This window comes from Felis catus, chromosome D1 (assembly GCF_018350175.1).
Source record: "Felis catus isolate Fca126 chromosome D1, F.catus_Fca126_mat1.0, whole genome shotgun sequence".
Classification (NCBI taxonomy): Eukaryota; Metazoa; Chordata; class Mammalia; order Carnivora; family Felidae; genus Felis; species Felis catus.
The window spans coordinates 97,742,876-98,230,462 of NC_058377.1; the positions used below are offsets into that span (position 1 = coordinate 97,742,876).

At 46.6% G+C, this 487,587-nt stretch overlaps 8 protein-coding genes and 5 long non-coding RNA genes across 66 annotated transcripts; 6 read left to right on the forward strand and 7 right to left on the reverse strand.

The window, feature by feature from the left end:
* Positions 1–6,362: 6,362 nt before the first annotated feature.
* Positions 6,363–8,164, forward strand: LOC109492124. Its single transcript, XR_002145878.3, has 3 exons — positions 6,363–6,477; positions 6,819–7,451; positions 7,757–8,164. It is a non-coding gene; the product is annotated as an uncharacterized LOC109492124 (long non-coding RNA).
* Positions 8,165–38,506: 30,342 nt separating this feature from the next.
* CHST1 (carbohydrate sulfotransferase 1) lies at positions 38,507–56,385 on the reverse strand. Of its 6 annotated transcripts, none has more exons than XM_023239794.2 (4): positions 55,954–56,385; positions 43,126–43,247; positions 41,866–41,962; positions 38,507–40,673 (listed from the first exon to the last, which is right to left on the reverse strand). In XM_023239794.2, exon 4 carries the CDS (start codon positions 40,629–40,631, stop codon positions 39,396–39,398), a length of 1,236 nt encoding a protein of 411 aa, XP_023095562.2. In that variant the 5' UTR covers positions 40,632–40,673; positions 41,866–41,962; positions 43,126–43,247; positions 55,954–56,385; the 3' UTR covers positions 38,507–39,395. The 6 variants fall into 6 exon arrangements, with proteins under 6 accessions (XP_023095562.2, XP_023095563.2, XP_023095560.2 ...); XM_023239795.2 differs by having other exon boundaries at positions 43,126–43,253; XM_023239792.2 differs by having other exon boundaries at positions 43,126–43,465.
* Positions 56,386–68,746: 12,361 nt separating this feature from the next.
* LOC123380590 lies at positions 68,747–71,118 on the reverse strand. The gene is made up of 2 exons (XR_006586582.1): positions 70,131–71,118; positions 68,747–69,025 (listed from the first exon to the last, which is right to left on the reverse strand). It is a non-coding gene; the product is annotated as an uncharacterized LOC123380590 (long non-coding RNA).
* Positions 71,119–108,426: 37,308 nt separating this feature from the next.
* On the forward strand, positions 108,427–123,704 carry LOC109492126. 6 transcript variants are annotated; one of them, XR_006586579.1, is made up of 4 exons: positions 108,427–112,085; positions 112,710–112,917; positions 120,259–121,818; positions 122,645–123,704. It is a non-coding gene; the product is annotated as an uncharacterized LOC109492126 (long non-coding RNA). The 6 variants fall into 6 exon arrangements; XR_006586581.1 differs by lacking the exon at positions 122,645–123,704 and having other exon boundaries at positions 108,443–112,085; positions 120,259–120,492; positions 121,357–122,113; XR_006586580.1 differs by lacking the exon at positions 122,645–123,704 and having other exon boundaries at positions 110,655–112,085; positions 120,259–120,492; positions 121,574–122,113.
* Positions 116,187–129,912, reverse strand: LOC109492127. Its single transcript, XR_002736356.2, has 3 exons — positions 129,756–129,912; positions 116,803–117,047; positions 116,187–116,542 (listed from the first exon to the last, which is right to left on the reverse strand). It is a non-coding gene; the product is annotated as an uncharacterized LOC109492127 (long non-coding RNA).
* Positions 129,913–178,332: 48,420 nt separating this feature from the next.
* On the forward strand, positions 178,333–186,338 carry SLC35C1 (solute carrier family 35 member C1). Of its 2 annotated transcripts, none has more exons than XM_003993198.6 (3): positions 178,333–178,571; positions 180,204–180,730; positions 184,015–186,338. In XM_003993198.6, the coding sequence occupies exons 1-3, from the start codon at positions 178,540–178,542 to the stop codon at positions 184,572–184,574; spliced, it is 1,119 nt and encodes a 372-aa protein (XP_003993247.2). In that variant the 5' UTR covers positions 178,333–178,539; the 3' UTR covers positions 184,575–186,338. The 2 variants fall into 2 exon arrangements, with proteins under 2 accessions (XP_003993247.2, XP_019667877.1); XM_019812318.3 differs by lacking the exon at positions 178,333–178,571 and adding an exon at positions 178,621–178,872.
* Positions 186,339–212,167: 25,829 nt separating this feature from the next.
* On the forward strand, positions 212,168–245,664 carry CRY2 (cryptochrome circadian regulator 2). 3 transcript variants are annotated; one of them, XM_023239797.2, is made up of 12 exons: positions 212,168–212,397; positions 220,074–220,182; positions 222,941–223,083; positions 224,950–225,134; positions 225,875–225,963; positions 230,746–230,886; positions 231,149–231,460; positions 231,705–231,856; positions 231,979–232,181; positions 232,516–232,608; positions 233,825–233,966; positions 243,405–245,664. In XM_023239797.2, the coding sequence occupies exons 1-11, from the start codon at positions 212,183–212,185 to the stop codon at positions 233,962–233,964; spliced, it is 1,782 nt and encodes a 593-aa protein (XP_023095565.2). In that variant the 5' UTR covers positions 212,168–212,182; the 3' UTR covers positions 233,965–233,966; positions 243,405–245,664. The 3 variants fall into 3 exon arrangements, with proteins under 3 accessions (XP_023095565.2, XP_044895109.1, XP_044895110.1); XM_045039174.1 differs by lacking the exon at positions 243,405–245,664 and adding an exon at positions 234,260–234,682; XM_045039175.1 differs by lacking the exons at positions 212,168–212,397; positions 220,074–220,182 and adding an exon at positions 224,663–224,774.
* On the reverse strand, positions 245,565–249,198 carry LOC123380591. The gene is made up of 2 exons (XR_006586585.1): positions 248,834–249,198; positions 245,565–247,094 (listed from the first exon to the last, which is right to left on the reverse strand). It is a non-coding gene; the product is annotated as an uncharacterized LOC123380591 (long non-coding RNA).
* MAPK8IP1 (mitogen-activated protein kinase 8 interacting protein 1) lies at positions 248,105–266,954 on the forward strand. Of its 2 annotated transcripts, none has more exons than XM_023239798.2 (12): positions 248,105–248,268; positions 258,720–258,825; positions 260,770–261,060; positions 262,646–262,727; positions 263,045–263,857; positions 264,036–264,111; positions 264,713–264,885; positions 265,089–265,198; positions 265,306–265,422; positions 265,516–265,586; positions 265,706–265,804; positions 266,131–266,954. In XM_023239798.2, the coding sequence occupies exons 1-12, from the start codon at positions 248,168–248,170 to the stop codon at positions 266,201–266,203; spliced, it is 2,112 nt and encodes a 703-aa protein (XP_023095566.1). In that variant the 5' UTR covers positions 248,105–248,167; the 3' UTR covers positions 266,204–266,954. The 2 variants fall into 2 exon arrangements, with proteins under 2 accessions (XP_023095566.1, XP_023095567.1); XM_023239799.2 differs by lacking the exon at positions 248,105–248,268 and adding an exon at positions 257,374–257,642.
* A 73-nt stretch (positions 266,955–267,027) lies between these two features.
* Positions 267,028–269,104, reverse strand: CD1H11orf94 (chromosome D1 C11orf94 homolog). The gene is made up of 3 exons (XM_045039185.1): positions 267,655–269,104; positions 267,366–267,439; positions 267,028–267,184 (listed from the first exon to the last, which is right to left on the reverse strand). The coding sequence occupies exons 1-3, from the start codon at positions 267,756–267,758 to the stop codon at positions 267,063–267,065; spliced, it is 300 nt and encodes a 99-aa protein (XP_044895120.1). The 5' UTR covers positions 267,759–269,104; the 3' UTR covers positions 267,028–267,062.
* A 492-nt stretch (positions 269,105–269,596) lies between these two features.
* PEX16 (peroxisomal biogenesis factor 16) lies at positions 269,597–278,248 on the reverse strand. 9 transcript variants are annotated; one of them, XM_045039182.1, is made up of 11 exons: positions 277,265–278,248; positions 276,951–276,986; positions 276,477–276,590; positions 276,093–276,169; positions 275,662–275,795; positions 275,424–275,524; positions 274,335–274,505; positions 274,095–274,247; positions 273,921–273,997; positions 271,741–271,805; positions 269,597–271,160 (listed from the first exon to the last, which is right to left on the reverse strand). In XM_045039182.1, exons 5-11 carry the CDS (start codon positions 275,733–275,735, stop codon positions 270,851–270,853), a joined length of 951 nt encoding a protein of 316 aa, XP_044895117.1. In that variant the 5' UTR covers positions 275,736–275,795; positions 276,093–276,169; positions 276,477–276,590; positions 276,951–276,986; positions 277,265–278,248; the 3' UTR covers positions 269,597–270,850. The 9 variants fall into 9 exon arrangements, 8 of the variants coding, with proteins under 8 accessions (XP_044895117.1, XP_044895118.1, XP_044895116.1 ...); XM_045039183.1 differs by having other exon boundaries at positions 277,191–277,297; XM_045039178.1 differs by lacking the exon at positions 276,477–276,590 and adding an exon at positions 273,681–273,800 and having other exon boundaries at positions 270,974–271,160; positions 273,921–273,993; positions 277,191–278,203.
* Positions 278,249–280,890: 2,642 nt separating this feature from the next.
* Positions 280,891–286,684, forward strand: LARGE2 (LARGE xylosyl- and glucuronyltransferase 2). 4 transcript variants are annotated; one of them, XM_045039186.1, is made up of 15 exons: positions 280,891–281,407; positions 281,502–281,660; positions 281,755–281,864; positions 282,188–282,270; positions 282,545–282,668; positions 282,910–283,081; positions 283,209–283,313; positions 283,797–283,909; positions 283,985–284,110; positions 284,188–284,343; positions 284,473–284,633; positions 285,069–285,347; positions 285,700–285,849; positions 285,972–286,167; positions 286,434–286,684. In XM_045039186.1, the coding sequence occupies exons 2-15, from the start codon at positions 281,564–281,566 to the stop codon at positions 286,641–286,643; spliced, it is 2,082 nt and encodes a 693-aa protein (XP_044895121.1). In that variant the 5' UTR covers positions 280,891–281,407; positions 281,502–281,563; the 3' UTR covers positions 286,644–286,684. The 4 variants fall into 4 exon arrangements, with proteins under 4 accessions (XP_044895121.1, XP_044895122.1, XP_044895123.1 ...); XM_045039187.1 differs by having other exon boundaries at positions 282,545–282,638; XM_045039188.1 differs by lacking the exon at positions 283,209–283,313.
* Positions 286,685–287,105: 421 nt separating this feature from the next.
* PHF21A (PHD finger protein 21A) lies at positions 287,106–482,844 on the reverse strand. 29 transcript variants are annotated; one of them, XM_045039192.1, is made up of 20 exons: positions 481,311–481,485; positions 480,310–480,368; positions 455,044–455,084; positions 453,534–453,645; positions 447,764–447,907; positions 442,608–442,640; positions 440,209–440,295; positions 341,006–341,209; positions 334,113–334,364; positions 332,794–332,883; positions 328,485–328,778; positions 309,292–309,390; positions 306,711–306,762; positions 305,843–305,922; positions 305,318–305,405; positions 302,561–302,820; positions 296,085–296,240; positions 294,313–294,388; positions 293,350–293,453; positions 287,106–291,962 (listed from the first exon to the last, which is right to left on the reverse strand). In XM_045039192.1, exons 5-20 carry the CDS (start codon positions 447,815–447,817, stop codon positions 291,705–291,707), a joined length of 2,187 nt encoding a protein of 728 aa, XP_044895127.1. In that variant the 5' UTR covers positions 447,818–447,907; positions 453,534–453,645; positions 455,044–455,084; positions 480,310–480,368; positions 481,311–481,485; the 3' UTR covers positions 287,106–291,704. The 29 variants fall into 29 exon arrangements, with proteins under 29 accessions (XP_044895127.1, XP_044895134.1, XP_044895133.1 ...); XM_045039206.1 differs by lacking the exons at positions 480,310–480,368; positions 481,311–481,485 and adding exons at positions 292,807–292,886; positions 482,555–482,844 and having other exon boundaries at positions 291,911–291,962; XM_045039199.1 differs by lacking the exons at positions 480,310–480,368; positions 481,311–481,485 and adding an exon at positions 482,555–482,842 and having other exon boundaries at positions 332,794–332,880.
* Positions 482,845–487,587: the final 4,743 nt, after the last annotated feature.

Sequence of the window (487,587 nt, forward strand, 5' to 3'; positions counted from 1 at the left end):
TTGCCGACAGAAACACTGAGACAGAGAGGAAGAGAGGAAAAGGAGTGACTCACGGAAATTGATGTGCTTGGATGGGATTATCTATGAATTTTACTTATTTCTTAGTGATTTTCTGTTTACCAAATTTTCTCCATTGAGCATGTGCCAATGTTCCTTTTGAACAAACGTACTATCTCAGACAGACTCAACTGGCCTGGCAGAGTCACTCGATAGTGTTTTAGTAAATAATAAATGTTTGTTGATCTTTTTTTGAAAATGGGGGTCACAGTGCCCCCAGACTCTCAGCTGCTGCGCAGGTGCCTAAGTTTTGGAATGTTGGGGGTGGGGCAGGCAGGGAGGAGTTTGAGAAGGCACCTGTGTCCCTAAAGCTACCACACTTTTTCAGCCTTTGATTTCCTCAAACCAAACCTTCCTCAGAAGCCCAGAGAAGAGAAGAATAGGTCTGGGTAAATTCGAGGAAGGGAGAGGAAGTAGGGGCTCCCCGATGCCCCGAGACCCCACCTTGCTATTCCATGACCTCCGTGTGAAAATTGCAGTCTTGCCCCCATTCGATCCCCCGGGACATACATTTTTCAAATTTGGACTCAGGAGGCTCAGGCTGAAACAATGGGCCCAAGAGCACACAGCACATTGGAAGCCAAACAAAATTACAGCCAGAACTTGCCCCAGAGTGGCCTCCCTTTGGCCTTGACCGACCTGACTGTCCATCACGAACGAATCGTTGTGGCCATGGGAGGGGGGATGGCTGATTACCTGAAGTCCATCAGGGCCTGCCCTTGACGCCGGGGGTCGGTGAGCCTCTGGGGGTCAGTGACATTCTGACACAATGTCAGTGGACTGTTGGTTATGGAGGGGAAAGAGGCACCAGAGGGAGAGGTGACCGAGCCAGGACTATAGTCCTAGAAGCTCCTGTTAGTTCTATTGGACCAACGTCCCTGCGTCTCCGCGGCCATACCTACAATGTGGAGGTGAAGCAGACCCTCTACCATGGCCTCTCCCACCCTGGGGCCAGCAGGTGGCACAGGAAAGCCAGGAGACGAAGCTCTGCCACTTAGCTGTGTGCCTTTGGGCAAGTCGCTTCACCTCTCTGGGCTGCAGTTTGCCCAATCTGAGGAAGTAAGACTAGATCAGGGATGGCAAAGAGGTTTACTCACCTGTCAATAGTAGGTGATTGGTGGAGACTGCCTGGAGAGATTGCTGAAAAGGATACTGAGACTACATCTGAGCTCCCCGGGAAGGTGACGCGGCTATACCTTTCCCCAGATCTATAGCACATAGAGTTACGTGGACCATAAGAATCAGCGGTACTGGCTCAGGGGACTCGTGTGAACCCCCTGGAAGTGCCAGGACCTCTCAGAAGACCTCCCTCTCCCCTGCAGACTTTTCTCCCCCCCCCCACCCCCGCCGGCATCTGCCTGACCCAGAGGCTCAGGGTCATCCAGTCAGAACGCAAAGAGAGGGAGCTCTTGAATGGAAGGGCCTCAAACGGTCACCTGTAGACGATCCCAAAGCTGCCCCAGGCCCTATGCCAAGATGCAGGGGAGAATGGAGAGTGTTGCTCACAGGTTGACCTTACTCTGTACGGTAAGTGTGTGTTCCTGAGAAAATTGCACTCAAATTGAATTTTTATAAATGGAATCCTATTTCGGCAATGATTTACAACACTATTTCTGAGATACTTTATCTTCATTTTGAAGTAATGTCCCTAACATTTTAGTTTTAGAACTCCCCTTCCTTTTGTAAGCACTAAGAATGTTCCAGTTAGATGGAGCCACGGAAACCACCAAGTCCTACCCTTTCCACTTCTGGGAAACTGAGGCTCGGAGAGGGAAGAAGACTAACATTTGTCAAGTACCTGCAAGGTCTCATGTGCCATTTTTTAGTTCTTTATATGCGTTGTGTTGGCCGATACTCCAATACCGTGAAATGGCCTTGGCATCACCCCACTTTGCAGATGAAGAAACTAAGGCTCAGGCAGATTAAATAGCTGACACAGAGACACCCAGCTGGTAAGTGGCTGCTTCAAATCCTCCGAGGAGTTCCACTGCCTACCTTCTTATGACCTATGAGGCTCTGCACGGCCCAGCCTCTCACTCACACCCCTCTCTCCAACCTCATCGGCTCCGTTTTTGTCCTCCAACCGCACCCCAGGGCCTTTGCATTTGCTGTTCCCTCTGCTTTCTCACTCGTTTTGTCCTAGCTGGAATCTCCTTCATTCAGGTATCACTCCTAACTCCCAAGGGATCCTGCCTCCCCAACCATCCACACACCCTCCGTTCCATTATTTTCCTTTATTTCCTTCGTAAACTTTCCACTGTGCCCAATGATTTATTTAGTTTACTGTTTATTTATATTTACTGTCTCCTCCACCAGAATAGAAGCTCCGTGAAAACAAGACGACGTGCCTGTTGTTTCCTACTGCATCTCTAATCCCTACAGGACCGGGGATCCTCAGGAAACACTTGTAGAACAAATGAATGCAGTGTCTACACAACTCTGAAGCCCAGAAATCTTGCCATTGCACCAGAAATGCCCTTCTTCCCGTATTTGTAAAATTGTTATTATCGGCAAATAATTTCTCAATAGAAAAGTCCTTTTGTAAAAAAAAACCAAAACTTTTTTAACGTTTATTTATTATTTTTGAGAGACAGAGACAGAGCACGAGAGGGGGAAGGGCAGAGAGAGAGGGAGACCCAGAATCTGAAGCAGGCTCCAGGCTCTAAGCTGTCAGCCCAGACCCTGACGTGGGGCTCGAACCCGCAGGCCGTGAGATCACGACCTGAGCCGGAGTTGGATGCTTAACCGACTGAGCCATGCAGGCGCCCCGATAGAAAAGTCCTTTGAAGTTGTCTTAAAATTTAGTTCTTTGGGGTTTTGTTTCTTACCACATATCTGGGCCATCGCAGAGGAGAAATTCTTGCTCAAATGAAAAAAAAAAAAATCCAAGTCCAGAGGTAACCATTGAGTCTTGAAAACCCAAGAGACTGACTCCACGTCCCTTGCAAGGACCTCAGAGAAAGCAAATGACTTATCCCCTAAACTTTTCCTGTGACCAGCTACTCACAAGCCTTGCCCACACTGCCAGGAATTGCTTGGATCATAACTCACCAGCCTGGGCTCCCACTAGCTGTAGAAGAGCCTCCTTCTAGAATCAATGAAAAGTCCGCGGAGTCAGCAACCCTTTTTCATGCGCCAGAGGGTGACGGCTGGCGTAAATAATCGTCAAGCGGCCCAGGGTGGGAGGCCTGAGAGGTGGGCGCCACCCCGGGACTCACGTGTAACAGTAAGAACCGTGGAGATCACGCGACACCAGGCACACGCTCTGGGAGCTTTATACCAGTGTTGACCCTGCGAGGAAGGCAATCCATTTTACGGAAGAGGAAACTGAGGCTCAGAGAAGCTAAGAGAATGGCTCCAAGTCATCCAACTGGAAAAGTAGAGTTGAGAATCAAACCATTATCGTTATAAAATGTCCCTCTTTCATCCCCGGTAATATTCTTCCTTCTGACTTTGAATGAGTTGTCTACTTGGCCTGATGTTAATATAGCCGTTCCAACATTCTTACAATTAGTTTTTGCGCGGCACCCCGTCTTTCATCCTTTGCCTTTTATCCTGTGTCTTTTTAACGAAAATAATGTTTTCGTACGCAGCGCGTTGTTTGGTCTTGCTTTTCCATCCAGTCTCTGAAATGCTGAGTGAAACGTTCGTCCGTTCTTTATTCCTCCTTCCTCTTTTCTCGCCTTCTTTCGGGTTAGGTGAGGGTTTTTCTATTCCATCGTATCTCCATTGGCTGATTAGCTATGCCTCTTTGTTTTATTTTTAGTGGTTGCTCTCAGGTGTAAAATGTATAGCTTTACATTTGGGTAAGAAAGCTTGAAACAATACACTTTCATTTCTCCCTCTGTCCTTTAGGCTGTTGCTGAAAACGCTTCATTTCTTTTTTTTTTTTTTTAATTTTTTTTCAACGTTTATTTATTTTTGGGACAGAGAGAGACAGAGCATGAACGGGGGAGGGACAGAGAGAGAGGGAGACACAGAATCGGAAACAGGCTCCAGGCTCTGAGCCATCAGCCCAGAGCCTGACACGAGGCTCGAACTCCCGGACCGGGAGATCGTGACCTGGCTGAAGTCGGATGCTTAACCGACTGTGCCACCCAGGCGCCCCAAAACACTTTATTTCTATCTGTACTATAAACGCCCCGATATGAACTGTCCTCTGAAGAAATTTTAAAATGAGAAAAAAAAACCTTATATTTACCCATATTTTAAACATTTTTAATTTTTTTTAATGTTTATTATTTATGTTTAAGAGAGTGAAAGACAGAGAGAGAAAGAGAGAGAGAGAGTGCAAGCAGGGGAGGGGCAGAGCGAGAGAGGGACACAGAATCCGAGGCAGGCTCCAGACTCTGAGCTGTCAGCACAGAGCCCGACGCGGGGCTCGAACTCACAAACCGTGAGATCAGACACTCAACCGACTGAGCCACCCAGGAGCCCCTCCCATATTGTTACCACTTCTGACACTTTTGGTTCCTTTATGTGGCTCAGCTTTGTCATCGTTTTTCTTGTACCTGAAGAACTTTCTAACACATTTCTCATTGCGCAGGTTGTCCAGAGACAAATTCCCTCAGCTTTTGTATGTCGGGAAAAGACTTTTTTGTGCCTCCGTTTCTGAAGAACGTTTTCAAGGGCTGTACAACTCTTAGGTAACGCAATCCCCATTATCTTCTGACTTGCATAGTTTCTGGCCAGAAGTCTGTGATCGTTTTTATCATGTTCCTCTGTTTTCTTGTTCTCTGGCCGCTTTGAAGATTTTCTTTTTAACACTGGTTTTGACAAATGTGATAACGATATACCAATAAGTGTGTGTGTGTGTGTGTGTGTGTGTGTGTGTGCACTCGCATGTGTGTGTCTTGTTTGGATTTATTGTACTGCTTGGATGTACGGATATGTACTTTTCATCACATTTGGAAGGTCTGGGGCCATAGCTTCCGATGTTTTTCTCCCTTCCTCCCTAACCTGTGGAATCCAAATGACGCGTGGGGGTTCTCAGCCAGGCCCCCTTGCTCCTGCCACAACACTTCCTGCCCATAGCGGTGTGGGTCCTGTCGGCAGGTGGAATGGGAGGCATCCGCAGAACCTCCACACAGACCAACCACAGGCCAGCAGCCCCCACACCCACATCCTGATGACAGCCCCGTCCACCTGCAGGCACCAGGGTAGGAGTACTGATCTGCGACACCGGGCCAGGAAATCGTCCTTCAAGTCAGACTTTGAGGCTTGGAACACAGTTATCTGAATAGAGGTTTTTCACGCGGGGCTTTCTTTACAAAGCAACTTTTCTTGCTCCCCGTGGGAAACGAAGACACCGTCGTGCTGAGCGCAGAAAATTGGCGACGCATTTCATTCCCAGAAGAACTCTGACACAGATATTGTTGACTACGTGACATAGATGGGGAAACCCGGCTCGGGAGAAGGAGCTCCCCCAAAGTCACGCAGCAGGTCAACGGTGGGGTCTGGACTCGAGTCCGGAACTATCCGACGCCAAACCCGTGGTCTCTATTACCTGGATCTTGGAAAGAGGGCTGGGCCTGCCGTGACTGTGCCAGGCCCTCCTTGGCTTAAGGGTCGATACAAGAGGGGCCAAATAGAAGCAGTCCAAGATGGGAGAGGAAGAAACTTTCATTAGCATTTTTTTTTCGATTCTAAAGGTAAACACGTTTATCTTAGACGACTGAGAAAGTACAGAATGATGCACAGGAGAAAGTGAAGGTCACCCCCACACCCCCCTCCCTGGGGGATGATGTTGGGAGGGCGGAGCTGGCCCCGTGCTCCCCAAACACCTCCCCACCGACCCGCCCCCAAGATTGCTGTTTGCCCCGGGTGATCATTCCTCCACCACAAAGCCCATCTGGGCCTCTCTTAGAACACGAAGGCTTCGTATTCTAGTCTGACAACAGCTCACTGGGACCTGTGGTGAGGGCAAACCCCTGCTTGAGACTCACAAGTGTCCAGAGGGAAACCGGAAAGCTCACAGGTGGGGCCCAGGTCCTTGCGATGGGGGGGGGGGTGGAACCCATCTGCTCCCCGGGAGGGGGAGGAGGGGGAGAAGGACGCCTGCCCCGTGACAGTGTCAGGACGAGCTGGACCGAGGGCAGGAATGGAAGGGGAGCGGGTGGCTCTTGGGAGAAAATGAACCTCAGAGCGGCCCTCTGTGGGTGGATGGCAGATGCGGGGGCGGGCGGGTGGGGGTGGGGATGGCCAGAGCCCGGACAGGCCTGAGGCAGGAAGGAGAGAAGCCAGAACAAAGCCAGCCAGCCCCAGGGAGGAGTTCAGACCACCCGGCACTCCTTTCTCAGGGCCAGAGGAGCTGGAGGCAGCAGGGACAGAGCCTGGATTCAGGGAAGAAGCCCCCTTGGTCCATGGATCCGTGTGTCCCACCCCAGAACTCCCCAGGCCTGCTCACAATATCTTCTCCAGGTAGCCAGGGAGGAAATGTGGGCTGCCCCTCCCAGCAGGGCCCTAAGGCAGTCGAAGGGAAGAGGCAGGAGAGATGGGAAACAAAGCCTCCCTCCCCCTGTTCCCTTCCTCCCTTCTTCCCTCCCTCTCGTCCTTCCCTCCCTCCGATACCCTCCCGTTCTCTCCCTCCCTCCCTGTGTCCTCTCTCTTTCTTGGCCTCTTAGGGGCGAATCCTTTTCTCCCAAGAGCTGGGAAGCCACCCTTGTTTCTCTCACTTTTGCCTCCTCCCTCAGGCAGGCCCCTGTCTCTGCTAGCCTCTAACGCGGGTGGACTGTTCACTGGCTCTTTACTTCCTCTCCCAGGTCTCAACTGCCCAGGCGCACAGGCAATCCCGGGGCACACACGATTTCACGGTCTGCTTTTTCACGTTACCCCAACATTCTGCCATGCGTCTGCCTCGTCATAGCTACGATCTCCTGGCACAATCATCGCATAATTCTCCATGGAGAGGACAGACCCAGCTGGCTGACCCAATGCCCAAAGGCCCGATGTTTAAATGGTTGCCAGTTTCTTCACTGGTGTAGGGGACCCAGCTGTCTAGGATCTCGTGTGAGTTTTTCTCTGAAGCCTGATGAGCTGACACTGTCAGAGCGGCCACTTCCCAGCCTCCCCTCCGGCCCTCTGGGGGCGCCGTACTCTGCCCATGTCACCACCTCCCCCAGGAGACTTGGCCCAGGACAGATGGGGGCCTCATTCATTCGCTCATTCATTCCACAACTCCTCCTGTGCCCAGACCCGAGCCACACACCGAAGGTGCGGTGCCCCCCCGGAGGGAGAAGGCAACAAGTCAAGGGGCAATTCTAACCTAGGATGATACGTACCCTGATGAGAAGACCGTGTGCAGGGAGCAAAGAGGGGCTCCGGATCCTTCCATGAGCTTCCCAGGGAACACACCATCTAGGCTAAGAAAAGAGAAATGAGTGGAAGGCGGCCAGGTAAGTACACAGAGATGTCCAGGAAGAGAGAACTAGCACAGGCCAAGGCCCGGGGGTGAGTGTGCACCCCTCCAGGGGCACTAAGACTCGTGGTATGGACAGAGTCCAGGGGGTGAGGTGAGAAATGGCAGGACAGGAGACGAGGGAGTAGAAGGGAGCAGGTGCCAAGAGTCTGTAAGCAGTGATAAAGGGTTGGCTATTATCCTGAGGGCACTAGGGAGCCATTGAAGGTTTCTAATAGAGGAGACACCTGATCAAATTTGAATCTGAGTAAACTCATTCCTCTCACATTCTTTCCCTGGCAGCATCTTGGGCACGAGGGCAGTTCGGAAGGCCTCCGGGAGCATCCCGAGTCAGAGTTGCTGTGGAGGACACACAGGGAAATCATTGCGAGGTCTGAGAACAGAGCAGGGACCCGGGAGGAAGGACAGATCACAGCCAGGCTCCTGGTGAGAGACCTATGAAGGACGAGAGCCAGGCAGCCGGGGCACCCCGGCAGCAACGAGGACAGAGGTCCCGGGGCCTCGGGAAAGCTGGGTCGTCCCTGAGCACCCTGGCCCTTCGCCTCACCCCCCCACCCCACAGCTGGCTCAGGCACCGCAAACCAGACCGCAGCGCTGCCTTGGAAACTCAGGCCTCCCAGCTCCAATTCAGGCCCGCCCTGCTCCTCCCTGGGCAGCGTTGCCATGGTAACCATTAGAGGTGGCGGAGATTCTCGCTGAGGCTGCAGAATGACATTAATCCTGCCTGAGCGTGGGCGGGAGGGTGGGAATGTATCCTGGCATTCCCCATTCGGATGGAGAGTCCTGGCCCCACTCACCTCTCAGGACAAAAGGCAGAGGGCCCACAGGCTTGTGATGAGCGTGATGGGATAGGGGTTGGGGTGCAGAGAATGAGCTCTGTTGGGTCCATGACCCTGCCCCTTCTCTAGGCCACAGGCTCACCCCCTAACCCTGGCTGTCTGCTAAGAGGGGCAAGAATCACTGTGACCCTTCTCAAATGCCTGAGACACATACCCGACAGTCCTCCTTCTGGGGATAATCTTAGGGCAATAATAACGATGCCTATGACGCGGTGAGCACTCACTGAGTACCGCGCTTGGTGCTTCACATGCACAGCCTCCCGGAGCACTCCCTGCAGGGCCAGGAAATACATTCTTCTTTATCCCCATTGCACGGGTGTGGAAATCAAGGCTTTGAGGAGACAGACCCCTGCCCCAGGTCACGCAATCAGCAAATAGTGTGCCCAAGGAGGGCCCCCCTCCGTTAAGGGTCGCTGAGGGATGTTTATCCGACAGCCACTGCTGAACGCTGTCTCTGATAGAGAGCTCACTGCCTGAAGGAACAGCCTTTTGCATTGTGGGGGAACCGAGAGACAGAAAGTCCTTCCTGACAGTGAGCAGAAGCCGGCATCCCTGGGCATGCCTTCCCTGGACCCAGGTGTGCCACCTGGGACTTCATGGAGCCTGGCACGGTGCCTGCTGGGCTGCAGACCCAAGGAGATGCCTTCATCCTCCATCATCCTGGAATAGGACTCAGCAGCTCTAGAAGTTCTGCCACATACAGCTGTCAGAGGGCTGATTAATTGATTGATTGGTATTTGGGGCTCATTCTGCAGCCAGACCCAGTCTGTGCTCAGGGTTAAGGCTCAGCTGATGGCAGAGCTCAGGGGCTGTGTACCTGGCCAAGGTCAAGGTTACCATCTGCGCCTGGGTCAGAGATCTGTGAACAGACTTTCTGCATGTAAAGCTTCCAGGCCCTTCCAGGGGTCATGCTGCAACCTTGGCCTCATTAGCACGCGACTCTCACCAACCAGCTGAGCCCATCTGGTTTCTTATTAATCTAAAAGTGAGATGTAGCAAGCAGACTTCTGGGGAGCAGGCAGCTTTGGATAAAACGGCCTGCCCAGTATGTCATCGCTTCCTCTCCCCTGCAGCCAGGAGAGTGTCCCGCCCTCCTCTTGACGGTGGCCTCCAAGCCCTTCCCCCATGGCGAGACCACAAAGCACTGGCTGGTGACCGAGCCATGTTTCCTGTGGGTACAAAGGGGAGGCAGGTGGGAGGAAGAGCTGGGAGCAAAGGAAGGGCTCTGTGAGGGAGAGGCACAGTGGGGAGCAGAGGAAGTGGACATCATGAGGTCACCCAAGGTCCAGCTGCACCCAGCTGTCATACCTGCCTCTTCCCTCTGGGGAGATAATTCTCACTTTGCACACTACACTCCTTTGCACAGACTATTCCTGTTACATAAAAAGCCACTTTTGTTTCAATTCCTCGTAACCAAATTCCGTTCCCCACCACCCATCCCTCATGGCCTATCTCAGGTGCTACCGCCTCCGTGAAGTTTTCCCTGATCCTCTCAGCCTGAATAGACCCCGCCTCATACTGATTTCCTTGTTGGAACTATTGGTGGATGGATCCAACCATTCCTGTTAGACTGTGAGCTCTGAAGACTAGGACCCATGTTTGAGTCATGTCTGTATCCTGTATAACTCCATACAGATAGCAAGTTCAAGGTAAATGCTTATTGACTGGATAGAAGGACATGTGGGTGGAGGAATGCATCTATCCTAGGCTGAGCTCCCCAGGAAGTAGACCCTGAGGCAGAGTTGAATGTGCAGGATGTTTATTAAAGCATGCCTCAAGGATCCACACCTGTGGAAAGGAGGTAAAGGAAGCAGGACTGGGCAGAAGGGAAGTCAAGCTGCAACGCAGGCCCCCAAAAATAGCTTTGGCTGACACATGAGGAGGCCTGAAGCAAGAACTCATGGTTATTCTGATGGGCCAGGATGGTGAGCCTTTAATACCCATGCATCCATCAGTCATTGGATGTGAGCTGCTCTGGGAGGGGACGTGACCTTCGGCAAGGCAGCTGTCTGTAGCTGAGATAATCCTCGAAGGAAATGACCTCTAAAGGCTCCTTAACACCAGCACTGCTAGCAGTTGAGGCAACAAGTCCCTCACTGCAGGGGGATCTGGGCAGCACATCACACTGTCCACCACAGCTGGACGTGACGGATGATGGATAGTGGATAAATACATAGTTTGGTAGATCAATGATTGGATGGATAGAGGATGGGTTCGTAGATGGCATGTGAATGGATGACTGGATGAATTAACACCTAGGTGCTGGATGGATGGATGGATGGATGGATGAAGAATGGATAGATGGACGGAAAGATGGATGGATGGATAGTTGAGTGAATGGGTATCTGGATGATGGATGGATGAATAAATGGATGGGTGGATACACAGATGCGTGGATGATGGATGGATGAATTCATAAATACATGAACTTGTGGATGATGAATGGTTGGGTACATTATTGGCAAGGGATGCATGAATAGATGATGTTTTCTCAACATTTCGTGTCCTTTAAGTAACTGGATCCTCCCAGTTATTCACCTGTTTCTTCCTCTTCCCTTGGGCAGATTTAAGGAGGAAGCCCAAACAGCAACCTTAGCAAGTGACATGATCTAGAGGGTGAAGGAGAACACTCCAGCATCACCACACAATGTGAGAGGCTCTTGGGCACTGTTGCCTGGATCTACAGACAATGCCTGTAACTTATTAAGACAGATGTGATCACTGGCCCATGACAAGCATGAAGGTGGGGAGATCAGCAAGTGAGCAGTCGGCAGCAACATGGACACCAGGGGTCTGCTGTGAAAGGCAAGTCCCTGCACTGCCAAGAGGAAAGACAAGTCTGACTAATACCAGGAGGGCTTGGGGGGAGCGAAGGGGAGGGCTTCCTCCTTCTACTGAAAGCCAAGCCTAAGTACTCTCTCAGGCTATATTATCCTTTTACCTGGAGGGACAGGACTGGCTTCTGTTGTCCATTGCAGCACAAAGCCAATCTTTATACTAAGGGCTTCTGCAACTAATCCCCACCCCGCTGCCTCAGTCTGTGACCCAGGCAGTGAGGAACACTCTAGGGTAGACTTAGGCCTCAGACAGCAATTGGGGGCCAAAGATCAGGGCCATCTATCAAGAACGGGTGACAAGACACTGACCAAAGAAGCTTGTTGCTCTACGTCTTTGGAGGTGGGGGAGAAAGGGTGGGGGGGCAGCTTTCATGCACAGCAGAACAGAACCCACGGGTATTTGAAGTAGGGGACAAACCCATGGCTGGATACAGGAACCCCAAGGACGGTTGTCTTTTCCCCTCCCCCTGGGCCACACTCCCCCTAGCTTAAGGTTCTTTCCTCCCCCTGTAGGATCCCCTTCCAATGCTAGGAGTGTTTCCTTACAGGGCTGTGAGCCTGGAGATGATGGAAGGTGAGGATCAGAGAGAAGCATAGAAGTCATCTTGCTGAATTCCCCATATGTGTGTGAGCCCTCTGCACAGCCTCCCAGCCTCAGCTCACATGCAGCCCCAGTGACTACATGCCCAGAAATTACCTGGGCAAGCTTTCCATCCTAGAAGTGCTCTAATAGTTGAACAGTTCTTCCTTTTACCCCGCCTTCCTGCCTCTCACCTCTGGGGCTTGTGTGCAGAAGCAGGCTGGCTTCCTCTTAAAAACAGAAGCAGTTCTAGTATCGCCCACGACCGCTTCTCTGAGCCACGTACCTCACGCACCCTCTTTCATTCTCTATGACAATGTTTCCTATCTCCTGGCCATCCTAGGCCCCTCCTTTAAATACGTTCCAGTTCATCTCCTTTCTGGAAGGCAGTAGGACTCCCAGAGAGGCAGACAAGACTGGAGGCAAGCACAACTCTCTCCCCCTATCCTGCTGTAATACAGGCCCAGACCATGGAGGCAGCTTTGCCAGCCATATCATACTATTGATTCATTATGACCCTGCTGACTGCAAAAACCCTAGGTCATTTTCATATTTGCTACTGATGATCTATCTATCGTCCTATTTAGTACTGCAATTTCAGGACCCCTCATTGATTCTGTTCAATTTTATCCTGTTTGGTTTAATGCCATAAAGGTCTTTTCAGATCCTGGTTCTGTTATGAGTGGGATTCATCATGTCTCCCAGCACTGTCTTCCGCCAACTTGATGGGCTTGCCATATGCTTTAAGGGCTCCAGAGGAGACATATCATCTCCCCATTGCCTACTAACTGCCTGTTGTAGCCAATCTCCAAAATAGCCCCCACTGATCCCCACCTCTTAGTATCCACACCCTTGTATAGTCCCCTGCTGCATTGTATCAGGATTGGTCTGTGTGACCAATAGAATACAGCAGAAGTGACAATATTTCACTTCCGAGATTCCATCTGGGGCTCTCTCTCTCTCTCTCTCGCCCCATCAGTCCCATGGAAAGGCCCACAGTGCAAGTAACCAAAGCCTTTATCAACAGTCAAGTGGGTAAATATAGACGGAAGTAGACCCTCCAGCCCCAGTCAAGCCTCAAGGGATGGCAACCCCAGCTCACATCTTGACTGTGACTTTGTGAGAGAACCAGAAATACCCAGCCAAGCCATTCCTAGATCCCTGCCCCTCAGAAACTGTGAAATAATACAAGTTTGTTGTTTTAAGCCGCTACATTTGGGGTAATTTTGTTACGTAGCACTGAGTAACTAATACACTTGCATACAGAGAGGAGGAGTTGACAATCAGGTTGCAGAACTCGGGCACATTTTGGATCTGGGCACAATGCATTTTAAAAGATTACTCTCAGGGGATTAGTTCTTTTCTCTTCCTTTTCAGTCACGTATCTGCGCAGTTAGCCTAGGGTCTTCCCCTCCTGCCTGCCCTCACCCTAGCCTCACTATGGGAGGGGGCCAGACCCTCTAGCTCTGTCTTTGGGGCTCTCCTCTCCTCCCACTTGTGCTACAGAAGCAAGAGGTTATAACCCTCTCTTTCATGGGAGGAGGTTTAGTCCCTAGGTATGTTTTAGAACTCGGGCACATTTTGGATCTGGTTTCAGGTGACTTCCTAGTTTGGGGTTTAAAAAGAGGGAAGGCTCCTTACCCACTCCACTTAAGCCTTGAGTTTACTCCATGATAACGTGAGCCCCAGCCCAAATTGTCAGAGAGCTCTTCACTGGAAGTTCAGACACCAACACAGCAAATAATAAAGTGATAATTTGACTACCCATTTGCTTTCCTCCCTTGGGACCCTCAGGCGGGGAGGCTGGCTGGGATGTGAGGCAGATTTCTGGCCAATAAGCACCTCTTTAGACCAGAGCTTCCAAGCTGGTGAGCTGTGAGTAAGTTTTGGGTGTGTCTGGCAAATCGATCCCCTCAGGCCTTGAGGTATTGATCCCCTCAGTCCTCAGAGCAGCAGAGCCCAGGACAGCCAGATTCCAGGCCAGCCCCCTGAGGCTGTGAGCAATCTCCCAGGGTTTCCCTAGCAGACTGTACAAATATTAATAATTTCCATCAGTGTCATGATGGGGGGGGGGGGGGGAGCGGGGAAGTCTGCAATGCTGCCCTCAACAAAAAGCTTTGAATGACTTCCACATACTCTGTCTTCATTCAAGTCATTAGTAAAAATGCTAAATAGTTCAGGGTCAAGGACAAAAACCCAACCATCAGAAACTTCCCTCTAGGTGGGCATTGAGCCCTTCATCAATACTGCAGGTGTTCATCTGACTATTACCCCACCCAGAGAGCTTTCCATCTATTCTCTATCTCTCCATCTGGGCCACAGAGATATCCTGACATATCTTGTCAAATACTAGGCTGACCTTGTAATCCCAAATGAACTCATGGATTAAGGTAATCATTATCAACAACTGATAACATATAAAAGAGAATCGTCCAAGTATTATATACCTCCTGATGAATACATAACACTGCCTATGCAGAAGGATGCTAGTTATTCAGCGATAATCTCTCAGCTCCAAGCCCCTTCCCTCCCAGCTCTGAGAAGCCGGCACTGGATCTCTGGGAATCACCTTTCTTCTTTACAGGTTGACTTTATGTTCAGCTCTGCCCGTGCGGACACTGAAAGAGACTGGAATGCAGGATAAGGGAGAGAGAATTTACTACTCCTTGCTGTCCTGCTGCATTCTAACACCATCGCTCCGGCACTAACCCTTCATTGTCCCCCCTCAGAGGACACAGCAGCAGCAGTTGGGTGGTGGCCCCAGGGAAATCAGAGCCCCAGCTCTGCAGATCTAGATTCTGTCATCCCAATCCTTGCTCCTTCTCCCTAGGGACGGTGACTGCATCCTACAATTATTACTTCTGCTGAAATGCCCGGTGTGGTTTCTGTTTTCCCTAATGGACCCCTAAATGGTACGGGACTTTGCCAAAACTTGATCTTAAAAAAAAGAAAAAAAAAAAAGAAAATTGAACCTGAATCTGATCAAGTCTCTATATCTAACCGTCATTTAAGCCACGACATTTCATGGTGTTGTGTTATATGCAGCAATAGACAACTGTGATAGTGTTATGGTTATGGTTTTCCGGGACACTGAAATATTTATAGGGTCTAAGATTTGCTTCAAAATAATAAGGGTGGAGGGAAAGAGTGTGGTGGGGAGGGAAACAAGATGGGCCACATGTAGAAATTGTTGAAGCTGGGGGATGGATATGTTAGGTTCATTATGCTATTCTCTTTTTCTATGTTTTCTGATTGTTAAAAATTGAAGTTTAAAAAAAACTTGCTCAAGTCCCGTAGAGTTGTCAGATGGAGAAATTATGTTATTTGACAAGATCTGTTCTCAGTGAACCCATGTTGGGTCCCAATGATGCTCACTTCCTTTTCCAGATACAAACCACAGATGTAATAATCCATCTTCAGATCTGCCATGAAGAAAAGCCTATCGGTCTGTAGTTTCAGAGTCCACATTATTCCCCCCTTTGAAAGACAGAATGGTATATACCCCTCGCCCATCTTCAGAAACACCAGCTACTCTGATTTCCCAAGGACAGAGACGGTGGCTCCGTGATCTCCTCCGCCAGTGTTCTAGGACCATGAGTTCTCTGCTCAGCCCGGAGCATGGACCCAGAGCAGCCCGGTGAGTCTGAGTAACTCTGTCACCTGTCTCATGCCTCCATTCCATGTTTGTATTGCCAAAGAGAAGGGATGGGAGCAAACAGGAGACAGAGAGCTCTGTTTTGTCCATCCCCAAAAGACATTATACCATCTTCCCAAGCTCCACCACATCTAGAGCAGAAATATATCAGAAAAATGGGGCCCCAAAGAAAGAAAAAGGCAATATGGAACATGGACAGTGTAAAACTTGAGGCAAGGTGCATTAAATAGGGCAAAGAGAGTCATTTGATATTGATAAAAGTTATGATCAATAATGAAATCATAGTCCGGTCCATGAACTTTAATGGACCGGAGAACATAGTATTGAAATATATTCAGCATAAACTCTTAGAAGTGTGAATAGAAATTGACAGAAACTCAATTGCAGTGGAAGACTTTAGCATACTTGTCACAATTCATGTAAGATCAAGAAGGCAAACTTAATAAAGCAATAAGAGATTCAAACTGTATCATTAATAGCTGAATGTCTAATTAATAGCTAATGTCTATTAAGACATTGAACTTATGTCCTGCACACAGGCTGTATCTTTTTATCAAGTATCTATCTGTGCAACATTTACAAAATTGATTATATACCATGTACCATGTCAGAGATCAAACTCTAATAAATTCCAAAGAGCTGGAAGCATACAGATTGCTTTCATGTAGGAAACTAGAAATGAATAATAAAAGTTTAAAAAACAAATTTTAAACGTCACCATTTAGAAATACTTTTAAATATATCGTTTTAACTCAAGGAGTAGATCATTTATTCCTGATTCTCTTTTTTGCTGTAAATTTCACAAAAATTCCTTTCTGTTATCCTTGATGTTTTTTAGAAAGACTTAGATCATTTGGTCTTCTGTTTCCTAAAACTGTCCCCTCACACCTACAGAGCGAGCATTTGATTCTTGGACCACCTTGTATCCATTTTGCCTTCTTTTGGTAATGGTGCTTAATTTTCTTCTGGGGGGGGCCACCTTTCCCCACTCTCGCTTCATGGAGAGGGCTGGTGTTGACCTCACCCTGTCCCCATCCCCGGGGTGGGCATGGGATGCCCAACCTGGTCAATAAAAGCATTGCATTCCCTGACCACAGTGATCCTTTCAGGAATGGCTACAAAAACCAATCCAGGGGCGCCTGGGTGGCGCAGTCGGTTAAGCGTCCGACTTCAGCCAGGTCATGATCTCGCAGTCCGTGAGTTCGAGCCCCACGTCAGGCTCTGGGCTGATGGCTCGGAGCCTGGAGCCTGTTTCCGATTCTGTGTCTCCCTCTCTCTCTGCCCCTCCCCTGTTCATGCTCTGTCTCTCTCTGTCCCAAAAATAAATAAAAACGTTGGAAAAAAAAAAAAAAAAAAAAAAAAAAAAAAAAAAAAAAAACAATCCAGGACTGCTGGTCTCCATATCCTGCTGAACTTGAGCCTAGGAACCTGTAAGTCTGGAACTGTTGCTGCCTTCTGGCCATCATAAAAGAAGTTCCTATGTGACAATGGAGCCAACACAGACTTCTATGCTGTGCCCCATGACATCATTTGAGCTCCTGAATCCAGCCATCCCTGAACCCAGAATACGTCTTCACTTTTTGGCAAAGTCCCTTTTCCTTTAATCCAGCTTGAAGAGGGTTTTCTGTTTACTTGTATCTTTTCTCCCCAATTTGAACTTGACCGTTCAAGCCTAATGTCTGTAGACATCATTATTTTTCAACTTCATTGAATTAGGTGGAATCGAATGGCCTAACGTGTGTTTTGCTTAGTTTTTAGAACTTCAAAACCCTTTTTTTGAGCACTCTTCCCTTCAGGATCTAATGCCATGAATCATTTGTATCATTCACCAAATTTGTCTATCATTCGCATCTTTTTCAGAACATTTAAAATCTCAGTAAACTAAATCTAAATCAGTGTTTTTCCTCTGTGGATTGACTCAGGGTGGCTCTTCTGCAGCTGTTTGTTTCTCTGAGAGACAGACAGACAGAGAATAGATCAGAATACAAATAGTTGGCCAGGCTTCCTTGACCAGGAAATTCTGCCAGGTACATATGTCATTACACTTGATCTTATAATAACCCCATCAGAGAAATATTTAAATGTCCATCTTACAGGTTAAGACAGTAAGTCATTCGCCCCAAGATCGCTCCAAAGATAAGATAGGGAGCCAGAGATCAAAAGCAAGTCTGCCCAACTCCAAAACCTTCTCTATTCTTTTTACTACACTAAACTTTCCCCTCTGGGCTACTAAAAGCTTTACCCCCACCCCTACCTGTCTCCACACCTGGGACCCGGCCATGTGAGAAACTTCCCACCCCGGACGGATATCACTCCCTTACTTCCATTCCCACCCAGAGAGCCAAAGCTCTTGGTTGGCCATCCCCAGAAGTAGGACAGAGATCACCTTCCAGCCACGGGCCCAGAACCCAAAGTCCAGCTCCTCACTGTCCTGTTCAAATAGGGCCTCTGAGAAAAGCACCCAGGATACCCTTTGTTAGAGCGAAAGGGCTGTCTTGTTTTGTTTTGTTTTTTTTACTTAATGACAATCAAAGTTGAAGCTTAACAATGAACAATTTGTTCTGTTAGTCCCAGGATGCCTTTGTCAGCCAAGGGTAACACATCCAGAATGCCCAAGGCAGACAGGCCCCGGACCTTCTTGTCTGTCCCAACCTCTCCTCCTCCCCCTGAAACACTGCATCCAGGCCCCCACCAAAAGAAGCCTCTCTTACCACGCTCATGCCAATAACCATAAAATAACTACCTTCTTTGGACGTCTATTACACCAGTCAGTTTACATACATTATCTTTAATGCCAACACCAGCCTTTAAATGGGGCAGGGGAGGCAGGATGCAGGGGGGGGGGGGGGCGGTGACGGTTCTCATTTTTACATATGATGAACCTGAGGCTCAGGGAAATTAAGAAATTCCAAATCACATGGGTAATGAGTAAGAAACTTGAGACTTGGTTCCGGGCTGGCTGACCCTCCCTTTTCCACTGTCCCGCATCACCGCTGGAGAGGTCACAGGTGCGCTCTCTGTCATACCAACCAGGTCACTGGAGCCGGGCACAAACATGCCGTGGATGGACGGGTGGTCCATGCCCCCGGAAGCCCCTCCATTCACCTGCCGTGTTACTTATGCAGATGTTTGCCTCACCAGACAGTGAGCACCTCCAAGAGCTGGGTCTAATCCCCCTCCCATGCCATGCCCCCACATTCCCTACATGATGCTTTGGGTAGGGACACAGGGTCATCTGCCTTCTTTGCGGTCGTGCCCCTGCATCCTCTGCAAAGCTTTTCGTTTGGGGAAATTCCCTCTCAGTTCTGTCTTCCCCAGTATATTTCAGAACTCGGTTCCCAGGCTCCCTTGGAGCAAGGAAGAAGGCACGTGGCCTGGGCTCTGCCCTGAAAGTCCCTAATTCAGAACTGAAGCCTGGGCAGAAACTTCTGTTTTATGGCCCAGCTTTCCGGGTGGTCTTAGTTATAAGGTCACCTTCTGGTGGCAGAAGAGATCGTGGTTGCAGTGAAATCGGCTCCCGGCCCACAGGGACCCTCATTTCCCCCCATCGAGCCAGCTCTGCAGCGTAATTCTGGGTCTCTCTGGGAGCCTCGCCTCACGTCTGTTACTCCTGCCCTCCCAGTGACTCTGTGCGTTATCTCATACAGTTTCATAAATCCCCTTTCTGCTTAAGCTAGCCCCAGTGGGTTCCAATATTTGCAACTCAGTAAATTCTTGGAAAAAAGAAAAAAATTTTAAAAATCACCTCTCAAACGCTCGAGGCTGGAGAGGAGTTTCCTCTGTGTAGGGTCTTGGCCCCTTGGCCTCTCTCTGCCTCGTCGCTAGATGCCTGAGTCCCTCGACAGCCTCCACCAATGCAAGCAGGACACAGCCCAAGGCATTGTGGCACCTGGCACACGATAGGCGCAAGGAAATAGTTATTGATTGTTTCATTTCTCCCCCTCGCCTGCATCCCAGGATCCCTTGAGCTGCTTTTTGAGATTCCCATCCATCACATCCTTTTCGTGTGCCAGGTTCTGCTAGAGGGCTTTACAACCATTGGCTCATCTAACCTTCACAGTACCTTGTGAAGTGGGTAATAGCGTTTACCATCTTGCAGGTGAGTAAACTGAGGCTTGGAGACGTGAAGCGGCTTGTCCAAGGTCACAGTCTGAAGCAGCAGGGTCAGGCTCGTCCCCAGGACCGTCTGACGCCAGAACCTGAACATCCTACCCGCTTCACTCTGCTGTGCGAAGCGTGGCTGGGAGGTGGGCATCTGGCCTTAGGAAGTCCAGATGCCAGCAGGGGAACATGGCCAACTCCTGTAAGCCCTCCTGGAGATGTAGGAATTAATAGCCACACAGGCTGGAGCCCCAGATGCTCTGACTGAAAACAGGAAGACTTAAAGCTAATATTCTTTTCTCTTCTAAAAAGCAAATGTTACAGGGGCACCTGGGTGGCTCAGCCGGTGAAGCGTCCAACTTCGGCTCAGGTCACGAACTCACGGTTCATGGGTTCGAGCCCCTGGGTCGGACTCTGTGCTGACAGCTCAGAGCCTGGAGCCAGCTTCAGATTTTGTCTCTCTCTCTCTCTCTCTCTCTCTCTCTCTCTCTCAATCTCAAAAATAAATGAAGATTTAAAAAAATATTTTTAATATAATTAAAAAAAAGAGAGAGAATGTTACAAAGAATTTCTGAACACCTGCAGCTCTTATGTAAGACCACACAATGGTTTGGACATTTCCCACTACTATCAAGGGCTCTTTCAAACTCAAGATGTTCAGAGCCACAGTGATCTTTATTTTTGCTGGAGGGCCAGGGGCAAGCAGCAGGGGTCCTTATTAAGGGCGGACTGTGTCCCTCCCAAAAGTGCATATATTGAAATTGAATGCCCAGCGTGATGGTCTTTGGAGGTGATTAAGTTAAGAGCGTGAAGCCCTCAGGAATGGGATCGGTGCCCTCGTAGGAACAGGCCAGAGAGCTAGCTTACCCCCTTTCTCTGCCGCGTGAGGACACAGCCCGAGGGGGGCAGTCTCTCCAGAATCTGACTGTGTTGGCACCCTGATCTCGGACTTCCAGTCTCCTGAACTGGGAGAAATAAATTTCTGTTATTTGCAAGCATTGATGACATTTTGTTAGAGCTCCCCAAATCAAGACAGCTCCCCCGTCCCCGGGTCTTCTCCCCTCCACCTTCATCGGCTGGAGGAGGGGCTGGCGGCAGGAAGCTGCGGCTGTCTAGGGCAGCACAGGTAGGGAGCACCCCCACCCCCCAGATAAACCCCATCTCTTCTGACAGCTGCTGGTCCCAGAAGACTGGGGCTGGAGAGAGAGGTAAGGTCAGCTGGGCCGCGAACGTTCTTCCTCACGACACACAGAACCTGTGTGTGTGGCCTCTGACACAGGGACTGTTGGAAGAGGGGCCAAAGCTTTGCTCAAGGCTGGTTAGTGTGAATGCAGACTCTGCCCTGGAGAGACAAAGGAGATGTCAGGAATGCGTGCCCTCTGCGTGCAAAGGCCAAGGTGAAGGCTACTTCAGGTCTGGGCTTCCGATACACAGTTTATAAACTGGAGACCATGGGCTGAATCCATTTTCTGTGCTTTGTTTGGCTGGCAAGGAGCTTCACCTGGGAAAAAAAAAATTAAATTATTTTCTAGCATCTTCTAATTAAGAGATTTCAAGGTCTAGTGAGCCCCGGGGCTTGATGAGTACTTGGTCCTTTCAGAGTGGGAAATGGGAGTCTATTTAGGCAAATCATGCATGCATACATACCTTTACCAGAAACTCCCCCCTGGATATAGATTCAAGAGAGATGGTCACGCAGATCTGGAAGGAGAGGATGAGAGTCTCTGCTGTGGGGCTTTCTGAGGCAGGGGATGGGGAAAGAGGAGGCAAACTAGGCCTCCATTGCTGAGGGATGGATAAATGCGGTATAGATACAGCAATTAGAAGCAACAGTCTTGAGGTGTATACAGCAGCCTGGATAGATCTCTAAAAACATAAAATGCTGAGGGGGGTGGGGAATAGAATTAGGTTTTTAGCACAACACTACCTACATAAATTAAAATTCATGCACACAAAATAGTATAGGTTTCATAAAATCATAAAAATAAAAGCAATTATGCCCAGCATACCGGGTGCAGAGGAAGGAGCCAGCAGTGGAACGGGGAAAGAAGAGAGAAATCCACTCAGATCTCCTTGCACGGGCCGACGATGCACACCAGGAACCGAGAAGTAGGCTTAAATCACTTCTGAGTTTCCTGAGACCGAAGCCCCGGAAGCCTGGAAGTTCATCACTTAGGAGCAAGGGAGAGGGACCAAGGACTAAAAGAGGAAAGGCCCTGTTATCCCTCTCCAGGAGTGCCCAACGATGGGCCCAGATTCCGTGCGCCAGTTAAGGATCTTAACTAGGTCTGTGTACTCCTTTCTTCCTAAGGATAGGACTCCCAACACAGCTGTCTCGTTCATTGTCCCTGCTTTTTGGCAAACTCGGGGCCTGATGGGGAGTCTGGAAAGCAACCAAGCCTCAGGGCATACATACAGGAGCATCTAATGCAGCCCAGAGGGTCAGTGAGGCTTGCTGGAGGAGATGACATCCAAGCAGAGACCCAAACAAGGGGCAGAGGCTGACTGAGTGATTCTGCCCCCCAGGGACTTTTGGCAGGTCCCTTCCCAACCTGAGCTCATTTGCTAATCAATGGAAGAAGAAGGATGAGCTCTAATTTGGGGGGAGAGGGGGGTTGCTAAATTGGGACTTCCATGAATCTGCCTGAGGAGCCTCTACACTATCCAGAGTGACCCAGCAAGGCTCCAGGCCCCCATCCCAGCCTCAGTTTACTTTTTGTGATGAACACAGACATGTGCAATCCAGGCCCTCCTCCAAGGAAGGGTGTGGTGTCCCTGATGCCCCTTGAGCATTCCCTTCAGCTGCAAAGAGCCATCATGTGAGGACACGCCCCTCCCAGGGTGGCCACATCCAAGCCTGACCAAAGAGGCTGGTGGGGGAAAGGCTTGGCCATCGTGGCCCCTTGAGATAGTTCTGATGGGCCACCATCAACTACAGAGCCCCCCTCGGGGGTGGGCCTGGGCTGTCCCAGCCTGACCTCTCCCTCTGCTGCTTCCTGCTTCCTCCCCTCCTTCCCCAAGGGTTCTCATCCCACAGACCTTCCCTGATAAACACCCTGCACACGAAACTTGTCTCAGAGCCCCACGTCCTGGAGGAGCCAGCGGGCGCTATTTGATCATTAAAACCGGCCTAGAAAGTACCAAGAACAATAACATCAATGTTATTTGTTATCGGTCAGTTATTATTAGTCCGCGGCCAAAAAATAACAAACATCAGAACTAACAGACTAAATTCCCCTGTAGCCACAGCAGTCGGTGAGAACAGCCAGGGTCAGCCATGAAATGCCCCTGACCGACCGAGCACAGCTTCAAACCCTTGAGTACACCCGGGCGTGTGCAGCTCTGAACGTTAGATAATAGGTTTAGTGTTATTTTCTGTAATAAGCTCTCTCGGGTATTTCCCAGTGGTTTCATTTATTAATTACTCTCACTTTGTGCAGAATTATTGATTTAGGTGCACAAAGTTTGATTTTCTTTTTTTTTTTCTGCTTCGGGATACTGTTTTCTTGAGAGTCAGGTTTACACAAAGAGGTAAAGAGGTCACAGCCACCTGAACCTCAGGTGTCTGGCAGGATTTGATGTAAAGAAAATAAACAAATGGAAGAGAAGAGAAATGCAAGCAAGACGGAGGCCCAGTATAGGGTTTTTTTTTAATGCTTATCTATTTAAAAAATATTTTCTAATGTTTATTTCTGAGAGAGAGAGACAGAGCAAAAGTTGGGGAGGGGCACAGACAGAGGGAGACACAGAATCCGAAGCAGGCTCCAGGCTGTCAGCACAGAGCCAGACTCGGGGCTCGAACCCACAAATGGAGAGATCATGGCCTGAGCCGAAGTCAGAGGCTTAACTGACTGAGCCACCCAGGCGCCCTTGAGGCTCGGTATAGGGAAGTGACTTGCCCAATCTCCCAGATCTCGAAAGTGGCAGAGCCAGGACTTGAACCCACATCCTTCTGACTCCAAAGCCTGGACACAAGCCCCACACCACCCACACGGGTCAAGTCACACGACAAAACTCTGGAGACCAGACTCAGGTTCTAGCTGCTAACTGTGCGAGAGGTGAGGTCAGATGTACCTTGCTTGAGGCCCTAGAAGAAATGCCAGTTGAAACCAGTTGTGATCAGAGAGTGTGGCCTTAGGATGGCTTAACCTTTGGAGAGACCCTGAGGCTTTGTGTCAAGTGTGAGAACCGGGGGTCTGAGGGACCCCAAGGAAGGCCGTGTCCCCAGCTGCTCTGAGGGCAGAGGTCCCACGATCCAGAAGACTGGGTCAGCCCCTGAGTGCCCTGACCCCATCTACCCACCATCATAATTCTGCCCCCAAAAGGAGGGACAGCTGTGTCATGGCAGCCCAGCCCCCAGTCAGGACAGCCCTGCTCCAGCCAGCCCTAGGGTTGCCATAGCAACCACTTGAGGCGGCTGGCTGGATTTTCACTAAAGAAGAAAAGGGAGGAAGGTGGCAGAGGGGAGAGGTGAGGAAGCAAAGTCTTGGAGGGTGTGGTGATTCACCTTGTTGTCACCCCCAGTGAGGGGGAGAGGGGCCCCAGTCACTTCGGAGAACTGGAAACACAGAGGGTCACTTCAAGTCTTCCCAGATGCCTCACGCTTCGGCACACAGAGAAGGTGGTCAAATTTGCACCGGGTCCTGGGGCAAACGGGAGGTAACTTGCAAGCGTCTATAGGGAACGAGGTGGAAAAAGCTATTACGTTTTTTTTCTGTTATATAATTTTGATAAAAGTACGATGGAATAGGGGGAATGTTAAATATTGGCTATGTATAAAACTTCCCAATAAATCCTTTGCAAAAAATTTAATGAGAACCTACGCTTTCTTCCATGAACATAGTTTGGTTTCTTTGTTGTTGTTGGGTTTTTTTTTTTTTTTTTAATATCAGGCTTTACACACGAAATGGCCATACATAATTCTTGATGGGGCTTTTTAATGAGGATCTCTTGAAATCCTCGGAAGTCACTATCGACAGGAAACTTTTGTTCGCACGGCACCTGATAAAAAATGTAAAAGCATTTTATAACCATTCAAAAATGTGTAACACTTGAAATTATATTCAAAGAATCTAACAGCTCTCCCTTTTCTTCCTTTGACAAATGGAATGTTGGAATCTCTTGTGATAATGTGAATGGATTGCGAATACAATCAAACGTTTCATACCCAGTATTTCAAAATAATGATGAAGTTCTAATTTGCAGAATGTGCATGTATTGTTAGAACTCTCTCCTTGCAGCTAATGTGGATGCCAGTGAAAGGGCACCTTACCAGCAAATAGGCTTAAGCGACGACCTTACATAAAGACAGGCATTTGGAACCTTCTGCCCAGAGCAGCTCCACCCTGGAGATCCTGCCCAACTTCCTGATCGCCCCCTTCATATCTTGGCCCGCACTGGACTAGACACTGGGCTTCTGGGACACAGGGATGTGAACTTCTCTTGTGAGTCCAAGGACCCCTTGTCCATCATGGGGATCACAGTGTTCTGCAGCTGGCTGCTGATACAGGTGTGCAGGTGACAAAATACTTCTTAAGCCATGCCCGGCCCAACATGGTGCCAGATGTCGCTCCTCAGTGTGCAGCCTACTGGAACCGCAGGGCCCTTCTCTGCTTCCCTCTGGGAGACCAGGGTGCCCTGTCTGGTAAGGGGACCAACCATCCCAGTTTGCCTGGGACTGAGATGTTTCCAGGGATGTCGTTTCTTCAGTGCAAAAATTGGGAAAGCCCCAGGCAATCCGAAAGGAGCTGGTCATCCTGCAGAGCTACCTGGAGGCTGTAACAATCAGTTCTTCACTGCCTTATTATAAACCATTCTCTGTGCACATGCACACACACGTTGTAGAGTTCTGGGTAAGAGAAATGTCTGTGCATATAAATAACATGGGGATCTTATTGCAAATGAAGATTCTGAATCAGGAGTCTGGGTGGGGTTTAAGATCTACGTTTCCTTTTTTTTTTTTTAAGATTTTATTTTTAAGTAACCTCTACACCCAACGTGGGGTTTGAACTCACCACCCCGAGATCAAGAGTCACATGCTTCACTGACAGAGGCAGCCAGGTGCCTATATTGTTCAAAATATTTTGAACAAATGCCTGGGTGATATAGATGCCATTGGTGCGTGGGTCACACTTTGAGCTTCAAGGGCTTGGGTCACAACACTGAAATCAAAGACGATTCCATCACTGTGAGCGGATGTTTGCGGACAGCAGCCCCAGAAGAACCGGCAAGAGAGAAGAGAAGGGCCACTGAGGGGCACCTGGGTGGCTCGTTAGGTTAAGCATCCAACTCTTGATTTCAGGTCAGGTCATGATCTCACAGTTCATGAGATTGAGCCCCATATCAGACCCTGCACTGACAATGCAGAACCTGCTTGGGATTCTGTCTCTCTCCCTCTCTCTGCCCCTCCCCTGCTCACAGTCTCTCTCAAAATAAAATAAACATGTAGAAAAAAAAATCTTCTGAGTATTTCAGCCCTTTAAAAAAAAGAAGAAGAAGAAGGGCCACTGAAACCCTTCCCCTCCATTTGAAAACCAACCATTCCTGGGGCACCTGAGTGGCTCAGTGGGTTGGGCATCTGACTTCGGCTCAAGTCATGATCTCGCAATCTGTGAGTTCAAGCCCCATGTGGGGCTCTGCGCTGACAGCTCAGAGCCTGGAGCCTGCTTCAGATTCTGTCTCCCTCTCTCTCTGTCCCTCCCCCACTCGCACTCTGTCTCTTTCTCTCTCAAAAATAAAATAAAAACATAAAAAAAGAAAAAAGAAAACTATTCCCAAAGGCCCATGGATTTGGAAAATTGCTCTCTGTATTAGGCAAATGTCACTTATGAGGATGCATCTCCCATTACCCCTAGGTGGCTCTGTGTCAAAATCAGTTGACATCAAATGGACCCTGGCATGAGTCATTACAGAAAGTTTTAGGCAATGGGGAACTCATCAGGCAAGGTCCCTGACCTCCTGGTGTTTCTAAACTGACTAACAGTTCATGCAACCAAAGTGTGTGCATATGTCTTCATTCGTTCCCTTGTTCATTCATTTATTTGCCAAATAAGGCCCGAGAACCTGTGTTCTAGGTGCTAAGGAAGGATGCTAAGGGTAACCTCAGCACTGCAGTTTGGGGTGATACAAAGTACTAAATACCTGGGATGACCCTCACATTGAAAACAACCAAAATATCTGTTATAGAATAGGAAAAATTTTCTTGAATGTAAAATAACCTGGCAAGAAAATAAATAATGCACAAGACAAAAAATGCAGGGAATGAAGGCAAGAATCAAAACAGATAAGGAGAGTCGCAGCTGTGTTTACCCAGAGGGCATTCACTGAACCCTGAGAAACATAGCTTTGGTTTCTCTGGTGTCCCAGAGCTAAGCTGACAAAGCCCAGGGACTGCCCAAGGTGCAGAGTCTGATAGGGGTTTCTCCCTTCAAATAGCTGAGACTTCAAAAAGCTACCCTCTCAGGTTAAGGACAAAGGAGAAATACCAACAATCCCCTCCATGGGGACTGCAAGAAGAATGGATTGTCTTAAAACTGAGCACTAAGTAGAAAATAGAAAAAAATAACTACTGAGAATTTGGAAGCTTCAGTCATTCCTTACACAAGTTTGTAACCTGAATTCACACAACCTGGGTGGTCCCCAAACTCCACAAACCAAGAATTTTATTTACAATGGTTTCTGCCAGTAAGTGCCCCCAGTGGCCTGGCAGATGCCAAAAAATGAAAACAAACATTCTTTGGAAAAACGTTCTGCAATCCCAGGTCTCACAAATTTCCATAAATAGAAATCCAAGGAAAATGAGCAAACCACAGTATAAAACTAACCAAATACACAAGGAAACAAGGCGTCATGACTGAGAACCAACAGAAACAACTGGCAAAAGAACAAACTTGCAAGGGTTGTAGGTAGTGAACTTATCATAGAATTTGTAAAATAATTATGTGTGCTATTTTTTCAAGAAATAAAAAAACAATCTTCAAAATATGTGCAAGGAACAAGAAACAGTAAGGAACAACTAAGCAGATTTGAGGAAGAAACAAAGATAATGTCTAGAAATAAAAACTATTACAACTGAAATGAAGTACTTAAACTGCAAATTAGACACAGCTGAAGAGAGAATTGGTGAACTGGAAAATAATTACCAAAAAAATAGCCACGATTAAACACAACATGCAAAAAGATGTAATACTAAAGAGAAAAAAAGAATGAAGGACAGGGTAAGTAAGTGTAATGTGTGGCTAATTAGAATTCCAGAAAGAGAAATGTAAGGGGATGAAGCAGAGGCAATATTTTTAAAACTGATAGCTGAGAACTTCTCAGAACTGATGAAAGACACCAGGTTCAAAAGCCCAGTGAATCCAAGCAGATTAAATAAAAAGAAGCCTACATTAGGCTCATTGGTAAACCTTCAAACTCCCAAGTTAATGAGAAGATTTTTTTAAAAGCCAGAAAGAAAATACTGATTGCCCTTGAAAGGAGCACCACTTGATGATGGCTGATTCTCATCAGCATCCATGGAAAACCAGAAGAAGACAGAATGTTATTTTTCAACATGCTGAGAAAATAAATAAATGTCAACTCAAAATTCCATACCCAGAGAAGATATCTTGAAAGATCAAGGGTTAGATAGAGACATTTTCAAATATACAAAAATTGAGAGTTTGCCACTAGCAGACCCTTACTGAAAGTTGTATAACAGGAGAAAATGAAAAGGAATTCCAGAAGTTCTGTGAGGAAAGAAAAAACTGTGTGGGTAAATCTAATCAAATACTGACTACCCTAAAACATATAAAAGGTAAAGTATCAAAAAATTTTTTTAAAGACAGAATTAAAATACATGATACAGAAAGGGACTTCTGCTTCTGCTCATGGAGGATTAAACTGCTTCAGGGTTTTCTCCATCACCATAAATGATTAGGAAAATATACCAAAAGAGGGGGAAAAGAGAGAGAAAGAAAGAGAGAAACAACTGTTTTCAGACATTGGAACAGCACAGAACTGTGCCCTGAAAGAAGATAAACAAATGAGATATATGCCCCATGACTGTCCCAGCAAACTGCCTGGAGACAGTTTCCAGACTGCAGTTTGGGGACAGGTATTGTAAACAAAGCTCAGTGGTCTCACTGAGTTGAATAGAGGGATATCAGGGTTTAAGAAGATAAGTGAGGCTAAACTTTATGAAGCAGACTGCCAGAGAAAAGGGACATGCAGAGAGAGAGAGAGAGAGAGAGAGAGAGAGAGAGAGAGAGATTCAGGGAAATGCAGAGAGGTCTCTTTGAATCTTTGAATGAGTACTGATCTGCACATGCACAGAATGAAACTCTGGAAGGTCAAGAAAGAACCACGGGAAAGTAGCAGACCAAAGGAGCCCACACAGAGAAGAGAAGAGTGCATGTTCTCATTATCCAGAGTGGTGACACCTCACAATACATGAGATATTGGATAGGGTCCTTGGAAGGGTCACATTTTTGTAGTGGCACTAAAACAGCTGTGCCTTGGGCCCACCATAACAAAGCTTAAAATTAAGCCCTGAAAGGATCAGAAGGATCCCCAGTAACTTAACTGTGTGCCAGAACAAAATCCAATACTCTATAAAAGAATCCACCCAAATCCAGCATTCAACAACAGAAAACACATAATGTCCATATGCCAGTTTATTGCTTCTTGGCTCTAAATGCACCCTTCTTTGCCCTGCTTTGTGACACTGGAGCTGGGAATTGAATACTTGGTGCTATGTGACACTTGGTCTTTAAAGGTGCTGAGGCAAGTGGGGAGGTTTCACTGCAAGATCATTGCTGCAGAAGAAGTTTCTCTTCCTGGCCCTGGTGTATTTTATCTCCGCACATGTCAGTGTTGTTTAGGAGGCCTAGTGGCACTCATTCTCCAAGTTGTCCAAACACCTAATAGACCACTTCCTGAACCAGCACCGGCCCACTGGCACCCTGGCATATTGGCTACCTGATAGGTAGACCCTGCAGACCACCTAGGACCTATCTGCACCCTCTAATGGATGTCTCAGCCATCAGGTAAGTTGTGGCAATGGAAGTCTGTGGCCCAGCCCTCTGGCAAGTTTCTTCTCCACTGGCAAGGCTGTGTGTTCATATGGCAGCCACACCCTCTCCAACAAGGTCTGCATTGAAGGGGGCAGGGGTGGAGTTGTCTCTTTCAAGCTCTTAATTCCTTCCCGTCTAATTTCCCTCAGCCCTAGAGGAAGAACGGCTTCCTGTATTTGTTATTCCTGTATTCCTTAGAGGTCTCCTGTAACCCTTATAGTAATTAACCACATCTGACTTGTTAATAATTACTTATATTAAATTGACCCTGTTCAAATTACTGATGAGATTTCTGTCTTTGCCTGACCCTTGGCTGATATATCCAGCATCCAATCAAAAGTTACTCAGCACACACAAAAAAAGCTAGCATTGAGTAAATAGGACTCATAACCAGGAGAAAAAGAAATTAGTTAATAAAAAGAGGCCCAGCAGTGGCTGAGAGGATAGAATTAGACATCAAGGGTTTTAAAACATTTTAAATCTTATACAAAAGTTCAAAGATGTAAAGGAAAACATGAATACAATGAGGATATAAAATAGAATTTATAAAATAAAAGGACCCAAGGGCCACGTATAAAGATGAAAAATACAAATGTGAAATGCAAAAAATATGCTGGATGGGATTACCAATAGATTAGATACTGCAGGAAACAAGATTAGATAGCTTGAGAATATAGCATTAGAAACTATCCAAAGAGAGGCACAGAGAGGAAAAAGGCTAGGGGAAAAAAAATGAACAAATATCAGTCATCCATGGGGCAATGTCAGGGTGGCTTGCATATGTATTATCAGAGTCTCAGAAAGGAGAGGAAAGAAAAAAAATTTTTTGAAGAAACAAAAGGCTGAAACCTTTCCAGGTTTGATGAAGATTATATACCCACAAATCAAGAAGCTCCATGAACCCCAAGCAGAATAAAGAAAAACATACCAAAGCACATCATGATCAAAGTTGCTAAAAACCAGTGATAAAGAGAAAGTCTTAAAGGAAGCAGCCAGAGAAAAGAGATATTAAATGCAAAGGAGAAAAAAATTAAGAATTATGGAAGACTTCTCACAGAAACAATACAAAGCAGGAGACAATGAGTCAAACTCTTTGAGGGACACCTGGGTGGCTCAGTCAGTTAAGCGTTAGACTCTTGATTTCGGCTCAGGTCATGATGTCACAGTCTGTGATTGAGCCCTGCATCATGGAGCTGAGCGTGGAGCCCACTTAAGATTCTCTCCCCCTGCACTCTCTGCCCCTCCCCCACGCGCACGGACGCTCTCCATCAAAATAAATAACTAAACATTTTTTTTCAAGATCTTGGAATTGGTGAAATGAAAACTACCCACTTGGAATTCTAAAGCCGATGCAAATTCTCTTTCAAAAAGGAAGGCAAAAATACTTTCAGACAAAATCTGGGAGAATTTCCCATTAGCCTCCAGTGCAAAGAAAAAAGAGTGTTAAATAAAAAGGTCTTCGGGCTGAAAGAAAATGATACCAGGCGGAAATTTGGATTTGTACGAGGGGACGAAGAATGTTCAACAATGAAGAGAAGCAAACCACTGGTACCTTCAACATGAATGACTCTCAAGCGTCACCTAAGTGAAAGAAGCCAGTCGCAAAAGGCTGCATACCGTATGATTCCATTTACATAAAATCCTAGAAAAGGTAAAAAAAAACTGTAATGACAGCAATCAGTTCAATGGTTACCAAGGGCTGGGAACAGAGGAAGTAAACTGGCTACAAGAGGGCACAAGGGAACTTTTGGGTTGATGGAGAAGTTTGGGATATTGTGATTGTGGTTGCCTAACTACACATTTGTCAAAACTTCTCAAGCTGTATACTTAAAATGAGTGAAGTTTATTGTTGTAAATGATAACCTAGTAAAGTTGATTATTTACATCAGTACAGAAAACCGTATGTAATGCTTTCGTTTTAAAAAACGCATCACAGGGGCGCCTGGGTGGCTCAGTCAGTTGAGCATCCGACTTTGGCTCAGGTCATGATCTCGTGGTCCATGAGTTCGAGCCCCGCGTCGGGCTCCGTGTTGACGGCTCAGAGCCTGGAGCCTGTTTCGGATTCTGTGTCTCCCTCTCTCTCTCTGACCCTACCCCGTTCATGCTCTGTCTCTCTCTGTCTCAAAAATAAATAAACGTTAAAAAAAATTTTTTTTTTAACATGCATCACAACAACCACAGAGAAGTTAAAAAGAGGGCCAATGGAATTAAAGGGTATTAAGGGATTAAGTGTGTTTATCAAGAAAAGGGTAAAGATATTGATTAACTTCAGATTTGGATAAACTGAGAAAATAATTTGTTATTTCTAAAGTTACCACTGAAAGAATAGAAACAGATATGTATTTTTCTACTCAGAGGAGGGGAAGAGCTAAAACAGATAAAATATATATATATACTGAATCAAAAGTAGAGGTAAAAAACCCCCACACATAATGGGTGAGACAAACAGGAAGCATGAAATAAGTTGGTAACTATAAATTCAAACATATCAGCAACTGCAAGACATGTATATGAGCCAAAAGTTGGAATCGCAGATTAAACAAATTCTAACCAAAGAAGTCATGCGTTGCTCTCTTGACATCAGACAAAATGGACTTCAAAGCAAAAGCATTGCCTGGTAAACAGGAACACTTCATAATGATAAAAGGTTCAGATCGCCAGAAATGCATAACAATTTGAGAATTGTAAACATCTAAAGATGCAATCTAAAAATCATAAAGAAAGAAAAATGACAGAACTTACATGGAAATAGATAAATCCACAATCATAGGGTAAAATCATTAACCTTTCTCAGTAATCACTAGAATAAACAGATTTTTTTTTTTTTAAGTCAAGAAAGATATTTGGCCAATATGTTTAACTTGACTGGATGGACATATGTAATCCACATTGTCAATTACTGCAGAAGCCACGTTCTTTTTGATCATTGTGCTCAGGCTATAGCTGGGACACTGAGGTTCGGGGTAAATTTCTGATTGGTCCAGCAAGATGCAGTGCAACAAGGTCTCAAGTTGAGTCTCCTGTCCCTGAATCCTTAATTTTCTGCTTTTCCTGGATGGTTCTAAATGCCTCCTGCTCCCCCCCACCCCGCCCCCCATGCAAAGGCTTTGTCCCAAAGCCATATCCGGCTTCCCAAAGCCAGCTCAAGGCCAGGGTGACATTGCTGAAGGCTGAGGTGTTACCGAGGAAGGAAGAAAGCAGGAAGCAATGCCTTAAGAAGGTATTGTTGCCTGTGGCTGTGATACTATCGTTTGCCAGAGGAGGAAGCCTCCAACAGCTGGGTGTGGTTGTCAGGCTGTTCCCAGACCCCCTCCAGGAAGCTTGAATATTCAGGTTTAAGAAAACTCTATATCCTTTATCACTGGCGACCATGGGCTTCCCTGGGCCTTCCAGAGAAAGAAAATATTCTGGGTCCCCATGCTAATAATGGCCCTTTGTGAATGGAAAAAGAGCATGGATGCAGAGACCTTAAAGGGGGCAGAAAGGCCAAGTCCATCTGACCTAGAGGTGGTGGCTGAGCAGCTGGCTTGGGGGTCATCCCCAGGAAGCCATTTTCCCAGGAATTTAGATGATCTTGGGAATACAGCCCAAGATGGTGGGGCAACTCACCCAACTTCTACTCCTGAGGGTCACTCCTCCAAGGGCGCCCAGAGTCTTCTGGTACCGCCCTGTGGGTAGGCCAGTTGTCCCTGTGCTTAGCGGCCATTCTGTGGGCATTTCTGGTTATCCCTCACTTCTCTCCCTGGAATCAGCCCCCAGTTCCAGGCCTTGGCTGGTAAGAGGACAGCTTTGGCTCCCAAGACATGTTATTAAAGTGTAACGTTGTGCATTGGTTGGTAGCAGTTCAAATTAGAAGACCTTACCAAAAAAAAAAAAAATTGCCCAACAAGTGTTCATTGAGCAGCTATTGTATTCCAGGCACCTTGCTGGGAACTGTGGGCAAAATGGTAATGATCGTGATGATGATGATGGTGACGATCGATAGTGAAGACTAGATCCCCTAACGGCCAGCATTTCTTGGGCACTCCCTGTATATCAAAGCACCAGGCTGCAGTCTGCACTTGAATGCATTACCTTATGCAATCTCCCCGATAGTCCTGTGAGGCAGGTATTGCAATGATTATCTCTGTATAGATAAGGACACGGAGGCTCAGAAGGTTAAGCCATGTGCGTAAGGTCACACAGCAAGTCGGGGCAAAGATGGGACTGGAACCTAGAAGCACGCTTTTTAGCACAATGGTCCCCAAGGTGAGTACCACCCAACAGCAAATACAAGTCACCAGCAGGTGGCAATTCCCGGATGCAAACAGTGACATCAGAGGGGGAGACAGTGACAGATCAGTGACAGAGGGGGAGACAGGCAGGTTGGCAGAACTGAAGTTTCGATGGAGCGCTTTGGGGCTCTGTGAAGCCTTGCTAGTTGTCTGCGTGTGCCCCGAGCAGGCAGACTGCAGGCCCCCACCCCAGCCGGGTCCTCAACTTGGGCATTAGTTCCCCAGTCTTACCTACACGTACACATGAAGCCCAGTCTGCCCCAGTGGCCGCTCAGCCCATAGCTTCAGCCAGACTCCCTGATGGGTCCCAACCTTGGCCACCTGCCCATGAGGCTTTGATGCCAACCTCTTTTCCAGCCCACAGGAAACAGAAACGTGTGTGCGTTCCCAATATGTCTGTGAACGTGCTTCCTCCACATCTTTCCCTTCCCGACAAGGGAAGTCATTCAGCAGGGAGAAATTCCTCCCCAGGGAGGGGACGAGCCAGGAAGGGCAGGTTTCTCCTAGACAGTTCCCTCTGGGATGATAAGTGGAGCCCAGGGTGCTCCCAAGAGCACCTGCTGTTGGCGAGAAGAGAAACGAGTGAGCAGGTGGGAACACCCAAACAGAGGCGAGCCGTGATGAAAAGAATCGACGAGACAAGTCCCCTAGAGCCACAGGGAAGTGGGGGCCCTAAGCATGGCGACGAGACCAGGAAGTAACTCCTTAGGACCAAAGCCATCAAAGCGCTACGCGCAGAAGAGGTGGGGCAGGGCCAGTCCTGCCTACGTGGTGCTCTGAGCACCCTTTCCCGGGTAGGAAAGCGTGCCTCTGCGTCAGTAGGAAACAGCGCTGTAGAGATGTGTCTAGTAGGAAGGGAAGCACGCTTTGTAAAGCGTCAACTTCTGTGCACGTGTTTGTTCACTGTTCTCCTCCTTAGGAGCCGTTTTCCTTGGAAATTGTAACAGGTGGCCAGGCAGGCGAGGCACCCCAACAAAGAAACAGGAAAGTCAACGTCCAGCTAGAAAGAATTGCTGACCAGGGTTGGGGCCCGGGGGCGGGGGAGGGGGAGGGAGAAAGGTTGGACGTGGATTCTTGGCTCAACCTCCCTCCCCCTCCCCCCCCCCCCGCCATAACTTTTCTCCACCTGCCACACAGATTCCCTCGGAGGCCTTGCTCACTGCTTCATGAAGGACCCCGGGCAAGCAAGTAAGTGGGGAGCACCTGTCTCATTCACTCTTTTATTCACTCAACCAGTGTTTATTCGACACCTGTTGTGTGCCAGGTCGCGTCGTAAAAGGCGTGATTACAACTGTGGTAAACACCGCACAGGCATGCGCCGTGAGGGCTAGAATCAGGAGAGACAAACATGAGATATATAGTCAGTCACATACCGGCCTCTACTCCAGACAGCAGAACTGATCCGGTCAAACCAAGCAAGGGCCGGTAACTAAGCTGAGATGCAAAGGATGGGTGGGCATTGATTAGGAAACCAAGGGACCAGGAGTGACCCAGGCGTAAGGAGAGGTCTCTGCAAACGTCACAGTGAGACAGAGACCGGCGTTCGCTCTTAGTGCATAGAGAGTCCCTCCAAAACTTAGGGGCTTAACAACAACCACTTTTTTTTTTTTCTTTTTTTAAACCCACCGTCTTGTGGGTCAGAGATCCGGGCTGAGTTCAGCCAGACGGTTCCGACGATCCAGGTCATCGAGTGGCTGATCTCGGCGAGGACTGCCTCGTGCAGCTGAGTCAGCGGCCAAGCCACTGAGGAACTGACAGGCCTTGCCCGGGAAGCTGTGTGGTTCTTCCCTCCATGGTCTGCGCTCCCCAGCAAGCTATGCTGGGCCTTCCTTTGCGTGCAGCGAAAGGCTCCCACCGGGCAGCCAAAACGGACAGATATGTTCCATGTCTCTGTTCCCATCACGCTTGCTATCATTGTCTCATTGGCCAAAGCGAGGCACGCGGCTAAGCCCAGAGTCGGGTGTGAACAAATTAGGGGCAATAACCACAACCATCTACCTCAGTGTGTTCAAGGAATTGAAAGAAAGAGGAAGAGTGGAGAGTGAAGGAGGGCGGGGGGGCGGGGGGTGCGGAAGTGAAGCTGGGGTAGGGGAGCCAGGACCCGCAGAACTTCCCGGAGCCCTGGAGGAGTTTGGTCTTTTCCCTAAAAGCAGGCGAGCCCTCTGTTTCCTGATTCTCTGTCGTGTGTATTTGGTCATCATAAATAAATCCCCCGAAGCCTGAACTGCCCTGGGTGAACTAGTAAAATGGATTTTCCAAGGCTGAGAAGCTGAGGACAGGATGTGGAGCGCCGTCTACCCCCCCACATCTCCGCCCGCAGCCCACGCTGCGGTAAATGCCTCATCCCATCTCACCTCTGGGCCTTTGCACCTGCTCCTCCCTCAGCTGGAAATGATCTTCTCACACCCCGAGTCGGGCCGGTGCCTGCCTCTCCAAGACTCGCTTCAGGTAACACCACCTCAAAGAAGCCCTCCTTGACTTCTCTAAGTCCCCAAGACCCAGTACACATCAAATGACACCATAAGGCCTAGGGAATAAGCCTGTCACTTAGTACAGTGGCCTGGTGGTTTCTAGGACCAAGTGTGTATGGGGCCCAGGCCTGCCTGTGGGGCACACGCCTGGGGGCACAATGCTTTACCAATGCTGGAGCCATCTTTTTATTTTTTTATTTTTATTTTTTTTAATTTTTTTTTTCAACGTTTATTTATTTTTGGGACAGAGAGAGACAGAGCATGAACGGGCGAGGGGCAGAGAGAGAGGGAGACACAGAATCGGAAACAGGCTCCAGGCTCTGAGCCATCAGCCCAGAGCCTGACGCGGGGCTCGAACTCACGGACCGTGAGATCGTGACCTGGCTGAAGTCGGACGCTTAACCGACTGCGCCACCCAGGCGCCCCGGAGCCATCTTTTTATGTGCGTGCCCCCCACTAGCCTGTCTTTCTTGAAGGAATACCCACAACCCCGGGGCCCGTACACAGAAGAGTCAGAAATACTTGAATGAATGATTCTGTCACCAAACAGGACTTTCCTCTAAAGCCCCGGTCAGCGTTATGAAAGTCTTGTCACAGCAGTTGAGGGGAAAGGTTCTCCAACGAGGCCAGCAGCTCTGGTGTCCTCCAGTTCCTCCAGGAAACCACCCTTCCAGAAGAGAGAAACCTCCCAGCTCTAGGACGATCCAAGGCAGGGCGGTGGGAAAGTAAAGGGAAGGGACCTCCTTGGGAGAAAAGTGCCACAGCACCATTTACTGTAACTGAGAAAGCACCGGCCGGCCATGGCCTCCATTGGAGCAGGCCTTCCCCGGGTGCTAGAACAGCGGGCCGGGGGCCCTGAGGGAGGTACTGATCACCCGAGCACTGATGCCCGGAAGCCAATTCATAGGTTGGCTCACTCACCACAGATTGGAGAAGCAGAGCCTGTGAACCAGGGGCTGAAAAGCGGGCCTCAAAAGCTCCAGGCCCCGCCCACCAGTGCTGACAGACTTTTCCAAACTAGCCTACTGTTCGTGGAGCCTGAGAGTGTAAATCACGCTGTCTCCCTTTTGCAGGGAGGAAACTTGAAGCCCGGGGAGATAAGCCTTTGACTCATCGGCCCCTTTCAGAAGTCACAGCCGCCCAGAGAGCTGACTACCCTTCCCAGCCTCCCTCGTGGCTATGGGCGGCCATGCTGACCAAGCTCTAGCCAATGAGACGTGAGGCGAAGTGATGTCTATGACTTTGGGGGTTTGCTCCCAAATGGCAGAGCTGCGGCCTCCTTTCTTGTTCTTCTCCTTCCGAGGCCTAGCGAGCCATCTTGGACGACACAGCCGAGGGCAGCACCTCAGAAAAATGGAGAAGCAACAACATGGAAAGAGCCTGGGCCCCTCATATCTGGGCGCACGGCCTGGGGCCACCCTATCAGCCCTGACCGGCTTACGCTGCACACACTGTTGATAAAACAGCCCGTCTCGCTGAGGCTACTATTACCTAAGCCCTTTGCTGCAGCCACTGAATCCGTATCCTCCTGACTCACCACATAGCCCAGGAGTGAGTTTCCTCAGGAAGCCCAGGACCACTGGGACTGCCCAACCCCAGGGGCTCTCATTGTCCCAGGACAACAGAGCTGTGACCTCCACCCCAGGGCCCAGCTGTTTTCTTGAAGTAAGAGCTGGGGAAGTTGCTGGGAGGAAGCTGCTAGATTGCCAAGGATAGGAAGAAAAATAAACACAGCTGATATTCCACCAGCATAGACACCAGCGCACCTGCACGACTTGTTAAAACGCTGAAATTCTTCCAGGCCAGCTGATAAGCAGCCCCGGCCCTGAGCCACCCCACCCCTGGAAGGGTCCCCTTCCCCGGCTATCCAGGCCCCAGGCCCAGAAGCTAAAGGGGCAACGCCCGGCCCGGAAAGGGGTCGCCAGGACCTCATCCTGACCCCTGGACGTCGATTCGGCAAGCCCTACTGCTTGTTAAATGGCTTGAACCTGACCCCTGGCCACCAGATGCCTGGTCTGAACTGACTGCGTGGAAATGAACCACCGAAGTCAGCACTGAGGGTGACGAGGGTGGCAGGAGATCTGAAAGCCGGACACTGGCCCCGAGTCCCCTCCTCCACCTCCCTGCGTCCCTCCCTGCCTCTCCTCCCCCAAACCAGAAACACTTGGCCCACCAAGGCCTGCCCTTGCCGATTCAGAATGTGCCACAGATATCACGCCCAGATATTATTGCACACTTTTATTTACAGAAAACACAGATAAAGCATTTCAATGTTCATTTAGCAAACTGATCCACTCTTTTTTGTTTTTTCTTTTTGGCACAAAGAAATATCACTGATGGACCCCAAGATCAATCGGAAACCCCTAAGATTTATCAGCCATCACTGGTCCAGGGGCAGCCACGAGACTCAGACAGACAGACAGACAGCATCGCCACAGACTGGAAAATAATAAACAAGGTCCACATTCACCTCACAGTAAAAACCTGCTCACCGACAGGCAAGGGCGGGCAGGAGGGGGCAGTTTCTCTGCTCCCAGGGGGGCAGCGGGCACTGGGGGCAGGCAGCAGGGTGGGGAGGGATTAGACACCATTCATAAATTAGAGAGAGGTGGCCTTTTTTGTTTTTAACCTCTTACCTTGTGGAAGTAAGACAGTGCAAAAAATACCATACCCGGACCACTCGTCCGTTGGAGAAGCTTCTGAAGTTCTGTGGTTTGGGGCACGTATCTCTCCTCGTGGGCGCCCGTGTGTGTGTGTGTGTGTGTGTGTGTGTGTGCGCGCGCGCGCGCACGCGCTCATGTGAATGTATGAGTGTCGTGCTTGTAAACATTGTCACCATCCACGCAGAGACCCAGCATCCGTGTGTCTGAATGGGGTGGGGTGGGGGCTCACCCCCCTTCACGTCCCCTCTGCCCCAGTGATTCCTGTCCAAGACATAGTGCAAATTTCAGAGACGAAAAGGGGGGCAGAAGGAAGTGGAGGGTGGGCAGGGGACAGGAAGGACACAAAGGCAGGGTGGGGGCGGGAGGGGGAAATAAGGCAACAGTTAGAAACGGTCCATTTTATCAAAACCGACGCCACGTGCCCCTCACCCCCACCCACGGCGCCCTCGTCACGAGAAAGGGCGGAAGTCCCGCTCCTCCACCAGACTGATGGAGGGGTTCTTGAGCTCCTCCTCCGACGTGGCCATCTTGTAGCCCAGCTGCGCCAGCACCCGCTGGCAGGCGTTCTGGGCAAAGGCCACGATGTCGTAGGAGAGGCGGAAGCGCCACTTCTCGGCCGTGGCCGCCGAGTTTCGCACGGTGCCGTATTTGTGCTTGCCCAAGGTGGGGTCGCCGCGCGTGTTGTTCTGGATCCAGCGGGCCACGTGGCTGTCCAGGGGGATCCCCAGGAAGCCGTAGATCTCCTCGGTCTTCTTCATGGGGTTCCTGGCCAGGTCCTCGTAGCGCACCAACATGTACTTGCCCTTGAGCCACGCGGGCCGCGTGAGGCCGGTGGACACGGAGTTGGAGAAGTCCTCGCACACCGTGGTCAGCTGCGTCACGTCCAGGTTGTAGGGCTTTCTCCCGGTGCCGTACCAGAGGCGCCAGAGCCGGTACGTGTCGCGGAAGGTCTCGCTGCGGGAGGCCAGAATGCCACGCGGGTCCCGGACCAGCTGGATGACCTTGAGGTTCAACCGGGGGTCCTCAACCAGGGCCCGAAGGTCGTTGACCTCGGGCACCCGCACGGTCTTGATGGCCACGTGGCTGCGCTCCCGACAGGCCTCGGCGGCCACCGTCAAGTTCAGCACGCCGCACTTGCGCACGCAGTCCCCCTCCTCCAGCACCAGGTCGGCGGAGCCCGGGGGGTCGCACACGGGGCGAGAGCACAGCACCCTGCTGGCCCCGCGGCGGAAGATCCTGTCGGTGGTGTGGTTGACGGGCGGCGGCTTGATGTAGTTCTCCAGGAAGTAGAGGTCACAGTCATAGAGGCTTCTCAGGAGGTCGCGGCTGGCGCCCAGCATGACCCGCCGGTCCGCGGGGCTCTTGCCCTGGGTGAAGCGGGGGATGAGCGTGTTCTGCACGTGGTAGAGGGGCTCGAACAGGTAGAAGACGTCCAGGTGCTGGTTGAAGAGCTGGCCCACGAAGGAGGAGCCGCTGCGCGTGGTGGCCAGAATGAGGATGTGGGTCTTGCGGGAGAGGTTGTAGGCGAAGGTGGGGCCCTCCTCGCACAGCCGCTCGGCTAGCCCTGCCTCTGCCAGCCCCGGGCAGGTGTGGAAGGACTTGGCGGTGAAGGTGCGGATGGCCGTGTACTGGATGGCGATTGAGGCCAGGGCAAGGAGGAGGACAGCCTTCCAGGAACATTGCATGGCTGGGCACCTTCATGGGGCTGCGTCTCCACCATGCGGGGTCTGCGGGCAAAGGTGGGCAGCCCTCAGGAAGCAGCCAGGCGTGGGTGCCTCGCTCGGCGCCCTTAGAAGGGCTGGCCTCCGGGGGGGCCCTGGCACCTACCTGATTCCCTCTGCCCCGTGCTCACACACACACCTAAGGGCTGAGCAGCTTCCAGGCTAGACTTTCCAAACTCTGGGGACTCCTGGGAGTTTCTGGGCACTGAACAAACGGACTCCCCACACCCCCGGGGTTTAACCTACAGAATGCTGCAGGGGACTCCCGCCGGGACCCTTGAGTTCCTTAGTGGGGCTCCGCGGTACAAGAAGCTGACTTCCCTGGCTCACACACTCAGGAGCCCACCAGTCCCTGCCTCCAGCCATTCCCACTGCCTGTCACCCCTGCCAGCACCTCCTGGGCCCGCCTGCATCTTCCACCCCCCGTGAGCAGGCACCTGGTCCCCCCACGTGGGCATCTTTCCTCCAGCCCCTGCCCACCCCTAGGAGGAAAAAGAGGCATGTCAGAGGCTTCCTCCTGTGTCTAAGGGACCCCTGTTCGCCCTACGTATCCACTCACCTGTGCCCCCTGGGCCCAGGAAAGGGGGACAAATGTGTCAAGCCCACCTCCCCAACTTAGGGATGTAGGTGACCGGTTTACTCTAGCTGAGGACTCCTGGGATCCCCCAGGTTAGGAGAGCCAACTGGCCCAGAACAGGACAGTTCCAGGGCTGCTGAATAGCATCCCTTACCCAGGCCCCAGCACACTCCAGGTTTGTTTCTGGCCACAGGGGCAAGGGAGGGGTCCGGGCAGAGGGCAGATGACCCCCACTGACAGCAGGGTGAACCGGCTCTTCCGGGCCCCCCATCCCAGCCAATCCTCAAGGGCCTCCACCATTAGGCTCTCAGCCCTTCTGTCCACAGGGGGAGCTCAGAGGCCCCACTGTGACCCAGCAATGGCCCCAGAGAACCAGGCAGGACAGAGAGGAGAGGAAGGGGTGGAACAGAAGGGACACCTGAAGGAATGAGAAAGTGGGTGGGGTGGGGACAGGAGAGCAGGGAAAATGAAGGGTGTGTCACAGGTCTGGAGCGAGGTGCCAGCCTGAGCATCTGGAAGTCCCCCCCACCCCCCCCGAAGAGAGGCTGGCTCAGCTCCCAGGCCCTGGGGGAGGGCTGCGGCTGCTCCAAGAGCGAATGCAGGGAGGGCTCCACCACTCACCAAAGAGGGGCTGCTCCGAGCTAGGGAGTCCACAGCTGCCGGGGCTCCTGGCCTAGCCGGCGGTCCCAGCCTGTGCAGATGCCCTGTGGCCAGCAGACTGCAGAGAGAGAGAGAGGTAGGGGAGGGGTTCTGGGGGGGGGGGGGGTTGATCTGTCAGCACCGCCCTTCCCACCCCTTCTGTCCTGTGTCCTGTGCCCCCACAGACTACCTTCCAAGGCCATGGGACAAGGGCCCTGGCTGCTCTCCCAGATCACTGACTCAGGCCTCCAAATATCCTAGAGCCATCTTTTATCTCCTAGATCTGGCCCTGAATCCTGGGCCCTCCACCCACCTCCCCACCCACTAACCATCCTCTCCTAGCAAGTCACTGTCCCTCACACCACGACCCGATGGGCAGGCCTCCATCACCAGCTGACCAAGAGCTGGTGCCCCACATGGGGAACCACCCCAGGGAGGACCCCCAAACTCATCACCCAAGGCAGCTGCAAAGAAATCCACTGGCCACAAATACCCCGAGGCCTAGCTAGCTCTGTTCAGCTCTGGTGGCCAGACTGACCCACCAGACAGATGCCCGGCACCCGAGAATGGAACGGCGACAGAGTCAAAGCTGTCCCAGAGAATTAGGCCAGAGCACAGCCCCGGCTGGTTCTGCATTTTATTTATTTATTTTTTTTTAACTTATTTTCTGAAGGAGAGAGAGAGAGAGAGAGAGAGAGAGAGACAGAGCATGAGCGGGGGAGGAGCAGAGAGAGAGAGGGAGACACAGAATCTGAAGCAGGCTCCAGGCTCTGAGCTGTCAGCACAGAGCCCGACGTGGGGCTCGAACTCACGGACCGTGAGATCACGACCTGAGCCGAAGTCGGACGCTTCACCGACGGAGCCACCCAGGCGCCCCTGATTCTGCATTTTATTTTATTTTTATTTATTTTTTTTTTTAATTTTTTTTTCAACGTTTATTTATTTTTGGGACAGAGAGAGACACAGCATGAACGGGGGAAGGGCAGAGAGAGAGGGAGACACAGAATCGGAAACAGGCTCCGGGCTCTGAGCCATCAGCCCAGAGCCTGATGCGGGGCTCGAACTCACGGACCGCGAGATCGTGACCTGGCTGAAGTCGGACACTTAACCGACTGCGCCACCCAGGCGCCCCTGATTCTGCGTTTTAAATCGACAGAACCACCTGACCCTTCAAAGTCTGACTCGTTCAGTGACTCCCCAAGAGAGGTTTAGAGAAGTCAACAGGGCCGCCGGGGGGCTCACCTCAGACCTCCCGGTGGAAATGGCAGCTCTGTCTAGACAGCCCAGATGCCGAGGCCCGCACGGAAGGGACAGCCGGGGAGGGATGTTCTTCTTGCAGCCACAGCGGAGAGGGGAGCGGCTACCTACAACTCAAAGCAGAAGTGGACCAGGGAGCATCCCTGACCTTGACGCTGCTCGCGGATTCTAAGTTAAAACGTCAACACCGTGGCGAGCGTTGTTTCGGTTAGCATCTTCGGAGTACTTCCTAAGTGTTAAGCCTTTGACCTGCATCCGCGCGTTTATTCCTCACAGGAACTTCACGTGGAAGCCAGTTCTCAGCTCCGTTTCACACTGGAGAAGGCTGAGGCACAGAGAGGCGGAGTCACCCCCCTGAGCTCGCGTGCCTGGCTTAACGCACATCTAGCAGGTTCCCAAAGCCCTCGCTCTTTCCCTCTGAGGAGATTTGACCTTGTTCCTCCAGCTTACGCGCACTTGGCCTTCAACCATGCATTCGATTAATGTCCCCAGCCCACTTGTGAATCGGCAAGAGAGAGACGGGGCATAAGAAGGGTACAGATGATCCGTAAGACTTACAGCATGTTCCTTCCCTTCGCTGTCTGGTCTTGATCTACTGGCTCGTGGCTGAGGGGGTGAACTTGTGCCTTGTGAATATTCTGCCCACATCCCGCTATTTGGCATGACTCCTTTGGGGGAGGGGTTCGCGGATCATCAAGTCCCAAACCTGCCGTGCTGCCTGGCTCGGCCAACTCTGAACACCATTGCGGTTCCTTACAGCCCCCTTTGGGAGGGCAGGGTCTTCACTGCCATTGTTTAGATGGAGAAACTCAGGCTCAAAGACTAAGCAAATGGGCATGGGCAAACAAGGAGTAGCAGAGACTCGAATCCCCCTGTCAGACTCTTAAGCCAGTGCTTTGAACCCTTTACCATCAGATTAGCGGAGTAGAAACAGACCTAAAGAGTCTGGGTGCCTCAGGGAGGGGCACAGAAGCTGGGCTGAGGTGACGGTGGGCCATCTGAGGCTCTGGGGGTACTTACTTAGTACGTACAGGGAATAGTACTGCGTCACCAGGTGGCAGTAAATAGGAGAACACAGTGTAGATTCTTGCGAACCCCCAATGTGATCAGAGAAAAACCACACCCCTGACCACACCCCATCCCCCCCCCCCCCCCCCCGCCTCAATGCTGACTCCATCAACAGGGTTGGGTGAGGTGCCCAGCAGAACCGCCTCTCTGCGTTAAATTAGATCCTCCTACAAAATGCAGGCCCACCCTGCCTAAGTGCCCCAAGACAAATGCCTTTAAAGAACAGGTAGGGAATACCGTTAAGAACAGTGCTCGTAATATCTTCTTAATGTCTTTTTTAAACTTATTTTTGAGAAAGAGAGTGTGTGCAAGCAGGGGAGGGGCAGAGAGAGGGGGGACAGGGAGAGAGGGGGACAGAGGATCTGAAGCAGGCTCCGTGCTGACAGCAGCGAGCCCGATGCGGGCCCCGAACTCACACATGGTGAGATCGTGACCTGAGCCAAAGTCAGAGGCTTAACCAACTGAGCCGCCCAGGCGCCCCTGCTCGGCACGAGTTTTAAGTTATTTAAGGGTCTGCGGTTGCAATGCCATTGCATGCGGTGGCACTCCCTTTGCTCTTAACCCGTGGAGGTCTGCCCAGATATCCAGCATGACCCGGGCTCTGTTCTAGGAATCACGGAGGGGAGAAAGTGTGAAGGCACGCACTTCCTGGGCATTCACGATGTTTATTCCAGGCAAATGCTCCTCGCGCCTTCACGCCAACGCTGTGTGGTCGACGTTGCCGTATCCCCCATTTTACAGATCAGGAAGCGGGGGGCTCTGCAAGGTTAAGTAACTTTCCCAAGCTTACACTCCGAGTAAGGAGCAAAGCCAGGATTCTAGCCCAGGCACTACTCCCTGGAGCCCACGCTCGAATCCTCCTCCCTGACCCATGACATTAAACCCCTGGGGTCCCCACCGAGACAGGAAACAGACGTCTTGAAGAGATTTCACTTAACTCTAAGATTCTGGCGCCAGAAGGAGAGGTCACCCATAGAGGGGACCATTTAAGTTTCTCCCCCCAACAACTTCCCCCCCACTCCACCCCAGAGAAACTTAAGGCCAGGATTAGCAACTGTTGCCTTGGCTAATGAATCACAAGTAACTGAAGCATCCCGACGCTACAAATCCCTAAGAAAGGGGGATTCAGTGTCGCAGGTATAGCACCAACAAGGGGAATGCGTTCAAAGTCCCAGCCCCAGGCCATTCCCCTGTCTCCCAGGAGGGCAAAGCTAGGGCATGGGAACAGGAAGATGAAGAAAGTCAGACCCTCCTAGAAAGGCCCCTGCTCTCCGGCCAGCCTGGCAGAACTGGGCTCAGGGCTGGCCAAGCTTCCTTGGTATGCTGGAGGCATCTGCCCTGGAAACCAGAGGCCCCAGGGCCAGGTCCCACTGTTCCCAGGGGAGCCCTGGCCACTGCAAGGAACTCTCCAACGCCCTTGTCCTCCAAGCCAGACTGTGAGCCCCACGGCCCCTCCCTGGGCTTGGAGCAGGGCCTTCCTCCACCCCTGGTTAGTCGCAATCCAGACAAACCCTAGACACAGGAGCCCAGAGTCTGTCACCTCTGTTGGAAGGCAGGGGAGTTGATGAACTCCCAGCAGGAAGTTCAGATTTCAACGTCAGCCGCCGTCAGATTAGGGCACAGATAAGGGCACACGGTGGAAGTGAAAAACGCGTCTACATCAGAGAACTGTAATCCAGAGCTCAGAGCTCAAGCCACGGAATCACACCCGTCTGGATTATCACGTAGCAGGTGTGTGGACCGGGATTCACTAGCTTTTTCTGGGCCTCAGTGTCCCTACCCATAAAGTGGGCATAGCCATAGTAGTGAGTGTAAGAATCCAAGCATCGAGTCAATGCCAGGCATAGAATAACGACCTCATGCTTGGGACACGGGCTCTGGCATGAGCCCCATTGGAGGCCAGGTTTCTTAATCTCTCTGGGCCTCTGTTTTCTCCCCCAAAGAATGGGGACAATTGTAACAAGGCTGCTGTCAGGACTAATTGGTTAACACAGTGCCTGGCATAAAGTAAGCCCTCAATAAATAACGATACTCGTATCGTGAAATGTCTTGTTTGCTTTTTGTCTCAGCTGAGCACCTCAGAACAGATCTCACGGACTCTGAGAGTGAGGTAGACACTCTCCCTGACTGCGGTGTCCGGACCTCTGCCAGGCAGGCCTCTGCCCACGTGGCCCCTTCTTTCCTCCTCGCCTGCCCAGCCTGAGAACTTTCTGCCGCGGAGCCGCCGCAGTGGCTTGCCTGCTGCCCTCTAGTGGCCACATCCTGTAGTGCAGCCTCTTAGCGCCGCATCCTTGCTGTGTGTGTTCAGAACTCCTGGCCGGCTGATGCAGCTTTATGGGAGGATTCAGCCCGCGGGAGGTGATGTTGCAGGGTGCAGTGAGGTGCGATGATGACACCCCCACCTGAGCTGTGGCCTCTGCTCTGTGCATCCTCTCTTCCTCACCCTCACCCCAAGAGACAAGCAGCAACAAGCGGCCTCACCTCATCCAGAGGGCCTCTCCTCATGCCTCTCTGGCAGGGGAAGGAACGCTGAACTTAATATCACAGGCGGGAACGGCCTCTGCTTTCCCTGGTTGGGAGACCTTGGACTTATCCCCTGGCCTCTCTGTGCCTCGATTCTTCCACAGATCCAGCGACTCTAAGGGCCTCCCAGCTCTGATCCTAGGAAGGCCTGGCGCTCCATTTTCAGAGTCAGGGCCACCCTGGCTGCAGGCAGAGGGATGCTCCTTTGGGAGCCGGAAAGCCCCAGTCATCTTCCAAGAGGATATCGGCGCTGGCAGCTGGGCCCCATCCCCCTCAGCTTGGTCCACGGCAGCCCCAGCGGGGCTAAGAGCCAAGGGGCTCTGCGCTCTGGTGAGTTCGCCCCCGGCCTCCTGCTCTGTGAAATCCCATGCAACCCAGAGCTGTGGCATTTGCCTCTTCTGGGCCACAGGCCCCTTGGAGAGACACAGTCCCTCTTTCCAGAAAGATTCCTTCGTATCCACAATTTTACACACACAAGCAGAAGGCTCCAGGACCCCCTAAAGCCCACCCATGGGCCCCTTAGAGGCTTCACCCCCTCTATGAGCAGCATTCTCCCCTGCCCCAGGATCTTCTTCCCAGCTGACCATACCAGAGAAGCCTCCACAGATATGTATATACTGATGTGGGGCTATCACCCAAGATAAAGAAGCTAGAGCCAGAAAACACATGTGCTATAGTATATACTACAGCTTGTTTGTAAAAAGGGGATGGGGGGGGGAGTGTATTTATACACATGCATATACAACCACCGAAAGAACTCTCACTGAACTGGTAAACTGTAGATGCCCCTGCCGGAGGGACTAGGAGAGGAAGGAGGGAGGAAGGCAGTTCACGCTGAGCCTCTCAGTTCCATCTGAGTTTATTAACTTTCTGGGCTAGGGCAAAGCCACGCCAGGCAAGACCTGGAGGGGTGGGACACTGAAGTCAGCACTGGTAACTCCCGGCACCTTCTGTTCTGCCCCCAGGGCACTGCCTGCCAGCTCCCCCCCTCCCCCACTTCCAAGGCAGCGGGGTCAAAGTCACTACCTTTTGGCTCTGTCTGTTCAAGCAGGCCGCTAAGGGGAGCAGTCAGCTGGTGCTGCTGAGACAGGGCAGGCGCTGAAAAAGAGGGAGACCTCCAGGGGGACCCGGGGCTGCGGGGAGCAACCGAAGCCTGAGTTGGGGAAAGGACTCCCCTCCCAGCTTTTTCTTCCCCAAAACAGTTTGCAAAGCTCCGAGGAGATCGGGAGAGCAAAGAATAAAGATCCTGAACATCGTATTTCTGACCAGCCCCGGGAGCCAGGATGGAGGGGCCCAAGGCTCTGAGGCCCCAGGAACTGGAGCAAGGGGCTGGGGGGAACTGGACAGGGAGGGAGGAGTTGGCACGCAGACCTCTGGGAGAGCCTGCAGAAAGGAAGTGCTTAATCCCTGGGTCTGCGGTAGCCAGCGCTGACCCACCATCGATGTTTGTTTAGTTAAGACGAAAACATATAAAAGAGCAAGGTTGGTTTTTTTTTTTTTCTTCCTTAAAAGAGTGAGGTGATGAAACGAGCAAGTGGAAAAACAAGGGTACAAACGAACGTCTGAAAGAACCAGAAGCCAGATTAGCATACAAGAGCCAAGACACTTCTGGGCCGGCATGGGGATCAGGGCTACCCGGCAGCCAATGGGAAAAGGGAAATATTTCATTTCATGTTTCATAGGAGCCATGAGATGAAAATGAAAACATCTGCTCAAGAGATGCCTGACTACTCCTGACATTGACTCTCCTAGAGAACCCTGAGCATAGCCTGCCATTCCCAAGACCTCGTACCTGCTAAGCCTGAGGACGAGTTTCTTGGGGCTGCGTTCTAGAACATCCTTCAAGGTGAGCAGCATGCCAGCCCATAATTCAGCCAGGGCAGCCTCCCAGGGGGAGGAGAATCTCCCAGAATCAGCCCCTGTGGTCTGGGTCAGCCCAAGGGAGATCGGAGGCTCTTCTCTTTGCGGTCAGGCCTCCTCGAGTTGAAACACCGGGAGGCAATGGACCTTCTCCCCAGAATCTGCACCAACACAGACAGGGTGTCTGTACACAGTCCATAGAGTCCCTGGGCCCCATAGCTATCCACAGACCCCACAGGCAGAACGCGTGCATTGTCAGGCACCTTGACAATGTCAAGTTCTTGCAGCCAAGGTTCCAGAGAGTGAGTGCCCACCAACTGTTCACCCTCAGCAGAGACACTCAGTTGCCTTTTATGAGCTCTCGTATCTCCGGAGCAGGTCACTCCAATGTCCGTACATAATGACACGGGGGGACACCCATCAGTGTCTCAAGCCTCCTCGAAAAGTTACCCACAGGGGCGCCTGGGTGGCTCAGTGGGTTAAGCGCCCGCCTCCTGATTTCGGCTCAGGTCATGAGCTCACGGTTCGAGATCGAGCCCCGTGTCGGGCTCTATGCCGATAGCACAACCTGCTTGGGATTCTCTCTCTCTCTCCCTTTCTCTCTCTCTCTCTCTCTCTCTCTCCCGCCCCCCCCCCCCCGCTCATGCTCTCTCTCTCTCTCATAATAAATAAACTTAAAAAGAAAAAATAGCTATGAGAACCTGAGCAAGACACTTAACCTCTCTAGACCTCAGTTGTCCTCATCTACGAAATGGGAAAGACGGTCGCAGAACCTTCCAAATAGTCGGGTTGTGAGACAGCACGTCGATAAATACCCAGAGCCTAGCACAGCCCGGGCACAGAGCAACTACTCACTCCACTCGCTAAGTAAGAACCGTGAGTGTGATGTGCGGGGACGACTCAAACCTACGGGCCGGCTGTAATGGCCTGACAAATGTGGAAAGAAGTCGGAACAGATGCCACAGCCTCCTCCCCTGACGCTCCCACGGCCTGTGTGGTGGAAGACACTTGCTGTGGGGGCTGCAGAGACTGCCTCCCGGTCCTCCTGTGGGCCCGGCGGGTTGGCGGGGTCCTGGCCCGTCCTGAGGAAAGTTTTCTCCGGCGGTGGGGAGAGTGACTGACCTCCTGGCACAAGGCTCCAGTGTGCCCAGCGCCTCACGGGGGAAGGATGAGTCAGAAGGGCCTGGTTCCCTCAGGCCAGTCCTACCACAGCCCGGCCTGTGGTAGGCGGACCCTTCTGCCCCGACATTGGGCGGAAAGGCCCCGGTTTCCTGTCCCCCCCCCACCCCTCCCCAACAGCCACAGGCAGAGAAGGAACAGTACCGAGGCCCCACCCCCTGGACACCGGGCTCTGGCCCATCCCCCCAGCTTCAAGGACGGGAAACGTCCAGCAGAGGCTAAAGCACCAGCTGCTGCTGCTGGAGGGGCTGGCAGGGGGCGCCACCCGTCCCCAGATCCGGGAGTCTCCAGCCTGGACCCCGGCTGGCCCCTGAGGATGAGGGCTGGGCATGGGACAGGCTCCCCTGAGCCTCTGACACAGGATGGAGGGGCCGCAGGAGCAGACACCCAGAGGTGACCCCAGCCCTGGCTCACATCAAGTGGGTGCTACAAGCCATCCTTCCCACGTGAGGAGCAGCGAGGCACAGGCAAGTGAGGGCGTTCATCTAGGTGTGCGAAGCTGGTCTGTGCTGGGGTCAGGGTTCGAGCTCAGCTCTGAGGACCCTTACCACAAAACAGAAGGCCCCAGGCCTCGCCCGAGAGTAAGAGCATCACCCAGTACCTGGAGACTAGAGGGCAGGGGCAGGGAGTGCTGGGGCCAAGGTGGCCCCCAGGGACCCAGGCATTCACCCTGACCCAGACAGGGGCTCATCCAACACCTACTGACCATCTCTAAGGATCAGGTCCCTGGGGTGTCAGCTGGAGGGATGGGGCTGCCTATGGCCTTGCCTGCCTGATCCCCAAGCACAGCAAACAGGTCTGTGCCATCTCGCCACTTCCTGGCGGGGGGGGGCGGGGCGGCTCTCCCTCCCCAGACGAATAACGAAAGGACGATTATCAGGAAGACTGGAAGAGATGATGGGTGTGGACATGCCTGGTGCAGTGTGGCACCTGAGAGAGAGCAGGTGCCACAGACACTCTGGCTAGGCAAGCAGAGGGAGGTGTGAGTGTGTCCTGGGCCCCAAAGCTCAGGACTCTCCAAATCCCGTGCAGCCAAGAGGACACCAAAGGCTGTCTTTATTACTACCTGGCCTGAGATGGTCTGGAATGGAACTTAGGGTTTGGGCTCCAGACCAGGATAAGGTCTCCCTGCTCCCAGAACAGAACTCCCTAATCCCAGAACTCACTACCCGCCCACAGTTGGTTACATGGACGCCCCGCCCTCCCCGACCGAAGAAGGGCCCCGCCCCCTTCTCATCCACGTCTCCTGCATGAGAAGTGTTAGGGAGAGCCACCCACTGGGAACGTGAAATCGGATGAGTGTCTCTGCCCCCACATCGACAGGGGCCTCGACAAGACACAATGGCTGCTCGCTGAGGGTCTACCGTTATGTTATGAGCCTTTCATGCACCACTTTATCTGACCCTCTCCCCAAGCTTGGGAGTCAGGACTACAGCCGGATCCATATCACCGTGACAGACAGAGGCTCACAGAGGTTGAGTGACTTGCTCCTACAGCTCAGAAGCGGCAGGATGGGGAACTGGATTCAGCCTTCAGGGCGCATTGTGTGTGAGGTCCTCACCTCTCCCAGGTTCTCCCTGAGGGCTTCCCCTCCTGCCCTCTCTGACCTCCTAAAACCCTGTCTGAACCAACCCACTTAGCTCTCCTGACCCTAGACTCACGCCAACACGGCAGAAGGCGAAACCCAGACCTTGGGCCATGGACAGGTTTACGCTCCCTGAGCCCCAGGTACCCGGGGAGGGGAGCCCACACCCACCTCCCAGGGCAGGTGAGGGGCTTAAATGAGATCCTAGTATTGTGCCTGGTTCCAGGCAATCACTCGATTAACGATACCTTCAGAACGTTGCCTTCAGACTTGTCTGCCTCCCTCGTCCGCCTGCAGAATCCCCGAGGGAGAGCCCCAGGCCCTCTGTCAATCCCCACCCTCGGTGCCCAGCCGGGGGCCCACAGCACGTGGCAAGGACTTGATCGGGCACTGAACAAGCCAGCCGCTGGCCCCCCGCAGAGACCCGGAGAAGGAGAGAGCTGTGCCCCGTTCCCCATCCCAGAGCAGGAGATGAGCTCTCCCTCCAATTCCCAGCTCACAGCCTTCCAGCTCTAATCAAGGAGCAAACACAAAGAGGGAATCTCTAAACATTTAGAAAACGCGGGAACTCTGTGCCCCACGTGGCACCATGGGGATTTATAAAGAACAAATCATGCCTGACAAACTTGATGGAATTACAAGACCGGTAGATGAAGGAAATGCAGGCAGGGTAATATATCTTGATTTTTAGCAAAGCATTTGATACAGCGCCGCGAGTAATCTTACAAAATTAATTCAAACGGACTTGGCCCTAAGCACTTGTCACGGGGCCGAAAGCAGGAGGGGGCAGGTCCCAAGGGTCCTGAGTGGAGGAGGCGACCCCAGGGGGAAGGGGCGGAGGGATGGGGTCTGGGAGTGGGGGCAGGGCTGCCCAGACCCAGCACTGGGTCAGATCTTATCTGACATCTTCATTAATGATCCTGAGAGAGGGAGTAAACAGTCCGTTAATGAAATTTGCAGAGGATATTAAATTGGAAGGTGTTGTGAACACCAATGAGGACAGCAAAGTGGTCCAGAGAGACCTGGGTGGCGGGGGGGGGGGGGGGGGGGGAGGGGGGGGAGAACCTTGGCAGGAAACTGTGATTTTGGCGGGGCCTGGGGGCAGGGTGCTGGACCTGTGGGCTGGGCAGCATCTGGGGCTACCTGGAGAGCCAGGGAAGAGGGGAAGGCACCCCCGGGGCTGGTGTGGAGCTGGCAGTGATGAGATATGAGAGGGAGTGCCTTTAGGGAGCTTGGAGCTGAAGCCCACCTTACAGGAGGGAAGGAGGGGCTGTCTGCAGGCCAGGGAGAAGAGGGTCATGGGAGGCAACGGAGAGAAGGGCTGGCTGGTGAGGGAGACGCTGGCTGAGCCATCCCCGGTGCCCAAAATGTCCCCGAGGCGCCGCTCTGACACTGCCGAGGCCGAGGCCGGTGCTGCAGGGTAAGGACAGACCCCTCTCCCAGCCAGCTGGGCAGTAACACATCAGCTGATGGCTCAGGCTGGAGCCCCTAGCTGTCCAGATTTGGAGGGTGTGCTGGGAGCACTTCACCAATAGAAGATCTAACCTGGGGGCAGGAAGAGGAGGGCAGGGTCCGTTATCTTTCTGGAGAGTTCCCGATCCCTCTTTCGTCAGGAGGGAGAGGCCCCTCCAGGATCTGGAAAAGTTGCCCCACCCCAATCTCTTCTCACAGTCCTCGGAGCCTGGACCTGTCCTGTCCCTCTCCCTCTGGCCCAATCCCAAGGAGGCTGAGGCAGAAAGCTGCCCATCCATCTGGACTTGGAGGATTTGTTCCCACAAGGCTCCTAGACAGGTGGGGTTTGAACAGGAGCCAGGGCTCCCTAGCACGGGGACGGGCCCTCAGCAATCTAAATAAATGCTTTGTGGGAGGAAGAAATGGATGGCTGGTTCCCAGCTGGGGCGGCTGGGGGAGGCTCTTCCAAAGCAAGAGGCCAGCCCTACCAGATGTCAAGATCACCTGCACAGAGGATAGACCCAGGTGACCACACAGGGGGTGCTCCTTCCGACCCCCAGAATTAATAATAAGGACACTTCCTGAACAGTTCCACTGGTTCCATTGCAAGTGCATTCCCCGTATTAACATATTTGACCTTCACGGCAACCCTGCTGATAGGTGCCCTTTTCTCCCCATTTCACAGAGGACGAAACAGAGGCACAGCGATGAGCCTTGGCACTGAGTCAGGAGGCCCAAGGGAGAAGGAGCAGTCGGCCAAGAGCCTCCTGATGGGAGGACGGCAGGGGGTGGGGAGAGGCAGCCCCTCCTGTAGGGACCCTAGAGCCTGGCCCAGCCTCTCCCCACCCCCATCAAAGGGAGTTGGCCCAACTCCTGCCACACTTGTGGAGCCCGATTTTACTATATGTTTCCCTTCTCCCCCACCACCGCCGCCGCGCTACACCGAGTCCTCAGAACAAGTCTGTTTCCATGGAAACCATACAGTGACTCAGGGCTTCGGGACCTTCTCTGAACCAGATTATGAATATCAAATGCTCCCTCCCCGCACCAATGCAGAGTGAGTTAGAAAAGTAAAGAGAGAGCCACGGTGGGCAAGGGAAGGAGACAGAGGCGTGGGCAAGGGGAACTCGGGGGGGGGGGGTGCAAGTCTGTTCCCCCACCCCCCCACCCCCGCCCATGAGAGCCTGGCTCCTGGGCCCCTCTGCAGACTCAGTGGAGCACAGATGTATACCTCTGTGCGTCTGCAGCCAGCACACATGCAGCCCCTACATCAGCAGCATGAGCACCACCCTTTCTCCGGAACTAGGATCCTGTGGGTGGGGGCAGGGAGGTAAGGGGGATCTGCATCGTCCCTACTCGGGCCCTGAATATGGCAGAGGGGGCTGAGAGGCCAGGAAGGAGGAAAGCTGTCTGCAAGAGGAGCTCGACTTCCAACGCCGAGGAGGAAACCTCTGGCCAAAAGCATTGTAATGTTTAGCAAAGAGGGAAATTTGGATTTTAGGGGGGGAAATGTGTTTCTGCTTTAAGATGAGGAGGCCGTGTTAAGTATATGTGCCCGGGGCGGCGGCGGCGGGGAGGGGGTGGGGGGGGGCACATGACTATTATTTTTCAAAGGCCCCAGCAGGGCTGGGGTGATCATTAGCAGAAACTTCCTCTCAAAAGCCCCCCACCCTGGCCTGGCTTAGGGCAGCTCACCTGTCCTAATGGAGACAGTATCCGGGAAATCAAAGTTTACAGAGCAGGCTCCTGGCCTCCCACAGGGGGCTGAGACCCAAAGGCAAATCCGCCCCCTCCTTTCCCCAGCAGCTCCCTGAAGACCCAGGAGGGAGGGGGAAGAGAACAGGTTGGAGGCTTGATACCTCCCTGGTGAATCCAATGTGTGAGTCATGACGGTGAGAACACTTGGAAAAAGAAACAGGGTCATGGTGATGCCTTTGAGCGTCCCCGCTTGCTGAGGACTGGAGCCTGGGAACCGCCTGCCCAGGTAAGGTCTCTGCCTAAGGCAGCTGGCCCCATCAATCGTCAATCGTCAATCGTCAATCGTCAATCGTCAATCGAAAGGGGTTGAGAAAGCCCTGAAGGCGGATACCTGGGACCTTAGTCCCCACCTGCTTGCCTCTCAATACCTACACTTTCCTTTGGCTTGCCAAAGCAACTACTTTCCCAACCAGAGTGCCTGCTCCCCTGCCCCTAATCCTAGGTCCCTTCTCTGCCCTCTGCCCTACGAGCCATCCAAAAGATGCCAGGCTCAAGTCTGTCCTGCTTAGGAGCAGTGTTTAAGTCCATCGGTGGGAAACGTGCACCAGAGGTGAGGTACCTAATCCTGGGAAACGGCAGGCTTGGGATGGGGGGAGGGGGCACCCTGTGGCATGGCAAATCAGGCCAAGGTGCCACCCTAGGATGATCCTCAGGTCTTACATTTTAACCCCTAGCTTCCCAGCCAGGGCCACTCTCGGCTGTTAACTGTGAAAACAAGCATTGGGTTCCTGGAGCCTGGGAGAGGCTGTGCCCGGGGTCCTACCCAGAGAAGAGCGAGAGGGTGGTTCTGCCTTCCCATGGGGGCGGGGGGTGGGGGCGGGTAGGGCTCTGCACCATCCGGCGGCCGGGGCCCTACGGGGACCCGGCTCATCACAGGGTGATCGGTGCGGGTTCGGAGCCAAGCCGGGGAGTGGGGGGGGGGGGGGGGGCGCAGGAAGCAGGGGGCACCCCCCTGCCTCTGGATGCAGCTCTGGTTTGGAAAGTTGGTGCAGGCGTGGGACCTCGGGGTCTCGAGGCGTCTCAGCAGCCCGGAGCCGGGCAGGTTGTGGGACGGTAAACCCGGGGCAGCCCCCGAGTGCGCTCCGCAGCCGCGGGGAGCTGGGCGCCTCGGGGCCGCCGCGCGTCTCAAGTTTGCTGCCCTCCCCGAATGGGGGCGGGGAGGGCTGGGGTGGTCGCGGCGCTCGCCCGCCGCCGGCCCGGGGAGCCCTTCCTGCGCCCAACGCGCTGCCGTCCTTCCCGCCGCTCCCACCCCCCCCGCCCCCGGCCCGCACCGCCGGTAGCGACTGTCCTCGAGCGGAGGGGCGTCTCCCACCGCGCCCGCGCCCCTCCCGCTGCTGCGGCGAGGGTCCGCTCCCGCCCGCCCGGGGCCCGCCGCGCCCGGCCGATACCTGGTGGGGGGGCGCACCGGGAGCCGCTGCAGCGCCCAGCGCCGGCTCCATTCTCGGGTCTGGAGTCAGGCTCGCCGGGGGCCGGCGGGCGGCGGCGGCGGCGGCATCGGCGGCGGCATCCTCCGCCTTCCGCGCCCTCCTCCTCGGCCTCCCTCCTCCCTCCTCTTCCACCGCCTCCGCGCGCCCCTCACGGGCCCCTCTGCATGGCCTGGGGGCGCGAGCCCGGGGCGGCCCGGCCAGCGCAGAGCGTTCTCCCGGGCAGGGGCGCGGGACCGGGGACGGGGTCGCGAGGGCCCGAGGGGCGCCGGGCCAGGGGCCGGGACCCAGCGCGCCGCAGCCCCGGGCGCCGGAGGAGAGCAGCAGCCGCAGGCGCCGGAGCCTCGCGGAGCGCCCGCCCGCCCGCCTCTCGAGCCGAGCCGGGAGCAGCGGCGGCGGCGGCGGCTATAGCGCCGAGCGAGCGGCGGGCGCTGCGGTCCGGGCTCCACCCCCCCGAAGCCGCCCGCCCCTCGGCGGCCGCCCGCCCCCTTCTCCTCCCCACCCCGCCAGCGCGCGCCCTCCCGCTCCCCGCGCCGCCCCGCGCTGCCCCAGCCTCCCGCGCCCCGGACGCCCCCTCCGCCGGCCGGCTCGCGTGCCAGCCCCCACCCACTCCCCTGGAGGGAGCCACACCCACACCCCGGGGTTGAGGGGGTCAGCGAGGGCGCAGACTGCCCACTGGCACCTCTTCCCATACCCTCCCGGCCCTCCCACCGAGGGCGCGCTCATCGAGGGCCTTCGTCCGGGGTGCCGCCCGCCCCCCCAAGAAGTCCGCCGGAGCCGCCTGGCCCCGAGCCCACATGTCCTCTACCCCTTCCCCGGCCAGCGCAAAGGAGGGACTCCAGAACCCGGAACGGGAGCCAACCACCTTTAGGGGCCAGTACCCCCAACACACCCCTAGCCCGTTGCCCCCCATCTTTACTTCTCAGATGTGGAAACGATCATTTGCCCTGTTCCAGTTGTGCCTCTTGGGCAGGGGGAGGGCACCCCTAGGTGGATTTGCTGGGGACCGTCTCCAGGCCAGTCCCACCCCCTTCCCACCAGCCTACCACTGGCACTCCTAGGTGGCAACGTGCAGCCACTGCCGCCCATCGGGAGGGGAGATCTGCCCTCACGGCCAGAGCCGCAGGCCAAGCACCTCAGTCGTTCTTTGCACAAATATTGACGGAGCATCTCCCGCAAGCCAGGCCTACATGGGCACCAGGGACTCACTGGTGACAAGACAAACGGACCCCTGGCCTCTCCGAGTGGAATGGAGCAGCACGGTAAGCAGGCAGAGTACCACGTGATCAGCGGCTCCTGGGCGGAAGAGGACCGCAGAGAATCCCTGCTCCACCACCGCGGCCACTGGGTCTGACGGTGCCAGGGCAGGTCACCACCGAGGCCTGTTTCCTTATCTGCAGAGGGTAGGTGGTTGCGGTGCCCGAACTCCTGCTGCTCCTCAGCTCTGACCAAACAATTATCTTCTCAGGCCAGGAAAAGCAGTCAGCTTCCACCTGCACCCATATCTGAACCTCCGGTTTCTGGCCCAAGCCTCCCCATCACTCCTGGCCCGAGAGCCCATGGAGGACTTGTAAGCTTCAGGTACCCTGAGAAAGGCTTTGGGCTTGTCTTCATCCCGAAGTCAGAGATACTGGTCCTCACTTCTCCGGGCCGCTGTGGAACACCAGATAGTAAAATGCATGTAAATACACTCAGCACAGGGGCTACTGGCACTTGGTAAATGTTTAATAATTGCACCGTGTTGTTACTGGTATTGGCAGGTTGGTGTTCAGGGCAGCCATCACTCCCTCATCCAGAGGATAATGTGGGTCCTGTACTTCTCCGGGGGACTCAGGACTCAGACCATCAAGAAACTCTCTCCACCTAGAACCAGATGGTTAGGAAGGCCCCTCCCCCCACCCCGGGGCCCCACCAGACCAAATGGTCACTTATCTTGGTCACAACTGCAAATTCTTCATTGTAAACTCCCCTGCCCCGCCTCGAACCTGGCAGCGGATCCCCATCAAGCCAGGGTGGGACCCGGTGTGGTCCGAGATCACCTCTAAGTGGGTTTTCCCGCCCTGCCTCTGCCCTGCCTGCCCTCCGCCCCCGGCAGCCAGGGCAGCACCAATCCTCCGTCGGGATTTCAAGGTGACCAGATCCGTTTCCCAGCCTGCCCCCCACGGAGTGGCAGTGCTGGGGGATGCCTGACAAGAGTGCTGACCTTCTAGAAGCAAGGACTTCGTGTTTCAGAATCCCATTTGTCCCTCCGTAGAAAACCAACCTCTAACACCCCAGAGCTGAGCCATCAGAACCTTCCCTTTCGCCCCGAGCTAATCCCTCCCCAAGACTTCGGCCTGACAAGAATAGTCAGGGTTTAGAGAACACCTTCTCTATCTCACACTTCCAGACCCAGTGCCTCATTTTTCAAATTCTGGTGTATTTTGGGTAGAAAGGAGGGAAATGTACATCTGGCTGACGTGAAAAGATCGGTGTGGTTGTAATGTAAAGATGGAGTGGAATTTGAATTTGTTTTTTTTTTTTTTGAAGAATATTTAAGCTCTAAAAATAGACATAGATCTCGGTCTCAGGACCACCGGGATTCTGTTTCCAGTTTCCCGAAATGTCCCAGCTGATAACAAGCATGACTGTTTCATGAGCACCTACTGTGTGCACTGTACTGTGGCGAGTGCAGTAGGGGGAAAAGAAGAGGGCGAAAACTAAAGCAGAGGCCTTTGCTCAGGGAATTTGGATCCCACCCAGTGAAGTGGGGAAAGAGCCATTGCCGCAAATGAGATCAAGTACAGAATAGGTAGCCTTGAAAGCCGGAGGAGGATGAAGCCTTGGAGAGTTGTTCAGGGAGGGCTTCCTGGAGGAGGTGGCAGTCAAACCGAGGCTTGAGGGATGGATAGGGTGTAAAAGGCAAAGACCTGGGGAGCCTGTGAGAAGAGGCCGCGGCCAAATTGAGCTGATTTGTGTGATAATCGGAAGGTTAATATTAACGACTAATGTTTGAGGTCTTACCTCCTTGCCAGGCACTGTGCTGTTTGCTTTGGGTGGATTGTTTTGTCTCACCTGCAAAACAACCCTGTGAAAGGGGTGTTCTCAGTCCCGTTTTACAGATAAGGAAACTGAGGGCCAAAGAGCTTAAGCAGCTCGCCCCGGGGCCGCAGAGCTGAACAGCAATGCAGCCAGCACTTGAGCGAGCAGTTCTGGCTAGGCACACTAACCGCTCTGCTGTGCCACATTCCGTGAGTCTGGCTGGTGGGGGTGCCTGCAGGGAAGAGCAGGAGGTCTAGTGGGCCAGGGAGGAGGCCCTTCAGAAACCCCCAGATGGGGGGGGGGATGGTTCCTGAAATAGAGCCCCCAGACCCTCCTGGAGGACTCTAATAAGAAGCATGCCCTTTCCTCTCCCCAGCGTGCGGGCCCCTGGGGTGTTTGGAAATTGGTTAAGGGATTTGGGGGCTCAAGATTCCAGTTTTTTAATATCGCTTGCCTGTCCATCCAGTGGCAGTCTGGGCCACCCACCTTGTGATTTCAGTCTGTTCTGGGAGATTGATGGCCCGGGCTTTGATTTAAGATGTACCGCTGTGGTCCTCAATTTCCCCCGTCTCACCAGTGACTCTGACAAGGCAGCGAGCTCAGAGAGGATGGCTCCTGGCTCTTCCCCGGACAGCAGGCCTGGGAGCCCACAGCACCTGTAGAGAAAGTTCTGACGAGAAGATTTGGGCAGAGGTAGACGGGCCCAGTGGACCCGTCCTCTGCAGCCTTGGTTTCCCCTACAGATCACGTGGAAACCCTCCTGCTGAGGAGGCCCATTCAAGAGAGAGGGGGAGGAGCCCTCGGAGGCAAGCGTACCCAACCCCCTCATTTCACAGAGGAGCAAACTGAGACTCAGAGAAGTGGAGAGACTCCCCCAAGGCCACACAGGAAATGAGCTGTGCCTTCGGTTGGGTCTCCCCACTTTTCAAGAAAAAGGCCTCTTATCCCCCACTGTTGCCCTGTTCTGGATGAATCCCTCTTCTGGATAAATCAAGGGACCTGGACTTCTTTGTGGTTGAAATGAAACAAATATTTGAGGACCTTACCTCAGGCCAGATGCTGGACTGGTTCCCCCCAGCTACATATGACCCCTTTCTTCCTCATAAGATCCCCGTGGGTCACTGAGCCCAGATGTTGCCAGGCCTTACCAGCTCCTGGAAGCAAAAGGCCACCTTACTGTGGCAAAACCTCAAAATTCCTGCTCTTGCCTTTTCCTGCCCAATCAAGTCCTTAGCCGAAGCCCCTAGGAAAAGCCACCACCCCCGCTGGCCTCCCCTTCCAGGGTTTCTGTAAATCCCTCAAAAGGATGTCGTGTTGCTCCCAGACCAGCCTACCTGCTCCGGTCACCACTGGCCTGTTTGCCTGCTCTCGCTCTAGAACTTGCCAGAGGCCATGAGGCTGCTCGAAAGAACGCCCCACCCCCTGCCATACCTCCCTGACGATAACCCTGGTGGGGAAGCTGATGTCCAGGCCGGCGGATGACTCCTGATGCACCCAGCCCCAGTCGTCGGGCTGTCAGAGGCTGGGAAAGCAGCGTCTTCCCAACACAGGGGCCCTCGGTCCCCAGGGCCCTGACGCAGATCTGCTTGGGCCTCAGGACCTCCCAACAGAGACGCTGTCCTGCTGGTGTCCCACTCACCACTGGCCCTGAATGCAGGCCGAGGGGCCGGGGAAGAGGGCACCGTTCCCTCCTTACTCCTTCTCTTGTTGGAAACGCTCCCAGCAGACAGTCCCCTTCCTTCTCCAGTTACAGAACAAAATGCCCCAAGTAAATTAGAGGATGTCAACAAATCTTGGTGGAGGGGAGGAAACAGGGAAACGAAGTGATTTACTCCTGGTAAGTAGCCAAAAGCCACAAAACACCTGCTGCCCAGACCACCCTCGCCTGCCCAGGGCTCCGGGCCTCCTGGGCCTGGCGGGTGGGAGGCAGGAGTGGTCTGTGTTGGTCCTCGGCCAGTTCCCCCGGGCTTCGTCGTCCTTCCTCTGGCTTCATGTGGTCCAGCCCAGGTCTTGCCAAGGCCAGTCTCATCCAAGTCTCCCAAAGTTTCCTGGAGGAAGGAGAGGTCAGAGAAGGCCAGATGTCCATTTCCTGCTGAGGGAGGAGCCTGCTCCAGCTGCCCTCTGAGGAAGAAGAGGTCCAGTATAGATGTTGACCTTTCCCTAAGCCACTCTGCTGGCCATTGCCACGCTCAACCCTGGAGGCCCAGGCTGGGGGAGACTCAGGTGGTGCTTTCGAGATCCCCCACTTGCCCCGGTGCTTCCCAGAGCCTGCCTGCTGGGGGAGCAGAGACATGGCCACAGGGCCCGTGTTCATCTGCAAACTTCCGCCTCAGGCTCCCCACCCAAGGGCACCCCACCCAAGACACTCGGCCACAGAACTACGAGGAGACGGACAGAATGACCAAAGGCAAACAAGGCCTAAGGAGGGCTGCCGACCCTGTGTCTGATCTAAAAATAGGGCACAGGGAATATCTCACAGGCCCTGGGGCTAGGAAGGTGGTGGGAGTCGGGGGGCGGGTTGAACAGGATCACGGGCTGCAATTAAAACTCCCGTCCTGGGTAATTCCCAGGCCTCTCTTGGGCTGTTTCCATGGCAAGGGAGGCTGGCCCCAGAGAAGACAGGATCTTGGCAGGGTTGGGCTCCCTCCTCTGCTCCTGCCCGCAGAAGCCTCAGCCCTTGGATCAGACGGTTCAGACGAGGGTGCGTGGTCCAGCTGAGACCTGGCAAGGCACGGGTAGAGGCCCAAGCCCTGTGAGGCAGGTGTCTGGGCCCAGGAAGCAACTGATGGCGTGTTCTGGGACTTTGGGAGACCGCCAGGAACCTGGCCCAGACTCTAGGGACGAGGGCTGCCTAGAACATACCCAGGAACTCCAGTGTGGTCTCTTAACTGAGACAGGAAGAAATCAAGCCCCCAGGAAGCCTGGATCCTTGTCTGGTGAACCCTTGCCCCCACCCTCCAGGTCCCCCCCCCCCCCCGCTCCCTCACCTGCCTCCAGGCCAGCCCCTCCCTGTTCTGCCTTCTATCCTCATAACCCTCACCTGCCCCCTTCCTGCAGCCCCCATTACCTCTTCCTTATGGGGGTTCCCTTCATGTTGGCCCCCAAGGCAACCCCTTCCGCAACCCTAGCTGGTGCTGAGAAAGTAGGAAGCCCTTCTGGCACATTCCCTGCGGGCAGATGGTGATAAGCAGAGAGAGAGTGGGCCCTACGCTGGATCTCACAGGTGGGCATTAACAGGCATGAGGTCAAAAGATAGATGCCAAGACTGTCCCTAAGCCAAGGCTGCCACCTCTGTGGAATCTAGGAGAAGCCCAGCAGGTAGGTGTACAGATTCATCTTTCACACCAGCACACAGAAGTCCTACACCGGGAAGTCTGGTTCAAAGGCAGCCACAAGTCCTGCCTCCTGGACCAGTTCTTGGGGTGTGAGCCACCTGGCAGGGGAGGCCTGCCTCTAGGTGGTTCCCTATGGGCCAGTTCATCCCCCAGACCCTCAGGGTGCCCACATTCACGCTCACCAAGAAGGGAAAAGGGGCAAGTGAGCATTCAATGTCCACTTCCCTTTTCTCACCTTGTCCCCATCCCTCATCTGCTGCCCCCACCTCATGGAGCCAAGGTGCCAGCTCAGAATGTACATCGGCAGGTGCCCCAGGCGCTGGCATTCCAGGGCCAGGAGGCCAAGCAGAGAATGGGAGGCATCCTCTAGGCTCCCCCTGACCAGCGGTAGATCAAACTGAGGTTCTTTCCCTCCTCCCTCTGGCGAAGGAGGAGAAGTGGGTGTCCTGCCAGGTGTGGTCAGCCCTTGGTCAGGGGCCCATGGGCACCTCCCACTGGACAGCCCAGCCCTGGTCAGTGCCGTACCGGCTGGCTCTGGGAACTCAGACCTGGAACAATGGAGCCATTCACATAGCCTGGACTTTGCACAATGACCCTCTTGGTCTGTTTCTGTGGCTAGACGATGTGTGAGTGTGTGAGTGAGTGAGTGAGTGAGTGTGTATGAGAGAGAGAGAGAGAGAGAGAATCTGAAGGTAACTGGAGAGCCCATGCAGAGATGAGAGAAAGAATCCCTACCTGACATCCTTCCTTTGTTGGACAATTACCATGTGCCAGGCAAGTTCCAACATCGAGCCCATTTTAAAGATAAGGAAACTGGGGTGAGTTGGGAGGTTAGAAGTCAGAATAATGGGGACTTCTTGGGGGGAGGTACTGACTGAGAAGGGGCCCAAGGGAACTGTCAGGACAACGGAAAGTACTCTGGGTGGTGATCACACGGGTGTAGACGTAGGCAAACATTCATTGCGCTGTGTGCGCTGAAGATTTGTGCAGTTTGCTGTATGTAAATTATATTTCATTTTTTTTAATGGAAGTGCATCCATAGAATGGAATATTACCCACTGTAACTAAAGACCAAGGAAGCTCTTTGTATTTCAATATAGATTGCCAAGGTACGCCGTTGAATGAAAAATTGCAAAGGGCAAAACAATGTTTCCCAGATAGTGCGCAAGCATGTTTTAAAATGCTCTCTATACATATCCATTTGTGTGTGTTTAGATCATCTCTGGAGACACACAGAAACCACGGCTGCCCCTGGGAAGAGGAGTCACACTGCTGGACACATAGGCTGGAGGAAGACCTTTCGCAATAAACCCTTTTCTTACCCCTCGGGAGTGTATTACTTACTCAAAAAGCGAGAGAAATTAAGTGGCATAAGAGTGCCAGGGTTGCTGATTACGTCCATTGCTTCGGTGCATTTAATTCCAAAGTCAAACGGCCCTGTCTCCGGCCTGTCTCCACTCCTCCAACTCTGCCAGACTGCAGCCGGCTGTGGCTGCCCAGCTGGGGAAAGTTCATGGCTGGGCTCCACCATGGACTGTGCAAAACCCGCTGTGGCCTGAGAGTCAGGAGGCTGGCCCCACTGGGCCGCAGAGTGGCAGCTGACATCACAGAAGCCAGCTCCCCGCTGGCCCCTGAACGAGGTCGGGTGCTGTAGGCCTGCCCTCCAACTGAGGGCTCCTGTCCAGACCCCCCCCCCCCCACCGGCCCTGTCTCCTCCCTCTGCTGTCGCTGCCTCGTATGTTCTCCAGGGAAACCCAGGAAGGCCCCTGCCCAAGGAGGCCCACAGGTGCACCCAGGTCACCTGCCCAACTTGGCCGCAGGAGGGCAGCGACAGGCAGCCCTCTGTGGAGAAGCGCAAGGCTGTGGCTCACTGCCGCTGATCAGTGCCGGCTCCAAAAGTGCCTGGGTTCAAATCCCAGCTCTGCCATTTCCTGGACGTGGGACCTCAGGCAAGTCATTTCGTCGCTCTGTGTTTCAGTTTCCTCATCTTCGAAATGGAACACGATGAGGCGTCCTGGCCGCCAGGATGATTGTGGGGGGAATGAGGTGCGGAGGTGCTGAAGCCCTGAGCCTGGGGAGAACTCCTCACCTCCACTGAGTGGCATCATCCAGGCAGAGCCATATAAAAAGCTATCAAGTGCCTCCCAGAAGGGGGTGACCCAGAGGGAGGATGTCGAGGGGCTTGGAAAACTGGTTTCCAGATCTCAGTGCCAAGAGGTAGGAAGGCTCATGGGGCGCTGGGGCCACCTTCAGGTCTCCAAGGGTCACCACAAGGAAGAAAAGGCAGGACAGGTGTCAGTGTGGTGTCTCAGCAGTGTCACCCATCTGATTTTCCCTGTCTTACCTGATCCTTTGCGCTCTGGGTTTTCGGGCACTGCTCACCCTCCCCCCCCCCCCCACCGCATTAGACCCCTGAGGCTGGGACGGACCTGGGCAGGTCTAGACCGAAAGCTCAGTGGCTTTGGGAAAGTCACTGGATCTCTGAACCCCATCTTTCCTGTCTGTAAAGGATCACACAGGTGTCCCGCCTCCCTCGCTCCTGGATCTAATCCCTGTAAGAGGTGAAGTTCGTTGCCCACTGCAGCCTTCACTGGGCAACATTAAGGACTGGTCACCTCCACGTCCCTTGTCCAGGGTGTATGCCAGGCACAGGGGAGGCAGCCACAGGCAGGGGGCAGCCCTGCCCTGAACGAGCTCCCCTAAACGACGGGGACAAGCCAGAAAGTGACAGACCAGGCCACACGGTGATCAAAAGTGGAACACAGGAAAGAGGTTCATTCTGCTAAGAAAAGGGGTCCCCAAGTTCACTGGCGCAGGTCTGCTCTGAGTGTCAAATCAATGGCTTCTGTCATCTCCGGGAGCCACAAGAGGAGGCAGGATGGAGGGCCAAATAGTAACACCTCTGTTTTATAGGTAAGCACCCCACGACTCCAAGAGGGAGCTCATCACAGAGATGGGTGCCCAGAGCCCCCACTCCCAGGACAGGCTGCTCCCCAGCACTTGGTACATCCCCACCCCAGGATGCCACCCCCCCGCATCCCCCCCAACTGTCACTGGCCCGGCCCTGCCTCCTTTGTACGGGTAAGAACTTCCTACCACCTGAGGTCATTCCTTGGCAGGTGAGAGCCGTAGGCGGTCCCTTCGCAGGGGTGAGTCTCCCCAGGCCGTAAAACAGCCCCACTTCTCATCTTTACTCACCCCCTGCTCAACTCCACACTAGAAATGCTGTCTCCAAAAGACCCCTGTTATGATTATCATCAAGCTTCACTGAGTGCCTAGCCTCTGGGGAGGCTCTCTCTCACTAGGTCTAAGCAGCCCCCTAGAGTCCGAGAGGCAGGGGGAGCGGTGAACACCCAGGGTTATTGCAGCCAGCCCACCTGGTTTTCTGGATATTCCAGAAAAAAAATCTCCCCTGGAGGTGAGTTATCTCTGCCCCTCTCCGAAGTGGTTCAACTTTGCTCAACCAGTCTCTGAGCAAGCCCAGAACCCATCTGTCCCTAGAAGGGTCTCTTCACATTCATGATTGCCTCCTCACCCTCTCAAAGACAGACATCTTTTTAAAGGGCAAACCCTTCCAACCGCAGCCCGCGGGGCCCTGAGCCAGGCTGTAGAAACAGCAGAGAGGCACCCACTCTGGGGTACAGAGTGCCCCAGCAGCTCCCCGCCCCAGTCCTCGGGCCAGAGAGCAGGCACTGCTGGCCTCCTGGCCGGCCCGTGAGTGTGGAGGGGACGGGGCGCCCCAGGCCTGGGATCCAGCTCCCGCCGCAGAGGGAGGACATCGGGGCCAAGGGGCGACCCCAAGGAAGAGCGTTGAGGTCGGGTCCCCGGGAAAGGTTTCTGAGGTACAGACCCCTGCTGCCACCCACTGAGCAGGTGGGGACCGAAGTCAAGAACCTGTTAACGGAAAAAAGTGCTGTCCCTCCTTCCAGTGGCCAACTCAGGCCCTGCGGGCACTCCGGGAACATACTGGGAGGCGGGAGAAGGGTGTCAGGCCACAAGAACAACCTTCTGACAGGGACCGAGGACAAGACACCAAAAAGGAGTGAAGAAACAGCTTTTACACAAGACCCCTCGGCCTGGTCCAGAGAGCTCCCCAGCAGGTTTTCCCGAGGCAGTCCCGGCTGCAGGCAGAGGGAGGCCCTCGCGGGCCTTCAGAGAGCGCTCCCCTGCGCGAGGAAGCAGGCAGACAGCTCGCTCTTCTCACCCCGTCTGGGCCCCCATTTTAAATGGGGTGGTAATAGTATATACCTCCTTGGGTTGTTGGGAGGAGTAAAGGAAGTAAGTGTATTAAATAAAGCATTCAACAAAGTAGCAAACACGGGGCAGATACTCAAGAAACGCCAGTTATTATCATTATGAGCTTTATTATTTAGCTTCCGGACTGCCTGAGAAGCCTCTCTCAGCCACCTCCTTCCCCACTTCCTCCCAATTATTGACACCCCCCCCACCCCACCCCCCCACCAGTGACATGTCTGCTCAACCTTGCAAACAAACGAACAAACAAGAAATCTGGGCCTCTGGGATGGGGATTTCAGGCCTTGCGTGGAGATGAGCAAGGCCTTTGGAGCCAAAAGCGGAGAGTGGAGGAGAGGGGGTTGGGAAAGAGGGAGGCTGGGTCCCCAGGGACCGCTGCAGGCAGCAGATAAGGGCCAGCGTCCAGCATGGCAGGAGCTGGGTGAGCAGCGCGGGGCTCAGACAGGTGTATGGGAGAGAGATGGCCACAAAATTAGAAGACCAGTCAAAGCCAGGTCCGAGGAGGCGCACACAAAGGCGCGCTCCAGCGCGGCCAGTGGAGGCCTTGGCTTCAAGTCTGTCCCGCGGGGAGGGGAAAGAAAAGAAGTGAGCCTCGACAAGGGAGGAGCGGGTTATGGTCATGCAGAGAGAATTGTGAGCACCTGCTGCGGACGGCCAGAGAACGAGGGGCCTGGTGACGGGGACCTTCCTGGAGCCTCCCAGCCAAGCCCAACTCTCATCGCTCAGGGCACACTCCTTAAGGCAGGATGAGCTGCCTCGCGTCTGGTTTGCTCGCATTCTGGTGCTCCGGGACAGCACAGGGACCCCAGGGCCCGTTGCTAGGCTACCGTCCCCCAGAAGGCCAAATCCTAAGTCCCATTTCACCTGCTAAGCAGCCCAGGGACCAGAATAAACGACAGGCAAGCCCTCATGCTCCATCTGCCTTTTTAAAATACGAGCTTGAGCACTCTGGCTTTCAGTAGCGACCCTGGCACCTGTTCTGACCCCGGGCTAACCCTGACACAGCCCCCAGGGCTGTCCTTGGCTCAGGGCTGAGTCTGGGCTGGCCCACTGCTCTTCTACACCGCCTCCTGCTCCAGGCCACCCCTGTCTTGTGTCAACCCAGGCCCCGCAGCCTGGCCTGGTAACTTCCCCGCTGTGTCTACCTCTCCCTCATCCGTCTGGAGAGCAGCTACTCAGCTTTGATATCTCACTTCGGGTCACCTCCCCTTCCAGGCTTTTGCCCCAGCTCCCGCCTGAGTAGCATTCATTGTACCTTGCACACCCCCCTCTGTTACCATTTTGCCCCTTTCGATGTCTGGGCACCTGCCTCTCCCACTAGACTAGGAGCACCTGGAGGTCAGGGCCCTGGCTTATTTCTCATCTCTGGAAACCCCAGGCCCAGTTCAGCACTGGGCTCATGGTAGGCAGGGACTAACCCGCCAAGTGACCTGGAACATGACCTCAGAATGAGAGGTCCACGTGACCTGGTAAGTGAGACCTTCCAACTGACCCCAAAGCAGAACACGGGGAACTCAAGCCCTGGTCCGAACCAGCACACCCTGCCGTCTGTCCATCCTTCGGGGCACTGAGAGTCCCAGCCTGACACTTGCTGGGGGAGAAACCCTCCTGTCCCAGGGACAGAACCCTGCACCCAGGACTGCAAACAAGCACGTCTGTTATTCACCACGCCGACCACTGCCTCCTTCATTTCAGGGAGACAGAAAAGGTACAGACCCAAATGCCAGCGTCTGTGTTGCTGTCCTTCTGAGGCCCCAGCGACCCCCCCGCAGGCTCCAGTTCTCCAAACGGCACTCACTCACCCACACTGCCACCCTCCCTGCAGGGGCTGAGCCTGCCAGGCTGGCCTCTGACCCACCTGCGGAGCGGGAGGTGGGCTAGGGGCTGGGTGACTAGCTGCCCTGTGCTGACCTTGGGTCATACCCTTTGCCCAGAAACAGAAACCAGCAGGAGGAGGCAGGGAGGGAGAGGGGACAAGGCTCCTACAAGGCGGGGGTTTCCGAGGGCAAGATGGGGGAATAAGGCTGGGGTGAAACCCAAGAGAAAACACAAGCGTGGCCCCCAAGTTCACAGACTGCTTCCCTAAGAAGAGCCCCGGCTGGTGGCTCTGGGATTCCCAGGGCTGACAAATTGAGAAGGACCCTGTGTTCGGGCAGGAAGTGGGCACTGTGTTTTCAGGATGAATCATTCACACATTCGACACAGAGGAAGTGCCCAAAGAGGGGTCACAGTCCCGGCCCTGGGTCATTGTCCAAGGGGACAGGCACAGTCTTAGAGGTGAGCAGCTTGTTCTTCCGGAGGGCAGCAGCTGGGACCTGAATCTCGCTATGCTTTTCGGCAAAGCATGCACAGACACTTGAGGCTGCCTCTGGTCAGAGGCGGAGACCAGGGTTTTCCAGGGACTGATGTCAAGTAGGAGGAAGACTCTGAAAGAACAAAAGAAAGAAGTTCATTTTTACCGAACACCTGTAATGGCCAAGCGTCAACATTTCATCCGCACGGGAACCCTCTAAGGTGGCTTCCTCCATTCCCCGGCCAGGGGAATTGACAAGCTGCCTTTATTTTATTGAAGTTTAGAAAGTGCTGTTTGCACCTATCACTGCATTCACTCTCACTAGATCTCTGCGAGGAAGGCCCCAGTCTCCCTTATTTTCAAGATTAATAAACTAAGGCTCTGTGAGGCATAAAGTAGCTTCTCCAAGACCAAACTGTCTGGTGTCACATCCAGGATTCTTTGCTGCCCTCTCATATGTCGCGATGGACGGCCAGGCTGAGGCAGTGGAGGAACCAGACAGGGAGGGAACAGTGGGCTGACCATCGTAAGTCACCAGGGTAAAGTGGGCTCCTGCCCTTGCATTCAAAATGCCAACAGCAGGCACCCTGGGAAGGGCCAGGCAGACATTACCCTAAAGAAGCCTGGAGCCCAGGTTGGCTTTAAGTGCTGATCGGTCAATAAGGGGGTCTAGCAGAGGTCTGCTTGGCCTTTATGCACTCAAAGAGACATATCAGGAAAGATGTGAGACCATCCACTCCTTCTCTCTAGGGGCAGATCGCACCGCCGGTCCTGGGTTCACTTCCGGAGTCACAAAGTGAGCACGACCCCTATCATCCAACAGGTGCCTCGGTCAGGCACTCAAAGGACAGGACAGGGTGGGCGGGACCTTGTAGGGGAGGGATTGAACAGTGGGATCAAGGGCAAGGAGGTGGCAGGAAAGGCTGACTCCTCATAACACCCCAGTCACAGGTCCAGGCAGGAGGTGAAAGAAAGAAATTCTAGCTATGACTGGAGTGATAAAGACAGGAGCAGAGGAGAGGATGACCCCTAAGACGTGTCTAACAGCTCCCAAGAGAATGACGGACGATGACCAAGCATGCTCAGCACACGGGGCAGTGGCGGGGGGCGGGGGGGCAGATGGGGTGGGAGCAGGGGGTGGGAGCAGTGCATGAGATCAGGGGCCACAGCGAGACACTCGGGGCCAGCAAGCTGGACCCGGACCTCCCCTCCATTGCCCCAGGATGGCTTGGTCTCACCTCCACTGGCCTGCCGTCCATCTTAAGTCTCCTGACCTCTTCCAGGTCACTCTGTCCAGCTCCACGGTGAGCCCCTTCTAAAGGAGCCAGAGAAAACAGCTACAGCCTCTGCCCTGCGGTCGTACGAGGGTGCCCAAGGGAGCGAGGGAGAGAAGCCCAGCGAGGGGAGTGGGCGTCGCTTAAACTCGAGACGTGAGAAATCCAGAATAACACAGACAATAAACCAGACCAACATTCCCACTGTTCCACGCGACAGGTGTTACCAGAAATAAAGGATTCTATAGCCAAAGAAGTTTCAGAAAAGGCAGAATTAAGCAGGTTTCTATAGCAGGGCTTCCCAGAGCTTTTCGTGGGCTCATGTGCGTGGCAAGTCTCCAAGGGGAAGGGACCGTACGCAGCATTTCCCAAACTGGTTTGATCAAGGAACCTTTCATCACAGAGATTTCTCAGCACCAATGGTCTGCGGAACATGCTTTGGAAAACACCAAATAGAACTAAGCGATCCAGTCTCCCAGCTGAGCGTTTCATCTCACGAGGAATTCAGTGATCAGGTGAGAGAGACAGAGACTTCCCACCAAAAAGCAGACGAGAGGCAGAAGGTGTAGCTCTCTGGGGTCACTTCTCAGCCCTCCCTGCCATCACCGGGACTCTTCCGAGGATCAAAGGAAATATGTAAAGCCCCTTTCAAACTCCAGCGCTACAAACTTCGGGGCCTAAAGAGCAAACTCCCCTAGGGGGAGGGAAGGTGCACTTTATAGCGTGATTTGATGTGGAAATCTCGCTTCACAGGCAACGTTTGGAAGAACCCGTGTGTTGTAGAAAGCAAGATACACCTACATGAGATAAAGACGAGGCGAGGTAAGAAAAGCAAAGGTAGGGGCGCCTGGGTGGCGCAGTCGGTTAAGCGTCCGACTTCAGCCAGGTCACGATCTCGCGGTCCGTGAGTTCGAGCCCCGCGTCGGGCTCTGGGCTGATGGCTCAGAGCCTGGAGCCTGTTTCCGATTCTGTGTCTCCCTCTCTCTCTGCCCCTCCCCCGTTCATGCTCTGTCTCTCTCTGTCCCAAAAATAAATAAACGTTGAAAAAAAAAATTAAAAAAAAAAAAAAAAAAAAGCAAAGCAAAGGTGGAGGGTACAGCCAAGGGCAGGAAAGAAGGCTGGCAGGGGCCAGGAGCCCTGGGTCTGGAGCCCGTCTGCCCCTCACCTGCCGTGGGGTCGCAGTCAAGTCCCTCCTCTTCTTCTGTACACGAGGGTGGGGAGAGAGACAATCTCTGAGGCCCTCCCAGCCCTCGGGTCAGAACTGAAGTCCCCAACACTGCTTTGGGGGAGCCCAGCCCCAGGTGAGCCCCTGTAAGGCGTCGAGGGGAAGGACAAAACCGGGCCCAGCGCAGAAGCCCCCCGGGACTAGCCAGAGAAGCCAAATCTGTGCCCACATATGAACCTGGCCGTGAAACTGGAAGGGAAGCTACAAATCGGCAACCAGGCAAATGCGGAGAGCGCCAGAGAAGCCCCTCCGCCCACGTCTGCGATTTCCAGCCCCACCTGTTCAAGCTTTCGCGTCTGGCTACAGGACGAAGGTCTGGCGAAGGCAAAGGGCCGCGGAGGGGCCACGTCTCGGCCCGGTTTGCTGGGAGGAGCCCTTCGAGGGAAACAGGTCCCCGGAGTATGAGATGTGGCAGTGGCGGGCTTGACGGATGAGGGAGCAAACGGCGGGCTCTCAGAGTCCACGGAGCAGAGGTGCGGAGGGCTGGGCCCCGCTCGTGCTGCGTTTTCGTATTCTTCACGAGAAGGGTCATTTTCCATTTGCTGCAGGTCCTACAATGAACTGCTCAGGAGGCGGAGGGACAGTCACGAAGAGCGCTCCATCTGTTTTTACACAGCGAAGCAGCGGTCTGGACTCGAGCCCTGTGCTGAAGCGTGTTTGTGTGTGGGCACGTGCACGTGCATGCACACCTGTGCACACGCATGTACAAGCGCGTGTGGTAGACGGACCGATTTCGCAGCCCGAGGTTTACAGCAGGAGGGCGAGCGTGTAAAGAGGTCAGGAGACGGGCTGTGATTGTCTGGCGCTTGGTGACCGTGTCTGGGGACGTAGGGGGTGCTGCCAGGGTTTATTACTCTGAAAGCGTGCAGACTCTATCCGGCCACACAGGATGTGACAGGGTCCCCAGGGATGTGGGGACGCGCTTCCCTGTACAGCGAGTATGAACGGGAGACTGGGAGAGTGTGCTTGTGATCCAGGGGTGTATATATCTGTCCCCACAGTTCCTCGAAGGGTGCCAAATTCATGGTGTGTAAGAGCCTTCTGTGAATCCATGAGCCGTGAAGGGGGTGTGCGAAGGTGCATAGGCGCGCGCACACACACATGCATATTTGAGGGCGTGGGTGACAGGCAGCAGCCTAGGATTCTGCGTCCACCTCTATACCGACTCACCCCTGAATGGGAGGGGTGGACCAGACTGCTGGAGCCCTGCGGCCTGATCCCACGAAGTGGGGGTAGAGGAGGGGGAATGCCCAGCCCCTGTCATAACAGCCTCCCCTAGCAGCGAGAACCCCAGCCGAGCTCCCCAGCAGAGCTCTGGGAGAGTTCATCAATTGCCCATGAAATGCTCGGCGCAAACAAACACGGCCCTCATCCGCTCAGTCCCAGCAAAGGGGACTGGGAATGGGGGGGGGGGTTGACATTTTGGAGCCACAGTCCTGGCCCAAGACCTGAGATCGGCTCCCCCAGCACCCAGCACCACATCCAGCTCCTGGCAGTGTCGGATGGGCAAGTGGCCCAGTTCCAGGCCAGTTTCCTGGCTACAGGGCGTTAACCCCACGCCAGCCAGGAGAGCAGACGTGGCTCCCGGAGGTGAGTACCTGCACCTCCCACACGCTGGACCACCTGCCTCGGGAGCTGGAGAAGGTTCTAAGCTGTAAAAGAAGGCTCAACTACAAGCATCCTGAGCTCCCCTCCAACCAGCCCTCAGTTGAGGCTGTGACGGAGAGGGTGTCCTCCAATGGACACTTCTCTTCAACTACACTTCCTTCTCTCCCTCTCTCTCTCTCTCTGTCTCTCAGTCACAAAGACTTTAATTGAGTCTCCATAGGGAGATGCAGCTCCATCTAATTCAGCTCTTAATTAACCCAGCACACCCCAAAGAGGCTGCAGAACTACTCATAAATTAAATATGAAAAGCATTATTTATCTAGGAACAGCCTTCTAACGGCTCTGACTCTGACGTTTATGGTTACTAATGAAGATGTATTTGGAGGGAGAGAAGGTGGGGAGGAGGGACACGACTGCCCTGGGAGAAAGCGAAGCCCAGGGGCCCCCGCGAGGGTCTTTCAGGGCATGGGGAGAGGAGCCAGCTCAGCCCAAGGGAATGTGCCCCACCCCCAGGCTCAGCTTCTCCAGATTTCGGGGGGGGGGGCGGGGGAGGATCAGGACAGGCTCAGGGGTCCTGTGGGGCTGCTGGGACCGGGCCCTCTTCCACTAGCTGCCAGACCGCTCTTGCTGCCCCATTTTTCACTCCCAGCCTAATGACCTTGGCCTTGGCTCAACCTGAACCACTGCCGAGCCGCTCTACTCCTTGTTCCAACCCTGTCTCCATCCTATCCCTTCAGGCAGACCCCTGCGTGCTGGGCCCCTGGAAATGGCTGGCGGAGGCCACATCTCCGGTATGTGAGTCCCCCTCTCTCCTTCCACATGGCCACAGGTAACTATCCCGGGCCTCTCCCCTTGGCTTTCAAGGAGCAAAGTGATGCCTCTTTCTCTGTGTATTTGCGTAGAGCCAAAGGAGGAGCCGAAAGTCATCCGGAGCTCAGAGGGTCTGGAACAGGGAGCTGTACTTTGGGTGCCGCCTCTCTGCCGTCGCCCCCAACCCCATAAATCACGGAAGAGTGAGCCTTGGGCATCACGCCTTGCTCATCTCTATGACCCAAGTCCCAATGCCTGGCATGTAAGTGCCACAAATGTTTTACGGCATTGTTGTTTCTCAAGAGCAGAGGAGGGGCAAGAAGAAAGAGCAACTGAAACCGAGACAAACAAGTGAGAAATATTGTAATGACCCTTGCTGTTGTGATCACATCAATTCTTCCAGAAAGGCAGCTCTGGGAATTCTCTTCCGTCTCAGGCACCGCCCCCCCTTCTCCCAGAAGAGCCCCACCCCCCACACAGTCTCCATGGTCCCAATTCAGTCCAGGAGTAGAAATCCAACTTCTCGTTCTTGGAAAACAGCCAGAGAGTTCCAGTTTGGGATTCGCTCTCTCTGGAGTGTTATCTTCAACCTCCTTCCCGATGAGTCTGTCTTCCTTTCAGCCCCTGTGGCCTCCAGAGGAGGAGGAGGGACGGCAATTGCTCAGCTCTGCCAGATTAACAGGTTAAGATTCCTTCAGTCCAACCCAGCTGCTAATTTAAAGGGCATCTGCTGTGCCAGCTGCAACAGTAGACACCACGAGGAACACCACACTCAGCTTCTGTTCTCGAAGCTTCCAGATCAATCAAGGAGAACTTCTGGGAAAGAAGAAAAGCCCACCGACAAGTCCCACGGTTGTCCGTGATGCGTGTTCTCTTTCCCCGCAACGAGTCAGGAAACCCAACTCTGTATACTGGGGACAGGGTATTAACTCAAATAGAGGTTCCGATGAGATTCAGCTGAAGCACTCACTGCCTTGGCCCAGGATCCCGGACTCCATAATAGGGCATACCGCTAGGACTCCTGGTCTCACCCCAGGTGAGGTCCCACTTAAGCAACCTCTGTGTGACCTGCGCACCAGGAGGCCCGGGGTGCTGGGATTCTGAAATAGCTGGACAAAAACAGCCTTGGAGCCTTAAAAGACCTTATCAAGTACTGTTAACAACTAACACAGCAGGAAAATGCCAAGCTGTTGGTCACCGGCTTTGCGTTTCCCAACTATAAAGACAGACGTCACCAAACCACTGGGCAACTAATCCATTCCATCGGAAGACGTCCCATTGAGGGTTCTTATGAAACCTCAAGAAAAAGCTGCCTGCAGAAAAGGGAGAGCTTCTGCCTAGACGACAGAAGGGCTGCGGACCAGAGAAGTGGTGAATTTCCACCTGAGACACCAAGAGAGATTAATTCTGATTCTTCTGCACCATTTTTCTTTCCCTCTACCCCTAGCCTCGTCTGGGACTGTACTTTGACACTCTCTACTAACTAACTAACTAACTAACTAACTAACTAAAAGACATCTCAACAAGGCCTCCCTATCTAAATCCTCTTACTTTTGACCCCCTGAGGTCTTCTGCCCCTGAAGAAAAAAATGAAACTCTCTCGTGTGGTCCTCAGCCCGTAATTCCTGCTGATGATAGATAACAATTAATAACTGTTCCTTTAAATACTACAGGAGGTAGATTTTCTTCTACAAGTCCTTCCAATACTCATATAATTAATCCCAAACTTAGATTTTTTTTTTTTTTAATCAGACCTTGACCCCGACCAGGAATACCCTTCTGTTTAGGTCGTTACAGCACCATCAGAAATGGAAACTAGTATCGGGCATGTTTTTGCTGCAACAGTTTGTTCTCTCCAGAGACACTCCATCCTGCTTTGCAAAAGCTGTTTAACTCCACTCAGGAAAGCTTCCCACCCTGAGGGCAAAAAAAAAATACGTGGCTGTCTCCCGTTGGGATAAAAGGCATTGCCAATATGGTCGGTGCCCCACTGGGACATTACTTTTTATGTGGACATCAGGCTTACACCACCTGCCACACACTAAGTTTTCTTGTTTCCAGACAAAGTTTAGAGGCTTTCAGATGTTTAAAATCACCAGCCTTCCAGTGGATCATGTTCCCCGAAAAGAAATGTCCAGAAACTTCCAAAGACAGATGAACACAAACTACCTGGGAGAACTGCCACAACAGACTCGCTCTCCTCGCGTACTGCGCGCACCGCGATCCCCACAGTAGGGATGGTTCAGCTGGAAAAGATGGTCTGAAACCTACCCTGACCCCACTGGGTGTCATCAGTTATACACCCGCTGCTCTGGAAACCAAAGCAACCATTTTAAACTTAAAGGTATTAGCCACAGTTACCATGGTCATCACACAGCCCTCGATTTCTCCTTTGATAGCCCAGGGGAATCTACACTACAGCAAACCCTCTGGCTGCACCTATATAAACACTACAGGCTCAAGTAGAACACTCTAGAAGTAGGTTAAAAGAAAAAGTCACCCAGATACCTAGAAAAAAAAAAAAACACAGTTGGGTTTGGGACACATTTGCATTGCCTGGATTTGATAATCCAGGCCCCCTGTCCTCGGGGCCAATTACAAGAACCAACAGCAAGTTTTGTTTCCAGTCGCTGCCTGTCGCACAGCTGCCCGGTGTATTCTGTGCAGTCTTCAAAGCTCCTATGCAGTCCTTGTCACATCAGAAGATTAAGAAACTCTCCCTGCCACCAAGGAGTAGGAGAGACTAACTCTTGTCCAACCACAGAGTACATTCTCTAAACAGCCTCCTAATCAGCAAAATCTTGGCAATGGTGAAGACTTGAAGATCATAGATGAGTGTCTCACAAACTTCCTTTGCCCTTGGTCAAAAGAGAGGACTAAGGAAGGGCAGAGCAGCCCCTGACGGCTCCTGTCTTGGCAACATCACTTAGCCCTTTGTATTCTCCAAGCCACAGCAGTGACCAGACATCCTCCTGTGGCTGATACGAGTGAGTGCTGCGTCTACCCCAATTATGGTCCGAATCTCACTTCATTCCCCCTGCCTTCTAGATCAGGTTTAATAAGACACCAATCATAGAATTAATGTCTCTTCCAACAGCATCAAATGCAAAGCAAAGCGCCCCCCCCCCCTGCTCCGTGAACCCTCTTCCCCACATCTCTTAAACAAGCCCAAATCCTATAATAAGTCCTTTCTAACATCTTCTTACTGAAACTGCCCTGATTCCCCATAAGGCACATCTCTCCTTTGTGGCAGAGTGAGTCAATAAACCAAGTTGGTTCCACCAGAGGTGTGCTTCTGGTGACCTTTGGCTGGAGGACAGGGACACTGTCAGTGTATAAATAAGCAACTGACAAGAGACAGAAGCCGGTACAAGCTATAAGACACAGCTTCGCCCAAGGGGAAATGTTATTGATATAGAGAGGAGTCCTTAAGTACTGTGTATGAAAAAGGTATCTCGTAAGCATTTCTGGATATGATCACTCGTGCTGGGGCAGGAGGAAGTTGCGTTTTGTCTTGTTTTGTTTTGTTTTGTTTTGTTTTGTTTAGAAGTAGGAGACGAGACTGAACTACCTGAGCACAATCCAGACAGCCAAGAAAACATGTCTTGATCAGCAAGATAATTAGGGAACTAGAAATGAGGAAGAGGAAGACATTGTCAGCGTTGACATTCTTGGCAGTGAGTGAGAGGGAGTGAGAGGGAGCCTAGGGCAGTGCTTGGAAGGAATCTGGACAGAGGGCAATGCCTGGGATGCCTTGGGGAAGGGCTGGGGTCATACGGAAGACGCGTACATGGAGCCCGAGGGCTCAGGGAGTTCAGGGCCAAGCAGGACTGCCTTCTGCTCTCCTCCTGGTCTGACCAGTCCCCTCGGATCCGCTAGCTCGTCTTGCAGATGAGCGGGGCAGCCCATCGGCCTCCTCGGCTGCCCTTCTGCCCCTGGCTGCTGCCAGAGAGGGGACACTCCACCGGCACAGGGACTGACAGGGAGTGAGGCTGCAGGGCTCCGCGCTTGAGAAGCAGGAGGTAACAAGGTTACCAGAAGCATGCAGGGGCGCAGAGGAGAGAGCACGTTTGAAAAGAACGGAAAAAACCATTATCACGATGACAGCACGTTGAACACATTTGGGGGGTGCGGCCGGGGGGGGGGGCGGGAATAATGCCTCCCGCTGTGTCAAGAGAACAAGTCAAAATCAACCAAACAAAAAGTTCTCCTCTGCAGAAAGAGCCAAGACACCGCACAACTCACTGACCACCCAAGTGCCACGAGGCACTTGACCCAGCGAGACGCCCTCGCTGACCTGCCCACCTCATGTGTCATCCGGTTTTCATCTTCACCTTGACAAACACTACAAATGCTGCAAATCCTACAGCACTCTTGCACTTGATCGTCGAATGACCTTGAAGCAGAAGGCCCTCTCGTTTTTTACAAGCGGTTGTCTCACAAATGGGGAAACTGAGGCCTAGCGACGCGAGCCCACGGGCGACATCTGGAACGTCCAGTCCGGGCTCTCTAACTCCAGATCCCCCGTTTGTGTGTCTGTTCCTATACTATCAGCTGCACTACAGGTTCTAAAACCTGCAGGTTGGAAACCACTGGCTTTAAAAAAAAAAAAAATGCGGGTTAAAGCCTAGGTAAGCAGTCTACAGTGTGTCCAACGCCTTTGCTATTAAGAAACATGTCAGAGGCGGCGCCCAGCTTACACCGACCTAGACTATTACAGTCCAGGACCCCGGCCGCCTCTTTCCCTTCCTATAACATGCATTATGGATATGTAATTACGGTAATCAAGAAACTAAATCATTGGGTGGGCCAGAACCCTTCTCCAGGGATTCTGAGAGTTCTGTTCATTCACGCCTTACAGGCATTTAAAGCCTTCATTAAAGCCACACGCCAGCCCGGATTTTTCTCACACCGCAGCACTATTTCAGGTACCTTTGATAGCCAGTGACCACCTAGGTTCTAGAATGTCTTTTCCAACGCGCTCAGACTACCGCAGGGTGCTGAGGCATCCCTTTGAAATTCCCGACTCTCGTGGCGGTGGATGGTCGGGGAACCATTGTGTTTTTCGTCCCCAGATTGTCTTTCGGGAGGTATCTGACCGACCTCAGGTTGCATTTCTACACGGTTGTTTCAAAAGCTCAAACTTGTCCTTTTTATTGCTGTGCCTAGGGCCAGACAGAGCTAAAGGGCTGTGGGGACTTTCTGTTACAGTCACCTGTTAAAGTTGAGTTTGGGCCTCACTCTTCGAAGAAAGAAGATTGGACGGTACCTTCATGGCATCACCAGGTGAGCAACGTCAGTGTTATCCAACCCCCTGCTTCCTGTGACCCTGCCTAACACGGACTCCTACCCACTTAATAGGATGAGGCCTGTCTCTTTTTCAAGAACCGGAGAGGAGGCGGCCCTCAGATGCAAGGTCACCAGTGGGTAGATTCAACCTCCAGATCCAGCCAGCGCACAGTCGTGGGCCCCGTGCAATGCCAGCAGCCATTTCTCTTCTTAACCTTGGCTGAAGCATGTCCTGTGGCCGAACCTCCATTTTCCCCATCTGTGTAATGGGAGAGGAATTGGTCCACATGGCCCCCAGCTTCCCTTCTGTCTCTATGATACTACGACTTGGATTAGGAGGTAGGACGAGAGGCTCCAAAGAGGAGGCAGCTCTGCAGAGCCTTTCTGTCAGACTGACTCCTGCCCTCGGGCCCCTCCTGGCCCCTCCCTGCCCCCAGCTGAAGGTGGTTCAAACCCTCATCATGTCTGGCCTCGATGGCTAGAGTGGGCCACTAAGAAGCCTGGACTGGATGAACTTCCAGAACCCCCACCCGACACCCAACTGAAGATGCCCCTTCACGAGCTCCCACTGCCTTCAGAACCTGAGCTCTGGGGAAGGAAGACGCGCCCTTAAGAATGTGGTCCCTCCTCGCCTCTTTGGGTTCATTGTTTGCCACGGGCATTTAGAAGCCATGCTCCAGACATCTGCCATTCCTTTTTGATGCCCTCCCTCTCTCTCTCACCCCCTCCCCCCATGCCTCTGAATATTCCATTGGGCTACCAAGCCCCCGCCCCTTGCCTGCTGCCCCACCTGGGCAGTCCCCATGCATTTTTCCAGGTGAGCCCTGCTCCAACATCTCCCCTTGGAGACTTCCGTCAACACCACCACACGCCTCAGCCTCCGCCACCCTTCCCGTCCCGCGCGCCCCCTTGCAGGGCACCGGTCAACACGCTACTTTCTAATTCGCTGCGTGCCCGTCATCGTTTCGAGATGAGACCTACTCCTCGAGCACAAGGAGGCATTTTTCGCAGAGCACCCTGCCTGGCACCCAGGAAAGACTCGATACGTGTTTGCCAAGGCAACGAATAAGAAAATGAATCAATAGGTTTCCAACGTCCTCGGCAACCTCGAAGAGACAATTATAGATTACAGAGTAGAGAGGTGCCAAACCAGTGAAACAGACAGTAAGTGTTTCAGAAGTTCAGTGTCAGGCACCGTGAACCAGAACAGGTTATTTTTGTTTTGCTTTCGCAAGGAATCGAAAACGTTTTGGTGTACGTGGGGGAGCGGGGGGAGGTTCATCATAAAAGCAGGGCTTTGAGACGAACCTGGTAGTGGTGCACAGGATAGATTTGCAGAGTAAACTCAGAAGCAGTCGGAAGGTCCCTTATTGCACCAACACACGTCCCGGGTGAGAAAAAGCTTTTGAGGGTCTCGCGGGCACTGTGCTCCTGACCCCACCCTCACTCCACACCTTGACCTCCCTCCCCTCTTCCCGTTATCCCCTCCACATGCCTCCCCACCAGAGCCCCAAGGCACGAGCCTTACAGGGGTAGGGAGAGTGTGGCACAAGGCTAAAGCTGGAGGCCTTGGCTCAAGACTGGCATGTCAGAAGGAAAATCTCCAAGTCCTTTTTTTCCTTTTCTTTTTCCTCTTTAGGCCCCTGATCAGGAGGTGAGACTCCTGGGAGAAAGCATCTCACCTTTGCAACCCTCCCGAGCCAGTCGCCGGAGCCCCTCACACCCGAGCTCCCAAAGTGTACCTCCAAGCTTGCGTGTGGGGCCCGTCTTCTTCGGGAAGGGGAAAGGGGGCCCGAGCTTCCCTCTTAGTACTACTTGTTTTGTTCAAATGTTTTCAGTGGAAGAAACGAAGCCCCCTAGAGGTCAAACTACCTGCCCAAGGTCACACGGCTAGTTAGTAGCCAAGAGCAGTCTTCAAACCCAAATCACCTGTTAGGGCTCTTTGTCGGAACTCAACTCAGAACGGGAGGATGAGCTGACTTCTCTGGTTGCTGTGGGGTCCGCTCCAGGCCCAGGCTCCCCCCGCCCCCCGCCTGGCCCCAGCCACCCCTAACAAGTTCCCCTGCCCCTAGGGATGTTAGGAGCAGGCGTTTGTTACCTCCTTGTTGCCCTAATAAGGTACTGACTGAGTGACCAAGGCTCTTCTGGAAGGTGAGCAAGAGGCTCCAGATAGCCAAGAGGAAAATGTCACTGTCCCCTTCTCCACAGACATCTGCACAGCTGCCTGGGACCGCGGACAGGAGGGAGGAAGTGAGCAGCCCAGCTCTTTACCACTGAGGCCCACTCTCCCTCGCTCATGCATATTCCACCTAGAGACTGTGGATTCCCAGGGCATGAAGCATGAGGCATGAATTTTCTAGAGTTCCCAGTGAACCACTGAGGATGAATTGGGGCGAGAAGCAGTGGGGGGGGGGGGGTGGATGTCTCAGGCAGAGAAGAAAGTTGCTTTTGATCTCAGAGTCACAAGCAGCGCAGGGTGGGTGTGGGGGTGGGGGCAACACCTGTTCCAGGCCACCTGTTCTCGTCACCACCAATAAACAAGAGAGACCAAGATCTCTCTTCAGATTCTATTGAAAAGTCATTCAGCAAAGGCTGGGTGGCACTCGTCCTATACCAGGTACTACCAGGCGGTTCAAAGAAGTCTAACATCGCTGGAATCCCTCCGCTATAGCCCAATGCCCCAGCGTGTGGGCGTCTACAATCGGTCCCTAAAGTAGCCATCACCCCCCTGGTCCGTCCTCCATGATAATTTAAAAAACGCTCACACTTGATCCATCTTACACGCAAGACGAAGGTCTCGAAGCCCTTTTAATCCTATCTTTTCCCTACCGAAATTCCTTGAGAGATTTCTCAGGAGTGGGTTTGGAGTCTAGTAACTAGCTGTGTGACCTTGGGCAAGTCACTTGACCTCCATGGGACTTAGTCTGACCTCTCTGAGCCTCCCACAGAACAAAGCCTCAACTCCTCAGCCCCGCAGCCCAGGCTTCCTCGAGCAGGTCCCTCCGGTGCCTCCACACTGCCCCCCCTCCCCAACACTCTGCCCTAAGCCCCGTCATTGTCGGTCCATCTCTGACAGCACTTACCCCATTCTAAGTCACACTCAAGTCACTTGGTCCTGGTCTGTCCTCACAGTGTATCTCCAAACTCCTTGGGGGCAGAGCAGGAAACCCAGGGTCAACAAACGTTAGATCGTCCATGAGATGTTGAATAAACACCCATCATTCCTTCCAATCGGCTGCCTGCTGCCCTCCCCCAAAGAGTCTGTCCGACACTACAGATTCCAGAAGCAGGCTTCTCAAATGTGGTCCATGGACCACTGGCCGCAGAAATACCCAGCAAGCTCGTTAAAGATGCAGGTTTCCAGACTCCACCCCAGACCTGTGGAATCAGAACCCCTGGGCAGCTCTAATTCCAGGGGGCTCCCATGTTCTGGCCTCGAAGTCCACAGACTCTGGAGCAGGGGCCCTTTTGCAACAAAGAATATTGCGGCGGCTCCCCTGAGCAGCCTGGGGTGAAGATGGGTGGGGGCGTGGGGAGCCATGACAATACGTGCTAACCGTCCCTGCCAGTCCTTGGCACTCATCTCCAACTTCCTGTGAGCACATCACGATGCCAGAGGAGCCACGGTCCATCCTGACCCCACCCCACAACCTGGCACTTCCCTTTTGGCCTCTCCTCCTGCCTACCCGCATGCTAAGATGCCTTATAAAACCGACATGAGGAGCATTTTCAGTGGCCCACTTTACCTAATTGAACCTCTGCTTGTTACCCAGGCAGCCCCCTTCCAACCCGGAGGCCTCCAACCCGCAGTGCCCCATGGCACCTCTGATGCCAAGGGTCTGCGGTTGTGGGAGGAGGGCACCATCAAGGGACTAAGAACCCAAAGGCCTAGAGCCGCAAAAGCCCCAGGGCCGACTGGGCATCTCTGGGGAAGTCATGTCCCCATCTTCTTCTCTGAAGACCACAGAATTTGGACGGATAACCTTAGGGAAACCTTTGGGTCTAAGAGTCTGGAATTAGGAGAACCTCACTCTCTGATGCAGCAGTTCAGGACAGAGGGCTGCAGGGTGAAAGGAGCTCCAACCACAAGGGCAAGGGCAAGGCCCCGCGGGAATCAGTCACCTTGACGGTGGCTACTGGGTCTCAGTTTCACATAGAGCTGGAAAAACCTGAGGGTATTTCCACAAGAAGCAAGCACTCAGCCAGAGTAGGGAAGTCACAGCAAACGCTCACACATTTACTCCGGGGCAGGCAACGCCGTTCTGAGCGCCCTGCACACATTAGCTCGTTTAATCTTTGCACGCATCCAATAGGTAGGTACTATTATCCCCATTTTACAGATAAGGAAACAGATGCAGGGAGGCGAAATAATTTGCCCACAGAGCTGGCAGGGTGGCGGAGCCAGGATTCAAACTCAAGCCAAGTGCACCAAACCACGCTCTCGGCCGCAGTGGTCTCAACCCCGTCCCCTCGGAGAAGACGCCCTCCCAGACCGTGCGGTTCACCCCACCCTGCCCTCCCACAGGGCAAGCAATACTACTTCTATGGAAGGCACATCGAGACTGTCATTTCTCCGAGGTCCAGAATCAAGTGGTGTGACCTTTGTTCGATGAGACTGAACGTGGACTGGCACGTGTTTCCAGGACAGATACCGTAGGGCCTCAGCCCTTGGCAACATCGTCACGTGCGGAAAAAGCTTTCTAGTGTCCTCCCCTTTCCTCCCTTCCTCTCTCTTCGTGGACCCTGCTCTCACCTCCTCTCTCCCACCCACCTGCCCTGGGTGTAAAGAGCACTGCGTTCAGAAAGTCACCTGCTGTGACCTTAATTCTCCTGGCTTCTCCGAGCGTGTTTTTCCCAACCGGATCGAGAGGCACTACCGTGGAAGGACCTGCGTGTGGGCCTGAGAAGCCACCTGGGTCCACCTGTGAGACCGTGTCCCTCAAGCCCTGGCTTCCCCACGTGTGAAGCGGGGCTCGGGTGGGTCGCCGGAAGGACCCAAGGTGACACCCAGAAAGCCCCCGGGCCCCCCCCCTACCCCCGCCAGAGCACCTCGGCTCGTGCCTTGGCCCATACCACCTGGAATGCCTGTTCTCATACCTCTTCAACTCAAACCCCTGCTCCTGCTTCAGGCCCTACTGTAATCCAGATGCTTTCTCAACAGAAGAAACTCCCCCCGTCCCCCATCAAGCTGGAAAGAACCACCCGCTCCCACGAACCCCCATGGTTATCTCGTGGTTCTACCTGAGGAATCTGTGTGCCTCCCACTCCCCCATCCAACTGTCTGCTTCTTCAAGAGAAACCAGGTCATACGCTTTTCCTAAACCTGCTCATAATCTAGCCCGGGGCCTGGATGCAGAGTAGTCACTCCATATATGTTTGATGAATGAATGGGAAAGAGCAAAAGAATAGGCACAGAGATCGGAAAACAGCAACGTCTTATTTCCCTGATGAACCCGGACCGAGCGTTTCTCTGCACCAAGGACTCCCGACTCCCAGACCCTTCCACGGCACCCCGGGACAGGGCGGTGTCCGTCCTGCCCTTTAGATCTGGACCCCAAGCCTCTTGCTAACAATGTATATATCTCTCTCCCCAGTAGACAATAAGCCCCTCCCGGTTGACCTGTAACCCAGGGTCCGCTAGAGGCAACTGTGGGGCTTTGCTCCACCGGCAGCTCCTCAGGAGGACCGGGAAAGAGCCTCCCCCTGCAGCATGGGATGCGAGTGAAGACTGTGACCTTTGCCTCACTGTGGTCCATCAGTTCAGCTACACAGAAGACTTTGGGGCCTGGTCAGGGCCCGAGGCAGATGGGTCATAGTTAATATAACCAACCCACCTTAAACAGAATGAGAGCCAAGAGAACCGACCTCAACCAAAAGTCAAAAAGCTTTTGATTTTGTTGGGTTGGGTTTTTTGGGGTTGGGGGTGAGGGGCGGGGTCCATAGTTGGTGCTCTAAGAACCCCCTCTCCCAAGGGTCTCCTTGGCTCCTTGCCGAAGGAAGGACAGGTCACAGGAAAGCACTAGATACTCTTGGCAGTTTTGTCCAGAGCTAGACTTGTAGGTGGCTGTCCAGATTAGCATTTACCCTCAGTTAGGTAGAAACACTTCCCAGGCAAAAACGAATGGAGGGAATAATTATCCAAAATACAGAGAGTCATGTACTACGAGGCTCATCACAGTGTAATTTACAGTGATGAAAAACTGTCACAATGTACTAACTGCCTGCTAAAAGGTGGATGATCGAATAAACAGTGGCAACTCCTTAGGATAGGTTATTATTGATAATCTATTTGAGGAACCTTTAATGGCAGAGGGAAATGCACACGCTATTAAGAGAAAAGGCTTGATACACTACCACATACCCAGTGTAGACAAGCTTCACGGTGTAAAACACCAGACCAGGGAGAGGAAACCGGATCCAAGTGCGGTGTTGTCTCTGCACAGGGAGCTTCTGCATTTGTTCTCTTAGGCATTTTTTTGTGTGAGAGCTTTCCCAAGTTTCCTATAACCACTTTACATTCCTTTTATAACATAGAAACCATATAAAAAGGAAGCAAAGGAGAGAAGTAGGGAAGGGAGGGTCCTTGTTAGAGGGAAGAATGGGCAGAGGGAGGCCGAACGGAGTGCCGGGATGAGAAGTAACCAGGCTGCCTTCATGACCCCACTCAGCTGGTGGAGGTGGAGGTGGAGGTGGAGGTGGAGGTGGAGGTGGTGGGGGGACTAGACTACCAAGCTGAGCACAAGGATGTGCTGAATCACAGGTGAGGGCGGGAAGATGGTAGCCAGGGCCTATTCCCAAGTCTAGAGGGAAGCTGAAGGGAGAGGGCAACAGGAGAAGATTCGGACCCCACTTCTGCAGCATTTGTGCCCCAGCATCTATTCCCCTTTGTGACATGCTAGGACAAGAATGCCATCCGTCACCAAGACCCAGTGCCCAGCTGCGCAGAGCACATCCCTAAGGAGAAGCTCTTCACACACTCATACACACACACACACACACACACACGTGCACACGCAGCCGTTTTACAGCCCTGTGGTCTCATCTCTAGCCCCTCCTCCTCAGGCTGCCAAAGGGGGAATTGGCTGGGCAGTTAAGGCAGCTTGCTGTCCGGGAAGTAAGCAGCTTCCGGTCCAGAAAGCTCGCAACCTCGTCTCTCCCTCTCTCCTCCTCCGCCCGAGTCTCCACCCTCAGGTCCTTGGGTCTGGTTTCTTTTTTTTTTTTTTTTTTTCCTGCCCTGGGTCCAGTTCCCAGCGGACCGTTCCTGGTCTAGTGGATCTGCTATCTCTCAGCACCACCTGCTGCCCATTCTGGCCTCCACCAGTGTCCCCTTTCAATTTCTAGAGTCTCCAGGGCCTGACTCCTTATCACGCTGTGTGCATCCAGTGCCTGTCTTTGGAAAGGAGGAACTGAAGAGACAGTGTATAGACTTTGCCCTTCTCTCTAGCCTTTTTCTAAAAACCCCAAAACGGTTACAGTCAGAAGAAACCCCAGTAGACATCTAGGCCAGCCCCCTTTGCCTGCCCCCCACCTCCAGCCCTGCTCCCCCGCCCCCACCAAGATCCTGGGGGCAGAGATAGCAACCACAGCCCTCCTCCTGCCCCCACAGGATCCAGTCTGCTCTTTCTACACAAGATCCAAGGTCCAGAGTGCTCCGGGAGGGCACACAGGACCATCCACTCTGCGCAGGTAAGTCACAAGGATGGCCACAGAGGGTTAAATAGTCCTAGAGCCCAGGCTGAGACTCAAGTTGCCAACCTGACCCATAAGCCAGCCCCCTCTGGACATGCCTCCATCCCCAAGTCACCAGGGCCACCTGAAGCTCTCATCCTCTCCCATTACTTCCCTTTGAAGTCCATCACCCTTCCCAAAGGAATAAGAAAGCTTAACTCCAATTCTAACTTAACTCTCTTGGCTGGCACTAAAGGATAGTCGCACTACAAATGTTTGAGTGTCCTAGAAAATCCCCAAACTCCAAACAATCACAAATGGCATAAGTGCACCTACTTTAAGGCAGGGTTGCTGCTGCCTGGCCTTTGCATCCTCTTGCTCAGGAGACCACCTAGCATCCCTCAATAGGAGTAGGAGTCCCAAGGAAGATGTCCCAGAGAGGAGAGGGGCTCAGGGGTCTTCCTATCGGCACCCATTCCATCCTTCCACCCCTCCACCCCCATGCGGACACTGGTTCCTCCCCACCTTTCCTCTGCTTCGTCTTCAGTTGGCCCCAGAGGAGCCACATCACTGATGGGACCTTAGTCCAAGTGGCACAGTGAACCCAATGAGAAGACGAAGCTATGTTTCCTGGGCTCTCCGGCCTGGGTGTGGCTGCAGGAGTGACAGCCCTGGCGTCACTGAGACAAGCTGTCACTATAGTTAAACCCAGGCCCTGCCATCCCTCACTGACAACCCAGCAGTTTAAGATTAATGACTGAGAAGAACAGGCTTACCAAACTCCAGTGCATCGCCTGGAATTTGAAATGCCTATCCTACTCTCAAGTCCCCCCAGGCCTGGTAAAAATTAGGAGGAGAGGATAAAGAGAAGGAAGATGGGCAAGATGGAAAATAGGGCCGTGGGTTCCCAGAGCAAGGTCGCCGTCCGTAATGTCACATCTGCTGGCAGTGTGCGTCCCGGGGCTCAGAGGGCAGCTTCCTCTCTCCCCACCCTCAGGGATGCAGCGGCGTGGAAAGCGGACAGAGCTTTAGGTCTGGACATCCTGGACTCCGGTCCCGATTCCATTGCTTCCTAGCTGTGTGATCTTGAGCAAATTACTTAAATTCTCTAAGCCTCCATTTTGCCATCTGTAAACGGGAGGGATTGACACCCGAAAGCATTACGTGAAAGCTAAAAGAGAGAAGATGTAAGTCGAACCCTGAAACGCTTTCTGGCTTGTAGCGGATGTCTGGTACAAAGTAGTTAGTTCTGGGGCGCCTGGGTGGCTCAGTCAGTTAAGCATCGGACTTCAGCTCAGGTCATGATCTCACAGTCCGTGGGTTCAAGCCCCGCATCGGGCTCTGTGCTGACAGCTCAGAGCCTGGAGCCTGCTTCGGATTCTGTGTCTCCCTCTCTCTCTGACCCTCCCCCACTCACGTTCTGTCAATCTCTGTCTCTCAAAAATATATCGACATTAAAAAAAATCTTTATTTAAAAAAAAAAGTAGTTAGGTCTCCTTAAATTGCATAAAAATACAGGATCTTCTCGGACCACAGATCTTGGTTCCCTTTATTTCAAATAATCATTCTTACAGACAAAGGGGTTATGAGGACAGTTCACTCACTCAGTCAGTCCGTTTATTCAACAATTATTCCTGAGTGCCCCCTACGTGTCATGACATGGAATAACGGTGAACAAAAGGAGGTAACTGCTTTCATTCTCACTGCAGAGGGGAGTAGAGGAGAGACAACAAACAGGTGGAAACACTAAGCAGGGATAAGTGCTATTAAAATAATTAATAATAATAATAATAATAATAATAATAATAGAGGCTCCTGGGTGCCTCAGTTGGTTAAGGATCCTATTTCAGCTCAAGTCATGATCTCAACGGTTCGTGAGTTCAAGCTCACGGGTCAGGCTCTGGGCTGATAGCTCAGAGCCTGGAGCCTGTTACGGATTCTGTGCCTCCCTCTCTCTCTGCCCCTCCCCAACTTGTGCTCTGCCTCTCTCTCTCTCAGAAATAAATAAACATTAAAAATAAAATAAAATAAAATAAAGCACAGTGTGGAGAGAGAGAATGGCTGGTTTACATAGAATGGTTAGGGAAGGCATCACACTCCACTGAGACATCTATAGGCATCTGAAGAAGTGAAGTGGCCACTTGTGTGGCTACCTGGGAGAGAAGCACTCCATGGGGTGGTGGGGGCAGGGGGAACAGTGAATACAAAGGCCCTGGGGCAGTAGCATATTCAGGTTAAGGGAAACACACACCAACTCCTAATGGAATTAGTTCAGAAGGAGCACCTCTATCTACCGGGCAAAACAATGAAAGGTTCTCGGAGACCAAGGCATGGAGATTGACCTTCAAGCATGGCTGGTATTTTGACAGCCACAGATGGGAGAAGGAGAGATTTCCAAGCAGAGAGCTTCCACCTTTCATGTTTTGGGAGTCTAGCTCCATCCCCTGCCCTGGTGTTCACAGGAAAGGAAACCGAAGCCCACAGAAGGGCTTGCTGAAGTGACACCACCGGTTAGTAGTGAAGTCAGAACAAGAACCTGTCCTCTTGACTCCTGGTCAAGGGCTTTATCGCCAGACTTGACCTTATTCTTCGGAATACGTACAAGCCAGCTCCCCCGGGGAGGCTCTCTGGGGCAGAAGTCCACTTCCTACCGGTCTTGGTACTCTCACGGTGCCTAGCCCTGGGGTAAGGGGACCGCTGGGGAATTTTGACTGACCCCTGCTCCGTCTTCATCGGTGTGTTTTGGGCATACCAGCCGCCAGGGCAGCCGGGCGCCGTATTGCAACTCTGCAGAAGTGCCACACACGGTGATTAATACCCTATCTCCTAGCAAGTAATTATAATTAATGCAGAATATCAAATCAGGAAATCAGGCATTATTAGGAGGAATTAGCTATTTATTTTCATTGTACGCTCTGCTCCCCCAGCCCACCTCCCACGTCTCCTGCTCCCTCCCGGTGCCTCAGACCCAGGTGGAGAAGAGGAAGAATTCAGCTAAACAGGAGAACTCATTCCCTAAGTGCGTTCTGGGCTCTGAGTTAGGTCGCAGGGAGACGAGCGTCACCACAGCTCCTGTGCTCAGGGAGCCTACAGTCTAGTGAAAGCCACAAAGCTCAGGCAGTTGCAGCAGTGGGAGTAAATGTGAGCTACCAAGGCAGGGAGCCCAGGAGAAGGAGTGCGGAGCTCTGCCCGAGAGAGCCAACGAGGGCTTCCGGAGGAGGTAACATTTGAGCTGGGCCTAGAAGGAGCGGCAGCCGTTTGCAAGGTGAGCAAGCAGGGGCAAAGGCATTCCAGAAGCAGCTCGAAGACACAAGAGAAAGTGGTCAGAGAGCAAACGGTGTGGAAGGGGGAACAGGCAGTGAGACGATCATATTCCCAAGCAGCCCCAGGAGGTGAGCCCCGGGGGCAAATGTCTGGGGATCAGGAAAGATGAAGACAAGTCCAAGAGCATGAGTGGGGGGGGCGGGGGCGGGGGGGCGACATGCCAAGACACTCGGGTCTGAAGTGGCCGCAGACATGGCAGCGGTTTGGCCTCCAGTACTCCTGGCCTCCGGAGGCTCAAGGGCACCCACGAGGCTCCTGACCACAGGAGCGACGGTTGGGGACATTGCACCGGAGGGCAAGAAGAAAAGCGGAATCAGAATCAAGAGAAGGTCGTTGATTAGCCTGTAAGCTCCGGGAGACCAAAGCTGGCGGACTCAGTGTGCACTCGATGGTTATTTGATGATGGATATTTGCTGGAATAAACAAATTCGGGCAGCAACGTGGAGAGTGCATCGCAGCAGACGGACTGGTGGAAGGAGCACCCCTGAGGAATATTTCCGCAGGCAGATGAGACAAAGGTAGGAGGAAGACCCGAGCAGAGACCCCTGACCCTGATTATGGAGAGGATGCCTGGGTCCTTCCTGGGGAGGAAAGGATTTGGGTAAGAATCTGGATGAAGAATCAGCAGCAGAAAGCCCCAGAAAACAAATCAGAAAGCTCCCAAATGTCCAGAGTCCTCACCCCTGCTGCTTTGTCTCAGAAAAGTACCCACAGGAGAGTCGCTTCCCCAAGGGCCAGCACAATCGCCTTCCGGGGGAGAATGCAGTTTTTCGATTCCCTTAATCCCAGTCGTGGCCGAGTTAAGAAGCATAATCCAGCAAGCTGGCTTCGGGCACCTGGACTCGGGTGAAGGAGTGTCCTGAGAATGGGGAAGTGTGTGACAAACCTGGAGGGTAGCATCAGGGCCTAATAAGGACTATGGGTTGATGGGGCAGATGCCCCAGAAGCCTGACGTCATAACATCGGCGTGGCCGCTACATCAGAAGATTCTGATGTCTTAGCAGCCAAAACTCTACGGGTCCAAACAGCTTCCTCCCAGCTTGGAGGCTCATTATATCCCCAGGGACTCAGGACAAAGGACTCAGAAATCTTCCTCGTGGCGGATGTCGACCCCTTAAGGTCATATGCCAGGCTTGATTATGAGGATTCCTGACACTAAGCTGCCATGGGATTGCCACCCCAGGATACCCAGCCTGAGATGCAGCCTTCAACACAGACCCTGGAGTCAGAGTTAGGGCGGTTCATAAACTGGTCTGCCTCGAGTCTCAACAGCAACTTCGGCCAGTCCATTTGAGTGCCGCTTAACTACTGTATCATTCCATTAGTGAGCATCTAAGACCTTATTTCACAGATACATAGCTCTAACCCTGAAAGAAAAGTATGATCCCCATTTTCCAAATGAAGAAGCAAGCTCAGAGAAGTGAAATGACTCTGTCCAGGGGTCACATAGCAGCACAAAGGGCTCAAACCCCAATCTGACTGACTCCCCAAGTTCCGACACCGGATGCCTTTGTCTGGTCCTGTCTACCTTAGTCGGGATGTAAGGAGCAACGACAGCACAAACTCTATTGTGAATGAAAAGTGCATGGTCGATTTTGGATTGGCTATGGTTTTGCCCCACCAAAAAGGATATTAGCTTTTCTTGAGTTACTCCCACATGCCAAAACATTGCCTTTCAGTATGCTTTGTTTTGTGTTAAGTCTCTGCATTCTGCATGCCTCTCAGCCTTTGGGTCCAGCCCATTTTGGACCCGAGTCCATCCTTCCCCCATCTTCCCCTCCAAGACTCATGAAAGTCTGTTTTCTCAGATCCACTCTGTTCCTCCAACCAGACTGATCTGGAGCTGCCCCTGAGAACCACCTCCCCACCTGCCACTCCCAGCTGCACCTTCAGCTACAAAGAAAAGAATGGCTCCATGTGCTCCTACAGCAGCCTCTGTTCCAGGCCCAAGATGAGCTATACAATGAGTCCCAGCAAGATACTGACCTCCTCTTACGCTGGTGCTCCCACAAGGGATCCTGGCTTGTTCTCCTGTCTACGATTTTCTCTTAAGAATTAACACTATTCATTACCCCGGCAATGCAGAGGAAGACCGTCACCCAACCAGTGACACAAGACCGAATGAAATCACATATGTACAAACTCCACCCCCAACACACACACACACACACACACACACACACAAAGAAAAGAAGCCAATAGAGGGAGTGTGACCAAGAGAGGGAAGGCCAAAGGGTTAACTGGTCTAGAAGTCCTCCCAAATAGTCAGGAACCCCCTCCCCAGGACCTGTTGAGTCAATTAAGTACAAAAGAACCTTTCCTGTAAAAAGCTGGCTCCCAACTGAAAACCCCAAGCCAGTCAGCCCCCTTGGAGAATGAATGACTTGGCTTAGCAACCAGAAAGAGACACTATACCCAAAATGCTGCTGTGTGTAAAATGGGGCAGCTCATTTAGGTCGACTGAGCCTTAAATTCCTCATCCCTACACTCAAAATAATAATCTCAGCCCTGCCTACCTTACAGGGTTATTTTGAGGATCCAGTGAGATCTTAAGATACAAAAATGCTTTGGATGTTGGGAGAGGAAGATGGGAAGGAGGAAAGCAGTAGGATATATAAATCAATAGAGGCCATATTTGAGCTCAGGCAAGACCATGTGGTGCCCCTCCAATCCTGCCGGGTGGTATTCCTTCTGAAAATGGATAGGGTAGTGGCTGTGCCTTAGAGCAGAGGGCCAGCATGGGCAAGTGGTGTTCCAGACTGCATTCTTTGACACTGGTGGGGTTATATGCAAACAGGGCCAGCCCACCCCTCAATACTACTGGAAGAATAAGCGGTAGGACTTGAAAGAGCATAAGCTCTGAAGACAAAGACTTAAAGTCTTAGCTATGGCCCTTCCTTACCTTTTTGACTTCTCTGAGTCTCTGTCTCCTTGTATGTAAAATGCGGACAAGATACCTCACTCATAGGGTTATTGCCAATTTGTAAGGATTATGTTAAATAACTTATGTAAAGTGCTTGGCATAAATGGTAGTTAATAATAATTCCCCCTTTGCTGCTGCCTCATCCCTAAAGGTAAGGAGGAAGCACTGAATGGCTATTAATGAGAAATCCACAATCCACCTTACAATAGGCAACCAGTGGGCCCTCAACAAGCTCACTAAGCATGAAATTGAGCAAGAATATTTATGTGTCTACTTGAATGTTAATGAGGCTCTAACTAGGAAAGAAAGGATATCTGTGGGCTTCCCATGTTGATGGTGGGGATGGCAGTTCAGAAAAGCAGGTGGAGAGAGGAAGGGCAGCAGGCAAGCTAATGCTCAGGCCCCAAAAGCCAATGGCTTCCACCTGGCCATGTCCCTGCAGGCACATTCTGTAAGCCCATCAGGCACTCCTTTCCAGCCCAGGATGAAATGCTCAAGATACTCCGGCTTGGCCATTTCCAAAACCAGAAGCATTACAATCCCGGATTCTAGGTTTCAATGAATGGGAATAGTTGACTCCAGTAATCCTAAAAGATGGTCACCATGATCTGGAGTGTCCACCTCAGTGGGACAGCTAGGGAGTAGTAGTAATAAGGAGGGTCTCAAGGTGGAACTTGACAAGGAAGAAGGAAGGGGAGGGGGAAAGGTTGGCATCGATTGACAACAGTTTTAGCAGATGGGGAAGCCTGAAGGAAAAAGGGACCGTAAGAGGAAAAATTCCAATGGGTATCAGAACTGAAAGGTAGCTGAGTTCCTGATTGCATGCATAAAGGCAGACAGGAAAAGACGGGCAACAACATTTCTTAAGCACCTGCTGTATGCTGGGTGCTAGGTGTGGTTTTTTTTTTTTTTTTTCAACATTTATTTTTGGGACAGAGAGAGACAGAGCATGAACGGGGGAGGGGCAGAGAGAGAGGGAGACACAGAATCGGAAACAGGCTCCAGGCTCCGAGCCATCAGCCCAGAGCCTGACGCGGGGCTCGAACTCACGGACCGCGAGATCGTGACCTGGCTGAAGTCGGTTGCTTAACCGACTGCGCCACCCAGGCGCCCCAAGGTGTGGTTTTTTAAAAAATTTTTTTAAAGTTCATTTATTTTTGAGAGAGAGAGAGAGAGCACGAACTGGGGAGGGGTAGAGAGAAACAGAGACACAGAACATGAAACAGGCTCCAGACTCTGAAATTTCAGCACAGAGCCTGATGCAGGGCTTGAACCCACAAACTGTGAGACCACGACCTGAGTTAAAGTCGGTGCTTAACCAACTGAGCCACCCAGGCGCCCCTGGGTGCTAGGTGTTTTACAGATATTATCTCATCTAATCTTCACATTGTCCTTGTCAGGGTGACAACTTTTGTCACCATCTCACCATTTCACAGATGAGACTCGGGAGATGTGAGCCATCGTGTAACTTACTCCATTAACCTTTTTTCTTTTTTCTGTTATCTTTTGAACAAGGCAACCATACCAGCTCTGACATTTAGATACTCTGACACCTGTAAGGAAAAACTCCACAGCTATGTGACCCAGTGTGGTGGCTTTTCCCCTTCTGTTCCAGATGTTGGTTCCTCTCTTCTTTAGCCCTTCTCATGTATCAAGGAATGTCCCACTTCTTGTTAAAAAGACATGTTCTTATCAAAATACTTAAATGCAAGGGTAGACATCACATAACCCTTATTTTTAAAACTATATAAACATATGTTTTACGCATTTAAATGCCTAGGTTACAAAATTCAGTACCGTTCTCAAGAATCCTAAACTCTTCATCAGCTCACCCTGAATTTTTGTTTGGAGACAGAAGCTGATGATGCCATTGTCTTGATCCTGACCTTCATAAAGCCACCCACCCCACCCACCCCTGCTCCTCCTCCGGGCTGCTCCTCTCTCAGTGACCCCTCTCTGTCCCCAACTATTTAGTCCCCCATGCTGAGGCTGTCAGTTAGTCAATTAGAGGGAAAGTCTTAATGTGTCCTTAAACCTTCAGATTTCCAGAACTCCTGAATTCTTTCCCCTCGCAGAGCAGGAGACAGCAGGAGTGTGGAGAAGTCTGTACCTGACCCTCCAACCATGAAGGTTCCTCTGTGAGGCTGTCTCTATTTAGCTGTCTGCAGATGATGTCTCTCCTGACTTAGTCTTAGCCTGTGCCAGGCAGGGCCTTCCCACTCCACAAATCTCCACACCCTGAAATGTCACCCCTAGTGCAAGACTGAGCTTAACTGAATGCCACCTTGTCCAAAATGTCTTCCTGGATCTTCCCACTGCCTCCACCCCAAGTCTGAAGAACCTCTCTTCCCTGAATTACTGCGGCATTAGCAGAGCCTGTTAGCACTTTTGCCTTGCAGTACAAGTAGCTATCGTCTGTCCTTCCTTCCAGACTACAGGTTCCTTAAGGGTAAGACCTAAGTCTACCCTGGAGGAAATTCAGATATGCTCTCCAGGCTCAATGTTAACAGTATCAGCCCTTTATCTTTTTCAGGTGTCCCATAATCAACATTGAGCATCCCCCAAAGAAGGATCTTCACTGGGAATGAACCTCATGAGGACAAGGACCCTTGCATCTTATTCACAGACATCTCCAGCCACTAGCAGAGAGCCTCCTTCAGAGTGGGCTCTCAGTAACTCTGTGTTTCACAAATAAGGTCTCCAGATTGGCATTTCCTAAGATGATTCATCACCCTCAACCTCCATGTCAGTGCTTCTCCTCTAGGATCTCATATCCCCCTGTAATTGGGATCAGATTTCTGATAAGAAGCCTTCTTCATTGACTAATATAGCCAGCCCCTTTTTTATCTGCTATGCAATTTCTTTAGTTAGGACTAAAGAGGCAATGCTATCTGTGTGCAGTGCCAGTCCCCTTCTCTGGTGGCCTGTTACTACCAGCAATGCCATCAGACATAGGGGAGACAAAGATTTTTTTTCAGAATTATTTTATTAACGGTTCTAGATCCCTTATGTAAGATAACATCGTGTGAAAACATTGCTTAAGATATAAAGGGTACTTGATAAATCCTTCCTCTTCTTCTTCTTACAGAACACACAAAACACAATTTAAATAAAGTTTTCTGTGGAGATTTAAGATCTTTCCCATCTGTGCCAAGTGCAGGTATGTCTGGGGGCAGAGGGTCGCCTGGAAAGGTAAGGATACAAGTAAGGACACACTTGGGTAAAGTGACATGCATGAGTGAGGAAGACGCCATAGCTGACAGGAAAATTTAGGTTCCCCAAGTTAAGTCTGACCTGAAGTGAAACGGTTTGAATGGAGACAGGAGCCACAAGTGGGGTAAATTGCCTAATAAACGTGCAGTCCCAGTCAGTTTCATTTATATGTTATTAGCACATTTTAAGCCCTATGATCTTTATAACAACACTGAGGACATTGATTTGCATATCTTTCTGCATATTTTTCACCTCCTACCAAACCAGACCCAAAAACAAACTCTAAAGGATGCTTAATTTTTAGCTTTTCTGCCTCCTGAGACTGTTATGATATGGTTAACATGTAAAAATCGTTAAAGGCATTGGAGTAAGAAGTAAAACTCCTGGGAGGCTATTAACCACTTAGCAGGTTCAGCTCATGAGCGTGGGTCAATTCATAGCTGGCCTTTTTATTTAGTGAGGGTAAGTTAATTCCACCCGGAAAGGAGAGATGGTGGTCACCTTGATTGAGACTTTGTTACTGAGAAAAGGTAGATGTTACATGACCATGGGTTGTGAAAGAAGACAGCTGGACCTCTACAAAGGCACTGTTTGCAGAGGCATCGCCAATGCATTCAACATTCACTCATCCAACACTCAACAATTCAGCGAATTCATCCAGCTACTGACTGAGCAATTACCAGGTGCCAGATGCTGGGGATACAATGGAATACTTGAAAGACCATGTTCCTGCTTTCAGGTGACCTGCTTGTCAGTGGGGAACGCGGACAGTAATCAAGGAAGTAAGTAAGATAATTTCAGATAGTGATGTGTGCTGTGAAAACAAGGTGGAGGGCCACGACAGAGTCCTGCAGCAGAGGCAGTATTAGGTACATGACACAGGGAAACTTCTCTGAAGAGGCAACATTGGAACTAAGACCTACCGAAGATCAGAGGAAAGAACGTTCCAGACGGAAACAACAGTTAGGCAAAGATTCTGACAGACCAATGAGACATTTGGAGTTTTTAGAGGCTAGAATGCAAGGAGCAGAGATAGAGGCAGACGGTGAGGCCCAAGAGGTAGGCTGGGGTGAGTGAACTCTGCATCTTGCAGGCAATGGCAAGGAGGTTGGATTTTATTCCAGGCGCAAAGGACAACCAGAGAAAGGTTTTTTAAGTAAGGCAGAAGTGATTTACGTTTGTAAATGATCACTCCGCTGTTGTACACAGAGTAGAACTAGGAGCAGAGCAAAAGCAGTTAGGAGGCTGTCCTGACCAATCATCTAGGCTGGCAATGATGGTGGCCTTGCCTGAGGGTGGTCACAGTGGAGATAATGAAGAATCAGGCAAGCTGGGAACATTATTTTAGAGGAAGCATTAACAGGACTTGATAATGACTTGGACGTGGAGCTATAAAGAAAGCAGACAAATCAACCATAAACCCAGTCTTAGCCCTCTGAACAAACACAGGTCCCATTATTACTACAGAGGAGATGTAGTAAGAACAATTTGAGGGTGGGATTGGAAAAGAAAATCAAGGGTTTTGTTTCAGACATGATGTGTATGGAACTCCTGCTAGATACCCAAACAGTTTAAAGTTCAATCTGGACCTCATGAGATATAAACTTGGGGAGTCGTTGGCATATAATCCAAAATCACGAGTCTGGCTGAGATTAGAAGAGTATGGAAAGGAAAAAAAAAAAAAAAAAGCAGAACACAGATCAACTGACAAAGTTAAAGCTAAACCCTTCTGTTGGAACCCTTCTGTTTCATGTGCAGATCAGCAGATCTTTAAACATAGGCTGTGACACAAGCTAAGGGTTATTGAACTTGTATTCTATTCGACTTCTAAGAGGCTTCAAGTCTGGCACATAAGACTTGCAGGAGACAGACTGCCAGCTGCCCAATGGCATTTAGTGTCCCCAGCAAAACACTCTGAGTGTTGACAGAAGAGAAAGAAGAGGATCATACCTGATATTTCCCTTTATCCCTTAACACAAGTGTGCAGGGTAAATCCTTTCAGACTGGTGGTAGTCTCAAAGGAGCAATCCTTGAGGCTCACTGGGATTGGATTCAGGCGGTCACTACTGAATTTTCTTCATAATAGTAACGCGGTGGGGTGGAATTTGTGCAGTAAGTTGTAGACGTATTGCTAATATAGTTTAGAGATCATCACCCTTCGGCCAACCACCCCCTTCACCCTGCCTCTCCTGATCCTCTGCCCCAGAGCTCCTGCAGAAGCCCCACCAGTCATCGCAACACAAGGAACCCTCAAGGTCTAAAGAAATGACCCGATGTTGCACACTTAACACCGCCTCTGGCAAAGCAGCTTACGTGAAAAAGCTCGTGCGAGATTAGGTACACGTGGAGGGCTAGGGCTTTCTGAGGTTCTCTGAATCTAAAAGTAGCATCTCACCGTGGTGAGGTAGTTATTTGATCCACAAAAAGCAAGGGGGGTGGAATGCTGGTAAGTGGTGCTGTCCCTATTGTAGCCCTGTTGGATTTGTTAACCAGATAGACAAAGCAGTACTAAATCAAGAGCCGGGGAGAGTAGAAGGACTGAGGGAGCCTGTACAGGGAACAGGAGAGCAGAGAAGAAAAAGTAGGAGGGCATGAAGACCATATGTGGCATTAGGAGCGAACTCGTACCAGGATTTCTTTCAGATATTATTAATTGTGTGTTGTGGCTTTTTGTATTCCTGCCTCTCCCTCCAGTTTCAACCTGGTAACCTTCGGCTTTTAAATCCTTGCTGCAGGGACGTTGTCATGGCAGAAAGCTGAAGCAAACTTAAATGAACTCTTTGGTTTTGGTGAAAGCCCCCATCCACTCAGTCAACTGTAATGGAAGGAGGAGGGATGCCTGTGAGAAGCAAGAAAGTGACAAAGGACATTTTCCAGGTCTAGAAAGGGGCAAGGTCTGATGTTCTCTCAAGCAAATAGGGATCAGACCCTGCTCCCCAGCAAGACACTAAGAAAGGGGCAAAAGCCAAGAAAGGAACAAGAAATCTTATTCCCTTTTCCTTCCCAAGCATGAGATAGAAGAATGGCCAGTGGTCCTAACCTGGAAAACTTTGTGACTGACGAGTGACAATGCCTTGACTTGCTAAGCCCTTAGAACCATGCGATAGTAGGGAGCTGCAAGAATGACTGAGATTGAATTTCAAAAGTAAAGTCTCAAACATAAGCTATTACCACCTGACCTAAGAAACTAGTCAGTAGCATATCCTGAATAGACAACATTCTTACCGGACTTTATAAACCTACATAACTCCACAAAAAGCCTCATGGCCACCTATGATACAGCAAACTGACAAATTGACTGTGGCAGGATTGGGGCCGGGGTGGGGGATGGAGTGAGGGGGACTTCCCTTTTAACCCTTCTTAGAATCTAGGAGGGTTAAGGGATAAATAATAAAGAACACCAAAGGACAGCAGACTTCTCTTTTCTCACCCTTCCAGGTAGCTTTCTCTAATCCCTACCATATAACCTACAAGCGATTTCTGTCATCTAAATTCTGGTTGGCAAAAAATAAAATAGAATAAAAATAAATTCTGGTTGGCTTGTTTAGGCTGAACGTCCCTGGACAGCCACCCTTTGATGGAGCCACTGAGTCTCAGGATTTGCAGAATATGTATTACAAACTTGATTTTATCATTTCCTCAGTCAGGCTCCAGTGAACAGATTCACACTCATCAAGTTCCTAAGAAACAGATTTTTAATGACTACTTAATCGTTTTGCAATAGTCAATTTGCCAGCCTGAGGTCTCTACGTGGGACATGTCCTTCTTGGAAAGGCAACACAATGAAAAGATCACAGTAGAATATTACTGGTAAACACCGAAATAGACAGGAGAAAATAGTGTCTTGCTCAAAGGATATTAGTGTCAAATATAGAGAGAGACTGGCATTCTCCCTCTCTAGTCCAGGACAACTGTCAGTGGAAAACTATCACAGGCTCACTGATACCAAGTCATGCTACACTAATCAAATTCCCCATTTTTGATAGGGTGACTAAGATTAAGAACAGGAGGAAACGACAGAAACATTATACACCTTGGCCAGTGAAGTGTCTGACAAAGTGTCTCATAATATCTACATCAGCCAGGCAGGAGATATGTGTACAGGATGGCAGGACAAGTAGGTGAACCCATCACTGTCTGATTCACCATAGTCGTGCTCTGCATGGCTCCATTATCTGCTCAACATGTTTTAAAATTATGGAAACAAAAAGACATAAATATGCCAATATATGCCAATATCACAGAATAGAGAGGTATAGCTAATATCGCTTGACTGAACTAAGACTCAGAACTATCTCAACAGATAGGACATTAATCCAAAAAAAAAGAAATTTACCAAGGATGGTTGGTAGATCCTGCACTTAAATCAGTTGTGCTGAGTGTAAAATGGAGAACCTGGCTTAACAGTGGTTCAAATTTTAAGAAAAATGGGGAAGATAACAGAGATCAGGACTTTTATCATCTGCAACCTCCTCCAGCTGTATTAATAGAATTACAATATCCAGGGAATGATTTAACTCTACGTTCTGTATCCAGCTATGTACCAGCTGCAGCACCACACTTAAGATGGACGTTGGGGCACCTGAGTGGCTCAGTCAGTTAAGTGTCCAACTTCAGCTCAGGTCATGGTCTCACAGTTCATGAGTTTGAGCCTTGCATTGGGCTCTGTGCTGCCAGCTCAGAGACTGGAACCTGCTTCAAATTCTGTGTCTCCTTCTCTCTCTGCCCCTCCCCTGCTCACGCTCTCTCTTTCAAAAAAATAAATAAATAAACATTAAAAAAATTAAAAAAGAAAAATCCCGTTTAAAAGAAAAAAGAGGGACTGAGAAGGGTGAGGAGGACTTAAAAATATATTGTATGAAGAATTATAGGGAGGCAGGGGGGAAGAAAAAGAATGAAGTAGCCAATAAGGTTTATAATAAACAGTGGAGACATCGTTTGCTTTCTTCAGATATTTATGTAGACAAGAGATTTTGGACTTTCACAGGATACTAAAGGCTGAAGTAGAACCAGTGGGTCCTAGTTATATGGAAGGCAGATTTCAGGTCAACAAAAATAACTTTAAAAATAATTGCAATTATCCTGCATCAAAATAAACTACCCTATGAAGCTGAGAGTTCCCCAGTACTGTTACTACCTGCCAAGAAGCACACCAGTCCCCCATCTCCAACTCAGAGACCAAGGGCAGTTTCATAACAAAACTATTAAGAATCCTCCAGTGGTGTTGGATCAAGTCAAATTGCTGGTGGTCTTGCTCTGACCCAGGAATCTGGGTTCTAGCATCTGGGCCTTTGACACTATTCATGATGAACATGTCATTTCCTCAATAGCTGAAGTCACTGTTTTGCCTTTTGGTCCTCAAGAGCAAGCTGGTATCTTGTTTTTCCCATTCTGTCCACTATTTCTTAAGCTGGAATCTTATGTCTGAACCCCAACGTCTATAGGTAGGTCTCCAAGACCACTCTCAAGGGAATGGCTGTCAAACCCTCAAGGCATCAAATCAAATAGCTGCTGGTCTGGATGAATGCTTTATCTACTGCCAAGAGACCTGTTACCAGGCCTGGCCATCAATTTGAGAGCAACTAACAGAACTCCCTGCCATCAGCTCCTGAAGACTTGGACTTTAAGTCACCTGCTGTATGTCAGGCACTGAGGATACAAAAAAATAAATGCCCCTTGCCCCCAAAGAGCCCCCAGTCTAGCAAGGAAATCATCATCTTAGCACACCATCCATGCCATGAATAGAGCATATGAATGAAAACTTAGAATGTATGGAACTACTGAAATACAGAGAAGTAGTCAAAAATCCCTTCCTGATGTGGCAGTAGAGATATGACACTTGAGCTGGTTGTGAAGGAGGAGTAGGATTTTGCCACTTGGAAAATGGGAAGGAGAGGAAGGTAGCGATTCCCTACTGATGACAGAGCATAAAAAACAGCGAGAGGCACGAAACTCCCCAGCATACGCAGGAAGTGAGGACTAACTAGTCCAGAGTGATTAGAAGCAATGGTGGCTGTGGCTGGCATCTCTATCAACTGCCCAGCCTCCCTCCAGGAGTCCGTTTTGTCCCAGGTACGAGCCATTCAAGTTGGCCCACCCTGTTGTCGGCGGGAAGGCAGCACAGTGGAGAAATAAATTGGCTCAAGATTTCTCAGCCCCAGTGGTGGCCAGTCTGTTTCCAGAAATGCATCTGGGAACCAGTGTTTGTTCTGAGATTATATCCTTCCTATTTTTTGTGGAGTTAAAAGAGCCTTTCTTTTGTAAACTGAAAAACTGTAGATCATGTTTAGATTTTTACCGTCCTAACAAACTGCTAGCCCCCCAAATTTTGCAGGGGAAATTTTGCTATTTGTGAATCCAGGCCTGGGATCTGCCAGGAGAGAAGGCTTTCGAGGTACTTTCCAACACATATGTTTCCAAGAACCGGGACCTGCATTCCAGACTCCTAGTTCCCTCTTTTCTGTGGGTCAGAGGCGGGGTTTCCTGGCCAACTCCCCTTTTTCTGCAGTCGTGACCAAACCTCCTCCCAGGAACCCATGGTATGTCCCAGATGACAGATTGCTGTGGAGTAACATTGAGGCTGTTGGGTCCCTGATGAACTCGAGAGGCTTCTTCATGACACTTACGACATGTAACAAATCAGCTCTGAGCAAAGGGGTCAATCTGAAGAGATTTTACAGATGGCGAATCTCATATGCTGCTGGCAATACTAGTTATCTTTCATTTAAGTAGGAATTCTCGCTTGCACCCCTATTTTAACTCTTCCTGGGTCCACCATTACACCCCCAACTTCAACTCTCCCCCTGTCCTGGGGAGTTATCCTCCTCCCCTCTCTCTCCCTCCCAAGTGCTAGGGAATGGTAGTCTCTGGCTATGCTGTGTTCTCTAGTTGGGTCCAGGCATCCTACTTGCCAGAACTACAACTGACAGGAAAGACTCAAGACTTAAGGACTTTCTGAGGAAGAAGTATACACAGGTCCCAAAGCAACAAAGCCCTTGCTTTGTTGTTTGTAGGCTACCTCAGCTATGCCCTTCCCTTTTCTTCTCTCCTCTGCCTCCTTTTCCTCTCTCCCTTTTTCAATATCCATTCTATCCAATTCTGATTAGTGGTCATTTGGGATATACTCTGCTTCTCTCTTTTGGATTTCCAAATTCAGACCATCTCATGCTCTACCCTCTACCTCTATGGTCCCTTGTTCCACGGCAGGAGCTCATTTTGTGTATTTACCCACGTGGAAATTCAACAAATGATTCATTTCAATTCTGTAAATACCTATTTATTGAGCTCTTGCAATATGCTAGACATTCAGGACACAGAGATAAAAAGAGCCTGCTCTCTGCCATGAGGGAGTCAGGGAACCAAGGGAAGAAGAAGTCTTCTACCTGGCTGTGACTCCAATTCTCTCCATTTTCTACCCCTCTTCTCACACCCCAACCTGAGTCCCATGGGTAATTGACGGGATGAGTAATAGATTTTCACCAAGATGGTGCCTCTTGCAAGCTTAGAAAGTTTAGTAAAAGCAGCTTTGTATAGTTCTAGTTGTTTTTCCCCCTTTCTGACATGGTAAATATAACTTTGGATCAGCAGAATCCTTTTGAAGGGCAGCTGGTATAGGAGGGGTAACTTGGAAGACTTGACAGCTGGGTAGATATAGTCTTTTCTGGATTTCTGCCTTTCAGTCACTATTTGGTTTTCTCTTTCTGTGTCTCTCCTTCAACTCATCCGATTCTTTTGCCGCCTCAAGATGGAAATGAACCTTGGGAAGCTCCAAAAAGCACAAGCAACCAGCCACCACCCACCGATGAGGGAAGGCTTGAGAGAGTAGGAGAGCCACCCTGACCATATTATGCTTCACCTGGAGACCCTGCTTCTGAATCTACACCTTTCAGAAGAGGTTTTCCCGATTCATCAGAAACTCTCCATGTAGCATCTCTGGAGAATGACCCAGGCCCATCCATGTCACCCAATCTGCATTAATGTCCTCACCCATGACCTCACTTAACTAACCCAAGGACCTACCATGCCCTCATACACTCACCTTAGATTCTGACCTGTCGAAGGAGAGCATTTACCATTCTTCCTCCAGCCGCCCTCTGCCATATTTATTAATTTTTCACCAGTGTAGTTATTAGACACCAACTAAGTCGAATTGGAAGATTCATACCCCCAAAGCTCTCCTCACCCCACAAAAGCCACCTCTGTCTTTTGCTACCATCTGCATTGGTTTTGCCAAACCCACCATTCTTCTAACACCACTCATCTGAAGAGAGGGCTAACGAGAGAAAAACAGAGCTGGGATGGCAGAGAGATCAGGAAGGAGCTAGCAAAGGAGAGATGGTGGTGCCTACCTTCTCTCAGAACTACAAAAAGGCGGGGGACACTATACCTGAACACCATTCCTGGGCAACTCCCTTGTGATTAGGTCCACCATGTCCCCAGACACTGCAGTGGGACGTTCCCACCAGGATCAAGGCACAGTGAAGACAACTCATATAAGAATGAATTATAAGTGACGTGGGAAGAGCCTAACTCTCTCCCTCCTCTGCTCACCTCCCATTCCTTGTCCCTCTCCCCTGCCCCCCACCCCCCCCACCCACTCTGGTCCCTGACATCCTCCCCCACACTGGTGATCAGACTAGGGCTGACTCAGAGGGGTACAACTGTTCCCTTCCTTCCTCTCCACACTCACACTCAACTCCTGACCCAGCCTTTCCCACACTCAAGCCCTCTGTCCTTCACGACCTTCTTTTCTGGGCTCCCCACAAAAGTGCAGGGGCTGTCTTTGTTATGTTAGACTCCAGGAAGAGAGGCAAAGGAGGAGGCGGCTAGCAGGAGGGAGCTCTCCCTCCCCACACTCTCAACCGCCTCTTTCCTGTCCCCCCCCCCCCCATCTCCCCGAGCAGACTGGAAACCAGCAGTAATGAATCCTGACCAGGTTTCAGGCCTGCTTCTGTGAAAGTGAACACCTCTGAGTTGGAAAGACTTATCTGAGATGCACAGTGCAAATCAACAGTTCTTCCTGAGGCTCGCAGTGATCTGGGAAAGCTCTCCCCATGCTCTGCCAATTGGCTGAACTATTTTTGATGGAACACAAGAACTTGGTGGACACTTTTTCCTAGACTGTCTGTCTCTCTCTATCTAAATTAACTTCGTTCCATGGTTCTTTCTCTCTCCTCTGGTCTCACTGTTTTCATCCCACCCCGCCCCCCATCTGGCCTTTTCCCCCCTCAAGAGAGCTGGGATAGCCAAGGAAGTGTGGATGGCAGTGGAGATTCAGAAGAGCTTCACCAGTCCCTTAGCCTCAGGTGTCCATGCACAGTTCAGGCCCACCCTGGTAAGCCCCTTCCAACACTCTTCTAGCAAACTCTAGAGGCCTACCAGGTCCATTATAGCAGCCAAACATAGGCACCTTAGACTCCAGCCTGCTGAGGGCCACCATGACCCTGCCCTTCCCGCTGCCTTACTAAGGGTCATCTAGCCTGTCGATGTTCTCAGTGGTTCCATTTAAAGTTCTGGACAGGAAGGTTTAGTGTCCGTCAGTGAAGCTGTCTCTTTCCTCACTATCTCCCTTGCTGGCTACTTGACCTCACCTGACCCAATAATCAGGGAGGAGCCAAAGGATGGAAGGGAAGAGTTGGAAACTCTCTGGAGACTAGAGAAATCAAATCAAGAAGATGAGAAGCAGAAAGTGTCCACTTACTTCCTCAAGCATGCCGAGGAACAAAGATGCCAGTCCCTCTTGCTTGCTCAACCTCCCTAAAAAGGTAACTTGTATCTGGGAACATGATCTATTTATTTCTTCAGCAAATTACCCCGAACCACCATCAAGGCTCATTCTATCAAGATGCAGTGACTTGACAATAAACTGTGTTGGTCTAGAAGTTTCTGCCCCACAGTGCTGTTAACAGTGGGACGCTTGGTCTTCTGGGGTGGGGGGGGGGGGTTCCCAGGTTCCCCCTGGTACTCCTGCCACCAGCCCAGGACACACTCAAGCTACTTCAAGAGGTATGCCATTCTCCACCTTTCTCCTCTCCACTTCCAGGAAGTTTTCTTTGAAGCACATTGTGAAGTGCTCACACCCACAGACACTCAGTTCTCGGTCTTTTCACGGAAGCCTCCCTCAGGCAGACTGACCCTCATCAGTCACAGAGTATGTTAGCTATCCTGGAGTCCCAGAGCCCTCACCCACTGTCCTGGAAGGACACCCTGAGGCCCTGGCCACCTGCCCATAAGCCTGCCAAAGTTCAAGATGACTCCTGAACAGACAACTAGACTCCAGAGCTTGCTGAATGCAGCCCCTGCTCTGCCCCACCCTTCTCTTACCACCTGCTTGCCTGCCATGTTCGCACTTGCACAAATTCATTCTTTTATTTATAGATACTATTAACATAAATAATGTGTACTTCTAGATTAAATATGGTATATTTTCACATTTTCTTTGAGATTTGATTTGTATTATTAGACTCCGAGCCCATCTTTCCTGGGAAGAAATGACCCTTCTTTTCCTTTGAGAATAATTCGTTCGACAGTACTTGTATTTTCAGTGTTAATTTTGGAAAACTGTGAAAACTAGCTTCTGCAAGCACTGGGGGGAATGGGAACGTGCATTGGAGGCAAAGGGTTTTAGCAGTCTTCAAAAAGAGAACAAAGATGGAAATGTGAACTTTGGACAGCATTTGCTTTGACCTGCCGTCTGTGCTCTGCCTGTCACACTGACAGCCTAACTCCCGTCCCCTTGCCAAAACAGCCCCTCCACAGGTTAGAACTGAAGGATAACAGGGCTTTGCACCCCCAACTAGTTGGCAAAGAGAAGTCTACGCTAGAGCCCAAGATCCCAAAAAGCAGAGGGGCCATCGAGAATCAGATCAACGAGACAGGAAGTAAAAAACTATATAAAGATCAGCTTTCTGGGCAGACGAGGGAAGGCTGGCCCCACCCAAGAAGGGCAAAGGAGACACTACAGTAGCGGAGACAAGCCCCGGGGTCTGGGAAGAATCCATTTCCTGAGCACAGGTTTGGAATCCAATAGAGCCAAACGGCGTAAGATCACGGTGGGTTGCAAAAGATCAAAAAGATCTCGTCTTCCATCTTTCACGTTTTCTTACTTGCATTGGTTTTTGTTTGTCTGTTTTACTTTTTATTTCCCTGAAAAAGTTCCTGCTGAAAAATTCCAGTCTTTTCAAAGGCTGCTATGGTGAAAGAGTTCTACTCACTCCCGTGGCAGCAATCACACTGCAGCCAACTTGGCATCGTAGAAGTCCTGCACTCCCTCTCCTGCCTGCTGTGCACTTCTCAGAAGAGAGGCTTTGGGGGAGGAAAGAGCTGGACAGAGAAGGACAATAGTAAGCAAATGCCTCCCAAGGACAGGGAGTTTTCATTTCCTTTGAGACTTACAACATATTAAATGGTATTCCTCTCATCCTCAAATAGGAAAACAATTCACCCAAAACAGCACTCCTGGATGCTAAAAGCATCCAGTACCCAGCTCTGTATCTGTGGCCTTGGGGGAGATTTCATAACACAACCACCAAAAGAGCAAAGTGACACGTGACAGCCCTTTGCCCTTACCCTGTCCACATTCCAATTTGATTTTCATCACCCCTTCTATCTGCTCCCGTCCACCCCTCCTCTCCTCTCCTCTCCCCTCTCCTCCCCTCCCCTCCCCTCCCCTCCTCTCCTCTCCTCTCCTCTCTCCCAACCAGATTATTCCAACAGATTTAGGGGGAAGGTCTCAGAGCTCCTTCCTGCCCCTTACTCCACCTTTTACCCCCCATCCTATCTTTCTCCATATTTGCCCATGTGGAAGGGAAAGGTGGCGGTTGGCATGATTTGTCCCCCAGAAATGCTCTTCATTGTTAGGAAACTAGTACCAGCCACAGTCTCTGAATCACTTCAACTCCTCGTTAAGCCGAGCAACCATTATTTAACATGTAGAGGCCTCCCGCCCCCCCTGCAAATTTAGCTCAGTAAGTGTTATGGTCAGAGCACAGGGCTCTGAAGTCCTGATCGAAGAGGTAAATATCTCTTGAGAACAAGCATAACCAGCATGATGGAAAGCACTAGCGGAGATGCAGAGGGTCTGTTACTATTTCAGTGGTATCTGTCTTCCCATCTCTGTGTGTGATGTCATCATGGCTCAGTCTCTTCCCAGCCCTGTCTCTCCTGTCCTTTCCTCCCCACCCTCCCTCCCTGCTCCTCATTTTACTGTAAGACGTACTGTAAGATGCATGATAGGTAGCCAGCAAAGAGGCCGAGAAGGATGGGAAGTCAAGAGTCACAGATAGGCCAGCAGCAGGACATGGCCTGGGAAGGACAGGGAAGGGAGGGGATTTGTGTGCCTGTCTGCCTACCAGTCCATAGACTGTGTCTCTCCTTCAAAATAAGTCCTCTCTGCCTACCTGACTTCCCCTTCAGTTCTTCACAACCTCCTCACCACCATCAGACCCCATCACTACTTCCTGTGGTAGGAGGGAATACCTTGGCTAAGATCTGTGAGATTGGGGATAATTAGCTCCTCCTGGCCAGCCAACCAGCCCCCCTCCTCTTGGACACTTCCCGCATTTGGGAGTGCACGAGGCCACTGCTCAGGGACAGTGCTCGCCCTCCCCACCAAAAACCCAGTTTCTGATGCGTACAGACTTCCCCCACACTGAGAGGGTTTAGCCGAAGTGTGTACTACAGAGGATGAAGGTCATTTTCTGAAGCCCAGAAGACCCTGGGCCCATTCTAAACATCCGCAGGGTTGTATTAGCACCATCTGAGAGCAAGGAGCAAAAAGAGACCTTAGATACCCCCAGAGAAGCAGCAGCTTAATGGGGTCCCTGCCCCTCTTGGCATTTTCTAGCACGTTGGTTTGCCTCTTGCCCCTCTGTTGATTTCCTCTTCTCCATCTCTGAATTGTTCCTGACCCTCTCTGGCCTATTTGGTTTCCCTCTGAGGGGAGGGGAGAGCACCTTCCCCTACCAGCAGCAGCTGGCTTCAGGGCCCTGTTTAGTAGCTGTGTCCCTCTTGCCCAGGCCTTGCTTCTGGCCCAACGTCTTGCCTGGGTCCCAACTCAGTTCATCAGGAGCATTTCTAGTCACTGACTATGGGCAAACCACCCAAGATCATCAGAAACAAGCCTTCAGTGAGGGCCAGTCTAATGCTTATCCACCTCCACTCCACTCCTGGGCCAAGAACCCTCTCATGATGGGCACTAAATCACTTAATGCCCCCACTGCGATGCCACTACCTTGTCACACCCCAGCATGATAAACATCACTGCTCCAAAGGAGCTCATTCCACTCCACCCATTCCACCATTTAACGTTTAGCTCTGGATCCACGGAGATGAAAAATGAAAGCAACTTCCAGAAGCTTGATTTCCTGGATCTGGGTCTTACAAGTACCCCATCGCCTATCTCATTTGCCCAGATTTGAACACCATGATAAGATCATCAGGAGTGGCCTGTGAGCATCAGTAAGATTCTGAAGCATTCATACAAAATGGGTATAAGTTCGTAAATGCAGTGCTTTCTGGAATCTTGAGGGAGACACCGAGAACTCTATAAATTTTCTTTGTAAATTAGTAGAACCATATTCAGTGGAAATCGAGCTAAAAAAGACTTTGAAGACTTGGCAGTTAAGTTAGCTAAGCTCTTTTCAGGGCTGTCTCTCTTAGCTCGCTCAGTCCTGGCTCAGTACCTATTGCCGCTGGGTCTCCATTTTGCCTCAGTCCTTCTCATTGTTGCCTTTTTGTCTTCTTCTCTGTAGCTCCTCATACCTCCTCCTATATCTCTCCTACCCTTTTTTCCCCCCAGACACTATGGACCAGAGCCCCTTCACTCGGGTGGGTAGTCCCGGTGTCTTGGTACTTCAGTTGTGAGCCAGCAGGTTCCCCCACCCTTCAGCACACTAGGGGTAATTTGGGGACTCAAAAGCATCCTTCACTCTTCTTCCAACATCACCTTCTCTTAGCTACCTCAGCGCTGCCCACGCTGCACCTCCCCCTGCCCCCAGCTAATGCCTCTGATTCAATGGCTTGATAAAGGGGAACGCGGAAACTTGTACAGCTAGGAAAAGACCAAAAGAAATGGAGTGCTTCCTTTTCTCTGTTCAGAACCTTTAGGAATGGCACCATGTACTCTCCAGAGTATTCAGCAGCCTCCATTGATGGGCACCCTTCCTGTCAAATAGAAAATGGTTTTCTTGTCTCGGGACCTCTTTGGGGAGCCTCACCCCCTCAGCCCTCAAAGACCAGGGCTCCTTGAGAAAGTGGGCCCTTGTGATAATGATGGATGGGAATTTCTAATGGAGTCTTGAATCTTACCACCATTCCCTTTGCCCAGGAGAGATGACTAGGGGCGTTGCTCCCCCAGCCCTGCCCCCAGCAACCACAACAGCTGTAATGCAATGAACTGTCATCTCACCCAGTGCCTGCCCACACGACTTCCCATTCTCCTTCTCACCTGCATGTCCCTCTCTCAGACCTCACTTCTATCAGGCCTTATTTAAGATCGATTGGGGAAGGATAATCTCTCCTCACTCCTACAGCCCATCCTTTGGGCTCCCAGCTCCAGCACTTACCAACACCCTTATTCTTTAGTTCAATCCTCCCTTCTCATCCCCCAGTGGAGGGGTTGCTTGTGCAATTCTCATGATTACAGGGGAGCCAGAGAAAGTAGCTGGAATGGCCTATTTTCCTGGCTCCCTTTTCCTTCTCTCAGTTCTGATTCCATGTGAACGACTGGACTCAAGCAGCCTCTCGCTCGGCCTTCCAAGAGGGGCAATAGTAATAGCTAGCACTTCCTGAGGGACAACTATATGGCAAGCATGTATTTGCTCGGCGTTTCTGGGCGGCCAGCTATAAATCCCTTCCACAGACTCTCTTTTATTTTGCCACATTTTCCATCTCTTTTAACTCCCTGTCTCTCTCTTCACCTCTGACTCCTCCTCTTCTAAAAAGCCACGTGGTGATCCACTGCCACTCTTCCAGAGGCCATATCTTCTGTGGTTGTACCTTTAGAGGATGGGCCATTCCATCCTGAGCTCCAACCAACCCTACATACTCTAAGGAGTCCAGGCCTCCATTTTACCATCCAAGCCAACTCTTACTTCCAAGCCTTGGCAGAGAGACCATTTCCATGTGCAGTAACAGTACAGCCTCATGTGCCTGCCAGCCTGGTCCCTATCCCCTGGGCCTTTAGGGTCCCCAGCAGTGACCCCATCATTTCACCTAGGTCCCAGAACCTATCCAGGCCACAGGAATAGCCTCAGCTTTTCACATTCTACAAAAGCTGCAAAAGACACCTTATACCCCCGGCTTTCTGAGGGCTACCAGTGTCCTCCCTCCCAGCCACCTTTCCTCCCTCTGACCCGCTCATTTTCCCACCAATTTGTTAACTAACCAAGTCCCCCTTTACTAAAGTGACTCATTCGCTATGGCAAAACCACATTCTTTTGGAAGATTCATTTTGGATTTTTAGACCCCCAAATACATTCCTTCTTTTGGGGGAGAAAATTGCCTCTCACTCTACTAAAACGACGCTGGATTTTGAGCATGAAAAATGGCTTAACCGGTATTGCAGCAACCGTTCCCCTACAGTCTCCAGATGAGGGAACTGGCGGGTAACTGCCACCGGCCCTACCCAGACTCATCATTCATTGGGTTACTGATCTGTCAATCACTTCTGCTGGGCCAATGAGCAGCACTGCCTCACAGGAAACAGATTGGAGGACAGGCGAGTGGTTTCCCTGGCTGTTAGAGCCTATGGAGATCACCCTGTTCCTTTCACATGCTGCCCTGGCTGCTGGGAGCTGTGGAACGTGAGCAAGCAGGCAGTGGGGAGGGGGCAGTCAAGTCGGCCTAGATCTACATGCAGGTTCGGGCCCTTGGAAGAAGAAGGGAAACAAGCTTAGCCTCAACTGAATGCTGGGGTTTAGTAATAGTGATAGTATTAGAGAGGCTGCACTGGCTAGATTCTGCCCCACCCCTGGCATTGCCTCACGGTGTGACCTAGGGTCAGTCTCCCCGTGGTCCTGGTCCTCAGCTGCTTTTTCACAAAGAGTTGGTTGGTTCTCCATGATCTCTCAAATCTTTTTTTCTTTTTTATGTGTTGGAAGACAAATTGCCTCAAGAAAGGTAGAGCCTGTCCTAACCACAGTCCGGTTAATTGAACATGAGGGAAGGCAGTGGGTCAGAGGTGAAGCAGCACTTCCACGATCCAGAGCCAAGGGACAACTCAAAAGGAATGAAGGAGGGATGCCCTCCAGGCTAGGGATACTTTTCGGCCCTGGCACAGGAAGTGGCGGGGGGGTGGGGGGGGGTGTGAATCAGGGTCCGTGGCAGTTGCTTACTACAAGGTTCTCTGAGTGTGGACTCAAAAGAAAGGACGTATTTTTGTCTAGCGTCTACTCAAGCAGGGTTGGGGGTGAATCCAAAGGAGATTGAAGAATCTCCCCTAACCCCGACCCCGTGTATGGGTTGTTTTGTTTCTTTCCTGCAGTTCCCATAATCGGTCCTTTTGAAAACTTCCCACTGGCCTATCGAACAAGCATCTGTACCCACAATACGAGTGAGTTCCCTGCATTTGCCATCTTGTCTCAACTGACACCACCTACGGAAGCTGACAATGGCCGTTGGGCTTTTCCAGTGGATGCCGGAACCCATTTCTTGCAGCCTGGGGGGGAAGGCAGAATAACTGGCAGCAGGAGGTGAGTGTGGGTAAGGAAAGTGGAACTCCTCCTTCAGCCGGCCTCCTCGCTCCTCTTCTTGTCCCCAGATCCTTCTGTCCAGCCTTTCCCTCCTCCCACCTGCTGACTCTAATCCACTCCGTTTTCCACCTTTCACTCCCTCCCCTAGAAACTCAGGAGGTCTTAAGGCATGTTTCAGGAAGCGCTGTTCCCTGGCATGGGCTCTCCATTGTCTGCTCCACTGAGAAGCGGTTGGCTTCCAGAAAGTTTGAGAAATTGCTTTTCAGCAAGAGGGCGGGCACCCCAGTCAGTTTAGGGTGATAGTCTCTAGTGAGTACAGTTGGCAAAGCCATTTCTCTGCCCCACAGGGTGTGAGTACTTGACATTGGCCCTTGTGAGTTAGAAATTGTTAGCTATGGAGGTGTAATAAGTTTGTCCAGACCCACAGTAACTCTTGCTGCTTAAGCTTCTACCAAAAAGGTTTCTACTTGTCAAACCATCGGTCTCCCCACAGAGGGTGTCTCATTTTCCCTCTGCCTCATTTTTCTTGTTTTTACTCTGTTATCCTTACTGTCTCTTCTCTTGTGTCTTTCTTTCTGGCTTGATCTTTTTTCCCCTTTTGTTTTCTGAGGCTAACAGGAACCTGGAGAAGATGTGGGGATGGTGGTAATCCAAAGAAGGAGCCTTAACCTGAGCACCTGTCTTAGGAGGCAGACCCCTCTACCCTAGTGGGAGTGAATGTTGCCCCGCAACCTCGGTCCTCAGATGCTCTCTTAGGCACCACCTTGGTTTCAGATGTGTCCTCCAGACCTACCACAGATGGATGTCCCACACTCTAACCCAATATCCCCAAGGATTAGAACCCTGAACTCCTTTCTCCCATGCCCACCGCGTGGCAGGCCCATACAGAAGCAAAACATGGTCACCTTTAGACTCTGGCATACTGAGGCCAGGCCCTGACCCTGTCGGCCTCACCTTCCTGCCAGTTGATTACTCAATAAAAATATTGTTAAAAAGAATTCTTGTGTCTAAATACCATTTCAGTATTTATTGTTTCAAAATATACCATTAAATTGCACTTTCCCCTCCTTCTCCTCCTCTTCCCCCATATCTTCCTGGGACCGAAATGATAGGGACAGGTCGAGAGCGAAGGGAAAGTTGGGGAAAGCATGGCTGTGTCAATTTCTCAGTAGAGAGCAACCATGAACTGTGTTACACGCTCATGGGCAGAGGCCCCTGCTCCCCTAACAGCTGAGCACAGGACACAGCACTTGGGTACGGGGACATATCCCCTGCTTTGCAGGACATCACGTAACAAAGATTTACAGGTAAGAAGGATCATTGTGTTACTTGTAATAGTAAAAACCCTAACATAGTTACATTTCAGTTGGTCCTTATAGTCAACTATTAAGCAGCTGTTAAAAGCGCATTTGAAAACATTTTTTTCAGAGTGCCTGGGTGGTTCAGTCAGTTGAGTGTCCAACTTCTTCTCAGGTCATGATCTCACAGTTTGTGAGTTCAAGCTCTGCTGTCAGTGCAGAGTCTGCTTCTGATCCTCTGTCCCCCTCTCTCTCTCTGCCCCTGCTTCCTACTCATGCTGTCTCTTTTTCAAAAATAAACAAACAAAAAAAAGAAAACATTTTTTCATGACAAGAGGAAAAAGGGAATTCTGAAACTGTATGTGCACTATGTTCATAATCTTATATAAAGCATCTGTATGCATAGAACTGATCACAAGGATAAATACCAAAAATTCCTGAAAAGGTGGAAATTATGGCTGATTTTTACTTTGTTATACCTTTCTTGTTTTCTACAATGAACATGTATTATAATCAGGGAAAAAAACGCAAAAGTAGTTGGCTCTGCTCGGTCGTAAATGAAGAAAGGATTGGCACTGAGCCATTGAGGAAGCCGATAAGGCTGGTGGTCCCCGCCATGACACCTTGGGCCAGTGGGGGCGGAAGTTCCTAATGGGAGCCAAGATCCTACAATCCTGCAGGTTCGCAGGAAGACACAGGTTTAGATCTGATGGAGGACAAGACAAGAGGCATTCTACCTTATCTCATCCCCCTTCACTCTTCCTTTCTCTTACCCTTTCTCTGTGCCGCAGTGATAAACACTCCATGCTTAAAGCCCAAAGACGCGGGTTCAGATCCCAACCCTGGCACCTCCCCGCTGGGTAACTGGGCAAGTTCTTCAATCCTCCAGAACCTCAGCCCATTAATCAAACAAAGGTCACTTGTACCTCCAGAGCCTTTGCCATTGCTTTTCCCTGTTTCTGGAACACCGTGCCCCCAGATCTTCATGTTTTGTTTCCCGCTGGCTTTTGGGTCTCCACAAAAATGGCATCCCCTCAGAGAGGTCCCCTCAGTCACTTTCCATAACATTTTTTCTCTTTTATTTTCTCTGAGCACCTAATTAAACTCACATATTTGTTTTATTGCTTATTGTCTCCAAGAAATTAAATTCCTTGGGAGCAGGAATCTTGTCTTCAGTGCTGCTGTGTCACCATTGCCTGACATTAAATGAGCCAAGTACCAGGCGATACATTTGCACTGTTTTCTTACTTAATCTTCCTAAGTACCTCATGTGGTTCACATAGGAGGGCGAGGTTAAGAACAGAGAGGTGAAGTACAAGGAGTAAGCGGCAGAGCCAGAATTAGAACTAATTCCGGAAGACTTTCCACTTCACTACGCTTCCCTCCCATGCAGCCAGCGTGGGGCCTGTTTTGGAGAGAAAGGGTTGGCACAGTTCAAGGGCAGGGAGCATCAAGAGCCAAGTCTCTGAGTCCAGAAAGTTCGAAATAATGAAAAAGACTGACGTGGGTATGGTCATGGGGAGTAATGGGAGTACATGGTGGAAAGAGCCAGAGAGGGGCTTGGTTGCAGTTCAGGAGCTTGAGGCTGTTTCACGAAGGACCTGAGCAACACAGTCTCTTTCGTTCATTCCATAAATAGGAATCGAACACCTCCTGTGGGCTTTAAGAGATTCAGAACATCCCTGGAATGGGCAGTCCCCCATCCTTAACTGAACACCTACTGTGAGCTCTACCTGGCTCAGGACCCATCTAGGCCGGGCAGTTCTTGTCCTTGCCTTCTCGGTGTCTGGGGTACTGCCTCAAGCCCACTGGGTGTCTGGTTAGCAGGGGTTACCTGCCCTGAGCAGAGACAGATGGGAGATTTCAGTCATCATTAAAGCTTTATTGACCAGCACGGCTGGAATTTCCCAGAGAGAGGAATTAATCTTGCTACCGACTGAGAGCAGACATCCTGCTGGGAGTAGTTACATAAATTCTGTTGCTCAAATTAATTAGGATTGTGATTCATTTGTTTAATGAGGAAGAATCTGATGGTGGCAAGAGGCAAGCCGTCGAGGCCTTGCAGAACCCAGGCCATCCCGGGTGACCCTGTGGCAGGTGGGGGGACTGGACCAGTAGGAACAGAGATCTGACACGGTGGAAAGAGGTGGTCGATCAGTAAGAAGAATAAACCGAGGCAGGCAGAGACAGCCAATCAGAATACGGTGCTGGTTTAGAAGGGGGGGTCAGAGGCTCTGGGGCCTCCCAAAGTTCATGCCACGCCAGCTCCTGGGCATGGAAGGGCTTCTCCGTGGCATCCAGTCTTCCACCCTCCTCTTTTGTCCAAGCTGTGGAGAAAAAATGCTAACGGCTGAAATCACGTCAGCGGCGCTCCGGGGACCCATCCAGCCATTTCCTCCCATCCCCCTAAATGTCAGATTATATTATTCACAGGAGGAAGGATTGTTTCAATAAAGCACAGACCTATTGCCTGAAGCATATAGAAATCTTTTTCTCTTACTCCCACCCCTACTTAGAAAGGGACCTCCCCCCGCCTTCTACCCGGAATGCCCCTACTGCCTGTTTAAGGCAAATCCCCAAACCTCACCGGCATCCTTCACTCTTGCTGTGAGGCCCCTCCTGGCCTGGGCCTTCCCTTGCATAAGGCCTAGGTCTCAGCTGCAGAAATACAGTGAGAGGGTGGCGGCCGGGCCAGGGTGACAGCAGTGCAGGTGGAAAGAGGCAGGACCTCTGTGCAACTCCAAAGGGCATCTCATATTCTGGTCCAGGTGGATGGTGCCCTTTGGACTAGAACAGAAATGGTGTTTCCTGAAGGTGTGTTTCCTGGTGGCCCTGGAGAAAAGTGACCAGAGTCAGGAAATGGTTTGAGGGAGAGTCAAAAGGACCTGTTGCACAGACCGGGAGAAGAAAGGAGAAGAATGTAACCCTTAGGACCTCCTCACTCATGCCTGCGTCTACAGAAGTCCCTCCGGAGCCTTGTTCTCTTTTTAGGCGCCCCCATCCCTTATTACAACTGACCAGGAAAGCACAGCCTGGATGATCCACGAGGCAGTGCCATGGGGTTTTCCACAAAGCAGGAACACAGTTAAGAGCATGTGTTTGGCTCCCCAGGAAGTGTTGCCCTCTTCCCAGGTGAGGCTGAGATGCTCTTCCTGGAGCTCCATCAGTCCACCTTACTTAGAGAATGGGTAGCCACAAAGGAAAACTATCTAGGAGCCCAAAGTGCGAAAACTTGCGACTGAGGAAAAGTCTTGTGAGCTCTCTCGGTATCAGTGCCCTCGTCCTTGGGAGGCACCTGTCTCCTGCTCTGGAAGAACAAGAGCTTCTGTGCTTGCACCCTGCAGACTGTCTTCTCTTCAACAGACATAGAGACCTTTTTAAAATGTAAGTCAGATCTGGGGCACCTGGGTGGCTCAGTCAGCTAAGCGTCCACCTCTTGATTCCAGTTCAGGTCATGATCTCGTGGTTTGTGAGATCAAGCCCCCCATCCGGCTCTGTGCTGACAGTGCAGAGCCTGCTTGGGATTCTCTCTCTCACTCTCTCTCTCTCTCTCTCTTCCCCTCCCCCCACTCATGTGCTCTCTCTCTCTCTCTCCCAAAATAAACATTTTTTGAAAAATGTAAGTCAGATCTTGTCATTCCCCATGTTTTCCTTCCAAAGGCTTTCCAACACATTCAGAATTTACTTTTTTTTAATGTTTATTTTGGGGGGGGGAGGGGCACATGCAAGCCGGGGAGGGGCAGACAGGGAGACAATGGATCTGAAGTGGGTTCTGCACTGACAACACAGAGCCTGATGTGGGGCTCAGACTCACAAACGGCAAGATCATGACCTGAGCCGAAGTCGGGAGCTCAACCACCTGAGCCATCCAGGCACCCCCGACACATTCAGAATTAAAAACAAAACAAAAAAGTCCGATGGCTAAGAAGGTCCATACGCTCTAGCCCCTGCCTTGACCTCATGGTCTACAGCACCCCTCCCTCCCTCCACAAGGCCTTTGCACTGGCTGGTACCTTTCCCTGAAACGTTCCTCCCTGGCTGTTTGCGTGGGTGGGAAACTTAGCCTTTCTCTCTCTGTTTATGTGTCACCTTGGAGAGCCCTTCCCTGGCTACCCAATCGAAAACAGCCCAGGCTCCCTGCATTGCCCTGCCTTCTTTTTCATCACAATACCTTTCACCATTTGCCCTTTTACCGGTTTGTTCTCTGCCTTCCCCAACTTGGTTTGAGGCCTACAGACCAGGGATCTTCCCCACTGCATCAATCAGGGTCCAGTTAAGAAAACAGGAATTGTGCTAGATACTTCAGTGGTGATAATTCACCAAAAGACATCAGTTAAAGACCTATAAGAAGGAGAGAAAATGTAAAGGGAGCACTGAGGAGGTAGCAACCACAAGAAACGGTGGGATTATGGGATTCCAGGAGCTCGGAGGAGGAGCCTGCAGAGTTGAGGCCCCGCCCCTCTAGCAAGGCACCGACAAGCTGCTGCCACCAGGACAAAGGGCCAATGCAAGGGCAATTCTGATGGGATCCAGCTGTCAAACGAGGATGGGGCAGGTCCCTACTTCCGCCTCCTGCCTTCCGCCTCCCTCTAGTGCCACTGCTGGCAGAAAAAGGAAGCCCCGCGACAAAGGAGAAACGGTTCGCAGGGTCCCCACCCAGTGTCACACAGCAGAGTGTAACAGGTAGACTTGGAGCTGGGAGGCAATAGCTCAATGACTAGAACACCTGTCTTGTACACTCCCTAACCCCCATGCCAGAGGAGTGCTTGGCTTATAGCAGGCACTCATTTGTTGAATGGATGAATGAATGATGGATGATGTACCACGTAGGGAATTAGTAGCTGGGGGTGCAGATATGACGGGCAGACTCTGATCACACTCTAATAAGAGAGACAGACACCATTTATGGTTCAGGATAAGTGTAATAGCAGAAACACCCTCAATGGGCTAGAAGCACAGGGATGGGGCCCTGCTCACACTGGCCATCAGGGAAGACCTCCGGGGGGAGGGGGGATGACCATGCTTCAGTTGGATGCTCGAGAGCAAAGAGGATTTGTGAGGCACAGAGGGACACTGAGGACCAACGATGTAAGGATGCAGGGTGCTTCGGGTCTGGGAACAGCTCGTGCAAAAGCAGAGAGGTTGGCAAGAGTGACTCAAGAAGTTCCCTGTGGGCCAGAACATCCATGGGCAGTGGTGGTGGCCGAGCCTGGAGCATTCCAGTCCAGGTCATGAAGGCCTCGTATGTTACTCAAAGGAGGTTGGGCTTGGCCTCAAGGCACAGAAGTGCCAGTCAAGGTTCATGAGCCGTGAGTGACCTATGTGACCCGAGGATTGTGATTTCACAGGCGTGAGAATGAAGGCTGGAGGCCAGCTGGAGACAGACCTGAGCCACAAGGATGGGCACCCCGTCTAACGGCCCCCAGTGGGTGCAGGGCAGTGCACATAGCTTACACCGCAATGAAGCTGAGAAGCATATGAAGGGGATCTGAGCTGAGGCCCTGGTTGCTGAGGCTGGAGGAAGAGAAGAAAAAGCTTTGGAGGAGCTGGGATGCCTCAGCCTGGGCGCCCCTCCCACCCCCATCACAGGAGAACCCACGTCGAGGGGCCCTGAGAGTCAGCCAGATCCTAGCATCTTCCCCCTCACGAGCCCATCAGATTTTGGAGTTGGATGGGGCCTTGAGAGGCTGCGTCAGTGTCCCTGCAGAAAACAGATCCTAACTCAAATGGGTCACCTGAAGAGACTTTAGTGGGGAGGGACTACTTACAGAGAGATGGGCAGGATGAAAGAACCCAGGAAGGGTGCTAGAGACTCCTGAGGCTGCAAACAGCTCCCCTCTCCCCTCCCACCCTCCAATCTCCTCTGCCAGTGGCCAGACCAGACTGGAGCCAACTGGCAAGGGCGCCCATTGATTTGTTTCACAGGGGTCAGCCTCCTGAGGCACAGAGCAGGTCAAAGAAGGGGAGACCCTCCATCAGAAGGGACAAACAGAGAATAACAGCCTGATTGGTCTCAGTTTCCACCCTACTGTTCTTCCCACAGGAACAGAGAGAGGAGGCAACTTGGCCAAGGTCAGGTAGCAAGTGAGGAAAAGGCCCCTCTCCTTTGGGGTCTGGGTTCGTTGCCGACTGGGCCTGCCCTGAAGACAGCCAAGTGAGGACAGCCCATCATCCTGGAGCTGCTGCCGCAAATCCAAATTAGCCAGAGGAAGGCAGCAGGCAGCACCAGGGAGGATGAGCACCCAAGGGCCGGCCATGCACCCTCCATGTCCAGAAGGTAATAGACACCTGCTTCCTTGTCTCTTTGTGCCTGCCCCCTGGCCCCCGTTTTCCTCTCTTGAGTCCTCCCCAGGTGTGGGGACAGGAGCACAGCCCTGGGATTGGCAGGGACAAGGGGAGGAGACTGTGCTTTTCTGGTAGCCAGCCTTGCTCATCGATTCCCTAGAGCTGCTCACTGATCCAGCACAAGATGGTTTAATTGAAGTCATTACAATAAATGGTGCAGAAAAGCAACACCCTTAGTCTGCCAGAAGCCTCAGAGAAGCAGGGGAGGGCACTGGGAAACCCAGCGGAAGCAGCTGAAGTTAGCTCGCAGTTGCTGTGGTGGAAAAGGGACTGGGCTGAGAAAGCAGGTAGTCCTGGGTTCGAATCCTGACTGGGTCGCTAGCAAGCTGTGCACCCTTAGTAAAGTTCCTTTAGCTTCCTGAGCTGCTGTGTTCCTGTCTCCAGGAAGCCTTCCCTCCTTCATCCCTCATTTCTCCTTCCCCCACACACCGTTAGCACTTGCTAACTTTGACACTGATTTGGCTTCCAGCACTCTCTGTCTGCTTAGCAATCTTTTCCCTCCGTAGTTTGTCTTCTCATCTAGATAACAAGCAGGAACTGTATCTTCTCTTTCTCACCCTTATGTGCCTATCACATGCCTAACATTGTAATTGTACCCAGCGGGGTGGGGGAGGGGAGGGGAGTGGCAAGGTGGAGTGAGGGGCAGAGATTCAGAACCCGGGGGTGGGCACAGAAAGAACGCAGCAGGGGCTGGTAGATGACAATCTACCCTGAGCTCCCTTCCCAGATAATTGGAACGATGCAGCCATTATATTCGTATACCTTTAGCATGAGACACAGCCCTCTCTGTGCCCAGGCCCAGCTGGCTCTCTGCTCGGCATCATGAACTACTATCTGATTCAGTAGCAGAGGACAGAGGATCCAGGTCATGAAATCATCAAATTCTAGCATCAAAAGACAAAACCGTGCAGCAAAAGTGATATCTTGGTACTTCCAAGTCTAAACCCTAAGGAGCCTTGCAGCTTCCACGTGGGGTGTCTTGGAACACCTGATCTTGGAATGTTCCCTCTCAGAACTCAGACATCACACCATGAGAAGCCCAAACCACGTGGAGAAGCCAGGTCGAGGTACTCCATGTGCCAGGGCCAGCCGAGTTCCCAGCTCATGGCATCAACTGCGAGCCCTGAGAGTGCGCCATCTTGGACATCCAGCCCCATGGAGCCTGCAGGTGACTCCAGCTCTAACCATGGCCTGATGCAACCACTTGAGAAATCCCAAGAAAGAATCTCCCAGATGAGCCCAGTCAACCCGTGGAACTGTAAGAAATAACAACAAATTCTTATTTTATGCTTCTAAAAATATATTTGTAAATAAATCTTACAGAACTGCCATTTTACTAGAATTCAGAGATTCGGTGTGATGTATCCAAGGTCGCACAATGAGGCAGAGCCCGGTGCGTTTAACTGTGGCCACCCGATCGCCACCACCAGAGAAGATAAAGAGATGTGAGCTATCCAGGGCAGGGGTGAAGAGGGAGAGAGGAAAAGAGTTGGATTTTATAGAAAATGTCCCAAGTTAATTCTGTTTAGCAAAAAAATTATTCCTTGAATGTGTATGATTTTTTTTTTTTAATTTTCAATGAGCATCTCACAACTTCTAAGAGTTTACAGAGTTAATGGCCCTGAATTTCAACCTTGGGTTAGTTTTATTTTTCTTTCCCCCTTGAGATAATTAGCCATGAGCTTAGCTGAGTACATTTGTCATGTCGGTTAGACAATGGCTTCAAAGGAAGGGAAAGGGCTCAGAAAAGAAGGCCAAGCGACAAAGCAAAACCCCCTAGGGAAATATTCACATTTCTTGAATGATCTGTCATCAAAACTGCGTGCACAGGGGGGAGGGCACGAGCGAGCATCAGGGCAAACTTTACCAGGTGGGCCTCTGCACCCACTAGTGCTTTGAGTTGATCTGAACCAAACCCATCCCCAGGGCAAAAGCAACACCCCTTTCCCATCTCACTACCCTCTGTTTGGCTAACCCACAGGCCCAAAGGAAAATGTTAGATTGGCCTTTCATTGTCAGTGCCCTCAATTTAAGTAATTTTTTTTTTTTTTTCATCCTGTGCTGCTCAATATACTGCAATGGAGGATTCAGGGAAGATGCACGTCATTGTCAGCAAAGCACCAAGCCATCTGGCCTTTGTTTTACCTTTGAGTTGATGTGAAATTTCCGGCTTCACATTTGGACAGTCCTTGATCTGAGCCCCAGAGCCCCAGAGGTGATTGGGAGCATCACTGTGAGAAGCCACCATTTTTTGGACACCAACTACGATCCGCAGTGTCCCAAGGGCTTTATTTATTTTAATCTTGTGTTTAACCTTCCAGTTTAATCTTGTGTTTAATCTCGTGTTTAATCTTCCAGTAACCCTATGAGGGCAGGACTAATACCTCATTTTAAGGATCAGAAAATTTAGTCTCAAAAAGAAATGCATGCCAAATTGCAGAGCTGCAATTCAAACCTAGGCCTGCCCAATTCCTAGGATCTGCTCTTTCCTGTATGCCGATTCGATCAGTTATATATTGCTACAATAACATCGTGAAACAATCACGAAACCTCAGCGGTATACAACAATAAGCACCTATTGCTTGCCCATCTGGGATGGTTAGTTAGCTAAGTGGTTCTGCTGATTATGGCAAGGCTCACTAACATGCCTACACTTTGGTTGGCCTTTGAGTGATGGAGGCTGTCTCAGCTGGGACAGTTGGGGCCACTCAGCTCCACTCCACATGTCGCTCATTCTCCATTAGGCCAGCCCAGGCATGTCCCCATGGCAGTGGCAGAGTACAAGAAAGAAAGCAAACCAGACTGATGGCACAAGTACTTTTCAAGCTTTTTCTTACATCACATTTGCCTTTATCCCATGGGCCTGAGCAAGGTACATTGCCAAGCCCAGAGTCAGAGAAGATGAACATTGCAGATGACGTGGCAAAAGGTGGGGTGCAGGGAAAGATAAAGATTTGTGACCACTTCTGCAATCTATCCACTAACCTTGGGCAAGTTAGAGCCCCCTCTTAGAGCCTCTGTTCCTGCATTTTTTTAAATGTTTATTTATTTATTTTGAGAGAGACAGAGAGCAGGAGAGGGGCAGAGAGAGAGGGAGACAGAGAATCCCAAGCAGGCTCCTCACTTGTCAGCACAGAGCCCGACACAGGGCTCGAACTTGGGAACTGTGGGATCATGACCTGTGCCAAAATCAAGAGTCGGACGCTTAGCCAACTGAGCCACCCACGCACCCCAATATTTTATTTTTAAGTAATCTCTACACCTAACATGGGGCTTGAGCTCACAACCCCGAAATCAAGTCGGACGCTCAACTGATTGAGCCACCCAGGCACCCCTGTTCCTGCAGTTTTTTAATGGGGTTATATCCACTTGGTGGGATGGCTCAGAGCATTCAGTAAGATAATTTCTGTGAAATACTAACAACGTCAAAAGTATTCTTTCTCCTGATGTATATCATGTATACCAGCCTGGGGGTGCATGTACACATTATGAGAGGTACGTGAAAAACTCGGTTTCTATTTCCAGGATCCAAAGGGTTTACACAAGTCTCAGAGGTGAGACAGCCCAATCACTGAGACAACAAACAAGAATTGTGAAGAAGGGAATAAATCAAGGGGAAAAAAAGAAAACAATAAGTAAATGATGTAATTAAAGTTACTGTTGAAGAAACTATCAAGGAGAGAATGAGTCAGCGACAAGTTTAAGCGATGAATCAGGCACAATGTCATGTTTCTAGAATTCTTGTCTATTTCAAGAAAGCCTGATGTCCCAGTTAAAAGAGCACCTTGAGCCTGTAGCAACAACATCTGGAAGGAAACACGCTTGTAATTTTAATTTCTCCTCTGCATCACCACTAACGACAGGGGCAATGCCGAGTGCTGGGCACAGAGTAGGCGCTCCATAAAATCCCATGTGGGAGGGACCCATAACTGCATCATCTCTTCAGATGTATTCAAGGAGATTTCAAATTACTTTTGCAAAAGAGCTCCCCATACAATATGCCATTTGCTTGCTAAAACAAGGCTGTGGATCCCGTGCGGGATGGTATTAATTGCTCTATTCAACGAATGAGGGGACCAAGGCTTGTGTGGCCCTCTGGTTGGTGACGAGGCTGGGATTCGAATGCAGCCCTCCAACGTGCTCTCTCCCAAACTAACCAAGAACCATATTCCTGCTATTGGTAACCGAGTTCGGGTTTTTTTAATCTGTAAGAAACGACATCGACATTTCATTGAATGCTCACAAGCATGGCGGCTCATGTCATCTTCACCCCAGACTTCGAGGTTGGAATATGAAGGATTCCATTTTACAGATAAGGGAAATTTGGAGCCCAGAGACCGAACCCACCTGCCAGAGGCTTCATAGCCCATAAATGGTGAGATGATTCACACTCAGGTATGTGCAACACCCCGCCCCCCCGCCCCCCCCACACACACACCATGTTCCACACTGCCCTTGTATTTTTTCAAATTGGGCTGTCACCTGCATTGAAGCCTGGAGAATTAAAAGCAATTGTATGCATAAACCTGCACACACACACACACACACACACACACACTCACACTTTTGCCTCAGTTATTCAGAGAGCACGTTTTCTGATCTGTATTTTCCACTTCAGTTTGCCTACCTGGCCTCTGCCTCTACAAACACAACTCAAGGCAGAGGGGCAAGTGATATTGGTTCAGGAAACCTGAGCTGTGACCCTGAGCTGCTGACAGAACGTCTGATATTTATAGCAACTCAGAGTCAAGTACCAAGGAAAGAGTGTTCTGGATTGTTGCAGATGTCCTCAGGGGGAAAGAAAACATCTCTGTGAAAAATTGTGTGGGATGTTTAACTGATGGAACATCCAACATGAAAGGACAACTCAGTGGGTTTGCATCCCAGTTAAAAAATAATAATAATAAAAGGACGGCCCAGCCAGTCTCTGTGGATAACATTCTTCAAACACTTAGGATGTAGCCATGGGAGAGACCACATCACCAGTTGAATTTATAAACTGCCACTCTACACTTTAATTTATTTATGCATTTATATATTGATTTAGATCTGTCCCAGTCCACAAAGAATTTGACACTGATTGTTTAATTGTGAAAACTATGGTAGATTGATTATGTTAATGGCCAAGATTTTCTACGCTTCCCTGCATCCTTACCCCTGGGTAGTGTCCTCCACATCGACTCTGGCCCTAAGATGTGCTTTGGCTAATGAAACAGCAGCAAACTTGTTGCAAGCACAACTTGAAAATCATGCTGGTCCTGGCCCGGATTAGCAGAACGGCCAGCAGACCCACAAGAAAGAACAGACTGTTGTTTAAAGCCATTGGGTTTGGAGCAATTTGTTACACAGCAGTCACTAACTGATATGGAGACTAAAAAGAAACACCATTAATTAATCAACAAGCTTATATTGAGTAGCCATGCTCAGGTCTTGTCGTAGGTTCTGGGATATACAAAAAAAAAAAAAAACCACATAAGACATGGTTCCTACCTGCTTGGAGACTCATATTTATTTCTGGAAAGACAAAATAAAAATACCAGCAAGATCTGCTTAAACCATGTGGAAATCGCTTATATCTTATTCTCTCTACAGGGCCAAGCTCAAATGCCACCTTCCTTTCGTAACATTTCCTTCCCCATCTCCTTGCCAAGCTGAACTATTAAGCTCTGCCTCCGCTGGGATACTGCAGACTTTTGTTTAAAGCTCTCTCATGATGCTTTTCATGTTACATTTGGGGTTATAGTTGGATGGGAATACGTCCATTGTGCCCACTGATTATAAAGCTGGGTCTTGCTTATTGTTCTATGGGCCTCCAACACCAGGTACCATGACTTACATGAATATAAGGAATCTTGGAAAATGTTAAATGAATGAATGTTTACAGGTTGGGGGCGCCTGGGTGGCTCCGTCGGTTAAGTGTCTGCTCTTGATTTCAGCTCAGATCATGATCTCGTGGTTCGTGGGATGGAACCCGGAGTCGGGCTCTGTGCTGACATTGCAGAGCCTGCTTGGGGTTCTCTCTCTCACTCTCTCTCTCTCTCCTTCTGCTCCTCCCTGCTCTCTGTCTCTTTCAAAATAAATAAACTCTAAACAAATGAATGAATGTTGTAAGAGTTCAGCATGAGGGAAAACTCGAATAGAAGTGTGATAGTCAAAGGGACGATCATACGGGAAGAAGGAGTTGAGGTTCTCAGCTGGGGCCCACAATAAGAGCTCACAGTAAGAACTCATGGAATCCACAGTCAGAATTCTGGGGACCTGGGAACCTGGATAAGGAAAAATTACATCTCTGTGTTTACTAATCTCTAAGTGAAACTTAGCATTGCCTTCCATTATAAACATGGGCTACACAGCACAGAAATAGATGTAACAGATATTTTCCTATCATATCTACTATTGCAGACATCTCAAAGTATCACTTATGTTCATCACTGCTTTGAAATTATAGTGGTTATTTAATGTGTTAGCAAAGAATCAGAGTATTGCTATATCACAATTTGTTGCTTTAATATTTTAATAACCACGTCACAATCCGTTTCCTTCATAATCCTTTTTATGTATTTAAAATCATATTTTTTGAGAAGGAGTCTATAGTTTACATCAGATCGCCAAGGGGTCCATGACACAAAAGTGACTGGGACCTCCTCCCTACCGTGGAGAATAGGTAGAGTGTACCTACGTAAATGGAACAGAAGTAGATGGACGTCCCAAGGAGATGACCCACATAAAAGAAGGTAGGGTAGGGATGAATGTGAGATGAGAGGCAGGGAAGGATGTGCATCCCCTCCCCATTCTTGAGGAGACAGTCTCCTTGGCAAGATTAAGTAAAAAGGCAGGGACTTTGTTAGCATAATAATGCATCAGAGAAAGTGAGAGAATAACTGATTTGTCTTAGACATGCTCTAAGAATTTGGAGAATTTAAACTCTTAAGGATCTAACACCTCCCCTGCAGGGTGGAGCCAGGACTAAGGACAGAGCTGAACTCTGAACATCAAACCTCACAGAACCACTTCCCACACACACACACACACACACACACATCTCTATTCCAGTAAATGCCAAGAAGAGGCCACGAGCTTGTCCCTCAGGGACAGAGCCTCTGTACAGCGATGAGGCCACACACTGTCTGTGACTCGGTTTGGGGGACTGGTAAACTTCGTCATTGGGACAAGATGCTTTGCGACATCCTTGGGCTCCGAGGGAATATGTAATTGGCCCATTAAGACTTGTAGGAAAAAGCAGCTGTGTTGGTGTGCCCTCCCAGATGTTATATTATAGGCATTATTATACGCATTACAGAGGAGTGACCACATGTTTGGGGACAGTGTGGAGGCCTCCCTGATTAGATCAGAGGGCTGGCTTAAGAAGTAAGGCTGAAGGGGGCAGTTGGCAGGGAGGAATGAAGAAGAGAGAAGCAGAGAATGACACTAGGATTTCAAGAGCCTCTGACTCAGACAAGGAAGTGAGAAGGTGGGACAGATGGGAGGGTCTGTCTTAGAGGTGACATCCCAGGGAAAATGTCCAGGAGGCCACTGGAGATTCAAGAGTAGAACTCCAGGGAGGGACTGGAATGGAAAGGGGAGAGCTAAGGGAACAACCCACATACATACAGGTGATCATTAGTCCCGAGAATAAAGGCCATAGAGTAACAGGACTGGATGTTAGGGAATGATCACTGAATCAAGAGTAACGATACAGATATCTTACTAAGGAAATAAGGGGACTCCTTCCTTGTTCCTAGCCCAGGAAGGAGAATGTTTGGAGAAGGGGGGGTTAAACATAGAAGGAACTTGCGGAAGCTCTCTCACTGTGGCCAGTGGGAGGAGCTTGGGGGTTTCTGAGCCAGCAGTTCCCACGGAGGGAAGGGAGGGATGGATGGAGGCCCACTGCCTGCTGAGTGGGTGGGTGGAGCCAAGAGGGAGGCCAGAAACTGTTGGAGCCAAGGAAACGAAGAGGGAAGCTAGGACACATGCAGGGCAACAGCATCGAATTAAGTTTCTTTCTTCCCAGATGATCCAGAATTTCATTAGGGAAAGAGCGAAACTTCAAATCCAGGGTATTTAAAGGTCATGTGAAAATCATGGAAACCTCAACTTGAATCTGTTCCCACCTAAATAATTTCTGTTTAGAAATCAGACAAAACCACTGAATCCGTCTCAGCACAGCTCCCAAAATGGAATGACTCAGATGTCCCTGAAAGCGCGTAGATACTCTGAACCGCTCCGCTGATACATGGTCTGTCCACCCAGCCCAGTGTCCAGGGCGTGTAACGCAATGGCTGGAGTTTCCTGGAGGTTCTGTAAGGACAGGAGTTCAGGAAGTGGGGTCAAGGAAAAAGCCACTGTCCCTGAATATCCTGCAGCTTATGAAAACCAACCACCATTCAGCCAGCACCTACTGTGCGCTAGGCACTTTGCCTATATTTCCTAATCCTTAAGAACAAGTATTTTTTGTCTCCATTATTCTCCCCACTGTTCAGATGGGAAAACCAAGGTTCAGGGAGGTGACGTAACTTGCCTCAAACTCACAGCTAGCGAATGGTGGAGATAGTGTTGGGGCCCAGATGTATCTATCTCTATTCCCCCAACCCCTATGTTTTTACTTTTAAGCTATCTCTACGTCCAACGTGGGGCTCCAACTCATGACCCTGAGTTGAAGAGCCGTGCATTCTACTGACTGAGCCAAACAGGCACCTCGATGGGTCTGTGTCTAAATCCCAATCAGTTCCCATCCAGCCTGTGACCTTGACCAACCCCACCCCATCCCCAGAAGTGAAAGAAAAAAAAAAATGTGTCATTACCATCTGAGACAGCCAATGAAAGACAAACCTTTCTCACTGTTAGTGTGGCTTCCCTAGTTTACCCTCTTCAAACGTTTTTCTTTTTTTTTTTTAATTCTTCTGAACTTAACCAATGTATTTGAAAGAATTAATTCACTTACTCTTCAAGAATCCTTTCCAAGCCACTGCTATATGTCAGTGCTGGAGACACAAGCTCTAATGCTCAAGCGGCTCCCAGAGGGAAGAAGCTAAAAAGACTTACAGAGGAATAACAGAAATAACAGCAACCAAACCTGTTTTTCCACATTGTTTTGTTTCAATCAAAGTATTACTTATAAATCTTTGGAAAAGCCAAGTAAGTGTAAGAAAGACTTACAAGTAAATTAGCAGCCCCCCCCCACCCCATCGTCCTCACCTTCTTCTCTTGAAAGCTGTTTCTTCTTTACCACTCCATTTGTAAATAACACTATTCTTAGATAGCTTGAGTCATCATCTTAAACATCCATTGACGTCTTAATGTGGTAGACAAGAAGTTTTTCTTCCGTTCCCTCTTCCCCTCCCCCAATCCTCCCCAAATACTTACATCTCTTTTTTTTTTTTTCTCAATTCTTATTCTACATTTCCACAATTATGACCATGAATCTAGATTTTATTCCTCGGTCAAGTAGTCGACTATGACCCTACTTCTTTTCTTTTTTGTTTTTCCTGTTAATCACTACCTCAGTTTTCATCAACTTAGGTTTGTTTTTTTTTAAAAACAATTGACTAAAACTTTCCATGCCCTCAGTATAATTTTCCACACGACCAAACCTGTTGGATAATTTGTCAGTCCCATTTATCTTCCCCGGGGACAAACTCCCTCCCCGCCTAGAGCCTTCTGACTTCCTGCTGATCGGGTCTGGTTGCTCTCTGGCAAAGCTGTCCTCCCAATATTCCTCTAGCCATTACCCAAGGACTTCCCTTTCTTCCTGTCTCCTGTGCTGAGGTCTCCATTTCTGCACCCCACACCTTCTTTATTTGGTTTTAATTGAGTACATCCTTCAGTAGCTTTGTAAGAGAAGGTACACAGGAGGGTAAGTTATTTTCAGACACTCTATGTCCAGAAAGGTCTTTATTTCACCCCCATATCTAACTGATAGTCTGAGTTGTATAAAATGCTAGGAAGACAAACACTTCCAGTCAGAATTTTTCAAGGCACTGGTTCCACCGTCTTTGAACTTTCAACGTTGCTATTGAGAAGTTTGAAAGCATTGTTGTTCCCAATCCTTCCTGTGCAGGGCAGGGACCAGGGTGAGGTGAGCGAAGCACTGGCTTGCAGAGGAAAATTTAAGGGAGCATCAAATTTCAGGAGCACCAAAAATGTGATGATCAAGGTATATTTAGTGCATATTTTTAAAAATCAAACTTAATGCAAAAAAATCCTGATGAACAAAATATCAGTCTTAAATAAACACAGAAACCTCGCTTGCCTCACCCAAATCCCAATCCTGCTGGATCTTGACTTTACTTTAAATTTTGCTATTTTGTTCATCATTAATTATTCTGTATTTTTTTCTAAGGAGTGCATTAATTTTTTTAGTCTTGATTACTATTTTTGGTGCCCTCTTAAAATTTGCACACAAGGCAAGCAGCTTGCATACTTCATTCTAATCCCGTTCCTCTCCAGAACCTTTGAATAACCACTCTTGATCTCTGCATTTGGAATATAAGGAGCTTGGATGTGGCATTTTTTTTTTCATTCAGTTAAGTTGGATACTTAGTGGATCTTACCATCTGGAAACTCGTGTCCTTTGATTCTGGAAATTTTTCTTATATTATTTCTTCGACAATTTCATTCCCTCCTTTCTCTATTTCTAGAACTCCTGTTAGCTGAATGTTAGCCCCCAGGATTGATCCTCCAAGTTCTTATGCTTCCTCTCTAGCCCATCTCTATATATTTCCAGAGAAAGTTTTTTGACTTCATCTTCCAACTCTTGATATTTTTTTAAATTTTGCTATCAGAGTTTTGACTTTTTTTTTTTTAACATTTATTCATTTTTGAGAGGCAGAGCACAAGCGGGGGAAGGGCAGAGACAGAGGGAGACACAGAATCCAAAGCAGACTCCAGGCTCCGAGTTGTCAGCACAGAGCCCGACTTGGGGCTAGAGCCCATGAACTGTGAGATCACGACCTGAGCTGAAGTCGGAGGCTCAACTGACTGAGCCACCCAGGCACCCCAGAGAGTTTTGACTTCTAAGAGAGTTCTTTCTTGCTCTCTGATCCTTCCTTTTAATTCCATTCCATTAATTTTCCATGGATGCAGCATGTTCTTTTATCTCCCTAAAGATATTAATTATGGTTTCTTTGACCTTATGTCCTGCTCACTACATAATCTCCATTTCTTTTTGGTTCATGTTTCCTCAGGGAAAAATGAGAGAAAGCTTCCCTCATATCAGTGATCTTTGGCTGTGTGTTCACATTTAAAAGTATAACACCAAAAGGCCAATCAGAGAATTTAAGTGCTTGAATTTGACATGTTGGTGGGATAAGCTCTATCCTAGGACATTCGATTGCTCCCACAAGCTTATCTGCTGTAGACCCCTAAATATAAGCATCTATTGGTCATTTCTTTGGGGCTGTTTAGTGCCTCCAAGAAAATATTCTTCTCTCTGTTTAGCGGGGGGAGGGGATGGAGTACAAATATAAGCCTGATTCTGGCGCTCTGTAGTTGGGTGGGGGATAGGACGAGGAGTCTCTCAGTTTTTCTGTAGACCCAATTCCCCTGGTTTTGGTAGGACTACTCACCCCTTCCCCTTATAAATCTTTTTTTATAAGATTCAACAGACTTTCAAAACTAACCCCTTGTTGTCAGCTCCTATCTCTATCCCACTTTCTGTGGCACTTGGTACCTCTAATTCATAACCCTCTTTGGGCTACTGTACAAGAAATCAGCTTCCTTTCCCTACCCATAAATCCAGAGCTTTGATCTTCCACCTCTCTGCTAAGTCATTTATCCTTCCACTAGCAGCTTTCCCCTGCATGTATTAAGATTTGGGAGTATAGTTCCCTCAAAGACAGAATTTAGCCTTTTGTTCCTCTTCTCCTGGTGGTTTCTGTATAGATTTTAGGAGGAAAATGGAATGGAAACCTTTTTGTTCCACATCTTGAAAAGTCTTGAGCTAAATCTCAAAGGTGGACAGAAGCTGACCAGGCAGGTAAGGCAGGGAAGAGTATTCCTGGCAGAGAGAACTGCGTGTTCATAGGCAAGAAGAATAAAGAAAACTGCTTACAATGTTGCATGGCTGGAAGCAAGGTTCAGGGGAGAAGAGGCTGGGTGGGTGCTGAGGAAGTGAAGGACTCGAGTATGCCAAGAATTTTGTCTTTGATCTGGGAGCAAATGGGGAGCATGAGGCAGAGGAGTCACATGACCAGATTTGCCACTCAGGGAGCAGCATAGCGGATGTGGTGAGGAAGTGGGGCCGACACACCGGAGAGGAGGGAAACTCACTGGGGAATAGGACAGTGGTTTCCACGTGAGAAATGGCAAAGAGATAAACTCAAGGCCGTCACCATGTAAGGGGGAATAAACATGAAAACTACTCAAAGACAGAATCACCAGGACTTGTAACTAATAGGAATTGGGCATGAGGGCAGTGGGAGGAGCCTAGTTTGAATCCCAAGTTTCTAGTTTGGGCAACAGAGCAGGTGTCAAGACTGTTCACAGAGAGGGGGGAACGCTGGAGGAGAGGCGAGTGTGGAGAAACTATATTTGCATTTATATTGCATTCCTCCAAATTCCAGTCTCTGAGAAGTCCATACTGGCATTATGTAGTTGCAGTCAATATCCACATAGCAATTTGGGTCCTGCTTTTTTCTCTTAGCAGTACTTTCCAAGTGTCAACAGAATCCTCCAAAGCCCTTTAATTTGGATGCAACGTATTCCATCATGTTAATAAATGCACCATGTTTCACTTCCTCAGGCCTCTCTATTCCAAGCATTCTAATGGGGACCTCGATAAACTCCAAGGTGCTCTTGGAAGGGCCTGTGAGTGGCCTCATGGCCCAGGCCTCCTGCCCCCTCCAAGGCTGAAGACCCCTCGTGGGCCCAAGACAGTGGTGTCCACTCTGCTCTGTCACCTAAAATGGGAATGTTGAGGAAGCATGCTTGGCTACACAGCCCCAGGAACTTGTTGACCTCCCAAACCACCCCTGAGCCCCATCTTCTAGTCACCAGGCAACAGTGACTCTACTGGACTTGGAAGGAGCAAGTCCTTCCCTCTTCCCTCACCTGGGCCCTCCCTCTCCCCTTCACAGTGACCATGCTGCTTTCTGCTACCACCCCTCCCCAGGAGTGATCCACCTCAGATCTCCTCTCAAGAGGACCTCAGTGTGCGTGGGTCAAGTGGTATTGAGGTTGTTCCAGACCTGAGAACAGTGGCACCCCCACAAGGAAGATGGAGCCCCTGTGGCAGAGTTGAGGGAAGAGGAGTGAACCAGTGGTTGTTATGGCAACCAGGGCTCCCAAGATGGAGGGAAGAGAAAAGGGGGCCTTACTCAAGAGTTGCCATGACAACCAAGATCCTTGAGGCCAGCTATGAAGACAAAAACCACACACTCCACGCTATCAAAGAAGTACCCAGGACTCCTTAGATTCTTTTTGCAATCCAGAGAGCCGAATAGAATGGTCAAGTTCTCCTGGTCCCACAGTTGACTTCACAGACTTTTTAGAGACAAAGGGGCATCCACTTTTCTTTGAAAAGAGGTCCAGGGCTTGGCAACCCATTGACTGACTCAAGAAACATTTACCGGGCTTACTATGGGCCAGGGACACTATAATAAATAAGACTCCGGCTTTGTTCTCAAGTGAAGGAGACAGACATTGAAACATCAGTGCAAGACTGTTGCCGGGAGGGGTAAATAGTTCAACGTTTCCCGAAGACAGTTTGGCAGTAGCCATTACAATTTTGAGTGTGTGTACTCTGCGATCCAGTGATCCCACTTTTAAGACTTTACCTTCAGAAATATTTGCATCTGAAATGGTCATTGCAGTGACATTTGTAGCAGTGAGGAATGGGAAAGAGTGGGAGCCAGTTAAACAGATTTGGGGGCATCCGTAGATGCTGACTATACAGATGAATACATGGGGAATAACCACAAGAAATATTCATAGTAGTAGCAAAATTGACAGTAGGAACAGAAAGGGGGGAATTTCACTTTCACTTCTGAACCATTAGGATATGTTGTAAGAGCATGTATTATTTTTATAATTTAAAGAAAACACTAAATACCGGGGACTGTGTAGGATGGCTGACACCATAATGAGCTTTACGGAGGCAAAAAGTGTGTAGACGTCTGTTTAGAATGCAGTGTGACCACACCGGAGAGGCATTTATAACAGGAGCACTAGGGAGGTGAAGAAAGGAAAAGAGGGTGGGAAGAAGTGGGGTCTTGAAGGTCGCCCACAATTCCATCATAAGGAGAAAGAAGAAGGCATCTTGGGCCCAAGGGACAGCACAGGAAGCATGGGAATTCAGGTGGCTTAGAGTAATGCCAAATGGTGCAGAGGTGGCAGAAATGGGCTGGAGCCACTGACTTTTCCCCAGGGCAATAGGAAGCCATCCCAATATTGAAAGCAGGAGACGGAAAAGAGGAGAACAGAACCCAGACAGATCTCTCTGGCTTCAGCGTGGTGGGTAGACAAGTACCAGAGGCAGAGAGACACCTCAGGAAGCTGCTAGAATCCCACAGGGTAGATACGATGAGGACCCCATTGTAGGGCAGACGGTAGGAAAGGGAATTAAGGAGATATTTCATAAATAAGAAGATTATGATGTCTATCAATCCATAGACTTATATTTTGCCAGAGCTAGATGGGACTCCTCAACTTACAAGTGGGGAAACTGAGGCCTGGATAGGAGAAATGAGGGATTCCAGGCCACTGGTTTTATGACTGAGTTTTCTCTGGGCCTCTTGGAGGAGGTGTCTCTGTCCTTCTAGAATGTGGCCTTATTTAGCTTCTAATTCAGACGATACCCATTGAGGGGGGATGGGGAAGAAGAGTGGGAGGGAGAGGATAACCCCTTTGATGTCTGGGCAGCAAAGGTCTCACTCAGAGATCTGGGCCTCCTTATGGGGAGTGTTCGAGGCAACAGACTCAAACATGGTTGGTCTGCAGGAGGCTAGGGCAGTGCTGGGCACTGGGAAGGACGACTGGTTGGTGGCCATGGTGGCCCCGAGAGCTGGTCCAGGAGGCGCCTCTGTCACTGGCTCTCTGCTGCCCTGCCCCATGCCAGCAGACGGGCATCACGGTGGCTCAGACAGAGCTCTGGACTCAGGAGTCAAGCCCCGGAATCTAGTGCCTTCCTGTCCTGCCATTCAGTAAGCTGGCCCTGAGCTCATGTACGACCCCATGTTAGAAGGCTACTGAAGGCTCAGAACTCACATGGAGAAATGCTGCGTTAAACATGGCCCTCTTCCTGGAGACGGAAGTGGAAAAGCCCCCGGGGGAGCATTATCGCCAAGCTGCCAAAGTGTCTACTGTTATTAGATTAGCTAAAAGAAGAAACCGTGCTGATCGTTATCATCCCTGAAATGTGTGCAAGTGTGCAGTTCAAGATGTGCTTCTACACATGATGTCCTCTCACTCGATCTAAAAAATAAATACCCAGGGCAGGTGCAGCTATTCCATTTTATAGATGCAAGAAACCGGTTCAAAAAGATTGGGATTCAACCCATATGCATTGAGTGTCTACCTCCTCCCAGGCCCTGGACAGTGGTACCAGCAGCTGCTAGGCTAGAGTAAGCTCTCTTAACACTGGCCCGGACATTTCTGCACGAGGAAAGGGTTACTCATCAAACAAATTTGGGAAATACTACAGACTCTGTCTCCCTTTTGCAAAATCACATAATTTGCTTCTTAAACTATCAAAGGCTCTGAGAAGTCCTGCAGTCATTCCGTTTCACACAGCATTTCGTGAACGTGGCCATGAAGCGCCCCTTCGCAGAAAACTTACTGACAGTCTGCAGAACTCGGAGTCCATGAAACACATTTTGGCAAATACTGGTCTGACCAATAGAAACAGCACTAAAGGTGGGATTAGGGACATTCAAACGAAGGATAGTTTCTTGGGCAGGTTTCCGACTGTTCCTCAAATTACAACAGAAGCATCTGCCTCCTCCCCAGCCTCAGAACAGAGAATGCTGATGAGGCCAAGGTCCGTGGGACTCCTGGCTGGCAAATGGAAGGCCAAACCTTGGCTGCAGCAAAGCTTGTCTGTGGCTCTGGGACCAGTCGTTTTTAGGTGGGCGGAGGGGTCAGGCATCTGGAACAGCCAACAGATGTTCCAGCCGCTGTTGGATCCCAGCCTGGGCTCCTGCTTTGCCTAATTCCAATATTTGGCTGCTGCTCCCACCTAATTCATATTCCAATGTCAACACTGCATAATCTCCCCCAAACACTGACAGCCTTGGACTGGGAAAGGGGAAGGGACAGCTGATGAGCGGGGGCAGAGAGACCAAGGGGGAGAGGAAGAGGAGGTGAGAGAGAAGCCCTCAAAAGCTCCCAGCAGGCCTCCATCGGAGGCCATTAGGACCTGAAATCCCCCCCTGGCGAGACAAGACTGTGGTGCCAGGGGCACCAAGCATCCATGCCATGCAGTTAGTGACACAGGCCTCCTGTGCTCAGAGAAGGGGAACCGGAGCCCCCCAAAGTTGTCAGGCTGGGCCGCCTAAGAAGGTGCGTCTTGAATGATGTGCAAGCGAGAAAACACAACCACAGTCCAGACACGGGAGTCCGGCTCTGGCTGTGCCTCTGACAGGCTGAATGACCTCAGGTAAGTCCCCCAACCACTCTGGGCTTCATTTCGTTTATAAAAGGAAGAGGTTTCCTGTCTCCGGGGAGGGGACAGTAGAGCAAGGTGAGGCACAGCACAGCCCCAGGCGCAAAGCTGACTCCGCCCTTGCTCTCGGCCTCACCGGACTCCAGCATCATCTGGAAAATGGGAGCACTGGGGTGGGTCCACGCAGGGAGCTCATCGGGATTAAATGGAGAGAGGGCATGTGGAGCATGGGTTTCCAAGCTGGGCTGTGAAGGTTCTGGAGAAGCTATTACAAGTCACGCTTGCTGCCTATCTTCCCTCCCAGGCCTCACTGCTCCTTGTCTTATGCAATCCTCATGAGACTGTTATTAACCCATTTTATAGAAGAGGAAACTGAGGCTAAGTAACTGGCCCACAGTCACCCGGCTGGAGGTGATACACAGCTGGAGGCAAAGGAGATTTTTCTGAGGCCAAGCCCCAGGGCCCGTTCCAGCATCCCACACTGTCTTTCTAAGCTTCAGGAATGGCGAAGGGGTGGCCTGGGACCCAGGAGTAGCCCCACCGCTGCTGGCTGATGGAGGGGGCAGGGGACTGCGAGCCACCCCCGGCCACGGCGGCGGCTGGTGCCTTCCCTCAGGTCTCCTTCCTCCCACAGGATTCTGTCTCCACCCTGAGTGGCCTCCTCCTATGCCCCCACCACCCACCGCCACCTCCACTCCCCCACGGAGATCCCAGCCCCCACCCTACTCACCCCCACTATTTCTGCCCGCCGCCACCTTTCCCCTCTGCCCTCCGTCCACGCTGTTCCCAGGCAACTGCTCCCCTGATTCAGACCACAAACTCCCTGGAATTCATTGACCTCCACCCAAATTTTCCCCAGGGCCCCATCCAGGCAGACTTCCCGCAGAGGGCTGGCTGCTAATAAATATGCGTGAGATTTGCATGCCATTTGCATACACTTATAAGGACCTGGAAGGCAATTTTCAAGTGAAGGATTATCAAAACTGCCTTCCCCTCCTTATCTCTCTGTTTCTTCCTGTTCTTTTGAGCCCACCCCCAGGCACTGGCCCTGCCTTCCTATTTCTGAATGTGGGAACCAAAGCAGGACGAATAATATTTTTTTAAATAACAATTGCCATTTATTGAGCACCTACAATGTACTAGGCCCTGCCCCTCACAATAACTTCCAAGGAATTGCTGTCTGAGGGAGCCTGAGGGGACTCTATAAAGAGAAACCCTCTAGGGGCTCCTGGGTGGCTCAGTCGGTTCAGTGTCCGACTTTGGCTCCGGTCATGATCTTGCGGTCCATGAGTTCGAGCCCCACGTCAAGCTCTGTGCTGACAGCTCAGAGCCTGGAGCCTGCTTCAGATTCTGAGTCTCCCTCTCTCTCTTCCCCTCCCTGGCTCCCACTCTGTCTCTCTCTGTCTCAAAAATAAACAGTAAAAATAAATAAATAAATGTTTTTTTAAAAAAGAAAGAGAGAGAGAGAGAGAGAGAGAACCCCTCTTCCCAGCCCCTGCTCAGAACCAACAAAAAGAGTGACACAGGCAGATGAATGGCCTCTTCACTACAGGTAAAGTTCATTTGGGGGTAATATGTCTTAGGTCTGTAGTTTCCTAATTCTGAACACACTCATTCCCAGACTGTGGACACCCCCATCACTCAGCCTCCCCTGGTGAAGACAGGGCTGGCCCCTGTAAAACTTGAGGCACAGAAGAACATGCGGTGGGGGCAGCTGAGTGGCTCAGTCAGTTAAGCCACCAACTCTTGATTCCGGCTCAGGTCATGATCTCATGGTTCGTGAGATCAAGCCTCACATCGGACACTGCACTGACAGCTCAGAGCCTGCTTGGGACTTTCTCTCTCCTTCTCTCTCTTCCTCTTTCCCACTTGCTCTCTCTCTCTCTCTCTCAAAATAAATAAATAAACTGAAGAAGAAGAAGAAGAAGAAGAAGAAGAAGAAGAAGAAGAGGAGAAGGAAGAGGAGGAGGAGGAGAAGGAGAGGAAGGGGAAGGAGAAGGAGAAGGAGAAGGAGAAGGAGGAGCATGCAGAAAACCCATGCTCTCTACAGATGGGCAGACCCCCAAAGAGAAAGGCAGGAGCCCCATGCAGCAGGAACTTAGTCCCCTCTGCACTGGTTGTATGTCACCCCTCCTCCCTGGGGGGAGACTGGGGTGGGATAAGAGAAGCCCAGAATGTTACTCTAATGGATGCTTCCTCTATAGGCAGGGAAACATTAAGAGTGAGTAAGAAGTATTCTCCCCATTTTACAGATGTGAAAACAGGGGTTACCTACCAGAAAGGTGACATAGCTCGCCCAAGATCGACTGGTAAGGAAACAATGGGGTTGGCCCTGAAACCCAGGGCTAACTCCAGAGCCTGTGGGCCCTCTGTATCACTGCAGTCATCTTTTCAAGAAAAGCACATGGCCAAGGGAATGGGAACAAAGAGAGAGCATGGGGAAGAGGATAGAGGGAAAGCTGAGAGGTACCCAACTGTGGGTCAAGGGCAGCTGGAGAAAATCTACTGTCTCAGAGCGAGAGCCGGGAGGGTTTCAGGCACCGTGGAGTTCAGGGGCCACGCTCGTACATGCCCACAGGAGTGAGGCAGCCTGTGAATGAGTTGATGGGGTAGAAAAAAATAGGGAGTGGTGGAGACAGTGATTACAGGGCAGGGGCAGACCCAACCCAACCCCAGCTCGCCTTGGGCATGCAGAACACAGCCCCAGCTCACCAGGTCATTCGCCTTTTCAAGAAATCCCAGAAATCAAGTTATCACATGAAATCTTCCTATTTGTATATGTTGGCTCAATGTTCAAGAGAATGAACAAACATTGCTCAGGCAAGCTAGAGCTTCTTGGCTCTAGCCCACTGACCACAGTCAGCAACCTCTAAAAATCCAATCCCATCACTTCATAAATGTGCTCACTGAGCTCCAGGACTGGCTGCATTCTTGTCCCCTGCCGCCTCCCCACGCAGCACAGTAAGTGCTCAATCAGTTGTAGGGAACATCCATGGACGTCCATACCAGTGCCAATCACACCAGTGCCAATCAAGTGGAGTACCAGGTGTCCTGAGCCCTAGTTCAGGGCCCCTTCCACAAGCTCCCAGTTATTCTCATTGTCTTCTATTCCGGGAGATGCTTGTAGAAATGCAGTCAGAATCTCTGTGTGTGAAGGTTGGAAATCTGCATTTTTAACAAGCCACCCAGGGAATTCTTAAAGCACACTAACGTGTGGGAACCATCACAGGGAGATTGAGTGCAAAGATGGACACGTGCAAGCACGCGTTTGAATTCCGGCTCTGTCGGGGTCAGCAATGTGACTGGAACAGACTTACCCTCTCTGAGCCTCAGTTTCCTCATCTGCAAAACAGACACTATCGCCTGCCCCACACACTTGCCTTGAGGAGAAAATGAAGTCAGATACACAAGAGCACTTTGTAAACCCTTGAACGGTAGTTTTTCAAACTGCAGGTCTCAGCCAATAAATGGGATGCAAGATCAATTTAGTGGGTCCTGACCAGCATTATTTTTAACAAAATAGAATGGAATAGAAAGAATATTGTTCTATGAAATTTTTATGAAACATGAAATATATATGTGTGTATGAGAATATATGCACTTACGGGAAGTCTGGGTCGCAATACATGCTGTTTTCTTCCCATGAGTAGTGGTTAAAAAAGTTGTATTAAAAAGTACGCATAGGTTTCAGGGCTCCTGGGTGGCTCAGTGCGTTAAGCATCCAACTTCTGCTCAGGTCATGATCTCACAGTCCGTGGGTTTGAGCCCCCCATCGGGCTCTGTGCGGACAGCTCAGAGCCTGGAGTCTGCTTTGGATTCTGTGTCTCCCCCTCTCTCTGCTCCTCCCCTGTTCATGCTCTCTCTCCCATTCTCTCTCTCAAAAATAAACATTAAAAAAGTTTCTTTTAAGTACACTGTTCTAAGAGACAAACCAAAAAACAGACTCTGAACTATACAGAACACACTGGTGGTTACCAGAGGGGAGTGGGCGAGGGGATGGGGGAACTAGGGGATGGGGATTAAGGAGTGCACTTGTCATGATGAGCACCAGGTGATGTATGGAAGTGTTGAATCATTGCATTGGACACCCAAAACTAATATTACACAGTATGTTAACTCACTGGAATTCAAATGAAAACTTTTTTGGAAAAAGTGCACTGCTCTAAATATAGTCGTAAATCTTCATGACCTTGAATTAGGCAATGTTTTCTTAGCTATGACGCTGAAAGCACAAGCAACAAAAGAAAAAATAGATAAATTGGACTTCATCAAAATTTTAAACTCTTGCGTCTCGAAGGGCATTATTAAGAAAGTGAAAAGGCAAACCACAGAACAGGAGAAAATGGTTGCAAATCATGCATCTGACAACAGTCTAGTTTCCAGAATATATAAAGAACTGTTACAACTCAACAATAAAATGACAGCCCAATTTAAAAATGGGCAAAGATCTCGAACAGGCATTTCTCCAGAGAAGATACTCAAATGGCCAGCAAGCACATGAAAAGATGCTCGACATCGTTAGTCATTAGAGAAATGCATATCAAAACCGCAATGAGCTATCACTTCACACCCACTAGGATGCTTACGATCAAAAAAAACAAATAACAGGTGTTGACAAGGATGTGGGGAAACCAGAACTCATACATTGCTGGTGGGAAGGTAAAATGGCGCAGCCACTTTGGAAACAGGCAGTTCCTCAAAAAGTTAAACAAAATTACCATATGACCCAGTACTTTTTCTCCTAGGTATGTATATATATATATATATATATATATATATATATACCCATGAGGAATTAAAATACATGTCTACACGAAAACTTGTACACGAATGTTCATAGCAGCATTATTCACAATAGCCAAAGGTGTAAACAATCCAATGTCCATCAGCTGATAAATAAACAAAATGTGGTATCGCCATGCATGAGAATATTATGCAGTCATAAAAAGGAATGAAATCTTGATTCAGGCGATGATATGAATGAACCTCGCAAATATTATGCTAAATGAAAAGAAGCCAGTCATCAAAGGCCACATATTGTGTGACTCCATTTACATGTCCAGCACAGACAAATTCATAGAGGTAGAAAATATATTAGTTTTTGCCATGGGCTAGAGGCAGGAGGCCATAGAGAGTGACTGCTAAAGGGGATGGGATTTCTTTTCTAGAGTGTGAAACGATTCTGGAACTAAACAATGGTGATGATTGCATAACCTTGTAAATACATTTAAAAAAACACTAAATTAGGGGCGCCTGGGTGGCGCAGTCGGTTAAGCGTCCGACTTCAGCCAGGTCACGATCTCGCGGTCCATGAGTTCGAGCCCCGCGTCGGGCTCTGGGCTGATGGCTCAGAGCCTGGAGCCTGTTTCCGATTCTGTGTCTCCCTCTCTCTCTGCCCCTCCCCCGTTCATGCTCTGTCTCTCTCTGTCCCAAAAATAAATAAACGTTGAAAAAAAAATTTAAAAAAAACACTAAATTGTATTCAGGGCGCCTGGGTGGCTCAGTCAGTTGGGAGTCCGACTTCAGCTCAGGTCATGATCTTGCAGTTTGTGAGTTCGAGCCCCGCGTCGGGCTCTGTGCTGACAGCTCAGAGCCTGGAGCCTGCTTTGGATTCTGTGTCTCCCCCTCTCTCTGCCCCTCCCATGCTCGTGCTCTATCTCCCAGTAATGAATAAATGTTAAAAGAATTTTTTAATAAAAAAGCACTACCTTGTACTCTTTAAGAGTGAATTTTATATGAATTATATCTCAAAAAAAGATGCGGTGCTGAAACATTGTACACATGGAATTTATTCGTGCTAAAGAAGATGAGACAGGAGAAGCAATAAAGCTCCCAGGAGGAGGGAGGTAAGATTGTTACGGGTCTGGGCAAGCCATCTGAATGAATGAATGAGTGAACGCATGAATGAATGAATGAATGAGTGAACGCATGAATGAATGAATGAATGAATGATTTTTATTTTCAGGCACCGTGGGTGGTATTGTTACCTGGTACAATCTGTTTGAGGGGCAATGTGGCAATATCTATTAGAAACTAAAAGTACTCATACCCCTGACCTCACACTTTCTGTTTTGGGAATTGTAGCCTTCAAAGAGACTCCCAGAAGGGGTGCCTGGGTGGCTCATTCAGTTCGGCATCTGACTCTTGACTTTGGCTCGGGTCATGATCTCACTGTTTGTAAAATGGATCCCCACATCAGGCTCTACGCTGGCAGCACAGAGCCTGTCTGGGACTCTCTCTCTCTCTCTCTGCCTCCCGCCCCCCCACCTTCACGTGTGTGCGTGTGCTCTCTCTCAAAATAAATAAACATTAAAAAAAAAATGCTTCCAGAAAGGGGGGGGGGGTCGCAATAAATACAAGTACACTCATTACGATGTGGTTTGTAATTGAGAGAAAATGAGTAAATAATACGTAGCAATTGAGAAACAATTAAGCAATAATCATGATTGAGTCGCACATGGAATACTGGGCAAATGGCGGTATCCAAGAGTCAGCATGAAGTGGGAGGAGCGCTGTAGCCACAGCGTGAATGGGGGAGAAAACATAACTTCTTTGTAACAGGAGAAGTCCAGCCAATAAATTGTCTAGTCTCAAAGTATCTTCCCCCCCCCCCCCCACCGCCAAGATATTTATTCATTTCAAAGGGGAAGAGAGTAAGTTTACAGGACAGAATTCCAGCAGATAACCACCCAAACCCAGCGATCAAGGTTAACGACACCTGTGATACGACCCGTGGGTATCGTGTACCCCCTGGGAAAGGCACATTCCTTCAGAGTATTCCTGCCGAAAAGGCACAATCTCAATCCAGGCATGGAAAAAAAAAAAAAAAAAAAAAAAAACAGCAGACAAAACCAAATGGAACAATGTTCTAGAAAATAAGTGATGAGTACTCTTCAAAAGTGTTAAGGTTGTGAGCAACAAAGAAGAACTAAGACACTTGCCCAGACCAGAGGAGTCTAAGGTGACCTGACAGCTCAGTGCAGTGTGAATCCTGGATTAGGTCCTGGAACAGAAAAAAAGGTTATTAATAGAAAAACCAGTGAAATCTGAATAAAGTGTGTAGGTTACCTAATAGTATTATACCAATGCTACTTTCCTAGTTTTGATAATTGCATTATGGTTATGCAAGACGTTAACATGAAGGAAGGCAAAGTGAAGGATATTAAGGGTACTCTGTACTATTTTTGCAACTTGTCTGTAAGTCTATAATTATTTCAAAATAAAAAAAAATTGAACAGAATGGATCTTATAATCCTATTTTTGTGTAAAGGAATTATAATCTTGGGTGAGCGTTTGCTGATTGTTTTCTGTACTAAGCTGAATAGTGTTCTTCCAAAAATTCATATCCATCTGGAACCTCAGAATGTGACTTTGGAAACAGGTTCTTTGCAAATGTGGTTCGTGAAGTGAGGTCACAGCACATTCCATCTCCCCAGCCTCGAAGAATGGTTCGGGGACTGGGTGTGTGACCCAATGTGAGGCAGTGAGACTTGAGGAGACAATTGCTTCCAGCTCCCAGGAAAGAAGCTTCCTCGCTTCCAGCAGGAACCCCCTCTCCTATTAGACCTGAACGAGGAAGCCGTCATGCTATGTAAGAAGGGGAACCAGCATCCAGGTGAAACGAACCCACCAGGAAACAGAAGGGAGAGACAGAGACACTGGTTCGTCAGTGGGCTACTGGATCAAACCCCACCTGAAACCTGCCCAGCTTTGAACTTTTGCATTACGTGAGCCACTAAGTCCCTCTCTGGTTTAGGTCCGTGGACTAAGCAGTCTCGACTAACTCAAGTAAGGCCACATCCCCCAAAACAAAGGCTGTCGTCATTATGAGGATCTTCATTCTCGCTTAGTTTTGTTTCCCTCAGCGCTGGTTTCACTGTTAGTCAGGCCCTGCCCTCCTGGCCCCGATTCAGCTCAGCAACTCTGGGGAAAGAAAGCGTCTCCTTTGTATCGGTCACCTGTCTGCTGCAATGATGCCGTCTAAGAGGCCACACTGAGAATCTCAGCTGCTTACGGTAGCAACCATTCATCTCAAACTCATGGTGCTGCAGGTTAGCTGGGGGGTGGCTAGTATCAGCTGGGTTAGGCTGGACTCCGGTCTTCAGGCTGCGTCCCCTTTGTTCCACACTCTCCACGCTGGGACTGCAGATGAAGGTCATGGCCAACTCGGGGTATGCCTTTCTCATGGTGGAGGTCAGGAGTTCAAGAGTGGCGAGTGGAAACATGAGGTACCCCTTTAAGGCCTGGCTGGAAACGGGGCACATCGTCACTTCTACTCACATTCCTTTGACCACGGCCTTTGACCTTTGGCCTTTGACCAAGGCCACCATCGCTTGGGTGGGAAGAATACTGGCCCACAGCGAGCCGTGGCAGGCACAGGGAGGGAAGAAAGACGGTCACCAGGTAATTTGATCAGACGTATCTCCCTCAACAGTGCCTCAGAAAGCTTGGAACTGACTCACTGGCCTGGTGTGGGGTCACAGCACCTCCCCGAAGCAACTTCTGTGGCCTGGTGTTGGGGGGGAGGGACGGTGCGGGGTAGCTTGTTTCCCAAAGGAAAATCAAGGTGCTGCTACCACAGTAAGAAACAGTGGATCCCCCGTAGGCAAAATAAGTAAATAAGTGAACAACCCAGCTCTCCGTTGTTCTCAAGCTATGCCAAGCACATGGGCCACCTGGGAATCTTCTTGAACATCCTGATTCAATAGGTCCTGGGTGGGGCCTGAGAGTACGTTTTTCCCAAAGGTCGCAGGTGATGCTGGTAAGGCCCCGGATTAATGATCAAGAATGAAACTGGGGGGCGCCTGGGTGGCTCTGTCGCTTACACGTCCGACTTCGGCCCTGGTCATGAGCTCACAGTTCGTGGGTTCGAGCCCCGCGTCGGGCTCTGTGCTGACGGCCCGGAGCCTGGAGCCCGCTTCGGATTCTGTGTCTCCCTCTCTCTCTCTCTCTCTCTGCCCCTCCCCTGCTCGTGCTGTCTCTCTGTCTCTCAAAAATGAGTAAGTGTTAAAAGCAAAAAAGGTGGGGCGCCTGGGTGGCTCAGCCGGTTGAGCGGCCGACTTCAGCTCAGGTCATGATCTCGAGGTCTGTGAGTTCGAGCCCCGCGTCGGGCTCTGGGCTGATGGCTCAGAGCCTGGAGCCTGTTTCCGATTCTGTGTCTCCCTCTCTCTCTGCCCCTCCCCCGTTCATGCTCTGTCTCTCTCTCTGTCCCAAAAATAAATAAACGTTAAAAAAATTTAAAAAAAAACAAAAAAGGTAAAAATTAAAAAAAAAATGAAATGGGGGAAAATCTCAACCTTCCTACACCGTCTTCTCATTTATAAAATGACAAGTTCACCTGCCATGCGGACATTTCCCCGCAAAGAATACAGTGCCCTCCGGGAGCAAGGGGATATGATATCTGTGTTAGTTCTCACCCTCTTCGCCCCCAGGACTCCCCAAGCCCCCACGAAAGGCCTCACAATAGGGCCAGCAGAGAGATACGAAGCAAATATCACGATGCGGGTACAGCTTCCCATTAACTGCTTTAACTGCCTCCTGCAATAATGTTGGTGTAATCCATAAGATTCAATTATGGTTATCAGGCAATTAGGCACACCACAGAGAGGTTATTGCATAATTAATGCTCAGCCCCCATCCAGCAGCTGCAGAAGGTGGTGCAGGTAACGCGCCTCTCCCACCCCCACTCCGGGGAGGAGCAAGGATGCCAGACAGAGGCTGCCCCCCTACCCGGGGCCCTGAGGAGAACGTTCTTAGGAAAGGAGCCCCAGAGACGTGGGAGGGGACCGTGTGCCCCAGAAAGAGTTGGAGCCAGTGACGGCGGGGAAGTCCTCACAGGGGGCCACTGTGCTTGAGCCGTCAGGCTGTGACCTCCCGGCGCGGTTCAGATCCTGCCTCGGCTTCTGACGGGCCTCACGTACGTTCAGCGTCAGGCACCCACCCAATGTGAAAGCCTCAGTTTCCCTGTCTGCTAAAGAAGGGAATTGGTAATAACTGCCTCGTCGGGGGTCATGAAAACTGGGTAAGAGAGCTTGCCTATTGCCTCGAGAGCTACTCCGGGGCTATTTTTATTATCTCCTTGTCTGGCCTCAGTGTCCTCATCTGTAAAATGGGGGTGAGTCCCGCCTTGCCTAGGCTTGAAGGATCATCAAGTCAAACAAGATGACACACGCGTGCGTGGGGAATTCAGAGCGTTTTGTTAACATGCCACTGCGCCTTAGCTACCCGTGCCTGGCTTTCTGCTGAACCCTCCAGGACTCCACGGCGCTCAAGTCCCCAGGCGTCTACTACCCTGCAGTAGGGCCGTGGGTGGTCGACCCCACTCAAGGGGTGCAAATCGAATGGTCTGAGTGGGTAGAACAGAAAGGAATTCTTCCTTGAGCCATGATGCGGCTCATGACATTCAAATGAGCCTCAAGTGATACAAAAGAGAAAAATCGTCAAAGAAGTCGGCTGACACAGTGCAGGGGAGAAGTGAGGGAGGAGACCAAGATCCCAGAAGGGGAGAAGTCGGCGGCTGGTACAGGGGGCACAGAGGGGAGGAGGAAGCTGGCTGCGGGGAGAGTGGTTAGGACTTTGTGAGAAGGCCTGAGAGCTTTTCATATCATCCTTGTGTGACCCAGCTGCTGAAATGCACATCGTCACCAACATGTACACACAGGCACAGACACGCGCGGGTGCGTGCACGCATGCGTGTGCAAATACAGCACACTTTGAAAGACACAGATACGTGCAAGCTCACTCAGTGATGCCTTAGAATCGACCACCCTCCTGGTTTGTTGTTGTTGTTTTTTGTACATCCAACGTGGGGCTCGAACTCCTAACCCCGAGATCAAGAGCAGAATGCTCTTCCAACCTATTCAGCCGGGGGCGGGGGCGGTGTCTCTGGGAAATTGGCCCGAGACCCTTTTCCCACCATCCTCTCCAACTGAGCATGTGCTTCCAAAGCTGTCCACAAGAGGGCGCTCAGGAACTAGAATTCAGGAGTCGCTGGTGAGCTGATTCTGTAGAATCCGGGGCTTAGAGGTTTGGGGGACCCTGCATCTGATAACTGAGAAAGCCGAGGCCCAGAGGAGGAAATGACTTGTTCCGGCTCACAGCCAATGACCCCTTCCCGGTCCCGCTACGGAGATGATGGTCAGGGATGGGGAGTGGCGGAGGACCTGTTGTCACCCGGAGAGGTGGATTGGAGAGGAAGGGTCAAGGAAAGGTAGCGATATAGAAAGTAAATTCTCAGGTTTTGTCAGACGTTGACAAAATGTACCGTGATCCCGAATAAGTGCTCTGTCCGCCTGTTTTCTCTTCTGTGAGGGAGCCGCTCAGGACCCTTCCAGGTCTCAGGTCAGCTGTCACTTCCCCACACAGGCCTCCCCTGATGGCACCCCACCCATCACTATTTTATCTGCACCAAAATATTGCCACGTATGATTATTTAAAACTGTCTCCTTTACTAATGTGCTTAAGGGGCACCTGGCTGGCTCAGTCGGTGGAGCGTGCGACTCTTGATCTCGGGGTTGTGGGTTCAAGCCCCACATGGGGTGTAGAGATTACTTTAAAAAAACTAAATCTTTAGGGGAAAAAAAAGAAAGGACTTAAGAGTTCATTTTGTCTCCTCCAGGAGAGTGTAAACCTCATAGGAGCAGGGACCTGGGGTGTCCTGTTCCCCAACCCTCTTCCCAGCCCCCCCCCCCCCCCGACAGCGTGGCACCCCTCTGGGTAGCGCGGGCTACCCAGAGTAGAATGTAGGCTCTCCCTGCACCTCAATGGAGAGAGGCTGTCTCAGCCGTGTGCTGGTGCTGCCCTCTGGTGGCGGTGGGTCGCCATCGCACCTGGCTCTCTCCTGCTCGCCAGTGGGTCTTCTAACCTTCCACCCGTCACCAGGGCCCCTGTCTGTGAAACTCTGCGGGTGGAAGTAAAGCGATCTTGTCTCCAGCCAGCCTCACAATTCATAAAGATGATGTTGATTGTCAGCTCCATCTTGGAAGAGACACTTTCAGGACAAACATAACGAGGGTGCCTCTCTCTACAAAGTCTAATAGAGCCAGCTAAACCAGTCCAACTGTTCCATTTCAAAGATGGAGTCACCGAGGCAAAAGCCAGGGCCACAGGATAAAGTCGACTGGCCTAAGAAAACCCTAGGGTAACTGTCACCCATTATACCACCCGCTGATAAGCAACAGGGCGGTCTTACCTTGCGCAAAAGCGCGTGCTCCTGAAGACCTTGCAAAATCCAAAACGTGCATATTTCCAGACTAATTGCACCGTGGAAAGGAATGCATAGTAGAAAGGAGGTGTTGCATCAATCTGCCCCCCTCGTGGCATTTTTTTTTTTTTTTTGCTTTCACGCTGCTGTTTATTTTCCTGCATGAGCTCTAATACTTCACGGAGCCCTCTCTGCGAGATTAACAGCACAACATTTCCCGCCGGTGGTTTGGCCCTTCTTCATAGCATGTTATCCCATCTCACTTCCTTTCCCAACGTTATTGATTTTCGGGTGCGTGTCGCAGCACCGCCGCTCAAAGAACGCTTGGCTGGCTCGGCTTTAGGATACAGATAAAAGATTTAAAGTTATAATAACCGTGAATGTTGGGGAAACGGCACAATTGTCTCCAGAATCCCCCACAGGAATTAGAAGAGACGCGAGTGCGTGCGAACAGTGCGTGCTTGTAGATTCTATTTAATAACCAAAGCAACGTTGCCGTGTGGCTGGTTTACAGTTCCCAGGTAACAACTCGCTTACCTTCTCCGACCCCAGGAAACTGTGTGATCCTGACACTCGGTTTTAACTGAGCGGCTTTGCATTATTTCCAGCTTCGTGCATAAACATTTATTAGCACCTTTTTAAGTTTACTTATTTTTGAGAGGGAGAGAGAGAAAGCGCAAGTGGGGGAGGGGCAGAGAGAGAGAGAAGGAGAGAGAGAATCCCGAGCAGGCTCCGTGCTGTCAGCGCAGAGCTCGATGGAGGGGCTGAAACCCTCGAACCCGGAACAGTGAGATCGTGGCCTGGGCCAAAGCTTAACTGACTGAGCGAGCGACCCAGGCGTCCCCTTAGCATTTTCATGTTGCCTCTTTCCAAAGCCGCATAGTTGAAATTCTTCTAACTGTGACTTCACCCTGCGTGATCTCCCTTGCTAGGTCCTGAACCCCAGAAGGGTGGTAATGAATGACCACACCCAACAGTCACAGCTGTGGATTTCAGAAATCCCAGCCCCTCACCTCATACTCACGCAGGGCCCCTTCGGAGGCACCATCGGCAGAGGCCCAGTTGGGTGCCCCCACCCACCTAGCCACCCACCATATCTACTTCTCCTGAAGTCTGGAAAAGGGGGCTCCCCTGGGAGGAGCCCTCTTGCCTCCCGAGGGCCGGTGTCAGAATCTGGGAAATCCCACCCCTCAGAGAATCGATGGCCCCAAATGAGATAATGACCCAGCCAGGAAGACCCTTCCCACCAATTCACAAGTTCATCATTTCCATTGCTCTGCCGATGGAAAGCAGGGGGTCCCCGCTCTGGCTTTACACACATGTCTGCCAAGTCATTCTGCCTCTGGGCTGTTTCTAAGACTTAAAGGACCTGGAGAGGAGCCTGGGGGCCTCTCAGCCCAGACCAGCCCCTCCCCACCTCCCACAGGGCCTGCCCTCCCCCTCCACCACCCCCTTCCCCACTCTCTCCAACCCCCACCCACATACCCCCACAACCTGGCGCCACCCTACCCGACGCCCCCCAACCCCCACCCCCGGCCCAGCCAGCAAATCTGCAAATTTGCCTGGTGAGTAAGTCAGGGGGACTCAAAACCACATTCCTCCTACCCTTCAGGAGACGGTGGAGTCACCAGGCCCAAGGGCAATGGTCCCAGCCTGGACTCCCGCCCACTCCCAGGAAGCTCCCCCTTCCTCCATGGAACCCATATGACACACGGTGGGCAATCTCTTGCTCTCTCTGGGCCTCCGCTTTCCCCTCTGAAAAATGGGCAGCCTGGGCTTCTCCAGCTCCTCCAGCGAAGCCTCCTCAGAATGTAGGAATTCAACCTCCACCCTCTGCTCCCCACCCCCACTCCAGGACCTTGCCTCACCCCTCCTCCCTGGTCCCTCTCTCTCTTTCTTTCTCTCTCCTCTGCTGCCCTGGGTGCTGCGGGGGGCGGGGACACTGAGGCCACTGTTGGCTGAGCTCCCAGGCACCAGAGCGGGGACCCCACAGAACAGTAGGTGAAGGAAGAGGGGAGGGTCTTGAGGAGGAGAGAGTGTGACGGCCCCGCTCCGTCGTGCCCAGCCCCGGGTTAACTAGGTTAGCTCTGCGACACTCCCGGCCCGTTTTTGCTCTGCTCCTGCTATGTTTGAACCATCAATCCGCATTTTTATCTCCTAGCAGGCGAGGGGGCTCCTGAGGACCAGGGGCACCCAGGGCTTTCCGCTCTGTGTCCCCAGCACCTGCAAGCCGGGACCTGTTTCCTGACTGGATTGGGTGTTCCCGGTGCAGGTGTCATGATGGTAACAGGGTCCCAGCCTGCAGCCTGCTCATCATGTCCCGAGTGTCCATGCACGACTGAACGGTGTCACCAAGGAAGGAGCAGCACTGGGCTCTCCCCTGGCTCTCTCTTCCTTCTCTTCTCAGCTTCGCGGCCTTTTAATCTCTTCCCTCCCTCCCCTCGCCACCAAGACCCCGTCCGGTTGTGTCCAGCCTCCCCGCTGGAGAGCCGGTCCCTTCAGGCTCTTTCTGAGTTGCTATGGAACAGGGATGGGGAAGGGAGGGCAGGAATTTGGCATCATGAGGGTACAGGAAAGAAGGTAGGATCGTCACGGTGGTCTGGCTTCTGGGCACGGTGTCTAAGAATCGTTCCGAACTTTCTCCTCAGGGAAATTCACGTGCTTGCCCATTTTCATATCCAATTCTGCCCCAAGAATATATGCGTCCTCCCCACCTCTAGTTACGTTTCTAAAGACTGTCTTTCGTTACTTGCGTCATGAGAAGCGCCAGGTTCCAGTAAGCGTGCCCGAGGAGAAGAGACGGAGCTGAGGAGAGAAACACCTGCCGTGCCAGTGACGGTAAAGTGTGGTTTCCTTGAACCCAGATCCTGGTGTCAGCCCTCAACTTCCTCCTCCTCCAGGAAGCCCTTCCGGGCTGGGAGGGGGTAAGTCCCGCAATACAAGAAGCGGCACCGGATGTTTCCCAGATACATCTCTTGTTCTCCGGCCTCTGCACTCTGCCACCTTACGAGTCCTTCTTCCCTCGGTGACCAAATGCTCCGCATCTGTCACTGCCAGCTCTCAATGCCACGACTCCCCAGGTGAAAGCGTCTGCTCCCCTGTTACAGCTGCCCCAAAAACACTTTGTGCCACAGGCTGCCCGGATCACAGGAGGCGTGGGTCAGCCAGGGGCCCAGGGGCAGCTCCCACCTGATTTTGCTCAGCTGTCTTTCAAGTCACTTTCAGCTTTGGGACCTCCTCTTCTACCTGGAGGCTGGCCATGAGCTTAGAGGCCATTTAGGCCAACCCACTCTGGGTGTCACCTCCCCGCTGGCCTGTGAGCCAGACGCCAGGCCTACATTCATGGGACACTGAGGAGTCAGTGGGTTTGTGGAGTGACTAAAATGACTAAATTCAGAACTCGGGGACGTGAGCTGTGAGGCATTCTCAGAATTAAGCCTCTGAGCCCCCTCGGTGCCGCAACTGCCTTTTCTTTTCCTCCACCAGCCCAGTAACAACGTCACCTTCTAAGCCACCAGCCAGCCAGCTGCACGCTCAGCATGACCCTGGGTGGAATAATAAAAAAGGTTAACACTAGGTCCACTCACTTATTTTTCCCAATGTAATTGGATACCATGGAAGTAATAACAATAATAATAACTGCAAATTTTGATGAAATGCCTATTCTTCCTGGCCATGGGCTCTAGGCTTTCCCATGAAGGATCTCTTGTAAGCCCCGTGATAATCCACGAGGTAAATTCCGTTGTTAGCCCAACGCTTCGGGCCAGCAAACGAAGCTGAAAGAGGTTGTTGAACTTGCCCAGGGTCACAAAGCAAGCTAGTGACAGTAGTTGGGAACTTCGTGAAACCACTTTTTATGCATTCGTGTTGCAATATTTTTGCATTTTTTATAGCCCTCTTTCAGACCTTGGATTTGTGTTTGTTAATTTAATGTCCTAATCTCTTTTCGGTTCATGATGTCTGCTCTTTTTGTTTCGCGAGCTGTCAATTCTGTCTTCCTCTCTAAGAGAGTAGAAATGTTCTGTGCAATTTGTGAAAACAGAGCTACATAGGTAAAATGGACATGGATGACTGAAAATAAATTTTTTTAATGGAACAACCTAAAAAGCAGACAGAAATGCTTTCAAAATGCGTATGGAAATTGCAAAATCTCCCCAGGGTGCAACGACCTTATCAAGGCATGATCTAATGGCTGTAAACATTCATTTCCAACCCAATTCCTTTCTGTTGATTTACTCGAACCGAAGGAAAAAAACTTTACAATTTGTTATAACTTTGTCAGACAAATGCATAATTGCTGGAAAATTATTTAGAAATTAAAAGCCCAAAAGACTGGAGGTGGCGATGGAACATAAAGAGATACCGACAAAAGCTAAAATATGCTTTTAAAGTTTCAGGTCTACCCCATGGTGCATAAAAATTAATACTTAAAAAACAGGCCAGAAATACTGTTTCAGCCAACCTTTTTTGTATCTGCTTTATTGCTTTATTGTAATTGCATATGATAAGATGCACAGGTTTTTTAAGTGCAAGAGTTTAAGTTCTGACAAATATATATACCCATATAACAACCATATGGTCAAGGTGCTGTTCAATATTGACACTGATAAGAGACTGAACACATCCATTAACCCAGAAAGTTCCCTTATGCCTCTTTGCAATCAACCCACCCATTCCCAGTCAGCCAATGACCTACTCCCTATAATCACAGTTTATGTCTGTCTGTTCTGGAATTTCTTATAAATGGACTCATATGGTACATATCCTTTTATGTCTATCTTCTTTCACTCAGTACAATGTTTTTGAGAGTTATCCACTTTGTTGCATGAACCAAGCAGTTCTTTCATTTTTATTGAGTAGTATTCCATTGTATAAAACTACCGCACTGTGTTTATCCATTTATCTCTTGATTGATTTTTGGATTGTCTCCAATTTTTTGCTCCTATGAATAAAGCTTCTATGAAGATTTTTGCATAGGTCTTAGTCTGAATGTAATTATTAATTCCTCTTGGGTAAATACCTAACAGTGAGGTTCCTGGGTCATGTGGGGAAATGTCTGTTTAACTATATAAGAAATTTCCAAACTATTTTCCAAAGTGACTGTACCATTTTACTTTCCCCCAGTAGTGTATAAAAATCTCATTTACTCTCCATTCTGGCAAATGTCTTACACTGTCAGCTTTTTAATTTGTTGTTGTTGTTGTTGTTGTTCTGAGTGGTAAGTTGTATCTCCTTGACCAACCAAATTGCTTTTTATCCAACAGTCTGCTTGCTTCTCAACATCAAATGTGTGCACACACGTGCACACACACACACACACACACACAGCACTCCTGCCACCTCCTATGTGAAGAATGCCCTGAATGAGAAAACATGGATGGACTTTGGCTCTTGCACAAGCACTGACTGACCCGGAGCAGGTCACTTCAAACCTGTTTTTTCAATAATCAAATGTGGATAGGAATCCCTGTTCACCAAAACCAGAACACCAAAAGCACACTCATGAATGAAAAATTGATAATTTGGACTCCACTCAAATTTAAAACTTCTATTCTGCCAAATAGATTGTTAAGAAACTAAAAAGATAAGCCACAGACTGGAAGGAAATATTTGCAAAACACCCATCTGATAAAAGACTTCTATCCAAAATATACAAAGAATTTTTTAATGTTTTTTAATGTTTCTTTATTTTTTAGAGAGAGAGAGACAGCATGTGAGCAGGGGAGGGGAAGAGAGAGAGGGAGACACAGAATCCAAAGCAGGCTCCAGACTCTGAGCTGTCAGCACAGAGCCTGATGCAAGACTCATGAACCGTGAGATCATGACCTGAGCCGAAGTCAGACGCTTAATCAACTGAACCACCCAGGTGCCCCCAAAATATACAAAGAAATTTTAAAAGACAATAAAAACCAAACAACCCAACCTAAAAACAGGCAAAAAATTTAAACAGTTACTCCACCAAAGAGGATACACAGATGGCAAATAAGCATATGAAAAGAATACTCAGCATCATATGTCATTAGGGAACTGCAAATTAAAACAACAATGAGATACCACATCCATAACAAGCAGGAACAGCAAACTCCAGCGAGAGTGAGAATGTGACTTCCAGAGTTGCTACATTATACTCTGCAAACTATCCAATTTTCAACCAAAAATACTATGAAACAGATAAAGAAATAAGAAACTATGCCCCATTCAGAGGAAAGAAATTAATGAAAACTATTCTTGAGAAAATCCAGCCATTAGAAAAAGACTTTCAGTCAATTGTATTAAACTTGTTCAGACAGCTAAGAAAAATCATAGGCAAAGAAAAAAAGGAAGCCAGAATGATGTATCACAAAAGAGATAATACCAATAAAGAGACAGGAATTACAAAAAGGAACCAAATAAAAATTTGGAGGCTGAAAAAAATACAATAACTGAGATGAAGAACCCACTAGAGAGATTCAAGAATAGACTTGAAAAGGCAGAAGAAAAGAATTAATGAACTTAAAGATAGTTCAATTAAAATTATTCAGTCTGAAGAGCAGAAAAAGAAGAGAATCAAGAGAGACGAACAGAGTCTAAGACCTGTGGGACCCCATCAAGCATATCAATACATGCATAATGGAAGTCCCAAGGGAAAGACAGAGAGAGAGTGAGAGAGAGAGAGAGAGAGAGAGAAAGGAGCAGAGATAATATTTGAAGAAATACTGGCTGAAAAACTTTCTAAATTTGATGAAAGATATGAATCTACAAACCTTAGAATCTACTGAACTCTAAGCAGGAAAATCAAAGGCATCCACATCAAGACACATTATAGCAATCCCTATCAAAATAACACCAGAATTCTTCACAGAGCTCGAATAAACAATTCTAAAATTTGTATGGAACCACAAAAGACCCCAAATAGCCAAAGTAATGTCAAAAAAGAAAATCAAAGCTGGAGGCATCACAATTCCGGACATCAAGTTGTATTACAAATCTGTAATCATCAAGACAGTACGGTACTGGCACAAAAACACACATAGATCAATGGAACAGAATACAGAACCCAAAAATGGACCCACAGACATATGGCCAACTAATCTTTGACAAAGCAGGAAAGAATATCCCATGGAAAAAAGACAGTCTCTTCCACAAATGGTGTTGAGAAAACTGGACCAGACAGTGACATGCAGAAGAAAAAATCTAGACCACTTTCTTATACCATACACAAAAATAAACTCAAAATGGATGAAAGACCTAAATGTAAGACAGGAAGCCATCAAAATCCTAGAGGAGAAAACAGGCAATAACCTCTTTGACCTCGGCTGCAGCAACTTCTTACTCAACATGTCTCCAGAGGCAAGGGAAACAAAAGCAAAAACGAACTATTGGGACCTCATCAAGATAAAAAGCTTCTGCACAGCAAAGGAAACCATCAGCAAAACTAAAAGGCAACCAATGGAATGGGAGAAGATATTTGCAAATGACATACCAGATAAAGGGTTGGTATGCAAAATCTATAAAGTATCAAACTCAACACCCCAAAAACACAAACAATCCAGTGAAGAAATGGGCAAAAGACATGAATAGACACTTTTCCAAAGAAGACATTGAGATGGCTAACAGACCCATGAAAAGATGCTCAACATCACTCATCATCTGGGAAATACAAATCAAAACCACAATGAGATACCACCTCACACTCGTCAGAATGGCTAAAATTAGCAACTCAGGAAATACAACTGGGATGGCTATATTAATATTATACAAAATAGACTTTAAGACAAAAACTGTTACAAGGGACAAAGAAGGACTTTACGTTTTGATAAGAGTCAATCCATCATGAAGGTATGGCAATTATAAACATATATGTGTCTAACAACAGGGCCCCAAATATATCAAGCAAAACTGACTGGATTAAAAGGAGAAATAGCTGTATTAGTCTGCTCAGGCTGCTTTAACAAAATGCTTCAGATTGGGTGGCTTAAACCACAAAAATTTATTTCTCATAATAATGGAGGCTGGGGAGTCCAAAATCAAGATGCCAGCAAAGTAGGTTTTATTTTGAAGCCTACTCTCATGGCTCATAGGCAGCTGCCATCTCATTATATGTTCACATGACCTCTTTGTGTGCATCCAGAGAGAGAGAGAGAGGGAGCGCTCCAGTGTCTTCTTAAAATGACACTGATCCTACCAGATCAGGGCCCTACCCTTATCACCCTTTTAACCTTTATTACTTTCTTAGAGGGCCCATCTTCAAATACAGCCATAATGGGGACGCGGGGGTGGGGGGGTGGTAAGTCTTCAAAATATTGACATGGAGGGGAGGACACATTCAGTCCATAGTATCAGTTCTAGAATAATAGTTGGAGACTTTGATATTCCACTATCAAATTGGATAGAGCAACTAGACAGAAGATTAATAAGGGAGTCAATACTTATCTAACACCATATACCAATCGGATATAACTGAATTATGTGAACACTCCACCCAACTGCAGAAATTGAAACATATGTCCACACAAAAACTGAACACCAATGTCCATAGCAGCCTGATTTATAATATCAAACATTGTGCATTCACTGATGAGTGGATAAATAAAATGTGCATTCACTGATGAGTGGATAAATAAAATGTGGTATATCCATACATTGAAATATTATTCAGCCTCTGATGGCAATTTGACGGGCCACAAGATGTCCAGTTAAAACATTATTTCTAGATGTGTCTGTGAGGCTGTTTCCAGATGAGATTAGCCTTTGAGTTGGCCAACTCAGTAAAGTAGATCACCCTCCCTAGTGTGGATGAGCAGCATCTAATCCATTGAGGCATACAACAAAAGATGGAGAAAGGAAGAATTTACCCCCTTTTTAAAATTTTTATTACTGAACTATAGCATCATACAATGTTATATTAGTTGCACAACATAGTGATTCAACAATTCTAGGTGCACCTGGCTGGCTCAGTCAGCAGAGCGTATGACTCTTGATCTCAGGGTTGTGAGCTCAAGCCTCATATTGGGTATAGAGCCTACTTTTAAAAAATAGTGATTCGACTATTCTATATATTATGTAATACTTGCCATGGTAAGTGTAGTTACCATCCATCACTATACAACATTATTACAAAATTATTGACTATATTTCCTACGTTGTATTTTTTCATCTCCATGACTTATTTATTATATAATTGGAAGTTTGTACTGCTTAAATCCCTTCATCTATTTTGCCCATCCCCCCACCCCTGATCTCTAGCAACCACCAGTTTGCTCTCTGTATTTATGAATCTGTTTCTATTTGTTTATTCATTTGTTTTATTTTTTATCTTCCATATATAGGTAAAATCATATGGTATTATCTTTCTCTGTCTGGCTTATTTCACTTAGTGTAATACCCTCTAGGTCCATCCATGTGGTCACAAATGGCAAGATCTCATTATTTTCATGGCTAAGTAATATTCTTGTGTGTGTGTGTGTGTGTGTGTGTGTGTGTGTGTGTGTGCATTACACCTTTTTTATCCATTCATCTATTGATGGACATTTAGGTTGCTTCCACATCTCGGCTATTGTAAATAATACTACAATGAACATAGGGGTGCATACATCTTTTTAAATTAGTGTTTTTGTTTCCTTTGGGTAAATACCCAGTAGTGGAATTACTGCATCTTATGGTATTTTTACTTTTAATTTTTTGAGGAACCTCTATACTGATTTCCACAGTCATCCTCTGCCCTCAGACTGAGATTTACACCATCAACTTCTCTAATTCTCAGGCCTTCACACTCAGACTGAATTGCACCAACAGCTTTCCTGGATCTCCAGGTTGCAAATGGCAAACCATGGGACTTCTCAGCCTCAACAATTACGTGAACCAATTCCTCATAATAAATCTCCTTTGATATGTATGAAACACACACACACACACACACACAAAACACCCTATAGGTTCTGTTTCTCTTGGGAACGCTGATAATACACAGCCATAAAAAGAAAACGAAGTACTGATACATGCTACAACATGAACAAGCTTTGAAAAGATTATCCTCAATAAAAGAAGCCAATCACAAAAGACCACATATTGTATGAATTCATTTATATGAAATGCCCAGAATAAGCAAGTCTATACAGAAAGAAGATAGATTATTGTCTGCTTAGGATGGAGGGGGTGGGGGGAAATGACTGTTAAGGAATGTGAGGGGCTCTTTTTTTTTTATTTTTTTTTTTCAATGTTTATTATTTTTCAAAGAGAGAGAGAGAGAGAGAGAAAGAGAGAGTGCAAGGAGAGGAGGGGCAGAGAGAGAGGGAGACACAGAATCCAAAGCAGGCTCCAAGCACTAAGCTGTCAGCACAGAGACCAACACGGGGCTCAAACTCACAGATCGCAAGATCATGACCTGAACTGAAGTGGCGCTTAACCGACTGACCCATCCAGCGCCCCTAGGGGCTCTTGATGGGGGGATGAAAATGCTCTAAAATGATCATGGTGATGGTTGCACAACTCTGTAAAAATACTAAAAACCATTGAATTGTACACTCTAAGTGGGTAGATAGTATGGTGTGTGATTTATATCTCAAAAATGCCATTTTTTAAAAGCTATTAAAGCTTCTAAGTGAGTTAAGCAAGATTGCAGAAAACAAGATCAATATACAAAAATCAATTGTATTCTATATAGAAAAATAAATAAGTGAAAATTGAGGGTTTTTTTTAAGTACCACTTACAATAGTAACAGAAAACCTGAAACAATCAGAGATAAATTTAAGAAAATATGTGCAAGGCTTCTATGTTAAAAACCATAAAACATTGATGAGACAAAGACCTAAATAAATGAAAAAAATCTGTGCTGGTCATGGATCAAAAGGCTTAAAATTGTTAAAATGTCAGTTCCCTCCAAACTTATCTATGTATTGAATACAATCCATAAAATGCCAGCAAATTTTTTTTGTAGAAATTGGCAAGCTGATTCTAAACTTTATGGAAAAGTAAAGGATGTAGGCAAGTCAAGCCTTGTTTAAAAAGAAGACAAAATTGGAGGGTTCACAGTACCTGACTTCAAGATTTAATATTAAGCTACAGAAATAAGCTTTATAGTATTTATTTATTATAAATATAATTGTATTATTATTTATTTATATTTATGGTAAAAGGATAGATATAGATCAATGGAACAGAAGAGAGTTTAGAAATACACCAACATATCAATTGGTCAATTGGTTTTCAACACACATGCCAGGGTAGTTCAAAGAAGAAAGATTGTATTTTCAATAAATGATGCTAAAACATTTCAACATACCTATGTAAAAAACAACAAACAGAAAAACCAAAAAGAACCTTGACTCACACCTCTCACCATATACAAAATTAACTCAAAATGGATCATAGATCCATTTCTAGAAGTTAACTTCTAGAAGAAAACAAAGGAGAAAACATGTTTGATTGCAGATTAGGCAAAGATTTTTTTAAGTAGGATACAAAAGCACAAATCACAAAAGAAACTATTATTAAGTTGGATGATCAAATTTTAAAATATGAGATACTGTTAAGAAAAGGTAAAGGCAAGTCAAAGACTAGGCGGAAATACTTGTTATGCACATATCTGATAAAGGATTTTTGTGTGGAAATATAAAGAACTCTCACAACTCAGTAGTGAAAAGCAAACAACCAATTAAAAAATGGGCAAAGCATGAGAACAGACATTTTGCCAAAAATGGAATATGAATGGCACATAAGTACATAAGAAAAACAAACATCACTAACCATTGAAACAGCGCAAATTAAAACCACAATAAGCGATCACAACACATTTATTAGAATAGATAAGAATGTTTAACTGACAATATCAAGTACTGATAAAGATATAGGAACAACTAGAATTCTCATGCATCTCTGGTGGACACAGTCATTTCGGAAAACAAACTGACAGCCTCTTTAAGAAGTTAAACATACACTTGCCATACACTCTAGCAATTCCAGGGGCGCCTGGGTGGCTCAGTTGGTTAAGCATCCGACTTCAACTCGGGTCATCATCTCACAGTTCATGAGTTCGAGCCCCACATTGGGCTCTGTACTGACAGCTCGGAGCCTGGAGTCTACACCGGATTCTATGTCTCCCTCTCTCTCTGCCCCTCGCCTGCTCACACTCTCTCTCTTTCTCAAAAATTAATGAACATTAATCAATCAATCAATCAATCAAGCCCATGCTGTGGCGAAGAGGCTACACTTTAAAAAAAGAAAGGTCTAACAATTCCACTCCTAGGCACTTCCCCACGAGGAATGAAAACAGACCTCCAACAAAGATTTATGATAAAACTTGATAGAAGTTTTATTAATAGCCCCCTCCAAACTGGAAACAACCCAGAAGCCCGTCGTCTGGTGACTGGATAAACAGATCATGGCGCACAATAAAAGGGACGAGCTGACTGATACAAACAACACGGAGGAATCTTAAAAGCATTACGCTAAGTGGAAGAAGTCAGACCCAAAAGGCTGTTCACGATGTGATTTCATTTATATGACACTTGGGAAAACACAAAACGATAGGGAAGATATCAGTTCGCGGATGACCAGAGGGAACTTTCTGGGACGATAGAACTGTTCTCTATCTCGATCACTGTGGTGGTTACCCAAGTGTATGCGTTTGTCACATTCATAGAACCGTGCACCGAAAATGATAGATTTTTCTGAATGTGACGCACACCTTCATAAAGGCAACTTTCGAGAAATTTGATATTACCTGCAGGATTTCTACTTTGTACCATCAGCAGTTAAATGGCTTTCCCAATTATACCCTGCACAGTTGCTACACTAAGTAGTCTCTCATTTTCAACTCAGGTTAACAGAAGAGCAAGATATCTGTATTTACCAAAGGGGGGGATATCTCCTTATTTTTTAGAATATTCTATTTATTTTTGAGAGAGAGAGAAAGAGACAGAGTATGGGGGGGGGGGCGGCAGTGAGAGAGGGAGACACAGAATCTTGAGCCTGACGTGGGGCTTGAACTCGTGAACCACAAGAACCACCTGAGCCGAAGTGGGACACTTAAGCAACTGCCACCCAGGTGTCCCGATAGCTCCTTATTTTTAACCACCTTCCTTTCTCCTCTACACTTTTTATATTCTTTATCATGTCTGAATGGAAATTGATCTTATTGTATTTGATTTCAGACTTTTTCTTGCAAAACTTTGAGGTGGCAAAACAGACATTTTGATTTTAATTGATGCCATAAATATGAATAATTCCCAAACTGACATTTTCTTGAAAGAGTAATAGTCTAAGTGGAATTAAATAACTACAAATTAAATACAGCTCTTAGAAGCTACTTTATTTAATGTGAAAAATGCTATTCTGCCAAACAATTCCATAAAGACTGGAATTATAAAAGATAATTGAATCTCTATTATTCTGCCTACTCCTCTTATTTAAATTTGTATAAACATTTATTGGTTCCAAAAGAATAAAATGTTCCTAAAGTTATCTAGCTAACGCGTCTCTTAATATGTACATGAGTCTATTTTCCTATTTATTTAAATAATTTGAAACTTAGCAATTATTTTGCACGTAAAATTAACAGCTATAAATTATCATTAGTTACTGTACTATTTTGCCCTAGAATAATACATATATGCGTATATACAAACTGATGGAAATAATTTCAATATATAAAGCACAAAAGATTTTTTGTCTGAGTTACTTCGAAAATGCTTACGTATGTTTGAAAATGTTCAGCTGTTAATAAGAAATTCAAATGGCCCGCCTTTTTGTCCTCCTGCTGTAATTACATTGGTTAAATACGATGGCTGTCTCCTGATCACAGGAACATTGGTCATGCACAGGCTCGGAGATCTCAGGAGTGACACTAAAATAGGCATTCAACTACGTGACCTTCCAAAGGCTGAAGCCCGGATTAAATAGGAGTTTGGCTGAGTGGGAAGGCTGAAACCAAACTTCGGTGCTCGCTGACTTACCATGGTTCTCATAGGAACTGGGACGTCTCTTACAGGAAGTTCTACAGCCCAGCAATTCATTCACTCAGTCAACGCACCTTTATTGAACACCACCACGTGCCAAGCTCTGTGCCAGGCACCAGGGATCCGGTGGCAAACGAGAGTCTGGTGAGGGAGAGAGAAGGAACGTGTTACACTGTAGTGTGCAGGATGGATGTGACGACATCAGTGCCCCAGTTGTGCCATCAGCCTACCAGCATAAAGTGTCTCATAAATCATACGAACTGAAGGGTGAGTCCAGCCGACAGAAAAGGGCAAAGGACTCAGGGAGCACCTGGGTGGCTCAGTCACTTAAGCGTCTGACTCTTGCTTTCAGCTCAGGTCATGGTCTCTCGGTTCAAGCCCTGCATTGGGCTCTGCTCTGACAGTGCGGAGGATTCTCTCTCTTCCTCTCTCTCTCTCTCTCCCTCTCTCTCTGCCCCTCCCCTGTTTGCATTCTCTCTCTCTCTCTCTCAAATAAATACATAAACTTAAAGGGGGGGGGGGCTTATCCACAAAGACCATTCAGAAGATTTTTGTTAAACCAATTTCAAATTCCATGGTATCCACACCAGCCCACTTCACCACTGCTATGTACCCGCTGCCAGGTTCACAGCAAAGACCAGAGAAAGAAGCCAATCTTGACTACATCCACCTGCTGGCAGCCCTTCTGAAAACACACCGGTATTTACACATCCTGGTCTACACTTCCTGCTGCCCTGCCCTTTTCCTTTCTCCGCCCTGCTCTGGCAACCCCAGCACTTGGAGAGAAATCGGGCTGTGGAAACTAGATTTATTCCCTGGAGCTGGCTGGTTCCTACCCTGACTACTTTTTCTTGGACAGAAGGAAATGCCCACAGTAGCACCTAGGGTTCTCTGAATGCAAGCAACAGATACAGACTCCAGCGAATTCAGGTACAAAGGTCGTTGCAAGAGTCCAGTGTTGCTTGCAGAGCCAAAGGAAAAGCAGAACAGGGTTGGAAAGGAACAGCAAGCTGGGCAGCTCTGAGGCAGAAAATAGGCTTTCGGGACATTGTTGTGACCATGAATCAGCCGCGGCCAATTTTAAGGTTTGTTGTGGCGGTGGCTGTTTCTGCTCCAGATTTCATTTCAGATGGGAAAAAAAGTAATCAGTAGCCTCATTGGCCTGGCCTGTGTCATGTACCCACACCCCTTTGGCTGGGGGAAGCAATCATGTGGATTGATGGCCCCCCAAAGACTGCAAAAGCTGATGCAGGGGGGTGGAGACACTCCTAAAAAGAGACTGGGACATACTTACACGAAAAGAGACTCACTGCTTCCTGTGTCTACACTCTTCACATCTCATTGACAAAGGGAAGCGGTAGGAGTGCATATCAGGGAGACCTAATCTAACTGGAGGGTGCCCTGGACGTCATGTCTGCCCTGAGTCCTGAAGGACAGGAAGCTAGCCAGGTTTAGGGGTGAATGTGGGAGAGCACTGGACAAAGCGGAACCACAACAGCAAACGAAGAGGGAAGAGGTCCATGCAACCTTCCAGATACCCTCTCCCCCATCCAAGACAGGCCCCTCACAGTGGACGTTGGTCATTTGCCAGCATCCATCCCCCTTCTTCTGACAAATACCTCCTAAATTTCATTTCCAAAGCCACCCTTTCCCCGCGTTCACATCACCCCCTCTGGGTCCAGGGGCAGAGCTTGCAATGCAGGGCTGAAGCCAGAGGTTGGGTTTATTCAACTGACCACAATGATTGGTCAAGAGTGATTATATGACCTGAGCCAAACCACTCAGAGTAAACCTCAAGGCTTCAGAGAGTGATTTTTTTTTCCCCACCAAACTAAAACACCTGAATGGGGGTGGGGAGGGAGATGTATAGGAAATCTCTGTACCTTTTGCTCAGTTTTGCTGTCAACCTAAAACTGCTCTAAAAAAAATTGTCTATTTAAAAACAAAAAAACAGGGGTGCCTGAGTGGACTCAGTCGGTTGAGCGCCCAAGTCTTGATTTCGGCTCATGATCTCACAGTCCATGGGATTGAGTCCCGCGTTCGGTTCCATACTGTGAGCACAGGATTCTCCCTGCTTGGGATTCTCTCTCTCCCTTTCTCTTTGCCCCTGCCTGCTCATGCACTCGCATTCGCCCTCTCTCTCTCTCTGAAAATAAATAGACATTGGAAAACAAACAACCACAAAACCCTGAATAGTGTAAGGTCTGGAATGCTTGAAGCCATTTTGTTATCAAATGGAGCCTGAGGAACAAAGCCAATGCTTAGAGAAGAGCCCAGACCAGGATTTGTTTGATGACATTCTTTGAGCTGCTGGGTCAAGCTGCACCTAAAGCCAGAGCTCTCCCTGGACTTTTCAGTGACATGAGCCAGTAAATACCATTGCTTCAACAAGCTCTCCCCTGCCACTCCATACACCATCTGGGATGAGATTCAGAGCCTTTTTTACCTTTGAGACCAGAAGGGTCACTTCAGAGGCCCAGGGACCCAGACGACCAACTGGAAGACCTGGGCTCAGGATCAGCTGAACCCATGCAACAGGACGAACTTTAGGTCGGCAGTCAAACTGGTTCTCACCTCCTCACTGAGTGGCCTGGGGCTAGGGACTCAACATCTCTGGGGTCTCAATGTCCTCATCTGTAAGATAGGGATTATAATGAAACTGCCCCTCACAGCATGGTCGCAAGCACTGACAAGTTGTAAATAAAACAGCTGGCCTGAAGCCATCCTCCAACACCCGTGTTAGTTGTTAGTAACATGCTTCTGCCAAGAGGGATTGACACAGTTACTCAATCCCTACAGATTCGCTGCTAATCTGGGGTAAACACTGTTCCTGCTCATAGATTATCCAGATGCATTTTACAGGGGCTATTCTAGATCTCACAAAAACCAAAAGAGCTGCACAGTCCAGGGCTAGGTGCTTTACAGAAGCCAGACCAGGAGATAAAGGTGAGGTCTCTGCTAACATAAGCACTTTGCTAAAGAGCAGCTAGCTCTTTGCTAATCCTCTGCTGTTTTCCCACTCTTTCCCCACATTGGGACTCCTTTTTTGCTAACAAGCCATTGTCCCTGGCCATGCACACCATGCTTTGGGATCTGCCCATCCTGACATTGGCTCTCCCACTTTTCATCCTTATCTGGCAAATAGGCCCTGCCTTCTGAATTTTCCACCCCACCTCCTCCTCTACAGCTAGAGTTCACTTCCTGATAATTGTATCCCCTACATTGCTGGCTCAGATCCGGTCCCAGCCAGTTCCAAGCCTTCCTGGAACCCTACGCATGAGTTCCAGCAACAATGAATTACCCATTAGAGCACTGTCTCAACTGGGACTGTGGTGTCCTACCAAAAATAGAATACCACTATGCAATGGCTTCTCCTGATAGGGGTTTATTCATCTCCTACAGTAAGGAATAGGCAGCCAAGGGCTGTGATGACAGCTCATCTCCAGGCTTCCGCTCTGCCATCCTAAGCTTCCCTCCTCATATCTTTTGTCTCATGGTTACAAGATGGCTGCTGCCCTTCCAGACCTCAGATGTGCATTGAAGACAGAACATATAAGATAAAGAAGCAATAAAGACTATCTTTATATCAAGAAAGCAAAGCTTTCCCAGAAATCCTCGGCTTATGACTCACTGGCTAAAAGTATGTCACGTGGTTACATCCAGCTACAAGGGAGTCTGGGGAGTAAGTATTCGTAGGGGGACACATTGACATACAAATAAAATACGGGTAATGTTAGTAAGAAAGAAGGATAGATTAATATAGGGTAAAACAGGGGTCAACAAACTACAAGGAGCAAACTCAACCTGGCCCATGGCTTGCCTTTATAAATAAAGTTTTACTGAAACACAGCTGCACACATTTGTATACAACGCTACAATGGCAATGTTGAGTACTTGCTACAGAAGCCATATGGCCCACAGAGTCTAAAATACCCACTTTTTGGTCATTTACAGAAAAAGGTTGCCAACTCCTGAGATAGACAATTAGTAGTGTCTACCACAAGTACCAACAAAGGAAAGACCTAATTTTTTTTTTTCTGGAAAGAATGTACTATTTTCCAAAGAACATCCCAATCTTCACAAGAAAAATTAGAATACTTTTTTTTCTCTGCTTACATTTATTTTACAGTTTCCTGATCATTTTTATTCTGAACTACATAGGGGATAAGTAAGGAGCCTCATAAACTTTCAGGGCATAGGGCCTTAAATTGGCCTTTATTTTCAAGCACTTCTTCTGGTGGTCTTGTTGTAGAAGTGAATAAAGTATGCCCAAGATGGCTGATGGGTCTAAAACAAACTCTGGTCTCTAGCTTGGTGACCCCTCCTCCATATTCTTCTTCCTTTATTTGCTGCGTGCCCCCCACAGATATGGAAGCTGATGACTATAAATTACCTTCCCCACTTGCATTTGGCTCTCAGATCTTTGGAGAAACGGTCTCCCCTGAGCCCACCGGTGTTAAATAAATCTCTGATCCACAAGATCTCCGAGTGCCGCTTAGTTTTTCCGCCAGCGTTCCAGCCTAGTTCTGTAACAAATTTGGTTCCCTGACTGGGAAACCCAACCCCACTGGCCCATTGTGGCCACCGGTTTGGGAGAAGTGCAAGGTGGTGAAGGAGCGAGGGATCACAAGGGAGAAGGCATGCCCCCTGCCTGAATTTCAACAGTCTTCTTCTCGGTTGTCTCAGGCTGCCCCACTCCGTTGTTCCAGCCGGACTCAAAAGGACCTGGTAGGTGAGGACCTGGACCCAACATGGGAACCAGTAAGGCCAGGGCCCCAAAGAAGTCAGGCCCATCCAAAAGGGTGGAAGGGGGACCTGATCAATCTCCAGAGGCCTTAATGGTCTCACAGGTAGAAAATTTTGCGGGAGGGAATGTAATAGACTCTGGTGTGTGTGTGTGTGTGTGTGTGTGTGTGTGTGTGTGTGTGCCAGTTGAGTTTGAGTTTGTGGCTCCACGGATGGGCATCTTTAAGGTCCCCAAAAGTCTATGGAGTCTGAATGGGCTCTCCTGTGTCGTGGTGAGAGTATAAGGTCTAGAGCAGTATTGGATCAGATTCTGATCACAAGTCACAAAGCTGAGTCCCCTACGGCCAAGCCTCCCCTAAAGTTTCCCTCGGGAATGTGACCAGTGGAGTATCTGATTGGTCCTCTCATCCAAAAGGATACCCTCCCTTTGTCTGTCTCCCCAACACACAAACACAAGAAAGGAATTAATAATAGGATCAACACAGAGTAAGCCTACGATTTTAGAGGACGTGTTCAAATATTTTAAAAATGGATTTTCAGGTGATTACAGGGTGAAAATGACACCCAGGAAGTTAAGGACTTTTTGTGAACTAGGATGGCCCATATTCAATGTAGGATGGCCCCAGAAGGGACATTAGATGCTCAAATAGTGCAGCAGGTTTGGCTAATAGTCACTGGGAACCCAGGCCACCCTGGTCAATTTCCATACATTGACTCCTGGCTTGAAATTGCCCAAAACCCCCCGCCTTGGGTGCGATTCATCCATAGCAAGCAGAGTCAGGCAAATGTTTTAGCCACTTTATCCGGAGACTCACCCAGGGAGCCAAAGAAGCAGCCCACCGCTCCTCTAATATTTAAAGGAGACATGGAGGAAGATATTGTCTTTCTGCCTCCTTATGACTCATCAAGCTCCCTCCCCCCTCCCCCTGAGCTTGAAACTCCTCCCCCATCTGTCTCTAAGACTCCACAGTCACCACCGCCCATCTCCCTGCCCCTCTCAGACCCGAAGAACCCTACCCCCCAGGGGCCAGCAGCCAGACTGTGCCCCAGACCCAGACCTAACGCTCTCCAAATGCCTGTAAGGGAGACAAGAGAGCCTGAAAGACAGAATGAGGACAGAACAGTCCAGCCCAGCCGTTCCTTGATGTATTATCAACCTTTCTCCACAACCGACCTCCTCAATTGGAAACACAACACTCCATCATACTCTAAAAAGCCACAAGCAATGGTCAACTTGATGGAGTCCCTCTTCCAGACCGACTTGGGAAGACTGTCAACAGTTACTCTGTACTGTTTAATACAGAGGAAAAAATAATAATAATGAGAGAAACGCGACAGTACCTAGAAGATCATGCACCTCCGCGGATCAATGACCCTGCTGTCTGGGGTTAACCTGCCGTGCCTGAAAAACACCCAACATGGGATTTCACCACAAAAGAAGGACAGGCCCACATCCAACGATATGAGGAAGCCCTCCTTCGGGGAGTCCAAGCTGGAGCCAAAAAGCCCATGAACATGACTAAAATATCATCAAACAGCACCCTGGGGAATCTCCGGGAGACTAGTATGAAAGATTATGTGAAGCATACCGTGTAGATACCCCGTTTGACCCCGAGGCACCAGAAAGTCAACAGATGGTAAATACCTCTTTTGTAGCACAGGCTGCCCCAGATATCAAAAGAAAACTCCAGAAGTTGGAGGGCTTTGCCGGGATGAATATCACTCAGCTGATAGAGGTCGCCAATAAAGTTTTCATGAGCAGAGAAGTCACAGCCGAAAGAGAAGCGGAGAGAAGACTAAAAAAGAAGGCCACCCTTCTCGCAGCACTAAAAGAAACAGACGCTGCAAAGACAGGAAGACCCCAACCACCAAAAGGGGGGAAGCCCAGAGCCCCCTTAGCAAAGGACCAATGTACATGCTGCAAAGAGAAGGGACACTGGAAGAATGAATGTCCGAATCGGAAGGGGCCCTCAAAACCCAGCCGGTATCGGGAGGAACCTCGAGGCAAGAACCTCGTTGGTCTGGCCAGAATAGAATTGGACTAAGGGGGACCAGGCTCTTTTCATTCTTGGCCCCCATGAGCCCACGGTCGAAATAAAGGTAGGGGGCCAAACAATAACTTTCATGGTTGACACTGGGGCTGAATACTCTGTTATTACTTCCCCAGTGGCACCCTTCAGCCAAAAGATGGCAACCATACTTGGGGCTGCTGGGACACGAGTCATGCAGCAGCCCTTCTGTCAAGCTCGACAATGTGAACTTGGGGGTCACAAGGTCCAACACGAGTTCCTCTACTTACCTGACTGCCCGATTCCTCTCCTGGGCTGGGATCTGCTCTCCAAACTTGGGGCCCAGATAACCTTTGAACCCACTGGACACACTAGCCTCCAATTAAACCCAAGGCAGAAGGAAACCCTGGTCTTAGCGATTACCCTGCCAAGGGAAGAAGAATGGAGACTATTCTGCACCCAGGCCCAACCCTGTAGCCCCTCAGAATTCAGGCTTACGTTCCCCTCTGAATGGGCTGAAGATAACTCACCTGGACTAGCTTGGAGTTAGGCCCCCATCATTGTTGGCTTGCTCCCTGGAGCCCAACCTCAGAGACAAAGGCAGTACCCCCTTCCACTCGAGGCTAGAATGGGTACACAAGAGCACCTGACCAAGCTCAGAGAAGCAGGTATTCTAATCAGGTGCCAATCGGCTTGGAATATCCCACTCTTGCCAGTCAAGAAGCCAGGAGGAGAATGCTGACCAGTACAGGATTTAAGGACCATTAACAAAGTGACTGTTTCCTTACACCCAGTGGTCCCGAACCCGTAGACTCTCCTCAGCCAAATTCCAGGGTCAGCCAGATGGTTTGCACACCTCGACCTAAAGGATGCTTTCTTCTGCAGCCGCCTGTCTCCTCAAAGTCAACCATCGTTTGTCTTTGAATGGACTGAGCCCATTACAGGGCTCCAGATGCAGCTGACCCAGACACGACTTCCCCAAGGTTTCAAGAACTTGCCCACTCTTTTTGGGGAAGCACTAGCTACAGACCTCACCGACTTTCCAAGGAAACCACAGGGTGTGTCCTCCTCCAATATGTAGATGACCTCCTTCTTGCCAGCGACACCCAAGAAGACTGTATGAAAGGTACCAAGGCCCTCCTGAAGCTCCTGTCCTACTCGGGGTACCGGTTCTCTTGGAAAAAAGGCACAGATTTGTCAGCAGCAGGTCCGATACTTAGGGCTTCCTCCTCACAAAAGGAAAAAGAGAACTAGGACCGGAAAGGAAGAAGGTTATCGCCACATTGCCACAGCCCCAAACAAAATGAGACTTTCATGAATTTTTAGGGGCCGCAGGGTTCTGTCGCATTTGGATTCCCAGATTCTCAGCCATAGCAAGGCCCCTCTATGACCTGTTGGGAGGGCCAGACCGGGAGCCCCTCGCATGGACTGAGGAGGCAAGGGCCGCTTTCACAGAAATGAAGTCGGCTCCGGGACGAGCCCCAGCCCTGGGTTTGCCTGACACAGAAAGGCCCTTTAACCTCTTTGTGCATGAAAAGGACAAAATAGCCCTTAGAGTGCTCAGTCAGAGCATGGGGCCTTGGCAACGGCCAGTAGCCTACCTGTCAAAAAAACTTGATCCTGTGGCTACAGGATGGCCACCATGCTTCAAAGCGCTGACAGCCACAGTCCTGTTCATCAGGGAGGCAGACAAACTCACACTGGGACAAACACTTAATATTCAAGTCCCAAAGGCGGTCATGTCCCTCATGAACACCCAAAGATATCGTTTCCTCCGCAATTCTCGGCTGACACAATACCAAGGCCTTCTCTATGGAAACCCAAGGGTCACTCTTGAAACAGTAAGAACACTAAACCCGGCCACCTTCCTTCCCACAGAGGAGGGAGAACCCAACCATGATTGTTCCGGAGTAGTGGATGAAGTCTACGCCAACTGCCCGGACCTCCAAGACCAGGCTATAACAAGCCCGGAGATCACCCCGTTCAGCGAGGGGAGCAGCTATTTACAAGAGGGCAGCCGAAGAGCAGGATATGCGGTAACCACAACCACCAAATTTCCAGAAGCCAAGGCCTTGCCGGAAAGATGGTCGGCACTATGAGCTGAACTGTATGCCTTAACCCGAGCCCTCATCCATAGCAAAGGTAAATGAGTTACCATCTACACTGATTCCCAGTATGCCTTCACTACTGTGCATGTACACGGGGCCATCTATAAAGCAGGAGGCCTCCTTACTGCTGCAGGGAAAGCCATCGAAAACAAGGAAGAAATACTAAAGCTTCTTGAGGCCGTATGGCTGCCAGACAAGGTGGCTAGCCTACACTGTAAGGGGCATCAGAAAGGAGACGACCCCATAACTCAAGGAAATCGTCTGGCCGACAAAACAGCCAGAGCAGCCACCTGTGGTGACCCAGGCGAAGCTCCTACCTACCTATGACTCTTGCGCCCCAGAGGGAAGCCTTCCCCGCCCCCCACCCCACCCCCAGTACACAAATGAAGAAGGAAGTTGGACCTCAACAGAAGGGGGCACACTAAGCAAAGAGGGATGGTGGGTCGTGCCAGATGGGACCATCTTTGTCCCGTCGTCTATGGAAAAACACCTAGTGAAGGAATATCACCAACTCACTCACCTAGGGAAAAATGCACTAGAGGCCCTCCCCGAAAAGAACTACCAGATCAGCCAGCTGCCGGCATTATGCCGAGCTATCAGTGAACAATGTGTAACGCGTGCCAAACACAATGCTTGGTCTGCCCCACAGCCCCCGCCCGGCACACAAAGGATGAGGGGGGCCACCCCTTTCGAAGACTTAGAGCTGGACTTTACCAACATACAACTAAATAAAGGGTTCAGGTACCTCTTGTAATAATCTGCACGTATTCAGGAGGGTCGAAGCCTTCCCGACCAGAACGGAACGAAGTCGCGAGGTGGCCAAAGCTCTTCTATGGGAGATTGTGCCTCTGTTTGGTCTACCCGTAACCACACACAATGATAACGGACCTGCATTTGTGGCAGACGTCACACAAACCCTGACAAAGTCCCTCAACATTCCCTGGAAACTGCACGCTGCTTACCGACCCCAGAGCTCAGGGAAAGTAGAGCGGATGAATCGCACCCTCAAGGAAACCCTGGCTAAGTTCCACCAAGAGACTAATCTCCCATGGCCAGATTTACTACCGCTGGCCCTCCTGCGTGCCCGATGTATGCCTGGGGCACTAGGATTTTCCCCTTTGGAGTTATTATATGGGCAACCCTCCCCCACCCCATGTTCAGGAAAACTCCCAGGAGACCTACACCAGACTGGACACAAGAGAATAAGAGAAAAGCTCCAGACCTTGGGGGCAGTCCTAAATAAGTTGCAGAGATACACCATAGAGAGGGCTCCGTTTTCCTTAGGGACCCCCGTTAATCCCTGTCAGCCGGGAGACTCTGTGTGGGTCAAAGATTGGAAGAGGGAACCTCTTAAACCACAGTGGACTGGGCCTCATACTGTTAGTCTAACAACTCCTACAGCCCTTAAAGTTTCCGGTATCACCCCATGGGTCCATCACTCCAGAGTGAAGAAGGCCAACCCAGAAGAACCCACAACCTGGCGAAGTGATCCAGATCCAGCCAACCCACTTAAACTGACCCTCAAAAGGGACACTGGCCCCTGAGACCTCCAGCCCTGCTCCAGCCACACCCTGGAAGCTGGCTGGCCTGTGCATGGCAGAACCCTGAGGAATCAATGCGTGAACCTAGCCCGGGGGTTTGGATGCAACTCTGCCAGCCCTTGCCCCTTACTGGCGCCATAGCCTTGATCTTACTTCTTACTGTTGGGCTGATAGAGACTGCACTAACAAGCTGGACATCCTCTCTGGATGAGAGGATGATTGAGTATTGCCTGTTATGATAACCTCTCTCGCCTTCATAATTGCCGCTTACCTACTTTGCCCCCAGGATTGTTATATGACAATAAGGGGGTCAAGGGTGTTCAGTGCATTCACCTCCCTCCACAAAGATTGCTACAAGGGAGAAACACCCACTCTCTGCCAGTCACCCGGTGCCCCAAGGACTAAGTATCGGACCATAGAGATAACCCAAAGTGTCAGGAACCCATATCACAACAAGAGCCTCCAGAGAGGGAAGCGAGCTTGCTACACTTACCTTCCTCAATGAGGGATCTCAGATGGGGGAGGGGTGCAAGACAGGGCCCTTCAAAAAGTTATAAAGGATACCCAGGATAGGGTAATACAAGCCATAAGCAACCACTCCCCCAGCAGCCTACCAGGGTTTGAACCTTTCAGCCCTCAATCAGATGCTTACCAATTCCCCACTCCAGCGTTGGGCCAACACTACTCTACAAGTCCTCCATAAAATAGATAATCACACCCAAACCTGCTGGATGTGCTTGCCCCTCAGCCAGAGGGCTTACTTAGCCACTCCCATCCCTTTGACCTGGGAAGCTCCTGAAAATCTCAAAACCAACACCTGTGTCTTAATTGGACCCCTGGCCACTGGGGTCCATCTCACAAATGCCAACAATCTAATCTGTATAGTCCCTGAATGTATGAACAGTACCTCTCTATGCGGAAGAAATAGAACCTTAAAGAGGAATGCAACCCTGTGTTCAACCCCTGGGGTGTTCTATCTGTGTTCTAATTCGGCCTACCGATGCCTAGTGGCCAACTGGACTCAGATATGTTATTCCATTCTCCTAACCCCAGAGATATCCATATACACCGAAGATCAGTTCCTAACAGCCTTTAGCCCCAAGTCCCGGGCTAAACGGGCAATCCTGCTACCCGTTCTGATAGGCGCAGGAATTGCGACAGGAATAGGAACCGGATTAGGGGGCATAGGTTCATCTGTAGGACTATACAATAGACTATCTCAAGAGCTAAATGAAGACATGGAACGAGTGGCAGATTGTCTGGTAACCTTACAAAGCCAAATAAAGTATCTGGCGGCAGTGAGCCTCCAAAATAGGTGAGCCCTGGACCTCCTCACTTCAGAAAAAGGAGGGATTTGTATCTTTCTTGGGGGAGGAATGTTGCTATTTCGTAAACCAGTCAGGAATGGTTACAACTAAGGGTAAGGAACTCAAGGAAAGAATTCAACATAGACAACAGGAAAGTATCAATCAATAAAAAGGATGGGATCTCACAGATTGGGCATCCTGGCTTCCTTCCCTGGAGGGGCCCCTCCTCTCCATAATTTTACTTGTATCCATCGGCCCCTGTATATTGAACGCCATGGTACGTTTTATTGAAAACACTGTTGCTCGCCAAACTACGGCACGTACCTTAGCCTTCCAAGAGTACCAACCTGTAAAACTAAAAGGTGATGCCTACTAAAAGTTTTTTTTAAAGGCATCAAAGGGGGGAAAGTTGGAGAAGTGAATAAAGTATGCCAAAGATGACTGATGGGGCTAAAACAAACTCTGGTCTCTAGCACAGAGACCCCTCCTCCATGTTCTTCTTCCTTTGTTTGCCGTGCGCGAAAACCCCCGCAGATAGCTGACAACTATAATAATTACCCTCCCCGCTTGCATTCGGCGCTCAGACCTTTGGAGAAATGGTCTCCTCTGAGCCCACCGGTGTTAAATAAATCTCTGATCCACCAAGATTTCCGAGTGCCGCTTGGTGTTTCCACCAGCGTTCCAGCCTGGTTCCGTAACAGTCTGACTTCCGTTCATTCTACAAACTGGTACTGAGCATCTACTGTGGTGGGTATGTGTTAGGTCGTGGATAAGGACAGGATGGATGGATGGATGGATGGATGGATGGATGGATGGATCATAAACTGAGAGAGATCAAGAGAGAGTCAGATCAGAATAATTATGCCATGCCTTCTCAATCTTGCCTAGAGAATGTGTATGTGAAAAGAAGGGTATACACACTACAGTGGGTATGTGGTAGGGTGTAGCCACTGTAACAGAGATCCCTTTCTAACTGCATGGGTACATAAAGAACATGAGTTGCTCTCCCTCTTACATACCAGCTTCCAAGTAGGCAGTCCACGCTGGCAAGTGTCTCTGTTCCGCACAATCGGGAACGCTGGCTCTTTCCAACATACTGCTCCCATAGCCCCTAAGACATTTACCTTGCTTGCAAGGCCACAGCTGGGTCACGGCCACATTTGGGTCCCAGGTGATGGGAAGAAGAGACAAGAGCATGTTAGAGCACACACCTGAAGTTGTACAGCCCGGATGGGGAAGGGAGCGTGCATCACCTCCTTCTATCATCCATTGAGTCCCATGGTTCACCTACCCACAAGGGAGGCTGGGAAAGGTAGTCTCTGGCTGAGCATCCACATGACTAGCTACCATCCAATGATTTGGGACAAATGGGAGATTGAATTTGGGTAGACAACGAGTAGTGTCCACCATGCAAAGTAGGTTCATGAGTCCTTGTTGAACTCAGAGGTGAGATAGTTGACCTCTCTGAGTTCCCCGAAACTCGGGCCCTACTGGTACAGATCCACTGCCCCCTATACCTGGGAGGTCAGTTTTGTTCACGCTGTCTGGTAGGGATCGCCTTCTGACGTCATCAGTGGCTCCCGGCCAAGGCAAGAACAGAACCACACCCATAAAGGGCCCTCCTTCCTGGATTATTACAGCCTTCCACCTGCCAGGATGACGACCTTGTGTTCTGCCCCACATCAAGTTCACACACTAGGTAATTACTCTTGACGAGACCTAAAACCCCACCCTTGATGAATGCTTTAAACAACTAAGATTCCTTAAGAAAAATTCAAAAGCAAACCGATTGTGCAAAGTGCACACCTCCTGAGGCCTTAGACCCCTTAGAAACACATCCCTCCCCCCTTCCCTCATGCGGAACAAAAAGGATTAGAATCTGGGAAACTCGGCCTGTTACCACCTTGATGCAGGGGAGTGAAGCTAATGGTGGAATTTCAGGTACAATGGAAGGGGAGCGTTTGGAGACAGGAATACATTTCGGTCACCTGTGGAGAGCCCAGACTGTGCCCCCACGTACCCAGCACGGACTGCCCCTGGTCTCTCTCAGCGAAGGGCATCTGGCCTATATACAGCACATATTGCTTCCCTAGGGGTGCAAAGCGGCAGCACATTCATTAGATAAATTAATTCTGTTTATGTGCCAAGGAGCAGGGCCCTTCCAGGAAACCAGGGCCTCTTACAGACAAGTTTGCCCTGTTTGTCATTAAATTATTTGTCAAAGTGGAATATCAGGCCTAAGAGCAAATAGCCATTGCCCTTAACAAACGGAAACCCACAGCCTTCAAAGTTTGGCCCTGGAACGAGACTCTCCAAGTAAGATTCTGATGACCACAGCTCAGTTCCTTTAAGTCTTTCTGTTCTCAAAAGGGTAATTTGATCCCCAAGGCCACAAGGTGATCAGGTGGCATTCTCCAGCTGGAGACTAGCCCATAACTAAGTAGCAGGAAGTCCCCTCTCTGGAGGAAGGAGGAGTGCAGGTACCTCAGAGCAAAGGCCAGAGGGCTGGTGGAAAAGAATAGGCCTGGGGTGGAGCTCACTTCTGGAAATTTACACCTGCCTTGGGGGTTATTAACCCACCAAGGGCTGTGTTAAGCTGGGGTCAGGGTTTTGCCCTTAGCATGTGAAACTTTAAATGTACTCCATAGAGGGGCGCCTGGGTGGCTTGGTCAGTTAAGCGTGGGACTTCAGCTCAGGTCATGATCTCACGGTCCGTGAGTTCAAGCCCTGCGTCGGGCTCTGTGCTGACAGCTCAGAGCCTGGAGCCTGTTTCGGATTCTGTGTCTCCCTCTCTCTCTGCCCCTCCCCTGTTCATGCTCTGTCTCTCTCTGTCTCAAAAATAAATAAATGTTAAAAAAAATAAATAAATAAAGTAAATGTACTCCATAGATTATACCCTTTTATTATGGAAAATTTCAAACGTACACAAAAGCAAAATGACTCTTATAACCCCCGTGTATCTATGCCCAGCCTCAACAATTATCAACATTTTGCCTATCTAATTTTACCTAGCTACCCACCTCTTTTTTTTTTTTTTTTTTTCTCTTTGGTAAGTATTCTGAGTATTTTAAAGCAAATCTAAGACATCTCACCTGTACAGTAAACGGTACTAATTAAACAGTGTTTGAAATACTACAGATGGCAGTCCCTACTTTCAACCATACCAGCTAGAGTAGTGAGCAAGAAGGTTGGGACCCCCTGGTATAGTCCCGCCAACCCCCTTCTTCTTCTTCTTCTTCTTCTTCTTCTTCTTCTTCTTCTTCTTCTTCTTCTTCTTTTTTTTTTACAACAAAGAACTCAGAAGTGAGACGCCAACCACTGGCGTCCAGAGTGGTGCCAGAGCACAAACCAGGGAGAAGTCGGCCCTCCAGGCTGCCTGATGAGAGACACACTCGGGCTGGTGACTGACTGCCCAGGCCCGGTCCCTGGGAGAGAGCGGATTAACCCCCCCGCCGCTCACTACCGGCAGGAAGAATCCGGGCTGTTCTCAAACGCACTTCTGTTAGCTCCGGAGGGGTGCGCGGTGGGCCAGGGATGAAGCCGGGTCCCTGGACATGCAGGAGGCGGTAACTGGAGCGAGGGATCCCGGGCGGGCCGGGGCGGGGTACCAGGGCCGGGGTGGCCTTGGAAACAGAAAGATGCTTGCTCCCACGAGGGGCGGGACAACCCAGGGCCAAGGTCAGGCTGGGTCCCGGGTGGCTTGCCGCCGCCTCCGGGCTCCACGTGGGGAGCGGGCCAGCGAGGTTGGCTTGGCATCCACGCCCGGGGCTGGGAGCAGGAAGTAGTCTTCCGTGGGCGCGGCCCTAGGCGCGGTGCTGCAGGTGCGGCGCTAGGTAGCTCGGGCGGACGGCCAGTGCAAAGGAGGAGGTGAGCGCGGGGTCGCCACCGAGGCCCCGGGGCTAGAGCTAGCGGCTGGGCCTGGCTTGAGGAGGAGGCGTTTTGGAAGGGGGAAGGAGCCCGAGGGGTGAGCGTGGTTGTTGCCTTGAGGCTCGGATCCGGCTGTGCCCAAATGAGGGTGGGGGGCAGATCGCGAGGGTTGATTGAAATCCAGACGGGATAGTGTGGCCTCGGGCCTCAGGGAGCGTCGCGGATCGTCTCCGGCTTGGAAGAGGGATGGGGGAGCTGGAAATGGGGGAGATAGGAAGGGACTGCACCATGGGAGAGTGAGGTGGGGCCAGCAGAGGGAGGGAGGGCTCGTAGGGGGTCTCTGGACGCCAAGGGATGCGGGGCGCCGCCAAGGCTCTGGGGCTGCAGTCGGGCCCGGGATGAGGGGCGCCGAGGACGTACGGAGTCGGGGACAGTTAGCTTCTCGACAAGACAGAGCTGGGCAGGGGCGGGGGGGGGGGGGCTTGCAAAAAGGGGGCCGAGGCTCAAGCACCTATAGGAACCTTCCGCAGGGGCCGACTCCCTCCGCCCCACTATCCCCGGGTGGGGAGCGCACCGGAGCGGAGAGGAGGCGGGGACACAGACGCAAGCCTGACTCGGAAGGATGTTTCTGGCCCGCTGTGGCTTTAAGGGTGACGCCGGGCGTGCGGGCCCTTTAAGGAGGGGTCGGGGGCGTGTCAGGAAATGAGTCCTGGGCCCGCCTCGCGGGGGAGAACGGCCTCGGCTGTCCGGAGGCACCGGGACTGAACGGCAGCCTATGCGCCGAAGGGCTGCGCGCCGCGGGCTTGGGCAGGCCCGGCCTCCTCCCGCGCCCTTTGGGCCCCCGCCGCGAGCTCCTCTGAGCTTCCCTGCACCCCTCTTTCCAAACCCCTCGCACGCCTTCCCTCCGTTCATCTTACTGCACGCCTCCCCTTTCCCCCTGCAAACCCTTTTCGCCCATGCCTCCCTCTCCCGGCGTCTCTTCCCCGCGCTGTCCTCCGCCCTTCGGCACCTTCGCCCTGCCTTCCTCCCCATCCCCCTCTCCTTCCTTTCCTCTCCCCTCCCTTCTTCCTGAGGCCATCCCTACAAGGCCTCTTCTGTCCAACCTTAGCCTGTCCCTCACCGCTTCCCTGTGTCTTGTCTCATGAGCCACCTCAGAGTGGGGGCAGATTGTGAGGCTCCCCCCACAGCAGAACCTCTCGGTGGAGAGGCCTCTAGGCCATCCCCCATGTGACAGTTGAGGGCTGTGGCTTGCAGAAAGCAGACAGGGGCTGATTGCCCTGTACTCCAGTTCTGGCTGTACAGTGACCCAGTTCCTCTGCTACCATGAACAGGGCCCCTTTGAAGCGGTCCAGGATCCTGCACATGGCACTGATGGGGGCTTCCGACCCCTCCGGAGAGGCAGAGGCCAGCAAGGAGAAGCCCTTTCTGCTGCGAGCGTTGCAGATCACGCTGGTGGTGTCTCTCTACTGGGTCACCTCCATCTCCATGGTGTTCCTGAACAAGTACCTGCTGGACAGCCCCTCCCTACAGCTGGACACCCCCATCTTCGTCACCTTCTACCAGTGCCTGGTGACCACGCTGCTGTGCAAGAGCCTCAGCATACTGGCGGCCTGCTGCCCCGGTGCCATGGACTTTCCCACCCTGCGCCTGGACCTCAGGGTGACCCGCAGCGTCCTGCCCCTGTCCGTCGTCTTCATCGGCATGATCACCTTCAATAACCTCTGCCTCAAGTACGTCGGCGTGGCCTTCTACAACGTGGGCCGCTCACTCACCACTGTCTTCAATGTGCTGCTGTCCTACTTGCTGCTCAAGCAAACCACCTCCTTCTATGCCTTGCTCACCTGCGGCATCATCATCGGTGAGTGGCCAGCCAGGGCCACGGGGGGTGGGGGATGGGGGGTGGGGCACAGGGACCCAAACCCCAAAGATCAACCCTGCCAGGCGTCGTTGGATTTTATCTGTCCCAGCTCCCTTGGGGAAGAGCCTGGGGCCCAGAGACAGTAAGCTCCCCGAGGTCACCCAGCAAGTCAGGGGCCCACCCAGGGCCCCTCAAAACAAGATCGGATTAGATCTACCTTTCACAGAGGGGAAAAAAACAAGGTACAGAGAAGGTAAATAATTTGTTGAAAATCACAGAGCTAATAAGTGGCAGAGCTGGGATCTGATCTCAAGCAGTCTGGCTCCCTGTGCTTGACCACTGTATTGCTTCTCAAGAGCTCAAGTGTCCTGACTCTCCATCCAGTGCTATTTCCAGAGAATGCATCTTGTAATAAATATACCATCACCCTCTGACCTTGTAGGCTCGTAGTGATGGCTAAGACAGTGGCAAGAAATAAGCTTTGAGAGGTCTTAGCTGTCTTCCCACGCTTGACCCTTAGAAAATAAGAATTATTGATGGGTACATGGTGCCAAGCATTCACATTTAGCATCTCCTTTGTTCCCCAGAGGTCCCCTGGGAGGTAGCATCACCTTGATCAGCTCCATACAAACCAGGAAACTGAAGCTCAGAGAGGTTAAGCGACTTGCCCCGGGCCACACAGCTAGGAAGTCGCCAAGCTGGGGCACAAACCCAGATTGGCCAGACTCTCGGGTCTATGCTTTTAACCCCCCTGCTCTCCTCTTGTCGCCTAGAGATTATAGCTGCACTGTCCAACACAGTAGCCACCAACCACGTGTCTATTTCCATTTCCATTCATTCAGATTCAATGACATTTTAACAATTCAGTTCCTCAGTTGCAGGTGTTAACAACCCCATTCTGTAGCCACATGTCAGGTGCTCAGTAGCCACATGTGACCAGTGGCTACTATATTGGACAGCGCTGATGATAGAACATTTCCATCATCACAGAAGGGGTGTTTGCGGCACTCTGGGTAAGAGTGCACCCACTTCCCTCAGAATCCTCGCAGGGCTCTGTCATCCAGGAATGTGGTCTTTCTTTGAACCTGTTCGGGTTTTTCCTGGGGCTGTAAAGTTCGTGTTGGTTGACCTACATATTCTTCGCTGGTGTCTCCCAGTCCCAGGCCCAGTCTCACTGGTTGCAGGGGAGGGGCCCATCCCATGCCGCCTGTCCTAGAAAATGTTACTCTCATTGAGCAACTGCTGGATATAGGGCTGCTCAGTCCAGGCCCAAGATGGGAGACGGGAGAAGGCCAAGGTTAGAGGAGAAGGAGCTGCTGAGACCCCTGGCCGATTTTCAGCTGCCCTCTCGCCCCACCCCACCTCACCGCTGCCCAGAGCTGATGCAGAGTCCCAGGCCTCACTTAGCCAAACGCCTCAGGGGTCTCCACTTCAGCCTCACTGGACCCTATGAAGGGGGGAGGGGGAGCAGGGAGAGGGGAGCCTCCTGATGCGAGAATTTGCACGAAGAAAGGTGAAGTCGCTAGGGAAACTGGGCCCGAGTCCTAAAAGTAATCAAAGTAGCTGATAGTGTGATAGCCTCAGAGAAAGTGCCTTCACTGGCCACACTGATGGGGCAGGGGCCCAGGCCCCCTCTCTGCTTCGCTTTCCCTTAAGATGGGTCTCAGGTGACTATTACGGGGCCCTTCCTCCTTTCCCAGTATTGGGTGTGAGTTCCCTCTAGGGTGTGGAGCCTTGGGGTGGGGGTCCCTTCTGGAGACTTGGAAGGTCACGAGCCGGAGGACTGGGGGCGCTCTGGCTAACCCTCCACACCCCCAGAGCAGGTCTACAGATACCTGTTTGCAAAGGCCCTGCCAAGACCCAGAATGTGCCTGCAACATAGGAGGGGCCTTATCTCCTTCAACCCTCAAAGCCACCTCCAGAATGACCTGCGTTCATGCATTCTTTCAGGCAGCCAACAAATATGAATGGATGGCCAGGCACGTGCCAGAGAATGGGCCAAACTTTGGGGATACAAAGTTCGGCCAAAGGGGACCGGGCTCCTGGGCTCCCGGAGGGCATGGTGATGATGCAGGGCAGTAAGTGAGTTATGCCGCAGGAGTGAGGCTACTATTGGGGTAATAGAAGGTGCTACAGGAACCCTGGTGGGGGTGGGGAGGGAAGCAAAGTTGGAAATGGGGTAATCTAAGCAGGCGTGCCGGAGGAAGTGCTAGATGGGTATAAGGAAGGGGTGAGGAGACAGTGTTCTAGGCAGAGGAAAGTACCTGTGTGTTTCTTCATGCTCGGGCCATCGGGGGCCTTGCCCAAGTTAAGTGAGTCTGGAATGTTTCCTGAAGGTAGTAGGTGAGGAGGGGCTTTAAGCCAGGACGGGACCTGAGCAGATCTATCCGTACTTTAGGAAGATCATTCTAGTTGCAAGGTGGAGGGTAGTGTGGTTGGAGGTAGGGGGTCGAGAAAGTGACCCAGGTCTCTATAGATGAAGCAAATGGGAGCTCAGAAAAGTTAAGTCACCTTTCCTCAGGCCATGCAGCCTCTAAATGGCAGAACCCAATTGGAGCCCAAATCTCTCTGACACCAGAACTTCTCCCACTCCCCCGTGTTACCAGGTGCTGTCGCACGAGGTACAGCACGTGTAAGATTCAGCCCCTGCCTCCTGGGAAGGTGGGACAGTCCCCATGGGCAGGTGACAGGCAAGGGGTCTTGCAGGGACCACGGAGGCTCTGTGAGCAGGCGGTGACACAAGATGAGGGTGTCAGAAAGAGTGACTGTCCCAAAAGACCTCAGGCCACAAGTGATTCTAACTCATTATAGGTTCCCATTTTACAGACAAGGAAGCCAAGGCTCTGAGACCTTAAATCACTTGCCCAAGGTCACCTTAACCACTAAGCATTCAGCCCTTTGGAGCTCATTTCCAGCACTACTTTCCAGATGCCCCAGGCCAGCACAGTCGCCCTGGTTATGGGTGCTCACAGCATGCTGCACTGTTTTATGGCCCTCATTACAATTGTAATTAAAGAAATAACTGGGAAATGAATCGTCTTAACGTCGTTCTCCTTTGCTAGAATGTAAGCTCCCGAGAAAGCATTCATGTCCTGGGCCACTTCCCCAGCCTTTGTATGGTGCCTTGCATGTAATAGAGAGTTTGGACATATTTATTGCAGAGAGGGACGGGAGGACGGGACAGTGAGGGCAGCATTATGGTCTGTGACCTTCGGTGGCAAAACTCTCTGTCCTTCTTCCTCCCCATCGTCATCCTCTTTGCCCCTCTCCTCTCTCCACCGCAGGTGGCTTCTGGCTTGGTGTGGACCAGGAGGGGGCAGAGGGCACCCTGTCTTGGACAGGCACCCTCTTTGGCGTGCTCGCCAGCCTCTGTGTCTCGCTCAACGCCATCTACACCAAGAAGGTGCTCCCGGCCGTGGATGGCAGCATCTGGCGTCTGACCTTCTACAACAACGTCAATGCCTGCGTCCTCTTCCTGCCCTTGTTCCTGCTGCTCGGGGAGCTTCAGACCCTCCGTGACTTTTCCCAGCTGGGCAGCGCCCACTTCTGGGGCATGATGACCCTGGGCGGCCTGTTCGGCTTTGCCATCGGCTACGTGACGGGACTACAGATCAAGTTCACCAGCCCCCTGACCCATAACGTGTCCGGCACCACCAAAGCCTGTGCCCAGACGGTGCTGGCTGTGCTCTACTACGAGGAGACCAAGAGCTTCCTCTGGTGGACAAGCAACATGATGGTGCTGGGGGGCTCCTCTGCCTACACCTGGGTCAGGGGCTGGGAGATGAAGAAGATTCAGGAGGAACCCAGCCCCAAAGAGGACGAGAAGAGCAGCATGGGGGTGTGAGCTCCTTCAGGGACCCGGGGATGGCCCAGTGGGGGAGAATGCCCAGGGCAGCTCTCTGGACCCTGAGAGGTAGTCTGGAGGGGGTATTGTTTACAAACCTGCTCACAAATCGGGTGGTTGAAATAGAGCCAGTGTGTTCAAGTGATGTCGGAAAGTTGCCAAACCTATCTCGACCGCCTTTCCTGTTTCTGAGTTTTGTCCTCCCCTAGGGAGGCAGGACCCCCTGGGAACAGCCAATGAGTTTCTCTGGAAGAGCACTCGCTTTCGGGGAGTAGGAGAAAGGCAGCACCCCATCCTGTCCCCCTTCCGGGGCCTTCTACCTCCACATGACCTTTGGGGTTGGGGACGGGCCACAACTTTGAGGGACAGTAGTAAGTCTTCACTTATACTCAGGGGAGATGGGGGTATGACCCCACCACAGGCCAAATGAAGGGGTTTGGGAAACCTCACATCTGTGGGTCCCAGGACAGGCAGCGAAGCTTTGACCCCGCAAATCAGCCTCCCTCCGGAGGAAAGTGTGGGCTGGGCTGAGGGGTGACACAGACAAGCGTCCCCTCTTGGTCTTCTGCGCCAAGACCACCAGTCCCCAGGGAAGGGCACGAAAGATCATTTGCACCCAAGCCTGGCTCTGGAATCCCCAAGGACTGCTGGGAACGGGGCACATCGTGGGAAAGTGCCCTTTTCCCACCATCTGCACCCTACGCTCCCAGCTTTTGGACATGGGGGAGCCACACAGCTTTTACAGGTTAAGCAGGGTCATTAACACCCTCCCCCGGTCCCTGACACTGAGAAGCTCATTCCTCCCCTCCTGAGGAGCCGCTAGCCCTCTGGTTTCCCAGCACCTGACTCAGGTAAGACCTCCCGGAGGTGCAGCCAGGTCACCCTCCTAACTCTGGCTTCCCAGAGCGTCATCCCCAAGAGGACTGGTAGAGCCAGGGTCCTGGCTCAGAACCTTCCCCCTCAGCGGTGCTGTGCCTTCCCCTGAGCCAGATCCCTGCCTGGGTGTTGGAACCTGACTCTGATGAAGGTGATAAAGTAACAATTAACGTTTCTTCCCTGAGGTTAGGGCTGAAAGAACCTTCTCTTCCCCTTACCAATGCCCTGCCCCCACACCCACCCCCACCCCCACCCCCGTGGGCTTAGGACGGCCTTCACAAACCCTGTCTCTTCGCCTGTGCATTCTGTCCCACCCATCTCCTTGGGATAATTCCTCCTGTTTTGTCCCCATCAGGAAAGGTTGGGGAGAGTGGGTCTTCTCATCCGCAGTGGTTTCTAATGAAGTTAGTCTGGCTTGATGTTCTGAACTGCGTGTGAGTTCATTAAAAATGGGAATAAGACGTTGTAGTGGAAACCCTGACAGTTGGGGTTCTTTTCTTTCTTGCAAGGCTAGTGCCTGACTAAACTTTGATTGCGGAAGCATCCACTTCAGAGATCGCCAGACACACAACCAGGCTGCCTCCCCATCTGAGACCCCTTCATTTTAAAGACCTTGATGGATTTCAGTAACCGATCACTTGGGCCACTTCTTTTCTTCTCTTCCTACACTTTAAATTTCCACTCCTATGTTTTGAATTCACCAATAAAGAGTGAGCCTGCAAACCCTCGACCCCAATAAAAGCAGATCCCCAGGCCTGTGTGTGCTCTCATTCTCGCTCTCTCCCTCCCTCTCCGGTCTCCCCCCCACCACCCCCACATCGCTGTGTGGCCCCAGGTGTGCTGTGTAATTTCCAGATCCTGTAAGTAATAAACCTTTATTTTTTCAAAGTTTCCTGATGGTTATTGCCGAAGGGTGTCTTGCAATCGTTAAGAACCACAAGGACCGTCTGCATTGCTTATCGACAGGCGGGGACCAGCACCAAACAATCCGTGTAGTTGGCAGAACTGCGTGATGGCCCTTACAGTTAACCAAGGGGAACGCCCTTATTACCTGCGACTTGCTTACGAACCACCTAAGTTAGGTGGGTGACACCATCTGGAAAAGGAACACAGCTTGCTGGGGGTCTGTCGCACTGCTCTGTGCTTTTGCCTATGGCCTCTGTGGTATGTTGCCTGAGGGAATCCCACCCAAAAGCTCACAGCTGCTGTGATTATCCAATGATCTCCCCAGAGCAACATGATCAAGACCATATGGTCTAATGAGACAATTAGACCACTAATTACAAAGGCCTTCATTGACTATTCATGTGCATAAGGGTCCTCAAGGCCAAGGAGAGCTAAGGAGGGTAGATTGGGTAGCTAGGCTATTGTCATACCCAAGGAGTGGCTTTGGGCTACACACTAGGAAAACATCCCTGCAGGTGAGGAGGACTGGTGACCACTAAGTCTGTGGGTCACGCGTGGACTATGAGCTGTAACCCAGAAGAGTGCGATAGCCTTGCAACCAGAAATCAATGGCACCACCGGAGGGAAAATGCAATTGACGCCTATGGTGTCTATGTCACCAGTTCACTCAACTCTGTCACTCTTCATCCCCTGATCTGTTGGGATATTCTGGGTCCAATCCCCGGTGTGATGTTACTAAAAACAATAATGGACCGATAAATGATCTCAACATCTGGTTCCAGTGCCTCCTAAGAGCCCTGAGGAGGTACCCCAGCTCCTTGACAAATGCAGAACTTCATGGATGCTAGATATTCTATTCTCTTCAGTGCCATGTGAGCCAGCAAGCAAGACTGCCATTGGGCTCCTGAGGCCTGAGGGCTTTTCCCAAAGACCTGGTGTATATTGTGCCAGTGGAGGCAGATCTTAATCCTGGAGAGGTCTCTTGGGACACCCTGGAAAGGAAAGTGGCCACCTACAAAAAGGGTTCATTGTGACACCATCCAAAAGTTTCCAGCAACGACAAGTAAGGTCAAGGTCATAGGAGAAAAACAAGAAGCAGAAACTGAGATCAACAGCTATACCTTAACTGAAATTCAAACCTTTATGTTAAAGATTTTATGCAAAAGGAGAGAGGGGAACTGATTGGTTCCTGTGGGTTTTCTGATTTGTATGGAATAGGCACCGAACTGTGACTCATAGCAGTCAAAATGTATCAACTGGCTGATATCTCTAAAAACCCAAAAATCCATAGCTTTCTTCAAGAGCCATCTTGGCTGTATGTTTGTTTCTTCTGCGACACCAGAGATCCTGAGCCCCCTCAGCTTTCCCCTGAACTGCGCAGGGCTAAAAGCATGCCTCGTGAGGTGTCGCCACCACCAAGGGGAGAGCTGGCAGGGTTATCGGGGGCCCCTAGTGAGGAGGAAGAGAGAATGGGAAGGCAAAGGCCCCTAAAGCTACCCATTTTGGGGCCAGGACCCTCTTCTCACTTAGATATTGATGGCCTGGTGTCAGGCTCATCCTTCTATCACACTAATCCCTGTTAAGGCTCCCAATGCGTGGAAAATATTGAGATGATGCCCATCTCCTGCCACACAAAACTGGCATGATCCAATGGGTTCATCATTTCCATGACCGCAATGGCCCAAATGACTCCCTCTTCCATTTCCAACCCTAAAGAGGCCCTATTTGACCTTGAGTCCATAGAGGTTTTTAGTTTAATATTTACCCATCCATTTTGAGAGAGAGAGAGAGAGAGAGAGAGAGAGAGAGAGAGAGAGAGAGAGAGAGAATCCCAAGCAGACTCAGCACTGTCAGCATAGAGACTGATATGGGGCTCAAACTTATGTGAGAACATGACCTGAGCCAAAATCAAGAGTTGGATGCTCAATCAACTGAGCCACCCAGGTGCCCAAGATGTATTTTTTTTTTAAATTTTTATGTATTTACTTTGAAAGAGAGAGAGAGAGAGAGAAAGGGGGAGGAGCAGAGAGAGAGGGAGAGAGAGAATCCCAAGCAGGCTCCATGCTGAGCAGGGCTCAATCCCACCAGCATGAGACCATGACCTGAGCTGAAATCAGGAGTTGGATGCTTAACCGACTGAGCCACCCAGGTGCCCCCAGAGAATTATTTTTACAGGGTGCTCCCCTAATTATAGGGAAGCACTGCTACTTTTTACTGGGACTGTGGTAACCATCCAAAGGTGCAAAATCTCTTAGAAGAAAACTTACCTTCTCTCTCTGTCCCTTGAAGTAAATCTTACCATGCCTTTGACATGTAAACACAAATCTTAAATATCCTCTCCACAAATATTAGTAAAAAGCTTTAGCCCTCTGAGCAGGTGAACACTTACTCCAACTGCCAAACAAAATTTGGATCCAAGCGGCTCTTTTATAAATTCATGAGTTTTGCTTTATTATACTCACCTCAACGATTAAAAATTTAAAACACGTGCTATAAGGTCTCTGTGTCTATAGATCTATATATGTTGTAAATGTGAGATATATTTCTACCTCTATTGGTATCGCTAAAATTAATTTGTAAAGGGATCTATTCAGTTGGCTAAAAAACAAGTGTTTATATGAATTAGGGATTCTGAAAACTCTCAGAAATATAAGAGAAATTAACCCAAATGTTTCTCAAGTTCTTGTGATCTAGGATAATATTTGGTAAAGAAAACCTAGTTCAAGTTTTTTTACTTAATTAAAACAGATATGTCTTGAGAGTTATCAGCATTAAATACAATATTTTTATTCTCACTAGGTTTACTAAAGGTCCAGTAAGTTCAGGTTATCTCTTGCAAAACTTGCAAGAAAAGTATCTTGGGATGATGGCTGACTTTGTCTAGTATCTAATGAAGTTTTTTGTGGGTTGTGTAAACATAATTGTTGGAAGAAAGATTTTGATAGATGTAAGTGGGATACGAGGTTTTAGGTTAACTTTCCAGCAATAATCATGTATTACAGTGTGTTTACTAAAAAATAGTTGCCCAAATCTTTGGTGGCTTTTATCCTTAGAATTTTGCTAAATTAAATTAAATGATGGGAATTCATCTAAAGTCTAGATCATTTCCAAACAAGATAAAATACTGAAACATTAATCATTAATTCCTAGCCAACCCTAAGTTTACCTACTTTGGGCTTGTTATTCCAGAGGCCCTGAAGATATTTGAGTCTGTTGGTAAACCTGTCTTGTGCCACATTGAAAAACTGTTGTGAGGAAATGTTGGTTTCTAGACATTATGAAATGTATTCACAAAATTGCCATCTAAAGAACGCTGGTGTAACAATTGACAATGAAAACCTTCTTAGTTTTCCTTGGACATTAAAGCTACTAAGGGTTAAGAATTCTAATTAATATTTGTAATTCAAGCTACTAGAAATAATAGGAGAAACTTCAGGAAGAGGAGGAAGTGCTTTTGGCTAAGAGACAGTATGAAATAGGGAGACGCGTTTTTGTTAAGAGAAAAGAAAGTAAATTTGTCCTAAAGTAAAACTGTTTATTTCTGGAGGAGGAAGAGGAAAATAAAGAACAAAATGGTACAAAAAACTTGGGGAGAGATGGGGCACCTGGGCGGCTCAGTCTGTTGGGCATCGGACTCTTGATTTCGGCCCAGGTCATGATCTCACGGTTCGTGAGTTCAAGCCCCACGTTGGGCTCTGTGCTGACAGCGCAGAGCCTGCTTGGGATTCTCTCTCTCCCTCTCTGCCCCTTCCCGAACAAACAGGGGAAGGGCAGAGAGAGACACACAATCTGAAGTAGGCTCCAGGCTCTGTGCTGTCAGCACAGAATCCACAAACCGTGAGATCATGAACCTGAGCGGAAGTCGGAAGCTCAACCAACTGAGCTACCCAGGTGCCCCAAGGGAGAGAGAGAATCTTACCCTATATAGTCAAGTTGGCTGAAATTGAATGAATTTATCACAAGGATTATAAAATTGAGATTCAAAATCAGCAGCATACCTATGTAAAACTAAAACTCAATTTTCCTTCATCTGTTTTTTTTAATGTTTATTTTTGAGAGAGTGAGTGGGGGAGGGGCAGAGAGCCTGGGACAGAGGATCCAAAGCGGGCTCTGGGCTGACAGCCGTAACGGAGCCTGATGTGGGGCTTGGGAGATCACGACCTGAGTGGAAGTCAGCCGCTCAACTGACCTAGCCACCCAGGTGCCCCTCCTTCATCTGTTAAAGCGACAAAGTTTTCTTGACCTGCTCCTGATAAGAGGTTATAAAAATTTTTTCCTTTACCTTTTAAGCCATCTGTCTAGAAAGCTAAGATTTTCTGTCTTATCAAAATAATTTCCTGTACTTCATGTCCTCTTTATCAACAGGTCCTTGGTTACTTGGGAAAACTGAGTCGTCTTAATATTAAAAGAGCTGAGTTTGGGGTGCCTGGGTGGCTCAGTCAGGTAAGCACCTGACTTCCCCTTAGGTCATGATCTCAGGCTCGTGGGTTTGAGCCCCACGTCGGGCTCTGTGCTGACAGCTCAGAGCCTGGAGCCCGCTTCGGATTCTGTGTCTCCCTCTCTCTTTACCCCTCCTCTGCTCATGTTCTGTCTCTGTCTCTGTCTCTGTGTGTGTCTCTCTCTCTCAAAAACACACAAACGTTATAAAAGAGTCAAGTTTCACTCACAAATGTATAACCTTCCATACTTGCCTTTAAAATCTTTTATTGTCACTTTGGTTAAATAAATAACCAAGGATTGTTTCATAATAACCTGTGATCCTATTTAGGCAAGTGTACGAAGTATTTTTATATTTTAGGCAAATTTTCCCAAATCAAATTTTATACGAAGTCTTTCTGGCCTGGAATGCAATGGTCAACCTAAACGTGATCCTATCAATTTCTAAGCCACCGCCAGGTTCCTTAAACAGAAGGGACACGGTGATTTCCGCATCCTTTGTATGATCAAAACATTAAGACATTCTTAATATTACTTGTACTTTCTTAGACAAAAATCAAGGGAAAGTTTACTTTAACTTTTACCCCAGATTTTGCAGCGCACATTAAAAGGTTCATGGCCTCTGGCTTCGTCTCAAGTATCAAACTAATTCACAAGTTAAAAAAAAGTTTTCAGGGGAACCCCAACTCTCGGCACAAATTGAACAACCCGCCTCACTGTACAACATCCCACACACGCATGCACAAAGTGTGTGTAGATGGGCTTGGAGGCACACGTGGCCACAGACCCCAACCTGGATGCAGATGAAGCCCAGGCAAGTCTTCCAGTGTCCCACCCCACCACCCCCACCACCCCCAGCTCATCTCTATGGTATTTAAAGGGAACAGAACAGCCTCCAGGAATGTGTCCCCTGCAAGAAGGTAGGGGACATACCAGCATCCCAGACCCCAGACTGTCCCCCTTCCTTCTCATCCCTTTCTGAAGACAGGGATGTTGAAGTTGGACTTCCCAGGAAAACACTGGCAGGTGAAGTTGGAAAATTGAACAACGGTGAGCTGGCCCGATGCTTCCAGGCCTCGCTGTTCCTATCTGAGATCCGGGATACCCCTGTCCTTCCTGCCCCACAACATGGTGGTGAATGACTGCTCAGCATAGTCCCGGGAATACAGTGAGTTATCACTCTTATTACATAAGATTCAATCAAGTGAATGGGAAGATCTGACTGGCTTTATTAAATGATTCACGAATCGGAGCCAGGGCACCTGGGTGACTCAGTCAGTTAAGTGTCCAACTCGTGATTTTGGCTCAGGTCATGATCTCACGGTTCTTGGGTTGGAGCCCCACATCGGGCTCTGCGCTGACAGTGCGGAGCCTGCTTGGGATTCTCTCTCTCCCTCTTTCTCTCTCTCTCTCTGCCCCTCCCTCAGTCGCATGCTCGCTTGCCTCTCTCTCTCTCTCAAAATAAAGAAACTCAAAAAATAAAAAATAAATAAATTTTAAAAAATGATTCATGAATCGGGCAGCACATCATCTAGCAAATAGAGAGGCACTCCAAGGAGCTGTATTTTATGGACTTGATTTATATGTTAAGAAATCCCAGGTGGGGGGATTGGGCGGAATAGGTAAAGTTTTTATAGGAAAGTTTTGAGAGATGGAGGATGGGGCAAGAAGGTTATTAGCAAAGGAAAAGGATTATTCCAGAGGAAGCTGTTTGCTAAGGGGAAAGCAAAGTGTCCTATCGTGCAGATAACCTTTCTTCTTTGGGATCTGGAGAGGACCCAGAGACTAATTGGCACTAACAGAAAGAACAATTTCCTGACTGGTTAAAGCTACATTTCCGTGGGGGGGGTGGGAGGGGGGGAGGCCGGGGCGGGGGGGAAATGCAGTTAGATCGGGACACCATTTGGGGTCTGTGGTTTTCTTTTTTTAACACTATTATCAACATCAACAGACGACCGTCTCCTTTATTGAGTGCTAACTCTGCCTCACGCACTAGGGACACAAGCAGTGGAAAAGACACCGTAAACAATCAGATCCATGCAGTGCAGTAAGAACGATGAAGAATACAAAAAAAAAAAAAAAAAAAAGTCAAAATGGAGAATAGCAGAAGGGAAGCTTCTAGATAGAATAGTCAGAGAAGGCCTCCGATGAGTACACCTTTGAACCTCAGACCCAAGTGATAGGAAGGAGCCGGCCACAGGAGAAGTTGGGGAAATGGTGCTCAGACAGAGCTTATGGACCTTGCAGACAACCTGAGGAGGGAAAAGAGCTGGGCACAGTCGAGGACCCGAGTGAAGGCCAAGGTGACAGGAACAGAGTTGGGTAACCCAGCTTCTTATTCCCACTGGGTTCCTCCTCACAGGGGAAGCCATAATCCCAGAAATAGGAAACGGGGTAGAGACAGATTTAACAACTTCCTGACATTAGTTGGAAACCGGGTTCCTTTTGGTTCTACTCACCAAGGGGAGGAGTAGAGAGAGGAGTCAGAGGCCAAGTTCCAGCCAGGGAGCATTATACTGACCACAGCAAGGTTAGATTTATTCTCAGTGCCATAGTCAGCCACTGAGGGGTGCCATGACTTGATTTATATCTTGAGAAATCCCGGGTGGGGGGATGGGTGAAATAGGTGAAGGAGATTAAGAGTACACTTACCATGATGAGCACTGAGTAGTATATAGAGTTGTTGAATCACTATATTGTACCCCTGAAACTAATATAACACTGTATGTTAACTATACCAGAGTTAAAATTAAAAATATTAAAATACTAGATAGATGATTAGATAGATAGATAGATAGATAGATAGATAGATAGATAGATAGATAGGACTTAGAAAATATCCCTCTGGCTGTTGTGAGAATGGATGGGCACGAAAGGTGAGGGTGGCCAGCCAGGAGGCTGTAATGGTGGCCAGACAAGAAATGACAACGGCTTAGATCATGGTGGTGGCTGTAGAGTTGGAGAGAGAATGCATGTCAGAGGTAAAGCCAATAGACTTTCAGAGGGATTGGATGTGATGTTGAGAGAAAAGGAGAATTCCAGGACAATGCCCAGACCCTGGCTTACAGAACTGGGGAAGGAGGTGCCATTTGTTGGACAGAGAAGACTAAGGGGTGAGAGTTTAAGATGTTGGATGGTTGGTTGGAACAAGACATCTTCCAGTAGGCATGTCAAGTAGAGTCTGGGACATTAGGACTCTGGAAGTTTCTGTGAAGAGGAAAGCACGAAAGAAACAGCCTATTCCATTCACTACTGATCTGTACGTGGCCTCTCCAGCGTGGTGGTCACAGGGTAGTTGGCCCCCTTACCTGTTATTGGCTTCCACCAGAGTTCAGGTCCCAAGAAGAGTAGGTAGACGCTAGCCGCCCTTTTCTGACCTGGTCACCTAGTGTCACTTCTGCCTTTCTCCATTGGTTCAAGCAATTACAAGCCCACTCAGGATCAAGGGCAGGAGAGAGTCCCCACTTCCCATGGGAGGAGAGTCTAAGACCTTTGGGAATATGTGTTACCACCACACAGCTCTTCTTACGGCTGTGCATTGATAACAGCTCCTTGCTAAGCCATGTGGTGTAGGAAATACAAATGACGCACATATGGGTTTATTCCTTGTAGCTCAGTGAGGAACCCCATTTGATCACAGGTAAAATGAACGCCCAAGACCCATCCTTCACAGACCTCCCAGTGTGTCCTCTCAGTAGTAGTAGCTAGGTGTTTCTATTATGCCTTTAGATTTCCAAAGCACTTTAATAGTGCTGATAGTCACGGACTAGCAGAACTGGAAAGGATTAGAGTGATTGAGATTACCCAGCCTAGGTATGAGCTCCCTGCATCACTTCCTGGAATCATTTGTGATGGCCCTTAAGCTGCCCCTAATCACAACTTTTTGAATATTAATAGCACGATATCTAAAACACATGAAATTCATTCTTTCAGGAAAGGTGTGAGTACCTACCGTGAGCCAGGCATGTATCAGAGATTCAGACAGACTACAGTCCTTGCATTCTTGGAGCTTACAGAGAAAAGAACAACAGTAAACAAAAAGACAACACATAAATAATACATAGAATGTGACACAAACAAGATAAGGCCCAATTAGCATCAGGCATAGGACTAGTTCGGGGATCAGGACCTCTCGGAGTAAAAATGTGAGTAAAGATCTAAATGTAACAAAGGAGAGGTCAGGAGAAGCGCCGGGGTCAGAATGTGCCAGGCAGAGGGATCCACAAGTGCAAAGGCCCTGGGGTGGGAGAGTGGTTGGTGAGTGAGGAAAGGCAAGACCTGGGTGGCTGGGAGGTGGTGAGAAATGAAATCAGAGTGTGCTAGGTGGAAGAGATCTATTGTTGGGGGTGGGGGAGGGCGTTGTGTGTGTCCGTGTCTGCCACCAAGAAATCCACTGAAACTCGCTGTGGTATTTGCACACCCAGCACCTTCCACTCCTCTTACCCCCAATGCACATACTGCATTTCCCATCAGGAGGTGGGGTCTACTGAATCCCTGAATCAGGGCCGACCTTGTGACTTACTCTAACCAAGAAAATACAGAAAAGGCAATATTCTGGGGCTTCTGAGGCCAGGTATTGGATGGACTTCTGTTTCTCCCCCTTAGCATCCCTGAGAACCCCCTCAGGAAGCCTAAGCTAGCCATATGGGAAGGCCACAGGGAAGAGAACCAAGGCACCTCAGCCAACAGCCCCTGCCCACTGCCCAGGTGAGTACAGCCACATGAGTGACCCTGGGGAAGGCCAACAGAAGGGCCACCCAGTCAACCCACGGAATCTAGAGAAACAGGAAATTGGTTTTTTAAGCCTCTAAATTATGGGGTGGTTGACCATGCAGCAATAGATAACTAATGCATTAGCCTAAGTAAATGGGGGAGGGGCTGATATTGAAGGAAACTAGGGTTTCAGGAATTCAAGAGAGGCCAAGCCTCAGAAAGAGTAGGAACCACAACCCTGTGGCTACCTGAGCCAGGTTCATGACCCTCCTGCCTGAGCGCTACCTGTGATACAGCTCAGACTCCCTTTGGGGTCCGCTTCCCCAATTCCTGGGAGGAGGGTACGACTGGGTCCAGGAAAGTCACATATGTCATCCAGACCATTGCTACAGGGCCCATGGGTAGTCCCCAGGAGTGCTGGGACAGACAGCAGCCCAGGCACTGGGCTGGCACTGGAATATTCTCCCCGATAGACTGAAAGAGATAAGAAAATGTGACCCAAAAAGTTTTGGGGTTTTTTTCCCAACTTTATTTTTGCTCAAAAAATGCTGCTCATCAATGAACTTGTCCAAGCCCCTTATTGTGTAGCTGAGGAAGCTAAGGCATAGAAAGGTTAAAGGAAGTCTCTGAGGGCACAGAGCATATTAGTAGTTGAGCCCAAAGTGGAACACGAGTCTCCTGGTCCTAATCCAAAGTTTGTTGTTGTTGTTGTTTTTAACATGCTTGAAATCATGCGCCTGATTGGTAGGGAAGCTATTTTATTAATTCAGCAACAGTTAAATAAATTTTACTAAATGTCACGTGCTGCTGAAAGTGCTTTACACATATTAATTTATTTAATCCTCATAACAACTCTACGTGGGTACAATATCATCTCGCTGATGAGAAAAGCTGAGGCCCAGAGAGGTTGAGCAATTTGTCTGAGGTCACACAGCTAATTAGCGGCAGAATATAATTGAGACCCAGGCAGTCTGTCTCTCAACCATAAAATCATGCTTTTATCTTTCATCTAAAGATAAAAGGAGACTACACATTGAGATTAAAAGATGACTCAAATCACATGCTAGTCGTGTGGGCTTAGCTAAATCACTTAACCTCTCTGATCCTTTCCTCATATGAAAGAAAAGAAGGCTGGTTTTTTTTTCTAATGTTTTATTTCTTTATTTTGAGAGAGAGAGGGAGAGAGACAGAGCACCAGGGGCGTTCGCGTGCACACAGCAGGGGAGGGGCAGAAAGGGAGAGAGGGAGAGAGAGTCCCAAGCAGGTTCCATGCTCTCAGCTCCAAGTCCATTGTGGGGCTGGATCTCACGAATCATGAGATCATGACCTGAATCGAAATCAAGAGTCGGACGCTTAATTGAGTCACCCAAGCGCCCTGAAAACTGTTTTCATTTAAGAGATAGCTTGATTTAAGGAGTCAACCTACATGAAATTTAGTTACACTAGACGAGAAAACTGAGGCCCCCAAGGGTCAAATGATTTGCCTGCGCCAATGACAAGATCGAGCGTGGCTCTCAGCCCTCCTGACCCTGCTTGCTTCCCATGGTACCAGTCAGCAGGGGGGAAGCCGCCTCCCCAGACACAGCCCTCACCCTCGCCCTCCCCCCCACCACAAACTGCGACTTCCGAGGAAGGGCTAAATTTAGGGTCTGAAACCAGCTGAAACGGGGACAGTGGAGCCTGCTGTGCTGGAGCCCCTGGGCCAGGTGTGCTGGGAGCTTAAGTGGAGGAAGGCTGAGTGTGGGTGTGAGGGAGGGGGGTCCTGCTGGGGGGGGGCAACAGCAGCTGTCACTGAGCCCCCCCCCCCCCCCGTGGGGAATTTATAACGGAAATCAGAGTCCAGCTCCAGATTTCAGACAAGCCTGTGACTCAGACAGCGTGACTGATTTGCCCAAGGTCACAGTGTCACGGGGCAGAACCCAGGCCGGTGCCCTTTCCACTGAGAACCACCATATTAATTTTTAAAGAATGACCATTATTATTATCATCAGTAATAGTAACATTTGTTGGATACTCGCCACATGCCAGGTGCTCTTCTAAACACTTCACATGTATTAACATCTGAGACAGGTATGGTGAGCATCCCCATTTCACGGATGGGGAAACCGAGGCATGGAGCATCATGGTCATGGAGCTGAACCTGAACTCGAACAATATTTCATTGAGCTCTGCCCTCAACTCCCATAACGCCTAGCGGGGTGGGGTCAGCAAAGGCGAGCACGGACCTCCAGCTCTGTGCTAGAACCAGGAGCTCAAAGTCGTCTGAGCTGGACTCCAGGAAGGAAGGCAAGAGGACATGGAAAGGACATGAAGGTTGTCACCTTCTCCGGAGGCCAGGCAAGTAACAAGCATGAGGGAAGAAGCCAGGGTGTGAGTCAACAGGTATTGGTGGGAGCTGTGGCAAACTGGGGACCAGGAAGCCCAGCCAAGGGCAGAAAATTCCTCATTTCCAAAAATACTGCTGGGCCACCAGCTTTCAACTTCTAGTCTTTGGAGTCCATTGGACCTGAGCTGGAGCCCCGGCTCTGCCGTCTGTTGGCTGTGTGCCTTCACCTGAGTGAGTTAGCTTTGCAGAAACCTCGATTTCCGGTCCACACCCAGCTGTGTGACCCTAGGCAACTGACTTGACGTCCCTGAGCCTTGCTGGCCTCACGTGGAATGAAGATGGTAACAGTCGCTACTCCAGAGGGCATGACGATAATTGGATGAGATCATGCAGAGTACATGGTTAGCACGCCGTCTAGGACAGACGCAGCAGATGTGATCGCTAGAGGGAAGCTCACGGCAGAAACAAGGGCGGGACTTTGTCCCCTCTGCCTGTGGGGTCAGCTCCGAGGCCCCTGGCCCAGAGCAGCCTTCCTGCCTGCTGGGTGGGAGAGAGCTGCCCCAGCAGGAGTTAGAGATGCCAGGAATCTGTGCTGCCTCCACCCCTGCCGCTCTCATCTGCTAAATGGATCTCTGCTCCTTCCCTCCTGCTGTGTTTGCAGGGAAGATGAAAACCCTTTTTTTTAATCACAGGCGTGAACTCCTCAGGAAAACCCCAACAGGGAAAACCAGGAACAGAAAGGAGGAAGGTGAGCTGGAGGGGGGCTGTGGTGAACTGATCAGGGATTCACAACTAAGTTCCCATCATTCTTTGCCATTTGGGGGTGTATTGCTAGGATGTCTAATTTTGCTGAAGCAGCCGGAAGTCCGAACCTTTATGGGCAATCTCCCGCTTTTTAATTTTTTTTTTTCAACGTTTATTTATTTTTGGGACAGAGAGAGACAGAGCATGAACGGGGGAGGGGCAGAGAGAGAGGGAGACACAGAATCAGAAACAGGCTCCAGGCTCTGAGCCATCAGCCCGGAGCCCGACGCGGGGCTCGAACTCACGGACCGCGAGATCGTGACCTGGCTGAAATCGGACGCTTAACCGACTGCGCCACCCAGGCGCCCCGAAAGTGGACTTTCTAAATTGTCTAAAACGTACTTGTATCCTTTCATAGCTGGAAAAACAAAATTCTGTTAAACAAAGAAAGGTGCAGCAGTTGGCTCTACCACCCCTAGGGGTTTCTGGCCCCTTCTGCTCAGAGCCCACCCCTTCTGTGCTCAGCTGGGGTCCCCCAGTGATGGTTTGGACTACTGATTTTATCATTATTGGCTCAGGCACATACTTTGCTCAACCTTGCCCGGTGGTTCTCAGCTGGGGGTGGGGGGGAGGGGGAGAGTGCCTTTCAGGGGACATGTGGCTGTCACGACTGACGAGTTGTTATAGCAACTAGTGGACAGCACCCAGGAATGTTGCTAAACATCCTGCAGTGTTCAGGACAGCCCCCACAACAAAGCATTATCTGGTTCAAAAGGCCAAGGTTGAGCAAAGCATGTGCCTGAGCCAATGATGATAAAATCAGTAGTCGAAACCATCGCTGGGTGCGAGTCTTCTGTTTGAAGGGCTCTGTGCAGGGTGCCTTCCAGGACTTAGCAGACATAATCCTTGCGGTTGCCCTGAGAGGGAAGGAAGATTATTATATCTGTTTTATAGATAAGGAAACTGCAGTCCGGAGAAGTTAAGTAACTTGCCCCAGGTCACACAGCAGGTATCTGAGTTGGGATTAGAATCTAGGTCTACCTGACTCCAAATCCCATTAAAGGCCCCAAAGTTCCCAGGCTCATCCCCTGAGTTCTCCCTACCAGCAAATGGTCATATCACACTGGGATTGGGCTAGGATCTCTCTGGCACTGGAAGAAGACAGATTCTAATAATGATCACCAACACGCGTGTAACACCTTCCTCAGGGGTTGGAATCCAGCTATATCACAAATGGACCAGCTCCTGGAGCCCCGGCTGCCAGGGGACATCTCACAACCCCTGGCAGGACTAGTCTCAGTGCTATGGCTCGTTTCCCTGGGTCAGACAGATTTAGGTTCAAATCCTGGCTCTGCCACTGGCCGACCCTGGGCAAATTATTCAACCTTTCTGAACCCCAGCCTCCTCCTCTATAAGGAAGAGATAATAATATCAACTTCATGAGTTTTTCTAAGAATAAGTAAGATCTTAAATACATTCACATATGTTGCTTAGCTGAGGAACTTGCATAGAACAAGCCCCATGTGTTATGATGCTTTCTCATTACTGTGGTCACCTTCCCCAGCCATGCCCCAAGCCAGAGTGAGAGCACTCTCCTGGGTGCTGACTTCCCCTCCCTCAGGTCCCAGTGTGTCTCCTCCTGAGTGTCAGTGGGGGGCAGGAACGGCAGTAGGATCAAAAGAGGCCCTGGGAAATGCAATAGCCCCCCCCCAATGTGATTTGCTTGTCCCCCCTCACTTGACGGAGGGGTCTCAGAGCCCTGGGACCCAGAATGCCCCACCCATGGCTTAGGGCAGTATTTTCCAGAGTGTGGTCCCTGCAGAACTACCCGCATCTTAGGGCTGCATGCCTAACCTTAGGGCTCCTAGCCCAACTGTGGTTCTAAATGCAAATCCCCAGACCTCCTGAGTCAAGACTCTGCAGGGAATCTGCATTTTCAACACCGAGGAACACTTGGCATTTGAGAACCTCCACTCGAGAGGCTGGCATCTTGTTTCTGGACTCCACCCAATTGCTGACAGGTCTGGGAAGGGCCTTATCACGGCCCTCTCTCTTCTCTCTCGGCAAAAGGAGGCAGGGCCATGGGGCTTCTGGGAGTAAGGCGGTGGGGAGCAGAGGAAGGCAAAGTCCTCATCCCTTGATAAGAAGTCTTTCAGGGGCGCCTGGGTGGCGCAGTCGGTTAAGCGTCCGACTTCAGCCTGGTCACGATCTCGCGGTCCGTGAGTTCGAGTCCCGCATCAGGCTCTGGGCTGATGGCTCAGAGCCTGGAGCCTGTTTCCGATTCTGTGTTTCCCTCTCTCTCTGCCCCTCCCCCGTTCATGCTCTGTCTCTCTCTGTCCCAAAATAAATAAAAAACGTTGAAAAAAAATTAAAAAAAAAAAAAAAAGAAGTCTTTCACCAAGGATGTTAACTTTGCATGAGGACTAGGCAAGGACATTGTCTTTGGCATTTTTTCATTCTTTCTTTTTTTTTTTTTTTTTTTTTGAGCTAATTTGTTAACTTAATATCTTTTGAAAAAAAATTATTAATTAACTACAAATCGAATGATGCCTATTTTAAAAATTCAAATGGTACAGAAACATATAGGGTCAATCTTCCCTCTACCCCATCCCTCCCCTGCCTCAGTAGCCCGTCCCAGAAAACATAATTATGTCAGTCTCCCCAATCTTGACTCCTATTACCTTTTAGTTTTAAAGCTTTTAAAATTTATTTTAAAAGACAGCGTGCAAGTGGGGAGGGACAGAGAGAGAGGGAGAGATCCCAAGAAGGCTCTGTGCTGTGTCAGTGCAGAGCCCAACCGGGGAGGGGCGGGGGAGGGGGGTAGTGCTCAATCCCAGTAACCGCAAGATCATGACCTGAACCGAAATCAAGAGTCTGACACTCAACCGACTGAGCCACCCAGGCGCCCCAACTCCTATAACCATTTTGGTTTTTTTTTTTTTTTAATTTTTAAATGTTTATTTTTGAGAGAGACAGAGACAGAGTGCGAGCAGGGGAGGGGCAGAGAGAGAGGGAGACACAGAATCCGAAGCAGGCTCCAGGCTCTGAGCTGTCAGCACACAGCCCGACGCGGGGCTCGAACTCACAGACCACGAGATCATGACCTGAGCTGAAGTCAGATGCTTAACTGACTGAGCCACTCGGGTGCCCTTATTTCTTTGTTTTTACAAATTTAGAGACACATGTAACCCTTTTCCCAACAAATATGTAAATAAGATAGGATCATCCTGAACATATTATTTCATAGCTTGCTCTTTTTACAATTTAAATTTAAAGTAGTTTCATCCTCTCTATTTTTTTTATTGAAATATGATTGACGTATGATTCCTTGGTATGTTCTAAAATCTCTGCTGATGAAGTGAGAACACCTTAGGCTCTGTGCTCAGATAGATCTGCATGGGAATCCCTGCTCCCCACTTCCTGGCTGTCACTTAGGGGGTGCTCAGCCCCTCCAAGCCTGTTTCCTCATCGGCAAATGGAGATAATTGCTAAAATAAGGGTGACTATAACAGACCCTACTTTATAAAGTTATGTCAAGGCTTAAGAGAACAATGGCTAGCACAGAGCAAAGCTCAACACATTTTACTCTTAACATTCTTCTGTGTTCTTATGATCCTAGTTTGCACAAAACTCTATTACTGTACTTCTCGTGAAACTTAAAACAAGGAAAGATGCTAATATGCTTGTTTCCTTCACTATATTGTAAGTTTCTCAAAGGGCAAGAATTACGTCTAACTCAGCCCTGCATTTTCAAGAACCTTCTTGGAGACTGGCCCAAAAGGCACTTGATCAGCTTTGCTCAGCGAACGATTAACACCCTCATAAGCAAGTGCAATGTTCCCAAAGCATAATTAAAGTCTGCTTAGCACACAGTCCTTCATCTCCAAGCCCCCCCCTCACTCATGGGAGTGTGCCCTCACTCCACTTCTGGACCACAGGCTCTTGTCCCCTGCACCTGCTGACTAGACCAATGTCCTAGGCGCATCGCCATTCCTGAATCAGGATCAGAGAGGTACTGGTAGAATTTACAGGGTAGCCGTGTTTGGCCTTGTACATATACCCACAGCCCGCAGAGAAAACTGGTCTTCAGAGAAAGAACATGGAGAAAATTCCAAAGAGAAGCAAACGGGAGACCACGGGATCCCAGAGACAGAGGGAAACAGAGGGAGGATGGCTGCCCTGTATCCAGTGGCTCTAATGACTGTACTTTGAATTCTGGTAAAGCAGGATACCTGTGAGGCCCTGGGGTCCCACGAAATGTTCCAATGTATGTTTGGTTTTTGCTTAAGCTAGCTCAAAGGTTTTGGTTTCCTGACACCAGGACGAGTTGGACCAAGGTCATATACACACAGTTTCCCAGCGTGACTCATGGGACGAAGTGGCCTGGGGCACAGGACGGCAGCTATTTGAGCTCCTTCCCCCACCCTGCGTCCCACCCTCATTGGAAAGTATATCCCATCACACATAAGGCAAGCATTCACTGAGGCTTCTTTCACGGAAGGGAGCCAATCTCCAATGTCCTCAAGAAGGAAGGTTCCATTTCTAGCACTTTATTCTTCTAAATTTAAAAATGTACTTACCAGAGGGGCACCTGGGTGGCTCAGTCAGTTAAGTCAGTCCGACTTCGGCTCAGGTCACGATCTCAGTCCGGGAGTTCCAGCCCTGCGTCAGGCTCTGTACTGACAGCTCAGAGCCTGGAGCCTGCTTCGGATTCTGTGTGTGTCTCCCTCTCTGCCCCTCCTCTTCTCTCTCTCTCTCTCTCTCAAAAATAAACATTAAAAAAAATTTTCTAGTACTTACCAGAACGGAGGGGAGGGAGAAAAAGTGCTCATATCTCAGAGAAGACCATGATTCTACATTAGTGGCCAAAGTCTCGCTCTTGGGGGTGGCATGCTTGGGGCTCCACATCTCCAGCAGAGGCTTATAATTAAGGGCAAGCTGAGGCAAGTCCCTTGCCAATCTGTCACCTCAAATACATCATCTGTCCCTGGGCCCCAGAGATAGTTTAGCGGAAAAAGGCTCAGAAGTGAGGTCACTTTCCTGGTGGCTGAGGGGCTCAGGTCACATGTGCACTTTGTCCCTTTCATCCCTGCCACAGGCAGACCTGCAAACACACGCACCACACTTCCTTCCCTTGAGCCCAAACAGTGGCTGCTGTTCTCTTGAGCAAGAACCTACCAAATTTCAGTTTTGAAGTTAAACAAAGTTACATACCCCCTTTCTCTTGGTTGGAGCCCTTCCTCCTGGTTTTTCTTTCTTGCGTTTGCTCTTTCTTACTGGGTGGTCCAACATCTAGGCTGGGACCTTGCCTCTCTGGGGGAGAATGGGGTGCAGCTTTCCTGAGTGTTGGCGGCGACTGAGATCTCAGCCCCGGGAGATCTGAGCATAGCTACCTGTCCATCCCCCACCGGCCACTGGCCCAAGGACCACACCTCAACTTGAACGTCTTGAATGCTCTTGGTCAGCTGTGGGAAAGATCAGAAAAGCACTCGCTCGCCCATTTCCTTGGTCCTTTGCTCAAGGTTACAAGTCTCTGGGGTGGCTAGCAGGAAGTTAAGCCCAACTTCTCCCTTGGCATTTGACAAATGGTGTGGCCTCAGTAGGACTTAACAAAAAGATGATACTGGCTGTTTCCTGCTCAGGTAGAAACTCGGGTGTGTCTGTAAGAACTCGGGTCCTGCCGGTCCAGCTCCCTCAACTCCTTTGACCAGCAGAACAGTCTGGAAAGGCTCTGACGGAAATACAAATAGAACATTATCAGCACCCCAGAACCTCCCCTAGGTTCTCCCATTTCTATCCCTCCCTGCTAGTCAACGGTCAGCACGATCGTGATGTATTACCTAACACCATGAATTAGGTTAGTTTTTGGTTTTGTTTTTAATTTATGAACTGAAGATCTTTTTAATAGGACACCAATCCACTCATCTGTTTAAAACACTCTACATGTTAATCCAACGTATACATTCAGTTAAATAAAAGACACCATAACATCAATGAAAAACTCGTACTTCTATATGCAAATTTGATATGAACAACGCTTTTTTACTTTGGCATTTCCACGTAGAATAGCTGTCTTTTAAAAGTTCCATTCTGGGGCACCTGGGTGGCGCAGTTGGTTAAGCGTCCGACTTCAGCCAGGTCACGATCTCACGGTCCGGGAGTTCGAGCCCCGCGTCGGGCTCTGGGCTGATGGCTCAGAGCCTGGAGCCTGTTTCCGATTCTGTGTCTCCCTCTCTCTCTGTCCCTCCCCTGTCCATGCTCTGTCTCTCTCTGTCCCAAAAATAAATAAACGTTGAAAAAAAATTTTTTTAAGTAAATAAATAAAAGTTCCATTCTGTCAAGAATAAATAAACATTAAAAGAGAGAGAGAGAGAAAGAAATGAACTCTTTAAAAAAAAAGAGAATAAAAATAAACGTTCCACTCTGGGGCTGAGGCTTATTTTCCTTTTAATTTACAATGCTCTATAATTTTTCTTTTTTAATGATAGCTTTGCAGAGATACACTTCACGTGCCGTGGAATTCACCCATTGTTGAATTCAGGGTTGTGTGACCATTGTCAGAACCAGTTGTAAAACATTTTCATCACCCATCCCACCCCCCAAAAAAAATTCAGTATCCATTAGGCTGTTATTCCCCATTTCTCCCCAGCCCGCTCAGCCCTAGAAAACCATTTTCTGTCTCTATGGGTTTGCCTGTTGTGTTCATTTCATAGAAATATAATCCCACAGGTCGCCTGGGTGGCTCACTTGGTTAAGCGCTGGACTCTTGTTCCAGCTCAGGCCATGATCTCGCAGTTGTGAGCTGGAGCCCCGTGTCAGGATCCACGCTGGGCATGGAGACTGCTTAAGATTCTCTCTCTCCCTCTGCCCCTGTCCCCCGCTAACACTCTTAAATAAATAAATAAATAAATAAATAAATAAATAAATAAATAAAATCCTACAATTGGTGGTACTTAGTAACTAGCATATTTCACTTAGCAAGATGTTTTCAGGGTTCATCGGCGGTGAAGCATCTGTCAGTACTCCCCCCCCCTTTTTTTTTTAAGTTTACATGCAAATTACTTAGCATCTAGTGCAACAATGATTTCAGAAGTAGATTCCTTAGTGCCCCTGACCCATTTGGCCCATCCCCCCTCCCACAACCCCTCCAGTAACCCTCCAGATTTATGAGTCTCTTCTGTTTTGTCCCCCTCCTCGTTTTTATATTATTTTTGTTTCCCTTCCCTTAGGTTCATCTGTTTTGTCTCTTCAAGTCCTCATGTGAGGGAAGTCATATGATTTTTGTCTTTCTCTGACTGGCGAATTTCACTTAGCACAATACCCTCCTGTTCCATCCACGTAGTTGCAAATGGCAGGATTTCATTCTTTTTGATTGCCGAGCACTCCCTTTTTTTGAGAGAGAGTGTGTGTGCATGCATGTGCGTGAACAGGGGAGGGGCAGAAGGAGAGGGAGAGAGAGAGAGAGAGAGAGAGAGGGAGAAAATCTTAAGCAGGCTCCACCCCCAGCTCTTAGCTGGACACAGGGCTCCATCTCATGACTGTGAGATAGTGACAAGAGTCCAACAGACTCTTAGCCAGCTTAACTAAGTTCAGCTTAACCAACTGAGCCACCCAAGCTCCCCTCTACTCCCTTCTTTCAAGTGATATGCCACTGTACGGATATATCACATTTGTTTATCCATCCATCAGATGACGGACATCTGGGTTGTTTCTATGTCTTTGGCTGCTAACGTCATATGTTAGTTTTGCCAGGTTCTGAACTTTATATGGTGGATATTTTTGTGTCCAGCTTCTTTTGTTCAGTATTCAATTTGTGAGATTGGTGGCACGTAACTGGCTTAGTCAGTAGAGTCAACTCTTGATCTTGGGGTTGTTACGTTTGAGCCCCAGGTTGGGCGTAGAGATTACTTAAAAATAAAGTCTTTTTAAAAATGGTGTTAGATTCCTCCCTGTTGTTGCATGTAGCTATGTTTTCTTCATTGTGATTGTCGGGCAGTATTCCTTTGTTTGAATGTACCATCATTCATTTATCCATTCTACTGCTTACAGACATTTGATCTGTTGTTGGTTTAGGACTGTTACTAATAACACTCCTACCATGCATATTTCTGCGTGTGGTGTTAAAATCGAGGACAGACAGAGATCAGCCTTAAAGTTTCCCTGAGCATGACAGAACCAGTTTAGTCATGCAGACGAAACTTAATTTAGCTTATTTTGCACTCACATGACCTGGATTGTGTCTTGCTTCTGCCTCTGGAAGTGATTAGCAAAACTAGCACTGGTTCCCAAGGTCAATACGGGGTAACCACTGAAAATTGTCATGTTGTAACCAATCACCGAGAATAAACAGTCACTGCTTTCTCACTGTCTAAACTGCTTTATGACAATACACCCCAGAGCCTCATTCCATGTTCTGTTCTGACTGCTCTGGTTTACAAGCTGTCTTTTTGCTGTATGCACAATAAATTTTTACTAATTACTACTTCAGTGATTCATTGGTTTTACTTTGGCTATTTTGAACCCTTGACAATGTGTTTTGGTGTACGGGTGCCCAAATTTCTGCTAGGTATGTGCTAGGAATTAAATTTTTTTTTTTTAATGTTTACTTATTTTTGAGAGAGAGAGAGGCAGAGAGTGAGTGAGGGGGCAGGGGGGACAGAGAGAGATACAGAGTGTGAAGCAGGCTCCAGGCTCTGAGCTGTTAGCACAGAGCCCAACCCGGGGCTCAAACTTACCAGCCATGAGATCATGACCTGAACTGAAGTCAGACGCTCAACCGACTAAGTCACCCAGGTGCCCCAGTATGTGCTGGGAATTAAATTGCTAAGTCACAGGGGCACCTGGGTGGCTCAGTCGGTTGAGCGTCTGACTTCAGCTCAGGTCAGGATCTCATGGTTTGTGAGTTCGAGCCCTGTGTCCGGCTCTCGGCTGTCAGAGCAGAGCCTGCTTCAGATCCTCTGTCCCCCTCTCTCTCTGCCCCTCCTCTGCTCATTCTCTCTCTCTCAAAAAAAAAAAAAAAGTAATAAACTTAAAAAAAAAGAATGCTGGGTCATAGGGTATATTGTTTGCAATCCACAGGGTATTTGGTTTTTCAAATTTAGTGTGTAACATCACACAGTTTTCCAAAGTGATTGTATCAGTTTACACTCGCAACAGCAGCGTATGAGTGTTTCAATTGCTCACATCTTCCCCCAAGCTTGGTTTTGTCAGTCCTTTTAACTTTATCCATTTTAGTGGGTTTATAGTGGTATCTTATGGTTTTTATCTGTATTTCCCCAATGAACGAATGCAGGTGAGCACCTTCTCACGTGTTCATTGGCTAATTGCATGTCCCTTGTAGGGGAGAAGGCACCTGTTCAAGTCTGACTTAGTTTCATGTTGGGTTGCCTGTCTCTTTTTTTCTTTTTTATTCTGGATCTGAATTCTCTTTAAGAATTTTAAGTGTTACCAAAAAAAAAATAATAATAATTTTAAGTATCACAATAATCTTGTCTCACTCTGTGGCTTGCCTTTTCACTCTCTAAATAATGTTTTTTGATAAAGAGAAGTTCATAACAAAGCAAACAGACAGACAAAACCAGAAACAGACCTCTAAATACAGAGAACAAAGTGGTGATTGCCAGAGGGGAGGGTGATGGGGTGGGTGGACAAAACAGGTGAAGGGAATTAAGAGGCTAAATTTCCAGTTATACAATAAATAAGTACAGATGAAAAGTACAGCATAGGGAATATAGTCAATAATACTGTAGTAACTTTGTATGGTGACAGATGGTAACTACATGTTCTGTGGTGAGCACTGCATGATGGGCAGAATTGTCAAATCACTTTGCTATACACCTGAAACTAATATAATATTGCACGTCAACTATGCTTCAACTAAGAAAAAATGACCACAAAAGAAGTTCATAATTTTAATGCAGTTCAATCTATCAATCTTTTCGTTTGTGGTTGACATATCCCATGTCTTATTTAAGAGTTCTTTGACTTCTCGGTCTACAAGTCTCTGGAAGTTTTACAGGTTTTCCAGATGAAGGGTTCAAAGAACACCAAAGTAGGCTTTGTGCGGCCGCTGCACACTGCATGGGTCCCCGTAACTGAAGGGAGGAAGGTAGGATCCTGATGCTCCCTGGTCAGCCTGGACACTGAACAGCCGCTTCTTTCCCAGTCCCACCACTAGAGGGCGCGGGTAACTTAAACTCGCCGGGCCCGTCCCCTCCCGCCCCTAGTTACCTTTCCACCAATCATCAAATGTTTACACAAAGCGCAGTCCAAGAGAATATAAAAAGTTGCCCAAACCAGTCTCCATGCAAGACTACAACAACAAAACAAACCCAGGACTCATTTCTGTCTTCTTAAATGTCTTCAGTGAAGAAAGAAACCTCCACTACCTAATTTGTCTCATTCCTAAGCCACTATGTATACTAAGCCCCTCCTTAAATCTCTTACTCTTCCTTGCATAAACTAGATTCTTTTTTTTTTTTTCTTTTAACTAGATTCTTTCGTTCTATCCCTAATGGAAACAAGGAGCAACTGTTTGGCATCCTCAGGGCAACCACGCTCAGAGATGCTTGTAAATTACCAGGTGGATAGCTATAAGGGGAAGCTTCCGTTCTCATCTCTCTTAAAGATACAATAGTACAAGATTACATTTCACCTCCCTAGCAATTTACAGGTTTCTTTAGTCTCTCTTCAGTTTCTCCAAGTGCCTGTTAAAGTGTAAAATCCAAAAGCGGACTTTGCACTCCACTATTCTATGCCAGAGTTACTTCCTGATTGATTCTTGAATGTTACCCTATTATTATACTCGAACCATATGCAATCATTCAATAAAATATTTCCTCTTTATCAATTTGATGAAGGATTATATAGTCATTAAAATAACAAACACAGGGACAACGACATAGCAATATAGAATATACTTAACATTTTGTTTCAAAATGTATACACACTGCCCCTCTGCTTTGATTACTTAAAAAAAATGTTTATGGACAAAGTCTAGAAGGCAATATGAAGATCTAAAAAAATTGATTGGTTTGGTTTGGGGGATTGGTAACAAATTTCTTTTTTGGTTTGTTTTTCATTACTGGCATAATTTTGAGGTCTTTTTAAAACCTGTTAAAATCTTCTATTCACTCAGCAACTTACAGAGTGCTCATCATATATGTAAGACCAAGAGCCAGGTGATTCAAGGAAGACAAAAGCAGACACAGATCCTGCTTTTCAGAAAAAAAAAATAGTAGCTAATTCTTATTAAATGCTTACTATAGCCTCACTATTATTGTCGCCCCTGTTGTATACGTTAAGAAAGTGGGGAACAGGGAGATGAGCTAGTTTACTCAAGGTCACAGAGAGGAAAGGCAGAACCAGAATTTGAACTCAGCCACCCCAAATGTGCAAGATGTTGGGCTTAACCATTATACTACACTCTGTCATGACAGCCTAATAGACAGAGGTAAATGACATTCAATCATTCTTCAAATATTTATTGAGCAACTACCACACATCAGGGCCCAGACTGGTGCTGGAAACACACTGACGAACAAGAAAAGCACAGTCCCTGACCTCATGGACCCACAGTATACAGAAAGTATCACAGGAATTCAGAGGAGAAAAAGAGGGTAGGGGGAAGAACCATCTCCTTGCACTCTCTGGGACAAGGTCAGGACTGGATGGATCTTTAAGGTTTCTGCCAACTGAGACTAGTTGCTGTTCAACTTTTACTCAAGTTATCCTCAACCATTCGAATCACTAAGTGCCAAACACCGAGGTAAACTCTGAAAATTCAACTGTAAATAAGCGATGGCCCCTGCCCTCCAGGAGTTTATAGTCTAATGGCACAGAAAGACAAGTAAGAAATTCCAGTACTATGTACTAAAGCCAGAGTGACCATAAGAAGGTACGTAATGAGATAGGCACCATACAAGCTGGGTGGGCCCAGACATCAAGAAAGAGACACCTATACTGAGAAGTATAGTATAACAGGACAAGCTGGAGTTAAAGTATTCAGGCTTGGGGGAACAGCTTATGCAAAGCCCTAGAAATGAGAAGCTAGGATTGCAACGACTCTGTGGTTTGTAGAGTTGTGCCAATTAATGCCACGAAATTGCTGAATTATCTCATTGCTCATTCCCAAATTCAGGAAGGGATGTGAGTATGGGCACAACCTAGCACCAAATTCAAACAAACTCTTCACTTGATAACCACAGAGCCCCAGCCTAATTAGACTATCTTAGCCCATCATCAACACTTCACTGCAGGTGTTCATATGCTTCTCTTGCCACTCATCAGTCTATCATCAAGGTCAGCACTAGACCCCAGAAGAATAAGAGGGCTCCACTTGGCTCCCCAGGGGAGGAATGGGGACAGTGTCTTCCATATCTCTGAATCCCACACCGAATCCAGTTCAGTGCTTTGTGAGCATAAGAGGGACCATTGTTCTCTGTTCTACTAAACAGAACAAAAAGAAAAATTCATCTCATGGCATAATTACTATCTCAGTCCACATCCTCCACACTGCCAGTCCCTACTCTCAATCCCTCCACTGCTGCACATCAGGGCACTCCTCCTCCCTCTTTAGAGTCTGTCACTTGCAAATGCCAAAGAGCTCCACAAAGATAAAAGTAGGGCTTTGTGGATAAAAGGAGAAGCTTTGGATTCAGAATAATCTGGGTGGGATCCTTTTATTAGCTTTATGATACAAGCAAGTGACTCCACTGTGGCAGCCTCAGATTTCTCTGCCTCTAAATTGAGAATAATAGCAGCTCATTCACTGAGGTCTGTTGAGTGAACACAACTGGGCTGCGTTAAGAATAGTGAATGAGGGGCGCCTGGGTGGCGCAGTGGTTAAGCGTCCGACTTCAGCCAGGTCACGATCTCGCAGTCCGTGAGTTCGAGCCCCGCGTCAGGCTCTGGGCTGATGGCTCGGAGCCTGGAGCCTGTTTCCGATTCTGTGTCTCCCTCTCCCTCTGTTTCCGATTCTGTGTCTCCCTCTCCCTCTGCCCCTCCCCCGTTCATGCTCTGTCTCTCTCTCTGTCCCAAAAACAAATAAAAAACATTGAAAAATTTTTTTAAAAAAAGAATAGTGAATGAGATAGTCTATCCAAGGATATTATCACGTTGCTTGGTATATAAAATGGACTCAATAAATGGTCGCTGTAGTAGAATGTTGCAGACGATGTAACAGAGGTAGAAGAAGATGATGCTGGTTAAGTCACTGGCTGGAGTCATAGCAATTCCCCACCAGCCCAGACCGCTTCCAGCGGCAGGGTTAGAACAGGACGCATGTGAGAAATCCGCTGTGCCTCGAGACTTCTTCCACGCCCAGACCTCTGCAGGGATCTCCAGCCTGCGTCACCAGCCCAGCCCGCCACCTCCAAAGCGCCCGAGCGACACATGGTGGGAACGTGAGGGGGCGGTGCCGGACTCGGCGTCGCTGGGCCAATCGCCCGGCGGGAGGCGCCCAACCAATGGCAGAGGGACTCTAGGGCCTCGGGGGGCGGGGCCACGGTGAGGAGCGGCGACGTCATAGGTCACTGGGCGGGCCGGAGGTGGGGCCCGCGGCGCCGACGGGGGCGGAGCGGCGGAGGCCTGAGCAGTCTGAGCAGTGATGGCGGCGGCTGTGGTGACGGCGGCGGCGGCGGCCCCGGCGCCGGCAGCCGGAGCGGATGGCGCCTCCTCAGTGCACTGGTTCCGCAAAGGGCTGCGGCTCCACGACAACCCCGCGCTGCTGGCGGCCGTGCGCGGAGCGCGCTGCGTACGCTGCGTTTACATCCTGGACCCTTGGTTCGCGGCCTCCTCCTCAGTGGGCATCAATCGTTGGAGGTAAGGGGGTCCAGAGCCGGGTCGCGGGACCCGGGGGGCAGCGGCCTGGCTCCGAGGGCGCCCGCGAACAGCCCGGGTCGCCTCCGCCCCATAGACAGGGAGGCTCTGCCCCTCAGTCCCCACGGCCGGAAGACCCCGGCCTGCGGGAGGTGGGACAGGGAGACGGAACCGGGTTTCCAGAAGGGAGAAGCCAGGGCTGGGCAAGCAATTCGTCATCTCAGTAATGGCCTGGGTGGGCCAGGGCTCGACCTCTGACGGCCGCGTTCGCACTGTGTGTTAGCCCTTTTGGAGCCCCACAGCATTCCTGCGGGACAGAGATCGTGCTCTCTCTCCATTAATCAGGGACTCCTGAGGCCTAGAGACACAAGTTGGCCTGCCCAAAGACTTGGCAGCCAGGGAGTGGCAGAGCAGGGACTCCTGGTCTAGGGCTCTTAGGGGTGTGCTCTGGGAGGGGAAGAAAGGAGATACTGTGATGTGAGGGCAAGGACGGACGGGTTTCTGAGTCCTAGTGCACCAGGTGCTCTGGCCTTCTTCAAGTAAAGAGCCCATTGCTGGGCTCCTGAAGGTCATCTCTAAGCTGGCTTGCTTGAATTCCCTCCACCAAAACCTTCCTGCCTCTGGAGGTGTCTAGAGACTCTGGCTTAGCATTAGATAAGGCAGGTGCAGTCTACCCTTTATGATAAAAACACCAAGGGCTTGTCCAGGTAGAGGCACTTTGTGTCCTGAGCTAGAGAGCCTGGCAGATTTTAGGCCCTCATCAAATCACTGTTCGATTAATATCTACATGCCTACACGGCCTTTGACTTCAGGATTTAACTTGGGCATGCGAGCTGCCACGTTCCAAATGCTCTGGCTTAGCATTAGATAAATGCTAACCCATTTTGGAGAATTCCCTCAGCCGCTAGCTATGAGCTTGCTAGGATTTAAAAAAAAAGAAAGGAAGGAGGGAAGGAGGGAAGGAAGGAAGGAAGGAAGGAAGGAAGGAAGGAAGGAAGGAAGGAAGGAAGGAAAAGGAAAGAAAGAAGAAAGAAAGAAAGAAAGAAAGAAAGAAAGAAAGAAAGAAAGAAAGAAAGAAAGAAAGAGGAACCAAAGTGTCACTTGCTTCCTCCTCTTCTCATGAGATTAATTTTAAAGGACAGTTGAGCCTCTATACATTAGATTTTTATCCACTGATGCGCTGAGGTTAGGGAGCAGGAGAGCTGTGATCTCAAGGAGACCCCTCTTTGATGATTCCCAGGAAGATGCAGTCGACAGAATCATGGGGAACGATTAACAGATAGGTAGCTGATGTCTTTTCTCTGTAACCAGGGTTTAAAACCAAGAGGTTTGGAGACATTGTGTACCCATCTCTCTTTAAAACACCCCGCAGCTGTCCCTTGGTTTGTTTGCGTTGCTCTGGGGAATGTTTGCCTGTGGCCTTGTTGCACGGGTGGGCAGCGTTATCCCCAAGATACAGTGGCTGTCAGCTCGCCATTCTTTTCCTCTCCAAGGCATGTGCCCTGCTAGGAGAGTGAGTGCCCCTAGCAGTGGGTCTATTAGATGCCCCCTCCTGCCCCATTTATGTAGAGAGAACAACTAAAGATAGTCCTGTGGAGAGCCTGCCCACACAGTTTTCAGGGCTGTTCTATTGCTCTGCCTCTGCTCCAGTTTCTATAGATAGGAGGTTGGGTTTGACAAACATCCTCAAATGACCATCCCTAGTATGGACGTTAAACAAGGCCTCAGACTTTGCCCCTCTCCTTATGGCAGTGTGCCGATTAGAGCATAGTAAATACGGTCTGACTGCCTGCTTGTTGCATGGTCACGAAAGAGGTTTTGATTTGTTTCGTTTCGTTTTGCCGGATATTGGGGGACATCGCATAAGACTGCTGACACGTATGTGGTAGTGGAGATTAAAACTCAACACCAAAACCGCTGCTGCTGTTTAAACGCGGGTTTGCTAGGATCTAGGTGTGTATGGATTTTTGTGGGTCACTCTTTTGTGATCGTGCTTTTGAACAAGTGAAGGAGAAGAGGAACGTGGCAGCTCGCATGCCCGAGTTAAATCCTGAAGTCAAAGGCCGTGTAGGCATGTAGATATTAATCGAACAGTGATTTAATGAGGGCCTAAAATCTGCCAGGCGCCGCTCTGGGTGCTGCTGGGACATAGTAATGAACAAGCCGTCGTGGTGTCCAGAGCTTCTGGAGCCTACATTTTAGTGAAGGAGGACAAGTAAACAATCGTGATTCAGGAGAACTGAAGGCCACGAAATAAATAAAATAGGGGGACGGACCAGAGCAGCATCTGTCTTGCTGAACATGGGAATCACTAAAAGATCTTTAACAGATGCCTGGACTTCCTTCTCCCCCAATTCTGATTTAATGGTTCTGGGTTACGGCCTGGGCATCAGGGTTTTTAAAGCTCTCATGTGCAGTGAAGCCTGAGAACCACAGGCTCAAGACCGACAGCTTGGGAGATGTGTTGCAGTGCATTGGCAGGGAGGCTAATTAGCTTTGGCATTCAGAAGGAAGAGGTGAAAAAACACAAGACAGATCGAATACGATAACTGCTCCTGGACCTGGAAGCAGTCGCACTGCTGCCACCCCCATCGTCCACTTTGCTCCCGTGGTCAGATCCAGGGCAGAGCTGTGGGACTGTTTTACACACTCAGTTGGGGGTTGGGAGAGTGATGGAGCCAGCCGTACCCCTGCATAACTTCAATATGTGTAATCTTCCAGCGGCTGTTTCTGGCTCTGGGAGTCGTCTGGGAGAACTGTGCTGCAGCATAACATCCAGGCTCTGCAGATACTTCAGTTGCTGCCTCAGAGAAGCCTCCCGAGAAAGGGTGGGCTGTGGGCCATCTGCAAGAGGTGGGGGGAATCGAGATCTGAGATTCTGTTCTCTCCCTGCACTTCCTACACTTACTCCCGCATAGCATTTTCGGCAGATGAATCAGATTAAAATAACCATGAATGGCACTTTCTAAGAGTAAAACAGGACAGAGAAAGGCAACCAAGAAATCTGTATATTTATTAGCATAGCAGAAGGGCTAGCATGCTCCTCGCCTTGGTGGTAGTGGGAAGTTGATGGGCTAATTGTAGCTCAATAAGCCTCAGGACTTTTTTTCCGTCAAGCGCTACTTGGCTTAATCCTTTGCCATTTTCCCCAGCCCTGCCTTCCCCAAATTTGCTGCATTTGGAAGGAGGTTCTACAGTGAGGACCACCCAAAAAAAGGGGGGGGGGGCGTGGTAATCAGCTTCTGGATTTAAAAATGGGTATTGCCTTCCTCTTGCTCCTGCAACTTAGATCGGGTGTTGGCAACAATTCACTAAAACCTTTATTTAAATCATTTTCTCCCTAGCTCTGTGCTGCAGGTGCGTTCAGGAGCTTCTGGGACAGGGGGAGTTGGTAGAAATACGATATAAGCCTGTATAGTTCAGAATTAATAAGTGAGGTGAACTGGAACCTCCCCAGCATGCCTGATGAGAACAAGTGTGTCTCATCCCAGTGCTGGGAGCTAATCACTGTGAGACTGTCGATTTAGCCGGTTCTTCCCTGGAACTCGGTCAGCAAGCAGGGGATTGAGCATTGTAGTCTACTGGGGGAGAAATGTGAGTTTCTCTGAGCTCTTCACACTGGTATCCAAGCGAGTCACATTACTGTTCTGCTGCTGAGGAAATGTTTCCACTTGCCGGAAAAGGGATAAAAACCTTCATCTTTCTCTCAGATAAAAATATATTTATTCTTTCCTAATTTCAGAGTGATGGTGAGAGATCAATCCCTGCTATGGATTGTGGATTTAGGTTATCCTTTTCCATGGGACTTACACTCTCTGACTTAGGATAAATTAATTTCTATTAATATCCTAGGTAGTCAGTCTGGGCAGGCCTATGATATCATCATGTAGTTAGATAACCTTGGCTTGAAGCAGAGGAATTTGGTCAAGGGCAATCTGGACCCAAAAAAGAGTTCACTGTCATCCTCCCTCCTCCTATTAACAACAAATAAAATATTCCTCAACACAGAATCTTCCATCTCTGGGGAAGGTCTTCTCTAAAAATCCGCCTGTCTTATTCTAAAACGCTAGCCCCATGGAGTCCCTGAATTACAGAGTCCTTTCTGTATTTTTGGAAGTCCCTGTTTGGCCTTCTCCAGTTCTGTCTGCCTCTAGCTCCAGAGCACTTACGTAATATAATTCAGTTGCACGTGTTGTCTAATCCTAAGGGTGAGCTTTAACTGCTCACATAGGACCGTGTGCTCTAAATTTCGGCCATGTGAGCTCAGCTTAGAGCTGCCAAGGGTGAGCTGCCAGCCCCAAACACTGGTATCTCCAGTGCACAGGCCAGTGTTCTTTAGAATCCACCCTTATTGGAGTAAAGAGAAACTGGCCATGTGGAGAGGAGGGCTCTAAAGGAGGGCAGAAGGCCCAAAATTCTCTCCAGTGAAAGAATGCACACACCGGCCCCAGTGAACCTTTGCCCAGTAGCAGTGCAGCTCCCTGTTTCTTTGGTGTTATGCAAAGCTGTCACCTGGCAGGTGAGGTGAGCCACCATAGCAGTGGCTTCTCTTTCTCTGGCTGCCTGGAGGCTGGGGCTCCAGGGGGCCTGTTGCCTCTTACGGGGGCCATCCTGTAAACCTCCTTCCTGGAGAAGCCCTGTAGGGCTGGACTCAGGGGGGAAGTTGGAAGTAACAAAGCCTATCTAGAGCACCAAAGAAGAGGCAGAAACCAGGATCTCAGAGAAAGTTTAGTAGAAACAAATTAGAAGCAAAGAAAGGCAACTTGTAAACAGAAGCTAGAAGTGAAGTTCAGCTTTCTAGAACAGTGCTTGTGAAACTTTAGTGTGCAAAGGAATCACCAGGGGCTCTTGCTAAAATGCAGATTCTGATCCTGGAGGTCTGTCTGGGATTCTGCATTTCATCAAGCTTCTGGGAGATTCACAGCCATTGATCCTCAGAGGAGCAAGGATCTGGTAGCAAAGTTGTTGGCTGTGGTTCTCCTTGATGGCTGCGTCCTGAACAGCACAGCCTCAGCACTCACATCGTAAGTCCTGGTCAAGAAGCAGTGGAGCCTGGCGGCCTGGTTTGAATTCTGGCCACTCTGTGCCTCGGTTTCCTCATCTATAAAATGGGAATAATGTTTCCTCATCTATAAAATGGGAATAATGATAGTGTCTACCTCATAGGTTAGTTTGAGAATTAAATGAGATAATGTATGTAAAATAAGTAGACTGGTGCTGGGTTCGTTGTAAATGCTCATCAAATGTTAGTTGTTGCTGTTATCATTATTATCATTTGGTTGCTGAGTTCAGAACTGGGCCTTCTGCTTCCTGCTTCAGCTGTAGACATCTCATGTCAAAGAAGAAAAGGGTTCTCCTGGGGTTATCTTACTTGAGAGCCGCTGCAAGGAATCTCTCCTTTCAGTAAATGAGGTCTGGAAATAAAGTTCTGTAGAAACAGCTGGAAGCTAGCTTTCGTGTGCATGTCAGCCTTATTTATAGCTTCAGATTGAAAGCCTGTGCAGCCTGGGGGACTGTGAGGGAGGAGGCCACCGAAGTGCATGGCAAGGACATTCCCGGGAGCCGCAGATGAAGGACCTTCTACCCTGAGGTTGTGGAATTTAGGTCTCCAGTCACCTGCAGCATTCTCGCTGGCAGGGCCCAGGTTTCAGGTGGCATGAGGCTATTTACATGGGTCTCTCCTATTTTCCTCTTGAGAGGAATGGTGCAGCCTGGGAGGAGGCCGACACAAGTGCGTCACTCCCGGCTTAGCTTTCCTTTTTTAAGGGCGTCAGTTTTTCAAAAACAGAAATTCACAGAGGCGGAGCTTTGGGTTTGCATGAAGCAACAGTCTCCGTTCCCATCGCCTTGGAGAGTCTCTGCTGGCTGGCATGATGCTTTGGGCTGAGCCCAGGACTCTGCTCATGCTGGAATGTGGGTCTGTGGCATTCGCTGCCATGGGAGTGTCATGTCGCAGACGTCAGACTCAGCAGTGGGGACTGGTTCTAGTTGGCAGCCTGGGAACGGTGGCTGCTTCTCTAAGTCTGCAGCCGTCGGGGGATGTGATGTGTGCTGCGGAAGAGGCACAGGGTTTCGTTGCGTTCAAAAAAAAACCTAGTGATTTCCGTCATTGACAGAGATGGGTGGGAGATACCAAAATATAGATAGCAGTGGTATCTGCGAACCAGGCTGACCTGTCAGGGCTTAGTTCCTGAGGAAGATCAGAGTGTCAGTGAGTTGCCTATAGTCAGGTTTGTGTTTGTCAGAGAGATTCAGAACACATGAGGTCTGGCAGCATCTCAGCCCCTGGAAGAGTGTCGGGCGTGTCACTGAAAGGCTTTAGAAATGGGGCACAGGTTCCTATCCCAGCCTTGCCACTTATCGATTATGATCTTAAGCAAATTATCTTCTCAGTGTCTCATTTTCCTCATCTATAAAATGAAGATATTTCCCTTCAAAATGTATTGAGAGAATTAAAAAGAAAACACGTCAAAAAGCATAACGGATATATAATAACACAATGACATTGTTTGTCTCTGTGGAGGGGAATTAAATCCCTCATGGACAAAGGGGAGACTTTTTACCATGTGAACTTTTTACAACTTGAATTTTGAATTACATAGTTATCTTTAAAATGTTGATTTCATTTAATTTAAAAATAAAACACATGTCAGGGGTGCCTGGCTGGCATGCAACTCTTGATCTTGGGGTTGTGAGTTCAAGCCCCATGTTGGGCATAGAGATTACTAAATAAATTAAATAAACTTAAAAAAAAAAAACACGTCATAAAAAGGTATTGATAGATTTCTCAGAAAGGTGGTTGTGCCTAACCGAACAGTAAATGAATGTTTGCGGTCACATCATAATGATAAATAGAACACCGAAGGCACTCAGCAAATGCTTTTTCCTTCCCCGTGGTGATCCAGCTCTCAAGATTAGGTCTCTTGAGTATCTGGGGTCCCCACCCCCAAAAGCATGTGAGGGTATTCTATAGAGAAGTACCTTCTAAGGCCTTCTCTCTCTTAGGGTGAGAATCTGGCAGCTGGAGGCCTGGAGAATGAACCACCTGCCAAACAAAACCCTGAGAACTGGGGACCCGCCCAGGCTATGGGCGTGCGGAGGTAGACAGGTGCAGCCCAGAGCGTGAATGCACCAGGCAGGGGTCCGATGGGCTTGGGGAGGTAGGGTTTGCCAGGGCTCTCGCAGTCTTGTTCCTCTCTGGTAAGACCTCAGGCTTCCACACAATATTGCTCTTATTTTTCAGATGGCTTTCTCCCCTGTTCTCCCTTTTGATTTTCACAGCAGCCTTACAATGGGTGAATATTCATACACAGGGCCCGAGGCTGCAAGGGAATAAGTGACTTCCCTCAGATCCACAGAGAAACAGCCCGAGGAGGAGCAGCTCACATCTGTCCCAGGCTTTCTATAAGCCAGGCACTGCACTAAATGTTTTTCACGCATTATTTGATTTTCTTTTCTTAGCAATTTTAGGAGCTCAGTACCGACATCAGCTCCATGTTCCAGATTAGAAGAAAAAAGCTAAACAGGTTAAGTAATGGCTGGAGGAGTGCCCGGGTCTCTCTGGTCCTGGTACTCATGATGCTACTTGTTCAGCATAGTGTAAGCTTCCCCCTGCTTTGTTAGGAAAAAGAATGCCTCTTCATTATGTCACCTCTAAAAGGCCTGTGTGGGTTCTGCAGGTTCCTACTTCAGTCTCTGGAAGATTTGGATACAAGTTTGAGGAAACTGAACTCTCGCCTGTTTGTAGTCCGGGGACAGCCCGCTGACGTGTTCCCAAGGCTATTCAAGGTACGTGTGCAGAGTCCTAGAGAAGACGGTGAGATTCTGTTCTCCAGAGTGTCCCCGCAGACTAAATGAGGTGATGTTCTGACTGAGAGAATGGAACCGGTCAGCGTGCTCTGACTGCTGCCTCTAGGGAAGTTGGGAGCAAAGCCAATCAGCTTGCCGACAGAATGGAAACTGTGTTAAAGGAAAAATTCTGTGAAACCACTGTCTTGTTGGAAAGTTCCCAGCTCAATCCAGACAAGGGATGTGGCGAGTTATTCCACCCCGGATGCCACTGGCTTCCTTAGATGTTTTCTTGGCTCAAGCCAGCAAGATTTATTAGGGCTCTTCCTATGCCAGGAGTTTGAAGACAAGTTTTCCTTTTTATTTAGCACAGGGTGTTTCCTGTCTTGCTATGTTCTTGTTGGGAACAAAATCAGCCCTTTTGAGGGAGCTCCCTGCCTTCCCTGGGGCAAATGATTGATACAAATCTTCACTTGGGTACCATGTAGGCCTCTGTCTGCTCTATCAGGTATCCAGTCCACTTGCCCCCACCCCCAGCCCCTTTCTTTTTAAAGCACATTTCAAGGTCCAAACAGAGGCAAATGTACTCACGGACAGAGAGCTCTAGGACAGTCTGTCCTCATCCACAGCAGTGCAGGATTGTTTTTATGCCCCTTTCCACCCCAGCTCCCTTCCCTACTCTTCCTGGGGGGAAAGACCAGAGGAGAGGTCTCATGTCAAGACAAGCAGCTTACTAAATACCTTCTCGTTCACTTCACCTCCCCACATCCCACACACGTACACACACAAATCACATAGTGCTGAAAATAGCCAGCGTTCATTGAGGGCAGACTATGAGTCAAACAGCATTCTAAGTGTTTTACATGTATTAATTCACATAGCCGCCTAAGAGTATCTGCTGCTGTCCCTGTTCTATAGATGAGGGAACAATAACTTCATGGTCATGCAGCTAAGTGGTGATCTAAGACTTGAGCCCCTCTCTCAGACTCCAGATTTGTGTTCTTAACCCCCACACCGTTAAACACATGTGCCTCGCTTCTTGCTCTGCATTGTGTCCCCTGTCTCCTCTCCTCCTAGCACCTCAGAGGCCAACCCAGCAATAGCCCAGAAATTCAGATAGATCATTCATTCAGCCATTCAGCATATAATAGTCCTCCTTCCCCTTATCTGCAGTTTTAGTTGTTCACTGTCAACTGTAGTCTGGAAGCAGATGATCTGACTATATGTCAGACGGTCAATTAGTCGCCTAACACATCATTCACCTCACTCCATCTCATGCAGACATTTTGTCATCTCACACATCATCACAAAGAGAAGGGTGAGTACAGTACAATAAGGTATTTTAAGAGAGCGACCACATTTACATAACTTTGATTACAGTATATTTTCTGATTGTTCTTTTATTATTAGTTACAGTTGTGTTAATCTACTGTGCCTAACTTACAAATTAAACTCTATCATAGGTAAGTACGTGTCGGAAAAAAACAGTACTGTATGTAGGGTTTAGTACTATCTGCAGTTTCAGGCATCCGCTGGTGGTCTTGGAACACATCCCTTTCAGATCAGAGGTGACTACTGTATATTTATTGAGCTTCTAGTATGTCCTAGACCCCCTGCTAGGTACTAGGGTAATGAATGAGACAGCATTCTTGCTCTGAGAGTTCACACGCTAATGTGGGAAATAGACAAGTAATGGGCAGCTTCATTGCCATATGGTAAATACTGTGATGGAAAAAGCGCCAGGTGCGGGAAAATCCTATTGAAAGAGAAGGTCAAGGAAAGCTTCTTGGAGAAGGTGGCATCTAATAATATTTTATTACTATCCACAGAGTTATGAGTATTTAGCAATGTCATCTATATGAATTGCTAAACATGGTACCTGGCTCATGGTAAAGGCTCAATAAACGTTTAGTCCTGTTATCCTAGATGAGGGATAGTCAGCCCTCTCAGGACCCACACCACAGACAGAGCCGAGTCAGGTCCCTTATGGAAAGGGCATTTGCCCTGGGGGGTTAGAGTTTTAAGGGACCATGGCCAGAGACTTGGGTTGGAATATGGATTTCTTCTTGACCGTCATGTTCTAGGGCTTTCTGTGAGTTATCTGTACAATCTTTTACTGGGCCAGCTTTCTCCCAGTATTGCAAGGAAATCTAGAAAATTCTGCTAGAAAACACTAAAGACTTAGAAAAGAATTCCTTTATTTTTTAGCATGTGGCCCCTCTGGTCTGATTTCTCTGACCTCTGGACTAAGAATTGCGCCTCTAGAGCCTGTTAGCTCTGTTTGCTACTGGCCTCAGGACTGTTGCCGTGGAAACCATTAGGACACTTCACATAGCACAAGTCTGCCAAGAAAACCAAGGCAGAAGTTTGCAGGGCCCTGAGGAACTCTGGGAAAGGCATGCTGGGCGCTGTCTCCACCAGTAGGCCTCCCCTGGGAGCGTTGTATTTATAGCCACTTGCTGCAATCTCCTGCCCCCAGGGCCCAGCAAGCATACAGGACTACCCACCTCTCTCTTGATTCCACCAGTCTCGGGCTCCACTGTCGCCATGCTGTTGGCCTCACCTCAAAGACCTGCTCTCCTCAAACCTGTGAACCTCAGATTGTTGGCTTTCCAGTTCAAATCTTTGTCCCTAGCCCTTTGTTCTGCAGCCCACTCTGACAGCTCTCCAGATTCGTTTCCTGTAAGGAAGGAGCAGAGTTCTCTGCTTCATTTTCCTGCCCAAACAGTGTTTAGCATAACAGATTCTCTCCCCACAGGAATGGGGGGTGACCCGCTTGACCTTTGAATACGACTCTGAACCTTTTGGGAAAGAACGTGACGCAGCCATCATGAAGATGGCCAAGGAGGCCGGTGTGGAGGTGGTGACTGAGAACTCTCACACTCTCTATGACCTGGACAGGTGAGAAATGGGTCCCTGGGCTCAGCTTGCCAATTATGGGAGTTGGTGGTTCTGGCCCCTGCTGAGCAGAACTCTGGGAGGTTTACCGATAGAGCCACCTGGCACATGAGGTATGGCATTTTCTAGAATCTGGAAGAGAATGGGCCCGAGTTGGGGCCTGTGGAACAGATCACAAAGAGCTGTACCCAATTTGGGTGCAAAGAGGCTCACTAAGGGGCACCTGGGTGGCGCAGTCGGTTAAGCGTCCGACTTCAGCCAGGTCACGATCTCGCGGTCTGTGAGTTCGAGCCCCGCGTCAGGCTCTGGGCTGATGGCTCAGAGCCTGAAGCCTGTTTCCGATTCTGTGTCTCCCTCTCTCTCTGCCCCTCCCCCGTTCATGCTCTGTCTCTCTCTGTCCCAAAAATAAATAAACGTTGAAAAAAAAAATTTAAAAAAAAAAAAAAAAAAAAAAAAAGAGGCTCACTAAGGCCGAGGGATGGAAGCAGTGAGGATCCCCATGCAAGGTCTTCACAGATCTGCCCCTAATCTGTTGTCCCGTCCACTCGCACTCCCACTTGTGTCCTGCTCCTGAAAGCCTGCCGTCTGACCTCAGTGGACCCTACCTGGTAACCTTCCTGACAGAGCTCTATTCTCATATACCCAATTTCTGTATCTAATGTGAGTTCCTCGGGCTCCCCTGGCTATCTGGGTTTCCAGGCCATGTATTTAGATGTTGTGCAGGAGGCTCTAGAGATCCCTGCGGGGGGCTGATAACTACAGAGCAGCCTCCTTCCCTAGGGACAGGCCTGTGTGCTTTCAGAGTGTCTAGGAGGAAACCCTCCCCTCCCCTCCCCTTCCCTGGCAGAGCTGTCACCCTCCTGCTGCTGCCGCTGCTTTTGCTGCCAAGCCAGCAGCCATCCCTGCTCCCTGCCCCCCCCCCCCCCCCCAAGCTAGTGGTGGCTGCCAGGAGGCCAGGTCACACATCTCTGCACGTGAGCTAGCTCTCAGGAGGGTCGGCTGGGTGTGGAGCTCCTCCTCCTGCCACGTGCCAGCCGAAGGGGAGGTGACTGCAGGGGCAGCAGCCAACCTCACATCCCCAGTGAACCTACCCAGCCAGCCAGTTCTTGCATAAGCTGCTTCTTGGCCAACAGGAAGAGCCCGGGGAATCTGGCTCCAGGCCACCCCAATGCATTCTGTATAAATGGCCTCAGTTTTCCTCAGTCCTGTATCTTCTTTCCTTAACCTGAGTTTGTCTCTGTTTCCCTTGCTCGTGAAAACAACAACAACAACAAAAACCTTTGAGAACTGCCAGACGCCCTTTAAATAGTTACTGCTATTGACCGCAGCCCCGATCTCTGATTTAGGAAAGATAGTCTGTTCTCCATGTCTCCGTTCTAACAAATTGGGACCAAGAAGGGAATGATTTTTCAACAGAAGAACATGCTTGCAGTTCTTGTCAAAGGACTTCCTGAAGGCTTATGCCGGGAAAGACAGGAAGGGCCGTGGGGATTCCCATGGTGTGGACACACAGGCTGAGTACCAAGAAGGCTAGCGGGGATTTTTCTGTGATTAGAGAGATACGGTCAGTCTCTGTCTTTAGGAGGCTCCACGTCGACACCAGGGAACCTGGAATTGAGTCCCAGCTTTGGCCCTGCCTTGCTCCATTACCTGAGGCACCTGCTCCAGCTCTCTGGGCTTCATTTTCCCTCTCGGTAAAATGGAGATGTAGCCTCCCTTGCCCCTTCCTTTCCACTTAGGGGTGGGACCTGTGAGTGGATGAGGAAAGCCACCCTCCAAGCCTTCCAAGTCTGGGCCGTTTTCTGGGAGGGCAGGGACCTGAAGTGAAAGGCCTCATGCGTGACATCAGGTGTGCCTTGGGATTCCCAGGATTATCGACCTGAACGGGCAGAAGCCACCCCTTACCTACAAGCGCTTTCAGGCCATCATCAGCCGCATGGAGCTGCCCAAGAAGCCTGTGGGCTCCGTGACGAGCCAGCAGATGGAGAGCTGCAGGGCCGAGATCCAGGAGAACCATGATGAAGCCTATGGCGTGCCCTCCCTGGAGGAGCTGGGTGCGTACTTCCTGACCCAAACCTCCTCTTTTTTGTAAGATAACTTACTGGGTTTTTTCTCCTTTGTCAAAGTGATGCATGTTATTACAGATGTTATAGAAGGAACAGTGAAACAAAAATGGAAATAACAATCACTGTTACCCCCCTGCCCAGAGATGACCACTATTGATTTTGGAGCATGTCCTTCCAGTCTTTTTTTCTGTTCTTACTCGTATACATCATCCTATGTTATGCTCCTGATTTTGTACTTTTCTGTCTCAGAACATACAGGCACAGTCTAGTGCTGGCATCAGTGGGCTCCCCGACACCAAGATAACTAGTATCGTTTCCATTGAAAGGGGGTCTGTCAGCCCCTCAGGTCACTGACTGTACCCTTTCTCCCCTTCCTCCCCCATCCCGCGTTTTTTGATCCGAACAAAATTAGCCTTTCTCACCTGAAAACCACAGTCATTTCTAGCCAACCTGATAGGGCAAGCTGTACAGGATTGTTCTCATCTGTCTTGAATGAGGAGAGGCCAGGAGAGGGAAGGCAAGGGAAAGGAGATAAAAACCTGACAGTGGAAAGAGAACCAGGATGACCTGGCACGTGTTGAAATGTTAGGATGATCTCAGCGCCAGCAGCACCTAGAACACATAGTTCAGTTCCCACAAGGTTCAAAGAACACAACGTGTCGAGACTTGTCGAGCTGTCACTGAAACGGCCTGACCTCTGGTTCCATGACCTGCTCCTCCTCTTGTAGGGTTCCCTACTGAAGGACTTGGCCCGGCTGTTTGGCAAGGAGGAGAGACAGAAGCTCTGGCCCGCCTGGATAAGCATTTGGAACGGAAGGTATGGCCCCCGTTTCTGTGACACACAACTTCGGATGCCAGGATCCAGGCAGCAGAGGATATGAGAGTCAGCTTCATGTCCCTTAGTGCCTCTTCCCTCAGAGTGGTTGAAAATGAGAAATATTCCGAGGCACCTGGCTGGCTCAGTCAGTGGACCATGTGACTTGTGATCTCGGGGTTGTGAGTTTGAGCCCCCCGTGGGGTCTAGAGATTACTTAAAAGTATATATCTTTAGGGGCATGTGGGTGGCTCAGTCGGTTAAGCGTCAGACTCTTGATTTCGGCTCAGGTCATGATCTCATGGTCTGAAGATCCGTGCTCAGTGGGGAGCCTGCTTCAGATTGTCTCCCTCTGCCCCTCCCCAGCTTGTGCGCGTGGGTGCTCCCTCCCTTTCCCTCCCTCTCTCTCTCTCTGTCATTCTCTCTCTCTCTCTCTCAATAAATAAATTTTTAAAAAATTTAAAAACTAAAAATCTTTAGGGCTCCTGGGTGGCTCAGTCAGTTAAGCGTCCAACTTTGGCCCAGGTCATGACCCTGCACTTCGTGGGTTTGAGCCCTGCGTCAGCTCTGCGCTGACAGCTTGGAGCCTGGAGCCTGCTTCAGATTCTGTGTCTCCCTTTCTTCCTGCTTCTCCCCTGCTTGCACTCTGTCTCTCCTTCTCCCAAAAATAAATAAACAGTAAAAAAAAATTGTTTTAATAAAAATCTTTAAAAATTTCGAAAAGAAAAAGAAAAATCTTCCTGATGGCAGTAACAACAATAATAACGACTACCATTTAGTGAGTGTTTACCACATGCTGGTCACTGGGCTGAGCTTTTCTGAGTTAAGTATCTGCTTGCATTATTTCCTATTTTCTTTTCAACATCCCTACAGGGTAGGTGTTAAGCTCTCCATTTTACAGATTAGGAGATTAAGGTTTAGAGAGGATAAGTAACTTGCCTGAGGTCACACAGTTAACAAGTAGTAGAGTGAGATCTTGTTCTACGTGATTCCAAAACTTAGACTAGATTGCTTTTCTTTCATCTTTGTACAGGTTCCCCTTACTGAGAGGGTGTCTGGTCAGTGAGGTCCAGAAGATTAATTACTTTGTGTTTCTGTGTCCCATCCTCACCTTTTGCTGGGCCCCCTCAGCATTGGTTTCCGTATGTTTGGACACAGAGAACAAATGGTCCACCTCCCCATAAAGTGGGAATTGGCAAGGGGAAGGAAAGAGGTGGAGGCCTCAAAGGCACTCCTTAATAATGTCACATGGCTTCCATGACCCTAGGACTAGAGGAGCAGAGACGGTTCTCATGATTGAGTCAGCTCCTGGTATCCTGTCCACCACGGCTGTTTTATAGACTGATAGACTGGCTCTCAACTTTTTGTATTCTCAGATGGGTGGGCATTTGGCCCAGCAGCCAGGTGATAACAATGGAACAAGGAGACTAAGGCAGACCTACAAGGGAAGAATGCTTCCCAGCCCTGGAGGTGCCTCACCAGCAGTGAAAATGTGCCACAGGACCCACCTCCCTTGGGATGGCCCTATCTTCGTGTTACCATCAGCCACCCAGCCAGCCCCACCAACTTAAAAGGATAAGACTGATGTCCAAGGGCTATGGGGAGGACCAGCTGTCCCTGTCCACATAAGGAGCTTTACCCAAAGATCCTTGGGTACACAAGAACACAGGCTGGGCTCAGGGGGCAGAGTGGTAGAGATCACAAATGGCATGGCAGGACTAGAATAAGACTGACAAGTATAAAGAGCTAACTTAATGGTCTCGTGGATTATCATCACCTTAAAAGCATTTTGTGGAGGGCTGTCCCCTTAGATCATGAAGTCAGGGTCCTTTTCCACATGCCCCTGGAGGGTGTGGTCTGTCATGGGGCCTTGTGTCAGGACCCTTCAGACTCTGTGGTGGTCAGAGGGAACACCGTGTCCTACATTCTAGGAGAAGAGAAGGTGCCTGTGAGCAGGGTGTGACCTTGTCTCAGGTTTATTTCAGTCTTCAGTTCTCCAAATCTGAGGTGAACATCTACTTGTGTCAGGATGGCCTAGCTACTAAAAAGACTGCCCAATGAGGCAAGCATAGAGTCCGCTTCCAGAACTAGTCTATTGTAGATGATAGACATGAAACAAGGAATTACAGGGTACTCTGAGGGTTAGGAAAAGAGCAGTTCAGAGTGTTAGGGGAGCAAAGAGGAAGGGAGTTTTATTAATCAGTTTGTATTTGCAAGTTGGCTTTTGAAAAAGGGAGTTTTTGAACTCAGTTAACTAGGAGTCCAAGGTGTAGCCTTTAGGTGGATCCAGGTGTCCAAGTAATGCTGCCAGGAATACATTCTCCATCTCTGAGCTCTGAGGTAGGCTTTCCTTGAGCAGTGGCAAAGTGGTCACCAGAAGCTTATTTTCGGTCTGCTAAGCACACCAGAGGAAGTAGTGTGCCTCTTTTCTAAAAGCTCTGAGAAAAGTCCCGAGGAGCGTTTTCATTTCACTCTGGATCGGGTCGTGTGACAGTCCCTGACTCAATCACCACGGCCGAGGAAGGGGTGTCTCCCTGTCAAACTTGTATTGCCAAACTACTCTCAGAGTCAGAAGGTGAGCTCGGCTCCACTTTACCCAGTTGGACTGAGATTAGGGCAGGTTGGATCACTGCAAGGAAACTAGGTGCTGTCACCAGAAAGGGGAGACAGTGTATGATCTTTATCCCTGGTTCCCCAAAATAGTAGATGAGGGCAAGCATCTCTTTATAAAAGTATCCCTATTTTTATTTTATTTTATTATCTTATTTAATGTTTATTTTTGAGAGAGAGAAATAGAGTGCGAGTGGGGGAGGGGCAGAGAGAGAGAGAGACAGAATCTGAAGTAGCTCCAGGCTCTGACCATCAGCACAGAGCCTGACGCAGGGCTTGAACCCATGAACCGTGAGATCATGACCTGAGCCGAAATCAGACGTTTAATTGACTGAGCCACCCAGGTGCCCCTCAGTATCCCTATTTTTAAATGTGAATGGAATGATGGAACATTTTGCAACCTTCAGTGATGACGCATTGTGCATCAATGACTGCTAACCCCCATAAAGAGAGACAGTCAAGCATTATGTCCCCCTGCAGTCTTGCCAAAGAAGTCAAACCTGAGTCCAACCCAGTCTCTGGTACCGGCCACCGGTTTGCAGCAATATACTGTGCGTGTGCAATCAGCAAAATGTAGACTGCGGGAATCAGTACAAGTCAAATGACCTGGGTTCTTCGCAGAAAACCTTAAAGGGAAAGAAAGAAATGACAGGAAGTATGTAGACTAAAAAAAACTTAAATAACAGTGACTCTGCCCCCAGTGTGGAGATGGGATTAGAGGGCGACCAGAATAGATGCAGGGAGATCAATTGGGAGCCTGTCACAGTCGTCGAGTCTACATCTTAGCCTGATCCAGGTTGGTGGCAAGAGTGATGGGAAGAAAAGGACAGATTTGAGGAATCTTTGAACAGTAGAATTGACAGGACTTGGCCACAAAGAAGTCACAGGTGATGGCCAGGCCTTGGTGTGGACACCCAGGTGGATGACGGTGCATTTTCTGAGATAAGGATGCCCGTGGAAGGGTGGTTTGAAGAAAAGAGTTGTTACACTTCGAGGGGCCTGGAGGGCAGTCAAGTAGAGATCCTGGCAGGGAGGTGGATGGAGTGATCTGGGAATCCAGCTAAGCAGCAGCTAAGCATCCTGGGCTGGAGCCACTGACATGCTGATCCTCCGTAAAGAAGTGGTGTTGGGAGCCACGGGACTGGACGCTCTCCCCCAGGAACACAGTTGAGTAGGGGACCCAGCACAGAGCCCTGAGATGCCAGCACTGAAGGGGTTGGGAGGGGAGGCAGCCAGGAGTGTGTGGAGTCCAAAGGCCAACAGAACAGAGGGTTATGGAGACAGGAGCAGGGTGAGATGTGCCGAGAGGTCCAAAACTATGACAGGAAGTGCCTGCAGGACTCAGTGGCATGGAAACCACAGAGACTTTGGTGGGAGGCAGCTTGGTGGGAGTGGGTGAGGGCAGGAGCCAGACTCGAGTGGGCTGAAAAGTGAAGGTGGGTGTGGGGAAATGGGCTGTGAAGAGAGGAAAGAGGACCCAAGAGTAGAGGTCTGCAGGGTTGCTAGAAGTTACTAGCAGTCCTTCGTTTTTTTTTTCTTTGGTTTGCGAAAAAGTGAGATGACTTCCCCAATATTCTTGGAGTAGAAACTGGAGAGAAAGATACGGAACATGCAAGAGAGGGAAGAGGGGCGGGCTCCAGAGCCAGGCAGAGGCCTTGGCCTTGGGCAGGGTCACAAGAGGGGGTAGGTGTAGATGCAGGCGAGTTTGTAGATTCAGTGGCTAAAGGTTGAGGAGCTTTTCTCCTGAGGGCTTCCATTTCCTTATTGTCGGGAAGGAAAGTCGTCTGCTGGAGGGTGGCGGGGAAGTGTGGCGTAGGGGGTCTAAAGAGGGTGTGAAGTTTGTGAAAGAGTCATCAAGAAGAGAAAGAGGGTTCTAGGAGTGGAGCAAGAGAAAAGAGTTACTGGATGTAGGTGGAGTCTGGAGTCAGAAGCTAAGTGCCCCCCGGCCCTGTCTCTTACCGACTCTGTAACCCCAGAAGAGGCACATCACCCTTTGGGCTTCGTCATTCGTTTTCAAAAGGAGGTGCTGAGAAATGCCGCTTCAGAGGATGGTTCAGATCAGATGGGAGGACGTGTATGACAGCGGGCTCTGAAGTCACGCTCTGTGCCGGCGCCTCGGGGTTTTTTCTCTAACATCCAGGCCTTTCCTTTCTTTGCCTTCTCTTCCCGGTGCAGGCTTGGGTCGCCAACTATGAGAGGCCCCGAATGAACGCTAACTCCCTGCTGGCCAGCCCCACGGGCCTCAGCCCCTACCTGCGCTTCGGCTGCCTCTCGTGCCGCCTCTTCTACTACCGCCTGTGGGACCTGTACAAAAAGGTGAGGGGCGGGGAGGGCAGTGCACCCTGCGCCCGGTCACGGCCAAGCAGAACGGGGCTTCCGGGCCAGTCAAGGGCCTGGGCTTTCAGCCCGTGGGCACGCTGGACCACTGCTAGGGCACAGTCTCGCCATACGTCTAGGGGGTTTGGAGCCACCACGTTCGTGGCAGCTCCAGATTCCCTTGTGGGGGAGGGGCCTGAGCGACATGGTGCTGAGAGCTGGGTGGGTATTTGCATCCACATGCTACCACCCCCAACCCCAGGTGAAGCGGAACAGCACGCCCCCCCTCTCCCTGTTTGGGCAACTCCTGTGGCGAGAGTTCTTCTACACGGCAGCCACCAACAACCCCAGGTTTGACCGCATGGAGGGGAACCCCATCTGCATCCAGATCCCCTGGGACCGCAACCCTGAGGCCCTGGCCAAGTGGGCCGAGGGCAAGACAGGCTTCCCTTGGATTGACGCCATCATGACCCAGCTGAGGCAGGAGGGCTGGATCCACCATCTGGCCCGGCACGCTGTGGCCTGCTTCCTCACCCGCGGAGACCTCTGGGTCAGCTGGGAGAGCGGGGTCCGGGTGAGTGCTCTCTTGGGGGAAGCTGGCCTGTTCCTTCTTGTCAGGCCCAGCAGGGGCAGCCCTCTTCTGGGCTGGGGCATGGGGTAGGATCCCTGGATCCTGGGCATCCCCTCCAAGTCCTCTCTGGTTTGCCCTCCGCAGAAGGGCTTTGGCTCTCCTCCGTGGGGAGATGTGTGGTAACTTGGGGAGAATCATGGCAGGAGGTCCTCAAGGTGGCTGATTGTCCCACGCTCTCCCCATCTAGGTATTTGATGAGCTGCTCCTGGATGCAGATTTCAGCGTGAACGCGGGCAGCTGGATGTGGCTGTCCTGTAGTGCTTTCTTCCAACAGTTCTTTCACTGCTACTGCCCTGTAGGCTTTGGCCGCCGCACGGACCCCAGTGGAGACTACATCAGGTGAGGATGCGGTCCAGGCTCTCTGCTCTGGCTGCTGTGGCCTGCTCCTAGGATGAGATACCCTTGGCCCTTTGAAGGAGAGTGCCAGTGTGCTGACCGGTTGTCCGATGTATGTGTTTCAGGCGATACCTGCCCATATTGAAAGGATTCCCCTCTCGATACATCTATGAGCCCTGGAATGCCCCAGAGTCCATTCAGAAGGCAGCCAAATGCATCATTGGGGTGGACTATCCCCGGCCCATTGTCAACCATGCTGAGACCAGCCGACTCAACATTGAGCGAATGAAGCAGATTTATCAGCAGCTCTCCCGCTACCGGGGACTCTGTAAGGAGCCGCTACTCCCACCACCATCCCCTAGCTCACTAGGGGCAGGACAGCACCTACCTGCGGGCTCAGAGGGGATTTCCAGATATTTGCAAAGGGAGACTGAGTGCTCTCTTTTGAGCTGTTAAGTTGACTTGACTTCCCAGGGCACAGGGCACTGTAGGCCAGGCTGGACGGGGCCTCTCTTCATCGTGGCCACAGCGGGAAGCGATGGAGCCCCAGTGTCATGGCCCAGCACCCCCTTTCCCACCACCGCATCTTGTTTTCAACCGCCTGGTGGCCCTCTAGAGTCCTGCAAGATTACATTCTGATCGTACCCCTGCCTCTCTCCCAGGTCTGCTGGCTTCTGTCCCTTCCTGTGTGGAAGACCTCAGCAACCCGGTGGCAGAGCCCAGCTCGAGCCAGACTGGGAACGTGAGCAGTGCAGGTGAGTAGCAGCTGGCCTCCTGGGGCCCGTGTCCACCCGGAGGACACTGCAGAGCTACCACCAGTTCAGTCATTGAGGGCTGAGGACAGAGGCCGGAATGAATCTGTGCCCTTATAGAGAGCTTATATTCCTCTTGGCAGAGACAAATAGTAAAGGAACTGTGTAAGAGCATTTTTGATAGCAAGTGCTTTGGGGGAAAATAAAATTGAATGACCTGGTAAGAGAGGGTCTGGGGAAGGGGGATTCCTTCAGGCTCTTTAGACAGAATTAGTCAGGAAACCCCTTTCTGAGCAGGACCCTGGTAACAAGGAGAACCAGGCTTTCCAAGAACTGGGGGAAGAACATTCCAGGCAAAGGGAATAGCAGGGAAAGACCCAGAGATGAACGAGCTTAGCCCATTCGAGGCACAGAAGAAGGGAAGCTGGTGCTGCTTGGCGTACCCCGAGGGAGGAGCTAGAGTGAGATGAGGACCAGGTGTGGCAGGAGCAGTGTCACATGGGCCCCCCCCCCCGCCCCCCAGGAGGAGTAGGATTGTGTCATCAGCGCACTGAGGAGGCAGTGAGGGGTGGTCAGCAGGGTGAAGGTGTGTGACCTGACCTGTGTTTTCAAAAGCTCCCTCCGCCTGCTGTGTGGAAGGGACAGTGCGGTGCGGGCAGGCCCAAGGACAGGGAGACTAGAAAGGAGGCAACCGTGGTGGCCCAGGCAGGAGGGGGCAGCACAGTCCGGTGGTGGCAGCAAAGAGAGGTCAGGCAGTCTTGCCGAATTCTTCACCTCCTCCCTTCAGCTCTGGGATTGATGTCAGTAAGATGAGACCAGCAAGAGCGCCAGGGGTTTTTCTAGTTTGCCAAGCCAGGCTAGCTCCACAGATGAGGGTGCTGCTTGTTCCTGCTTCAGGAGGCTGATCCAGCGTCTCCGAGGGAGTGCCTGACCTTCAGAGCAAGGGCAGCAGACAGGCCAGAGCAGTCTGTGGCCTGGAGCCCGTGGGATTTGGGGCCCAGAAGCTGGCCCTGCCTCCAGCAGGCCTGGTCATGCCCTCCTTAGACATTTCCAGGCAAGGTCACTGCTGAGAGAAGACCGAGGGGCAGACCTGAGGAGCAACTCGTTGGCATGGCTTTGAGGCAGGCTCCCTGCCCCTGGAAGAGCTGCCGTTGCACAGTGTCGGGTCCTCTTGGCTCCAGGCAGGGTCCTTGTGACACTTTGACCTGCTTCTCTACAGGCCCAAGAGCGCTACCGAGTGGCCCAGCATCCCCAAAACGCAAGCTGGAAGCAGCCGAGGAGCCACCGGGTGAAGAACTCAGCAAACGGGCGAGGGTGGCAGGGTTGCCCGCCCCAGAGCTGCCGAGCAGGGACGTCTGAGGGTGAGTGACAGCGCAGATTCAGCTGGAGGAAGGAGGTGGGAGAGGTGGACAGGGGTCTGGAAAACTACTGCCCTGCCAGCTGAAGGCTAAAACCCAGCAAACCAGATGAAAACCTGGTGGCGACTGCATGATTTTTTCTAGGATTTCAGCTCTAAGTTTCTTCCATTCTGACTTCTATGCCTCTTAAATTTTAAAAAGAAATTTAAAAGTAAAGCGTTTTTCTTTCTTTACCAGCTAAGGAAAAACCTTTCTTCCCCCCCCCCCCCCCCTTTGGCTCTTTCTACCTATCAAAGTGAGGCAAATCCCACAAAAAGAAAGCAGAGACCCGGAGGGGAAGCTGTAGGAGAAATGGCCCCATGGCAGGATCTGAGGATGCTCCTGGACCTTCTGCCCTCGTGGACGGGCTGTGTTCTGTAGGCAGGCCAGTGGAGGGCAGCACTGACCTTCAGAAGACAAGCAGAGGGCTGGGCATTGCTGGCCAGGCCCAGCCCTGCCTGAGGACCGGTAGAGTCTGGCTGCCCATGGTCTCTGCCTCTTGAAGCCACTCCTCTGTTCTCCCCTTCCTCCTGGCCTTGGCTCTGCACTTCCCTGTCAGCACTCCGCTTTCTTGGAAGCCCCCTGAATGTCATTTACAAAATAAAAATTGGCTCCCTCCCCAGAGCAGGAAAGGACTTTTATGCCTTTCTTGGGGAAATATAAATTACTCTTCTCTTTGAGTCGTCATCCCAGGCTGTTCTTTATGTGCCATGTCTGCGTCATTAGATTGGACAGGATGCTTTTTCTCTATGGAGCCCATGGATTCTTTTTTCCACACCCTTCCATTTCAGGGCCAGGTGAGGCCATCTGATTTCAGCGGCTAAGCTTGAGTGCTGGGTGAGACAACGATTGTTTGATGCTTGTGCCCTTTACCCTATGAGGCTCTTGGTCATAGACGTCACTGATAGATTTGTGCTGGCTTGTTCCAGAAGCACTGGCAGGCTTAGATACTACTCTCTTAGTTATCTCTTAGCTCTTTGATACTAGGCAAAGTTCATTCTGCCTTACAAATCTGGACCTTGCCAGGCTGTCACTCCCGACTTTCAGGTGAGAAGATCAAAGAATAGAGAGGTTAAATGTCTGGATCAAGGTTGCTCAGTAAGCTAATGGCATCCAATTCAGCATGAAATTATTGCCAGGAGCTATGTGAGGTAGGGGAGTATATGCATATAAGATATGTGATGATGCCCACCCACAAGCATTTAACAGTCTGCTTAGAAAAAGAGGGCAAATAACTTCTAATTCCTAGACAGATGATATAGACTCTACATGCTTGTCATAAGCCAGCGGTTGGTGGGCTGGAGTGATCAGGGAATACAGTACAGAAGTTTACACTTGGGGCTAAAAGGTAAGTTGGATTTAGACCACAAGGAGGGCATTTTGGACAAGGAAAATAGCTTAATGATTATGTGATCTTGTACAAGTTAGTTAACTGGTATGAGACTTAGTTTCCTTACCTATAAAGTAGGTTGTTACAAAGGCTAAATGGTTACATTTATGTGTCTGATAGGAGCGGGCGGCACTGCTGGGAGTAGGAAAGCTGTCTGCTGTGGCTCGAGCAGACAGGGGCTTGTTTTTCTCACCTAACAGGAGGCCCTAATGCGCGCCTTGCTGGTTTTGAGTTGGCTCAACTATGTCAGAGCCAGTTTCTCTGAGATTCTCTTGCTCTGTGGTGTCAAGGTGGCTGCCACAGCCTCAGCCATCAATTTCTCATCCAAAGCAAGAAAGAAGAGACCACTGTGCTCATTTATCAATAAACACACACCAAGTCAACACAGTTTGCCAGACACTTTTGTGCACATGAGGATACTGAGACGTGCTGAACAAGACTGACCTTCCCTCTTGGGTGCATCTTGGTGGGAGGAGACAGACGGTAAACAAGTAGATATAGTCGAGAGGCTCTAAGTGGTATGAAGAAAAAAATAACGGTGGTAAGAAGATAGAAAGTAAAGGTTGGCCCACAGTGGGGGGTTGCAATTTTAAGATTGGAGAAGAACAAACAAACAAAAAGATTGGGAGGGGATGCCTCTCTCCCTTTTCATCAAGAAAATAAAAGCTTTCCCAGAATACCCTTCTCCCGGCTTTTCATGTTGGTCTCATGAGCCCACACTGAGTCACAAGGCCACCTCCAGTGTGGGAAGTAGGGATCCAGGTTATCAGGATTGGTTTAGACCATTGGTTTTCCAACTTGAGTGAGAAACAGAATCCCCTGGAGGATTTGTGAAACCACAGATTGCTGGGCCCCACCCCCAGAACTTCTGATCCTGTAGGTCTGGGGTGGGGCCTGAGAATTTGCATTTCTTTTTTTTTTTTTTTTTAATGTTTTTATTTTTGAGACTGAGAGAGACAGAGCATGAGCAGGGGAGGGTCAGAGAGAGAGGGAGACAGAGAATCCAAAGCAGGCTCCAGGCTCTGGGCTGTCAGCACAGAGCCCGATGTGGGGCTCGAACCCACAGACTGTGAGATCATGACCTGAGCTGAAGTCGGACACTTAACCGACTGAGCCACCCAGGCGCCCTGAGAATTTGCATTTCTAACAAGTTCCCAGCAGCCGATGATGCTGCTGTTCTGGGACTGTACTTTGAGACTCACTGACTCAGACCAATCATGCTCCCCTGTCTGTGCCGGTCCGTGACCCACTGAACAAAATCAGGGTTTTGGTGGCTAGGAAGTGTGGGTACTGGTAGACAGCTAACAGCGTCTAGGTAATAGGCAAGGCAGTTAGCCCAATGCCTGGCTCATAAGTATCCAGTAAATGGTAGCTATTATTATAGATATCATCACTATTATTTTAGAAGAACATAAGGCTACCGTTGGGTTGGAGCCTGCAGGGTCTTAAATATCAGGCAGGTGAGTCCTTGTACTCTGGACACTAAGGACCATTTTGGAACAGGAGAGTGAACTGATCAAACAGGCGTTTTTGGAAGGCATTGGGCTGGGGTCTGCAGAGGAAATGGTGGCAGTGGGGGAGCCAGCTGAGACGCGATAGCAGTGACTCCAAGGAAAAACATTACAAGGGTGCGGACGTCAGCCTGTCTCTGGCCTGGCCACCCAGGAGATTATCCGTTGGCCAACTGGGATCTTAAGGACTGATTCTCAAGATTTACTATGCTCTTAATCATGGCTAATTGCTTGGAAGTGGGGGGCTAGGAGGTCAGAGGACAAGACAGACTGGGGAAGAATGCACGTGTTCTTTGAAAACCCTGAGAGAAGAGAGTATACTTGGGTTTCACTGGATGCTGGTGGTAGTGCCTGGCCCCCAAGACATTCAGCATCCTTATCTGTAAAACAGTGGTAATAGTACCTTGTCACCTGCCCTGCCAATCGAGCACACGTTAGGGAAAGAAAATGAAAACCCGTATGTGCAAAAAAGCCTTTGAACAAGGTCAAATGCACCATGGAGATGAAATCACATTACCATCTTGTACATGCTTCTCAGGGTGTCTTGAATTGTGTTATTGTTACTTTAGCCAGAGGCAGCCCTCCGGGCTAAGTGGACCACAGAGCTGTGGCCACGTGGCCAGAGTTGACACGGGACACTGAGAAGCAGGAGACTCACCCTTCTCCCCTCTTCTCTTGGTCAGCATTAGTTGTGTGACTTGGGGCAGGATACCTGGCCTTTCTGAGACTGCATCTATAAGGTGTGACTAATCATTCTTTAGCAGCCTGAAGGCTCCATCCTGAATCTTCTGAGGCCCCATTTAGCTCTGAGCTCTGTGGCTTTGTGATTCCATTATTTCTAATGCCTCAGAGCTATGGCAGTTCACAGGACAGACAACAATTTACAGTGTAAAACATGCCTTGATATCAGTAGGTTTCATGCTTACCTAAAACCCACACCAGTGTCTGTTCTGCATTTGGTGGTATTGTACAATGTTCACTAAACTGAAAAATAAGCCAGTCTCCAAATAGCTATCATTTCAGAGGCTTCCCTATAATCCCTAAAGCTGCTGACTGCTCAGGATTCCATTAGCCTCGAATTGTGTACAGATTTTTCTTATTGGTCCAATTGCTTTGTCATGGGGGAGCAGCGCACATGATCCATTTGCCCATCGGCTGGCACACAGTGGTTGTTGAGAGAAGCCCCAATTGAATACAGAAGTCTCCTGGCCAAGGGTCACCTCTTCCCCTCCCCTGCCCACAGGTCACCAAGCTTGGTTAGCCCTGGGGCTTCCCTGCAGAGAACCTGACGTCTGCAATCTCTTCCTTGTCGTTTTGGCGCTTCTGTTGTGTGTCCCTCACGTGAAACAACGTATGGGAAAGGCAGCGGGTGACCTAAAATGCTACACAGTAGATGTGGAGACAGTGGGACTCTGGTCTTACGCTCAGACCAGTGTCTGCGTTGCCATCCTGCGCTCACTGCCTGGGAGCCTTCACCCGAGTTGCCTCACCTCTCCTCACCTCTCCACTTCTCACTTCCTGACCTGGAAACGAGAAGTTGGGACTCAGTGTCCCTTTGCACTTTCCCAACCAAGTAGCTGTTGGCTGGCTGACATGCCCTCCCCTTGCTGTAGGATTTGTAGGGTGCAGGAAGGGAAAGGGTGTCACTGACATGAGAAATGAGACGAGCTGAGAGCCCTGCTTTTTGCCCATCTCAGCCCCTCCAAGCCCGGCTGCGCCTCTGTTCCTCCTCCTTCCTGACTTGCGAGCTGGTGGCAAACCCTCTGCCCCTTTCAAGCTCCTGGGCACCGAGACCTGGTTGCAGGCTCCGAAGTTTCCGCCAACCTTGAGCTGTTGGGGTATCCTCTGCTGATGTAAGCTCCTGCGTGCACATCATCCACACGCCCCTTCTGGGCTGGGGTCAGGGGAAGGGTAGACTCACGGACTTGGATTTCTTGTTAGCATCTGGCTCACAGGTAGCCTGGGGGTAATTCGAACAGCGGGTGCACTGAGGGAGACAGTCATTAACTTACTTTGTGTTCAGCTGCTGCTTCTGTGTTTCTTACATTTAATGACAGGTTGAAAGAGTTGGACAATTGAGGGATTGATTTTTCAGTGCCTGTTTTGTGAGTTGATTTTTCCCTTGGTGCCTCCCCCTACCTGTTCTTCCCTTTCTTTTAATGCCGCAGTCGTCATTTTCTTGCAGGGCCTCCTTTGATTTCCCCAGCCCACGTTTTTTTCTGCAGACTTACGAGCAAGAGCACAGGAACTGCCTAGTTACCTGCTGATCAAGGATCTTGAGTAACCAGTTGAGCAGGCCTTTGACTGATTTCGTGGACAAGCACATCCGGGTTCTTCCAAACCTTGGTTTTCTGTATTTGTGTTTTTGAACCCATCACAGAGGGACTTGGGTCACAGGGGCTTATCTGAGGCCCACACACTGCCATCTCCCTTCCTGAGCCTGCCCCATAGCGAAGTCACACCCAAGTCTACATAGGTCTGAAGTGCTAGCATTATAGCCACCTGACTGCTTATATTCTAGGCATTGGTTCTTTTTATTGTCGCTTTCCTTTGGAAAATGTTTAATTGTGATGCAGAATAATTGAGGAGCTGACAAACACATTGCTCGGATTTTAGATGTGCAGGCAACAGGACATATCTTATGCTGTCACAGCAGACTGGAATACCCACTCACTGCCAGTGTGCACCAGATGCAGACAGGAAATGTTGCACATTAAATAACATATCCTCTTGATTACTGTACTTTATGTGAGATTTATTATAAGCCTAATTCTAATTCAATGAATGCCATCCACAGATTGTATGATGGGTCATTGTCACTGTGGGGCGTAAGGCGATCATTACGAACGTTGACAGGCAAAGCATATTAGAAAATAATCTTATAAATTTGATTAAAGATACTTGCAAAGTCACATTAATTCCAAAATAATGTTTTCTATACATATGGTGACTTGGGAAGTCTTAGGCCATCCCCTGAGAAAACATAATGAAGATAAGCAGCTAAAAAAAAGAGAAAGGATTTTGATACTTTGCAATGAAAAGATGAAAAGACAGTTTAAGCATTTGAATTAAACCTGTCACTGAAAAGTGCACTTTTTTTTAAGTTTTATTTATTTATTTTAAGAGAGAGAGAGAGTATAAGCGAGAGAGGGGGCAAGAGAGAATCCCAAGCAGACTGGTCTTGAACTCATGAACTATGACATCATGACCTGAGCCGAAATCAAGAGTCAGACACTTGGGGGTGCCTGGGTGGCTCAGTCAGTTAAGCATCCAACTTCGGCTCAGGTCATGATCTCACAGTTTGTGGGTTTGAGACTTGCATTGGTCTCTGTGCTGACAGCTCAGAGCCTGGAGCCTGCTTCTCATTCTGTGTCTCCCTCTCTCTCTGCCCCTCCCCCACTCGCACTCTGCCTCGGTCTCTCTCTCTCTCTCTTTCAAAAATAAATAAATGTTAAAAAAAAATTTTTTTAAAAGAATCAACACTTAACCAACTGAGCCACCCAGGCACCTGAAAAGGGCTTTTTTTAACCAAAAGCAAGTCAATGCTGTTAGCAAGTACATGGATCCATTCATTATTCAGGTGATCTCAGGAGTGAAGGCAGGGCTCTTGTCTACTCTTCCGTAAAGGCCCCATAGACCCTGGACAACCGCTATGGAGTGCCATTGCCCATTGAAATAAGGGCATGTCTCCTCCCTGTATGGTCAAAATGGAGAGGGAGCCTGGAAATCCTTAGTCCTGTAATACATACCCCAAATCCTCTAAGGCACTCAGTCATCTTCTATTGCTAAGCCCTAGCTCTATAAGCAACAATCATAAGTACTTAGAGACAAGTTTGCCAGAAGCTGTGAAGATCACTGGTTACAATTAAGCATTTGCTTACACAATTACGCTGCCTAGTGTTCGATCAGAGAATCTGGAAAAGAGGGGGGTTTCTGTCTCCCCGTTACAAAGATTTCATTGCTTCAAACTCTAGAACAGTCCTGTCAGATATACAATGCATGCCACAAGTATAATTTTAAATTTCTAGTAACCACATTAAAAAGTAAAAAGAAAAAGTGAAATTAATTTAATGAAAATATTTTTTTTCCCCAACCATATATAGGCATTGGTTCGTAAACCCTTTTTCAGGTTACCCATGCTTTGGAGAGTCTGATAAAGGATGGATCCTCCCCAGGGGCACCTGCGTGGCTCAGTCAGTTAAGTGTCTGACTTCAGCTCAGGTCATGATCTCATGGTCCGTGAGTTCGAGCCCCGCGTTGGACTCTGTGCTGACAGCTTGGAGCCTAGAGCCTGCTTCAGAGTCTGTGTTTCTCCCTCCCTCTCTGTCCTTCCCCCACTCGCACTCTGTCTCCCTCTCTCTCTGCAGAATAAAATAAAAACGTTTAAAAATTCAAACAAACAAAAAAAAGGATAGATTCTCCCCAGAAAGTTGTAGCAATTCATACACACACAAAAATGTGCACAGAACTTCAGGGTCCTCATGGACGGCCCCTTAATCCTATCCTTGGACCACAAAGGGGCCAAGAACCCCAGAGTTAGAGCCCATATTCTAAGGAATCTTCATGCACTCTTTATCCTCCCCCATCCCTTACAGGTGGAGAAAACAAGATAAAAAGAGGTATTGGGTAAGAGGACCTGTATGGTACACTCTCCATTCCATTCAGGAAAAATCCCGAGTTTTTCAGTTTCAGAAGAAAAGTCATCTCTGGCTTAACAGGGGCCACAGAGAGACCTGTGTGTAAAATATATACCACAGCATGTTTCAATAAACATGTATACTTCAGAAACAAATACACTTACTTTTAGGAAAAATATGGCTAGGTCATTTTGGTACAAGCTTAAAGGAAAAATTATTGAAAATAATGTATATTTTAAAGAATGAGGTACTCAGACCATCTGGGTGGCTCAGTCAGTTAGGTGTCTGACTCTTGATTTCAGCTCAAGTCATGATCTCACAGTTCGTGAGATCGAGCCCCACATCGGGCTCCTGTGCTGACAGCACAGAGCCTGCTTGGGATTCTCTCTCCCTCTCTCTCTGCCCCTCCCCTGCTTACACTCATGCACGCGCTCTCTCTCTCTCTCTCTCTCTCTCTCTCTCTCTCTCTCTCTCCCTCTCCCTCTCCCTCTCCCTCTCTCCCTCCCTCTCCCTCCCTCTCTCTCTCAAAAATAAGTAAGTAAAACTTAAAAAAAGAGCGGGGCACTCAGTACTGACTCATTCAGGTATCACTCTTACATTTGCTCTTTATTTCACCCAGCTTCTGGATAACGTATCATCATCTGGATAAAATCTTCAGATTTAACATTTGTCTTAAAAGGGTTGCATGTGTCAGAAGACTGATTCTGAATCTTTGACTCTTCAGAGCATTTTCCCTCTTCCGTTAAATTCTAAACTTCCATTTATATTGCTTGGATGTATATTAGTCTCCATGCTCCCATGTTGAATTTCTTTTTATAGTCCCTAAAAGTCTTGACGAGCAATACTAGAACATAGAGATTACTTAATGGCAAAAATACAGGTGGCAGCATCAGACCTGGGTTTCATGGTTTGGCCCTGCCACTTTTGATGCTATCGTCCTAGGCAATTTATCCTGTCTACCTTCTGTTTTCTCATTTGTAAAAATGGAGGCCATGTCTTCAGGATTAACAGGATCATGGGGAGCCTGGGTGGCTCAGTTGGTTGAGCGTCCAACTTCGGCCCTGACGGCACAGAGCCCAATGTGGGGCTTGAACTCACAAACCGTGAGATCATGGCCTAAGCCAAAGTTGGATGCTCAACCCACCCAGGCTCCCCAAAACCGTACAAACTTTTAATGGAACCCGGCATGTCTCTGTGCACTCTCAAGTTCACTGGACCCATTCAAATAGGCAGCCCAGCACTAAGACAGGCTTACCCTGTCCTCTGTTAGCAGACATGAGTCCGTTTCTTCTCTCTGCCCCAGATTCAGAATGTCATAAATATTTAAAATGATTCTTCCTGGTGTCTCCACCCTCACCCCCCCATCTTCTAGCACTTCGCCAGGGTTCTTTTATCTATATGTGGAAATTTGTTCACTGGCTGATTCTAAACTCAGTCTTTGTCTTCGTCTTCAAATTACTGGTCCCAGCTGGCTTCTCTTCCAGCCATATTTTTCTGAATATCTCTGGCAGCAGCCATTGTGCCTTGCTGTGAAAACTGCCCTTGTCCTATCAGAGCAAGTGTCATCCAAGGCCTCGGTTGAGTCTCATACAGCCTTCTCCTCCTCCTTTCCTGCCCTGAGCCAAGGAGGCCCAGAGGGTCTGCAGGGGATAGCTGGTTCTGTGTCGCCACCTCAGAGGGGCAGCGTTCAGGCAGCCGGTGGCATCCCAGCAACAGCCTTGTCCCCAGGCCTGTGCAGTTCACTCTAGGCTCTTCTCAGTTCCCAGCCTGAGTGTCCCCCAAGAAGCAGACAGAGGAGTTTGTGTCCCTGGGCAACTAAGCGGCCTCCTGAATGCTCCTTTTTGCACTTGCTTTTCTCTTTCAGCTGCAGCGCTGTAGCTCCACGAGCGAAGCCTGGGTGCCCGAGCAGCCACCGTGGCAGCAGAGTGCAACCTGCAGAAAAGCCGACCACCGACAGAGATTGAGCGAGCGAGTGTGCATGTGTGTACGCGTGCGCGGAGGAAGGAGTGGTGTGCCTGTTTGCGTGTGCATGCCTCTGTTTACACTCTTGTGATTTCGAACGCTGCTGGGGCTGGAGGAATCCATGTAGCAGCTTCACCTCAGCCTCCAGACACCAGGCTAGAGGTCATGGCGGTGACTTTCAGCCAAACCTGTCCCTGTGAGCCAGCTCCCTTGTCTGAATAGAAGAGTAGAAGGACCCTAGCTGGGATTCTGGCCCCTGCCCCCACCCCGACCCTGAGCCCTCCCTCCCTCTCTCGTCACATCAGACTGAGGAGCGAGCGGGAGGGCAACATGGCTGGCTCTGGTCCAGAGCATGGGATTCTAGAAGCAGCCCTGCTGAGTTCCTGCTTTATGACCCTGGAGGCTGGGGAGGCTGGAGGGGGCAGATGCTGTCCAGACACAGTCACCTGGCCCGGCTTCTTTCTTATTTTAAGATTTCCTGCCACTGGCTCTTCGAGACCCCTCCTTGGGCATCTGGGACTGAGCATGAGGCTGTAAACAGATCTGAAAACTTGATGTCATCACGGGGAGGTACAACCAGCTACCTGACTGGTGTGCCATATACATAGTACTGTAGACGGTAGCCTAAAAAGTGCATCTGCCTTTCTGGGGCTGAAAACCTAAGGTTCGGAACGGAATCCCAGCTTTTACTCTTCCTTCCTCAGAAGCTGAGAGCCAGCCCGAGTGCTGACTGTGGAGTCAGCGCCTCCACCAGGAGGAAGCCAGGTTCCTGGTGATAGAAGGCCCCCTGGCTCCCTGGCTGTACCACAGTGCTGCCTGAGGTCAGCTGACAGCCAGGAAAGCCATTCTGTCCTGTGGTCTGTAGGCTTCTGGGGCCTGCCTGGGGCTGGTCAGCATCCAAGTGCTGTGTCAGCTCTCCCAGTAGCTGGATGCCAAGGACCCCGGCAGGTGGACTCAGGTGGGAACTGCCAGGGACAGTTGGGAAATGTCCAGGTAGAGACCCCACCCAGCACACCAACCCTTCCAGAAGCAGCAGGTGGGAGGTTTGACCCCGAGAAGCCAAGGCCTTGCATTCCAGAAGTGGCCTGGCCTCCCACCTCAACCCTCCCACTGTTGAAGGCCTGTGGAGAAAGACATAATGAAAAGGACTGTGTGGTCAGCTGGAGCAAGTCTTCCTTCCACCCTGTGGCCTGCACTTGAGCCACAAAGTGAGAGTGTGTGTGTGTGTGTGCGCACGCGCATGTGTGTGTGTGTGTGTATAGGTGCGTGCGTAACTGAGAGGCTAATTCCTCTATGGATTTGTGTCCTCACCTGTAACATTAGGCTGGCCTCTGGGCCTTTTCCTCTCTACCTCCCCTGTGACCTTTCCTAGCCTCATAGCTGTTAACTCCCTTGGCCCTAGCCCTGTCCCTCACTGTCCTCCTCTGTCCTCGGACCAGAACCCTGGAGTCAGGCTTCTGTCTCCTACAGCTGTCCGGCACATTGACAGGCTTCTTCCTGAGATGTCCTCAGGTTTTCTCAGCCAGAGAGCTGCCTTTAGAGTCCAACTGTTGTATGTCTGTCACCCTCACTACAAATGTCCCGTAATCCTGTGGGGGAAGCAAGGTACAGGCGATGGTGTATATTCACAGCATTGGGTTGGGGTCTTCTCTGTTCCCCAGCCCCAACCAGGAGGAAAGAGAATGAGGGGTTGTTGTCAGAAGAGGAGTAGAGCGAGCCTTGGAAGGCTGTTTTGAGAACTTGAGAAGGCCGGAGTCAGTATTTATTTAGCAGCACATTCAAATATCAGGATGATTCCCTTTTCCTGCCTGTTAGATGATGGCTCTCTTCCCCCTGCTTCACCATCCCTGGCAAGCTGGCCCATCCCCAGTGGAATAGAGTGGTCCACTCCTGGAGCTGGGAGGGTCAGGGTGAGGATAGGGTGCGTCTGATGGCCCCGAACTCCGTGATGGCTTCATGCCTTCCCTCTTCTGGCCTAGGTGTTCACAGGGCTGCCACAGCATATTGCCCCAAATCCCGATCCAGGGGCCAGCATGGGGGAGAGATGGTTGCAGGCAAAATGCACTTTATACAGAGATTTTATTCTTACTGAGAAGGTGTGTTTCTCCCACATTTTGTGAATATTCACTTGTTTCATAAATGTCTGATACTGTCTGAGCAAAGCTGTGTTGTTGTCAATCTTGTGGGAGGTCCGGTAACCAGGAATCTGTGAGGCTGAGCCTGAATGAAGCCTTAGGCCAGACCATCTTGATTGTGCTGGAACCAGGAGCTTCTCACCCTGCCTGAGACTTGGCAAGAGGGAGAGGGATGGGTAGAGATGGAGGAAGTGGGAGGTCCCTAGGTGAGTGGCCAGAGCAGACTAGTGGCAGTTTCACAGCTTGGCCAAGTTGGGGGGTCAGTCACCTAGAAGGGTATAGAGCACTCTAGGCCCAGGATTCTATCTTGCAGTGACTCAGCCTCTTGGCCCACCTAAAACCCCCAGGGCTGAGGATCAGTCTGTCCAGGCAGGGCTCTCTCCAGGCCCTCAGTCCATCCTTTATCTTGTCTCAGCCACTTAAGCACTGTGTGGTGTGAAGGGGACGCAGGCAGCAAGAACTCTGATCTAACCAGGTGATCAGCATCTGCCCGGCTTTTTTGCCTCATGCCATCTGGCCAGAGAGTGGCCCCTCTCTGCAGTGTGTGTGGGCTTTCCTATGATGACTTCTAGCCTTGGATCACTGGAAGAGTTTTGTTAGCCCACACCACACACCAGCTTCTTGTGGGCAGGGGTTCAGGCAGGGCCCAAGAATACACAAGCTGTCCCGCACAGAGTGAGAAAGTGGAAAAGGGGAGAAACTTGGCCCCGGGTTTCATCTCATTCTTAACTCTGCTTTGAAACTCCTTCCCACCAAGACCTGGACCTGTCCCTCCCTCTCTCCCGTCTCCTGGCTTCTCTCTAATGTGTCTCTGGCTTGGCCTCAGGAGCTAAGATACCTTTGTTCTTGAGCAAAAGATTCTGGAAGATGGAATTGTCTCACACATGCACACTCCTGACCTGAGGACGCTCTTAGTTGAGGCAAGCACACACTCTTAAGCAACAATTATTAGCCATTATGACATGACTGCTTTCCTGGGAGCAAAAGCCAGGCATCTGAGCAGCATAGTTTACCTCAAAGAGAGGTAAGGACAGGGGTAGAGGACAGGACCTCTGCAGTTCTCAGGAGACCAGAGAAACCAGTGAGGTTTGGTCAGAGCCTCTGTGACCTACCAAAGCTGGGGCCCTAGCCTTGGCCAGCAGTTTGAGTGTCCAGCAGTCCATGCTCTGTAAAATAACTCACAGGCTTAGACTTCTTAGGGGAGAGACCGGGAGGGAGCCATGGCCTGAAGTTAGCAGGGGTAGAGGTGCTGGAGGGAACAGAGGAACCATTAGAAGAATCCCAAGAAGTCAATTATGGCAGCAGGAGGAAAGGCCAGCTCCTAGTCTTAGAATGTGAGAAACCAGGGGTGCCTGGATGGCTCAGTCAGTTGAGTGTTTTGACTATTGATCTCAGTTCAGATCTTCATCCAAGGGTCATGAGTTCAAACCCTGCATTGGGCTCCACGCTGGGCAAGCCTGCTTTAAAAAAAAAAAAATTAAAAATAAAGAATGTGAGAAGCCAGCTATGGCGTGCAAGAGAGAGGTGTTCTGCAGGAAATGAAATTGGGATGACAAGTGAGAAGGAGAGAAATCTGAGAAAGTCCCTATGTGAGGGAGGAGAAACAGAAAAACCAGGAGGAAAGGTTCAGTTCACCATAAACAGCTGTTTGGGGCTAAAGGTGGGGCTTGGGTCAATCTTTGGAGAGAAGACCCTCTAGGGAGAGTCCATGAGAGGTAAGGGGACAGGGTTGGGTAAGACCCGGATCCTAGCGAGGAGGTGGGGTGTTCCCTGCCTCTGGTGACAACATATTTGTATTACTTTTCATCCTCACAACAACCATGAGAGGGACCATTATTGTCCCCATTTCACAGACGAGAAAACCAAACTTAGGACTGTAAAAGCACTGATGCAAGGCCACACCACCTATTCACTTAGGAAGCCAGGCTGTGATTTCACGCCATCTGACTCCAAACCTGCCTTGCTCTAGGAGCCCACACCCAAAAGCATCTCACGGTTCTCTGCCTTCCTCCACGGCCCTCTTTTCCTGTCCGCCTTCTTTGTCTGCTGCTGGGGACCAACTAGGGCCCTGGGGACCAGGGTCCCGCCATTAGTTCCCTGATACCCAAGCGCTAGAGCCACCCGAGGGGCAGAGCCCCCACGGGCACGAAGATTTTGAGGGAGGGGGAAGAGGGCAGAAGAGTCAGTGTGGGACTCAGCCCGGCCGAGCCGAGCCCAGGGGCCACGGGGGCCGCGATTTCAGCACCTCGGAGAGCGCCGGAGGGGCGGGGCCGAGGGCGGGGCGGGGGCGGGGCGCACGAGACCCTAGCCTGGGCCCGGGGGCGCGCGGCGGCGCTCGCGCCAGTCCCGAGAGCGGCGCGCGGTCCAGAGCCGCGCCCTGCCCTGCGCAGGTGCGCCCGCCGCACCCGCCCCAGCTGGAGCCCCGCGGCGGCGGCGGCCTCTCGCCGCGCCCCCGCCTCCTTCCCATCCGCCGCCGCCGCCGCCGCCTCTGCGCCGCGCTCCGCCCGGATGGCCAGGGCTGTGCCGGAGAATGGCGGAGCGAGAGAGCGGCGGCCTGGGCGGGGGGGCCGCGTCCCCGCCTGCCGCCTCCCCGTTCCTGGGGCTACACATCGCGTCGCCGCCCAATTTCAGGTGAGAGTCCCCGGCCGCCGCGCCCCGCCCTTCAGCCGGGGCTGAGGAGCCCGGGCTTCCCCCACCCCCACCCCCATCCCCCAGCACAGACACCCCGACCCCTGGAACGGGAGGGCGGCGTGGTGATGGGGTTCCCTCCCTGGACAGGGTCCGCAGAAAACCCCTCAGCCTCAAGTCGAGGCTGATAGCTGCTGCATAGCCGTGGTGCAGCTCCCTCCGCCATTCCATGCCCTAGGCTAGGAGATTCAGAACTGGAATTGGAGGAGGGGGCGCTCAGGCCGCCTTCTCCCCCACTTTGGTACTGCGGCAGGGCCTGGGGTCTGGACTGAGATCCCAGAGGAGGCAGGCAGGCTAGGGCTTTGCCTATGCCCAGTCGGAAAGCTTCCGAATAGAGATGGGAGCAGGCTGGGGCGCCCCGTGGGTCCCAGTTTCTTGGGGCAACTGGCAACCTTGGTGCTGGAAGGAGGAAGCCGTGGGCCCTTCCCCCAGCCCTGCCCGGACAGAGGGGCCTAACTCCCAGGCCTGGCGTGGCCAGGACCCTCTGTAGAATTAGGCAAGCACTGACCTGGCCAGGTGCGTGCACTTGCAGAAGGCTTAGAGACACTACGCCCAGCTGTGGTTGGGGGAGGTCTGGGTTGAGCATACCTGGAGTAGCCAAGGACATTGGGTGGAAGGTGTCCCTGCTGGAGCAAGTACCCAGGTCTGTGATCTGAGTCCCCCTTCACCCCTCTCTCTGCCCACTATCTGGTGTTAGGCAATTGGGAGATGGATTCTAGATAAGTGGACAGCGGGTGTTATGGGGAAGGGGTGGATGTCCTTCCACCATAATCCTGGGCCCATTTGGCCAGGGGGAAGCAGAGGGTGTAACTGCTCCAGAGCCTAGGAGGAGGCCTACATATACCCCATTGTTTCTCTATCTAATGAGCTGGCGCCTTCCCTTCTCCTGCCCCCCACCCCACCCCCAGCCAGGCCCCAGCTGGGCTCTGGCGCCAGCCTCTCTCTGACCAAGGGGTTGCTGGCTCCCTGGCCCTCAGGTGTGTAGAGACCCCTGGGGATCTCTAATGGCATCATCAGCACTAGAAACCTCCCCGGAGGCCCTCAGCTCAGAAACCGGGAAGACCAGAGGGAGGGGACCAGATGGAGGAGGCCAAGCGTGAGGGCTCCAGGGCGGGGGCTTCCGTGGGTAGTGCCTCTGGGTAATGGCTGAGGTCCCAGACCAATTCCACCTGGTATAACACGTCCAGCCAGGGGGCAAATACTGCCTTCCTACCAGGAGGCCCCTCCACAGTGGAACAGCTTAGAGGAACCTGGGTTCAAATCTGAGCCCCACCACTTTCTAGCTGGCTGACCTGACAATCCCATCTATTAGGCGAGCTAATTAATATTGATTCCTTAGTGTGCATGAAGTCGGTGTTCAACAAGTGTCCACCCTCCATGCTGTCCGTCCTCCGTATGGCTCCTTACTGTTCAAAGCATTCCCAGGGCAGGCTCATTTACCCTCATGGGCATGGGTATTGGTCTGCCCATTTTATAGATAACAAGATTGAGGTTCAGGAAGGCAGTGGCTTGCCTGAGGACCCTGAGGAAGTCAGAGCCTGGGGCCCTGTGTGCGTGTTCAGTCCACGCTGCCTCCAGGCCCTGTCTTTGGCCCAGAGAACAGTTTTGCCTCCCTCTACCTGCTTCCAGATCCCCGGGTGACAGTGCCCTCCACCCCACCCTGCCCCCGGCAGACAGGTTAGCATGGATGCTTTAGTGAGAGGAACTGACGAGGTGGATGCCAGCCAGCGAGTGTCCAGTCCCGGCCAGGTGGGCGAGAATGGCAGTGTGCCGAGGCTGAGGCGTGGGCTGGCCCTCCAGGACACTGTGGCCTGGCTGTGGGGACAAGGCCAGCACGTGGGAATAATAAAGGCAGTGTCTCCGGCCCCACATGGTCTGCCCTGCCTGCTCCAGCAGCCCCCTCCTGACCCTTCCCTTGTTCTGCCTTGCATAGCCCTTCGCCCAGCTCGGGTTAACCCTGGATGGTCGCCGCTCTCTCACGGCTCTTGGGTGGGGTCATGGATCCAGCCGGTCTGGGTTTGCAGTGTGGCCCAGCCTTTTTAGCTGTGTGCCCCAAGACTGGGCACTTCACTCCCAGAGCCTCTGTTTCTTCTTCTCCACGATGCCAGTGTTGGCTCCTGCTCAGGGTGGTCCTGAGGTGGACCACTCAGGTGGACCTGAATGGGACAACACGCGTTGACTGTTTCGGGGGCTGCGGGGAGCTGCTTTCATGCAGGGCTGGTGTTGTTACTAGACGTGTGCCCCCAGCACCACTGTCAGCTTCCAGAAGGCATAAGGAGTCAACACGTGAACTTTGGTTTGCCCGCTGCCCAGCATAGAGTAGGTGCTCAGTAATGCCTTCTGGTTGATTATTAAGGGTAAGTTGTGTGCTGCCCTCCTGGAGCTCAGAGAAGAACATGTTGTCAGAGAATCACGGTGGGACGTGCTGAGCCCCCTGGGAGGCCCTGCCTTTGCCCAGCCCTGTTCTACCTGCTTTCTGCGCGAGAGCGTTTCATGCTCGCCAGAGCCATAGAAGCAGAGCGATAGTATGATCCCCACGTTGCAGATGAAGAAACTGAGGCATAAAGAGACTAGGTAAATGGCAGATCTGGGGTTTGAGTTCAGGACGTCTGATTTCAGAGCCACCCTGAAAAGAGAGAGCCCTGAGGGAGAGACCATGTGCAGGGAGAAAGCATGGTGTGGACATGGAGAGGTGGAGAGCATTTGTTTGTTGGTAGTTGGTTTAAATAAGTGTTCTGTTTGGTTTTTTTTTTTTTTTTCCTTCTGATTATAGAAGTGCTCCAAGCAGTTACAAGTAGTTACCTCTGGATGTGGTATCAGAGAAGGAATTGTCACTGATGTCACATACTTCAGTTATTATTGGACTTCTCATTTCTACAAGCAGCCTAGGTTACTTCTGTAACTTACAACATTAGAAAAGAGAATTTAAAATTAAAGTGGCTCCTGTTCATTCTAGGGGAAACTCTAGAAAAGTGACTTTAGAAAAATGCCCAGTGGATACACAGAGCTGCGTAGGTGGGATAGAGGAGAGGGACAGAGGGACAGTCCATGTGGGAGAGACAAAGGGTGCTTATGAAAAGTACAGCGAGCGGCCCACCCTGGGTATGTGGGAGCAGAGCTGTGGGTGAGGGGCCTCAAAACTCAGCTCATCCAAACCCCCTTCCCTTTTGCTGAGGAGGAGACCGGAGAGTGTGAGTGGCTTCCCTGAGAAGAGCAGGTGAGTGGCAGAACCCAGGCCTCATGACTGTCTGGATGCCGTGGTTTTTACCTCACCACGCCGCCTTGGGGATGACAGATACGGCCACCTGAGAGGTGCAGAGGCCTCCTCGTTTATCTCTCACTCAACAAACATTTGCGCTTTGGCGGGCTCCCTGGGGAGACGCTCCAGAGGCACAGACACGGGCCTGGCCATCACGCAGGTGACCGTGTAGAGGGGAGACAGACAAGGTCTTACCAGACGGGCTGGCTGGTGTGGTGGTGGCTGAGGTCAGAGGCCCAGGGCTGCCGGGGCCAGCGGGTCAGTGCGAAGCGGCAAAGGTTTAGCAGGAACCACAGCGTTGGGTCGCTGTCTGGGGACGGTCACTCAGGCTGCTGGGTAGAGAGCGGACAGGGAGGCAGGGAGAACCACTGGGAGACTGGCCATCCTGTGTGTGACAAGGAGGGGCTGGAGAGGACATGAGGAAGATTTCGGAGGCGGGTTAGCTCACTTGGTGAGGTATCTGGTATAAGGGGTGGGGGAGGCAGGAACCCAGGATGACGCTGGGCCCCCTGGAGCTGGGGTGCCCTGTGGGAGATGAGAGGCTCGGTGGGCAGGGAGGCGAAATTAGTAGGAGGCCTACTGAGCTTGAGGTCGGTGACCACTGGGGACCCAGCTGGAGCATTCAGACAGGCAGTTGTTTTTAGGCCTGGCGTCACTAGAGAGGATTGGGCTGGGGCCAGAGACCCTGGGAGTCTCAAGAGAGAAGGCCACTGAAGCCTCAGAGAGAACATCACTACCCAAGGGGCAGCAGAGAGCAGGGAGATGGCCCAGGGCCCCGGAGCCTGGCCTGTTCCGGCAGACGTTTCCGTGGGAGGAGGGAAACTGGAACAGCTGCTGCTGCTGGAGCCACCCTCCCCCAGCCCTAAGGCCTGGGCAGCCTCCCCCCCAACCCTGGCTCGGCTCCTAGTGAACCCCCAATGTGGGGGGCAGACAATGGCCACGGCAGGGTTTCACCCCCACTTCTTTGATGGCAGAGCCTTAAAGTTGGTCTCTGAGTTCTTGGCTTGAGCCCCTCCATGGATCCCACAAAGTGGGGTCACTGCCGCCACCCGCACTTAGGGGTTCTTACCCATTCTAGGATGTCACCTCTGTCCCGTGGCCCTACCCTTGTATTCATTCCAAAAGATCTCTACCAACATTAACTGTAGGCCCTGCCGCGTTCTGGCGCCCAGAGCTGCCGGTGCCGTGGCACTTCCTCCAGTAGACGTTTATTTAGTACCTACGGTATACGAGGTCTTGGGCTCTGTGCATGGATTAGAACAGGGGTAGGGAGTTGGTGCCAGCTGAACACGATGACCCCCCTGCCCTCAGGAAACCGCTCCATGGCAAGGCCAGCAGCCCCGGAACCAGGAGCAAGAGCCTGGCGCTAGGCTGGTCTGACCCAGTACAGAAAATTTATCCAGGGGAGCGGAGAAGAAAAGATCTCCCCAGATGCCACCATGTCTCATGGCTGCGTCCGTGTTAGTGTTTCTTCCTCCTGTGAAGCCATGAGGTCATTATGTTCCGTTTGCCCATTAGAGTAGTTGCCATTTTCTGCATTCACACACAGACTTCCTAATATCCAACAAAAAGACCGCATAATATCCCATGCCGTGGGTGGGCACGGTTTAACCAGCCCGCTGGTGCTGAGCTATTAGTTGTTTTCAGTGGTTTGCTGTTAGGAGAAATACGCATCCTTGTGTACACGCATCCTTTTCCGCATGTGGGGTTGTTTTCTCAGGGCGGCTTTTCAAAAGTCAAATCACCAGATCCCAGAGTCCCGGCTACGTATCAGCACTGAGAGCTTCAAACAGATCGGACACATTCTAACCCCATACTTGGGGACTGTCCCATAGGACTTGTTTCCTGGGGGTGGACTCCGTTTTTCACTGGTGTCCACAGTGTGGACACGGTCAGGGAGGGAATTAGAGATGAGAGAAACAAAGCTAGCCTGGCCCCAGTGTCCCCCCCCGCCCCAGAGCTGGCAGTGGCATGGGGTGGGAGTTCTGAGGGTGCTGGGCTGGCTCCCCCGACCCCACCGTTTCAGCCAGCACCTCCCTGGGGGCCTGCACATTCTGCCCCAGATCCTGACGTCGGTGGGCCACAGGAAGTTGAGTTGAAAGGGCACCTGACTTAGAGAATTTTAAGGAGAAAACCCAGAAAGGCCAGTGGTTCATTCAGCCAACATTTATTAAGTACCTATCAGGCACCACGTCATTGATCAAGACAGACACGGTCCTGCCTTTGTGGACCAACAGCCCCTAAGGGGAGCCCTCCCCCGCCGCCCCGTAGAGCCCCCCACCCCGCCCCACTGATCGCAGAAACCAAAGGTCTAATTGCAGTGATCCAGAACCACCAGTAAGTGGGCCTGAGAAAGCCAGGAGCAGGGCTGTTTGGCCTAGTCAGGGAGGTCAGGGAAGGCTTCCTCGAGGGACCCGGGGGGGGGGGGGGCAACGATACCCTAGAGTTCGGGGAGGCCCTAAGGAGCCTCAGGCCACAGGGAATTTTGGCCCCTTTCCCTAAGTGCCAGGGGAAGCTATTAAGGGATTCTGAGCTGGGGAGGGGTTTCAAGACCAGATTTGCGTGTCACGTGCTGGTTTGGGTTGCCCAGTGGAGAATGGCCTGTAGGGGAGCCAGAGGGAAATGGGAAACCAGCCTAACTGGGAACTACTGGGAACCGGCTAGTTGCCCAGCACACACAGGGCGGCAGAGGGACAGGCTGGGCGCTTGAACCACAGATGCTCTCTGTTGTGAGAGGGGCCCGTGGAGCACCATGGCCAGGACGCAAGGTCACTCCGCTGGCATCCCTCCCTCACTTCCAGAGAGCCAGGAAGGGGAAGACAGGAATGGCCTCCGGACAGCCACATGCCTGGCTCGGGTTTGGCCTTGCTCAGCTAAAGCCTCAGCACTTTGCCACTTAACCCTTACTTTGCACACACTCCTAACTCAGCCTGCTGCCGGGCTGAGACGGCAAACGGGAGAGGGCTAGGCTGCCATCAGTGGGATGAGGAGAGCAGGAGACAAGACGGCACGTGGAAGGGAGAAGGCCACGTAATAAACACCAGAGCACAAAGACATGCTTGTTCATTTGGGGGAGCGCACTACAGGAAGAGGGGGCCCTCAAATATATAGACTCCCAAGGTCAGGGAGGTCTCCGGAGAGCAAACCCATGACACGGGGTCACCAAACGTTAACGTGGATGAGACCTCAGGAACCATCTCACCCGAATGGGCAAAGCAGGCCTGACTGGTCAAGAGCAGCTGCCTCTGGAGGGAACCTTCTCCTCTTCCCTCCTCCCCTCCAGCTTTTCCTTCCATCTCCCTTCCTCCCGACAATTGCCTTCCTTGAGCCTGGAGGGCCCAAGGGTCCGTTAAGCTTTCCCTCCACAAAGGGCCTCCTCTGGAGACCCAGGACATGGGTGCCCGGAGGAGCGGGAGCTAAGGGCAGGGGCTGGGGGTGACTCACCAAGGGGCCTGCTTGACCTGTCTGTCCCCCCGTTCCTTGGTCGTGACCTCCTCACAGCGCTCTGCAATCCACACGCTCCACTGTGTTCAACCTCAGCAGCACCTTTGAGGTCGGGGTGGGGGCGGGGGGGGGGTGGTGGTGTTCATTTTACATGTGGGGAAACTGGGTTTTCGGCGCCCTCCGTGTGCGCCTCAGGGTTCCTCATCTGGAAAAGGGGCAAAATAAAACCCTCTCCCAAGGTTGCGGTGAGGATTCGGGGAGATGCAGGGCACGAAGAGGGTTGGCGGCCCCGAGCCTCATCAGTGACGGAGTCAGGACCTGGTCTCGCGCCTCCTGTCTCCAAGCCTGCTATGGTGACCATTCTGCCATCCTGCCTCGTGAGGAGGAAGAGGTCAGATAAGCAGCTCCCATCACCCACCCCACTGCAGCAGGACACCAGTGCAGGCTTTTGAGCCCGGCCCGGTGCTCTTTCCCCCTGTGTCCCACAGCTGGCCTCACGGCTGGGCCTGTCTGCCCCCAGACCCGCCGTCCCCGGAAGTGGGATACAGTGGGACGCCAGGGGGTGCAGAGATGAGTTGCGGGCCTGCCCTGAACACTCTGGCCTGAGAGAAGCAGGTGGACGCTAAGGATGTCCCTCGACAGACATGTGGCAGGCGTGTCCTGAGGGCCTTGTGTGTGCCAGGTGACCTCACGAGCTCTACCCTCCAGGAGCATATAGTCCAGATGGAGCGGGCAGGGTGGGGACCTGTGTGCCATCGCCTGCTCGGCACAAGGGTGGGCGATGTGAGCTCCATCCACCTCTGGAGCAGCCTGGCGGGCTGTCTGAGGGAGGCCTGGTCCTGTCTGTCCCGCCACACCACCTTGCATCCACGCAGGTGGTGACACCAGGCACAGGTGAGGGGTGACGGGGGACCGGGAGGGCTTCCCAGAGGAGTGGGCTTAACCGAGCCTTCTCCCAGCAAGCACAGGTTGAGAAGCCCGCCTGCCAGGTGCTCCATCCGAGCACTGGACTAGACCCCTGGGGAGGCAAGTGCAGGAGGTACAGGCAGTCACACGCGGAACTGGAGACCTTGAATGCCAAGCCAAGGGGTCTGCCACTAGCAGGGAACCTTAGGGGGCTTTGAGTAGGGGGCAGAAGGGTGGTGTTTCTGGCAGCTTCGCCTGATGGTCGGTGGGGTGGAGCGCTCCCGGCATGGGGACACTGAGGCAAGCAGGCCAGTGGGGAGGTCTGGAGCTGCAGAGGCAGGAGCTGGGCTGGGACCCGGCAGCGAGGAGGAGATGCGGATGTGTGTAAGGATTACTGGCAGAGCAGGGCGCCTGAGGGCACCTCTGGGTCAGATGCCCAGGCTCCCTGCAGCTCTCTGATGCTGGCTGAGTCGCAGGAGTGGGTCTTCTCTGTGACTTTCCAGGCAGCCGATGCATCTTGACCACTTACTTAGCGCCGGCCGCTGGGTTCTCGTCCCGAGGCCCGAGGTGTCGCGCCGCACTGGTCAGACAACGGGGCTGCCGTGGCTTCTTGGCCGGACCATCGTCCGCAGCCTACCCCCACCTCCACACCACGCCATCCCCCAGCCCCGAGAGCCTACCACCCTCAGGCTCCAGGTCAGAAGAAGCCTTAAAGAGCACCTTGTCTGTCCAGCTCCCTTGTCCTGGTCAGAACCCCTCTCTGCCATCCCCTCCAGCGCCTACCAGCCTCTGTTTATGGCACTCCGCAGTGGCAGAAAGCTCATTACCTTCCAGCCTCCCCGGGAGGGGTCCATACAGGGTCTGCCTTTAGCCCCGGCCGCGGAACCTCCTGTACCCATAGGCGCTTCCTGAGTGCTGAAAGATGAAACCCCCAGGAGGTGACAGAGTTCTCTCCTGCATCCAGGTTGTCAATAGAGGCGGCCCGGACCCACCTCGGGCAGCACTGTCTGGATGCTGCCTGGCCCCACGGAAGCCTCTCTGATGAGGTGTGAGGGCTGAGCGCCTTGCTGTGTGGGTGGGGGCATCCATTCATGGAGAATCTCAGAAGCACCCCCCCACCCCCACCCCATCTCACCACCAGGTGCCCTGAGTGTGGCGCTGGCCCTTTAAAGCAGATCAGGGTTGGCTTTTGGGGGGAGACATCCCAGATTTCTGCCATCTGCTTACAAGCCTGGTCCAGGGAGGGGGGCCACCCCAGCCCCCGACAGGGGCATTGGAAGGGCAGGTGGCATCGATTGCAGTAACCTGATCCGATCCCGAGGGGGAGGCGGCAACGCAGCGGCTTCAGCGCAACTGCAAGTGCTGGGCCAGGCCGGGAAGGCAGCCGCCTGCAGCTGAGGGCTGGGCTGGGAAGCGCTGGGGCCGGGGCCTGGGTCGGCAGCTACTGCCTCTTCTCCTGGCCCATCTATTTTTAATGAGCTCCCCAGGCTTCTGCTGCGGGCAGGACGCAGAAAGGCAGGGCCCGGCAGTGGAGGCCCGAGGCCCCAGCCCTGCCCTGAGCCCTAGCCCCCCAACCCTGCTGGGCATGAGAGGGTGGCCCTGGGGCCCTGCAGCCCCCCGGCCGGGCAGGGCTCTCCATGAAGCTGGTGCCGAAGATGGATTCGAGCCCAGACAATGACAGCTGGTTGGAGGACCAGTGGGAGCGCTGGTAGGGGGTAGAGGGGTTGGTGGGGGCGGGGGGGACATTTAGGGGGCAGCTCCATGGAGCTCTGGGTTTCTGTTTGGTCTGACAGAGGCAAGAGGCAGGGGATGTGGGCCTGGGGCTGGGGCTGGGGGCTGGGCCACCACCTCTCCTGGTTGACCTTGGACTCCTGGGTCTCCCTTGCTCTGTGCCTCAATCTCCCTGTCTTACTTAGGAAAAGGCTTGGAATTCTCCCCAACTTCCACAACCGAATTCTCTCACATGTCCCACCCACACCAAGCCATGTAGAGTGCCCAGGGCTAAGGGTGAGCCAGTGTAGGGGACAAGCGGACAGTCACTACAGTGGGGTGGGGGTTGGCCTGGGGGTAGAGGGTTCTAGTACAGCCAGTTAAGAGTTGTGCTCTGGTCTGTCTCCTGAGCTCACGACACCTCCAGCCCCAGCCCCAGGCCTTCCTTGACCCTCTGCAGCCTTCTGTTCAGGATCTGTGTGCTGGGCAAGGCGATTTTGTGGTTGAAGAGATGAGATGAAGAACACAGAATGGGGGTGTAGTTTCTCCTGGAACAGGCTGAAACTAGCCACATTGACACCAGATCTCCCTTCACCTGCTCTCGGGGCTCACGAGGCATCGGTCTTCCTGGGCTGGGGGCATGGAGCACTCCTCTGAGGCTGGGGAGGGGCCTCTGCCAGCACCTCAGGTTTTGTCGCTGCAGGGATTGCACGGGGAGCCCTCCTACTCCAGGCATCCCTTGTCGCTTCTCACCTCTGCATTCTCCATGGGTGAATTGGCCTTGGCACCTGCCTTGACCCTGGGAGGCATTTCTCTGGCAGAGCTGAGGCTCTGACCAGCTGGGCCTTCTAGGCACTGCCTCCTGGTTGGCAACCAAATGGAATAACCTGGAGTAGCCTGGAGCCTCCCCTCTCCCTGCCTGTTACCCCTTGTCTTGGCTCGTGTGGATAAGTCCCATGCTCTAGGGGCTGTGATTTGCCTTCGAGGGACTGCCCCTTGGAAGAGGTACTAGGGAGACATCAGTGGACTAAGTAGTCCTCCTGGGTTGGTAACTTTGACTTCCTGTCCTCACCAGGCTCACCCACGACATCAGCTTGGAGGAGTTTGAGGATGAAGACCTCTCAGAGATCACCGAGGAGTGTGGCATCAGCCTGCAGTGCAAAGACACCCTGTCCTTGCGGGTAAGAGTGGGCTTTCAGGAGCCCCTGAGTGGGATGGCAGGATGGGTAGGGACAGGAGTGAAGGCATCCCCACACCTACAAAAGGACTTTCAGGGTCTGTATGGCATCCTCATTAAATGAAATGACATCCAAGAAACACATCCAGTACAATGCGTGGCACATCTTGGGTGCTCGATCAGAATTTTTTTTTTTTTTTTTTGGGCCAGGGGCTAAGGCAAGAGGCAGCTCCTTCAACTGCCCACAAGAAGGGAGAGGACAGGAGGTCTTCAGATGTAGGGCAGTAGCAGTTAGGGCTAGAGTTAAGGGAAGGATCAGCACTACCCTAAACTGTTTCCAGAGCAGCCTTGGCAGAGGGCCTGAGGCAGAGCAGGGTGGAGTCTGTTAGAGTCTGCAGTGCTTTGGGACAGGAAAAAAGAGCCAAGGCACTCCCTCGGCTGCCATTGCACCAAATCACACCACATAGCCCCACAGACCCTCCCTGGACTGCAGTTCTAAAGGATCCTCTGGAGGGTTACCCTAGCATTGCTGCTGCTTTTGGCCTCCTGGCTTTGTCATAGGACAGATGGCTCTCTCCATTCCCTAAGTTCTGAATCCTGCCAGGGGGTCCTCAGCATGCGGGTAATTTGGGTCAGATAGGGATCCCCCTAGGTCTTTTCAGAACAGGAAGAAAGGAACCATTGGCCAGGAAATAGGAGGCAAAGCACGGGACTAGGTTGCAGAGTCCAGAGCTTCTGTCAGCACCCAGGAGGATGGGTGGCTAAAGTGGACATGGTATTAGAGGAGAATGGTTAGCAAAGGAGAGCTGCGGTGTGAGCTGGGTGGGGTGCCTGTCTCTGGGTTGAACTCCTGTTGCCTGTTACAGAGATTCTGTAAGCTCTGCCAGGCAAGGGGAAACCAAGGGATGAGGATAACCCTCCAGTACCCCCACGGCCAGGCCAGCAAGGGTGAGGAATGGTCCCAGGGCCTTGACATAGCTTCCCTAAGGTCATACACCTGTTCCGGAATCCAACACCACCCTTTCACCTAACATGCACCAGCAGCACCTAACATGCACCAGCAGAGTTCGGGAGAGAGTGGTCCCTGCCACCAGCCAGGGCCCTGAGGCAGTACTAGTAGAGGTGTACCTGGGGACTTAGACAAGTTCTAGGGGGCTTTCACACACTCTTGCCAGTAAGCCCTCACCTCTCTGGGAAGCTGGGAGACAGTTAACTGGAGAGGGAATTGAAGGGTCAGGGGATCTGTCCAAGGTGCCAGGGAGTTAGTGGCAGAGCTGAAACTAGACTGGGGCTCTGAATGGTCAAGGTTAGGATGGCCCGAGAGAAAACCCAGGTTAGAGGGTCCTCGGACTGGGACTGTGGAGAGGTGCCGCGTGCCGGTGCCCCCACCTGCCCTTCCCCCCCCCCCCCCCCCCCCCACCTCGCATCCCTCTTCTGTTTGCACTGCGGCCCTTCCTCCATCCTTCGCCTGGCTGGGACTGGTTTCCCAGTTTTCTTCACTGCCCCCTTCAAACCCTAACCTCCCCCTCCTCCATCCCTTGTGGGGCCCGAACTCCTTGGCGACCCTGCGTCCCCATGGCAACAGCGGTGACCTCACTCTGGGCTCGGCTTACAACCCCGGTGAGGTCACCGGCCGTTGCCAAGGGAACGGGAGGGTGCGGAGAGTCAGGAAAGGGGGCAGCGCGGGGAGGGGGGCGGCATAGACCGCCAAAGGCGCCGACTAGCTTGGGGAGGAGTCGGCCTCGCGAGTCCTCGCGAGGGGCGAGGGGCGAGGGGCGAGGGGCGGGAGGGCGCGGCCCCCTCTCGCCGGCCACCTGCCCCTGTCCCCTTCCCTCCCCCTTTGCGGCCGCGGAATGGACTCGCCCGGGCGGAGGGGCGGTGCGCGGCGGCCTCGGCCCCGCCCCGACGCGGCCCCGCCCCCTGACGCCCCTCCGTCCGTGCGGCGCAGCCCCCGCGCGCCGGGCTGCTGTCTGGGGGCGGCGGCAGCGCGGGGAGCCGGCTGCAGGCCGAGATGCTGCAGATGGACCTGATCGACGCGGCGGGGGACACTCCCGGAGCCGAGGACGACGACGAGGAGGAGGAGCGCGCGGCGCGGCGGCCGGGAGCGGGGCCGCCTGAGGCCGAGCCCCGCCAAGAGCCGGCGCCCCGCGGCCAGGGCCAGGGCCAGGGCAGTGGGGACACATATCGGCCCAAGCGGCCCACCACGCTCAACCTCTTCCCGCAGGTGCCGCGGTCTCAGGTGAGGCGCGAGCAGCGTGGGGCGGGGCTGAAGGGGTGGTGCCCCGGGGACTGGGCGCGCGAGGCGTAGGGGGCGCCGAGCAACTCGCGGAGGAGGAGGGTGGGCAGGCCGGCAGGCTGGAGGCGCGAAGAGAAGCTGCGGGAGAGGGACCTGCTGGCCGGCACTGGGAGAAGTCGGCCTGGTGAGACTTCCCAAGTGGGAGGTCCCAGGGGAGGTGGTCTCGGTGGGCAGGTGGGATCTGCCCTAAAGGAGAGGCGCCAGGTGGGGCCGACGGGGTTTGGAGCCTCGTAGAGGGTTGAAGGAAGGAAGGAGCCGAGGGGGACAGTGGAAGGATCTGGGTAAGGAGAGCAGTGGGGGCTTAGGAGAACAGAACAGGGCTTTGAGGGCTCGCAGGGATTTGGAGCTTTGGACCTCAGGCTGGAGCAGGGTTTCCCCTTTAGGGTGTGGGGCTCCTGGTGAAGGGCAGAAGCAGGGCCTGGAGAAGAGAGCAGCTAAAGTGGTCGTTTCCGGGAAAGGTCATGGGGAATTGGGAAGAGGTGGGGATGGGGAGCTCAGAAGCAGCCGCCAGTTTGAGATGTGGGCAGCTGGGAATTCCCAGAAGGCAGGGAAGAGACATGGGAGGTGGAGCTGCTTGGCTGAGTTGGGGGCCTGGGGCCCCTGGGCTGGGTGGCTGGATGCCAAGGAGGGTTGAATAGGGTGGGGGAGAGCCGGCTGTGGCCCTTTGTCTTCCAGGCCCCGGCTGGAGAGGTGTAGAGGAGGGGCCCAGGGAGGTGGGGCTGTTGGTGGAGGGTGCAGGGGCTGCAGGGAAAGGATTGGTCCCTTTCCCAGAATCCTCTGGGGTGGATTTTGGCAGCCAGACTCATGAATGTGAGGGCCTATGAGAGTGTTCCCAGGGGAGAAGGCCTAAATAGTTCGTGGGGAGCCTCATTGGCAGGCATTGTGGAGAGGGGTTCCAGGGCACCAATGATGTGGGATGGGCAGCCCTGGAGATCCAGGAAGGAAGGCCACTGACAGCTACATCTGTCATAACTCAGTCATGTGCTCCTGGAGGGGTCTGGGAACCATGTTACTGATTCATCATTTGCATGATTCATCCCAGTTCCCCAGGCCAGCTGCTGGGAGACCCTTCCTCATCCTTTTTCCAGCTTCTACTAGAATGTCCCTGTCCCTTCCCTAAGCTATAGCTTGCTGAGCTCCAGGACTTGGCTGGAAGTGAGCATCTATATGTATAGCCTCAGTGTCTGGGACTGGGGGTCTGGCTCTGTCCCCAGATGGCTCCTGCTTCTCCTCCACTCCTCCCCCACTCACCACCACACATATTGGCCATCACTACCTTTGTTGAGGCTGATAAGAGCATCTCCCCCGAGGGCCAGCTTCCCTGAGCCAGGAGGGAGAGCCGTCTAGAGCCAGTAGGTCTGGCTGGGAGGGCTGGGACTTGGCCACCCCTCCTGCCTGCTCGAGGAGGGTTGGGGGTGCGTGCGCAGCAAATGGCCTAGGGATGGCCTGATGGGGGCAGGGCCGGGGCCTCCCTGTGCCGGGCACTGTTGACTGCTTCTGTCACAAGGGCCTTTTGTTTTCTGCACAGGACACACTGAATAATAATTCTCTGGGCAAGAAGCACAGTTGGCAGGATCGGGTGTCTCGATCATCCTCACCCCTGAAGACAGGTAAGTCAGGACCCTTTCCCGTACCTGGACCACCACCTGCCCTGTCTCACTTCCCCCTCTGGAGAGCCAGCCTGGCAGTTTCCGTCTTGCTGAGTTGAGGTGAACTGCCTGTCCCGTAGCCCTGAGCGGGCCCATCTGAAGTCAGCTGGGGTGGCAGTGAGAGGAGTGGCCCCAGAGTCCACCGTGGCCTCGTGCTGGGGAGCCTTCACCTTGGTTTCTGTGTCCCGCATGCTGAGTGGAGGGGGCAGGTGGCCTGGGAGTCAGGGGCGAAGCTCCCCGCTTTTACCGCCGACACTGACCCACCACCTGCCCTCCAGGGGAGCAGACGCCGCCACATGAACACATCTGCCTGAGCGATGAGCTGCCGCCCCCCAGCAGCCCCGCCACCACCAAGGATCGAGGCACCTCCACCGACAGCCCTTGCCGCCGCAGCGCCGCCACACAGATGGCACCTCCCGGTGGCCCCCCCGCTGCCCCACCGAGCAGCCGCGGCCACTCGCACCGAGACCGCATCCACTACCAGGCGGACGTGCGGCTAGAGGCCACCGAGGAGATCTACCTGACGCCGGTGCAGAGGCCCCCGGACCCTGCAGAGCCCACCTCCGCCTTCCTGCCGCCGGCTGAGAGCCGGATGTCGGTCAGCTCCGATCCAGACCCTGCCGCCTACCCCTCCACTGCAGGGCGGCCGCACCCCTCCATCAGTGAGGAGGACGAGGGCTTCGACTGCTTGTCGTCTCCAGAGCGGGCCGAGCCCCCGGGCGGAGGGTGGCGGGGGAGCCTGGGGGAGCCACCGCCGCCTCCGCGGGCCTCGCTGAGCTCGGACACCAGCGCCCTGTCCTACGACTCGGTCAAGTACACGCTGGTGGTGGACGAGCACGCGCAGCTGGAGCTGGTGAGCCTGCGGCCGTGCTTCGGAGACTACAGCGACGAGAGCGACTCGGCCACCGTCTATGACAACTGCGCCTCTGCCTCCTCGCCCTATGAGTCAGCCATTGGGGAGGAATATGAGGAGGCCCCCCGGCCGCGGCCCGCTGCCTGCCTCTCCGAGGACTCCACGCCCGACGAGCCCGACGTCCACTTCTCCAAGAAGTTCCTGAACGTCTTCATGAGTGGCCGCTCTCGCTCCTCCAGTGAGTCTGCAGCAGGAACGGTGGGGAGCCTGGGAGGGGGAGAGGCGAATCGAGGGTGTTCCTGGAGGTGGCCTCGCCCTTCTGCTTCAAGGCATAGGACCAAGAGCTTGCCGCCTGCCCCCTAAACCCCGGCTAGAGGTGGGACCGTTCTCCTCCAGCCCGTCCCCCTCACCTGCAGGTGCGGAGTCCTTCGGGCTCTTCTCCTGTGTCATCAACGGGGAGGAGCAGGAGCAGACACACCGGGCCATATTCAGGTAAGAGCAGCGGGGTCGGGCTGGCCAGGCGGCAGCGGGGACACGCCCTCCCTGCTCTGCCATCACTGTGCGGCCTAGACCCAGCCCCTGGAGCTGGCCTTCGGCCCTCCGCTCGGCCCCAGGGGGACGGCGTCCACCGTGTCGGAACTCCCGAGCAGGGTGATGGTGCGATGGGTTCGTATGGCGTGGCCCTCCGCAGTGCTGCGCTGCCAGGCCCGGGGACGGAGCACCTGGTCTGGCTGGGGGGGCAGGAGCCCGGGAAGGTGCCCGGCAGAGACCGTGCCTGACCGTACACAGGGCGCACCCCCCAGCCTCCTCCACAAGGAAGTGCTCACTTCCTGTTCCCTCTGTGTTTTACCAATGGCTCTGGGCACTTCCTCCCTTAGCCCACAAGTTCCTCGATGGCAGGTGTGTGTCTGCGTGACCTCGCTCTTCCGCAGGGACCAGCACCGTTAACAGGCGCTCGGGAGACTTTGCACGTGTTTATTGAATTAATGCTGCTCTTGCGGCGCCTGACCCCAGAGCGGGGTGGGGAGTAGACGGTTGGCCCGGCTGGGGAGGCCCTGGTGGTGAATTCCTCACGTGCCCTTGCCGGGGACAGGTTTGTGCCTCGACATGAAGACGAACTTGAGCTGGAGGTGGATGACCCGTTGCTGGTGGAGCTGCAGGCCGAGGACTACTGGTATGAGGCCTACAATATGCGCACAGGCGCCCGGGGCGTCTTTCCCGCCTACTATGCCATCGAGGTCACCAAGGAGCCTGAACACATGGCAGGTAGCGTCCTTTCCCCTACTCGGTGCCACCAGGCCCCGCCTCCGCCCTGGCCCCATGTGACCCACCGGGGAGGGCCCTCGCGGAGGTGACATTAGGTCCCTTTCACAACGGGAGAAGAGCGAGGCCCAGCTGAGCTGGGACGTCCGCGGACTGTGGCACCCTCTGCTGGCTCTGCCACTCCTCACTTCACGCTTGCTTTCCAGCCCTGACCAAGAACAGCGACTGGGTGGACCAGTTCCGGGTGAAGTTCCTGGGCTCCGTCCAGGTCCCCTATCACAAGGGCAACGACGTGCTCTGTGCTGCTATGCAAAAGGTGCCTGTTCCCCGCTCCCTTCGGATGGGCGCCCACCCCCAGCCCGGTCCCCGTCCTCTCCTGGGGAGAGGGACATCCAGCGCCTGATTTGCATCCCTCGCCCACAGATCGCCACCACCCGCCGGCTCACCGTGCACTTTAACCCGCCATCCAGCTGCGTCCTGGAGATCAGCGTGCGGGGTGTGAAGATAGGCGTCAAGGCTGATGACTCCCAGGAGGCCAAGGTGACCTCCCCGGTCCCAGCCCCCAGGCCCCCCCACCAGATCTCTGTAGCCCCTGCATGCCACTGACCCCTGCTTCTCTTCTCCCTTCTGTAGGGGAATAAATGTAGCCACTTTTTCCAGTTAAAAAACATCTCTTTCTGTGGATACCATCCAAAGAACAACAAGTAAGTGGGAGGGACAGAGATTGAAATGTCAAGGGGTGGCCTGGAGCTATCATGGTAGGACTTGGGCCTGCGAGTATGGGGGGGGAGGGGGGCTGAGCCCACTTCCTGTCCTCCCACAGGTACTTTGGGTTCATCACCAAGCACCCTGCTGACCACCGGTTTGCCTGCCACGTCTTTGTGTCCGAGGAGTCCACCAAAGCCCTGGCGGAATCCGTGGGGTACGTCCGCGTGTATGGATCCTGCCAAGCACCCGGCCCCAGAGCGCGCCCCTCATGCTTGGCCCACCCCAGTCCCCACTGCCCTGCACACCTCGCGGCCTGGAGTCAGGGCTGGGTGGTGTCGAGGAGTGGCTCCCACACTTTTTGGCGGTTGGACCCTTCCTTGAATTGAGGCGGCACCCAGGAAGCTCAGTGTGTAGAGGACAGAGCAGAGCAGCTCTGCCAGGGGAACTGGATCCCTACCCGGGGACCCCGAGGCTCCAGCCTGGAAACCTTGGGTGGAGATCCTGTTCGTCCCGTCACCTGTGTGTCTGCCTGCTTCCCAGGAGAGCGTTCCAGCAATTCTACAAGCAGTTCGTGGAGTACACCTGCCCCACGGAAGACATCTACCTGGAGTAGCGGCGCTGCCCCGCCCTCTACATCCCCGGGCCCTCGGGCCAGCACCGGGCCAGCTGGCTGCTGACGGGACTCGGCACTGCTCGAGGAGGGGGGCCCATCACCACCAGAGGGTGGGGAAGTGGGGGCCTTTGGCGGAGGGGGGGGGAGGGCGGGGTTTATGGGGAGAGACGAATGCAGTTTATTGTAATATATGGGACTAGATTCATCTATGGAGGACGGAGCAGGCTGCCCGGGGATTGGGGAGGGGCGGGGCTGGAGGGGTGTCAGGCCTCTAGCCAAGAAGGATGCCCACGGTAGGAGCAGAGGGCTCTGTCCCGTCCTTGGCGTCACTTCCTTTGCCGGGGCCTCTGGCTCTCTGGCCGGGACTCCTGCCTCGACAAAGCCCACATGCCACCTGCTGGTGCCCGCCCCGTCCCATTCCCCAACTCCCAGCCCCAACCGAAGGCCCTGAGCTCAGGCTGAGCCCAACCACCTCCCGAGGACTTGGAAGTAAGGAAACGGCAGCAGGTGGGGGTGCAGTCCCTGTTCCCAGCTCCGTCACTTGTGTGGCCTCTGGGTGGCTGTCATGCTGGCCCCTGGCACGTGTGGGACCTCACCAGGGAAGGACAGAGCTGCAGTGGGGCCCCGCCCCAGCAGGAAGAGGAGGCTTCTGGACCGGCCCGGGCCAGCCAGGGCCTCTTGGCTGCCCCAGCTGTAGCCCCATCTTGGGCCCGTCACCCTGGCCACAACTATTAAAGTGCCATTTCCTGTCTGGACCGTAGTGGGTGTGTCTGCCTGGGCCCCTCCCGCGCCCAGGTGGTGTCCATCCCAGGAAAGGCCGAGCCTTTGCTGCCCAGAATAGCTTTATAAGGGGCTCCCGTCACAGGTGTGCGTCGTAGTAATACTCTGCCATGTCTGGCCCGTCCCGCTTGCGCTGCTGGGCCTGGGAGAGCAGGGGTCGAGGCCCTCGCGGCCAGGGATGCTTGGGTCGAATCCCATAGTCTGAGAAAAGAGGGTGTGCGTGGTAGGAGGACTCCACTGAAGTCCCCCCAACCCCCCGCCCCGGAACAGAGCTGTTCGGGATGAGAGGACCTAGAGGAGGGACCTAGGTGCCCCTCCCCTAGGGCATGTGTCCAGCACTGGAGGGGGGAGGGGGGGGGCGGGCAGGGCTGAAAGATACTACCATCCACCAGGCCGGAAAATGGCTGCGAGAGTTCTAGAGGGCCTGAAAATTCTTCAGGAACAGATCGCTGAGGCCTGTGGGAGATGTTGGGGTGCTCAGCTCTGGCCCTAAAGGCCACTACCACCTCCCCTGTCAAGGCCCAGGGGAGGGGACAGGGTGAGCCTCGACGCCCAGCATAATGGCACCAGCCTGTCCTCAGGGGAGGGGAGAGGGAGGCAGCATGGCGGAGCCAGCCACCTTCCAGGCCCCCCGCCCTGTGGACCCCTGACCCTTTGACCCCGGGAGATACCTCGGTGGCTGGGGGCCGAGGAGTGCGGCTGCCAAGACGAGGTCCAGGAGGAAGAGGCTCAGCCCGGCCCTGGGGTACAGAGCCCCCAGCATGGCAAGAACCATCTCCTCAGGTCCCTGACCCTGGCTTCTGCCTGCCCCTCCCCCAGCAGGACGGAACCACTGCCAACTCCCAGGGCCACCTCACAAAGGGCATTAGTTCCAGGGCTCGGTGTCACTGCCCAAGAGTTCAGGGCACAAACCTTTGGAGTCTGATCTCGGTTCAAACCCCAGCCTGGCCTCTTGCTAGGTGGACATGTCACAATTGCGGGCCTCAGTTTCCTCATCTGTGAGGTGTACATACGTATGTGCCCAACGTGTGGCACACGGGGAGGTCACGCAGAGCCCCAGCCGTCCCCACCTGCTCTCCCTCAGCGATGCCAGGACTGTCCTGCCAGCCAGAGCAGGCCGCTCAGCCTGCTCAGAGATGCCACTGGCAGTGAGCCCGCTCCGAGGGACCTCCCCACTGTTCCCCAAAGCTTCCAGTGCCATGGCCCCAGGGCTCCACGGGTCCTGCCACCGCCCCGAGGCCGGGCAGGGAGGGTCCAAGTTTGGTGGCAAAGCCTGCCACCTGTGCCCCGGAGTGGAAGCTTGCCAAGGGTAGGAACTGGTTTTGTTCACTGCAGAACCCCCAACCACCACCGGCGGACATTCAATAAATATGTTGAATGAACCAATGCAGCGTGACAGCATGCAGACAGGCTCTTCTCAGGCTGAGAGCGCGCTGTGGGGCCCTTTCTTTGACTCCCGCTCAGCCCCGTTAGTGCCATGCAGACCCGGCTCACTTCGGAATCTCAGAGACTTTAAGAGACCCTCGGCCCCACTCTAGACCCGTGGAATCAGACCCCGAGGGCCGAGTGGGGCTCTGCACTTTGGAAACACGGCCGCTTCTAAGACGGCGACCTACTGGGGGTCCAGCCCCACCCTGGTAACTGCCAAGGTGCCCAAGGCCCAGGGACGGCCTGGGCTCCTGGTCCTCAGTGCCCCAAGGCTGACAAGCCCTGGTGTCTCAGTCCAGACTGTCCTCGTGTGCTGAGCCCACACACTAAGCTTCCCGTGGTCATCTCCCTTTCTGCATCTTGCACACAACTGCCCCTCACAAACCTGTGCCGGGACCCTCCGTCCTCACCACAGTTCGCCACCGCTGGGAACCACAGGTTCTGGACACTGCCCAACTCAGTCCCTCGTCACGCACCCTCCTTGCCTCTGAGATGCTAGTCTTCCCCTCTATCCACAACGGGTCGCAAGGCATGCCTGGGTTCCACCTACACCCTGCCATTGCCCTGCCACGACCTTAGTCCGGCCCCATTCTGCTGCCAGGGTCACCGTGCTCCCCCTCCAGCACGGTCTGCCACCAGCACCCCTGCACCAGGCCACTGGGTCTGTTCGGGGTTTCTTTAATGTTTCTTTTTTGGGGCTCCTGGGTGGCTCAAGTCAGCGAAGCGTCCGACTTCGGCCCAGTTCACCATCTCACGGTTCGTGAGTTTGAGCCCTGTGTCGGTCTCTCTGCTGTCACTGTGGGGCCTGCTTCAGACTCTGTCCCCCTCTCTCTGCCCCTCCCCTACGGGTCCTCTCTCTCCAAATACGTAAACTTAAAAAAAAAAAAAAAGTTTATTGTTGAGAGAGAGTGGGGTGGGGGGTGGCAACAGGGGATCAGAAGTGGGCCCACACTGACAGTAGTGAGCCTGACGCGGGGCTTGACTCCCAAACCGCAAGATCATGACCGCAGCCGAAGTTGGTCGCTCAACCAACTGAGCCACCCAGGTGCCCCCGGGATGAGGTTCAGAGTGCCCCCCCCAACCCCCCCCGCCTTCTGGAGGCAGGTCCGAGCTTCTCACCCTGGCCTGCGATGGCTTGTTGGATTTGGCCCTGCCTTTCCCCTCCCGCTCATCCCTTCTGCTCCCGCCCTCCCGTCCCTTCCACCCCAGCAGCGGCTCCCACGGCTGTGACTGTGACGCGTTACCGCTTTGAAAGCCTGCTTGAAGGGAGGCTTCCTCGACCAATCGCTCTCCGCAGGTGCCAGTCTAGGCAGCAAGCATCCCCCACTCGCCCACCTCCGACCTAGACTCTCACGACCTAGACTCGCACGTCCACACGCCCACCTATCCTGGCACGCCGCATGCGCTTACACGTGTCTCCGCCGGTCCTTGAGAGCCGGCCGACAAGGAGACCTGTACTTACTCCCTGCGGAATGCACAGCACCAGGCCCAGGGCCGCTACAGGGCAAGTGCCCGGCCACAGTCATTCTACGCAACACGAGGTCGAGGGCCTCAAGCTGTGACTACCTGAAGACTGGTCCCTTCGCTTTCCAGCCCAGGACCCGGGTGTGCCTTTCCCAGAAGCATCTGGGGGGGGGGGGGGGCGGAGCAGAGGCAGGCTGGCCCCTCCTACAGTGGCTCCCCCCAGGGTGTCAGAGGAGGTGAGGCAGGGCGGACACTGGTGCAGATGGAACCTTCAGAACTTAAAGGGCTAGAAAGCGGCAGGAGGGTACGGTCCGTTCACAGGGCAAAGGGGACGGGAGCGGAGGCTGAGGCTGGGGACGGAACACGCACAAAGACCAGGCTTCAGTCGCTCAGTCTGGGTCCCTGCACCCTCTCCAGCAGCGAGTGTGGGCCTGGGAAACTCGGCCCGGAGGGAGCTGGCAGGGAGAGTGTGAGGAGACCCCAGCTCACACCCCCTGAACCCGAACCCAGCTTTCCCCCAGAGCCTCTCAGGCTCCCAGCATCAGCCCCAGTGCCGGCTGGCGGCTGACCTACTTTGCCTACGGGAGAAGCCCGCTGCCGCCAACCGGGGGTTCAGGGCTTGAGGTGCCCCTCTGCGGCAAGCCGGGCCCACCACTTGTCAGGCTCCAGCACAGAGGCTGACAGGCGGCCACCGCCAAGGGCAGCGGGAGCAACACGGCCCTGCGGGGAAGGGACACACAGAGGCTCTGGCCAGAAGACACGCGGGCCGATGTCATCCACCGCCCAGGTTCGGCCTTGTTTGTTGTCAACACGGACCGGTGACAGGGAAGCGGAGTTGACTCTGCAGCTGCCAGCAAGCGGCTCCCTATACGCGATGGGGCTAAACCCCAGCTTTCTGTGGCCGGAGGAGAGCGGGGCCCAGTCCCAGCAGAGGCTTCTCGGCCCGGTGATGAGGTACGGGCTGTAGCGGCTCCATCACCGAAGAGGGAAGGGTTGAGAGGATGTTAGGGGGGTGCTCTGGTGGCCGGGCGGTGGGCCAGGCCTGGCCACATGGGAGTGCCAGGTGCCCTGGGCAATGGGCATGAAGAGGCCACGTGCTCGGACACCGCCGAAGTCAGTTTTATTATAGCAGAGGGGCCCCGGGGGACTGAAGGGCCGAGGCACCCCCTGCCCCCAGCAGCAGGGCGCGCCACCCCGCCCCTCCCTGCACCCGCTCCTGGGATGTGTCAGCCCCAACTGTAGAAATAAATTTTCTGCCAGGTGGGCAAGTAATCCATGAGCGGCCCTGCAATGAGAGAGAGTTCGGGGCTGAGAGCCAGACTCCAGCCTGACTCTGCTCGGTCACTGCTGCCCCAATACAGCTGCCCACAGCTGCCCAGCCAGGAGCCCAACTGACTCTCCCACCTGTCAGCCCATAGGGAGGCAGCATCGCGGTGACCCCCGACCCCCTTAACAAAGATTCTCAGGCTCAGAGAAGCCATATGGCTTGTCCAGCTATGGATGGCGACAGCCCGTCTGCTGAGGTACGAGCTCCAGTCTAGCGGCCTTCAGCCCGGCCATATAATCCCCACTCAGAGAAGCCAGTGTCACATCGCTCCAGGAGGCTGACGCAGGACTAAGGCGGACAGCCCAATGTGGCCTGACGCTCCTCCCACGACAGGACGCCCTCTTCCAGCCACCCCTGAGGCTCTACAGGCCAGCCTGGCCCACGCCCAGGAGCTGTCACCCACCCAATCCGACCTCTGGGCTCTCTCTCCTGTCAAGAATCAGATTGCAAGGAGATACAGAGAAAACAGTCAGGGATGCGGGGCCACTCACAAGATCTGTGATACCCAGTCATCACCATCCCACCATCCCACACTTACTCGCGACCAGGCCAACGCCCGGGACATGGTCTGTCAGTAGCTGGAGAAGGAAGTGGATCCTCGCCCTGCAAAGAGAAGATAAACAAGGCGCAGGCTGAGGAGGGGGTCTGGGTGCCTGCAGACCCCGATACAAAAGGATGAGAGCTCTGGGCCATAGGCCTGGGCCGCCCACAGCTCAGCCGCGGACGGGTGGCATATTCCCAGCACCCCACAGACACCGCCTCCCACCCCTCTCTCCCCCTCGTCTTGCCCTTCCTTCTCCTGAGCCCACAAACACTCATGGAGCCCCAAGCAGGGACAGAGAGGGCCCAGCGGGAAGGACAGTCCCACCTTGCCTTCGAGAAGCCCCCAGTAAGCCAGAAGAGCTGAGCCACATTGAAACCTCACAGGCCCACGCTGAGAGTGACCAGGCCCCAAGGGGGCATGCAGTCTGAGGGGGGCACACTCAGAGGAAGGGACAAGGGCCGAAGCCCTATTTTTTAAGAGACAGGGCTTCCCCACAGGAGAACCTGGGGTGAGGCGATGGTGTTGGGGATGATAATAAGAAATGATAAGGGGCGCCTGGGTGGCTCAGTCGGTTAAACGTCCGACTTCGGCTCAGGTCATGATCTCGCGGTTTGTGAGTTCGAGCCCCGCATCGGGCTCTGTGCTGACAGCTCGAAGCCTGGAGTCTGCTTTGGATTCTGTGTCTCCCTCTCTCTCCGCCCCTCCCCTGCTTGCGTTCTGCCTCTCTCTCCTTCAAGAATAAATAAACACTTAAAAAAAAAAAAAAAAAAAAGAAAAGAAAAAGAAGTGATAAGATTCCCGGCACTCACTAAGTGCTTACTATATACCAGGCATAAGTTTCTAGACCTTTCTCAGTCTGGGCCACTGCCGTGAGGGTGCGAGGCTGGTCTGGTCTCTGCAGGAATGCACGCCACACTAGAGGCACGCAGCCTGGGGAGCCCCCTCTGCCGTCACTGTTGCCCCTAAATGCCTCAGTTCCTGGGGGGCTATGCTTTCTCTGCAAAGTGCAGACGATCTGGGAGCGGGAGAGGGGGAGGGGGGAGGTCACACGGTCCACTTAAGTCTCTGGAATATTTCTCTAGAGCAAGGAATACAACTTGGCTTTAGAACGTCGTGAGCTTCCAAACTTATCTGAAAATAGCAATTGCCAGGCCAAGCCATTTTCGCCAAGGTGGTATTAAGTTGGGCCCAAACCTGCTTCCCGTTGCCTCAAAAACACACCAAGCCAAACAAGAGCCGGAGGCTGTGGGGCCATAATGTTAAATGTAATTCTAGTTACTATTTCAGTCTTCCTTGTTAGGATGTAGAGACAGAGGGGGTCTGGGGAGCCTCCGGTCCGTCTCATGGCCCCAGTTGTTGTACAGGGGCCTCGGATCTCAGTGTGACCTGGGGCAGTCGCCTGGCAGGCCCTGGGGAGCGTGGCCCCAAGCCACCCCCTACCTGCTGCCAGGGAGCCCTGTGTCCAGCTGAGGACGCTCACAGGTGACGGCACAGAGGCTGGGCGAGGTAGGGGCAGGCTAAGAGACAGCACGGAGGCAGCACCCGGCTCTGCCACTGGCCAGCTGGGTGGCTCTGTTTAAGGTGCCCGGCTTCTTTGACTCTCAAAGGCTTCTTCTGACAAGTGGGGATCCAAACTACTCAACCATCGCGCCCACACCCGCCACCATCCCAGTGGCCCTGCCCTTGGCGTGCTAACACCCCTTAACTCCTGCGCGCTTGGGCTGATGGCTCTGAGGCAGGGCTGGGCGGGCTGCCATCTATCTGATGAGGAAGTGGCCGCACCCAGGACGGCACACAGTGGGTGCTCGCTCTGGATGGAGGACGGAGGGAGCAGGGGAGAAGACGTGCTCGGGGGTTGGGACACCGGTGCCCTGCTGCCCTCCCCTCCTCGCGGCCGAGGGTGGGCCTTGCCACTTGTGGTGGCCGGTCCTCACTCGGAGAAGCGGTCATAGAATGGGGAGCGCAGCAGGTAGTAGAGCAGCAAGATGGTCCGGCGCCGCAGCTCCAGCCGCTCCCTCCGGGTCAGGCCCTTCCTGTCACTCAGGAGGCTCAGGCTGGGGGCAGGAGGGGACACGGTCAGGGGCGGCAAGAGAAGCAGACGGCTCGGGTGAGGACAGGCCTGCAGCCCAGAGCCCGGCAGAGGGAGTGGAGCCCCCAGGAGGGCCCAGGCTCACCTGGTCACATCCACGACACCAGACAGGAGCCAGGGCGTCCACGACCGCTGACCCCACAGGCCCAGGCTGAGCACTGACGGCCAAGGTGTCAAGGATGTCTCCAGCACGTGGCCCGCCCGCCCACTCCCCATCCAGCCCACCCCGCAGCGCCGGCCAGCCCCGTGCTAAGGATACGGTGCAGCAGGGGCCGGGCGATATACAAGGACTCCGCGATGGTCTCTTGCAGCCCCAGCGGGGTGGGGGGGACACTCAGCTCCTCGTGCTGCCGCTGCTGTCGTCCCTCCCGCTGCTGGGGGGCTCCCCAGTGCCTCGAGTGCAGGGACGGAGCTAGAACACACGGGGGAGCAGATGAGCAGTCAGGCCCAGGCTGACCTGAGCACTGAGGTTCCCAGTCCAGCTACGTCCTACACTTACTGTTCTGGAGGGTTCGTACCACTCGGTTTGACCGCTTCCCAACGTATGACTGCTCCTGGCTGCCGGGGCTCTGGTCACAATCTAGCACGGACAGACAGAAGGCCGTACTGTCAGAGGGACGTGTTTCCAGGAGGGCATGCAAAGAACAGGTGCACAGTGAATGCTCGCGGGCTGAGGGGAGAACGGATGAGCACGGATAAGCGTGTACTAAGGCCGTGGCTGAGGCAAGGACACCGTAGCCAGGCACTGTGGTTCAACATTCTCCCTGGCCTGGGGGAAAGGTCAGCATCACCCGTGGCAGGCGAGCCAGCCAAGAACCCAGGCTTCCCAGGGACTAGAGTGGCCCAACCACAATTGTGGGGACCGCAGCACCAGAACGACCGTGTCTTCTCAGTCCGTGGCTTTCAGTAGGACCCACAAGGAGAAGCAAAGAGCTGTCCCCACTCAAGGCCAGGAGAGTCAGGCCTGGAGGCCAACCGGTGAGGAGTCCAAAGCCCTGAAGGGACAGATCTGCCAGGTACCCTGGCTCATGAAGCTGTGCCTCTTGATAGATAGAACGAGGCCCAAAGACACGGTTGGCAGGACCTCTGTCTCCTACTCAAGCCGTCCCCTGTTCCTGCTGCCCACCAAAAAGAAGGAGGACTCTGGCGCCAGAAGCCCTGAGTTCAAGTTCTGATTCTGCCCCTAGCCTAACCTTTCTTCTTTCCCTCTGCACAATACAGGGTGACGAGAGCAAACTGAGCTGATAGGGACAGATGTGCTCCATAAACAGACAACACTCGGGGTGCCTGGGTGGCTCAGTTCGTTGGGCGACTGACTTCGGCTCAGGTCACGGTCTCGCAGTTTGTGAGTTCGAGCCCCGCGTCGGGCTCTGTGCTAACGGCTCAGAGCCTGGAGCCTACTTGGGATTCTGTGCCTCCCCCTCTCTCTACCCCTCCCCTGCTCATGCTCTGTGTCTGTCTCTCAATAATAAACAAACGTTAAAAAATTTTTGTTTTAAACAGACAACACTCCACTCATGCTGGCCGGTTCTAAACCCACAAATTAATCCCGTGTCCCAGGCCACTCCAGAGCGTGGAAGCGCCTTACCCGGGGAATGTGCCTGGGTCTCCCTGTCCAGCGGAATGATGGGGGGTGAGGTCTGGAGGCCAGCCTTGAACCAGATCAGCAGGAACATCCGCAGGACAGCCCTAGGTTGGGAGTATGGCAGGGCTGCGGGGGAGGTGGCTAGCCGGCAGGGGGTCAGGGGTGCTCTGCTGAACCCCATACGAACCGCTGGCCTGAGATGCCCCCCACCCAGGCCCTGCCCTCCTCAGTCCCGACATACTTGGCCAGCTGGATGAGGGCAATGACGAGCCAACGGCCCACTTCACCCCACACCTTGGCGGCCCCCATCTCCATGAACACCTCCACGCACTCGAGCACACTCAGCCACGTCAGCAGCTTCCGCTGGGTCAGCGACTGCAGGAACCCCAGGCCAAGAGGTCAGGGAGGGGCCCCCATCCCAGGCCCTCCCCCTAGAGGAGGATTTTCCCCTAAGGCTGCACACGTAGGCCTGCGTTCTCCACCGGAGACAGGCTACCCTATGTCTCTGGAACTCAGAGAGCGGGACGCTGACAGCTCGACCCTGCGCCTTACGAGACGGCTTAAAGCTCATACTCTGAGACCCAAACACCTGCCACCCATGCGGGCTGGTGGTGACCACTTTACTCCCAAATCCCGACGCTTCCCGCCCTCAGCTCCCGACAGAATCCTCACCACAGGCAACTTTTTCCGAAGCTCCTTCCGCAGGATCCCGTCATTGAGCAGCACAAGCAGGTTAGAGGCGGAATACACTGAGGGGGTAGAGCGCACCCTTGAGGTCAGGGCTGGTGTGGCGGCCTCCAGGCCCTCCCCTTCTCTCCAGAGCCGCAGGGCTCACCTGTCACCTGCTGGGCTCCACCGACCACACACTCTGTGGAAACCAACCCGCCTCCCCCACCCACTTCCTCAGAGCTCCACACTCCCCAGCATGACCTCGTGGGGGCGGTTGGGACAAGAAAGGATAGTTTGATCTCGTGACAAACCCTGCTGGACAGCACTGGTCATCCAGCCGCCCAGAACCGCCCATCGCTCTCAGCAGCCATGGATGTGCGGTCTCACCTCCTGGCCTTAGTTCTCTGCAGCCCGTCCCTGAAAGTCTGCTCCACCTCTACCGTTCACTACCTCCAGTGCTCCCTGGGCAAACACTACTGAGGCAGTTACAGCCTGGGGATCCTAGAATGTGGGAAATCCAGGTTTGAATCCTGGTTCTGGGATCATCAGTAGCCGTTCCCTAACCTCACTGCCTTTCTGTTCCCTCAACTGGACACTGAGAGCGGTAGCGGTACCCACCTCATAAGACTAGAGGGGAGGATTAACTGGGCAAAGGCAGGAAAAGTGCTTGGGCCAGCCGCCTGACCAGTCAAGGTCCCCAGATTAGTCTCTCGACTATGGGGACATGGAGGGCCCAAGACGGTGAACGCTGGACCTCTGTCCGATTCAGTCACAGCACAGGACGATCTAATGGAAAACCTAGGGGTGGTCACCTCTCTCGGAAGCCCCGCCGCCCCCCACCCTCCCCAGAGCCCCGCTCACCCAGCTCTGACAGCTCATGCGAATCCGCGAAGCGACCTGGGGAGAAGGCACAGGAGGCGACGGTAAGGGTTTGACTCAGCCTGCGGCTTCGGGCCCTGGACGTCCCCTCCCTATGCCCTATGGGAACCTGAAAGGAACTTCTCAGGCACAGCGACCACCACCCTGACTCCGAAGGGACGGGGCTAGTGGGGTCAGGTCAGAGCCTCGAAGGGATCGGGCATAGATAGGTCAGGGTGGCACCTGCCAGCAGGTAACTGAGGCCCCGCACTGCCGTCTCCAGCTGGGCCGTGGCGGCCGGGTGGCGAGTCACGTACTCCTGGTAGCGGAGGCTCAGAAGCCGCAGTTTCTCCATCCTGCCCTCGGAACCGACAGACTCACGCACCGACAGTACGACAGGCTGCAGCGCCCTGCTTCCTGCGCCCTCCTTCCTGCTTCCGGCCCTAGGCCCGCCTCTTGGTTGCTTAACTTCCGCGGGCCCGAAGGATGTTGACGTGAAGGGCCATTGGGACTACCCTTCACCCCATTTCTTAAATCACCTCCCACTAGAATAGCGCTTAGCAACGGAGGGCCTAAACCTGCCCTCCCTGATCCTTCAGGTCATTGGTTAACACACTCTCCGCCCCCGACCCACCCAACAAGTCGGGGCCCGGTTCTTCCGCCTTCCGGGTGGGCTGCCCTCGCGCCTGCGCAGTTAGCAGTTCCAGGAAGGCTCCCGCGGTAGTCTTAGCAGTTCATTCTAGAGAATGGACCAGGACCCTGGAGTCTTTCCAATAGAACGCCGAGAAGCTCGAGCTGGAGGACCGGATTTTAAAGGGCTGGGAGGTAGCTCGCTAAAGGAACTTCCATCAGACTTGGGAGGCGCGGGGAGAGTCTTGGCAGGTGCGCGTTTGACCAGTTGCCTCGTCTGCCGTCCTCCCCGAGGTAGTGCGGGGGAAACTGAGGCAAGGAAGAGTACAGCCTTCCACGCAGTCTGGATTCCCTGGTCAGCACTGTTAGTGCTGGGCTTCGGCCACAGCTCCCGCATCGACTGTGCGGACCTTCACTCCCATCTTCGCAGAGAAAACTGTTTCGGACTTCTGCTACTGGCTCGGGGTGACCTGATCGAGTGTTTCCCTTTTCTGGATCTCGAGTTTCCCCACCTGTAAAATGGTTTAAGGAAAGACTTGGTCCTTGAACTCGGGCGCAATCTCAGAGCTCTTTTCGGCCCTCGGATGCACCTCCCGGTCCTCAGCTGCTCCCCAAGGGATGGGGGAGACTCCTGGGAATCTCCTCCCAAATGGGGCAGCCTCCCTGGAAGGGGCTGTGGTGGGAGAAGAGCGGCCAGAGGTTGATGCTCTGGGGAGGCCGCCACTAATTGGCTGTGGGGAAGGGGGCGGGGCATGGGTGGGGTCGCGCTGCTGAGCCCTTGGGGACCTGGCCAGTCCGTTTACCCTGAGAGTAGTAATACAGTATTTTACCCAATTCCCTCTGCCGGTTATTATCTGCAGGCGAGGAAAGGATCTACTTAAGAATGCCGAGTCACATCTGAATCTTGGTCTAGTCTGACCACAGAATCTAGGCGGTTTAAGCAACACACCGCACTTGCCCTCCTCTCCAGCTTAGTTTTTTTTCTATATCAAGTGGGGAATCATAGCTGCCCTCCCGACTCATGCCAAGCAACGATGACTCGGGGAGATGTGTCCAGGGGCCTCAGGAGAGGCTAAAGGTCTTGGAGAACGGAGGGGGTCGTGGGCATTCTCAACATTTCTCACCACCTCCTGGGAGCCAGGCTCACTCATACACCACTTCTGGCAACCTGGCCAGCTCGGTATGAGCTCTTTTTCACAGATGGGGAATTAGAGACCCAAGTAGGGAAAAGGACTTTGTCCCAGGTCACGTGGCATGGCATTGGCCAAATGGACCGCCATGTGTGCCTCCCACAGCACTGTCCTCTCTCCCCTGCTGCCCATAGCCCAGGAAGGGTGGTGCATCGAGACCACTTGGTCTTGACTCAAATTGGCAGCTGGGTTTAAAACTAGGACTCAGGGTATTCAGTATGGGGCTCTTTCTCCCTGCACCCCACCATCTTAATGAACTCGTTCCCCCAACCTCACCAGTGGGCACTCCTCCAGTCTCTCCCTCTGCAGCTGTGGAGAGAGTGAGGGTGGAGTGTGTGAGGTTCCTTTGATACTCCCAGGGCTGATGGTCCTGTGGTTCTGGGGAGGAACAAAGTGTGGAGAACAGAGCCACTGCCTCCCCCGGACAGAATGAAGGGCACTGGGGCTGGCGCCTGCTTCTCCTCCTTCCCTTCAGGACTGGGAGGGGCGCATGGGCCCAGCCAGTTGCTGCCTGAATTTCCTCTCCAGATCGCTGCCCGATTAGATCCCAGAAACAAAGAGTGGCCGTGAGTGCAGGAGCCACCCAGGACAGCCCCTCCCTGCTGGGTCCCTGCCTGGAATTGGTCACCTGGTTGGGCTGGAAGGGCCTCTGGGCAAGTTGGGCCAGAACCTCCCTCCCTCTAGTCTGCCCTGAGCCACAGGAGAAGAGAGCTAGACTAGTCTAACAAGGACAGAGGAAGACACTGAGGCCCAGAGAGGGGGCCTGACTAGGCTAAGGTCACACAGCAAAGTCTTGGGCAGAGATGGGCCAAACCAGGTCTCAGGCCTAGAAGACCAGTAACCTTTCATATGCCCATACCTGTCTCCCATGCCCCCTGGATGTCCCAGAACAACCTCTTGGAGGCCTGGCAAGCATCTCATCAGACAGGTTTCTCTGAACGGTAAGGTTAAGAGAGGGGTGCGGCCAGCACTGTGAATAGCCACAGTAAGTTCTACAGCCCCGGGTCCCCCACAAGCTCCCTGGACAGGCCCTGACTGTGTGCTCTACCATCTCCCTCACATTTATACTGTCCCCCCACTCCTGCCGCCTGCCCTGTGGCTACTGAGGGTGTTGGGGAGGGATTTGCCCAGCCCCACTCCTGCTCCAGGCTAGGGATGAAGGTGGGAGGGGGGTGTGGAGGCTCAAAGCTTCAGACGCCAGAATGGCCCCTGCATCCCTGCATCTCCTCTTAATTCCCAGATGTGCAGGGAGCCACCATAAGTCTCCATGGCAACCACCGCCCCTGGCCTCCAAAACTGGACCTTCCTGGAAGACCCTCATCTCTCAGAGAAAGGCCTCTTGGAGGAGGAGACTTGAGGGGTCTCAGCCTGGGCTGCTTTCCACAGCTTCTTTGGGGGTTAGGGTCTCTCAGGCCCTCACTTTTTATAGGTGAAGTTGGGCTAAAGGACCCGTGTCACGGAGAGGCCTGGTGCATCCCATCCACTATCCCCATGAGCAGCCTTCTTCCAGGGGGGCGACCGGCTATACACAAGTCAGCAAGGTCAGTTTTATAGGAATAAAATAAACCAAGGGATGTCGAGGAGGAGCTGGCCTTGAGCGAATCTGGCAGAATGCAGGCAGAAGGAATATCAAGGGCAAGACCTCAGGCAGGAAACCCTTAGAGAAGAGTAGCAGGAAACTTTGCCTTCGGGGAAGAGCCTGGAAGGGACCTGGGAAAGGGGTGGGAGAGCGTTCTAACAGGTCACTTCAATTCTCAGACGAGAAGAATGCGTGTGTGTGTGTCACAGGCTGGGGGTAGGGGTGACTGAGAAGAGGCTTGTCAAACCTCAGCACAGGGCCTGGCGCGCAGAATAAGCGCTCAGTCCACCGTGGTGGTTCAGGGGGCCAGGCTGCGGCCTGCTGTGGGGTGCAAGGTGGGGCCTAATTAGAAATCCAGCCCCAGCCCCGGTTCACAATGCGCGGGTGTAGGCAATGGTGGGGGTTCCTGGCGTCGGTGAGGCCCCCTTGCCAGCTCCCGGGCAGGAGTAGACCTGGAGGCGGCTTTGTCTGGGCCGCGCCGCCAGAACTGCGGGGGGGGGGGGGGGGGGGGGGGGGGGAGGGTGGAAAGCCCGGGAGCAGGAAGAAAAGCTGGAGCTCCAGGTGCTCCGCGGCTCCCGGGCAGGTCTCCGCCGGCCCGGCCTCTAGTCCCCAGAGCAGGTGTCCCTGACCCTCGAGGCCCCGCATTCCACTTCTTCCTCCTCACCCCCGCCGTCCCTTTGATCCGGGGCCGGGGGTCACGGGCCCCTCCCAACGGTGAGAGGTTAAGGGGAAGAGATGGGGCCCCAGAGCTGGGAAGAGGGGGATGGGCTCAGGGCAGGTAGCGGGGACTAGGCCTTCCTGGGTGGCTGCCCCGGCTCCCTCCAGCCATCCGGCTCCTTCCCAGGGCTGGGGGAGCCGTTGGTTGCCGAGGCAGGGGCGGGGCCAGGTCCCCAAGGGTCTCCCCGCCCCTACGGGCTCCGCTGAGCAGAGGTGAAACCTGAACCTAGATTGGGGGCGGGGCTGGCTCCTGCTCCTCACGGGGCTGGCCTGCGCCTCCACCCCCTTTCCCTCCAGCCGGCTTCTGGAAGAGGAAAGTCTGGGTCCCCGAGCCCCCGGAGCAGGTGAGGTGGCGACTCAGTGCGGGAGGGAGGATCGGGCAGCCGTCGGGCCCCGCCGCCCGAGGCTGATCCTCCTGCTTCCCTCTCGGGTCCGCAGGGACCGCGATGGGGCCCGCAGCCCGGGGTCGCTCCCCGCCCTGAGCGCCCCCGCAGGCGGCCATGCTGCCCCGAGGGCGCCCCCGGGCGCTGGGGGCCGCGGCGCTGCTGCTCCTGCTGCTTCTGATCGGATTTTTCCTGTTCGGCGGGGACCTGGAGTGTAAGCGCGGCGAGGGAGGAGGCGAGCGGTGGGGGGGGGGGGGGGGGGGTGCCGGGATCCTTCCTCTGCCCGCTGACGCCACGTGTCCCTCCAGACGTGAGGCCGCGGGGAGCTGCTGCCCTCGACGGAGACCCGCCGGCGGACCGCGGGGGCCACAACCTCTCGGACTGCGTCCCGCCGCGGCCGCTGCCGCCCAAGTGCGAGGTAGGCGCGCGCGGCCCCTGGCGGCGGGAATCTCCGGGGCTCCGCGCCCCAGCCGGGCCACCCGGGCACCTGTGGGAATCACGACACCTGGCGTGGGCCGGGACACTGACCACCCAGCCGGGGACGACGCGTCCCCGGGCTCCCGCCTCGGTTTCTCCATTTGTGAAATAGAGGTGAACTCCTACTCCACATCCCCCCACCCCATTCTTCCTTAGCTCTTGTTGCCGGGTGGGGCTACACTACCCTAGGCCGGGCCAGGCCGGTCGTGGGCTCTCACCTTCGAGTGGGAGGGGCTGCTGCCCACCTCTGCGCCTCCTCCCCAGCTCTTGCACGTGGCCATCGTGTGCGCGGGACATAACTCCAGCCGAGACCTCAACACCCTGGTGAAATCTGTGCTCTTCTACAGGTATAACCAGCTGTCAGGGTGGGGGTGGGGAGGCAGGAGTGGGGAGCCACGGAACAAAGTCTTGGGCAGGATCTCAGAGCTCCAGTTCCCCCATCTGCGCCACAGGGACAGTGTCCCTTCCTCCCTTGAAGGTGGTTCTAAGAATATCCTAAGCCGGGTATGGAACGCCTCTTTGCAGAAGTTAGTGCTGCCACTTCTGGGCCCCTCCAGTGGGTCTTGTCCCGTGTTCTCCCTTCTCGGGCCTATCAGCTTTCCTCACTTGTCCTTCCCCAAGGAAAAATCCACTGCATTTCCATTTGGTGACTGATGCTGTGGCCAGGAACATTCTGGAGATGCTCTTCCACACGTGGATGGTGCCTGCTGTCGGGGTCAGCTTCTATGACTTGGAAGAGCTCAAGGCAGGAGCCCTGGCCCTTCTGCACTCCTTTCTGGCTGCGCACAGCCCTTTCCTCCCTCCCAGCGCATCGGGGTGAGGGTGGGGGGGAGAGGCTAGAGCTGCCTGGGACACCCCCCCCCCCCCCGCCCCCGTCCCATCACACCTACAGAAGCTCAAATCCCTCACCCCTCCTGGGTGCGTTCTGGCACTCACAGGCCCTTCTCTGCCAGGTTCATGCCCTGTCCTTCCCCCCCCCTCCGCAGCCCCAGGTCTCCTGGATCCCCAACAAGCACTACTCTGGCCTGTATGGCCTAATGAAGCTAGTGCTGCCCGGTGCCCTGCCCCCTGACCTGGCCCGTGTCATTGTGCTGGACACAGATGTCACCTTCGCCTCTGATATCGCAGAGCTCTGGGCGCTCTTTGCTCACTTTTCTGGTGAGAGGTCTGGGACCCAGCCCCAGCCAGTCCCCCTCCCTGGCCTGTCCAGGCCCCGCTGTGGCCTAGCCCTGAGCCGAGGTCCTGTGGCAGCCTCAGGCAGCTGCCTCGTGCCCTCCCCTCCCAGACAAGCAAGTGATCGGTCTTGTGGAGAACCAGAGCGACTGGTACCTGGGCAACCTCTGGAGGAATCACAGGCCCTGGCCTGCCTTGGGCCGGGGATTTAACACAGGTGGGACAGTGGTGGGGGGAGGCAGGAGGGGTGGCCACTTGTCCTCAGGCCCCAGGGACTGGGCAGGTCACAGAATGCTAGGAACCCCCCCCCCCACCCCAGGAAGAATAGTGCTGTGGAAAGAACATTGGGAGAAGAGCCAGAAAACAGTTCCGACCGTGGCTGTTTGTGTTGGATGACTTTGGCCAAGCCACTTGGTCCCTCTGGACCTCAGTTTTCTCATCCATTAAATGGGGGTGATTTTATCAGCCCTGGGATCACTGAGCGTGAGAAGATGGCTGTGCAGGCGCTCTGTAAGCTGTGCAGCGCGTCCCCTTTACCCCCAGGAGGAATGATTATTGACCGAGGTGGTCCACGCTATGTCTGAACAGACAGAAAAAAACCAATGGGTCAAAAAATAAACATTCAAAAGACGCCTTCATGAGCCCTGGAGCCAGGAGCTGGATTAGCCCAGGTGGGCATGACAGCCTTTCCCCTGGGCAGGCGTGATCCTCCTGCGGCTGGACAGGCTCCGGCAGGCCGGCTGGGGGCAGATGTGGAAGCTGACCGCCACTCGCGAGCTCCTCACCCTGCCCGCCACCTCACTGGCAGACCAGGTCTGTGGGAGCTTTTGAAAGGGGGGGTGGGTGGGGCAGGCTCTGGGCCGGGACGTGATGGCCGTCTCCGCCCAGGACATCTTCAATGCCGTAATCAAGGAGCACCCGGGCTTGGTGCAGCCCCTGCCCTGCGTCTGGAACGTTCAGCTGTCAGACCACACGCTGGCTGAGCGCTGCTACTCGGAGGCGTCTGATCTCAAGGTGAATGGGGTGGGGGCTGAGCGGTGGGCTTCTGTTCCCTGCTCCTAGCCCCGCAACAAAACCCTCTTGGGTTCCAGGTGATCCACTGGAACTCACCAAAGAAGCTGCGTGTGAAGAACAAGCACGTGGAATACTTCCGAAACCTCTACCTGACCTTCCTGGAGTATGACGGGAACCTGCTGCGGAGAGAGCTCTTCGGGTGCCCCAGCCCGCCCCCTCCGGGGACCGAGCAGGTGAGAGGGAGCCGCCTTCCCTTGCCTTGGGGAGGCTCTGCCCCTCTCTGCTCTGGGGGGACCTGGCCTTGCCTGGGGACCTATCCTCCTGCCCCAGCCCCGGTCCTTCTCTCCCCTCAATGTCCCCAGTTGCAGCGGGCCCTGGCACAACTGGACGAGGAAGATGCCTGCTTTGAGTTCCGGCAGCAACAGCTCACCGTGCACCGGGTGCACATCTCCTTCCTGCCCCATGAGCCGCTGCCTCCCCGGCCCCACGACGTCACCCTGGTGGCCCAGCTCTCCATGGACCGGTGAGAGTGCCAAGGACCGCACCAGGGAGCAAGGCCTGGGAATTTCCAGAAACCTCCTCCAGAGAGGACGGTTTCAATGGGTGGAGGGGAGAGCTCTTGCCTGATGCTTGAGGAGTTCCCGGATTTGGAGACACTGGCTGTGGTTAAGAGCTTGGGTTTTGGGGATCGTGTAGGTGCCTGGAAATGCCTGGAAATGCCTGGAAATGCCCTCTGTAGCTGTGGGACCACGGGCAAGTCTTAGTATCTCTGGCCTTTGGTGTTCTTGTTCTGTGAGAAAGGACCCACCCTGTGGGGTAGTTGTGAAGATTAAGACCAGCTTAAAGAGCACTGGGAAGGTGCTTAATAAGTCACTTGAAGGGGGTGTTTGCAGCGGCTGACCTGGGGGGGGGGCGGTGGTTCCAGCCGTCCTTGGGCTGACCAACCCCCTTATCCCAGGCTGCAGATGCTGGAAGCCCTGTGCAGACACTGGCCAGGTCCCATGAGCCTGGCCTTGTACCTCACAGATGCAGAGGCCCAGCAGTTCCTGCGTTTCGTCGAGGCCTCGGCAGTGCTCTCCGCCCGGCAGGACGTGGCCTACCACGTGGTGTATCGTGAGGGTCCCCTCTACCCTGTCAACGAGCTTCGTAACGTGGCCTTGGCCCAAGCCCTCACGCCTTACGTCTTCCTCAGCGACATTGACTTTCTGCCTGCTTATTCCCTCTACGACTACCTCAGGTGGGCCTGAGGAGGGAGGGAGAGGGACGGTGTATGGGTGGGTGTGGATGGCGGTGGGGGGGGGGGTACCCGCAGGACCCCGGGCAAGTATGTCGTCGCCCGGGAGACGTCTGGGCCTCAGTTTCCTCCGTAAGAGGGGTTTGTATTGGGGCAGGGGTGCCACCTCGTTTCTCTGGGCTGCCGTGGGAGAGCGCGGGAGGCTGGGGCCCGCTTCCCATGGCAGCTCCATTTCCGTCTGTCCCCTGCGAGGCGTCTGGGCGAGCCAGCTTTGGGGCCTGCGGCTAAGAAAAGGAAGGGAATCGCTGGGCCCAGAGGCTTCCCTCTTCTCTGTTCATGGGTGCTCCCCCGACAGGGCCTCCATCGAGCAGCTGAAGCTGGACAGTGAGCGCAAAGTGGCCCTGGTGGTGCCGGCATTCGAGACCCTGCACTACCGCTTCAGCTTCCCCAGTTCCAAGGCCGAACTGCTGGCCTTGCTGGACTCTGGCTCTCTCTACACCTTCAGGTGGGAGAGGCCACTGCTCTGCTCGGCTCCGTTCTCCCCTCCACCCCCCCACCCACCGCTCCCCCTACCCCGCACTGAGCTCCTGGTTTCAGCTTGGCTCTCTGCCCTCTCCTGCTCCGCAGGTACCACGAGTGGCCCCAGGGCCACGCGCCCACAGACTATGCCCGCTGGCGAGAGGCTCAGACCCCGTACCGTGTGCAGTGGGCAGCTGACTATGAGCCCTACGTGGTGGTGCCTCGTGACTGTCCCCGCTACGACCCCCGATTTGTGGGGTTCGGCTGGAACAAGGTGGCCCACATCGTGGAGCTGGATGCACAGGTGAGGGCGTGCCTTGCTGCCTCTGGTTTCAATTTGAATGCCTCCAGGCCCAGGGAGCTCACTACGCCTTGGCGCGGCAAACACGCCATTAGGCAGTACTGTTAGAAATTCCACCTTTGGGTAGAACTCAAATCATCTGCCCTTCGACCCTTCCTTTGGCTGTAAGGGGCTATTGAATAAGCCTGCCCGCCCCCCCCCCCCCCGTCCCCCCAGAGCTGTAATCTTCCCCTCAGCCCAGAATGTCCATCTGCCTCCCACCCCTGCAGGAATATGAGCTCCTGGTGCTGCCCGAGGCCTTCACCATCCACCTGCCACATGCCCCGAGCCTGGACATCTCTCGCTTCCGCTCCAGCCCCGCCTATCGTGACTGCCTCCAGGCCCTGAAGGACGAGTTCCACCAGGACTTGTCCCGTCACTACGGGGCTGCTGCCCTCAAATACCTCACTGCCCTGCAGCAACCCCCAGGCCCCGCCTGACCCCCCCCAGGCTGGGCCTGCAGCAGCTCACCCCTGCCCCCCCCCCCCCCCCCCCCCACCGCCGACCTTGGCTCTCACACGCTCCCTGCCGACACTGGAGCAGCCTTGCCACCCATCCCACCCTCCCTGCTATTTAAATTATTGAAGGTCTCAGTGGAAAGGGCTTCAGTTGGAGCACCTGTGGAGGGGGGGTCCTGGGGGCCTCCCCGTGCTGCTATGGCTGGGGTCTAGTCTCACTCTGCCCCAGTGGTTTGGGGGCTGGTTCCCCTAGCTTCATCTGTACATCTCTTTTTCGTAATTAAAAGGTTTTAAAGCCCTTTTGCACGTTCCTTCTGGTTTGGGGGCATGAGGGTGTGGGTCAGCCGGGGAGTTGCGGAGTCTCCCTGGAGTCGCAGTGGGGCCCGGACCCTCCCCCGGAGGCCCACCCTCCCCTGCCCCAGACCCAACACCATGAGGCTGAGAGACTTTATTTGGCTTTATTTAGTAAAATGTTAAAATAAATAAATACAAATTGATCAGCTGCTCTGGATCCCCCCCCACCCCCTCAAAACAAAAATGAAACAAACAAAAACAAAAACTTTGAAGCACAAAACTCCAAATACAAGTTCTACCAAGACTGAAATCACAAAGGGCGTGGACAAGAGACAGGATTGGGGGCTGGCTGGCTCTTTTCTGCTCGGAGCTTGCTGACCTCTGGCTGCCCATCCTGTCCTGCCTGACTGCAGCTTACCCTGGGCTGAGGACCCAACGACACAGAGGTGCAGGGGCCAGAGACTGCTGTGGGGGATGGCGGAGTCCTCAGGGAGGAAGGGCTTCTGGGAGGGGGGAGCAAAGTGGAATTTGTGAGCCCTGCCCTTCCTCTACGAGGGCGATTTTTAAGAGTTCCACCCTGGCTCTCTGGAGGGGGCGACCCCCAGCTTCCTCCCCCTCACTGTTGCCAGAGGGCTAGAGGAATCTTCTCAGGGGCCGCCCCCGCCCTTGGAGAGGAGCTGGCACTGAGGACGGCTGTAAGTCAAGGTGAAAATGGGTCTCCTGTTTCCTGCCAAGGGTGCCCAGCTGAGGGGTGGGGGTGAGGCCCACAGTCATTTACGCAGAGCAGAGTTGCCCCCATCCAGCGGAAGCCGTGGAATCTGGAGAACTCAGGGCCTGGAAGACACCTGGGCCCGCCGTCCATCCTACTACCCGGAAGAGCCTTTTACCCCTGGGGTAAAAGTCTCCTAAATTAAGCCCTTTGGATAAATAAGAAAGACCACGCCCCAGAAGGGAGTGAAGGGAGAAAACCGCGTAGAGATTGGGAGCGAGAGCCCAGAGGGGCTCCACTGGTCCCAAGAGGAAGTATCAGAGATGGCTGGAGGGGCAGCTGTACACGCAGACTGGGTGAGCTGGACACAGTCACCCTCCTTTACGGGGAGAGGCCTGGGGGCGGCAGTTGTGCCCGTTCATGCTGCCTGTTGAGCCTGAGCCAAGAAGAAGCAGGGACAGGCAGGCCCTGCAGGGCAACCGGGCACTCGGACGGTGCCAGCTGGGGGCTGCGGCCGCCGTGTGGCAGCCCACCAGGGGCTGCCCCCAGCCCGGCTGCCCCCAAGGGCCTGATAAGGAAGGGAGAAGCAGAACTCTGGATGAGCTCAGCAGAGGTGAGACAAGACCCAGCAGGCCCCATGAAAGAAGGCCCCGCGGGCGGCACTGGCAAGACTGGGAGGTGGGAAATGACAGCAACGTGACCTCACTGCCTCCGGGGTGCAGTGCCCATGCCACCGGAGCGGCCAGGGCCAACGGCTCGAGGGCAGCCTCCTCCCAGTCCCAGACCAGCCACTCCCTGGCCCCTGAAGTGATTGCAAAGCCAGCTGGTCTGAGATGTGTCTTGTGAGCAGCTAAACCCGGTCATGGGGAACGAGCGGCAGAGGGAAGGAGAAAGAGGGAAGTGGAGACAGCCCAGGTGAGGCAGTCATGACCGTGTGTCTCAGGTCGTCACAAGCACCCACAGGTCTGGGGGACACAGAGAAGGTCTTCTCTTGGCAGGACCATAAAGGAAAAGGAGATGGGGTGACCGGGGCCTTTTGATGGCAGTAAGTAGAGTTTTGGAATTTGAGTCTAGAATGTGGGTTTGGGGGCAGGGTTGCATTTTGTACTCCACACTAACAGCTCCTAGCTGCACTTTAGGAAGAATCCATACCCCAACCCCGGACGAGGCGAGAGTGTGAGTACTCACAACAGGCAAAATACTGGCCGATTCCTAGCTCTACCCTCACCCCTGTCCCCCCTGCCACCCCGACAATTCTCAGGCGGCTCCTTTCTGAGCAAAGGCCCCTAGTGATGATCGTTTCCGAACTTCTTTCAAGAAAAGATAGGTATCGTGTGGCCCGGACAAGTCAGATGCGAGAGCTTAAGAGCGGGCGCACAGCCTGCTGCTGGGCTCTGAACCTCCGCCAACTATTCCTCCAACTAGTCCAGGCATCTCCAAAGCTCCCTGACTAGTCAGTCGTAGCACCTTGGTTTCTGCAGGAGAAAAGGGAGCTCCTCTGTCCCCCTCAGGCAACTTTGCAGCCAGGGTCGGACTCTGAGGCCTGTGTAGCCACCCTTCACCCCCTAACACTCCTGGGAAGATGAAATGGCCAGTAGAGATGAGGCATATTTGACCTAAGAAGTGTCTCTTTCTCTTGCATTTGCTTTCAGGTTTCTAACTGGGATTTCTGGGCCTAAGTGGGTGAGGGAGAAAGTAACATGGCCTCGTCCGCCCCTCCTAGACCCTGGCCATTACGGAGTAGGGGGCGGGCTTGAGAGAAGAGGTCCCGGGAGGGCTGGGGCACAGAGCGCCTGCCTTCCTTCTGTGGGCCCAGGCATGCGACGGGGCCAAGATCTCCGGCGGGGGAGCACACACGTGACAAATTTACTTCCCACGAGGCAAGATGACAGACATGATCCAAGTCTTTCAGAACCCTGGTTTTCTCAAGGAGACCGGCCGAGCCAAGGCAAGCACAGGGATTCCAGCCACAGGTCACCCAGGAAGCTTGTGAATGTGCACAGGGCAGTAAACTCCGTCTCCTGTACCCGAAGCCAGCAGGCAGAGAACTCGGCTGGAGATTCAGACCTCTCCAAAGGCAAGACAGACACAAAGGCCACCCTGGGGCTCTCTGTCTCAGAGACACCACACACCCTCAAGACTTCTCGCTCCTTTGTTCATTCTAAGCACCAAGGGCTGATGCAGCCAGCCTGCCCCCTGCACCCTCCCTCGCCAAGGCTAGCAGTCACTGGCCAAGTCCTTCAAAGTTGTCCCCCAGGCACTCACAATGCTGGTGGCTGAAAGACTGAAAGCAGCACCAAAGGAAGGGATCTTATTTAGGCACCAGCCTTTTGCTCTAGCAAAATCCGAGGAGACAAATGGGTAGGGTAGGGCCCTGATACCGTCCACACTCCAGTTGAGCTTTGAAAACAGAAGCCCAGACCCCTGCTCCAAGAAGGGAGGACAGTCCTTTCCAAGGAGGGGAGAGTGGTGGGAGGGCTCGTGCTGCCCCTCAAGGCCGCAGCGTCCAGAGGACAGAAGTCATGGAGACTAGCCCACCAGTCTTGAGACACAAACACAGCAAAATGTCATCATGATCAGCAGGTTCTGTGCTAAAAAATTATAACTACACAGCATTTTCTCCAGTTCTGACACCTTTTTAATAGAAATCACTGTTTTTAGGAAACAAATAGCACTTTTGTAATTTTTTTTACAATGTTTCTTACCTTGATCTTAATTTAAGTAACACTAGGAAGACCTCAATATCTTTTATTTTCCTTTTTAATTTAAAAAAAAGTTGTTGTTGTTTTTCCCCAGATACAAAGATTTTTGCCCTTGCATAAAAACAGTGCCCCGAACGATGACACAGGACTCACACGGACTCACTGGACCTCACTGACACTATGATTCCTATTCTACCATGCACGGCCTCGACTACCCTTAATTGACTGTCAGCCTGAAAAACAGCTTTTCTATTCCTTATTTTAGTTTTTGTTACCAAAAAAGTAAAGTAAACAACAAAATAAAACTTTTTCTTAAAGAAAAACAAAAACAAAAACAAAAACTTAAAAAAAAGAGGAAAGAAACATCTCCATTCAATTCACACACACCTGGGTCGCGTGCTGCTTCGCTCAGAATCTTCTCTTCTTATAAATATAGAAAAGGGATGGAGCTTGTTTTCAAGTAAAAATCACTGATCCACCTTTTTTCCTTCCTCGACACACACACCCTTCTTCCCTGCCCGGGCAATGGCCAGCCGAGGCCGGGCCTGCTCTGCTCGTTCTTGGAGAGGGAAGGTAACCGGATCATCCACGGGGATGCGCGCCAATTTGCCAAAGCAGGGAAGGAACGCGGGGAGCGGTGGGGGCGCCCACGGAAGGAAGCAGAGCGCGCGGGAGAAGAACCTTGTTCTTGCCGTCCACCTCTCCGTGTACCGTGCCCCTCCCCAGGCGATAGGAAATACTGCTTACTTGATATATTTTTCCCACCCTGGCTCCCTCCCATTCCCTCCCATCCCTCCTCTGGGCACTGGGGTTGGTTAAATCTCGATTTCCTTTTTTTTTTTTTTTTTTGGTTTTATAGTAGTGAAAGTTTAGAAACAGGAAAGCCCACACACTCTTTGGACTCGTCTTCTCTACCTAAACAAACGGCTCCGCAAATAAGGGTCTGAAACCTGCTCTCCTCCCTCCGCCCGTCCCTGCTCCCCACCCAACAAAACAGAAACAAACCCATGGTGGCTGTGGAGGCTGCTGCAGGCACACACTGGTGTATAATAGAGAGAGTAAATATATTATTTCACTTGGCATGATGCTGGCAAAGAACCTCCAGCTGGCACTATTTCATGTAACATGGTCCAATCTTTGCATGTACACACAGAACAAGAAGGATCAATTGGCAAACTCTGGTGCCACCTGGCACAAGCATCTTCTCTCTCTCTGGAACCAAAGAACCAAAAGAATTCTGTACTTTCCAGAAGAAATCCGGCTTTGCTTTTCTAGAGTCTTCAGTGTTTTTGCTCTCCTTGCCGCCGGGATCCCGTGGCTTCTCCTCGCGGGGCTCTGTTATTTAGTCTCATCCCCCTGGGTACAGTTCGCTGTGCAGCTCTGGGAGGAGGGGGAGTGGGCCGGCGTGGAGGTGGCGGCAATGGCAGGGGGGGTGCAGTCCGGGCCGTTGGAGACGGCCCCCACAGTGGCCTCAGAGTCTACGGGTTTGGAGAGGTCGATGCCGTGGATGAGGCGGATCAGCTGTTTTACCTTCTCCAGGGAGCTGTGCATCTCCTTCTGCCGGGCCAGGATGGTGTTCTTCATTTCCATGCATTTCTGCAGCAAATGAGAAGGGCAGTGGCGCTGAGCCTCTGTGGCTGTTCCGACAGGCCTGGCAGCCCTCTCCGGGTAAAAGAACCTGCTGGCTTGGGCGCAGCCCCTGCCCCTTGCTCTGCGCTGCACCGGAGGGGCCTCTGCCGCCACGCCACCCGCCACCCACGGGGAGGAGGAGGCCCCACAGGCGGGAGGGAGAGGGCAAGTGAGTGGTTTAGAAGCCAACCAACCCTGCTTGACACTAGGACTTAAAACCCCATGTGAATCGCCGCTCTAGGACTACAAAATAAAAGTCATTTAAAACAACATTCTCAGAGCTGCGCTGAAGCTGGTTTGGGCAGGTTTTGTTTGGTATGCAAATGGGTGCTAATACGTTCAGGACGGGACTGAGCTATCCAGGACAGGGAACGAATGAGCCCATGGTGCTGTCTGGATCCAATGTGAGGGCCTATTGAGGATCGCCCGGTCAGCAAGAATTTAGAGGCAGGGCCTAGGGTAGCCCGGTGATGTTTGGGAGAATCAAAGACTACAGCCAACAGAAACCCTTCGGCTCGGTCACGGACTTGTGGTTTTTTGTCCTTTTGCCCAAGGTCTCCCACAGCTGCTGGCTTCTGTTCTGGGCAGGGAAAGGGATGTGAAAGCTACATGCCATGGGTAGTATGGTGATGAGGGGAAAGCAGCTGAATGGGACAGCTCAACTGTCACCAAGTTCAGGGTACTACCTGGTGTCCGTGAGGGCTGAAGCTACCTCACTCCAAAGAGGGGAGGGCGACCTACTCATTGAGAAATAAAACTTGCTTTGGAGGGGCCTCAGAATCTCCGCTGCAAATACACCCCTGGTTCCCACCTGGACAGGCCAGGCTGGGCAATATTTATTTCCAGTACTTGTCTCCAGGATCCTCTCTTCCTCAGGCGGGTCAGCAACACCTGGAGACGCAATCAGCAGGGTGTGGAAGAAAGGACGGGATGGGAGGGCCATGCGGAAAGACCACTAACTAGGACAGTGAGAAAGGCTTCTATGCAGGGACCGGATCTGTGTCGGCCCGGCGTCGGGAGAGGCTCCATACCCCTCCCAAACCCCTTCGGCTCGGGAACACACAGGGCTGATGGCCACACTGCAGGAGCTGCTGCTTCGCATCTTCAGCCCGGAGACTGAAAATCCACTCTCCGATCAAAGCCCACAGGAGGTTCCAGGGCACCGCCTACCAACCGGCTACCTGTCCTCAAGGCCAAAACTGTAACTGGAGGCAAACTTGGTGTCTGCCCAAGTTAACTGTGGCGATAAGCTGGAGGGCCTTGAAAGGGCCCTGGGGAGCCCCAAGTACCGTCATGCGGGTGAAAGGGACCGTATCTGCGCCCACCGCCAAAGGGATGAGCTTACTTTACTTACACTTATAGAATTGCTGAGCTGTTTCACCTTCTGCTCTAGTTGTTCTCGCTCTTGTTTTAAGTCTGAACTCCATTTAAGTAATTTCTGTTTCTCTTCTTCTTTTGCTGGAAAAAAAAAAAAAGGAACTGTTTTTAACAATACATTCTTTGAAAAGGCCACTGTGTTCAAAATGCTGACCAGGGGCGCCTGGGTGGCGCAGTCGGTTGAGCGTCCGACTTCAGCCAGGTCACGATCTCACGGTCCGTGAGTTCGAGTCGCGCGTCGGGCTCTGGGCTGATGGCTCGGAGCCTGGAGCCTGTTTCCGATTCTGTGTCTCCCTCTCTCTCTGCCCCTCCCCCGTTCATGCTCTGTCTCTCTCTGTCCCAAAAATAAATAAACATTGAAAAAAAAATTAAAAAAAAACCCAAAAAACAAAATGCTGACCAAAGAAGGTATTTTGCCCAAAACTCCTCCTGACCTCCACAGTCACTGTGCAGAACATGCCCACCTAGACCTTGCCTTTAAAAAAAAAAAATGTGTATTTATTTTGAGAGAAATAGAGAAAGTGTGTGCACAAGCTGGGGAGAAGCAGACAGAGAATCCCAAGCAGGATCCATCTGTCAGCACAGAGCCCGACACAGGGCTCGAACCCACAAACCACAAGATCATGACCTGAGCCAAAATCAAGAGCCAGATGCTCAACAGACTGAGCCACCCAGGCACCCCCAGACCTTCCTTTTTATGCGTACAGGTATGCTAAGACAGATCGCAGTGGTGTGGGCTTGGCTGTACATAAATAAGATGCTGCTTTCTCATTTTTCCTCCCCAAGAAAAGTACTATATAAGCTTTTCATTTTTTTCAGTAAAAGCTTTTCACTTTTAACCTCAAATTTCCTTCTGAAAACAAAACAAACGCTGCCTTCTAGTACATTTTTTTAATTAAGGGGAGGCTTACCACAAAAGGGGATGTGGATGATTCTTTACCTGCTTTGTAGGCGATATAGGAATGAACAATTGCTAAAGTTCCGGGCCATGGAATTGCTTCTTCCTTCTTCAGCATCTGAAATGAAGTTTAGAATTTTACCTTGAAAGGAGGTATAAACACACATCCCCTGTGCAGCAACAAGCAACATGTCTGTAGCAACTGGCAGACAAAATCCAGGAAGGATTTATGGTGACAGGCTTGCAAAACCCCTGAAGTTCCAGATACCAGTCTGACAGAATGAGGTTCAATGGTGGGAAGAAGTCAAGCCACCCGAGCCCCAGTTTAAAAAGAGGCTGGGGCGTGGCTGGGCATTCCTATCTCCTCATATGTGCCACATAACACCCAAGTGCTCTGACAACCAGGACCACCAGCATATAAGCTACAAGCCTGCACCATGGCAGCAGCCACTGGCAGTTTCGGCCTTGATCCGCCTGTCTCAATTTCAATTTTTTTGTTAATGTTTATTTATTTTTGAGAGGGAGAGAGAGAGAGAGAGAGATACAGAGGTGGGGGGGGGGGCAGAGCATCCAAAGCAGGCTCCTTGCTGACAGCAGAGAGCCCGACATGGGACTCGAGCTTACGAACCCTGAGATCATGACCTGAGCTGAAGTCGGATGTTCAACCGACTGAGCCACCCAGGTGCCCCTCCTGTCTCAATTTTAGTTTCATATTTCCCTCAAAGGCAGGCTGACCAAAGAAATTACATATCAGTTCCAAATAGTTAAGTATAATCTAGATCTTGTGTAAAAAATTATCAGAGGGTCACAGAGCAGTGTCAGGAAGAGAACAAAAGAGAACGGTCTCTGGGGCGCCTGGGTGGCACAGTCGGTTAAGCGTCCGACTTCAGCCAGGTCACGATCTCGCGGTCCGTGAGTTCGAGCCCCGCATCAGGCTCTGGGCTGATGGCTCAGAGCCTGGAGCCTGTTTCTGATTCTGTGTCTCCCTCTCTCTCTGCCCCTCCCCCGTTCATGCTCTGTCTCTCTCTGTCCCAAAAAAAAAAAAAAAAAAAAAAAAAAGAGAGAGAGAACGGTCTCCACCACGTCATGAAGACAGGAGGAGGAGAACCAAGATTAAAGGTGGGAAACCAGGATTCTCCCAAACAGGATTCCAAAGAACCAAGAAGCATCCCAAAGCTCGCTGAGCTTTCGGGCCTGTTCGTTATTTATACTTTGCCGACTTCCAAAACAGGCTGAGACAGCTTATAATAAAAACATAAAGGTACGTGGATAGTTGAGAGAAAGAGACCGGAAACTAAGCAGAGAAGAAGGGAAGAGGCTAGGACAGTTAATGTTTGCTTTCAAGTCCATGCAATAGCCACTCTACGGTGAGTTCTCTTATCCTGGTGACAACACAGGTGAAAGGTGAAACTGTTGTTATTTGAATTAAACAATCAATTGGGGACTTTCCTGTAAGGGTTTTACTTCTAAAAGAAGAGTCTCAAAACCACGTTCTTAGAGAAAAGGGCAGAAAGTCTTATGGCATTGACGGGGCAAGGTCATGAGAAGATAAGTCATTTCGAACAAAGGGAAGCAGTTAGGGTCTTTCCACCCATACAAGAATCACCACCTCAGTACAGGACAGAGATCCTTGAGAGGATGGACACCGTGTGGGTGGGTGCAGTGCCATGAACAGGCCAGGGTGGCCTGCGGAACTACCAGGAGAGGGAAGAGACTCTGCCACGCCCCCCACAGCCGAGGGGAACAGAGGTCCTCCTGACCGCACTGTCTCTTCCTCAGCCCGTCTCTCTGACTGACCCACCCGGAGTCCATACCTGGTCCTGACATCTGGGACAGATCCACATGCCCTTGGGAATCGTTTTCAGAGGAGGGTCTAAGCAGTCCAGATGATACACACGGGAACACGTGTCACACATAAGCAACTGGCCACTTTTTCTGCAAACGCTGCAAAAATCCTCATGGATATCACCCTAGGAAATTGAGAGGAAAGGTAAGAGAAAGGACAAAAAAGGTAAAATTTGCAGGTTAACATGCACATTCTGGATACATGTGTTTTAGGACAATCAGCTGTGCCCCCTCCAACATGTTACCAAAATATTCAAGGAAAGTAGGAATTACTAATGACTCAGCCCCCACCTACTCCATATAGCTGAGGTTCCCTGACAGGGACGGGGTTCTTAGAGTTTACAGAAAAGCTGTGTAAATCACCTAGGCCCAAATTAACGTTACAGGTGATAGCTCAGCATTTATTATGTTTTGATAGAATCCGACCCACAAATCATAAAGTTTTGAAGACACTGAAATCCATTCATCAAAATGTTCCACGATATGATACAAACAATTCTCATTACCCACCATTTTTCAGGGGAGTTTAGGATTGGGGAAGAGGACAGACAAGGAACGGAATACGGAATTTTAATAAACTCTTTGCTTGCTCAGGGAGGAAAAATACAGTGCAAGTTCAATGGGAAAAGATTAAGTCAGGAACAAATTAAACTCGCGTGAGCTTTCTAACATGAATTTAAAAAGCCAAAGCAACAGCTGACAATGTTCTCTTAAAACCAGTATTTGCACTTGGTGTTCAACGGACCATTCTATTCTGGGAGGCTTTATTTCTCCCTATAAAATATGTCATCACATGGGAACAGATGAGCAGCCCCCAGTGCACGCTGCCTGTCTCCCCTCCCCCACCACGGAGAGTTCTGGTACTCAGGTAAGTCTGCTAGAGCCCTCTGAACAGAAGGCACCATCAGCAAAAAAAGCAGATCTACTTAAATTGGAGAGGAGAACACTAGGGGGGAAAAAGGCATTTTTCAGCAGGTCAATCCCTGGCCTGTTCTGAGAACGGGATGGATAAAGACAGGAGGGAAGAGAACACTGAAGAAGGGATGTGCTGGAGATTAGCCAGCAGAGCAGCGCCATAGCCTGGAGCAGACCCCTTTTCACTTTCAGTGTGTTGGTTTAGATTTCTAGGCTATTCTGCCAGCAGGCCTGACACAGAGAATCCACACAGGAAGCAATGACATAGACAGCAATGCTCACTTCTTCTATGATGTGTAACCCCCTCAACCACCACTGTTGAAGGCACGTATCTTCCCAGGCCTACAATTTCTCTCTCAAGAAAAGGAAACTTTCTCTATAATTCACTAGGGTATCCATAGCCTAGAAAACTGGCTGCAATAGATTGGAAGATAATCGGTGTGGGCAGATTTTAAATTTTTCTTAGTAAAAAAAATGTTATCTCTGGGCAAAAAAACAAAAACAAAAAACCCCTCAGTATACTAGCAAAAATACTGCATGAGAATGCACCCTCACAGTTCAGCTTTGAGGCAGCAAAAGAGGTTAAGGTCCCATCCCTCGATTAACGGTAACTTTCTTCTTTCTTTTTTTTTTTTTTTAAATTTTCTTTTATGTTTATTTGAGACAGAGAGAAACAGAGCATGAATGGGGGAGGGGCAGAGAGAGAGGGAGACACAGAATCCGAAGCAGGCTCCAGGCTCCGAGCTGTCAGCCCAGGGCCCGACGCAGGGCTCGAACTCACAGACTGTGAGATCATGACCTGAGTTGAAGTCGGACACCCAACCGACTGAGCCACCCAGGCACCCCCTTTCTTCTCTGATTCTTAAAATCAAGCTGAAGGACACTCTTCTCTAGAGAACCGGTCTTTCTTGAACCTTAGTCCTGTGTCAGTCTGCATCCTTATGAAGTGTATAAAAATTTTAAGGCTTCAGAGACTGTTTTAGGTAAATCCTAGATACACCATGAGTGATGAAGTAAGCAAAACAAACTGGACATCGCATTCCGTCGGGTAAAGAGTCCGCTCACTTCCCTTTGCTCTCGAGCAAGGAGCATGTCAAGGAGTGGACAGCAGAGAGTATGTAAATAATCTCCAGGAAAGAACCTCTGACCCCATTTCCATGTTCTAGAGCAGCACTTCTCAGTCTGTCTGCTGTGAGGACCTGTTACACTCTGAAAATTACTAAGGGCCTCAAAGAGCTTTTGTTTATGTGAATTGTATTTGTTGATATTTAATACATTAGAAATTCTAAAACTTTCAAATTTTGAAATAATTATAGAATCACAGCACGTTACAAAACTAGGATGCTGAAAAATTATAAAGCCCCAGAACACACAAGTGCACACTCCACAAGCCATCAGAGTTATGACACAGTTACATGTCATATATTATCTGGAAAATTCCACCGGTTACTCTTGAGAGAAGGAGAATGAAGATGGCACAGAGTATTTCAATATTATCATGAAAATAGTTTTGACCCCCGAGGAGTCTCAGGGACCACACTTCGAGAACTACTGCCCATAGAAATGAATAATAAAATGCCAACGTACAGACTTTATCTACCCAGAATTGGTTCTCTGCTTAGCTTAAAGAGAGCAGGGGATTCCCATGGAGGTGCTGCCCTAGGTAAAAAGGCTCAGGCTCTGGTGACTGAACTACTACCATACACCCAACGTTAAACTGAAAGCTGGCTGACCCAGGGCACTCTGCTGGGAGCTGAGGATGTACGGTGTTTGGAAACACCCTGGCTAGATCAATTGCAACTCCGTCACTTGCTAGAAGAATTTTCCAACTAAGTCAACACATCTTCCCTGCTCCTAAAATGATAGTGGCAACAAGGTATATCCTGAGGATTAGTGCCTGGCTGGGTTTTGTACTCCAAGTCCTTCTAGACGGTTATTGATCCTCAGGAAATGCTTGCCCCTCAACTGTGATTGTTTAATTAATGTTGTTGGGGCTTGTGCTACCCAGCAGCAAACATACAGAGTCCAGTGTGTTGATTCTAATCACTGCCACTGTTGGGATATGACAAAAGTAGGAGTCAATTATCTCTAAAAAAATCCATTCCACTAGGTTTAACTTAGAAAATTCTAACATATTTAGTGGCTTAAGAAAAGCTTTCTTTTACCTCTGGATTTCTCAAAAGAACAGTGTTCGCGTTTTAAGACGAAACCTGGCAGAAGCTTTTCCTTTGTGGTTTGATGAGTAGATCCTTTGGGTTCAGTCTCTCAAAGAACGCCATAAACCCCCACCAGCCAAAAAGCACAAAAACCAAAACAACGTTTAGGAAAGAGACTCACAGGCAGAACCACAAAATCCTCTGTCTTCCAGCATTTGTACACCACCCTGTGGGAGACCCCTACCAGGAGCTTATGAGCTGGCAACCCCTTTGGCAATGCTTCAGCTGAAGTAGAGCTGGGACAATCGTTGGTGCCAGCAAACAAGGTTTCTGACAGGGACTCCTGGGACTCATGAGGCAGGACAGGCAGAACACCTTTATCCATTACTAATCCAAAAAGTCGGGCAGGCTGGATGAAATGCTGAATGTCGAGAGCAAGAATGAGCCTGTAGTCACCATTTAGGTCCAAGGAAGGAAGCCTGCCAGGGAACAGAACTCCAGTATGACCCGGTCCTCCAAAGAGGACTCTTCCTTTGCTGCTTCTGGAATTTTCACTCAGAACGTGCATATGGTATTCTTTTGTTCTTTGGCAAAGGGAAGACCTTTAGTAAGCACTGAGAACCTCCCAGTTCAAGGGGCATTTTACCTGAAGATGACCCTAAAGACAAGCTCTGTAATCCACACAAGAAATGGGACATGTACAAAATGAAACTCTGGCTTTCCCTCCTCAAACCTGCCCCTCCTGGCATCTCCAGTAAAGGACAGTTTCATCTTAGTTCTCGCTGCTTAGGCCAGAAACTTTGGCTTCACCCTTGACTATTCTCTTCTTCTCATACCCATCATCTAATCCTGCTGGCTCTTCGAAATACATGCAGACTCGGCCATGTGTCTCCATCTCTCCTTCTAGCACCCTGTCAGGCCAAGCCGTCCTCGGCTCTTCCTGGATGACTGCCCCAGCCTCCTCACTGGTCTCCCTGCTCCCACCCTATCCTCTCCACAGTCTCTTCTCCAAGTTTCAGACACAGTGGTCCTTTTAAAATCCAAGCTGGTTTTTTAAACACCTTAAAAATAGTAAATGAGGGCAAGAACCATCAAAGGATGGTAAAACCACCGGGTAACAGATGTTGGAGACCTGGATGTTTTTGAGACTCAAAGCTATCTCTGCCGGAGAAAATACGCACCTTTACAAGTGGAGAAATTTCATGTGATCTATCTTAATTAAGAGATAAAAGCTAACATCACCAACAATGGGACAGACTGACCGACAACACGCGCCGCTTGTGATGCGCTGAGGACTCACCACCACGTACTTGGTGTTCCTACAAAAATGTAAACCTTGAATCTACTCCTGAGGAAACAATCCCATCCTAATGGAGGGACACTCTACAGAACTGTCCTACCTTTTAAGAAATGTCAGTGTCATGAAAGACAAAGAAAGGCCGAGAAACTGTTCCAGAGTAAGGAAAAGAAAGAGACAATACCATGACAACAAATATCAAGAGGGATCTTAAACTGGATTCTGGAGCAGAAAAAACAAAGTGCCATTTAAGCAATTACTGAACAACCGGAGAAATCTGTATATCGACTATATATTATATAATAATGTTTACTTAATATTAAATGTCCTCAATTTGACAACTGTGACTATATCAGAGAATACCTTTGTTCTGAGAAGATATATGCTGAAGGTTTTTAAGACGAAGATTTAGGATGTCTGCAACTTCTTAACTAATTCAGCAAAAAAGTGTGTGTGTGGGGGGCATATGTGGCAAAACGGTAACAGTGAATCTACGTGAAAGGTGTATATTTATCTTTTGTATTTTCCTGCAACTTCTCGTAGGTTTGAAAAATTACGTCACTGCTCTCCTCAAAACGCCTCCAGCGGTCCCCCATTTCACTGTGAGCAAAAGCCCCAAGGCCCTGCACCCTTGACTCTGTCGCCTCCGGGATCTCCTCTCCCGCCATCTCACCGCTCCCTCTTTCCAGCCATCCTGGCCCTCTTGGGCCTTCTTGCTTTGGCTCACCACCACGTACACGCCCACCTCAGGGCTTCTGCGAGGCTGTTCCCTCTGCATGGAATGCTCCCCCAGACACAGTTCACTTCCTGTTGGACAGGCCTTCTCTTCCCACTCTCCGTAAAATAGGAACCTGCTGCTACAACTCCTTATCCCCCTCATTCTGTCCCAGTTTTCTTTAGAGCACTTATCACTACCTTTGATATGTTCATTTGCTTATCACCTGCCCATAATATGTATAATATAATACGAGCTCCCTGAGGGCAGGGAGGTGTTCTATCCCTAGCCTCAATAATAGCACTTGCGCAGCAAAGTACTAGTGCTCAGTATTTGCTGAGTGAATGCACTGCTTTCTAAATGTTCATTTAAAACCGTAGGGCACTTTATGGGGCGGCTGGATGGCTCAGTCGGTTAAGTGTCCGACTTCAGCTCAGGTCATGATTTCACAGCTCTTGAGTTTGAGCCCCATGTCGGGCTCTGTGCTGACAGCTCAGAGCCTGGAGCCTGCTTCGGATTCTGTGTCTCCCTCTCTCTGCCCCACTCTGCTTACGCTCTGTCTCTGTCTCTCAAAAATGACTAAACATTAAAAAAAAAAATTTTTTTTTAAATCTTAGGGCACTTTATAGAGAACTAATGGTTGCCAGAGGGGATGTGGTGGGGGGGGAATGGGTGAAACAGATGAAGGGGATTAAGGGTACACTTATCTTGATGAGCACTGAGTAATGTATAGAAGTGTTGAATCATAGAATATATTGTACATTTGAAACTAATATAACAGTGCATGTTAACTATGCTGGAATTAAAATTTTAAACCTAAAAATAAATAAATAAAAACAAGAAACAAAAAAATAAAATCTTAGGGCACTCGTTTACAATCCTGTACTATCTGCATGACGAGCTACTAAATATCCGACACTTTTTCAGGAACCTGTTTGATCAAACCTGATGAATAAAGTTACTTGAAAGAAAAGTTTGCCACTTCTTGAATTCTACCTGAAGCAGGAAACAAGGACTGCTAGGGGAACGTACGCCTTATTTATTTTCCTCATCCCAAAACACAGACGATGGAAAACTGAGCACCTTTCAACTTTATGAGCTGACTTCCCACCCCATCCCTCTTCCTGAGAGCTCATTCACAGCAGATCAAATCCACATTTTTAAAAACTGATTGAGCCTCCTGATGTTGTACATGATTCTCAAGGACATGGCAGGACCTTACATGATATACTGTGTCCTGTCGGGATTACTGCTGTTCCAGGGTTAGTCAAGGAGATGCAGCTGGTAAGGAGACAACATATGACAACGGTTTCCCCAATTTAAGCTCTCAGGAAGACAGCGTGCTTTTCCCAAGTTACTTACGTCTGTGGAGGTGGGGCTGGGCAGGGACACAGGCTGAACAGGTGCAGGGAAAGTGAATGTGGTCTCTGTCTTTTCATTTTCAGGGGAGTCAGGATGACTGGATGGGGGGGATGTTGGGGTAAGGGCTCCAAACCCCAGCACTGCATTGTATTTTGGAGGACGACCTATATACCAAGAGAAGGGAACAAAAGGGAAAAAGGGGGAGGGAAAGAAAGGGGGAAAAATGATCTTACATACCTTTGGCCAGTGTTCCTCATTGGCTAGCATGGAAAAGGAAGTGAGGTAGCAGACAGAGGTTAATACAACAGTCCCAAAGAGAGGAAGGGAAGCAAAGATTTAAATGTCATTAGAAACAACTGCATGAGTCTCAAAAGAAAGGAGGATAAGAGAGCCTTGGAGAATGACAGGAGTGGCTGCGTCATGTTAAAGGGCCTCGCCTGGGGCAGATCATGGTGACATTCCTGGACTATTACAATTTGAGATTTCTGATGTGAGAACAAGATGTCAAAGTTCAACGGGGGTCAAAGCTAGGAATAAGAATTTGTTTTTCCACACCTTCTAAATATTGGTCTCCAAGGTTTCTCTGTAGCCATCATTCTCACAATCATTAGTGATTCCCAGTTCCCATAGACATATTTAAGATTTCTGTTTTTCCTTTTCTCTCCTATCTATATTTTGGTCATTTCACTGCCTGTGAGGGTGGAGAAAGGCAAACAGGAGGCAAAATTCAAGTTAACTATTCTTACCCCTTGCTGGCCGAGCTAGCGGGAAAGATATTCTGGGACTAGCTGGAACCTAAGAGCTAAAAAGATGTTCTGAGCTTAACAGTGATTTTAAGTGTGTCTGGAGTCAGATACCATCCCCAGTTGATCAAAAACTGTCTCCCTGCTTCCATCACAAACATTCTGGTAAACTACATGTCTAAGGACCTGGGTCTATTACCAAAGCTCAGAAAAGGCCCTGCCATCAGCAACACTGCTGAAAGACAGATTTGAGCCAGGGCGTTGGGAATCAAGCCTCATGACTCCAGAGGGATCTATAAATGGACCCTACTGGGTATGGCAAGACTGGTCAACTACTCACTCCTGCTTTATGGTACATCCAAGCCAGGATCCTTGTCAGAAGGGCCAGGATCAGAGCTTCTAAGCTTTGGGTGATCGAAAGTATATGCTCAGCACACCAAAGGGAAAAGAGGAGGAAAACAAAAAAAATGCCAGAGAGGCTCACAACTGCCTACGAGCACTGGTGAATGGTGCAGAGGATCAGAACCTTACCAACAGTTATAAATTATATCAGGACTACGCATCAGAGCCACGGTTCTGTCAGACATTACACAAATATTACCTATCTGTGTTAAACTGGTGATGTCTGCAGTACAAAGATCATACAGGCTGTCTTTCCTAGGGAATCAGGGCTGCCCAAAAGGGAAGTAAAAGATGAATGTTCTTTGTTTACCCTCAGAAGCACATCCTAGGCATTGTGAATACAGGCTTTCATCCTCTGACCTTGGCAAGCAATGCCAAGGTCTTTCTGGCTTGTTTAACCCCCGTCCTCTTAGCAGATACTCCCCACCGGCAGACCAATTAACTGAGGCTTCGGACTGAGGGCTCCTTTCTGAGAACCGGGTCAAAGGTCACTAAAAATTGCCAAAATTAAAACCACAAAAAATAACCCACGGCACTGGTTACTGTGACCCAGGAATCGACAGGAGGCAATGACTTGGGGTTTCCCTTGGAAATATTTTTGGCTACTTAAAGGACAGGGCTAATGAAACGTTAGAATGGGTCACTGAGGGTGGGTACGCTATCTCTTTCGGGTGAGGACGTGGTAATGGTACAGCTGTAGCCTTGACTAAGGAAGACAAAAGAAAAGAGCGTGGATGACCTCCTAAGTTTCCAACCGCTCCTGAGACAGTGTGTGCATATGCAAAAATTAGTATGCTACTCCACTCACTCTGCAACCTTTCTAGCCTGGAACTATAATTCAGGGACACATTATCATGTGGAGAAAGGGACCTTGGGATGTATTACTGACATCAAAGTACAATTTCAGAACCTTGTTTATGAGCTCAAACTCTGAGCTATTAAGACCTATTTAGACCTGCATGGAGGGTGTTGCGGCCTCTGCCCACGAGTTAAGGTGCAATGCCCACCCTGGGAGGTCTGAAATATGGGGATGGAGCTCTTTAGGAACTTCTGCCTCGGGGAGCCAGTTTTGACAACGACCTTCTCTTCCTTAGCTGGAGATGCCCTCAACTCCTAGATCCTAAGTTCTTAGGTGTGGCCACCTCTCTCCTTCCTGGAAAGTCTGCGGCTCACGGAAACTCGAGTCATGCTCTGGTCTCACTGACAGCAGGATGACCTAGACGCTACTAAGAACACCTTGGCAACAGCAGTGCTCTGTTATGCTCAATGATGCTAAAATGCTTCCTTTCGCACAATGTTCTGTTCCCTGTGCTATTCAAGGACAGCCTGGTGGGCCTGGGGCAGAAATGCTGTATTAAGCCACCTCCTTGAGTCAGCCTTGCCAGAATCCAAGGAAAGGCAACTTTTGATTCAGTATACAGAACTCTAATAAGAAATCTCACTGTCTTCCCCCCCACCCGTTTCCAGAGAATGACAATAACAAAACTAGTTTCAAGACATTTAGGAGTTAGGCTCTAGGACAAAGGGGAGGAAGGGGCGGCGGGGGGGGGGCGAGAAACACAACACAGAAAGCAGAAGCAACAGCAAGGAAGAGCTACAAAAAGGTACTCACCTCTCTTCCGGGTCCCAGGATGCATTGTACTGTTCAGGTATGTGACTGCACTCTTCTTACGCTTTGAGGATTGAAGAAGGAAAGGTAACTGGTTGAATAGCACGGTTACTACTGATACTGGCACAAGCTACAGACCAGGCGTAGCACGCCTGTCAACATGCCAACGAGTTAGTGCTAGTCAACCCAAGGTCTCAGTGCTAAATGGGTTTTATTATATATACTTGGCTCTGAGAGAATATTCCAGAGAGGTCTGCCTCTGCTTCAGATGACGGCTGAGTTGAAGCCAAGAGGAGTTACATTTTTAAGGTGGGTCTGTATTTGCTCAAACTTAGGAAAAAAACTAAGGGGAAAGCAGTGAATAATAAAAATGAAACAGGATGATCAGCTGGAGAAAAACCCATCATTTCACAAAGCGGGCCAAGTACAATCAGGGTACTGCTCTTCAGTAGGTTTTCAGATGGGAGGTGATGGAAAAAACCGTAAACAAAACTAGAACAGGAAGGGCCAAGCTCTGGCCAGGAATACCTCTGGCTCAAAGACTGCTCCACTGTATACTGGATTGGCTGTTGTTCTTCTTTTTCGCTCTTGCCTCTTGCTTTGGATTTCTTGGGAAAGCAAAAGGTCTGAATTAGAAAAGAGATATGGAGAGCCTCAAAAATTTAACTTCATTTTTTATCTTTTGGCTTTCCCAGGACAAATCAGAAATGGGGCAAATGTCTTTGTTTCACTGCAGCCTCAGCAGAGGCAAGCATACCACTGGGAGCAAATAATGCAGGACCATCTATGCTCACCTCTCAGAAAGCGAGACCATGCTGTCCTATAATGTGGCTCTCTGTGACCAAGAGCTTAACAGTGGACAGCGTGTGTAAATAAGCTATCCTCATCTATTTTTAGATCACTTTAATATAGGGGTGGATGAACTTTATCCATAGACCTGGACTGAATAACCATAGTTCACCATTCTTGAATTAAATGACTAGGACAGGTATAGCCTTGTAACTGTTCTTAGGATTCTGATAACCTAGCGTGACTGAAAAATACAGACAGAGACTTGTCAGAGGGGCATTTGATACTCCATGCAGTCAGGAAAAAAAAAAAAAGTCGCTTTAATCCAGGTAAGTGGGGAGTCTCCCCTGGACAGCAGCGTGGATCACCACAGGGAGGGGAAAGGATGAATATTAGACAGAGGAAAGGCATGTTTGACTCCAAAGGAAATAAAGTTCACACTAGTTGAATCATACTCTGTTGGCGTTTCAGTGTTCTATATATCTTAGCAATAAAGTCAACACCACTTTCTTTCTTTCTTTTTTTTTTTTTTTTTAAAGTCAACCCCATTTTCAAGAATAAAGCTCTGGGCCAGAAATAAGGCAGCACCACAAATATCTTCTCTTACCTTCTAGATGGTCATGTGTTACCAATCCTAGAGACACCATGAAGGCAAGTTTCTGTGCCAGAGAAACAAGAATGTGTTTCAGTTTGGGTTCTCACAAAGCCAACTGCATGTTCCTAGTTAGACTCCTAGGCAAAGCCAGTCCAACAGGCTGGCCACTTGAAGGAGGCCGAGATCAGGTGACCAAAGAACAAACACCTTCTAGAGCCACTCTGGAGGCTTTCTGGTCTTACGGGGATCAAAAGAGAAGGACTGGGACCTGCATGTTCCACTTTCTCAATGACAGAGATCAGTATCTTTGAGTGACCTAAGTTTTTTTGTTGTTGTTGTTGTAGTTGTTGTTTTCCAAAAAAGCCTCTTAGATAGGAAGACGATATCACACTCAAAAACATGCAGAGGGTTACAAAGAGCTTCCCATACAACAAGCTCCAAATTCCAAGGACTTCACTTGTCCTAACAGGTCAAGGGTTCTAACATTTTTACTACCAATGACCGGACGGTGCTAACTTCAGGCTAAATGAGTTTTAGGAACAACAGCAGATGGTTCTGCTTAATACTATGATTTTTAAATGAAACGTGGACCTAAAAATTACAGAGCAGTCTCTCTTTGGAGACCACTCTCAGGGCTCCATCAGAAGTTAAATTGATTAGAATACTGAACCCCAAAGCTGGAGCATTAGACGCTTAAAGTTGGAGGGAGCAACATACTGATTCCTGTTTTGCTCTGTGGTTACATGTGGTCCAGAAAGCACATCTTTGCCTGTGGTTGCTATCTATGCCAAATAATACATCATCAATTTCTCTCACAGATTAACAGAGAACATCAGCAGTTGTTAGGAGACATATTCCTATACAGTTGTTTATATCATAGTTTGGTCTTTAAAAATCCCGACCTATTCAACAGCAACAGGATCTATTCAACCCTCAACATTCAATACAAATGATATTTTGGCCTGAAGTGACAGGTTCAAGCTATTTAAGATACTGAGTGTTTTAGGAAGAAACAGTCCCTGAACAAGGCACTTGAGAACACCGAAGTGTCCTTTAGTGGTATCCTCAGAGTTCTGAAGAAATGTTTTTATTTTATTTCTTATTTAAAAAACAGGTGGGCACCTATCCCCCTGACAGCCAGGGTACGTCAGCAAGGAAAAGCACTCCTGGGACTTGCTGCCATGCTGAAATAGCATACATTTTGTGATTGCCAATTAACTACATTCCTGCTTTCCACAAATATTCTTCACAACCTAATCAAGATTAGAAGGCTGTCTGCCAACTGTTCTCTGTTAATAAAACAGTATGTGGACTGACATTCAGAGGCAGCTTCTTTTGATCAAGTAACAGTACTCGTCTTGGCCAGTCACATCCAACTCATCTTTGCCAGTCTAGATCAAGCTCACAAAAAGTTATTAAGGGAAAGAAAAAAAATCTCCTCTCCTCTGGAACAGATTTTCAGTGATAAAGAGAATAAAAAGTTGTCAAGAACTTTTGCCTCATCTATGTATCACACGTGTGCCAAGAACTAATTTATTCTCTTTATGGCAGTGACTTCACCAGTCAGAAGGTGAAATATACACGACTACACACGGTGGTACTTGCTTGCCCACACTGGGCAACTAACGTAAGATATCCTTTGGTTTCCTTTGATAATTTTCTGGATGACTTCGTAAGTTCCTCAGCAATTTGCATCACTGGTCCTTCTTTCTGGCTCAAGTTTTGGTCTCTTTTTCAAAGATATATTAAAAATTAATCCATTTCATATCAGAAAGAATTATAATTTATACTTGTTTTAGAAAAACCTGCACCCAGTAAATCACTGCTTTTAAAAAAAGGACATGAAACTTTGAGGGCTTCCTGCCACGAGCTGAATGGTTTCATTAAAAAGAATGCACTGAGGATACAGGGAAATAGAGTGCTGGTCTAATAAAATCCAACTATTATATCTTCATCATCGTATTACCTGCACACATTTTTCTTTTAGAGCTGCTTATGCAAAAGCCAAACTAAAAAATTCTCTCGTCTAAGGGGACACGCGAATTTACATTCTGTATTTGTACCAGTCCTGTTTACTATGTGACTCTGTAATTCTACCCTAAGTTATGGTACATATGTTACTATTTTCATCCTTACTTTTATGCTTCAATGAACTCCTTTTAGGCTACTGGTTTATCTGGGATTTGAGAATCTGGTGCAATATAACAGTAGTAACAAAAGTGCACATGTAACAACTATAATGAATAACATAAGCAGACCTCAGCTGAGTGAACTGTATGGACCTCTTAGAAATGCTGGCTGAGACAACACATAATTATCATGAGGAATGCAATGGGATACCTGGGAAAATGATCACTAATCTTACATTCCAAATTTGTAACATGTGCATGAAATGTCTGTATGCCAGCTCAGGGACACGCCAGGACCCACTCAATCTACCTTAGGCCAAAGTGACTTGGCAATAACATTACTGAGTCGTGTGGAAGCACAAGAAAGGAAAATCAAGTGATTCGGAGGGCAGGTGTCTCTCCTGGTTTATGAGAATAAGTCACATCTCATAGACTGAGCCATGCCTTTGGAGGGCTAAGCCTACCTGAGGGTTCTCCTCCCGTTTTGGTTTGGGTGCAGCAGGTGGAGTGATGGTACGGCTCTCTGTTTGTTTCTCATCTGTTTCCGTGTGGGATTTAATTGTCTAAGGAAGGAAAAGTAAATGAAAATTCAGAATTCACTTTTCATTAAAAAAATGAAAACATAGTTTGTAGACAACAAAGAAGGAAAAAAGAACATACTCAAATTGGAAACATATTAATAAAAGAGATAATATGGATTATATTTTGGAAGGGCAAAAAGTAAAATTTAAGGCCCTAGTTGAAATAATTAAATTGTATAACTACGGTAGATATGAATCTATAACTGTAATAGTCTAAACTACACAAAAAGAAAAATCCACACTTTAATTCCTCTGTATAAAAATGAGTATAGGCTGCTCTGATTTCAATGTATTTTAGGACGTAGGGACAGTTTTCCAGAGCAAGCCCATTCTTATTACACATAGGTCAAGCTCCAGTCCACTGCAAGCTTAAGATCTGAATAACTTAAAAAAAAAAAAAAATCTTGCGTACACATTCTTCTCTTTCCAATTCCAATCATCACCTAAGAGAAGAGGCAGAATTTCCCTCACTTGGGATATTTAACACCTGCCTGTGGCATCCATTAGAGGAGAGATGCGCTTGCCAAGAAAAGGTCATCTTGTAAGAGGCTAACAATCTGATTACCCCCAACTCTGTCTTCCAGATGCATCCATTCCGACAAAAGAACACCAGTATCGTTGTCATCTTTAAGAACAAATGGCACCTAGCAAACTGGTAGGCTCAGTTTGCATTACTATTCTTATTATGATCTAACGGCTAATTCATTTTACGAACCCCTCTGGAAATACTGAAATGATATTAGAAAAGTGGATACAAAAACTGTGAACACAAACCTACTTTACTTTTTCAAATAAAAAACACACAGATGCTAATGGTCTTTTTGTATGGTAACAAGAAATTAAATGAGGGTAAAACTGTGTGATTACTAATGAGTAGGATTCTGTCCTGTGAGCAGGACAGCAAAAGTTCTCAAAAATCATTATGTGGTGAAATATGTTACTAGATCTGAAGAACACATACAATCACAAAGATCTTTCACTTTCTTTGCTAGCTACTTCCATATTTTCCTTCTGCTTCTCATATTTATTATTTTAGGAGAATGTAAGCATCTGCCATTATCAATACTGTGGCAACCACTGTTCTGGGGCAAATGCTGCCTGATTTTTTTTTTTTTTTAATGTTTACTTATTTACTTTTGAGAGAGAGAGAAGGAGCAAGGACATGTGTGAGCAGGGAGGGGCAGAGAGAGGGAGACAGAGAATCCCAAGCGGGCTCTGTGCTGTCAGTGCAGAGCCCGATGCAGGGCTCGAACCCACAAACCGTGAGATCATGACCTGAGCCCAAACCAAGAGCTGGAAGGTTAACCGACTGAACCACCCAGGTGCCCCATGATATTTTATATTTTACCAATGCCCTATTCTATTTCCTTCTCTATATGATAAGCTACTTGAGAGAAGACACTGTTCTATACACATTTGCAGTCCTCTGTGCCTACCTAGTACAATGCCTTCCAGAAGAATCACGTACTTCTCTCTCACATTTTTTTTAACCAAAAAGGACACATTTCCTCCATACAACAAACCACGAAATACATCTAAAAGGGTACACGATGGGGAAGTAGGTTATAGTGTCATCTTTAAGGGCCTGGGTGTCCAGAAAGCTTATTTTCATAGCTTTCTGAGTGAGGAAGGGCAGGAAGTCTGAGGGAGGGGAGATAAGAGAAGGTCACCTGGAAGGGTCTGCTGATCCACTCCAAGGCTGTGTGAAATTTTTCGGGGTCTCCTGGTTCCACCTCTAAGGCTGAGTGCCACACACAGTGGCAATGCCTCTGGGAAAGGACAAGCCAATTCCTCTCCACTAAGAGTTGGGAGTTGAATTCAACCCAGTTGAATCTGGGTTCAAATTTGCTCTCTCATTCAAGAAGAGTACAATTATCTCAGGGTTGTATAAAAAACACCAAAAGCATCCAAAAAAAAAAATTAAAACAATAAAAAACACTGGGGAGACATCTTTCTCTCATGGAGCTCCTTCTCGGGGGAAACCAGGCCATGCTGTGAACAGCACTGCGCAGAGGCCTGTGCGGTAAAGGAACGAAGCTCCAGCCAGCAGCCAGCGGGCAGTGAGGCCTGCCAACAACCACGGGACTGAGCTGGGAAGTGAATTATCCAGCCCCAGTGGAGCCTTGAGATGACTACAGCCCTGGCTTACAAGTTTGAAAGCAAACTTGTGAGGGACCTTGAGACAGAACCACCCAGCTAAGAGGCAAACTGATTCCTGACCCTCACAAGCTATAGGGAATAATAAAATATTTGTTGTTTTAAGCTGCTTAAAGCAAACCAAAAACATTAGGGCTGGGGGAGTGACAGAAATGGCAGAACAGGGAGCTCTAAGAATTAGTCCTTCCACTGAAGCAATCATTAAGCTGGCAAAAACAGAATCCGCTTTTTAGAATCCTGGAATCTAATAAAAACCTTATAGCAACCAGGGGGACACTGACTGAAGAAAGAAACTGCTAAATTTCACTAAGAAAGCATTTTTTCCTTACCTATCTACACATCCCCATTCCACAGCTTGGGCAGAGGCTCTGCAGATGGCAACCTGTGTTCCCAGCGTGGCTTGCTGGTGCTAAGGGAAACAATACGGACCTTCTAAAACACCCGTGGTTGTGCGTTTTGATCTGTGTGGTGGTTCCCTTGAGGACTGGTACAGAGGCTGACCTTTGTGTTGCCCACCTTATTAGGCCAAAGTGGCTTTCGGGGTGACATCTGATGAAAGCATCTAAAGATATATGTTACCCATAGTCACCTGGTGTAAGGGAGATGGTGGATGGAATATACAGCAGACAGACCCAAAGGCCTGGGAAGGAGGAGGCTGAAGAAGACGACTCCTGGAAGAGTGATGGGTTTCAAGGGCTATCACATATACTGGGGCATCCAGAATGTACCGCACATTCCCAGGGCTAGATGCATGTTTAGAAAAGATGTGAGAGAACTCTAGGTTTGCACTGCTGGCTGATCTTTGAGCTGTACCCAAGGAAGAGGTGAAGGCTAAGGCAGAGTTACAGATGGCCTGGCTTAGAACTGACGAAGTAACCCTGCTCAGAGCCAATGTGCAAGGTCTGGGAAAGTTGTTTTGTGTCTTTTTTTAAAAAATTTAGTTATTATTATTATTATTATTATTATTATTATTGTTTTTTTTGGCTCCAGTTGTTTAAGAAAATCTGTCAGGTCACTAGCTGACCACTGAGACAACAGAACAGAGAGTTCAGTGACTACACATGACAAGAAATACAGTTTTTGCAAAAACAGTTCGGTAAAGGCACTAAACAGGTAACTGCAGTCCTCAACCAAACCCTGGGGTGGGAGGAGAATCTAATCTCCAGAGTTATCATATTGTAATTTCAAAATGAAGAGTTTTCAACAAAAAATTGGAAGGCATACAAAGAAAACAGGAAGGTATGGCCCATTTGTAGGGAAACAAAATCAACAAAAACTGGCCTTACGGAAGACCAGTCTAGCCCTGGACTCTCTAGAAAAAAAAAACTAATTAAAGAAACTCTGGAGCTGAAAAGTATACAAGTTGAGATGAAAAATTCTCTAGAAGGGTTCAGGCAAAAGAAAGAATCAGTGAAGTCCAAGACAGGACAACTGAAATTGTCCAGTCTGAGGAACAGAAAGGAAAAACATGAAGAAAAATGAACGGGGCCTAAGGGACTTGTGGGATATCATCAACATACGCATTATGGACTCCCGGGGGGACAGGACAAGCAGAGAGAGAGAGAGAGAGAGCAGCAGAGATAATACCTGAAGGATTAATAGCTCAAAACTTCCCACACTAGATGAAAGACAGAAATCTACACATCCAAGAAGCTCAGTGACATCCACGTAGAATAAGCTCAAAAGACGTTCACAGTCTGTGGGAAAATGGCAGAGCAGGAGGCTCCTGAGTTCTCCCTGTCCCCACATTTACAACCAGATCTGAACTACATCCAAGTCAGCAAACAGGAATGCAGTCTGAAGACTGGAGCAATACATTCTACAACTAAATATAGAGAAGAAGCTGCATCTGAAAGGTCAGGAAGGTCAGAAAGGCAGAGGGAGGCTGCCGGCAGGAGGGAGAGAGCTGTGTGCAGGAGAGAGAAAAATGGGCCCTCGTACCAGGGAGCTCACATGTGGAAGAATGATCCCCATAACATTTGGCTTTAAAAACAGGGCTGAATTCCATGAGTTTTAAAACCAGTGGGACTTGGAGCCTGAAGCTTTCAAAGTCAGCTGACTCAACACGGGGTGAGCCAGGGTGAGGGTGAATGAAAGCTGGGTCGCCATCCTTAAAGAGAGCAGGCTGAGCCAAGAAAACATAAAAAACGGCAATTTGCACAACACAACACTGGGGGCAAATGGGAGACAGATCCGTTCACATTGATTTTGAAGTGTGTTGGGGGACTTCTCTGAAAACAAGGGAGCTGGCAGATGCCATTCTCTCCACACCCCTCCCCACCGCCGCCAACCCGCAGCATAAACACAGAGCCACCTGCGGGAGGCAGCACTGCACAGACACTTGCTACCTAACCAGCTGGCAGGGGCACCACACCCACGAGCTCTCCAGAGGGCTCATCCACTCTAAGCCTGCTAGCCTTGGTCTTGGGCTCAGGGCAAATTTTGTTAGTGTACATGCCCGCCCAGCCACTGAGTGCACAGCTGCCACAGCATGCCCTTGCCACCGTGCACCAGGCCCAGCTGTGCCCACCTCACTCCCCTGGCCAGCCTGGCACGCAGTCCCCAAATGCTTTGGGAGATTCCCCATAGGACAGGACTAGTGGCCCAGCGCAAATTGTGCTAACACTACCATCCCCCTCACAAGTTCCTTCAGAGGGCACGACCCCTCAGATGTGGTCTGCTTGGGTCCTACTAACACCACAGACAGCAAGCACAGCCCACAACAGGTGGAGAGTCAGTACAGACGACTGCAGTGAAAGGAAAAGTGACTCAGACACAACAGCAGGGCGTAAGCAACACACAGGATACTCTCCTGAAGTGCCAGGTTCTGGTGAACAGGGGACACTGTACTGCAGAGGGCATTCTAGGACCTCTTCTTCATAAACTCACTACTTTCAAGAGCAGAAGACACAGCTGACTTTCTTACACACAGAAACAGAAAAAGAGAGGCAGACAAAGTGAGAGACATTTATCTATCTGAAATGAAAGAACAGGACAAGGCCATGGTCAGAGATGTAAGCAAAACAGACATAAGTAACATGTCTGACAAAGAATTTAAAGCAATGATTATTAGGATACGCACTGAACTTGAGAAAAGAGTGGAAGACCCTTAACATGGAGATAAGGAATAACACAGCAGACATAAAAGGCTCAGTAAATGAAAAACAGGTTGATGGAATGAAGAGAGGGCTGGAAGAAGCAGAAGAATGAATTAATGACCTAGAACACAGAGTAATGGAAAATAATCAAGCTGAACAAAAGAAAGAAAAAAGAACTAGGCAAAATGAGAATACACTTAGAGAACTCAGTGACTCCATCAAATATAATAACAGTCATAGTATAGGAGTCCCAGAAAAAGAAGAAAGAGAAAAGGGGGCAGAAAACTTATTTGAGGAAAAAGTATTTGAAAACATCCCTAATCTGGGGAAAGAAACCAATATCCAGATCCAGGAGGCACAGAGAACTCCCGTCAAAATCAACAAAAGCAGATTCATACACAGACATATTATATTCAAATTGGCAAAAATCGTGATAAGAAAAAAACTTTAAAGCAGCAAGACAAAAGAAGTCAGTAACTTACAAGGGAAAACCCATAAAGCTTTCAGGAGATTTTCCAAAGAAACTTTGCAAGACAGAATGGAGTGGCATGCTATACTCAAAGTGCTGAACGGGAAAATTCTACAGCCCAAAATACTCTATCCAGCAAGGCTATCAGTCAGAATAGAGAGATGAAGAGTTTCCTAAAAAAACAAAACTAAAGGAGTTCATGACCACTAAACCAGCCCTGCAAGAAATATTAAAGGGGACTCTTTGAGTAGGAGAGACCAGAAGTGACAGTACAGAGGTAGGAAACACAAAAGAAGTAAAAGTGAATATTTCTATTAAAAAAATCAGTCAAGGAACTCACAAAAAAAGGATGTGAAATATAATGACATATACCTAAAATGTGGGTAGGAGAGTAGAAAAGAATGTGTTCAAACTTAAACAATCATCAACTTAAAACAGACTGCTATATGCAGAAGAGGTTATATACAAATCTAATGGTAACCATATATCAAATACCACTAATAAATATGCAAAGAATAAAGACAAAGAAACCCAAATATATCACTAAAGAAAATCAGCAAAAGAAAGACAAGAGGGGATCAGAGAAAATCTTCAGAAATAACCACAAGACAGGTTAAATAAAATGGCAATAAATATCTATCGATCAATAATTACTTTGAATATAAATGCAGTAAACACTCCAATCAAAAGAAACAGGGTGACAGAGTGGATTTAAAAAACAAGGCCCATCTATATGATGTCTATGAGAGACTCATTTTAGGCCTAAAGACACAGACTGGAAGTGAAGGTATGGAGAAACATCTATCATGCAAATGAAATGGATGTCAAAAGAAAGCCAGAGTACTAATACTTATATCAAATAAAACAGACTTTATTTTTTTAAACTTATTTATGTACTTTGAGAGAGCAAGCAGAGGAGGGGCAGAGAGAGAAGGAGAGAAAGAGAATCCCAAGCAGGCTCTGCACTGTCAGAGTGGAACTTGATGTGGGGCTCGAACTCATAAACTGCAAGATCATGACCTGAGCCAAAACCAAGAGTCAGACGCTTAACTGACTGAGCCACCCAGGCACCCCTAAAATAGATTTTTAAAACAAAGACTGTAACAAGAGATAAAGAAGGACACTATATAATAATAATAATAATAATAATAATAATAATAATAATAAGGGTACTATCTAACAAGAAGATAGAACAGCTGTAAATATTTATGCACCCAACAGAGAGGCACCCAAATCTATAAAACAGTAACAAACATAAAGAAACTAATCAATAATAATACAATAATAATAGGGGACTTTAACACCTCACTTACATTGACAGACAGATCATCCAAACAGAAATCAACAAGGAAACAGTGGCTTTGAATGACACACTGGAACAGATGGATTTAACAGATATATTCAGAACATTCTATCTTAAAACAGCAGAATACACACTCTTTTCAAGTGCACACAGAACATTCTCCAGAAAGACCACATATTAGCCCACAAAACAAGCTTCAACAAATGCAAGAAGATCAAAGATATACCACTCATCTTATCTGACCTCAACTTTATGAAACCAGAAGTCAACCAACAAGAAAAAACCTGGAAAGATCACAAATACATGGAAGTTTGCTACTAAACAATGAATGGGTTAACTAGGAAATAAAAGAAGAAACAAAACAGTACACGGAAACAAATGAAAAAGAAAACAATGGTGCAAAACCTCTGGGATGCAGCAAAACAGATTCTAAGAGGAAAGTTTACAGCAATACAGGCCTACCTCAAGAAGCAAGAAAAATCTCAAATGAACAACCCGACCTTACACCTAAAGGAGCCAGAAAAAGAACAACAAACAAAACCTAAAACCAGTAGAAGGAAGGAAATAATAAAGATTAAGCAGCAATAAATGATACAGAAACTATAAAAAACAATAGAACAGATCAATGAAATCAGGAGCTGGTTCTTTGAAAAAAAAATCAATAAAATTGATAAACCCTTAGCCAGACTTACCAAGAAAAAGAGAGAAAGGACCCAAATAAATAAAATCACAAATGAGAGAGGATAAATAACCACCAACACCACAGAAATACAAACAGTTATAAGAGAATATTGTGGAAAGCTATATGCCAACAAATTGCATAACCTAGAAGAAATGGATAAATTCCTAGAAAAATATAAGCTACAAAAACTGAAACAGGAAGAAACAGAAAATTTGAACAGACTAATAACCAGCAAAGAAATTGAATTAGTAATCAAAAAACTCCCAATATACAAAAGTTCAGGACCAGATGGGCTTCATGGGTTAATCCTATCAAACATTTAAAGAAGAGTTAATACCTCTTCTTCTCAAACTATTCCAAAAAATAGAAAAGGAAGGAAAACTTCCAAATGAGGCCAGCATTATCCTGATACCAAAACTGGATAAAGACACCACTAAAAAACAAACAAACAAACAAACAAACAAACTACAGGCCAATATCCATGATGAAACTAGATGTAAAAATCCTCAACAAAGAAATAGCAAAACGAATTCAACAATACTTTAAAAAAATCATTCACCACAACCAAGTGGGATTTATTCCTAGGTTAAAAGGGTGGTGCAATATTCACAAATTAATCAGTGTAATACATCACATCATAAGAGAAAGGGTAAGAACCATAAGATCATTTCAGTAGATGCAGAGAAAGCATTTGACAAAGTACAACATCCATTCATGATAAAAACCCTCAACAAAGTAGGTTTAGAGGAAACATACCTCAACACAATAATAGCCAGATATGAAAAAGAGAGCTTTTTCCCCAAGTCAGGAACCAGACAAGGATGTGCACTCTCACCACTTTTATTCAACACAGTACTGGTAGTCCTACCCATAGCAATCAGACAACAAAAAGTAGTGAAAGTCATTCAAATTTTCACTATTTGCAAATGATAAAGGATTATCTGATAAAGGTCTGGTATCCAAAATATATAAATAACTTATAAAAGTCAACGTCCAAAAAATAAATAATCCAATTAAAAATGGGCAGAAGATATGAAGAGACATTTCCCCAAAGACAACTTTCAGATGGCCAACACATTACATGAAAAGATATTCATCATCACTTACCATTGGGGAAATGCAAATCAAAACTACAATGAGATATCTCCTCACACCTAGCAGAAAAGCTAAAATCAATAACACAAGAAACAACAGGTGTTGGCGAAGACGTGGAGTAAAAAGAACCCTCTTGCACCTTTGGTGGGAATGCAAACTGGTGCAGTTGCTCTGGAAAACAGTATGGAGGTTCCTCAAAAAGTTAAAAATAGAATTACCCTACAATCCAGTGATCACACTGCTGGGTATTTACTCAAAGAACACAAAAACACTAATTCAAAGGGATACATACACCCCTATGTTGGATAAGTGGACAAAGAAGATATGGTGTGTGTACACACACACACACACACACACACACACACACACACAGACAATGGAATATCATTTCGCCATAAGAATGAAATCTTACATGTCATTTTCAATGACATGTATGGATCTAGAGAATATAATGCTAAGCGAAATAAGTCAGACAAATACCATATGATTTCACTCATGTGTGGCATTTAAGAAACAAAGCAAATGAGCAAAGGGGAAAAAAGAGACAAATGAAGAACCAGACTCTTAATTATAGAGAACAAATTGATGGATACTAGAGGGGAGGTGGGTGGGGGATGGGTGAAATAGGTGAAAGGGGCTAAGGAGTGTACTTGTGGTGAGCAACAGGTGATGTATGGAACTGTTGACTCACTATATTGTACCCCTAAAACTAATATAACACTGTATGTTAACTAGCTGGAATTAAAATAAAAGCTTAACAAATAAAATAATTAAAATTTTAAAAATAAAAAAATAAAATTTGTGTTCCCATAAAAATGATTAAAAATAAATAAATAAAAGAGATTCACAGTGAGACACATTGTAGTCACACTGTTGAAAGACAAAGGCAAAGAGAGAGTCTTGAAAGCAGTAAGACAGAAGTGATGCATCACACAGAAAAGGTCCTCAATGTGGTTAGCAGCCAACTTCTCCCCAGAAACCAGAGGCCAGCAGCAGGGGGATTACATAAAGTGCTGAAAGAAAATCACTATCAACCAAGAATGCTATATCCTGCAAAAACCTAAGGAAGTTCATTGCTAGTAGATCTGCCCTAAAAGAAATGCTGAAGGAGTTCTTCAGGCTGAAATAAAAAGACACTAGACAGTAACTTCGAATTCCAGTAAAGGAAACTACACAGGTAAAAACAGAATCCAGTATTTTTGTATCTTTGATTTGTAACTTCTTTTAGTTTTCTGTATGAGTTAGAAAAGAGATGCATAAAGCAATAATTATAAATCTGTATTAGTGGGCATACAATGTACAAAAGATGTAAATCTGTGACAACAGAAAGGAGGGGCAGAGCTGTATAGGAACAGAGTTTTTGTACACTATTAAAGCTAAGCTTGTATCAATTCAAACTACACAGTTAAAGATTTATGAATGTTAACTGCAATCCCCATGGTAACCACTGAGAAACTAACTAAAATGTACACAGAAAAGAAAATGAGGGCATCAAAAGTATGCACTAGAAAGAAAAACCAAACACAAAAGAAGGCAGTATTGGAGTAACTGAGGAACAAAAAAGACATAAGACATATAGAAAACAAATAGCAAAATGGCATAAGTCCTTTCCTATCAGCACTTTAAACGTAACTGAGTTCAACCCACAAATTAAAAGACAGAGAGTGGCAGAATGGATTAACAAAACATGATCCAAAATATATGCTATCTATAATAGACTCATCTCAAAGCCAAAGATACAAAAAAGTTGAAAGTCAAAGGATGAAAAAAGATATTCCATGCAAACAGTAACCGAAAGAGTACAGGGATAGCTATACTAATTGTTTGCCTTAAGTCAAAAAACTGTTACAGGAGACAAAGAAGGTCATTATATATTGATAAAAGGGTCAGTTCATTAAGAAGACATGATACATTTTAAATACATATGCACCAAACAACAGAGTCTTAAAATATGAAACAAATATTGACAGAACTGAATGAAGAAATAAAATAGTTCTATAATAATAATAATTGGAGACTTTAATACCTCACTTTAAAGAATGGAAAGAAGGGGCACCTGGCTGGCTCAGTTGGTAGAGCATGAAACTCTTGATTTCCGGGTCATGAGTTCGAGCCCCACGCCGGGTGTAGATTACTTAAAAATCTTTTAGGAAGGAAGGAAGGAAGGAAGGAAGGAAGGAAGGAAGGAAGGAAGGAAGGAAGGAAGGAAGGAAGGAAGGGAGGGAGGGAGGGAGGGAAGGAGGGAGGAGGGAGGAGGGAAAAAGAAAAAAGAAAAGAACATGTAGACAGAAGATCAATAAGGAAATGGAGGACGTGAACAACACTATAAACCAACTAGATCTAACATACATCTAAAGCACAGTCCACTCAACAACAACAGAATACACATTCTTCTCAAGTATAATACATGACACATTCTCTGGAACAGATCATGGGGCATGTTTGAGGTCACAAAACAAATCCTAATAAATTTCAGAAGACTTAACATACAAAGTATCTTATCTTCTCTGACCACAAGAGAAAGAAGCTGGAAATCAGTAATAAAGGAAAACTAGAAAACTTAAAAACGTGTGGAAATTAAACAGACACTCTTACATAACCAATGGGTCAAAGAAGGAATCACCAGGGAAATTAGAAAATACTTTGAGAGGAATGAAAATGAAAACATAATATACCAAAACTGATGCGATACAGTGAAAGCAGTGCTCGGGAGGAAATTTATAGCTCTAACAGTTTACTTAAAAAAAAAAAAAAAAAAGATCTCAAACCAATAACCTAACTTTAAATGTTAAAGAACTAAAAAAACCTTAAGAAACCAGAAAAAAAAAACAACTAAAGCCAAAGCTAGCAGAAGGAAGAAAATAATAAAAGTTAACAGTGGAAATAAATAGAGAACAGAAAAACAATAGAATTAATGAAATGAAAAGTTTATTCCTTTTTCTTTTTTTTCTTTTTGAGAGAGAGTGTGTGTGTGAGAGCGAGTGGGGGAGGGACAGAGAGAGAGGGGACAGAAGATCCGAAGCAGGCTCTAGCTGACAGCAGCGAGCCCGACGCAGGGCCTGAACTCACAAATCCTGAGATCATGGCCTGAATCGCAGTTGGATGCTCAACCAACTGAGCCACCCAGGTGCCCTAAAAGTTTATTCTTTGAAAAGATCAACAAAATTGAGAATCCTTTAGTTGGACAGACTAAAAAAAACAGAAAATGCAAATAACAAAAATCATAAACACAAGTGGGAACGTTGGGTGTAGATTACTTAAAATTCTTTTAGGATGGAAGGAAGGAAGGAAGGAAGGAAGGAAGGAAGGAAGGAAGGAAGGAAGGAAGGAAGGAAGGGAGGGAGGGAGGGAGGGAGGAGAGAGGGAGGGAGGGAGGAAGGAAAAAGAAAAGTTAAGAAGAAAGAAAAGAACATGTAGACAGAAGATCAATAAGGAAATGGAGAACATGAACAACACCATAAACCAACAAGATCTAACATATATATAAAGCACAGTCCACTCAACAACCACAGAATACACATTCTACCTATCTTACAGAAGAAAAAAAAAAGCATTAGAAGAGAGTACAATGAAGAATTACCAACAAATTAAATAATATAGATGCAATGGACAAATTCCTATAAATATAAAAATTACCAAAATTGACTCGAGCACTGGAAAATCTCAACAGACCTGTTACAGCTAAAGAAATTGAAACAGTAATCAAAATCCTCTCCAAAAAGAAAAGTTCAGAATCAGCTTCACTGGTGAATTCTACCAAACATTTAAAGAACTAACACTGATCCTTCTCAAACTCTTCCAAAAAATAGGAGGAAAACATTTCCTAACTTGTTCTATGAAGCCAGCCCTACCTTGATACTAATGCCAAAGACACCACAAAAAGAGAAAATTACAGACCAATGCCCCTTATGAATATAGTGAAACATTCTTTCAATTTTTTTTAATGTATCTAATTTTGAGAAAGAGAGAGAATGTGAGCAGGGGAGGGACAGAGAGGGGGAGAGAGAGAATCCCAAGCAGGCTCCACACTATCAGCACACAGCCAGATACAGGGCTCGATCCCACAAACCGTGAGATCATGACCTGAGCAGAAATCAAGAGTCGGATGCTTAGCCGCTGAACTACCTAGGCGCTCTGCCCTACAGTCAAAAATTTTTAATAAAATACTAGCAAACTGAATCTAACAGTATATTCAAAAGATACACCATGACAAAGCAGAACTTATCCCAGGAATGAAAGATGTAAGAAAACCAATGTAATATAGCACATTAATAAGTGAGGGCAACTCTTCCCCAACACATAATCATCTCAATAAATGTAGAAAAAAGCATTTGTCAAAACCCAACATTCATTCATGATAAAACACTCAGAAATCTAGAAATAGAAGGAAACGTCCTCAACTTTATAAATACAGGGTATTTATGAGAAACCACAGCTAACATCATACTTAACAGTGAGAGACTGAATGCTTTTGCTCCGAGATCGGGAACAAGAGAAGTATGCCCACTTTCACCATGACTATTCAACATTGTGGTGGTAGTTCTAATCAGAACAATTAGGAAAGAAAAGACATAAAAGGAATCAAAATTGGAAAGGATGATGTAAATCTATCTCTATTTGCAGAGGATCCTACATATAGAAATTCCAAGAATCCACAAAACAACTACTAGAGCTAATAAAAAAATTCGGCAAAGTTGCAAGGTACAAGATAAATGAGCTGTATTTCTACATAACAGTAATGAACAATTGCAATAGGAAATTAAGAAAACAATTACATTTATAATAGCATCCCAAAGAATAAAATACCTAGGAATAAATTTAACTAAGGAGACAAAAGACTTGTGCACTGCAAATTATAAAGCACTGCTGAAAGACATAAAACTAAATAAATGGAAAGACATCCATGTTCAAGAACTGAAAATTCCAACAGCTTTTTCTTGTCGGAAGAATCGGCTTTTCCAATTCTCAAAATCACGCAGGAAATGCAAGGACCCCTGAATGGCCAAAACAATATTGAAAAAGAAAAACGTTGGAGGACTCACACTTTCCACTGTCAAAACTTACTACAAAATTACAGTAATTAAGAGAGTGTGGTAGGTACTGGCACAAAGACAGAGCTACAGACCAAAAGAATAGGACTGAGGGTCCAGAAATAAATCCACACATCAATTGCCAATTGGTTTTCAACAATGGTGTCATGATCATTCAAATGGGGAGAGAACAGTATCTTCAACAAATGGTGCTGGAACTGCATATCCACATGTGAAATAATTAAGCTGGACCCTTTATCTCATACTACATACAAAAATTAAGTCAAAATGAACTACTAACTTAAATATAAGAGCTAAAACCGTACAACTTCTTAGAAGAAAAATTAGGTTATGGTAAATCTTCATTATCTTAGATGTCAGCATGGATTCCTAGATAGGACACCAAAAACACAAGCAACAAAAGAAAAAAACAGATAAACTGGACTTCATCAAAATCAAAACGTTTTGGGCATCAAAGTACATTATCCATAAAATGAAGAAAACACAGGCTTCCAGAAAAGAAAAAGTGAAAAGACGACCTACAGAATGGAAGAAAATACCTGCAAATCATGTATCTGATAAGAGTCTAGTATCCAGATTATACAAAGAACCCTCACAACTCAACAACAAAAAGACAAACAACCCAATATAGAAACTGGCAAAGAACTTGGGTATTTCTCTAAAGAAAATATACAAATGGCCAAAAAGCACATGACAGGTGTCCAACAACAACATTAATCATTAACAAAATGCAAATCAAACTCACAATGAAATACCACTTCACACCTACTAGGATGGCTATAATTTTTAAAAAGGGAAAACAGTAAGTATTACCAAGGATGTGGAGCAAACAGCATGCTCACACATTGCTGGTGGGAATGGAAAATGATTCAGCTGCTGTGGAAACAGTGTGGCAGTTCCTCAAAAAGTTAAACCGAGAATTGTCACATGATCCAATACTTGTACTCTTCGGTATGTATATACCCCCAAAGAATGGAAAGCAGGTATTCAAACAAATGTTTGTACATAAATATTCATAGGAGCACCATTCCCAATAGCCAAAAGGTAGAAATAACCCAAATGTCCATCAATGGATGAACAGATAAACAAGTTACGGTATATACATACTATGGACTATTATTCAGCCATTGAAAAGAAATGAAGTACTGATACCTGTTATAATGTGGATGAATCTGGAAAACACTATGCTAACTGAAAGAGGCCAGACACAAAAGGTCACATATTATATGATTCCATCCAAATGAAATACCCAGAGTAGGTAAATCTAGAGAGACAAACAAGCAGACTGGCAGCTGCCAGTGGGAGGGAGAGGAGTGGACGGAGAGTAATTATTGACTAGATACTGGTTTTTATTTTGGGGTAATAAAAAGGTTTTGGAACTAGACAGAGGTGGTGGTTGCACAACACTGTGGATGTACTAAATGCCACTGAATTGTTCATTTCAATGTTCATTTTTATGTGGTATGAATTTCACCTCAGTTAAAAAAAAAATTGGGGAAAACCAAAACCAAAAAACAAAAAACCAAAAATGGAGTAAGCTAAAAGTCTGGTCTCTATCAGAGATTACAAACTATTGTCCAGAGATGAAGTTGCCCTGCAGATATTTTTTTGCTTCACATAGTGTTTAAACAGTTACCAGTATTTTAAAAACTAGGTGGCTTCTCAAAACATCGGGATTTCTGGCCATTCTTGGAAATATTTCTGTAGGATAAAAAGTGGCTATTATCAAGCAGTAGTTGCCTCCTGAGACGGTATTACTTTCCCATTTACTACAGTCTCTTCCACATTCTATGGTCTTCCTGATACCAAGGCCAAATTTAAATTTTGTCATGCTTGCCTCACTACTTTAAACAGAAACTAAGAATAAAAGTGGGATATCTCTTATACTCATGCTCCCACTGAAAATTGAAAAATAAAAGTCCATGTGTTTACTTCCAGCCTGCTTTACTCATTTGTATTTACTGCCTCACACTCGTGACTATTTGAATTTAGAAATCCGGTTCTTTTTGTTTACAAAGATAGAAATCAAACAGTCCGAACAAGATTAGAATTAGGTTAACCATTTACACCCTGAATTCCAAATTCACCTTCTGAGACTTGGCTGCATGAATAATCAAAGTTAGTCACTTGCGAATAAATACATGTCCAAATAGTTTCACCAATCGAGGCTGAATAAGCTTGGATTGAAGGCAAAGCAAAATCCATCTCTGGTCACTCGGACCTCTTTTCCCTGCTAGAGCACCAGTGTTAAAATGGAAGGTGAAGAGTTACCAGCTCACGTTTACTAAGAGGGAAGAATGGAAGTTGAGGAGAATACATTGGATACTATTCTCATCTTGGAAGCACTGTTTAGATCCTGTTTAGAGGATCTTGTGTAGGTTCCTATCCAAGACACACAGGGAACCCAGCACTTTTTTCTCAGTAGCTTAGCCTTGGGGACATACACAGAGGTCTTTGTTGCAGGGGTGGGTGTGGTGGATTAAGAAATGAACATAATTCCTGAGAACTAACTGCATCAGGCGCAGTCTAATGGACTTTAAATTAAATGCTTTAGCTCATTCCACCATTAACAGGTGTTTAGCCCCATTTTGTAGAGTGCTAGAGAGGACAGGGACATAAAAGTCAGCGGTATGGGGGCGTAAGTCTGTCTGGTTCCATCTACTTTTCTGCCTAGAACATGTTTCCAGCCTCAAAGCTCCTCAAACTCTACCACTCATTTTCTCAGAGTCGCAGTGTAATGTGGCTTCTAATGAGGGTAAGACAGGGAGCTCTTATCTGGGCTGAAGGAAGCTGGCAAAGCCTGACAGGGGAAGAAGTGAGGCACTATTGTTGTAACTGACACTCCCTTCTTCCTTTTCTATGCCAAGGTGGGAGGCCTTTGAAACTATACAACTTGCCATGCTTCCTCCCCTGGGGGTACAGCCTCCATACCTGTTCGAAATGCACTACAGATTGAGCTCTGTGAGGGTATAGGCTTTCATTTACCCACCCTTGTATTTAGGCATCACACTCGGCATAGCAACTGGCACGTAATCAACGTATTTTTACTAAATGAATGTTATCACCCTAAAAGAAACAGAAGAAAGCAGAAAGGAACCCATCTAGCCCTGTCACATAGAGAATGCTGGACGCAGGTTCTGGTAACTCTGTGAGCAGACTCTGAGTAGTACTTCTGTGGCTACATATTTACATTGCTTTACTCTTTAGCCCATCTCTGAGATCCCCTAATGGCTATAAATGTGATACTGGAAATGAAACACAGAAGAGAAAAGAAGGATAGCAGAAAGATCTAAAGTAAGAAAATTCCGAGAATGGAGTCCAGTCTAAAGAGCACCCCTGCTGACTGAGCTTGCTGACCTGCAAGCCCGTTATGGCCGGTGGTCTGCTAAACTAAAATAGCAACGGCTGATTCCTCTATTAGATGAACAAAAAGAGAGACCATGGAATTTACTGCTTAGAAAAGCTTTTTAAAGATTTCCTGAAAACCTTTGTACAGCATTAAAATTAAAACTAAAAACTCTATTAACATACGAGTCCAAAACATGAAAAGATATTCAACATCTAACATGAAAAAAAGCAAGTTACAAAATATAGATTGTTTTTTTGCTTTCAAAATGTATTATAGAAAATATGGAGGAAGATAATCTGAACTGTTCATACTGTTTCAAGAGTCAGGAGTTAGAATTATGGGGAAGTTCACTCTTTCCACACATTACGGGGTGGATGCACTTTGTACATTATATAGTTCTATAATGTTAGAATTTTCTTTCATAATTAATATGCATTATCTTAGATGTGATCAGAAAAAATAAGAAATGCAAAAATAAAAGGAACCTGAAAAAAAAATGTCTCCTAAAAGTATCTATATCGAAAGAGAGGTCAAAGAAAAATACTATTTAGTAATCTAAAGGAGTGCTTTGAAACCACCTTCTTTGGAACTCTAAGGCCCCTCACGTTCTTTGAGAGCCAGCACAGGGCACGAGGGGAGATGATCTCCAGACATGCCCCTATGCAAACTTCTCAGCTTCAGTATTTTACTTTTATGTTTTAATAATGAAGTTCTGCCGATAATGCGTTTAAAAGCTCATTATCTAACACGGTGTGTCTAAAAAGGTGTAACTATTTCTGAAATGTTCCTCAAAGCACTTTCTGGGGTCTGAGTAAGCTTTCCAGGAAAACAGATGTGTTTTCCCTTGTGTTTTCTGAGCACAAGATTTTAATACCTAGCTTTTTAGTGGAAGGTCTGCTGCATTTATGAGCTGTCTGGATAGAAAGCCGGGTGCTCTACGCATAAGGATCCTCTGTTCAAGAAGGCCAAGGCAGCAGGAAGCCTCTCATACCCCACCATCTGGCCAGCCTCTCTGAATCATGGTCAGCCATCCAGAAGCAGAAGATTCAGGATCACTAGAGACTATTTTCAGATGAATGAGAACTCAAGCCTGAGCAATTAGAAATAGGTCAATGACTTTTTAAAGCAACTTTCTTAAAAGACGATGCTTTTCTTTGCAAAATTCTTTTCTCATCACTGGTCTTTCTTTAAATAGAATATGGTAACTGCCTATAAATCCTTTTTCTTGTTTTTAGAAGTCTTCTGTTACAGAACTCGTAAGTATTTTTGGAGGTTACTTGTATTTCTCTAGCCTTGAATTCTTAAGAGAAAATCTGACTTTAGAAATATAAACGAGAGGCTTCAACATCTGAGCTAAAATAAAATGTCTGTATTCTCTAGAGTTAAAAAATGCTTTTTAGAAATTTTAATTTTTTCATTTGGCTCTTCATTATCTGTAAGAACCAGGGGAAATCTTTCAAATGAAATCCTTTCCCTTGTTTTGTTTACTCTTCCTGACTTTCACAGCAGTATCTTCATCTGGATTCTTATTGGGCCGAAACTAATAAGGCATTTTCTGTGCATTATATCTCTGTGCTTCCTGACTGAGACCAGCAGAACCCATCTGTGAATTTCTGCTTCGGAACCAGCAGGGGGAGCTCACTCACACGGGAATCTGAATCCCTCTGCGCGGGGATGGTGGGAAAAACAACCCAACTTTCTTCAGTAAGACTGGCCCTTTTGCATTATGGATAAACCATCACATGATAAGCAACAGGTTACGGACAATGGTGCTGAGATAAAGAGAAGAGTTCTTGAGAGAATGTATTTAGAGACAGCCCGGCCTCAATGGCAAGGCCACTGTCCCCAAGCAGATGCACACTCTGCCTATACCTGTTTTTCAAGGCTTGGCTTGCTAAGCTGTACAGTCTGAGGTCCAGCGAGTCTGGTCCCTGGAGTAGCTATCACAATGCTGGTGAGCTGGGCCATAGGGAACGTTTTGGCTATGGTTGCAGTCTGCCCATTGACGACACGGACGGGATGGATGGAATTCTGGGAGGTAGGGAGGGTCGTGGGGGTGAACTTGGTCAGCATGACAGGCCTCTGGATAAGTTGAGGAGCTGCAAGCATGGGAGGAGGTGCTGGGGCAATAGGAATGTTATTCTGGGCCACAGGCTTGGGTCGAACCTATGGGGAAAGAGAGAACAATTACTGTATTACTTCAAGAAATTTCATAAGTCTTGTAAGTCTAAAACATTGCCAGGTCTTTTTTAATTTTTTTTTTTTTCAACTTTTTATTTATTTTTGGGACAGAGAGAGACAGAGCACGAACGGGGGAGGGGCAGAGAGAGAGGGAGACACAGAATCAGAAACAGGCTCCAGGCTCTGAGCCATCAGCCCAGAGCCCGACGCAGGGCTCGAACTCACAGACCGCGAGATCGTGACCTGGCTGAAGTCGGACGCTCAACCGACTGCGCCACCCAGGCGCCCCATTGCCAGGTCTTTTATACTATATATGTGAAATGGTATTGAGTACCAATATTTATTAATATTCATTTTGGTGTTATTAGTCCTATACATATCAGGATATATAATCTTATAGAAGACTCATCAGCTCTTAACGGTGTCCAAACGCTACCCTACAACATGGTTCTTCTGGATCCAAACCTTAGCTCCTTCTCCCATACCATGCTGCTTCCTCAGGTTGAGATCAAATGCCTAATCCAGAGACTGGTCTCACCCAGAACTTGTGCCCAGTATGGCAATAATGCGGCCATCGATCTTAATCCACACTCTAAATTTCTTCATGTCCGTGAATTCACTTCAGCCCAGCTCCTCACTCTCTAACTCCCTGTTCTCGGCCACTCCCTCTCTAAGTCACATTTGTGGACTTCCTCTTCCTCTGCCCAATCCTAAACATTAAGTGTTTCTCAGAGTTTTGTTCTGGAACCTCTTTTTTCCCCAATCTTCTCACTCTTCCTGGGGTTTTTCACCCATCCCATGGCTTCAATTGCCATCTGTGTACTGAAGACGTCCATCCACACTTGCATCTCAGGACCAGACATTTCCGAATATACTCAACTTCCTGGCATGTATCTCTACTTGGAAATCTCGTAAGAAATTAAAAATCAGCATGTCTAGGGGTACCTGGCTGGCTCAGTCAGTGGAGCATGAGACTCTTGATCTCAGGGTCGTTAAGTCCTAGCCCCATCCATGTTGGGTGTAGAGATTACTTAAAAATAAAATCTTTCAAAACAACATCAACAACAAAATCAACATGTCTAAAACTCACCTGTTTGTTCCTCTAACCCTCTCTTCCTCCTATTACCATCACCTTGGTAAATGGCTTTCTTGCTAAATACACTTCAGAACCATTCTTGATGCTTCCTACTTCACCTCTACTTCCTAAATCCTTCTCAATTATGGCTACTTCCTAGGTCCTTACTGCCACTTATGTTTGGCTTACTGAAACGGTAACAAAAATTACAATGAAAAACATGAGGTCAGCCTTGCTTGGGTTCAAATCCTGGTTCTTCCCACTTACTAGCCAGGTAGCCTCAGTAACATACCTGATTTAAGCCAGCATTTTTCAAATTTTCTATACAGTGACCCTATGGGCAAAATCCTTTCCCCCAATGCATGAAATTTTGACCTTCAGTTAACGCTCCAGCTCTGTTCCCCTGGGAACCTGATTAAGGGTAAGAATGTCAACTATGTTACCAGGCAACATCGCTTACGGTAAAAATGATCCCTCGCTGCTAAACTGAATCCAAACTGAATCCGAACTGAATCTGAACAGGGAGCATTATAAATAGTTGATGGGACGCTCTGCTTTGGGCTTCATGCAGTGGGGTGACTCTTGTAACCGGGCATGTCCACTGGGAGGACCCTGAAAGCCATGCCTACAGAGTTGTTACAAGACGCACTGGCTCTTGTGAAGCATAAGACTATTGTGCCAGGCTGGCTCTACCACGGTCTTCTTCAGGATCTCATGTCCCCTCATCTCAGCAATCACTAGACGGCTGCAGAGACTGCTACACGGGCTGAAGCAAAATGTCTTGACGCTGTCTTGCTGGTAAGCTCTGGTTTCTGTCTCACATTGTTCCAAGTACACTGGTACCAAGTATGGGCCTGGACAGTCTTGTGAGTCTGAATATTTAGCCGAACTTAAGATGCCCTGGTGGTGTGGGGCGCCTCAGTGGCTCAGTCAGTTGAGTGTCGGGCTCCTGATTTCTCCTCAGGCCACGATTTTGCGGTCGGTGGGTTTGAGCCCTGCATCGGGCTCCGTGCTGACAACGTAGAGCCTGCTTGGGATTCTCTGCCTCCCTCTCTCCACCCCTCCCCCGCGTGCGCATGCTCTCTCTCTCAAAATAAATAAACTTTAAAGAAAAGAAAAAAAGAAGAGCCGGTGGTGGCTGCTGCAGACACACAGATTTCACACTGTAACCAGCACACACATATAGACATATGCCTGTATCTCTACAAAACAAAAACTTCACGAAACATTACATGTGTGCTAGGTACTCTACCATTTCACATTCTGTTTTGCTGATTTTATTTAAAAACTCTGGTTACAATACATTATACTGATTTCACACAGCCTACTAATGGGTCATGACCCACCGTCTGGAAAACATGGGCTAAGCCCTACGTTCCTTGTCTAAAAAAAAGTAATACCTAACTTTCACAAGGCTATTGTGAAGATTAAAATAGATAACCCAAAAAAGTGCCCAACACAGTAGGTGGCACATAGCGGGAGTCTCTAAACATTAGCTGCTATTATTGTTGATGATGTCCTAACTATACCTCTTGCCCACAGTCTTGATCATCTTCAATCCATTCTCCACACAGTGGCAAGAGGGAATTTTCTAAAACAAAGATCTGATCATTTCAAGCATTTGTTTAAAAATGCTTTCATGGATCCCCATTGCTCCTGGGTTTGTCCCAGGGCCTTTTGCCCAAACTCCTACACAGCCTAGAAGGCCACAAGATCTGGCACAATGGACCTCTCCAGCTTCACCTCTTGCCTTAGCCTGAGTCAGCCACATGGCCCACTATGCCTAGCCACACCAAATCTCCTTTGGTTCTTTAAGCTTACACGTATCTCTCCATCCTGGATTTGCATATATGCTCTACCCTCTGCCTGGGACATTTTTGTTCTTCCCCCCAAATTTGGACAGGCTAACTTTACTAGGATTTTAAGTCTTAGACTGAATGCCAACTCTTCCATGAAACTTTCTATAAAACTTAAGAATGAGTTGGGTGTCCCTCCCACATGTGGTCAGACTAAACTGTACTTCCCATAATGGACACTGTAATTGTCTGAACACATGTCCGAAGCTCTCTGAGGACAGAGAACAGTCTATCTTGAAAACTGGCATATCCACAGTGCTTAGTGCCTTTTTTGATATGCAAGGTATTTATTAAGGATCTACCTGATAAATGACTGAAATCACCTTCTCTCACATTAGCAATGCCCATCCCTACCACACAGGCAATTCAGAAATCACTTATGGCCACTGAACACAAATTTCTTTTCTCTTCTCTCTTTGCCTGCCACATGGGGCCTCAGATGGGAACTCCTAGCCTTTCTACCTGGCAAGTCAAGTCCCCTCAAAACCCAGACTGGGGCAATCCTGACACCCTGTAATGAGAATGGTGAGTTCAGTCCGATTATCAGGAGAATATGGGCAAGCAGAGCTGCTTGAGCCCAGGTAGAAAGTTCCCTGTGTAGACCCCTAGTCTAAACCTCTATAGGCAAGGCTTTGTGTTTAAGTATGATGCTTAATGCCATCACCTATCACAGTAAAACTAAATGGTTTCTACGAGTTAGTTTGGCTATTGTTTCCTTCCCTACTCTCTTTGGCATCTAGGGAAAAAAAAAGTAGTAATGATATTCCCTCCCCACTGGTAGGCAGGTTTGGTTAAATTTCCAGTCAGTTAACATTGTAAGGTTTATAATGGTGCTATCTTAAATTTTCCTTTTCTTCTCATCCCTCTGCTACTGCCTTTGGTCATTGCCTAGAAACCCTGGTGATAAAATATGCCTCTTCATGGTACAGAAATCAGCAGGTAGAATCTTCAGCCAAGTCAGATCTGAACACAGCTGAGCTGATAAGCACACTTCAGGCTGCTTAGAAAGGGCCCATGAGGACTTTTGTCTCGGCTAACCCATCACTGGGCCTGTCACTAATTTACTCACCTGTGGAAGAAAGTTTGGACGTGGAGTGAGTCGAGGAGGGGGGATAAACTGTGGTACTTTGATGGGCTGAGGAGGTGTTGCCTGAACCTGCTAAAAAATGGGAAACATAAATAAACCAGAGGACAATAATTGTTCAGTATCAAAGCTTAAGCGTTCTTCAAGTAATTTTAGCATCGCTATTATCTGGGTCAGATAATCCTTTCTAAGAGTTTTCATTGTAGAATTACCCATCTGAATTGACTCGGCCTTGAGAAAACTGTCTTACTCTCTCACCTGCACGCTCCAGCCTACAAAATGAACCAACGGCATCTCATTTTCCTTACCTGCCTCATGTAAAACACAGCAGGCTCAGCAATCTTAGACAATTTCCTTTGACATTCAAGAACTCTTGCATGTACGTATTATAAAAATCAAGACTGGATCCAAAGTAAAATCAAACTTGCTGCCTGGCCAAATGGGCTTCTTCCTAATAGAAGAGCTTTATCTAGCGGTGAATAGCTTTGTTCCTGTAGAGAACTCTCTAACTCTCAGCATTTGGCTGAGATAGCTGGTTGCTTCTCTCAAGATTCCTGGTAAGTGCTGAAGCGTCACTTCACTGCTATCTAGTTTCACTCGTCACTGGTCATCATTCAAAAACCACCAAGAGCTCTTAGCTGGCATTTTAAGAAAGGACTTTTCCAAACCACAATTTGGTTCTATTTACCCCAAGCTTCAGAGAGCATCCGTTTCTAAATGGTTTTACCCTAGACTCTCATCAACAATTTTGGTTCAAGTACTTCTTCTTCAAGGGATCTTTTTTCTGATGGACCTTGGACACGGACATAGTTAATTTTTGGATTTCTCGAATATTTGTAAAGCACCTCAGCTTGCTCTGGGACTTCCTGGGTGCAGCCCATTTCAACTAAACTAAATTTGAGCTAAAGGAATTCAGCAGGGAGTTTTCCCCAAATCGGTAATACAGAACCAGAGAGTGTAAGCATTCGAGTATCACAGGAAGGTTTGCGAACAGGATGGAGAGAGATACATGAAATAGTGTGCATGCTGCTATGAAGGACGTTCCCCCACAAGCCAGGTCATAACTTTGACCTCAGGTAACGCACTGCATGCGTTTTGGTCCTTGGTGTCGAGGACACTTCTACAGCTGTTTGAGCATCCGGCAGGAATGCCATACTCCCTTGTCAGCCCCAAAGGCAAAACTTGGTATGGTTGAATGACGGAGACTAAAAAAATCCAGCAGGGGCATAAAATGGATATACTCTACAAATGCATATCCTGAACCCTCTCATGTGGACACACATGAGTAGCAGCTGCTGGCTTACCAGAGTGACTGTGTTTTTTGCCACAATTTGGACAGCCTCTGCCCCAGGCCCAGTGACCTTACTAGACGTCTGGAGGTTGACCGGTGTGGTCTGCACATCAGTGCTGAGCACAGCCTTCTGACTGTTGATGGCGGTCACCATAGCAATGGTAGGTCTCTGGCCCACAACAGAGGCAGGCATGGTCGCAGTTGCTGCTTTCAAGACGAGAGGTAGTGTCTTTGTGGTAATCATAGAAGCTGTAGTTACAGTCTTCTAGGAGACATGGAGAACAGATATTAGGACACTGAAGTGTGACCCCGCTAAACAATATGCTGCTAATCCCCAGAAGAAAACAATGCAACGATTCTCATGATCAAGTTTCTCACTAGAACATTTCTTATGGGTACGCACAGCACACTTCTTACTATAGGGAAGGATAATCTCTAGTTTGTGCCAGGGTTTTCAAAGTTAGCTTCCAGGTCATAGTAATAACTACAGACAGATATGGGCACAGGATTTTCAACAATGAATGGGGTGGGTTTACAGATAAAGAATATGAGTATACCTATTTAGTCTGGTTTTTTATTCTTTTCTTGCTCTCAATTAATTTAAACTCTGTAGAAGTTGCAAATCAATGAGGTACACACCATCTCTATCTTTAATTGCTACAACCTCATCAATATGAAGAAAGCCATCATATAATTCTGGTTATCTGCCTCCTGTGACACAAAAGCTGGGATGAAAGGACAGTGTCTTTTCATTCGAGTGTCACCCTAGAGAGGAGGAAGGGAAACTCGCGTGAGGATTTGCACAATTGTTGCCTCAGAGGCAGTAAATCCCAAACTCTAGATAGTAAAACCTATTGACCGACTAGTTTTGTAAACACCGGCTCTCGATATCAAAGGGATGTGAGTCACTAACTACCATTTCTTCTCCGGAGGACTGCTGCAGAAGCGATCAAAGATCCAGTGAGATATGACAAGGTGGAAACAAACACCTGCGTTTCAAAAGGGCTTATAGATCAGAGGATGAACAGAGGTGGCGGGGCTGACTGATGCTCCCCGAAGTGCCACTGTGGCTCTGCAGCCGCAGTTTCCAGACTTCTGACTAGAGTAATTAAAGGGGCCAGCTATGAAACAAGAAAACGCAGACAACCTTGCTACGTGGCATACACGCCTCTCTCGTGCCGCTACTCACTCCAGATCCAAACGTTTCAGGGACGTGAAAGTTTATCTGGTCCAATATGCTCGTTCTGATTTTGACACGACTCCACCTTTTTCTTCTTATTCTACACTTGCACTGTCCAATTTGGTAGCTACCGGCCACACATGGCTATTTAAATTCAAATTAAAACAGAATAAAATTAAAACATCAGTTCCTCAGTCACACTGTCTACATTTCAAGTGTTCAAGAGCCACTTGTGGTTAGTGGCTACCAAAGTGGACAGTGAAGATTTCTAACACCGCGGAAAGTTCTACTGGACAGCACTGCTCCAGACCAGTGAAAAGGACCCCGCTGTCCCCGAAAGAGATCTGGACAAATCCCCTTGTGCATTTCTATTTCAGTGACTGTGTCAGAACTTGTGTATTAAGTTGTTTTTTTCTAGGTAACGATTTCTATGTTCTGCCGTAAACACACACGTACGTTATCTTTTAACCTCTTTATTTTCTTTCAATGAAAACAATTAATGACCTCGCCTCATCTAACCCATCGTAGCCTATGAGCAATCCTTATTAATGCTTGTAATTAAAATCACCCAAATCTTTGTTTCCTCTTCTCTAGTCAACAACACAGGCGCATCTCATTGTCCTTGCCACCGCCTCCTCAAAGGTGAAATGGGAGTAAGAGGGGAATGCTGATATTTATCCTGGGAAGTAGTGGGTCATCTGCTAACTATCGAGGATAAAAACCAAACCAAAGCTAAATGCTATATGTCATTAGAAATATTACGGGAGGGGTGCCTGGGTGGCTCAGTTGGTTGGGTGTCAGATTTCAGCTCAGGTCATGATCTCGTGGTTCGTGAGTTCAAGCCCCGCGTCACGCTCTGTGCCGACAGCTCACAGCCTGGAGCCTGCTTTGGATTCCGTGTCTCCCTCTCTCTCTGCCCCTCCTCTGCTCATTCTCTGTCTCTCCCTCTTTCTCAAAAATAAATAAACATTAAAATATTTTTTTAAAAAAGAAGTATTACGGGAGTGTAGCAGGAAGGACTGACTTTACATTGCCAGCTATTTATAATAAGTGTTTTTATTTTTTATTTTTATTTTTTTTATTAAAAAAAATTTTTTTTAATGTTTATTTATTTTTGAGACAGAGAGAGACAGAGCATAACCCGGTGTGATATCAGCCCTACCTTTCAGTTTAAGACATTAAAACACAAAGAACTTTTCAAGCGGTAAGCAAGTCACACAGATGGCATTCCATCTTGTTCCCAGCACAGGTTATGGAAGTAAAAGCTCTAATCAGCAGAACTCACTGACATGGGTTTTAAAAAAATGGTGGTGCATACTGTCGCTGCTTTGAACGAGGTCATGTAATTTTGTTTGAGGCGTCCTTGGTTCACGTAAATTATCACCAATATTTTGAATAATCCTAAAGTGATTATGCTAAAAAACGGAGTAAAACCTCAAACTCACCTGAATTATAATACTTACCATTAACCACAACACTTAAAAAACCCTGAAAGCTAACAAATTTGTTTGTTCGCATCTTAGGTTAGCATTTTATTCTAGTTTATATTTATTTGTAGCCAATTTCACAACATGTATTCTAGCATCTACATAATCCTCTGTATACACAGGCACAAGACCTGGTGCTATATTCACCAATGAAAACTTTCTGAAAAATGTATTTGTGGGGCGCGCCTAGGTGGCTCAGTCAGTTAAACGTCTTACTCTTGATTTCAGCTCAGGTCTTGATCTCACAGCCCCTGAGTTCGAGCCCCACATCGGGCTCTATGCTGGCAGTGCAAGGCCTGCTTGGGATTCTATCTCTCCCTCCACCCCTCTGTCTCTCTCTCTCTCTCAAAATAAATAAATAAACTTAAAAAAAATAAAAATATATTCACTAACTAGTTATTGACACCAGGTATTAACACAGGTATTGCTTAAATCTCTACCCCTGTTCTGGTGCTTACTGTATTCTAAGTACCTGGAAATATAAACACAACTCTTGGGAGTGTTAGAGTTTAGATGACAAAGAGAATCCAGAATTTTGAAATCCAAACCTAACGAAAACCTCTGACCTTTTTGTCAAGAAGAAGAGAAGTCACAGAGAGGAAAGGTGTCCAACAACAAATAAAATTATTTTTCTGGAAGCTGTGGTTAGTGTCTGGCTGGCTGATGCCACCCAATTGTGATCAGCTTCAAGATAAGATAGCAGTTTCCACACGGTTTCACGAAGAGGTTACTTTTGACAAAACCCAAAGTGCACCAACTAGAAGTTAATGCCGAAATACAGGCCAAGAAGCACTAGAAGCAAAATCCTTTTTATTTTATTTTATTTTATTTTTTTACCAAGTTATTATTGTTGTTTACCTGCAGAACATGAGGTACTGACTTAGACAGGCTCTAATGAACAAATGAGAAGTTAGAGGGATTATTACTATGGGCTCTAATGAACTTCCATACCTATTTTAGACTCTTTTCGTTTAATTCTGAGTGGAAGGTAACTGTTGCACACTCAGACGACTGCAAATAGAACCACCCCAACCCCCTTTTTGTCCCTAAGGGTTTATTTTCTATTTGGTTTTTTTAACTGCATGCTTCTTTACATTTGTATTACATCGTTAAAAATGACAGGGTTGTGAGAAGTTGAATAGAAGTTGAAGGGTATACCTGCATTCAACTCTTCCTATTTTTTTTTTCTATTTTCCTTCTTTTTTTTTTTTCTATAGATTGAAAAAATGTCAAAATCTACATACAAGGATGAGCTTGAGTTAACTGAGTAAAGGGACCTGGTCCCCCCACTCCCCATGCCTTGGTCCATGCTAGAATAAAAAACTTTCTCTTCCTAGCATGTCCTCTTTGTCTGCCTTAATTGCTACTTAATAGCCATTCCTTTCTGAACCTAGATATTTAGTATAGGACATAGGCAACCTCCCATTCATTTGTCCTTGAGTTCACGAACCTTTAATGACTCCCTATGACTGCCCCAAACCCCAAAGGTTCTGTCTGCATTGGAGGGCTTCTACAAGCTAGCCTCTTTCTCCCTTTCTCCCTTTCTCTCCCAGAGTCCATGCTGCAGCCACATCAGCCTCCTTGCTGTTCTTCGGGCACGCATTTACTGTTGTGACTCCATGCTTTTGTCCGCACTGTTCTCTACATCTGTGATGCTCTCCCCCTCTGCTCCCTCACTGAAATTGCATTCTTCTGTCCACATCGTGCTCAAATGCCACCTCATTTATGAAGCATCTCTGATCCGTCTAGTTAAAATTACTCTGTCCTGTGGTCTTTTCACAGATCCTCACTGGTATTTTCATTTTATTCTTCTTTGTTAGTGGTTTACATTTTCCTCTCCTCTACACTTTCAAAATTCTCGAAGACAGAGATTCTGTCTTATTTGTGAATCTACCTTCTACATTGCCTAGTACGGTGTTTGCATATAATAGAGACCCAGTAAACATTTACAGAATGAATGAAAATGAAGGTAATAGACTAGATTCTAGGCAGGGACCAGGACCACCAGAATCTAGCACACCGCGAGCATCCAACAAATATTGGCGGTTTACTCTAAAGACAGAAACCAAAAACTTGAGGGTCTTTTGGCTTTTAACATTAAAGGCCTGCATTTAACAAAACAATAATATAAAACAAGCTTAGCTAAATCTATTAAATATATCAGGTCCCCTGGCCCCCTTACCGTCACTCACCATCCCAAAGCAGCACAGAACTGAGATTACTAGGGAAGGGAACAGCTATCGGAAGTATTCCATAAGTATTTCCTCTGATTTGTAGGACAGGGAATGTTACTTGAACAGAAAGTTCCCGGGTTAAGAGAGAAAACTCCCACATACTAGGAAACAATGAATTCTACCACACTCCTTCCATGTAAACACTTTCTGATCAAACTGTATTTTTCCAAGAGAACAAACTAATCAACTCCAACAAAAGTAATCTGATAAGCAGTCCTTCGGAAGAAATACAAATCCTGGCCAGGGGGTTTTAAAAGTGGGTCTGGATGCCTCATTTTCAAATAGCCTTGAAGTGGAGATGATGGTAAAATTTATACTCTAGCTATCTGATTTACAAAGGAATTACTCTTTTTCTTACTTTGGCATTTTCTATAACATTGGCATTTCTTTTTTTGGTATTATAGGGCAGTACAGAAGAGCAATGGATGGACAGACTTTTTCACCGGAACATCTGGGTTCAAATCTTGGCTCTACCACATACACCACCTCTATGACTTTCGGTAATTACTTAATCTCTCTATGCCTTGGTTTTCTTTTCTAAAAAATATCATAATAATAATAATAATAATAATAGCCTTTTTAGGGTTCAGGTAAGGACTGTGTATGTTATTTACGTCAAGCACTCAGGAGAGTGGCAGTAAATAGCAACCTCCACTAAATGTTACTTCTCTTTAATAATCTTTAGTATTTTTAGAAGTAATGTACTCTTCACTTGCAAAATGTTACAGATGAACCAGCCCAATGTCCGTACACAGGGAATAACCGGGTAAACTATCATCTTTTTCTCCACATATAAAGATATAGTGAAGACTTGATACTGGTGGGTGAGAGGTACTCATGCTTAGGCTTCAGAACATCCCAATGTCCTCGAAATCATGTGCAAAAATGAGTGTAGTAGGTGTGAATGTGTATCATTCTGGAGAGAGGACCCACTGCTTTCAATGAAGTCTTAAAGGGGTCATGACCCCTACGAAGCAGGGGCCACTGCTCGACCATCCCACTTTAAAAGGTATGCCCAGGGGTGCCTGGGTGGCTCAGTCAGTTAAGCGTCCGACTTAGCTCAGGTCACGATCTCGCGGTCCGGGAGTTCGAGCCCCGCATCGGGCTCTGTGCTGACTGCTCAGAGCCTGGAGCCTGTTTCAGATTCTGTATCTCCCTCTCTCTCTGACCCTCCCCCGTTCATGCTCTGTCTCTCCCTATCTCAAAAATAAATAAACGTTAAAAAAAAAATTAAAAAAAAAAAAGGTATGCCCACATCACATGTAGGTGTGTGGAGATCAAGCCTGAGTAGTGTTCTTAACCGAACACTGTTCGCAAATAGGTCCCTTTTGCGTAATTTGATTGCCTTTCTATCCTTATAGGCTAGTTTAAATGGCCTTTTCAGTACAAACATCTGCAGGGCTGTACCAAGTTAGAATGCGAGTAAGCCTCCAGTTCTTAGTTCTAGTTTAGACCTACGGCGTCCATTTCAGATTTCCTTCAGATTCATATGCTCATTTTGTTTCTCTGAAGAGTGGAAATGTATCACCCTTCTTCTGAATGTCTTTCTACCTGATTCCAAAGGCGCCGCTCCTGGAATTCCCACATCTCACTGCTAAGAATTCCAGAAAAACCATTCCAGAAGAGGCAGAGTCACACGGACTTTTAGAACAAGTGCAAAAAAAAAAAAAAAAAAAAAAAAAAAACCTTCCAGAAATTCAAAGTAAGACCGTAGTTCTGTTCTAATTCAGAGAAGTGGTTTTCCTCTGCCACTGACTACGCTCCCCCTCTTCTTTAGGCAGGTGGGCAATCACGTGACTCCTGCGCCTTAGTAACACCATTCCCTTCCGCCAATGAATTTCAAGTGATTTTGGCCCCGGTTCATAGTATAAAAAAAAGTAACCAAAGCAACTTCTGTCTAGTCCTAGTGGGGCTCGGTGTTGTCTTACACAGACCCCGGCTCTACATGACCAAGAGGAAATGAGCCCACCACAGGAAGCCCGCGGTACCCCACCCACACTTTTACCTGTGAAGCGGTCAGGTTGGGAGAGGGTGCAGCTGACTGGGCGTGGTGGTGGTGGTACTGCTGTTGTTGCTGTAGCTGCTGCAGTGGTTGCTGCTGTGCTGTCTGTAGTTTGTTTTCCGATTGTGGCAATGGCTGTATTTGGAACTTGTCTGGTTGTTCTTGCTTTACTATCAGGTTCTTCCGCAGCTGTTCAACTACTCTTTTCTACCCAACGAAGACAAAAAGAAACAATATCTATCAGGATACTGTCCTGTCAGCCCTAAAAACGTGCAGCAACTATACGCCTCTGACGTCTTTCTGTAAGCAGCTTAATCTAGAACTTGTTACATCTAAAATTCACAGAGTCGACATACGAGGAACTGATGGCATGAGAAACAGTTTACGTATGGAGGGAAACTGAGCCACACGGATGAGAAGGAAAGATAATGGAGATCACAGAGCAGAGCTCGGATTCCTTGACTGTTATTACCTTGGCATGCTAGTCTGGAAAGGCAATACAGCATAGCACTGAAGACATGACTCTGGAGATACAAATTTGCTTTTGCAAGTTTTGCTACTTACCAGTTCTATGTTCGTCAAGTTACTTAACCTATCTGTGTCTCAATTTCCTGTTCCGTAAAATGTGGTGATAAACAATATCCGTAGGGTTCTTATGAGTACCAAACAAGCTGCTGGGTGTAAAGTACTCACAACTGTGACTGGTACATTGTTGGTCATTTTACTTTTTATATCTGATAAAACAGACACCGGCCATACTCATTTCCGTTATTCAAACAGACATCATGTTTCTATCTCAGTTTCAAACATTAAGCAGACTTTTAAACAGAGAAAACTTGATCCCGGAAATATGCAACACGAACAACAGTCATTCTAAATTACTTAAATGTGTAACGCGTGAGCAGGACCTCTTTGCTGGGATAGGATCTGTGAAAACACACGTTTGTTTAGGCAGAGGAGCAATTTACTTACATGGGATGAAAACCTTAAACCTAAGGTTTTTTTGAATTTTCTAGACCCTGTTCCAACCCCAGAAAAATGCGTATTTGGATACTTTCATTACTCTAATATATTTCAACAGAACGTAGGCTCCATGAAGCAAGGGCATTTTGTTCATAACTATACTCTGGGCTAGGATTATGCGGCTAAGTAAATGTCTCTTCACAGGATGTATAGAGTGACGGGACCAGAGACCAGCAAATGACTCCGAGAACATGTAATATAAAACCAAAACCAAAACCAAAACACAACCATTTGGGGCCAGACTTGGACTGCTTCTCTTGCCCAATGGCTGGAAGGAGGTATAAACAGCACTCCTCACACGGTCAAGTGAGCTCACCAGCTGAGATTTGCTATTTCTGATCAAAGAGACTGCCATTTTCTAATACAGATTATGAATGGAGAAAAATAAGCAAGTGAAGATCTTTAAATAAAGGATTAAGTAAAACCATATGGCCAGGTTGATTTTCAAATTCCTGCTTATGATTCTAACCAATTTCACTGCACATATTCTCCCAAGAATTCAAACTTGTAAGGTTATTTGCTTAACATATTTGAATATTAAAATATTTACAAAATGGATTTTAAAAACTTTAGGTCAGTACAAAATACATCCTTTTTTTTAATGTTTATTTATTATTGAGAGAGAGAGAGCACGTGCGTGCGTGCTTGGCCGCACGCACAAACAGGGGAGAGGCAGAGAGAGAGGCAGACAGAGGATCCTAAGCAGGCCCTGTGTTGTGCTGTCAGCAGAGAGCCTGATGTGGGGGCTTCAAGCTCATGAGCTGGGAGGTCATGACCCAAGCTGAACTTGGGCACTCGACCGACGGAGACACCCAGGAGCCCCAGTACAAAATACATCCTTGAGAGACTTTTTTTTTTTATACTTTTATCACACTTTTTAGACAATGAAAATATCATATAAAGGCCACTTTTGGTGGGGAAAGTCTAAACTTTATACTCTGCTATCACTGCCTCTTTGAGTAGTTAAATATTACAAAGGAAAAAAAAAAAAAGGATGCAGAGTCCAAAGTCTTTGCAGAAGCTGTCTGCAGAATAGAAATGTAAATTAAAAATATCAAATTCTTATAAAAAATTAACCTTCAAGTCTTCAAAATCCTATTTCTCCAGTATAAAAGAGTAATTGAACGGATGCAGTTTAGAAGGAAAAGTGGGATGGTGCTACAGATAATTTTGAGTATCACGTGTAGATCTGCGGTGACTGCCAGAACAGTAAGACACGTAACAATTAAATAATTATTTACAGTTGCCTTCAGTTCCCCTCCCTAACATATAACCAGCATTAAAGAAACACAGTAACCAATAAGCTGAATTGGTAGCAGAACCTCTACAAAACAAGGAAAGGAAAGGGAAAAGGAAAGGAAAGGAAAGGAAAAGAAAGGAAAGCAAAGCAAAGAAAAGAAAAGAAAAAAAAAGAAAAAAAGAGAAGAAAGAAAAAGAAAAAGAAAAAATAGCTTAATTCAGGGGAAGGAGAGAAACCATGAGGAAGTAATATAATACAAATGTGACACCTGCCAAAAAATAAACTTTGAACAAAAACAGCACAGGAAACGAAGTAATTACTATACCAGGCACAAAAGGAAAGGGTATTTTTTCCTCTACGGCCACCCTTGGGAAACACCGTGCACCCTCCTACTTACTGCCTAACTGGGGTAAACCAGAAGCAAGAGACAAAGCCCGGAACCCACTCCCAGTGTTGTGTACAACAGAAGGGAACAGTAGGGGAAAGAACGAGAAAGGGATGCAGGCTAGAGTACTAGGCAGCCATATGGCTAGAACAAGGTGATGACCAATCAGAACCAGAATCACGAAAGTGGGAGTCAGTGAGTCACAGTACATTCACAACTGTTCCTCCCCCAGGGCTTGAAACAAAGCCTGTAGAACCAGTGGGGAGGCATAGGGATCAAAATACTTGCAAACTTAGATTAGTCTTTGAGAGAAGGAAAAGAAAAACAAAAAAACAAAAAACCAGGAAGAGAAGAAAGCCGTGCAGACTGGACACAGGTCAGGTCGTACGAACTGGGCAAAATTTTCTTTGAAAGAAGATTCTGGTATATTTCAGAGTGCCACACAGAAAATGCATTGCTCCTGCACTCCTTGCTATGTTCACATTAGAGGAATACCAAGTGTGGAGTTGTGAATGCCTATGAAATTTTTTAAAAAAAATCAAGGTCTGAGGGAAGCACTGATGCCTTCTGTCACTTAAACATCTATCACCGCATTTTGAAAACCAACAATCTAAAGTTGGGTGAGCTCTAGCAGTGGAGGCAGTCAGGTGTGCAGAAGCCCTGTATACTCTTTTAAGGACTAGCTAATAAAGGGAGAGTTGTCGTGCACTTTAGCTGGCTTCTCTAAGTTCCACAGTCCAGTCTTGTTCTAGAGCTTAGTCCTGCAGTGCTGGCAAACACACCAGTCACTTTAACTCCAGCAGGACCCTGACCTGGAGGAGTACTAGTTCTGGGTGGCAGTGAGGGCATACTGCTACCAAATTTCGTAAATTTTAGCTACATGCTGTACCAAACAAAGTTCTTAAGCATCCTCTCATCTCTACAGAAAAGGAGCCTATACTTTTATTATTATGTGTTTTAAACAAAGAAATCATGACTTCTGATTCGGCAAGGACTTCTGCTGGTCATTAGTGAAGGTTATACAAAATAAACAATTTGGTACTTTCAATGCTATTCACATATAAAGGAGACCTTGAAATGTAGCTAATTATCTTGGAACATTAACCGGAAGCTCTGAAAAAAGGCTAAGTGTCACAAACTGGCCATTTGTCACTGACTAATAAGTTAATGAAAGTTAAAAAGAAAAGGGAGCAGGGAGAGAAGGCAATGAGGAAGGAAAAACTGCAAAGAATGAAGGCAGAAGGGAGGGAGAAAAGTCAGTAACTTATCATCTTCTTTCCTTAATATATTTTCTGTAACAATAGGCCCGTGGGCCCGGTGTCCAGAATGGCTAGGACCGCCCCCTCCAATCAATTCATCTGTCAAGAACTGCTCCATAAACCCAGCATGTAATTCCAAGCCTCAGATTCCCTTGACATTCTCATCACTAGGTTTTATCAAGGCTTGTTCAGGCAGAAGAGTTCACAGAGCCTGTAACACTTCAAGTCACAGTTTCTGAGACAGGTAGTCACGGTGATCAATATTGTGACATTCAGCGATACTATCAACGTGTTCCCACAACAGCAAGACGGATCCCAAAGAAAAATGCAGAAGTCTGTAGGTCCAACTCAACAGAAACTCGGGTTCGTGTTTCAGCTACGTAAGTCAATCATTCCAAGTCCCATGGCACCAGTCAATACAGAAGGGAGATGGAGAAATGGCAGGACAGCCCCCACGCCTCCAATCAAGCCACCACTTTATTTCCATCAAATTGTCACACAGATTTTAGAAAGCTTCTCTCAAAAGGAACTCCAGGTGCAGGGCCCTGCCCTCCATAATTGCATGTCAGTGATCAGTCACTCAACTTGTCTGTGTTCCATTCTGCATTATCTGTTGTATATCAATTATGAGAGGGCCACACCCACTCAGACATCTTACGCAGTACTGCCTTAAAAACGCATCCATTGTCCCCTCCATGAATCAGTCATACAATATGAAAACAGAACCTCCACCCTTCATGTCAGAGACAGAAACTTTTCACAAATACAGAAAGTCAAGAACAAATCTTACCTATCTTCCTACCTAAAATTCAGTGAAAAAATTTTTCAGGTACCAATTGCTCAGGGAACAAGGGTTACTTAATTTTTGTGTATAGAAAAACTAACACGGAGAAACTTACATCTGTTGAAGTCAGAATTTACTCGGACACACACACACACACACACACACACACACACACACACACACGTTTTCTACTGTCTGAAATTCAACCACTGCATTTATTAGTAACGCCAATATACATCAACACTGAAGTCACAGGAAGCAGATTATGCTCTGAAGAACAGTGTATGTGTTACTGACATAAAATTAATGACAAAATCAAATCCAGGGTAAAAAGTGTGTTTAATAAAAGAAAGTAGGAAAAAAAAACCACCCAGAACTCTGAGTGAAGGGTCTACCTACCATTTTATGAACAAGAACACAAGGAAAGGACAATAAACTCCCTTTTCTAATGCACTAAGTGCAATTCAAGGAAAGAATATGCACTGAAGTTATTAGAGGGAATATTCAGGGGAGACACGTAGGACAGATTCTGACAGAGGAGGAGGAGGAATATTGGCAGCAGCAGATATAAAAATATACTCAACTAAAAATAACTGCATTTTATTTGTTTTGTAAGGCACTAGAAAGTTTTCCCCAAACTCTCCGATACTCAGTTTCGGGGTTAAAATTAAACAGTTTCTAACCTATTAAAACACCTTTTAAAAAGGGATATACCCTTTAAGCATACCACCTGTTTGACAGAAGCAGTAGCTACAACCATCTCATCTTATACACCGAACTGTTTATGCTGTCTACTAAAGAGGGTCTGCTTGGTCTTAGAGAGTTGCAAACACTGATACTCATTTTATAGTTCTGCAAAGTGTCACGGAACTAGGAGAGTACAATATACATGAATTAAGAAACAGCAGCTGTTGGAATTACCAGTTTTTTCAATAAAGTTCAAAATTCTCTACATGGATGCTTAACAGATGGTGGAGAGTACACATGTCTTGGTACTGATTAGACTTTGGCTTACTTTTTTAATTAAAAAAAATTCTTTGGGGTTTACTTTTCCTTCAAAACACACACACAGACATTTACATCAGTAGGTTTTTACGTCCTATCTCCAGAGGAGATTAGACCTTTTATTCATATCAATGGGATTTATATTCCATCTCCATAGGGGATTAGACCCTTTATTTGAGAGCCTGATTGAAATGCGGTTTACATTTTTCTTACTTAGTCCATTCGTGCTCCAACAGATAAACTCCACCCCTTCTTATGCGTGACTATAAAAGACGAAGACTGCTGTAGTCAAACTTTGCCTAAATCGAGGGACCCTTCTAAGAACTTGGGAACTGCCTTTATTTGCACCAATAAGAAAAAATGTAGCCGCTGTACTCAAGAGAGATGTGGCCCCCGGAGCACTACAGTTCTCCAATATGTAACACACCCAGATGTGAGGGCAAAATAGTATAAACACAGAGACAGACTAAAAAGAGCCCTGCATGCTGGGAATGGTGGCGGTAAGATAGTTCTCTGCAATAAAAGACGAAGGAAGCCAAAATCAGAACCCATTTGGTTTACATTTAAGTTCTCCATGTTTCTTGAAGCATTAAGCTATACTGTCCTGCCTACTTCGGAAAAATACTGAGGATCAACCGAATTAATGGAAGGGAATGCTTTAGAAAATTATTGAGGGCAATGTGAAAATAAGGGATGTGTAACCAGTGAATAACAGAGTTTGTCTAGTATGAATTTTTAACTCAGAGCCAACAGCTAACTAAATGTGACTTTCTCTTCCAATGCCAATTGTATTTCAATCACTTGATTTTTAACATCTAATCAAATATTTTTGTTTAGTTTTTTAATGACAATCACCCAAAAAAGTACAGGATTAAGAAACAGAATGCTACTTGTCGCCTTTTTATCTCAAAAATGAAACACATTAGGGAATATTTCCCTGTATATTCCCCTGTACAGAAATCTAGGTACCAGCCCAGGTTTCTTATACCTCTACAGCAGTTCAGGGCCATATTCTGAATGCATAAAATAGATGTCCAATTTAAATGCAACCTGACCCAGCAAACACTCTAGATGCAGTAATGAGAATAGCAGAAAAACAAAACACATGAGAACCATTTATAATCTGCACAATTTCGCTGCTTTGCCAATATAAGAAAGAGCCTGAATCTATGTGTTTGTACCACAACGAGATATGACATGGAGGCTATTAATTTGCAAATTAGGCTCCAGTTTATCAAAATGCATGCCCCTCTGTACCTATGTGTTACAGATCTCCACACACCAGCAGACTGTCATTCATCATTCCCTGGCTCTCTCCCCCAACTTAGAAGGCAGCATTGCCTTGTTAGTGTCAGAGTTGTTCCACACACCGTAGAAATTCTCTTTGGTCTGTCCTGAGGCTGCTCTGGTTGGTTTTCCTCACAGGAGAATTATGATTGGAGGCTGCTGTGTAGTAGCTGTCCCTGAGAAGTTGGATATGAAAATACAATTTAAGTACAGTAATGATCCTTACGTGGGTAGAGGGAAAAGGACGAACAAAACCCCAAACCTCTACCATTTTATGGGACACTGCTCAGTTAAAAGATGGCTTCGCCTCTGTGCAAGCCCTGGGTACAACGAGAGAGGAATTCCTCTTTCCACAAAAACACAAGATAGTATAAGATGCCGGAAGAGGTAAATATAACAGATAACCAAATTCTACGCAGAATGCATGTACCAGGACACAAATCAATCACGGGTAAAGGCGGGGATCTTTTAACAATCCTTAATTCTGCAGGTTTTTTTTTTTCTTAAAAGAGAGAAAAAGACAACAGTATTATAACAATACACTATGTCAGGATACACCAAGTAGAAAATATTTTCTGAGGATATGTAATATTTTCCTTACATGCGATAAAAGGAAGTCCTACCAATCACTAAACACTGACATTCTGAATTGGGAAATCTCTTAACAAAAGTATATCCTGAACAACACTCTGGATGTTTAAAAACAACTGTTATCATCTGCCATGACAGCATTAAACACACGGGTTAAAAGAAAATTCCAAAGCTACTTACTGTCTCTTAATTTCACAAAGTAGTCGCTATTTCAGTAGTTTAACTTATCACTAAGTATTTGTTACAATCACGTGAAGAGAAAAACGAAGAACGTTACGAATTTGCCTCCTGACAAGACCCCACGCGAAACAACGCAGAGGAAGCAACGCCACGACCTACGGAGGCCGCCAAGATGAGAGACGGTAACTCCAAGGGACTGGATCTTCCAAGACTCGTGACAAAGGGGGAGCTGCCCTACTCTGGGTTTAGTCTGACTTTTCTGCATCAGGGACAGAAGAAACTTGAACTCCTCTTTCGGAATTTCCAAGCAGGTTTGCCTTTTTTTTTTGTTTTAACTTGTCAGTACTAGAAATTTTGCTAAAGAGAGCTAGAGATTCAGCAACATGGGAGAAAAGCATGAATAATCTCTGAATGAATAAAAAGCATTTGGTTAAAGAACTTAAGTATTTTATTAAATCCTAAGTGTGAAGAAAAACAGTTTTCACAGGCTATGAAAACCACTAAATCCAACTCTATACGAATATTTAGTTTTTACACACACACACACACTCTCTCTCTCTCTCCAAGGTTTAGAAAAGATGGAATGGCTGCAGTAAAAATGATCTGTTGCTCTTATCTTCTTTCAGCATGCTTCTCAGTACGAAAGGTGGAGCTCACCCTTCTTACCTCTACTGTTCTCCAGTTTCCACATCCAACAAAGTTACTGAGGTGCAGGGTCAGAAGACAGGAGAACATGTACTGAACATAAGATCAGTCCCTTGATTTTTAGAAAAACACACTTTAGTTTTTAGAGCAGTTTTAAATTCATAGTGAAATTGAGTAGAAAGTACAGATAATTCCCATATACCCTCTGTACCCCCTCCTCCTTGCTATCAATATCCCCATCAGAACGGTACATTTGTTAAAACTGATAAACCTAAACTGACGCATCACTATCAGCCCAAATCCATAGTTGATGCTAGGATTCACTCTTTAAATTTTTTTTTAACGTTTATTTATTTTTGAGACAGAGAGAGACAGAGCATGAATGGGGGAGGGTCAGAGAGAGAGGGAGACACAGAATCTGAAACAGGCTCCAGGCTCTGAGCAGTCAGCACAGAGCCCGACGCGGGGCTTGAACTCACGGGCCGCGAGATCATGACCTGAGCCGAAGTCGGACGCTTAACCGACTGAGCCACCCAGGCGCCCCGGATTCACTCTTAATGTACATTCATTCTATGGGTTTTGACCAATGTATAATGACATTTATCCACCATTATAGCAACCTATGGAATAGCTTCACTGCCTTAAAAAAACTCTCTGAGCTCGGTCTATTCATCCCTCCCTCCTGCTAACCCCTGGCAACCACTGATCATTTTACTGTCCCCATAATTTTGCCTTTTCCAGAATGCCATGTAGTTGAAATCATGTAGCAGGCAGCCTTTTCAGATTGGCTTCTTTCACTTACTAATATGCATCTAAATTTCCTCCATGTCTTTTTGTGGCTTGATAGCTCATTCTTTTAAGCACTGAATAATATTCCATTGTCTGGATGTACCAGAGCAGTTTCTTGACTTTTAGATACAGTCTAATGTGGCACTGGCGAGTTCTATCATGGTTACAATAAAAACAACAATCTTATCAGATAGATATTGCCTGCCAGGTAGGACACACTAAGGTTCCGAGCATCTATGTGACTTGTCCTAAGTCTCAAGCCAGGGCTAGAGTCAGACTTAATAAACACTTCTTGTTCCTCATATCTAGTTCCACACCCAACCGCATGCCCCCTAATTATTTTACTTGTTTGTAAGGACTTGGAACCCTCACATCTATATACTACCTGGTATAGCAAGCCACAAAAGCACCTCGTAAATATTTTGTACACACACACACACACACACACACACACACACACACACACACACACATTTACCTATTCTTAGGCTCAGCTTCTCCACTCGGTCTCCAACATCCTCTTCTGCTTAAAATTCTACGAATCTCTGAATGGCAAGAATACAATCTCTTGATCATACTTTCTATAAGTGCCATACACAGAAAACTAATGCTCATAATGATGATCTTGACACACTACAAAGAAGCTAAATCATTAAAAAATGTTCCAATCTAGGATCGAAAACTCACAGGCAGGTAAATGTATATGAACGAAGCAGGCCAGCTATGAGATAATAAGGAGTGATAGGGACTAAGGTCAACTTGAGAGGGAGAGCCCTGTAAAGGCACTAATGTAAGAACTGCTTTTAATGCTGTTCAGGCAAACAAAGTATCTCTGCCGGTTAGATTAAGCCCAGGGGCTACCGGTTTTCAATCCCTTAACAGTAATTACATTCACTGAAACTGTAGTTACTAGGAGAGAAATCAGCCATTACTCAGAAAAATGTTCAACAATAGGAGGGGAGTCAAAAAGGATTTCAGATAACCAGAAAATTAAAATGGCTTTCTGGTTAATTAAAATCTTACCCCTTAAAAGGGCTGGGGTGTGATGTTTGTGGGAAGAGGTGCAGACATACGAAGCAAGTAATCAATGGGCACTGAGAAGAATATGGTTAAGAGAAAATATCTGAAGACAGAAGAGAGACAAACGATGTTGCAAAATATAAAAGAATGAAAAATTTAGTAATGATGTGTTCCATAAATGTGCTAACTTTATCACAACAGCTTAAAGGACCTTACAGATAATTTAAGCCTCTCCCCATCATGTGACACTGGCCTAAGAATGCACTGGAATCAGTTTCTCTACCACCCAATTGGGGCTGTCTCCAGGGCTGAAGAAAGCAGCTGCTTAAAACAGCCACATTGCAGAGGTCAGAAAAACGAAAACTACCTTGTTGAAGCTGTCCAGGGAATTATCGTAAGCAAAACATCATCACTTGGATTTGGTATCTGGAATCCAACCAGAACACTAGAAACGTCTCCTACATTGACTGGTTCTTGGTTTTGAGTACTGAGACTTTTCAAAATCATTTAATTTATGTGATTAAGAAAAGAGGGATTCATGTTATCAACATACGGATTATTTAATAAGCTTTCAAGAATTTAACTTTCTGAGTGAACCCTAGATGAAAAATGATGGTACCGCTTTCCACAATTTTCCTAATGGTGTGATATTTTTAGCTTAAGTAATCATTCATGCATGTACATAACACTTTACACTTGTAAATCTTCTTACCCTCTTATCAAATAAGATTTTCACAACTGTGTAGGGTAGGGTGGATTTGAGCAAGCGTCATGGACTCAGACAGAGAAACTAAGGCATATGGTGAGCAATGGCTCACCAGAAGTTACACAGTTACCTAATAGTAAAACAGGCGCTAGAATATGGAATCCTTATCCTCTGGAAACTAGTCTGAATGAAGCTCTGTTCACTGAACAAAGAGCTGGAGCTCATTTGTCTGAGCCAACACTTCTGGGGCTGACAGGAGGTTGGGTGATATCCAAGTGGACTGAATGTAGAATATACTGGTGTGGGGAGATGAGCCAAGGGGGAGAGATGTCCTTTGCTGGACATCAGTCTCTAGATACAGGAAACTGCCAGGAAACAATGACAGGCTGTTGAAAGCCAAGGAAGTGAGCTGTGCAACAAACTGAGGCGCCAAGCAGGAGAGAAGCCGTAGGATGCAGTCAAGGTTGGAAATGTGACCGCCAGAGGTGAGGCACGGGCAGCTCAAGAGATCGGTCTGGAGCAAATTACACGGACTGTGCCCACTCTGAGGCACATTTCCTATAAACTGCCCGCGGCACTTGGAAAGGCTGGGAATGTTCTTAAACGAGCTGGGCAGTGCTGGATAACTTGCTCCAAAATGCCAGAGATTGTATTGCTATCATCAAAGATATTCTCTCTGGCAGTGGAGCATACACTGGATACACGCTGAAGCCAAACCAACAAGAATAATACGCTTCCTCACCTATGGAGTATGATGGACAATTTTAAGATTCTATTGCTAACCTTCTTTCCACCTCAAGCCAAAGCTTCACTTCTGGACCAATGACTTCAATTTAATAAACGGAATGGACACTGGCAACATTTAAACTGGTTAAATGTTGGGTTCCAGTGGGTTTTTAAAGGAGTATATCACAGCAAACTTTACCCCTCAGCCACTAATACAAAGCTGGATTTAAAATTTTTATTCACTAGCAGATTTATCATACTGCCATAAAAACCATACAGCTATTCTGCTTTTAAAACAGAGCACGGATGATCAAAACCCAGATGCAAAGGGACTGGGGAAACAGCATTATAAACCACACAGAGAGGTTTTAAAATCAGCCTTCCCGCTTTCAGGGCTGCCACGAGGAATCCCGGATGCTCCTCCCCCACCCATCATGTAAGACCAGGGCTCAGTCAATAAGACTGCCGTGCAAGTGACACAGCCATCACTTCTGCTTAGTCTCCACAGGCCTAATGGACGTGATGCTGCATTTGCTTATTTCAGTAGGCAGCACAGCCTCGCCAAGAGTGGTTGTGCTTCAGACTTGGTAAGAACAAGGTGTCAGGGGTTTTGTGTTGTTGCATCGTTCCGCAACACCTTATTTCAACTCCGTGCTGAGCTGGCAAAAGCACTAAATCAACCCAGCTCTGCAATCCGCTCCGCTTACCCTTCAGCTGTTCCAGTAGCAGGACGACTTTGCAACGTTCACTGGCAATGTGACACACGAGTAACACAGATCTGTCTAGTCATCACACCCTTTGAATGTCTTCTTGGTCCTTCTCTGTCCTTGTCTCTCCCAGCTGCAATTTTCCTTACTAAATATTTCCTGTGAAATATTTTCAACGGAAGGACATAAGGATCTAACTCCACCTCGAGCCTGGAGAAATGTGTGTAATCTCTCTGCCACACATAGATCCTGGGAGAAAGACCTGTCAGGTGGTACTTGAACTTCCTATAGCCTACTCTGTTTGGGAGCTGAGAGTGAGGAGAGATGACTGCTCCCATCTCCTTTAAAAGAACCCAGTTGTTTTTAAGGGTGGCTGTGAGGGCAGGTAAGATGGGCCTTCTTGGAGAAAGCAAGGGTATTTGCTGTCTGATGGATACAGTGGAATGGACCTACTCGTGTACAGGCTGTCAGCCTTGCCACTAATCAGAGGGGAGAAGGCATATTTAGGAAAGGAAAATGGAACAAATTGACTGGAAAAGAAGAAGTGACACGAAAGTACAATGTTTAACATGCAGCTTTTCTTGGTGGCTGAAGGTGCTCCGTTCCTAAGTGAGACACCCTGTAACAGGAAGGAATCATTCCCACACAGGGGTGCATGCCTATACTTCACAGGGTGTTTGTTTGTGTGACAGTTATACTGTCATAATTTTAGATAGTTAAACCTCTGCTCCCGGGTTTACAAAAGATCAGAGCACTTGTCACTCTTGGTGCAGGTAGAGTGAGATAGAGTGGTTGAGCAGTTCATTTTTCTTTATAATTACACTCCATTAACCTTCCACATGAGAGCTCCCCTGTGCTTTCATACCAGCAGCACCAACTGGCTGCATTTGATAAGGCTCTACAGAGTCTGCAAGACCAGCACACGCAACAAAAGAAACACTTTAATGCTGCAGACTTAAGCAGAAGCTCAAGGCAGCTCCACGGCTCCTTTACTTATCGGCACACATGCTCAGCTCAATTATACATGTGTGGACAAAAACAAGCTGAACATGTAAAGCCCGAAACCAGCAAACAGATAACGGGAACTGATTTAAACCAAAAGTGATGTGAAAATCCTCTGGTAATCTTTACAATATTACAACTCCAAGTTTATTATTGTTGTTTTTCTAACCTCTGATAACGTGGGATCCTGTAAGAAATGTACTTGGTGTAATAAAGCTTACAGGGTGACACAATTAACAGGGTGATGTATATTACAATTAGATCACACTGGTGTCTACAAAGCTGCACGTTGTGAAGGTAATATACGTGCGAAGGTATTTCTCCTTACACATTCCCCACTAACTCATTTAAAAAAAAAAATTGGTTAAGAACTAGCACTAAGTCTATCTCTATCCTTCTTGACAGTGGCCACATAAATGATTTCCCTTTTTGAGAGAGAGAAAGAAAGAGACCTATTCCATTAATAATTCATTCTCCTGTAGTTTTTAATGCAGCACCCGGAACGCTACTTTCCATATGCAAAAAGGTAGATTAGTGCCTGAGCAAAGGCTACGTGTTACATGCTTGAGCAGATAAACCGAAAGCCAATTGGGGAAGTAGGTGCTGGCACAATTAATCTTGAATAGGATCCCAATTATTTGGGAAACAAAAGGTAGCTATATTTATACCTCTGCCTTAACTAATGGCATCCACAGTCCTCACACATCTCAGAATAAGGTTTCCATCATGATAGTTTGTGTTTCTGGGTACATCCCTAGCCACAGTGACCTAAGGAAGGTCAATGATGCTATTCACATCCCAACGATGTTACTCACTACTACCTCGCTTTCTGTGGCAAGTGTATACAACTGAAGATTGGTTTATGGTAAGCGTAACCTGATAACGAGAGAATTAAAGCATAGGAACTCAAGTGGTACAGTATTTCCTTCATCAAATCTTATACTGAAAACACTGTTCTAGAGCTATAAAACTACAGCAGAATCTTGTTTTTGAAAATTAATGAGATGCTTCGTACTTCTGAAAATGTCTGGCAGAGAAATGATTGTTTATATTTACATTTTGAAGATGGATGATTAGATCTGGGAATTCTATACCTCTTCCTTTTTTCTATGCTTTATGTTTGAAACTAAACGTTTTTTTCCATTAATATTTTCCTTTTGCTTAATACCATTACAAACTTACATCACTGTATGTTTTTTGAAGATACTTACAGTATTACAGTATTCTTTTTAAAAATGCTTTTCTTGGAGCGCCTGAGTGGCTCAGTCGGTTAAGCGGCCGACTTCGGCTCAGGTCATGATCTCGCGGTCCGTGAGTTCGAGCCCCGCGTCAGGCTCTGTGCTGACAGCTCAGAGCCTGGAGCCTGTTTCAGATTCTGTGTCTCCCTCTCTCTGACCCTCCCCCGTTCATGCTTTGTCTCTCTCTGTCTCAAAAATAAATAAACGTTAAAAAAAATTATAAAAATGCTTTTCTTGGGGCGCCTGAGTGGCTCAGTCAGTTGAGTGCCCGCCTTCGACTCAGGTCATGAATTCATGGTTCATGAGTTTGAGCCCCGCGTCGGGCTCTGTGCTGACAGCTCAGAGCCTGGAGCCTGCTTCAGATTCTGTGTCTCCCTCTCTCTCTGCCCCTCCCCCACTCGCACTCTGTCTCTGTCTCTAAGATAAATAACCATTAAATTTTTTTTTAAAAATGCTTTTCTTAACACAGGTATCAGATTTGTGCTTCCAACTAAAGTTCATAATTCCTTAAAACCCAATATCTAAGGTACAGTTTTAATGTCTTCTTGCTGCACATTACATGCTGAAGCATTCAGCATAATGATGGTGAATATGCCAAAAGATAAAGCAAACCTAGTCCTAAGGAAGCAGCTCCTGAAAACGCTGGTTTTTCAATGTCCAGATCCAGGGACAATCAGGTTTCTTCTCTGCCTACTAATGCATATTTCCCATTTCCCAGTGAATAAAATTTCATTCACTAAGTACTTTTTTTCAGTTTTGAGAGTGGCAGACCAATTAAAGTTCCCTTCTCTATAACCACGTTAAGGATCCGGTGAAAGCCAATGTATCTGCTCAGGATCTGTCGCTCTGACTCACTGTCGGGCCATCTGCTTACGTGTGCTGCTCGTTGCCCGGTGGAAATCAACCTGCCGCTGGGCAGACCTGCCTCACGCTGCAAACTCATTCTGCAATTTCAACCTCCCTCACCAGCAATAGGTCCTCTTATTGGAATCTAAAACTACCACTTCAGTCAACTAGAGTCACACCTTATTCTCCTGCTCTCGTACAAACAAATGATACACCACAGGCCCACGTGCAAACAGGTCATCTCTGAACGCTGGGCCCGTGAGGAAGGTGGCAGCGCATTTCTGCTCCTATCAAAACATTTTAGTACCATCAGCAGCAATCAGGCTGCGACTCAGGAATATACATGTACTACTGTGGCGAGAGGCTAAAAAGATTACTGAATCACAGAGGACAAGGGCGTGAACTGCAAATACAAACCATTCTAGCCTTCCTTGTTTTAAAGATTGGCAACTTACTCATAGATGGGTTTCCATCTTTGTGATTAGCACACACATTTAAAAGAGTGTTAGAAAAGGTTCTCAGAACATCCTTTGAATCAAACACAACTAACAATTTGCTTGCTGTTTTGTATTTACTTTGCTAATCACTCGTTCATCTTAGATCTGAAAGGATGTTAGGGCTATGAATGGGATGGTGAGGAGTATAAGGTTTGAGGACAAGATTTATTGAACTTACCTACAGAGTATATAGGACTGTATCTGCTGATGTGGTATAATGTTAAAGTTATATTCTTTAAAAGTTTACACAGTGTTGCAGGAAATAGAAGATGTATGTGCAAAAGAACTATAACATTTCTTATGGAATATTAATAAGCAAAATTATTGGAAGATTTTTTAAAAATATGTAAACAGAGAGCAAGCAACAGAAGAAGTGGAGCCACGGGCAGAGGACAAGATCAAACCCGGGACAGTGTACATTTTGAGCAATGCTAACTCCAAGGAAATCTTGGGGGAAGAAAAACAATTAAAACAAAATAAAACAAAAAAATTAAAATAAAATAAAATAAAAACAATTAAAACAAATAAAATCCAGGGGCGCCTGGATGGCTCAGTTGGTTAAGTGTCTGACTTCGGCTCAGGTCATGATCTCGCAGTTCATGAGTTTGAGCCCCACGTCAGGCTCTGTGCTGACAGCTTGGAGCCTGGAGCCTGCTTCAGATTCTGTGTCTCCCTCTCTCTCTACCCCTCCCCTGCTCACACTCTGTCTCTATCTCTCAAAAAATAAACGTTAAACTTTTTTTTAAATTTTAAAATAGGCTATCAATAATAATTAAAACTATTACTTTGGAGAAATGGACTAAGGCAAACATAGATGCTAGTGACTGATTATAGGCCCCTTATTATGAGGATAAACAAATATGGACCCAATGAAAGGCATATATATCCACTTCCACTGGGCCCTATTCTTTACATTTTAGAAGACTGCTCTTTAAGAATCAAATATAGAATTAACCTATCTTGTTTCTAATACTTGTACTTGAAAAATGGATGTCTATTTTTAGAAAGGAAATTTTAAAATGTATCTGTGCAGGACCCGAAAGAAAAATATGTAATGTAAAAAGAGCTGAACAGCTACTAGATTGGTGGTTAAGAGACGGGAGAACTGCGCAAAAATATACCTAAAAACATAGATCAGACAAAAGCAAGTATTATGTTGCTTATTAGGAACCAATAACTGGTGATGACAAAGCAGAGGGATGAGAGAGAGGAGAGAATGATACCTACATGAGAATTTCTGCCTCTTAGTGAATAAGAAATTCATCACATTTCATTTCATTCAAGGCCCTACTGTCTCCTATGTACAAAAACATCTTAACTTTTCTCCTGAGGATGAGTCATAGTCGTGGTGAATAGAAATGCCTGTCCCATTCCTTTGTGCTAAGGCAAAGTCACAACCTTCTGCAAGGCTGGTGGTAATGTGACATTTACTAAACAACCGGCAACATCCCTAGTCTTGTGTTGTTGTTGTTTTTAACAGATACTGATAAATGGAAATAATGATCGAGGGAAGATTCTAATTTTTAAATTGACTGGAGAGTTGAGGCTAGCATATTAACACTTCCAACCACTTGCTACTTGCAAAAAGACAAAAACAAAACCAAAAAACAAATGGCATCATCAAATCATAAGCAAAGACTGTAAACTTTAAAGAAGAAAGCAACATGCTTAACAAGAAGAAACTGCTACTTCATTTCCCACTCTATGCTATGAAAACAAATTATTCACTTCCACACTATACGCCAAGGAATACAGCGTTATTTGGAAACTACATTCTCTTACCTTTCTTTTTTTTCATTTTGTTTGTTTGTTTGTTTATTTACTTAGAGAGAATGGGGAGGAGCAGACAGAGAGGGAGAGAGAGAAAGCATTTCAAGCAGGCTCCACACTATCAGTGCAGAGCCGACACAGGGCTTGAACTCATGAACTGTGAGAGCATGACCTGAGCCGAAATCAAGAGTCAGATGCGTAATGACTGAAGCACTCAGGCACCCCTACATCCTCTTACCTTTAGACAGAATAGCCACTAACCCCCTACCTCTTACGTATACTCTACTAGGAGTTGCTGGGTGTCTTTCATCAATATATGATAATACTCATAACACTTCTGAATTCACTGTTAAAAATTACCATTAGTTGAGACGTGGGACTAAAAATAAGAAAGTACACAATGACCAGAAACTAGCTAACAGTCCAATTGTATGTTAAGGACTTCAATGTTTTCCTTTTGAAAACAAGTAGATTTAAAACGGACCAAAAACTTACCCATTGCAACTAATTATTTTAGTCCAACCTTTCTGCAACACTCCTACTAGGATATACATTTGGATGCCAGTTTTTCATTATTTGTTTCACAGTCAGAGGTCACTATTTGTGTCATTTTCTAAATTCAAAACCTACGTCAAAATAAGAATCTGACACTCTAAACTCTGAGTAATGCCACACCAACAGTTCAACATCTCTTTGGCCATCAGACCCAGATATTTTGCTAACACAACTGAAATCACACACTAGAATTTATTAACACAGCTGTTTAGGAGCAAAACATCACAGAAGTCACGTTCTGCTCTGATACAGAAGCTGAAGGGAAACGCAGAAGTTGAAAAACCATCAAAGGCAAGGATTCTGTGACTACCCAGGTGGTGGAAACGGGGCTCTACGATATTTTAGCAGCAGGTCCAACGACAGGCCATTACAGCCGCCGTTTCAACAAATTTCTGCTCTAATAAATTACTGCCATGTAGTTAACCAATGGGCCTGTAGGTTCTAATGAGAGAAAACCACATTCACCTGACCTGAGAAATAAATAACAAGCCTGATAATGAAAGCCGCAGTTGTGGTGACTAATCCGTGCTTCCGCCACGTGTCCCACAGCTTCAACAGACCAGCTAATAACACAGAGAAGAAAACAAAAACATTGCCAGCCAACACTGCATTTTTGTCTAAGAAAAGAGCAGGAAGAGGATTAACTGCATTCTTGTTCCCCCCCTGATGCTTACATTTTAAAAATTCCATTAGTATCTTGCCAGATTTTCAAGAGAAAAGCTGCGCATCGGAGTTAACCGGTACGATAGGCCATGGGAGAATAAAACCAATAAGAAACCTTTCTGTTCTGCACTTCACAGGGCTGTCACTCGTACTAGAAAAACGTCACTTTGAAGCCCTGTTTGCATTCCATTTTTAACTAGAGGGAAGAGGATGGAGGTCTTTGGTTTCTATGACAACCCAGATGGGCCATAATACACGATACTTACAAATGTTCAATTGCAGGGATGCCAAATCAAATTAAGGCAGAGTTAGCACTACTTCATAAAAACTAGATGGGGGAGAAAACAAAATACTTATGGCAAAATGATGCCATTTCTAGAAGTGGTTCTGAAAGATTCCATGAGCAAATATAAAGAAAAGAGTGACTATTTTTAGTAAAAACAAATAAAACAGTAAAGCTAATATATAAAAATAAAGCTCCAATTTACATGAGTAAATGTTTTCATTAAATTTGACTACTGGAAAATTACTACCACACTTAATGTTAAAAAAAAAAAACCCTCTCAAATAACATGAATTTCATTAGTGATTTAAATCATTACATCTGGCACACTGGCTGGGTTTTAATGGTGAGTTGAGCTCCTTTGAGTGACTTTTTCCTTTGCTCCAGCCTCAAGATTTGTTTCTATATTTGGCTTTTATAACTAGAGTACTTAGTCCTCAAAAATAATTGTGAAGTGGCTAATGTTTCAGAAAGGAACTAATTTGTAACTCGTACTTACTACAACTTGCGAAGTTTATTAACTTTCCCACAGAATGCAAGAGTAATCTACCGTATCTCTTTCCATTTATAAATTATGATCTATTTGAGAACAATCCCCAGCAAACACTTCTGGCTTTTAAAGCACCGTTTTGAAGAAAAGTATTCATATGTGGCCCTCGTCATTTGAGGGGGAAAATAAAATGTTTTATATTCCAACCTTATATAAGGACTGATTTAGATCATGGATCTTACCACTAGGGAGAGGGAGTATGTCTCACTTACCCTTTTGAGATCATAATGAAGAACTAAAGAACCTGCCCCGCCCCCCCAAATGTTTTGCACATATTTCAGGGAGTTTAGAGCCCTCCCCCGAATGCCCTCCGTAGCTCCTAGTTCACATCCTGGTTCAGGTCCCCTCTTCCCCAAAGCCAAAATTCCATACTTGTAATAAGTGAAGTCTCCAAAAAACAAACAAACAAACAAAAAAAAACCTTAACATTTTCAACATTAAGTAGACTGATGGTACCTTTTGACTTAAAACAGAGGTCAAATTTAATTAATTAAAATAAAATAAATTAGTTTAATAAGTAGGTATCTGCTGCAGCAATGTTACTAAAGCTTGAATGCTGTGAGTTTCAACTCTTTTGGACTTGCACAATCAGGTAAGTTTGTTTCTGTGAATTTTTCTTCTCCTCCCAAATGGCATAAACCAATTTAAAAATTATTTTGAGAGACTCTGAGATCGGAGATAGTTGTAAAAACAGGGCCAGAATAATTTCCTTGGTCAAACCTTTTTATAACTCAGATGTTTCTTGTTTTGAAAAGAAAATCTGTATATAAAGAGTTCCATTTAAACAAGAATAGCCCGGAACACATTGTACCTCTACCGTTGTACAAGGAAAGAACTTGCGCTAAAGGCTAAAAAACTTTACAAACCAGGATGTTGGTTTTCCTTTCCCCCCATCTATGTGACTCCAGTCTTCACGCAGCCTCTCTTCGGCATTAGCTTCCTCTGTTACAAAATGAGAATACCACCTCTCTACCCCTGACCACACTTAGAGAAAAAGGAGAAAAATCTTCCATAAAATTAGAGTTATAAAATATTCAGTATTCCTAGTCCTAATAATGACACTAAATAATAAACCGATGGTCTAAAAATGCTGATGAACTTGATTTTGAAAACACCATAAAGCTGCCCTGCTGCTTTATTATAATGACATATTCACAAAGGGCAGAATGAGAAAAGGCTGCGATTCTCACTAGGATGATGACTAGTACTTATAGAAGATTAAAAATAAGAATGATAGATTATGTAGAACAGAAGCAAAGATGGAAGTATACGCATGGCGCAGCACACTACGGAGCATACGATATTCAATTTGAGAGGTATTGGCGAGGCCTTGCGTGCAGGCCCACACAAGTGCCTTTAAGAGCATCATTAGACTCTGGATATTTGCCCTTCATCAATTGCTTCCTATGCCAGGATTTCCTTTTTGAGTGTTGCAACCTAATATTCTTCACCCAGGCAACCACAAGCCTGTTTTGGAAAGGTTCCCTATTTCAGAAGCCTCAGTGCTATTTCCATTTGGAAATACATCTTTATGAAAATATGTATCATCCCCAGAACTAAAATGCTTAGATATATTAAGTTTCAGCTGTAAGTGGTATTTTTAGAAAAGTGGTAATTTCAGAATCTCTACTTCAAAATTACAGAGTTGGTTTCTTTTTTTAATGGAGTCACAAAGTAGAAAATTAAAAAGACATACCAAAGATTAACGTTCTCCCTTCCCTGTTTCACTTAAAATTTTAAAAATGCATTTTCCTTAAAATCTTAAAATCACCAAATTATTCATACGGTAAGAAATTTCATCAGATTTTATCTTCATAAAAATCAAATAACTCAGTGCAAAAGAGCTTGTAACAACAGTCAATATTCTCAGAAATGGTCGGACTTCGTACAACTGAGTGATTCAATCTGAGATGCCTTGGACACAGCAAAAAATTTGTATTTTTAACTAAAGGAAAAGGACTTTACTTTTAATAGGCAAGAAATAAGAAATTAATGTTATCTGTCAGTTGTACTTCACTAAAAAGAAAAAAAAAAAAGAAAAGAGACATTAAGGGCGAGGGGCAGAGGAAAAGGAAGGAAATCCTTGTTCTAAGATTACATTAAAAGCTACTTAAAACATGTAAGTGATGACATTTCATGAACTAAAACATTTGATCAGTGGCTATAACAGAACATCTTATATCCTTTCCTTCAACATTACAGTTTTAAAGAATTGTGTTCATTTGACCTCTTACCCAACAGAAATTCATTTTCCTTCACACTGGTTTGCAGGGCACAGGAGTATGTATTTTGTTTTAGTACTTAAGTTCTACTGTGGATTGGTGCTACATCCTGCCAGGGCTGGGGAGCATTCCATTAAACTGTCTCCTCAAGACTAAGGGACTTACCACCCAGAAATCTGTTTGTAAAACAGAGTTAATGTCTTCTAAAAAGATGACTGCTCCCTCTTTTCACCACTCTCATACACCTGCATATACAAAATTTATTCCTCTTCTTTCTCATGTCTACTCCCAAAGAGAAACACAGGCAAGGAGATAAACTCAAGTGCCACGCAACAATGTTTATTTACTTTTCCCCTTTACAACAGTATTCCTCAGTCCTGAGAAACTTCTCTGAATATGGGAAATGAGATTATGCAGTTCAATTTTTTATGCAGTTAAATTTTAATACATGCCTGTGCCACATCTGTGAGTCCAAATATGTGCATAAAGTATGATTAGAAGGAAATGAACTTATTTTTGTAAGTCACAAAAAAATCAGTCACAAAATAGGCCACGTATATACTACATTCCTAAGAGAACCTTAAGCAGTTGCTTTTTTTTGGTTAAAGCTTCTCAGATCCTAAGAAAAAGCAAAATCCTCACTTGAGCTATTAATTTCATTAATGGGCACCAAATATTCAGACCTTCCTGTTCTGACTTACCAAACAGGTTATTTTCACTGTATTGGCAAAAGCCCCGGATTGTTCACAGCTTTTTATTACAACCAGTGAATGAAACTATCGGCAATCTTTTTACTAAGAAATCCGAACTGCCTCACACTGGAATATTTAACTAAACATTAAGGGAACAATCAGCAGCAACCACTTACTCCCCAGGAGCAATGAATAAAATAATAATATCTGCAGCACAATTAAGCTTCTGGCTCAAGATAGATCATCCTGTCAATTTTGAAATAATTTTACTCTAGCTGTATAAGTCTGAGCATAAAGAAAAAAAAATAACTTCTAATGAAATGTGGAACAACTTTTTTGCATGTGAAATATATCCATCATTTCCTTAAAAAATTTCACTTCAAAACGCTCAAGAACAGAAAGAAAATAAAACATACAAATAAAATAGCTTTATTAGGGGCACCTGGGAGGCTCAGTCGGTTGGGTGTCCCACTTCGGCTCAGGTCACAATCTCGCAGTTCGTGAGTTTGAGCCCCGCGTTGGGCTCTGTGCTGACAGCTCAGAGCCTGGAACCTGCTTCGGATTCTGTGTCTCCCTCTCTCTCTCTGCCCCTCCCCTGCTCACGCTCTGTCTCTGCCTCTCGAAAACGAATAAATGTTAAAAAAAATTTTTTTAAATAGCTTCATTATTTAGAGCCTACAAATGCCTGCAGTAGAGCACAGTTTTTAAACTTTGAAAATGGACTAATGTGTAGTAGAAAATGGGTCTTTATAGATGATAAATAATTCAAATTCAAACAAGAAAGAAAGAATTAAAAGAACTGGGATGTTCATTTTGTTTACATTTATGACTAAAGAACCAGAATAACCTACACACGGGTCATTGTTGATCCAATTCCTATAAATTAGAATCAAATGACCTTAAAAATTAAATCTGTTATGAACTATGAGCTTTAAGAAGTATCTGCTTCCCGTTTTCAATTGTTCTCCAATGTTTCCAGAAGCTCAAACTAGAAGTATGATAATAGGGTAATAAACTATGAGAGAACAGCAAATTCAGAATCTTTCAGCAGGATATACAATTAGGGCAAAGGCTAAGTCAAAGCTAGAATTAACACAAGCATCTAACAAAATATTGTAGATTACGGTTTTTTAGTTTCAATAAATCTGCTCTCAGCCTTCCGATCTTCCTAATATTTCCGAATAACCTCCACAAATCACTCTACACAAACAGCAAGAAGTCTAAGAATGTACTGCTACACTCAGCCTCTAAAAATACTCAAAATCAGTTCAACCACAGAGGAGGCTGTCTGCCTCAGCCAGAGGATGAAGTTATCACTTAATGAATTAACGCCATCTAGTGGGATCAGTGAGATTTCAACTGAATGTAGTTTACTCCAGGTTACCGCAATCTACTCAGTTGGTCAAATATCTTGTTTTAAAAATATGCACTTGTATTAACAAGTGTACTATCTTGAATGCCTACTATAAGAACGTGGTAAGCTTGCCTACAATAAAAATGGCACAAAAAATTTTTTAAGATCAGCAATCCTCACTTAGAAGGGAGTAATATTTCTATTCTTTCCTTCAAAGTCACAAAATGTTAATCAATATGTACTACTGATATATATTCTCAAAGATCTCAGAAAAAAAGCAAAGCCAAATTCAAAACAACATCCAGTCAATAAAAATTAAAAAAAATACCTATTATTTATGTATTATGTGCTTAGCAATATGCCAGGCACTTCACAAAGTTTTCATCTTTAAAGCTAGCTTGCAATGTTGCTCTGCGGATGATTCCCTGTTACGATAACACTTAAATCTGAAGTGACTAATCCAAAAAGTGATTTTTCTTCATATGACTATGATGTGAATGTCTCATCTATCAACACTAACTCACTGTATACTCACCATGTGCCCAGAAACATGTCAAGTGATGATGAGGTTCTAAGAGATGAAGAAGGGACCTGGCCTTCCAAGGATCCCAGGCAGAGAGAGCTCTGGAGCCAGGAATTGGTAGCACCTTACAGAGGATACTTACAACTACCTTTTATCCCAGTTTTACTGTTAATTTTCTTCACATTAAAAATGAACTGCTAACATGAATATTAAATCCATTATAATTTTGATTTACATAATTTAAACCAAAAATTGATGAGAAAAAAAGATGTGTACCCTTCATAACCTAACAATGGAAAAAGCCTTTCTTTAATTTCCACAAATATGATTTATTTTTATCGTTTGCAAATCTTACGAAAATGGACTTCTCCACTTTGCTCCTCAGTGCAATGTCAGACTCTCTCATAAGGCACAGGCCCTGGCACAGTGATCAGTGTTACCACGTGTTACTTACCCTCCTAATAGTGTATCTGTTTATACCAGATGTTTTGAACTTCTGGGGATTACCATGCTCCAGGTAAGCACATAAAAGGACTTCAAGTAAAGTGCGTTCATTGTTTCCCTACTCGCTGGTAGGTAGGAATTAATATAAAGTAATGTTCAGGAAACTATTCCATTTTACAAGTGCAAATGTTAACTTTTTAAGATTTCAGCATCTTCCCCTACACTGTGTATTTGTTTACACATCTCCCCCATATACTCTACCACGTCAAATATTAGACTAATAATATATAATAATGCTTAGATGATAATTCAATTACATTTGGCAACATTTGTGGGATCTTCAAGGACATGGAAATTCTGTGTGCTGTGTGTGTGTGCGTGCCCGCGCGCGTGTGTGTATGCATGTGTGTCCTTATTAAAGAAAGTTATAGAGTGAATTCCATACTGTAAAGCATATCGGGGCCACTATGAACCTTATACTGCCTGGGTTCTAAAAAGATTAGCTAAATTTAATCTAAACTCTCTTCTTTTCCTGATGGAGTCACGAAAAGGGTGATAACACATCTCATATTGACCTAGATTTGCTTCACTAGAAAAATGCCAGTGGCCTGAAAGATACTCCATGGGTCAAAGGCAGAAGATGGGGAAAGTGTCGACCTTGACTGGCTAGGTTGCCTGTCAAATCTACATGTATACCTACTAAAGGAAGAGATGATGAAATGGGGCTGGGTCTGGAGTATGAAAATCTTAAGCTGCTGGACAAGGTTATATCTCTCGTATCTATATGCCTATATTTATTTGTGTATCTGGTTGTAAAGTAACAGTAACAATAACATAATGTATATGTCTCTTACATGTATCTGAATAAGAGTTAAATTTAAGTGAATAAACATAAATGCAAACTGAAAAATGCGATTTTCAGCGTAATAACCTTGTCTACCTTATCTACTCTCATTCCACCACTGAAATGACCGATATTCTCCCTCCATCTTAATTAGGTCCTTCAATAAGATCCGTCTCTTCCCGGCTCAAGTGAACTTCACAAATTGGCTCCCATGTTGAAGCTTTTGTTGATGATGGGCCCTGGGCCCGAAGTACCTTTCTTTCACTCCTCTGCCTCTGTGTGTCCATCCATCCTTGAGGGTTCTGTCTGTAAGTCCCATCTCCTCCATAAAACTTTCCTTCTCTCTGCCTGCCTAGAAGGATCAGACACCAAGTATCTGAACCATACAATTTGACACCTAAGCATATGACAGTAACAGAAGCTGAAAACAGCTGTATGATGCTTACTGGAAGGCACAGTTCTCTAAGCACACTATATATTACATATATATGTATTACAGAATTAATCTGTAAAGCGAATCTTAAAAAATAGGTAAAATGTTAGTTATCTCATTTTACAGATAGAGAAACTGAAGCACAGAAAAGTTAAGTAACTTCCCAAGGTTCCAAAGGTAGTAAGTGGCAGAGCCAGAAAGCAGGATTCTAACTCTAAGCAGTCTGGTTCCAGAGCCCACACTCTTATCTACCATACATTACATGTTTTAAACACATGCTTTTGCCTTTTGACTCAGAATGCGTGATCCCCGAGGATAAGGGCATTACATCTAGCGTAACTCTTTTACCATCTTGTGTTTTTCTGGGCTATACAATTAGGTACTCAGGGTTTCCTTGAAAGTCGGGATGGACCATCAGTCACTATAATCTGGGGAAAGAAGTTCAACTTTACAGTGCATTTCAGACGCCAGCATTTTCATTAAATAAACATCCTAGTTTGGTCAGCTTCCAATAAAAGATCATTCCTACTTCTAGTCCAGAATAAAAAAACTTTGGAGATGTCTGAGGAACATTCATGTAGTCACTTAACAATAAATTACTTTTTAAAATGGCAAAAAAAATGTGCCTGGTTTGAGAGTTAGTTGCAGGAATAAGAATAATCTCTGAAAGACAGAAACTAAAGCTCTCTCTAGATTTATATGCATATCCACAAAGCAAACTCTTGAGTATCTGCAAAGAAAATTAATAATGCAGATTTAATAATTCCATGATTAAGTCCTCTGGGACCAGGTACAGTACAAGTCCAAGATATACAACTATTTAAAAAATGTCAGCATCCTGTAAATATGACTGACACTACAGTTTACAAAGCCTTTTCTTTTAAATACATGTTATCTGTACCTCACAACAATCCTGGGAAGATACTTATTTTAAAGATGACTAAAATGAAGCTCAAGGAGATTTAGTGATTTGTCCAAAATGACACTGCTACATGACAGAAACAGGACCCAAGTCTTCGTTTTCTGATTCTAATGCCGACATTCCTTTCTGCTTTACAACAGTGCTGGGAATAGTGGTGTGGATAACTGAAAATTAAATTATATTTGACTTTGGGGTATGCTTTTTTGGGTCTCATCTTTTGGTAATTTATAGTACTGCAAGTCAGCAATAATCGTAAAACAAAAATAAAAATACTCTTGGCTCTGGAAGAAACAAATAGCAAATTTCCTAAGCTAGTGTGCAAAGCCTTGGACCACAGAATTAGAGGACAAGAAGTCAAAATAAATGTTATGTTTGCACCTCTCTTTTCCCTTTACTTTGGAAGTTTACTGTCCCCTCCCCTAACTAACCTCCCACTCTAACCCAGTGGACAGAGGGGTAATAACGATTAGCTGATCTGTAAGGCTAGCAGGCCAGCTGCACTAGAGCAATCAAGGTAGTCAGACGATGAACAGTATCTCTTCACTGACTCCGTCCCCTCCAACTCTAAATAAGCATGTTCAATCTCCTTTACATAAAAAACTCTCCCTCTCTCTTTCTCTCTCTGTCTGCTGTTCTTTCTCCTCTTTCCAGAGAGGTGAAAATGAAATACGCAATCAGCAGAGTGCCTAAAAAAAAAAAATGGGCACCCACTAAATTATACTTCTCATTCCCCATCATCACTAAATTTCTTTTTTGTTTTTATTAGAAAAGCATGTGATAGCTGTATTGGATTATACAATCACTGAAGTTGAAAACCATGTGGCCTGAGGATATCAATTAAAATATGGATTTTTTTTCATTCATTTAACAAATATTTGAGTACCTTCACGAAATTTCTTAATGGAGTTAGTGGGCTCTCTGAACCTTCCCCTGGACTTTAAGCTCCTTGAGGATAAGAATGAACTGTTTTAACTGGCAACTTCACTTTTCAGCCTGGCTAGTGATAGGGTGTTTAAGAAGCGTTCAATGAACCAATTGTTGAAGTAAGAAGACTGGCGATTTCTAAGATACCTTCTGGCTCTTGAAGCCGAGTATTTCATGACATCTCCCACTTGGTACTAAACATTGCTTTTCATTCCTAAATTCATGAAAGAGTTTTGGCTGAGATCCTTTTTCTTCTCTGACTTCTGCAGAATAGAGATGTTATTTCAGGCAATGTCTTTAGCGAACAAAATTTCCCCAAAGCAAAAAATGTGGATGTCCATGAGTTTGGCAGAGGGGGTTTTTAGAGCAGTTTTTATTTACTGACTGGCTTCAAAAGTAAAGGAATTACTATTAATACTTGCCTTCTTTTAATTTTAAAGCTGTATATGCAATACATCAAAACAGAAAGACCAAAAGCTTCTTTAGTATAACATTACTTTTTAAACTTTATGCACAAAAATTAGAAGCAAACTGCACACTCCAGGTCCTTCACCTTATGTAGACTTCCAGACCAGGGGCCAGTCGCAGCTTCAGGACCTCCTATGCATCCTGGGACCCGTGGTAAAATACTTCCATTATGCCCTCCCTTTCACCAGACCTCCTCTTCCTTTTGACCCTGATAATCCCTACTCCTGAGCTGCTCATTACTTCCGGAGCCTGCGTTCATGTCACCTTTACCCCTACCTTCTACTTGCCCTTATGTGATCACCTATCAATTTCCCTCAAACGCTATGCAAATTTCTTTCTGGACCTCTTTGTGCAACATGCTCTTCCTGGAACCCTCTCTCATTTGTCATTATTTTCTTGATTCCCTTTCCCGTGGCACTGAAAGCTCCTTTAAATTTAGATCTTATAATCAGATGCTTTTCAAGTTTCTAGCCTGGGCCTCTTTCTTTCCTTCTCTATATTTATTCATTGGGTAACTACGTTCAATCTCAATGCTTCAAGTACCTCCATGGAACAATGGAAGACCGCATACCTTGGAAAGAATTCTGGCCTGGATGACCAGCTGGCTTCATGTAAGTTAATTAACTTCAGTCTCAGTTTACTCACCTCTTAAAGGGGGATAACAGTATGTACTTCATAGGGCTGCTGTGAAGGTTAAAAGAGGTAACACTATATAAAGTGCCTAGCACAGTGCCTGGGAATAGTAGAGGTCAATAAATCTGGATCTCCAGCTCTGGCCTCTCTCAAAACCCCCTTCTAATTGTAAGACAGACATTTCTATCTTAATGCCTCACCAACACCTCAAATCTGGCCCGGCCTGTTCAAAACCACACACATCACATTCTTCCCCTCTTGCAGTTTCCTATCTTAATAACATTCTAATAGCTCAAGCTGGGAATCCTAGGCATGTTCACTTCATCCTCCCACTCACTCTTTACATCTAATTAGTCCTTGCACGGTTTTGTACTTCTGTCCCACTACTGTAATTCAGGCCTCTTACTAGGACAATTGATAATACCTTCCTAAATGGCATCTCTCCCATCTAAGAGTAGATAGGTCCTTTTGCTGACAGAACAGTCTTTCTCAAAAAAAGGGATCTGTCATTTCTCTGCTTAAAATTTCCCATGTCTTCTCCCTAGTAACTATGGAATAAAGCCTAAACTCCTAGGTGAGGCATTAAAGACCCTTAACAATTGTATTTCATCTCCCACTATATCCATTCCTTCAACCACTCTGAATTATTCAAGATTTCTGGAACCTGAAATGCCTTTTCTTGAGTCTGCACCTTTGCTTAAATTATTCCCTCCCTCCCAGCCAACACCTCTCCTACCTGCCTAATCCCATCCATTCTTGAAGATCCAGAACAAACATGATTTTTTTTTTTTTTTTACATAAGTCCTTCCCTTATCCCCTACTCAGGATTAATATCTCCTTTCTCCATATCTGCAGAACACCCTGCTTATAACTCTATGATGGTATGTATCGTGATTTATTTTATGCTTCAATGTGTAGTTAAATTTTTTTTAATGTTTATTTATCTTTGAGACAGAGGGAGACAGAACATGAGTGGAGAAGGGGCAGAGAGAGAGGGAGACACAGAATCTGAAACAGGCTCCAGGCTCTGAGCTGTCAGCACAGAGCAGGATGAGGGGCTCGAACCCACGAACCGTGAGATCATGACCTGAGCCGAAGTCAGATGCTTAACCGACTGAGCCACCCAGGCGCCCCTCAATTTGTAGTTTAAACATCTGTCTCCTCTATGCTGCCTGTGCCTGGAGAACAAGGGAGTCTAGGTCTTACTCATTTTTGTAGTCCGTTGCCTGGAACTTGGTAGCCCTCCCAGATGTTTGTTAAACTGAACAGTGCAGTTACATGATTCTATCACCTAGAATGCAGACCCACAGCACTTAAAAAAACTAAGTAAACAGACACTATTCCAACCAATGATCAATGATCACGAATGACTACCAAGGTAAATGGACATGTTGTGCCCTGCTGTGAAGAAGGCACAATGTACCCTAAGCAGTACTCCTACCAAAAAAAAAAAAACATTGAATGTGGATTTAATCATGAAGAAACAACCAGATAAAACTGCAGGGCATTCAGTACTGCAGCTGGCCTGGACTCTTCAAAAATGTCAACAAATGAAACATTCTCATCCATCACCCCCACCTTCTGCCCCCCAAAAGGCCATGAAGCTGTGGTAGGTTAAAGATCAAGAAATGACAACCAAATGCAATGTGTGATCCTTGAGGGGATCCTGGATTAAAAATAAAAAGGCATAATGGTCACCTACCAGGAAAATGTAAATATGAGATTAGAGCTACTCAAAAGTATATTCCATGAACACATGCTGATCTGTAAACTGTTACTGATATGCAGTGAGTTAAGTACAAAAATTGAGGGTAAACATTTAGAAACTTTTATAGAAATGTGGCAAAGTAATTTTATATCTGTTAAACTTAATAATAAGATACTTTGTACATATGCTATTTTTTTAAGTTTCTTTTTTCTAGTATTGCATTTTAACGGATTTTACAAAAGCATAAACAATGGATGGGAAATTTTTTTTAAAGTAGGCTCCATGCCCAATGTGGGACTTGAACCCATGACTCTGAGATCAAGAGTTGCATGTTCCACCAACTGAGCCAGTCAGGGGCCCCTGGTTTGGAAATTTAAAAACAGATCGTTTACCACAAGCAGTTTGAGAAGTACTCTATTAGAGAATAGTACTGCACCAATCTTAAGTTTCCTGTGTGTGATACTGTGGTTATGCTGGAGATAAATGTTGAAGCATTTACTCAGGGTGGAAATACCATGATGCCTACAAAAATCAGCAAAAATAAAATTAAATAAACAGAAATATGTAGAGAAAAATAAATTAATATTTCAATCAAAATGTATACTTGTTAATTTTTGCAGAATACATCTGCTATCTTCTCATACTTCTAGTACAGTGAAAAAATGAGACTTTTTTTTTTTTTTTTTTTTTAGCAAGACTCAGAATGAGTGAAGATACAGGAGATGTTGGAGGATACTAAAAGCTAATGGGAATGCAGACCATTCCTTGCTGACAGTACCTGGATATGCTCTTTTCTTGCCTGTGAATGGGACATAGGATAGCCTGTCTATCTGCATGGAGGCAGGCCTCCATGAAGCTATTTGGTAAGCTAAAATTCATGACTATGAAGAACTCTAGATTTATAAGTAACACTTCAGGATTTGCTCTTAAAAAGAACACCAAACTGAGAAAAGGAGCATTATCATCCTTACTCACTATAGTGCTTTTTTCATAATTTCTATAAAATTAAGAAATATCACACAAATCAGAATGCCAATAGTTTTGTCCCTGAAAATTGTTAATTATAAATATGCAGACCGGTAGGAAAAACTAATCCTTTCCTTAAAAACAAGCCAGGGTTCAATAGAAAAGACTATCCAGTAGCAAAGTGCAATGCAATCAGCTGCCTGAATTGCATATTATACTTTTCCTTTCCAATTCTGTAATCTCAACTGGTGCAAAAAGGAAAATTTGCTACTTTGGTTAGTTAAATTCACTTCTCTAACTGTAGGGGTTAAAAAATGTGTCTGTCCTATGCTCCAAAAGCTCCCTTAGGAAAGTATCAAAATCTACTTCCCCAGAATGCCCTAATGACCTGATAGTTGGGCATCCTCAAGGTCTGGGCTCAAGCTTATCATCACCTTCAGAAGAACACATACTATCACCATTTAGCCTCTGATATACTGGGCCAGCTGCGCAATCTATATGAAAAAAAAAATCTTCTAAAATCGAAAGAAAATTGCCTGAGGACTTGATCTCTTGTCAATTCAGAGAAAACACCTATCCTGAAATAGCTGTCTGCGCATAATTTAGTTTATGTGTCCACTCAAACTCCTTTAAAATCTCACTAACCTGTTTGACTCATTTTCTTATGGAAGGGATTCCATACAATTACAAGTATATATCACACGATTTGGAAATAGACAGTCTGGCAAATATGAACAAGATCCTGAAATGGCCACCAAATTATATTAGAAAAAGAAAAAGACAACAATTGATGCTTGTAGGAAAAAAACAACGTTGCTGTGTTGAGAATGACTGCAGGTAGGAGCAGATGGCAATAACCCGCTTAATGACACTGCTTACTGCATACCACGACACACTCTCACAGATGCACATCACCAATTTCTAAAATAACATCTCAGAGCGATGCAACCCGGTGCAAGACTTCTTATGACAAAATCAACGTATCATCACTGTAAGCAGCAAGAACACACAAATCATGTAAGAAGCTAAAATTGTATTTAAAGACAAACTCATTTGATCAAAAAGAAGGCAAGAAAAAGAAGAATAAAATAAGCCCTTCCCATTCTGGAAACTTAGTCTACTTTGGCGTTTTGTTTTTGTTTTTGTTTTTAATTTGGAGCCTTTGCAACTCACATACTCTATTTTCAAACTTTTGTGGAGGCTAACTTCTCAGTTACTGGTTTTTGCTTTATCTCCTTTGAAGAGGAAAAGAAAGAACTGCTTTTTAAGGCTTTCCAGGAGACAGAAGAAAAGACTGTCAGCTTTGAACTTGGCAGTAAAAGCACTTTTTGATGAATTTGGGCTCTGAGTTTCTAATCAAGTCATATCAAAATTAAGCATCACACCAAATCAATCTTCATTTTTTTCATTTGAGACCTAGATTAGCCTAGAAGCTAACTTTTATTGGTAAATATTCATGTCATGCCAAAAGGTTAGATGGCCTTTATAAACTAAGTAGGATCAACCCAGGCTCACACAGCACCCGTAGATGGCCAATCCAGGCAAAGTCTGCTTAAAGTAGGGATCAGAGGAATTTAAAGACACTCTGCCATACTCCTCAATAAGTTCCGGAGTTGGTATCACAAAGTATTGTGTTCTTACTGATGCTATAAATTGCACTCAATCCACTTGAAACAAACTTTTTAGAGACTTAAATGCTTCGCTCTTGAATTAGGCAGTTAGACTACATTCCAATCTTAGCAATGAAATTGAGTCTGATCAGTCTGTTTGGATTTGACTGGCTCCTTTGTTTTTGTATTTCTGCTTGAGAGTTAAGCAGCAGCTATGCTCTAGAAATGATAGCACAACACTGAAATACAGAAGCAAGTGAGAGTTATACCTCCTAGGCAGAAAAGGACCGTGTAACCATAAGCAGCAAAAAACCCAGCATGCCTGACTTTCAGGGTTCCTAATAATCTTAGCTCTCATGTCATAGCATCTCAAATCCTTTCCTTCAAAGGCATAGCAGCATTCTCAATGTTTTAACTCCCTTTTTCTGACCATCAATTTGAAGACGTTGCTTAACATGAATGACAGGAACTTAGGCCAACTCTTGAAAAGCAAAGATACTCTAGTGAAAGCAGTGGTTTCCATTACTCTATTTTATTTACCCTGGCTGTTTATTACCAGTCAACGGGCAACTCTGCCCCTCAAAAATACTCTGATCAGCAATATGATTACGTTTTCTTGGATCTGGTCTCTATTTTGTGGCCATCAGTGGAGTCATTTCCTAATGTCTTCTTTTGTTCCCTGTTGACATTCTCAGACATGGCATTTCATTCACACATATTGCATCTGCAGAGTAAGATCCTGTGACATGTTTGGGGACAATACTAGAATTCCCTTAAGTGGCTGCTGATATCCTGCAGCAAACCAATTTTTCATTAGAACTGCCACGAAGGAACAGGAGAGCTGGCTCTGACATTGTTCGATTGGGCTTCATGCAGCAGCAGGAAGGAAGTACCTCGTACATATGCAGTGGGCGAGAGTCTCACGAGGCATGTGTATTACTGCCATGTCTTTTCAAGCAGGCCCTCAACACAACTGGCTCCCACCTTCACTTTTTCTGTCCCCCTTGTTTCTAACACCGTCTGATGATCGAGAATATAAAATCATACTCTCTTTGGTCCTATTTACCTCCAGAAGTTATGAAATTTCTAATATGAACACGACTCCTATGACTCCTAGCTCCCTATATCTTAAGTTATGTCTTAGGACCTGCACCCAAATTCAAAGGTAACCTGATTTGAATGCTGATGTGCCAAACGCATGGTAGTCATAATTTAAAAAGATTATCCCTAAACAAAGGATTTCAAATACACGAAAGGAACCACTAGATTTTTAAAACACCTTCACCAAATTTTTAACTATTAGCAAGTATATACCACCACTTCCATCAGTGTCATGAATCTGGGAACGGTGTCATGTGGGGCCATGCATCACAGAAGGTGCCAAAGAAAACAGTCAAAAGACAGGGACCTTTATCTTTTTTTGAGCTCACATTTCAAGAATTCCTCAGGAGGGGCAGAATAATTCACTTTTGCAAGGGAAAAAAACCAGCACAAGAAAAGAAAATAAATGCAGGCATCACACTAAGATGGAATGAAAAAGACCCGTGTGTGCATGTGGGGTGTGCTAGTGAAACAGATTAATTGTAAGTCAATGATATCTTCTTTAGAGAGACACAAATGCTATAAGGAGAGAAACAAATGAGAAAATGACATAAAAGGGGCGCATGGGTGGCTCAGTAGGTTGAGAAACCGACTTCAGCTCAGGTCACGATCTCATAGTTCGTGGGTTTGAGTCCCACGTCAGGCTTTGCGCTCACAGTGCAGAGCCTGCTTCAGATTCTCTGTCTCCCTCTCTCTCTCTGCCCCTCTCCTGTTTGTGGTCTCTCTTAAAAATAAATAAACTTATGGGGCGCCTGGGTGGCGCCGTCGGTTAAGCGTCCGACTTCAGCCAGGTCACAATCTCGCAGTCCGTGAGTTCGAGCCCCGCGTCAGGCTCTGGGCTGATGGCTCAGAGCCTGGAGCCTGTTTCCGATTCTGTGTCTCCCTCTCTCTCTGCCCCTCCCCCGTTCATGCTCTGTCTCTCTCTGTCCCAAAAATAAATAAAAAACGTTGAAAAAAAAAATGTAAAAATAAATAAATAAATAAATAAATAAATAAATAAATAAATAAACTTAAAAAAAAAGAAAATGACATAAAAGAAGTAAAAATTTATCATATGTATAGGATTCTGTAATGGTTCTATTACGCAACAAAACCATGTTCTGTTAGTTTCTATTACAGTTTATCTAGGCTGAATTTGTATTATCTGTATTATTTGGCCTGGGAAAGAAAGAAGTGACTTAAGAAAGGACACAGTGTAAGCACAAGCGTCAGTTTCCAAGCCTTCTGTAAAGCCAGACGGGGGCTGATACTCAGGACCCTCCCACTCTGAACAGCGTGTGAGTCTGTCTTGCACAAGGCTATTCTGCACAGAGGAAGGGGACCCAAGCAGAAGGAATTTAGGCAACATGTCAGAAACTAGACTAACGTTTGGGAAGTGCCAAAATCCATTTCCAAAACAGGTGAAGAAATTAAGAAGGAAGACTGCATGCACGCAAGCACACGCTTTCTCTCTCTCTCTCTCTCTCTCTCTCTAAGGGTTAGGTCAGCATTCCCAAACTACGTAATGAGAAACAGTGGTGTCCCTTGAGATATGAGGTGTGTGTTCCTGAAAAAGAAGTTAGTAGGGGGCGCCTGGGGGGCTCAGTAGGTTGAGCGACCGACTTCAGCTCAGGTCACGATCTCACGGTTTGTGGGTTCGAGCCCTGCATCGGGCTCTGTGCTGACAGCTCAGAGCCTGGAGCCTGCTTCAGATTCTGTGCCTCCCTCTCTCTCTCTGCCCCTCCCCCACTCATGCTCTGTCTCTCTCTGTCTCAGAAATAAATAAACATAAAAAAAAGGAAAAAAAAGAAGTTTGCCAATATCAAGTTAAGCACAGTTAAACAATTTTTTTAAATTTTTTAAAGTTTATTTATTTGAGAGAGAGAGAGAGAGAGAGAGAGAGAGAGAGAGAGACAGCAGGGAAGGGAAGAGAGAGAGGGAGATAGAATCCTAAACAGGCTCTCCACCAGCAGCGCTGAGCCCGACACAGGGCTTGAACTCACAAACTGTGAGATCACGATCTGAGCTAAAACCAAGAGTCAGATGTTTAACTGACTAAGCCACCCACCCAAGTGCCCCAACAATTTATTACAGAATTCCAGAGTCTTCAATTGATAATGTAAGTTAAGAATCTCTGAAAGGCAGAGAGTATGTTAACATTTCTTAAAATTTTCTAATTACAGAATGCTTTTTGCATGGAAACCTGTTAACATTGTTACAACACTAATGTACCAAGGGAACACAGTTTGGGAAATGCTGGTTTAGGTACACCTGAATGTGAAAGGAAGACAAGGACAAGGTGGTGTCTGGAGATGTGTCCCAACTTTATGATTTTATATATTTTGGGCCAACTGAGATGCTGATTGCTTTCTTGTTCTCTTTCTTCTCTTTTTTTATGCCTTGATCCAGGCATAAATCTACCTCCCATTAAATTACGATCTTCTCCGATTTTCCTAATTCTCCCACTTACTCATCTAGGCTCTCAAAACCTTCCCCTCTCTCCTCACATCCCTTTCTTCCTTCCACCTCCCCCTTTTTCTTATTAGTCCTCTTTCTCCCATAAAAGTGCTTTCCATTTATGAATAAGCAACATCACTTTTCTTCCATTAAACAATGTCTGTCATTGCTTTTTACTTCATATTAAATTTCTCTCTGATGTAATCATCTAAGTTCACATTCTCCTGTTCTTTTTTACTCTACACTTTAATTTATGTGTATAAGACTTGGGGACTTCTCTAAGACTGAACCCACTGCTCTGATGGCTCTTTAATTTCCCTGTTCTCTGTCATCATGACTCCCTACCTCCAGGCTGGTCTATAAAGCCACCACCCCTTATTATTGAACATTCATCCCTTCCAGTAAATAATTCCTCACAAGAAGCTACTCAAGAGGAGCATGATGATGTGGTGTGCCCTTCCTGCTTCTGAGTCCTGTCACCACCAGACAGCACTAAGCAGCTTTGTCGTGGTTCTAGACACTTTACGCAAGTAAGTATACACTGCCTACCCACAAGGAGTTTTCTCTGAAAGGGAGAACACTGGCATGGGTATGCTGAAGGGAAGAATTTTCTCTCAGTCATACATATAAAGTTATTTTTTCAAACTTTTCTCTATCTCCCAATAGATTAAACAAAGGGGGGGGGAGTTTGTATAGCTTATCACCACGGACTTATTTCTTGGCCCAAACTCATGGTGTCCCCTTCACACATGACCGATAGGCAGGTGAACACTACAGTTGATTTTTAGGTAAAAGTCAAATTCTTGCTGATGGAACACATATATTCGCTTTATTCTTGTTTTAGCACTAAGTTTACACCTTCCATAATAGGTTAAGTTAGCAGTGATATCATCCTCCTAATAAGACAATACACCCCTCACCATTTATACATAATTCTGAACTACAAAAATCCTTTTATTTGAGAAGGAGTGATTCTCTGGTATCCTGAGAATGTTCTGATTTGATTATGTTTTTCTTTTTCTTTCATATATATATATATATCATATATATATATATATCATATATATATTTCACATATATATTTCGTATATATATATCATATATCTATCATATATATATTTCATGTATATATATCATATATATCATATATATCTATCATATATATCATATCTATCATATATATATCATATATATTTCATATATATATCATATATATATATTTCATATATGTATCATATACATATTTCATAGAGAGAGAGAGAGGGAGGGAGAGGGAGAGAGAGAGAGAGGGCTCAAGTGAGCGAGGGGCAGAGAGAGAGAGAGAGAGAATCCTATGAGGGGCAGAGAGAGAAAGGGAGAGAGAGAGGGGGGCAGGCTCACCCAAAGCAGGGCTCGAACTCACGAGCCATGAGATCATGACCTCAGCTGAAGTCAGACACTTAACCGACTGAGCCACCCAGGAGCCCTGATTATGTTTTTCTTATAATCTCAATTTATTTTTTCTTTAAAATTTTCATTTTGACATAATTTTTGACTTACAAAAAATAAAAAGGTAAGAATGGCACAGAGTTCCTGTATACCTTTCACCCAGACTTCCCAAATATTAACTCTGCCATATTTGTTTTATTCTCTTCTGTCTTCCCCCACCACCCACACACACTTTTATTTTCCCTGAGCCTTTTGCGAGTAAGTTGCAGGTATGATATGTGTTCACTACTATTTTGCTAATACAGAAATAAGATGGCTTCAAAGACACGTGTGATGGAACAACTACAGGTAACGGGCATCAACTGTTCAGATGTTCATTATAAACTTCTCTCGACTTTATGTTTGGAATTTTTTTCATAATAAAATGTTAGGGAAAAACACCAGAAACATCAACACTGATACAATACTATTATCCACAGACTTTATTCAAATAGATTTTGCCAACGGCCCAATAGTGTCCTTTAAGCAAAAGAAAATCCCAGATGATGCCGGGTACGTTATTTAAATGTATCCTGTTTTCTCTATTTCTCTGATAGGGCATCAGAAAAAGTCAGCTTTCTGATTATTCACGATTGTGTCAGCAAACTGGACTAAGGATAAACCACAATATCAGAATATCCAAAATTCTTTTATATTTGGCTTCTAAATGCTCAGTGCTTTCGGGGTCAGCTGTACCTATATAATTGCGTTTTGCCTGAGTTTTAAAATTAAAATTCCATTAGAGTGTTCTGAAACACCCAAGCTCTGTGGCATCGGATGTGTTTTTGTAGTAGAGTGTGCCTCAGGGAAAACGGCCCTGGGTGGAAAATTCAGTTGCAGACAATCCATGATGCAGCTAGCACACACAGGTGCCTGAAAGCTGACACTACGTGTATTTGAGAACGTCATCCCGAAGCTTCACGATCCTTTGCAGAAACACCTGTCGAGGTTATTTTTATTAATATACCTCTTTTCGGCCTTTTAAAATAAGACCTGAGGAAGAGTACTGAGGAACGTTTATCCCTTTCTCAGAATAAAAACAGGGAAAAGCTTTAGCTACCTCTTCTATACCCTGTTTGCCCCTCAAACAAGTTTATGTGGTAAACTGTCTCCATACTGAATGGCTGACTGCCTTTTATAATCTGAATTAGAAAATGCAAAAAAAAAAAAAAATCCTTTAAAGTCAAACAGTGGAATTAACATATGAGCAGTGCTCCTGTGGGCATTTAAATCCGTAATTAAAAAACCTGAGACACGTTGGCTTGGCAATCGTTATTGTCTAACGTGCACAGATAGCCAAAAGGTACTGAAATGCGACATTCTGTCCCACATGACTCACTCAGCAGAGGCAGCCTCATGAAGAATGCTGAGAAGGCCTTACATCTTGAAATGCCTAGCCCACCAAAGGTCTTTCCCCCAGCACTGATAAACGCCCAAGAGGTCTTGGGGAGAGACTGTTGAGTGTTTGGAACTCAGAAAATCTGCTTTTGCTAGCCATGCTCCATTTCTATGCAGAAAAAGGAAGCCTTTCCTGAAAAATTAAAAGTCTGAGACTAGGAACACACACACATATGCACGCAAATCATCATTCCTATCTGATGTGTGAGAGCACAGCACACAGCACAGTAATCTAGCTACGCGCCTCCCAGATTATAAATAGGCTGCCAATCCAAGCAGCAGCTGCTTCACATCGCTCTGCTTTTTCTCCTTGATTTTATTATATTTCAAAGATGATGCGCAGATTGCTACAAGTTTTCTCCGTGCTAACAGGTACAACATGCACGGGCCAAGGAAATTTGTTTTTAAGATTATTCACATCAAACAATATTCCATGCTAATCTGCCATTGTTTACCTTATTTATACATGTATAAGAGGTTTAACAGGTTTGCGCTCCTGCATTTTCTGTTATAAATTAGGCCCTCAGTATTACAATTCGGCACTCAATCGCAGTCAACCAAGAAATTGCCTTTATAAAGGCAACTGAGCACCCTGCCCTTTCTAGGCTTGGGAAAGACTACTACCTACACCTGAATGCAGACGCCTGTACAGAAAACACACAAAATACAATGCAATTTGATGAAGTCTTTAATGCATACAACTCTTTCGAGAATGAAGCGAACCAATCAACTAAATGTACTGCTTAAGATCTTTAAAATACCCAGGTGCTAAAGACATTCCCAATTCATCTTCCATCACATAAGGACTAACAGCCAAAGCTATGGGGAGACATCTTTTGTTCCCAGATGGAAAAGCTACCTTCTCAGAAATCAGTATGCAGGGGACACCTTTTAAAAAATTATTCCATTCCTCTCGTTATCCTTTCAGCATATAATTCACATTGGGAAGATACTTGATAAGCAAAGTGGCCAATATATTACCTTCTTGTTTATAGTAAGTACATTAAGAAATCCCATTTGGCTACCACAAAAATGTCAATCCCTATCCATGACAGACCCTATATTATGCTGAAGGAAAGCAGCCTAAACTACCATTTTCCTTGTCAATAAGGAATTTAGTTCACTTCAGCCTAATGACACAAACAGGATAACAGTTACTATAGCTGGAAGTATTTAATGGGCAGGTATTTAATTCTCTAAATGCTTGAGATGGGAAATCTCAGGGGACAAATTTTGTTGTGAAGGGTGGGCTTTGAGGGTTGTAACAAAAAAGGATTTGAAAAAGTTGTACAAAACTATCCTTGTTTCTTAATTATCAAGAAAATGTCAACTTTCCAGCATTTGTTTGGTGTCAGGATACAAGATTATTTCAATTTTCAAGTACATGCACACACAGTTGACTCTGAACTTTTAACTGTAAAGTCTTGGTTCTTTCAGAATAATCTCACATTAATTTTGATAAAAATAATATTATACCCAACAAAATATTAACAGTTGAGTGCTGAGCCTATAGGCAATTTTTGCTTTGCTGAATTAGTTGAAGGTTTACAATAAAAATATGTTGTTTTCATGATTAGAATAGTAATGACACTATTTACTTTTGGTAAAAAAGAAAATCTTTTCCCTCCTTATACTTTTAAGACTTCCTATAATGCTCATGTTAAAAGTCTGTATGCTAAAATATTTTCTTTATACCCCGAAAGCATGTCTTTTAAAGGTGTTTTAAATTTGTCATTAGCTTGAAGTGGGTATGACTACACCCCTGAAGGACACACAAACAGAGGATCACTACAGACCATTAGATGCACTTTCAATCCTATAGGATCTCCAAACTGAACCAAAGTCCAAAACTGATGTGATCATGGTTTATTAATCTGAACTTTATCCTTTCAAAACATAATGGAGCTCCTAAAGAAGTGTGTCTGCCATGATGGATGAAACTTTGGGGAAATCGAAGCATTAACTCAAAAAGGTAATGTTAACTTCTTGTCCCAGAATCTTTAGCAAGTTTTTTGCACTTAACGTTCTGAGATTCTCTTTCACTGATTAATTCCGCTTGATACTTACTGAGCTCTGCAAAGTCTAACAATTACTTGAGTTGAATTTTTCCTCACATAATGGGTTCCCAAGACAATATTCTATTGTATTTAGACACCCAACTAAGTAACTGTTCTGAAAACGGACTGTTTTTGCCCTACATGTCCCTTTAAGGTTCAAAAAGTTCTTCACTGTCTTCACTGTTAGACTATATTTCTTTAAATGTAACCTAAAAACCTAGCAATAAATTCCACGTCATTTCCAATAGTGTACCTGGAAAAAAAAAACAACAAATCACCACTGAAATGCTTTTTTAGTTAAAAGTATTTTAACTTTAGTCCACCTTACCTATCCTGTAGTTACACAGTAAAAGTAACAAGAAAGGCATAAAAGTAAATAGGAATGTGAATCCCTAAATTGGGGAGGGGGAGACAGACAAAATACTCTTAATTATGAACGCGTTTTTAAAAGACTTTGGATGGTGTTTTATGACTTAATCTGGTAATTATCCTTCTCACTGAAACTTATTCTCAAAACTGAAATGTTAACACACTACCTTCTGCCGCAAGGAGAAAGCCCTGACATATACAACCAATACAGTCAGTTGTTGTTCATTACAGGCTCTGGACAAAGAATCAACTACTGAACAATAGGGCACACTGGTGACTCTATCTGGAGAACATCTTGCTAATGCATTAAAAGCTAGTGCAGGTTAAGAATCTCAGCCTCTGAAATGAACTATCCAGAGAGTACGACCAAGCTACGTTTTAGTTTCTAGTCTCTGACTTCTCTGAGTGTCAAACAACCAAAAAAAAAGTTAGTCTTCTCTCCCTAAGATCTCTTGCTTCAATCAAGAATCCTTCTTTCATTAGAAGAGGACACTGCACAGTCTTTTATCGTAAGTATATGATTTGCCCAGATTTTAAACATTTGTCTAACAATCATGAGGTTCCTCTCTGAACCAACCAGTGTGAACCAAAATCTGATTTCAATACTAGCACTTAACAAAATAAGAATCTGAAAAAAACAAACGATGGAGAGAGTACTCTTTTTGTATCAATAAGCTACTTTTCTCGTTAGTCTACTCTCTGAATGTTACTAAAACTTAACTTTTAAGGGTGTCGGGGTGGCTAAGCGTCCATCAAGTTCGGCTTAGGTTATGATCTTGTGGTGAGTTTGAGCCCTGCTTCGGGCTCTGTGCTGACAGCTCAGAGCCTGGAGCCTGCTTCAGATTCTGTGTCTCCCTCTCTCTCTGCCCCTCCCTTGCTTGTTCTCTCTCTCTCAAAAATGAGTAAACACTAAAAAAAAATGTCTTTAATTAACTTTTAAACAACCTTGGACTCAAAACTCAGATCTTTTAACCTTCAAAGACATTCTTCTTAGATCTTTTAAAGAAACAATTGCATCATAAACATAATAAACCAATTTTTTCACTAAATCTCAAATTTGCTTTCAAGTAATATTTTATGCTCTCATTCAACTATTTCTGCTTACATTTCTTACACTTGCAGTTTTCCGACTTTGAATATCATTTCTTTTGAGCCACATTTTGCACGTGCATGTGCGTGTGTGTGTGTGTATGTGTTTCTGTTAGCAATTTCTGCTATTTTGGGGTGGAATGGGAGGACTGACCAGAAAAAGCACAGCAGCATCCATCCATATTTGCTCACAAGTAAATAAATGTCTTAAATAGCAAATAATGCAGAACCCTAGGAGCTAGAGACTGCACCAGTGAGAAGTTCTACCGAGAAATTTATGCACGGGGCAGCACTAAAACAAGTGCTCTTGAGCCACACGCCACACATTTTTAGCTTTCCAAGCTCAAAGTCCCACAATCATCTCATTCCTTCCCCCTCTGCCTTGTGGCCCAGTTTCAATCAATTACTAATCCTGTAGATTCTTGTCTTGTACCTGCAGTACCGTTTATTCTAACCTTCCCTCTTCATACCCGCTGCCCCTTACTTACTTGTCAGAAATAACCTCCTTACCCCTAAACTGCAAGAATAGAATTCTAAGTATACTTCAGCACCCCATTTTTCCCTGTCCATAAACAGCTGCCAAATTAATTTCATGAAAGCATAACTCAGATTGATTATATCACTTCTTGCTTAAAAAATAAAACAAGAATCATATAGACTGTTACAGTTGGAAGGAGCCCTGGTGGTCCCTGAAACCATCTGCTGAGAGACAGGGAAAAGGAAGGTAATGGAACTGAAGCCTAGAAACAGGAACTCAAAGGCAGTCTCAGGACCCAATGAGGCAGAGGTCTTGTAGGATTTAATGTAATTGCTCATGCAGACTATACAAATTCATTATCTTTCTAAAAAGTTTATGATAAACATGATAACAAGGCAACATATATTTTTTATTTTATTTTATTTTATTATTTTTTTAATATTAAATTTATTGTCAAACTGGTTTCCATATAACACCCAGTGCTCATCCCAACATGTGCCCTCCTCAATGCCCATCACCTACCCACCCCTCCCTCCCACCCCCTATCAACCCTCAGATTGTTCTTAGTTTTCAAGAATCTCTTATGGTTTGGCGCCCTCCCTAACTTTTCTTTTTTTTCCTTCCCCTCCCCCATGGTCTTCTGTTAAGTTTCTCAGGATCCACATAGGCAACATATATTTTAGATCGTTTAGTTAGCAGATCCTTTTCTCTTTAGATTATCAGGCCCTCTGAAGCAGGTCAAATCAAAAGGATTTGGCCGGGACTCTTCCTCTGGTTTTGTCTGCAAGGGCTAAGAGTGTCCAGAAAAGAAAGCAATAATCTTTATTTTTTTTTCCCCCAGAGACTTTATTAACACTATACTCAAAAGCTGAAATTATTCTTAAGTATTCAGGAGTGACACTTACTCAGAGAGTGTGGAAATGGGGTGAGACACAAATGTTTGATTAAAGTTAGCAGCACCATTATGGGTCCAAGGTCCCAAATTGGATTGGGTGACACAGTTACACAATTTTTGCCAATGCACATCTTTCTCTCTCTTCTCCCACACCAAAATGAAAATCATAGTTCTACTGGCTGATAGCTTAAATCAAAATCACAAGCCAAATGTTAAATGCTGCTTTAAAAAGAAAACACTCCTCCAACAAAAAAAAACTATTAGAAGTAATAAATGAATTCAAGCAAAGCTGCAGGATACAAAATTAATATACAGAAATCTGTTGAGTTTCTAAACACTAATAAAGAAGTAGCAGAAAGAGAAATTAAGAAAACAATTCCATTTATAATCGTACCAAAATGAATAAAATACCTAGTAATGAACTTAGAAAGGCATATACCGTGAAAACTATAAAACACTGATGAAAGAAACTGAAGACAACACAAATGGAAAAGTATACTATGCTCATGGACTAGAGTATTTAATATTGTTAAAATGCTCTTCTACCCAAAGCAAACTACAGATTCAAGGCACTCTCTACCAAAATACTAGTATCACAGAACTAGAACAAATAATCCTAAAAATTATATAGAACCACAAAAGATCCCAAACAGCCAAAGTGATCTTGAGAAAGAACAAAGCTAGAGGTACCACAATCCCAGATTTCAAGATATACTACACAAAACTATAATAATCAAAACAGTATGGTAAGAGCACAAAACATAGATCAGTGAACAGAATAGAGAGTGGAGAAATAAACCCACACTTATATGGTCAACTAATCAACAAAGGAGGCAAAAATATACAGTGGAGAAAAGATGGTCTCTTCAAAAAATGGTGCTGGGGAAACCGGACAGCCTTAAGAGTAAAACTGAACTACTGTCTTACACCACACACAAAAATAAACTCAAAATGGATTAAAGACCTAAAAGTAAGACATGAAAAAACCATTAAACTCTTAGAAGAAAACACAGGCAATAATATCCTTGACATCAGCCTTAGCAACATTTTTCTAGATAAGTCTCCTCAGGCAAGGGAAACAAAAGCAAAAACAAAGTATTAGGACGACACTGAAATAAAAAGCTTCTGCACAGTGAAAGAAACCATCAGCAAAAACAACAGGGCAACCTAGTGAATGGGAGAAAACATTTGCAAATGATATATCCAATAAGTTAATAGTCAAAATATATAAAGAACTTATACAACTCAATACCAAAACAAATCCGATTTAAAAATGGTCAGAGCACCTGAACATTCTCCCAAAGAAGACATAAAGACCCAAGAAAAGATGTTCAACATTACTAATCATCAGGCAAATGCAAATCAAAACCACGGTGAGATATTAACTTACATATGTCAGAACGGCTAGAATCAAAAGGACAAGAAATAAGCAAAGTTGGTGAGGATGTGGAGAAAAAGGAACCCTCATGCACCGTGGGTGGGAATATAAATTGGTGCAGCCACTGTGGAAAACAGTATGGATTTTCTTCAAGAAATTAAAAATAGAAATATAATCCAGTAATTCCACTACTGGATATTTACCCAAAGAAAATGGAAATACTAATTCAAAATGATATATGCACCTTTATGTTTACTGCAGCATTATTTACAATAGGCAGCATATGGAAGCAACGTAAGTGTCCATCCACAGATGAAAGGATAAAGATGTGGAATGCGTACACACACACACACGCACGCACACAATGAAATATTACTCAACCATAAAAAATAAGATCTTGCCATTTCTGATAACACGGATGTACCTAGAGGATATAATGCTAAGTGAAATAAATCAGAGGAAGACAACTACCATGATTTCACATATATGTGGAATTTAAGAAACAAAATAAATGAACAAACAAAAAAAATGACAAAAATCAGACTCAAATACGAAGGGGAGGGGGGCTGAAGGCTGTGCAAAATGAGGGAAGGAGAGTGGGAGGCACAGGCTTCCAGTTATGGAATGAATAAGTCACAGGGATATAAGGTATAGTAGAGGGAATATACAGTCAACGTTATCATAACAGCCATGTATGGTAACAGATGGTAACTGCACTTGCGGTAAGCATAGCGTGACACAACATATACAGCTGTCGATCACTATGTTGTACACCTGGAAACTAATGTAACACTGTGTGTCAACTATACTTCAATAAAAATACATTTTTTAAAAAGAAAGAAAATTATCTTAAATCTACACATTTCTCAAAAGGAAAGGCATCAAAGTTTGATTTCGATCAGTCCAGAGCAATATCCAGTATCCTTAGCATCCTACTGCACAAAATGATGCCAATCTCATAAGATAAAGATATCCTTTGATTTCCTATTTATAAATGTAGTAAATTTTACTTGGAATTTTTCAAAAAATTAAAATACCGTGTAATTTTCCAACTGCCTCAGGGACAAGCACTGTTGTTTCATTTTTCCAATTTTATATAACAGCATTAGGATTATATACTGAACAGTGACTGTTCTGCCCTTGTTTATTTAACAATGTGTCATGGACATGTTTCCACATCAGTACATGTATCATCTACTTCTTTTTCTTAACATACACTCATGAATACACTATACTTAATTTAACCAATCCCCTACAATGAATGTTTTCAATTTTCCTCTATTATTTTAAAAAGCTTTAATGAATGTCTTTGTAAATATATCTTTATTCATTACTGAATCTCTCCTAAGAATAAATTCTTAGAAGTTAAGTTGCTGGGCTAACGGGTAATCCAATTTAGAACTTGTATTCCTATTCCAAAACTGCTCTCCAGAGGGGCTGTATATTATCATCAATCGTGTGTGAACTGCCTACTAGTCTATCCCTTGTAAGTACTTGGATTTGACACCTTTAGAAATTTTTACCAGTTTGATAAGCAAAAAAATATTTCATTATTATACTAACTTATAATTCTTTGATTAGTGAAACTGAGGATCACTTCATATTTACTGGCCATTAATGATTCTAATACGTACGGCCAATGATTTACAGGAGTGTGAGTGCATGTGTCTACATGAACACATGCATACACGTATGTATATGTGCATACATACATCTCTAATAAACAGGCTGTTATCTGCATTGTTGCAGCCCTGTGAGCCCTTCTCTGACTGTATCCCTCTCCTACTCAAGAGGTAGTTACTATTCTGAACTTTATCATTCTTTTTTTTCTTTATAACTTTACCGTTTATATATCTATCCATACATAATGTTTTACTGGTTTTTACGTATTCTTCTGCGACTTGTATTTCTTTTTTACCCAGTATTGTGAAATCCTCCACAGTATGTATATGTTGATATGTATATCTGTAGTTCATTCATTTTTTTTTTAAGTATAGTATTTCACTGTGGGAATTTACTGTAATTTATCGATCTTGTCAAAGGACATCTAAATAGGTTCCATTTGTGTTATTACTAACAAGGCTGCTATAAATACACTACTATAAGAGTGTCTCTAGAGCTGCATTGCCCAATACAGTACCCACTAGCCACATATGGCTACTGAGCACTTGAAATGTGGCTCTTTCAGAGCTGAGATGTGTTGTCCACATAAAATATAAAAACCAGATTTCAAAGGAAGGTAAAACATTTTAATACTGATTATATGTTGAAATGATAATATTTTAGATATATTTATATCTAAATAAAATGTATAGTTAATAAAATATAATTAAGATTAATTATTATAATTATAACTAATTTCACCTACTCACTTTTTTGTAACACAGGTACTAGAAATATTTAAATTACATATGTGGCTTCTGCTCTATTTCTATTGGTTTGTGCTTCTCTAGCGTATACATCTAAGAGTAGAACTTTTGGGTCATAAGGTATGCTTATCTTCTAATTTGGTAGAAAGTACAAAATTGTTTTTAAATGTTTATTTTTGAAAGACACACACACACACACACACACACACACACACACACACACACACACGGCGTGAGTGGGGGAGGGGCAGAGAGAGAGGGAGACACAATCAAAGCAGACATCAGGCTCTGAGCAGTCAGCACAGAGCCCGATGCGGGGCTCAAACCTATGAACCATGAGATCATGACCTGAGCCGAAGACGGACACTTAACCAACTGAGCCACCCAGGCGCTCCCAAAATTGCTTTCCATAGCAGTGGAACCGTTTTACATTTCATCCAGCAACGCACACAGTTTTTTCCTGATCTATCCTTGCCAACTGTTGTTGTTGTTGGATATTGTAATTTTTGCCAATCTGGCAGACGCTAAATGGTATCTCACTAGCCTTTGAATCTCATTTCCCTAAATACTAATAACTCTGATGAAGTTTCACATATTTGTTCATTGATGTTTCCTTCTCTGTGACATACACCAACATTTTCACTTTTGTGAATTGACCGTTAATGTCCCTTGCCTACTTTTCCCTTGGGAAAAAAGTCCTTTTCTTAGAGGTTCATAAGAAATCTTTATATGAAGACTAAAAACGCTTTGTCAGACATGTGTTGAAAATATTTTTCTCGTTTTTTTTTATTGTTGTTCTGGCAATTTTTACTGCTTTTGCCTTAAGGTTTTTCTTCTTTTTTTTCCCCTTAATGTTAAGTCTTTCCCTGTGTAGGTTCTGGTCTTCTTATCATGCTAAAGAAGGTCTTTTAAAGTCTAAAACTTTTTAAAAACACTAAAACTCTGTCTATTCTAGTATTTTTATAATTTTATATTTTATCTCCCATCTACTTTAAAATTTTTTTTTAATGTTTACTTACCTTTGAGAGAGAGAAAGAAAGAAAGCTTGAATGGCAGAGGGGCAAAGAGAGAGCGAGGTATAGACTCTGAAGCAGGGTCCAGGCTCTGAGCTGTCAGCACACAGGCTGACACAGGGCCCGAATCCACGAACTATGAGATCATGACCTGAGCCGAGGTCTGACGCTTAACCGACTGAGCCACCCACCAGCCCCATCTCTAATCCACTTTTAATGTCTTTTTTGAGCATGATGTGAAATAAGAGCAGATAAAACCTAACACCGACTCATCAACTTAATCACAAGTCCCTAGTGGCTATGGCTGTGCTACCCGCCTCCTTTTCTTAGGAGGCTTTCTTGTCACCATGATCTTCTCCACGATGCACACGCTCATATGCCCCCAGAGAAACCGACACCAGTCAAGGCAGGGGCTTACCCCACCCTGTCTCCTTGGACACAGTGATTGCTCTACGCCTCAGATGAGGCTGGTGGGCAAACATGTGACCCAGCCATACAAATCAAAGTACTTCCTCAGGGATTTTCAACATGGAGGTAAAAGTGGAGAGCACTTTCCTTCAAAAGGTGACAGTTCTGGTCCTGAAAACTGCTGTAGGTTACCTCCCCTGCCACACAGAGTTAGTCTACAGTAGGAGAAAACGAAGCTGAGAACATCAGACAGAAGATGTAAGAGAAATAATATTTTCGCAGCATTCGAGTCTGTGAGGACTGAACAAGTTTGCTGCTTCTTGCACTCCTGAAGCTTAGTTGTTCAGCTATTCCTTCCTTTCACGGATATTTTTAAATTCTTCCAATAAATCCTCTTTTTGGCTTAAGCTAGTTTGAGTTGAGTTTGTAATGTGCAATCAAAACAGTTCTGACGGTGTAGAAATCTCACTTGATATTTTTCCTAAAGTGGAGAGCCAACTGTTCTAACACCACTTATTAAATACTCCATCTTCCTCTATCTCATTAAATTCCCATTTATATGGAAGTTTCAGTTTTGAGTTGGTTTTGTTCTGCTGATTTGCGTGTTCCTGCCAGCATCACACACTGTTTCACCGATTGTAACTTGCTAGTATGTTTGGACTCTGGCCACTAATGCGCTCGCTACACATATTTACTAAATATATTACATTGTGCTAGGCGTGGAGAATATCCCCTTGAATAAACAGATGATATCCTGACTCTCATGGAGTTTAAAACCTAGAAGAAAAGATGCAAAGCGACATTAAAATATAATGAATATAAGGGTAAAAGGAAAATAGGAGGCACTAGGTGGACATCCAACAGTTGGACCTAACATGATCTAGAGGTCAGGGAAGGCCTCCAGGAGGATGTGGGGTTTTGTTTGTTTTTGTGGTTTTTTTTTTTAAATGTTTATCTTTATTTTTGAGACAGACAGAGACAGAGCATGAGCAGGGGAGAGGCAGAGAGAGAGACACACACACAGAATCCGAAGCAGGCTCCAGGCTCTCAGATGTCAGCACAGAGCCCGACGCGGGGCTCGAACTCATCAACTGCGAGATCGTGACCCGAGCCGAAGTCGGACGCTCAACCGACTGAGCCACCCAGGCACCCCTGTTTGTTTTTGCTTTAATGTTTATTTATTTTTGAGAGAGACACAGAACAAGAGCGGGGGAAGGGCAGAGAGTGAGAGAGACCCAGAAACTGAAGCAGGCTCCACACTCTGAGCTGTCAGCAGAGCCTGACATGAGGCTCAAGATCGTCAACTGTGAGATCATGACCTGAGCTGAAGTCAGACCCTTAACCAACGGAGCCACCCGGGGGCCCCAGGAGGATGTTGTTTTTAAACTGAGACCTAGGGGCGCCTGGGTGGCTCAGTCGGTTAAGCGGCCAACTTCGGCTCAGGTCATGATCTCGCGGTCCGTGAGTTCGAGCCCCTCGTCGGGCTCTGTGCTGACAGCTCAGAGCCTGGAGCCTGTTCAGATTCTGTGTCTCCCTCTCTCTGTGACCCTCCCCCGTTCATGCTCTCTGTCTCAAAAATAAATAAACGTTAAAAAAATTAAAATAAATAAATAAATAAATAAACTGAGACCTAAAGGATGGATGTGAGTTCACTAAGATGGGGAGAACAGTACCTCAGAAGGGAGAATAGTAAGTCCAAAGGCCTAGGGATGCCCCCAAATGGCTGGAGTTTGAGGTGAAAGAGAAAAAGAGTAGAAAGAAGAGAGGGTGAAAAAAGTAGTTATCATACAGATTTTTAAGTCATTTTGGGATTTTGGACTTGGCCCTAAGAGCAAAGCAAAGACATTGAGGCATGCTAAGCCCTGGTTCTGATTTGCATTTTTGAAGGGTCACTTTAGCTACAGTAATTGGAAGGGATGAAAACTGGAAGCAAAGAGAAGCAAACCGGCTTTTTTTTTTTTTTTTTTTTTAATAAGTCACACAAGAGGTGATGACGGTGTGGACACAAAGCAGTGATGATGTGAGCATGCTTCTTCTTTTTTTTTTAAGTAGACTTCATGCTCAACGCAAAGCCCAACACAGGACTTGAACTCATGACCCTGAGATCAAGACCTGAGCTGAGATCAAGAGTCAAACGATTTAACCTACTGAGCCACCAAGGCATCCCTGGAGATAGGATATTTAAGAGGAAGACTGGCAGGACCTAACGACTAAATTTTGGAGATGAACAATCAAGGATGCCTTGCAGAGTCTAAAATGACTTTCAGGTTTCAGGCGTGATTATTACAGCAGCCAGTGGTAACATTTACAATAAGGAACATAGTGGCAAACAAGTGAAGAGAAGATAACGAATTCAAGTTTGGGACATACACTGCATTTGAGGAGCCTGTGGGACATTCCAGTGAAATTATCTGGTAGCAGCTGGATTACAGGTCTGGGCCAGAAATGCAGCATTCCTTGTCTTTTCCAAAGTTTCCCGGGCTATATGTGGATGAACTTTAGAATCAGTCTGTCACATTCCCCAAAATATCCATTGGAATTTTTTTATATGGAGTAATATTACACTTAAAGATTTCAGGAGAATTAACTTTTTTTAAAAAAAAAATTTTTTTTTCAACGTTTATTTATTTTTGGGACAGAGAGAGACAGAGCATGAATGGGGGAGGGGCAGAGAGAGAGGGAGACACAGAATCGGAAACAGGCTCCAGGCTCCGAGCCATCAGCCCAGAGCCTGACGCGGGGCTCGAACTCCCGGACCGCGAGATAGTGACCTGGCTGAAGTCGGATGCTTAACCGACTGCGCCACCCAGGCGCCCCGAGAATTAACTTTTTTTAAAAAATATTTATTTTTGGGACAGAGCATGAGCATGAGCAGGGGAGGGGCAGAGAGAGAGGGAGACACAGATCTGAAGCAGGCTCCAGGCTCTGATCTGTCAGCACAGAGCTTGACGCGGGGCTCGAACCCATGAACCGTGATATCATGACCTGAGCCGAAGCTGGCTGCTTAACAGACTGAGCCACCTAGGCGCCCCTAACTTATTTAAAATGTTGAATCTTTCCATCCATAAAGAAGGTGTAGGTCTTCATTTATTTAAGTTATTTTAAATCTCAAACTAAAAACAAAAAGGTACAGGTATTAAACATTGCTTACTAAATTTATTTCTGTGTTTTAAAAGAATTCTTTTGTGACTAGACAATTTTTGCCATATGGCTGATATAAAGGAAAGTTCTTGATTTCACCTGTATATGACCATCTTACCATCATTACTTGTAATAATGTTCACTGATTTTCCTGGTTTCTCTAGGTTGACAATCACATCTTCTGCAAATAATGACAATATACATCTATTGTTCCAGTAGTGTTTTTCATTTTCTTTTCCTGTGTTGTTGTACTACCTAGAATATCCAGAATAGTCTTCTCTCTTTTTTTCCTTTGTCAGTACCACTAATGGTTTGTTAACTTTGTCAATCTTCTCAAAGAATCAACTTTTGTTTACTGATTCTTTAGTTCTGACTAATTTGGTTGGAGCACATCCAACCAAGATTTTTCAGACACAAAATCTCTCAGAAAGGCTATATGAGTAAGTATACTTTGTGAGACCAAAAATGTCTTTCTTTTATCCTTATACCCACATGATTCCTTTCCTTATCATAAAGTTCTGGTGTCAATCCTGTTCCCTCAGAATTCTATGAAGTTCTACTATCTTCTAACATTCAGAGTTGTTGATGAAAAATGTAATGTTTATCTCATTACTTTATAAGTAACTTTTTTGGTTGTTGTTATTAACTACTGAGAAGTCTGTGTGACTTTTCTCCTTATTTAAGAACTTAAAACTTTTAGGGGCACCCGGTGGCTCAGTTGGTGGAGCGTCTGTTTATTTCAGCTCAGGTCATGATCTCACAGTTCATGGGACTGAGCCCCACATCGGGCTCTGCACTGACAGCATGGAGCCTGCTTGGGATTCTCTCTCTCCCTCTGTCTCTGCCCCTCCCCTGCTCACATGTGCTCTCTCTCTCTCTCTCCAAATAAACATTTTTTAAAACCCTTAAAATTTCTAGCAGTAGGATAACTTTTTTTCCTCCCAAATAATCTTGCTTGATGCTAAGAGCTTTATCTCAAGATCTGAGGCTTCTTCTTCCAGCTCAGTAATTTTTTCCTGCTATACTTTCTTTAATCATTGCTTTTCTTTTGAAACTCCTATTATATAGATATTAAATCTCTTAGATCTAATCTCCATATTTATTTTCTTTATATTTGCCATCTCTTTTACTCTTCGCTATGTTATACAATTTCTTAATTTTCTTCTCATTTACTAATTCAATGCCTTGCAGAATCCACTTTGCTATTCACTATCTCCATTGAGTTTACTTTTTAATATTCCTATTGATTTCATTCTTTCAAAAACTATTTATCAAGTACCTACCAATGTGCCAGACAACCATTCTAGGCTCTTGAAGGAGTTAAAGGAGTTAGCTGTGCGACTATATAAAGAACTTACCAGGCAGAGAGAATGGCCATTATAAATCCTGAAGGCTAGGCGCCGCCCAACACGTTAAAGGAACAGCAAGGAGCCCTGAGTGGCTGGAGCAGAGCAGGAAATGAGGACAGGCTATCAGGCCTTCCTGGCCACTGTAAGGACTTGACGTTTTATTCAGGGGGTAAGAAGGTGAGCCTGTTTTTGTTCTACTGATGAAATAATATCCTCTCAAACCTCATTGAAAATACTGATGAAGAATTTAAAAACGTATCTCCCATTTCTAGCATTAACTGTTTTAGTAGGGGTGGGGTGGGGAATTTGCTTTGACTGCTCAGCTTCAAGCTGCTGATTTTCTTCATATAACTGGTAAGTTTTTCTTATCTGCTTATACTTTCAAATCAAGTTTTAGTTACAATCAATATTTTCTGGCCATGAAAAGTCCAGAAGGCTTTGTCCCAAGCAAGTGAATGTGTGGGCAAGTGTGAAAACAGACAAGTATAAGGCCTGTTTTGAAGGAAGCAGCTCACCATAATTTTTATTACAATATTAATTCTCAGGAAGCAGGCACCGCCAGCATAGAGAACTTGAACTTAAACCTAGAGACCTATTCTCTCATCGTCACACTCTTGAAATGAGTCAATTATCTCAAAAATCAGGATAGGTACAGGCTCAACTATAGATCTACAAAGACTGAATTCAGTTCTATATTTCATTCCAACCTTCTCAGTAGTAAAGACAAAAAGGTCGATATTATAAAGAGCAAACTAAAATTACAGATCACTATCAAGATCCAGTCAAAACTGCACAATCTGCAGCTTTCTCGAGTCCTTGACTAAAGTCAGAGAAAATAATTTTAAAATTTTCCTGCGATTAAAAATATCTGCATGAATGAAAAATACGGAGTGCTTATCAATCTGTTTCCTTTTCTGCAGATTCCCAAGACTTTCAAGCAACACATCTATGAAAAAAACCACTCAAATAAGTTTACTATTATTTGATAGGAACAGCATTTTTTTTTTTTTTTTGGAAAAGAGATTAGGTCTTTTATAAGCCTAAAGCACATGTAACTGAAAATGTTCCAGTAGGAGAATTTAACCTTCCAAGTCTTTTTGTGCTGGCTTCTGAGTATGAACTCAGCCAGATATAACAGGGTTACTAGATGTGGTTTCCTCTGAACAATCTCTGGCAGTAATCCCAAGTGACTTTTCACTCTACTCTTGTATTATAGTGGGTAGAACATAATACTAGTCACATAGGAAATGGAATTTCATTAAAGTCAGTGGTCCCACAACAGTGGAGAACGGAGGAAGGATGGAGGCAGGGTGGGGTGGTGGTGGAAGGAAATACCTACACTATAGAGTGATGATACTACTTATGGTTATAAATAAAGAAAAACAGCATATTACATAAAGTTTTTTAGGGATTCTTTAATCCCAAAATAACTTAGCAATCTATAAGTAGAAGAGATGATGTCTGAATAGCGATTTTTTAAAACTAGGGAGGAGTGAGGGCTTGGGGCTTTGTACAATCTTAGATGACTTTGAGAATAAAATAGCTGGATTACTCATTGTGGCATAGTAGAAAATTAGAGTTTAGCAATTAATACAATTTAGTGTATAGAAAATAAGAATAAATGCTAAAAGACTTCATTAAGAGGCCCTGCTGGTAACAAATAGTTGTTTACAATTCAGTCCCGAAGGATCTTATATCAAACTGCATCCGATGTTGGGGAGAGGAGGCTTCTGTACATGTTCAAGCTTAAACACCACTGCAGGGTTTTGTTGTTGTTGTTGTTGTTGTTGTTTAGCTCCAATTCTCTTTCATGAATTGATTATTTAAATACTAAAAACCCAAGGGGCGCCTGGGTGGTCAGTCAGTTAAGTGCCCGACATCAGCTCAGGTCATGATCTTGCGGTACATGAGTTCGAGCCCCACGTCGGGCTCTGTGCTGACAGCTCGGAGCCTGGGCCTGCTTCAGATTCTGTGTCTCCCTCTCTATCTACCCCTCCTCTACTCACACTCTGTCTCTCTCTGTCTCTCAAAAATGAATAAATGTTTAAAAAAATTTAAAATAAGTAAGTAAATAGTAAAATCCCAGGAATAGCTCCCCCTTTCCTCTTTGGTTAAATATAAATCTATTCAACCTTAGAACTACAGTGACAGAGCTCATACGACACTATATACACATACACATGCACACACACACACACACACACCCATACACAACATTAAGGTTCTTGATCTAGTCAGAAGAAAGGATTTCCCAGGTTGGTCCCATCTTTTATCAGTGTACTAGGTTTGAACACGCCTATACAGAGTAAATAGGTCATTCCTGCTGAATTTTAATGGTGAAGATAATACAGTGAGCACTAGATACATGAACTTATTTCTCTCTTTCTCCCTCTCTTTTAAAACACATAGAAAAATCCAATCTCCTATTCTCTCTTTTCTCCATCACCTCTTTCCTCATTGCCCCCACCCTCAACATCGTTTCAAACACAGAAATAGAACGTTCATATGTTTAAAAATGGAATTTCCTCAACACACACAAATGCTTTTAAGAATACACGGTAAAAGTCACTTAAAAAGAAAAAAAAAGTCAGGAGGATGGAAAAGACAAGTCAGTAACAAATGAGATCTTAGAAACATCTGGGATGTACAGATAAAGTATGATGCTGACAGTGATTTCAATATTTGTGGTTATTTCTTTCCAGCAATAACATTTTTGCTGTACACTACCAAACACGCTTAAAATTGATTATTTCTTAAGTCATCTGGGTCAAATTTATCTTGGAAATGTCAACCAAGGGGTTAAAAAGTCAGAAGTCTCTTTTCCTTGGTTCCAATTATAGGCGGGCCAAGATCACCTGCTTCATTCAGGGGCTGTGTGATCTACTTAGTGAAGCATGCACGTCAGGATTCCAAAGGTACAGGTTCTGCCCAATTTGTTGCTTTATAAACAGGCCTAATCCATGAAGACCCAGGTTTAAAATAAATGAGGAAGCACTTATTTTTATGACCTTTTATTTTGTAAAATTTCAAACACACAGAAAAGTTCAAAGCATAGTACAACGATCCCTTCAATAAACCAAGTATCTATATATCCTTCCACCTTCCAGCAAATCATCACGTATCCTTTTCCCCCACGAACAACCTGAAAGTAGACATGACGTTTCATCTTTATATACTTCCGTAGTAGGCATTCCTATTACAGACAGATTCTGTGCCTACCAATAAAGATGTACCCCAGAATTCTTTAAAGTTCTACAGTAAGCGATCTCTGAGAACAGGATTCATCTCATTTATTTTTTAAATCCTAGAAGTCTGTTTAACTATTAAAAATAACAATTTCCCCTACCGTACTTAATATGTTTTGAGATTTACAAACCAATCTTCAGGAACACAATTAATGTCCAAAGAAAAGTAAACAACTAATTCCTCAGCATTACCAGCTCAATAATATTTTGGAATTTTCCAGGATGTCAGGGAACCAAATGGAGTCCGTATCATTTTGATAAAAGCAAACACATCTCAGACTTGTGGGAGAGAGACACATGACCAAACATATTCCTCAACAGGGCACATTCCCGATTTTTAGAAACACCTGAACCAAACTTTTAGGTAATGACCTAAATAACTCTTTGGCCATTTTAAAGTGGGAGCTAGAATTTGACAAAGATCAAGAAGATCCTAAAAGAAGCCATATTGGCCTGTGTGAGAAGCATAATTCTGGGAGAATCCACTACAACTTGAGCTGGTCTAGGGTAAGCTATAGGACAGGCCATGGATACATTATAAAACTGGCCTGAAACCATGGAGTCAGTTTTGCAAATCCTGAGGAAGTGAAGGAGTAAACCAGTGAAATGTGTAACATCTCTCCCGGACAAGTAATTTGAACTCGCTCAATCTCACCTATGTCCCATGACTAAGACATGGTGGGATCTCCAGAAGCCCTCTCTCCTTCTGGTCCCTCCTACTGTTCTGATCCTCCCTTTGTCATCCGACATCCTGCCCTTCCTTTCCATAGAATATATTTACATTTTTAATTTTGTGAGGAAAAAATGACATTCGTGTTTAAAATGCTATCTGGGTCCCTCAGAAGCAAGAAACTCAAATCGATATGAAGTATACTTTATATAGTCGTTAAGCTGAAATAAATGATGTAGGAATAAGATTCAAAACCTACCAATGACCTCATTTTATCCAAAGACCTCTTTCAAAAGTTATCATATTCAAACAGACAAATAAAACAAATTTATGCAATTGTCGAATTTATTCCGAAACACTATGCTTCTGAAGACAGGCTACTGCTGTTTACTTACATCATCACCTTTATCATTTGTCTACACATAAAAAGATTTTTCTCAAATTAATCCTTCCTGGTTAACATATTATATTCCACACCCATAAAAGCAAACAGAAAGGCAAATAAAGCCCATATCGTAGTCTATTAGCTATTAATATCTGCAATGCTCTCTCCTTCCAGTGGCCTAGCGAAGCCTTGGCCCCTGAAGTGATAAAGATGAGATCTGCCAAACTATTCCCCAGCTCTAAGGCAGTATTAACACATTACAAAGTGCCAAAAGGGCCATTAAAAAAAAAAAAAAACTGACCCACTTTTAGAAGTCAGCAGCTTTTTCCTTCTGGTGAAGTATGAATATTTAAATCAGGCAGACAAGTCAAGGAGCAAACATTCCATCCTGAATGCAATGTGTGCATCTGTAGCTCAGAGCTGAAAGGATCCCGCTGTCATATCCCAACATGGAAATGAATGCTCACTTAGGACTCCAGAAGGGCAGCTTTCTAATCATCTTACTGCCTTTCAGACTTCAAGTTCCAGGTTTGGATGTGAGGGCAGAAAAGAGTAAAAGACGGATCACAGCAACTGCTTTAAATTATATATTTAATGATTTATATCAGGCATAATATAATTTAATTTGTAGTAAATCAAGCAAACTGATGAAAGGTTAGGTTTGTGGTTATAACGGCTGTAAATTTGTTTTTACCTTCATGATATAGTAACAATGCATTAGAGGAGTGCTGCATTTGAGAAGATGGTAAACCCATCATAATAAAATTGACTAGAATCAAGTTTCAACCTAAGCACTACTGTTTAAATGAGATAAATAATAGCAACTATCAATATAACACAAGATACAGCAAAACGGAACTGGAAAATAAATCAAACTGCTATTCAAAATTCTACCTACGTTACAGCTATAGGTTCTCTTTGGCTTTATTGAAAATACATTACTAAACGAAATGTACCTTAAATAAGTGGAAAAATAACTATCAGAAAATTCATATTAAGGCAAAAGATGTAATTGAAAACTCTAGAGTCATCTGTTCCTACTCAAATCTGTAATTATAACAGAAACTCCCAATCTTTACACTGCCCTGGCCTCCTGGACTCCTACCTCCCCTACCCTTACCACCCCCATTTGGATCTCATATTTTCTCTTTCAAACAAGCATCATTTCTAAGTAACAGCCCGTACAACTTATCATAGGTAAATGTAGGATTTCTCTTACTCCCTCAGGCAATCCCAGATCAGGAAGCAATGTTATAAATCAATTTTGCTTCTGCAACAGCTATCCAAACTCCTTTAAACATTAAACCTGCCTTCTCACTCACAAACATTTTCATTTATAAACAAACAGGCCAACCAAGATTTCACAATTAGGAAACAAAATTCCTTTTAAGGAAGAAAAGCCTGCTCTCTTAACTACAGACGTTACTTCTTTCTACAAGATAACTAATTGATTTAGTTTCCTGACTATATTGTTTTAGCAACACAAACGCAAACAGGCCAATGAAATCTTACTTCCTCCAAATACAAACTTATTATACCCCTCAAATGCTAAAGCGTTTATAGGTAGTAATCAAAGATCAGGAAGGCAGGTACTGATCAAAGCTTTCTAAGCAAGTCTAGTTGTAGGCAAGGGACAGCGTAGTCAATTAAAGCCTTCTAGTACCAGGCCCTAGAGTAACTATTCAATCTTAATTTGGCGTGTTTGTTTCCCAACACTTACTATGAAAAATTCTCAGCATGCAGCAAAGTTCTTAGGTTCATTCTTACATATCACTCACTGCTGTATCTTTGCCTTGGTTCACATGATTTCCCAGACTTAGAATGCCTCCATTCTCTCTGTCTTTCTGGATCCAAATCCCACCTGGGTTCTCAAGCCTTCCCTGCCCTCTCTCCTCATTATCTACACCACATACTGACTTTTATTGCACAGTGTCCTGTTCTACCGTGTGTGTTTATTCCCTTCTCCACACTAAAGAACACAGATATTGTATTAGCACACTCATCAGATACCAACACAAAAGAAAGGCTGAAAAAACACTTCCTGGGTGATGGATTTCTATATAAATACACATAGCTGAAATTTGCTGAGGGGGAGTCGGGATGGGTGGAGGAAAAAACAGAGAGACTGCCTGATATGTTCTTAAGACTCTACTATGACCCCGACTTGATCACTTGCTATACTTTACCTAAGTAAGAAAGCTAGGAATTAGAAAAAATTTGTTCAGAGCTTCTTAAATACGCATTTTAGGTCCTGGTAAACAGAATCACAAGAAAGATCCAAAGCACTACAAAGCATTTCAAAAAAGAATGGCTGGAAATCAAGATTCTCTCTTTGTACATTTAGTTAATGAAAAAGGGCAGGGGCCCAACTTCAAAGGAAACCACCACCTGTTCTCTAAAACGTACAGACTACTAGACTTTTAGAAAGCCCTACTCTCGCCTTCTGTGAGTTGCCTGATCCCTTTATGCTGCAGTGAGGATACGGAAGCCACATGTCTTGGGAAGACGACTCTGGTCAAGGTTTACCTTCTTGGGATGTAGTTACTTACCACAGACGTGAGGAGAAACTCCTCTTTGGGCTGGACTCAGTGGCCCATGAGTGCACCATGGACTCTGTTTTCTTGCTCAGAGAGATAAAGCACCATATTAAAACTCAATATATTTTGGGAAGAAGAGATAAAAACACAAAAAGGGGCTGTCTTATCTTCAGAAATGCAATTCTCAGCTTTGTGAGCTCTGGCATTCAGCTTAGCCAGATTACCAAGCTCATTTAAAAGCCGAAGGCTTTACCCCACCTTTATCGTTTGCTATTTTCAGGGTTTGTTTCCACGAGTGCACCTCGGCTTGTATACATGTGCTTCACCCAATTCACACACATCAGTGAACAGCGGCAGCAGGAACCCAGGTCCACAGCAGGCGGTTTAACGAACTGTACACAGGGCAGTGCCAATAGTACGGGGGCCGATGCCCCTGAGGTGGCACACCAACAAGGTTCATATGCAAGGAAAATCCACTTCTGGTGGGGAAAAGCATGTCCCCATCAAGGGAGACATCCAGATGACAGAAAACAAATAACCAAAAATACCAAACACACCCAAACCCAAAACCCTGCCAGGACGGCCTCAGCAAGAAGCCAGAGATTCCGTTAACACAAGAGAAAAGCCAGAATCCAGTGTCTCCCAGTATGGATCAGATTTACTCTGCTTTCTACTGGGTTATTAGAAGCCACTCTAAGGCAGTTTCATGCAGGCCTTTTAATCATCTTACACATTCCCTTCATATATATTCTCTGTCAGAAGGGTTGGTAATGGGATTAAGCCATAAGCCCAAAACAATATTAAATGATGATGGCGGTGGTAAAGATCTAGGTTGCAATCCAGATGGTAAATGGGCTTTTTCTACATGTAAACACACTGTAAAACTCAACGACTTGGAAGGAAGTCTGCCTTCACTCTGTGAAGAGTGTCCAGACAAATGAGAGTTCTTTCCCAAGACTCATCAAGGAAGTCTCCTGTCTACACAGCAGGACACGCAGTTGGCACTGTTCCCCATCGTGAATGTTGAAGTCAAAGCGTATATTCAGGAATTCTGAGCTTTTTTCTAGTATAGATCAAGGATGATACAGATCAAAATAAACAGCTTTACCCTCAATAAAGTTTAAGCTGACCTACAGTGATTCAGGAGGGCTATACAAGCATTTTTTTTCATGTTTAACTAGTGACAAACTCATAGAGAATAAGTGTAATTGACCAAAGAAATATCACTAGGGGCAAATAAATGAGCAATCGGTATAGTATAAACCCGGCCTGAGATAAAGGCTTCAGGCAAGTTACTTCACCTCTCTGTGCTCTAGCTCCTCTGATACCAGTTCCCTATGTAACTCACAGGGATGTAGGGAGGATTAATTTGATAATGTCTGTAAAGTGCTTTGAGCTCCTTAGAGAAAAGTGATACAAGTGGTTATGACTACATCCCACTGAGATTCTGAGGTCGTACAACATTAAAAAAAAGATAAAAACAACTCTTTGATAGTTTATTACGAAGAATTTTTATGGCCTGAGATGTTTTATAACCATTTTTTATTAGTCTTTATTATGTGCCCAGGAGATAGGAAACATTCCTAGCTCCCTCTTCTAAAGAAAGAAACCAAGACAGTGACGTTTTTGAGATGGGAGGTATTCTTATCTCCATTTTCCAGCTATGAAAAGCAAGACAAGAGAGTGAGTGGCTTTTCCAGCCATAGTCAAGAGGTGAAAGGGTTAAGCATAATAAGAATGTGGCAAACATCAAGGGTCACCATCACTTTCTCTGAAATTCTGACGTTATTCTGACAAGAGTGCAGTGAACTAGGAATCAGAAAGCCTAAGATTAAATACTTGCTCTGCCATTTACTAGTTATATAATCTTAAGAGAAGTCGCTTTTTCTTTACGTGTGTCACTTCCATCTGCACACCGGGGTTCAGTGGAGGTCAAATCAGATAAAGTACGTGAAAACTACAGGTAAGACAATGACACACTGTGTAAATAAGTTATTACCTTTATGAGATCTCAATAGTCTTGAGAATACGGGTTCTCCTAACCTCTACAACTTTAGGAAAGACAATTCAGTGCCCTCGGACCAAATGAAGTATGTGGTAATAATTTTTAAAATAGCTTTATTGAGATATAATTCACACACCATACAATTCACCCATTTAAAGTGTATGGTTCAATGGCTTTTAGCATATTCACAGACTTGTGCAACCACCACCACAATCAATTTTTGAACATTTTATCACCCCAAAAAGAAATTCCAAACACATTAGCAGTCACTCCCCATTCCCACTTTCCTCTCTCTCTCTCTCTCTCTCTCTCTCTCTCTCTCTCTTCTCTCTCTCTCTCTCTCTCTCTCTCACACACACACACACACACACACACACACACACACACACACTTCTTTCCACCCAGGAAGCCATTAATCTACTTTCTGTCTCTATAGATTTGGATATTCCAGACACTTCATATAAGTGGATTCATAAAATATGTGGCCTTCCATGACCAGCTTCTTTCACTTAGCACAATGTTTTCAAGATTCATCCATGTGGTAGCATGTATCAGCACTTCATTCCTTTTACTGCCAAACAGTAATCCATCGTATGGGTATGCCGCATGTTATTTAGCCATCTATCAGGCAACGGGTTATTTCCACTTCCTGGCTATCGCGAATAACGCTGCACTGAGTATTTGTGTAAAAGCTGTGTTCGGACGTATGTTTTCACTTCTTTTGAATATAGACCTAGGAGTGAAATTGCTGAGTCACGCGGTAACTCAAGATTGAGATTCTGAGGAACCGCCGGACTGCTTTCCGAAGTGGCTGCACCATCACACATCCCCACCAGCAGGGCCTGAGGAGAAGGTAACTGAAGGAGGACCACAGCAGGGAGACTATGAACTGGGTGCCCACTCAGGGAGCAACGAAACTGGCTCCGCAGTGACCATTTGTGTTACTGACGACAGGGAGGAAAATGTTTTACACCAAGTTTTAGAAAGAAGAATACTGGCTGTTGGGGCATTGTCCTCCATTTCTCCCTCTTTGCCTAGGCCCAGGCTAAGGCCAAGAGTACATAAAGCAGCTTTTGAAGCACAGCCTAATGCTGCTCCCATCTCTAATAGAAAGTAATACAGAACTTGCAGAACCAGTCTTTAAAGAGCATTCTACTGGGGCACCTGGGGTGGCTCAGTCGGTTGTACGTCCAACTTCAGCTCAGGTCATGATCTCGCAGTCTGTGAGTTCAACCCCCTCGTCGGGCTCTGTGCTGACAGCTCAGAGCCTGGAGCCTGCTTCGGATTCTGTGTCTCCCTCTCTCTCTGCCCCTCCCCCACTCATGCTCGCTCTCTCTCTCTCTCTGTCAAAAACAAACATTAAAAAAAAATTTTTTTTTAAAGCGCTCTATCACCTCTCAGATCCAGGTGGTAAAATACGTTTAAGTCTCTAGAACTGGTATGCAAAATTTATGGAATCTGGTACGCCAGGCCTTCAGCATTCCCTTCAGTGCACCAGGCTGAGGCCAGCCCAAATACATACGTTCAACACAGGTCAAGCACACGCTAGCTCCAACACAGTGTATTCCTGTGGCATCTGCAAGCCAAACAGAACTGGTAGAGGGAAACAGATGGCTTCTAAAAGGGGAAGAGAAGAAAAACAGAAGGTCAGGTAGAAAAGGGTGGGGGGAAAGAAGGGACTGGAAAGAGGGTAAGAGAAAGGAGAAGCATATTTTCTGGTTTTGCTCTTCCCACCTGTCACAGCGCTCTCCTTGCTGGTTGCCAGCACGCTCCCTTGCACACACAGCTGCAAGTGACAAAGAGCAGCCACTGTCCTACTCAGGGGGTCCCTTCCATGTTCCATACTGTAAACTGTACTGAAATGCCAACTGCTTACAAGAAAGGGAATTACACACACGTTAAAGCCAGGGGTAGTAAACTGCTGCCTATAGCCAACAAATTAGCACTGAGACCCACAGGTTCCCTACAAAATAATGTAAGACTACCCAGAAAAGATTAAAAAGCAACAGAGTCAAAAGACTAAGTACTAAAAAAACATGGCTTATTTTAATTTCATGGATTTGTCAGACCTATGATTAACGCAATCAATGTATTGTATTCTGTCATATATTTCACACACTCACCACACGTTCAGTATGCTGTGGGGCTCTGCTCTTTTACAATTAAAAGAAAATTAGCAAGTCTTTTCCCAACAGAGTTAGGGATTGCCATGGGGGATTGCCAATAGAGGGAAATGCTTCGCACCAAATTTTAGAAAGGAGAGATACCGGCTCTCAGGGGCATTTGTCTTTCTCCTCAACTTTCCTAGGCCGAAGCAGAAGCCAAGGCGAAGGTAATATAAGCAGCTTTTTACACACGGACTAATGCTGCCAGCAGAGTTCCAGTGGCCTTGCTCACGGCAGGAGAAGGCGCAGTGACTAACACCGCTGGGTCTTGTTGAAGGAAAGTGGCTGGCTTCCTTTGATCAACCGAGTGATGTGCTGATCAGTGTGATTTCCCTGTTCTGCTGACTGTGAGCGTGTTGGGGAGAGCAGGAGAGCTGGCTTCTGAGAGGCCCATGCAGGGAAGCAAATTCCATAGCTGCCGAATCACAGAAAGCAACAAGAAAGAAAAGAGGGCTGAACTGGAAGCAGACACCTTAATTCTGCCAGCATGTTACTCGCCGATACAAGGATCTCTGGGAGGGGACTGAAGTGGGTGCCTCTAAAACTCTAATTCATCAACTGCATTACCGTACATAACTGTTCAACACAGTGATCAAGACCAGAGTCCAAGCTCCTGAAACCATCACTGTGAAAAGTTTTAATCACTTCGTCTTGATGGGGGAAGAGAAAAAAATGGGATTGATTTTTTTTTTAATTAAAATGGAAAAAACCAGGAACTCATCAGCATAGGTAGCTTTTGGCATAGTTTCTTAGACAAAGGAAGGATGTCCAGCACCTGAGTGTGTGTGCAGGACTACAGCAACAAACCCGTCTATGTGCCAGAGAAGGAGCTGTTGGGTTAACACGAATTAATGTGCTATTCAGATTTTTTTCCCTAGTAAACTGCAAAATTTACCTAAAGATAAATATAGCAGTCTCCTAGTTGTCTGCTCCATTCAGTTGCTACTGAGAAACACTTCTGTTATCTCAAGTTTCATCAGCAGATTGTACTTCTTCCTAGGGAACAACAGCAAAAAGTAGTTTTCTAAAAGCATAGTTCGTCTATGAGGTAAAATATACCATATTTAAATGACTTTTTCCCCCAAAAAAAGGATAACTTTCCATCCTTAAAGTCTTAATTCTTGATAAATAGAGTATGTGATTTCTTACACTAGATTTTAATCATTGCTGCTTTAGAGTAAATAGTCAATTGCAAATTGAGCAAATTGCTTTAGCTATCCTAGTACCAGAAATGAAATGGATTAGGTCAGCAGGTGGCATGTCATTTCTGTGCTGCCTGGGGGCCCAAAATACAGTTAGATCATTTTTAATTCTGGTGACAGCAGGAATGAAAACCAGAGCATTTGACATTACCTCCCGCCTCTATTCTCATAGCCATCTTGGGCACCAAGGAGTTTACAGAAGCCCATAAGCCTACATCCCCAGCATCTAGGCTGCTTCTAGGGCCTCCAGAGATACCCATGTTGAAGCTGCCCAAGGGTATCTGAGACAGCATACTCTGACTTTGGTTCTCAAGACACAACACTTCTTGTCCACACAAAGTGAGTTCTCTTTAACCATTCTTAAGCAGGTCAACATACAATTCCCTTCTGTAGTACTTTCCTTAAAGGAAGAGATTGGTCATGATGCCTCTACTCAAGGGGGAGAAGAAAAACTGTTCAGTCTTTGTTCTAGGGGTGGGGGAATGGGAGGAAGGAATGGACACAAGCCAAGAAACCAAAAAAGAAAAGGGGGATGATGGGGATGGGGATGGGGAAGCAGGCAGGAGAAGACAGGGTGGAAGAAAAATCCTTCTGTCTGGAAATCAGGGGTCTCTTGCAATGCTAGAACATTCAAACAATCCAACCACAGCTCTTCTGTCAAGCTTCCTTTCCCCGTATGTATTTCAGATTGGTAGTAGAATTAAAAACCTAAGGCAGTCTCCTAAAGTTTGTTCCTATGATATAAGCAAAATGAGATCAGATTACTTAATAGTATCTGGACTCCAAGATGCTACGAGGTGATGATACTCAATTTGCCACAAAGAAGGACAATGGATTTTGATAGTAAACAATTTAAAAATTCAAGATTATATGCCCCGTCTTTAGCCAACTGTATTTTTGTGCTTGCACTTTTCTTGCCATTTTTAATCGTAATAAAACAGAAAATAACATCAGCTTTGAATCAGAAATCTAGGTTCAATAACTTACCAATTATTTCTTGCCTGCCTAGTACCTTTTTGGAGAACTACTCTTTCCCTGTTCATCTAAGAATGATCTCAATCCTGCTTCAGGGGTGGCATGGGACCCAGGTTTGACCAATGAGACACCTCCAGCTCTCTGGTCACACTGGAGGATTACCGTTCGTGGACTGAAAATCACGCCCATGTCTTGTGCCGATACTTCCAAAGAAAAAGAGCGTTCTCTCTTCCTTGGGGTTGACAAAATGGTAGGCTGTAACCTACCAGAGCTGCCAGAAAAAAGCACTGCCAGCACAAGATAGGCTATACACAAACAGAGCCAAAAGAAGGAGAAAGTGTTCTAAAACATAGTTGAAGACCCTAATCCAGCCACGTCCCTCAACTTACTAGTTACATAAACCAATAAATTCTCTTTTTTGCATCAACAACTTTGAGTTCACTTTCTATCACTTGACACCAAGAGTCCTCACAGTACTAAGCCAGCCAAATAACCTTGGACAAAGCATTCAATCTCATTGTATGTCAGTTTTCTCAACTCTGAGGAGGAGGCAAAAAAACATGTTTACCTTATAGAATTGGAAACTGCTAAGTACTACACAGGAGGCATTGATATTTTAACTAAAACAGAAAGTAGAGATACAAGAAATAAGATATTCATGGGGCTAAATTGCTCCTAGCTGCTAGTGCTGATAAGATAACATTCTACTTCTATTAGTTTTCTCATCATTTGCCCCAGTGGGGCCTGTGGAATCTTTATCAACCCTGTTAATCACCTAGTAAAATCTTTAAGTATTTTCCCTTTCACTTTCAACTGACAAGACTTGTCCACCTTCCTGGACATCTCTGACCAAGCTACCTAACAGGTAGCTTACCGCAATGGATAAGCAAAGGGATCACAGAAAGGGAAAATAAACAGTATCATCTTTAAGGGATGTGTGTGTGTGTGTGTGTGTGTGTGTGTGTGTGTGTGTGTGTGTGAGAGAGAGAGAGAGAGAGAGAGAGAGCGCGCACGCATGTGTGTATGTGTGCGCGTGAGTGCAGTGACGATGCATACACACGCACTGGGAGAGGAGGTAAAGGAAGAATTCTCACAGGAAGGCAAATCAGGGATGAAAAGAAGCTACCACTACACAAGATGAAAATCTAAGTGCCTCAACTAATGTGCCTCGCCACGCCTTCCCCCGAAGCATTTGTATTCTAAGAGCAAAACTGAGCTATTAAGATCACATTTTCAAGTCAAAATTCATAATTAAATATAATGTGTATTTTGGAATTTGTTGTAGTGGTCTGATAAATGCTTGGTTTCACAGAACACTAGATCACATCTCTCATGAATATCAAAAAGAATAAAAAGCCTTCTGTAAAAATGTACCTGATCTACAAAACATCAATAGGAAAGAAGGATTATTAGTGAAACGAATACCTAGAAGTAAAAGTACTAACGTGTAGTCCTCTTCTGAGTAATCTAAGTGGGAAGATAAGTAAACAAGAAAAGCACAACTGTGCTTTGCGACTATATTTGCGAGAGCTAGGAATAAAAATAATGAATGCGCTACACTTTCAACTTTCAAAGTTTCTGGGCCTAAAGATTAAGCATGAATGGAATCATTCTGAAGAGGAGGTTTTATTTCGGGATATTTTCAATACCTCTGACATCAATTAGCTTTTTCATTATACATAAAATTATAACTACATGCTATGCCTGGTAAAAAGAACCCCAAGGCTCAGCATTTTCTAACCTTAATGTTTCATGTAAGCTGAACATTAATATTTTAAAGCAAATAAAATATATGATGCTTTTCTTCAGGTTTCTAACTCACTAAAATGTTTCTGAAAGCTAAAATACATTCATACACACTGTACACTTCCAACTATAGAGAAGAGTCAAAAAATAATTTCAGTTAACTCATCTTTAAATGTTTCTTTCCAGGGGCACCTGGGTGGCTCGGTCAGTTGAGCATCTGACTTCAGCTCAGGTCACGATCTCATGGTTCGTGAGTTCGAGCCCCACATCGGGCTCTCTGCTGTCAGCGCAGGGCCCGCTTTGGACCCTCTGTCCCCTTCTCTCTGCCTCTCCCACACTTGCACACTCTCTCTCAAAACTAAACATTAAAAAAAATTTTTTTTCAAAGGGGAAAGCTGAAAGTCAGACTATTGATATAATAATTGTCCTTACAAACCACATTATGTAAAGTTTATTCTCTAGCAAAATTCAAACAAATCATTAACTCTAACAAGCCAACACCATATAGATTTGTTCCCAGGTTATTCAGGAATAAAAATGCTATGTCAAATTGGCTCAGGGTTATCAGATTTAGTTTGAACAACATCAAAAAACTTTAACTGAACTCAACTTGCCTTTTCCTACACATCTTTGTGTGTATGGGCTCCACTCCCAGAGACTCTAACTTAATTGGTCTAAGATGGGGCCCAGATGCAGTATTTTTCTTTCTTTTTTTTTTTTTTTTGTACCCAACTAGTGTTGAAAACCACTGGTCAACAAGGAGATGTGGCTCTGACTTCAATTTATAGACTAGATTTTACTTTGGTAACTATTCTATAATGGCTGAGAAAAACCATTACTCTTTAAATCTCTGTACTTCCACCAATGTGCTGCTAGAAGGTAAGCTCCTTAAGAAGAGAAGTCCTGTCGGCCTTGCTCAGCACTGAAGCCAAGCAGAATACCTGGCACATGAACAGGTGCTCCATAAATATTTGTGGATGGATGAATTAAAAGCTAAAAAGTACACTTCAGTTTTAGTAGTTTGAAGTAATACGGTAGAGACTCTCTTAAACCGATAATGGTCAGGACCAGTTAGAAAAAAAAAGGGTCAGGGCGCCTGGGTGGCTCAGTTGGTTAAGCATCCGACTTCGGCTCAGGTCATGATCTCGTGGTTTGTGGGTTCAAGCCCTGCGTAGGGTTCTGTGTGGTCAGCTCAGAGCCTGGAGCCTGCTTCAGATTCTGTGTCTCCCTCTCTCTCTATCCCTCCCCTGCTTGCACTCTGTCTCTCTCTCTCTCTCAAAAATAAACATTAAAAAAACTTTTTTTAAAAAAAGGGTCACCTAAATCAGTAAACATAAAAATCTCTACACATACCTAAGCATTTTAACTTAAATGAACATTCATTTGCTAATGTTGCAAGACAGGACCAGGTCTTTTGTTTATATGGATCTATATATTCAAGGGACGCCTAGGTAGCTCAGCTGGTTAAGCAGCTAACTCTTGGTTTTGACTCAGGTCATGATCTCATGGTTTGTGGGTTCGAGCCCCAAATAGGACTCCATGCTGAGGTGCTCGGTGCACAGAGCCTGCTTGGAACTCTCACTCACTCTCTCCTCTCTCTCTGCCCCTCCCCCTGCTCACGCTCATGCATGTGCTTTCTCTCTCTCTTTCAAAATAAATAAATTTTAAAAAATTTGTAAAACTTATTCCATAATGCATCCTCTACCATTTTTAGTTGTGACTTTTTTTGTACTTTCAAGTTTTTATTTAAATTCCAGTTAATTAGCATACAGTGTAATATTAGTTTCAGGTATAGAATTCAGTGGTTCATCACTTACATATAACACCCAGTGCTCATCACAAGTAGCCTCCTTAATCCCCATCACTCATTTAGCCCATCCCCCACCCACATCCCCTGTAGCAACCCTCACTTTATACACTTTATAGTTAAAAGTCTATTTTATGGTTTGCCTTTCTCTTTTTTCTCCATATGTTCATTTGTTATGTTTCTTAAATTCCACATATGAGTGAAATCATATGCCATTTGTCTTTCTCTGACTGACTTATTTCACATAGCCAATATACTCTGTGGCTCCATCCACATCATTAGCAAATGGCAAGATTTCATTCTTTTTTATGGCCAAGTAATATTCCCTTGTATACATATACACCAGATCTTTATCCATTCATCAGGTGATAGACACTTGGGCTCTTTCCATAATTTGGCTATTGTTGACAATGCTGCTATAAACATCAGGGTGCATGAGTCCCTTTGAATCAGTACTTTTGTATCCTTTTCGGTGAATATTAGTAGTGCAACAGCTGGATCATAGGGTAGTTCTATTTTTCACTTTTTGAGGAACCTCCATATTGTTTTCCAGAGTGGCTGTACCAGTTTGAATTCCCACCAACTCCACTTGTGGTTTTTAAATTATGGTGAGAACTTCAAATACTTTGAAGCAATCTGAATGTAGAATCCTTCTCGAATTAAAGTATTATTAAATAATTATTATATACCCCATTCTTTTACAGCTGTCTTACCCGAATGTGATTGGGCAGCAATTTTTTACTCACTCACCTTTATCTGTTCTTTTCCAAAAACATTTCACTTCGTTTTCTTGGGAACAACTTGCCTTTTCAGAAGTCATTGATTTATGTAACAGTTAAATTACATAATTACAGTAACAAGAACAAATGGCATAAACAGGTTTAGAAACAAACACAACTCACTCTTGATGAGCATTCCACAACTGATGGGAAATATATGTGAGTACCCTAGACAGCAACCTACTGGCCACAGGCATCAGCGGGAGTGACAAGTGACAGTTAAGCCAGTGACTCAGTTAAGACTTTTCTCTGCATAGAGCTTTTACTGTTATACAAATGCTAGCCACAGGTTTCTTCCCACTGACCTTTCCAATTCCCAGAGCAGTCAATTCATCCCCTCACTAGCAGATCATCTGAACTGAGACCAATGAAAAGCATCACCAGGTCTGTATATTGCATCAACAGTGGACCATCAGGTACACAGGAAATAGGAGTCATGGAATCTCTTAATAACAAGGTATATCCAGGCTCTCTAATTCACATAGAAGGCATTTATAAGTTAACTATTAGGGGATCCATTTAAAATATAATAGAAGATGCGCTTAAAATCAGAATGTTTTAAATGCTCGACGCATTACTTTACTTAGAGCCTTGGTAGTAAAAGCCTCAAAAGGATACAGACAAGTAGAATAGGTCTGTTTTGCTAATTCAGAATTAGCTCCCATTTGGCAGGTGTCTCAAATGAGGACATTCTGGCAACAAAGAACTGCTGCCACCAGGAGGCTCTACAATGTACCTTTTATTGAAAGTCTTAAGATTTAAAATATTCTTGCTTCTCTACAGCTAATGGGGTACCTTTTCAAACACAAGTTTCCCATGGAAAGTTGTTTCTAATAAAGTTAGAGCATTCTTGCTCCCTACTCCCAGGTAATAAAACCACAGATTTTGAATTTTATCTTATAAGAATAAAACAGAACTATTAAAAATGGTTTTAGATTAGGCAGCAATTTTGTTTTTAATTTAGCCTTTCCCAACAAAGCTAGTAACTCCAACCTTATTCCATGGGACATCTGGCAGAAAACTCCAAAAGCAAAATAGACTTTGCATTTTCACTGGCTTGGGCTATGTGGGCCAGCATCCATAACAAATTAATTCAAATTATTTCTAGGTTAAATATGGAAGCAATGACAACGGCAAAAGGAAAACTTTCACTTCAAGGATCTGTAAACCTTGATTGTTTTCAAATTAGTCTCAGCTAGTATTATAGTCAAGATTTCAAAACAAGGACCTAGACTATTAAAAAATATATCCTTGGTAACATATTTTTTAAAGATAATGGATAAATTTGTTAACAACTGTCAATTTCTAGGAATCTAAACTTGTTCAAGATAGATATGTCATTTCTATTGCCCATGAAACCTTTTTTAACCTGTGTTGTTTATTTCACCAACAACAGCTCTCCCAGTCAATGAACCAGGAATTAGCTGTAAACACGTAATGTAGATTTCATACATGCTCCTGTTTGAAGAAATTTAGACAGGGGAACTTTAAGATTAGCTACAGAATCTTTGTACTTTGTGTTAGTAAACAAACCACGTGCTGTCCCTACCCTTAGGGCTCAGTTCCATAAAACAGTTACATTATTACCAAGTGTAAACAGTTTAGTTTTTTGCTGAGCCAATAGGCTTGTTACTTATCTATTTTAAAAACTAATCAAGTGCCATATCTTACAAAGATAACTGATTTTATTTGCTTTAAATAGAGTAAAAAAAAAATCAAGATGGGTAAAGTGTTGGAAAAAAACCCCAAAACATTAGCACCAAAAATAAACAAAGTTATTATTAGTATTAATCTGTTTTGGTTTACATAAAAACTGTAACCGAGGATTTTTCCTGAGTTCATATTGTGCTTGATTAAAGGAAATAGAATAGTTCTTTCCACTAGATCACGTCCAGTGGGCTATTAATGCTTGAGGCCTTTTCGTTTCCCATCTTAGAACAACATAAGCAGTTACCGTATCACTGCACAATTCCCACAGCTATAATCTTTGAGCATCTCCCCAGTTTTACAGGACAGGGTATCCTATCATCTTTAGAATAGCCATTCTCACCCAAGATTCCTCATTTGAACCACAGAACACAAAAACTTGTTTCAGTGACTATTTTCTCAATTACCACAGTACAGTACATAACTGTTATCATTCTAGTCCCATCAAAATATTAATTCAATACACATAATGGAAACCAAGCACATTAGGGCTTACTTTTCCCACCAAACTCAGTCTTGTTTAGGAACTGTATAAAAGAATGAAATGTATTGAATTACATAGGAAAACAACACTTTTTGTTCTTCATGTTTTGTTTATTCTAAGTAGACCAAAAAATAAAAAATAATAAAAAATTGGTGTCTCTTTAGAAATGTCAAAGATTGGGGAGGGGGTCCTGGGTGGCTCAGTCAGTTAAGCTTCTGACTTTTGATTTCAGCTCAGGTCATGATCTCATGGTTCGTGATACAGAACTCCATGCTGTAAATGCAGAGCCTGCTAGGGATTCTCTCTCCCTCTCTCTCTGCCCCTCCCCTGCTTGTGCATGCTCTCTCTCTTTCTCACTCTCTCTCAAAATAAACATTTTTTTTAAATGTTAAATATCGCTCAAGTTGAAATAAGGAAAACCAACTAACACTCGAACTCCAATAGCAGTGAGGGGTCTCAAGTGCAAACCATCAGTAGCCTGTTCTAGAACCTGTCCCAGCTCACTTTAAGGAGGTTTGCCCCATCCAAACTGAGATCAGGTCTTATGAGAAGGCACTACCCACGAACTTGGCTTAAACACAACATAGATTTTCCAGGTGAAACCCAACTCAGAGCAGAAAAGCATAAAAATAGGATTCTTAGGGAAATTTTCCTCTAAAACTCGAGGCTTGCACAGCACATTTTCTTTTCTTTTTTTTTTTTTTTCAACGTTTTTTATTTATTTTTGGGACAGAGAGAGAGAGAGCATGAACGGGGGACGGGCAGAGAGAGAGGGAGACACAGAATCGGAAGCAGGCTCCAGGCTCTGAGCCATCAGCCCAGAGCCCGACGCGGGGCTCGAACTCACCGACCGCGAGATCGTGACCTGGCTGAAGTCGGATGCTTAACCGACTGCGCCACCCAGGCGCCCCCACAGCACATTTTCAAGTTTGTCACGGGGTGGCTTAATTGCTAACCTGACTGATGGGTACAAAGCACTATCTGGAAAAAAGTCTAATCGATTTTTGATGGAAATTCCAAACACACCTTTTTTCCTACTTTGCAAAGCTTTTTGTCAGTTAATTTTCCAACTTGGAGAAGAATTCTTGTCCTGCAGCATCTAACCTATAAGAAAGTCTAGTTAAATGGAAAGGATTTCAAATCTGCGTAGAACAGAAACTAGAGAGCCTGAACACCTAGCTGCACTCTACTGCTGCCTTCCCACAGGGGTGAGCAAAGGAGGAGGTTAAAGGTTAAATTGTTAAAACTTGGGGCGCCTGGGTGGCTCAGTCGGTTAAGTGTCCAACTTCGGCTTGGGTTATGTTCTCACAGTTCTTGGGTCCGAGACCCATGTTGAGCTCTGTGCTGACAGCTCAGAGCCTGGAGCCTGCTTTGGATTCTGTCTCTCTCTGTCTCTCTCTCTGCCCCTCCCCTGCTCATGCTCTGTCTCTCAAAAATACATATTGAAAAAAACTTTAAATAAATCGTCAAAACTCTAAGATGTCAAGTATCATAACCTCACAACTTCTAATCACTTAGGAAAAAATAAATGGATATATCCAACAAAGAAAACATCATGTGTGTTTACTTTTTAAACTATGCTTCATTTTTATACTGTTGGTAAAATGAAATCTGATTACGACTCTAAAAGGCTATTTTGAAGGTCAGTTCAAAGCATGTCAAACTTCTCACACGTGACTAAAAGAAAGGCCTCAACTTAGTCTTGTTGGACTGAAATATTCTCAGCATCTGGAGGGATAGCTGGTATAAAGAAACGGACTCAATAAGTATTTGCCAAATCAATTAATCGTTAAAGCTTTTCATTATATTCAAGGTAGAATTCCATCCAGCATGTTAAATAGCTTATCCTTTAAGAAACTAACCCCCAAAACGGGCACGATCTTGCCAGAGAGCAAGCAGGTAATATACAAGGCTTCGGAAACTTTTCGGGGTACCAGCCTAACTCACAACTCCCTTTCCCTGAGAGGCACTCCCTGCTATAGCCAGGGCTGTACTAGTGACATGGTCCCCTGGTCAAAGCTGATTGGACGAGGACTAGATAACTGGTCGAACCAGGCTCATTACCAAAGATACAACCTTAGGAACTATATACAGTGCCCGGAAGACTCTGCCTGCCAAGTATACAGAGAAGCTGAGAAAGCCTGTCTGTAGACAGCGGAAATGCAGCAGATGCAGAGGAGAACAGAGACAGACAAGAGACAGAAACTCCCCAGTTCTAGTCCCAAAAGCTGCTCCTGGATTCCTAAGTTGCTCTAACATGGTTCCAAAAAATTCCCCTTTATGCTTAAGCTAGTTTGAGGTGGATTCCTTCACACACAACAAAGGCTTCACAAAGACATGTAGACATTTATTTACTCCTTGTCCTGTCACTTTTTACTTCCAAGAAATAATCAAAATTATGTGCGAGTGTTTATGTCCAAGGATGTATACTGCAGAGCTAGACGTGAAACAGTAGAGAACGGAGAACAATCCAAGTATCTAAAAATCATGAACTAAAACTAAACAAATCCTATAATCTCCCACTTTCCGAAAGTTTGAGTTCCACCACTTTGTTTTCACAAAAGACCTATGTTATTACCTGTTTTCACTAACTGAGACAAATCCGAAGAGGATTTTTGCCTTTAAGAAAAAAGCTGTTACCATATTAATGTAGGTCTTTTTCATGAGATCAGGATGGTATAATGCAAACTTTCAGAAAGTAGGGGATATGCTTCACTTTATGCCAACATTTTGGCTTATAAAAGGTTTCACAGGAAAGCTCTATTTTCAAATAGCAGAGAAAACCTGTATCCATATGATAGGATAACATCAAGCCACTAAAAATTAATATTCTTGAAGAATATTTTAAAATGTGAGGAAATGCACAAGACACATTAAAAAATAGGTATTTCAAATATAATAAGCATAATGCCAACCTCAATTTTATTTTTAATACAAATGTATGGCACAGAAAAAAGCAAAAAAGGATGTAAAACATGGAAGTGAGATCACAGCTAAATTTGATTTTGCTCCTTGCTGAATTTTCCAAATGAACATTCATGACTTTTCTAAAAATGAAATAAAATGTTGAAAGACATGATAGACTACAACCCCCAGCACCAATATTTTAGTCTCCTTTTACAGCTAAGGGATGTGCACGTGCACACACACATACACACATACAGTTATACTGTGGTAACTAATTTTTTTATTTAACAATTAACTCAGTGATATTAAACAACAGAGACTATTTTTGAGTAGATGGATTTGAGGAGGAAGGTCTTCATTCCACTGAGGTGGAAAGGAAAGATGACCTCCCAGTCATTATTTATAATTTAGTAAAGATTCAGACAGAGCAAGCTTCAGAAATCGAGCTGCCCTGAACAAGCAGATCAAGTAAAAGTCAAAGAAATGGGTACATAAGGCTCCCTTGTGATCTAGGTTTGTCTTATTTTTATACTTCCCAATGTTGTCCCTCTCACTTCACAATCTGTAATGATGTTCTCAACCAGTACAATCTATCCATCCACCCCTCTGAATAAAGGTAACCTCATATTTTTCTTTGATGTCATCTGAAATTCAAGCAGTCTGAGCCATATGGCCCGGATTCATGTACGGCTCTACCATTTACCAGCTCTGTGACCCTGAGCAAGTGACTTAACCTCTCATCCATAAAATGGGGATAACAATACCTGTACCTCCTAGGGTCACGGCAATGATTAAATTAGTGTGTTTAAAGCACACAGAGAAGTATCTGGCAAATAGTAAGTGCTATATAACTGTACTATTACTAACACTACAATGTTAAACGTGAAAAGTAAGGAAAATAATAGTGCAAAGTGCTTTGTTTTCAAGCCATACAAGCTCACCTTCTAATCCTCACCTGAAAGAACCTCTGCTCTAGCAATCCTGACTACTTGTAGTCCCTGAATATGCTTTGCTGTTCCTGTGCCTTTGCACGCTCTCTTCTTTCCGCCTGAAGACATCTGCCCACCTAGCAAACTGCTACTCATCCTTCAACATTCAACTCCAGTATCAGCTCATTTGTGAAGGCTTCCAGAAGTTATTCTCACCCAAAGAATCTCACCTCTCTGGGTACCTGCATATTTTGACTTCAAATTTATTGTAATTGCCGACAGATCCATATTCCCTAAAAAAGCCTAAGCTCGGGAAGAGTAGGCTCTAGGTACACATTTGTCAGAATTTAAATAATTTGGGGAATATTCATTCATTCAACAAGTGTTGACTGAGAGTCAATACATTAATGAACAAACAAGTAAAAATCCCTGGCCTCGTGGAGTTTAGAGTTTCTGGGCTGAGTATGGTACCAGAAGGTATCAGTTTAAGGGCAGAAGAGACAGAATATCCCATGAGGCTAAACTCATGAGTAGTAACAGGCATTTATTATGTTTTATATTATTATCATTATCAGAGCCGACATCTATTCTCCGCCCAGAAGAGAAACGCAACCCAAAGACGTGTTCATCTCTCTGGTAAATTCCTAAGGACTGTCTTAACCAAACTGCAGAGTTGTGTGCGCCTTGTACTAAGAAAAATGGCAAGGGAGAATTAGGCCCAAGCAGAGACCCCAGCAGTTTGGGGAGGAGTGGAAGGCCAAAGACTTAATCAGGATGATATGCCTCAGGAATCCAGGGTACCCCACAAAGACTAAACATCTTATCTAATGCCGTCAACTTCCATTTTTCTAATTTTTTAATCGAAGTAATATATACACACAACTTTAAAAGATCGTAAGGCAAGACTTAGAATACAAATAGCAGTCCCTTGTACCAACTCTCTCCAAATCTCTAGTTCTTCTGTTCCTTTCAGGAAACCACTTGCAAATCTTTAAGAGATTTCTTCAGGTATTTTATCTTCTTATTTTAAAACATATACTCACTGGGGCACCTGGGTGGCTCAGCTGGTTAAGCGTCCAACTCTTGACTTCAGCTCAGGTCACAGTCTCATGGTTTGTGGGTTCAGGTCCCACGTCAGGCTGTTCGCTGACAATGCAGAGCCTGCTTGGGATTCTCCCTCTCTCTCTGCCCCTCCCCTTCCCGCACTCTCAAAATAAATAAATAAACTTTTAAAAAAACTACCTTAAAAATAAATAAATAAGGGGCGCCTGGGTGGCTCAGTCAGTTAAGCATCTGACTTCGGCTCAGGTCATGATCTGGCAGGTTTGTATGTTCGAGCCCCACACTGGGCTCCAGGCTGACAGTGAGGAGCCTGCTTGGGATTCTCTCTCTCTCCCTCTCTCTTCGCCCCTCTCCCACTTGTGTGCATGCACTCTCCTTTCTCTCACTTAAAATAAATAAATACATACATACATACATACATACATGAATAAAATAAAATACATACCCATTGTGATTTCCCAATTTTTCACGTTTATCATTACCTACTGAATTCCTACTACAGATAACTGAAATTTAGTTCTTACACTACTTTCTCTCGTCCTATCCCCTACTACCATTACAGTCATACTATAATTTTCAATTAAATCCATATTTAAGGTTTGTATTATTAGAATTATGTAAATAACATTAATCAATGAGACAATTAGTATACACTGATTATACTTCTCTTGTACATTGTGTTGTTCCTGGAACTGAAAATGCTTTGCTTTGTTATTTGCTTGGTTTTCTCTATTCCCATCATTAATTCTTCCCCATGCTCTCCAAAGAAGCTATAAAACCTCTCTAACTGATGGCTCAAAACACATCATAGAGTGGCACATGGGTGACTCAGTCAGCTGAGTCTCCAACTTCGATTCAGGTCATGATCTTGAGGTTCCTGAGTTCTAGCCCCACATTGGGCCCTGTGCTGACAGCTCAGAGCCTGGAGCCTACTTCGAATTCTGTCTCCCTCTCTCTCTCTGCCCCTCCCCCTCTCGCTCTCTCTTAACAATAAATAAACAGGGGCGCCTGGGTGGCTCAGTCGGTTGAGCGTCCGACTTCGGCTCAGGACACGATCTCACAGTCCGCGAGTTTAAGCTCCGTGTTGGGCTCTGGGCTGATGGCTCAGACCCTGGAGCCTGTTTCCGATTCTGTGTCTCCTTCTCTCTCTGCCCCTCCCCTGTTCATGCTCTGTCTCAAAAATAAATAAACGTTAAAAATAAACAAACACTAAAAAATAAAAATATAAAAAAACCCACATCACAGAATGTATCAGTCTATTTTTTTCGTTGGCTACATCTTTCCCCGAGACCTCCACCCTGTCCAAACTAAACTGGCGGGTCTCTAAACCTGTTGTGTAACAGTCATCTGGGTCTTTCATTCATCAAACGGGATTTTCTTCATCTCTCTTTTTATTGGATTCTTTGTTTTCTGGATCCACGGCTTCATCTTTACAGGTCCGTTTTCTTGTAAGGAGGTAAGTCTTATGACCTTGCGTGTCTACAATGTCTCTATTATACCCTCAGACTTGATCAAGAGTTGGACTGGATACAGAATTCCACATTGCAAATTACTGTTTTCCAGAATTTCAAAAGCATCATTCCACATTCCAGTTTCCTGTGTTGCCACTGAGAAGTCTGATGTCATCTGATTCCCAATCCTTGTTTGCAACTGTTTTTTCCCTCTGAGGAAGCTTTTAAAATCCTATTCCTGTTTGTTGTTCGTAAGTTTTGCATTGACGCGCCTGTCGGTATGGGGGTAAATTCTATTAATCTGGAACGTATGGTCTTCAGTTCTGAGAAATTTCCTCGTATTAGTTATTGGATAATTTTCTCTTCTCCATTTTCTGTTCTCTTGGTCAGGAAGTAGACCTTCCGGTGCGGTGCTCTAAAATTTTTCTCTTCCATCATTGATCCCTTCATCTCTTCCATTTACTGAGAAATGATTCCAATTTCATCTTTGAAACCTGTTTTTATCATCAAGAATTCTTTTTGTTTTCTAATTGTTCCCTTCTTCTTAACATCCTGTTCTTGTTTCAAAGATGCATTATGTTCTCTTACTGATATGAGGATCTAAAATCATAGTTATTTTGAACTGTCCCTTCCAATTTTCTGGGTGTGTTTTGATTCTCATTTTAGTGGCTTCCCTTATATACCTGGGATTCTTGGCTGTTATGTTTGTATTTAAGAAGGACTAAAGATGCGGATGGAGTAACTAAAACTCTACCATACACTGTTGGTGGGAATGTAAATGGTACACGTTTTGGCAGTTTCTTTAGAGTTAAAAATACACCTACCACACCACCCAGCCACACCTAGAGCAATGAAAGAATCTCTCCACACAAAGGCTTATTTATATATGTATGTTCATAATAGCTTTGTTTCTAATAGCTAAAAACTAGAAACAGTCCAAAGAGTAGATACTGTATATGCATATTTATTAAAATTCTAAAATATGGGGGCACTGGGTGGCTCAGCTCCTCGAGCATCTGACTCTTGACTTCAGCTCTGGTCATGATCCAGGGTCAAAGGATCAAGCCCCATGTCAGGGTCTGCACTGAGCATGGAGCCTGCTTAAGATTCTCTCTCTCCCCCTCTGCCCCTCACTCCCCCTCTTGCTCTCCCTCTCTCAAATTAAAAAAAAAAAAAAACTTAAATTCTAAAATACGTAAACTTAATCTATAGTGACAAAAAGCAAACTGTTTACCTGGGGATGTGGCTGGGGGGTGAGAAGAAGGGAGGGAGAGATTACCAAGGGATACAAGGAAACTTTTAGAGGTGACAGATATGCTCATTATCTTGATTTGATGGTTTCACCCTGTCAAGAACTAAACCCTTTTAAAAGTGTGAGTTTATTTCATATTAATTACACCTCAATAAATCTAGAGGGGGAGGGAAAATGGGAATAAGAGAGAGAAAAAGTATCCAAAATAAAAGAGGTATTTAAAAAAATGAGGCACTAAAAATGAATTGAAAACTGTGGGGCTGGGGACACCTGGGTGGCACAGTGGGTTAAGTGTCCAACTTGATCTTGGCTCAGGTCATGATCTCACGGTCGTGAGACTGATCCCCAAGTCAGTCTCTGTGCTGAGTGTGGAGCTTGCTTGGGATTCTTTTTTTCTCTCTCTCTCTCTGCCCCATCCCTGCTCACACATTCTCTCTCTTTCTCAAAATAAACAGTTTTAAAAAAAGAAAAAGAAAGAGAACTGTGGGGCCGACATAAGAGGGTCTTCTCATTTTCAGCGCCGCACTCCCTCCTGCCCTAGACTGTTCTACTGTGCCTAGTATCTCTGAATCAAGTTTCTCTCTGGTTAAACTTCTCTAGAGTAATGTTTGGCAAACTTTTTCTATAAACAGCTACGTCTTTGCCACAACTACTCAATTCTGCCATTGTAGCACAAAGGCAGCCACAGACAATATGGAAATGAAAGATGCGGTTGTGTTCCAATAACTTTATTTACAAAAACAGGCAGGCGGCCAGATTTGGCCCAGGTGCAGGCCATGGTTTGCCAATCCCTGCTCTAGAGAATCATGCTAGTCTTTCCATCTTTGGAGAACTAATCAATTTCTCTTCAGAAGTGATGGCTATAAAATGCTTTATACCTACAGAAGACAGTTAAGCAAATAAAAAGGGAAAGGGGAGCCATGAAAAAGGGATACCGGAAACCTAAAAAGCGTTCTGCTATTAGCAGCAGGGGCAACACTTCTGATAGCTTGCAGAAAGTGTCTCGTCTGATAAACTCACATCTACGACAAACAGAAGTCGGAGCAGGAAAAGTAGGTCTTCAGAAGCTTTTGTGACAGGTGTTTATAAATGGCTTCCAACTGTTATTTTTGCCTACCTTGACTTTAGTTGGGGGTTTTAAGGTATGAGTAATAGTCTGGGAGATTTTGCCCCAAATTTTTTTAACCGAAGTATAGCTGACACACAATGTTACATTAGTTTCAGGTATTTAAAACAGTGATTTGACAAGTCTATATGTTATGCTATGCCCACCAAAAGTGTACCTACCATCTGTCACCATACAACATCCTTGCAATACCATTGACTAGATGCCCTATGTTCTGTTTTGCCCCTGTGACTTACTCATTCCATAACTGGAAGTCTGTGCCTCCCACTCCTCTCCCCTCTGGCAACCATCAGTTTGTTTTATTTATGGGTCTGTTTCTGCTTTTTGTTTGTTCATTTGTTTCATTCTTTAGATTCCACATGAAGTGAAAGCATATGGTATTTGTCTTTCTCTGTTTCACTTAGCATTATACCCTCTAGGTCTATCTATGTTGTCACAAATGGCAAGATCTCATTCTTATTTATGGCTGAGTAATATTCCAGTGTGTGTGTGTGTGTGTGTGTGTGTGTGTGTGTGTGTGTGTGTGTTATCATCCACTCCTCTGTCGATGGACACCTGGGTTGTCTCCGTATCTTGCCTATCATAATACTGCAATAATCACAGAGGTGCACATATCTTTTTGGATTAGTGTTTTTGTTTTCTTTGGGCAAATACCCAGTAGTGGAATTACTGGATTGTATGCTATTTCTATTTTTAATTTTTTGAGGAACCTTGATAGTGTTTTTCCACCGTGGCTGTACCAGTTTACATTCCCACCAACAGTACGAGGAAGTTCTCTTTACTCTACATCTTTTCCAACGCTTACTTCTTGTCTTTTTGATTCTAGCCATTCTGACAGATATCAGGTGATATCTCATTGTGGTTTTGATTTGCATTTCCCTGATGGTTAGTGATGCTGAGCCTCCTTTCATGTGTCTGATGGCCATCTGCATGTCTTTGGGGTAATGTCTATTCAAGGTTCTCTGCCAATTTAAATGGGATTTTTTGGTTTTTTGGTGTTGAGTTGTATAAATTCTTTACGTATTTTAGATATTAACTCCTTATCAGACATACCATTTGCAAATACATTCTTTCACTCAGTAGGCTGCCTTTTCATTCTGTTGATGGTTTACTTTGCCATGCAGAAGGTTTTATTTCAGTGTCATCCCAATAGTTTACTTTTGCTTTTGTTTCTCTTGCCTGAGGTCACTCCAGATTTTTCCTTAATTTATATATTCTCGAGAGAAAAAGAGAGAGCGTGAGCAGGGGAGGGGCAGAGGGAGAGGGAAAGAGGGAGAGAATCCCAAGCAGGCTCCACACTGTCAGCAGGGAGCTCCACACCATTAGCACGCTGTCACCATCAGTGTGGGGCTGGATTCCGTGAACCGTGAGATCATGACCTGAGCTGAAATCAAGAGTCAGACGCTTAACCAACTGAGCCACCCAGGTGCCCCTCTAATTAAAAGGTGGATTAACTCACAATCTTCTACAAATATGTCTCAAATGCATGACCAATTACTACAATCTGTAATAAATGAGATACATGCTCAGGAAAACAAATCTTAAGTTCTGTCAATTAACACACTCCCCAATTTCACTGAATGCTTTTCCTTCAGGCATTATAACTTCTCAGGATAAGTTTATCTGTGCTTCCTGACTCCACAGGAAAGGAGTACTAATTTCTTTTCCAATTACTATATTAGATGACAGAAGCACTGGATAAAATGAGATCAGCAATAATCATTCACTGCTCATTAAAAGAACTAGGTTCAGAATTGATCTCTACCTTTAGTTGTCTTCTTAGTCAAAATGATGTAATTTGTTTTGGCAAAAGGTAGAAAGGTTTTTTAAAAGGTGATGGAGATGGGAGTAGGAGAAAAGGTGACAAATTAAACACATCAGTTGAAGATTTTCTAAGGCCTCATTTTTCAGAGCAAAGGAATGTTTGGTGCTTAACCGACAGAAACTAATAATCGCTGTCATTTTCAGATAGAGCTAGCCGAAGAGAGGTTAGCCAATCCCTGCTGATTCACACAAACATTTGCTTCCTGAGTTCAGAGTAAATCAACTTTGGGGAACATGTCTTGTGTGAAGATAATTTTACAGGGCACCTCTCTAACCAGCTACCATGAGTAAACAGCAGCCCAAGAGTAAACTACTTTTTTCTGTCTGGTTCTCTCACCCTCATCTGCTGGGAAAAAGAAATGCAGGAATCTGTGATCTGGCCTTCATTTGTAGTGTTCAACATTTTAAAAAACTGAAATCCATAAGTACCATCGGGATTTGACAAACTTTGGTTTTCCGAAATCACACAGGTGTGAAAGTATTGTTAACGAAGGGACATCCAGGCTGCCATGCTTCAAAGGCATGGAATATTAATATTAATAACAATGGTGATGATACAGTTTATAAACAAGTATTTTAAATATCAAACAATTTCAAAAATAATTTGTATAGCTCACATTTGAAATAAATTACATTATTTTCTATAACAGATTTACCTTCTTATAATATATTGCTTTGGCAAAGAGCAAAATTATTTTTGTATTCCTTGCCCTAAAGCAGGTTGCCAGCTAGGGTGACAAAGGGAGACTTTTCTAAAAATAATCCACAAAACCAGGAAGAAGCATTAATGGAAATTTTAACTTTACAGTATTTGAGGATTCATACATCTTCAGATGTACATTATTATTAATTTACATTAGTAGAGAAAACTGTTACAGTGATAGATGGAGACAGACACTGTTGACTGCTTTTTCAACATCCACTATTCTCTATCCCTTCTCCTTCCTTACTAGCAAAAACCAATTCTGTTTGGGTGTCTAGCCTCAGAATGTTTGAGAGGTGAATCCTCAGCTCTAGAACATACATCAGTCACTGGCATGTGACAAAAATGGTCAATGAAATGCAAAGTCTGTTGAAGGGCCTTAAAAAATGTCTCTTAAAAAGAGACACTTACGAATAACTAGTCCTTTTTTTTGCCCTGGAATGTTCATTGGTGAGTATATAAAGCCTGGACATAACAACAATGACCATGAGCAATGTCTGCTGACACGCTGACGGAGGCAGAGCAGAAAGAGGACCAGAACGTGGGTTCTCATGGTGTTCCTAAGCTGCTGAACTGGACAACTCTAGCAACTTATTAGGTGAATTACTAAGTCCAGTTATTGTTTAGCCACTTTTAGTTAGCCTTTCAGTTACATACAGCTAAAAGCGTCCAAACTGACACAATTATAATGCCCATAATTACAGATGAGGAAGCCAGTTCAGAGAAAATTCAACAGACACAAGGCCAGTCAGTAAGTGGCACAGTCACGATTAGAACTGCTTGCTTTTCTCTAACAAATGTTTAAGTTCCATTATGCGTGAAGCACTAGGTATACACTGGGTTTTAAGGGTGAAAGGAATGCAGTTCGTAGAGACTCCCAATCTAGAAGGGAGATAAACATACAGTTAAATGTGATAAGAGGAACAGAGCAAGGAGCTACTGATTCAAAAAAGAAAGCATTTAACTATGCCAAAATATGTTAGGGATGGGTATATCCAGGAGAAAAAAAACTTTCTTTTTTTTTTTTTTTTTTTTTTTTTTGGTGTTTCTGAGACAGAAAGAAACAGAGCATGAGTGCGGGAGGAGCAGAGAGAGAGTGAGACACAGAATCTGAAGCAGGCTCCAGGCTCTGAGCTGTCAGCACAGACAGAGCCCGACGCGGGGCTCGAACTCACAAACCGTGAGATCATGACCTGAGCTAAAGTCGGTCACTCAACTGACTGAGCCACCCAGGCGCCCCTAAACTTTTTCTCTCTAAAATTTCAAAGGACAACTTCATATGATTCTTATATGTCAAAATAAACATTTTTTTAAAAACTGCCAATGAAACGGATGTAATCTCATAAACACAATGTTTAACAAAATAAGAAAGACTTAAGAGTATACCCTATGTGATTTCATATGTAGGCAAAATTGATCTATGCTCTTAGAAGTCATGACAGTGGTTTCTCTGGTAGAAGGGAATTGGAGTGAACTGAAGAAAACCCAAAAAAGTTTCTGTAGTAATGGGTAAAACATCTGATACTGACATGGGTGCTAGTTATCCAGGTGTTTTAGCTTGTAAAAATGTATCGAGCATATACACATACACATAAATATATATACATATATGTGTAGTTTTCTATACTTATATTACTTCAGTAGTTCAAAAAAACTAAGATGTTCCTTACAAAAAATACAAACAATAAGAGTATAGAAAGTTAAAAAGTGCCAGCTACCTTGGTCACCTTTCTTGAATCCCACACTTCTGAGAGGAAATTACTGTTAACAGCTCCATGCAAACCATTCTAGATAATCTAGAATTTTTCCCACAAATTTTCAAGTATAAATGACCACAAATGCATATACACAAATGATTTTTTAATATTTTGTATTTTAAATAATAAATCATACCGTACATGTTTTACAATTTGCTTTTTTTTAATCTTCCATTCATCTTTCCATTCAGTTAAGTACTTCATAATATGCATATATTGTTAACTCTTATGTATTACTTGCTAATGCACACTGATATATTTGTAGTTGTTTCCAATTTTTCATGTGTGGGTATTTCTGTACTATATTGCCCTGTAAAGGAGCCTGCCAAGTCAAAGGATAGAAGATTACCCCAGATTTAGTACTAAACAAAGAAGATAGGAAAGAATATTCTAGGTCAAAGAAACAATAGAACATAACCAAGAAAACTTAAGTATGTGTCAAGTCTGGAGGACAAGGTGTATATATGAGTTCAATGGAGAGGCTTATGGGTGAGATAATGAAGGGTTTTCAGAGCCACCATAAGGAGTTTGGATTTTTTCCTAGAGCCTAAGGCAAAGGGAGCTACTGAAGCATCACAAGCAGAAAAGCCAACATACAAGGGTTGTATTTAACATCTTCCTGATAATAGTGAAAAGCTGGATGATAAAAGATAGGGACTGGATACAAGGGAATGTCATGGAAAGGGAGTGTGCCATGGGCAATGTGGTAAGGAGACTGAATAAATAGGACTTTGTAATTATGATGAGAGACTGAGAGAGAGACAAAAAGCCCATGATGACTTCCAGGTTTCGCGTGGCCACTGGACAAATGGAGTGTCATTAACCAAAAAGCGAGAGAAGCAGAATTTAAAGGGGGTGGATTTGGGGTTCCATCTGGAGAATATGGAGCTCTGGGACATCCAATTGGCAGAAGCTGACAATGCATATCTATCTGGAGATCTGGAGAGAGAGAGGAAGAAGAAATAAAGATGTGGAGGTGTCACCCAGTGGTGGTTTCAAGCTGTATGTCACCCCACAGAGGGAAAACAGAGCAAGACGAAAAAGAAATCAAGGATGAAACACCACAGGATACAAATTTTTAAAGGGTAGGCTGAGGAGGAAGTACCTAATAAGGAAAGTGAGTAGATGCACTCAAAGAGGTCAAAAAACCAGGAAAGGAAGGTTCTTGGTTCTCTGAAGAAGAAAATGGTCATTAATCCGAAATGCTACAATTAGTTCAAGTAAAATGAAGTGAAAAAAAATGTACTTTAGATCTGGCAATTTTGTTACTGCAAGTTTCAGTGAGCTCACTAGAAGAGAATGAGGACGGAAACTGACTGCAGTGGGTTGTAAAGGGTTGGAAGTTAGGAAAAAGCAACATCAAATGCAGACTAAGATAAAAACAATAGAGATGAAACTTTTAGGAACATTAATAATAAAAGGACAGAGAGGGCAACTGCAGAAAGAAATTAAGAAACAGAGGAATTTTTGTTATTTAAGAGGATAAAAGAGATGTAAGCATGTGTTAGAAGGTCGGGAGAAAAAGCCTAAAGAGAACTCAAAGAAGGTACAACAGACAGAGATAACTGATGTAGCAACACCACAGAGAAGACTGTCTAGATAGATCAGGTTTCCAGACTGATGGCCCGACTCATTTACTGGTTTATACTACTTCACTTTATAAAAGTTTTTCTTTTCTGAAACCAAGATAAAGCTGCTCTGAATTGAAATAGTTTAATATGTTATTGAATACTCTTAAAACATTCAGGTGGGAAACTATTGAGAATATTTTTTCTCAAAGACAGGAAGTTGAACTATTTGAATGGGAAATCTTTTAATGGTAAAATGCATTAGCCATTACAGGCCATCACACTAGGCCATCACATCACAGGCCACCTTACTAGTCTACTAGCTTCTTGAAAGCATAATGATTTAATACATTCCAAAACAACTGCTACGTATCTACCACGCTAGCCTTGAGGGGTACAAATATGAGCAGGACACATTCTCTCTCCTCAAGGAGCTTACAAATAATTACAACACAGTGCACTGGGTACAAATAAGAGAGGTGGACACAAACGCCATGAGTACATAGAAGAGGGGTATCTGGCTTTGCCTGGAGAGTGGCAAGAAGTCAAGGAAAACTTTCTAGAGGATCTTTGCTTACACTGGGTCTTCAAAGGATAAGGAATTTACCAGGTAAAGGGGAAAGAGAATTCCGGCTGTAGAGAATAGCATACGTAAAGGTGAAGAGAACTGAGTAAGCCCAGTAAATATAGGTGACACCCGGGAATTTCTGGAGTATATAAAGCAGGAAAGGATATAAGAGAATCAATCAAGAATGAGCTGCTAAACGCATCACCGCTAATGAGCTTGAACATCTTAAAGGTGATAGCCAATCACAGAGAAGTAACACTGCAAGATTTTTTTTTTTTTAAATCTTAATTCAGGGTAGTTAACAGTGTTACATTAGTTTCAGGTATACAATACAGTGATTCAACAGTTCCATATATTACTCAGTGCTCATCAAAGGGGACTCTTAATCCCCTTTACCTATTTCACCCATTACTCTACCCACCTCACGTATGATAACCATCTGTTCTCTATAGTTAAGAGTCTGTTTATTGGTTGGTCTTGTTTTGTTGTTGTTTTTTTTTCCTTTGTCTCGTTTCTTAAATTCCACATATGAGTAAAATCATATGGTATTTGCCTTTCTCTGACTGGCTTATTTCACTTAGCATTATACTCTCTAGGTCCATCCATGTTGTAGCAAATGCCAAGATTTTGTTCTTTTTTATGGCTGAGTAACATTCCACTGTATGCTTAAACCACATCTTTATCCATTCATGTATCAACCACATATTTATCCGTTCACCTATCGGTGGACACTTGGGCTGCTTCCATGATTTGGCTACTGTAAATAATGCTGTAGTAAACACAGGGGTGCATATATCTTTGAATTATTGTTTTCATATTTTGGGGTAAATAGTAGTGAGATTACTGGATCATAGGGTCATCCTATTTTTAATTTTTTAAGGAACCTCGATACGGTCTTCCACAGTGGCTGCACCACTTCGCATTCCCACCAACAGTGCACCAGGGTTCTTTTTTCTCCACAACCTCACCAACATTTGTAGTTTCTTGAGTTTTTGATTTTAGACATTTTGACAGATGGGAGGTGCTATCTCACTGTGGTTTTGATTTGCTTTTCCCTGATGAGTGATGTTGAGCATCTTCTCATGTGTCTGTTGGCCACCTGGATGTCTTCTTTGGAGAAATGTCTGTTTGTGTCTTCTGTCCATTTTCTAATTGGATTATTTGTTTTTTTGGTGCTGAGTTTTATAAGTTGTTTATGTGTTTCAGATACTAACCCTTTATCGGATATGTAATTTGCAAGATTTTCATTCTTTGTACCCTCCGTGGACCTGGTACCATGCTTTTCGCTATAGAAAAGTCACAATGAATGTGTGCACAATAAACAGAAGAGTCAGAATCTTAGAATGATAGAGATTCTAAGATTTTGTTTGAAAAAAACAAAAAAAAAAAAAAAAACACACAGATCCTAGGGAGAAGGGAATAAATTGAAAGGAATAGAATATTTAAAAGCACAAATTAATTTCCTAATATAGAATAACGAAGTCAGAATTATGCTGACAAAGGCCGTTAAATAAGCATTTGTTGTGCACAACATCCTACCAGTCAAAAGTTAGCTTAATATTCTTCAAAGAGTCAAAGTAAAGAGTCCCTAAATACAGGGTTTGGGAAAAGTTCCACAAGCTTGGACTTTGACTAGACTTTCACTGCTTGAGGCAAATGCTCTTTGATAATTAAGAAATGAGCAAAGAAGGGGGAAAATGCAACAGATTCTAGTAGTTTAGTGTCAAGTTTAATGTAACATCTGATGACAAGCGTTAAGAATTTCAAATTTATTGGGGCGCCTGGGTGGCGCAGTCGGTTAAGCGTCCGACTTCAGCCAGGTCACGATCTCGCAGTCCGTGAGTTCGAGCCCCGCGTCAGGCTCTGGCCTGATGGCTCAGAGCCTGGAGCCTGTTTCCGATTCTGTGTCTCCCTCTCTCTCTGCCCCTCCCCCGTTCATGCTCTGTCTCTCTCTGTCCCAAAAATAAATAAACGTTGAAAAAAAAAAATAAAAAAAAAATAATTTCAAATTTATTTATTTGTAGATGTTTATTTTATTTTTGAGAGAGAGAGAGCTAGAGGAGGGGAGGGGCAGAGAGAGAGTGAGACAGAGGATCTGAAGTGGACTCTGAGCTACCAGCAGAGAGCCCCATGCAATGCGGGGCTTGAACTCACAAAAGGTGAGATCATGACCTGAGCTGAAGTTGGAGGCTTAAACCGACTGAGCCACCCAGGCACCCCTCAAATTGAATTTAAAAAGTCATTCCAGGGGCACCTGGGTGCCTCAGTCAGTTAAGCGTCTGACTTCGGCTCAGGTCATGATCTCACAGTTTGTGGGTTTGAGCCCTGTGTTGGGCTCTGTGCTGACAGCTCAGAACCTGGAGCCTGCTTTGAATTCTCTCTCTCTCTCTCTCTCTCTCTCTGCCCCTCCCCCACTCACACTCTGTCTCTGTCTCTCAAAAATGAATAAACATTAAAAAAAATTGTTTTGAGTCATTCTAGGGGCACCTGGGTGGCTCAGTCAGTTGTGCATCTGAGTCTTGATTTCAGCTTAAGTCACAATCTCATGTTTTGTGATATCAAGCCCCACACTGGGCTCCACACTGACAGCACAGAGCCTGCTTGGGATTTTCCCTCTTCCTCTGCCTCTGCCCCTACCCTGCTCATGTGCTGTCTTTCTCAAAATAAATAAATAAACTTAAAAAAAAAAAAGTCATTCCATTTGCCAGCATCAAAAATAAATGATTAAACGAACTGAGAAGATTGCCCTAACCTACTAAGAGAAGCAGACTGCTGCATTTGGTAGAAATCACCAACTTACTTATTTCCTCCATCACACTGAGGTAAAGTGTTCTATAATAACATGGCACGCATTATTAAAATATGAATAACTTCATCAAGCTTCTCTATCTTAAAGAGATAATCATATCTTGATTAGTTAGGTACAATCCTGGCAACAGTGACAACTGTACTCCAAGATGAAGGTTTAAAAAACAACAGGGAGAAGAAGCTGATGTCCTATGTACACAAGAGGCAGGAAACTCAACAAACAACTGGACCAATGGTTTCCCACAAATAACTGTGCAGGAGGGATGAACTTGACTAAACCCTAGGGAACTCCTAAGCTTTGGACAAAGATGAGGTCAGATTCCCATCATAATTCAAGGATCTCTACTCTAAGAAAATAACAACTCTAAATTTTAATGTGATATGCCACTAGTTTGATTATGAATGAGAACAGGTGACATTCTACGGTCACTGGCATCAGAGGCTGGAGGTAGTCATGTATCAGGTTACCATTATTAGACAACAGGAACCAATTTACCTACTTGGCTCCAAGGCAATGACACGTAAAGGCAATGTAACTATTGTGCGTAACGTCCTTTTTGAAAAAACATTTGATAAGGGTCCACAGAGTACTTTAAGAATATAATTAACTCAATAAAACTAAAGAATACATACAGTGATCTGGATTCTAGTCTTGAATCAGATACTGATTAATTATATATATAATCATAGCTAAGTCACAGTCCATGTCTCAGTTTATGTATTACACTGATGTGCTTACTCATGACTGTATTAAATGTTCTAAGTCCTTAAAAAAAAGTAGTACCTGAAAACAAAAGGAGTACTTGACATATAAGGGTAAAGGTGTTCCCTATGAGATGAAGTTAACCACCATGACTAAAGCTAACAATTTCCATTTAAACAGAACTTACCTCCAAAAACATTCAGTACATTCAAAAGATATACATGTTCATTAATTCCTAAAAGGCACTATCCAAGCATTCCATAAATAAGGAAGGAGACATATTAAATTACTAACGCAAAATCTATCAAAATAGTCTGTTACAGAATCAGGAATAGAATCAAACTCCCAGTTTCACCTCCCCCCCCCCCACAGTCCATTGTTGAAATCACCTACTTAGCTTAAATTATGTTGTTCTATGCATCAGAAACATAATTAGTTATGACAGGAACAGAAACTTCTCTCCCAAAGGCTTCAGAATCCATTTTAGTAAAACATGTTCAAATTTAAAATGAGAATGGTTTCATAAATGGCAACTATTTATTAAACTCAGAAAAGTATTTCATCTTGTATTAGGTTAAGCAATCTGTATGGAATAGAGACTATAATTTTTAAACACAGAAGCAGAAAAACAATCCAGTAGCAAAGACCAAAGACTACAAAGGTGTCTACCTCTTTAAAAAGGAACAAGAAAAATAGGAGAAAGGGTAAAAGAAAAATAAATCCTAAAACTACAATGTTGGTAAGGAATACTATGGAGTATCTATACCACGGACAAATGGCTTGAAAAACACACCTCCAGGGAAGTATCAGATACCTATTACTCCATCTTCCTAGCAATATGTTTTCTCCCCCTACAGGGTATCTCCTGGGAAAAACGAGGTACTCTCATATATGCTGTTAATCTGACACAACATTTTTTGGAGGCTATCTGGAAATAAGTAGTAAAAGTCTGTTGTTGTTTTTAAATATACTAAACTTCTTTTATACTAACTTTGACCAACTATGGTAGATGGATTATTGTTCTCAATTCTTTATATTCGTACAGAATTATTCATCCACACCCTCTGTCATGAAGCTTTCCAGGACTTGGCCACATGATTTGTTTTGGCTAATGAGATGTCAACAGTCTTGAGGCCAGGAGAGGCTTAAAATGTATTTTGGTAGTTTGGCCTGCTTCTTGTATTCGGTGATAAACCATGAAATGGGATGCTCCAGGTGGCTGCCACCCCTTTGTGGTAGGCCTCAGAATGAACACATATAGAACAGATCTAACCCAACCTGCAGCCTGGAGGGAGGGCCAGCCAACCCACAAACTGAAGTAGATGTGTCCAGCCAAGCTCAGCCTAGATCAGGGATACCCCATGTGATATACAGACCCAGTGTGTTGTAAGCCGCTCAAAAAAACACTGGTTTGTTATGCAGAACTATTACAGCAATAGCTGACAAATACAGCCAGTAATCTCACACCTAAGAATTTATCCTAAAAGCAGTCAGAGAGAAACAGATTCACACACAAGTGTGTCAATCACAGCAATATTTACAATAGCAAAAAACCTGGAAACATCCTATCATCAAATATTAGAGGAAATCTAGCTAGACCACTAAATATTTGAACCCATAAAAATAATGTTAAAAAAACACTCAAAAATGTAAAATGCTCATAAAACTTGCAGTTTAAAAGGCATAAAAAGCAAGACTATTTTTTTTTTGAGAAAGAGAGAGGGGCAGAGGAAGAGGGAGAGAGAATCTCATGCAGGCTCCCACAAATTCTGCTTAAGATTCTCTCTCTCCCTCTTCCTCTGCCCCCTCCCCCACTGACATGCTCTCTCAAAAAAAAGTTTTTTTAAATAAAAAATTAAAATTAAAAAATTATCTAAAAATAGAGAAAAAGATAAAGTGGATAAAATAATTCACTGAAGAAATACAAATGCTTTTCTGTACTAAATATTACTTTATGCTAAATATTATACAAAATACTATACTCAGAATAAAGAAGTAAATAAGACAAACATGTTCCCTAAAACGGTTTCTTTTTTTTTTTTTTTAATTATTTTTAAGTTTATTTACTTATTGAGAGAGAGAGAGAGAGCACGCACGAGCAGAGGAGGGGCAGAGAGAGAGAGGAGAGAGTGAGAATCCCAAGCAGGCTCTGAGCTGACAGCAGTGAGCCCAGTGCAAGGCTTGAACTCATGTGAGATCATGACCTGAGCCGAAGTCGGACACTTAACCAACTGAGGCACCCAGGCGCCCCTGTTCCTTAAAACCTCTCGAAACTAACAGTCTATTGAAGAAGATCTATATTAAAAAAAAAATTATTATACATGTGTAGTTACAAATGGTGATAAGCTACTGTGACAGAAATATTGTTTCTTTCCCCCTTCTTACTCAGTACCAGAGTCCCTGAATTTTATCTGCCTATGGCCGCCTGGAATAGACTACACTTTCCAGCCTTCCTTGCTCCTAGCAGGGCCCGCATGACTAAGCTCTGACCAATGGGATCTAACTGGAAGTGGTATATACAACTTCCAGTAAGCATCCTTAAAAATAAAGGGCTTGCCTTTTGTTGTCTTTCCCCCTTCTCACCAGATGGAGTTGATATTTTGGACTATGATGTGGAAGCTTCACGCTGAGAGTGGCAGAGCAACAGAATAGGAGGAGCCTGGGTTCCCTGACACTGTGGAACCACTATCATCGGTCCTCGTACACCTACAGGGCTTTTACATAAGAGAGAAAGAAAATTCTACCTTGTTTAAGCCATTTTCATTTTTAGTTTTCAGTCATTCACAGCTGAACCTAATCCTAACTGGCACAGCTATGAAAGAAAAATGAAGGGTTCAATAAGAGATTATAATAGAAACAGTTGATTTTGACAGGAGGAAGGCGTCTAAGGGACAGGTCCTCTGAAGCAGTAACATTTAAGCTGTGACCTAACACTCGGCCAGGAGAGCACCAGGTGAAGAGAGGTTGGGTAACAAACTGTTCAAGGCAGGGGAAATCAAAGACGCAACTTCTATGACTTAAGCCTGAGTCACCACAGGGACAAGCAACAAATCTGGGGATGTTAAGACTGCTTCTGCAGTGAAACAGAATAAAAGCAGAGTAAGGAGTAAAGGAGCTAGATGGAGGGACTCCAATATCAGAACCTCTATTCTGACAAGCAAAAGACCGACCGCACGTCGTGCCAAACTGAGGAGGGAGGGGTGCCGAATGAGAACGAACCCTGTTAAAGAAATTAATAGTTGCTTCCACACTTCAGTATTACTAGTGTTTGAAATAGCTGGATTCTCTGATTAGAGTGGTTCATATACCATGAGGAGAATGTCATTAGGTATTTAAATGCTAACTCTCCCTGAAACAGACAAAAGTTTGGTGTTAAAATTTTTTAAAATAATGTTTCTTGTCTATTTCTGGTTATAAAAAGAAAACATATTTATTGTGGAGAATAAAGCAAATATACTAAGACTATAAAGAAAAAATAAACTACCCGTAAATTCATCACCTCCCAACGTTTCATGACACTGTTTTCCATGTATTTACATGCCTCCATACATACATATACATACAACACACTAAAAAACAGGACTGTAATGCACAGGAAGCTGATGTGTTTTTCACTTGCTTTATCACGAGCACTCTCTGGATCATTAACATATTCTTGAAACCATGACTTTTAATGGTTCCATAACATATAATTTGTTTAGCCAATCAAGTCAGGAGATTTCCTGAGTTAAAACTATCAACCGCAAATTAAAGCCCTGCGGGTCAAGGGGCTGACTTCAAAATCTGCAATGGAGAGTTTATTCAGAAATCTCAAGTTGCAGTTTGAAAACACTGGAACCTTCTCACCAAGAACTCAATGAAGTTCACTGAGTCTTAGTCATGAGAGATGCTCACTAAAAAGCATATTTTCCCAAATGGAGCATAACATTTCACAATTAGTCTTCAGGAGGAAACTGAAAAAGTACCAAAGATTGAGGTAGCAATCTAGTAAGAACTAGTAAGTGCCCACCGTAAGAATTAATGACTATCTGCAATGGTTTGGTTTTTTTTTAATACAGCAAAAAAAAAAAAAAAAAAAAAAAGAGAATGTATGCATCTATTTCTTGTGTAAATTAAGTTTTCAGGTGGATATAGAAAAAATGACTGCAGAGAAGTGCATGCAGATTAAAAAATAAGAACAAATAATGGCAAAGGATTAATAGTTGTTAATTCTGGAATATAGCACTCTTTGAACTTTGCTATATTTAGCATTTCTCTCACAACCAAAAAAAACTAATATTAAATTAAAATAGTTGTTATGTGAGTAAGGTAATTCAGATTTTAGTTATTAAAGTAAAAGGCAAATCAGTGTTTTGCCAGAGGCTTAAGTAGATCTTTTAAGAAGGAAAAGAAAAATGCTAGGCATTCAACATCAGGCATCTGCTGTAAAATAAAACTATTTTAAACTAATTATCAATGTTTTGTGTCGGAAATAAGTCTGAAGAAGGACGAGCTTTTGAACTTTATTGCTGGGCTTCCTTCAAGAACTAGCTTACCTAAAAATGTTATGTTTTCTGTTCTATCAAAAAGGTTGTTTTAAGAGTTAAGCAAATTTTTAAAAATTGCCAAGATTGCATTTTAGCTTCTGACTCTGTTCTCTTTACTTTTATACCTAAGATTTTCCTGATGCCAGGCCCATTTTTTAAAATTCTAATTTCTAAAACTCAAACTTCGTTCAGATGACAGAGTCTGCCACTTGACGAAATGTCTTACTGAACATAAACATAAATGGTTGCAATTTTCTGTTCAGTGAGGCCCCTAGTAGGAAAAAGAAATTAAAGAATAAAAAGATACAAAAATAAACCAAATCTTTACATCAATTCTGACAAAGAAAAATTTCAAATAAATACAATTTTTCAATTGCCCCATTTTCCCCAAATGTAGCCTCAGGCTGTCTTAACTTTGTGACAACATCCCCCACTCCCTACTCCACTAATCAGTTCTCACCTTCTTTCCCTGCTGGAACACGTGCATTTTTCAGCAAAAGTGAGTCATTCATTGGCATCTTGTCAAACTAACCCCGAAACTATAAGGCGGCTCAGTGCTAACAGAATTCCAAAGCTAGAACACTTTCACTAACACACATCATTTTGACTTTAGAGAACTGAATCGCTTTCAGAGCCAAATACATACTAACGAACTCTGTTTGTATTTTTTCCTTACAAATTGTTCTCTACCCTGCTACCTCCTCCCAATTTTAGCTTGGCAATTCCCTAATCTAAAATACCTCCTGTCTCTGGAGAAGACAAGATGGGGAAACGCAGAAGCAGAAGAACAGGAGTGGGGAGAAAAAAAGCCATCGTTCACGCAGCCTGGATAAAGATTCTATTCTGAACCATTAGTGACTCGTATCTGTTCCACACAGTTCTCAAAATTTCTTTCGCCCCTTAGAACACACCATACAAACACAATCAGAAATCTCCAAGAATAAATTACTCTTATTACTATTATTTCACGAAATAAAAGTTTAAAAAACCACACAAAAATCAATTATTGAGAACTATTCAGTCAAAAATCTTCAGTAACATGTCACTAGCAGGAACTATCGATTGCAAATCACCTCATCCTTTTGGTTCACACACAGTCACCCACTCCAAGACAGAAAACTGCTCCTTTTCACCAGAGGGAGGGTGGTGGAGAAGGAATAAGAACACAAATGCTTGGTCGGAACACCACAGACGTTTACTTAGAGCTCTATCAATTGTCACACTCCACCTGGTGGCAGGAGCTGCCTGAATTGGGGAAGGAGAGGTCATTACACAAGAAATCCCAAAGAACACTTTCCAGATGTCCTGGGGGAAAAAAGCAAGATGCTCTTCTCTTGCTTTTTATATAAATACATCTAACGAGGTTCCGCCGAAGTTTTTTTTACATAATAGGTCACTATCTAATAAAGAAGAATATAAAGGTATGATGATAATGAGAATAGGAGACCTACAATTAGAGTAATTTATTTACAACCATTTTCTCCACAGTAAGTTAAATGTCATTTCAAGCCTTTAAAACGGGTTGACAAGACACATCCAGTAACTACAAGATGCTCTATCACGTACTCCCACTAACTTTCTTTACCTCTTTCCCCTATGGGTAAGCTATAGAGTTTAATTAACACAGTTAACAGCAGCCAGCACATTGCTTTTAGATATTTGCCAGTAACATATACCCATGGGATACTCTAGACGCTGATTTCAACCCAAAATAAAAATAGATAAACAGAGCTCAAACAAAATTAAAACTGAGTCTGGCTGCCCACACTTATTTTCACACATGAGGAAAAATAGCAGTTCTCCTAGAAGCCTCGAGCAGACATATCTTTAGAACACAATGTTAAAAATATGCCCCCCCTCCTTTTTCCCCTACCTGTTTCTCACTCAAAGCTGTGATTTTGGCTTGGAGTTCATGAAGCTGTTTCTTTAAATCAGCATTCTGATTGGAAAGAAAAAATATCTGTGAGAAAGATATTTCATTTGTTAACAGAATAGTAGCAAGAAGACTTATGCACACTGTATTACAAATGAAGAAGCAATCTTAAGCATTTAGCCAATCAACTTTGCCATGCATTAAACTGCAGTCATGCTACCACCGAAATCCTAATGGACAAATCCTAAATGTAGCTCCTAGCACTGGAACAGGGGCAGTTTCTTTGCAATTGTTTCAAACTACAAGAAGTTTTATACGTTAGCATCTTGCACAGTGATAGTACTCCTTTCTATTGAAATATTGTTATTCTTTATAGAAAGTATCAGTTGACAAAAAACCTAAAGCTTCGCTAATCAGACAAAAGCAGGAAAATGGAAGTTGTAAGTAGGCATACACCGCATGCTTAATGGCATTATCAATAAAGATAAGAGTTTTTCCTCCACTTGCCCTCTCTCCTATTTCATAGAGCACATTTGTTATTTTAGCCTAGGTTTGAAAAGCTGTCAGTGCTGCACCTGCCTTAACACTACATCATTCAAATTAACACGCTGACTACAAGGGTATTTTCTCAGTTCTAAAATTCTAGGAATCAAAAAGGAATACTATTGTAGATGAGATACACACTGCACATGCTTGCTTTCTATTCAAGTGGGGGAAAAAATCCAAAATTAAAATTTTCAAATGCTTAATGGAGAAGGACAGCCTACTAACAGACTAAATATCACTCCAATAAAAGACTAATTTTTCTTCATTGTTTTGTAACGCTTTCTTTCAATTCACCCCTGCTTGGTCTTCTGCCAGGGTCAGGGCATACATCCTCCCCCCCCCCCCCCCCCTTATGTTTACTCTATGTTGTCTTTTTTATAAGTGTATTTGATATAAAGCTTCTCTAACGAGATCACTCATAAGATTGTTCACCAACTTTCTGCCCCCCTCAGATTCTCTGAGTTAAGACTGCTCTGTTACAGGACCACCAGCTATATCAGAAATGCTAATATTTTCTAATAATATTTCAGTTACTGACAATGTAAGTTACCATATTAAATGTAAAAGAGACTATTTATCTAAGGTCTACTGCCTCTTGATTCTCTAAATCTAATTTAAATTTTTATATACTTTAAAAAATAAATAAAGATGGAAAAGCTTCTCAAAGAAGTTGGACTGTCAAACAGGAGTTAAGTATGGGCTATCAACGCTAGCTCTCAAAGCCAATGGATTATGTTAAAACACGACAGGCCACCGGCTGCTAAATTTTTGTAGAAATGGATATATTTCCCACTTCCAAAAATCAATCTGTTTCAGTACCATTCTTCAACCAAGAACTTATTTTCTTAATTTTACAATAAGGCATGTATGGTATGTTTAACAAGTTAAAAATATCTACATATATATATAGATGTATTTACATATATATATAATGGATCTAAGTGTTCTGTAAACAGATTATGGGTAAACAAATCCTGAGGGTCTGATACTCTCCAAACTTATGACCCACTAACAACGGCTGCAAAGGAGACACTTCCTGAACAATAAATATAATCATCAAAGACAAGATAACTTTTTTATTTTAAAGTAGGCTTCACACCCAGCACAGAGCCCAACATGGGGCTTGAACTCTTGACCCTGAGATCAAGACCTGAGCTGAGATCAAGACCTAAGGTGAGATCAAGAGTTGGGTGCTTAACCAACTGAGCCACTCGGGCACCCCAAAGACCAGATAACATTTGAGGAAGATTTCTCTTCAGGGGCAGAGAATAAAATGCCTAAGTCAAAAACTCCTATGAGAATTTAGAAAGAAGGTAAGATCTGCTGGATTGTTACATAAGGTACTTTTAAAACCCTCTTTAAGGGCTCTTTCAAAGATAAAAATTTTTTTTAAGATTTTTAAAAATTATTCTGAAATTACTTAGCCATAGAGTTAAGTATTTAAGTGTTCTGTACTATAAACTATGACAAGATGAGAATGGTTCTGGACCATATACAATAATTCGGAAACTACAGAAAGCCTCATAAACTCTGAATCTAAATAAGTATCCTTATGGAAATAGAATTTAAGCTACACGAAGAGTATTAACTCTCAATTTTTCTCCCAAATACTCAAAGCAATTAATATAAAGTGATGATGAAACAAAGATGAAATGATAATAGCTACACTATAATAGAATGACTGGATTTTTCTCAACCCTTATGACATGAAAACCAATATGCTAAAAATAATTGCTGTCAGAGATGAGATAGTTTTTAAAACTTAAGTGCTGGTCTGTATTTTAGTATGTTATGGTTACTTTATTTTAAATTATTTTAATTTAAAAATTAAAAAAATAAAAGTAGTATTTTACCTGTGGATCCTGCTTCATTTGAGCAACCAGTTTCTGGTGATAAAGAGAGAAAAAGAGCCATTAGTCTTCCATATTAACCCACTGTGGCTAATCAGACTTGGCCCCCAAAATCTAAAGTTTTAAGTCCACACAAAAAAATGAAAAACATGCAATCAGAATAGACCAAAAGCGTCTATGATCCATATAAAAGGTTAATGAGATACTCTTCCCCGTATATATAATATTAATATATTATGTTATATTAACATATTATATTGCTATATATTAATAACATATTAATATATTATATTATATTATACATATATAAAACTACCACTTTGAAATGAAAACCTCCTGCTTTTAACAAAACTGGAGATGTAGTGGGGGATGGGGGCTTTAAAAAAGCAATTTAAGCAAGCTGGATGTTCCAAAAGCCAAACATCCCTTTAAAATGTTGTCATTGTTTAGAGTCCCAAAAGGCCTGGAAAGAAGCTGCTTCCATAACAAAACAGGCCTGTTTGTATACAGCAAAGTACAGATTTGGCAAGTCTGTTGGTTTGGTTCTTAACCACAAAAGGAGCCTAGTGTCAGATTCGACTTTGCCACTATCCTCTGGGGGGGGGGGGGGGTGTACTAAGTGGAGCAGTGATGCTCAGTATTTATTTAAAAGTAAGGAAGTGAAGGAACAAGACAAAACTGTACCTACCTGGGTTCCTCTGGAAAGGAGAGTGCTACCAGAATACTTAACGAGAAAGACCTTTACTTAGGAAAGCAGAAGTCCAAATAAATGAAAAGGAAAGAAAAATGGATGTCTGTTGACCTAACCCAACCTCTAAAAGCATCACTGCCCAAAGGTAACAATACCCGGGGAGAGAAGAATTTGAAGGATAAAAAAATACCAGGCTGATTCCTAAAAGTATCTGGGAATAAGCTGTTCCCTAAGTGAATTTTTCATGTAACTAAAAAATCTGTCCCTCTCTTTGAGTGACAAGGTACTTTTACATTTTTTAGTCATAAAATATTTCTAAAATATGTACTTAATCTGCCTTCTTAAATAGAAACAAAAGTCAGCTTTTATTGATACAGGCATGATTATATCAATTAGTATACTATTCCATAAACAACACAACAGGTCCTTACAATAAAGGCCCCTCACTGCTATGATTTAAGGAGTTCTCAGGTCTGCATTTTAGTTTTTTAGTCTACTTTTTTTTTTTTAAAGTAGGCTCCACTCCCAACCTGGGGCTTGGACTCACAACCCTGAGATCAAGAGTTGTATGCTCTACTGACTGAGCCAGCCAGGCACCCCTTTCAGTCTACTCTGTAATGCCAAGGAGTTAGCTAGCAAATCTTGCTAATATTATTATGTCTCCTCCAAGAGCCCTTGAACCCCAACTCAAATTTGCTACTTATGATCTGCTGTGTGATATGCTCAATGAACTAATTCTAAGATGATCGAATAGGTTGTAATAGCTTAAGAAATGCCCCTTGAGTAAAATGTATACTCTCTCGTGAGTGACTTCTAATATTTACTGTAGACGGTCAAGAGTCTTACTTCAGGTACTAAGATACATTCTGGATAGCCGAGGTTGGCAACAGAAGGTATATGTTACTATATTCTACTTCATATGTGACAGTAGTAACTCTTCTACATCCTGGCCTTAATCTACAAAACAGTAATAACACACATTCTAAGAGTTCAGTGAAACTGAAACATGCCTTATACATACACATTTTTGCCAGTGCAGCCTCAAGGGTAGCCACACTCTTCAATGAAAAAGGTCCTTGGTTTTGTTTTTGTTTTTTTTTTTTACCTTAATTACTAGAGAGTTGGCTACTACACTAAAGTTGCCTTTTTAAAGCCAACAAAAGGTTTTCTTCCATGACACTGGAACTTAAAAACCGACTGATAACCACATTAAGCCCTCATTCTTGGAGGAAATAAATAAACCAATTTTTCTATCTATAAGTAGTCAAGCTGCATTTGAGATAATCAGAGGCAGGTCAGGACAAGCTGGGCAACTTAACTAGACCATCCAAATCCCTAGTGACTTTAAGCTGACACCGTGTTATCAACGTTAAGCTACTTTCTTTTGCAAGAATGCAGCAATTTTTATGAGAACATACTTTATGCCAAAGGTGGGCATAAACTACAGCCCATAGGCAAATTCTGCCTACCACCTGTTTTTATAAATAAAGTTTATTGGGACACTGCATTGTCTGTACAGCAGCAGAGTAGTGACAGAGACCATAAATGACTCGCAAAGTATAAAAAATTTTACTATGTGGCCCTTTACAGAAAAAGTTTGCTAACCTCTGCTTTATACCAATCTCCGTTTCATGTAAAGTAAATACTCCAAAAGTTCAAATACGGCTTCTATCAAATCCGTGTGAGAATAATCAAAAGGCAATTTCTCAAAAGAGATGAGATGCCCATCACAAACCATTATGATTTAAACATTTACTCCACATCAACCATGTGTACATTGCTAGTTTCTTAGCCATCTCCCTGTCCATAAAGAACAAAAACATACGTCTACCACGGCAATATTTTCCTAACATGCGTCTATCCAGTAAACTCCGTTTCAGCCCTAATTCCATCCCTTACTGGAAATACAAAAGGGGTGGCTTTTGCTCCGGCATTTAGTCAAATATATGACCTGGCTCTGGCCTCAGCCTAATAGCCAGTGCCTACTTTGATGTCATTTCTGGCATTCCCGAACTCGTCATGATCAGCGATCATGGAGCTTAACACATGCCCAACCAGAATAACAACATCAGATTTACAAACAAGACAGGTCACTTGTATTTACTGTTAATACTTAATTTTTTCCCAAAATAATATTCCAAATGTAATTACAGTGAAAATGTTTTATAAGTATATAAGTTAAAAATATTAGCCATCAACATATAAATGATTATTATTGTACAAACAAAATATGTAATAATTAAGGATGACTATAAAAGCTCTGATTTAGGCTAAAAAATAGTTAAATATAAGGGGAAATAGGCGATGTAAATATTAGGACACTGGGATAACTTTCAGAAGAATATTATATATATCCCTTTTGGGCCAACAAATTAAATTAGATTTTAAAACAAAAAACATGAAATTTTTTCATAATTGTAATTTTCATAAAATGCTATGCTTGAATGGAAAATATAAAACAAAATAATATGTAATTTTTTAATTAATGTTTATTTTTTTTGAGAGAGAGAGAGAGAGAGACAGAGCACAAGTGGGGGGGGGGCAGGGAGAGAGGAAGACACAGAATCCGAAACAGGCTCCAGGTTCCAAGTTGTCAGCACACAGCCTGACATGTAGCTTGAACCCATGAACCGTGAGATCATGACCTAAGCCAAAGTAGGATGCTTAACCAACTGAGCCACTGAGGCACCCCCCAGGTGCCCCAATAATATTTAAGAATTCTCATTTTTAGTAATTTAGTTCAATTTGTTTCTTGAGAGGAGGAATATCTCCTAAAATCATGTACAACTTTATTAAATATCTTTGATCCATACAAATCAGATTGATTATTGTTCTCCAGAAATTTCCTCTGTGATGATGTAAGCTGTGAACAAATTGTGAATTTAACTGTTGTCATTTTCCATTCAGCCAAATTAAGTATTCCACACACCTCTTGGTTAAAATACTTACAACCTGGGAAAAAGACAAACTTATTTTTATAAACAGATTTTTATTCCCAATTACTAACAGAAGCAAGGCCAAATGAAATAAAATGTGCATAACTTATTATATACTAAATTTCTTACAATTACCATAAAACAAAACACTCTTCACACAGAAAAGCCCACCTGTACACAGCAAACTGTAAGACTACTGCTGAGCAAGAGTTTAACAGATCCAAAGCAGCAGCAGGGATTCTGAACACACAGAGACTTTGTGTGTGTGTGTGTGTGTGTGTGTGTGTGTGCGTGTGTGTGTGTGTGTATGCCTTTGAAGCTTTCCTGTAAATTCTCATCCACCTTAATCTAAGCAACGTGCAAATTTAGTAGTTATCAAACCCCCCAGGTGTGTTACCAACAATTTCAGAAGTTAACCTTAAACTATTCAGGTAAAACAAGAGAAACTATACCTAGGAAAAACACCTTTAGAAAATTAGTCCCCTTCTCCTTTCTACTCCCACGCCCCAAACATTCAAAAGTAGTCAATTCATCATCATTTACCACTTTTAATTGTGTGTGTGTGTGTGTGTGTATGCATTTATCTTGAACCTAGGACCACATTCAGCTAATGTCTAGAAAAGGGATATAGACAGTGATACTCTGCTTACAAAAATAAATGTTAATGAGGCTGTTATTTAAGAATAGCTTTATGTCTGGGTTACAGTTATATTAAATAAGATGTATATACATATAAAATATATTATACATATTTAATATTTTTATTGATATTATATAAAAGTAATTATTAATGTAATTTTACTTATATACTTTTAAGATTTGTTTAGCCTATGTATACATGAGGTAAACTGTAAGAATTGTGAAATTTGAAATTTAAACATGGGATGTTTTGTTTACTAGAGATTGGAATCAAGGTATAAAGCTGAGTTATGCATAAAAACTTTGGTATAAATGACAGTCAAACATGTCTCATTACTTAAAACATACAAGTCAAGGCACATGAACAAAGTCTTCAGATGAACCAAAACACAGGATAAAAATAGCTTTTTTTTTTTTTAACACCTTTGGCATATGAAAAAAACATGCCGTTGTTTTCTCTAGAAAGGAAGTCAGGAATATTTTATTAACGTTCTTTTTTCTTTTTAATTTTTTTTGCAAATGTTTATTTATTTTTGAGAGAGACAGAGACAGAGGGGCAAAGAGAAAGGAAGACACAGAATCAAGAGCAGGCCCCAGGCTGCAAGCGGTGAGCACAGAGCCCGATGCAGAGCTTGAACTCATGAACCATGAGATCATGACCCGAACCGAAGTCAGATGCTTAACTGACTGAGCCCCCCACGTTCCCCTAAAGTAAAGTTCTTAAAAGTATTATCAGTGAGTTTGTTACACAGTGATAGAAAGCCAACGACATGGCTCTTGGACAACTGTCTGAAATACGGTTAAAAACTCCTGAAATTCAGAGATGGGCCAGTTTGCTAATCTTAGCCATTACTTAATAACACAACATGGGAGAAGCCAAGAATGGAACATACCTGGTGAACCTGAATTTCCACTTTAAGAGCCTCCTGTAGAGTCTGCAACTCCATCCTCCACCTTCTCCACTTTCTCTTATGTCTGCTAAGTCTACAGTTTCTTCAGCCTCCGTTTAAAATAACAAACTCCTCTTCTCACTGCAGCTGTAGAGATCATAAGATGTTTTTGGTAACAAAGGAAATATTCATATTAAATAAGTTATATTAGTTGGAAATTATTTGATGTTCTAACACAGGGCATGACACTTCCTAAACAGATTTCTTCCCAAAATGAATAGTTTTATACTGTACTAGTATCAAAACTTTCTGGATTTTATTCTTTGAACATTCCTCTACAGAACACTTCAAATAAGTAAGAAATGGGGGGAAAAGTGCGTACTCTGGTCATGAAGGCATCTAAGCATGCTTAGATGCTCAGCACTGTGGTACATACACATTCTGAGGATACAGAGCTGAACAAGACCACTTCTGCCCCAGATGAGCTGGGAACCTAGAGGGCGAGACTACAACCACCCAGGACACACGGTCTTAGAGACACATAACAACAGGGTTCTATATTTTTCATCACACAGAGTGAACTGGGAAGTTCAGGGTCTCTCAGAGGTTAAAGAAGGCCAGGGTACTTTCATCTGGATGGGTTCTCAATACTATTTTAAAAATAAAACTGAAAACAGGAAAATTCTGGTGTCCCTTAAAGGTTTACATTTACCGAATTAATACTTTACACAGGCACAATGCAATGTAACTGTGCTTTCCACAAAGTTAAGGCAGGCATGTTAAGAAATAAATCTACAGAGGTGGTGGTCTAGCAGTAGATTAGACACTTCCAGCTTGACAACGAACACCATCTGCTTCAAACCCGTCAGCGCATCTCTTGTGGATGTGTGTGTAACTGCAAGTGGGATAATGTCAAAAGTCTAGATTTGTGAATGTGAACCCTCCCATTCTGCTCTGCTCATCACTGTTACAATTTACATGAACTCAACGGTTAATTTCTCTTTTCATTTTTTTTCTTGAATGTGGCCTTAGACGTGATTTTAGGTACCCTCCCAAAGCAAAAGTTTGCTTTTGCCAGAATAAATTTAAACTTTACTTCTTTCTCTTTTCTTCTTTGTAACTATAAAACCTGTAGTAGTTAGAGCAGCTTTTCAGCATTCTTACAAACTGAGGAAGGGAACAATCGGGAATTTAGAAGAACCACTACTCCTTAAACCAATTCAATAAGATTCATAATCTGTGCACTTTCCAAAAATTATTTATCTATGAATCAAGTCCGTATTCAACCTAAGTTTTCCCTGACCTAACAGTTACAGTAGAATCATTAACTGTACAATATATTCCTGTGAACATTAATTTTCATTACATTTGCTTAATCTCACTAGACTTAAAACATCACTGGCAATCTCTCCCCTAGGATTTATGTGCTATGTTATGTAATCTCAAAACACTCTAACTTAAAAAACAGTAAGTTTCAAAAATGTAAAATTCCTTCAAACTTACATATATGGAGACTAGGAAAGGACCACCGTACAACGATACTATCGGCCAAAAAACTTATCAACCAAAAAAAGCATTATGTTTAGAGGAGATAATTCGGACAAGGAGACATATTTTGATGAACAAACTACAAAAGCAGTTTTTTAGCTACTTACTATCTTAGAAAATCTAAGGAGCTGTAATAAATATCCGAATCATAAAGTTACTAAGACTAATAACTGTTTTTGCTGTCATGGAAGTTTACAAACAAAAGCAAATGCTAAGACTATACTATCACTCTAATTTTGCTTTTTTTATAAAGATTTTATTTGTAAGTTATCTCTACACCCAATGTGCAGTTCGATCTTAAAACCCCAAGATTGAGAATCACACGCTCCACCAACTGAGCCAGTCAGGTGCCCCCAGTTTAATTTTAAATGCTAAAAACCATCTCCCTACTCAAACTTGTAACTTACATGTATTAGAGTTATTCCTGAAAACAGGACCTGATTTAGTTGAGTTAGTTTTAACTTTTGCAAGGTACTATCAGAAAATATGTCCAAAATTGATTCCTTATAATTTTTGTCAAATTAAGAATCACTTTGAAGTTAATGGGATATTTTCAACAATAGAAAGGCCATATTTACTTTTACTGGTAGTAACATAAAACATCACACTTCAAGTCAAGATAAAAACTCTGGAAACAAAGGGCAGGTTAAAAACATGGAGAATTTACAATATAGAAACTTATACATAACAAAGGGTTAACATAAATTATATATTGGGAGTGCTCACAAATTAATTTTAAAAATATGAAAAAGCAACTCAGAAGAAGAAGAAGGGCCAACAAACATGAAAAACATCCATCTTCAATAGTCACAGAAATGTAAATTTCAAGAAGGTAAGTTTTGTCTATCAAACTGACAAAGACTTGTAGAAATAAGAATACTCTGAGCTGTCAAGAGGACAGGTCAGGTGGCACTTTCGTAATTTGCTCCTGGTTTTCTCTGGGTGGTAGCACTAAAGGTTATTTACTTTCAATTTTTCAGAGTATTGATGTTTTAAAAATTTTCCACAGAAAATATGCAGTTCTTTTTAAATTAAAAAAAAATTAACTGAGCATAGCTAAAGCCTCAGAAAATTTGGTAGTGATGAAACAAAGTGTTCAGGAAAAGAAAAAGTAAAACCAGGATTTAACCTGAAGGCTCTAAATGTCAAAAAGTGCCTCGCAGGATATGAAGCCTGTAACTCAAGTTAATGAGGAGCTGACAGCTTTTATTCCTTCATCAGATTGTTGTCTGCTTATTAGAGACACAAAGAGGCACAAAATTTTATTTGGCAATGACTAAATGCCAATTATTCCTTTTCTTTCAAAATAACACTGAAGGGTTAAAAAAGTGAGTGGCTTGTTATAGAAAAACTTACGAAGGGATTAGAAGATTCATTTTATATCCTACTTCTTCAAAAAGTTCTCTTTCTGGATAGCAGTTTTAAGAGACTGGTCTCAACCTCTAGGAATAAATTATATACATATATTTATAGCTTACCAAAACAAGGCAAGAATGTGTTAAATCCTTTTAAGAAATATTTTGGGGGCGTAGACAACTTATGTGCTGTCATATGAAGACTATTTGGGGGCAGTTAATGGCATCATAAAAAAAAGGTTTTATTTACTAAATTTGTAAAAAGATGATTTATCATATTTTGACGAATTCCAGTAAGTTAAAACTAACAAACCAGTTGCTACAAGGTAAATATAAACAAACTCACAAAGCAGTAATCGACACACTCTACGGAGATACCCAGAAGCTCTAAATGCTACCATCACAGAGGGCAATTGCCTAGCACAATATACCAACATCTGTTACCTTCAAAACGGTACATGTCAAACTACTGGGACACCTAGCGGCCTCTCACCTTCAAGTAACAAAAAAAAAAAACAAAAACATGAACAAATAAAAACTCCACAAACCAACAAAATAAAAGTAATAACCAAATCCCACTAAAAAAGGAGCTGTGCTATCTGGAAAGAACACTCACTATCCCCCAAAAAACAAATGAACAAACAAACAAATTTCATTTACTTGCTGTGTAACCACTCTCAGCCTCAGGGTTTTAATTTGTTTGCTTATAAATCAGAAAAATGGGAACAGTTATCATCTACTTCATCAAAGCATTAGGAGTTTTAAAAGGGATGAACTTCTATGAAAAGCCCTTTGTAAACTACAAAGTTCTACACTATTCTTAACATACTTAATTCTTGTTCATACACACAAACTTTGTAATAAACTTCTCAAAACAGTATATTGCTGAGAAGACTGTATGTAGGCTTTCCTGTTATCCAATTCTCTAAGAAAGGGACTTCCCACTATTTTACCAGGTATAGTCCTGCTTAGAGATATGTGTCTTTCATTAGCAATCTAATGATGTAGTGATGCTGTACCTCTGAACTGACTACTAAGAAACAATGCTCTGCTCCTGAATTGGAATAAACCTTTTTTCCAATCAAAACTCAAGTCATCTATCAAGTTTTCTTTAACATTAAGACTATAAATCACTGTGCCCTCAGACTGCATTCCCTAAAAATGGACAGCTCAGTGTTCTCTATACCAAATATTTACTTGGTGTAAGGTTCCACTTTTTTTTTTTTTGATTAAAAGTAAACTCCACACCCAACATGGGGCTCAAACTCATGACCCTGAAATCAAGAGTCGCATGCTCTACTGACAGAGCCAGCCAGGCGCCCCTCTACTTCTTTTTTTAAAAAATTAACTACACCTACTCTAAAGAGTATTCTAAGTAATACATAGATCAAAAGTGGAGTCTTGGGGTGCCTGGCTGGCTCAATCAGTACATGCGACTCTCAGGGTTGTTAGGTTTGAGCCCCATGTTGGGTGTAGAGATTACTTTCAGAAAAAAAAAAGTAGAAAGTCTTGACAGATTTATGTGTCCTTACTCATCATATGTCTAATACTAAAATATTAAGTTTCAATTTGTACAAAATAGTCATTTCTTACTGTGTATCTAGAATGCTAAGAGACAATATCTTTAACTTTTAACTAATAGTGCTAAAAATTATTACAGATACTAAAAATAATAAACTCTTTAGAAACATTTATTGAAAACTAACATCTGGGGCACCTAGGTGGCTCAGTCAGTTGGGCGTCCAACTTTGGCTCGGGTCATGATCTGGCAGTTCGTGAAATCGAGCCCTGCGTTGGGCTCTGTGCTGACTGCTCAGAGGCTGGAGCCTGCTTCGGATTCTGTGTGTCCCTCTCTCTCTCTGCCCCTCCCCTGCTCTCACTCTCTCTCAAAAACAAAAAAAAAAAAAATTAAAAAAACCTAACATTTATTAATATGAATAAAAATTACATTAAGAAAACAATGCAATGCTTGTTTCTTATTTTCATGGTGGCATTTCTTTGATGACACTCCACATGTCAACAGAAAAGGCTACTGCACAAAGAGCCTGGCAATCCTGATTTCAGAGGCTACCTTCGGAAGCTGCCAAAGTTCCTCTGCTCAAATCCTGGTATTAATAGCTGTTGACAAAAATCACCTCAGCTAGTGAGACTGATGTTTCCTAACCACTGGATGAGATTTATACATGCATACACACACAATTAGATTCATGACAATGTCTGAATGTGTTTGAATATATATATCTCTCCTCTCTGTGCTTTGGTTTTTTGGGGGAGAGGCTAGATCCTCATTTAGAAAAAGAAAAGGAATACCTACACAGGTCCTACCACTGCAACACAGGGTCAAGTCAGGTTTCCCAACAGCACCCTCTCTTTCCCAGGTCCACTGCAGGGTCTGTATCTCTCCCTACCACCGATGTTCATTCTGATATGTAGTTTCTACCTCAGCCTCCCAGGCCCAGGCCTAGCCAACACACACACATTCTTCTATTTCTTACCCTTTACGGAAATCAAGCACATCCACTAAAATCATCCCAACTATACCCAACAACAAGAACACTGGGAGTAAATTTAAAAACTCAAAGAAATTCAGAATGAAGGAGGCTGGAGAGGAGTGTCTAAGAACATAGTGACAATGAGGCCGAGATTTTAGAGTTGGTTGACACATTTACTAGAATGCTATTTAATGATTAAAAACAGTCCTGGCCAGAATCATATACATATTTACTACACAAAGGGTAACACAAGAGTATGTGGTGGTCTCGGCATAACCAGTAAGAATTTAATAGAAGTGGAAGTTATGGGAGGATAGATTTCAGATCAATTTAAGGAAGAGCTAAGGATTAGAGCTGTACAAAAAAGGAATGGGTTACCTTATGAGGTAGTGGGCTCCCTGTCATTAGAAGTATTCAAGAATGCTGCATATCATATCCCCCTCTTGGAGATTCACAATGCACATTAGCATATTAAAGGTTCTGAGAAGTCCTGCAGTAAAGAAACCTGTTTAACTTTGTTTAACGCAGCATTTCCCAAATTATTTGACCACAGAACATTTTTCCCACCCCCACCCCACCTCAATAATATTTACTCATTTCTGTGGAACTAGAATTGCTCAGAATACATTACAGAAAGTAATGAGCTACACTTTTTTTTTAAATGTAGTATTCAATATGTACCCGAATAACAATCTGACAGGGACACAGGAGAAGAAATTGCCACACTGGTAAAAGGCTGGAAGAGAAAGCCCTTAAGGTCCCTTCTCTAAGATTCTGTGATTCTATCACATCTCAAAGAAAAGGGCTATAGGTTCGTGATTATTTATTTAAAAAGGTTCCATGAGGGAAAGGCAAGTAGAATAAAAAGGTAGTCAGATGTAAGGTTAACTGGTTCAAATGCCTCCCTTTCATGTTCAAAGCCCAATCCCTAAAAGATAAGAGAAACACCTCAAGGACAGTAAATTATCAAAATGAAGCCTTAACCAAATATCTACTCCAGCCACTAAGTTAATTATGAATTGAGAGAGAGAATTTAAAAAACAAAAACAAAAACAAAAACAAAAAGAAGTAGCCTTGCATCAGGGAACTATCCTATTCCAGCTCTCTTGTTTAAGTTTATTTTTTTTTATCATAATACATGCTCTCCAAATAAGGTTGATATTTGTTTGATTCTTAGTCACTAGACTGCCCTGCGCAATGTGCAATCCTGAATGAGACATTCAAAAAAATGACTGAAGTGTGACAACTTATAAGCTGTTAGAGTAGATATTAAAGCAGATATTAGGGAAAAAATGTGTTTGCCTCTATGCCCTCACACTGCTACGTTTCACTCTCTCTCTTTTTATTCTTTCCTCATTTGGAATTATACAAACAACACACACTGAAAATGTACTATCAGACATGAAGCCAATCCAACATTAAATTTAAGGATATAAATGCTTAGGAGTCCCAAATTTCAAAGTCAAGGTTCCCATAGTTACATTAACCTAGCCATTTCACATATATACTAAGGCCATCAAATTTAACAGCATATTAAGTGATACAAAACACAATAGGAACCTTAACTTTTGAAATTCCTGACTTCAGAATTTTCAGCTCTAACCACTGCATTAAGGACATTTTTGGCAAAGGGGACCTTTCCATTTTAACAGGTTATCGAATGTAGGAACATGCAAGCCTAGCAGTATTATTAGAAACACAAATGCATTTGCGATATAGCTATGTGAAATTAGACAAAAATTCACTTTCACTCAGTGCAAACAGTAAAGCCTCATTTCTGGGAGAAAGCTTTTTTGCACAAAAAAAAAAAAAAAAAAAATCACTGAACGTTTGAATTATTACCCAACTAGCATCAGGCACACTAGGCCTGCCTCAAGAAAGTACTTACCAATTTTGGGGAAACTGGTTGTCCTTCGGCTCTCTTGCTCCCTACAGCAGAAGAAGGGGAAAATGGAATTAGACTAAAACACAGATTTAGGACATGTCATCAAAAGCTGAAGACTTAAAAGATTTCTATCAGATTTTAAGAAGAAAAAAACAAAACACACAAAAATCCCCAAAGCTTTAACCAATCCCACCCCCCCCCATCCCCCAAAACGGAAGAGACATAGTTTTCACAGCAAGGAAAAAATTCAAAGGCAGTTAAATCTCTAATTTTCCATTTTTCATTTTTCCACAGTTTTTTCAAGACAAGGAAAAGTAGTTGACAGTTTCCCTTTCCTAAGAGACACACAGAAATAAAAGGTACCTCATCTAAATAACACACAAATACAGGCTCATCTCCAACAAATGGCCTTCACTGTTCATGGCTTTATACCAGCAAACGAAGCTAACATCACTGGCCCTTAGTTTGGTCTATTTAAAAGGCTTTTTTTCAATTAATCTCAAAATGGACTTGTCTTATATAAGCCTTTAAAACTGACAGCATTTTACCCATATGGTAATTTCAATTACACTTTTCATTCACATCCTTCAAGTCTCACCACTTCAGACTGTAAACCACACAACACAAACGTGCCTTTCTCTATGCCACGTTTAATCAGTGATAGAGCCAGAAAGAAAATTAAGGTTTTGGGATCTCAATCTAATGCTCAATGACGCTTTTATCAACTGTGTTTTTTTGGTTTTTTTTTTTTTAAGATTAACTAAACTCCATTAAGCTGACTTCAAAGTTAGAAAAGTCAAGTCAGGCTATATTGTTTATTTTTAACTCATCCCCACCCCAAACTTCTTTTTTAGTTAAAAAAAACATTAGGAAACAAAAATTAAAACTTTTCTCCTAATATTTTAGTATTAAATTATATAAATTCCACATGACATGCTCTGAAACTTCCTTATGCTTTAAACACAGTATGTTTGTTGACTGATGTTATTCCAATAGTGTTCTCATTTCAAGGGATATTTCAAAAAATCTTGTTACCCAGATTATAAATTTTTATTTAATCATGTATAGTCACACCAAACATACAGTGAGATAATTTAAAAGGGCCCCAATTCATGCAGTTAACATTTCCAAAAGAAATTCAATTTGCCGTTTTATCCTGCCTTTTCTTTAGCAGCAGTATTTCTGAAAGTTCTCAAGTCCACATAAATGGCTATTTTAATCACCAAGATGAGAATGACTTCAATGAAAAAAAAATCATGCAAAGGTCTGTAGAATGATGTGGTTATTAAAAAGCAGATTTTCACAAGGAAAGGAAAAATTGTAACTGTGTGGTAACTAAATGTTAACTAAAAGTTTAGATGTTAACTAAATTTACTGTGGTAATGATTTCATAATACGTACACATACCAAATCATTATGCTGTACAACTAAAACTGACATAATGTTGTATGAGTCAATAATATCTCCACTTAAAAAAAGGGATTTATTAACATTACAGATGGTACCTACAGGATTCTGTACTACTCAGAACAGTACCAGGCACGTAGTAAATGCTCAATTAATATCTGTTAAATGAACGAATTGAGTGGACCCTTAACTCTTCACTTATTTTCCCTATTAAACATTTCTCATTAGCTCTTTCATGCTGGTGATAATTTCTTATGCATCAATCTCCCACAGCATTATTTGTTAAGTGAATGACTTTGGATAAAAACAGTAGAGATGTTACCATTTTAAAGCATAATGAAAGGGAAAAGATTGATATATTGTACTAAATTAAGAACTTCTGTTCATCAAAAAAAAAAAAAAAAAAAACGCCATTAAGAGAATGAAAAAACAAGCCACAGAATTGGAAATGACAATTCCAACACATATAACAATGGTTTATAACCAGAACATATAAAATATGCTGAAACTCAAAGTGATCGGAATAGAATTAGGATTTTTACTTTTACTTATGTGGCATTTGAGAAAGTAGAGTCACATCAACTCTTCTAAACAGTCATACTTAGTAAAAAGACACAATGGATGTACACTTTATCTCTAGGGCATTTTCTCCAAAAATCAATCGCAGAGTTAATCCCAAATTGATAAAGAATTTTACCATGACATCATGAAACCAATGTATCATAAAACTACTCATAAAACTGCTTGCAGGGACTGCAGATAGCACATAGGAAATCAAAGCCTAAGAGGTTAAGTGACTTCCCCGAAGGTCACACACCAATTGGTTGTAAAGCTGGAGAAAAGCTTACAGACCTGGAGATTCCTTTGACTGAGCTGGCCTTTCCACTAGACCTCACCGCCTCTTAACCAGGCACAGCAGTAACACTTCTAAGAAACAAACTATAGTAAATCCTGGCAAAATATCTTTGGAAAAGTCTCCATATAAATTTTTAAGGAAAAATCATATTAGTAAGCTATGTAGGGCAGGTCTTAAAATTTGAGCTCTGTTAAGCCTAAGGGATCCTCATGAATGGGTTTCAGAGTGGTCTGCCAACCCTACAATACTATATGTTAAGTTCTGTACGTGTAAGAATTCTGGGAAGAGGACCCACAGCTTTAATAAGGTTTACAAAGAGGTTCAGATACCAAAAAAAAAAAAAAAAAAGTCAATTATTTTTAGACTAGTGATTCTTAAACACTACGCATCACAACTACCAAAGTGTTTCTTCTGAAGACTGATTATTAATCAACTACCCTTTGGAAACTGATGAAAAAGAAAAGATTTTATTTCTATAATTTAGTAAGAGTGAGCAAAAAAGATGTGTATGTAAATGTGTATTTTAACACTATCTGTATGTAAAATGTATTTAAGTCTGAAATGCAAGTTTGATTTCCTCATGTTAAGCTGATTTAAAGTCCACTTAATTTGTTTCTCACATACTCTTGACACTCATAGCTAAGGTAGTTACGAATTTGAACCATATCTGCTTAAAATTTTCCAATATAGATTTTTTTCTTAAAAAATACACTCAAAACATACAAGTGGAACTAAATGAAATTATCTTTGCTTTTACAGATGAATTTTATCTTGCTAACATAACTTCCCATGATTTTTTGCAAACTGAAGATGGTTCACCTCTCCAGAACTTCACAGGTAGCTGCTTTAATTAGAGCTGGTAAAGAAATGAATCATTCAGATTTCTAATATGGTTGTAAAATTTAAAATATCATCAATAAATCAGAGATGATTAATAACAACTTAAGGACCTTTTGTAAAAATATCTAAAACCTTTGTATATGAAAAATATAAACAAATTCTACAGAAAAAAGGTTTAACATTAGATCGTTTTAAATTAGGCTAAAATTCATCCCACTACAAGTTTGAACAATTAAGTTTATAGTCTGTGCTCAATCATAAATTTTGATAAGGGACTAGAATAGCACAGATAATTGTCATTCAAAGACACTTTAAAATGTCACCTTACGCAGAAGATTCAATCTCTTCTCTACTACACCAAGCTGATACACTAATTTTATATACAATAAGTTTTACTGCTTTTTATCTGCCCTTCCTAACTTCCAACAGAAAGCATAATAAGTTTGAAATAAATTGAAATGCAAGTAAGTACTCAAAAGGAAAAACAGAATCCTGCTTAATGAGATTTAGTCCGTTAGGTCTCGATGTCATAATCATCCCTGTGTCCCCCCATCCCTCTTAATCTTACTCTCTCATGGACATGTCTCTAGCACTTCTCCCCTCAGTCTCAAGAAGCATCAATTTCCCCCTCACTAGGATCATTCTGTTTCTTCCATCTTAAAAAAAAAAAAAAAAAAAAGTCTCCCTCGACTCCATATCCTTCTCTAGTTACCGCCCCATGTCTATGCGCCCATTTATAGCAAAACTCCCAGAAAGAGTTAACCATACTCATTGTCTCTAGTTCCTCCCTTCTCATCCTCCATTGAACTCACTCCATTAGGGCTTTGCCCTCCATTCTTGTTAAGATCACCAATGACCTCCCCATTGCTAGAGCCAACAGAAAAGTCTCATCCCTCACTTCTATGTTTGATCAGTATTATTTGATCCAGTTGATCATCACTTCCTTCTTGGAACTCTCTCCTGACTCCCAGGACACCACCTGATCTTGATTTCCTCCTAATCTCTCTGGCCACTCTTCTGGATTTCTCATGCTGGTTCGTTCTCATCTCTCAAGACCTCAAAATGTTGAACTGCCCCAGGGCTCAGTTTTTGGAACTCTTCCTGTTAGGTAATCTCACCCACTCTCATGGCTATAAAAGGACCTGTACACTGGCGACTCCCAAATTTTTATCTCCAGCTCAGACCTTTCCCCTGAATTCCAAACTCATATACCCGACTGCCCACTCAACACTTGTCAAATAGGTTTCTCAAGCTCAGCAAGTTCAAAACTAAATTCTGGACTACCTATCCGTTCAGGCCAAAACCTTAAAGTCATGGTTGACTTCTCTTTTTTCCACACCCTATATCCAATCTAACAGCCAACCATCTTGCCTCTACCTGAACAATACACAGACTTTGACCACTGTGTCACCTCCACTACAACTTCATTGGTCCAAGCCACCATCACCTTTAACCTAGATTATTACAATAGCCTCCTAACCTCCTTCTCCAATTCCATCTTTGTCTCGCCACAGTCTATTCTCTCAGCAGCCAGAGTGCCTCTTCAAAATCCAAGACAGATTTGGTCACTCCTCTATTCAAAATCCTCCAGTGGCTTCCCATCATACTCAGAAAAAAAGCGTAAGTCCTTTAAAATAGCCCACAAGAGGGGCACCTGGGTGGCTCAGTAGGTTAAGCATCGAACTTCAGCACAGGTCATGATCTCATGGTTCAGGAGTTCAAGCCCCGCATCAGGCTCTCTGCTGTCAGCACAGAGCCTGCTTGAGATCCTCTGTCCCCTTCTCTCTCTGCCCCTCCCCCATTTGCACACGTGCATGCTCTCTTTCAAAAATAAATTTTACAAAAAGATTTTTAAAAATTTTGTAATGGCCCACAAGACTCAAAGTGATTTGGGCCTCTGCTACTCTCAGACCCCATCTCTTCCCCTCTCCCCACTGCTTAATCTGCTCCAGCCATTCTGACCTCTTTTTTGTACTTCAGAAACTCCAAACAAGTTCCCTTCTCAGGGCTCTTCTACTTGCTTTTTCCTGTGACTGGAACACTCTCTTCTATCAAATATCTTCATGGTATACTCTTTCAAAATGTTTAGGAAATATACAGCAGTTCCAGGAGTAGAATAATAAAGTAAACACTACAACTGTCATCAGAATTGTTCCTCTCCCCAAACTTCTGTGAGGATGTTCTTTCTTCTACCAACAACACCCTTTTCACCTTCTCTCCACCTAGCCAAATCTCAGGCAGTCATTCAGGTCCAGATAAAGACTCAGTGATAAATGGAGACCTTCCCTATAACCATCCCAAATCCCAGCGATTCCTCTCTTTGAATTCCCAGATAGTGTATCATCACTCACATTCATCTTAAAATTTAACCACATACGGTCTCACATTGTAACTTACAGGTCTTATTTGCCTGACTATACACACACACACACACACACACACACACACACACACATACACACAAAGCAGACTAGAATTAATGCCTTGTATAAGTCATTCTCAAACCTTGATCAGGATAACTCTAAAATTTCAAAAAATACATAAATTCACAGGCTCTACCCTTAATGATTCTGAATTCATGTAGTCTGACTTAGAGCTCAGATAGCTGTATTTTTTTTTAACTTCCCCCAGAAGAGTCTGATGGGCAGCCAGGATTAGGTATCATTGCCTTCTAGTCCTCTATTTCCTTCAGTACCTAGGAAAGTAGGCCTTCAAATAGCCTACAGCTAGAATGGACACCCCAGAGTACCAAAACCATTCCTTCATTCCACAGGGGAACAGCAATCCAAGAAGTCTAGATGACTAGCCAAAAGCTACAAAGATAGCAGGAGGCAAATCCCAGCCTAAAACCCAGATTTACTGCTCTCAATCTAGGAATCCTTCCATTATACCGTGCATAAATAAATGAAAGTAATAAAAATCCACAGTTCACATATAGGCACAGTAAACAGTGATTTCCTAATACTTGACCAGTGATTGCAATGTCCAACCTCTAAGAAAGTGCACGTTATTAGCTTCTATATGCTTGAAACTGTGAGCAACATTAGCTGACAAAAGACTTAAGAGGTCAGAGAGTAATTGTGGGAAGGCTCACAAATAAAAATATAACTTTTACCAAGTCCTCTTGCAATTTGTATAAAAACCTGTAGAATCATTTATTTTGTAGCTGAGAAGTACTAGAAGAAATAAATGGGAAGAAGAAATCTTGCTTCATCATGCTATAAAGTACAAAAATCCTTATTCACAAGCTTCCACAGCTCACAAAGCTGTAAATGTTTTTGGAGTCTAATCATAACATAAACTTCTTAATTACAGATCAGACTTAGTAAATCACCCATATCCCAAGATAACTCAAACTCTTATCTTAATAATCAGTTAACCCCAGGACCAAAACTCCTGCCATCGACAACAAAAAAACAACTCAGCTACCTATAAGGCGTTACAAAGGAGTCTGGGTTTATGCTGGTGTACAGGGATTTAAGCAAGTGTCTCCTATTAACACTAATGGGAGTTCTGGGTGTAAACCATAAGCACCAAGGAGGAGGATCAATGCCCAGCACTGCATCTATGAAAACCCTTCCTACTGCACTAACTGCAACTACTGGGACTTGTTCTCCCAGAAATGGGATAATAGACCCAAATTCCTATGTCTCTAAAGCACAAAGATAATTCAAACAGAAGTCATTAAGGAAGGTCACCAGTAAACACCTGATTTTAAAAATATACAAGAAAAGGCTAAACTAAAACAACTGACACACTGAGGAAATTTTATAAAATAGCACCAACCAATATGCACAGAAGAAACTAGTGAATTGCTGGAGACAAAATACCTCTTGCAAAAATTCAACAGGATGAAGACAGCCAAATTTTTAAAAATTAGAGCACAGTAAACCCAACTATAGCCAGAAACACACACACACAAACAAAACAAAAACTCCTCCCCTGATGGAGCCCTAAGTACACTACAACCCTGGCTTTTAAAACACAGAAGAAAACTCCTGCTGCACTGTTAGCCAGGAATAATCACAGAGTACTTCCAGACGAACGGATAACAATCACAAGCTGCCAAGGACGACCAAAAGTAACTAAATAAAAATTATTGCACCTTATTGTGTTCCATACTGCCTCACTTCTCAATATAGCACTGCTGTACTCACCAGGCTGGAAAATGAGCAGGTGCCTTTCAGGCTATAGAAAAATTAGTGACACACACACACACACACACACACACACACACACACACACCAGTCACAAACACAAACACAAAGAGAATGATATTCTTTCACTTGAAGGGGTTTAAGAGATGCAAGGCTTTGCTGTAGGCCTAGAAAACTAAGAGTAGGCCTTACCGAAGAAATGAGGAAAAAGGAAAGGTTTACTCCAAATCCACATTCAAAGACTAAAAGAATTAACATTCATTTCAATTAAAATGCTTTGGCAACAATCCTTTTTTTTTTTAAAAAAAAAAAAAAGAGAGAGAGAAATTAAGATTTGCCCCGTTTTTAACCCCAAAAGAAAATGGGAATCTTTTCTCTCTACACAGGTTTAGCTCCACAACACAAATAAAAGAGAACCCTGACTTAAGGCCTGAAAGCTAAAAATGGTTCCAAACACTCATAGTAAAAAAAAAAAAAAAAGAAAAAAAACCTATGTAGTCCAACATATTGATTCTTTATCATCACTGCTATCATTAATGAACATTTAGCTTTTTATCTGCATTTTTAAAATGGCAATGAGAAACTGAAAAAGCTACAATATGCTGGAGGTTTTAACTTTTGAAACAAAAACCACAAAGAAACACGAGTCTGAAGCATAAAGCCTCAATCATGCTGATAAGTAAGTGGTCCTAAAAGTTGAAAGTGAAAGCAATATACACCAAAAGAAAAAAAAGAAGTTTGCTTGATATTAATGCTAGCCTTTAAAACCAAAAATATGTTCTGTTACAGAAGACTGAAATCAGGGCTTCCATTAACCTTGTTAAAAAAAAAAAATCCCATGAGCATGGATTTTTTTCCTAAGTCTCTTCATCAGAGCAGCATGGGGTCCCATTAGGCACCCTATTTTACTTTCACCTTATAAATAACGTTAGCTATTCGCTATTTCCATGGAAACCAAGTACAGAGAAACCCACTTAAATGAATACCGGTTAAAGGAATAAGTTTTATTTTAGAAAGATTTTGCTGCTCTAGATGAACTCTACTGGGGAATACTATAGAGTCGTCTTTGGGTATAATTTTTAAAAATATATCTTTGGTATAAAGGAAGCTTATTACAGGTCCTATTAAATAAGTACACTCCTTGCACTAAACTAAATATGCCAAACAGCATCATAACATTGAAGATACCTTTTCAATGCACTGCATGCGGGTTTAGATGCCCAACACCCAATGACTATGCTTCCTCATGCATTGGGGTAGAATAATTACTCCTATGGGTCTAATTTAAACTAATAAAAGCAAGGAAATTCAAAATAAGGCTACCATCACCTTGCAGTGACTAGAAATGAGCAGGCCCCACAACTGCAGGCACATGCACAACTTACTACTCCAAAGAGAAGTGAACGAGGGAGCAAATAACTTAAGTTCCTAATCACTGTTATCAGGTCCAGGGATAGCAGATAATCAAACTTCCCTCTTCAACAAACTATTTTAACAAGTAATAACATGTATTCCTTAGTCAATTGATACATACACGCAGATGAAATAGAACCAGGTGACACAGAAATAGAACGTTCGTTCAAAGGATAAAATGCTGAGAACAAGATTTTGTAATTTCCAACTTTAAGTCGCCCTACATATTCTAGAAAAGACCATTACTGGTAGCTCATACAAAAGTTGCCAACAGGCAAGTGTACATAAAATAAAATGAAACTAACAAGGATAGTAAATTCAAAACTAATAATCCAGAGTTTCTAAAGACAGAAGGGGTAAGAAAACTAAAATCTTTCTAGCAGTAGTGGCTGATGTCTTTAATAAGTTCAAAGACAAATTATGAAAGCAGTATTATCCTGAAGTGTGGTTACCAGTATTAAATTTACAATGTATGAAAAGAGTTAACATTCTCACACACATTTTTTTCCAGTATACCAACAGATCTACTTGTACTGCATGTTTTAAAAACATAAAATTACTTTCCTTGTTATGTTTCACACACTGTAAACATTGGCAAAATGATAACTGTTGAAGTTGGGTTAAGAGGTATGTGGGGTTTGCTAATATTATTCACTATGCTTTTGCATATGTTTTTAAATTTCCATGAAAAGAGGTTTTTAAAAATCCTACAGAGTGAAAACTCTTTTCTCAAATATGTTTTTCAGTATGTATAACTATGTAACGGATGAAATGCCTTGGATAGATCTTAGAAGCTACTGAATTTAAATCCAATATAGCCATTAACATTTAGCCACAGCTAATTTCCAAGTTTTACTTTTCTTACCAAAACAATTCAGTTAACAGTTCAAAACCACTAGGAGAAATCTGGAAAAGGTCTATTTGCAACTACCAACTAATGAAATGCCAACAATGCCTAAAAACAAGGCATCACAGCCACATTTTGTACTTTACAGACTAAAGAAAGAAATTCTAGGGGCAGCTGGGTGGCTCAGTCGGTTGAGCGTCCGACTTCGGCTCAGGTCATCATCTCATGGTCCGTGGGTTCGAACCCCGTGTCGAGCTCTGTGCTGACAGCTCGGAGCCTAGAGCCTGCTTCAGATTCTGTTTCTCCCTCTTGACACCCACCCCTGCTTACGCTCTGTCTCTGTCTCTCTCTCAAAAATAAATATTTTTTAAAAATTTAATAAAAACATTTAAAAACTAATCATTACGATAGCATTTCGTTTTGTTTTTAAGAGAGACAGAATAAGATGGTGGTAGCTTTGGAGGGACAGATCAAGAGCAGACGGGATAGCGTACACAGAGAAGAGATGGCAAAGAGACAGTAAAGAAAAGGGGAGAGGAAAGGCAACAGAGGGAGTATGCGTAATAGATGTGCACCTCTCTATAACACAGTTAACGCACCCCTGAACCAGACAGGTTTCCACGTAAGTCTAACAGTTCAGCCCGGGCAGCAGTGGCCCACCTTTTACAAATCGGGTAGAGACAGACTGATTTTCAAAACTGTGCAATTCTTTAAATCAACCCCAAAGACCTCATAGGGTCTACTTCTAACTCCTGCATTCATTAAGATGAAATACACTTCTAAACTTTCTAAAATTCCATTCACCCAAGAGAAGCCAACTTTTCTAAGCCCTACATAAAGAAAATGTAATACTGCGCATATACTATGCTAATTCTAGAACTACAAGGCTTCACTTACTGACCACTCCAGCAACTGTAAAGTAACATTACATTTTTTTTTAATTGAAAGAAAACCATACAGTAAGTACCGCACTTTATCAAAACAAACTTGTTGGAATTTCTGCTCAGAAAGCAGAAACGTTGTTTTAGGAACACAGACAAAATAAAATCTAGTAAATGCTTCTACCCACCTACTAGGCCTTTATGAACTGGTACAGTTGAGTAAATAAGAACAAAAAGTTAATGGAAGCTATTATTCTACTTTAACTCAAATGCTCATCGGTGGTAACACATGCCATATTCAGTGTGTTGTGATAAGCTGTTAAAAATACATTTGTTGAATCCTAGGGAAAAAACTCTACAGATCAAAGATCAAAAAGTTTCAGATCCGAATTCGTAGTGAATGAATAAAATTAATTCTATTTCACACTAATGATCATTCCCCCTCCCTCAATTACTGATTTCACTTACTAGATACACACACACACACATACATACACACTAATGGACATATTAAAAACTCAAATACTTTACCAAAAAACATCTTAATTCTAAGATCACTGTAAGGAAGAAACTTAAAGAGTTGCTTTTCTTATGATCAGCTTATTCTTAGGCCCAGTTTCTAGGCTCAATATAGGTAACATATGACAATTAAATATAGAAAGAAAATAACAATTACCATAAGAAAAGACCAGGCACCAGATGAGAGGAAATTTCACAAAGGCAAAATGCCCAAAATCAGAAGGCAAATAAATGATGTCCATCGTTACTAGAAAGCGTGTGTGTGCCTCTACAATTGTTTCCCTTAGTTATCCACCCAAGCCTGTGTTCTCAAGGGTTAAACACATAATTTATCCTGAGCAGCCGACCCAGTGGACTTACCAGCTGATTAGGACTTTAGACTTTTGAGTTAGAATGCCTAGTCTACTACTGACTCCATGCTAAGTGACATATTGTAAACCACATTACTCTGTTGATGCAAAAAAAAAAAAAAAAAAAAAAAGGCTTATATCACTAAGTCTTTTAGTAAGCATAAAGTGCCCTGAGATATTTTTTTAAAGTCTGTTAAAACTGACATATGCCCACATATTTTCTATTTCTCCTGGAACTTTCACAGACAAGAACTCATTAGATACGCTTTTCCCATCCATACCTCTTCTCACCATGACATTTCAGGAAAAAAACCCTCCTTTCCAGCTAAGCCCTCCATATTTACTCTTTCCCCATAATCTTCTAGTGGGACTATAACCATAACACTGCTAACAGCAGCTATTGCTTATCAAGTGTCTTAAGATTTCCTCATTTTATCTTCACATCAATCCTAGAAGGTTGGTACTATCATTCCCACATTGCAGATGAAGAAACTGAAGTCCAAATGAACAGCACAGTGCTCGTATAAGAGACATCTTTGTTGAAGGGAACATAAATAATCAGTCTAAGGTCACACACTCAACTTTAAGTGGTTGTACAGAGATTCCAACCCAGGGGTCAGACCACAAAGCTCAGGCTCTTTTCCCACTATGCAACATTTGTCTGAGGCCTTGAGAAGCGAAGAAAGGAGTTGGGAATTAAGGTTAAGTTCTAATACCTAACAACAGTTACCATTTATTTAGTACTACTATGTGTCAAGAACTTATTGTAGTTTGTACATTAACTTACCAATTCCTCGTAACGGCCTGGCCTCTCGAGCTATGGGTACTATTAATTATTCATGTTTTACTTACGAAGGAAGAGAGGCAGAGGCACAGAGGGTGAAGTGATTTGACCATTATCACAGAGCTACCGTAAAGTGGCAAAGCCAGGATTTGAACCCATGCAAACTGTGTCGACCTGATACTTAACCAGTGATCTTCATTTACTTCCATGCTAAAAACTTCCCTTCACCTGAATTGCATGAAAACAAAACTTCTAACCTTTCCAACAAAATTACTAAATTGTAAGCCTTCGTGCTTTGACTAATTAAGAGAAAAGTAGTAGTACTCTTCTAAGCATGCACACCAGACTTCTTTATAGGCACAAGGGATACGCCCCTAGTGATTAGATCATTGCACTGCTCAGGAAGTGGCACACTGTAAATCTGGTTAAGAGCCCCTAGCCCATCTCTCTCCACACTCAGACCCACGCTAACCATGCACTGCAAGGAACAGGCAATTCAGAGATGTCCCAGTGCAATCTCCTATAAAATGAATGTCACTCTGGAAGTATCCAAGTGTGTATAGTAGTACCCTTCCAATACCCTTTCTTCTTCTTCCCAAACACCATAAAAAACACCACAAAAGGAATGAATGAATCTAAGCTACTTAAAAATCATAACAAATGTCCAATGATAACTACAAATTTAAATGAGAAAAAAAATGCAAAATTCTCATAGTTTTGTAACTTGTCCAAATTCTACATTCAAAAAAGGATGGGCCTCAAAAAAAAAAAAAAAAAAAAAAAAAAAAAAAAAAAAAAAAAAAAAAAGCCTAGCCCTCTTTGAAAGTCTCAATTCTTAAGACTATCTTATTATCATAAATGTGCCTTGAAAGGTGAGCGAAAAATCCATTTTTACCTCAGATTCTGAATATTTTCATACACATATTTAAAACAAAAATCATTGCTGTTGCATTACAAGTCACTGGGCTTTTCACCCTAATATCTACTACTATGACAATGTGTTTAATTACATAAATAAAAATGAGCATGGATTTAATACTGGTATGCTAACAAGTTATGGGTAAAAACAAATAAATACAGAAGAACAGGACTGGACCTAGAGGTACTGAGAACTTGACACAATGAGAAAAGGAACTATGCAGCTCCCTCCATTGACATCGTAAAGTTGCCACATTTTCTGGGCTCTCTTTTGAATTAATGTGGCATCTGTTCCAAGTACAGCATGCTAACATTTTACTAAAAGATATTTTCATTCTACATTTGTATGTGGTTTGCTTTTTATTTGAACTCCTGTTTTATTTCAGTGGTCATTATTTCTTTATACCAACTTGTCCATTTGGCATTCCTAATCTATCTCCCCTGTGCACAAAAAGGGTGGGGAACCATCAGTTTTAAACCCTCTAACAGCAATAATTACAATATGCTTTGCATATAGATTAAATAAAGAAAATAAGCAGCACAAAGATTTTTGTAGGCTTTTTAGTATCAGGTCCTGATAAGTTAACAGCATCTGTTCCTTTCAGAAAAAGATTTCTGCTCTGAAGTACTGGTAGGGGGGGTGGGGGAAAGGAGAGGAGAGAAATAAACAAATACTAAATAGAATAATCCAAGTGACAAAGTTTGGTCTTCATGAAATGATGATTTCAATAATTTGCACGTATCCAACTCTATCGAACGAGAACTGCTTTTTATGACATCCTCAAAAATGCTGCAGCAACAAGCCAAATACAACCACTTGTACTTAACATGCATGCTGCATACTCCACAATGTTACGTCATATCAGGCACAGAGAAGACGCTTACCAAGCTATCCTGCGTTCTATAAACTGCCTAACAACAACAGAAAAAGGCACTGCCATCTCTATAGTGGGAGTAAGAGCTGTCAGGGTAGGCAGCCTCTTCCCTTTGGTCAACTAGAAGAAAACAAATAAGGCTTATATTTCTGTCTTTTAAGCTCACCTCTCCCAAGGCCTTTACTCTCAATCTTTCGGCCTTTCTCAGAAAGAAAGGCTGTTTCTTTAAAATTAAAAAGCTGCAAAAGATCACTCCAACTTAAAAGCCCCACACCTTGTGCCAACTGTCCTCCAGGTGTCCCCATGGCTGCCTCTTCTGCGGAAGAATGGCCTTTCTGGAGCACTAGTCACCAAGTGGGTGCACCCACACCCTGCACATGGAAGGGGGCCATGGAAGGAATTATTACAACTTATATTTATATTTTTATTTTTTTTAACTTTTTTTCTTTGAGACAGAGAGAAAGCATACTCCAGCATGGGGAGAGGGGCAGAGGGAGGGAGGGAGGGAGGGAGGGAGGGGGTAGAGGGTGACAGAGACAGACAGACAGCGAGAGAGAGAGAGAGAGAGAGAGAGAGAGAGAGAGAGAGAGAGAGAGAGAGATCCCTAAACAGGCTCCCTGCTCAGATCATAGCAGAGCCCGACACTGGGCGCAATCCCACCACACTGGGATCGTGACCTGAGCCGAACGCTCAACTGACAGAGCCACCCAGGCGCCCCAGTATCAGCCTTTTTTAAATTGCAGCTTTCCCGTATGTTTTATAACATACATAAAACAGTAATTCATAAAATTACATACAAATATACATTTACTGGTAGTCATAATTTTTTAAAGTTTGGAGACAAGAGGCTACAAAGGCCAAAAGTTAAGAGAGGAAAATTAGGCTCTGCCATTAACTTACTCACATTCTTGTCTCTGCCTCAGTTTGACCATCCATGACATGAACTGAGCCTTCTGTACAGTTATAAGACTATTTTGAGAAATAATAAAATACTTTCGAGGGCATGGTCCGAGCCACACAAAGTAAAAAGCACATATGAATGCTACCGATGAGAAAACTCTTGAACTAGCTTGCTAAAACTGACTATACTGTAGTTTAAATAAACTGCCCAGGACACCTGGGTGGCTCAGTCAGTTTATCATCCAACTCTTGATATGGGCTCAGGTCATGATCTCACAGTTTTGTGGGTTCGAGGGCCGCATCAGGCTCTGAGCTGACAGTGAGGAGCCTGCTTAAGATTCTCTCTCTCCCTCTCTCTGCCCCCCCCCCCCACTTGCACCATCTCGGTCTCTCTCAAATAAAATAAAACTTAAAAACAAATCAAAAATAAATAAAGTAAACTGCTATGTCCTAGCAGATCCAATTCTTGGAATTTTAAAGCCAAGCTTCAGCACTACTAAATATGAGTCTAAAGAAGCATTAAGGCACCTTAGACACAAGGAGTGCATTCTAGAACTAGGAAGGCCTTTTTTTTTTTTTTATAAGGAAAAGTTTATTACCTATGAAAGAAAATTTTTTTAATTTAAAAATTACAAAGGTGAATTATGACTAATAACCTTAGCACCAAGATAAAACTCTCAAAGCCTTAATGTAGATTATAAGGCCTTGCCTATGTCTTATTTTACACAATGCCAGAAACACAAATGGCACTCGGATAATTTATCTTTTTCTTCTTTTGTTGCTTTAAAAAATGGGGGGTTTTTTAGGGGCGCCTGGGTGGCTTGATTGGTTAAGCGTCCGACTTCAGCTCAGGTCATGATCTCACGGTCCGTGAGTTCGAGCCCCGCGTCGGGCTCTGTGCTGACAGCTCAGAGCCTGGAGCCTGTTTCAGATTCTGTGTCTCCCTCTCTCTCTGCCCTCCCCTGTTCATGCTCTGTCTCTCTCTGTCTCAAAAATAAATAAACGTTAAAAAAAAAAATTTTTTTTTTAAATGGGGGGTTTTCAGTGTAACATTTGGTAGTGGTTAAGTGAGTAGGGATGGGAATGGGAGTAAGGTCAGCCAACACTCTTCACATAAAGATGAGATAACTAATTCCCATGCAGGATACCTATCTACGTGCCGATTAAGCGGTACTGGTTTGAGGTTCCATTAATTAAAATATTAAAATTATTTCCTCAGCTTTAAAACACTATTCTGATTTGTAAATGTTGAATGAATGTCTCCTAACAACCAAGAAGAGAGCCCACCAGTTTAAAAAAAAAGTTATGTGAAACCATAATTGATCTCTTTATAAATAGTAGCTACCAGAATAAACTAGCAGAACTTAATTTTGAAATGATGTCTCCTAAATTACTTGCACAGGACAGAAAATGGTGTTGTCATTTTAAATTGGTTAACGTTTTTTAAAGTTTTAAAAATAACAATGACCATCTCTAAGGCATTAGGCACAAGTAAAAAGAACTTAAAATGCTTTTTGCCCCATAGGTAACCATCAATCTAGAGTGCAGGTTTATAACCTTAATGTATAAACCTTACCTCTCTCCTTTCTACCTCACTCCCACTTCCTAATGAGCAGTATTTTCAAGAACAAGTTTTTTAAATAGCCACTTGAAAAAGAGTAAACTTCAGGACGGTATCATGGTATAATTCTATTTATTTTTGAAATGGATATATATAGTACATATTTAAAACACAAGAAAATTTAGAAGTAGAATGGGATGACTTTAATTTTCTACTTTATAATAACTATATGGTTAGACTAACTCAGATGCACTGCCTTTATAATATGTCTTAAAAGAAAGGCCATTTCTCGTCAAACCCTCTAAAACTCTGACAGTTACCTAAGGACTAATTAAAATAGCCAATGTAAAATATTTGCACTTACTCAGAAAATGTATGAAATAACGTACCATGCCAAAGTGCTCAAATTCAAACCTTAAGAAATAGATCTTCGTCCCCACTCCATGCTAGGCACTGTGCTTCACAACTGGCATACAGTGATGAACAAGACAGGCACTATCTCAAAAGCCTTCATTTCCATTCCATTCCAAAGCTCACTATTCCCAAAATAATCTAACCCAACCAAAATCAACATGAAACATTCTCAAAATGATATAGCATAGCTGTGGCCATTTCCGTAAATTAAAAACTTCTTTAGTAATTCATTTTCTAGGTTTTTAACAGGAATTATTACATACTTTAACACAATATTACGGACACTTAAGAGGAAAGGTTCTGGACTCAAACCTGGGCTTGAATTCAGGTGGTAGCATTTGCTACACCTATGTGATCCCAGGGAGGCCTTCATTTCCTCATCTATAAAATGGGGGTAGGGTAAGAACAGTAAATCCTCAGAATACTGCTATGAGAATTACAATTAAATGAGATCCTGTATATAAAAAGGCTTAGCACTATACATAATAAGTACTCGGTAAATGTTAAACCCTTATTATTATTGTTGTTGTTATTAAGACAACAAATAACCCTACGGTACAAGAGCCGTTCACAACCTGCCAAATAGTCTTGTATTTATGCCACTTTTCCAAGAACAAATACATATATCTGTGTAAGTTTGTATATTAACGTATAAAAATACTTTTCAATATAAAAGCCCATAAGTGAAAGTTTTTATTACCATAACAACACACCAGTACATTTATGATACTTATATATATTACATACACACACACACAATGTATCAGTGGCACACTGTCAAGAACTATGCTAGAACAAGTTAAGAACTTGTCTGTTGGCCATGGACAGGGGGGTACTCAGATGATTCTAACTCATATACGAAATTTTTTTTTTAAATATTAACATTGTTAACACGACACAGACAAACATCTTAAAATCCAGGCATCAACTAGTGATTAAAAACTCGATTTATACATACCACTTTAGTCTATAAAGTACATTCATGAGTATTATCTCACCCGGTCCTTTGAACAGCATAGTGAAACAGGCTTTTACCATTATCCCCATTGTACCACAGAGAAAACTAAAGCCCAGCAAGGTTGAATTTCCCAGGAGCACACTGCTAGTGACAAGACTAGTCTCAAAAGCCAAGTCCTCTGACATCATCACAGTTGTTTCACTTCCACTGGCCTGGGACATTTCATTAAAAAAAGACAGAAAACTGTGCTCAATATTGTAGGTGTGTCAGAGGACTCTACAGGGATTACTCACGGCTGCCCAGTTTTACTCTCCTTATTTCCGACTTTGGTATTTCAAAAATTACACGTGTGTAATTATAAAATGTAGATAAGGAGAATTCATCCAAATCTGATCTTTCCTGCATTGGCCAATTAATACTAGAGATTATTTTACCCCTTATAAAACTTAGCCTTTTGTATTTCCCTTCTTTGTAACCACTGAAATTTATTTCATTTTAATGTTGGGTCTTAAAAAGTCAAGTTAATATAAGATAAATAAAACCACTCATAATGTGGAAGCATATCCGATCAGATCCCACAAATTTTTGACACATCTAAAGAATCAAAATATTAACAAATTTCAGTTCATATTTATGAGAGAAAAAAGGTTAGTATTATTATAGTGCGTTTGTTTGTTGAGTAAACGAGTACTTAAATAATTACTACTAAAGGCAGAATCTTCTTTAAAAACACAGCAGCGCTCAGCAATAATATCCCATGAACTATATTCAAGCTGGAAAAAGCTGGAATAGATACTGGCCAGGCAGGTAAGAAAGACACGATCTTGATTCCGTATACCCTCAAACTAAAGCACATACATCACAACTTATGCTTACATTTTACAATATTCCCAGATGTCTCTTTCCCTTCTCAAAAGCTAAAAGAGACTAGCCATGGAGATAAAAATATCCTACAAGTTCAAGAGCCTAAAAGAAGTGTCCTAAAAGAGAAAAAGAATGTAAAGACTTATGATTTTTTTGAACCTAACATTTTAAGTACAACCCACAGACCTGAAACTACATTTTCTTTCTGGGGCTGCTCACTGGCCTCCAATACATCAATCCTGTAACACCGTGAACTGTGGTGATGGATTGGTTCGTGCTTCTAAACACAACAGAATTTTTCCAAGGTTACTTACACTGTGACGTGAGGAACATTTTTGCAGCGTCTTATTTTCTTTAATCAAACTACTTTGGATATTTTACCAGTGCACACATTATGAATGAAGAAACTTTCATTATTTTTTTGAACTTTCCAAAGTCAACCAAGGGCTGCGGTACAGTGACAAAGAGCTGAATCCTGGTCAAAATTCTGCTACTGGCTGGTTGTCTGACTTGAGGCACGTATCACTTAGGGAGAAACTGAGGTGCAAAGACATTTTACGTACAGCAAAAACTTCTAAGGAATTGCCACATCATCACCATAGGACAAAAATCTCAAGGTCTTATCAGAAACAGGCTAGGCTTCTAATCAGATAATAATGTAAAAAGAGAGGGGAAAATGGGAAGCACGCTGTTTATTTAGTAACAAGAACCACTACTACTACTGCTGCTACGGCTACTTCTGAACATTTACTGAGGCTTTATTATGTGCCAGGCACTGTGCCAAGCACTTCCACAGACTTTAACATTTACTCCCTGCAACAACATACTGACATTCATTAATAAAAGAATCAGAACTTTAAAGAACAAAAAGAATAGAAATTTAAACTCACGACTGAAAATGTAAACAAATTGTTAAAGAAACCTTACCTTTTTCTCTTTCAGACTACATCTTTGAGTAGTAAATTTACACTAAAACTACATTAAGTTTCAGGCATCTGTCTTCCATTTTAAAAATACTAAGATTCAAGGGGTGCCTGGGTGGCGTAGCCGGTTAAGCGTCAGACTCTTGATCTCAGCTCCGGTCATGATCTCATCTCGCAGTTTGTGGGTTTGAGCCCCACGTGGGGCTCTGCGCTGATGGTGTGGAGCCTGCTTGGGATTCTGTCTTTCCTTCTCTCTGCCCCTCCCCCACTTGTATGTGCACGGAAATAAATATAAAACAATTTTAAATAAAAAAATAATAAATACTAAGATGCAAGATGTTGACAATTATGACAGAATAATAATAATAAAAAACCTCTGAGCTTAAATACGGGCACTGAATAACTGGCCCCATTCAAAGAAAAGAGAACAGCATATATCAGGCCCTACGATTATAAGCTCCTGATGCCCATAAGAGCAATCTATATGCTGTAATTATAAAGTGATCTAGCACCACCACAGACAACAAAAAAATTTACAACTGCTAAGTTTTAAATATATAAACACACACATATACACATGTATCAGTTATTGTACATGTAAATCTTATAGTAGCTGATAAAACAACAACAAACTAATCCAAGATAAACTAAAACAGCAGAGTGTTTCTGAAGACTCACTTTAGAATAACAGCACCATGATAATTATAATATTACCAATCAAATTTTACTTAGCAGAAAGTTCTTAGAGGCTTGGAAAGCTGTTTGTATAAAATGGAGTAGACAAGAGGGAAGGGTTCTCTGTGCTGTTTAAATCAACTACAGGTCCCAGCATGCAATGCTCTAATCCGAAGTTAAGCAAAAACCCGAAATGCATCCTGGGACTTGTAGTAAGTAAACCACTTCACTCTATCACTGTAAGTTTCAAGAAAGTCTGAACTATCTCGAGCACAATTTGACAAGATCTTATTATCAGGGCCTAGTCAAACTCAGATCTAACTTGTTTGCTCTCTGCTCCGGCAGTTTCTTTAGTGCATATTGGAAAAGTATCAATATTTAGAACAACATTTTCACATTAGAAAAACCTCATACAGGATAAGCATATAAAAGAAATGCTTAAAAAGAAAAAAAAAAGGTTTTATACAATTAAAAAAATTTTTAAACCATGATACTCAAAGCCATTTTTTTAAGTTTGGTTGGATCAGTATCAAAGCTCTCTATCCCCCTCCCCAAAAAAGTTTTAATTGTTTTATCAGGTTTTCTCTTAACAGTTTTTCAAGTTATATTTTATATGTAATTTTTCTCACAGAAAATTCTCATACAAAAACATTTACCATACTCTAATAATGCACATTAGGAAATATATTCTTAAAGTAATACATACACATAACACCATCACACGTACAAAAACAATAATACTTAAGTTTCTCTTTTGTCAAGTCCTTACTCAATTATTTTTGCCCTCCACTCCTAGCCCCTCATTTCACACACATACACGTTTCCAGAAAGAACACTTAGGAAAAAAATATTCCAAGTACAGACTCATTTCTCTCATCCACTGACCTCTTCTAAAAACACAAAAGATTTTTTTTTTACCTATCAATAACATGTCCAAACCCAAACAGGTAACTTTTGAGCCATTATTTATGTATTTACAGTTTCTACACACATCCCTATTTTCTGCAAGACTGAGGAAGGAGGCTGGGAAAAAACTAAGTGCAATCTGCATCAGGAGGCCTAACACAGGTGGTGGGTTATTTTCAGGCAACAGCACCTTCACAAACATGCTGTGGAATATAGTCCAAGAAATTCCTAACAAGGAAAGATAAGCTGGCACACAAATTTAACACAATCCAGCTAAAAATCACCTGCAACACATGTTACTACATTTCACCATAAAAGTGACAGGCTACTACAGGATCTGAAGCTTCATCAATACAACATACTGTCCATAAGGCCAGAGATAGCAGTTGCCATGGTTACTATCACCCACTTTTATCAGGAAATTATTGTCATTATTCTGAAGTTTTTGGTACTTATTTAAAAATCTAAAAAAAAAAAAAAAAAACAGTCTAGGGTTTGACTGTTAATTGAATGAATGAATCAACTACTGTTTGATTTGTAAGTATGCTGCTTTAGAGATGCACATGGTTAACAATACTTGGATCTGCAGCAGAAAAAAATCAATTCCTTTCTGCTGCTCCTTCTCCTCAAGTACTGACAGTTTGTATTCTCAATGCAGCCAAAACAATAAAACAAAACCCATCTTTTTGGCTTCTGTGTTTAAGTTATTTTTTGTCCCCTAGGCCCACAGAGTCAAAATAAAGCCTAGATCACCAACCTGTTAGGCCCCATTCCCTTCCTATCACCCTATTACCGATTCACTTGTCTATTTAAAAAAACTGAAAACATTTCCATTGATGATTCCAAAATATAGGAAAGAACAGTTTCCTTCAACAGAGACCTGCTATTTTTTTATTTCTTAAAACAGGGGGAGGCCTTGCAATGTATTGGAGGAAGAGAAATGGAGGGGTATTCAAACTGCCACACAAGTGTCTAGTGTAAGAAAGTTGCTATAGAAAACCCAAAGGTTGACTGAACCTCATATATTATCTCGAAAAGGGAAGAGTTCATCACCACCCCCAGTTGAACACTGAACTGACAGACAAGTAAATCAAAAGTTATTCTTAAACATCTATTTCAGCATTCTCACAAAAGATAACTCCAAAAATTTAATACACAAATAAGAATTATATGAAAGCCTAAAAAATAGCAAGCCACATATACACACAAGCAAGAAAACATATGCTATTTAAGAAGTAATTATCTACAAAAAATTTAAAACAGCGTTAGCATATTACCTCCTTAAAAAAAAAAAATCTCAAAGCAGCAAAAATACACACCTGCTAAATTTAAAGTGATCAAAATATACTGCTATGCTCCTAAAGAATACTTAGGGCCTACTGAAAAGCCTATGTACAAAAAGTTCCTGAGAAGTCAACAAAAATCACGATTATTTCCGAGGACATATTAACATGAAGATTCAAACATACTTCAAGAAATCAAGTCTGAAATAGATATGAAGGAATTCTGTCAAAGGTTAGAGACCTAAAACTGTAATCCCTTCCTTTTCTCCCTTTGAATAGCAATTAAATACAAAAGACTTCAGCAATAAAATACTAAGAATACAAAATTTAAAAGCATATTACCATAACCCTAACTTCAGTATTTCCTTAACAAAAAACAAAAAACCAAAAACCAAATTTAAGCATTCACTGTCCGTAGGATAAAAAAGTTAATACTACCCTGAGAGGTTTCATTTTTATCTAAACAGTCAAATGTTTTTCTCACTTCACACAGAAACAAGTTTCTATATTTAATTTCTAATTAAAGGGGCTATTTCATTAAGAGCAGTCACTTCTAAAATTTAAGATACTAAACCTTTTGAAATGCTCATAAACACCAGGACTCCCAATTATCTCTATTTTATTTTATTTTAGTACAAATTTGTGAGCAGAGTCTATTAAAAAAGCTACAAATCAAGGCTCTGAGTTTTAAACTTTGGGGTTATTTTTGCGCAAAAAATATCTCAGTGCACTCCTCTAGATTTGAGTAGTCATTTCCTCAAGCATCCCTCTAAAAGAGGCAAAATGATATACACATGTACCTAATACTAATACATACAGATATACTTCTTTTTCACTTTGAAACAAGCTTGAAGGCTTTAGTTAGCACGAATTTTTCAGAAAGTTAACAGAATCCCTCAAAACAATCAAAACCTTAACTGTGACATCTGTTACTCTGTGTGTTAATGAGAGTCTATAGAAGAATCCAGGAACTTAAATATTCACTAAAATCAACTACTATCACATCAATGAAAAAATGAAGGAAAATTTTAATGGAGGATACACATCTCACAGGATCTACAAAAAGAAAAATGATCTTTATTTTTTAATTATGAGAAACTGCCTCCACAGCAATTTTTAAACAAAGCTTCAAAACTGTTAACAAAGAGCTTTTTGGTAACCACAGTAGCATTAAAAAAAAAAAAATCAGAAAGTGTTGGGGGGTACACTTTTAATGTGCTCATTTCCCAAATCATGGGGATAAAGTTAACATTTTAAAGACAGAAGTTTCTGTCCATGTATTAATTAGTTACCCATCTCAACATCTGCATGGCTTCTGATAATTTACAAAGAACTTTTACAATGTATTATCTCATTTGATCTTACTGAGAAAAAAAGTACAGTATTATGCCTAGAAAACCGACAAAATGCAAAGCAGGTTCATCAGATTTTCTACACATTTCTAACTTTCTAAAACTTTGATATAAAACTTTGCAAGCTACCACCGTCGCATATTTCCAGGGATAAATCAACTCACCTAACACTAATAGGGTTTCAAAGGAGCATGTGCTGTAGATGCTATGAAACTACTTTCATCTTTATGCAGTTATTGTTACTAATGTACATATCAGCAATGACCTATACTCACAGATATAACTTTACTTACAGTTCAAGAATCTCTTTGGAGACCAACTCAAAGACAGCAACCACATACATGTATTTATGAAGGTGAGTGCCTAAAAATTTATCCATTAGGATTACTGTCCATAGATGTGAGACATAAACACAGAAATTAAAATTTTTCCATACAGTATCTCCCTTTCCAGAATTTCAAGTACCCAATATCCTACTTGTATTAATATTACAGGGATGACACAAAAACCTAAAGCCCCAAGTCAGACCAACTTCTTTTGTTTATAGCCAGTGCACGGTAATTTTTTCACATAAGTGTTCAACAGCCCACTCACCAATACAAAACTAACTGATCATCAAAATAATTCTAAGAGCACTCTGTACGTAAGCGTGGCATTAAGCTATCCACAATAACAAAGCTACTTTGCATACTATTGTAAGCAGGTAAAAAGCGATCAAACATTTCAGTATCAAATAACAAACATAGTTTACTAATGGACTTTTTTTAAATGGACTTACTCAAAGTTCTTTCTGGAACTTTAAGGTGTTAATCCTGCTGCTTAGTTGAAGCTAATAGAGCTATAATAAGTAGCAAGACCCTCAGAATTCAGAGATTGGCTCTATCTTGCTGTAGCACCTCCTGCTGGATAGCATTTAGAGCTCTTCATGTAAGCAGAAGAAGAGTATTTCTGAGGCAGCTTCTCCCAGATGACTGAATGGGGAAAAGGATGAACCCTTCAAAGCTAAAAGAAAGAGGGCCCTGTCCATCACTTATATCTCTTAAAGAGAAAATCTGGCATTGGTACGACTCTTTTTAATCTATCACTATTCTGGTTCCATAAAGACCTGCCTGAGTCCAAAGTGCAACATGCTTAAATAAAGCTTGCAAAATTATCTCAAAACTACCTTTAAAAGCCTTCAAAAGCACTCAAGCAAAAGACTTTATTACGGCCAGTCAAGCAATGCCAGTCATATTCAAATACCATTATGTTAACAAAAGCAAAAGTCTGATATAAAAAAAAAAAAGCATCTGGAATATTTTTAACATATTAGCCAGAAGTTTGTGTTTTGAGACTTTTCTGCACTATTACTATGCTCCCTTTAAGGATAGTTGTCTATCTACTTAAGTTTTAAGTACAGAAATTTTTTGAAACAGGAGTATAACTGCACACGAAAATTTCCTCCTTGCCATCAAGAAGTATGTCTTGATATTTTAAAATGTATTCTTCAGACATTTTTAATAGCCCCTAATAAGCTAGTGTTAAGCCCACAATGTAGAGTCCATTTACAAGCGAAGACAGGAAAGAAAGAATAGAAAGGAACTTACCAAAATCAAAATGAATAATAGTATTTCCAGTAAAAATGTAGTAACAGTTTCCTACAATGCTGTGAAACCAAGTAAATTGTGAAACTTAAGTAAAAAAAGGGAGGGAGGGGGCTACTCTTCAAAAACCAAAAGCAAAACTGACCTATTTATTTCTAGTGCCCAAATGTGAGACAACACCAGATGTAAACAAACAACATAAACACTGAAAAGTACACTTAGATGTCTTAGTCCCAGTTTCAGTCCCCTTACCAGGCCCTCAATGAAGCCAGAGACGTTCATGAGTATCCTCTCCAAAAGGAGATATTCTAGCTCCCTGCCCTAAAGAACTCCTATAAAGTGTGTCTATGAAAAGGCTTCCTTCCTAGAGTGCACAGCTGCTTCAAAAAGAGGAGAGAAAAAAAAAAAAACTTTCACAACCCAAATTAATCTGATTCTAATATTCAGCTATCAATTATTAATACAGGCATGTTCTCCCTTTAACGTCCCCAGCTTAAGCATCTACATTCCTGACACCTACTATTAACAAAAAATGTACAGCTTACATCCCAGCTATGGGGCAAATCTCTGAAATCCAAAACACAGCCACAAAGTTCACTGTCAAGGCCAATGCTGAGGCCCACACACGCCCGGACCTTAACTCACATTTGAAATTCTAGAAAGCCACACTTGCAGACATCATTTAAAAACAACACAATGTGGACGTGCAGAGTGAGATCCTCTACTTCAAGACCTAAACAAAGAATATTTCAACATATGCCCTGAATATGATGACACCGGATTCACCAATGAAAACAAAACCTGCCTACCATTAGCAGTCCTACCCTCATCTCAACAACTCAACTACTTAGAAATCACTCTCAGCACATCTGCACCCTACAACCGGCGTGTGGCCTTCTCCGGGGGTGCAAGCCACAGACAAAGTTGAACCGAGACATTCTTCCCCTGGTGCCCAATCTCGATATCAACCCCTCCCCTACCAGGGCCACCTTGCTGCTACCCACCATAGCGAACGTGGTCAGGGGAAAAAAAGAAATCCTAACAGCACCGCTCAGCAGAATAAAGAGACCAAAGAGAGGATGACGAGAAGTGTTGGGAACTGCGTGCACGACGGGGCTGGACCAAACGGAAAGAGTCCCACTCCGCGCGCCCCTCCCCCCGGCGGGGGCGCGGGCGGGGGAGGGGCGGCCGCGGCCCCTCTCAGAGCGGCCTGCCGGCCCCGGCCCGCGCGGGGTCCCGGGGGCGCCCCGCGGCCGCAGGCGGCGGGGGCGAGTGCGGGAGGGCCGGCCCCGGGGTGAGGGGTGCAGGCAGACTCTCCGGAATAACAAGTTGCAGAAGAAGAAGAATAAGCGGAATTTCCCCAACGCTGCTCCGGCCACCCAAGACAAATGCACCAACACACACACACACACACACACACACACACACACACACACAGTCGGGCCCGGCAGCGTCAGCAGCCGCAGCTTTTTTTTTTTTTTAACCAGATCCCTCAGTCACCAAACAAGATGGTTTTCCAAAAAAAAAAAAAAAAAAAAAAAAAAAAAAAAAAAAAAAAAAAAATTAATTAATTAATTAAATAATCATAATAAAAACTTCCCCCCGACAGCATCCCGGGGGTGGGGGGGGCAGGGTGATGAAGGAGCCAAGGCGACCATCCCCGGGCCGAGGGACAGCCGAGGGGGCGGACGAGGCTCCGCGCCCCCCGCCCCCGCCGGCGGCCCCCTCCCCGGCCCCCCGCCGGGACAATGTGACGCCCCCTCCCCGCCACCCCCGGCGCGCCGCCTCTGTCACCCGCTTCGGCCCAGCACTCAGCGCCCAGGCTCCCGAGGCTGCTCATAAACTTACTTCCAATTTATCCTGGGGAGGGGTGGAGGGCAGAGGGAAGGAAGGGGGAGACAAGGTTTTTCCATTGTCTTTTTTTTAGGGGGGGAGGAATAGGAAGGGCACGCAGGGGGGCGCCCCGAAGGGGAAGTTATTGCTCAAATCTCAAGTTGACTGAGGGGTCCTGACGAGAACACCCCCCTTTCCCTCCTCCCTCCCACACACCCCTCCCCTCCCCCTACCTCCCCCCCACAACAAACTCCAAGCAGGCAGCCCCAGTTCCTCCCAGAGACAAACACCAGAGACAAGACAGAGACAGGGAGAGGGGGAGAGGGGGAAGGGGGGAGGGAGGGGAAAGAGAGCTACTCAAGAAAAAAAGAGGAGAGTGAGGAGAAGAGAGAATGGAAAAGCTGGGATACTGCACCCTCCTGCTGCTGGCTGGTTGTCCCCCCTGGCAGCTGGAGGCAGGAACTCTGAGCAGGAGAAGCAGGAGGAGGAGGAGGAGGGAACTCTTCTTCATGGGGAGGGAGGGAAGAAGCTGGAGCTGCTGCTGCTGCTTCTGCTGCTGCTCTGGGCCTCTCGCACTTTTTAGATATTAGTGTGTTAAGATGGTAGGTTGTTCCCTTCTCCCTCCTCCTCCTCCTCCTCTCCTCTCCCTCTCTCTCTCTCACTCACTCTCTCTCTCCCTCTCTCTCTCTCTCTCTCTCTCTCTCTCTCTCTGGGCTGTTTCTTTCCTCCTCTTCCCCAGGCAAGGGGGGGGTGGGGAGGAGGGGGTGGGGGGAGGAACTGGATCCTCCTCCTCCTCCAGGAGAGACACACACAGGCCCCGGGCCGGAATAGGGGTGGGGGGGAATCAGAGCAGCAGGAGAGAAACTGTGGGAGACAAACAAGCCCAACTCTTCATCCTCCTCCTCCTCCTCTCAGCAGCAGCAGCGAGCACCACCAGCCCATTCACCACCCGGCCCCGGGCCGCAGCACCTCCGCCGCCTCAGCCCGGGGATCCCTCCGCCCAGGCCCAGACACACTCGCCCGCGCGGGAGCCCGCCGCGCGGCCCCGCCGGCCCGCCGCCGCCGCCGCCGTGCGCGCCCCCGCCGCTCCCGAGAGCCGGGCGAGAGGGACTGGGGCTGGGAAAGCGGGGACGAGGGCGGGGGGGGGGAGAGGAGACGCCGGGGTAGAGGGGCACGGCGGGGAGGGAGGGGGCCGCCGGGCGGAGTTGTACGGCGGCCGGCCCGGGCCCCCGCGTCTCCGCCGGCGGCTCCTGGGCCGCACGGGCCCCCCCGGGGGCGACGGGGCGGCGGCGGGAGGGGCGGCGGGGGCCCGCGGCGGCGCTCGGGCGGGCGGACTACTTGACGTGTCGGTGCGGCGAATTTATTTCACTTTGCCTAAGGAACGGGGTGTGCTGCGGCCCCCATTGCCTAGGGAAAAAACCCGGATGTAAAGTGAGTGAAACTAAACTAGAGTGAAGTAGGGCAGCAGCAGCCAAACTCCAGTGCAGCGGCGGCGGCGGCGGCGGTGATGGGGCTGAGCACGGAGCGGCGGCGGCCAAACTCCGGGGCCGCCGCAATGATGGGCCCGTGCAGCGCCGCAGCTCGGCTCCCATGTAGCTGCAGCCGAGGCGAGGCCGGAGCCCGCTGCGGCCCCCCCAACTCCGCGGCCCGAGCCCAACTCCCCCCTCCCGCCGGCAGGAGCTGCAAAGGGGCTCCGGAGCGGCCCCAACTCCCTCCCGTGCAACAGCAGTTTTAAGGGGGGAAAAAAGCCGCGAGGGCAAGAGCGAAGGGAAGCAATGGGGAAGCACTGCAATGGGGGAGCGTGGTCCAGGCAACAGGAGAAAGATGCAACCTCAAGTCGAATGCAACATGCAATCCCCGGCCGCCGCTCGCCCGCTCCCTCCCCTCGCCACCCCGCCCCCTTTCCAAATAACTACCCTTGAACCACTTTATTAGCCACACTTAGTCCCACACTCGCGTCGGGGAGGGGCGGGGGACGGGGTCCTTCCCTCACCTTTATTTATTGCTGCTTTCTCCCCCCTCTCCATGTTTTTTATTCCTAAGTTCTTTTGTTCTAAGGGGGATGATGGCATTTACTTTTCTGCTTTGTGTAGCAGGGCAATCACTGGGAATCGGCCACGTATAATCCGGCGGTTTGTCATATTTTATTAGTGAAAGTATTTTATGCCTATTCTACCTCCAAGGACTGTAACATGGAGAACTGCAGGGAGGGAAAAAAAAAAACATCAGAGGAATTCTTGTTTTGAGAGATTTCTTGGCGGGGAGGGGAGGGGCCCCCCTAATTTTTGGTGGGGGGGTTATTTAGATTTTCAAATCGATAGTTTTCAACTTAAAGCTTAATGTTTTTGTATGGATATACTACTAGATTCTAAAATAACACCCAACCACAATAAAGAAAAAGAAAAGTCCAGAATCCTACATTAAAGGAAAAAATCCCTACTGGACAGTGATATTATCTGGTCTGTGCAGCACGATGGACTTAACGTAGTGTTGGCCTTCGAATGTTAAATAACAATAAACCCCAACCTCAACTGAATACAAATGGGGGGTGGGGGTGGTTTTGTTTTTAAGGCTCAGCACTTTTGTAGCATCTGCCACTACGCATTTTCCAGGCATTGATTAGCCATGCAACTCCCATAGGCATGAAGTCCAGTTTTTGCAGATAAAGAGCAACAGTGGTGAGATGATTTGCCCAAAGTCAAAGTGAGTCATTGACAGAACCAGAAATAGCCTTAGACTCTATTTCTTACTAGTCACATCTTTCCCATTAAATAGTATTTCCTCCAAGAAATAAACAGTATTTAAAAATAAACAGACGTCCTTTACCTTGCTATGTGTTTCCACCAGAGGTGCTTTGAGATCCTTGGATATGAAGGTGTTTTCTTACTTCTGTGACCTGCAAAATTAAGTTGACTTTCTCAAGAAAAAAAAAAAAATTGTTTAATTCTGATTTCTTAAAGCTTAGAAAAAGTATGGGCTTTCTTTTATATGTGTAAGCCATTTAGTACTCTGAGCTTTATATTCAAAAAAAAATTCACAGCAGAGAAAGTGTGTAAGAGTTTGAGAGCAAAAATGAAAATCCCTATAAATGATTCAAGAAGCCTGGATGAACTCATAATGTTGTGAAACCGAACCCATAACACAGTCAAGATGAATAACGGAAGGACAGGTTGGGTAGTAAGACCCAGCTTTGCCACCTAGAGATAACTCTAATGTATTTAAAAGATGAATTAAGGCAGGGCCTCTCAAACTGGACCAACCAGGCACTAGAACCACAACCTAATGGGGTCATTTCAAATCAGCCCAGGCTGCCAAAAAATTTTTTCAGAGAAAGGCTGCTTTGGTGTGCTTTCTGGGAAAATAGTTAAAAATGTTTCCGAATTTCATAAAAAAATTTTAAAAACTCAAATGGTGCCTGAATGTGTAAATGCTATAGAAGAGGAGCCAGTCAACTTTTCTCTGTAAAAGCCCAAATAATAAATCTCCAAGACTTTGCAGACCATGGAGCCTTGGTCACAACTTCTCAACTCTATGTAGTTGTAGCACAAAATCAGCCATAGAAAATATGTAAACATATGAGCCTGGCTATGTTCTAATAAAGCTTTTATTTATGGGCCTTGACATTGGAATTTCATGTACTTTTCTTGTGTCACAAAATATTCTTTTAATTTTTTCGACCATTAAAGAAAAATGTTAAGGCATGTTTAGTTTGCGGGCTAAACCAAGGGGGTGAGCAGGACGGCCCATGGGCTGTGGTTTACCAACCCTGGCTTTAGAAGACTAAAGTTGACAAACATTAAGATGTTTGTTTATCAATCAAACCTCAGTGTCGTGCAAAACCGAGTTTTAGATATTTATATCTAATTAAAATATTTCAGGGGTGCCTGGGTGGCTCAGTCGGTGGTGTTCGACTTTGACTCAAATCATGATCTCGTGGTTTGTGGGTTTGAGCCCCCAGTCGGGCTCCGCGCTGACAGCTCAGAGCCTGGAGCCTGCTTCGGATTCTGTGTCTCCCTCTCTCTCTCTGCCCCTCCCCAGCTTGCTCTCTCTCTCTCTCTCTCTCTCTCTCTCTCTCTCTCTCTCTCTCAAACATAAATAAACATTAAAGAAATTTTTTAAGGGGTGCCTGGGTGGCGCAGTCGGTTAAGCGTCCGACTTCAGCCAGGTCACGATCTCGCGGTCTGTGAGTTCGAGCCCCGCATCAGGCTCTGGGCTGATGGCTCGGAGCCTGGAGCCTGTTTCCGATTCTGTGTCTCCCTCTCTCTCTGCCCCTCGCCCGTTCATGCTCTGTCTCTCTCTGTCCCCCCAAAAAATAAATAAACGTTGGAAAAAAATTTAAAACAAAAAAAGAAATTTTTTAATAAAATCAAATATTTTAACTAATTGTCTTAACACTCCGATAACTATCAAACTCTATGGAAAAGAAGAGCTGCGATTCACTATTAGATGATGGTTCCATTTACATACTCTTTCCCTCTCTAAGATGGTGTGGAGGAGTGGAACCAAGCCGACCCAGATTCAGACAACTGGACAGTACCACTCCTTTTCAACTAAGACACCTTGGGCAAGTTCCTTAACCTTTCAAATCCTCAGTTTTCCTATCTTGTAAAATGAAGCTGTTGTTGTTTTGTAGGGTTGTTGAGAAGATTGAATAAAATAATCCATGTGAAATGTTTGGTACAGTGCCTGGTACATGGGACTATATAATACATGTTTTCCCTGTGCCCTCAAATTCATTTCCTGAGTTAACATAACTCTGGAGAGGGTGAACACGTCCCAATTTCTTGTCAGCACAGATGTGGCATATGAGGTCCAAGGATTCTTGGGTGAGTCAAGGTTGTGGGGCTGGTATTATGATACATTTTGATGGGTCTTTCTCAATTTCTAAGCATGCCAGTCATGGGCACTTGGTAGACACACACTAGCTGTATGGCCTTAAACAGCACTTAAACCATCTGAACCTTGGTGTTTCTCATGCACAAATTAAAGATAATCCTCGTTGGATTTTTGAAAGGGTTACATAGCACAAATTCTAAAGAAAAAAAAAAGCTAACAATTAGTATGTTAGTGGAAATCCCAGAAATAAACTAAAAATTGTAAGTTTACATCAGAAGCTCCTTTGAAGTAAATCATTCAACTTTTAGACATAAATGACATAATAGCAGGTGCACAGTAACTTAGAATTTGCTTTCCTAAACCTGTTTACTCCCCCAATAACCATCAAAACCCTGTTGAATAAAAAGTAAACTCAAATTTTGAATGCTTTTAAATATTGGAGTACAGTTTTTACATTTTTCTCAAAATGGTCAAATCTACCTGTGATGTCTATATATATCCTGCCTTTCGTTCCATGCTTCCAGAGGCCACCCAAGGTCCTAGATTAGAAAAATACGTATAATTTTCTTCTTGTATTTTTATGGCTTCTATGTTTTACATTTGCCTTGTTAC

Coding starts and splice junctions, on each gene's coding strand:
- CHST1 (XM_023239796.2), bottom strand. CDS start 40,631: ATGCAATGTTCCTGGAAGGCTGTCCTCCTCCTTGCCCTGGCCTCAATC.
- CRY2 (XM_023239797.2), top strand. CDS start 212,183: ATGGCGGCGGCTGTGGTGACGGCGGCGGCGGCGGCCCCGGCGCCGGCA. Junction 212,398..220,073: donor GTGGGCATCAATCGTTGGAG/GTAAGGGGGTCC, acceptor TGGGTTCTGCAG/GTTCCTACTTCAGTCTCTGG. Junction 232,182..232,515: donor CTCCCGCTACCGGGGACTCT/GTAAGGAGCCGC, acceptor CCTCTCTCCCAG/GTCTGCTGGCTTCTGTCCCT.
- PHF21A (XM_045039193.1), bottom strand. CDS start 447,817: ATGGAGTTGCAGACTCTACAGGAGGCTCTTAAAGTGGAAATTCAGGTT. Junction 440,296..442,607: donor AAATGAAGCAGGATCCACAG/GTAAAATACTAC, acceptor TCTTTCTCACAG/ATATTTTTTCTTTCCAATCA. Junction 305,923..306,710: donor AACACATGACCATCTAGAAG/GTAAGAGAAGAT, acceptor TGCTTTCCCAAG/AAATCCAAAGCAAGAGGCAA.
- CD1H11orf94 (XM_045039185.1), bottom strand. CDS start 267,758: ATGGTTCTTGCCATGCTGGGGGCTCTGTACCCCAGGGCCGGGCTGAGC. Junction 267,440..267,654: donor CTCGGCCCCCAGCCACCGAG/GTATCTCCCGGG, acceptor CATCTCCCACAG/GCCTCAGCGATCTGTTCCTG. Junction 267,185..267,365: donor ATTTTCCGGCCTGGTGGATG/GTAGTATCTTTC, acceptor CTCTTTTCTCAG/ACTATGGGATTCGACCCAAG.
- MAPK8IP1 (XM_023239798.2), top strand. CDS start 248,168: ATGGCGGAGCGAGAGAGCGGCGGCCTGGGCGGGGGGGCCGCGTCCCCG. Junction 265,199..265,305: donor TCTGTGCTGCTATGCAAAAG/GTGCCTGTTCCC, acceptor CCTCGCCCACAG/ATCGCCACCACCCGCCGGCT. Junction 265,587..265,705: donor TACCATCCAAAGAACAACAA/GTAAGTGGGAGG, acceptor GTCCTCCCACAG/GTACTTTGGGTTCATCACCA.
- PEX16 (XM_045039176.1), bottom strand. CDS start 277,302: ATGGAGAAACTGCGGCTTCTGAGCCTCCGCTACCAGGAGTACGTGACT. Junction 274,506..275,423: donor GACCCAGGCACATTCCCCGG/GTAAGGCGCTTC, acceptor TTCTCCCCTCAG/CCCGCGAGCATTCACTGTGC. Junction 274,248..274,334: donor GGTACGAACCCTCCAGAACA/GTAAGTGTAGGA, acceptor CGTGTGTTCTAG/CTCCGTCCCTGCACTCGAGG.
- SLC35C1 (XM_003993198.6), top strand. CDS start 178,540: ATGAAGCCGGGTCCCTGGACATGCAGGAGGCG. Junction 178,572..180,203: donor CCCTGGACATGCAGGAGGCG/GTAACTGGAGCG, acceptor TACCATGAACAG/GGCCCCTTTGAAGCGGTCCA. Junction 180,731..184,014: donor CACCTGCGGCATCATCATCG/GTGAGTGGCCAG, acceptor TCTCCACCGCAG/GTGGCTTCTGGCTTGGTGTG.
- LARGE2 (XM_045039186.1), top strand. CDS start 281,564: ATGCTGCCCCGAGGGCGCCCCCGGGCGCTGGGGGCCGCGGCGCTGCTG. Junction 282,271..282,544: donor AAATCTGTGCTCTTCTACAG/GTATAACCAGCT, acceptor TCCTTCCCCAAG/GAAAAATCCACTGCATTTCC. Junction 283,314..283,796: donor GGGCCGGGGATTTAACACAG/GTGGGACAGTGG, acceptor TCCCCTGGGCAG/GCGTGATCCTCCTGCGGCTG.